The sequence below is a fragment of the Hemicordylus capensis genome, chromosome 1, assembly GCF_027244095.1.
Source record: "Hemicordylus capensis ecotype Gifberg chromosome 1, rHemCap1.1.pri, whole genome shotgun sequence".
Lineage (NCBI taxonomy): Eukaryota > Metazoa > Chordata > Lepidosauria > Squamata > Cordylidae > Hemicordylus > Hemicordylus capensis.
In genome coordinates this window covers 281513385-282031673 of record NC_069657.1, presented here as the reverse complement: position 1 = coordinate 282031673, position 518289 = coordinate 281513385, and the positions used below count along the sequence as shown (strand labels likewise).

General features: G+C 43.5%; 7 protein-coding genes across 30 annotated transcripts; 4 read left to right on the top strand and 3 right to left on the bottom strand.

The window, feature by feature from the left end:
* Positions 1-43687: 43687 nt before the first annotated feature.
* Positions 43688-181589, top strand: ASAP2 (ArfGAP with SH3 domain, ankyrin repeat and PH domain 2). Of its 10 annotated transcripts, none has more exons than XM_053285740.1 (29): positions 43688-44365; positions 84238-84310; positions 90093-90238; positions 99934-100008; positions 101114-101163; positions 108426-108555; positions 118022-118107; positions 121819-121894; positions 122689-122775; positions 127429-127532; positions 128162-128231; positions 136893-136980; positions 142232-142280; positions 142733-142899; positions 146210-146343; positions 150307-150401; positions 151574-151763; positions 155021-155106; positions 155867-155982; positions 157011-157078; positions 159367-159480; positions 163151-163403; positions 167114-167275; positions 169168-169330; positions 171142-171212; positions 171606-171715; positions 173185-173307; positions 179010-179091; positions 181554-181589. In XM_053285740.1, the coding sequence occupies exons 1-29, from the start codon at positions 44240-44242 to the stop codon at positions 181559-181561; spliced, it is 3102 nt and encodes a 1033-aa protein (XP_053141715.1). In that variant the 5' UTR covers positions 43688-44239; the 3' UTR covers positions 181562-181589. The 10 variants fall into 10 exon arrangements, 7 of the variants coding, with proteins under 7 accessions (XP_053141715.1, XP_053141714.1, XP_053141713.1 ...); XR_008313775.1 differs by having other exon boundaries at positions 43692-44365; positions 177116-179091; XR_008313777.1 differs by lacking the exon at positions 181554-181589 and adding an exon at positions 177116-178554 and having other exon boundaries at positions 43692-44365; positions 178686-179151.
* A 262-nt stretch (positions 181590-181851) lies between these two features.
* ITGB1BP1 (integrin subunit beta 1 binding protein 1) lies at positions 181852-195129 on the bottom strand. 5 transcript variants are annotated; one of them, XM_053285750.1, is made up of 8 exons: positions 193683-193859; positions 193315-193379; positions 192714-192809; positions 190770-190848; positions 188135-188271; positions 185546-185638; positions 184530-184679; positions 181852-182207 (listed from the first exon to the last, which is right to left on the bottom strand). In XM_053285750.1, the coding sequence occupies exons 3-8, from the start codon at positions 192783-192785 to the stop codon at positions 182136-182138; spliced, it is 603 nt and encodes a 200-aa protein (XP_053141725.1). In that variant the 5' UTR covers positions 192786-192809; positions 193315-193379; positions 193683-193859; the 3' UTR covers positions 181852-182135. The 5 variants fall into 5 exon arrangements, with proteins under 5 accessions (XP_053141725.1, XP_053141726.1, XP_053141724.1 ...); XM_053285751.1 differs by lacking the exons at positions 193315-193379; positions 193683-193859 and adding an exon at positions 194718-195129; XM_053285749.1 differs by lacking the exons at positions 193315-193379; positions 193683-193859 and adding an exon at positions 194210-194360.
* On the top strand, positions 194379-247016 carry CPSF3 (cleavage and polyadenylation specific factor 3). 2 transcript variants are annotated; one of them, XM_053285745.1, is made up of 18 exons: positions 194379-194518; positions 196714-196777; positions 199442-199539; positions 199774-199902; positions 200126-200303; positions 210899-210988; positions 211371-211521; positions 212602-212777; positions 213379-213537; positions 213900-214046; positions 214998-215150; positions 218182-218290; positions 225323-225421; positions 228350-228444; positions 229006-229093; positions 230387-230456; positions 235893-235989; positions 237729-247016. In XM_053285745.1, exons 1-18 carry the CDS (start codon positions 194448-194450, stop codon positions 237831-237833), a joined length of 2079 nt encoding a protein of 692 aa, XP_053141720.1. In that variant the 5' UTR covers positions 194379-194447; the 3' UTR covers positions 237834-247016. The 2 variants fall into 2 exon arrangements, with proteins under 2 accessions (XP_053141720.1, XP_053141722.1); XM_053285747.1 differs by lacking the exon at positions 194379-194518 and adding an exon at positions 194569-194881.
* Positions 247017-249177: 2161 nt separating this feature from the next.
* IAH1 (isoamyl acetate hydrolyzing esterase 1 (putative)) lies at positions 249178-257883 on the top strand. 5 transcript variants are annotated; one of them, XM_053286565.1, is made up of 7 exons: positions 249486-249607; positions 250337-250509; positions 253314-253366; positions 254018-254166; positions 255409-255570; positions 257111-257229; positions 257487-257883. In XM_053286565.1, exons 2-7 carry the CDS (start codon positions 250492-250494, stop codon positions 257667-257669), a joined length of 684 nt encoding a protein of 227 aa, XP_053142540.1. In that variant the 5' UTR covers positions 249486-249607; positions 250337-250491; the 3' UTR covers positions 257670-257883. The 5 variants fall into 5 exon arrangements, with proteins under 5 accessions (XP_053142539.1, XP_053142540.1, XP_053142541.1 ...); XM_053286564.1 differs by lacking the exon at positions 250337-250509 and having other exon boundaries at positions 249178-249607; XM_053286562.1 differs by lacking the exons at positions 249486-249607; positions 250337-250509 and adding an exon at positions 249626-250293.
* Positions 257884-261612: 3729 nt separating this feature from the next.
* On the bottom strand, positions 261613-300670 carry ADAM17 (ADAM metallopeptidase domain 17). 2 transcript variants are annotated; one of them, XM_053285733.1, is made up of 19 exons: positions 300243-300669; positions 296128-296260; positions 294620-294753; positions 293730-293818; positions 292105-292273; positions 290155-290285; positions 288154-288243; positions 279384-279497; positions 278383-278527; positions 277630-277718; positions 274955-275107; positions 274356-274555; positions 273777-273880; positions 272872-273006; positions 270489-270619; positions 269003-269081; positions 265409-265497; positions 264381-264437; positions 261613-263725 (listed from the first exon to the last, which is right to left on the bottom strand). In XM_053285733.1, exons 1-19 carry the CDS (start codon positions 300403-300405, stop codon positions 263351-263353), a joined length of 2580 nt encoding a protein of 859 aa, XP_053141708.1. In that variant the 5' UTR covers positions 300406-300669; the 3' UTR covers positions 261613-263350. The 2 variants fall into 2 exon arrangements, with proteins under 2 accessions (XP_053141708.1, XP_053141709.1); XM_053285734.1 differs by lacking the exon at positions 265409-265497 and having other exon boundaries at positions 263588-263725; positions 300243-300670.
* Positions 300671-306598: 5928 nt separating this feature from the next.
* Positions 306599-319642, bottom strand: YWHAQ (tyrosine 3-monooxygenase/tryptophan 5-monooxygenase activation protein theta). 3 transcript variants are annotated; one of them, XM_053285730.1, is made up of 6 exons: positions 319490-319642; positions 317904-318291; positions 309817-309940; positions 309519-309682; positions 308609-308704; positions 306599-307620 (listed from the first exon to the last, which is right to left on the bottom strand). In XM_053285730.1, the coding sequence occupies exons 2-6, from the start codon at positions 318195-318197 to the stop codon at positions 307561-307563; spliced, it is 738 nt and encodes a 245-aa protein (XP_053141705.1). In that variant the 5' UTR covers positions 318198-318291; positions 319490-319642; the 3' UTR covers positions 306599-307560. The 3 variants fall into 3 exon arrangements, with proteins under 3 accessions (XP_053141705.1, XP_053141706.1, XP_053141707.1); XM_053285731.1 differs by lacking the exon at positions 319490-319642 and adding an exon at positions 319017-319158; XM_053285732.1 differs by lacking the exon at positions 319490-319642 and adding an exon at positions 318839-318861.
* A 92576-nt stretch (positions 319643-412218) lies between these two features.
* TAF1B (TATA-box binding protein associated factor, RNA polymerase I subunit B) lies at positions 412219-507749 on the top strand. Of its 3 annotated transcripts, none has more exons than XM_053285729.1 (15): positions 412219-412285; positions 453849-453947; positions 454910-454997; positions 458370-458467; positions 462655-462753; positions 464535-464670; positions 476648-476801; positions 478921-479020; positions 492492-492639; positions 495820-495997; positions 496914-496960; positions 497937-498027; positions 502755-502825; positions 503590-503812; positions 506966-507749. In XM_053285729.1, exons 1-15 carry the CDS (start codon positions 412253-412255, stop codon positions 507078-507080), a joined length of 1680 nt encoding a protein of 559 aa, XP_053141704.1. In that variant the 5' UTR covers positions 412219-412252; the 3' UTR covers positions 507081-507749. The 3 variants fall into 3 exon arrangements, with proteins under 3 accessions (XP_053141704.1, XP_053141702.1, XP_053141703.1); XM_053285727.1 differs by having other exon boundaries at positions 412231-412285; positions 506879-507749; XM_053285728.1 differs by lacking the exon at positions 412219-412285 and adding an exon at positions 452698-452846 and having other exon boundaries at positions 506879-507749.
* The last annotated feature ends 10540 nt before the right edge of the window (positions 507750-518289 follow it).

Below are 518289 nucleotides of genomic sequence, written 5' to 3'. Positions count from 1 at the left end.
CCCAACTGCTCTCTCCAGTTCTTCCTCTTCTACCACCAACCTCTTTTGCAACTGTGTAAGATGGGTTTGCTCAGTCCATCATTGTTGTGCTTTACATCCCATCAGGGATGTCATCCCTAATACCAACATATGGGAAGGGCATCTAGAATATCCTGACTGAGGGATTTCCCCCCATCTGCCATCTTGAAACAAGATGTCAATACGATTCAACTTACAAGCCTCACTCTTTAGAACTCATGTATTTACCATCCAATGCAAACCAAATTCACAGCACTGGGGAAAGAGGCCTAGGGTAGTCAAACAGGGATCTTTTCATTACAGTTCCCTATTCTTGAAAACAAATGGTAGCCACATATATTACAAGCAACTCTACTTTAAAATTGTATTGGGAAAAATATAGGGACAAATAGGGATGTGCAGAATTGGTTTTATCGCAAACCAGACTGCCATGGACTGGGCTAGTTTGGGCGGTTCGATTGCCAACGGCTTCAAACCAGTTCAAGATGGTTTGCTGAACCAACCGGCCCAGCTGATTGGTTAAACCCAACCAGTTTGCATATCCGTGGTTCAATCCAAATTTGATTAGAATTGAACCAGACTGCACTCAATGGTCCATGCACACCACTGCGGACAAGCCCAATTACCAAGAACAATCGGATCAGCAGTTTGAGACTGATTGGATCCTTGCAAGCTTTGTGAGGAAAATCTCTCCATACACTCCTTGCAAAACATGCGAGAAGCATGTGGAGAGAAAAGGAGGCTGTTGGCAAACTTCCGTCTTCCTTGTTCCTGCACCACTTCCAAAACTTGCAAAAGCCAGTTCTGAAAGGGAGCTGGCCGGCACCAGAATTGTGGGGCAAAGCATTGCAGGAACCTAGGAAACCACCTTATATCAAGTCTCTCAGAACATTGGTCCATCTAGCTCAGTATTGTTTATTTTATTTATTTACTTACTTACTTATCATATTGTTATACCGCCTGATATGTACATCTTTAGGCGGTGCCAGAGATGAGCTGCTGTCAGTTTACACTGACTGGCAGCAGCTCCACAAGGTTTCTTGCAGGAGTCTTTCCCATCCCTGCCTGGAGATGCCATGGATTGAACCTGGGTCCTTCTGCATGCAAAGTAGATACTCTACCACTTGAGTTACAGCCCCAAGACTTCAGGCACTGCAATACTTGGGCCACCCACCCCTCTTCTCTCTTTCAAGCATGATTTTTATGCTGCCAGTATAATGCCCAAAGCAGGGACTCACAAATCTTTCAGTAAGGTGGTACTCCGTAGGCTCCAAATGTATGTATAGCTCACACACTTCCACAGAAGAAATGCATGTTACACTGGACACACAAAAAGGTGAAGCACTAATTATTGATTTCCCCCTCTCCCCTACTTCTCTGTAACTACCAAAACTGTCTTCAGCCAGGTTACAACAAACAAGCCCAGGCACAGAACATCTTTCCTACTCTTTGCTCTGAACAGCTAAACCTGGCGAAGAGCATGTTGTTCAGAACATTGCTTTATTGTTGCGGTATGGAATCCAAAAGCTAGTAAGTCCCACTAACTTCAATTGGATGTTCTCCTTGGAAAGCGTGAACAGGAATGCAGCCTAGTTATTAGCAGAGGCGCTCTTACCCCTGGACTTTGGGGCCAAAGTCCAGGACTTCTGCAGCCCCTTGGAGCTCCCAAATCCTCTTTAGTCTGTCCCAGGTGGTATGGTCACCGAGCATGATGATGCTTAATTTGTGTGTGTGTGGAGGGGGATAAAAGGGTGGGGGGTGGCTTCAAAGGCCTTTAGGTCAGGCTCCAAAATTACCTAGGTGCACCTCTGGTTATTAGATGGTAATAATCAGGCACCAGGAAAGAGAAGCAATCCAGCAGGATTTTCAGGAAGACATCACCACTTGAGTTAGGAGACAATGAAGGAGACAATTGATTTCTCTCAATCCATGCTCCACGGGAATTTCAACAAAGCATATAGTGGGAGAGGGGGCAAATGCTGCAGAAGTTCAGTAAGCTGGATGGGTGTGATGGGAAAATCGGAAGTGTGTACTGCTATTGCACAGCATGTAAATTAAAAAGTAAAATGCACTACTTTCTACACATGCACACATTGAGCACATTAAGCACCTTAAAGGTAAAGTGTGCTGTTGAGTCAGTGTCAACTCCTGGTGACCACAGAGCCCTGTGGTTGTCTTTGGTAGAACACCGGAGGGGTTTTCCATTTGTCTCCTCCTGCGCAGTATGAGATGATGCCTTTCAGCATCTTCCTATAACGCTGCTGCCCGATATAGATGTTTCCCATAGTCTGGGGAACATACCAGCGGGAATTCGAACCGCCAACCTCTGGCTTGCTAGTCAAGTCATTTCCCTGCCGAGCCATTAGGTGGCTTATGGGCACTGAAAGTGGGAGGGACAGTGACCGTAACCCACCCACATGGTCTACCTATTTTCCGCAAGGATAGAAAATAGCAGGATGAACTAGTGCAAGAACTGCTAACTGCACACACCTTTGCTAACTGGGCAAAATCCAGGCTCCTTCCAAAGTGATGATTCTCTTTATGTTTAGCAGAGGGAGGGCAGAGCAACTGGCCCTGTTCAGCAACAGTACAGCATCCTTCCAGTGCCTGTTGTGGATGTCTACTTTGCTTTCTTTTTTAGACTGTGAGCCATCTGGGGACAGGGAAAGGAACCATTTTATTCATATTCTTTTCCATGCAAACTTCTTTAAGGATTTTTTGTTGTTGTTGAAAGGGGGTCTATAAATTAGTAGTAGTGATAGTTGCAGATGCCCAACAATAGCTCCTGAAAGTAGGGCTTGCACGCCCACAGTGAAGCCCCCACAAAAATTGTTCTCCACATCTAGAAAAGCTCCAGAATGGAGGCCTTTTGCTGGTTTCCCCTAAAGCTCAGATGGGTGTTTCCAAATAAAAGAGAATTGAGAACAATTTTAACACACACTGTTGAATACAAGAAGTGTAAATAAACTCAATCTAAGAATGGCCAGTCACAGATTCTAAAGGGAGAAAATGGTTTCTGCATTTCTTGCCTCTGTGAATCAAAATTAAACGTCTCACCTCACTTGTTTGTGTCAGACAGAGAACAGAAAGTTCCCTTTTCAAATGTTCATTTGAACATTTTAAAAAATGGCATGTACCATACAAAAAGGTGTTCTTGGCATCGCTTGTGAAAATGCTCTATATTGAGGATAGGAACAATCATCAAAACATTAAAGCCAGGTATGTGAAATTTTACTTCTGGTTTCACATTATCCTGGTATATCTCGTACCATTTCACTCTCACACTCACAATACTGTACCGTTTATACCTTGTGCAGCTGGCTTAAGATCCTGTGAAGATGAGAAGCTTAAATTGGAATTAAATAAATTCAATGGTAAGAATAAAAGATGCAGAATTTATTTCTACCACCAAGAGGCACTGCTGCCTAACATTTGCATGGCCTCATTACTACAGCATAGCAATGAGAAAGCAGCACTATGTATCAGTGTTCCCTCTGACAGGGATTCCCAGATGTTGCTGACTACAACTCCCAGCATTCCCAGCTGCAATAGCCTTTGCTTGGGGATTATGGGAGTTGTAGTCAACAACATCTGGGAATCCCTGTTAGAGGGAACACTGCTATGTATTTATATCTCAACAGTAGCAATTCTGTTATAGATAGGGATAAGGATATGAATACAATGAATATTTATATACTGCTTTTTAAAAAAAGTTCCCAAAGCAGTTTACATAGATATAAATAAATAAATAAAATGCCTCCCTTTCCCCCAACTGCTCAAAATCTAAAAAAGAAAGATAAGATAGACACCAACAACTGGGATAGACACAGATAGACACAGCCACTGGAAGGATGCTGTGCTGGGATGGATAGGGCCAGTTGCTCTACCCTGCTAAATCAAGAGAATCACCACTTTTACGACTGAGTCTCTTTGCTCAGTTAGCAGAAGACTGATTTTTTTCAGCTTCTGTTTCACTGTGGTTGTGGTTCTATTGTCTGATGTATTCTGTTCTGCTTGCCTTCTGGTTTGACTTGGAGAATGTTTCAAATTAATTTCAGAATTGGTATATGCAAACTATTTGCTACAGTTTTCAGTTCATGTCCTTTTTTTCTTAGTGGTTACTGATGTGCAGTGGCTGATATGTGCACTGAATAAATGACAGCACAAAAAGGATGTGATAACATCAAGATTCCTTGTTGCATTGTGAGTTAAGCAATGCACATAGGTACAAGTGTGCATCAGTGTAGTGACCAGCCTCCCCTCCCTCTAAAGAGTTAACAGGGAGTGAACTTTTGTCCTGACTGACAGGCTGGTGAACTCCAGGGCAGTCAATCAGTACACCAGGTGGGTGGGACCTAGAGAGTGGTTGCTGGGAATTTTGGGATGAAGAAGGATAGTCTGTGCAGGTGGTGTGTGTGTGGAAAGGCTTAGTGAGGGGCATGGAGTTTTGCTCCTTCATGGTTGAAGCCAGCATGGAGGCTTCTCTCATGGAATAACTCTGCAGATCCTGGAAAGAGAGGATTGCAGGAAGCTTGATTCTCAGTTGGAGTTTTGGTGAGTTTTCAAGGAAAGGGGAATTCAGCATAGGGAACAGTTTGTTCAGTCAGACTGTGTGTTAAGAATTTATATTTCTTTGTGTGTATGCTTTGCATATTCCTGATACTGTTCAATCATTGTTTACCTGTAACATAATTAAAATAAGAAACACTAGCCTACGCTTAACCCACCAAGGGCATTGCAGAAGACTCTGTAAACATTTGAGCATGCCTAAATGCAACCTAAAACTAAAGCAGTCTGTAGTAATTGAATAAAACTAGTTTTTTGTTCTTTTCTTTTCACAAGCCTCTCAGAGTTTATTTTTTAACTCAGGAAAAGCAGGGCAGAAAGGGGGATTTCTCTGGTGCAAATCATCCTCAGGCACTCGGCAGCTGTCAGTTTTCTCACCACATGTAGGCATACTCATGGGAGGTTTTTGTACATATCCAATAGCAAAATTAAGAGAGTTTTCCCTGGGATAGTCCATCCCAAGCTCAGGGAGATTCAGGCTCTGCTGATAAGAGGGGTGGCAGCAACAGCATTTTAAATCTACCAGAAATAAATAATAGTTCTATGAAAAGCCCAACCAGGCAGATCACCAGGGATGACTCAGCATTTCTTGTCCCCCACATGAGCTAGCTCTGAAACAAAGGCTTTAATTCCTTGCAATCAGTAAGCTGTAAGAAAAATGAACTGAAAATGGTGACAAACTGCACATGCACAATGATCTGAACAAAGTCTGGAAATAAAAAATAAATATGAAGAGCTGCTGATTGCTAATGTGCCACTCCTGCCGTATGATCAGGTCATCTGGAACTAAAAATTCTGAAATAAATTTAGATAGGGAGAATTTCTTCAATTGGCTGGTCTAATGCCCACACTGTTGAAAAGCAATATAGTTTCTGATGCAAATAGGATAATGTTATGTACTGCCTCTTAAATCTTCTCTGAGATGTTCTGTTTCAAGCAATATTTTTCTAACTAGTATTAATTAATATGAGAAAATAATCTGATTCTGTTTTCTACTAGTAGTGCAGGAATCAGGATGCAGAACTCCTAGGAGGAGTGGAGACTGCTATGCCCCATCAATAGCAGGCAACCAAGAAAGGTTGGAAGCCTCACTTTTACTTAGATCATGTACTTTTTAACATAATCAAAACAATGTCCAGTTAGTAGGGAAACTGAGATTCCCGTGGCACGTGCTCAGCGCTCCTGGTTTCCAGTTGAGTTGTTGTTGTTGTTATTGTTATTAATTTTTGCAATGTTGGATTGGCATTGTCCCAACCAGACATTTACCCGGGATCATTAATCTTAGGGTTTGTTCTCACAATCAAAGCAATGTATGCTCACCCAGGAAATTCCAGATCTCCAAGCCATGTGTGCTTCTAAGGACTGTGCAGTGTTGGCTCCCAAAAGCCTCTTGATTCTTGATTTGTGCTGCCACTGACTGACATTTAACCAGGATCTACCAACTGAATTCCAATCTCAGATTAACAATCCCACTTAATTGTCAGCTAAATGTTAAACAATTAGATTATTAGATTAAATTAGATTAAAACAATTAGATTAATAATCCTGGTTAAATGTTGCAGCACAAATCTGGGATCGGGACTTTTTTTGCAGTCCACATGACACTCTCCGCTGGAGTGCATGTAGCTCAGCAATCTGGGATTCGTCACTAAGCGCACATTGCTTTGATAATGAGAACAAGCCCTCAGATCTGGATTCTGGTTGTCGATCCCTAATAAATGTTGGGTTGGTGTGATGCTAACCTGACATCAACAAAGATTTGTGGTGGGTTCACATGACCAGAAATCGGGAGTGCATGCGCTTTGGGAATCTCAGATCCTCCACTTACCAGACATTGATATGATCATGTGAACCACCCCTTAGTATGTGCTGGGGTGTGAAGGAGGGATCAGGTGGTGTGTCCTAGTTCTATTGGGCTACTCTGCCTTACTCTCAATAAATTGATCTGAACAAGATGGCTAAAGAAGTGCACATTATTTAAAAAAAAAACAAACACAAAAACACATAAGGGTAAATTGATGCTAGTGGCCAAAACAAAATAAGAGGTGTGTGTGTGTGGTGGTGGGGGATCATATGTAGAGAAGGGCAGAATAAACATGACACAAAAACTTGGGGGTGGGAAATTAATGATAATAAAGTCTGAGCCTCTCAATACAGTTACAAAAGTTATTGCAGATTAACTAGGAATGTGATTTTAATGCAGACAGTTAATCCACATTAAGTCTCTTATTTATTCTTGAGTGGATTGCAGCATATTCATTTAACCTTGTTACAAGATTGTCTAATCTAGTAAACCATTTTTAATCTGAAATGTGTCCACACATGGGATAAAATACAGATTAACTAGAATGGTTAAATTCACTTCCAGGGGTGGGGTGGGGGGAATCTACTTATGTTTCTATGCAGTATGCATTTACTATTTTTCAAGAAAAGCAATTCTACTTTTCTTGGGCTGAATATTTTTATATACTTTAGCAACTCAAGCAATATGATTCCTTTAAGGACAAAACCCAAAACTGTATATCTCCATCTTTGCTAGCTTCAAGATTTATGCATTTGTCAATACAAAGAGTTTGGTCTAAAGAGTTTTCAATAATAATTAATTGACCGTCTGTCGCAGACTGGATTTGTGCAACCATTTGGATTTCCCATGAGTGACATCTATAACCAGCCACACTGCCCAGCTGCAACATTAATCATGTCTATATCTTCTGTTTGTTTGTTCAATCTTTTATCTATTTTCTTGGTTGGTGCAAAGTTTAGAACTCTATTCAAAAAGTTTTTTTTAAAGAAGTTCTCATCAGAATCCCCCAACAATATTTATGATATCCTCAAAAAGAATATATGTGCATAATTAAAAACATATTGAAAAAGCTTCCTACCAGAATAACCCATGTTGAGATCCAAGTTAAGCATGATATTCTTCATGTCTGGTCCTTTATGTTTGTTATTTTAAATGTAAACAGCCATTTCACAGACCTCAATCCAGACCAGGACAGGAGCATGGGGAGGGCTGCTCCTGTTTGATCTGGACTGAGGACCCCCATGGCTACCATTTACATCACATGCTGGACAAAATTACACAATGGATGTCATATCTAGTTTGGCCCTTGAGACTTTTCTTTCACAGGATGAGTTTTTCCAGTCCCCCAGACAACCTCTGCACTTTCTCACACATTAATCAAGCCACCCTTGTGCATCAAAATGGCAAAGGTGCATCTCATATCTATTCAAAAGTAATGCATCTGTAACACTATTCACACACCAAAAAAAGCCACTAAATCATGAAGCTACCAAGGCAGGAATTCTTTACAATTTCTAGATACAAAAACCAATTAAAATATTGGGTTTTGATATAATTTTTAAGTCACTGCTCCATATGCCAGGAATGTTGTTCTACCATCAATTTAATTAATTTCATATTTGCCTTTATTGAAGAAGTTATTGAGCATATTGCACTCCTGATACTTTCGGCAGAGATTTTGGAAGAATAGGATTCCCTTTTCTTACTAGACAAACTGGCAGCAGCACCTAGTACTTTCCAAGATAAATTTCTTTATCCAAGATTCTAGGTACTATACAATAATATACCAAGGAACTTGCTATTTCTCCTTTAGTGGGGGTTGTATGATGGTGAGCTCTCTTGCTTTGGAAAAAGTTCAGGAAATGTAAATGTAAAAAAATGTAAAAGTTCAGGAAATGTAAAGTGCTCAACTACATTTGCAATATATCTTTAATTTTTATATTGCAAATGTAGTTGAGCCCTGGTGCAACATAGATCCCTTTGGACTAGCATGTGAAAGACCCCCTCCGCACAGCTCTGCATTTCTTCAGGCACTACCAAGTGTACACAGGACGAGGGAGCCAGCCTTTGAAATGGAATTCTCTGAAAGTATATGTCAGTCATATAACCTCTAACATATCACAGATGAAAACAGGAACACTCCTATGTACTTACAATGCACCTCTTCTCATCACATCAATCATCTCTCCCCCTTTATTATATTACACATTGCTGAAGCCTCCTCTCTGCCAGCTACATGCTGTGTTCGTTGGCTCTGCATAATAACTGACCATAATGGTTGGTTTGTTTTTAAATGATGTTGTTTAATACAGTGCCTAACAGCACAGTGGATTCTCTTATATTTAACAAATGTTGCTTCAAACACATTCAGTAGCATTTACTGTCTAGCGAGGTAGTTATAACTTATGGGGGGTGGATAGGATTGCTACATGTCCAGGCTTGGCCTGGACAGTCCAGGAATTGGACATCCTGTCCAGGATGTAGGAAGAGTGTCATCCTGGATACGGAATGTCCAGGAATTTGAGCAGGAAGATTGCTTTAAAGAATTGTATCTGTTTTTCTGATACTTCTCTCCAGGCAGTGTAGCTGCATGGCACTGTTTTAGAGCCCCATATTCTTACCCTTTCTTAGGCACCAGTGCTGCCAACTGGCTAGGCTGGTTCTCTATATCTCTCCAGTCTCCAACATCCCATGGTTGGGGACCACAGAGACCTCTCCATCTCAAGATGATTGAGGAGGTGGTGGGTGACCAGGTCCAAGTGGTCTTGGAGAAAACAGCAGACAGTAGGTTTAATCTGCCTTCTCTGCAGCCCACCCTCAAGCCCTTCTCACTGCTTGTATCTAATTAAAAAGTATCTAATTAAAAGCCTGAGTGAACAAATGTGTCTTGACTGCCTTTTTTAAAGTTGTAAGAGATGGATACTTGCTGGGTGACTCTGGGCCAGTCACTTCTCTCTCTGCCTAACCTACTTCACAGGGTTGTTGTGAGGAGAAACTTAAGTATGTAGTACACCACTCTGGGCTCCTTGGAGGAAGAGTGGGATATAAAATGTAAAAATAGAATAAAATAAAAAATGAAATAAATAAAGATCTGCTGAAGGCAGCAATAGAGGACACCAATTATAGAGGGGCGGAAATAAAAACATTCCAAGTGCAGCTGTATTTAAACAACAGCCAGAAAATACCACCTTTCCCCACCCCCAGTAAACAGGGACACTTGGAGCACATGTAATCATCCCAAAGCATTCCGTCTGTAAGGTAAACCTGCATGTCCAAGTTGATCAACAGGCTACCTGAGGTGATCTCAGTTAGAATTAGAAGGGGAAATGAGGCCAGGAGATGCATTCTGCCTGCCGCAGCAGAGAAGAACAGCAGGTATGGCATGTACAACCCAAACTATGTGTTTAGTCCTATTTAATCTAATCCCAAACACATCCCTTGCAATCCGTAAAGCCAAATAGTATTAGACAACCTTCGTGAGGGCAGCTTCCCAGCCTGTTACTTGTTTGCTTGAGCCATCCTGTTCAGTGCATCGTAGAGTTCCATCTTTTCTGTACTGGCCAAGCAACTGGTCAGACCCTTTGCAAGCCAACCAAAAGCATTTCCCTTGTGGTAAGGAGGGCTGGGTCAGCATGATTAATCCAATTTAAGAGATAAGAATATAGAGGGAGAGAGGCCGAATAGCTTTTCCCAACATGTCAGAACTGTACCAAAGAACTGTGTGCAGCAGAAAAAGGATTAAGGGTAGCTTCACGTGTACACTGCTTTTATTGACTGCGTAATACTCTACACCCAGAACCCAGGGCCATTTTTAACCAGCAACATGCCAATTACAGAAGAACAGCTGTGGTGGGAGAGGGGTGGGGAAATGGTGAGGAAACAAGATGCTGTACTTCAGCAGACAGAAGCCCTGTTAATGTGACATAGCTATGCACAGAGCCAGAGAATGTGCAAACTGTATGGGCATAAGCTATGTACATATGATCTGTACCCTGCAAAAATGCATGTGCATAAGCAGAAGGCCAAACCAATACATGGAGAACATGGTTTTATAGCTACTTCCCTTATTAAAAAAAACCCAAAGCAATCTTATGTTTAACTAAGCTCTATTCAGAAACAACTCATTCAGTAGAGGAGCTGGTGAGAGGACACGGGCGGGGAGGTGGAGGGACTGTGGTCTATAAGGATAACATCTCCCTTACCAGAGTCCCTGTGGGGGTATCTGACAATATTGAATATGTGTACTTAAGTTTGGGGATCAGGGATGGATTGGGACTTCTGTTGATGTACCAATTGCCCCGCTGCTCAACACAATCCCTTACTGAGCTCATGGACTTGGTTGCAGAACGTGCCTTGGTGTCTCCCAGACTTTTGATGCTGGGGGACTTCAATGTTCATTCCGGGACCAACTTGTCCAGGGCAGGTCAGGAGATCATGACAACTATGGGCCTATCCCAAGTGGTCTCTGGACTGACACATGTTGCAGGTCACACGTTTAATTTAGTCTTTTACTGTGATCAGGGTGGTGTTCCATGTGTGGGGACTCCTGTGATTTCCCCATTGTCATGGATGGACCACAATCTGGTTAAGGTTAGGCTTACAACCACTTCCCACCTCCGCAGGGGTGAGGGACCTATTAGAATGCTCCGCCCAAAGAGGTTATTGGACCCAACAGGATTCCAAAAAGCCTTGGAGGGATTTAATGTTGGCTCTGCCGGTAATCCTGTTGATGCCCTGCCCTGGTGGAGAACTGGAACAACATGCTCACCAGGGCAGTGGACACGATTGCTCCCAAGCGTCCCCTCTGACCCACTTCAGAATTGGCCCCTTGGTATACGGAAGATCTACAGGGGCTGAAGTGGGAAGGTAGGCGACTGGAGTGCAAGTGGAGAAAGACTCGACTCGAATCCGACAGTTTACGGCATAGAGCACATTTAAAGATCTACGCTCAGGCAATACGTGCGGCAAAGAAGCGGTTCTTTTCTGCCTGTATTGCATCTGCGAGTTCACGTCCAGCAGAGTTGTCCAGGGTTGTGAAGGGACTAGTACGTGCCCCCACTTCCTTGAATCAGAATTTGGAGCCATCAGTTACCCGCTGTGATGTATTTAATGAATTCTTTGCAGATAAGATCTCTCGTGTTCAAGCCGACTTAGATGGAGACTCCACAATTACTGTGATGTCTGAATTGGAGATGTCCAGCAACTCCTCTTATGTGGTTCGACTGGATCGGTTTCAGTTTGTGACTCCTGATGATGTGGACAAGCTGCTTGGAGCAAGGAGGCCTACCACTTGTTCTCTTGACCCTTGTCAAACATGGCTTGTTCTATCTAGCAGGGAGGCCGTTGAAGGAGGCCTGGTAGAAATCATAAATGCTTCTTTGAAGGAGGGCAGGATGCCTCCTTATCTTAAGGAGGTAATTATTAGACCTATTCTAAAGATGCTTGCACTAGATCCCTCCGAGTTGAGCTATTATAGGCCTGTTTCCAACCTCCCATGGTTGGGCAAGGTAATTGAGAGGGTAGTGGCCTCCCAGCTCCAGACAGTCTTGGAGGAAACTGACTATCTAGACGCATCTCAAACTGCCTTTAGGGCAGGCTATGGGGTGGAGACTGCCTTGGTCAGCCTGATGGATGATCTCCAATTGGGAATTGGCAGAGGAAGTGTGACTCTGTTGGTTCTTTTGGATCTCTCTGCTACTTTTGATACTATCAACCATAGTATCCTTCTGGAATGTCTGAGAGTGCTGGGGGTGGGAGGCACTGTTTTACAGTGGTTCCACTCCTACTTCTTGGACAGATTCCAGATGGTGTTGATTGGAGACTGTTGCTCTTCGAAATCTGAGCTTATGTATGGTGTCCCTCAGGACTCCATACTGTCTCCAATGCTTTTTAACATTTACATGAAACCGCTGGGAGAGATCATCAGGGGATTTAGGTGCGGGATGTTATCAGTATGCTGATGACACCCAGATCTACTTCTCCATGTCATTGTTATCAGGAGATGGCATAACCTCCCTAAATGCCTGCCTGGAAGCAATAACAGGCTGGATGAGGGAGAATAAACTCAGACTGAATCCAGATAAGGCGGAGGTACTTATTGTGCGGGGTCAGAACTCCAGAGACAATTTTGATCTACCTGTTCTAGATGGGGTCACACTTCCCCAAAAGGAACATTCTGGGATTACTTCTGGATCAACACCTCTCCCTGGTATCTAAGGTTGAGGCAGTGGCCAGAGGGGCTTTCTATCAGCTTTGGCTGATACACCAGCTGCATCCGTTTCTTGAGATGAACAACCTCAAAACAGTGGTACATATGCTGGTAACCTCCAGACTTGACTTCTGCAATGCAGTCTATGTGGGGCTGGCTGCCTTTGTACATAGTCAGGAAACTTCAGTTGGTACAGAATGTGGCGGCCAGGTTGGTCTCTGGGTCATCTCGGAGAGACCACATTATTCCTTTGCTGATAGAGCTACACTGGCTGCCAATAAGTTTCCAGGCAAAATACAAGGTGCTGGTTATAACCTATAAAGCCCTAAACGGCTTGGGCCCTAGGTATTTAAGAGAACATCTTCTTCATTATGAGTCCCACCACCCATTGAGGTTGTCTGGAGAGGTCCATCTCCAGTTGCTGCCAGCTCGCCTGGTAGCCACACGGGGGCGGGCCTTCTCGGTTGCTGCCCCAAGATTGTGGAATGCCTTCCTACTGAAATACGATCCTCCCCATCTCTGACAATTTTAAAAAATCATTTGAAAACCCACCTCTTCACCCAAGCTTTTTCAGGTTTTTAAATTGTTTAGGTTTTTAATTTGATTTAAAATTGTTTTTAAGTTGTGTATGTTTGAAACTTGTTTTTATGTTATTGTTAACTGCCCAGAGAAGGAAGTTTGGGGTGCTGTACAAATCTGATAGATAAATAAGTAAGTAAGTAAGTAAATAAATAAATAAATAAATCAAGTCTTGAAGCCTTTTAGGTGGTCTCCTATCACAAACATATCTCCTAATTCTTGGGGTCAGAGCTGTTCAGGAGCTGTTAATTATTTGTTCTATGGTACAGAGAATTGTCAATCACTTTCATCAGCATCACCTGTGAGGTCAAAACTGGAGGTAAGATCAAATTCCTTTCCCATTTTACTCTGGAGATCAGACTCCCTTCCCTCTTTTCTCATAATATGCATGCTTGATATCTCAAACTGTTCCATTTCTTTCCATAATCCAATATGACAGAATCTCCTCAGATTTCAATTATTTGTTTTGGTCCGTAATATTAGGAATATCCCTTTCTCACTTTTTAAGGCAGCCGTACTAAAGCCCCCCCTGAAATGTTGGCTCTTTGGCACCCCGTTTCTGATCCACATATAGTTTCTATTTTTGTTGTTTCTGCTTTACTCAATCATGAATCTCTGCATCCTCAGGGTGAGATGGCACAAAAAGCACTATGAGTTGTTGCCATTGTGTAAGTTTGGTAGTAGCTTTGAGTCCTCTCAGCAGTTCAAATGGTGATTTCCCAGTAGCAGAATCAAGAGTAATTCAATACGCAAATAGAGTTTCATGGATTGCCTCTTTCCAGGGTTGTTGTTGCATAGTAGCCAGTTGTAAACTTTCCTTCACTTTTGATAAGTCATTCTTTCCACTAAGCCATTCCCTCGTGGATGGTACAATGAAAGAGTCTTGTGTTCTATCCCACGGTTATGCAAGTATTGCTCCATTTCAAATGAGGGAAACTGTGTCCCATTGTCAGTCACTAGTTCTTTTGGAAAACCTTCCATCGCTGCAGCCATGAACTAGATCAACTTGTTTGTAGTAATCTCAGCAAATTGAACTTCTGGCCACCTGGAACAGTAATCTACCATCACTATAATGAATCTTTGCTTTGTGGATTGGTTATTTTATTTATTATTATTATTATTATTATTATTATTATTATTATTATTATTATTATTACATTTATATCCCGCTCTTCCTCCAAGGAGCAAAAAATTACATGGTAATGTTTATCTTCATAACCCTCTAAGGTAGGTTAGGCTGAGAGATACATGGCTGGCCCGGAGTCACCCAGTGAGCTTCATGGCTGAATAGGGATTTGAACTCGGGTCTTCCTGGTCCTAGTCCAACATTCTAACAATTATGCCATGTTGCCTAATCAAAAGGCCCCATTATATCCAGAGCAAATTTTTCCCAGAGACCATTGGGATCAGGGGTGTAGGGACAATGGAACAAGGCAGTCCAGGGATCCCTTGCCCCCAGGGATCCCTTGCCCCCTCCTGCACCCAGCTGGTGAACAAAGTGCTCAATAGCTACGAGCATGAGGCATGCCCCTCTCTTCCACAGTCAGCGTTTCACTGAAAGGCTGGCTGGGCTGGGAGGGAAGCCCCGCCAGAGTCGAATGGACCCTCCCCCGGGTTGTAGCCATGCCCCTGCATCTGTTGTCAAGCAGAGGCAGGGAAAGGACATCGCACAGATGCACTGAGGCAAGGAAAGGAGCTCCCAGTCAGTGATTCAATGAACCACTGACTGGAAACTCTGCCGGGGCTGCCTGGCCCTGTCCTCAGCATTGACCATGCCCCCTGCATCTGGTGTCAGATGCAGGAGATGTAGCTTGGGGCATACTCACAAAAATCAAAAGGGGTGGAGAAGCTGCCAACAGGACTTCATCCTCCAGCCACAGGCAAATCCTTACACCCCTGATTGGGATATTGTCCTGGAGTCAAGGTGGTGGTAAAAGTTTTCTGCAATTTGTCACATACAGCATGCCATACAGTGCCTGATTACATTTTCAATGGGTTTGTCCACATCTGGTCACAAAAATCTTTATTGGATTCACCTTTTAGTCAAGCTCATGCCAAGTTGACCCATGGACAATTCTGATCACTTTTGCTTGTAAGGAAGTTGGCACCACCAAACGATCAGTCCTCAGACCAACTCATTGAGAAGGAACAGCTCACTCGCTATGTGCATGTATGGTGGAAGATATTCAGGTACCCTATTTTGGCCTGGCCATCCATTACTTATGTAAGGTTTAAGTTCAGGAAGCAGCTGATCAGCACTAATTTCCACTCAGAAGATGTGACCACTCTTTTATTGTCCGACCATAAAGATTTTTTTTTTTGCCCAACAATAGAATGGGAGAAGGGTGGGGACCAATATGGTCCCTGTTTCCTTCCTCTCCCATTCATATGTTGAATATGCATATTCTATACAAACAGGGTTACTAAGTTGGGCTTGGACCTGGAAGAGTCCCTCAGTGTTATGACCCTGATTCAAATTGATCCATAGATGCATTTACCCGTTTAAAAAATGCAGTTCTGATCACAGATCTCCAGCCATCTTATCAACTTTAGGAACATAGGAAGCTGCCATATACTGAGTCAGGCCATAGGTCTATCTAGCTCAGGATTGTCTTCACAGACTGACAGCGGCTTCTCCAAGGTTGCAGGCAGGAATCTCTCTCAGCCCTATCTTGGAGATGCCAGGAAGGGAACTTGGAACCTTGTGCTCTTCCCAGAGTAGCTCCATCCCCTAAGGGGAATATCTTCCAGTACTCACACATCAAGTCTCCCATTCATATACAACCAGGGCAGACCCTGCTTAGCTATGGGGACAAGTCATGCTTGCTACCACAAGACCAGCTCTCCTCTACCACAAGACCAGCTCCCCTTCTATTTATGGAATAACCTCCCCAGCAGTGTTCCCTCTAACAGGGATTCCCAGATGTAGTCAACAACTCTTGCTACCACAAGACCAGCTCTCCTCTCTTTGATCCTAAGAGCTTGCTGGACACTTTCTACTCCACTGATGTGTAAAGTTATGATTTAAGTCAGTAAAAAGGTCATCCTTTGGAGGAGAGGGCAAGTTCAACACGTGCTTAAAGCTTCTCAGTGAAACCAATCAGTTTGAAACTTTGACTGAAACCCAGTCGAGATGATCCATTAAATGGAACCCCTCGCTTCCTGCACATACATATTATATGGCTGCTTCCTGCCACTACCATGCTCAATGAGTTAGTTATTTGTTTGTTTAGAGTTATTTAGTTTTCAAATCCACACACACCCCATACCCATTTTGTGCTCCATTGATATCTCACTATTTAGCTGGTGCATTGTTATTGACTTTGATTTGAAGGGCTGGATCTAGTTCTCCGACAATTTTACCAAAGTTGCTGCAGCTGCAACAAACTATGAGTCAGGCAAAGTTTCATCCCTAGAGAAAAGAAAGACTGAAATTGTTCATATTGTTCATTTTCCACTGCCAAATGTCATGGAGCATAAACTGACTTAATTCAGAGATGGAACTGAATGATAAACAAACAGGAATCCCTTGGGGAACTAAATGTTTTTCTGGTGATGGCTGTTATGATGTGAACATGTAGATGTACCTTTCTTATTTTGAACCAGAAACTCTACACACATTTGTCTCCCTCATTCCCCCTTGTTTCCAGCTGCACTACCTACTACATACTACAACACAGCATATCTACATACTAAACCACGGTACTTTTCGGCAGTTGAAGCATGTCAAATCTAGGGCTATTTATAAGACTGGCAAAAGCAACTCTAGGAATCCACTAAGGAGCATTAAGGAATCCACTTAGGAGAAGTTTCCATTTCCTTGGTTTGCTGTAATGTTCAGCCATCCCAGTACCAAGCAATACATAATAATTTTGTTTTCTCTAGAGTTTATTTTTAATTAATTTTTATTGGGTTGGTGGGAGTGATAGAGCTAGATGATCACAAAGCTAAGAGTACGAGCTGAAGGTGAAAGGACATTTCAGAAAGAATAGGTCCCCCTTGATTGCATCATCATGTCTGTGTTGTTTATCTATTATTATTGTTGTTGTTTTGTTTTGGTTTGGTTTTTTGTTTACACAGTCAGACATGTATTACTGACTGGTTTGTTTTATCCAGACATTGAGTCCTTCCCAAGGACCTGGGATGGCTGAATTTTATTATCAATGTTGTTGCTGTTATTATTATAGATATTGCCGCAGAATATAGGCTGTTCCCAGTAAAGTTGCTTTTTGTAATTGGCTGATGGCGATCTGTGGCCCCTATGGTGTTGAGGCGCTCTTCAAGTTGTTTTGGAATTGCACCTAGGGTGCCAATTACTACTGGGATTATTTTAGTTTTCTTCTGTCACAGCCTTTCAATTTCAATTTGTAGATCTTTGTATTTCGTTATTTTTTCTATTTCTCTTTCTTCTATTCTGCTATCACCTGGTATTGCTATGTCAATTATTTTAACTTGTTTTTCTTTCTTCTCAAGAGAAAGAAAGAAAGGAAGGAAGGAAGGAAGGAAGGAAGGAAGGAAGGAAGGAAGGCACTACCTTGGCGTGGTTGTGGGGATTGTGTGCTCTGAGGAAGGTGAGAGCTATGCCAGAGGTACAACCATACTGGACAGGTCTCATCAGAGGAGCCAGACGAAGAGTGCCTCTCCCATTAACAATATGGTGAGATGTAACTTTAATAAATCTATACTGCATCGGTCGTATAGATGCAGTATATCTATAGGGTCAACAAGGGTCAACAAGGGTCAACAAGGGTCACCAGCGTCAACAAGGACTACGCCAGGTGCTGGAGTCCCTGGATATCTGATGGCAAGTGGGCTACAGGACTCAGGATCTTCAGTTGAGCAACCGGGGCTGGAGACTGCAGGGTTACTGGAAGAAACATTGCTTAACCAGAAAAAATATACAAAAAACACCCACAAGGAAATAATGATTTGCTGCTATTATTATTATTATTTCTTGTTTACACAGTCAGACAGGTGTTATTGACTGGTTTGTTTTATCCAGACATCGAGTCCTTCCCAAGGACCTGGGATGGCTGAATTTTATCATCAATATTGTTGGTTATTATAGATATCATCGCAAAATATAGGCTGTTCCCAGTAAAGCTGCTTTTTGTAATTGGCTGATGGTGATTTCTGTGGCCCCTATGGGGTTGAGGTGCTCTTCAAGGTCTTTTGGAACTGCACCCAGGGCACCAATTACCACTGGGATTATTTGGGTCTTTTTCTGCCACAGCCTTTCAATTTCAATTTGTAGATCTTTGTATTTGGTGATTTTTTCTATTTCTTTTTCTTCTATTCTGCTATCACCTGGTATTGCTATGTCGATTGTTTTAACTTGTTTTTCTTTCTTCTCGACTACAGTTATATCTGGTGTATTGTGTGGCAGATGTTTGTCTGTTTGTAGTCGGAAGTATTATTATTATTATTATTATTATTATTATTATTATTATTAATTTATTTATTTCTCTCCCTTCTCTTCAGTTGGCCATTCTGTCAAAGCAATTAGTGACAATTAAGAGTCAGAGGACACTAGAATGCAGGCCTAATACTAAATTTGCTTTATAGTCCTATGAAGACAGACGATAAAGACAGACAGTGACCTGGTTAGAATTTGTTCAGCTGATGAACAGACTGGGGAATTACAGGCATTTTTTTTTAACCAATATGGGTCTCCATAGAGTTCTTAGAACAAGCTGCTTGACTTGTGATCCACAGAATTGAACACAGCCCACCAGTTGTGTATTTTCTATTTTTTCTGCCTGTCCTAGTTTGCAAAAACAGGGGATTGAAGCACTTGGCAGGCCACAATACATGACTGCTGGGATTCCATTGTGCATGGTAGATCCAAGTTGTTATTACTATGATTGTTAACAATATTTACATACTACTTTTGAACAAAATGTTCTCAAATTAGTTCACAAAGAAACAGTGATAAGATGGTGTAATGAACTCAAACCCAAGCCCAGCCCAACTGAGAGGAGACTACAGCTTAGTCACGCCTCTCTGAGCCTCATGGGCTGACTGGGTTTAAACTTAATTTAAAAGAATATCCTGTAGATTGTATCACTACTACTAACTGCTTCTTAGCTAGTAGGGATCCTCTCACCCCAAAAAAGCAATTTTCCTTTGGTCCCCTCTTTATTTTGCTAGCAGGCAAATATAAAAACGTGGTTCCACTTACATATGTTTAAGTGGGGAAATAGCAGGCTTTGTGCCACGGTCCTTTTGGGGGGAATATGGACTAGAGGCTCCTCCCCCACACCTCCCAGAGTCTGTCAATCACTCTGAGAGGGTTTGTAAACAAAGAAAACAATTTACTGATTTATTCCCACCCCCCCACCCCCCACACACAAAGCAGATTTAGGACTTCAAGCATAGCTGTTGCCAGTAAGATTAGCTTCTTAGCAGTTACAATAATTTTTCTTATTGCCCAGATGTTTATAGGCAGTACTTGACATAATCATTATTAGGCTGTTGTTGCAGTGAGGTAATTATAAAGAAGATAGAGGGTAACCATATTTTTTTGGTGGCGGAGACCCACAAGAAAATAACTTCTAACACAACTCTTACTAAAATACTTTCCCTATGTCTATCTTCTGAAGCCATATGTTTTGGCTTCCTTCCCTTGGACCTCTCCACAACTTAGGTGAGCCTAACCCCTGCAACTCTGATCCCCAGAGATTTGCAGAACTCACCCTGAGAAAACTTGGCATGACTCCATTGCTCCCCTCTCACCTGGGCACACCTTCTTCTTCCCAGAAGCCCCTCAAGAGCCCTTTAGACCCACCCAACTTGTTAACCGATTCTCTGCGCACGCGCACAGAAGGCTTCCTGCACTTCGCAGACTGCAGGGAAGGGGGCGGGCGGGCGGAAGGACATCTCGCTGCCGCCCGCCCGAGCGTGGTCGCACTCGGTCCGGGCAAGATTTAAAGAAGAGAAATCACTTGAGGGGGCTTCGGGGGCAGCAGGGAAGTATCCTGCCACCCGATTTTTAAAACAAGAAGGAGCCCCAGAGCCATAGGAGCAGGCGGAGAGCGATTCTGCAGCCGCATTTTTTACAAGAATTATGGCGCCAAAGTTGCAATGCGCGGGTGGGGTGAGTAAAGCCCCCCCCGCCCTTAGTGGAACCCCCCACCCCAGTGCCGGACCGCAGCTCCGCGGTCCGGTGCACACCCCTATTCCTGCATCTGATGTATTTTAAGAAGTTTTTGTTATTCCCCTTGATGCTAAGTTTTGGAGAGTTTAGCAAACTCCCTTTTTGCCTCCCTTATTGTCACCTTGCATTTCTTTTGCCAGAGTTTGTGTTCCTTTCTGTTCTCTTCATTTGGACAGGCCTTCCAATTTCGGAAGGGTTAGCCATGCTGGCATCCTCCTGGACTTAGTGGTACCTTTTCTCCTTTTGGGTATACAATCTAACTTGGCTTCTAGTATTGTGGTTTTGAGTAAACTCTGTGCATTCTGGAGTTAAATGATTCTCCTGATTTTCCCTTTCAGTTTTCTTTTCACCATACTCCTCATTTTGAAGAAGTTTCCTCTTCTGAAATTCAGACTTAGTGTCTGTGTTAGACCTCCTTGCTGATTCTCTCCCCGCATGTATGCTGAATCTGATCACACTATGGCCACTGTTCCCTAAAGGTTGATGACACTGACATCATGCAGCAGGTCCTGGGTGCCACTCTGGATTAAGTCCAAGGTCACCTTCTTTCTGGTTGGTTCCATGACCAACTGTTCTAGGGCACAGTCTTGATGTAATTAACCCTATAATGCTGGCCGGCTACCCACTACAGATGCTTCCCTGTTCCAGAAGGGCTCTCAGTCCAAAAAACCCCAAAACATAATATCACAATGCTGGAGTTGGATAGAGGCAGTTGCTATCCCACTACTAAATATAAAAGAGCAAGCACTCTAAAAGGTGCCTCTCTTTGCCCAGTTAGTAGTGTAGGGGAAGAAGGGCAGTTCAGTCCCCAAATAGCAAAGCAAAACCAGTTTGTTGAGAAAGCAGCAAAGTGAGAGGTCTTGAAACCATTATTTAGTATTGAAAAACTACAAGGATTTATTTAAAGAAAAGATTACAGATGAATATGAAAATGCCTGCAGCTTAATTTCAGCTGTAGCTCATGGCTGAAGAGAGAGACCAAAACAAACAGCCATCTCTGGAGAGACAAAATTGAGACTAACACTGGGATAACAAAGAGGGGAGGAGTTCAGCACTTTTATCCATAACCCTAACCCCCCAGTGGTCACTATGAGACATTGCAGCTGCGAGTTGATGCTGCTAGGGTCCTAGCTCCAACAAGCAGGTGTCATGGCTCAGACTTCTGACTCAGAAGAGTCAGAGCAGGAGGATTCGCCTGCTAGTGAGGGCTCAGAGGCACAGCAACAGGATTTGGCAGGGAGACCAGACTCTGGAGTTGAGAATTTGGAACAGCTGCCAGACATGATTTCTGATGTGGAGGAGCCTGGGATTTCACCTGTCTTGAGAAGATGTCTCAAGAGGCAAGCTCAGTGGGAGTCACGCAGGCGCAGGAGATAACAAAAGAGGAAGCAGAAGTGCTGACTCAGGGAAGCCTGATTGGCTGCTGGTTCTCTTGAACCATATTTATTTAGCAGTCTGTCAATTGCTCAGATGCTGTTAGCAACGTCGCTGACCGCAGTCCGTGTGCTATTCTGAATTCCTAGCTTTTCCAAATTCCAGTTTGCCCTTGTTTATGCTTTCATGCTTTGTTCCATTAATTCTTTGTTTCTGGTGTCCTTCACTCTTTCATTCTTCACTCTGTGTTTTCTTTTCTGTTATTACTCAGTTATTGTTCGGGGTGGGTACCTAGTTCAGTTCAGGGGGACTGAATTCATTTATTATTTTCTTTGTAAGCTTTTTATTTTCCTTCATGTAGCTTCACTGCTGCTATCTGTTAACTCCAGGCAGAGTGCTGAAGCGGGTGGTAAATCCTGTTGGGTGAGCCGAGCTAACAGATTTACAACAGTAGGGGGTAAGGTTGTGACTTAGAATCAAAAGAGATCATCTGGATATACGGTAGGAATACTGTATATTTCCCTATGGGCACTTTCTCACTGGTGCCAGTGAGCACTGGTCCATCTGGAAATCTTTGTTCCGATTTCACTGGGAGTCCAGAAGATTCCATCTCAAGGGTTGGTCACATTACAATACATTGCCAGTTCATGGAAGCAAACAAAAAATTACTGAGGCTATTCTCATGATGAAGGAAACCCGTCTAAAGTAGCCCAGCCTGGTTTTTCCCCATCGTAAGAACCAGCAGACTCACAGGCGAGCCCAGTGGTTCTCTGGTGGCTAGCCAGCCCAAGTAGCGCCCCCCCTTAGCTCAGGTTAGCAGAGCGAGTGCTCCGGTAACCCAGGTTTTCTGATCATGTGCCCCCATGGTGCGGCTCTGTGCCCTGGCGACACATGAGGAGACCCCCGCCAGGAGGCTGCAAGCAGCCTCCCAGGTTCGGAGGTCTCCGGGGGCCACTTCTGGGGGCCACACGGCCCCGATCCCTGCTGCCTCTGTCAGCTCTGTGACAGAGCTGGCAGTCGTGTGGGTGGCCACTCTGGCTGCCCTGCAACGAGCAGCTGCTCATCTGCGGAGAGAGCGGGCTAAGCTCGCTCTCCCCTCAGAACCCCCTCCGGCGCTTCACACCGATTGTGTGAAGCACCTCACTCTGTTCAGTCTAATTATTCATTTCATATTTAAAGTTGCTTAAAAATCTGGATGTGAGAATGTTAATGTGATCCTGAAGAAAACACTCCTGGAACAAAAGTGCAATAAATTTTAATAGCAGATAGATAATCTCCTAAAACTAAATGTCTCAGTAAAAGCATTCTCTCAAATAGCAGATAGACATTAGAGATATTGAGGCAATTGAATTTATGTATAATAGAATGCTAAAGACATTGGTTTACTTCCCAGGAGCATGCTGGATTAAATCCTCAGATATAAAGGGTTTTTTAAATGGAACATTGCTTACAATAGATACAGTAGTTAGGCTTCTAGGCAGTGGGCTTGGCCTGAATCTTTCATGCTGCATCACTCTGTGGCTGGGAGTGCCTTTGCTTCACAGAAAGAGCTCCTGGCCTTGAATGCCATAATACAAAAGGCTAGGATCTAACCCAACGGCCTCAAGCCAGCTGCAGTCGCAAGGAACCGGTCACCGGAAACAGCTAGTGCCCCCAGAGGCACATCTTTGTTAAGGATTAAAAAAAATGTATCTATCAGTTTAAACAAGTCTTGAATGTGCATTCCCACACAGATTGAGCTGTGCACCCAGATGCATACCTGCATCCTCATTGGCAATGCACCCAATGCTCTGTATGGGTTGCGGTGAATATATCAGAAACATCAGCAGCTGTAGCTTAGTGAATGTCAGGTTTAAAAGGTGTACCTATAGATGTAGCTAATATTGCTTCAAGTTCCATCATGTACTGTAAGCTCTAACATTTCTATTGTTGTGTAATATTAAAATATAAATAAGAAAACGCACACAAAAAGGTAAAGTTGTTCCATTCCGTTGTGGTGTGCTTGATCCAGTGATTGAGCAGTGATCCAGACCTGCTCCGACTTGCTCTCTCTTGATTTCCTCAAAATATTTCACATGTTATATTTGGCTTCCTGGCACTGGGAAGGCTGTTCTAAATGTTTCTGAAGACAATATTTAATCCATTTTAAATTATTAGAATGGCATGCAAACCATATTCTGAAATCTCACATTTCTTTTTGAATTGACTTATCACTTTAAAAATACCCCCCCGCCAAAATGAGTTTCAAGTAAAGTCTTTCTTTCCCCCAAATCATGCTAATGAAAATAATAATAATACAATTCATAGAGCTAGTGCAACATAGTGGCTTTGTGGACACACAGCATAATAAAGTGGTGCAACGGACTGAACGGCTTCAGACTGCAGGTTGGCATATCACATTTTGAATATTAATAACTTCATGTAAAGCAACTCAGCAACCAATGAGTTGGGGCAGAAACATTCTGCTTGGTGCGTCAGTATTCTGTTTCCAGCAAGTTCTTCGTTTGAGAGACCCTTCAAAAGCTGTATGCCCCACCTAACAACAACAACTTCATTTGTTTTCTGTGTGGCTCACAATAAAGCAATGGAACAAAACATACAATTAAAAACATAAAATATACAATATACAATTTTTAAAAATACAGTATAAAACACATTAATTTTTTTAAGATTTGCTGGTCTGTGACCATAATAAACAGTGATTGAATGATTTTAAAACACACACACACACACACGCCTGAATGAACAGGAAGGTGTTCACCTGGTGCCTAAAAGAAGGAAGTGGTGATGCCAGGTGAGCCTCACTAGGGAGGCTATTCCATAAATGGGAAGCCACCATTGAAAAGGCCCTAGTAGCCACTCACCTCACCTCATTTGGCAGCGGCACTCAAAGTAGGGCCTCTGAAGAGGATCTCAAAATCCAGGTAGGGACATAATGGTTACAGGCTTTCCTTCTGGCTATTCCGATGAGAAAGCATTGCCATTGGACCTAAAAGAATTATCTACTAGCTGGGCCGGGTGCAGAGCATCTGTGCCTCCAGCCGGCCCACCCACCACTGCTGCTTTTCCCTTCCCCTCCCGGCACTCCTGGCTTTCTGGCTGGCTGCTTCCCCCCACCTGCTTCTCACCTCCCTCCAACTCTTCCAGGCCAGCCAACCCACTTCCTCTCTCCACTACCCACTTCTCGTCCCCACCCCATGGTTTCTGTCTGACGGGCCGGCCGGACCGCTTCTTCTCCGCCCCACCCCTACACTTTTTGGCTGGTGGGCTGGCCAGAAAGCCGGTCCGCCACCTCGTCCCTCCTGCCCGCCCACTTCCGGTAGCAGCCGTGAACTCCTGCTGGCTGGGCCAAGTCAGCCCACCACCGCCTTCTCCTCCCAGCGGCCAGACCAGCCTACCGCTGACTCCTGCTCCCGCTGGCTGGGTCAGACCGGCCCACCGCTGCTGCCTTCTCCCAGCAGGCTGGCCGCCGCCAACTCCTCCCACACCGTCACTAATCCTTTCCTCCCCCGTCCCCGTCGCTAATTCTATCTGGCAGCTGCTCGTGAACTCTCATGAGAGTTGCCACGCATGGGATTAGCGACAGGTACATCTAAGAGAAATAAATATATATAGTTAGAAGAATTACAGAATGGAAGCCATGTCACAACAAAAAAGATAGATGCCATTGGAAGCTCTCTTGTGCTATAACATGGCTTCCATTCTGAAATTCTTCTTTAGATCAGTCTTCTAGGGCCAATGGCAATAATTTCTCAGAGGAATAGACAGAAGGAGTGCCTATAACCATTAAGATAAGAGGGAGAAGAAATAAATCAGGAGAATTTGTACTTATGGAAACCTATGAGATATCATTTGGAATATGTTACATATGTAACCAGTTATGTAGGAACATAGGAAGCTGCCTTCTACTGAGTCAGAACATTGGTCCATCTAGCTCAGAATTGTCTACCCAGACTGGCAGCAGCATCTCCAAGGTTACAAACAGGTCTCTCTCTCTCTCTCTCTCTTAATCTATCTCAGGAGGGAGGGGGGAAACTTAGAACCTTTGGCATGTAATGATGAAGACTTTAGCATATTTTTGCTGATGCTGCTTTAAAAAAAAGCAATTTAGGCCTCACATACCAACAATTTCTAACAGCGGCGAGAATTCTGTAAGATTCCTTTTGAAAGTATCAGTGTGGCAAAGCACTGTGGTAGGTACATTAGCCATAATAATAGCTGTTCTGCTGTGGAAAATATACTAAGTACATGTTTAAAGATGATCTCTATCATTGGTAAGGAATAGCATCATATGCATTTATTTATTTATTTATTTATTTATTTATTTATTTATTTATTTATCAATCATATTTTTATATTGCCCTATATAGACATCTCTAGGCGGTGTACAAAGTTAAAACATAATGAATGTAAAACAATCTCAAACAATTAAAATTCACAAAACAAAAACAATCTCAAAAGATAAAAACTTTTTTTAAAAAAATTAAAAGCTTGGGAAAACAGGTAGGTCTTGAGGTTCGTCTTAAAAGCAAGCAGAGAAGGAGATACTCATTTCAAGAGGGAGAGTATTCCAGAGCCCCGGGGAAGCCACAGAGAAGCCCCAGTCCTGAGTCTCCACCAAATGAGCCAGTGGCAGCTATAACCAGATGGTCTTGATAGGCGACAGAGTTCATGACAGAGAAGGCGCTCTCTTAAGTACCCTGGACCCAAGCCATTAAGAGTTTTATAGGCTATAACCAGCACTTCGTATTTTGCTTGGAAACACATCCGCAGCCAGTGCAACGCTTTTAAAACTGATGTTATACGGTCCCTTCAGGTTGTTCCAGAGAGCAACCTGGTTGCCATATTCTCTACCAGTTGTAGTTTCTGGACTACATACAAAGGTGACCCCATGTATTTGAGCCTAGAGGTTACCAATACGTGTACTACTGCTTTAAGGTCATTTACCTCCAGAAATGAGGGTAACTGACGTATCAGCCGAAGCTGATAAAAAGCACTCCTGGCCACTGCCTCAACCTGGGAAACCAGAAAGAGTTTCCCATCAAGCATGAAAGCTCCCACAAATTAAGAAGAACTTCAGCAGCCATGTGCAATAATGCCATGCACACTGACTACAGGGCTTAGTACCACTAGTGCTATGATTTGCCATTTCGGTCTAACAAGTATTAATGTTTGTGGAAAAAGAAAACATTACTGTGTGGGTTTGTCAGGAAAAGGAACCACACAGAGTCCCTCACATCAACACCGAGCTATATAATTTCGGCCCTGAAATGGCATGGCCTTGTTTATCACCAGGAGCCCTGCCAGACAACAATTTTACTTTGTAAGGGCAGGTGTGTCTTCACATTCACTTAGGCGCTGGGTATTTAAGAGAACACCTTCTTCGTTATGTGCCCCACTGCCCATTGAGGTCATCTGAGGAGGTCTGTCTCCAGTTACCGCCAGCTCGTCTGGTGGCCACATGGAGACGGGCCTTCTCGATTGCTGCCCTGAGATTGTGGAATGCGCTTCCTGCGGAGATGCGATCCTCCCCATCTCTGACTATTTTTAAAAAACATCTGAAGACCCATCTCTTCACCCAAGCTTTTTCAGCTTTTTAAATTTGTAGGTTTTAATTTCATTCTGTTTTAATTTTATACTGTTTTTAAATTGTTAAACTGTTTTAATCTTTTATATTTGTTTTAATTGTTTTTATGTTGTTGTTGCCCAGAGACAAAGGTTTGGGCGGTATACAAGTTAAATAAACAAACAAACAAACAAACAAACAAACAAATGAATATCATCCGGATTTACGTCGAAGTTCCTGCAAGCTATCGGGGAGCACTCCATTCACGTTTCAGGTTTTTCTTTGCACATTGGAGCTTAGACCAGGGTAAAAAAAGTCACTTTTTGTGTCAGGTTTTTGGGCAAATTCAAAATATCTGATTTGCCCTGTAACTCGCAGGATTTCACTCCTCTTAATCCCATAATAGAGCCTGATGTCTAGGAAAGGCCCAGGAATTTACACTTTTGTAACTCACTTAGTTTAATTCTAACAGGTTAATAAAGTGCTGGATTCAGCGTCCAGCGGTCAACAACGCATGCAGCTCCTAATGGTGCCTTCAGTGGCAACATGTGACTTCAGCATTTGGTACACAGTGTCACCAATGCTAACTTACTGCAGTGGGTTATGATGTGCTCACATTTAGTTAATAGAACAAATATACTGCTACAACATATGCATATAGTGAATTGTATTTGGCGCAGTGGGACTAGTAAGACAAAGGTTGCTGGTTCGAATCCCCACTGGTATGTTTCCCAGACTATGGGAAACACCTATATCAGGCAGCAACAATATAGGAAGATGCTGAAAGGCACCATCTCACACTGCGTGGGAGATGGCAATAGTAAACCCCTCCTGTGTTCTACCAAAGACAACCACAGAGCTCTGTGGGCGCCAGGAGTCGACACTGACTCGACGGCAAATTTCACTTTTACTGTTAAATCACTTTTGTAAGCATTAAGAGGATCAAACCACACTCTAATCTATCTGGCCAAATATTTCAGCATCGCGTCTAATTAGCTCCACAGCTGCCTCAGTTTGTTGCAGGAGTTCCTGTTTTTATTACTGTTATCCGGTGGCCTATTTGGTTTTTGCTTACTCGTCCCCTCAAAATCCAGCTGGTTGTTTTTTTTTTTAAATTGCATATGACAGATTTCCCAAGTTTCCTCAGAGCTTGTTTTCATAACATAATCTGGACTTCTCAAGATTTATTTAAAAGCATACCTGCCAACATGTCCCTATTTCCCCATTCTTCTGAATGCTGCAGTCTTCCTCCTACCTCGCTTCCACATAACCAAACATTGGGAGCACACACAGCTCCCAAGCCTGGCTAGAACACAGTTTTTGATTGTGTGAATGACCTCTTTCTGTACTGACTTCTGTTTTGCACAAGTGGAGAAGTGTCACTATTACTTCATTAATGCCTTCTGAGTAATATGTTCAAACCTAGAAGACCCTGCCCTGACTCACCTCCCTCTGTACATCTATAGTATCTTGCAACACCTGTGCTTCTTAAACTGTGATCTGGGGAATTCTATTGGTTTTTACCACACTTCCATGTCTACCAAGACCATAATAAAAATAATAGGAAAGAAATGTTGAAGAGCCAGATGTACTTTTGAAGTTTCCACCATATGTTGAAGAACCAAGCTACTTTTCTGCTTAATTTTTAACATTTACATTGAAAAGATGCTTGTTGCTTCATCACTGCTATCTGCTGCAGTGGAAACCTCCCGGTTTTATGCATCCTTCTTCCCTATGCACACATATAGCTTTGCTGAATTTGTGGGCATGCAGGCAAATATATCAGTTATCCAGAAAACTTTCAAGTGTTTTCTCGTGTGATAGCTGTAAGGTAAGAAACTAGGATGGTCCACAATAAACAAGCAAATGAAAACATGTATCTCCATGTAACTATTGTCCCATACCATTTGCAGAAACATGACCATATGGACATGTTGAGAGTGTGGACTGAATGGATGAAAGTATAGAGATATGATTGCAGTGATATGATGCTGAGACAGTCAGATGATTGCTCCAATTTGCAAGACTCAATCCACTTTTATTGCCCTATAAGTCAATCCAGTCTCAGCAACTTTGTGGTGATGTTATCAAATAGGATTTCACATCTGGAATTGGATTTGCCACAGGGAGGAAAGGACAAATGACATAATGGACAGGAGAAGCCACAACTGCATCATCTCCTGTTTACTTAATTATAAAATCACAGTATGACTCTCCAGGTTGCAGCCTAGCCAACATAAATATAAATGGCAATTTAAAAGTGTATCAGACTATTGGCACTTCTTCAAATCCTGTAAAAATGTACCTACTATCGCTAAACATCAACAACGGAATTATGATGATCAAGCAGCAAAGTCCCTGTAACATAACTATAAAATAAAATAAAATAAAGTAATAATTTTTTAATACAAAATTTAAAATGCACAATTACTACTACAAAATTTAGTATAATGAATGGCTTTGATGCCTGGTCTGAATTATACTACATACGCTTTATTAATCTCGGAGTTAAACATGTTATAGTCTGTATGTAATGCCATATAATAATTAGTTGTGAAGGAGGCCAACCCAATCTGAATGCGTAAAACATTATCTCTCTCAAAAATGCTGAAGGCAATCAATGAGGATAATGAGATTTTGTGTGAACTACCTGCAGGTTGCATTCCCTTAGATGAAATGTCTTGGAGGGAGGGAGGGAGAACTTTAATTAGGTGCACAACAATAGTTCTGTAAATACCCAAATGGGCAAGAAAATTCAGGTTGCTGACGTGAAATAAAATGTAAACCAGCAGTGCACCTAATTGCAATTAGACACAGGTAGAGAGAAAAGTCCTGTGGCCTGCTTGAGGCCTGTCTTTGGCAATGATGTAACACATCAGCAGTGACCACCATCTCACTTGCTCGCTGCATCTTCTTTGAATAGTGGTGTATCTGATGAGACAGATGTATAAATCTATCAGAAAACTCCTTGTGGGAGAGTACTGGTCTCATGATCATTAAAACATCTCTTTATTAATTTTACTCGGGGTCAAGCTTCTAGATGATCTTTGATTCTGTGCTTGGGACTGTCCACTTCTTATTTTCAAACAAATGCAAATTTCAACCAATCTGGACTGGACTGGACCTGAACAGGGAGAGGAGGGTTAACCCTTCCCCTACCCACTGGGACCGTTTTCACACAAATTCGACTAATATGACGAATATTTATATACCACTTGTCAACAGAAGTTCCCAAAGCGGTTTACAAAGACATAAACAAACACATAAAATGGCTCCCCATCTCCAAAGGGCTCATCATCTAAAAAAGAAACATAAGATAAGACACCAGCAACAGTCACTGGAGGGATGCTGTGCTGGGGATGGATAGGGCCAGTTACTCTCCCCCTGCTAAATAAAGAGAATTGCTACCTTCAAAAGGTTTCCTGACAAAAAGCACCCCTGAAGCTGTAGGGCCAGCCCACTAATGAGGTGTGATGAGGCTGCTGCTCAAGAGGTGAATTGTTGGAGGCAGTGGCGGGGGGGGGGCGTGTTCTGTGCCCACCGTTTCTGGACACCCACCCCTACCCTACGTGATGGAAGCTTTGCTGCCACCATTTCTGATCTTCCCCTTGCTTGTCCTGCACCCTGCCTTTTCAGAGACAGCTGGTAGCAAAGAGAGTGGAAGGTAGCTGTGGCTAGAGTGCTGGACTAGGACCGGGGAGACCCGAGTTCAAATCCCCATTCAGCCATAAAACTAGCTGGGTGACTCTGGGCCAGTCACTTCTCTCTCAGCCTAACCTACTTCACAGGGTTGTTGTGAAAGAGAAACTCAAGTATGTAGTACACCGCTCTGGGCTCCTTGGAGGAAGAACAGAATATAAATGTAAAATAAATTTAATTTTTTTAAAAAAATTCTTCCTCTCCATTGCCGGCCTCTGCCTTTTGAAAGGGCAGGGAGAAGGAGGAGCAGGAAGGGCAGGAATAGCCACCAGCAACACCCGGTAAAGGGAGATGGAGAGGGGTTGGCATGCCGTGTGCTCTGCATGCCACGGATGGGGAGATGAGGGGGTGGGGAGATCAGTGCAGTGGGATATTGGTGTGGAACATGTTCTGCATGAGTGTGTGGGGCAGAAATGTGGTAGATCAGGCATTTGGGGAGGAGCATTTGGGTGGAGGGCAGGGAGCACACCGTGAGAGTGGAGATGGCAGCTCACCATGCCACCTCAGGTACTGGGAAGGCTTGGGCCGGATCTGTGAAGCATCTCTGTGCCCCCAAAGCAACAATTCAGGCACGAGTCCAATATCTCCTGCTGTGAAGACCAACTCAAAAACTTTATTCAGCTTCTCTGCCATCTCCCCATCTTCCTTCAGTAAATCTTTTACTCCTTTGCCCCTTTGCCATTCAGTAGGCCAACAGCCTCTCAGGCTGAGTTCTTGCTTCTGATATAGTTAAATTTTATTGCTTGCCTTAACATTGCTAGCAATATGCTCCTCAGATTAAGGTTTCTCTTATGTCGTTGTTCACTTAATTGGTTTTGCCAGAATGTGTGCTTTCCCCTATTTTCCTCATTGGGTGGGACTTCCACTTTTTACAGGAGGCCTGTTTGCCTTTTATAACTTCCTCAGTTCTGTTTGTTAACCATTCCATCATCTTCTTGGTCTGGACTTCTTCATACTTTTCCTAAGGGAGGTACTGTATATATGCTATTTCAACTTCTGTTATTGTGGTTTAAAATAACCTCCAAGTATCCTGACAAGTTCAGAGCCTCTTGACTTTCCCTTTCAACTTCCTTTTAATGCATCCTCTCATCTCTGAGAAGTTTCCTCTTTTGAAGTTGCACTTGACCATGCTGGACATTCTGAGTAACTATTCACACATACCCTTTGAATTTGACAATGCTATTTCAGAGTAGCTCCACAACACTGCATCACACCATCAGATCCTGAGTGTCACTTAATATTAAGTCACTTCTCCTCTAGGCCGCTCCCATCATGATTAACTGTTTTAGGACACCATCGCTTATCACATTGTGAAATGTTGTCTCTCTGACATTCTTTGGATATACAAATATCCCGTTGAAGACAGGATAGTTGAAATCACCCACTATGACATATTCTGTTTTGGCTACCTCTCTGGTTTCTTTCTTCATCCCCATCACCCTCTGAGTTTTGGCCAGTGTGGATGACTGTATGGACCCAGTGCTAATTTACTTTCCTGGGACTTTTACACACAGCAGGCTTTACTGCAGGTTTTCTAGGAGGTTTTACGGCGAACTCAAAGTTGTCCCCCAAAACCGACACAAATAGTGGATTTATTTTTTTTTACACCGGATATAAATCGGGCTACACTCTAATGCACAGTAAAAAAAACCCACCTGAATTGCGTGTGAAGTGCTCCCCGATAACTCGCAGGGACTTTGGGGTAAATCTGGCCAATATGTGAATGCACCCCCTGCATTCTGGAGGAGATGCAAGTTAAAGGGCTTCCACAGTCACATGTTAAAAACCTCTTGGCCTGGCATTCCACAGTGATGCTGTAAAAAGAATATATTCCTCCTAAGTTTCCTAGCTTATTGGACCTTATGGCTTCTTTGAAATACAGAGCAACACCACCCCAAAAACATTCCTTGCGGTCTTTTCTATAGAATGTATATTCAGCAGTGGCCATTTCCCACTGAGTCTCACAGTTCCATCAAGTTTCAGACATGCCCACTATCTTCTCTTTTAGTAGCAACCAATGACATGGCATGGGTATTTTTCAGGGTTCACCCAGCACAGAGTTGGGATAAGACCATAGCCCAGTGGTAGTAGAGCATCTGGTTTGTATGCAGGAACACTCAGGTTCAATCCCTAGCAGCTCCAGGCTAGGCTGGGAAAGACACCTGCTTGAAACCTTGGAGAGCTGCTGCCCGTCAATGCAGATAATCAGAGATGCAGCTAGGTAATTTTCAAGCCTGGACCGAGTGGCCTTATGGAGGGCTCCCTTGCAAAATAAGCACACACACACACTCACACACACACACACACACACACACACACACACACACACACAGACACACACACACTTGGTTTCACATAGCATTATTGAGTGTACAATGCACAGTGTTTAATTTTTTAAAAAAATTCAAAATTATTAAAAAATAAATGAATAGACTGATCTGTTTCAGATTAAATATACAGAGCCCTCCTATCCTGCTCTACATTTATTCCTGATATCAAAGCCCTAGGCCAAGCCATTCTAGGAGATCTAAAGGGTTGGTGGGGGGGGACTGGGATGCTTTACACTTTTTTATGAAGGCAAAGGGCATATCCCTCCATATGGGGGCGGAATGATTGTCCAAGAGGTGGGGGGGATTCCGTTCCAGAAGTTTTTTAAATTTTCTATCCTAAAACAAATAATTAATAGGGCTTTTTTGAAGTTTAAACCCCCCACTAAACTTTATTAGAAATAAACAAATTGACCAATTGGCTTCAAATTAAGCATACAGAGCTCTCCCATCCTGCCCCATTTCTGTGCCAAATCTCAAAGCCTTAGTCCAAGCCATCTCGGAAATACACTAGGGTGGGGATAACCCATAAAAGTCCCATATAATCCCACCCATGCACCTCTTCTTTTGCATTTTAAAATTTTATTGATTTTTACAATATCTTTACAATCCAATTACATTCATTAATTTGATTGAGTAAATATTGACTTCCCGCTTACCAGTCTGCGCGGTTCATGTTAGCTATACATATAAACCATTGCTATAATAATTCAAAACATATATACTCCACATTGCTACTCGATTTTACCCAACCCAACCTCCTGTTATTGCTATATTTCAAACCCTGCTGAAAGGTCCATGTTAGAAAAATAGTTCTTTAAGTAAAGTAAAAATGGTTCCCAATCTTCTTTGAAACATTCCAAATTTTCATCCCTTATAAGTGCTGTAAGTTTTGCCATCTCAGCATATTCCAAATTTTTATCAACCAGTCTTCTTTTGAGGGCATTTTATTGTCTTTCCATTTCTGCGCATGTACTGTTCTAGCCACCGTGGTTGCATATATAAACAATGTCAAATTTTTTCTGGAGAACTCTCCTTGAGTTATTCCCAGCAGGAAGGATTCTGGACTCTTAGGAAATGTCATTTAAAATTTTTTCTTCAACTCATTATATATCATATCCCAAAAGGCCTTTGCCTTCCCGCAAGACCACCACATATGAAAAAAAAGTTCCTTCACAATGTCCACATTTCCAACATTTGTTTGGAACATTTCTATACATTAATGCTATTTTTGTGTGTGTCAAATACCACCTGTACATCATCTTATAATAATTTTCTTTTAAAGTATAACATGCAGTGAACTTTAAATCAGTTTTCCATAATTTCCCCCAAGCTGCCATATCTATATTATGACCCACATCTTGAGCCCATTTTATCATAGTCGTTTTAACCACTTCATCTCTTGTCTCCTCCAAAAGCAACAACTTATACATCTTAGAGACTAATTTTTCATCATTTTCACACAACTCTTTCTTGTAGTCGTTTTAACCACTTCATCTCTTGTCTCCTCCAAAAGCAACAACTTATACATCTTAGAGACTAATTTTTCATCATTTTCACACAGCTCTTTCTCGTATCTCGACATTTGATCCTCAAATCCAACTTTAGGATCCTTCTTGTAAATTTCGTTTAGCTGATGATACTGAAACCAGTTACTAACCAAATTTTGTACTTAGTTTAGGTTTTTTAATTTACATCCCTTTTCTTGGAAACATAACAGATCCCTATAGGTACCACATTCAGATTGCATATTTGTCTCTTTACGTGCCAAAGCTTCAATCAGGGATACCCATAATGGAGTTTCACATTCCAGCCATTTTTTGTATTTTACCCACACTCCCATTAGACTCCTTCTTACATAGTGATTAAGAAAATCTTTATGTACTTTGCTTTTATCATACCACAGATATGAATGCCAGCCAAACCTTCTATCAAATCCTTCCAGATCAAGTATTCTGGGATTTCTTAATGTTATCCATTCCTTTAACCACGTCAAATAAACAGCATCGAAATACAACCTTAAATCTGGCAGGGTAAGACCACCTCTTTCTTTAGCATCCATTAAATTTTTAAATTTAATTCTTGGTCTTTTCTCTGCCAGACAAATTTAGTGCCATTGCTTGAAACAGGTTAATGTATTAATTATAGGAATAGTCTGAAAAAGAAACAACATTTTAGGTAAAACATTCATCTTCACAACTGGAATTCTTCCCATTAAAGATAAGTTCATTCCAGTCCATCCTTGCAAATCAATTTTTACTGTATTCCATATTTTGATATAATTATTTGAAAACAACAAAGAGCTTTTGTTTGTCAGCCAGACGCCCAAATATTTAATTTTCTTCTCCACTTTCAATTCGCTTATTTCATAAAGTCTATCATTGGATTTCTGGTCCATATTTTTTGTCAGCACCTTCATTTTACTCTCATTTATACAAAACCCAGCCAATTAGCCAAATTGTTCTTTTTTCCCTCCAATCTTCTCTAACGGATTTTCTAGAAAAAACACCACATCATCTGCAAAGGCTCTGAGTTTATACTCCCTACTTTCGGGCCTTGTATATGGTCATCTTCTCTGATATTTCTACAAGCACTTCCAAAACTAATATAAAAAGTAATGGGGAAAGTGGACAACCATGTCTAGTTCCTTTTTGTATTTTACAATTATTTGATAGTTCCCCATTTATAACAATTTTAGCATATTGCTCCGAATATATTGTCCTAATGGCCCTAATAAAATTATTACCAACTCCCATTGCATCCAGTAGCCTCTACATAAACTGCCAGGAGACACTGTCAAATGCTTTCTCTGCATCCAGAAAGATCATAGCTATCTGTTTATCGCTGTGTTTTTCATAATACTCCAATACATTCAGGACTGTTCTCACAGTCTTTTTCTCACAGACTGTTCTTAATTGCCTTTTTGGCAAAAAAAAAACACCAAAAAAACCCTGCTTGATCTTCATGAATAAAAGCTCTTAGTACAACCTTCATTCTTCTTGCCAAAATGGCAGCAAAAAGTTTATAATCATTATTTAACAGTGAGATTGGCCTGTAATTCTTGACTTGCGTTAAATCTTGATCCGGTTTTGGAATTACTGCAATGCTGGCATACTTCCAAGACTCCGGCATATTTCCTTTTTGCAAAATATCGTCCATTGCAAAGGCTGTAATAATTGATCTTTAAAAGATTTGTAGTACGAAGCTGGTAGCACCTCCTAGATGGATCCCACGATGAGGCAGGCACAGCACAAAAGCAGGGAGAGATTGGGGAAGGGAAGCATTGCAGAGCCTGCATCGGCAGCTGCACGGGGAGAAGATTCTTAGCGCTTGCCACTGGCAGGCTTGCCGCTGGGGCCCTCCAGGGTAGCGGGGAGGCTGGGGCCTCAGACTTGCACCCCAAAGTCCAGGCCTAAGATAATACCAAGCTAGATGAACCAACTTGCTATAAGACAGCTTCTCATGTTCCTATGATCCTAGTGAAGCAGTGCTGGCAAGAGCCGGCCATGCCCTCTGATGCTGGTCATGCCCCATGACACTTGCCCTAGCATCAGGGTGTGTGTGTGTGTGTGTGTGTGTGTGTGCCAGCCCTGCCTTCCAGCCAAGGAGTCAGTGAGGACAGAGCTTCTAGCAGAGTCCCCTGGCTTCACCCCTGCCTTGCTCTCAGAGCAGCCAGGAGGACTGTGGGCCTGCAGGGGGCTCAGAATCTCTGCTCCCACCGAATCCGCAGGAGAGACTTGGCAAGAACTAAGCTTCTAGCCCAGTCCCCCACAGCCTCACCTCGACCAATCCCGGCTGCCTAGGGAGTGAGGAAGGGAGGTGGGGGTGCAGGGGCTCAGCTAGAAACTCCCGTCTCACTGAATCCCCAGCAGATCGGTGGAGATGGGGCTGCTGGGGCCTTGGTGGTAACGAAGCTTATCGCCGAGTCCCTAGCAGCCCCACTTCCGGTGATCCCATCTGCCCAGGAAGGCAGGGGATTTGGCTGGTAGCTCCATTCTCACTGAGTCACCTGCAGTCTCGCTGAGTCACTTGCAGACACAAGATCTGCCGATCTTTTGCTGCCATTCTGCTGCTTCTCCCAGGTGGGAGATACGGCATGTCAGCCGCAGGGCGGTGGAGGCCTGGTTGCAGGGGACTCAGCAAGAACGGAGCTTCTAGCTTTGGCTATGGAATGCCCTCCCAGAAGAACCCTCCCTTCAGGTTCCTAGGGGAGAACGGCTCCCTGCCCACATTAGGCAGCTGGGCACTTAAACTGTAGATCAGCGAGGGAGGGGACTAGAAGCTCCTTTCTTGCCAAGTCACCTCCCTCACTGACTGCTGCTTTGCCTCCAGGTCGTGTAGGTCGGTGGCAAGGGAGGCGACTGAGCAAGAATGAAGCCTCCTCTTGCCATCCCTTCCTTTGCTGCTGCAGCGTAAAGATCAGGCTGACCAGATTAGGCAGCTGAGGAGTCAAGGACAGGCAGCGGCAGGGGGTGCTGTGAGGGGGAGGAATGGGTTAGGATGCCTCCCTCACCAGCCCATGGTGTAGGCACTGCCTGAGGCCATCACCTCACCTTGCCTCATTGATGAGCTGCCCCTGGACTGAGGGATTTAAGGACTGGCCACCCTACCTCTCGAGAGACATACAGGGTCTTCCCCGGAGTTGGCCCCCGCCCCCTAGTTCACACATCTCTCTGGCCCAGGGGTCTTGCCACATGGTCTGCACTCTGCACTCATGGTAGGCAGAGAAACCAACATCTCACTGTAGGGCAGCAAGAGAAAGGGAGGGAGAACTTCTGGGAGAATGCTGCCCTTGCTGATACTATGGACTTGAATCACCGTGCCTGAGTCAGCATCTCTCAACACAGGGAGTCAGCCACCTTCCTGGGAAGTCAGCTGACAGCATAGCATAGCACTGCATGAGTGGGGAGACACCTTGGCCATAAGCTGGCCCTTTTTTGTGTCCATTTGCTGTGTGGTAGAAAAGCTCCTGACAGGCACAAAAGAAAGATTTTTCTTTTCCCTGACAGTTTCCTGGGGCGCCAATTTTGAGCACTGTATGCACCTACGTCATAGGTGGGTCTGCCACTGAAAATATCATAAGGAACTCGTCTAGTATGCTCCTTTTCCTGTTTGTTGCAAGCAATTAGCATTCTACTTCCTGATCTTTCTCACACTGTTATGTAAATTATGGAAATAAAAAAGATCAGAAAGCTGACATGAGGGAAATGGCTGGCTGCAACCCACTGACCCCTCCCTTAATACATTTGGTATGAGTTTCCAAGAAGGGAGTTGTTGCTCAACTCAAGATATCCTAAAATATGAGGCAAGGCTACAGCATCTGGTACTTTTTAGTTTGGAAAAGAGGCTACAGGGAGACATGATAGAGGTGTATAAAATTATGCATGGAGTAGATAATTTTTTCTCCCTCTTTTGCAACACTAGAACCAGGGGTCATCCCATGAAATTGAAGGCTGGGAAATTTAGGGCCAACAAAATGAAGTACTTTTTCAACCACATATAATTAACCTATGCAATTCTCTGCCACGGGATATGGTGATAGTCATTAGTTTGGATAGCTTTAAAGGGGGCTTAGACAATTTCATGGAGGACAGGTCTCTCAATGGCTACTAGTCTGAGGGCTATTGGCCACCTCCAGCCTCATTGGCAAGCTGCCACTAAATACCAGTTGCAGGGGAACAAGAGCAAGAGAGAGAGCATGCCTTCAGCTGTTGTCTGTGGGCTTCTTGGAGGCATCTAGTGGACCACTGTGTGAAACAGGATGCTGGCCTAGATGAGCCTTGGGCCTGAACTTGCAGGGCTGTTCTTATGTTCTTCAAACAGGAATGGTCAACTTCTTCTTTAAACGGTGGGACCAGATTTCCCTGGCCAAGCTGTTTGGAGGTTGGATCCTGACTATGATTTCACTGATGCCTGGGAGAGTCTTCTCCTGCAAAATAAGAGGTTGTCCCTCCTTTTGCATGGAGCACCCACTTAGAAGCAGTGCCTCACCCACTTCAAGCACCAAATGCAATATAAAACTGCTTTTGACTTGGTGGGTGCCCTGTGTGAAGTGACTGTTACAGGATGCCCAGAGGCATATCTAGGGAAAATAACGCCTAGGGCAAGCACTGAAATTGCGCCCCCTGTCCAAACATCTGACACCCATATTTCAGATAACTTTACCTTAATGTCAGCTGAAAAATACAAGTCAAGCTCGTTAATCTTTTAATATTTCAAAAACTATTTAGCAGTGGATGTAGCCAGACCAAGAAAATGCTGGAAAACTACAAATTTCAGTATGCTGGGGCTCATGAAATACCCAAATATTATGTGGAGGTGTACTTGGAAAAACTAAATAGAAGTGCCTGTCTAATTCTCTGCTATGCATTGTAGCATCATGAATACATAAGTTTTAAAAATAAATGCAGAATTTGACTTTTCCCAGATACTCTAAAAATAATTAAATGATATGCAGAGTAAACGGTGTCACTGCTCGGAATATATTCTAGTATTTCAGAAAGACAGTTAAAATGAGAGAAAGAGCAAGAAACTCCCAGTGGGCCTTAATACTAAGGATTTCACATTGATTCAAAGACAAACTCATCATTAATAGCCATATTATTAAGACATCACATTTAACTCACTAATCACAAGAAGCAAAGTAAGAGCAAATGGATACAATCTTAGCTCATAAACTTCAGCTCAGTATTCACAAGCCCTGATTCTCTGTTCATAGTGCCAACCTGAATATGTGTACAGTGACTTATATTATTATTATTTTTTTTAAAAAAATTACCTGTAGCCCCTTTGGGGGACTTCCTAAAGGCTGTGGGTGGTCTGCAAAGTTTCCCACTGGCCTCTAGGGCCTCACAGGCACCATTTGAGCATGTGCAGTGGTCATTTTTTAAAATATATATTTTTAAAAAATGGCTGCTGGGGGAAAAAAAAGGGCCGCTGTGCATGCTCAAATGGCCTCTGTGAGGTGTGGCATGCCCTAGGGCCTCACAGAGGCCATTTGAGCATGAGCCATTTTGTTTTTGGTGGCCATTTTTAAAAAAGAATTAATTTTAAGAAATTACACCCCCCTTCAAGTGGTGCCCGGGGCACTTGCCCTGCCTGCCCTACCCTAGATACACCCCTGAGGATGCCCCAGAGGCCTCTGCAAGAAGAGTTGGGAAGCAGCATGTAATTTGCTGCAAGCAAGCACTGATCAAGATATTACTTCTGACCTGTGAGTAGGAAAGGATGTCTCAGAGGTCTCTGTATTATTACAGAGGTTTCGGTGGAAGTCCTATATCATATGTCTCCTTGGGCCTTCTCAGTGATTGCTCCTAGACTCTGGGATGTCCTTCCCAAACATATCCATATCTGCTTGACCCTTTCAGTTTTTACGTGGCCCTTCCTTCCCAGTTTTTACATGGCTCTTTTCACTGCCACGTAAAAACCCAGGCTTTTAAAATTCATTTGGATTAGTGTTTGGGATTATCTGCTTTTTAAAATGGGTTCTGTTTCTGGACATTGACTATTAACTGCTGCTTTCATTCTTGCTGGTCCATTATATATATATGGAACTTTTACTATGTATCACTCACCTTGGGACAACATGAAAGGCAAAGAAAAAAAAAATCTAAAATTAATTAATTAATTAAACCAAACCTGTGTCCCCTGATCCTTGTTTGTCATTTTTGCACTACTATTTGTCAATTTATAATTACGTTTTACGATGCTTTATACATTTTTGTAAACCACCTCAGAGTCCAAAGACAAAAGGCAGAATAGAAATGCAAGCAAACATGGGGCATCTCTCCCAGGTCAGAAGTAAAGCTTACTTGGTGATCATAAAGCACAGGTTCCAGCCTGGCAGGCACCTGCTCCAGTGCAAAATTAAAGGATGTCCCTCAGTGAAGAGGCCAATGAAACATCTTCTCACTTTTTGTATGAGAGTCAGAAGCAGTGCATTGCAACCACAGAACAAGGTGCTGTCTGCTAGTGGGCGCTGCATGCTTGATAAGAGGGATTCAGATCAGCATCGCTGTAGCCTGGGCCTGGGGAAAATTGCAAGGGCTGCAAAATAACTGGGCAGAGCCTGCTGTGACCTGCAAGCTGCTAGTTGCCACTCCTCCCCTGGAGGCTTGCCCTAAGTTTTGAATGCTCTGTCCCCTAACATCAAATGTACGTGAACAGGCACATTCATTGGATGCTGAGGTACAGACAGAGCATGCGAGAATGAGTAGGTGCAAGTGGCGATGATGCGGGGGGAGGGGGCACCCACTCATTGTCTTATGCTTTAGTACTTCAGGTTTCCCATAACTGTGGTCTGACATAGAGAAAAAGTTGTACCTGAGAGTTTTTGTATTCTGATCACACCACATTTTCCATAACTGCAGCTTGGCATAGAGAAAAAGTTGTAACTAAGAGTTTTTGCACTCTGGCCAAACCCCAGCTTTAGCACCCAAGAAATTATATGTACATTTGTTCCCTTGAACCATAGCTAGCAAGAAATGGATGTGTTCCATCCTGTGCCTTGCTTGTTCCACTGCTTTAATGATGCAACCCAAAGGCATGGCAAATCTCACTGAGCACATGTGATTGGGATCTGCTCTTAGAAGGGAGTGGGGCAAAACAGCTACATGCTGTAAGAGGACTTTGCCACATGTCCAGTTAAGCACATCTTTTAAAACATTCTGCCCTCCCCACAGGCTTCTAATGGCAGGCAGTAACCCTTCTAGCCTGTTGAGGATTGGGTGGGAAAAACCCACAAGGTTGTGCCCACCTTACACAACAGCAGTGTAGGATAGCACCATGAAGATGCAGCTTCCATGTTGTTATGTGTGAATATTGTGTATGGGATGTTCAAAACAACTCAGCCTTTAAGCTTCAGGGCAGTATCAGCAGCCTCTTGAATCAATTCCTTTCTCGCTCCTTAGCATATACTTTTTGGAGACGATCCTTCTCACATATGTTCTCACAACAGCTGTATCTTAGGCCATGGGTGAGCAAATTTGGCCTTCCAGGTGTTGTTGAACTACAACCCCCATCATCCCCAGTCACAAATAAATTGTGGCTGGGAATGATGAGAGTTGTGGCTCAACAGAAACTGGAGGACCAAATTTGCCCACCCTTGATCTGAGGCCAAAAATATTTAAAGCATCCAAAACTGCTTAACAGATTATGCAGTGGCAAGTGGTTGCTTTGCGGCTAAGAATACTCAAGGTTTGGTCAAAGCATGTGTTTTCCAGGTGAATAAAGCTGAATCGTCATTTCATGCCCTTCCACTTGTGGGCTTCCCAGATGCACCTGGCTGGTTGGCCACTGCATGAAACAGGATGCTGGACTGGATGGGTCTTGGCCTGATCCATAGGAAGTTGCCATATATTGAGTCAGGCCATTGATCTATCTAGCTCAGGATTGCCTTCACAGACTGGCAGCGGCTTCTCCAAGGTTGCAGGCAGGAATCTCTCTCAGCCCTATGCTTTGGTAGTTTGTTGGTTCAATAAAAAAATCTTGTCCTATAAAAAAAAAATCTTGTCCTATCTTGGAGATGCCAAGGAGGAAACTTTGAACCTTCTGCTCTTCCCAGAGCAGCTCCACCCCCTGAGGGGAATATCTTACAGTGCTCACACTTCTAGTCTCCCATTCATATGCAACCAGACTAGACCCTGCTTAGCTAAGTGGACAAGTCATGCTTGCTATCACAAGACCAGCTCTCCTCTCCAGAAGGACTTATCTTATGACTGTAACATCAAGTGGTGACTTGCAAGTGTGAATGGGCTATCCTAACTTTAATATCACACATAACCTCAAGCACAATGCTTTTCAACAGTCTGTTCACATCTCATCGGGACCAGATCCACAGATGATGCATGTGTATTACTTGATTTATCTGCACTCGATTCTACCGGCAGTTGAATGTGTGAACTGACTCAGTTGAAAAGCATTGCATTTAAAGTTGTTTCAGCGAAGGCCCATTAATGAAAGCCATTACTTGATCATCAAGTCTTGATGAAGAGATGAAGATCCATGTGGGAACCAGCCTCAAGTGCACAGTAATCAAAGTGCACAGTAATCAGTAACCAAGCCGTGCAGCAAAATCAAGGGACACACCAGCGTGTGAAAACCAGGCCATACGACTGATTTTATGTGTACCTGTAAACTGTTTTATGTGTACCTGTAAAACATATCTGCTGTGGGAAGAAACCTTCAGGGAAAGATGATTTGCGAGACTGTATGGCGAGATCAGGCTAGGCGAGAGTAGCTCTTTCCCCGTAGTGTCTACGGAGAGCATGCGTGCCTGTGTGCATTGCACAGAGCCTCCCCCTGATTGCGACCTCCCCCTTGTAGTGACCATGACGGGGTGTGTGTGTGTGGGGTGGGGGGCGAGCCGCGAGCCTCTGCCCTCCTACGTCCCCTGCTGCGTTCGGGGAGCCGTGCCTTGTTTCTCTGCCTCCTTCTTCGGCGTTATGATGGACGTGGGGTTGTGCTGGGTTTTCCCTCCGTGTGCGCTCTTGTGGGAGGAGTGTGCGTCTGGTCTGCCTCCCGCCCCGCCGCCTCCTTATGCGCGACGGGGGACGCTTGTATGTCTAGTTCTGCCCGCATTTCTTTCCCTCCTCTCAAAACTAGGGCATTTCCTTGTGTGCCTCTCTCCTCGTAATAACCCGAAGCCCGCGACGTCAGTGGCTTAGGTGGCGAGGCGCGGGAGAGAGAAAGGGAGAGCGCTGCGGCAGCCGCGGCTGGCTACTGAGCGATGTGAGGCGGGGACGCTCCCCCTTCGCCTGCCTGCCCGCCCGCCCGCCTGCCTCTCGCTGGCTGGCTTCCCTCCTTCCTAAGCCTTTCCCCCAGTCCCTGCCTCTGCTGGAGCCGCCTGCCTGCCTGCTCGCTCGCCCGCCCGCCCCGCCGCTCTCCTCCTCTCCCTTCCCTCTTCCCTCCCCTCCCTCCTTCCTTCCCTCCCTCCCTCCCCGCCATGCCGGACCAGATCTCCGTGTCGGAATTCGTGTCCGAGACCAATGAGGATTACAAGTCGCCCACCGCCTCCAACTTCACCACCCGGATGGTGCAGTGCCGGAACACCGTGGCGGCCATCGAGGAGGTGAGCGAGGGAAGCGCCGAGAGGGGGCAGAGCCCGCGCCCGCCCGGCCTTGGAGAAGGCGGCTCAGCCAGCCAGCCAGCCTTGGCTTCCCTCCGGCAGCCGGGCGTGCGTGTGTGTGTATATCTGGTTCTCCTCTCAGTTCTCCTCCTCTGTCTCGGGGAGAAGTGGAAGGCTGCCTGGAGAGGAGGGAAGAAGAAGGGAGGGCGCCCCGCTTGCCGTGCCCAGGCTTCCTTCCTTCCTCCCCTTCCCTGCCTCAGCTCGTCGGCGCCCTTCTGGCACAAAGGGGGCTCCGTGCCCGACTCAGCCAGCCCCCTTTCTGCACTGGGGATTGTACCCTGCTCGGACGAGCATCGGGTGCGCCTCCTTTTTCTCCCGCTTCCTCCGCCCGCCTTTTTTTTTTTTTGCAAGGAATCCCTCTCTAGTGTCTTTTCTCATCCACCATCAGTAATAATACTAGTCATCTCATACCCTTCTGCCACAAAGGGCTTGGCTGCCCTCAGCCCTTGAGGGGGGAAGCGCGATGTCCCCACCTGCTTTTGGCACATCTGCGGCCAACCATTCGGTTCTCCCTCTCCTCTGTGTGGGCTGTGTTCCTGGCACAAAGATGTTGGAAACCTTGCAGAGTTCTTGATGCCTAGGGGATGGCACCTGCCTTTTCTGCAGGGGAGGCTTCTGGCCAAATGACCATATAACCCTTTTCATAGTAATCTTGCCTTTCCTCAACATGAGGAAAGAGACAGCATAATGGGATTTAGGAACCATGCAGCCCGCTCCTGGGCATATTTATTCAGAAGTAGTTCCCACACTGTTCAATGGAGCTTACTCTCAAGTGAGTGCATAGGACAGTGGCACACTAATGCTTATTGGACCGATTCCAACTGAAGCTTTATACTCAAGGGATTTTTACTTCCCACCTTGGGGTCAAGGATCAAGGAACAGAACTGTAGATCATCTACTATGTCTGCTACACCTATAAGAAGTTTTCGCCTCGATCCCTCTCTTTTTCCTCAGCATTGTGGAGACCCATGTGGTTTTTCCACGCATTTTCCCCCTTTTAGCAACAGAAATGCATCTGTTTCCAAAACAAAGGGGTTAGATCCCTGATCATTCACATGCGTCCTGGCTTTGCTTTATTCAAGGATCTAGCTACTTGGGGCTCTTCTTTTGCTGACACTACATAATGTTTTCCTCTTCTCCTTTAGTAAGATGTGGTAGCCCCTGGCACATGCGATTTTCTTGTTCTCTTCAGACAAAAGAAGTGAAAGATGCATGTTTCCCATTATGCTTAGTGTTTTAAAGGCAAAAGGATTTAGCATTGGGTTGGAAGAACTCCAAGATGTTCATACCCACTAAAGGTGTTTCTGGTTTGCCATTGCAGAGAAAATGTTAAACACTAGGTTGGGGTTTTTTTATTGCCTTCATAGTGATTTAAAAGAAAAGAAAATCTAGTACCTAAAATAGCAAAATTCAGCACAGATCACAAAATCCTTATAAGTAGTACAATTATGTGCCTGGAATTAAGCCCAACTGAGCACAGTGGGATTTACTTCTGAGTAAACATGCATAGGATTGCACAGAGAAAATTAAAAATTGGTTGGAACCCCCCACCCCCAAACACACACAAACATTGCCATGAGTCTGAATGTTGGGACATGTCCAAACATAGCTTGAATGCATCTCATTGATACACACAAACTATAAAGATACTTTTCTTTTTTCTTTTTGAACAGCAGCTTCTATCTTCGAGTTTGCTTCAGTGTTCATGTAGTGATTATAAACTAGTCCAGTCAGTCTCTGACACTTGCTTTGTTATGAAATCGATTTAAACAGTTCCATCTGCCACTTTTAAAAGTGTGGAATTCAAAATAGCTTATCTAGATCTAGATCTATTTTGCTGTTGAAGTAACCCCCCCGCTGCCCTCCCCCACAAATTTGCTCTTGAATTGTTGTGCCTTAATGACAGTATTCTTTAAAGTTTTCAGTGTGTGTATTTTTAGAATTTTTAGAAACAAATAGTTTTGTGTTTTTTTAAAAAAATGTGTTTCTGCAAATTATCTGATTTTGAAAAGTTGGTGCAAGGAATTGGTGCAGGGGTTAGCAACAGATACTTCCTGGCAGCCTGCCAAAGACTCCCTGTCCCTTCCAAGTGAGTTTCATCACCAATCTCTTTCACCCAGATCAATTGATCTGGAGGTGAGTTGCCATGGGATGGAGAAGGTTCTTGGAGGAGAGGCCATTGTGGTCTGTAGTCCATATATTGCCTATCCTGGTCTAAAACAACAATGAAACAACCCTTTTAAAACTCAAGATTTTCTTGTGAGTTTTGAATTGCAGGATTAGAGAGAATCAAGCAATAGTTTATTCCAACTTCTACCCTGAGTTGAACTCCTCAGTGCACCAGCTCCATACATCGATCAGTCCCTTATTGGTTCAGGTTTGTTGTTTGTTTTGTGCCATACGGCACAAGGAGAAAATCATTTGATTTGCCAGCATTTCCTGTCTGAGACTTTTTGAAAACTTCTGAATTTTATTTTAATTTTACAGGTGTTACTAATGCTTATGATTTTGGAGTACAGTTCTAAAGCATGAGCTTGAATTGCAGAGGCCAAAAGACTAAGAGGCAAAGAGAAAGTGCAATGACATTGACACTTTATAAGTTACAATCATGAGATTTCTTTTTTTTAATCCCATGAGTCAGGCTCCAGAACATGCTAATTTGTGAATGAGTGTCATTCACAGTTCTAGGGTGGTAACAAATTTGAGTTTTTGAGTGTGGAGGGGTTGCTCTAAAAATGCTTTAAAAGTTGCCATTATAAGTGGGAGCACAAGTTGCTATTACTATTTTTTAAAATGTTAACATGCTTGATTTTTATTTAATCTGCCAGCTGTTTGTTTCAAGTCACCCAACTCAAGAAGGGCAACTTATTTTCTAGGTTTCCGATACTGGATAGAGATTTTTTGTGGGTGTGTATATAAAGTGGATTATAGAGTATCTGTAATGTAGTTAATTGTCACGAATCTCAGGCTGTCTCTTCTGCTGGGCTATGTAGCAGAGGATGATGCTAATAAAACTAATATTTTATCGGTCTGTCAAGAATTGTTCATGAACGGTGAGTGGAATTATGCACATTAATTAAGGCTTTGTTGGCGGTATCTCTGTTCTTCTACCAGCATTAATTTCTTCAACAAAGTTGGCAAAACATCAGCAGTTCTGAATTGGTCATACTGAGATTCTGAGATGATTTAATTAAACAGAACATATTTTATTCCAGAATCATGTGCCCAAATTACGATTGCTTTCAAAGCATAAACCTTTGGCCTTTCTCATGAAGTACTATAGTTCACAGTCTTTGTAATGCTAACTGCATTTAGTAGCCTGCCTGGTTTTTCCAAATCTGTAGATGATGCTCTGATCAGAACTAGGCCATCAGCTTCCTAATTAAGAAAAGAGAACAACAGTGTGTTTAAATTTATGTTGGCCTGATCCTGAATCATGCTTTGTCAGCATAGTGTGCAGAGATTTTTAGAAAATAAACCTGTGCTCTGTACTGCTCTTACTTCATATGCATGACATGGAAATGTCCACAAATCTGCTTGTATCAGGTAAAAGAGTAACTAGGCTACAGCAAACGATGAGTCACTAAAAGAATGGAAACCTGTTTAGGTACATGTCTGCAGATGGAATGTCTAGTTTTCCAAATGGGGGATGGTGAAAGAGAATCCAGTCTGTAGGTGTAGTGGTGGATTGCTCATAAATAATGGACACTGAAGAGCTCCATGAAGGAGGTTTGATCTCATAATTAGTCTTGCAGTAATTACTCTACATTATTATACCTCCTGACTTGCTTCCTTTTTTACTTCCGGACTTCCTTCCTTGAATGCCTACCTTTTCCTTACATACATCTACCTATTGTAATCTGCTCACATACACAAAACTTTAAATTAAAAGCTTTTCATTGAAACCTATCGCTGGAGTCAGTATTATTACAAGATGTCTCATAGCCATCGTTTCTGCAGCCCTATTCGGGCTGCAGAAACAATGGCTATGAGACATCTTGTAATAATACTGACTCTTAGAGAGCCAGCATGGTAAAGTGATTAGAGTGCTGGACTAGGACCGGGGAGACCTAAGTTCAAATCCCCATTCAGCAATGAAACTAGCTGGGTGACTCTGGGCCAGTCACTTCTCTCTCAGCCTAACCTACTTCACAGGGTTGTTGTGAAAGAGAAACTCAAGTATGTAGTACACCGCTCTAGGCTCCTTGGAGGAAGATCGGGATATAAATGTAATAATAATAATAATTATTATTATTATTATTATTAATAAATAAAATAATAATGCTGTACTTGTGTACAGCATCCTGAGAGCGCCTCCGGAAGTCCCACCCGAGCACTGATGCATCAGAAAGCAGAAAGCACCAGCCTCCACACGCTTTCTATCACACTCACAGTGTTTGCCCCTTCAGACAAATGCTCTAAGTGTGATGGCGATTGCTTCCGTGATGGGTGCCCCAGCCTTCCAATCACGGAAGCAGCCACCATCACACTTGCAGCATTTGTCTGTTTAAACATTGTAAGTGTGGAGAGCACGGAGGTGGGAGGCTTCTGGGTGTGTCCATGCTGGGGCCAGATTTGCTGGTGCTCTTTCGGGACCCTGTATACGAGTACAGTATCACTTTTATCTTAAATGTCTGAACCGGGCTTTCAATATTAAGTGCCCTTCTGGAGTGTGCACACTGATTTCTGCTACCAGAAAGAAAGAAAGAGAAAGAAAGAAAGAAAAAGAAAGAAAGAAAGAAATTTGGTCCAAACTCTGTCCTGTGTGTATTTATGAAAGAGCGAGCAAGCGTGTCTATAGACATTTAGTATACTTATATATGGCTCTGTGTTGCATGTATAATTATATGGATGTGTTCAGTATTGATACTATAGTATAGCTTCTTAGAAAAGAGAACACTTTTAAACTTGCTATTTCTGATGTGGGTTCCACATATTCAAATTGTAACAAAACCTAAAAATATGGTGTGTGTGTGTGTGTGTGTGTGTGTGTGTGTGTGTGTGTAGGACAAATTAATAATTAAAAATTAGGGCTATAAATAGACAAGAGTCCAGAGATCTGATTTAGTTTAGTCTACTAAACTAAATCGAGATCATCCATACTGAGCACTCCTCACTGAGATCCTCCATACTGACTCCTCACAGCTCATGTTGTCTGAACTATTATGTATGTTGATCAGAATGCAGAGAAGACTGAGGTACACCACAACAGAGATGCTTGGAGTTCAAGGAACATGTTTATTAAACAAAAAACCCAGGTGGTTCATGTAAGAGAAGGCAACAGTGAATTTGACCTGAAGGGAATTCCTTTGACATCTAAATGTGGTCATCAGTTAGACCCCAAGTGTACAAGAAAAACCTGTCAGTCCAGCTTCTCTCTGAAAGAACAATTCTTAGCATTTTAACACGGGTCAACCCTCTAGGCTCCCAATGATATCCCAGTGTTTTACAGCATTACATTTTAAAAATGTGCACCCTGAAGTCAAGATGCCTGCAGATTTATTTGCTTGTTTGATTTATATACTGCTTTTCATTAAAATAATCATTTTCATTAAATAAATTAAAATAATAAAATAAGTGGTTTACAGATGTGGTTTAATTGCAAAGTAGCTGGGCTGGTTTGTCAGGAGGTTGTCAGGAGGTCGTCCCCCCCACCAGCTTTGCACAGGTGAGATATTTTAAATAAAAAACCAGTGGTTTACAGTGGTTAAATGCGTGTATGTTTTGTTGTTCAGAAGTGTGTATGAAACAATTCTGGAGGCTGTCTGCTGAATGCTTGACTTGGTACAGAAATGCACGTCCCAAAATCATGCTACAAAGCAACCTCATTAAGGGGGACATAATCCTTCCAGATTCCAACAGGGTTATCAGCTTGAATCTCAAATAAAATATATGAGTTTTTAGGAATAACAGACTTTTAAAAAAATACCTTGCTGGCACTTCATAAGCTCATAAAATATATCTCGGAAATTAAGAGCTGGTTGGAAATGAATTCCTATTTTCTCTCTTTTCTTCATTCTTCCTGCTTTTTACATTTCCTCTCAATCCTAAATGCATCTGTGTGCGTCTCAAGTAAAAACACATTTCTGTTATTAAACAGCACTATTACCTGCAAAGCGCTGTAAGACTGAGCTGAAAAGAGGCTTTCATTTGTGTTTTGGCTAGCAATAGTGAATATGATTAATGTGAAAATTATTGTGATAGTGCATTTTTATTTGTTATCAAATGTGTGGGTACAGTAACTGATGTGCTTTAATAGCTTATAGTTTGGATAAATGAACTGGAGGGTTCTTGGAGAAGCAGGCAAGTCAGTTAAATTCTAGGAAACAATAGATAATCCAACAGTGGAGTGTACAGAGCCCTCTTCAGAAATGCAAACAAACAAACAAACAAAAAGCATCTCGAGAGCACGCCCAGAAGTCTTGCCCCAGTGCTGATGTGCTGAGAAGCATCACCGTCCCTGTGCCTTTCAGGCTTATGGTGTTTGTCCAAAGAAGCAAAAGCTGTAAGTGTGTTAGTGGTTGTTTCTATGACCAGAAGGACTGGGCCTCCAATCATGGAAGCAACCGCCATCATGCATATTATGACATTTGCCTAATCAAACAAACACTGTAAGCATGAAGAGTGCAGTGGCATGAGGCTTCTTGGTGCATCAGTGCCAGGTTGGGGTCTGCCAGCATGCTCTTGGGATCTCTGTATGCAAGTGCAACATCCGCATGCCTGAAAAGCATTCAGGTCACAAAGAGATGTTCAAAACCCAGCAATGGCAACAACAGAACTGAATTTTAAAAGAAACCGAGGTATTCGAAGGAAGACCTGCTTAAATGGGAAATGGCTGCTAGCATATGTATAGTAATTCCCCCCAAGTTTACTTTTAAAGAATTTTCATGCCACATTCCCAAATGACTTTTTAAATGGTATTAAGTCTTGGGTATTTGTGCATGGAGCCACATAATGGCGGAGCAGGGAAATGACTTGATTATCAAGCCAGAGGTTGCCGGTTCGAATCCCCACTGGTATGAAGCACCTATGTTGGGCAGCAGCGATATAGGAAGATGCTGAAAGGCATCATCTCATACTGCGTGGGAGATGGCAATGATAAACCCCTCCTGTATTCTACCAAAGATGACGACAGGGCTCTGTGGTCGCCAGGAGTCGAAACCAACTCACCGGCACACTTTACCTTTATTTGTGCATGGCCTTTAGATGGCAACCTTGTGGACATCTTCTAGCCCAGTATTCTTCAGTGCAAGGCCTGGGAGCCAGTGGTGGCTCCCATCGACCCTAAGTGCGGCTCCCTGACCAGTGGTTTGTCAGGCCTGTGTTTTCAGCTGTAGCCAAATTTATACAATCCCTTTGGTACCATATAGAGTCCACCATGCAGTGCTGCACTTTGCCCAGTGACAATGGGGGTCTTTTAATGGAAAGAATTGATCTCAAGCCCCAGTGCCATTTTGGCCAGCATGTGCAGAGCACTGGGAAATGTAGTCATTCCCAGTGCTTTCTTTATACAGCTCTGTGCGGAAAGCACTGGGAAGGACTACATTTCCTAATGATCTGTGTTTACCTTCCAAGTTGGTGCTCTGTTTCTCGTAATACCCCCTACGTCACAACACTGATGAAAGCTCAGCATTGTGTGGAAGATAGCATGATGGGAAAAGGCTCTTGCATTGAAGACGCTTTGCCAAAGTGGTTCTCAGTGATAAATAGTGAAGATAATTCATCTATCATAATCCCAGGCCCTGTTCATGACCCTGCCACTAACAGAGATCCGGTTGGTGGGGACTAGAGACAGGGCCTTTTTGGTTGTGGCACCTCAGTTTTGGAATGCCCTCCCCAAAGAGCTTTGCCATGCTCTCTCCCTCAGTATTATTTTTTTTAAAACCAATTGAAACATCATTTTAAAGAGGATTTTTAATGTTTCATCTCTGTTTATATCTGGTAGATTCTTTAGTTTTTATAGTTCTTAGTTTTTAGCTTTTAAAATAGCTTTTAATTTGCAACTTTAAAATAATTGTAATATTAAATGTGGTTAATTGTAGTTTTAAATGTCTGTACAAGCGTGTTTTTTAAGTTGTTTAACTTAAATTTGGTTAACTTTTAGTCTTTTTTTATATCTTTCTTTTTATTAATGTTCTGAGCTGCCCTGAGAAGTAGTGTACTGGAGGGGCGGGGTATAAATATTCTAAATAAATAGTTCTAGCCATTTTGTAGGGCAATTCCATGAAAACAAGAACACAGATGAAAAATTAAAAGTAATGTATCTTATCCAAAGTTGGTGTCATTTTATAGAGAAATGTCTAGAGATCAATAATTCGTGCATGTTCGACTCCTGCATTAGCTATATTATGGGTCAGGAAGTCTGACATGTCTAACAAAAATGCAGTGACCATTAACAGTTTTACATATGAATAGTAAAGAGAAATACTGTCAGTATTTTTCTCCAGTTAGCTTCTAAAAAACGGAGGAGGAGGGAAGGAAAACTATGTACACCAAAGATAACTAATAATGGTATTACCATCACAATGCTACAGATCTTTTAAAAAACAATAACCCATGTAAAGGATTATTGTTGGCAGGGTTCAGTGACAAGGAAGTTGGAGACAAGGGCAAAACGAGCTGTTGTTCCAGCAAGAGGCTGGCTGGACTGAGCAGCTTATAAACTTAGGCTTGGAGAGCAGAGCTTTAACGAGTCAAGGGTTACAGCTGGGACTGCCTGCCTGGTGTAGAACTCCTCACAAGGAGTCTCTTTTCCTTACTCACCTGTAGCCCTTGACCCAAGTTCCTTTTTTGCAACTTAGCGGGCACTTCGCCTGTGTTCACTGTTCAGTCGGAGAGAGAGGCTCCTCCTGATCAGAGTCCACAGGGTGTCTCAGGGGAACCCCCCAAGCCCACGATGGTCCAGGTATGGGGTTCTCCCTTTTGGAGAGCTCTGGAATGTTCTCTCCTGTGGCCTTCCCTGGCTCGTTAGCTTCTAAAAGCCTTGAGGGGGCTTTGGAAGGATCCCCACTTCCTGGCTCAGGGGTCTCTGTAGTAGCTGGGGCTTTGGTGGGCAAGTCCGGCATCTCTGATTGGTTGGTCCTTGCTCCCTCCTGATCCTGTTCAGGCTTGCTATTGAGACCACCATCACGATCTGGTTCCCTGGCTGTTTCCTGATCGGATTCCTCAGAGTCTGATTCCGGTGATCTGGGGCAGTCCCTGACAATGGGGCTAGACTTCCCCTGAAAGCTCAAGTATGTAGTTTGGGAGTGCTTCTGGATCCAAAACCCTCTCTGGTTTCTCAGACTGAGGCAATGGCCAGGAGCGTTGTTGTTTTGACACATCAACTTTGGCTGATGTGTCAGCTACGCGCAATTCTGGAGGTAAATGACCTTAAAATAGTGGTGCATATTCTGGTAACCTCCAGGCTTGAATACTGTAATGCACTCTATGTGGGGATGCCTTTGTATGTAATCCAGAAACGACAATTGGTACAGAATGCGGCAGCCAGACTGGTCTCTGGGACAACTCAAAGGGACCATACAACACTGATTTTAAAAGAACTGCACTGGCTACTGATATGTTTCCGAGGAAAATACAAAGTGCTGGTTATTACCTATAAAGCCCTCGATGGAATGGGTCCAGGGTACTTAAGAGAGCGCCTCCTCTGTCATGATCCCTGTCACCTATTAAGATCATCTGGAGAGATCCGGTTATGGTTGCCACTGGCATGTCTGCTGGCAACTAGGGACCGGGCCTTCTCTGCGGCTGCTCTGGGGCTTTGGAATATGCTCCCTGGCACAATAAAAGCATCTCCGTTTCTGATGGATTTTAGAAAGACCCTCAAAACATACCTGTTTTCTCAGACTTTCAATTAGGGTTGTGCACAGTGTTTCATGCACATCTGGGGGTGGGGGTGAAAACGGTCACTTTAACAGGAGGAAGGCTTGTCTTACCTGCTCCTCCGCACATACCCAGGCACCATTTCCTTCCCAAATGCTGCCCACAGGCTCCTTGAAACAGGGAACTTCCTGTTCCCAAGCAAGATTCAGGCGGCAGTGCGGCTTTTCCAAACTGAAAGCCTGGCTACTTAATACAAACAGCACCACCCTGGGGCAGTGGGTGGCAATGGAGGGGCTGGTAAGACCTGCCTTCCCCCTATTAAAGTGACCTGCTTGTCCCCACCGCCGAAATGATATGGCTGGGGCAGGTTGAAGCATTTCAGTGCCTCGAAATAGAGGCACAGAAACCCTTCGAGCACACCCTTACTATTAATTGAAATTAACTTTAAACTGTTTAATTGTTTTTCATGCTATGAAATTGTTTTAACTTTTAAATCTGTGAAATTTTTTTGTTTTTACCCTGTTTTATATTTGTTTTTAAATTGTGTACATCGCCTAGAAATACACATATCAGGCGTTCTATAAATATGATAGATAGAAGCCTTGTGTTTCTAAATGGTAGGAATATGCATAACCAAAATAAATGGAATTGGATCGGTTCTGGTCCCTATCAAGTACATCAGTTTGACAAGGCATATGGGGAAGCCCTCAACAAATTGATTCGATAGTATGTGGTGCATTAGATTACTCTGATGTATTGGGGGGATGGAAGGCTTACCCGAAGGCAGCTGTTTTTCTCCCAGTAATGTACTGTGGAAAGGCTACAGTAGCTGACATGATGAGGGGAAATTACTCAGAGTAGTCCCATTGAAATTAAAAGCTTGAGTTGGGCAATGCCCAATGAAATTGGTTCCATTGAAATGAAACTTTATAGTCATCCCACTGAAATTAAAAGGACAAGTTAAGCAATGGACTACTTTGAGTAATTTTCCTCATCATGTCATGTTTTGATGATGTGGCTTTCCGAAGAGCATTATTGGCCAGCTGCTGGAGAAGAAAAGCATATATGTCTCTGTTAATGTCATGTTATGTATATGGAAAACCCATTATTCTGCAAATACTGGAATAAATGAATATAATAGGATGAGTAAATAAATAGTTCTGCATAGATTTAGCAGAAATATTTCTCCTTGCAGGAGAAATGTAACACTTATGTGAGCCACCAAGCCTTCTCAGAGATTCAGAGAGGTTTGAGCCACTTCCAGCTTTTGAGGACCCTAGTCATAATAAAAATGAAAAATGATAGCACATGAAAACTAATTTAGGCACCAAAAAGAGAGAGTGAGGAATAATTTCAATTTTTATAAAATTTAACAAATGCTTTTCTAACCCTTTCCTGTGCAAATGCACTAATTATCAAAGGAAACTAGGTTTTGTGCATTGTCACAGTTGATATTAAGCATGGTGAGCCCATTCAGAAGCATTTGTCCCCATAGTTGGGTGGTGATAGCTCTTTACTTGTTTCAACATGCTGAAGGTGCATGATGGCCAACCACCTCTTTTAGCTACCACATGAAGATAATAATGAGGAATTCCTCAAGCATAAACAGTTCCTTAGTTAACAAGATGTAAAATTATAAAGACACTGAATGTCACAAGCTTTTTAACAATCACTTGAGCCAGCACCAGCTACTAGTAGTGGTTTGTTTATATAAGCAGCTGATCTGAGAGAACGTGTTCATCACAGTCTAATCTTGTCCATCAGAAAGTATTTTTTAAAAAATACTTATGAATGTGTTTAACTTTTTAATATGACAAAATCTATATCAGTTAACAAAAGAAATGTATTTTATCAGATTGCATCTCTTATTAATTTGCAGCTCTCTGATGAGAGTGTGTGTCATATTTTGCTCCGATAGGGATGAACATAAAAACAATTTGCAAAACTTATTAAATGCCAACAAATTAACAAGTATATAAATTGTTATACACTTGAGCTTGAGCCTTCCTGGCCTCTCCTCTGATTGGCCCTGAGAGCCACAAGAGATTGCAACATTTTGGCTGGAAGACTAGAGATTGGCCCAGTTGCTTGACATTAGCCAAGTTGTTTTAATGTCTAAGCTAGGTGTTGACATTGCTTTTCTTCGTGGGGATGGTATTTTCCTTCCCCCTTGGGGAGTATCAGGGTTGAGTAGAAAAACTGCAAGTGGATCAGAAATTGCCAGATGCTGTCAATGGTTTCAGGAACTGTTACCATTTTTTGACACTGGTCATGCAAACTGTGTGGGCTGAACTGCAGCACGCCAGTTTTCCAAATGCAGTGTCTCAAAGTTATTAAGTTATATTGGAGTCCCATTTTATTGATTTTGCAAAGATTTAAGTGGTTGCTTAGATATACTCCTTTAGAGGGCGACACAAAGCACTGGAGACCAGATAGGATTAGGTGCATAAGTGTTTTCTTCTAATTTCTCCTCTACAGTCATAATTAGTTTTTCATGTATAATGTTAGGTTCAAGTCAGCGCTGAAGTAAATTGCATTATACAGTGATGGCTTGTTGCTGATCACTGCTAGATGATCTGTCCTGACACCCCCATCACTGGTTTTATCCTTAGCAGGAGCCAGCACTAATGGTGCCCCACGCCATCGCTGGCCCCATCCCACCCCAGCTTCCTGTGCTCAAGTGCTGCCCTCTTCCTCCTCTCAGGGCATGTTTCCAGCCAGAACTTGGTTGTGGAAGTGGGGTAGCAAGGGTGTGGGGCATTGCTGACTTCCGTCCAGCCATGGGAGTCACTGATGGTGTTCTGAGGCACACAACAGTGGGCGGCAGCAAGGGTGAACAGTGTTGGAAGATGGGAGGCAGTAGGAGTGCATTCTGATGCCCCAAGAAAGGCCCCCAAAGATGCTACCTGAGGAAGTTGCCTCAGTTTGCTTCCTAGGGGAGCTCTCCTGGTATTACAGTTACTTAAACTTGAGACAAGTATTGAAGTCCTGCTGTTTTATTACAGTATTTCTTGTATTGCTAGATAGTGTGTGGGGGGTCTGCATGGAGCAGTCAGTGCAGGGACCATGCAATAGAATGGTCAAAGCAGTGTACAAACCATTCAGTGCCAAGTTTTGACTGAGCACATTGTAGCTGTGCAACTTGAGGTGTGCTCCCAGGGTACAGTCTGAAGGTGCATGCTGTGGCTACCTCGTGGGAGCTAAGGAATGCAGTGCCTACATAAATGGGCTGCTTGGTAACCCCGTGTACACCACCTTGAGTTCTACCATAGAAAAAAGGCAATTATGACTCAAAATGAAATTTCACATTATCTTTAAACACAGCTGCCATATCCATAAATATTTGGGGCTACATTACTATCAGTTTTTCATTAAAGAGAGAAGAGTGATTGAAATGCTCTTGCAGTAATAAAGGAAAGGTTATTAAGATCATTAAGGTCTGATCCACAACCTAGCTTAGCTTGAGGGTTGTGGTGTGGTGGTGGGGAGAATTTATGCAGGTTTGTATCCCACCTCTGAACCCATGAAATGGTTTTGCCACCTGCTTTTGGTTTGTTGAGGCATAGCACCTTCTGTTGAGTTTTGTTAAGGAGTTAACTACTATAAAACAAAATCAATAGATGCCTGTAGCATCCTTCCAACTGATTTTGCTCTGTGCATCATTGTAAGTTGTCTGAAATGAACGCCCTAGCAAAACACATTGTCAGTGAAACCATGTGTACTGAGGATGACCCAAGGCCTAATCCAGAGGGATCCAGTAGGATGGCTGTTGGCAATTTGAACAGGAAGATACACATCTATTTATTGGGCATGATGTCATTATTAACAACACAGTTCATTTGGCTGGAAAGCTGTGTTAAGAATTCATAAACTGTGGGCAATAATTGTCAAGGGACGCCTCTGATTTACAAGGTGGAGAGGAGATGAAGAGAGTGTAACATAGTAAAGTGGCCCTTAAATTTAATGTGTCCCCCACCCACCCAAGGGTTTTCATGGCTGGCTAGCAATTTTAAGTTTCCTAAGAACTTCTAGTGGAATATAGTGCATTTGTGCAAATGTTACAGCTGTTCTTTTTAAAAGTCATGTTTCTTTTAATGTCAATTCCTACAGCTGCATCTTCAGTGTGAGCATCTGACTTTAAACCAACAAAAGCCAGAAATTAGAGCGTAGGCTGTGGCTTGGTTCCTTAATCCTCAGCATTGTCTAGGAATTGCAGTGTGCTCTATAAAACCACCTGCTGTGTGGAGACCCCCACCCTTTCTTACACCAAAGTTAAGAGTAGATTATCACTGTAGTTTTTTCAGCTGGAAGTCTATAATTTTGTCTAGGCATTATGTTAAGGATGTATGTGACTACCCCAAAACAGCTGAGGAGATTATAGTGGAACAAATTAGTTGTGCATTCCTGAAAAGCTTTTGTTATATATTTTAAAAGACAAACAGAGAGAAATAAAGGAGCATGAAAGCACAGTGAACTTCAAGTATGCATTATTTGCTGTGGTTCATTTTCAGTGAAGACTTATCTTAAAAAACAAACAAACAAACAAATATATCGAGAATGCGAGAGAGAGCCTTTGTGAAATCTCTTTGGAGGAAAGCCATTTAGGAAGCAACATACATTTGCTAATCATTTTAATCCCTATCAGCCAGACAGGATTATTATTTGAACCAAGGCAGAAGAGTGGAAATTTCCTTACTGCACATCCATCCCTCTTCTGGTCCCTCTTCCTGATTTCCATTATAGAATATTGCTGCGTTTTTAACTTATTTCATTTTGCTCCATGGATATTAAGGTGCCTCTTTCACCTAATACAACTGAAAGCAGAGATTTCCTGCCTTTTGTGTTTGAATAAGATTTACTTTAAAAATGGAAGAGAAATAATCCTATAGCAAAGATAGTAATTTCATGACTCTTGCAAGCTGAGTTTGTAATAGCTAGTTCAATACAATGCTCAACATTCCAGCTCTATTTCATATTTATGCTAATACTGCATATGTTTTCTCAATTCTTTTTGTCATACACATGTAACTTTGATCAGTCTTATATGAAATTGAAAATTAAGGTCCCTATTGCAGTCTTAGATTGACTGACTTGTATATAAGAGTATTTCCTTGATTAACTAGTGGGTGAGGCCCTGCATTGACCAGGCAAAGTAATTTTGCATAAAAAATGTTAGTTACAACTTTCCCCTAGCATATTCTGGTGTAAAATGTAGTGCATTCAGCTACTCTTAAGTGGCAGAATTGTTTATGCAAAATTTAGTATCTGTAGGTAATTGGGAAATGTGATGTAATTTTGCACAAACAAATCCACACACTTTTCAAAATATATAATAGATACAATTTTTGAACCAATGTAAGATAATTTTTTATTAATGTGCTTGCAAAAGGGAAGTAAAACAACAATTTGAAATTTGTAGGATATCAACTTCAGATATTATTAATTTTATTGAATAATTACCATATGTGGTAAATTTGAGTCACAGTAATTTTGAATCTGAGATTCTCATTATGTCATTTTTGAATTACTGATTTGATTATTGTGTGTTAAAAATCTGTTCAGAACAATAACAAAATATAATGATTATATTCAGAATTTTCCATTAAAATACACATAAATAAATAAATAAAACCCCTTTCCCCAGCATATTCCAGTGTAAGAAGTAGTGCATTCAGCTAATTTCAGAGTCAGGATTGTGTATGCAGAATTTGGTATTTTGGTATGTAGAATAGGAAGTATGACTCTATTGCACAAATACACCCACAAACAAGCTCTTCAACATCTATAATAAATATAACCTCTTGATTCTTTATTTTAAACATAACCACGAGTAAGACTCAGGCTTAACACTTGTGTTTAAACTTTGATCTGTCCCAATCATGCATGAAGTGTTGTTAGTGTAAGCACATAGTCAGACTACTTTTGCAGCCTGTTGCACAGCCCCTGGCACAAGCCTGTGTTTGCACACGGGAAACTCTTTGTACAATATGTATTCAGATGGTTCCCCCCCCCCCAACCGCTAGCAGCAGTGCAGCTTTGCAGAATACCACAATCACACACCAAAGAAGCCCTTCAAGCTCCGCTGTGGATGTTGCCCTCTGTTTGTATTTATATATCACATACATTCATTTACACACATCCACGCACGCGCGCATGCACACACACACTTACTTTAGATATATGTAAAATCAACTGCATCATTAAACTGAAATTATTAAGATGAAATAGCTGCAAAATAAAATAGAATCCTAGAAATATTGGCCAGCAGGTTCTGCAGTGGTAGGAAAGGAAAGCAAGACCTGAGCCTTTGCAGAGAGTTTGATACGGAGCTTAGCCAAAAGCTTCTCTCACAGTTGAGCCTGCACAGACAGGGGAGCGATTTTCACTGCTCTCCCCTGGACTTTGGCAAAAAGTCCAAAGACCTTTTTGGCTTTCAGAAATATGTCTCTGAAGACGAATCCACAGCAGCTTCTCTGTGAGGCTGCAGCTCTCGCTCTGCCCTCTTAATGCTGCGGAGCATGTCAGCTGCTGTGCTTTCTATATTTAAATGTTTTTGTTTTACAAGGGGGATCCATCAACATAATATGGTTTTGGGATCAGGGACCATTGCCCTTTAAAATGTCTTGAGCCATAGCACAAGGCAGCATTTGCTTGTGCTGCATCATCCACCACAGTTTTCACTTGTGCTATCATCTTTCAGTGGAAGGGTCCATAGCGCAAAGACAGATTAAATGCGTTGCATGTACAAGTCCCAATGCCACAAATAGTTTTGTAACACCTTTAGAATATGAAGACTGTTTATAAATAAAATTATTTTAAGGGTTCTATTTTATCTTGTGAGTTTTCAAAATACAGTGGTCCCTCGACTTACGAACTACTCGACATCCGTAGTTTTCGACTTACGAACGACAAAAATGACCGGAAGTCGTTGCCGGTTTAGATGCGGCTTCCTCGACTTACGAATTTTTAGATGCGGTTTCCTCGACTTACGAATGTTTCCAGACCTCCGTGGGTGCGCTTTTCGACTTACGAAAATTTCGACCTATGAACGTGCGTTCGGAACGGATTAACTTCGTAAGTCGAGGGACCACTGTATAATGGCTTGCTTTTAGTTCCCTGCTTGGCAACTGATGATTACTCTCCCCTGATGAGGGAGAGCAGCTGTTGTCAGAGTGAATAAGATATTCCTGTTCCTGGATATTGAAAGATGCCTCTTTTTTGGACAAAATGGGGGTGCTTGGAAAATGTCTATGCCAATAATTAGGTGCCATTTTCTCCGATCCTGAGTCTGTCGGGAGTCTCGACTTGGGGCCTGTCTTCACACTCCAATAACTTCTGGAGCTTGAAGTTCTAAAATGTAATTTTTTGTGAGGCAGAGTCATACCAGATTGCAGTAAGGTGCAGGGATATGAGAATTAGTCAATTGGATTCTAAGAATAAGGTGAGAAGGCTTACTATAAATAGCCAACAGCAGGAAAAACAGCAACAGCAATAACCCAGAAACACTGAACAGATTATATTTTTCTGTGTGGTGCCTCCACAACCATCAAGGTCTCAATCTTAAATTACCAGGGCTATTTGCATGCTGGAAATCTGTTGTTCCTTAATCCTGCCTATAGTTTCTGATCCAGAAGAGTTTTTTAATTCATGTTTCTAGCTAAGTAGTATAGAGAGGTACAGTGTATGCTTATCTGTGGACTCTGTTCATGTTTGAGATGTGTCACAAATCAAATTCACCTTTATTCTTGTCAAAAGAAGTGCTTCTCAGACTGAATCGAACAACTCAGAACTCCCACTTCAGTCCGTAAAAATCTAGGCTGCTTATTTGGTTTTACTACTCTGCTAACCCCCTGCTAACTTGGCAAAGGGGCACCTTTTACCATGGTGATTCTCTTTATTTAGCAGGGGGAGAGTAACTGACCCTATCCACCCCCAGCACAGTACTTCCAGTGACTGTTGCTGGTGTCTATCTTATGTTTCTTTTAGATTGTGAGCCCTTTGGGGACAGGGATCCATCTTATTTATTTATTATTTCTCTATGTAAACTGCCCTGAGCCATTTTTGGAAGGGCGATATAGAAATCGAATTATTATTATCATTATTATCATTATTATTATTATTACTCTTTGGAAATTTGGCAGCTTTCTCTCAGGTGAAACTAAACATTCAATTATGATATTATTTATTAATTATGATAATAAAGAATTTGGGCAAACCCAAATTATCTATTTGGATTTAAGCTTGTATCAATTTACTCTTGGTGCTGAATTAATTCTTAAGATTAATAAAGCCGTCAAGACAAGTATTCTTGACTTGAGAAGTGCCTAGTGCTGATGCAGCTATAAGCATGTAATCAATCATCTTATTTATGCTAAATAAGAAAAGTGTTTTGCACGTGCATTGCATTCCCCCATTTCCTGCTTCTTTGGACTGTCAAAACGTAGGTGTTCTGAAGCACTAAAAACCTGCTAGCAGGCAAGGTGTGGAGTGTGTTAACCTTGCTTACCCTGTATCTCAGAATAGCAGTGAAGGCATGGACTTTCATAGCCTGATCTTCATCCATACAGGGTTTCAGAGGGCATTGCTAACAGGCAGAGAAGAGAGCAGGAAGCCTGCAAAATATGAAGGCCATGGACTGATGACTGGAAAGAATCTGTATAGACAAGCAAGTGATGAATTTGTCCCAGGTGTTTAAGGCTGTTCCATTAAAATCTTGCTCACAAATCAGTGCCATGCCATGGTTGATTTACATTTGTTTGTATATAGAATTTCAACACTAATTGGTAAGTAACTGCATAGCAATTTGTGATTTAACTCTTGACATGCTTTCAATCCTATATTTGGGCCATAACCCAAATACAGATTAGTTGGGGGAGCTTCTTCCCTTCCCTACATTGTTTCAGATCACATGAGCGCATATCTCATGAGTACCTGTATCTCTGGTTTACATACTAAGTGGCTGAATGATGCCATCTCCTCCCTAAATTTGAAATGATGTCCTTGCTTGATGGAGAATGGCAATCTAAAAACTGCCTGTAAACCACCCAGAGACTTGCGTTTTGGGTGGCATATAAATATGTTAAATAAATAAAATAAATCTAGAATGGAGCTGTTGCTGACCAACAATGGGTGAAAAACCACGTTATTGCCTTTAACTAGCAAAATGATGGTTGAGTGATATGGCTGGAGGTGGGGGGAGTTCAAGGATAGGCAATGCTGATTCAGTAACAGAAGCCTGGCCACCTGGGTCCTCAGCTGTAGCATCACAGTGTTATAGGACATGCTTGTGTGATGCTGGGTAGTGTATTTCATAGGACTTCAGTCAAGTTGCCCTGGTGATGTCCACTCATCCCACATTCTAACTCCTTTTTCAGTGAGAATGCTAAAGGATTTCAATAACCTAAAATCTGTTAAGCTCTAGTAATTATTTGTTTTATTTTAACATTTCTGCTCTTCCTCCAAGGAGCCCAGAGCGGTGTACTACATACTTAGGTTTCTCCTCACAACAACCCTGTGAAGTAGGTTAGGCTGAGAGAGAAGTGACTGGCCCAGAGTCACCCAGCTAGTATCATGGCTGAATGGGGATCTGAACTCGGGTCTCCCCGGTCCTAGTCCAGCACTCTAACCACTACACCACGCTGGCTCCTTCCAGAATTACCCTTCAGTAAAGTGGTTTCAGCAATAGAGCATATATTGAAGCTATTCTCGCGACCAGGAGAAATCGGCACCTAAGGGAGCCTAGCCTGATTTCTCCTGGTCGTCTGCTGCCACAGGAGCTGCACAGCTCCCGGCAGCAAACCACCAAAAGTACCTCTCCCCTTAAATGAGGTTAGCAGAGCTAGTGCTGCAATAACCCCGTTTGATTGATTGTGTGCTGCTGTGGTGTGGCTCCGCGCCACAGCAACACACACAAAGAAACCCCCGACGGGAGGCTGCAAGCAGACTCCCGAGCTTGGGGGTCTTTCCAGGATGCCCTGCACACTCGTGCAGGGCATCCTAGGACTGCCGGGGGCCACGTAGCCCCCGATCCCTAGGGCAGTTATATGGGCGGCCGATCCGGCTGCTTTAGGGCTGCCCTTTGATAGTCTGCTAAGCCCGCTCTCCCTGCAGACCCGACAGAAGCTCTCACGGATCGTTCGAAGAGCTTCAATGGTTGCAAAGAATACACCACATGCCCAGGGATTCCTTCAGCACCTGGTTTTTGTAAGGGTGGGTTCAGGCCCATCATTGCTGTGTGTGTGTGGGAGCTGACATTGGTTGTGTTGTCCGAACCTGCCAGTGTTGGCTCAGCTTATGGTTCCAGAACTGACATTTGTTACTGACTTCAGCTCTTGGTTACCGATGCCATAGAACATAAGAACAGCCCTGCTGGATCAGGCCCAAGGCCCATCTAGTCCAGCATCCTGTTTCACACAGTGGCCCACCAGATGCTGCTGGAAGCCACAGGCAGGAGTTGAGGGCATGCCGTCCCTCCTGCTGTTACTCCCCTGCAACTGATACTCAGAGGGATCCTGCCTTTGAGGCTGGAGGTGGCCTATAGCCCGCCGACTAGTAGCCGATGATAGACCTCTCCTCCATTAAGTTATCCAAACCCCTCTTAAGAAAGGTGCTCTAGGCCCTTGTTCATCTTGGTTGCCCTCTTCTGCACCTTTCCCAGTTCTACAATGTCCTTTTTAAGATGTGGTGACCAGAATTGTACGCAGTACTGCAGGTGTGGCCACATCATCGTTTTGTAAAAGGGCATTATAATATTAGCAGTTGTATTTTCAATCCCGTTCCTAATGATCCCTAGCATGGAATTGGCCTTTTTAACAGCTGCCGCACATTGAATCGACACTTTCAGCGAGCTGTCTACCACGACCCCAAGATCCCTCTCCTGGTCAGTCACTAACAGCTCAGATCCCATCAGGGTATACTTGAAGTTGGGGTTTTTCATCCCAGTGTGCATCACTTGACACTTGCCAACACTGAACCACATTTGCCACTTTGTTGCCCACTCACCCAATTTGGAGAGATCCTTTTGGAGCTCACACAATCAGTTTTGGATTTCACTACCCAGAAGAGTTTGGTATCATCTGCAAATCTGGCCACCTTGCTGCTTACCCCTACTTCTAGATCATTTATGAATAAATTAAAAAGCACTGGTCCCAGTACAGATCCCTGGGGGACCAGGCTCAGCTCATGAATGTGCCTCTTGGGGGGCGGGGGGCGGCTTCTTTAAGGTAAACGGAGCCGGTGTCCGTGCTGCCCAGCAGCCCCCGCGCTGGGGAATTGCCTCCGCCACTCACCTGGCTCCCGCTGTTTACCTTAAAGAAGCTGCCCGCGCCCCCCCCCTCCCGGAGGAGAGTTCACAAGCTGCGCCTGTGTGGGACCCTACTTCTTACTTCCCTCCATTGTGAAAACTCTCCATTTATACCTACCCTCTGTTTCCTGTCTTTCAACCAGTTAGCAATCCACACATGTACTTGTCCCCTTATCCCATGACTGCGAAGTTTCCTCAGGAGTCTTTGATGAGGAACTGTGTTGAAAGCTTTTTGGAAGTCCAGGTATACTATCTCAACTGGATCACCTTGATCCACACACTTGTTGACACTCTCAAAGAACTCTAAAAGTTTTGTGAAGCAAGATTTACTATTGCAGAAGCCATGCTGGTTCTTTCCCAGCAGGGCCTGTTCTTCCATGTGCTTTACAATTTCATCCTTGAGGATGCTTTCCATCATTTTGCCTGGAACAGACATTAAGCTAACTGGCCTGTAATTTCCTGTATCGCACCTGGATCCCCTTTTGAAAATAGGTGTTACATTTGCTACTTTCCAGTCTGCTGGTACAGAGCCTGATTGCAGGGATAAGTTATATATTTTAGCAAGGAGGTCGGCAATTTCACATTTGAGTTCTTTGAGGACTCTTGGATGGATGCCATCCAGCCCTGGCGATTTGTTAGTTTTTAGTTTTTCCAGACAGTTTAGAACATCATCTCTCCTTGCTTCTATCTGACTCAGTTCTTTAGCCTCATACTTGTTCAGGAACAAGTATATGCTCAGTATCCTCTGCCATGAAGATGGATGCAAAGAACTCATTTAGCTTATCTGAAACCTCCATATCCTCCTTAATAATCCCTTTCACTCCCTCATTGTCTAATGGTCCAACCGCCTCCCTGGCAGGTTTCCGGCTTCTGATGTGTTTAAAGAAGTTTATGTTATTCCCCTTTGATACTCTCCTTGATACTCTTGTAATCCCTTTGATACTCTTGATCCCCTTGTAGGTAGGAATATTCTTGATACTCCTACTTACCTGGAATGATAAGTAGAGCTATTTATTTATTTATTGATTTGATTTGATTTGATTTCTCTACCGCCCTTCCAAAAATGGCTCAGGCTGGTTTACCCAGAGAAATAATAAATAAGATGGCTCCCTGTCCCCAAAGGGCTCACCATCTAAAAAGAAACATAAGATAGATACCAGCAGCAGTCACTGGAGGTACTATGCTGGGGGTGAATAGGGCCAGTTACTCTCCCACTGCTAAATGAAGAGAATCATCACACTAAAAGGTGCCTCTTTGCCAAGTTAGCAGGGGTTTGATGAAGCCAACGTTGGCAGGTTTGGACGAGATTACCAATGTCAACTTCCCACTCCCTCCACCAGAATTTGGGTTCACTGCCGAACTCTGGGAACCAGAGATTTGGCTTTGAATGTGTCATGTGAACTTGTCCTCATTGTCTCAGACCTTTCTCTGAGTCGCTTAAGGAGGATGGGGCCTTCATGACTCTGACCTGTGAATGCAGCAAACAAACCAAAACAATATAAAGCACAGCCTTCTTGCTGCAAATGATATGAATCATCTATAGCTGTACCCACATTTATCAAATAAATCTAAGGATTTTCAGATTTATTTGAATTGCCTCTTCTATTAGATGTGTTTTCCCTTTGCTGATCAAATTAAAAATCTGTACAGTCCATTGATATATAGTGGGTGAGTTTTCCAACTTCCATAGTTGGGAAAATAATGCAAAGTAGCAACAAATGAAACTAGTAATGCATTTGTTGTTTGTTGATCTTTTCAAAAGTGCATTTTCCCATGATATATATGATCTAGGATTATAGAACTGGATGTGCATTTTTAAAGGAATAATCAAATCTAATTCAGCTAATACTATACTAGTAACATCTATCTATATCTATCTATCTATATTATTAATTCTCCAAGATGGGCCATGCGTGGGGACGTGGTAGAAAGGAGGCGATTGGCTGACAGAGTTTGCAAGCAGAATCACCTGATTGGGCAGTGGGGATTCCATATGCAGATAGGGAGAAGGAGCCTGTGAGAGCAGAAGCACCATGGTGATTGGGCAGTGGGGATTCCATATGCAGATAGGGAGGAGGAGCCTGTGGCACTGTGGTGATTGGGCAATGGGGATTCCCTATGCAAATAAGGAGGAGGAGCCTATGATGGTTAAGGTCAGTTGGAATGCAACTGTTACTGGCCGGAAGATGTTCTTGATTATAGAGGAGAGGAATCTATATATATAAAAGGATAGCAGGCAGGGGTCTGCAAAAAGACGGGTCGTGAGGGAGGAAAGAGCCCCTTCAGGAGAAGGAGGCTGCCGTTGTGTGAATTATATGAGGAAACAAGATGAACAAAATCTGTTAACTCAGGGAGGAAGAGAGAGAAAAAACATGAAGGGAGGGTGAAGATAGAGTGGGGAAGAGCGAGTGGAGGAGAAAGAAAGAGAAAAAGAAAGGAAGGAGAAGAGAAACAGAAGGAAGGGCAAGGGACAGGCCTGAGCCTGTCAGCAGTCTGAGGGGAATGAGCAGCCATGGCAGCACTAGCAGCAAGGAAGGGCCCAGTCAATCACTGCTGCTGTTTGGGCTACCAAGGTCATTGTCAGAGGGAGTCAGGCAGGCAAGGAATGGGCCTGGGCCTGACAGCGGCCTGAGGGGAATGAGCGGCCATGGTGGTGGCAGCAGCGAGGAACGGCCCAGTCAACCACTGCTGCTGCTCCTGGAGCAAGGAGTAGGAGTGGGGCTCGGGTGAGGGTGGGGAGGTCTCTGGGGATAGGGGGCAGCAGTTTGGCCAATAGGCGGCAGCAATGCTGCAGCCACGACCAAGAAGGGTGAGGGGGATGGAAGCAACGGGATGGAGGAGGAGCAGGAGTGCAGCTCAGGTGAGGGTGGGAAGATCTCTGAGGTAAAGGGAACAATCAATTACTAACGCACAGATGCTCTAGAGCAGGGATTCTCAAACTTGGGTCCTCAGGTGTTATTGGACTTCAACTCCCATAATCCCCAGCCTCAGTGGCCTTTGGTTGGGGATTATGGGAGCTGAAGTCCAATAACACCTGAGGACCCAAGTTTGAGAATCCCTGCTCTAGAGCGTGCGAGAATTCCAGCATTGAAGCAGAGAGAAATAATGGCGGAGGCCAGGATGCAGAGGTGGAGGGCTGGCGGGGGGAGAGGGTGAGCGAGCGGCGGGGGGAGCCAGCAAGCGAGAGCGCTGCAGGAGGATGCCACAGGCTCAGTGCACAACTGCACAGATGCTCTGTGCGGGGTCAGCTAGTTATTCCAAAAAGTGATTATGAGTGAGGAGCTTTGGAACGTATGTATCAAATTGCCTTTAAGGTGCGACATCTTGAGTAACTGTCATTTCCTATAATACCTAATGTGAAGATTTTGTTAGGAGACAAATGAACACTTATGGTTTTCTGCTGAATGAATATTAGTTGGAAATCTAGAGAAGCTGTTTTAATCAATGCAAATGTAGCCTTTCATTTAATTGTGAGAACATACATCCAAATTCTTTACTCCTTCTGATTTCATTCTTAAATTATCAGGTACAGGTTTTATGTTTTCTAGGATAAATTTGTGATGTGAAATGGCAGGACTGGGAAGAAGCAGCAGTAGGAACTTTTCTTGGAGCTCAGTTATTTTAGGAATTTGGTGGCACCAATAGTGTCAGGCATACATTTTAGAGGGAGAGGTGGAAATAGTAAAAATGTGTGTTCATGTGTGCATGGCCTTGCTGAGGACATATTAAGGTTGTTCACACAACCCACATACCCAGGAAGTCTGGTGTGGAAGCAGGCTCCTACCTGCCTCCCCACATATGATCCTGGCGCTCCCCGTCCTTCTGACACTCACACACCCACATGGGTGGTGATTGGCAGAATCCAAGGAGGAAGTCCTGCGGTATCCCACAATGCACTGTGCCAGGAGTGCTGTGCATTGTGGGTTTTCCCCACTGCCAACACTCTTGCCACCCAGCTCTATGGCTGCTTGAGATGGCATGCTTGTACCCTTCTACCTCACTCTTAGCCTGGGTACAAAACCTGGGCTACTCTGGTGCAGAACCCCGGGATTGGGGCCGATCCCAGCGCTTCACACAACCAGCCCTACCCAGATAAGGCTGTCCAAGCACGGGCAGGTCTGGTCATGTGAACAACCTTATTAATCATTTGGACTGTTGTGACTACATTCTGGTGATACTAATTTAATGGCTGGTGCAGTGGGCAGAAAGACTCCCAACTCAGCTTGGGAGTTGCATGGAAGGGAGATGGAAAAGCTGGCATGCATATGAATGATTGCTTGCTGAGTGAGTGAGATACATCCATGGTACCTCATCTCTTGTGAGAGTATCCCTTGTTGGCAGCTTTAAGAGTTGAATGCCATCAGTAAAGGACTACTGATATTTTTGCAGTGCTCCAATGTACAGTATGAGAGATTCTTGAAGGCATTCCTCCGTGAGCAGCTGAGCCCTCTTAAAAGATAATTCAAAGTGGATGGTCCCACAGCTGTGAGAGTCATGCTTGCACAGGTGTTGGTAATCTTAAATCACAGAGAATGAAGCATGGACTGGTTAAGGCAGGATCCTTTTGTGCTGGAGTGATGTTTTGTTTGCTGAGGAATTGGTATATGATGATGCAATGTGTTCCTTTTCTTTCTCATTGTAGTCTAGGAAGCCAAAACTGATACTTAGTGGCTTTATTTTGCTTATTCATCTTCTTTATGTGTTTAGCATGTCTTCCTTTCAGCGAGACACAGTTTTCTCCAGAGGCAGATCGCTAACATGACTCATGAATTCATACCTTTCCAGTTGGTGTATTATGGTGAGCAAACAGATTTTGTAGGGGAAAGGTCAGGCAAAGGAAAGCTTAAGAAAAGAAAAACTGGGAGACGAGAGGAAACACAATGGAAAATTAGTGAAAAATGGTAATGTAGAGGTTCAGTGAATACATTATTAGTTGGTCATTGGTGAAATGGTTAAATATATCTCAGAACAGGCCTTGGCAACTTTTCATTGGATCTAAAATCCAGACAATGGCAAAATGACCAGACTCATTCATTCATTCATTCATGTATTTAACTTTTATACCGCCCAAACTTTCATCTCTGGGCGGTTTACAGACATTGTGGTGAGGGAGGGTAAATGGGCTTGTCTTTATCCCATTCACAAGTAACATACTTAGAACAGAAGCAGGGCTGCTGGGACAAATAACAGTTTTATTGAATAACTAGCTCTGAACATCCTAGACTAGGAGTCACAGTTAAATTTCTGGGCACCATGGCTCCCTGGTGACAGGGATTTACTAAGCTCTGTCTCAGAGGAGTTTTCATTTGTGAAGTAATGGCATGGCATTATTTGGCTTTTAAATCCATAGCTAGTGGATTAGTGTGTGTGTGCATTTGTGGCACATGCGGCAGCACCAGGATCAGGAGCGATTCCTGCGCTGCATACAAGCCACCTGTTTGGCTGCTCATGTGAATAGCCTTAATATAGAAAGCAAGTGCATACGTATTAATTTTGGGAACATTGAAAAGCTAGTTTTTGATTACAATGTGATAAAAAGTGCTAACTTAGTTTTCTGAAAACAAAACAAAAAGTTGTAGCAGATTAAAGACTAACAAATTTATTTCAGCATAAACTTTTATGAACCAGAGTTCACTTCATCAGATGCAAGAAGTGTTATCTGAAGGATCTCGTTGAGATATGAAGGGGGGGTGGATTCTAGTGATTCAGCTGTGTGTCCTACTGCTAAAATTAGTGAGGTGTCTGTGGATACTCAGAGATATTCCCCTCTCTGTAAAGGGATCAAAATAATGCAGCTTTAGTAGGGCTACTTACAACCTCAGTGTATTCCTACAAGGGAAATCCCTGTTCCTTGAGGAGAAGGGTATCTTCTGGGCCATCTAGACCAATCATCTGTTCAGTACAGGAAATCCAGAGCCAGAGTATCTCCAACAGATGGCTGTCCAGCTTGAACACCTCTTAAGAGCAAGAGCCCCCCTCTTAGGTATTTGATTCCATTTTTGAACCACTCTTACTTTTAAAATATTTTGCCTGATATTCAGTTGAAATCTGCACTCCTGTAACTTAAGCTCATTAGATCTAGTCTTTCCCTCTGTGGTAGCAAATAACAAGTCTTGGCCCTCTTCTGTGTGGCATCCCTTCAGGTATATGAAGAGTTCTATCATGTACCCCATCAGTCTTCTCTTCTCTTCTCTGAGCGAAACAAACACAAATATTTTGTGTTTAGGATGCAGTGTACTAAATATTAGGGCTGTGCATTAGGTGCTCCAATCCTGATGAATTTACTCCACCTCTGCCCCTGCCCCAGTGCCATATGGAGGTGGCCACTCCCAGTGTGAACATCTCTGCACAGTACCTCACATTTCCAGTGCCAGGGTTAGGAAGGACTCTTCTACTGGAACTGGAGCCTGTGAGGCCAGCTGGGAGGCCATGCACAGACCTCTGGGAAGTGCACTTCTTCAAGGTCTCACGCTCCCTTTTTTAATCCTTCTTCTTACCGCCTTCTTCGCAATCTACCACATTTAGAGAGAAGCCTCAAACATCACATGATGCAGGTGGCGCTTAAACTCTGCTCACCATCTGTAATGTTGTATTATGTTTTGCGAGGGATGGGGGTCTTCGTATCAGTGAAATTCGTGGTAGATCACTGCATCTTACAAGGATAGGACTTCCCATTTGAAAGTAAATATTGGGGTAAATTTTCTAAGATGTAGGTTGACCTGTTTCTTTGGACTGTAAATCTCTGTGCAGAGATTTACTTTGTATTGGCCATTGTCTGGAAACAACATGAACTTGAAATGGAACTATGGTGTGTGTGTGTGTTTATCTATCTATCTATCTATCTATCTATCTATCTATCTATCAGTCAATCGTATTTTTATATCACCTGATATATAAATCTCTAGGCAGTGTACAAATTTTAATATTATAAAATCACAGGTTAAAACACATAAAACACAATAAAAACAATATAAAACAAATTATTAAAATTATTAAAATTCTAATTAAAAGCTTGCAAGAACAGGAGTCTTGAGGGTCTTCCTGAAAACAAACAGAGAAGGAGATACTCTTATTTCAGCAGGGAGCATATTCCAAAGTCCCAGGGCAGCCACAGAGAAAGCCCGGTCCTGAGTCGTCACCAGACAAGCTGGTGGCAACCATAACCGGACCTCTCCAGAAAATCGTAAAAGGCAGGAGGGTTCATGACAAAGGAGGCGCTATCTTAAATAGCTTGGACCCAAGCTGTTAAGGGATTTATAGGTAATAACTAGCACTTTGTATTTCACCCGGAAACATATCGGCAACCAGTGCAGTTCTTTCAGAACTGGTGCTATATGGTCCCTTGTTGTTGTCCCAGAAACCAATCTGGCTGCTGCATTCTGTACCAATTGTACTTTCTGGACTATGTACAAAGGAAGCCCCACGTAGAGTGCATTACAGTAGTCAAGCCTGGAGGTTACCAGCATATGTACCACTGTTTTAAGGTTTTTGTTCGTTTTTTAAAGGATGCTGGTTGGGATCAAGTAGGAATATAAATTCAGTACTGGTTTTACTGATGTGCTTTCATTTATTTCAAGAGTTCATGAGAGATCATGGCAGTGACCTTATAAGGAAACTGCCCTTCAGTGTTGGGTCCCTTTAGCTTGCCAACATATGGATATTGCCAACATACTGTTCTTCTCATTATTTTTGGCAACTGTGTGAATCCTTGTTTTGTTTTGTTAGGATAAGTTTAAACTTAACTTTTTAAAACTAAGCTTCCTCTAGTGCTTGTTCTGTATTATATAGTTTTCAGTATGCTAAAACAAAAAACAAAACACCAGCTCTTTGGGGTGTGGTTTTTTTTTTAAGTATATGAGATTCTTGAAGAGGATGAGGAAGATTCTTTGTGTCATGAATGCATGTGAGCCTATAGCAGTTGGGTATGCCCTAGGAATAGTAAGCTTTGATGAAGTAAATGTTTCATAGGGCATTCTTTGATTGCTGTTGCAGATAAGTGTTTTGTTTATTAAATAGAGATAAGAGAATGGTTTTGTTTTTCTTTTATACCTCATGCACATGTACACAGTGAAGCACATATAGAGATTGTGACTTCCCATAAGCACTTTTTACCCGTGCTACCAGAATACCCAGCATCTCTCTCTCTTTTTACATACACGTGTGCATATATGTGTGCACAGTACTGATCAATAACAACTTCTGTAGCATGGTGGCCACTTCTGTGCAGTAGAGACCTGCCCACACAGTATTAATAACTGTTCTCAGGAACCAGGTCAGGCAGATTTTTACTGTGCTGCCACTGCATGTCCCTGGGTGCCAGTGGCACTAATACAGGATATCATTGCATCCTCCAGGAACACGATTCCTAGTAATAGATGTTACTGCCATGGCTTGAGGCCTGACCATGTGGAACTGGCAACTGCATTACAGTTGGTCATTTAAATTGGTCCTTGGAATGGTGATTGGCAGCACAGTTGCTGTGAAAACTGGCAGGAGAAAAAAATCTCTTCTCTCATGGGTGCTAGGAATAGGAAGGACTTGGCTGTAGTGAAGTGGATGACAGGGAAGAGACTGCAGCAGAACTTCACATGGTTTGGATCAGGGCTGGATCATTCATTCATTCATTCATTCATTCAATTTCTATACCACCCTTCCACAATGGCTCAGGGTGGTTTACGTTAAAACAAAACAATTAAAATCAATTAGCAGTTAAAAACAGAGGTTGTAAAACACCATAAAACAATAACAGTTAAAACATTCAAAACAGCTGAAAAACCCTGAAAAACCAAATTACAACATTGAAACCATTTACAACAATTTAAAAACCCTGGAAGGCCAGGCCAAACAGATAGGTTTTGAAGGTTCTCCTGAAGGCCGATAAATAATTCAGATTACGGATTTCTGCCGGGAGTGCATTCCACAGCCCAGGAGCAGCTACAGAGAAGGCCCGCCTCCGAGTCGCCACCAGACGCACCAGTGGCAGCTGGAGACGGACCTCCTCAGATGACCTTAACATGCGGTGTGTTCTCTAAGGTAACCTGGACCTAAGCCATTCAGGGCTTTAAAAGTAATAACTTTAAAGGTAATTATTTTTTATCTTTAATAACTTTAAAGGTAATTATCCCTGACAGTGGGCCACTGTGGCTGGGGATGATGGGAGCAGTACTGGGCGCTGCCGGGAGGGGGGGAGCAGTGAGAGGCACATAAGTGTAAATTAATAGGTGCTTACCTCTGCTACCGCTGCACCTGAACGCTGCTCCGAGCATCAGCGCACTGCCCAGCACCCCTGCGGTGGGGGAATCGCCTCTGCCACTCACCTGGCCTCCGCTGAGCCAATCCGCTGGGTGGCATGCTGCTGTTTGGTGCAGCAGTAGCGGAAGTAAGCACCTATTATGTTACACTTAAAGGTGCCTCCACCCCCCCCGGGGGGGCGCTACTGGGTGAGAGTTGAAGCCCAAGAGCAGCTGGAGGGCTGAAGCTGCTCTAGGCAAGATTCAGGAAGGATGAAGAAACGGGTGTGTTGTGGAGGCAGGAATAGAAAGGCTGCAGAAACTGAGGCATTAGGTGGGTTGACTTACTCAGAATAACCAGCTCAACCTCTGTCTGAAATCTGAAATTATCATTTCATAGTTCTTCTTGTGCTTGTGTTTCAAGACCTTTACATTTGGAATACCCTGCTCAATTTAGGACTTAAAATAGCTTTGCAGTGTGTGCCAGAGCTAAGGTTGCTGTGGAAACTATAACTTCTAATTATGGCCAATTAACCAGAACTGCTTACAGGAACACCATCTACGTGAAATCTAGTCACTTAATTGGCACCTAAAAATAAATTGCTACACCTGCCTGTGCCAATCTGTATAGCTTCTTGTACTCTAATGATTATGTTCTGGTTTAGTTTTAAATGCCTCACAATTGAAATGGAGTCCAGAATATCCAGCACAAAGAGCCGCATCGACTGTTGTCAGGTTGATCAATTAAAGAAGTGGCACAATATTATGATCCATTATAGTGGCCTGTTTATAGACAGGCAGGTCTGGGCATAGCCTGTTTGCAAAGGGCAGACTCAAGGGGCAATTTTTATTTGGGTGGATGTGTTTTTAAACAGCAGATTTTCTGAAATGTCCAACTTCTGTATTTCATATATCGCAAAGAAAAAGGGACATGATTGTTTAATGTAACAGATGTATAGCCACATATGAAACCTAAAAAATGCAGGAGTATAAATGTTTTGTTTAAATGAGGTTGGAAAAGCTGAGAGAGAGAGAGCATCAGGAGTGCCCTATCCACCCCAGCACAGTACCTGCAGTGATGGTTACTGGTGTCTATCTTATGTTTCTTTTTAGATTGTGAGCCCTTTGGGGACAGGGTTCCATCTTATTTATTTATTTATTATTTGTGTCAACTGCCCTGAGACTTTTGGAAGGGCGGTATAGAAATCAAAGGATTGGTTGATTGATTGATTGATTGTTAGATTTTTATACTGCCTTTCATTAAAACAATCTCAAGGCAGTTTACAAAACATTTAAAACAATATAGGACTATAAAACAGTCACACAATAAAAATAATTGAATTTGAATATAAAAATACAACTCAAATTAAAAGTTAAAAAATGATACACAATGAGACCATAAAATCCAGAGCAGCAGCAACAAAAACAGTGCCCATATAAACGCCCCATACATCTTCTGTATAGAGAGGCAACCCACACAATCACACTCTATATTAAGCTTTGGTACATCAGCGGCTGATAGAAATTACTTTTTAATTTGCATATATAGAGCACTTTGAGTAAGCAGAATTCTAGGAAGTTAGAATCTAGAAAGTTATTTCCCTATAGTTCAAATTTTACCTAACTCCAGATACAATGAAGACGGCGGATATTTATATACTGCTTTTCACCAAAGTTCCCAAAGCAGTTTAATAGAGAAATAAAAATAAAGATGGATCCCGGTCCCCAAAGGGCTTACAATCTTAAAAGAAAAGTAAGACAATCATCAGCAACAGCCACTGGAGGGATGCTGTGCTGGGCTTGGGTAGGGGCAGTTGCTCTCCTCCTGCTCACTAATGAGGAACATCACTCTTAAAAGGTGCCTCTTTGCTCAGTTAGCGGGAGACAACACAAGGGAGAGTTTTTCAAGTCTATGAAAAATGACTGAATGCAGAAAAAGAGAAAGTTGATGAGTTTTATGCTCAAGTCCAGCCTGGAATTGACAGTACATGCAAGCAAGATGTGCTGCTGGCAGTTGCAGATTGGAGTGCCAGAGTTGGAAATGGTAAGGAGGAAAACACAGCCAAAAGGTATGGCCTAGGAAACAGAAATGAAGCAGGAGAATGAGTTACTAATTTCTGCCAAGCCAATGATTTCTTCATGGCTAACACATTCTTCAAACAACTAAAGTGGCGCCTTTATACATGGACATCACCAGATGGAGTACACAGGAATCAAATTGATTTAATATTATTGGTGCAAGGAGGTGGAAGAGTAATAACAGCAAAGATGTGGCTGGGGGCCAATTATGGAACAAATCACGAACTGCTCATGTGAAAGTTCCAAGTCAAGCTAAAGCAGAAAAACAAAGCTATCCAGCTTCCAAGATATGATCTTGAGAATGTACCCACCATTTTCAAGGAGAACATCAGGAACTGCTTTTCTGAACCTCATTGATAGGGAACCAGAAGAACTGTGGAATGAAATCAAAGAGGTTGTCAAGGGCAAATGTGAAAAGAGACTGCCAGAGACCAAGAAAGAGAAGAAACCAAAATGGATGTCAGAACAGACAGTGGAAATTGCCAAGAAGAGGAGAGAAGCCTCTTCTTCTCTTCTTGGCAAGCCTCTTCTCCTCTTCTTCAAGAAAGATAGACCTCAGGAAGGAACTTAATAGGGAATTTCAGAAAGCTGTTAGAAGAGACAGAGAACAGTACTACAATGACATCTGTAAACACTTTGGGGATGGAAATGGGTAAAGTGTGCCGTCAAATTGGTTTCAACTCCTAGCGACCACAGAGCCCTGTGGTTGTCTTTGGTAGAATACAAGAGGGGTTCATGATTGCCTTATCCTGCGCAGTATGAGATGATACCTTTCAGAATCTTCCTATATTGCTGCTGCCCAATATAGGTGTTTCCCATAGTCTGGGAAACATACCAGAGGGGATTCAAACCAGCAACCTCTGGCTTGCTAGTCAAGCCATTTCCCACTATACCATTAGGTGGCTGTGAGGATGGAAATAGACACAGAAAAACAAGAAAAGTTTTCCAAAAGATCTCTGAACTCAGAGGGAGGTTCCAACCTCAAATTGGTATGTTAAGGGATGCCAAAGGACAGATAGTAACTGATTTAGAGAAGATCAAACAGAGATGGAAGGAGTATACTGAAAATCTGTACAGCAGGGACGTCAACATCCAAGATACTCTAGAAGATATTCCCTATTTGCAAGAACCCTCTAGTACGGGAAGATGAAGTTAGATCAGCACTCTGGTCAATACCAAGTCAGAAGGCTACAAGAATTGATGGAATTGCTACAGAAATATGGCAGGCAACAGAAAAAGAATCAGTCAAGGCTCTAACCAAACTATGACTGCAAATTTGGAGGATGACACAAGGCCAACCGATTGGAAGAGATCAGTCTACACACCCATACCAAAGAAAGGAGACTTAACAGATTGCACAAACCATAACATAATATCCTTAATTTCCCATGCTAGCAAAATACTGCTCAGGATAATCCAACCCATATTAGAGCCCTACGTGGAAAGGGAAATGCTGTATGTTCAAGCTGGTTTCAGAAAAAGTCGAAGAGCAAGAGACATAATTGCTGATGCACGCTGGATAATGGAGAAAGCCAAAGAATACCAGAAAGAAGTCAATATGTGCTTTATTGACTACAGAAAAGCCTTTGATTGCGTCAGTCATGTCAAGTTGAGGAATATCCTTAGGAAAATGGGTGTCCCAGAACATCTCATTGTTTTCCTGAGAAACCTATACACAGGGCAGGAAGGCACAGTCCAGACAGAACATGGTGAAACAGACTGGTTCCAGATCGGCAAAGGAGTAAGACAAGACTGAATACTTTGTCCTATTTTATTCAGCTTATATGGTGAACATATACTGAGAGAAGCTGGACTGGAAGAAGATGAGCATGGTTTTAAAGTTGGAGGAAGAAACATCAATAACCTGCGCTATGCTGATGACACCACTCTGATAGCTGAGAATGTGAATGAAAGTCAAGGAGCACAGTGAAAAAATGGGACTATGACTAAATGTCAAGAAGACTAAACTAATGACAACAAGTACAGCAACCAGCCTCAGAATTGATAATGAAGACACTGAAGTGGTGGATAGTTTCTGCCTTTTAGGATCGACCATCAACAGTAAAGGATCCAGCAATCAAGAAATATGCTGCAGACTAGCACTTGGTAAGGTTGCAATGAAGGCCTTGGAAAGTATATTTAAATGCTGTGACGTGTCTATACCTACAAGGATTAGAATTGTTTGGACATTGGTTTTCCCCATGACACTCTATGGATGCAAAAGCTGTAATTTGAAGAAGCAAGATAGAAAAGGTATTGATGTTTTTGAACTTTGGTGCTGGAGAAGGCTTTTGAGGAGACCATGGACAGCCAGGAAAACAAACAAATTGATCATAGAACAAATCCAGAATTTTCACTCGAGGCACAAATGACCAGGCTGAAACTATCATACTTGGGACACATTATGCCAAGACCCAGCTCCCTTGAGAAGTCCATAATGCTGGGGAAAGTTGAAGGAAAGAGAAGAAGAGGATGACATCAATAAATGCACCACTGAGAGACCTTAAAGGTCAAGTTGAAAACAGATCATCCTGGAGAGAATCTATCTATGTGGTCTCTAAGAGTTGACACTGACTTGACGGCACTTAATCAATCAATTAATCGATTGACCACATTGACTGGCAGTGGATCTCCAGGACTGTAGACAATGCAGACGAGTTTTTATCAGCCTCACCTGGAGATCCTGGGGATTGAACCTGGGGCTTACTGCGTGCAATCCAGATACTCTACCATTGAGCTATGCCTGCATCACACATTGAATGTCTGGTGCCCCAATAAACTACAATTTTCAGGGTCATTGCTGCCTCTAATCAGGTTGGAGTAATGGAAACTTCTCAGAGAGACTTCCAATGAGACCTCAGTTGTCACTTTGAGAACTTTGTTTAAAAAACAGATTTAAAAACATTGTTAAATATAAATATCTGTAGTAGTAGCAGTAGTAGTAGAAGAAGAAGAAGAAGACTGTCTTCAGGTAGATGGAGCAGGGCTGATCAACTTCGGGTGTCTGCTGTTGGACTACACCTCCAGTGGTCCCTCGAATGTTTTTCATCTCTGTGCGGAATGAATTTTGTTCTGGCCTGCAGTATCAAGGCACTGTGCGCACACATGCATTCAGAATAGGGCTTTCCTGATTCCACCTGAGCAGGATCTAAAATGAACTGAATGGACATCCAAAAATTTGTGAGTACGCACACGTGTGCATGTCTTAGAGGGAACAGTGTACACCTCCCATCATCCCTTTCTATTTTATTTTATTTTAAAATAAAATAAAATACACAAGTCCCTGGTCACAAGTCCTACCCCATACACAAGTCCCTGGGCAGTTCACAATCTAAAAACACAACTATTAAACCATTAACTCAAAACAGTTTAAATTATAGATAAAAGCTCTAAAACCTAAAACTATAAACTAAAAACCTGACTAAACAGGTATGTTTTCAGATCCTTCTTAAAAACATCCAGAAAAGGGGAGGCTCTAATTTCGTTAGGAAGCACATTCAAAGTCCTGAGCAACCCTAAAAAAGGCCCAGTTTCGAGTCTCCACCAACCAAGCCAGTGGCAACTGCATCCAGACCTCCGCAGATTATCTTAATAGCTGGCAGGGTTCACGAAGAAGACATCTCTTTACCTTGGAGGCGGAGGCAAGCCATTCAGGGCTTTATAGGTAATAACCAGCACCAGAACTCAGAAACCTATTGGCAGCCAGTGTAATTCTTTTAAAATGGGTGTAATATGATCTCGTCTGGTAACCCCAGAGACCTGCCTGGGTGCTGCATTCTGTACCAAATGCAGTTTCTGGAATACATACAAAGGCATTCCAACATAGAGTGCATTGCAGTAGTCAAGTCTGGATGTTACCAGCAGATGCACCAATGTTTTAAGGTAGTTTATCTCCAGGAATGGACATAGCTGGTATATCAGTTGAAGCTGATAGAAAGCCCTCCTGGCCACTGTCTCAACATGAGAGACCAGGAGGAGCTTTGAGTCCAGAAGTACTCCCAGAATACAAACCAGCTAAAGGAATTCACCCATCACCAACTGCAGGTAGTTCTAGACTAGACTATTTAACATAGGCTGACATAAGAATTACTCAGCCTTTGTTAACTTGCTGTGATAAATATGCTGTTTTAAAACCAGCTTTTCCATGGTAATCTTTAGGTATGGGTTCAGTGAATTGATCTACCAGATATCAGTTAAACTGGCCTTCCTGCATAATGTTCTACAGACTAGATTTTTAATTTTTTTAAATTAATATTTATTAATAATTAAACTAATATTAATATTTTTAACATTTGAGAAATAGCAGCTGATATGAAGTGCAGCACAATGATGGCATTGCCCATCAGCCAGTGCTTCTGCACCTGTAATAGGCAGTCCTGTTGTGATGCACAAGTGGGCCGTTAATCATCTACTTAAAACTGTTCATCTGCAGTTGCAGAGAGCTACTTCCATTGGAAACAATGGAAGTACTGCACTACTGCTTGCTTACGAAACTCCACCAGGAATTCCTGTCATGTGCACTACTGCGCCAGCTGATGGGTAACACCGGTGTGGTGTTGTGCAACATGTTGGCCAGTATGTGTAAGTCCTGTTTTGTCATCAGAAGGGAAGCACAATAAAGCCCTGTGTACACATTATGTTCAACACATGTTCAATCTGTGTACACTGTACTCGCGTGATCTATGCGCAGGTACCATGATTCACATGTAACATTCAATGTACATACAGTAGTAAGTTCCTCTCTGTCCTCTGGTTTTCAAGGGGCCTGTATCCAGGCTCACTTGTGAAATGTATGCTTGTATAGTCATTCACACAAAAACATACATGTGTACATGTTTACACATGTACAACATAATATCTTAAGATTTCCAGAAAAACTGAAATGCTGCGTTTTAGTACTACCATTGTATTACTTTGAAATGTAACAGATCTGGTCTCAATAGATATACAACTGTGTTGTAAAATAACTAAGAGGCAGTAATAGTAAAGCTTAGTCTAAATTTGAGCATTCAAAATTACAAAAATCAGTGGTAGAGATGAAATAAACTGCTAGTAGCAGTTTCGAGTTTAAAAGACCTGGTGGGGCATGATAAATTAGTGAACACTACTGTGCCAGAAGATGGAACCTCAGGAACCATTTTAAGTAATATTGCTTCTGGTACTTGTTCGAGAACAAAAGGCAGTAACGGAATGAAGACTTTTTATATTTTTATTAAAATGGAGCATCCATATTCTTTCAAAATTAAACCTGAGGACGAAATGCATGAGCTTTCTTGAAAATGATTTGCAGGTGCTGAAAGGCACACCGGGCCATAAAAAGAACTAATGGGGAATGCTCTTCACACAAGAAAAGAGAAACACAAAAAGCAAGCCCTATTAAGATACTTAAATGCCTTCCTTATTCCCCACTCAATTACCCTAGTGCCATTAAGGAATGATTCCACTGGAATTGGCAAAGGAAAGCTGTAATGCAAGGGGTTTTAAATATATTTTTCTCTTTTCTTTTTAGTTCCAACAAGACAAAACAGACAAAGGAAAAGGCAGCACATGTTTAACAAATGTGCCTGATTAGCCTTGTTGGAAGCGCCATGTTCCCCCCACCCCATTCATTTTGTTTTGCAATGAGTTAATTATTCAGTATATAGGACTATATAACCAGCGGGGTTTCAGCATGATTTAAACGCTTAATGTATCCTGGGAAGAACAAAACAAGGCATGTGTTATGTTGTCATCCATGACAGTTTGACATGAATTTTGTTAGTTACAAGGATGTTATATATTGTAAATGTATGAGCGCTTATGCAGAGTGTCAATGCTTGACTGTTTTTTATACTGAATCCTAAATAATTTGAATTCCCAAGACATACAGGCAAGTGAACACATGTAAAATTATTTTTTTAGCATATGTTGAGTTTTGTGTCAGGAGTGTGTGTGTTGGGGAGAGATGTTATCCCCCCTCCCCCCGCAATTTATAGTTCAGACACATATTTTTGCAAGCATTTTAGCTTTCAAAATAAGGTTTCCTGTATGTTTAAAGAATGGAAATCATACAGGATAGCAGTTAAGTAGTTCACTGGTAAAATTTCTATTTTTACCTCTGTTTTTCATAATTATGTTCAGTAAGGAATGAAGAAAATAGTTCCTAAGTCTGCAGGCACAGTTTTATTTGAAAGATATCTAGTGTAACTTTCGGGAACATACCTGATACATAAAATTAGTTTTGTGGATGCAGCATTGGCAGAGTTTTGGCTGCATGGTTGATTGGTTGCTAGGCTTCCAGACCAAATGAAGACTTGTCACTATTTGAAACCACTGATTGCTTCCAGTTGGAATGTGTGTTCTTGGCTCTGATTTCTACAGCAGTGTGTAGGCCTGCCTGATTTTACTCTTTGTGCTGAAAAGCAAGATCATGACAGTATCTTTTGATTTCTTTGAGAGCACTTTTCTGATGCCTCTTGGAAGCCATTTCTCACAACTAGCCTAACCCAAGCTGGACTGCCCAGGCTGGGTTACGCTGGTCTTGAGAACAGCCTCTAGGAATATTAATAATACTGTTGAAGTTTAGAATATAATAAATGAATACAAGTTGTTTTGGTAAGAAGTAATCTGCCTACTTTCCTTTCACTAGAAAATTGATAATTATCCTCTTAAGTTAGCCCACTTCACCATTAATTGTTCACATGTCCACCATATTGAATTGGGGTGGATGACATCATCACAAAATATGCCATTGAGGTGTCCCTATGTGTCCCTTAATCAGTAGCTAATTTGGTTCAAATTGGTTAGGTGATTCACAAGTTAGCCCACTTGCGCCTCAAATGTTCATTTGTCTGTCATCTTGAATTGGGGTGGATGACATCATAAACTATGCCATTGAGGTGTCCCTATGTGTCACTCACTACAATTGTACCAAGTTTGGTTCAGATCAGTTAGACAGTCCACAATTTAGCCTTCTTGTGCCTCAAACGTTTATGTGTCCTCCATCATGAATCAAGGTGGGTGACATCATCATAAACTATGCTGTTTATGTGTCACTATGTGTCCCTACAACTGTACCAAATGTGGTTCATATTGGTCCAGGCATTGTGAAGTTGATGCAGTGGGGACACAGTCACAGAATGCCAGGTGATCTCATAAGCTTATTGGTTTGGAAGGTTGACAACAGTTAGATTATTGGAGAAGAGTCTTTCTTTTTCCTTTGATGAAACAGAAAGTAATACAGTGTGTGCTAACCAGATCCTCAAATGAACTTTCTATGTTGATTTTAAAAATCTTAAAAACCATTGTCTAGGATATTGTTTTTTACCTCTTTACATGAGTGTATTTATCATGTATAAATATTAAATATGATCTAAGTCTTTTTCCCCCCTCCTTATTTTTAGGCGCTGGATGTTGATCGAACTGTTCTTTATAAAATGAAGAAATCTGTAAAAGCCATCAATATTTCTGGTTTGGGTATGTATAGTTTAATTATCGATTATCTGGGATTATAGGGATCCTTGCATGTAGGTGCCTCGCAGAGCTGTGCGGCACCAACACACGATCATTTAGCCCGATTTCTGGGCATCATTGCACGCAAAACCTGGACTAAGCAGTAAGCTCCCTAAGGTGGTTTGCCACCTCCAGGAGCAGTGCTGTTCACACATGCCAGCAAAACCGGGCTGGGCTACCATAGCCCGGTTTTGCCTGCACATGTGAATAGCCCCCTTGTCTTTTTCTGAAGCCACTGCACCTCTTGAAAATACATCCTTGAGGACTGCAGGACCCTCAAGGTCATATTTTTGGGAGCCATCAGTGTCCTTATGTCCATATTTGGTAACTGTACTTTATAGACAATAATCCGACATCACAAGCATCAAGCAATTATTTTGCAAGGTCCCCAGACTTATTCTTAGGGGATTACCTAACAGAACACGCTCTCTGTCCTGACTTGAAAGTCACTGAATCCATGTAGTTCCATATGGCTATTGTGTGTAGTACTTCAGCTTAGGAACCCATGTGCAAGTTTCTTGTGATGTGGGTGTTGCTTCAATCCATACAGGAACTTATAATGTGGGTTAGAAAACTGTGCTTAAGGGTGCTTAGGGGGAATGTAGGTGGGAACTGGCACATGAGATGGACAAAGGAGGCAAACTCTTTTGAGGGGAGGGGCTATAGCTGTCTGGTAGAGAACATGCTTTGTATGCAGAAGGTCCCAGGTTCAATCCCTGGCATCTCCAGGTAGGGCTGGGAAAGACTTCTCTCTGAAATGCTGCAGAGCTGCTACCAGTATTGAGCTTGATGGACCAATAGTTTGACTCAATATAATGCAGGTGCATATGTTCTGCATTGGTTGGAAACTCTCCTGAATTGAACTGTATAGGACAGTTCCTTAGATAGGTAGAGCTAGGAAGAAGAGTGTTATTTTATGTAGAAGAGTATTGTACATATCGCATAACAACCTACTAATGTTCCATATAGAGAGGGATCCTATTGCCCAGAGACGTGAGTTTGGGGCGGTATAAAAATATGTTTAAATAAATAAATAAATAAATATAAGACAAGTACAGAGTAGCACTTGACATATGCTTATATCGTGGCCTTTTGCCTCAAGAAGAGGTAATTTCCTTTGGACTATAGATGTGTTCTCTGGGAACTCTATATAATGTCATGTGTTTCCATAGTTTCTATTTTGTGCTGGCATTTTGCACATCTTTGGGTAGTTTTGGCTTTCTTTTCTATTGTATATTTCTAACTTCTGTATTTGTTTACCTCCGACTTGTCTTGATTTGTTTGACCCTGATCCATATGAGTGAAATACATTCTGAAATACCTCTATAGCCAGTCTTCCTCATTCATTTAACTGCTGAGGGGCTGTTCCCATCAAAATGAATGGACAAGCTTTTGTTGGCAGGGTATGGGGGAATCAAGCTGCTGATAAATCACAGTGCCCACGCAGAATGCTGAATCTGTTTGTAGAGACAGAAACATTTTTTGGTCCTGGTTTTTTGTTTTTTGTTTTTAATGAACAAAGAAAGAAGGTGCCAGGAGGAGGGGTTTAGATTTGTTAGGCCCTGGGATACATTTGGGTCAGCCTCCACTTGAAACAAGATGGAACCAGATTGCTAGCACTTCAGATCAAAAAGGTTGCATAGCAGCCTTTAAAATGACGCCTGGGGGGATTGCTGACAGGAACTGGGTGATATCTGGTTCTGCAAGCTAAATCCTCTAAGGTGTGAGGGTGCACACATTTCGGCTAAACGAGAAGGGGACGCAGTAGAGCCAGGAGCTGAGCAAAAGGAAACACTTGACAGCTGGCCAAACAGGTCAAATGATGGTAAGGGAGATAGCACATGTCAACACCAGGTGAGGGATTTGGCACATAGATGTCCATATACCAATGCCAGAAGCCTCTGAGTGAAGATAGGTGAGCTGGAGTGCTTGGTTAATAATGAAAATATAGATATAGTGTGCACAACAGAAACCTGGTGGAACAGTGAGAACCAGTAGGACACTGTTATTCCTGGATATAAACTCTACAGAAAGAACAGGGAGGGGAGGATTGGGGAAGGAGTGGCACTATATACTAAAGAAGGGATAGATTCCAACAAGCTAGAATACGACTATACGAGGACTGAAAAGAAATGTGTTAAAAGGGATGTGCTATCGCCCTTCGGATCAAAACACTGAGAGTGACCTGAAGTTGGAGAAGCAAATAAGAGAGGCAAAGAGAGACAGAGAAGCAATAATGGGTGACTTCAACTATCCAGACATTGACTGGGAAAATTCATATTCAGGTAATGAAAGAGAGGCGAAATTTCTAGACATGCTAAATGTCTGTGCCTTAGAACAGTTAGTTGCAGAATCAACCAGAGAGATAACGACTTTGGACTTAATCCTGAGTGGTGTCCAGGACCTGGTGCAAGATGTCAGAGTTGCAGAACTATTGGGGAACAGTGACCATAGTGTGATCCAATTCAGCATGTATGTGAGTGGAGAATTGTCAGGGAAGTCCAACACAGATGCGTTGGACTTCCGAAGACGAACCTTCTCAAAAAGGAGGGGACTGGTAAAAAGGGAGCTAAAAGGGAAAGTCAGGATGGTCAAATCACTCCAGAAAGCATGGAACTTATTTAAAACCACAATACTAGAAGTTCAGTTGGAATGTATACCAAGAAAGAGGAAAGGTACCACTAAGTCCAGGAAGATGCCAGCATGGCTGACAAGTAGAGTCAGCGAAGCTATAAAAGGGAACAAGATTTCCTTCAGAAAATTGAAGTCCTGCCCAAATGAAGAGAACAGGAAGGAACTCTGGCAAAATAAATGCAAGGAGACAATAAGGGATGCAAAAAGAGAGTTTGAGGCCCATATAGCTAGAAAAGGGAAATAACAAAAATATATATTTTTTCTTTAAATATATCAGAAGCAGAAAACCTGCCAGGGAGGCGGTTGGCCCCTTAGAATGATGAGAGCATGAAAGGGATTATTAAGGAGGAAAAGGAGATTGCAGAGAAAATGAATGAGTTCTTTGCCTCTGTCTTCACGGATACTTGACCATATACCCTCTCCAGAATTGAGCTTCTCAGGTTTAGAGACTGAAGAACTGGGCCAATTTGAGGTGACAAGGGAAGGTGTTCTAAACTATCTTTAGAAACTAAAAATTAACAAATCTTCATGGCCAGATGGAATCTAACTGACCCTGTCCACCAGGGCCAGTTGCTATCCAGTTGCTAGTTGATAGGGCAAGTTGCTATCCAAGCAACTGGCCCTATCCACCCCCAGCACAGTACCTCCAGTGACTGTTTCTGGTGTCTATCTTACGTTTATTTTAGATTGTGAGCCCTTTGGGGACAGGGATCCATCTTATCTATTTATTATTTCTCTGTGTAAACCACCCTGAGCCATTTTTGGAAGGGCGGTATAGAAATTGAATAAATCATCATCATCATCATCATCATCATCATCATCCACTCAAGAGTTCTGAAGGAACTCAATTGCTGATCTCCTAGCAAAAATATGTAACTTTCCCCTACAATCAGGCTCTGTACCAGAGGACTGGAAAGTAGCCAATTTAACTCTGATTTTCAGAAAGGGATCTGTGGGGCGGGGGGGATCAGGGAAATTACAGGCCGGTTAGCTTAACTTCAGTGTCAGGTAAATTGATGGAAAGCATTCTTAAGGACAAAGTTGTTAAGCATATAGAAGAACAGGCCTTGATGAGGGAGAACCAGCATGGCTTCTGCAAGGGCAAGTCTTGCGTCACTAACCTTTTGGAATTCTTTGATAGTGTCAGCACTTTTAACATGTTTTAAATTTTAGATTGTTTTAATAATTTAATTTTGTTGTAATGGTATTTTTATTGTAAAGCGCCCAGAGACGTGAGTTTTGGGTAGTATAGAAATTTGTTGAATGAATGAATGAATAAAACAGGCGTGTGGATAAAGGTGATCTGGTTGACATAGTATACTTGCACTTCCAAAAAGCTTTTGACCAGGTTCCCCACCAAAGGCTCTTGAGTAAACTTAGCAGTCATGGGATAAGGGGACAGGTTTATGTGTGGATCAGTAACTGGTTGAAGGACAAGAAACAGAGGGTAGGAATAAATGGACAGTTTTCACAATGGTGGGAAATAGGAAGTGGGGTCCCCCAAGGATCGTTACTGGGACCACTGCTCTTGAACTTGTTCATAAATGGTCAAGAATTTGGGGTAAGCAGCGAAGTGGCCAAATTTGCAGATGACACTAAACTATTTAGGGTAGTGAAATCCTCAACAGATTGTGAGGAGCTGCAAAAAGATCTCTCCAAACTGGGGGAGTGGGCAACAAAATGGCAAATGTGGTTCAGTGTAAGCAAATGTAAAGTGTTGCGTATTGGGGCAAAAATTCCAACTGAACTATCAGTGACTGACCAGGAGAGAGATCTTGGAGTTGTGGTGGACAGCTCATTGAATGTGTCGATTCACTGCATGGCAGCTGTGAAAAAGGCCAATTCCATGCTAGAGATCATTAGGAAGGGCATTGAAAATAAAACTGCTAATATTATAATGCCCTTATACCGCCCAGAGACGTAAGTTTTGGGCAGTATAGAAATGTTTTAATAAATAATGAAATAAATAAATAAATACAAATCTATGGTGAAGTTACATCTGGACTACTGTGTACAGCTTTGGTCACCATATCTTAAGAAGGATATTGTAGAACTGGAACAGGTGAATAAGAGGGCAACCAAGGTGATCAGGGGTGTGGAACACCTTCCTTATGTGGCTAGGCTACAGCATCTGGGGCGCTTTACTTTGGAAAAGAGGCAACTACGGGGAGACATGATCAAGGTGTATCAAATTATGCATGGAGTGGAAAAAGTGGACAGAGAAAATTTTCTCCCTCTCTCACAACACTAGAACCAGGGGTCATCCCATAAAACTGAAGTTTGGGAAATTTAGGATTGACAAAAGGAAGTACTTTTTCACACAGCACATTATTAATCTATGGAATTTTTTGCCATGGGATGTGGTGATGGCCACCAGCTTGCATGGCTTCAAAAGGGGCTTAGACAAATTCATGGAGGACAGGTCTATCAATGGCTTCCAGTCTGGTGGTTGTGGGCCACTTCCGGCCTCAGAGGCAAAGATGCCTCTCAATACCTGCTTCAGGGGACGAACAGCAGGAGAGAGGGCATTCACATACCTCTTGACTGTGGGCTCCCCAGAGTCATCTGGTGGGCCATTGTGCAAAACAGGATGGTGAACTAGTTAGGCCTTGTGCTTGATACAGCAGGGCTTTTCTTATGTTCTGAGTCATTTTGTTCTGAGAAATACATAATCAGGATTTTTTTTACAAAAGCTTTGGAAACGTGTAACCTAATAGTTGTAAACTAACCGGTGTTTTTTATATTTGTGTGAGAAATTTAGAGGAGGTAAGATTTTCATTAAACGTGTGATTTGACATGGACCAAGGAATAGAACTTTTGTTTTTGTGCATTGGACAGTAGAAATTTGTCCAGTGATTTTGTGTATATTTATTATTTTGATGGCCTTGTGTTATTCTCCATTGCAGATAACATTATTTTCTAGTTGTTTGCCCATTCTTTGACTGTGTAGTGTGCATGTTTGATCCTTTAAAAATGTATTTTTTTAAAAAACAAACATTTGAGTGTGGTAAAGTATACTTGTAAAATAAATTTAAGGATAATGCTGCTTTTACTTTAATGGATACTGTACTGCTGTATATTAGAATTAACATAATATTTGTTCTCTTTAAAGGTCATGTGGAAAATGAAGAACAGTACACTCAAGCTCTGGAGAAATTTGGAGGAAACTGCGTGTGTAGGGATGATCCAGATTTGGGAACTGCATTTTTAAAATTTGCTGTATTTACAAAGGAGTTGACAGCACTCTTCAAAAATTTGGTAGGAAATAATTTTTGCCCTCTCTAAAAGTATATAATATAGAATTGAAATGGTATGGTGTGACTTTAATTTTCAACTGGAATAAATTCAGTTTGTATAAATCTTCATACAAAGTCCAGGGATTCAAAAGACTTTAAGCTTAGCCCCCCCCACTAATTTTGTAGTAACTCTCTAATGAGGAAGTGCTTTAGAATTCATTTTGACTTACTGTATTTTTTAATAAACTAAATAGCTGCTTCTGAAGCTTAGCTGGAAGAACCTTTAAGTGGGACTGTGAATGTCTAGAGTTGAAATCTGATTACTGTCAAGGAATGTTTAATGTGTGCATGTGATAGGTATTGTAAATGGTTGTAAAGACAACTTTGTTATCTAGCTCTCTCAAGGAGAGACTTCCAGCCTCTTATAATTGGTTTCTTTCTAAACCCTTTATAACATTAATTGCTATCCTCTGACTGAACTCTCTCTAAGGGGCTGAGGATGAAAGTGAGGGAGAGGATGAGCCATTTCGACCTGACTCCATGTTGAATCACAGCACAGTTATGTTGCACAATGTGGGTAGTGCTTGTACTGAAGGCAGAAGGCTATCCAAAGGGGGTTAGCTGTGAGTTATGTAATGTTTTCTTCAAGGCTTCCTCTTCCCCAACCCCCACCCCAGGATTGTTCTGTAGTTTTCTGAACTATATAATGACTGAAAAGAAACGCTGGACTTACTGTGAAGGGTTCTTTTTCAAATCATAGGAAGGTCATCTTGAATACTGGGTTATCGTCTTTCACATGCTCTGCAAGACAGGATCCAATAAAATTCCAGGCAGGCTAGTTCCTGTTAGGTATTTGGCTGTCAATCAAACTCCAGTTCTGGGATTGTTGACTTAAGAAAACTAGTGAAGTGAGAGGGAGACTCACAAATCTGAGACAAGAAAAACAGTAGACTAAGGAATAAAATCTATACCCTGGGAGACAAGTCCACCTCCCAAACTGGCACCCATTCGCGGGTGGTCCAGATGACCACCTGATGCTTTGAAAAAGAACCCTTCATGGTAAGTCCAATGTTTCTTTTTCTCAAGGTATAGGGTGGTCATCCTCAACACTGGGATGTGCCCAAGCTGTAACTTGTATGGGTGGGATGCAGATGGCCTAAACCACCTGCTGCAGAACCGTGCGCCCAAGGGCTGCATGAGCCAAATGAAAAGATGGAATCTTATACTGCCTAATAAAAGGTGACACCGAAGACCAGGTGGCTGCTTTACAGATATCGGGTAAGGGAATGTTTGCCAAGAAGGCTGCCGAGGTGGAAGCATTTCTAGTAGAGTGCACCGTAATGCTGGAGGGTGCCGGAAGCTTCATGGACTCATAGACCAGGGAAATGGTAGATCCAGCAAGATAAGGTAACCTTGGATATCTTGACACCCAACGAAAAGTAAAAGGAATCAAAAAGAGAATCCGGATGGCAGAAAGTTCAGGTGTGCCTTAGACAGACCCAAAGTACCCTTCGAACATCTAGGATGTGCTCCTTGGGATGCGACGGACAAAAGGAGGGCAACGCCACCTCCTGCACTCTGTGAAAGCAGGAATTAACTTTGGGTTAAAAAGTAGGGTCCAAACTAAGGGCTACAACGTTGCTTTGGATGACACAGAGTTCCTTGAGCACTGAAAGGGCTGTAAGTTTGGAGACTGTGTGCAGAGGTACTTGCCACTAAGAACAAGTTTTAGTAAGAACTAATCTGCCTACTTTCCTTTCACTATCTCTGCAACTGGACTAAATTTGATTGAAATTGAAGTCTACAAGTTAGATCACTTGGCCTCAAAAGTTCACGCGTCCACCATCTTGGATCAGGGTGGATGACATCATCACAAACTACACCATGGGGCATCCCTATGTGTCCATACAGCTGTAGAAAAGTTGGTTCAAATCAGTTAGGCGCATCACAAGTTACCCCACTTGCGCCTCAAATGTTTACATGTCTGCCATATTGGATTGGGGTGGGTGACATCATCACAAACTACACTGTTGAGGTGCCCCTATGTGTCCCTACAGCTGCAGCAAATTTGGTTCAAGTCGGTTAAATGGTTCACAAGTTAGTCTCCTAGCTCCTCAGATGTTCACGTGGCCACCATCTTGAATTGGAGTGGATGCCATTTGGGCAACTCTGTGTGTCCCTACAGCTGTAGCAAATTTGGTTCAAATCAGTTAGGCGATTCACAAGTTAGCCCACTTGCGCCTCAAAAGTTTACGTGTCCGCCATCTTGGATTGGGGTGGATGACATCATCACAAACTACACTGTTGAGGTGTCCCTTTATGTCCCTACAACTTTACCCGATTTGGTTAATATTGGTCCATACTGGCGTTGCAGAGTTGATGGGGGGGGCGGGACACACACGGACACACACAAAGAATGTAGAATGCTCTCATAAGTCTACTGGAAAGTAGGCTAACAAGGCCTTGAAAGATAGGAGCTTTAAGGGAATTTTGCGAAGCGGCTCAAATGGAACCTTAGTGAGTGCGTTGAGTATCTGATTTAAATCCCAGGAGGAAAATCTGTGTACATGTGGGGGCACAATGTTTGTGCCCTGCTGAGGAAACACCTAAAGTTGGGGTGGAGACTAGAAGAACCGGGTGTATAGATGCCTAGTACAGATAACAGAGCTGACACCTGATGCCTCAAGGTACTGGGACGAAGACCCATATCCAAACCAGACTGAAGAAAAGACAGGACTTCTGGAATGCCTGCTGAAGCAGGAGAGAACCACTTACTATGCCCCCAGCACAAGAAGGCAGCCCAGCTGGCTTGATAAATGTGATTAGTGGAGGCCCATCAGGGGGCAAGGATAGTGTCCTGAACTGAAGAGGCATAGCCTTTGTTTACTAACACCTCACGCTCAAGCTCCAGGTGTAAAGGTGGAGCCACTACGGATCCAAATTTAGAAGTGGACCTTGTCTGGTCTTGTCTGAGAGGAAGCTGCCACGGAGCAGGGGCGTAACTATAATAGGGCAAGGGGAGACAGTTGTCTGGGGGCCCACTGCCTTGGGGGAACCCCAGAGGCAAGTCACATGACTGACTCCCCCAGCCGTGCACCCGCCTGGGCTTCCTTCAGTTGTATTCATCCTCTGAAATGGATGTGAGTGTTCAGCCCTGGAGCTACCAGAACAGCATGTCTTTCTCTAGTACCATTAAATGACTTGCATCGTCCACAATTTACAAAACCTTAAAAAAAATAATTTAGGATGATGTTCTATTGTGGCACATGGGTTATATATATAGATTTTAATATGCTTTTTGTTACCACTATTCAGCCTCATTTAAGATTTCTTTGCTTCATGAGCTGAGCTTCAGTGAGGGGGGGCCCATTTTAAAGTCTTGTCTCTAGGCCCACTCCAACCTTGCTACGCCCCTGCCACAGAGACTGCATGGACAGTGACAAAAGATTGGAGAACCAGGGCCAATGAGGAGCCACTAAGATGACCTCTGCTCCTTCGAACAAGATCTTCCATACCACCTTGCAGATTATGGTCACAGGTGGGAGGGTGTACAGGAGGCCCCGTGGCCAAGGGGCTGTTAGAGCGCTGATCTGCTCTGCCTGATGACACTGGAATCGAGTATAAAAGCATGGAAGCTGGATGTTCTGAGGTAGAAAATGAAAGTCTTGTCTGCTGTCTGTGGGGGGTTGATGGTGGAACAGGTATAGGAGCAGGGACGGGTGCTAACCCCGAAGGACCAGGTGCTGGGGCTGCTGGAGACTGCATAACTAAGGCTTTGCACTGCCTAACAATAAAATCCTGCAGACAACTTGATGCATCAGTGGGGAAAGGGTTGACGGGTATCTCTGGGAGATTGACCGTGTCCTCAAGACTACTCAGGGTTGCGAGCTCTCCGGTTGGGTGACTGGCCCCGCTGGCTAATCTAGGTTTTCTGCCACAGATGCGTCAGTGGCTAGCAAGCTAGACCCCGATCTCTGGGCATGCTGCTCAATTTCAGAATCAAACCACCAGTACTGGAGATTCCCTGTTCGGGCACTAGTATGACCCCTTTTTTCGCTCCTGTCCCTGGTTGCGGAGTTAGCTCCAGGGCTTGCAGAAACGGCGTTCATGCCAGAATGAACTGCTGAAGCAGCGAAGGCAAGCAAATTGGGCAGTAGTTGGCATGGTTTGTGCTGTTTGTATATCGCCTGAACTGGGAGTCTTTTGCGGGGCCGAAACGCTGAGGTGGTCTTTTTTGCCTGACGTTTCCTGGACTTCTCCTCCCTCAAATGTTTTGTCTTCTTTGCCGCCTTTTGGTATGGCTTGGACTGCCCAGTGGCAGGGACTTGAAAAAATGCATTTTCTGGTAACATCCTGATTTTGATGTGTGCCATCACATCTGCCTGTAGCTCCAGGAGAATATTCCTGCACAGCTGGAGTAACGCCATGTCTTATGGCGTGGCATTGACAAGTATTATCCTAAGTTGGCCAGCTTTATGCTGATGCAGGAAGCCTTAGGATCTGGCCATAAAACATCGGCTAAATTCACGCATGTGTGTTCATCACTTGATGGATATCAACGTCAGATTATTAACTGTGTGTTATTAATAAACACTAGTCGAGCCTGCACAGAGCATCTGTGCGCTCTTTGGGGCCGGCAGTTACCTCTCCCCTGCCCCTTCTGCCCCAGTCTTTGCTTCTGAGCCCAGCCACATCTCCTCCCCACTGCCACTTCTGCCCCCCTTTCTTTTCCCCCTCCTAGGCCTTGCCTCTGCGGCCCGGCTGGGCCCACCACCTCTGGCCTTCATGGCTGGGCCGCCGCTGTGACAACCAATCCTCCTGGGTGCGCCTCAGCCAATCAGGTGCGTCTGCCACCCAGCCAATCAGCTGGGCTCTGGGACGCACAGTCCAAGGCACACCCAGGAGAATTAATATAATAGATTATTTTAAATCCAAATGCCAGATCACAGATCAAACAGTACTGATAGAGTTAGCACCCCTTCAGATACAGTTCTTTTTAACAAAGCAATTCATATGTTTTGCTGTGACCTGTCAAACATTCAGCAAACTTCAATGTCAAGCATGCATATGTGGAAATTATTCGTTTGATCTCTGCAGAACCTCTAAGGGCATTTGGACTTAAAATAATGTTTATTAATAAAATATTCACACACACGATGCGAAAGGCAACTACACATTCCCATTTGACCAGCACTGCTGCACACATGGAAGCAAGGCCTGAGGGCTGGCTGCGTGTGTGTGTATATTCGCGTGCGCACACACACACACACACAAAAGCACAGTTACGCAGCTGCTTACCTGTGCAGCACAACTTATACTGGAAATAGTGTAAGCTCTGCTTGCATGTGCAGTCATGCTGTTTCAAGTAGTGTTCTTACTCAGCACCCTGGGGCTGGCTTCCACATGCACAGCTTTGTGCATCATGTGGGCCACCATGCGTTGGTTTTTTTAGCATATTACAAAATTGTTTGCATCACAGTATGATCAGACCTTATAATATCTTTTCCTAATTCACTTCTTCATACCTCCTTCTCTTCCTGTATTTCTCCTCCATAATTTGTTTTGTGATGAGTTCAGTTACACAATTCTTAAGCAGATTTTGAATTTTAAAGCATCACCAGTTAAACCAATAAATATGACTCCTTGCTTTACGATTGGTTTAAGCTCTGATGCAAGGCTTTCTTGTTAAAAACTTTTAAAGTGTTTTCTAAAACAACTGTTCAGAAAATGAAGTTTTAAATACAGGTGTGTGTGTGAGAGAGAGAGAGATCGAAAGATCGGTTTGAAAACAGACTCTTTTTGTGTGTGAGCTGCGTATTGGGCTATATCATTATCCGGCACTTTATTTGAATGAGAAAAGTTCTTTGTGAAACTCTCTTAATTGGTTACTTTGATATTGATACATGGGGTGCTTTCCAGGGAAAGTAATTAAACACTTTTCTTGGCATGCATGTTATTGTTCCTTGCCAATGCTTCTGTTAGGTCTTTTGGTATTGATATTTGTTAATAGTATTGTCAACAGCCTTTGGCTTTATTTAGAACAAAAATATGATGATGGTCTCAGGAAACATTAGGGTGAAGTACCCTAATGTTACCTAAGACTGTAACCATATTCTTGTTCTAAATAAAACCAGAGGCTGTTGACAATACTGATACAATACTCTGTAACATCCATCAGCTATTCTGTTGTGCTCATATAACCAGGGTGATTAGAAATCCCGTCAGTCGTGCACACACACACAGACACAGAACCACATGGGAAACATATCTCTCCATGGTGCTGTGTGTGTGTCTTTCCCACTTGATTGCTCCTATTCATGTGTTTGAAATATTCATAAATGTGCTGCAACTGTATAGGCTAGTCTTAAAGAAGTGGCTCCCACTCAGCTCAGTGTGTGTGTGTCCCCACACTTTGGTGTGGGCACCAAAGAGAAGTAAAAATGTTTCCCCCTCTTCCACTTCAGCATATGTGTAGGGTGACAATGGGGTTCTAAGTTACGTTGTTAACTTTGTCAGAACCAGGAGCTCTTTCAAAAGAGGTTGCTAATGTTTATATCTGGTATTTTGTTCTTTTATGAATAAAGAAACTGTCTTAGCTTATGTCAGTTTCTAAAAGAGCTGGAAATGTTATCCTTATGGATGCATAATTGGAGCACCTTTGGGTGAGAGGGAGATACCAGCAGACTCCTCCTCTTCTTATTTCTCCTCCTCCTCCTATTTTGTAGTGCAAAAAACAAACAAAACACAAACCAATGCAGGAAAAGTGGTTGCTGTTCCCTGTCTTTATGTTACAAATTCTGCAATCACCTGAATCTTGCTTTGAATAAAACAGTGGAGTTAGCCAAGTAAGGCCATTCATATTTGGCTGTCAAGTTGCTCAGTCTTATTCCCTTTTTTGTAAGTATTTGCTTCACAGTTTAATCTGGACTGGTTTCCATCCTTCCTATTGTGTTAGGAGGTGTCATCTGGAAAATGATTGCCAAAGTGACAAGGGCAGCTTTTTTTTTTTTTAAAGTTTTTTCAGTGTGAAAGTTACTACTATATTAGGAGATGAAGTATTTATTTCAGTGGCACCTGCTTCTTAGCAAACATGAATAGAATCAGGCTGCAAGTTTCCCCATCAGTCTCTCTTTCATCTTCCACAATGGAAAATACCTTAATTTGGAAAATAGAGAGCCCCATATTCAGGGTTTTATACAAAGATTTAGTTTACATTGCAGGATTTAGTACCTCCAACCTTTAACCAAAGCCTGACACACATAAATGAAGCGGGGCGAAGCATCTCCAATTCCTGAATTTCTGTGCTAGGGAGAGCTTCACCTGTTTAGTTTTTTCATGCCAGCTTGTTGTAAAAGAAACATGAACAGGGGCAATAAGTTGGCTGTCTTGATGTTTGAACAGATGTGTTAGAATCTGCCAAATTCAGCAGGAAAGAGCATTTTGAAATGTCGAACAACTCCTAAGCACCAAGGCTTGATTGTTGGTTCACACCTTGATTGTTTTTAAGAACGAGGAACAACTCTGCTCTTCTTCCTCACCCATTCTGCCTCCTTTGTGCCCAAAAGTGCCTCTTGACTTGCTCTTCGGCCTTCTCTGACAGGGAGAGAAAAGTGACCATTGAGGTTGTCTGACAACTGCACTGTCTGGTTATACAAGTGTTGACAAAGATGTGACTGAGCTGTGATTGGGAGCCAGCAGATAGAACGTATGCTCGAGAACAATAGCAGCAGTTCTAAGCAGGCAGATAACTTAGCTCTTCTGGGCCTGATGGTATCCCTTCTTTCCAAGCCCATCCCTATGAGAGGCATCCAAAACTCGGTTACTTGGTTTCTTTCATTCAATATTTGGCCATAAGTGTGACCTTAATTTCTTTGAGTTGGGTCCTAACTTTCAGCAGAGCACTACTCTGTCCTGGAATAGAAGAAGAGCTGCACTTGTATAAGGGCCTCTTCCATTTGCACAAAGATCCCTGTGTGAGAGAACCTTCCTTCCCACTCCTGGAAGGGGCTTCTGAAAACAAAGCAGTGCTCGACTGGAAGTTGGGATCCATTTCTCTGTAGCCCTATCCCTGGTCAGAAACAAGCTTTACAAGAGGGCCACTTTGAGAAAGATCCCTGCACCCCCCAAAATGGACTGTCAGCAAGTTCTGTTGCCCAAACCAACGCTCCCTTTGGCCTCTGGGTTATAGCTTGGAGGCTGCTGCTGTTGCATGGAACCATGGGATATTGTTCTGTTGTGTCCTGTTGACAGATCATTTTTGCAGCTTTAATGCATCCCCTTGGGATTAGTTATGCAATAATATGCTTTTCACTGAGGCAATCTGGACTGGATTTCCTGAAAAGCCTCAGTATTACTGTTCAAAGATTTGTAGTTGGGTAAAGCAAAGTTCATCTAGTACAGGGATTCTCAAACTTGGGTCCTCAGGTGTTATTGGACTTCAACTCCCATAATCCCCATCCTCAGTGGCCTTTGGTTGGGGATTATGGGAGTTGAAGTCCAATAACACCTGGGGACCCAAGTTTGAGAATCACTGATCTAGTAGCTTTTCTTAATGTGTACAATTCAGTACTTCACTTCTGGCAGAATGAGGTCAGAATATGTTAGGGAAAAAGTTTACAAAAGAAAATGTTTTATGTTCTTAGAATGTGTATTTTTCTGGGGCTGATCCTAATAAGGGGCCATTTTGCAAAACTCTTGGTCAATATTAAGAGACACTTTCCTGTCAGGACCTGTTCTGGGTGAAAGGACTGCATAAGTGATAATCAGTTACAAAATTGATGGTTGGAGTAATCCCTAATTGGTTAGGATAATCCATATGAGTAGTACAGGATGCATTGCCCTCACTCCAAGTCAGCTTCATTTGACCTTAGTGGCATCAGCATATAGCCCAATATCATTGGCTACATAGTGATGTGATTGTCTTTATGCCCAGTAAATTGTCTCTGCTTGATGGAATTGGTCAAGGGGGAATGAAACCTAGAAAACCTAGAAGCAACAAGAACATGGCAGTGTTGTTGACAGGGAGAAGCAATGGTTGTGAACAGTAACAAATAGCCATAAAGAGCTACGATTAAAGATCTGGGAGGTTTCAACCTTTTAAATTGCTACTTCCAAAGTGAAATGAGAGAACACTCAGCTTAGCCCTGGTTTATACAAATATATATTCTGAGCCGCTGCTGTTTTTAAGAGCAGTTTTTTTGTTTTCATTGATTTAATATGAATCAGTGTTCTAGTATGGATCAGTAAGTGGGTAGCATGCTCATATATAGCTAGACAGATAAATAAATAGCACCATCTGTTAACTACAGGGCTGTCTCCTTATTTGTACTGAGTTAAAATTTAACATGCTGCTAAGACAACACAGCTACACCTTGAACATGTACCTTAACAGTCATGAAGTAAGGCATCCCCACCTGCTAGCAAGCATCTAGGAAGGGCATATATTCATTACGTTTTCTCTCTGCAAAAGTGCAAACGAGCCTCTTGCATCTTTTGAGAACTAAAGCACAGGGAGGAGCACACAATAGCCAGAGAAGGAGCATCTACTGAGGCATATGCTCTCTGCTATGCTTCATAGTGACATTATGTAGCCCTTGAAAACGGAGTATATTTTGATGCATTGATTTTCTAGGGTCTGAATGGTTCTCTCCAATAAAATAATAGCTCTTGATCTTGACTCTGAAAATGTTTAAAACGTATCTGAAATTTTTGTTGTAGATCCAGAACATGAACAATATAATCACTTTTCCACTGGACAGTTTGCTGAAGGGGGATCTAAAAGGAGTGAAAGGGGTATGTTGTTGTTTTTCAAATGTGTCTTTGTTGTGGTTCTTGTTAGCATAAGTGCATTTATGTTCTGGATGGAGAAAGTCATGCCCCATTACCTTTACCGGCAGTCCTACCCCTATGGACAGACTGCCTTTAACATTAGATATGGTGGTAGTATCCAGAGTGAAGCTTCCCCAACAACACTAGCACAAGCTATTCCCCCCGCCCCTTATCTTCTCCCACCCCTTCCCCCACCCTGAGTGGCTGAGTGTGATGATGACCTGTGCCGGGTGCTTTATAGACAGAGGGGGGAAGTGGGGAAAGAAAAATGTGGGATGGGAATAGGTTAGGTTGCGTGCTGAAATGTTTCTGTCACTGCACATTTGCATAAATATACCCCATGTGTTAAAAATACTTTGTCATGGTATGCGTTTGTGTGTGTATGGTGCTTAATTTGCGGTGGGACAGGGGCCTCCAGTGGGCGGGGGCTTCTAAAGGCCTTTAGGTCCAGGCTCCAAAATTACGTAAGTGCACCTCTGGATGTAGCATGGGTGGCTGGAAGAAAAGAAAGGGAGAATCCCAGGGAAATGGGTGAAGATCCCTTCCACAGCTGGAGCTCTCAGTGATCCCCCCCTCCCCTGCAGTCACTTGAGCTGTATCCCACGGCATTGCTGAGAGTCCTTCCACCCTCAGGAGCGGCTGTTCAGGGGCTAACCATGCCCACCCCGCCTCTACACAAACACACACACACCCCACTTCCTGTGTATATGGAGAAACTTCAGTGTGAACATTTCACTTTTTCCAGGTGCTGCAGACTCAATCCTTGCATAATCTAGTTTGTGCTAAGGTTTCTCTTTGACAGGCCTGCACAACTTGTGATCCACCAAGCTGAAAACTATCAACCGGCCATATATTGTGGCCTTCTAGGTGCCCAGCAGCAGTCCCCTATATGAAGTCCCAGATAGGCAAGCTTAAAGGGACAGTATGTTCTTGATGAATGATGGAAAGGAAGGGAGAGAGAGAGAGAGAGAGAGAGAGAACATTACTAGTTTTTGTTTGGGAGTGATTAGGAGGACAGAAAAGCATCTCCTTACCTTGTCTTGACATTTGTCTCTTTGCATTTTTACAGGACTTGAAGAAACCCTTTGATAAAGCTTGGAAGGACTATGAAACAAAAGTGTATGTATTTCTTTTATACAGCAAAAACTTGGGAGGATGTAATTTGGAATTGTTACAGATAGCTGCATCCTATGCACATTTCGCATGCCCTGTAAATGTAATGTGTTTCACGAGTTTTCATTACTGAATGCCTCAGCTGCTAGTTTGAGGGGTTTAGCACAGACTCAGAACAAGGAGGGAAGGCACCAGTAACTAAGAACTGAGGACATTTCAGAAATGCAGAGCAATCAGTTCAGGAATTCTCAGACTTGGGAACCCAGGTATTGTTGGACTACAGTTCCCATCATGCTACGCTACTATGGCCAAAGGCCATTGTGGCTGGGCATGATGAGAAATACGTTGAGTTAAAACGACTCAATATTTAATATGTGTGTTTCAACATATTTCAGCATATTTTATATTTGGATACTGCCTTTCCTGAATCCCAAAGTGGTTTACAGATATTGAATATCATAAAAAAACATGATAGCAATTAGCTATTGTTGCTCTCCTCCTCAGCAGTGATGCCTCTAAGGAGGCCAGGTACAGAAAGTCATCTGCTATGGCTGCTGGTCACTGCTGCCATTCTCCCACAAGATGTCCCCTCTCAAAAGCACACAGTGGGTGTTGAGAAGTAGTCCCCTGTCCCAAAACTGGTTGTAGCAGTTGGATGTTCTAATGCCCTCCCAGACTGTGGCCGATTCCTCTAGACTGTCAAGCCCCACTGCAGAATTGATTGAAAAGTTATTTATATGCTTTAAAAACAAACAATGATATGATTATATTTTGTGAACAGTAATGAGTACAACTTACTTGTGGAAAAGCTGCATGCAACTATTAAATCAAATCAATACTCCTTTGCTCTAGCTTTTTAAAAATCCAAACAGGTCTGAAGTGCCTATGGAACATGTTTCTGCTTTGCAATGTATGTTGAGAGAGGAAAGAAGTTCCATAATAGTGAAGCAACCGCTGGGAATACTTTTTTAGATGCCTTTGTATGAACACGTGTGTTCATCAAATGCTGACAATTTACTTGGGAACTCAACATTTCATGAAACCTGTTACTATAATAGGTGATTGTCCTTATAGTGACAGGATGAGTATGTTAGGAAATAATCCAGAAGTCGAAGTAGCAATAATAAGGATCAACTAAAATATCACAGGATAGTCAGTCAGCAAGCTTTCAAGTTCTCCAGACTTCTCCATCAAGCTGGATATTAAAAGAGTGGGGGGAAGACACACTGGGGAAAGAGAGAAGAGCTCCAAGGTCTGTATTTTGTAATTATCTTAAGATGGAGTTTAGGAGACTTTATGCAAACTTAATATTACATTGTACAATGGTTGTGTATGTCAGGAAAGGTTACCCTAAACCAGGGTGCACAACTTAAATCCCGTGGCAGGCACGTAACAACCATGATTTGGTATGTGGGTCCCATGGTCAATTTTCAGTGCATCAGCATGTTAAAATTAAGTAACATTATTAGTGAAAGCAATTTTAGCTACTTTTGTTTCCCCTCTGCCCTCAAGGGATCCAAAATTTCAACCAAGTCTAGTGATCAGCAAATAGGCCCTGGCCTTGCTCAGTCAGTGGGGACCTGGAGTGCATGCCAGTCCCAGACAAATGTCAAGTCCTCTCCTCTCTCTCAATTGCTATTACTTTCTGGCTGCCATCCTAGGGATGCCTACTGGGAGTACTGGTTACACTGGGGGATGTATTTCTGAGTGAAGAAGCTTAAAGGGCAGCCTAGCCTGGGTTAGGGAGGTGCGTGGAACTGACGGTGGCCGGTTTGAAGGTGGGAGGGATAACTTTGATGGTGAGGGAGGGTGCACTTTACCACCCCACCACACACACACACACACACACACACACACACACACACACACACACACCATGTTTCCCCCGCCGGCGTTTGCTTAAAAACCGGTCTGGTGGCGCAGCGGTGTACTTCCCTGCCTCCCTGTCTTCTCCTCGGACCGGAAGTGACCAGAAGTAGCACGTGCACACATCGGGCACGTGCGCACATCTCATGCTCACACGCACCAACTTGTGCACGGGCTACTTCTGGTCCAAGGAGAGAAGAGGGCAGCAGGGAGGTACGCTGTTGCCCCACTGGACCAGTTTTTAAGCAAGCGCCAGCAGAGGAATAGCAGGAGTGGGGTAAGTACCTCAAAGTTATCCCCCCTGCGTTTGAACCCTTCAAACTATAAAAGGGCCTCCGAACAGGTTTGTGCACATCCCTAGCCTGGGTTAGGCTGCGCATGTGGAGCGCCATGTTCTTTAAATCAGTTCTAATTGGTGAGATCTTTTAAGGCAGACTTTTCAAATTATTTCTATATTATTGATTTTTCTGGAATGGAGCTTAACATTCTCATTTCCTATCAAAGGCCTTTGAGTGAGACTTCCACTGTAATAATTATCTTAAACTGTGTAAAAATAGTTGTGATATGTAATAGTTGTGATAACTATCTTGATGTTGTTTGGGTCTTTTGCGTGCTGTTATAGATAATGGCTCGGTTCAGACCTTACACAGAGACAGAATTGAATCCTGGTTTTGTGCAATATCCCTTAGCCTTGGGCACACATGCTTACCCTTCCCTTTGTGCCTGAGAGGAGAAATGATTCTACATCTGATCCTAACTTAGAACACGCCAGGATCTGTCATGACATCCGAATCAGGTAATCCTGGCTTATTCTAGCCAGAGTTTCCAAATCAATGAGGATATGAAGCTGGGATTGTATTGCATGCGCCTGAGCTAGGGAATGTCATCCAGAACCAGAATATGAACTTGACTCTGTGTGACGGCTTAACTGGGCCAGTCTATGCACTTCTCTTCTCCAGTTCTGTAGTGTTGGTTGGTTGGTTGTGCCGTTGAGTCGGTGTCAACTCCTGGTGATCACAGAGCCATGTGGTTTTCTTGGTAGAGTACAAGAGGGGTTTACCATTGCCATCTCCCACGCAATATGAGATGATGCCTTTCAGCACCTTCCTATATCGCTGCTGCCCGATATAGGAGTTTCCCATATTCTGCGAAACACACAAGCGGGGATTCGAGCCAACAGCCTCCTGCTCTCTAGGCAGGTTGCTTCCCCGCTGCGCCATTCGGTGGCTAGTTCTGTAGTGTGCATCTTCTTAAAACAAATGAAACAAAACCAGCTAAAATTTGCAGCAACATTATATCCACTTTGGATTTCATTGGAGTAGAAATTAGTGCTAGATGAAATATTAGAGGTGTTTGGTTCTGGTTTTTACTCCTGATAACACCTCAAAGTGGTTAGGGTACCCAGAATACTCAATAGTTATCAGGCAAATGCCAGTAATTTAACGGTGGGCCTGTGGCTGGATCCGGCTGGTATGAAGCTCTAAGCTCCAGCTTTGCTTTTGTTCTGCTTCACCTTCCTTCCTGTGCTTAACCATTAAAAGAGAAAACATATGGGAAAGAAATGCCTGTGACAGGAAGCTGTTCACACTTTCAGCAGACAAAGTGTTATTTTAGCAGGGCCCTCAAAGCTGAATCTCGCCCACTCACTATAGCTTGATAGCATAATCAGCTCTGTTTTTCAATACATTGGATGCCTGTAATATATGAGATCCCTTTAACAGACGCTGAGCCCATAAGTTGCTGTAGCATCTGTTCTTGTCCTGTTTACATTGCAGACGGTTCTGTAACATGCTTTTAGAAAGCTAGCTTTGTTCAGAGGCCTCTCTGTGAATGAATCTCACATTGGATGATGATAGTAAACGTGCATATTTTAAGCATGTCATTAATAGAATGTGTATGTTCAAACTCTACAATAGAGCATGCCATTCAGATAGTTGTGCAATTTCTTCCAAGATGTCCATTTGCAGAAAGAGACAAAAGAATTGACTTGTTGCTCATTAGATATTGTTAACAATTCCATAAGATTGGCTCTAAATATATGCTTAACATAAATGCTCTAAGTTGTTTGTCCAGGGAGACTTGCATTACAGCCATAGAGATGCTCAGTCCTTTAATCCCAGTAAGCACTAGTGTATAATTAAATGCACCCACGGCTGTGGTTCACCAGCCTTAGACTACAGCACCTGGTTACTAAGATGATAAACATTGTTCCCCTTTTCACTAGAATTGACTTCCTTCAAGCTTCAGTGCCTTTGTCTCAGTTGGCATTTCATTTTCAAGAAACAAACAATCTTCTTGGTTGGGATGTAATCTTGGGTTAGATGACTGAGAATACTCTATAGGTCTGAATATTTTCTCCCCGCCTCTGCCCCCCCACCCTTGACTGGGCATTCTCCACACCATTTCAGATCTAATTATTGCCCTTTTCAGTTGTTACACATGTAAAATGTATAGGTGCAATGGAAGCAAGGAGGCGATCAGACTCTTCACCGCCCGCAATATATGCACATGCACTTATGTCTGAAAAAAAGTACCACATGTTCAACTGCAGCACAGGAGACACTTCTCTAGCCCTATTCACATGATATGTTAATGCAGTTCAGTCTGTGTACAATGTACACACATACAGATCTGTACAGGGGCGGAGCCACCATTGAGCCAACGGGTTAAAAGAACCCAGGCCGTGGCCAATCAGAGGTCATGTCTCGCAGCCCCGACATCCCCCCCCCCACGCGTCTGATGTCAGACACGGGGGTGCTAGTTTAGCTCCTGAGCGGGGGCCGCGCAGCCCCTTCGGGAGCTAAACTAAGGCTGGCGCTGCATTCTCAGCTCCAGCCAGGAGCAGCTCTTCCCTGCTAAGGCAGGGAAGAGCCGCTCCTGGCTGCGCTGCGAACGCAGCGCCAGCCTAAGTAGCTCCTGAAGGGGCCGCATGGCCCCTTCAGGAGTGAAACTCTAACTCCCGAATGGAGCCTTGCCGTTCGGGAGCCAAACCACGCCCCCTGCGTTTGATGTCAGACGCGGGGGCGGGGTCAGCGGGGGCGCTGCCGCCACTGCACACAGGCTGCTGGCGGTCCCGCTCCGCGCCTGGATCTGTGTTCATATACAGTTGTTCAAGCTCTGTGTTCACTCTGTGTACGATAGTACATTTCCTATCTGTAGCCACCCTGCACTTGAGGGGGCTGTATCCAAAGTTCACTTTTGACATGAATGCTTGTACAGTCATTCACATAAAAACATGTACATTAAGAAATCAGAAACATCAGGCTTGCCAAAAGCATGGAGAAGAGCCCTCCACATTTACAACTTCATTGAAGGTGGTCCTTTTCAGACAATATGGGAATGGAAGTTGCTGCTGTAATGCTGCTGCTCCCTCTGCCAAAATGTGTTCTTTGTACACAGGTAAAAGCTTTCTCAGGCTTCACCTCCTTTGCATAGGCTACCGGATGGTGCATATGGTTGAAATTATAAGTGTCTGTAAAATCCCTACACCATCAGGTTTGGGAGACTGTGGCCAGGACAGCCCAGGGCGACACATCTCTTCCACGGTCCCAGAGGCCTATTTCTCACCCTACACATTGTGGACTGCCCTTTTTACACTGAGTCTTTTTTCCCTCCTTGAAAGTCTACTTCTTAGCAATTTCCAGGCAGACTATGTTTTTCTGTACAAATAATTAAAACAAATAAGCAAACAATTGAACAAACAAGAACAAAATCTATTTAATTCAGGATATTTGCTCCAGTACCTTTGTTTTAAGAATATATAATAGGGTATCTAGTATACAAATCTGAGTGCAAAAATAAAGTTCTCTCTCCCCCAAACGATCGTTGGTGCTCTGCCCTACTAGTACCCATGTGGAAGCACAGGCCATATAAAGCAGAGGAAGTGGCCTTTCTGTGGTTGGGATTGGGGCAGCCGGTCTTGGAAGCCTCCAATCCAGCCTTCTGGCTTGCATTTGCAGTGCCAATTGGCTCAGCCCCAGGAAGCGATGACAGCTGTGCTCTTGGTTGGAGCGGGAGGAGGGGTAAGCTTCATTCAATGATAGGAAACCCTAACAGAGAAAGCTGTGTAAAACTGGTAACCTAATTGAATATGACTGCATTTCAGACTGTGTGGCAAGATAAGTAGGGCATGTGAGGATTGGAGGCCTTCTTTCAGGCCCTTAACATGGCACATAGGGGGATGTGTCATTTGTCTGTACTCCATTTGTCTGTGACATCCATAGGGGACTCACTGTGGATGTCACAATCTGCACCACTCCAAGGCGTAATGCCTGTACAGAAAATTCTTGAGGCCCACATTGTCTGCTTGAGGGATTTCTTCTTGTACTTCCAGGCTGTATTGTTCCCAGGGGTGTATATGGCAAGCTCTTTAAACAGAGTGGAGTTTCTGATATCCCTCTTCAGGAGGACCTGGTGCGCACACTTGGTGGGGCTTTTGGGATCTTGGCACTAGATTAGTGTTAAGTGTTGGGCTGGAATCTTAGGACACCCCCATGCAGACATGCCTTGTGAATTGGCTAGCAGCGTTCTGTGGTTTGCTGCTTTCCCTTAACAAGTAAATCAGAAGCATCCCATAGAAGAGGTTTGCCAGAATGTAAGGCATTCATTCTGTCCTCTTGGTAGGACTAAGTGGCTACTAGAGGGAGTAAGTGCTAGTATTTAATTCTGTTCATTAAAAAGTAGGAGCAGTGTTTAGAAAACCAGGTCAATAATTGGTCTTCCGGGCACAAACTGTGATCCCTAAAAGCAGTAACAAATCTTGCTTTGCAAAGGTCTTCTTGAGCAGTTGTGTCCCTTTTTGATTTCTTAAAAGCTCTCGTGATTTTTCTTTTGAATCTTTTCAAAAGGCCAGTTCACATGGGGTGATATAAGTTGTTGTAAAGACAACAAAAGGGCATTTTTAACCAGGGGAAGATAAGTGAAACCCTGCCTTTCCCTTCCCTGGTGGGGAGCGTGTGAATAGCCTTTTGGTTTTCAGAATTTCTTTCTGGATTTTATATCTGACTGAATGAAGATATGTTGGACAAACTTGAGTTAACTCCTCTGAATGGACTATCAGAAGCTCAGGTTGCCAGCACATCTCTTAGCTGTGCTAATCAAATCAAATATCTTAAGTTGTAGTTTCATTTCCAACTGTACTAACTCATAAACATTTGACCAAAATGATTATTACTACTTGCTATTACAGAATCAAATATTCCATTTGTTGTTGTAGCTTGTGAGACAACTTGATGAAGAATTTTGTCAGCTAGCACAGAGAAGGCCAGCTGACAGCTCATGGGATGGATCTGGCCACAGTGACCCAAACTTTTGGCAAGCTGTGGTTAGAAGGAGAGATGATCTCCGTCTCACTTGTAAAGAAAAGAAGAAGAGCATTGTATGACTGGTTTTCTTCTGTACAGGACAAAAATAGAAAAAGAGAAAAAAGAACATGCTAAATTACACGGAATGATCCGTACAGAAATAAGCGGAGCTGAAATAGCAGAAGAGATGGAGAAAGAGAGAAGGTTCTTCCAGTTACAAATGTGTGAGGTAAGAATAAATGTGGAGTTCCTTTCATTTTTCGCTAGCACTCATAAGGGTGTTTTGATATGTCATTTCTGTGGCAAATGTGGGAACTCAAAGGGATCTTGAAACTATTTAGATATTCTAATTTCAAGAAGGGAATATGTTGTCATTTACAAAGTTCTTTGATAAATGTATCAATAAGAAATTGGCAGGCAGCCTATCCTATTATTTGCAGATTTAAAACAAATCAAACAAGTGAAGCCTTTAAGCAACCACCCTATCCTATGCTTAGAGGATTGTCTCCTGTGCACATTCAAGTTACCATCTGCTGCAGTATTGTTGAGAGATGAAAATCTCATTTTACTTGGTTAAGTAGGGAAATTTAACAGCTGTTAGGAAAGAGCTCCTGATGCCCTGAAGCACTTTAATGAACTTGCTGCCTTATGGTTTGTTCTTAAGAGTGCAGTGTGTTAACTTTAGTTTTAAATGTGGTTGCTTTTTGATGATGATGGTGATGATGATGATTAATAAACAAACTTTATTTGTTTGCCACCCCATCACAAATTGTTGTCAGGACGGCTTACAACACAACACCAAAACATGAGATAAAAACACATTAAATCATAACAGACCAAAAAAAGGGGAGGGGGAAAGAAAATACAATACAAAACAATTAAAAGACCTTTTTAAAACCAGTTTTAATCAGATCAAAATTTACAAGGCCCAAGTGAACAAAAAGGTCTTACCTAAAAGAACAAAGTGATGAAACCAGTCGAACCTTGCTGGGGATTCCTGTTCCCTCTTAACGGATTCCCAGATGTTGTTCACTACAACTCCCAGCATCCCCAGCTACAATGGCCTTTGGTTGGGGATTATGGGAGTTGTTGACTACATCTGGGAATCCCTGTTAGAGGGAACACTGCTGGGGAGGTTATTCCATAAATGGGGTCAAACCACTGAAAAGACCCTCTCCCTAGTAGCCACCCGCCTCACCTTGTTTGGCAGGAGCATTCAGAGGATGGCCTCTGAAGAAGATCTTAAGGTCTGGGTTGGGACACATGGGGCAAGGCGCTTTTCAAGTAACCTTGTCCCAGGCCTTTTAGAGCTTTAAAAGATAAAACTAATGCTTTGGATTGAGCCCAGAAATGGACTGGGAGCCAATGTAGCTGATGAAGCACTAGCATAATATGCTCAAAACATCCAGTCCCAGTTAATAATCTTGCAGCCCTATTTTGTACCAGTTGCAGTTTCTGGATCATTTTCAAAGGCATCCCTTCGTACAAGGTATTGCAGTCTAAGCGAGAGGTTACCAGAGCGTGAGTAACTGTGGCCAAGCTATCTCTATCCAAGTACGTTTGGAGTTGGCAGATCAGCCGAAGCTGATAAAAGGCACCCTGAGCCACAGAGGCCACTTGAGCCTCTAGCAGCCGTGCTGGATCGTTGAGTACCCCCAAACTGTGAACCTGGTCCTTCAGGGGGCGTGCAACCCCATCTAGAACAGGCTGAACATCATTCACCCAGGCAGAGGAACCACCAACCAGCAGTACTTTTGTCTTGTCTGGATTGAGTCTCAGCTTGTTCACCCTCATCCAGTCTGTTACTACATCCAGGCACTGATTCAGAACAGTCACCACCTCACCTGCATCTGATGAAAAGGAGAGATACAACTGAGTGTCATCCGCATACTGATGGCAGCTCAGGCCAAATCTCCAGATGACATATCCCAGCGGTTTCATGTAGATGTTAAACAGCATAGGGGAAAGAATGGAATCCTGAGGAACCCCAAAGCATAATTGCCAAGGGGTTGAACACTAATTCCCCACCACCACCTTTTGGGAACGGGCCTTGAGGTAGGAATGGAACCACCTCCAAGCAGTGCCTCCCGCACCCAAACTCAGCCAGCCTATCCAAAAGAATATCATGGTCAATGGTATCAAAAGCCACTGAGAGATCCAAGAGAATTACCAGGGATGCACTCCCCCTGTACGGATTGATTTGTTCTATGATCCATTTGTTTGTTTTCCTGGCTGTCCTTGATATCCTCAAAAGTCTTCTCCAACACCAAAGTTCAAAAGTGTCAATGCTTTTTCTATCTTGCTTCTTCAAATTACAGCTTTCACATCTATAGAGTGTCATGGGAAAAACCATTATCCAAACAATTCTAATCTTTGTAGGTGTAAACATGTCACGACATCTAAATATTATTTCCAAGGCCTTCATTGCAACCCTACCGAGTGCTAGTCTGCAGCGTATTTCTTGACTGCTGGATCCTTTACTGTTGATGGTCGATACTAAAAGGCAGAAGCTATCCACCACTTCAATGTCTTCATTGTTAATTCTGAGGCTGGTCGCTGTACCTGTTGTAATTAGTTTAGTCTTCTTTACATTTAGCTAGTCCCATTTTTTCACTGTGCTCCTTGACTTTCATTACTAGAGCTTGCTGATCATCCACATTCTCAGCTATCAGAGTGGTGTCATCAGCGTAGCGCAGGTTATTGATGTTTCTTCCTCCAGCTTCAAAACAATGCTCATCTTCTTCCAATCCAGCTTCTCTAAGTATATGTTCAGCATATAAATTGAATAAAGAAGGATAAAGTATTCAGCCTTTTCTTACTCCTTTACCAGTCTGGAACCAGTCTGTTTCACCATGTTCCGTCTGGATTGTGGCTTCCTGCCCTGTGTATAGGTTTCTCAGGAGAACAATGAGATGTTCTGGTACATCCAATTTCCTAAGGATATTCCACAACTTGACATGATTGATGCAATTGAAGGCTTTTCTGTAGTCAATAAAGCACATATTGACTTCTTTCTGGTATTGTTTGGCTTTCTCCATTATCCAGCATGTATCAACAATGATATCTTGTTCCTTGGCCTTTTCTGAAACCAGCTGGAACATCCAGCATTTCCCTTTCCATTTCCCTTTCCAACCCTCTAATATGGGTTGGATTATCCTGAGCATTATTTTGCTAGCATGTGAAATTAAGGATATTGTACGATGGTTTGTGCAATCTGTTAAGTCTCCTTTCTGTCGTTCTCCAAATTTGCTGGCATAGTTTGGTTAGAGCTTTGACTGATTCTTCTTCTGTTGCCTGCCTTATTTTCTGTAGCTATTCCATCAGTTCTTGTAGCCTTCCAACTTGGTAATGACCGGAGTGCTGATATAACTTCATCTTCCCATCCTAGAGGTTCTTGCAAGTAGGGAATATCTTCTAGAGTATCTTGGATGTTGACATCCCTGCTGTACAGATTTTCAGTATACTCCTTCCATCTCTGTTTGATCTTCTCTGAGTCAGTTACTGTCTGTCCTTTGGCATCCCTTAACATACAAATTCGAGGTTGGAACCTCTCTCTGAATTCAGAGATCTTTTAGAAAACTTGCCTTGTTTTTCCGTGTCTATTTCCATCCTCAAGATCTTTACAGATGTCATTGCTCCTTGTCTCTTCTAATGGCTTTCTGAAATTCCCTATTAAGTTCCTTTGTGAGGTCTTTATCTTTCTTGACTTTGGCTTCTCGCCTCTTCTTGGCAATTTCCACCATCCATTCTGACATCAATTTTGCTTTCTTCTGTTTCTTGTTCTTTGGCAGTCTTTTTCACATTCATCTTTAATTTCTTTGATTTCATTTCACAGTTCCTTTTGTTCCCTATCACTGAGGTTCAGAACTTCAAATTGGTTCCTGATGTTCTCCTTGAAAATGGTGGGTACATTCTCATGATCATATTGTGGAAGCTGGATAGCTTTGTTTTTCCGCTTTAGCTTGACTTGCAACTTGCACATGAGCAGTTCGTGATCTGTTCCACAATTGGCCCCTAGCCACGTCTTTGCTGCTATAACTGAGCTCTTCCACCTTCTTGCACCAACAACGTAATCAATTTGATTTCTGTGTACTCCATCTGGTGATGTCTGTGTGTATAGGCACCACTCTGGTTGTTTGAAGAATGTGTTAGCCATGAAGAGATCATTGGCTTGGCAGAAACTAATAATTTGTTCTCCTGCTTCATTTCTGTTTCCTAGGTCATATAGGCCGACTGTGTTTTCCTCCTTACCTTTTCCAACTTTGGCATTCCAGTCTCCAGCCCCCAGCATCACATCTAGCTTGCATGTTCTGTCAATTTCAGACTGAACTTGAGCATAAAACTCATCAACTTCCTCTTCTTCTGCATCAGTTGTTGGGGCATAGACTTGAAGAACATTCATGTTAAAGGGTTGTCCACAAAATCTAATTGATATTAGTTGGTCACTGTCCGCATTGTACCCAAGTATTGCCATTGCTATATCCTTCCTGACTATGAAAGCAACACCGTTCCTTCTTTGGTTTTCGTGCCCGGAGTAGTAAGTGGTATGATTTTCTGACTGAAAGTGTCCCATTCCAGTCCTTTTAATTCACTGATGCCCAAGATGTCAGTCTGTAGTCGATTCATTTCATCTTTCACTGTGTCGAGCTTTCCCATATTCATGCTTCTTATGTTTCCTGTTCCCACTGTAATTCTGTCTTTGCAGCTTCAGATTTCCTTTTCCCGCACAGCAACATCAGCTGCTAGAGGTCCAAAAGGCTTTAGTCTAACCACGTCATAAACACCATCAGTACTCTGAGAGATCCTCAGCTCTTCCTCAGTAGCATGTTGAATACCATCCGACCTGAGGGGCCCATCATCCGACACTATATTGACAATCATTCTCTTTTGTCTATCCATGTGGTTTTCTTGGTAAAAACAGGAGTGGCTTACCATTACCTTCCCTGGCACAGTATGAAATGATGCCTTTATCGTTGTCACTGAAGTGATCGTCCGCCTCCAGCACCTTCCTATATCGCTGCTGCCCAATATAGGTGCCTGCTTGCTTTAGCTGGGCAGCTGGGATGACCTTCGCACTTTGATTGACCCTACTGGGAGTATACCTCCCAGCGTACTTTGCTCATTCCTCCCAGGAACACCCACCACGACCACCACGATGAGACAGCATAGCAGGACTTGGTGGGGAGCGCTTAGTATATACTATCCTCAAAATCATGATCTGGAAGACTGGGAGCATGCCAGTTCTCCCTTCCATCCTCTTGTCTTCCATGACAATTCTGGGTTGATCTAATCATAATTTGTCATATTTGAATCAGACAAACTGAGTAGCACTAACCTCCAGACTATGGCTTGAAGTACGTTTGAAAACCATGCTTTGGAGGTTAATGCTAATCATAGTTTACCAAATATGGATGTCACAGCAAACTCTGGCTATAGCAACCTGGAAGAGAAGGAATGAATTTGTGCACAAAGGAGGTGGAGGAAATGTTCACATCAATGCCATATACCCAAGTTGGAGGATCACTAGTTTCAGAACTTTTTAAAACATGCAACCAGGCATTATATACATATAACAATCAGGTCATGCAAAAGTTGTATATTAGATGATGTAAAAAGTGACAGATAACAGTGGGAAACGTAAAGTGAGTACTCCAGGCTCCTGATCAAGTATACCAATTTCTCCTCCCTGAACTAAATATGTTTCCTGCTGATTCCACTGCTATTCCCCATGGAGTCTTCATCAATGAATATAACACTCTTCTGCAATAGTGCTGTCAAATTCCTAGTTCTGAGGATTTTCTCCACAATATGTAAGCTTTGAAATGTCATGGAATGTGACTTCAGGCAACAAAATATGTGTGCACAGACAGGAAAAGGCACAGGTGTGTATTGTAGCAGCACATGTAACATTCACAGATTTCACTCGTGTAACATTGTACAGTTCTAAATTTTCCTTTTAAAAAGCCCTGGCTATTGTGATAGGATTTCTGTGTCATAGAATGTGACTCTAGGCAACACCTCCAGATGTTAACAAAGAAATAACAAATTTTATTTTAACAAAATTTTAAAAATTGTTAAATAAATAAATAAATAAAATGTCGATGGGGATGTTGTTCTACAACTCTTATCATCCCCAGCCATACAGTTGTGGCTGGGAAATGGAAATTGTAGTCTAACAACATCTGGGGACCCAATTTTGAAAAACCCTGCCTTACTGCAAATCCCCCACCCCACCCCACATGGCTGCTTTTTGGAAAAGAAAAGAGCATTGAGAGAGCCTATCATGTGTACTTTGACCGTAAAATTTAAAAATGTTAGATTTTCCTACTAAGTTACCTAAGGCTGTGTTTGACCATGTTGACACCAATAGAAGAATACTGGAGAATTGTCATAGAATATCTTGCTTATAATGGGTTCATCAGCCCAGAGGGGCAGCTCCGCTAGGGCAGAGCTGTCAAGATGCCTTCAGGACCACTTTAAGGTGCAACAGGGAAGCTATTCACACAACCGCTTGAAAGTGGGCTAAGGGAGCCCAGCCCGCCTTCAAACAGTCGTGAGAACCACCAGGAGTTGTGCAGCTCCCAGCAGTTAGCCCGCGTAAATAACCCCCCCCTCCAAATGAGGTTAATGGAGTGAGTGCTCCGCTAGCTCCGTTTTGGCAATTGTGAGTTGCCACAGCGTGGATCCGTGCTGTGGCAACTCATGAGAAGACCCCTTACTGGGATGGTCCAACAAGACTCCCTGGTTCGGGGGCCTCCCCAGAATGCCCTGCGCCATGGGCTCGCGTGGGGCTTTCTCGGACTTCCAGGAGCCAGGCTGCCCCCGATCCCTAACACCCCCACCAGCTCCGTTACGGAGCCTGTAGTTGTGTGGGTAGCTGATCTGGCCGCCCAGGGATGGCTCCCTGCTTGTGTGCGGGGAGAGCGGGCTAAGCCCACTGTCACCACAGACCACCTTTAGGTACTTCACTTTGACCATGTGAAGCGCCTCAGGGTCTTTTTAAAATGGCTTGTTGCCATCACAGCAGTATCCCAGTCCCTTTTCTCAGGCAGCTCAATTTCCCCCACAGGTTGGGCTTGTTACCATCATGGCCGTCCTTGGTGGAACCTGTAGGGAGTTACATTGTCTGGGGGAGTGAACGCCACTGACTGCTCCTGTTCCATCAGCTGCCAGGCTACCTGTCCTAGCAGTGGGCCTCCAGTGTACACCACCCTTCAGGGTCTCTGCCTGGCTCTGCTTAAGGGCAACAGAGGCAAAGCCCTGCCCCTTGGTTCTGTTGAGACACTTGACATGGCTGACCACAAAGCTGTGCAGGAACACCCCCAGGCTTTCCCACCTGCCTGCCCCATGCCCCTCTCAGTAAGTAAAATGATAAATGATTGGTTATGCTTAGAATAACCCACTTCAGAGATAGTACCTTCCATATACTGGTTGAAAAGTAAGAAAGAGAAAAATCCCCATCTGTATGTGTGTGTAACTAGTTATTGTAAACCATCAACATCTTTTGTTTGTGACATTTCAAGTACCATGTATCCACTGATACTTCAGAAATGTTAGTAGAATATCTGCATTGATAAGATCCATGCCATGTAGCCACAAACTAATTTCTGTGTGTTTGTTTTCCTTTTTATATTTCAGTCTTTCCTTCCTGTTCTTAGGCTGAGGGCCAAACTGCTTGTTAAATTAAAGCCACTATTGGGGCTGATGTGCTTGATTTTTACAACTTAAATAGCAGCCGGAAGAGAGGCTTGATCAGGACTGCAGCATGGGGAGGAGGGGCGCTTTGACCCTTTGCCACAGTCTACATTTGGATTGTCCTCTCACGCCTGCTATTTCCCTGGGAGGGAAGCTCTCCTTGGTACTGATGAGAGCTTCTTTCCCAAAAGAAATTACAGGGGGAGGGGATAGGGTTATCGTCCCCCGCTCCCCACACCATGGTCCAAGTCCTGATCCCACCTGAGGTTATTAGTTAACTTCAGGAATGAGCCCCAATTGCAGCTTTAAAATAATGAGCCTTTTCTCACGAGCAGTGAGAAAAGGCGGCAGGGTTTGCAGTGAGGAAGCCTGAAAAACTTACCTCCTCGCAGACGATCATGTTGTCTTCTCTGGGTTCTCAGATTGCCTACCCAGATGAGCACTGGCTCCTGCCGGTAGCTCCAAGGGTCGGGGTGGTGGGATGCCCCACCCTGCCCCCCAGAGTTCAAATAATGCACTGCACAACCGTTATGGGGATTCCCCGCTTCCTGAGGGTGCTGCAGTCTGGCAGCCATGGTTTTTTTGACAGACAGTCAAAAGAACGAGGTTAGGAGAGTGCTTGCTCTCCTGACCTCGTTTTGGAGGGAGGCTCCACAAGTGGGTTTGCCACTGTGGTGCCGCCAGGATCGGGACTGATCCCGGCGGCTCACACAAGTGTGCAAAACCAGGCTGGGCTTCCTTAGCCCAGTTTTGTACACGCATGTGAATAGCCTGAAAGTGTATTTTGGCCCTAGGTTTTCGTATTAACTTGATCTTTGTGTTTACTATGAGTTACTGGGGAGACAACTCGGAACTTCTTTATGTTTAGCCTTTTCACATATTTCCTGTGCAGTGCTTAGAACAGCCCCATCAACCTGCCGCCCCCCTTGGTACTTTTCAGAATCCCCTCTTGAGGCTTGGAGAGCCCTTGTATAGAACACTTTTGAAGATTGCTTCCCACACTGTGCTTAAGTCACAGGAGCACTCCCACATACTGTCCTTTTGTACATAAATGTAAGAATCTTTTCCACAAATGTGGACACACATCTTATCCAAAATGCACATAGGTGCTGCCAAGCCCTTCCCAAGGTCTCAGCATCCATTTATAAGTGATTTTAGATACAAGAGTGACTGGCAGGAATACTTCTGCGGCTGAGACTTCATTGTTCACATGACCAAAGAGAGATTTCATGATCGGTTCTTTGTCTTAATTTACTTGTATCTGCTAGAAAAGATTTGTTTCCCAGTAAATTAAACATGAATCTGCTCTGCTGGGGACCTTGCATAATAGCTAATTAATTGACCCACTGAGTCTTGAATCAATATTTTGCTCTTTAAAGTAGGAGTAAACAGCAGAACCAATGTTGTTCCTTGCTTAGGTGAGCTGGATGTCTGCTAAACATCCACTCCAAAGGTTTTGGGCAAACATAAGGCTTTGGGGAAGCATAAGATTCACAACCCAGTCTAAACTCATTCACGTGGAAACGAACATGTACGTTTCAAATGAGCTATCTTCTAAGTAAATATGCTTAAGATTCAGTCTCAAACTTCCTGCCTCTTTTGTTCATACTTGGGAAATGTTCCCAGAACTCCAGGAACGCTGGGTGCAAGAACCTTGCAAGTCGTTGGTTTGTTCAGTAGATGTTTGTCATATTGTGAACTGTTCAGAAATACTCTTTAGTTGTCAAAGTAGTTTGCTGTGTAGCTGGAGGATGTATTTAACGAAGCCTTGAGCATGCAGAACTCATTCTTTTGATCATAGCCTGTAGTTTCATTTGCTTCTGTTTAAGGGCTGAGGGAGCTTTTTCAACATATACTTCTACATGGCAGTTTGCCCCCAAATCCTGATGTTTCTAAGACTGTTTGAACTGAATTTAAATGGTTTAAATATCACCAGCTGTCGCACCCTCAACCTGAAACATTAATGAGTCTCCTTTTGTGTGCATTATTATCTTCAACAGTACCTGTTGAAAGTCAATGAAATCAAGATTAAAAAGGGGGTTGACTTGCTTCAAAACCTGATCAAGTATTTCCACGCACAGTGCAAGTAGGTTTTTCTTATCTACATAGTTGTATGCCCTGTTGAAAATGTTTTTACTTTCTGCAACAAACTGTAGCACTGAAATTTTTTGAAGAGGTATACAGGTGAACCCTGTTATCTGCGGGTATTCTGTTACGTGGAGGAACTGCACATAATGGAACCACTGTTCCCTGTAAGGCATGTGCGTGCTCACAAGTTTATGGATGTCCACTCAGTTCATTTTAGATCCTGCTCAGGTTGAATCAGGAAGGCCCCATTCTGAATGCAGGTGTGCACCCACTGCCTTGATACTGCCACCCAGGACAAAACTCATTCCGCCCAGAGATGAAAAAAATTAGAGGGAGCACTGAATGGAACTGTGGATAATGGGGTATCGAAATCAATAGGATGGGGGTGGAGGGGTTAGGTTCCTGGAGGCTGGAAAATGGGTGAAAAGGGGGGCATGAAAAAAATGCCCTACCGTTCTCCACAGCTCTCTGGCTGTCCAGGAATGCCCCTTCCCAAGTCCCGAATGCCCCACTGTCCCACAGAAAATTACGGAAAACAAATAAGCCACAAAATGGTTCCTCTTTATAAAATGGTGGCTGGAAATTACCTCCAGGTTCATTTGAAAATGACCTAGCAAGATCGGGTGTCAATTAGGCACCTGCGGATAATGGAATCACGAATAGCGGTACCGTGTATAGCAAGGTCCACCTGTATATGAATTTATTTGGCTTAGCTATACATATTTCACTGCTGTTCTTCCATCAATCTGAATGGTTTAAAAGGTCAATTATTGTCTTGTTGGTGTATGATTTCAAATGAAATGAGGCATTAGACGGTGATAATATCATGGCATGCAGTTGTCTGCAGCCCATAATTTCCACATGGTCATTTGGCATGATTAGTAATCTCTCCATGAAAATGAGAGAGGCAGGCTGCTGTACCAGCTTTCATATTTTCTGACTGTGTCTAGTGACAGACTTGAGTTCTGTTATAGTAGAAAAATACACAGATAAAAATAGTGGCTGACACTTTGAGGAAAATTACTCAAAGTAGTCTCATTGAAATTGAATAAATAATTAATAATAATAATAATAATAATAATAATTGAAATTAAAGGGACAAGTTATGCATTGCATTAAAAAGGCAACTAGGAAACTGCTCAGGAAGAAGCACGCATATTTGCTTAGCTTTCATAAATTCTTGCAGTTACAATATTTCAGTTTTTTTCCGCTGCTTAGTATTTTTGGCACACTAGAGTAGTAAGGAGAGGAGAACTAGTCTTGGGAGCATGGGAGAAGAGCAGGTCTTGTGGTAGCAAGCATGACTTGTCCTCTTTGCTAAGCCGAATCTGCCCTGGTTGCATATGAATGGGCGACTAAATGTGTGAGCAGTATAAAATATCAGGGATTGAGCCGCTCTGGGAAGGGCATCTGCATGCTTGCATGCAGAAGGTTCTAAGTTCCCTCCATGGCATCTCCAAGATAGGGCTGAGAGAGACTCCTGCCTGCAACCTTGGAGAAGCTGCTGCCAGTCTGGGTAGACAATACTGAGCTAGATGGACCAATGGTCTGACTTGGTATATGGCAGCTTCCTATGTTCCTAAGGGGAGGGAGGGCAGGCAGAAAGTTAGGGAATAACGTCTCAAGGCTACCTTAAGATTTCTGAGCATTCAGCAGATATTTACAGGGGTGTAAATATCTCAATCCTTATTTGCTTATGCATATGGATGCGAGATGGTGGTGTTCAGATGCCATGCTATATGCATGGAACTCCTGTGTGACCCTCTGGATTCGGTCCATTGCCTGCACAGTTTCAGAAATAAATGCATGATCACCAGGGTAGAAACTCTTCTTTACAAATGAAAGTAGAGATACTCAAGGAACTTTGTTCTGTATAAAATTCCAAATTCTGCACTTCATACAGGCTCGTGGAATATGCACATCAATATTTCAAAGGTGTATGTCTCTCAGTACTGCCTGGCAAGTCTGTTTAAGCAAGAAGCATAACCATCTCAGACAAGAGCTCTGTAGGAGCTGTTTTACACAGATGGAACTCTGGCATGAGTAGAATCCAGAGGAAAGAGCTGTGGCACACAAGGACAAGGCAGTGGAGTATAATCAGGAGTATTAACGGTTTAATGAAAATAGATATTATTTACAGAGAGAGGCAAGTACAGTCTGCTTTCAGTGTTCTTGCTGCTGGTTGTTTTTAAGCCCCGCCTCTACTCCAGGACTGGATTACAAGTAACTAAAACCCCATTCAAAAGCTGGCCTGGTTCAAGGATTAGATTAACCCCAAACACCACAGCATGAATAAGGACTTTCCTTTTACTTTAGTTATGGGACAGTGAGAAGTGCCATTCCAACACAGAAGTGAAAGGAGATCCCTTGCTTGCTCTGTATGCATGTGCATGTTCATGAATTTCTGATTCAGGGCGTACAAGTGGAAACACTGACTACTTTGATTTGTTAGTTATCTACCACATGCAGTGCATGCAGCATGAATCATTGGTGGTATTCTCACATAGAGGTACAAAGATTGGCCAGGGTCAGTAGTGACTGGCATATGAAATAATGCTTTAATGATGTTGTAATGTGTATTTTATTGTATGTAAGACTGAATGCTCCTCTCTCTCCTGCCTTTTGGACTCCTGTAAGTAACGTCAGTATTTTGCTCTTCATTAAGTTTTGGCAGTCGGTCAGTCTACACTTTGGGGTCTTGTCTGCAAGTAAAAAGCTAAGACAGAATGTTATTGTTACCCCTGTTAAATTAACTAAGAGGCAACTTTTAACATGGTGATTCTCTTTATTTAGCAGTGGGAGAGTTACTGGCCCTATCCACCCCCAGCACAGTACCTCCAGTGACTGTTGCTGGTGTCTATCTTATGTTTCTTTTTAGATTGTGAGCCCTTTGGGGACAGGGATCCATCTTATTTATTTATTATTTCTCTGTGTAAATCTCCCTGAGCCATTTTTGGAAGGGCGGTAAAGAAATTAAATAAATAAATAAATATTGTGATAAATACTGCAAGAGGGGTATCTCTCTCTCTATCTCTATCTCTGTCTCTATCTATCTATCATATTTCTATAACACCTGATATGTACATCTCTAGCCGGTGTACAAAATTTAAAATATTTAAAAGTTACAAATTAAAATATATAACAGACAATAGAATAAAATAGATATTAAAACAAGTTTTAAAATTATTAAAATTAATTCTAATTAAAAGCCTGCGAAAGGAGAGTCTTGAGGTTCTTCAGAGAAGGAGATGCTCTTATTTGGATATTTGGATCATATCTTTTTCTTGAGAGATCAAGCATCCCTTTTTCTAGAGAACTGAGGGTGTGTGCTTTTGTATAACCTTTTCTTTTTCTTCCTTTCAATCTCCTTTTGTCACAGAAATCTCTTAAGACAGAATCCCATAGGAGCCTAAGAGACCAGATTGGTGGAAGAACGGTCCTTTTCCTAAGACTTGTGAATCTTGCCCATTCCATGTCTCTTAGGAGAGGAGAATAAATTCCAAATTGCAGAGGACCCTCGGGAAATATGTTTCTGATAAGATTCGTTCACAGAATTTCAGTTTTCATCCCCGGGCCACATATATCATGTATAAATATGTTGATCCAAGCTCTTGTGTCTTATCTGTTCAGAAAAGTCCAGGCATTTTATATTAATTTTTCATTTCCTTTCTTGAAAAAAAGCAACAACCTGTTTTTTCCCCTTCCAAAGCTTCTTTCAGGATGGCCTGAAAGCAGTTGAAAGCCTCAAACCTTCAATAGAGAAGCTCTCTACAGACCTTCACACAGTAAGTGACCATATATTTGTTGTTCTGTTTATATATTTATTAAGCCTATACACTTGGGTAAAATCAGAATTCCACCACCAGGAAGTAGTAGAATTTGGGACAAGTGCTCCTGGTAGCGTCCTGGTGGGGAGTGTCCTGGTGGGGGGCATCCTGGGGGGCGGCCTTTAATTCGCCACCCAGCACTGGCACGCGGGTGGCTGGGTAGCACTGAGTTCCTCAGGGGCAGCAGAGAGTGTGAAACTGCTCCCTGGGAAGCCTTTGTGCTGCTGGGAAAATGCATGGGCTTCTGCCGATTGAAGTCCCTTGTAGGACTTCTCCCTCGGGAAAGTTCAGACTGCTCCCAGTTCAGTGCACCATCCTAATAATGGTGCCTGACATTCTGACTATGGCAGCCTCAGCATGCCCTGAAGGTGCACCTATGCTGCAGAAGGCTTCCAGAGTTGCCCAACTGGGCTTGCAGCATACGATCTCTTGCCGGCCCTCCACCTGACATTACCCCTGCCCACACAATCGATGATCAGGAGCATTCAACAGCTCCTGCATTTCGGCTGGGGTCTCCTCCTCGTTACATCTAATTGTGAGAATCAGCCCAAGGATGAAATTGATGTAACATATTTGACTCTAACCACAGTTAAGGATACAAGGAATCGTGTTTTGGGGAAACAGGGAGGAAGTGCACAGACCTTCAGCCTGATTTCTGCGGTTAAGAGATCGGAGGTGTTACCTCTGTATTGGAGAAGATGCATGCTGATGAAAAGCAGTAACCCAGTTTTGAATTTATGTCTCCATTCCAGATTAAACAAGTACAGGATGAAGAAAGAAAACAATTAATTCAGCTTAGGGATATTTTAAAATCTGCACTTCAGGTTGATCAAAAAGAGGTGAGCATGTAAGGTGATTTAACAAACTTCTCTAATTTAGAGAACTATGGGTGCATTTATACTCAAATATTTTAACAGACTTCATGAAATTAAGACTCTTTCCCCGCATTTTGAATACAATATGATGATGTCTTGGAGAGCTTCTGCAAGACTGCTTTTTCCTCTGTGCAGAAAAGCTCCCTTCCTTGCTTCTTGTTGAGTGCTATACTACAGTACAGGAGCTGCAGGTTTTTTTAAATTATTCAGGCAGAGTTCAAATATCATGTTTTTCATCCAAGTGATAGCTTTTGGAATGGTTCCCAGAGATGCATACAAGTGAAGAGCGGGGGAGGCGGGGAGGGCTGAATGTGCCAAATCCATGCAGTTTGTTCAGTAACAATGCTGTGAGCTGGACCCTGTATTTTTGCTCAGGAATTACTCCTGAACAAATTGTGTGGGTAGCACATGGAGACAAAACACTTAGGCTTGCATACGTTTCACTGATACCTTTAGAAAATCTATGCCATGGATACAAAACATTCTATTGGTACTGACCCTCATTTGAGACTGAAAGCAGCTTAGTGCTTAATGCTTAATGCTGTGATCAGGACTCAGTGAAGAGCATTAAAAAACAACGCCTCAAAGCATATATGACCAGCAAAACTGTGTTAATCCTAAGCAAACACACACACACACACACACACACAACAACAACAACAATCAAGATATATTTTTCAGTAAGAACTGTTGGTAGAGCAGTAGTTTGTTGGCTGTGAGATATCACTTTTCAGAGATGTGAGCTGGACATTTTTGTTGAACATGATAAGTGTAGATCTTTGAAAGACTTTCACTGTGTATTTCCCCCCCTACTTTTTGTTTCTAACATTCAGTGTTCCTGCTAAGGCATGTGCATGTACACATGCTCACACATTTTTTGATGTCTTCTCAGTTAATTTTAGATCCCACTCAGATTGAATCAGATTGATCCAACTCTGAATCCACATGCATCCACATTGCCATGATACTGATGCCCAGAACAAAACTAATTCTGCGCACAGATGAAAAAAATTAGAAGGAACTCTGGTCTTAAATTCCATCTCTAAGAAAAAGGGACGGGGCTGAGATAATCCTCCTCCTATCCTTGCTCTTTCTCACCCAATCCAGCTAAGCAGTATTGCAGGTGCATGCATTTTCTGTGCACCCAAAGGGGTGAATTGAAATCTTTAGTATGATGCACAATCCTAATGGGGGATAGGAGAGTCCTACTGTGGCACTGCTGCAGAGATAGAAACAGAGGTGCTGCTGGTGCTGGGGAAGATGCTGGTTGCGTTACCAGCATTAGTGTAGTTTCTCCCATTTTGGTGAATGGGAGAAAATACAGTAATGCTGGTAGCATAGCCAGTGTCCTCCCCAGTGGCATTGCTGCTTCCATGTTAGAGGTGTGCACGGACTGTTTGGCACTGTTTGGTCCAAATTTGGACAGAACCACAAGTATGCGAATCCATTCAATCGAACTGATCGGCTTGGCCTGTTGGTTCAATGAAGCAGCTCGAATCAGTTTGCAGAGTTCCGGTTCGTGATCATACTGGTTCTGCATGTCCTTATTCCATGTTCACAGTAGTGGCTCCGCAATACCCTCCCATCTGCATCATGTCAGCCACTGTTCTTTATTAACTTTTTCTTATGGAACCTAATCTTGCTCTATTCAAATACTCTCTTCATGAAAGAAAGAAAGAAAGAAAGAAAGAAAGAAAGAAAGAAAGAAAGAAAGAAAGAAAGAAAGAAAGAAAGAAAGAACTTGTTGAATATACAGGACTATAGTGGAGCTGTTTAATTGTGAGCCAGCCAATAAAAAGCCTTTAAAAGGTTGGAGTCAGTGGCTTATATCCAGACTGGTACTGCACTAGTGGAATGATGTTGCATTAGTGCAGTGATGCACAATGCTGTGCAAAGAAAGGAGATCTGTTCAAAATTTCCTTTATTTGCACTAGCAGAAGGTGATCACAAAGTTGTGCAGCACATTGTGCAATATGTTGCACACCATGTTAAACAACTTTGTGTATGTCTCAGAGAAGGTGTTCCACCAGCACTTGTGCAACATCACACAGTAATCACAACTTTGCAACTCTCCGCATTTATGTGTATGCAGCTTCTCTTATGCTAACACTGTATTAGTCTGGATGTCAGCCAGGGTGGAATGAGAAAGTTTTGTCTCAACAGTAGGTATGTTCTCCTCATCTCCCCTTTGTGAACTTTTATTGGCCAGGATCCAGCAATTCAATATGTGATATGGATAACTCCAGGGATTTCTGTGGTGTTTTCTAGGGATGTGCAGAATGTTCCGAAGATGGAACATTCTGCCTCGAAACGGGCCATTTCAAGTGTTCTGAGCTCGAAAATCTTTTAAAAGGGGGCCGACCTCTGAAAAGAACATCCCAACCTGTTCTGAGCACCATTTTGGAATCCAAAATGGCACTCCTCTGCCCTCTCCACACACATGGTAGACATTTGCATGGTACACACCACCACACAAATGACCGCTACTCGTGTGTAGAGGCAGAAGAGCTCCATTTTGGATTCCAAAATGGCACCCACACATGCTCAGAGGCCAGAAGAGTGACATTTTGCTCACCCAGTCCTGACAGAACGATCCACGGATTTTGCATTCTGTTCCGAACTCAGAGTGGAATGCAAAATTCATTTCAGCTAGTGTTTCCTCGCAGCCATTTGCATTGCTATTGGGGCAAGATAATTGTACTGTAAGTAAAAGCAGCCATCCATGCAAGTGGGTGTGATGGAAATTTCAGTGAAACATTTTGCTGCGTGTGCATTGCTCCCATATATGTGAATGTTGTATTACTGGGTTGTAACCTTGTTTGATGCTAGAAAAAGACAAGAGGTCTTTGGAGGATGTTTTCCTTTTCTAACTGGGATATATAACCTTATATTCACAAGCAGGGAGTATAACATTTACAACCAAATGTCTGATTTGCTATTGCAATATTTGATGCTTGTTAAATATGAACATGTTTATCATATGGCTTGTGAATGTATCAGTCTTGAATGTATATCCACAGGGTATATGTATATACATGTACCAGTAAAATTAATGGAAATATATATACTTTTTGAGTATAGAATCAAACTTGTAGCACTTGTTACCAATCCTAGAAACATAAGTGTGTGTGCAAAAGTATATACTTAAAAATCTATATTGCTGTTCCCTTAATGTACACTGAGTTGTTATTACATCCTTCTGCTATGCTATCCAGTACTGTGTGTGTTTGCACTGCAACTTACCTTCTTTTCTTTCTAAAATGCATCTGCCTTTTGTGACCGAAGTCTAGGAGAGTAAGTCCTTCTAACATTTTTGTAAATATTACATTGCATGATTTTCACTTGTACTTCAAGTAATTGGACTTCTCTTTTTAAAGAATCTTGCTGGCCAATTGTCTCTTTTATTCCATGTTTTCCAAATTTGTGAACATATATTAGCTATTTTACATGAATGAATAGTTGAATACAAGCCAACTGAAAACTATTTTCTCTGCTGAAATCCAGTTGCTTGGCTTTTGTTCACCAGGAGTCCCTTAGAGTTCTCTTTGATGTGTTGAGAAGGATTAATTTGCACACAGATTAATTGAAATTTGTATATTTTGCCTCTTAGGTATTTATTATTTTAAATATACAATGTAAGCCAGTTGCAATAATATATATTACTTCCCCTTGAATGCAAAGGGTGGCTTACTAGATAATATATTTTCATCAAATTTATTGGGAAATAAAGTGATCTGAGTGCAAGACATTCTTGACTTATGGTGCAAGCCGTGTTTAAATCTATGCAGTAACTCAAAAACCTTTGGATTAAGATGAGAGTTAAGGTGCTTTAAATTTTTGCCTGTGCTCTAAAAAGCATGGAAATCGTAAGTCAAGGCAGCCATTTTAACTGCTGGGCCATGTAAATGAAAAAGTCCAGTTTCTTATATTAATCTGGTTTTATAAATGAGGCTCCGCACACACAATACCTTGTCCTGATCTTTCAGCTCAAGATTGGGCTGGGGAGGGATGCAGCGAGGCAGAAATTCAGCAAGTGCAGCTTCCCCAACCTCTTGCTAGAGATGACCCAATGGATTTCCTCCTGATGCATCTCGTTTAAGAACATATGACGCTACTGCCTATTGCATTAGACCCCATCTAGCTCAGTACTGTCTGCTATGCCTGGCAGCTTCAGGCAGGAATTTTTCTTCATTCTCCGGGAGATGCCAGGGATTGAACCTGGGACCTTCTATATGTTACTTATCCACTGAGCTACAGCCATTATAACACTAAACAAGAGTCGGGTTATCATGAGGCTTTCTGCAGTTATTTCTGGAATCTGCTATCAGGAAAGACTTTCAGACATCTTGGAATTATCTCAGTTTAACCATTGTAGTTGAAAATTATTTGTAAGGGCAGGAATTTTTGTTGATGCTGCTGTTTATCCAGATTTTAAATGTCCCCACAGCAGAAAAGTGAAAATTGCTTATGTATCTTTTGTAATGTAAGCAATGCAATCTATTTGATTTGGATTTGCTTGTCATGGATAATGGGACAAGGAGAAACGTGATGTAACTGACACAGCTGAGCTGAAGCAGCACAAGTCACAGCATTTTGTAACAGATTTTCTTCTTCCAGGACTCTCAGCTCCGTCAGAGTACAACTTACAGTTTACACCAACCTCAGGGAAATAAGGAACATGGCACTGAAAGAGATGGCAGCCTCTATAAGAAAAGTGATGGGTGCGTATAATAGATAGAGAGGCTATTCTCACGATGAAGAGAAACCAGGCTAAGGGAGCCCAGCCTGGTTTCCCTCCATCGTGAGAACTTGTGGGTGAGCCTGGTGGTTCAACGGCGGCTAGCCCACCTAAGAACTCCTCCCCTAAAATGAGGTTAGTGGAGCACTCGCTCTTCTAGCCCCATTTTACTGATTGTGTGCCGTCACGGTGCACCACGCCGTGGTGACACACAAGTAGAATCCCAACCGGGAGGCTACAACAAGCCTCCTGCCGTCGGGATCTCCCCAGGATGTCCCGTGCACTTGTGCGGGACATCCTGTGACTTCTGGGGACCAGGTAGCCCCCGATCCCCCCACCCAACCGGCTCTGTGACAGAGCCGGTAGTCATGTGGGCGGCCGATCTGGCCACCCAGGGACAGCTCTCTGCTCATGTGCGGGGATAGCAGGCTAAGTCTGCTCTCCCCGCCGACCCTCCTCAGCTCCATACGTTCATCGTGTGTAGAGCCTCAGTATTTACTTCTCTTTTTCTTTTTTAGTAGAAAAGAGCCTGAGACTGAGTTCTTTTGAAGTCACTTCAAGTTATATCAAAATTTTGGTGTGTTTTTTTGTTTTGTTTTTTTAAATAAACAGAATCAGAAAAGTGTGGCAAAAGAGGAAGTGCACGGTTAAAAATGGTTTCCTGACAATTTCCCATGGTACAGTAAGTATTTGTTTATCGTATTCTATGCATATAGCCTGTTGCTAATAGAGAAAGCCAAATTAGGCTGCAGTTGTATTTATAGATATGGAATTAGCTAAATCCTTTTACTGCTCATTGAGAAGTTTAACCTTTTAAAGACAACTTGGCAAAATTGCTATGAGAATTAAATAATATTGGCATAAAACCTGCCCACTCATTCGTTACTATGCTGATATGAGGGACTGTGAAAACAAACAAATCTTTTCCTATGCTGCTAAAACCGAAGACTTGTTCTGTGCAGATGTTCTGTGAACAGAGTATAAGGAACATGCTATGAAACTATATGGTGGTTTCACTTTTTGAAAAATGTAATGTTTTGGTGGCATCGTGTTTAGAATAGGATTTTTTTCACTATAAAGTTTTATATGTAATATAGACTAGAATGCAAGTTGCTAATTCAGACTTGACATTGGTGGGGAAGGTAGAATGTTGCTGCTGTATGAGCTGAAAATCACTGTTGAGGAAAGAAAAGAAAATCTCACCTTGATGCCAGGGTAGCTTGTTTTAAACCAGAGCAATTATGCATCATCAATGTATATCACACACACACCAAAAAAAAAGGACGGGGGGAGAATGATATTAAATCTTTTATTTTAATCAAGTTTCCAACTTTCTGGTCCATGTATTTCCTGAATACACATGTAGCTAAATGGAGCCTTTATTCTGGTCAGAAAGATTATCCAAAAGCACCGGCTCTGCAGCCCACATGCCATTTGTACTACAGAATTTATATCTGCTTATGGGAAAAATTAAAGATTTCTGTTTGGCTTTCTCTGTACATATGTAAGGACATGAAGCAAGATAATTTACTTGAAGATTGAGTGCCCATAACCTTCTAGAAGCAAGGGATGGAAGTTACTAGGCTAAATGTTTAGTGCTATTTATTTTAGTCTAAATATTCATAGTTTATACAAATAAATACATCTGACCTATTGTGACTTGTTTATAATGCTTGATGTCCAAAGTTCCATTTTTACCACAGTTTGTGTGTTAGAGAGAGATTCATGGATTCAGTGCTAAGCGCATATGGATGTAGACTTCATATTACATTCAGATATGATTTTGTATGATATCTGAATCATCTTGTATGGTATCTGAATATTATACATGTTTGTATGCTTTTATTAAATTCAGATATCATTTTAAACCAGGTTATTTTAAGGAACACAGAATAGAACTGATTTTTAAAAATCAAATTGAATTGTACATATGGAGTTGTGCTGAACTCATCCAGCTCAGTATTGTCTGCAATTGCTGGCAGCAGCTCTCTGGGGTTTCAAACAGGAGTTTCCCCCAGTGTGTTACTCGGAAATGCCAGGGATGGAACCTTGTGCCTTCTGAATGCAAATCATGTGCTCTATCACTGAGGTATGCACCCTCCCCAGACTTTATTTTTAAAAATGGCATTTGCTTAAAATGATCTGTTTTTAATCCACCCTGCTGGAAATCCAAAACGGAAACATTAAACAGTGAAATAATCCTCCCTTCATTGGACTTCAGTTTGTCTTAGCAAGAGGGTATTCTATTTTGGCTTATTGCTGTTTCCCTTTCCCTTGAATATTTCTACCTAGATGTACCTTTGGAAATCAACACGTTATTACAGCACCAATTCATCTTGGCTTTTTTCAAGACTCTTACCTCTCAATTCTTTCCCATTTTGTTCTTATTTCACAAACAGTTCAAATGATGAACAAACTATGAGCTTGTGCTCTTCCTTCTCTGCCCTTCTTTTTACGCTCTTGGGCTTGGCTTTCCGGTCCATTTCCAGTTTATTGCTAACCATAGTTTGCCGTGACATCCAAATTGGCAAACTATAGGCTTATTCACAGGATGATTTACTGGGTAAGACAAGAGTTCTACCCACTTTCAGGAGCTCTGTGCACTCCTGAATTTTTATCATCTGCGAGGGAAAAACAAGGTAGAGAGTGCCAACTGTCAGATAGCCTCCTGGGTGCTTTCCAGGTTACACCCTACAACAGTGTCCATTATGTGTGCTTCCGTACTGCCTGTGTCTCAACAACGCAGTTCCCACCTTGTCAGCAAGGTGCCATTCACATTTCTGATGCCTTCTTTCAGGCTTTATCTTTGCATTACAGTTCTACAATAATGCGGGGGTGGGTGGGTTGTATTTTCCCATTGTTGGAGGTTTGCGCAAGCTAGAAAAGACTGCTCCCCCTGCTGGTGGCTGTGCACAACACCCTTTATTTACGGTTTCAAGATGATCCTGTCAAGCCGAAGTAAATTACCACTGAGCAGTGTGTAATTTGGTACATATGCTGGATAGCCTCCTACCCAGTGGGAGGCTAGCTGATTATCAGTTGGCGCCTTCTACCTTGTTTTCCCCTCGCAGGCTATCAAAAATTGAGAGCACATACAGCTCCCGAAACTGGGAAGGACTCAATTAATCCTTGTGTCAGTGAGCCTATAGGTTGGCTTTTGCCTTCCAGACAAATTCGGAGATGGGTTCTGATTCCAATTTGAAAGGCCAGGGCTAACCATAGTCTGTCAATTTGGATGTAATAGTTAATTGAGAACGCTAGAGAAGGAAGCATGCAAGAACAAGCTATTTTTTAACTGAGACACCAACTTTTAAAAGCTGCTTCCCACAGGACTAATTTTCAACACTTACTCAACTTCTGTTTAGCAGATTCCCAAAATCTGTATGCATGATGAAGTACACCTGTCAGTTTTGCTGATTACACAGGCATTAAAATAAACATGGATACATTGTTCGCAGGTAGTCAGCATGTTTTTTATTACGCAGAGGAATCTCCATATAAGATAATGATGATGTGTGAAGTGGCCCTCTGTTTCCAACATTAGATGGATTTTAAATTTGCTTTGCAGAGTAAAATATTTTGTAAAAGCTTTTCAGACCAGAATAGGACCACCACTCTCCAAGCTGAAAGAAAAGGTAAGGCTTTTGGCCTGAACGTCTTTGGAAATCAGTGTTTGGTGTTTGAAAATGTGAAATGTGCCTGAGCAGGTATGCTTTGCTTTAAATAGAGTGTTCTTTGTTTCTGGCTGTAAGTACTTCCCTCTTATGTCTGAGTATCAGTCCAGAGGGCTTTCTTTCCCCCTGTGCCCACATGAGTTGCATGGATTTTATTAGATTAGTGCCACCTAAGCTTTTCTGGAGTCGTCATTTTAAAGACAGAAATGAGAAGAACTTGTATGCCATGTATATTGTTGATAAGCCTCCTCTGACAGTGCTGGAAATGACTTCTTTGTTGGTTATAATCTGCAGTCTTTTTCTGTCCTAATAATTCTAAATTGCTAGAAAAAGAAGTGTCAGAGTACAGGCTCCATTAAATTAATGTGCAAGTAGGGTAGTCTAAAACATGGTGGCACAACTCCGGCCCTCTTGTAGATGTTGGACTACAATTCCTATTATCCCTGACTGTTGGCGTTGTGGCTAAGGGTGAGAATAATGATAAATAATAAAACTATATTTATGTGGCTGCCTCATAACAAGTTGTTCTCCGAGTGGCTCACAAAATAAAATAAATGAGGGGAGTTGTCGTCCAACAGCAGCTGGGGAGCCCAAGTTGTACAGCTTGGTCTAAGCCAATACCAGTGGAACCTTCTGTGCTTTATTAGCTGCTAACTATTGACTGATGCCCTCAGTTCTGCCTTTTAATGCACAAGAACAAAGATAATCATGGTACAAGTAGCGACTGTCATATCAATAATAGCAAATTTTTGTTTTGTTATTATTTACTCCAAAAATGGAGTAATACATTTAATTTTTTCCCTTTGAAATCCACCTATATTCGCTTGGAACATCTAGGATTTCTATACAGTGTTGGCAGTTGGCTAGCTTTTAGTTTTTAATAGCTAGCTAAGTTGGCTAGCTTAGTTTTTAATAGCTAGCTTTCCATTATCTAGTGAAGACTGCTGACCAGACACTGAAATGCTGACATTAGTAAAATCTGCACACGCACAAGATGAGGCACTTCAGGGCTTCAGCATGCTCTTACCATATAAGCCTGACCACAGCTACTCTTTACCCTGAATTTCTCACTTGGATTGGCTACCTGTAGCTCCTTGCCCTTTCAGGGTAGGTCTTTAGTTAGACTGGTTTGATGGCTTTGTATGAGTTTGTGCTTCAGACACCAAGCCTCATTTTGCTTGGGGAAATGAACCTGTTTCCTTCTCTTTGGCATCTTAGTGTGGCCATTCACAATTGCAGAATGACAATTCCCCTTCTGGACAGTTTCTGGCTTGGGGTTTTTTTTGGGGGGGGGTTGTTTTGTTTTTTGCAGTACCTTTTTGGGGGGTATTTGCAGAGAGGTGCTAAGGGTCAAGTGCTAACAGAGTTGCCAAAGCACAAGTCTACTAGATATTTCTTCCCATGCCCTGGCAACTTTGCATATAATCCCAGACACATTGGTGGGACTGTGGCTACTGAGTGGTGGGCGAAAGAAACATCATAATACACAAGAAGAAGCACTCCTGTTATTAATACTGGAGCAATTTGGGGTTGAGCGCTGGCTCAGGTTAGCCTCTGGGTTCTTGTATTTGGATCTTGAAGACATGTATGGTGAGGTGCCATTTATTTCTGACTTTCTGCAGTCAGTTTTCTGTAGTATTATTATCCGTTGTGCCTCCTAATTCCTACATCACATTTATGAGGAACTGGTCATTTTATTTTGCCTATGCTCTTATATTATATATACAATATGTGCTGGGTTACTCTGGAGTAATTAGATTATTTCTAGGGAGCTGTGTTTTGCTTTGTTTTGGTTCATCATCTTCATCTTAGTCTCTCCTTCTCTTTAAAAATATCGTGTCTCTGAAACATTATGCAAAGCATTCAATGCATCTTGATGCCACCTGCATAAAAATAAGCTATTTACATTTTATATCCCGCTCTCCCTCCAAGGAGCCCAGAGCGGTGTACTACATACTTGAGTTTCTCCTCACAACAACCCTGTGAAGTAGGTTAGGCTGAGAGAGAAGTGACTGGCCCAGAGTCACCCAGCTAGTTTCATGGCTGAATGGGTATTTGAACTCGGGTCTCCCCGATCCTAGTCCAGCACTCTAACCACTACACCATGCTGGCTCTCTAATTGCAGAGGGATTGGGCAAAGGGCTAGTTTTCAGTGAATAGTTGAAGGTTTAGTGTCTTTGAGGAAGATTTGGGGCATAAAGTGGGATCTGGGGTGGAAGAGTGTGGTGAGGTGGTAGTTCCTAATGGGTGGAGGCTACCACCCAAATTGCAGAGGGATTGGGCAAAGGGCTAGTTTTTGGTGAATAGTTGAAGGTTTAGTGTCTTTGAGGCAGATTTGGGGCATAAAGTGGGATCTGGGGTGGAAGAGTGTGGTGAGGTGGTAGTGCCTAATGGGTGGAGGCTACCACCCAAATTGCAGAGGGATTGGGCAAAGGGCTGGTTTTTGGTGAATAGTTGAAGTTTACTCATCTTTAAGGTTTTTCCCTATAAGGTATAATGGAGGTTTCAGCAGCCCCATAAGTGCACTTCAGATCCAAAACACGAATCGATTCGATTCGGATCAGCCGCGATTCGGATCCAAATCGAATTTGGGGTGATTCAGATGGGTCAGATTCAGATCCAAATCGAATCACGGCTGTTTCGATTTGGTTACAAATCGAAACACAGAAAATCCGAATTGCACACCCCTACCCCTGAGGTCATTTCCAGCCACCCCAGTCCGCAAATATGTGGACTTATCCCTTTCCCCCCTGTTTTTACCCTACGTATCCAGAGGTCGGGTGTCAATTACTTGAACATGGATATGTGAAACAGCGGATGCTGGATACACGAATTATGAGGTCCTCTGTATCTCCCATTTCAAATAAAGCATATCCAAGAAAAGTTGATTTACACACTAAGTGACTACTAGGAATTCACCATTCTCTGGAATAGAGAAAGAGAAAGCAATACTGTGTCAAAGAATGCTTGTCTTGCATGCACTGACTTCTCTGTTTGCAATACCAACATAATGTCTCTGCAGTGTAATGTTGTGTTATGCGATGTTGCAGTGGTTGAGCAGTTGGTTTGCAGTCTTATGTACAAACAAGGCCCTTTGGGTCATCCTCCTAATTAAAAACCCATGAACAGTCTGTCCATATACAGTTCCTGTTCCTGCTCCTTTTAAAAGCTAGAAAATAAAGCTGTGATGTCTTGATATAGTTTGTGCTTCCATTTTAATTAGGTTTATGGTTTGATTTATGTTGCAAAGCCTTTCAACTAATTCTCCTTTCTCCCAAGGTTGAAAAAAATCTATGACTTAAATAAATTTTTATACACACACACACACACACACATATATATATACACACCCTGTTTCCCCGAAAGTAAGACCTACCCCGAAAGTAAGGCCTAGCAGTAATTTCTGATGTACTGCTAATTGCCCTAGTGCATTTTGGGGGGCTAAAATTAATATAAGACACTGTCTTATTTTCGGGGAAACACGGTATATATATCAGCCTTTTTTATTTAAATTGGATTTTTGTGTGTGTGTGTGTACACACACACACACACACACCTCATAACTCCTAGTTATATTCTGCGAACTTGTTAACAGCAGTATATGGGGATGAGAGATAACAGACCTGATCAGTCCTATTCTGCAGGTGGTGTACATTCAGCAAATACACACACATACACTCAAGCCTTCCCCCCTGCAAGAGTGCAAAGACACTATGCCCATTCACACATTATGTTCAGCAGTTGTACAGTGAGTGTACAGTGTACACAGGTACAAATCTGAGCACAGGTACAGTCATTCACATGTTATGTTGAACACAGGTACAGTAGTACACTTCCTATCTGTACCATGCATTTGAAGGCCTGTATTTAAGTTCACTCTTAAAATAAACTGAAATACAATAATGCACACAAACATGTATACAAGTGTACTTGTACATCATAATGTCTGAATCAGGCTAAAGAAGGCCAGTAAATGAATAGAGGATTTGTGGAGATGGAATAGATCTGAGCAAGGAGGAGGAGTCTGGATATACATGCAAGGGATAGGGGAGGGGAATAGAAAGTAAAACCAAAAGTGAACAGAATGTATTCATGGAGCCCTGAGGAAATCTTTTCTAAGTTTATCCTTCATTTTAGAAGGGAAACACCTCTCATGGCAGCAGGCCATAAAAGAAACTCCACTTGGGAATATTTTAATGAAGTTCCTATACCTGTTGGTAAGACAGGCATGCGTGCAAAATGAAAACAGCGCAACAAAGAAATTCAAGGCCTGGTTGCCTGAATGAAACCGCATGATGAGAAATGTGTACCCACCATCTAAAAATGAAATCTTCATCTCCGAATATGTATTAAGATTATATTAGACAACAAGAATGTACTTTTACTAGAGACTGATGATTAAATATAATCTTCTTGACTAGTAATTTAAACTGTGACTTAAATTATAAAATTGAGTCCTTCTGTGAAGTGATTTAAATTATTTTAAAGCAATTCGATTTAAATCAAATCAACCCTGCTTTCTTCACACTGTGAATTGGTGTATAGGTTTGAATATACTGATGTAGGCTTTGCTTCAAACTAAATATTCTGGCTCCTATACCTTACTATGTGTAGAATCTGCATGTAGTTCAGTGTAAACTGACCCATGTCCCTGGAATCCTGTCATGAAAACATACATCCTCGGGACAGAAGGAGACAGTGCATCATAGGTGTATTTTTTGTTAATGTTTTCCCATCCATAGTCATTAGGAGCTGAACACATGAAAATCTTTTTGACTTTACTATTGAAGAAAAGTGCCGCTAATACTGTGTATTTGTAAAACTGTAATAAGTAATATTAGTTTTTCTTGTACCCATCTTTGAATGACTCTGTCTTGTGTTTTTATGGTAAAACTGTATATGCAGTTTTTGAATGTTAGTTTTGTCAGCTGCTGCAGTGATTTATTTGTCTCTAGCTCTTTAGATCTGCTGTAACAAGTAGGAGAGCCATGTGTTAGCTGTAATATGTGGGCCTTTTAACTATGAGATATTTTCTTCCTGCTGGGCCCATTTCAAGGAAACAAACTATTTTAATTTGATCAAATGCACCTTATGACAAAAGAAGGTGCCATTACTCCAGTGCTGTAGCAGGGAAATAGGCTTATAAATAAATTATACTTGCCTAATTCTTGCATAAGCCATTTGTAGCACTCCTATGAGTTACACCTGTGTTTATAAATATACATCCAAATGGAGTTTTAGAACTACAATTCATGGATACGCCCTTTATATACATATGAAGGTGTTTATATACATATGAAGGTATGTATTTATTTCGGGAAGGTATTTGAGACCATCTGCTTCTATAGTCTCCCATATCTCCCTCCAAGGTAATACATACCTCCGTATTGTAACATGGGAAGTTACACCTTGACTCAGTTTCTACAATCAGGTTGCTCTGAGCTTGCTCAAGACCTAATTGTTTCCACTTCCTGTTACTTAGTCCACCCTACCCCCAAATTGAGTACCTGCCTATTTTGGTAATTTCTGTGAGCATATCCTGGACCACATCTTTTAGTTAGCTGCAGGAGGATTTTCCCTTTCAAAAGCAAGGGTAACAGAAAACATCTCTATTCTTTATGCATTCTTACTAAGGGATATTCCTTTTTGTTTGTTTTTTCTTTAATTAGGCAAATCGACCTCCTGCAAAGCTCAATCTGTTAACTTGCCAAGTGAAAACAAACCCAGAAGAGAAAAAATGTTTTGACCTCATATCACGTAGGTTTGTTGTTCAGTTCCTTAGGTACTTTCTATTAGTTAGTTCTACACACCTCCATGTTTGTTTCAGAACATGAGTTAATAGTGTGATTCCAACATTCAATCTAATATAATTGGAACATGTTGCTATTTCTGTTTGCTTTGTTCAAACATCTTTGCCTCTCATATGTTTCACATACTGTTTTCATGTTTGTCAGTAAGAGCTATTTGTTTCTGTGTCTCGGTTTTTGTGGCTCTGTCCACTATTGGATGCGACATAACCAACTGGTTCTTTTCAGGTTCAGGTTCCTGATTTCAGTGCAGAATCAGATCTCAAAATCATTCCTGGAATGTGATTAGGATCAGCATGTGAGATTTTATAAATAGATCTGTGTCTTTATAACTAACTAAAATTTGCCATTATGATTTTTCTTGAGTTTAGGATTTCTCCTTTCATACATCACATAAATCACATAAGTTAAAAACTGTCTGTTGCATCAAAGGCCTGAACTGCTGAGACATTGCATGAGCTGCTGAGATGTCATGGGATAGTCACAAACATGTTAACTATTGAGCAAGAATAATCAGCTCACACAGTGCAGTTTTTGTGAGGGAAATAAAAAGGACCTTTGGCTGATGTGAGAGTCTCACTTGGAGCCAGTGGGTAGGCAAGGAAACCTGGGAGCTCTGTAGGCCAGGCCAGGGAATTTTGAGGAAGGGTGTATTTGCTGGGTTTCACATATTGCTTCGAACTCACCAGCAACATCTTTGGCAGCTGTTCTGTATTTTCAGATAACTGAATAAACAGCATCTCAGTGGTACTCTTTAAAAGAAGGAAATGATAATGAATTGTTCAAGGCAATTTTGCTTTTTTGATGCTTTATTGGGCTTTACTGATCTGCATAGTATTACATTACTTAAGGTGTTTACTTTGTAAAAAGTATTTGTGATGATAAATGGTACCATTCCTCTCATCTTGAACAACAAAAATACATATTTCCACTGGTCTGAATATCTGGCAAAAATGCATCTGTATTATGATTTCCCATTAATTAATTCTAAAAAACTGAAAGTACAAATTTAGTTGTTTTTCTGCTTCTGTAGATTCTTTTTTGCATGCCGTCTTTACGACACAATACATGTAAATTATTTCCTGCTTAGACTTTCTGAGTTGCTATTCATGACTTTTCATTTGATTGCATGACAATGGTTGGTGCAGATGCGACATCCCTGATGGGGAATATGCAACAGACTTGCTCGCCCGCTTTTCTCCCCACCCTTCAGTTGTTTGCTTTAACCATCGTTTATTGTTCTGACTGCATCAGTGCTAAATATGGTTAAGCTCATGGCATGATTTCAAATCATGATTATAAGGCAGTTCACTTTAACCATAGTTCCTGCTGTTGCAGACATCGAAGCTATTCACACACGCGTGTGAAGGAAGCCCAGCCCGGTTTTGTACGTGCGTGTGTATTGCCAGGAATGGGCCTGATCCTGGCAGCACCGCGGCGGCCTATTTGCCTATGGAGCCTCCCTTTAAAATGAAGTTAGGAGAGCAAGCACTCTCCTAACCCCATTTTTTCCATCGTCTGTCATCTGTGGCTGCTTGCAGCCATGGCTGGCCAACTACAGGGCTCCCAGTCAGCTCCGGGGAGGGGAGGGAGTATCCCCATAATTCACTGTGCACTCGTGCGATGCATTATGGAAGCTCTGGGTGCGAAGCAACTGACACCCCGACCCTTGGAGCAACAGGCAGCAGCCGGAAATCATCTGGGCGGGCGATCCGCCCACTCATAGGCAAGGATCTGCTCATCTGCGGAGAGGTTAGCCTTTTGAGGCTTTCTCCCCACTAACCCTCTTCCCCTTTCTCACTGGTTGTGGCAAAGGGTTCATAAAGCCCTAAACGGCTTAGGACTGGGCTACCTAGGCAAGTGCCACCTTCTGCATGACCCCCACCACGCATTGAGATCATCGAGAGAGATCTGTCTCTGTATGCTGCCGGCTCTTCTGGCAGTGACTCGGGAGCGGGCTTTCTCCATAGTCACTCCTAGGCTGTGAAGTGCACTGTCTATAGACATTCGTGGTTTAACATCTTCAAAAGAGCCCTTAAGACGGATCTTTTCAGCCAGGCTTTTAGTAATCTCTGAATGTTTTAAATTTTTAAATTGCTGTTTTTAATAGTTTGTTTAATTTTGTTATCTCTGTGATTGTTTTTGTGAACCACCTAGGACCTTTGAAGTCAGGCAGTATATACATTAAATAAATAAAATAGTGTAAAGCTATTGTTAAGAAACCATGAAAGGAAGGAGGAAATTTGCTCATGAGAGGGAAGCAGAGATGAGTTATTGAAAGTGTGCAGCACATTTCCTATTTCCAAACCGTGGTTTGGAGATCAGGAATGTCATATCTGCAGTGCGGACAAGAGATGTGCACGAATCAGATTTTGTGATTCGATTTGAGCTTGAATTGAATCACAGAATCCTCAAATTGATTTATCGAAAACAGTTGGCTTGGACAGCTATCTTGACAAATCAACCTTGAATCACTTAAATTGTTTCAAGTAATTGGAACACCATTTTGAGGCCAGTTTTTCTGGGGAGAGCTGGAAAAATGGGCCTCAAATGGTGCTGGTTTTTCCCATGGAGAGCTGTTCTACCAATGGGGGTCAGCAGGTAAACCAGCCCTCCTCTCTGTACTTAGCACATCAGCCCACAGAGTAAAATCAACTGGAGGCCATTTTTGTCTCCTTTTTAATATGACTGCCTTCTGCTTCCACTTTTCATAATATCTTTGATATTGATGGCTTCTTCTTCTATAGTCTTCTGGTTGCAAAAGTGTTTCTCCATTATAACCCATTCACTACTTCAGTCAGCCAAAGCACTTTTTCTCATCCATTCTCCTGTTTTCTCTCTGTTGTTAGCCTCTTCCCTGTTGAGTCCCAGAATCTACCTCCCTAGTTAATAGCAGAGTCAATCCAGGGGTAGGCAGCCTTGGCCCTCCAGCTGTTGTTGAACTGCAACTCCCAGCATCCCCAGCCAAAATAACTCATGGTTGGGAATTGTAATCTAACAACAGCTGGAGTGCCCAAGGTTGCCTCCCCCTGGCTCTAACCTATGTTGCTTGTCACATGGCAAATACCCAGAGGTCGCTATTCCTTCTGCCCATTTTATGGTTTGGGATTTACATCAAAATTCCTCTTTTGTTTAAGCCCCTTCTGAATTTAATAAAGTCAAAGCTAAATGCTGGCCTTTGTCCTACTTCTAATGTTCCTCCTTGCTTTTGTTTATTCAGTACACTGTTAGGGTCTCCCCCCCCAGTTCTGTTTGATTGATCTAATGATTTAATAATTGATCAATTGATCTTTTTTCATTCCTTTGTTCTGAACATCTTTTGTACACTGCAAAGCTCCTAACACATACTTCATTTACATATTTTTACAGTTAAACATTCTGATGCTTTTCTAATTTTAGTTGCTGTGTCAAATCATATAACTCTGTAACAGGGGCTTGGATCCAAAGATCACGCTGAGTGAGTGGAAGGCACTTCCACTCACATGGGGGGATTGGTCCCTGATATTCCCTTTCATCTGCAGCCCCTGACCCTGTGGGGACGCCATGGAGCTTTCTGCAGCCAAGCTGTGAGGGTGGGTGGGGTGCTACTAGTAGGGTGCTCAAGCTGTGAGAGTGGGTGGGGAACGCCCTCCCCGACATACGCACACCGCCCTGAATGAACAGATGTGACAATATCTTTGGATTCAAACTATTATTTTTGTTGAGAAAGGTGGTAATTTGCAAACATAGCTTTTATACCAACATTGGTCCCCGACGTTTTCACTGTGAGGGCAACATTTGAGAACAAGTATTCATTTCCATCTGCTTACCCACAAAATCACTTCCCTTCAGTTGTTAGTAAAATGGAGCAGTCTGCATATGCCTTGCAATGACTTTAGTGCTGTTCAGGTAACAGTTCAGGTAACAGTTCATGACTCAAGCCTCAGTTCTGGCCCAATGCAAATGCACCAGCTGTACTTCAAAGTGCCCCCCACCCCCACTGTGTGCACCTGAAGCTCACAGAAGAAATGTAACCACACTCCACCAGTTTGTGACTGACAGCTTCAGCCTACACACTAACACAGGTGTTCCTCTTACCCTGAATCCCTGTAGATAAAAACTGTACATGTTTTTTATCCCCAGTATTAAGCACAGGGTATATGTTAGGATATAGTTGTTTGATATGTAACAATTGGATAGGCGAATGCCCTGTATGATAGCTTTTAACGCTCTCTTTAGCTATTTAGAAGATAAAATTTAATGTGAGTGCAGCCTTGGTAAAAATGTTTAAACATTCTTCCTAGTTTAAAGGTTTTCCTAGTTAGCTTGCTAGGGCTTACTTGAGACTTTCCTTTGACTTGTGTAGTGAGATTTTTAAACATTGTCATATCACATCTGTGGAAATTAAGGGAAAGTTTCAAGGCACTTTCCAGTGGTGTAGAAAGGAGTGAAGAAAAGGGCAGGTAATAGCCCTAAGAGGTTGCAAGAAAACAAACATTTTTATTTTTATTTTAAAAGAGAAGTGGTACATTGGATTGCAGCACTGTCCTTCAAGGGATGCTTTCCCATCATAGGGCAGAGGGCTAGTATTCCACCGCTTGGTCCAATCACGTATCACCAAGAAAACTTTGCTAGAGAAGGGAGGAACCCATACCATAAGAATGTAAGAAGGTCACTACTAGACAAGACCAAAGGTCCATCTAGTCCCTCATCCTTTCCTTAACAATGCCAGCCAGATTCTTCTGGTAACCTCACAATAATGCTTCTCAGCATTATTAGCACTGAAAATAAATCCTATGTTTCTGCAACATTTCCTCATTTGTCCCAAAGTACTTGCATTCCAGACATATTTGAGGAATAGAATAGATAGAAAATAACCAGTTATTGATGATGTCATTCTGTAACTGGTATTAGCTCCAATATTTCTAGTCTAATTCTTAGCATGTTACGAAAGAAAATGTTTGCTATAATCTTACTGTTGGTTGTCTTTGGTCTTGCGTATGAGGCCATAGTAAGCACCTGTGAACCACTGGATCCTTCTTGAATTTTCTGCACGTAGGCGATTTTAACCCTATGTGATTTATTGCCCTGTTAATAAATTTCCAGTAATGAGATTAAGTATTCAGTCAATGAGTTACTGAAATGGTCATAAATGTTCTGATGAAATGAACTATCTACTTAGTGATTTGGAGTCAGTACTCGAAATATTTATCATTCTACAGATGACCGAACATATCATTTCCAAGCAGAGGATGAGCAGGACTGTCAAATGTAAGTTGCATTAATAACTGGTTGTCATTGCTATTTCACTTGCTCATGAGAGAGCTGTCTGCAGTAGAGAAAATTGTGCTTCTTACTTTAGGAGGAAAATGTTCCTTAATTCCTCATGCAGACAAGCTAAGAAGTCCTCTAACTTTATGCAGTTATAGTTCATTTCCATTAGAATTTTTTTTTAAAGTGGGACCGTGGATTTTTAATAGTTTAGGAACAAAGCCCTACAAATCCTAACTCACGATATAAGGCAGCCCTATTTGGAATCAGTAGCACATGTATAAATGAGGTAAGTTAAATTGTCAGTTTTATGCACCAGGTTCTCTTATAGCAACATCCTTCCAAAGGATGACTGCATTATTTACTTAAACCTTTTTCTGAAGGGTGGTAGTGGTAGTAAGAATTCTTGTACAATTTTAAATAGATAAATATTATTGTTCTTGTTTTTCAAGCTGGATATCTGTGCTACAGAATAGTAAAGAAGAAGCTTTAAATAATGCATTTAAGGGTGATGACAATACAGGAGAAAATAACATTGTCCAAGAACTGACAAAAGAAATAATCTCTGATGTGCAGAGGATGCCTGGAAATGATGTGTGCTGTGACTGTGGAGCACAAGGTGATTTTAAAGTGTTGATGTATTCTTTTTAAATTTTACTTCTAACATGTTTGCCCTTTCCCCTGCTCCTTTCCAGAGCACTCAAAACAGCTAACAAATCATGGACATAAAACAATACCATTTATACTGATCAGGCACAGAAATTTGAAACCCATATACCGAAACCAAATAAAGTTGCCTTTGAATACCATAAAACAATTGATATGCCTGTGACTTAACCAATTCCCCATTAGACAGCTTCACACATCTGCCAGCCAGTTCCATAAGCTGGGAATATGTAGGTAAAATTTCGGGACATGCGAAAGCACACTCCCAGTGAGTGTGATATCTGAACCTGCCCAAGTCCGGTTCCTGTGCCAGGTTCCCTACAGTTGCCTGACATTCTCTATCTTAACTTGACACCTACATTTGAAGTTGGGTGGGAAATGTCAGGCGAATGTCAGGAATCCGGTATGGGAACCAGACGTGGGCATCCATAATAATGGGCAGGTACAGATGTCATGGCTGCCCCATGGCTGCCGGGAAGCATGCTCTCGCATCCCCACATTTTACCAACATGCTCCCCATTTCCTGACTTCCAGTGGATCCTGTGCATTTGCCCATTATTATGGATGGTTCTTTTCAGAATATTTTCCAGCTTTGTAGTAGATATGTAATGAATACGAATACAATGAATATTTATACAGTACACCACTTTTCAACAAAAGTTCCCAAAGCAGTTTATATAGATATAAATAAATAAAATGGCTCCTTTTCCCCAAAGGGCTCACAATCTAGAAAAGAAACACAAGACAGACACCAGCAACAGCCACTGGAGGGTTGCTGTGCTGGGGATGGATAAGGCCAGTTTCTCCCCCCCCCCGCTAAATAAAGAGAATTACCACTTTTAAAAGGTGCCTCTCTGCTCTATTAGCAGGGAATGGAATTGAATGGAATCTTTATTACAGTCATTGACCAGATAAAAATATAACACAATAGATTAGTAACCTCCAGCAATCATGATTTTGCCAGTACTTTCTTACAAAACACAGTTTAGAATATAACAATATATAGTACAACCAACACTCATGATTTTACCAATTGCTTCCTTACTCAGCTTGCGATCTAGCAAAATTGTGCAACCTTGGTAGAAACATCAATATCACTGTCAGACAAAAGGAGAGACACATAAAAGGCCGATGGCCTACCTAGGAATCTAGACAAAATAGGTAACAAAATTGCTAGCCGAATACCTCTATAAAACAAACAATGAAGCAACGTATGATCAATCGTCTCAATCACTCCTGACACAGGCATAACCGTGGAGAAAAAGGAATACCAAGAGAGGAGTAGTAGTAGTAGTAGAGGCTCACTATCTCTTAAAAAGGAATACCAAGATAGCGAGCTTCTAAAAGAACTGATGCATTCAAGTGTGCCAAGGCAGGGGACATGAAAAGCTTCAAATAAAACTTTTGGGATTGGTCCTCTCCTACCCACCCCAACATGTTGTCCCCAAACCTGTCCTAACTGTGTAAAATCAGGATATGCAGCATGCTATCTTCCCTGGCCTTTTAAGACAAAGAGGAAGAGAGCCTTGTATTTAGACAATAATAATAAACTATCTGACCTGGCACAGAGCATCTGTGCCCCTAGTTCTCCCCCCCCCTTCAGCCCCATTTCTTTCTCCTCCCCCCCCCCCAGCTCGTTCTCTCTCGGTGGCCAGCCTGCCTGGCCGCCGCTTCTCTGTACCAGCCGGCCTGGCCACTGCTTCCTCCGGGGCTGGCTGACCGGCCTGGTCCGGCCTCCACTTTTCCTGGCCGCTGCTTCTTCTCTGCTGCCGGCCGCCCTGGCCGCAACTTCCCATCCGTGGCAGGCTGGCCTGGCTGCCACTTCTCTGCGGGCTCTGCCTCCTTCTTCCAACTGCCCTTCCCCACCGCCTCTTTCCACCCTCCTGTCGCCGTTTTCTCTACCGACTGGCTTCTGCCACCATTTTTTCCCCAGCCGGCTGGCCGGTGCTGCCATTTTCTTCCCTCCCACCCGTGGCTATCTGGCAGCTCTCCGAACTCTCACGAGAGCTGCCATGTGTGGGATTAGCCATGGGTACATCTTAGAGAATTAAATTTATAGATAATTCTAAACTTTATTTGTAAGCTGCCCCATAACAAATTGTTCTCTGGGCGGCTCACAACACAGCATTGAAACATAAAATAAAAACAGATGACACATTAAATCATAACAGAACAGAAGGCCGGGGGCAGGAATACAAAATACAATACAAAGCAATGTTAAAACTCTTTTAAAATTAGTTGAACAATCAAATTTAAAAATCAAAATTTAAAATTTTGGGTGAACAAAAAGGACAAGCTGGCACTGTGTTTTCTTTCTGCCTTTGAGTAGCTAGGACTGATGTTAGAATGGTGCCATACAGCAGTTATTGGTTTACCCCCTTATCTGGTTGCCAGGAGGCAGTAGCTACTCTTCACAACAGAATGAGCAAGGCTTCCATAGTAGTCGTTTTCCAAGCTGCATTTCCAGAGAGATTATTGCATGATCTTCTACAGGTATACTTTCCTTAATAGCCAAGTAAATTCAATTTTGGCATAGTAATTATTGTGTAAGAGTAATGAGCCCATTGCTACCAATGATATTAAGATACTTAGGAAAAACCTTGTGATCATTTAAAGCCATAGTGGCTCATCCTAACGAGCTGTGGGGGGTGGGGGTTGCCAAACAAAGTGTAGCTGCCTCTGCTTCCTGGCAGCCCTGGTTCCTCCTCTTTCTTCTAGCCCACCATTCACCATAATGAGATAATAATAATAACAACGCAGAGCTGTGTGGGTTCCACTAGTTTGCAGAAGATTTTGCAAACTGAATGGAGGTAGGTAAGATTGGGTCTTTGCTAGATAATGCCATATTTTCTATTTCTGTCCACACTCTGTATTTTTTTCTAGTCTTCCTTAAATTATATGTTATCTCATGCTGTTATAAACTTGGTTTCATGTAGTTATTGTACTACAAGAGACAATCCTTAACATATAAAATAGACTGAGTTCTCATTGTAGACTTAATTTCCTTTGTCTTTGCTTTTATTAAAATTGCAATCTAATTATGAACACCACTTCAAAGACGACTGCAAAAATTCTACTCAATTTTTTTTGCATGTTTCTTGCTCTTTTCATGAACTTAATTCTGAATAACCCTTACAGAATTTTTCTTTGTGTGGAAGCAAAATCTAATTGCTTGGTATTTGAGTCAGTATGATGTCTTCTGAAGGGATTTTGTGATTACATTTCCATGTATAGCCTAGCTTCTCTTTTTATTTGATTTTTAGATCCTACATGGCTCTCAACAAATCTTGGCATTTTAACTTGTATTGAGTGTTCAGGAATCCATCGAGAACTTGGTGTCCACTATTCCAGAATGCAATCACTCACCTTAGATGTGCTGGGAACATCTGAATTGCTGGTAAACTAAAGCTGCATTTTTATGTGCACTGGCTTCGGAGTAAATCTCATAGAACTCCGTGAGACTCACTTCTGAATAAACATGCATAGAATTGAGCTGTAAAAAATGCTTCTGTTGTTCTGAAGTTGAGTTAGTGTCTAATCAGTGTGTGCTCGCAAGCTACTGTAACTCTACAGATTTAAATCTTCTCTTTTGACACTTTTTGCAAGTAAAAATGCCTCCTTGATCACATGAAAGAAAATATATTAGAACAATATATTTTTGAAGAACTGCAGCTAGCATACTTGAGCTTTGTTTGTGAAGGTGGCCTTCTCAAATGAGACCTTAAAGTTATGGGTAAAGGAGTGCATTACAAGTACACAATTCAAACATTCAACATTTATATTAACCCTTTCCCTTGAGTCTTACTGCACTGGAATTTGGAGAAAAGATAGCTTGGCCTTGATACAAGACAGCAGATATGACGTAACGCTTTATAAGCCTGGGAAGGAGAAACCTCACCCAGTTCTTCTAGTCTTCCATCCTGTTCCAGAGACAGCCTTTTTGCTTTTAGCCAAGGCTTCTCTGTTCCTCTTTACCACCAACTCCATTTTTACATTCTTTTATCCTGATCAAGTCTCCTTTCCTCACGAACATGGAGTCAGATGTGCAGAGCACCTTATGAATGCTCTTCGGCCATGGATTTCTAGTGAACAAGGCAAAATGTCACCTAACCCCATCAAATCAGATTTATAACCTTGGGGTTAGATACCCCTCGAGACAGCTTCATTCTCCTGCCAGACCGCATACAGGAGATCCTACTGCAGATACGATTGCCACCACTGCAGTGCTAGTCTTCACACTAGCCAGGCTTCTGGGTCTGATGGTGTCTATTTGGAAGTGGTGCACTGGGCCTGTTTCCACCTACTCACCTTTCAGTAGTCCCTGTTGCCTCATCAGCTGACATAGCACAGCGGTGACCTACCAAGTCAAGCTACCAGTGCAAGTCCCACTGGTGGACTCAACCGTCACTTCTTTCGCAAGGCAAGACCTTCTTGGACCCTCCCAGAGTTATACTAATGACAGACACTAGTCTGTCTGGTTTGGGGGCTCATTGCCTACACCACTCAGCTTGGGGGAAATGCCCTAGGAACAGTCCAACATGAAGCTCACAAGTTTCTTCTTCCCAATTTCCCTGAGAGAGGGCAGAGGCTGTGGATGCTCTATCCTCCCCATATGCCTTTCCCCCAATTCCGACCCTCAGCCGTCGGAGGGTTCGCAGGATTCGTCTTCTCAAGGCTAAGGTGATCCTTGTAACACTACATTGGCCTTGGTGCCCGTGGTTTGCAGAAATACTACATCTGGCCATTGTGGGTCCCTGGTTCCTCCCAGTATCCCCAGATCTCCTCCATCAGGGTCCCATACTCCATCACAATGCAGTGTGGTTAAAACTTGCCACATGAAGACTGAGCAGAACATCCTGAAACAACATGGCTATACACAGAAAGTTCTGGATACTGTCCTTGTATCCAGAAGAGACTCCATGAACCACATATACCAATCCACACGGTGAGTATTCCTACGCTGGTGCCGCCATCACAGTCTCTCTGGAGAAGATTGTGGACCCGCTGAGCTACTCCATTTCCTACGATATGGCCTGGTTAAAGGCCTCAGAGCTCACACATTAAAATGTCAGGCGGACTCTCTGGTGAATCTTCTCTCCACATCTGCAACACGAAGGCCTACACTCACATCCTCACATTAAGTGCTTCCTCAGAGGTGCCACGCTTGCCTCACCTCCGAAAGTACATAGGTTTCCCTCCTGGGTCTTACATGTACATATATGTACACATATATATCATATATCACCCCATACAAAAAAGTCCCTGAGTGGTTCACAATATAAAACCAATTAAAAATTAACATAATTAAAACAATTTAAAATACAATAAAAACTCTAAAAGGTTCTATGCAGGCTGCATACACCCTTTGAACCCGTCCATTCTATACCTATACCACTATGCCTTCTATCCTTTAAACTGGCCTTCCTTGTGGCCATCACTTTGGCCAGACTTGTCTCTGAATTATGAGCCCTGTCCGCTAATCCCAGCTTCTGCATCTTTTCATCAGATTCCATTCGTTTGATACCCAACTCTTCATTTCTACCTAAAGCCTCCGGTTTTCCACCATTCCCAGGACATTATATTTCTATCATTTTGTCCCAAGCCAGTTCACGCCTTGGGAAAAAACCTGGCATAAACTTGATGTAAGACGCTGCCTGAAAGGGTACCTGTTGTGCACAGCTTCTGTTCCACCTATGTTTGTCTGCTTTCTAGCATCATCCATGGACCTCAAGGTTTCTACTGCCACTATCGCCAGATGGAATAGGGCCTGTATCACACTTGCCTATGAAGTGCAGAACCTACAACCACCACTCAACATCACTGTACACTCTACGAGGCCAGCAGCCACGTCAGTTGTGTTTTCCACCAGTGCCCCGCTTGCTGAAATCTGCTGAGCAGCCACATGGGCATCTCCGTCCACCTTCACACAGCACTACAAACTTGACTTACACCACTCTTCTCAAGCAGCCTTTGGCAGACGTGGACTGCAATATGTTCTTCCACCCCAGTAGACGCTGACACTCCCACTCGGGGTTCTTAGCTGTGGTATGTCCCATGTGACATATTCTCATCCAGCAGCAGAGAAAGGAGCACTGGTTACTCACCATGAAGGCTTCTTCTTGCTGCTGGATTTGAGGACATTTCCATTTGCCTGTCCGGGCATCTGTGTCTGTTGGTGTGCTTTTATTTTTTTCTTCTCATTTTTTCTTTCTGTACCTTGGACTTAGTTAATCCAAACTGGATGGGGTTTGTTTGTTTGTTTATGCATTTTTATACTGCCTTTCTGCCCTGACAAAGGCACCCAAAGCGGTTTGCAATATTAAAACAAGGAAATTACTTAAGATTAATAAAACATTGTCTCAGGCTGTTGGTCTTTTCAGGAACTGAGGACAAGACCTCACTCGCCTGAGTCCGTCCTTCCTTCCTTCCTGGTTTCTCCTTACCAGGCTTATAAAGCGTTACAGAATTTACGTAGTTCTGCCCTCTGGAGCATGTGGGAAGGATAACCCATGTGAGATATCCTCAAATCTAACAGCAAGAAGAAGCCTTCATGGTGAGTAACCAGTGCTCCCCTTTAAATGATGGTGTACTCATGTACACTGTCCAAAGCTGGAATGGAAGTCCTGCTGCTCTCGCACATTGATAATTCTTCCTCCTGTTCCACTCATGCTTACAGTGTTCATCTGAAGAGGTGAACTTTGTAAGCAAGCACTGCTCTGATCAGAATAACAGCTGAAGAGGATTTCTACACTCTCTGCAATCAAATCTTCACTGTTTTGCTAGCCAGTTCATCGATGTTTTATAAATAACTTCCATACTGTGAGACCAATTCTGGTTATAAACCCATCACTTAATCAAAAATTACAACTAGAGCCAATAGTAAAAACCTCTTCTGACAATATTCTCAGATTTGATACACCCCATTATGTTTGCAATCCTGTGTATGCCTTCTTGAACACAAGCCCAATTGAATATAGTGGGACTTAGTTACAGTAAAAGCCACCTAATGGCACAGTGGGGAAACAATCTGCATAGAAAGCAGGAGGCTGTTGGTTCGAATCCCCGCTGGTGTGTTTCCCAGAATATGGGAAACTCCTATATCAGGCAGCAGCGATATAGGAAGGTGCTGAAATATATCATTTCATACTGTGCAGGAGAAGACAATGGTAAACCCTTCCTGTATTCTACCAAGAAAACCACGTGGCTCTGTGGTTGCCAGGAGTCGACACTGACTCGACGGCCCTCAACGGCACAATCTTTCCTTTCTTTTCCTAGTTACAGTAAATATGTGTACAGTTGCACTGCACAAATAAATAGTTACTTGATGCATTTGTTCAATATTTTTTATTTGTCTTAATAGCTTGCCAAGAATATTGGGAATGCAGGGTTTAATGAGATTATGGAATTTTGCCTGCCTGGAGATGAAATAGTGAAGCCCAATCCAAGCAGTGACATGTAAGTATGAAGCATGGAAGTTTGGAAAGCTTGTATAGTGTGGTAGCTAAGCTTGTAAGCTGTGAACTGAAAAGGCACTGGCCTGAACCTTTACCCCTGCCATGAACTTGCTAGATGTCCTTGGGCAAGCTGCCTTTCTCTCAGCCTGTCCTTCTTCCCAATCCCCAAGTTTGCAAGAGGAATTTACAGGGACATTGTAAGGATTACTGAGAAGACCAATGTGGAACTCTCTGAACAGTCAAACGTTCTGTTTATGAGTTTTATATTATTATTAATTAATACTTGCTGGAAATAAGCCAATAAAGAGCAAATTAGCCAAATGGAAGAATACTGAAGAGCAAGAAAATAATGGTTAGTAAACAATGTCATTGAAAAAAATGATTTCGAAATGGCATACCATTAATCAAAGCTAAAGATATTGGATGTCAAGAGTAGAGCAGAGTTTGGAGCAATTCTTTTTTCTGTCCAGAAGCCAGGGCCACAAAAAGGGAAGGAAGGGCAGACTAGATCCACCCCCCCCCAACAAACACTAAAAAAGGGTTTTGGACTTAAGAGCTCTTCTTACTTTTACAGCTTTTTAGACAAAGGGGGACTAGAGCCCAAAGAACCAAGACTTGCATGACACATATTTAACCTGATTATCCTTCTAATCTGAAACAGATCCTATGTTAAATCATGCATGACAGCAAACTTAAACAATTAACCTCAAGTTTAATAATGCACACGAGTAACAAAACAGTGCTTTTGTTTTGTTTTGTTTGTTTTGTTTTAATCTATTGCTGAAGAATATATCAGTTGAATGACCCCTGCAGTTAGTTTTAATTTAATTTGAAAAGTATTCTCTTAGATTTCCTGGAAAGAGCTAACGAAAACCGATTTTATAGCAATCCCTTGAGTTTATCTGTGTAGTCTAATTAATCATTTCATTGCTTGTACTAGTTAAGGCTGTATTTGTGGATAAGTAAGAGTAATTGGTACAAAACTATGCCTTTCAAATAGATGTCATAGAAGAACAGAAGTATTTTACTGAAAATGGGACCCAAACAATTTTATTGAGATCTATTTTCTTTGAAGAATCGTGTTCATCATAATATATTTTGGTATGTGTAGATGAAATGTATATCTGAATAGCTCATTCCAACTTCTTTAATGTATACTGCACTTCATTTCAGGAATGCAAGAAAAGATTATATTAATGCCAAATATATTGAAAAAAAATATGCAAGGAAAAAATATTCGGACAGTATGGCTAAACTACAAAGCCTCTGTGAAGCAGTCAGAACAAGAGACATGTTTGGACTGGTTCAAGTGTATGCTGAGGGTGTGGATTTAACAGAGAAAATTCCACTAGCAAATGGGCATGTAAGTGTAGAAATCTTCCAATGTCATTATATTAACATGAAATGTGTTACTTATGGATCATAAATAATTTGTAATCCTTAGAAGCCAATTCATGATCACTCTCTCCACTGTATTGCAATGTTTACAACTTATGAACGAAGACAGCAAAAGGCTTACATCAAAATTAAAAGCACTTCTATATGTTGCCAACATTAAAAAAAATCATTATTAAAAGTAGATCTCTTAAAAACATGTGAGTGAAGAGTTTTTGCACAGAAATATCTTCCACTGAAGATGGATCTAAGCGTATTGAAATGTTATTGCATGTTATTGCAAGTAGGCCTGTGCAAAGCTTTGGCCAAAGCCAAATAGTTTGCACTGACTGGCACTGGGAAACATGCAGCACTGGGCGGAGGTGCTCTGTGCGGTGCTTGGAGCGTGGTGCAAAATTTTAAGCTTTGGCCAAAGTGCCATACAAGTCTAGTGCAGAGTATATTGACATCTAAACATAGGCCAGGTTCAGACACAATGTGAAACCAGAGTTAAACGGGGCAGAGGTTGGAATTTCAGTACATCCGAATTTGGGAAACAGTGGTTTTGGGACGAAAGCAACCTGTGGTTTGTGATGCCAAACTCCAGTTTGAACCTTAGGTTTTTCACAAAGGTTTGCCACCAAGACATCCGGTTTGGCCGCCGAAGTGATGTGTTCAAACTTGGACGCTGCCATAACCACGGTTTCATCCCAGTTTTCAAACCTCAATCATAGAAGCAGCGGCGCAGATGCACCCAGTATTGTAGATGCTCCATGCCTGCAGCCCTCCTCACTGGCTGCTTCTCCAAGCAGCAGCCCTGCCCCTCCTGTCATACTCACAGCTGTGGAGTTGCCCAGCAACAGGAACACCACCATGTTGCATCCCTGTCTTGTCAGCCTGTCAAGTGGCACAGTCACATAGGGGCATTTTCTATTCCCACTCATCCCTCACTCTCCGCACCTGGCAAGTGGGAGGGAAAGTGGATGGGATGACTGGATGGGCACAAAATGTTTTGCTCCTCGAGAAGGAAGCGGCAATGATGTGTGTTTACAAACACTCCAGGTGGCAATATAAGCAGAGCACCCCATCACAACGCTGGGAATGGAACAAGTGGATACGGGCTGCCCAGGGCTGGGTTTCAGTGGCAGCCCCAACTTGTGATTCTCAAGCAGCCAAGTTCTTAATTTCTATGTTTTGCCATGGCGAGTTGGGGGCCCCACACAAGAGGGGGTGCTTTTGAGGGATTAGTGCAATTCATGAGCGTGCAGTCTGAAGGGAGACGTAGGGCTAACACCACATTGACCTCTCTAATAGATTGGCCCTTTTATGAGAGGGATAGTCCACCATCAGCAAACAACATAAGCAGGGCACCCCATCACAGCGCTGGGAGGGGAACATTCAACAGGATGGGTACTAAGTGCTTTGCTCCCCGAGAATGAAGCGGCAATGATGTATGTTCACAAGCACAGACACTGCAGGTGGTAACATGAGCAGGGTACTGCATCATAGCACCAGATGGGGAACAAAGCCTGGGTTGGGAGTGCCCGGGGTCAAATTTAAAAGGCAGCCCCAAGAAGGGATTCTGGGGCAGCCAAATTCTATTTTTTTCACAGAAGGGTTAGAAAATGGGGCCCAGCCCCTTCCCCTTCTGGGGTTTGTGCTCTCCAGGCTTACTCATGAGCAGGGCCAGTCACCAAAGTCAGTAGCTCCTGTCAAAGGAGAGTGCCCACTATTGTGAAGAGAGAGTATGCCGATCCAGGGTGGACCATGCTCGCTCAAAAGAGTGCCAGGCCATGGGGACACCCCCTCACAACTCATGAGAAGAACCATCTGTGTGGAACAAGGTAGGGACATGGATTAGCAATCGCTAATAATGAGTGATGATAAAACAAACCCTTCTCCCACTGCTCTCTCCTGAGAGAGTCAGGTCATTGGACCACATTCCTCTATGAAGGAAAGTAGCAAGGACCAGTACCCCGGCAACTGCGCTCCTGGTCTTGGTGACTGCCACCAGTAGCTGTCAAAGCGTGCCCCCCCCCACAAGCCCCTTGCTCATGTGGACATGTGCACCTTTGCTTTGATGGAAACAGTAACCCCACTCTCCTGTGGTGACTGGAAATTGGGGTTACCCTCTCCCATGATTCCCCACGCTGGCAGATCTCCATACAGTGCAATGCCATGCTGGATCTGGGAATTCTGAATAGGTTTAAAGATCCATCCCAGAATCCGGTGTTTCCCTCATCCATGCATGAGGCCAGGCTATGACACATGGAACATAAAAATCTCCTTTGGGTGCATGCAAGGCTTCACAGAGAAGTAGGGGCGGGGTTTGCAGAGAGTCTTTACTATCTTTTACCATGGAGAGTTGGGGCCCTCACACAAGCGGGGCCCACTTTGGTGGTTAGTTCAACTCATGAGCACGCAGTCAAAAGGGAGACCTAGGGCTCACACCCTGTGCTCTTGCCCAGTAGACTGGTCCTCTCATGAGAGGGCAAGCCCACCGTCAGCAAGCTGACAGTGGAGCTGCAGTTTGGTTTGGTCTGTCTGGACTGCTTTGCTGGGGTGACCCCACACAAAAGCATCCTAGGTCAGACCCCCACCCACCCCAAGAGCCTTTTCCCTCCCTCATCTACATACCCCCTCCTGGGAAATCATTGTGTTCCTTTCCCTAACAGGGAAATAGTGCCACCCCGCCCCCCGAAACCATGCTTGTGTGGGACTATTTGAGTGCAGGGCTCTTTGTGGGGGCAGTGCCGTCACTGTCAGAAGATGCACTGGCATGGCATTTGGCATTTCAAGGGATTTAAATGTACTTTCCATGCCGAGGATGGGTGGACTGCTCCGAAAATGCATGATCGTGCCTAGCATGTCCCCTTCGAGATTGTAGCCAATTGTGGCCACTCCGCTAATGTGCTGACACTTTGTCTGCAATCTGGCTGTGGAGTTTGCTGGGATAGGCCTCAGTGACCGAGCAGCAGGAAGCGACTCCCCTCTCTTGTAACTGAAGGTTGCCGGACTGTGGCTGGACAAATGTCTGTGATGCAATTTACAGTTTAAAATTGAAACCGCGGGCTTGGTTTCAATAATTTTGTTATTATTGATTATTGTAACAGTCAAGTTTTAGAATGTGCTTCTCATACTACAACAATAAACAACACTAACATTTTAAAATACTGAGATTCAAAAAAGCTTCTTGCTTGCTATTGGTCAAAAGACACAAAGTGTGTGTGTGTGTTATGATTTCAGGAACAAGATGAAACTGCCCTTCATCTTGCAGTGAGATCAGTTGATCGGACCTCGCTTCACATAGTTGACTTCTTGGTGCAGAATAGGTGAGTGTTTCCATCTTTATTAAAAAATTCTGTTTGCATTTCTATTTCAGTTTTCCAGTGAAAGAAAGTAACATTTCTATGAAAACCTTAAGTGTGAAAACAGAACTGTATAATTTCATATTCTTCCCCTTTTTATCAGTCAATCAAAACTTTATTTCAGTCAACCAGCACAACCCCTTTTTATTCTTTTCTCCATTTCCCTAATCTTCCTCTTGTCTCCCTTGTGATGATATGAGTCCGTCAAGGCAGGGAGCTGTCCTCTCATTTGGGAAGCACCATGTGTAAAGATGGTACTATTATATAAAAATAATAAATATACTGGCCAACATCCTATGTAAAACTCCGTGCATGCAGCCAAAAAAAGGCACATGTAAAACAGTAGTACCCCCACTTATGAAGCATGGGGGCTTGTGTGGGGGCAGGGTTAACCTACTGTATTTCCTCTCCCCCTGAGAAGTGCTTTGTGCAGCACAGAATCATGTCCCCAAAGGCCATGTTGCCCTCAGGAACATATTTTCCTGCTGCTCAGAGTGCTTCTGGGGGAAGGGGAGAGAGGCTAACATCCTCCCATGCGAGCCCCCACAGACCCCACACTTCAGAAGTGGAAACGCTGTTGCTGTGTGCATGCCTTTTTTGACTGCACACACACGGCTTTAGTTAGGATGTCAGCCAATAAAATCTTCTCATTTAAAGCAGACTTTTAAGAGTTGTACTGTTTTACTAGTATAAACTGAACTGTTACTTTTCTCCTTCTGTATAGTGGCAACCTTGACAAGCAGACGTGTAAAGGTAGCACAGCTCTGCATTATTGCTGTTTGACAGATAACGTTGAGTGCCTCAAACTGCTACTAAGAGGAAAAGCTTCCATTGAAATAGGTAAAGGAGTAAACAGGGTCCCTCTACTCTTGCATTTTTGTCCATGTATCAGCTAGCTGTAATATTAACATATATAGGCTTGCAACACCTCCTGCCATTTACTTCCTGCTTGATATATACTTTTTTTGGAAGGAAATATTTAAAATAGAGATAATTGAGACCATGTTGGAAATTTTAAGTCAGTGATAGTCTAATCAGCTGAGATTAATCACTATTTTACGGACTATCCCTGGTGTCCATGAGGCATCAATACTTGCAATAACCCAAGGCAAGAACTGACTGGCTAATAAAGATAAAGTGTGCTGTTGAGTCGGTGTCAACTCCTGGTGACCACAGAGCCCTGTGGTTGTCTTTGCTATACTGAGTAATTAATTTGAGCAAAATTTTCCCTGAGGCTAAGGCATCTCAGCTTCTTACTACTACTACTACTATTAATATTATTGATATACTAATAATATTATTATTACTACTAATAATAATAATATTTATATTCTGCTTTTCAACAAAAGTTTCCAAAGCAGTTTACAAATATATATATATATATATATATATATATATATATATATATATATATATGAATAAGATGATTCCCTGTCCCAAAAGACTCACAATCTTAAAACAAACACAAGGTAGACACCAACAACAGCCACCGGAGGGATGCTGTGCTGGGGTTGGAGAGGGCCAGTTCTTCTCCCCCTGTGATATATATGATAAATTAAAATATTGGGCAGGTGAATGTGACTAAGCAACAATGAAATCAATGGGAGAATTTAGTCCCATTAATTTCAGTGGGATTTGGTAATTACTAACTTAGTCTGAATGTTGCCCAATTCAGCCGAAGCTAAACATATGTAAGTCTTGTTGATGACAAGTACATGCTTAATCAGTGGCCCTAAAAATGCATACCTTTAACTAGATAATGCCAAAAGCTTGGTTCATTAATTTTAGATTCCAAAACCACCACAGTTTTAGTAACATAAATTAAGAATGCAAATGAGAATGCAACTCTTTCTTCTGTTGATTTATAGCCAATGAAGCTGGAGAGACTCCACTTGATATAGCTAAAAGGTTAAAACATACACGCTGTGAAGAGCTGGTAAGATCTATTTTTCAATGCATTCATCAAAGCTGAACAGTTTATCTAGCAGCCTTCAGTAATGCTTCTATAGAATTTTGTTTATTGTCATGGAAAACGTTGCAAGTGGAAGAAATATTTGTTTACTTGATCTGCTTGGAGCACTTCCCAATCTTTTTTTTTTAAACTCTAGTAGTCATACCTTAGTACAGCATACATGTGCCTTGCTTTAGCTGAAATGATTAGCTTGCTGCTTTTCTTGGCAAAATACACTGAATTTAAATATTATTTACTTACTTACTTACTTACTTATTTATTTTTATATTTATATACCGCCTTTCGTTAAAAGAAAACCCCAAGGCGGTTTACAAAAGTTGAAACATACAATAAAAAGGCAATAAAAACATCAAGCAAAAAATATAAAAACATATAAAAACAGGCATAAAAACAATACAACAGATAAAAACATACAGAAGCAGCAGTAAAAACAATTATGTAAAAGCCTGGGTAAAAAGCCAAGTCTTTACAAGCTTTCTAAATATACTTGGTTTGGCTTCTAGTACTGCTATAAATGTTGAATAGCATTCAGACTAGTACTTCCACAAACAGTAGTTCTACTCATGCAATACAGAAGGGGCAATTTTTGCTGAGTGCCTCTTCCCTCTGCTGTTACTTTCATCCCTCAAAAATCATCTCCTGAGCGGGGCTGCTACCCTCTGGGGCGTATTTTGGGAGGGGCCACAGGGGGCTGTAGAGGGAGTGGGGGTCGGCAGTTGCCTCTCCCCCCTTGTATGAGTGCAGCTTTGTCCTTTCGCAGAAGGATCAGTCTGGATGCTATTTATTATTTATCACTTTACATAACTAATCTTTCACTGTGCAAATCACTCTTGCAATCTTTAATCTTGTTCATTTTCACATTAGCTCTTTGAGGTGGGAAAGATGGATAGGGATCTGAGGCTGGGTTTCTGAGGTCACTCATTGACTCCAAAGCTAGGGTGGGATTCCAGCTCTGATGCTTTTTCATTCTGACTGCTGGATTCTGGATTCTTTGGCATCCAGTTCAGACGAATGGTGCATCAATGTGTTATCATTTTCACTGGGAAAGGTAATCTTATATCCCTTTTGTGTATTTTCTGTATTACAGGATCTATTATAATAGTCAATTAAGCTTGGTTATCTCAGTGCCAAGCTAAACATTAAGAGGAATACTGGAATAAGGTGGGGGTGGTATGACTCAAGGCTCTTTCACATGAAAAATTCCCTGCATGCAGAAAACTAGCATATTGGAGAGAAGATGAGGTTAGAAAGCTTCTAATTTTCCACAGGAAGGGGAGCATTTCGTTATAAAGTCTCAGGAGCAGTGTTCTCTCTAATTTTTTCATCTGTGTGCAGAATGAGTTTTGTTCTGGGTGGCAGTATCAAGGCAGTGTGTGCGCATGTGCATTCAGAGTGGGGCCTTCCAGATTAAACTTGAGCAAGATCTAAAATTAACTGAGCTGACATCCAGAAACCTGTGAGCGTGCACACGCCTTAGAGGGAACACTGCTCAGAAGGGCTATGCCATGTAATTCTTTTGTGTGTGTCGCTCATCTCTTTAAGAGACTGGGGACCAGAAATGCACTTAAGTAATTTTGGAGCCTGGACCTAAAGGCCTTTGGAGCCCCCACCCTCTGCAAGTTAAACATCATCCCCCTACGCACACGCACACACACAGTATTTTTAATATGTGGCTTCTTGAGGACACACACAGCAACTGAACTCATAAGACTGTAAGAATATAAAATAGGTATATTTATGCAAATTTGCATTAGCAGAAGCATTTTGACACACAACTTATATTCCTATCCCACATATTTCTTTCCCCGCTCTGTCTCTAAAGCACCTGGCACAGGTCACAAACACACTCAGCCACCTGGCGCAGTACGTGGTGCTGCACAGCAACCACACCACCCAGGACAGAGTAAAGAAGATGGGGGGGGCAGGTGGTGTGGAGGCCCTGGACTTCAGCCCCAAAGTCCAGGGGTAAGAGCGCCTCTGCTGGGGACTGATGTTAATTAGTCATGGGCCTTTCCCAAACTCCCCAGCTGATTCTCCTGTACACCATCTAAAAGAGCATTTTTGGAGACAGTGACAAGTCCCTCACTGAGTGTGCTTCACCATCTCATTTCAACACAGCCCTTTAAAACCAATCAGTTAATAGAAAGATGAAGGGGAAAGAGAAGTTGAGAAAGAAATATGCTTTCAGATCTGATTAAAGAAAGATATATTTTAATTGTGGGCATTCATGATGCCTAACTTTGGTTCCTCAGCTCGCTCAGGCCCTGGCTGGAAGACTTAATTCTCATGTTCATGTAGAGTATGAATGGCGATTGCTTCATGAAGACCTGGATGAAAGTGATGATGATGTGGATGAAAAATTGCAGGTATGTGTTTGGACATTCATTGTGCGGATTTGCTGGAAAGCCCACTGTTGAGGTTTTTGATGATGATAGATTTTGCCCACTGAGGGTTCTGAAGCCAGAGTTGGGAGAGGCAAGTGCTGGCAAGTTCTGCGGAATAACTTCCTGCTTCTAAACATAGCTGTTTGAGAAGGATGTTCCAAGAGCACTCTGATACTCTTCTGGCTGGATGCAATCCCCCCAGCCCCAGCCCAGTCTTGAGAGGAAAGTCCAAGGCAAAGTGTGGGTGCATGGAGCCTCATTTCTAAAGCAACATAATATACAAGACTGTACACAGAGTTTCTACAGCTTATATGGTATGGAAGTTAAGGTGGGCACCTTGCAATTTTCCACGCCTTTCAGAGCATGAACAAAAATTGGAAACATCTCAACTCTCATCTTAAACTGAAGGTTTTAAAACAATGCATTGCTTACCCTTTTTGCTGGCTTGTCTCTTCTACTTCCAGTCTTCGGTAAACCTGCTGTCACATGCAGAGGATTTTCTCTGATGTCATAGGCAGCTATCGTATGACGTTTTCTTTATTTCTCCACCTCTGCATTTTAGTGACCCACTTGATCATTTCTGACTACCATGTATTTTCCTTCAAGAACTGTTTTCCCCCCCTCCATATCTGCTCTCAGGGTAGTGGCCATTTACTCCTGAAGTAGTTCTTCAGGAAAACAGTCACAGTATGGGAGTCACACTATGGGAATGACTAGTGCATGGCAGGGAGAGTGAGGGACAAATAGTGACTTACTTCCTCATGTTCTGGCTATGAGGGAAAAGCATGTTTTGGCTACAAGGGACTACACCAGTGGTTCCCAACCGGGATTCCTCCAGATGTTGCTGAAATACAACTCCCATCATCCCCAGCTACAATATATTGTGGCTTGGGGTGATGGGAATTGTAGTTCAGCAACATCTGGAAGAACCCTGGTTGGGAACCACTGCACTACACAGAGTACTGGGCTGCCCTTCTACAGTCAGCAGCAGCTATCAGTCCTTGTATTGTTGGGACCAGGTAATGCCTTCTCAGGAGCTAACAAAGATCCCTTTAGATGGTTGTCCTGAATGGTGAAGAGGATGTTGTATCGTTTGAGTCCATAATTGCAGGAGCTACATCCACATGTCTCATGGAGAAACCTCTCTTCACAGTACCCTCAACTACCCTCAACTACTGCACAAACTTCTGGGGAAAGGGTGCTTCCAGTAATAAAGACCATATTAGCTGTTGATATGAATACCCTCAGTTGTGTGTATTCATGGAGTTAGAAGATCGGGAATGTAATCTCTACAAATAGGAATTGCTCCTGATCTTAATGAGAGAGTAATTTGTATAATCAGTGGATTTTGCCTTAAGTGGTGCAAATAAAATAACTTTTGTTTATGCAAGGGGGGATGGACAAGTTTTGCTGACCCCACTTACCTCTCCCAGAACCTCCCCAAAATTTGCTCCTGAGGGTTGAGGGACCCTTTGGAACAGGATGGTATGTGGTGCTCTAACAAGTTGGGGAGGGGGATTGATGAAAATTGCCCTCTCTTGCACAAACAGAAGTTCTTCCATGTACAGAACTCAGTATAACCCACTGTATTACAATGCTTACAATAGCACACATTTAAAATGTCTCAGATTTAGTAATTTGCTCTCCAGGTCAGTTGAGCACTCAGTGCTGAGACTGAGAATTAAAAGGCATTTCACTGCTCACTCACTGTCTCCACAAAGATCTGTGTACTGACTTGACATTAGTATAACTTAATGTAATGCATAAAATATAACTCATTCATCAGTGTGTTCCCAATGAAGGCAGAATTAAATGATTGATAATGGATTGCTTAGGAGGAACAGGTTCTACAGCAGTCATTTATGCTCTTATCTGCACTGTACATTTGCCATGCCCTCCCCAAGTGGGAGCATAACGACAATGGTTCCTGTTTAAGCAGGAAGTGATGTGGCGTCTGATAACCCCAGGCTTCCTTTGGTGAGTGCTGTTTCATTTGGCCTCAGCTCTGCTGCTCTCCAAGTCAGTTGAGCGCTTAGTTCTGAGGCTGAGAATTAAAAGGCATTTCACTGCTCACTCACTGTTAATAGGCTTTCAGACTATAGGGACTTGTGAAAAGAAGATTAAAGGCTATTAATGACAAAACCAATGTCTTTATTATGCCGAAGGCACAGCTGAACGTTGCTTCTGGATGTGTGTTTGCCTTGATCATGTCAAAGTTGTTTTTGTAGCAAATGGAGTTTGAAATTATGTATATGCTTGAATCCAAAGGTGCCGCTACATGGAAGGAAAGCACTTCTCCATGAGTAAGGTTTCTCCCCCACCCCCGCATTGCCCCCTACCTATTGTAGTCTCCCGTGCTTCCAGAAAATTGCTCCAGAGTGGTCTGTAGGTGAGGCCCACAAATTTTGGACATTGGCATCTTTTCATAGGACAAATGCTCATAGTGATTTTTGGCAACATCTATGCTCCTAGAGATGGTAAACAGGTGATAGCATTGTTGCACTTACAGCTTTCTGTGTGTTAACATCCCTTTTTATCCCTACCCCCAAACGATTATGGTAAAATTGCAGTCATTTTTGCACAGAAGTTAGGGGTAGGGTAGGGTAACAATGAGCAAGTTGTTGTAATCTTTGGAGGACACTGCTGTCGATTTTCATTTCCACTCTAACATCGATTACATTTTATAGTAGTTTTTATTTTTTTAAAAAACTTTTAAAAGCTTTTAAAAGACAATTGCACATTTGGCCGCGGTCAGGACAATAAAAGCATGATACCACACTGAAAGCTGAGAGTATTGCAATGTTATCACCTATTTCCCATCCCGAGGGGTATAGACCTTGCCAAAAATCACAATAAGCATTCTTCCCCCAGGTGGTACTGACCACCCCAGCTGGCTTATGAAGGGGTTGGGGGATCATCTAGAACAGGAATTCTCAACGTTGAATCCCCAGATGTTTTTGGACTTCAACTCCCATAATCCCCAACCAAAGGCCACTGGGGCTAGGGATTATGGGAGTTGAAGTCCAATAACATCTGAGGACCCAACGTTGAGAATCCCTGCTCTAAAACATCATGGAATGTGGTATAGGAGGCTGCAGTAGATGAGGGACTCAGTGAAAATTGGGGACCCTGCGTTGTACAAGCGAAAATGCTCTGCTTTCCACTTACATAGCAAAACCTTTGGACACACACCTTTTTGAAATGGGCTTTCAGCAAAAAGCATTACAGGTTATCAGACTTCCTTCAGAAGGGGGAGGGGTACTGTACAGTGATGAAAATATATCAGGTGTCTGATTTAAAACATAATTCCTTTTTCTCCCTGCACCTATAAATGTAGGATGTGTTTATCACTTTTATTGTTTTTATTTATTATTGGGAAATACTTTTAAAAAATTTGCTTTGTTGACTCTGGAATAATGAAATATTTTTCACTCATTTAAAGTATATATCCAGAGGATATCGAAAACAATGCTGTACTGTTGATAGAAATGCCTACCAACTTATTCACAGTGTGGCTACACCTGGCCACAGTTTATGCTAATAAGTGTTAGACAACGATGATGATGATCATGATGCATTAGAGTTGTTATCAGGACTAGAGGCACATGTCTGTGTGGGTCTCTTCCTTACTCTTTTCTTTTTTCTTTTAAAGCAACCAAGTCCAAATCGAAGAGAGGACAGGCCAGTCAGTTTCTATCAGCTAGGATCAAGCCAACTTCAGCCTAACGTGGCATCTTTGGCAAGAGATGCTGCCAACATAGCCAAGGACAAGCAACGGGGCTTCATGCCAAGCCTGTTACAGAACGAGACCTATGGAGCCATCCTCAGTAGCAGCCCACCGCCCACTCAGCCTGCAGCACCTGTTACAAGTGCACCACCATTGCCTCCCAGGAACATTGGAAAAGGTACTGATGGAGGGGAAATGCCATAATACTTTACAAATGTGGAGTTTCAAAAATGTTATTTCTTCTGTTTTGGAGGTTTTAGTTTTACAGTTGCTTTATCCAGGTAGGTAATTAGAACTTCAAACTGCTGAGATTTTTCTTCCTATTAATTTGAGATAAATCTGAACTTCCTAGTTGGAAGTTTATGTCATACAGAACAACAAAAAGAATACTCTGAATTGGAACACATGCAAGAAGCAACACAGGATTTAGTTTCAAAAGGAATCTAATCTATACTTAATGGCTAGATCTTGTGGTTGCTGCTTCAGCAAGTAAATGACTAAGGTGGGACTTCGTAACCTCTGAACCACCATGAAAGGTCAAAATGTTAGTTGAGCATTGCTGGTTGATTATTTATTGCTGATTCAACAGATTGGGTATAGTAGCTAAAACTAGGTTTTTAAACTTGGAATTGATTGTGGGCACACAATGATAAGTTATACGAGACCACTAATTCACAATACAAAACAAATGTAAATTAAATGTTTTTTATTCTAATTAAAGTGATTAAAATTCCTATTAAGATTAGTTGTAAATTCCATCAAGTAGCTGATGTGGCCATAGCTCAGTGGTAGAGCATCTGTTTTGCATGCAGAAGGTCCCAAGTTCAGTCTCTGGTTGGGAAAGACTTGCCTGAAACCCTGGAGAGGCATTGCCAGCCAGTGTAGACAATATTGAGCTCAATGGACCAATGGTCTGACTCTGTATCTGGAAGCTTCCTATTGTGTGTTTCTAAGTACTAACATCATTTTTTAAAAGAGTGGGAGTTCGGTTTCTTTACCTCCGATCATCAAGCCATTATAATCTGGCATGCTTAAGCTAAAATTAGTTTGATCCCATTGGTTTAGGTGGTTGCTTCCTTATGTGTTACTGCTTTCCTTTAAAAGTGCACATGAAATACATTCATTTAAACAGAGATTTTAAAAAACAACAAAAAACTCTCACATGTACACCTTCAGATAGGTTTCTCTAGTCTAGGGCCAGGCTGAGACATGTGTTATTATTAATTAATTTTGATAATTAGGTTTCAAAGTGGGTGTCAACTTTTCCATTCCTCTTTCATTCTTGCAGCTGCCTGTGAAGTTGTTATTTCCAATTCACAGACAAACAACACAGGCTGATACTTTACTTGTCAAAAGCTGAGCAGAGAGTCAAAACTCCCTTGGAAGTGGACATGCATCTTATTCAGTGGCTTTGGTTAAAGGGATAATATTTATTAAGGAATGGAATGGACAGCCGTATCGTTGATGGTCTTCCTTAACAAAATGCCAGTCAAATGGCCGATTATTTGGAAATTATATGAAATACATAGGCTTGGATCTAAAGGACATTGGCCAACATCCCGAACAATGAACCGTTGGCAGAGTGGCCAGATGTGCCCTAGTGCAATATGTTAGGTTACTTGTGCTAAAAAATGGGGATTTGCAGAATTGTGCTATAGCGCTCTTGTGCAAACATACCCTTAAAAGGTTACTCAGCTGCCGCCCAGCTGCGAGCATATATGCGGTAGTGCAACATGAGATGTAGCAAGCTCCAGACTTCACACAGCTAGCTAGAGCAACAGCTTTGTGCTAGCACAAGTGGTTTGTTGCCCTGGATGTCGGTCAGTGAGCAGAAGGAGAAAGTGATTTAGTGTTGTTAAGTGAACTCTTGTGCAATTGCTAGTAGAATATTTCTTACAGTGTAGAGCCATAGGAGTCATATTACAGTAAGAGAAACTGTAAACATAAAGTGATACAGGCTGGCATGTATACATTCTAGTGGAGCTTTAAGAAGTTTTGAAAACAGCTTGTACAAAGTCCTTCACAAGAGTTTTCATAAACAGAGGAACTCCTTTGGACTTACAGCACTCTTCCTCTAAGTTGGAAACAGCCCTTCCATAAGCAGAAGAGGCTTTTTGCTAGCAGAAGGGGACTTTCAGAGCCAAGTCATTGTCTTAAGGCCTGTGGCAACACTGTCACAATGAATATCCTTTCACAGATGGTCGTTGTGGTTGAAATGACCTTTTAAAAGCATATAGACACACATATACCCACTTTAAATCTATTATTAATATGCACCCCAGTTAATTTGTTTTGCTCTTGTTTCTTCGCCCTTGCATTGAGCTTATTGGTTAAGGCTTGGCATGGCAGAGCATGTGGTCTTCTTGAGAGGCTGATTGCTTCTCACATAGCTGCAGAGATGGAAATTGGTATTGTGTATTTCTTTGTGAGGACTAAGAAGATGAAACCATGGCACTTGAAGAGGCAAACACCCAGCTGAGCAGAGAATTCTCCTCTTCCTCCACAGTGACAGACATAACTAATAAAGTGGACTCTTTCTTTGGCTAAACATTTACTCTCGGCAAACAGTTGCAGTTCTTGCTCCTTTATTCACTAACGAACTTTACAGCCCTCCTCACTTCTGTTGCAGCTATCCAAAACCTATTATTTCACTACTGTCTGTCAGCAGAATATTGCTTGATTTCTGTTCAGCCAGCAGAAAAAATTAATTTACTGGCAGATAGTGGACTCTGACCGCCTTCATTGGATTTCCGCATCTTACATTGGACAAAGAGCTTTATATCCCCTGATACTACAGGAGGAAAAGCAGCTGCATCTGTTCCCGCCCATTCACGCACTCCCCCACCCTGTCATCTGCCCCTTTCCCATCTCTGCTGACTGGCACAAAAACCGTGAAGGCGGAAGAGAGATGACAGGATGGCGCAGCTAACAGGCCACCGCTGCCCTTTCTGCCACTGCACCAGAAGAGAGAAAGGTCACAGAATTGGGTAAGAGGGGCAACCCTGCTCCCCTCGCCCTCAGTAGCTTGTTTTTGTCAACTGCTTGAAATTGTATTAACATATTGTCAATGCTGCTGGCTTCTTACTGATGTTTTTCTTTGAATTTTAGAAGACCCATTATGCTTCCTTTTGTCTCTTTTTAAGCAAGTTGCTATACACACTAATTTCAACATGTAACTGGTCACCCCACCCCACCCCCACCCCGCCATTGATGGTAATAGCTGAATAGGCTCTATTATAGCTGAATAGGCTCTAGCAAAGCACCGTAAATGGTGTTTTTAAAACTGGGAAAAGTACAAGCATATCTTAACATGAAATAATTCAGGAACACAGAAAAGAAGGCAGAGTATCCCTATAAATTCTCAGTGGGATAAAGCCAGATTTTATACATGTACAGTACATTCACAACTAAAGTCCCCCCATTTCTCAGATACTGAGAGAGGTTTTGTGAAATTGTCAGCACAGCTCTTTAAGAAAGAGAGAATGTTTTGACTTATTACTAACAATTTCCATATGGACAGGAGATCTATAGCACAAGCAGGTTCACACATGCACATGCTTGGCTTGATATGTCATCACTTGACTACAGAACACTTGATGACTTGCTGCGCAGAAAAAAATATTAATTTGAGGGGAAATGAAAGCTTTATGTGTGGTGATTGATCTGTGATGGCTCATTCACACATGCTTATCACTTGATGTCAGAGTCATCAAGCTATGAAGATGCATGTGTGAACAAGGCCTTTGAAATAGCCCAGTCCTTGTGCAGATCTGAACAATGTGGGCCTTTGGATCGCACCAGCCCATTTAAGGAAAGGTGTTTTTGTCTCCACAATACACAGCCGGCAGTAATTTATAATAATAATTCAGTGTTTTCCTTTCTTTTTAGTTCAGTCTTCATTTCTTGGCAGTGCTGTTCAGACAACTCCTTCATCGAACACACTGTGGAAGACAAATTCATTAGGAATGGAAAGCATAAGCAGGCAGAGGTCTTCATCAGATCCACCAACTGTCCATCCCCCTGTTCCACCATTGCGTGTAACATCTACAAGTATGTTTGCACTTTCCCCCTGCTTCCTTTATTTCGCTGCATCCGTTCATGGTTGGTCTCAACTTTTCATTTTCACAACTCATGCTTCTTCCTTTCTGGTGGATGTAGTTTTAAGCCTGCTGCTTTGCCATCTGGTTCCTTGATTATAAATGGCTTCTTTCAACACTACTGAGGAATGGGTATCTTAAGACAGCTTAGCTATCTGTCTGTTCCCAGAATTTTAGAAAGTTTCTTTTAAAAAAATGTATAGAATTATAGTTTTAGTAGTCCCTAGCTCACAATATTTGAAGTATGGCCATTATTAATGGCTGCTTTTGAAGCCATATAGTTGTCATTCCATCTTCTGTTTTTCATGAAAAACCAACAAAAGTGTGAGTAAAAAACAACTATCTAGTGGTGGTAAGCCATACCTCATGAAGGTTAGTACAAGACCTAGAGTTACACAATATGCTTCTTCTACTCAACTGTTAATGTATTAATTAAAAAAAATAAACTTTGTCTAGTTTTAGCTGAGAATAGGCAGTTTTTCATAATAGTAATGGTATGAATGTTCACTAAATAATATGTTTCCAGCTGCTGTATACCTATAATTAAACTGGAAGAAAGGGTAAGTTGATTGATTTTGCAGTAGAAAAATCAGTGGTTAATTCAAACATCTGCCCCAAATAGCTCATGTGACCACTGTTTGTTAAGTGAGTGAAGGTGTTCAAAGGTTATCTGTACTGAGAAAGTGTTTTTGCCTCAGTCTCATTAACATCGAGCAGACTGACCATAAATGATTTCTCAGACTGCAGTTGCTTTGGCTATTCCTGTGTAAATGATATGAATAGGTATATTGGCTATTCACCCAATTTTCTATTAAAAGGCCTTGAATCTACTCTTACTAGCTGGGTGGGGATAGAATGAATAGTGGTATGCTCTTGTTCTAAATAAAGCATTTTGAAAGTGATTTATTTTAAGCACATATTTAAGCTTACTGAAACCTAAAGATGTGCTAGCTTTGAATACGTGCCTATACATTTGAACGAAAAGGAGTGGGAATAAATTGGGATGGTTTCCATACATCAGGATCAAGATGGAAGCTTGCATAAGAAGATTCCGAATAGAATGTCTGAAATGAAACTTTAAAAGACTGCTGCACTTACAAGGCATCAGTTTTACCAGGTTTAAACAGTGTTTTGTAGCGCTTATAAAGGGGCATTTCAGACTATCACCACCCAAAGACATAGGTTTTGGGCAGTATATACATACGTTTTAAAATAAATAAATAAAATCAAAGGACATGGTAAGATCACATCGGCATGTCCTTGAGTGATGTCAGGGAAGGTACATTCTTTCTGTGGTTTTGATGTTATTCTGTATAGGGGCTGCTGCAGGCTGTTGTTCATCTGAACTGGCCCAAAATTCATTTCCTGTTAGTTTGAAACAAAGGAAAAGTTCATACATCACTCTGGAATTCAGTTTCTATGTGGGGTGTGAGAGTGAGTGTTTAGTATTCAGGTAGACTCTGCCTATGCAGTCCATCTGCCCTTTTTCATCGCAGATGGAATGAGTGAGTGGGGCCTACATGTGTGTGAAAATACATATGTAGTCCTTGATTCATTTCATACGAAACATTACATCAGGTGGGAGGGGGTGGATGGGCCCAAACATACGCTCCATTGAATAGAATGCCCCAGGGCATTGTGTGAACAACAAGATGTTAGTAATGCTGTGCTGTGCCTGAACCTTAGCCTTGGCGTAGAGGAAGGATCTCCTGCATTTTAAACTAAATGTCAGATTTTTCCTTTTCTTTTTTGGAGACAAGTGTATGTTATCATATTATCTGGAGAAGTACTTTCAAACATTCCAGCATTCATCATCATGACACTATATACATGCATTGCTTTTAGACATACTCTCTCCAGCACCGCCTCCAGTTGCAAAGACGACCAGTGTACTTGAAGCTTTGAACCAGCAGTCAAAACAGCCAGCTGTTCCACAGCCCAAACCTACGCCGCCGCCACTGCCTCCCCAACCTCCAAGTAGAGTTTCTCAGAAAAAGCCTGCTGCTGGGTAATTTGTGGCATTTACTTCCTAAGGCTCTGCTGATTAGTTAAAGAACATGTGTTGAAAACCCTGCGTGAATGTGGGAGCCATATTCCATTGCACGTCAATGAAAATATTGTTTGCATTTTCTGTTAAATTCAAGTGGCCATTATTTAAGGATCAGTATGCTTTGCTTTAGTGTTTCTAAAATTGCAGGTCGGGAGAGTCCCCTAGTGACTTTGGTGGGAGATAGTGGGTATATGTCATTTATCAGCAACCATGGCCATTTACGAATTATAGTTTGCTACTCTGAAATGATACAACAAAATGGTTAGTAAATGGAGTTTCAGGGATAAACTGACTCCAGGCTTTCAAGGTTTGCTTTTTTCTGGATCCCCTGTGGGTTAAAATGGAGAGCTTTACATTTCAAAAAGAACAACAACAGATATGCAGGATCCCTTTTCAGACAAGATAACCATTTTGTGTCAACTGATCTTGAGTTTGCATTGCTTTTTAAGACTGCAAGAAGTGTCTAGTCCACCATCTTGTCTCCCACAGTGGCCAGCCAGAAGCCCCTGAGAAGCCTACAAGCTGGGCATAATGACATCCATCCCATTATTATTTCCCCCCTAATATCTGTGTGATACTTTACCTCCCCATGCCCGAGACCTGAGAAAGGGGAGGGAAGAGTTCATCAGGCACCCATGTCATCCAGCATGGTGTAGTGGTTAGAGTGCTGGACTAGGACCAGGGAGACTCGAGTTCAAATCCCCATTCAGCCATGAGACTTGCTGGGTGACTCTGGGCCAGTCACTTCTCTCTCAGCCTAACCTACTTCACAGAGTTGTTGTGAGGAGAAACTCAAGTATGTAGAACCCCGCTCTGGGCTCCTTGGAGGAAAAGCGGGATATAAATGTAAAAATAAATAAATAAAAATCCTCCTCCCAAATGGACTGGCTCCATTAGTTGTCCCCTCTTCTGGGAGCATAACTGTCAGCTTCCCCAATCTCCTCCTTGGTCTCTTCTCCCAGGGATTCTAAGGGCCTGTCCTCTTCCTGCAAGTCTCATGAGATCTCCCCTGATAAAATGTTCATCACTAGTCTGCTCCTTACCCTTGCAACTAGCCTCGCATGGCCAGGAATAGGCTGGTGTAGCTTCCGGTTCCACTTGCCTCTCTGTGGGCCTTACTCATGGCAGTGTGGTCAGGAGGCACAGTCAGGGACTGGAATCCCTGGCAAGCTGCTATTCGGAAGCATATTATCTCTGAATGTAGCAGTTAGCATTTGAGCAATCATGGCTAATAGCCACTGTGGCAAGTTTTCTCCTTGAGTTTGTCTAATCCTTTTTGAAGCCATCAAAGGGCCAGAAAATACATTCCTTTTGCTGTGAGCCTCTTCCTACTGCTGGTAGAAGCAGCTTGCCTACAGCTCTGTCCAGCTGGCCAAACATCCCACCTCCAAGTGAAACAAAAACTCTAGTTGAAGAGTTCTCTGGTGCAGCACAGTAGCCATGTCTGCTGGAGTGGGAAAGTGAGCTTGCTAGTGGGTGTAGGTCGCAGCAGTAATGACACACAATATTGTTCGCATGGAGCCTCCCCCCGTCAACTGCGTGGTATGTAAACCACTAATCTTAAGGAGCCATGGAAGTTCTTATATGAGCATTCTTTAACATACCTTACAACTTTAACTTACCTTTAACGTACCTTGCAGAAAGTACAACAAACTTTCTGGGACTGAATCTTAATGGTGTATGACTGTTGCAAAGGACAAAATAATAAATGCAATGTAGCAAACTATGGAGGTATGATGAATAGTAATGTTTGCTTCTCTTCTGAATAGGACTGACAAGTCATCCAGTTTAACTAACAAGGGGCAGACGAAAGGTCCTGGATCTCTGCAGCAGTCTGGTGGTAATTTATTTTAAAAAGCAAAGTTTTCATCATCTTCTCTTTAGCAGCAGCTTTGGGACAGTTCAAGTTTGTTTCCAAACTGGTAAAGCCTGAACACAGTTTCCTTGCCCTATGCTTTTCTCTTGCAAGGGTGCATGCACACATTCTATTATTTTCAACAGAATTTTAGCCTGCATAATAAGTATCTGCTGAACGACAGCTTGGTTCTGTGACATAGGAAGTGAGGAGTTTTGGTGCAAGAAAAAATAGTAGGCTGTTTGGGGGCCATGATAAAAAGTGCTTGGTGTGTAGCTTAGTTACAAGAGTGGTAGTAAAAGTTATGTTCTCTAATAGAATCAGGTATGTTATCTTAAATGTCAGTATTAATTGAAAATCTGTTTTCTGTCTCAACAGCAGGAGAGTCTTCATCTGTGACTGAGGTTCCTGGATCACAAATTTCCCCTTCTACAAACATGTCAGGACCAATCCAGCCTCCAGCACCAATGCCAAGAAAGTCACAAAAAGTCTGTGCTCTTTATTTGTTTGCTGTGTTTACATTACCCTCTTTCTGCTAAGGCATATAAGGCAGCTTAAAGTTTAATACTGAAACAAACAAAATGTGCAACAGAACAGGCTTGTTTCAGACCATTGGTGGTCTCTTCAGGAGCTAACACATGAGTTGTCTGGCCTGGACTTCTTCTCTTCTGCTGCCACCTAAGGGCACAGAGGTGCTCTTGTGAAACTCCTGTGAAGATGTGGGAGGGGCTGCCCCAAGATGCAGTTGGTAGGCTCTTCAGGAGCTGATGTCAGGAGCTGAAGAATCTAGGTCAACCTTTTAAAAAGTTTGTATTTGGCCACTCTTCACTTTGGGAATAAAGGCAGAGTGGAATCTGCAAGAGGAAAGCAACTTCTTGAGTTCTCTCTTTCTCTTGCTTGTTGCCCTTTGCAGTTTGAATATACATTGAGCTTAGACTTGAGAAACAAAACAAAATGATGATGCATCTGCTAATTAATGCATCACTTATTTTGAAAGAGCCTCATTGAAATTACATGCACGTCAGGGGCTGTTTCTAGAGAATGTCGGTTGTGTATTACAGCAGTACACCACGGCCAATGTTTGTTTGACAAAGTCTGAAAATCTGTCTAATGAATCTTTGCTTGTGGGACTTCTCTGGGCAACCTAGTTCCTATTGATTCCCATCTCACGCCCCTTGTAGAAGTCAGTACACATTGGGGGCGGGGGGGACTGAATGTACACTAAGCTAAAGGCTTTAGCTAAACAGTTCAAAGCAAATCACCTTAGCAGAGGCTTTAGTATAGGGCCTCAGCTAAAGTACATTAGAGGAATGAATCCAGCTCTTACTCTTACTCAGCCCTCTGCTTTGGTTTCTTGCCCAAGTTACCATGGAAACAAACTACTGTCTACTTGAAGCGGCTCCCCTGGTTTTAGCCTGAGAGAGGGGCTTGGAGAATAGATGAAGAGTGCAGGTCTAATGGCCTATATGGTATGAAGTATTATGGAGCCGTAACACCGTGCCCCAGGGCTGCTGCAGACTCCTAAGGCAGACCCAGCCCTGGTAAGGAGGGGTGGTAGTGTCAGCAATTTCCCCCATTCACAACAATGGGGAACACTGTAGAAGCATTTCTTCCACAACCACACATTCCGAGCAGCATTGGGGCTGCTTAGGAAGCACAGCAGCCCCAGGGCACAGGGTTATAGGGGTGTAATGCTCTGTTGCCAGATTTGGCTTTTTTAAAGCCAAATTTTGGGTTACGGCCCATTTGACTCACGAGTATACCCCTTAGGTTCTGACACACACACACACCCCTCTAGGGCAAAGTAATGCATGAAATGTCCTGATACCTGAACCTCCTACACAGAAAAGGCCGCAAACTGCTCATGTCCTCTAATTAAAGCTACCAGCATTTCTTCTGTACCTGTCTTGCATGTTCAACAACATTGCTCATCAGGTTTTGTGTCTCTGCATTGCAGTCAAAAGCAAAACCCAAGAGAGTAAAAGCAATCTACAACTGTGTCGCAGATAATCCCGATGAGTTGACGTTTTCAGAGGGAGATGTCATAGTTGTTGATGGTGAGGAAGATCAAGAGTGGTGGGTGAGTGGTATACATATTTATAAAAATAACATATGGTGTACATATTTATGGTTTACATATTTATAAGAGTAATATTGTCAGGAACTTACCTGCAACAGTCCACAGAACTGAACTGCTGGCTTGAGATAGCCTTGTCTTCAGAAGCATCCAATGAAAGAAGAAAGAATATTATTTCTGCCTGATGTGACCAAAAGGAATTCTTCCTTCTTTGGTTTTCTACCAAAAAACCACCTCTATTGATAGTAGAAGAATGTTCTTTTCAAAACATCATCATTTAGAAAATAGTGGCTCACATAGCGCACAATAACATAGTACTAGCAGACCTGGTGCATAGGATCAGCGCTGCTAGTTTGTCTCTCTTGCGCTCACTCCCCCTCCCTCGCGCTCACCCTCCCCCCCACACACACGGCTCCCCCGCGCGCACCCTCCCCCCCACACACACGGCTCCCCCGCGCGCACCCTCCCCCCACACACACACGGCTCCCCCGCGCGCACCCTCCCCCCACACACACACGGCTCCCCCGCGCTCACCCTCCCCCCACACACACACGGCTCCCCCGCGCTCACCCTCCCCCCACACACACACGGCTCCCCCGCGCTCACCCTCCCCCCACACACACACGGCTCCCCCGCGCTCACCCTCCCCCCCCACACACACGGCTCCCCGGCGCTCACCCTCCCCCCCCACACACACGGCTCCCCGGCGCTCACCCTCCCCCCCCACACACACGGCTCCCCCGCGCTCACCCTCCCCCCACACACACACGGCTCCCCCGCGCTCACCCTCCCCCCACACACACACGGCTCCCCCGCGCTCACCCTCCCCCCACACACACACGGCTCCCCCGCGCTCACCCTCCCCCCACACACACACGGCTCCCCCGCGCTCACCCTCCCCCCACACACACACGGCTCCCCCGCGCTCACCCTCCCCCCACACACACGCGGCTCCCCCGCGCTCACCCTCCCCCCACACACACGCGGCTCCCCCGCGCTCACCCTCCCCCCACACACACGCGGCTCCCCCGCGCTCACCCTCCCCCCACACACACGCGGCTCCCCCGCGCTCACCCTCCCCCCCCACACACGCGGCTCCCCCGCGCTCACCCTCCCCCCCCACACACGCGGCTCCCCCGCGCTCACCCTCCCCCCCCACACACGCGGCTCCCCCGCGCTCACCCTCCCCCCCCACACACGCGGCTCCCCCGCGCTCACCCTCCCCCCCCACACACGCGGCTCCCCCGCGCTCACCCTCCCCCCCCACACACGCGGCTCCCCCGCGCTCACCCTCCCCCCCCACACACGCGGCTCCCCCGCGCTCACCCTCCCCCCCCACACACGCGGCTCCCCCGCGCCCTCTCTGCCCCCCACACACGCGGCTCCCTCGCGCCCTCTCTGCCCCCCCACACACGCGGCTCCCTCGCGCCCTCTCTGCCCCCCCACGCGCGGCTCCCTCGCGCCCTCTCTGCCCCCCCACGCGCGGCTCCCTCGCGCCCTCTCTGCCCCCCCCGCGCGGCTCCCTCGCGCCCTCTCTGCCCCCCCGCGCGGCTCCCTCGCGCCCTCTCTGCCCCCCCCGCGCGGCTCCCTCGCGCCCTCTCTGCCCCCCCCCGTGCGGCTCCCTCGCTGTCCTCCCCTCTCCTCCGCCTTCTGCCCCAGTCTCTCCTGCCTTCCCCTCCCGCTTTCTTCCCCAGTCTCTCCTGTCCTCCCCGCCACCTTCTGCCTCAGTCTTCTCAGCTTTTCGTCCCCAGCCACCAGCAGTGCTTTCCTTCCCGGCCGGGCGCGACGCTCCCGCCACCTAGCCAGGCTGCTCTTTGCAGCGCGGCTCTACCACCACCCGCCACCTTCCCACTGTGGCCGTTGCTGGGCTGCTGCCGCTGCCGCCTTCTCCATTACTGTGGTTGGAACTCTCGCGCGGCCTTTCGAGAGTTCCGCCACAATTACATGTATCTCCACGGTCGGCTAAGAGAATTAATAATATAGAAGATCCTAGTAACATTGCATCTGTTCAATTTGTGTTACATTAGAGTAAGCCCATTATTCCTACTGGCTTACTCTTGTGTAACACAAATTGTGCAAGTGCAATTTACTAGGCTGACATACTCTGGCTCAGTATGTAAACCAGTTATTATTTGCAGGGTATGTAGTTCTTTCCTCTTAGCCTTAGGCCTGGATCCAAAGACTTAACCATCTAATTCTGCACGTCAAAGTATGTTGAGCTTGTTTTAATAATTCAGGCAAGCATTTCTAAAATAGCTCTTTGGGTCTCAGACTCCAAAAGAACATAAGAAAAGCTATGCTGGATCAGGCCCAGGCCTATCTAGTCCAGCATCCTGTTTCACACAGTGACCCACCAGATGCCACTAGAAGCCTACAGGCAGGAGTTGAGGGCATGGCCTCTCTCCTGCTGTTACTCCCCTGCAACTGGTACTCAGAGAGGCATCCTGCCTTTGAGGCTGGAGGTGGCCTATAGTCCTCCGACGAGTAGCTGCTGATAGACCTCTCCTCCATGAAGTTATCCAAACTCCTCTTAAAGCCATCCAGGTTGTTGGCTGTCACCACATCTTGTGGCAGAGAATTTCACAAGTTGATTATGCGTTGTGTGAAAGAATACCTCCGTTTGCTAGTCCTAAATTTCCTGGCAGTCAATTTCATGGGATGGCCTCTGGTTCTAGTGTTATGGGAGAGGGAGAAGAATTTCTCTCAATCCACTTTCTCCACACCATGCATGATTTTATAGACCTCTATCATGTCTCCCCACAGTCATCTTTTTTCTAAACTAAAAAGCCTCTGGTGTTGTAGCCTTTCTTCTAAGGAAGGTGCTCTAGGCCCCTGATTATCTTGGTTGCCCTCTTCTTTTCTAGTTCTACAATATCCTTCTTAAGATATGGTGACCAGAACTTGCACGCAGTACTCCAGATGTGGCAACACCATAGTTTTGTATAAGGGCATTATAATATTAGCAGTTTGGGTTTTTTTTTTAACAATCCCCTTCCTAATGATTCCAAGCATAGAATTGGCCTTTTTCACAACTGCTGCACATTGAGTCAACACTTTCAACGAGCTGTCCACCACAACCCCAAGATCCCTCTTCTGGTCAGTCACTGACAGCTCAGATCCCATCCGTGTATATATGAGGGGTGGGGGGGTTGCCCCAATATACATCATCTTTTGTCAGGCTACTTAAATACAAATTTTGTTCTATATATTACTTCTCAGAAATACTCAGAATGATGTTTAGCAAAACACATATTTAGTTCTATGAACAAAACAACAGAGCACAAAGCATAAATCTACTCCTAGTCTCATTCCATATGCCACTTATGGCAGTTAAGAGGGATCATTTCACTGGAAATAATCTGAACCCTGTATGTGAAAATTTGGAGACAAAATACATCATTGTTTTTAGAGGAGGGATGACAATTGTTAATTTTCAGATTTAGGAGAGAGGAATTCAGATTTAGGAGGAGATGTCAATGATAAAACATTGTTGATGGAAATCAAAAGAAGTGTGCAAGCATTAGTCTGGCCTTTTAATATCATCACAGTTTTAGTTGACTAAAAGAACTGAGGATGGGTTAAAACTGCATTATTAGCTTTCAACATTATGTACTGCAAAGAAAGCCGAATTGTCCAAATCAGTATTGCTTTTATAGTGGAGATAAGACTTTTTGTAGATGGATTTTAGTTATTTTTGAGTAATTGTACATGGCTGCAGTTTGCACAGTGGGGCCAACATCCTATGAGCATTAGTTGAATACAGATAAGCTTCAACCTGTATTCTTAAAATAGTCTATGTTTTTCCCCCCAGATCGGGCATATTGATGGAGATCCTAACAGGAAAGGAGCATTCCCTGTATCATTTGTGCACTTTATTGTTGACTAGACTTCTCCATGCAGGTGGAGAGACTTTTCATTTCCAGATTTCACTGGAACTCCTTACCTGTAATCAAATGCTTTACCAGGATATTTCATGAATGATACACTATCGTTGACGCTTTGTGACAGCAATCCTTATGACGGAACTAAAGATTTTCTATTTGCCTGTGGAAAGTTTGCTTTATAATAGCATATCAGTTCTAATGGTGAACTGGAAAGCCTGGTAAAAACATAATACCATGAGCCAAATTTCATGAAAAATATGTGAAACCTATTTCAAATGTGTTGGTATCAAATCCCCTTTTTTAAACTTTCGCAGTATCCTAGGCACCATGGCTTTTCTTTTCAATTATCTAGGAAATGTTGGACACCACAGGACTCATTTTAAAGTGTGCAAGCTAGTGGAGCTAAGACATTAATGGCTTGACTTGTACCAGTGTATTACACTTCTGTGCCAATTTCAGGTGCCTGTAATGCATCTCTGAGCTTTGTGCTTGGCCCTGAAACCTTTCTAGGTACAATGTAGCGGCACTGAAAATTCAGTTTTAAGAAGCAATTTTCCCTGCTTGAATTTAGTACACTACAAAAAATGTGAGGATAGAAAGTCCTAGAAGGCATTCTAAATCCTTTTGGATAGCATTGCCCCTTGGATGAGAAGACAGAGCCAAGTACTTGCATTAACTTCTCCAAAGGGAGAGGCTTCTCTGTTCTCCTAGATCAGACTGGAAAGAATAGAAGAACTCTCCCCCACTACTGTAACAGAAATAATGCCAAACTCACAGCAAAGAAAATGAACTACCAGACAGAACAGACTTGTTCTGGAAGAAGAGAGTGAGAGCAAAACATCAGAGCATCCTTGTGAGTCCTCCTCTATCTCCCAGACATACAGCGAGGCAGAGGCCTTAATATGAATCAGTCCCATTCAACATAGTGGTGGAAAGAATATCCTCCAGAAATCATGAAGAACAGGAATTAATGCTAAGAGCCCTGTGGTGCCCTGGCTCCCGGAGGACATTACAAATCGTCTGGGATTTATAAAACCAGTGCAGGCCCAGGGTGGGTTCCCAACTGAAATGAGTGTTTTATGGTACAACCCTTTGCAGCATCCTGCACCCCACCCCACCCCTAGATGGCATTTGCAGAGAAAAATACATTAGTTTTGAAGTATCTGGTAAACATGTGGACCAAAGCGCATGTTGCAATTCTACATATTTCCTCAAAGCTACACCTCCACCCTGCTGAAAAAGCTGTGGAATTTGCCATAATCTCTGTGGGAAGATGCTTTCCACAGACTCATATAGGCCAGAACAATATAGAATCTGAGCCATTTGGAGATGGTAAATACTGAGGTCATTCACACAGTCAAGATCTGTGTTCTACCCAGGTTTGGGAGAAAGATAAGAGGAACACCTGGGTAGAAGAGATGGTGTGGAAGCAATGTAGGAGGAAAAGCTACCCAAGTTTCCCTTCTACCTTGCTTCCTCAAAATCCGTTCTACCCAGGTGTTCCTCTGACCTTACTTCCACACAACCAAAAATTGGGAGCACACACAGCTCCCAAACCTGGGTAGAACATAGTTTTTGATTGTGTGAATGGCCTCACTTTCTTTTGAGAGGGTTGTCATGACAACACACACATTTTCTAACCACCACCATCCTGTTTGGATAAAAACTGAGGGCCCATCATACAGCCCATGGCAATGCTTTTCCTGCTAATGAATTGGCTTCAGGTAAAAAGATATCAACACTACCTCCTGTGATGTGTGGTAAACAAAATTTGCTTGGGGCAAATACATGAGTTTAGCTCTACGTATCACTTTGTCATAGGAATTACACAGGACAAAAGGACACCCGATTCCAGCATATTCTCAGAAAAAAATGACTACTTATAAGATAAAGCATCTTTCAGGTCAGTCTCTTGAGCACCATGCTGGAGTTACAAAGGGAGTCCCCACTATGGCTGGGAAAATACACTATGTTTGCCACAATTCCATAATAAACTAGAAACAGGTGTTCTTCATTGTGGTGGCCTCCACTGAGCCTAAGTGCAGCTCCCCAACTTTTTTGGGGTGGGGGTGGGTTTGTGTGAAGCTTCAGCCAATGCGGAATACTTGAATAGTACGTGGAGCTTACTGTTTTGACTGTGCAGTGCTATGCCTTGCCCAGTGCCAGGAGACTCCTGTAAGGGAAACAGAGTCCTCTTGAGTCCCTGCACCAACTTGGAAGGTGTGCAGAGAGTCCTGGGAAGTGTAGTCCTTGCCACCTAGAGCTCTTAAGAGAGCACTCTGTTTCTCTTAAAGGGCCCTCCCAAGACTGAGAAAGGTGCAGTACTGTGTGGAGGTCAGCACACTGGGAAATGGCTGTTATTTACACTAAAGGTTTATTTGTCGAAATGGCCCCCATTTGAAAAAAACATTTATTGTATTAAAAGTGTGACTAAAAAGGCCATTTCACTGAAGACATCACAAGATATTGATACTTACTTTATACCATGAATCTACTTTCCTCATATTTTATAGGCATGAGGTCCTCCTTTTTCTATATTAAATATACATGTAAGTTATATATTTTCATTCTTAAGCCATGTTTGAGGTTAACTACAGCCTGTAAATCAAGAACCCATGGCAATATTATTGATTAAATCAACTTAAATTTCATGAAATGTAATTAAAATCTTACAGTCCCTTTCTTTTAAACACACACACAGTGGTGTCTAGACGTTTTTGTTTTATAAAAAGCACATAGTGATGTGTTCACACATAGACTATTGTGGGACAACATAGTAGGGTATTGATCCAAATGCTCACTGTATTGAAGTATACACCACTGTTTCTGCAAACATTTCAGTATCTGTTTGCAGACATGCACTGTGTACTCAAGTATCTCCAGAACATGGTAGTTACACTGTTAATAATTGTGAATAGATTTCATAATTCTAAATTGAAAATGGGATATTACAAAACATAGCAATGTTCTTTTAATGTTTGTATATTGTGATACTGTAACAGTTTTTATTTTGCATATGCTACCAAAAACCTGCACTGGTAGCATAGGATTAGAATATCAATGTCCGGGTCACATTGGCTTTGATCACAAATTTTGTGACTATTGTATCTCTAGATTTATCAAGAGAACTTTGAATTTCTGACACAGAAATTATGTATATATTGGCTAGCATAGGTTGTAACAGATGGGGGAAAGGACCAATTGGTATATTTATATTGAAAAAAATTATGCTGGATTTCACCCTTTCTACTGCCTTGCTAAAATAGTAGATTCAAGGCAACTTGTCAAACGTGTGGGTGCAATCAATTGGCTTACGTGAAAAATCAGTTTAATACAAGCTGTTGCAGTGTAAATGGGGGATAAACTGGAATGTTTCAGGATACTTTTGTTGTGAGATTTAAAGCTAAGTCTGCATATTCAAAGTTCCCAGTAAATATATATGTATATTAGAAGCATAGTTTGCCACTACAAGGTTATTCAGACACTGATGGATTCAGTTTGGGTTTTAACTCTATTTTATATGTTTCTATTCCTGGTTAACTCTAGAAAATGGACACATTATTTTGCACAGTTCACTTATGTACAGTATTTTTAACACAGTTTTAACAACTAATAGTGTGCAAAGCCATCTTTGAAAGCATGCCTGTCCATTAAATTTCACCTGGACCTGGATCCAAAGAACTGCGTAAGTAGGTGCATGTGCTCAAAGGGAGATTTGGACTTGTGTTGTTAAAACAGTCCCCCTGCTACATCCTAAACTTATTTTAAAACTGAGGGGACTTCCAAAAGCAGAGTTCAACATGGCATGCAAGCCTGCTGTGCACAGGAAAAGCGGCCTTGGGCACACCTCAAAGTAGCTGCTTGGATCCTTATTTTAACATGGAAGCTTTCAGTTGTCCTGGAAGAAAAATCTAACCATGCTTACTAAAGAACTTGAATAATAGTATTTTGTCTCACTATGCTGTGCTGGCAGTAGGCTTGTAATCAAGATAAAGGTTTTAAAAATTCATTGCCTTGATACTGTTTGCTCTTCTTATGCAGAGCGTTAGATATTCAGGATAACTTTTTTAAACAGAGGATGATCTTGTCATCTTTCACAGTTGACACCAGAGGATGATGATATTCAACAATCTGTTAGTGGGCACATTAAGAGTACTGTGTTAACTACTTTAAAAGGAGCAGAAGACATTTAAAATGCAACTCAAAATGCTACTTAAGATGTATAATTTTCAATGTGATGGTTTTTTATTGTTTAGTTGCAGAGCAACTGTATACATTGTATAACCTAAATCCATTCTTATTTTTAGTGTCTGAATGCAGTGATTTATAATTGGAGCATGATTAATTTTACTTTTGTTATTCCAGCCACTTGACTGGAGGAATAAACTGCTTTTGAACCTCCTCTTGACCACTTTGTTTAAGTGCAAATGATCCTGACACAATGAGCAGCTCCAGAACAAAATTACTTATAATAGTTACAGAGCTTTGATGTAAGACTACAAATTTTAAGCCTAATGAAGAATATCAGGTCTTCAGAATTATTGAAGACTATAACCAGTTTGGACACACACTGTTAAAATAAACCCTGCATTGTCATATGAACTTGGATTATTTTTTGAAATAAGTAATACAGTCAAGTAGCTTGATGTGGACAACCAAAATATATCTTAAATCCAACTTTTTATTTACATGTACATAAATGACAGAATCTTGGGCTACAGCCCAATATTTAAAATTTTAGGATGACCTTACCAAGGTGCATCTTTTTGGTCTTGTGGTCACACGTTTACTTACAAAGAGAAATCTTTGCTTCTTTGAAGAACATGTTCATGCAGTTAAAAAAGGTTCACATGTGCTCTCCATCCAAAATATTTGTCTTGTCTCCAGTTGTTACAATTGCAGTGCGTAGCACTTCCTTCTCTCCATATTAAGTGCCGCTGTAGAAATTCAGGACTTCTCAGACGTTAAAACTGAATCAAAGGCTGTTGACAACACCTTACAAATGGCTTGTGCTTGTTCCTGCATTATGGAAAACAAGAGTTGCTCAAAAGCTGCTTGACAGCAGTCACCAAAAGAGAGTCATCAGCTTTCTAAGACACATCTTGAGACTCCTCATTTCTTCTAGAATACACTTGGTTTTGATCAAATTTCAAGCGGAAGAGTGCTTGTTATCAAAAGCGTCCTGTGTGGAGCAGTGGAGTCTGCCTAGAAATGCAACTATTGTAATAGTATGTGTACATCTTTTAAAATAGTTTAAGCTTGTGTGGAGTATCAAACTGCTCTTTGTTCATGGTAGAGGAATAGTATTCTGGGCAGACTATATTATTTTGTTATCAAGCAATCGTAACTGCTAGTATAGAGACTACACAGCACTTGAATCTGAAGGTAGTTCATCTTCCCCTAAAGGTGATACAGAATCATTTGCTAGGACACACTCACACATATGCTCTATTCTATGATGAACATTGTGGAAGGCCATGCTGGTATGCTTTATACTACAGCTAAGGTAAGGGTAAAGTGTGCCATCGAGTTGGTGTCGACTCCTGGTGACCACAGAGCCCTGTGGTTGTCTTTGGTAGAATACAGGAGGTTTCTTCTTTTTGTATTTATGCTGGCCTTGGGCCGAAATAAACAAATACATACAATACAGGAGGGGTTTACCATTGCCATCTCCTGTGCAGTATGAGCTGATGCCTTTCAGCATCTTCCTATATCGCTGCTGCCCGATATAGATGTTTCCCATAGTCTGGGGCAGGGTTTCTTAACCTTGGGCTCCCAGATGTTGTTAGACTACAACTCCCAGAATCCCCAGTCACAAAGGCTATGTCTGAGGATTCTGGGAACTGTAGTCCAACAACATCTGGGGGCCCAAGGTTAAGAAACCCTGATCTGGGAAACATACCAGCGGGTATTCAAATCAGCAACCTCTGGCTTGCTAGTCAAGTCATTCCCCCGCTGTGCTGTTAGGTGTCTTAGTTACACTACAGCCACAAAACAATTAATTTTAGAGAGCTGAGAGCAGCATTTGTAGAATGTTTCACCTGGCTTCTGCACCATAATTGACTAGTCAAAGCCAAATAATGGCCACAGTCCTGCTGGCACTGTGTGGTAGTGAGCATTCTCAAGGTGCACCTCTGCCGGGGGACCGATGTTCCTTCTAAGGTGTGCGCTCACAAGTTTTTTTGATGTCCGCTCAGTCAATTTTAGATCCCGCTCAGGTTGGATCGGGAAAGCCCCACTCTGGATGTACATGTGCACACACTGCCTTGATACTGCCACCCAGAACATAACTCATTCCACCCACTGATGAAAAGAATTAGAGCTACCCCTGCGGGGGACTCGGGTCCCTCACTGACTCCCTCTGAGGTCTGAGTGCCCCTGAAAGAGCATAGAGCCTTGCTGCACATTCCATCTTGGAAGATGCATGTGGAACACTGGGAAGCAGACCCCCTTCCAGCATTTTCCTGATAGAGCTCAATCAAGGAAGTGCTGGCCTGTGTTCCCCACACACTTTCCAAGAGGCTGTTGAAATGCAGTAGGAGTCTGTGCTTTTCAAGGTAACATGCAGAGGCATACATTAGAAATGCATGTCTCCATGCAATACCAGCAGGGTTGTGTATGTCGTTTGGCTATTGGGAGCCAACTGCACAGGCCTTTCCCCCACCCCAGTGACTCCGATCTGCTTTTACAGCTAGGTGTGCAGGAGATAGCAATTCTGGATGAGATTGCAACTCCCAGTTCTAGCTACTGAACTACTCGACTTCGAGGTCAGCATGGCCTTCGTTGAGCAAGACTGTATCCCTCAACTCTGTAAGCAACAGTCCAAGAGACTGATGGAGACAAGCTTGTTTTTGAAGGCAAAAAAGAGGTGGTCCCCAAGAAGCTCTGCCTCTTTTTAGAAGGCTCAATTTTCCTGCTGCGCTTTACCAACATCTCTTCTACCATAGGAGGATCTAGTCGTGGCAAGAACTGTACATAATAGCATTTTACCGACGTCTGCTTTTAAAATGTCACTTCAACCCTTGCACATGCAGTAGTAGCTAACCTTTTTGGCAAGAGTGCCACAAATCATGTTTTAAATACGAGAAAGTGCTGCTCTAGTTCACATATGTACCTTCTTGTGCATTGGTTTTTGCCTCTGATCCACTGAGCCAGGAAGCAGACAGCAGCCCAGTGTGGAAGCAACAGAGCAAGATGCAGGCTGACGATTTCACAGCCAGGTTCACAGACCCTCCTCCTCTTATCTCAGTGTGCCACAGCTGCCCATGCAATACAGCATGATCTTATATAGTATGCCAATAGTATGAATAGATTTCTTTAAGGGTTATGCATGAACTTTACCAAGCTATTACACTGGTATATCCAAAGGTTGTATTCTTCATAGTTTGTATCCGTCGTTTTCAAAGCCAGTAAACTCTTCCCTGCTCCTAGGCCATCGTCGTAGCAGACCATCCGGACAATTAGATAGAGTGCATGTCGATGCAAGACATCCTGAAAGTTCCCAAAGTTAATTTAAAAACTTCACAAGAACAGATACTAGTTCTCTGTCTCTTCACCTATAGTCTACTTCCAAATCCCAGTCATGAGTTTTAGGAAAGGAATACTGTTTTGCTCCATACTTGATCAAAATAGTTGGCAGCAGAGCTATGCAGAGACAGAGGAGAAAGAAAACTGGCTCCCACTTTCTAGGTTTCTGCACACACCTCAGAGTATTACAAACAATTCCAACTTCATTCTGCACAAGGGATATTTGTGAGTGTAGCCACTGATGTGCCAGTCAACAAGGCTTTAAGTCAATGAGGCAACTCACAGATTGTCAGCTACTCCAGCATGGCTTCACTTCCCAAACGTTTGGCTCCCTGACCTAAACGTAACTGGGAACTGAAAAAACTTGAAAGGATAAAGCAAGCACTGGATTCGAACTCCATTGTGAAGAAAAGGGAATAGTCAAGTAGTTCTGGAAGAACGGATATTCTGTACCTTTGGGTGCAGAACCAGTTATACAGAAGGACCAACACCATTGTAGGCAATGTGAAAGTGGTTTCTCTCTGTGTGTTGCAGGAGCATCATTGCATTACAAGGAAAATGTGCAAGGGTACATAATCTGTCATACATTTCTGAAGGGCAAATGCATCTTGCTTACATTTGGTATTGCAAAATTCAAACATGAAATTAAATCTGGGATGAGTCATCTAGTATGCCAGTATCATAAAACAAAACCTATACATGTGTCTCAGCATATCAAATTCTGAGGATTCTGCTTTGGCCATGTTTAAATACATCAAGAAAAAGGGAAATGGAGACTCCTTACCAACCATACAAATAACCTTACAATAAATAAATAAATAATCACTTACATACTGGTCTAAAGTTGTGACTTTGATGCCATATTTGGAAACACCCATAATAAACTCTTCTTCCCCAGGAACAAACGGGAGCGTTCCATCTTGCTTTGAAAAGAAAAGAGGTGTAATATGCATATATGAGGATAAGTAACTGAGCATTCACTTGCCAAGCTTAAAGGTTCAATTCATTGTATTGCTATGTCCCTTCCCTTGCTAGCTGAAGCCAAGCAGTATTTTATGCTATTGTAGAATCATAAGAGGTTTTTATTCTAGACACGACAGTAAATACTATGCATTATTCACTCTTTAGAGGTAGGCTGATGGTGAAATAGCCCCTTGCAACTCATCTCTTTCATTGTAGATGAATGAGCAGCATTCTCTTAGGAGTTTAGGGATTTGCCAGGCACCATGTTTACTGGCAGCTGTATGGATCCCTACAGGAAGTAAACAAGCCTCCATCCTCCAAGGCATTGGAAGGTGCTGGGCAGGCTTTGGCAGCTTTTACAAGAGCTACTCTGGACCATATATGATGGGTGTTAGTTTTTTCTAACTCAACCCTTCAAGTTTTTGTGGGTTTCAAGTTGTTTCCTCCTAAAGCAAATCAGCATAGTGCAGTGGTTAGAGTGTTGGACTAGGACCGGGAAGACCTGAGTTCAAATCCCCATTCAACCATGAAACTCACTGGGTGACTCTGGGCCAATCATGTATCTCTCAGCCTAACCTACCTCACAGGGCTGTTGTGAGGATAAAAATAAGCATGTACACCGCTCTGAGCTCCTTGGAGGAAGAGCAGGATACAAGTGTAAAAATAAATAAATAAATAAAAAATCTCTTCAGTTAATAAAAAACTGACTGTGGGCCAGTTCAGAGGAGACAGCCGCCAGCACAGGCAGTCAGGAAAAGGATGTGCCAAGAGTGCACTTGTCAGGATACCTTTTACAGACATCCTGATGCCCGTTCCATAAGCCCCTCCCCTTTATTGCACTGTGGAAGGAGGCCTGTTCATCTGAATGTCTTCTACACATGTGCTCTAAATACTTGTTCAAACATGTATAGGGGCCATTTGGATGAACAAGACCCACCTACACATACATACACATGAAAAACACATGCACTGGATGTCCACAGTGGATGCCTTGATGGGCGTGCTCTCAGTGCATCCCTTTCCTGATTTTGTGTGCCAGAGGCTGTTTCGTCTCAATCAGTCCATAATATCCTTGAAGCTTGGGAGCACTCTCTCCTGCACACATGTCAAGGGCAACTCCAGAGAGGGGGCATGCCCCCGCCCGACAAGTAGTTTGCCTCCACCTGCCCCCATGGGACACAGCTCACTCACCCATAAATGCACTTTGCCCCTTCCGTCTCCCCCGCCCCCTGATGCTACTACTGATATGCGTCAATTTCTGGTTTTGTTTACAATACATCACAATCAGTTGTGACATCCAAACCAACCCATCGCTGTTTATTCTAACCTACTTACTTGAAATAAACTGCGATGTGCAGCTCACTTCATACCTTGGGTACAGATATATCAGCCAGTTTGGACATCATGACTTATTGTAACCTAAATCTCTGGTAGACACCTGTCTGGGCCTTGGATTGGGGGGAGTGCACACTTCTGAACCTTAGGAATGTCATGTGGAACCAGGCTTTAGCTATGGTTATGAGTTATGCCTGAACCTTCCATTGGCTGAAAGATTGTTATCTCAGCTTTTGGGGGAAACAGCTCACAAAAGGAAGCTTGAGAAGTCCTTTATTACTTTTGTTTACACAGTGGAATCTATGGTTCTGATAACTTCCAAGAGGGGAAATCAGAAAGAAATCCTTTCTGGACATACAAAATAAGACCAATAGATAACCAATGCTTTCTGGATGTTTGCTTTGTTGCAACTTCCTTGAACTGCTACTCGTCTGATCAACCATAGTTACATACTGCAGTGCTACTTTACAATCCACATACAGGCAAACCTTGTTACTCACAAGGGTTCATTTCCTCACCTACTACCATGAGTAAGGAGGCATTATGCCTATGGGGTTAGGTTCCTGGATTGAATTAAAAGGGCAAAAAAAGTCCAAATAACAGCAAAAAAACCCTACTGCACCGTGCTCCGCGGGGTCTCCTTGTACTCAGCAATGCCCCCCAAACTGCAAAAATAGGGCAAAAAATGGGTGGAAAGACACCAAAAGAAGTGGGGGGTTGAAGGCTGTACCATGCTCCGTGGGATCTCGTGTTGTCCTTGTGCCCATGGATACGCGAAAACACAGATGGCAAGTCCACAAATAGTGAGGGTTCCCTGTACTATATAATTTGCAATTTAACCAGAATAACCCAGATGCTGCAACATCCATTTATTTTGCAATTGGCATCAGGAAGCGCACCAATTCTTGGGGAAACCATTGGCTAAAAATGAACTTTCAAGTTCCCTCAACCCAGTTTACTGATGAAAAGCAGCAGTCTGAAACCTAGAAGCATGGGAGGTCAATTCTTAACAATAAAATGAGTTGGCTGAAGATCAGTTCCATGGACCACATTTGGCGGGCACATTCATCTAAGGCAAGATATGCTAATATAACTTAGACATATTGAGAAAAAGTCTTTACCTGTGCCACATCTATGTAATTTATCAAGTCCAGTGGCCCTTCCAAAATCTTGCTTTCATCAAGCTTCAGTTTTTCAATGGCACCAACATATTTAACTCTGAATTCTGCACAAGTGTCTGAATTGCTATTGCTCTGACCTATGAAGAAACACAAATAATTGTAACTCAAAAGATAAATGGTTCTAATGGCCTGCAGACTGCTTGGACATTCAGCCGTTAGAACTGACTCATCCTTGCTATTAATCTAATGCAAGGGTTCTCAAACCTGGGTCCCCAGATGCTGGACTACAACTCCCATCATCCTTAGTCACAATGGCTGAAGCCTGAGGGTGGTGGCAGTTGTAGATCAATAACAAAAAGAGCTGTGAAAACGTGTCTGTTACTGTGATTCATGCAAGCATGCAAACTTCTTTTCCTATTTATCTCATGCAGTATCCACAACGTCAGTCTCTTGTTAATGCAAACTGACTGAGAAAGAGGCCATGACAAACAACTTCTGGCAGCCCAGCTGAGCCAATGTTATTTTAGGAATCTATAGATGAAGCAATCTGCCCTTCCAGCCAAGGGTGGGGTGGACAACTGGTGGACTTCATGCAATGAAAACATATTGCTGGGTTACAGCAATAGCTTTAGCATCTCACTGAATTTAAGGAGAAGAGTTGGCTAGGTGCTGGGGTACAGTAAGGGATAACAAGGAAACAAAGAATCCAATGTCAGCTTCTGATTCATACTATGAACCCTTTTAGGAGACCCATGTGTATTTATAGCTCACCCATATTCTACATTAGCTTACATTAGATATTGTGTGGAAAGCCAACAAATGAAGGGAAACTTTAAACTCTTTTTCCCTTTTGAACAGCAAGTGAAAAGCAAAAGTGTTAAGGGTAAACAGATACACTTTGAGTGTACATACTAAAACAATCTAGATTTAGACAAGCATTGAAAAAATGACAGTTTAAACCAGAACTATGAGCAGCAGCATCCACAGTTGACCTTTGGTGGTGCTCCCACCATCATCCCCATCATTTTTTTCATTATGGAAATCACAGGCATAGAATTTGAATCAATACACATGACATTTCTCTCCACAACGTTTCTATCCAACTGAAATGCTAACACACACACAGCTCTGACTCACCACCAACTGGTGGATTCTGCTCGTGACCTATAGAATCCACCTGCAGCCATCCTTGTTTCCTCACATTTCATTACCCGAAACCTGGGATATTCAAGAACTGCACAACCACCCCCACTTCCCATTTCTTGGTGGAAAAATCCAACCCCATTAAGAGAGAGTGCAGGAAAATGGCTGCCCCCAGTACAGCTGTGTCGCTCTGCTTCTCCTTAGATTCAGAATTGCTTGGGGGAGTTGGGGCCTGCTTAGACATAGTTCAATCCAGCATGGCCCACCTGCATCCGAGACTCTCACAGTGTGTTCATTACTGGGAGAGAGAAACTTTAGGTGCTGCTGGGCACTCCTCTTCAGCAAGAAGGAGTAAAAATTAGGGAAGGCCCAGGAACAGAACAAGGGAAAAGAGAGATAAGGGGACAAAAGGGGGAGGAACTAAGGTATGGGGTGCAGAAAGACCTGTAGGTGAGAAAAGATTTGAGAATAAAATAACAAGGCAGCAGCCTCAGAGTTTTGTGGGTATGAGAAAATGGAAAGGGGGCGGGGGGGACAGCGCAGACCAATAGAAAGGAGAACAAAATCAGCATGTGACAAGGGATGCAGAAAGTGCCATAGAGTGGAGAGAGAGAAGGAAGAATACTTCAGAGAAAGAAGACTGTGCCCATCATACATGCAGAGAGGAATAATGGGGGGGGGGGGTGTTTGAAAGAAAATGGGTTAAAAAGCAAACAGCAAGTTCAAGCTTAACAAAAATGCTTTTCTGCTGGTAACACAGGAACATAAGTGTCCCGGGACAATTTGAGGTGTCCAGCCCTGGCTGCTTCTACTCAAAAGATATACCCTGAAATAAGTAGTCCAAGAATGCTCACCAATGCTGTGTATGCACAGGATCTAACCAGGGCTTCATAAATGCCACAAACGTGGGAATACATAAACCCTTCAGAATATGGCATGACCCACAACATTCAGCTTCCTAAGAATCTCAGCTTGCTTGTAAACACAAAAATCAACCTTCTAGTCCTTACTGGAGCAAAGGTAGGCTTGGAAGTCTAAACTTAATGCCTGGTGAAATCCTGGAAGCCAGAGACACTGCTAAGGAAGATTTCCACTGTTAAGGACAACGGGGCTGCATAGCTCTTTGCCTTTTCCTGTGAAACAGAAGGCTTCAGTCCTCTACACATTTACTAGAGAGTAAGCCCCAAATACAACGGCACTTACTTCTGAGAAAATATGTACAAAAATTGTGCTGTCAGTTGTGCAAAAACAATGAAGATTGCAGAACTATGCAAAATAAGAGAAATCATGCAAATGATGATGATTAAGTGTATAATGAAGTTGTTCTGTGTATAACGGAGCAGTTACATAGGTTGCAGACTTTGGGTTAGCTTACACTAAAAAAAATGAAGTTGAGATACTACACAAGAGGGCACACATCTCCAGACAGAATCCAAGTGGTGTTAAATGCCCATCTATATGTAATTCTTTCAGACCATCACCAGTTACATACCTGAACTTTTTGTGGAGTCTGTATCTAGACTAGCAACAGTACTAGATCTTGAAAGTCCACCAAGGCTGGAGTCTACAGACTAGGACAGGAAAAACAAGTATGAAAATATTACTAAGTGATTCATGCCAACTGATCTTTCAAAATTTGCCTTGTTTTCAAAACTTATTGAATTTTGACCTGGTTAAATAAGGAAATCGTTCACCCTAAAGATAGACATTTGGGAAAGTATTGCTCCCATTTTAACATGCAATGCAGTTCACACTTATGTGTAACATGAACTTGTGTACAACATGCAAAGGTGCACCTAGGTAATAGAGATGTGCACGGAACTGGCTGGCCTGGTTTGCTTCGAGTGCAAATTACACTCAAACCCTACCGGGCCAGTTCAGTCCGGCACTTTCGCGAACCCCTTTGAGTTTGGTTCAGTTCGAGGGGGTTTGCAAATGTTTAAAGTCTTTAAAAAATATTTTTTGTAACCTTTGCAGCCCTCCGTGGGGTTCCTGGAGGCGGCGGGGGGGGTGTCCACGGGTGTCCCCCCCTCCCCCACCAGCCTTCTACATGTCCCCCAAGAGCCGATTCGGCCAGCTCTGCGCCCATTCAGGCGGTCTTTGGCCAGTTTTCAGCCTTCTCCTGGCGAGGTGGCAGCCATGGTGGGGGCTGGGAGCCTGCGCAATAGGCCTCTGTGTGCCCCGGGGGGGGGGGTGTTCCGGTTTGAGGCCTGCACAATAGGTCTCTGCATAGCCTGGGGGGGGGTTGATTCGACCCCGAATGGTCGAACCGAACCGGTTTGACCTCGTACAGGTTCGGGGTCGAACCTGTTTGCACATCCCTACTAGGTAATTTTGGAGTCTGGACCAAAAGGCCTTTGGAACCCACCCACTCACTTACTCCTCGCACGTTAAGCATCATTTTTTAACTCATAGGTTCTTGAAGGCACAAACCACACCATCCAGGGCAGACTAGAGAGGATTTGGGGTGCCCCCAGAGGGTGTGAAGGCCCTGGACCTAACCCCAAGTCCAGGGGTAAGAGCATCTCTGGCAACATGGGCATCAGCTTGTTTGTCTGAGCCACTGCCAAAAACTAATAAGATTATTTTATGGTCACCGATACCAATACATTTCTCCAATGAAATAAGCAGTATTTTGCTCATAATTTTATGATTCACTTTGAATCCTCTTTGCTAATTATCAGTAATTTGCAGATCATTGTTCTAACAGATAATCCCAGATGATGTTCACTACAACTCCCATAATCCCCAAGCAAAAGATGTTGCAGCTGGGGATTCTGGGAGTTGTAGTCAACATCTGAGAATCGCTGTAAGAGCCAGGGAACACTGGTGCAGACTGATAGTCCAGAATGGTCAGTTTAATGTCTAATCAGTAGGAGGTCCGAGATGATTGAAGAAACTCTTACCTTTAAGAGTTACTAACTGGGTCAGGCGCAGAACATCTGCGCCTCCGGCCGGCCCACCCACCACTGCAGCCTTATTCTCCCCACCCACCCACCCACCTACCCCCGCTTTCTGGCTGGCGGGCTGGCCAGCTTTTTCTCTCCCCCGCCCCCCGGCTGCCTGGGCTTTCCACTTTCCAGCCCACTTCTTCTCCCACCCCTTCTCCGCCCCCCACCCCGCTTTCTGGCTGGCGGGCCGGCAAGCCAGTCCGCCACATCCTCCCACCCATCCACCAACTCCCGGCAGCAACCGCCAACTCCCCACATACTATTATAGAACTAAACAACACTTGCATTTCATTACTAACAGGAGATTATTAAAATTTCAGTTGTGAACACTTACTTGGGAATACGTTCCACTGAACTCAGTAAGACATACTCCCGAGTAGTTATGTATAGGATTGTGCTGTTAGTCATCCCATAGAGGGATATAAAAGTGTACACTGTTTGCTGATTTTATACCTCTCAAAACAAGCATACTAAATTCTGCTTACCTTGCTTTTAGTACTGATTTCACTGCTTTGTGAACTGCTGCTACTGTGCCTCTTTTTCCCTTTCCTGAACATTTTTTATTACAAGAGCAGAGAATGCTGAAAGGAGAGAAAATAAAGTCATGCTTGCAACACCATTTAAGACTGCAGCCCTAAACTCACATAAAGGTAAGGTGTGCTGTCAAGTCGATTTCGACTCCTGGCGCCCACAGAGCCCTGTAGTTTTCTTTTGGTAGAATACAGGAGGGGTTTACCATTGCCTCCTCCTGCGCAGTATGAGATGATACCTTTCAACATCTTCCTATATTGCTGCTGCTGGATATAGTAGCAGCGCGGATTCAAATCGGCAACCTTCTGCTTGTTAATCAAGCATTTCCCCACTGAGCCATTAGTCACACACACACACACACACCCCTAAAATATGCATGTTTTCTGATCTCTGAAATTTAGTGCAGACCACAAAAGTCTACTATGCTATGAAATTTATTGTTCTTTACTATACCACAAGAAGTACATAGCAAACGAATGAGCCCAGGTGATTTCAAAAGTGAAATATTATCCATACAGTTCTTTCAGGACAGGACTGTTTCCCCTGCTCCTGTACCTTTAACAGCAGCATAACAGGTAGACATCCAGAAGGGGAAGCTTCTCCCAATCATTGCATTTGAACTGTGGAAAAAGCCACTCATTATCTAAGCCAGCAAGAGCTCTGCTATAGAAAAAGCAACAAGCCTAGTCTAGGAACATAACAAAACGAAAAAAGCCCCAAGATTGTATACCTGCCAACATGTCCCTATTTTCCCATTCAAGTGGATGGGAAAATAGGGATATGTTGGCAGATATAAGACTCTCCTTTCCCTTCAGGACCATGCCCAGAACCCTCTCAGGACTTGAGAGATCCAAATTCAAATCCTGTCTCACCCATGTAGGGACGGGGTCTTGCCCCAATCAGTTTCTCTCAGCTTAGCCTACCTTACAGGGCTGATGTGAGGATAAGATAGAAGAGAACATGTATGTCTCTTTGAATTCCTTAGAATAAAGGTAGCTTAAAGACAAAATAAATAAAGTTATGGGTATATTGGCAACCCGCCTCCTCCTCCTTCCGGGCACCACCTATCTACTACTCTGTGCAATTTTAACATAGAAATAGAGATAGCAAGAGTAACATGTATGCTAAACTTCCGGGTAAAAATCAAAAGCCCTCCCTATTTTTATTTTTACTAAGCTAATTTTATTAATTTTAATTAATCCAAAAATATTTTTAATTAAGTCTTATTTAAGAGCTTATTTCTATGACTGCCATAGACTTAAATTTTTTTAAAAAAATTCATACTAAATAACAGCTGAGTTAAAAAGAGAAAGGACTGTCTTCGCTGCTACTATTTATTTAGGGGGTGGACAAGCTCTCCATAGATTTCTATGGACTTCTGATCCAGAGAACATTTTAAAACGGATCTTCAATTTTAACCCCGAATCACCCTATAGAAACAGTGAGATACTTTTCTCTGGTCTTTATTTATCTCTTTGTTCCTGTATCTCCGCGGCGGGCTCTTCCGCTGTAGGAATTTTCTACTCCTATACGCTCTTGGTAGCATCTCGCGCGCAGGCGCACCGGGGGCGGAAGTGCATAATTCCCGGATCACCGGAAAGCGAGGGAATGTGTGAGTGAGGTACAGGTGCCGGTAAGGGATATCCGGCTGGGCTCCCTCCGGGGTGACGCGCCTCCCCTTCGCAGGCATGTCGGCGAGAAGAAGAGTGGAGACGCTGATCCCGGCCGAGGAGAGCGACCAGCTGCTGATTCGGCCCCTGTGAGTGGCTGTGACGCTCCCGCTGAGTGCCCGCGCGCCGCGGCGGCAGTTAGGCAGCGGCCAACGACCCTGTTGCGCGCGCGGGGCCTCTGCCCGTCCCGTCTCCCCCTCGCCCCTGTTCTGTTTTTTAACCAGGGGTGCGAGGTTTTGCCACTACTGAGTGCTGTTCACACGCGCTCCTACTGAAAAGCTCACTTACTTGTTGTTAGCCGCTCTTCACCCAGACATGTCAGCAGAAACACGACAAAAACAATGAAATGCGAGCAGTTAAAAATATAGTCGTTCCAGCGTCCAACAAAGGCGACTACAGAGAGTTGAGCCAGTAGAGTAGACTGTCTTCCGCGGCTGGAGAGGCCTCCCTCGGTGAGCTGTGAAACTCACGGGGTGCCCTCGGGTTATTCGCAATCTCCCCAACCTTGTAAGGTGGTTGTGGAGATAAAATGGCGCTGTCTAGGAAGTTCCTTGGAAAAGGGAATACTGTATTTTAGTGTCAGGGCGACAGATCCGTGTGGGGGGAAATACTGTTTGAGCAGCCTAAACTAGCATGAAAGCTCTTCTGCGCCTGCTGCTGTTATTGTTAAGAATGTTTATATACAGTTTCAACCAAAACAAAAAAACCCGTCACATCCGTATATGAGCAGTGCAGAGCACATTGGGATTCCCAGATGTAGTCAACAACTCCCATAATACCCAGCCAAAGGCCATTGTAGCTGGGGATTCTGGGGGTTGTAGTCAACAACATCTGGGAATCCCTGTTAGAGGGAACATTGATGCAGAGGCAGTATGGTGGAAAGCCACAATGCAAAGACTGTCTTAGTACTACCATTGTATTAAGTAAATCATTTCCAATTAGTCCCTTTCTCCCTAAGTTGTTAGGATATGCAGCCAATATACTGTAATTGGTTGCTACAGTCCTAGCTGAAACGATCTGAAGCCTTATGGCCATGTTTGAGACATTCTCTGAAAGAACCACCATGCAGGTTATTACATGGAAGCCTTTGTAGGCTTCCATGTAAATAGGTATCTTGTTCCTGCAAGATACCCATTTGCACTTAGAAGTCAAGCAGCACTTTTTCTTCCACTGACTTCCTAGCATGTGTTAATGTCTTTCGGTATCTAAGATTTCTACTCATAAACTGCATAAGAATTTTCACTTAGCTGGCTAAGCTAAATGGTTGGAGCATCATTGACTTCGTGGCTAGGATTTCTATTTCATCTTTGTCTAGACAAGGCCTTAGCCACATGATCAAATAGGGAGCTCGTGCTTATTTTTAATCCATTGTCATCCCTAAATCTTTCCACTCTTACTGTTTTCCAGCAAGGAGTCTTATCCTGTAAACATGGCCTACATTCTTTTTCTAGACACAGAACATTTCATTTAGTTGAATTAATTTAATGCATGTCTGAATGAGCCTTCTTCACTGTAATCCTGGATTGGGTTAATAATCCATAGTACTTCTGTTTAATTATATTATAGCAGGACATAGAATCTGGAATACAAATTGCAAGTTGTTTACTTTAGACACTTTGGTCTAAGTGTCTGTTTGGTCTATTGTTGTTCAGTCCATTTAGACAGTCCCCCATTTTACGGTAATCAAGTTACTCATGGCACCATGAGCACAGTATTTGAGAGACCTAGTTTTAGGTGTTGTATTAGAAGATAATTTGCTACCCAGCCCCATTCAAGATGGGTGTGAGGGGTCAAGCTGGATTCATACTTGAGATGTATTCTGGTGTTTGGAATTTGGTTAGCAGATTTAATTGTAAGATCTCAGTCTTGAAGAGAGAGAACACATTGTGTTGTGCATTGCATCTTTGCTAGTTGAGTGTACAGTGAAGTAGTTGAGTGTGAGCTCATAGCTCAAATGCAAAATGTCATCCTGATTGTGCACCCTAATTTTGATTGAAATGCTTCAGTGTTCAAGGGAGATGTCTCATTGCATTATATTCTGTCTTTGTCTCCCTACCCAATTTTGAATGGCCGCATGAACTGAGCTGGTATTTAGATCTGAAATGTAGTATTTTGTCCTGAATTTAAATATCATTCCGATATCACGATATTCAGTGGCTTACCACTCTGTACACCCAACATTCAAGTTATACCAAAGGCCTTGCCTTGGCCAGTGGCAGCTAACTGTATTATGTTCCGTGGATGGGTGACTCTTCCCTAACTTGTCGTGGCTTTCTTTTCACAGAGGTGCTGGGCAGGAAGTTGGAAGATCATGCATTATACTGGAATTTAAAGGAAGGAAGATAATGGTAATGATTATGCTAAGTCATTTAGAAGCATCCTCCTTTCTAGATTGCATGATGTCTAAAGCTTTTGTATGTGCCATTTTTACCACTGTTAAAACCATCTTAAAATATATTTGTTTACCAGAATAAGGTTTTGTAGTGAGCATGTTATGTTGGACATGGTTGTGATACTGTATTAACAGGTGTTGGTAAATCCTATTAAAATTGATGTAATATGAATAAAGAATAGCAGGGTGTTAGGATAAAACTTGATTTTAGTGGAGCCTCTGCCATAGTGTATTGCTCTCATTTGATGTGTGTATATGCACCACATCTGGCTGTAGCATGTGTATGCTCACAGAACAAAATGCACTGATAAAGATATAAGTCTCCATAATATATTGACATTTTCCCCACTAAAGGTTTATGCACTTGGAAGAGATGTTTGGAAATTGTCTATTTAAAGTTTTTTCTAAGAATGTTTGTCATTGACTGACAGATTGGCTTGTCAAGGGTGTTTCTATCTCCAGGCATTCTGCTAATGCAAAACTGATGCATTCTTATGGAACCCCAGCTTCTGCTATGTTGAGGATTCCATTGTCCAGTTGAGAAGTGCTCCACATGTTTCGCACATACCCCTCATGGAGGGTAGAGAAATGTTTTCATATCACATTGCCCCATGCAGAGTCACTAATTTATTAGACACTTCTTTCTGTATTGATGCCTCCATTTTCATTGAGATTTTCCAGTACAGTACATTCTTAGCTGGAGCTGGCATAGAAATTTCCTATACAATCAGGCTTATCCACATGATGAATTGATTTCAGATTTTATGCCTGCTGTGTAAAGCACTGTCAACTAGGGATGTGCACAAATCTATTTTTTTATTCAATTTGTGCCCAAATCAAATCACCCCTGATTTGTTTTGTGTCCAGATCTACTCCCCCAAATCACCCCCAGATTCGATTTGTATTTTGATTGATTCAGACCACTTAACAAGGTCCTAGGGGGCACCAAATTTGGGTGGTGGGTAAGTCCCCATGGGTACCACCTACCACCCAGATTTCAAGGTGGTGAGGCACTTGGTTGATATTTATTTATTTATTTATTTTTATTATTTATTTTTTACTGATTTTGTATATTTCTGCCATAGGAAATAATGAGGATTCGAAGTCGCCCTATCCTAACCCTAACATGGATCCCCACCTTTCATTTAAAAAAGAAAAGAAAAGAAAGCTAAGCTCTAGCCCTGGTAGAAGTGGCGTTATGGAGCAAAATATGCAGTCATTATTTTTCAAGTGTTTGGATTATTTGGTGTATAATAACTATTCCTCATAATGAATCCCTATGAGGATTCATTGCACACCTTCATTTCTTCTGTTTATTTTGACTGTCATTGGACAGTGCCAGCTGTCAACTGCCATGTGCCAACTACACACACAGACACACACCCCACCCCACCTGCAAGGCAGTGGGGTATTCATTTTAATTTTTTTAGGAATATTGAAGTGTTTAGATTCTTTGGTGTCTAATAACCTTTCCTCATAATGAATCTCTATGAGGATTCATTATACGCCTTCGTTTCTTCTGTTCATTTTGACTGTCATTGGACAGTGCGAACAGTCAACTGCCATGTGTCAACTACACCCCCACACACTGGGGCACTCAGTTTATTTTTTAGGAATTTTTGAAGTGTTTAGATTCTGTGGTGTCTTCATTACACACCTTCATTTCTTCTGTTCATTTTGACCCCACTGTTTTGCAGGTATGGGTGGAGAATTAGTGGCATCCCATGTTCTAACTACCGCCCAATCCACAAGCCACTCAGTTTATATATTTTAGGAATTTTTGAGGTGTTTAGACTCTGGTGTGTAATGAATCCTCATAGGGATTCATTATGAGGAAAGGTTATTAGACACCAAAGAGCCGAAACACTTGAAAAAATTCCTAGAACATAAACTGAGTAGTACCCCACTGCCTTGTGGGTGGGAGGGGGGTGTAGTTGGCACATGGCAGTTGACATTTGGCACTGTTCAAAAGACAGTCAAAATGAATAGAAAAAATGAAGGTGTGTAATGAACCCTCATAGGGATTCATTGAGGAAAAGTTATTATACACCAAGCAATCCACGCTTGAAAAATAGTGACCACACATTTTGCTCCATAACGCCACTTCTACAAGGGCTAGAGCTTAGCTTTTTTAAAAATGAAAACTGGGAATCTGGGGGAATTAATGGGAGGGATCCGAATCTCAAATCTATTCAAATCAGATTAGACGTGATTCAATTTGTACCTGAATCTAGCCAATGGACCACAGGGGTGATTTGTTTTGTCTCCAAATCACTCAAATCAGCTAGATTTGTGTACAAATCGATTTGTAAACTTATCGATTCACACATCCCTACTGTTAACCGTGGTGCATGTGTGTGTGTGGAGTTTTTGTTTGTTCATTTATTGTGGGGCGTATTTATTGTCATTTATTGTGGGGGGATTGTGGCTTCTCCATGAAAAGTATAGCCTCCAAGTATCCTTAAAATTATAGTATATATTTGAACCTTTGAAGCCTTAAGTATGTAACGTGAATTTCACTAGTGTGAGTTTAATAATAATATGCTAATAGCCAGTTGCTTGTTGTTGGTTTTTAAGGTAAGCATTATGACTGATGATTGTATGCAAAAAATTTTTCCAGCTCGATTGTGGAATCCACCCTGGCCTAGAAGGAATGGATGCACTTCCATACATTGATCTGATAGATCCAGCTGAGATTGATCTTCTCTTGATTAGTCAGTAAGTTATATGTAAATTGATGTTGAGTACTTTCAAGATTTGGTCTGAGGAATTTCATATTTGTGTATTAAAATGCTGATGATTTGTATCAGATTTGTTAACTTTGATGATGCTTAGATGTTACATGATAGCTCTGTTTACTGACTAGATCTTTTCTTAGCTCCACAGATTATATATGTTTGTGTTATATTATAAAATTTGATTTAAAATCTAATTTTCATATGCCTGTTTCAGCTTCCATTTGGATCATTGTGGGGCATTACCATGGTTTCTGCAAAAGACAAGTTTTAAAGGAAGAACCTTCATGACTCATGCTACAAAAGCAATTTATAGATGGCTTCTTTCTGATTATGTCAAAGTTAGGTGAGTTGACTCACTCAATAGATCTTTTTAATTTGTGGGGAAAGCTGTGAAACGAAGTAGTACTTTGAACAGTGTGGATGTGATATTTTTAATATCTTGCATTCTTGAACTATAACCTCAAGCACAGCTTATGTTGTTTAAGTCCTGAACAATCTCACAAATATTTCTGTAACTGGTCCGCAAAACCAGTGAACAAGATAACATTTTGTCTTATTTTATGCAGCAATATTTCAGCCGATGATATGTTGTACACAGAGACTGATCTGGAAGAAAGCATGGACAAAATTGAAACCATCAACTTCCATGAAGTGAAAGAGGTGGCAGGAATTAAGTTCTGGTGTTACCATGCAGGCCATGTTCTGGGAGCAGCCATGTTTATGATTGAAATAGCTGGAGTGAAGGTATTTCCCTTAGCACACTGGAGAATCCATGCAGGCTTTTCATCATTGGACATTTTTTTGTTTTACTTTTGCTACCACTTGCAGTACTAGAATAGTGTCCTTACAATTCCAGCTTGCAGTTGAGCAGATCCCATCTTAAGGGCAACATTCAGACCCGTTAGTCAAGACTAAACACCATTGAAATCAATGAGGCAGGTTAGTCATGAGAAACTTAAGTTCTGTTAATTTCAAAGGGACTTAGTCTGGATGTTGCTCACCTTTATTTGCTGGTCCATGAACATAAGAACAGCCCTGCTGGATCAGGCTCAAGGCCCATCTAGTCCAGCATCCTGTTTCGCACAGTGGCCCACCAGATGCCGCTGGAAGCCACAGGCAGGATTTGAGGGCATGCCCTCTCTCCTGCCATTGCTCCCCTGCAACTGGTACTCAGAGGCACACCCTTGAGGCTGGAGGTGGCCCACAGCCCTCTGACTAGTAGCCATTGATGGACCTCTCCTCCATGAAGTCATCCAAACCCCTCTTAAAGCCATCCAGGTTGTTGGCCGTCACCACATCCTGTGGCAGAGAGTTCCACAAGTGGATCACGCATTGTGTGAAAAAGACTTCCGTTTGTTGGTCCTAGACCTCCTGGCAATCAATTTCATGGAGTGACCCCTGGTTCTAGTGTTGTGTGAGAGGGAAAAGAATCTCTCTCTCTCCACTTTCTCCACGCCATGCATGATTTTATAGACCTCTATCATGTCTCCCCGCAGTCATCTTTTTTCTAAACTAAAAAGCCTCAGGTGTTGTAGTCTTGCCTTGTAAGAAAGGTGCTCTAAGCCTCTGATCATCTTGGTTGCCCTCTTCTGTACCTTCTCCAGTTCAACAATGTCCTTTTTAAGATGTGGTGACCAGAATTGTACGCAGTACTCCAAGTGTGGTCGCACCATAGTTTTGTATAAGGGCATTATAATGTTAGCCGTTTTATTTTCAGTCCCCTTCCTAATGATCCCTAGCATGGAATTGGCCTTTTTCACAGCTGCCGCACATTGAATAGACACTTTCAACGAGCTGTTAGTAGTGTGCACGGACCGGTTCGGAGGCCATTCTACTGGCCTCCGAACCGGTCCGGACAAGGGGTGGTTTTGGTTCGGGAGGGTTAGGGTGGGGGGTTCCATTAAGGGCGGGGGGGGCTTTACTCACCCCTCCCGCGCTTTGCTGCTTTGGCGCCATAATTCGTTTAAAAAATGCACCGCAGAATCGCTCTCCGCCCGCTCGCCGCTCCGGGGCTCCTTCTTGTCTTCAAAATCGAGCGGCAGGATACTTCCCTGCCGCCCCCAAAGCCCCCTCAAGCCATTTTAGCTCTTTAAATCTCGCCCCAGACCGAGTCCTATAGCGCTCGGGCGGGCGGCGGGGAGACGTCCATCCGTCCGCCCGCCCCCTTCCCTGCCTTCTGCGAAGTGCAGGGAGCCTTCTGCGCGCGCATGTACTTGTCCCTTTATTCCATGACAGCTAAGTTTCCTCAGGAGTCTTTGATGAGGAACTTTGTCAAAAGCTTTTTGGAAGTCCAGGTAGACTATGTCAACTGGATCACCTTTATCCACATACTTGTTGACACTCTCAAAGAAGTCCAAAAGGTTGGTGAGGCAAGATTTACCTTTGCGGAAGCCATGCTGGCTCACTTCCAGCAGGGCCTGTTCTTCTAGGTTCTTTACAATTTTATCCTTGAGGATGCTTTCCATCAATTTACCTGGAACGGACGTTAGGCTAACCGGCCTGTAATTTCCCGGATCGCCCCTGGATCCCTTTTTGAAAATCGGTGTTACATTAGCTACTCTACAGTCCTCTGGTACAGAGCCCGATTTCAGGGATAAGTTAAATATTTTAGCAAGGAGGTCGGCAATTTCACATTTGAGTTCTTTGAGGACTCTTGGATGGATGCCATCCGGCCCTGGTGATTTGTTAGCTTTCAGTTTTTCCAGACAGCTTAGAACATCATCCCTTGTCACTTCTGTCAGACTCAGCTCTCTAGCCTCCATCCCTAAAAAACAGGTATATGCTCAGTATCCTCTGCCGTGAAGACAGATGCAAAGAACTCATTCAGTTTCTCTGCAACCTCCATATCCTCCTTAATAATCCCTTTCACTCCCTCATTGTCTAATGGCCCAACCGCCTCCCTGGCAGGTTTCCTGCTTCTGATGTACTTAAAGAAGTTTTTGTTATTCCCCTTGATACTTTTGGCTAAATGTTCCTCAAACTCTCTTTTTGCCTCCCTTATTGTCACCTTGCCTTTCTTTTGCCAGAGTTTGTGTTCCTTTCTGTTCTTTTCATTTGGACAGGCCTTCCAATTTCAGAAGGAAGTCTTCTTCCCTTTTATGGCTTCCTTGACGGTACCCGTTAGCCATGCTGGCATCCTCCTGGACTTAGTGGTACCTTTCCTCCTTTTGGGTATACAATCTAACTGGGCTTCTAGTATTGTGGTTTTGAGTAAACTCCATGCACTCTGGAGCGAAGTGACGCTCCTGATTTTCCCCCTCAGCTTTCTTTTCACCATACTCCTCATTTTGGAGAAGTTTCCTCTTTTGAAATTTAAAATGTCTGTGTTTGACATCCTTGGTGATTCTCTCCCCGCATGTATGCTGAATTTGATGGCACTGTGGTCACTGTTCCCTAAAGGGTCGATGACACTGACATCACGCACCAGGTCCTGGGTGTCACTCAGAATTAGATCCAAGGTGGCCTTCTCTCTGGTCGGTTCCATGACCAACTGTTCTAAGGCACAGTCTTTTAGCATATCTAGAAATTTGACCTCTTTGTCCTGACTTGAATGTGAATTTACCCAGTCTGTGTGTGGGTAGTTGAAATCACCCATAATTACAGCCCTGCCTCTCCTTGATGCCTCCTTGATTTCCTCCTGCAACTCCCAGTCACTGTCGGCATTTTGTTCTGGAGGGCGATAGCACGTCCCCAGTAGCACGATTCCTTTCCGGCCTTGTATAGTCACCCACAGGGTTTCTGTGGAGGAGTCCAGTCCACCTAGGTTTTCTAGCTTGTTAGATTCTATCCCTTCTTTAACATACAGTGCTACCCCTCCTCCAAGGCGCCCCTCCCTGTCCTTCCTATAGAGTTTATACCCAGGGATAACAGTGTCCCACTGGTTCTCCCTGTTCCACCATGTTTCTGTTATGCCCACTATGTCTATTTCTGCATTAGCAACCAAGCACTCCAGCTCACCCATCTTGGCTCGGAGGCTTCTGGCATTGGCATACAAGCACCTATACACTGAATCTTTCCCCTGATGTATGCTATTTCTTTGACTCTTTGACCTGCTGGCACAGCCTCCCGTCTGCTCTTTATGCGGTTCTGCTCCGTCCCCATCTGTTTTATTTGAATTCTTTGCAGCCTCACACTTTAAAGGATGGCTTTTGCCAAACAGGATACTGCCCAGCTCCCATCGGCTGTTCCCCAGGTGTCATTTTAAAAGCTGCTCTGCAACCTTTTTGATTTTAAGCGCCAGCAGTCTGGTTCCATCTTGGTTCAAGTGCAGCCCGTCCCTTTTGTACAGGCCTTGCTTGCCCCAAAATGTGTCCCAGTGCCTAACAAATCTAAACCCCTCTTCCTGGCACCAACGTCTCATCCACGCATTGAAACCCCTCAGCTCTGCCTGTCTCACTGTACTTGCGCGTGGAACAGGTAGCATTTCTGAGAATGCTACCTTGGGGGTCCTGGATTTCAAAATGCTACCTATCAGCCTAAATTTGGCTTCCAGGACCTCCCAGCTGCATTTCCCCACATCGTTGGTGCTGACGTGCACCACGACAGCTGCCTCCTCCCCAGCACTGCCTAGGAGCCTGTCTAGACGCTGCGTAATGTCCTCAACCTTCGCACCAGGCAGGCAAGTCACCGTGCGGTCAACACGCGGGTCACAAACCCATCTCTCTATCCCCCTAATGATCGAATCACCAACTACAAGGAGGCCCCCACCCCCCAGAGGAGTATCCCCTGTGCGAGAGGATATGGGCTCATCATCCACGGAAGGGGTCCCTTCTAAAGGAGCATTTCCCTCTTCCTCAGACCGATGTCCTCCTCGCCCAAGACCTTCATTCTCCCTGACAGCAGAGGAGCTACCAGCCCATGAAGATCTATGAATGTACCACTGATCAGACAGACTATTTAAAACTGCCTCCATATGCCCTGGTGCAAACCTCAAATAACTGTTGAGCAAATACTTAGGATCTGGATCGTGATCCGTTGATTCCATAAGTAGATGGGTTCTGCGCCTGCGCAGGCACCTCTCGGGCCGACTAGGTAGCTCCTCGCGACGCCCAACCGCCCTTCTGCACGTGCTACTGATCACTACTTATAATGGGCGGTGGGCGTCTTCCGTTAGTTTCTGTTTGACCGCCATAGCGTTCAGACCTCGTTTGGGCTCCTCGGTAGCAAAAAGTAATTTATTTTCTTGACGGATATTATCGGCTATTTGGACTTTGGACTGTGTTTGTGGACTGGAATAAGGCTTTACGGACTAGTTTTGGAGAAAGATCGGACGGATTTTTTGGATTGACCTGGACTGTTAACGACAAACGCTTGAGAAATGGAGACAAAAACGACCTTCAAGCGATGTGTGAGGTGTCGGGCTAAGTTGCCCTCCACCGACCACCACGATTCCTGTCTGCTATGCCTAGGAGAGGAGCACAACACAGGGGCTTGCAAGATCTGTTGTGCCTTCTCTAAGCAGACGAGGACAAACCGAGCTCTGCGTCTGAGAGCGGCCCTGTATGAAGACGCGCTGCGCCCTCCCACCCCTCGACCTGAAACACTGTCGACATCGGCATCGGGGAGGGAGGTACACGGAGCTGTAGATTCACAGTCTAAAACCGTGTCCACCGCTACACCTTTTAAGAGACCCTTGCAGATCTCTTCTAAGGAACAGAAGCGGCGAGAAAAGAGGCTTCGTCAGGAGGCTGCGGAAGCTGCCGGTACGGGGCACTCTAATCGGAGTGAACATAGGCGTGAGACCCCTTCACCATCATCGGTGCAAGCTTCTAGTCCAGTAGCGGATGCTACGGCTTCGCAGAGCACGCGCACCCCGTCAGCATCGACATCGAAGCCTCCTCAGGCATCGACATCGAAGAAGCCTTCGACATCGACGCCTTCGACATCGACGCCTTCGACATCGAAGCCTTCGACATCGAAGGGAGAGCAAAGAGGAAAGGATCGCTCGGCTGCGACACCCTCGACATCGAAGGCGAGCAAGACTAAAGCCTCCTCGACATCGAGGCCGAGTGAGGACTCTCATCTGAGAAGGCGCCACTCACTGTCGCCAGCTCGTACACCACAGCAATCTCCATCAACCCCAAGGCAACAAGGTAGCCAACGCTCTGATGGGAGCGCAACTTCGGCTCTCAGGAAGTTGATGGACTCTGGCCCTAACACTCCAGCTGAGTCCACTTTTCAGGGTTTCCTGAGTGCCGGATTGGACGATGAAGAGGATGATGAGGAAGCAGTAGAGAGTCCTCCACCTCCTAAGACTCCATCACTTTCCCCAAGGGCTGCGGCTGAGAGCTTACTTCAATCACCCATGGCTGTAGTGCAACCATTGGCAGGCGTCGCGGATGGGAGTATACGCCACCCCACTTCACAGCCTGAGCACACTTGTGGTTTCAGACATTCTTTGCCGCATGACTATGCTGAGTACCTAAGGTGGAAGGCCATGCAACCTGCCCTACAACAACCGGTGGTGAGAGGTGATGTGTCACCTGCACCTGGGAATGGAGAAGGTGTACAAGACACCCCCCGGGAGGAGCAGGCTGTGCCTGTGAGGGCGCCACAGGACAAGCCTAGTGGAAAGCGAAAGAGAAAGAGCACCCCGCCTCCTCCAAGTCCTTCATCCAAGGAATCGTCTCCAACTTCGACGCAACGGGATTTTGAGTCTGACTATTCAGATTCAGATCACGCCAGTCGGCAGGTGGAGCCTTCATCTGAGGTTCCACCGCGTTTATCAAGATCCCCAACAGAAGAACTCAAGGCCTACCATTCCCTAATCAGAGAAATGGCAGAGGCATTGGGTTTGAACTTTCGAACCCCAGCTGAGGGGTGTTGTGGTGCAAATCCACTTGGACAATACTACAGCAATAGCTTATCTGAACAGGCAGGGGGGTACGGTCTCACCAACACTTTGCACCTTGTCAATGAAATTGTGGAACTGGTGCATCATGCATGCCATTTATCCAGTGGCAATTCACATCCGGGGTGTGGACAATCACATAGCAGATGCTCTGAGTCGGAGCACGCAGATCAACCAGAAACACGAGTGGGAACTCAAACTGGAGTGTGTCAGAGATCTCTTCAGTCTCTGGGGTACCCCCGCGGTGGATGTATTTGCCACGGAGGGAAACAAGAAGTGCAAGAGATATTGTTCTCGTGCGGGGATAGGTGTGGGGTCTCTAGGAGACGCATTTCAATATGTGTGGAACAGGGGACTCCTTTACCTATTTCCGCCCATACCACTTCTCAATCGGGTGTTGGCACAGATTCTGAGGGACAGGGCCAATTGCATACTGATCGCCCCGTGGTGGCCACGTCAAGCGTGGTTTGCCCTGCTGCTTCGCCTGTGCAGAGGAGACTTTTACCGTCTACCAGCAGTGTCGGATCTCCTACAGCGGGCGGAGGGAAGGATACTACACCCAGAAATCCAAACACTGAAATTAACAGCGTGGAGAATAAACTTCTGAGAACTATTCTGTTGAATAGTAGACGGAAGTCAACTAGGCGTAGTTATTTATGTAAATGGAGAAGGTTTAGGGCATTTGCAAAATTAAATAAGTTCAATGCAAAGCGGGCATCAGTGCGCCAGGTTTTGCTGTATTTGACAAGTCTAAAATTAAGGGGCTTAGCAAATGTTTCTTTGAAGGTACATTTGGCAGCTTTATCTTCTAAACTCCCAGGATGGGATGGAAAGACTGTATTTACACATCCCGAATGTAGAAGGTTTATGAAGGGGCTGAATAATATGTACCCACCGCTTAAGGAACCTTTAGAGCAATGGAGTTTGTCATTGGTTCTTTCGGCATTGACAGAACAACCGTTTGAACCACTGCATGAGGCTAGCCTGAGGTTGCTAACACTTAAGACTGCATTCCTCATAGCAATAACCACAGCGAAAAGAGTGGGTGAATTGTCTGCGTTGAGAGCAGATAAGCCTTACACCCTGTTCTACCCACATAAAGTAGTTATGAGGCTTGATCCTAGTTTCCGCCCTAAGGTAGTCACAGAGTTCCATCTGAATCAGGAGGTGGTCTTGCCGACCTTTTTTAAGGACCCACAGACAACATTGGAGATAGCGCTTCACTCGTTGGATGTACGCAGGTGTTTGTTGTACTATTTGAAAGGGACAAAAGAATTCAGAAAGACAAATAAGCTGTTTGTGGCTTACAAGGGCAAGTGTAAGGGAAAACCAGTGTCTAGACAGCGTATTGCACATTGGTTGGTGGAGCTGATCCTATTAACTTATAGGCTGCAGGGGGTTACCCCACCTAAGACAGTAAGAGCTCACTCTACCAGGGCTTACTCGACATCAGCAGCTCATCTTTCCGGCATTAAGATGGATGACATCTGTGTGGCTGCAACCTGGTCTTCACAGCAGCCGTTTGTAAAACATTATGCAGTGGACCTCCGCATGGCGCGCCAGGCGGAATATGGGCGAAGTGTTTTGAAAAGGGTGTTGCCATAGAAGGCATCCTTCTGCACCCGCCACCAAAGGGGAGCAGCTAACTAATCACCCATCTACTTATGGAATCAACGGATCACGATCCAGATAAACAGGTTGCTTACCTGTAACAGGTGATCTGGTAGTGATCCGTTGAATCCATAAGACCCGCCCAGAAACCAACCCCACTGCAGAAGTATGAGGCACAGATAGAACATTGGGAAGCAGATTGCAAAGCGGTCTGCACAGAAAACTAACGGAAGACGCCCACCGCCCATTATAAGTAGTGATCAGTAGCACGTGCAGAAGGGCGGTTGGGCGTCGCGAGGAGCTACCTAGTCGGCCCGAGAGGTGCCTGCGCAGGCGCAGAACCCATCTACTTATGGATTCAACGGATCACTACCAGATCACCTGTTACAGGTAAGCAACCTGTTTTTTTCTGTTAAAATAAACATTTCCCCACCACCACCAACACATACAAGTGCTGAAGCTGACTTTGCAGATTAAAATGGTCAGTGTCATATACTTGAACAGTTATTACCTTTAAAAGTATTAATAGAAACATATATCTTTTGCATTTATGCCCCATCTCATTGCCCAGTGGACCCTCAGAGCAGCTTATGTTTCAATAAAAACAAAACTTTTAAAACCAGTTAAAAATAATTATAAACTTACAATAAAAGAGCTTCACAGTTAAAGCAGTATTTACATTTAGCTGCCCCAAGCAGTATTGTACTGGAGGGGCAGGATATAAATATTTTAAATCAAATAATAAATAATGCATTTACATTCCACCAAAACTAAACAGTACAGATAAAATACTACACATTCAGTTAAAGTTGCCTCCCCCTTCAAATGTCTGTTGGAATAAAAAACATTTAGTTAATTTTCAAAAGATAAGGACAAGAACTAGTCTGGAAAGTCTCCCTGAGGGAAGGAATGCCAAAGAAGGATCATCATTGCTCAGAAAGCCCTGCCCTTACTAAGCTCTTCCTAAGGATACAGAACCTCAGACAAGGGAACATTTGGGGCAGGGTTTCTTTTTAAAACCTCAGTGTACAGGGAGGCTAATAAGGGAGACAATATTCCTTTAGTTAACTTCACTCCAAGCTGTCTCGCACTTTTGAGGGTAGAACCAGCACTTTGGATTCAGCCTGGGAACTAACTGTGAATCAATTTTAACTGTGGTGTGTAATAAATGTCTTTTGGCCCAGTTAAACTAAAATTTTGAACCAGTTGAAGTTTCTGGACAATTTCAAAGGCAGCTTTATCTAGAGTGGTTTATAATAGTCCAGCCTGGACACCACCAAGTCACATATTGTATAATGGGCTTCTAGGAAAATAGGAAGGTGCCTTAGGAGTCAGACCATTTGTCCATCTAGCTCAGTAGTGTCTCCAACGAATGGCAGCAGTTCTCCAACGTTTCAGGAAGGAGTCTTTCCCAGCCATACCTGTAGATGCCAAGGATGGGAGGAGATCTGGTCTTGTAGTGGCAAGCATGAATTGTCCCCTTTACTAAGCAGGGTCTGCCCTGGTTTGCATTTGAAAGGGAGGCATGTGAGCACTGTAAGATATTTGGGTCCAGAATGCAGCGGCTCGTTTACTTATGTGTGCCAGAAAATATGACAGGGTAACACCTCTTCTGCAGTCATTGCACTGGTTGCCTATTCGCTACCAAGTTCAATTTAAGGTCCTGGTTTTGACCTTCAAAGCCTTGCGGGGTTTGGCACCTGTTTACCTACAGACTCTCCCAGTTATATCCCCATCCAGTCAGATCTGGTCAGATGGCCCTTTTGTGGGTCCCCAATTTCCGAGAGGTTCGGGGAGCTAGAATCTGTGAAAGGGCTTTTTCGGTTGCCGCCCCACTTCTCTGGAATTCCCTTCCCCTGCAGATTCATTTAGCTCCTTCATTGTCAATTTTTAAATCTTTACTGAAGACTTTTCTCTTTCGCCAGGCTTTTACCCTGTAGTTTATCTATCCCCCCCACGACCCACTGTTAGTTACCTTAGTTTTATTTAGAATGTAATTTTAATGCTGTCTTGTTTTGCATGTTTTTGTACACCGCCCAGAGTCTTCGGAGTGGGTGGTATATCAAATGTTTCAAATAAATAAATATTCCCCTCAGGGGATTGGGCTGCTTTGCTTGCATGCAGAAGGTTCCAAGTTCCCACTCTGGCATCTCCAAGATAGGGCTGAGAGAGACTCCTGCCAGCAACCTTGGAGAAACCACTGCCAGTCTGTAGACAATACTGAGCTAGATAGACCAATGGTCTGACTCGGTATAATGCAGCTTCCTGTTTTTCTATTCAGCTGGGGATCCTCTGCATGAAAAACAGATACTCTACCCCTGAACTATACCCCTTCCCCTTCTAAAATAATGCCCCCTTGTCATGTGAAAGTATTTTGATTTCTTAGATTCCAATGGGACACATTTAGTAATGGCCATCTACTGTTTGTATTCATTTTCTGACATCAGCATGAATTAATTTTTTATTTTGCATGTAGCTGATCTTTAAATTTGGCTGTATGTGCTGAAAAAATCTCAAGGTGAAATCTGAAGGTTCTTCAAAATTCAGCACATAGAGTACACATGAAAATAATTATTCATGTTTTAAGTAAAAGAACAACTGTACACCTTTTCATTTACTCTAGAGCCTTCCTGAATCAATACATATCAGGGCATTTGTTTTTGTTAGATGAAAATGGGTTCAGAACTTTAAAAAAAAACATGTACATAAAAAATTAACATTATGTAAGATATGCAATATTTAACATAGCTGAGACTCTTAAGCACAAAATAATAAGCGTTATTACAAAGACATTGGTTTAAAAAAAACCCATAAAGGAAGATTTAGGGTGTTAGTTTTTCTGTCTAATTATATTTAAGTATATACTTCTTTGTCAAAGCTTTTATATACAGGTGATTTTTCAAGACAAGAAGACAGACACTTGATGGCAGCTGAGATTCCTAATATTAAACCTGATATTCTTATCATTGTAAGTTTCTCCTTTTGTGATAATTTGAAATGAATATTGGCATAACTTACTGTACCTTTGGGCATACAATGCACTCCAGGGTCAGTATCTTAGATGGGTAGACATGATTTAAATACCAATGTGATTTTCCTGTGTAGTGCTGTCTGATAATTTTTACAAGTATAACCAAAAGTAATTTTTGCAGACTTTGAAAGATTATTTTAAAATGGCATGTTAAAATGATCCCAGTTGGATGCTCAGAAGGCAGTTCCTGAATCACTTCGCATGGAAGTACCTCAGCAATTAACACATTATTTCTATTGTATTGTATTTTATAGCAGGGCAAAGAAAACAAGAAGGTGTGTATCTCCCATTATTTTAATTGTGTGCCTTGTATCTTTAGGAATCCACCTACGGTACACATATCCATGAAAAACGGGAAGAGCGAGAGGCAAGATTCTGTAACACTGTACATGATATTGTAAACAGGGGAGGTAGAGGTCTTATTCCTGTGTTTGCCTTGGGAAGAGCTCAAGAATTGCTTTTGATTTTAGGTATCTACTTTTTTCGAACTTAACATTTAAAAATCAATGATGGATTTTTAACAAGTTGCCTGTATTTTTTAATATAGTTGAGGAAGAAAATAGCCCGCAGTCTGTAGAAAGAAAGGAATGGGCAGTTGCTTTGAAGCCTATAAATGTTATGTAGAGGCGAGCTGGTCTTGTGGCAGCAAGCACGACTTCTCTCCTTAACTAAGAAGGGTCTGCCCTGGTTGTATATGAATGGGAGACTACATGTGTGAGCACTGTAAGATATTCCCCTTAGGGGATGGAGCCGCTCTGGGAAGAGCAGAAGGTTCTATGTTCCCTCCCTGGCATCTCCAAGATAGGACTGAGAGAGAGTCCTGCCTGTAACCTTGGAGAAGCTGCTACCAGTCTGTGTAGGCAATGCTGAGCTAGATGGACCAATGGTCTGACTCAGTATATGGCAGCTTCCTATGTTCCTATGTTTTTAATTAAGTAACATTAGTGTAAGTCCTTTAAAACTTTATGGTGGGATTAAAGACATCATTAAAGTGACACACCCTTTTTCAGAATCACTGGGCAAACTGGGAATGTTGGCAGTTGTATGATATATGTTATCACATTTGTACCATAAGCAGCAGTTCTGTGATATTTGTAGCTGATGTAAAATTAGGATATCAAGTTTATGTAAGGGGCAGAGTAAACGGGCCATCCTGTCCCCTTTGCTGCAATTAATTGCTTTATTTTATTTTATTTTTTATTGGCAAAGATTATATTTTTTAAAATTGGTGCCCCTTGATCAGGCTGAGCATATATCTGAATTTCCTCACACACCCCATAGGACGGGAGGAGGACACCTTAAAAAGGTCTTAATGGTGGTGCTCATGGGTCAACCAGATTCCGGGGCTGCTGTGCCAGCTGCATTCCCAAGGCTTGGTGATGGATAGTGGGGGAATTGATTTGCAGTGTTTGCAGTTTATCAGTCTTGAGCTAGCCCCGTTCCCTGGGTTACCTTCCTACCTTTCCTGTCCCTGCAAGCATGCATTTTTCAGCATTCATTCTGTGTTTGATAATATTTATTTACTTTGGCCTTTTTAAATATTAATCTAGATGAATACTGGCAGAATCACCCTGAGCTACATGATATCCCTATATACTATGCTTCCTCTCTGGCAAAGAAGTGTATGGCAGTTTATCAGACTTATGTCAATGCCATGAATGATAAAATCCGCAAGCAGATTAACATCAATAACCCATTTGTATTCAAACACATCAGTAATTTGAAGGTGAGTAAAGAATATGCTGATGTTCTAAGAATATATAGAATGGTTAGAAATAACTATAATTCTCTCTTAAAGTAAGACATCTAAACTTTTCAGAAGAATTCGTCTGCTGTTTCTAATGGGAACTGTAATGCTATACTTTGGGACAGAATGAGATAATACACATATCTGTTTTTGATGGCTCTTTACAGCAGAAATTGAGAAGTTGTTTTACTGAAAACATCTGCCCCATTCCATCTGTCCATCAGTCCACCAGTGCTTGCCAACTGCTTTCCTCTAGTGAAAGGGAATGGGGTCTTGTACAGTTTCTCTTTCATCCTGCCCCGGGTTGGGTGGGTAAGGCTAATGTGCAGAATTCTGGATCAGCTCTTACTGCACACACAGCCAAAGGGCTAAGTGTGTGGTATCCAATCCTATCAGCAGAGCCTTGCACAAATATTTAGAGCTCACTGATCCTACAGTCCTACAGAGTCTAAGAAATGTTACCAACCCTCGAGTCAGTAAGCATAGCATCAGAGGCCTCCCACAGTTCAGGCAGAATCATTTTTCTCTTACTTTCATAAACTGAAATGAGGATACTAGATGTTTGCTTTTTGCTACCTAGAGCATGGATCATTTTGATGACATAGGTCCCAGTGTTGTAATGGCTTCCCCTGGTATGATGCAGAGTGGTTTATCCAGAGAGTTATTTGAAAGCTGGTGTACTGACAAAAGAAACGGGGTCATCATAGCAGGATATTGTGTTGAAGGAACACTTGCCAAGGTAAGTTATCCTTTTACTACCATTATTTTACCATATACTATTTTATGGTATTTTAATATATAGGTCAGACTGCCTGAGATGATGAATTATTTTTCTAGTAAACCAATATTGCTTTGCAATGTTCAAGGTAGATAATTGCACTGAAAACAGGAACAAGGGTTGAACTGGTGTTTGCATTTTTGGAACTTCTTCCTTGTTTCTAATAGACTTTGGTCCTTTGGGGGGATCTTGTTGATGTTAAATTCTCTACTGAGGTAGAATAAAAGTCAGGGCAAAGGATTGCAAAACAAGCTTTTAGGAGACATGTGTGTGCCTCACTCCATTTTCCACTGGAATTAGTGTGTTTTATTGTGTTGTTACAGCATATCATGTCGGAACCTGAAGAAATTACAACCATGTCAGGACAGAAACTCCCACTTAAGATGTCTGTGGATTACATTTCTTTCTCTGCTCACACAGATTACCAACAGACCAGCGAGTTCATACGGGCCCTCAAACCCCCCCATGTGGTTAGTGTCCTAAACTTATTGTTTTCAAGAAGTGCAGTATTGTCATAGTCCAAAGTCAGTTTGACAACTTTTATTGTAACTGGCCAGAAATGAACAATTCATGCTTCAAAACAAGATGCAACCAGTGTTCTCTCTAATTTTTTTCATCTGTGTGCTGAATGAGTATGGCATTGTGTGTGCACATTTCTGATTCAGCCTGATCTAAAACGAACTGAGTGGACATCAAAAAATGTGTGAGCAAACCTGCTCGCCTTAGAGGGAACACTGGATGCAACTCCTTTCCTGTGATGATTTATGTTTTAACAAGTTGGTTATTGTGTTAAATACTTAGCAAAACTTCATGACCACAAAGTGGGTTATATAATCACTGTTCAGTTGTTTCTCAGAAGTATTGTGTTCAGCTCATTCTGGAAGAAAATGTCTAGAATTGTTTTGATAACATTATTTGGAAATGAGTGCCAAGCAAGCCAGCATTAAATGAAGGCAGATCTAAGAAGAGGCAAGAAAAGAGAGTGGTTGAAAAAAGAATGGAGATTATGGACTTTTAAAAATGAGAGCTGAGAGCCAAAAGGCCACGTTGAGGTTTTCTGTCTCCCCTTTCTGCTGCAGCCATGGTGCCTCCTTCTCTTGAGGATTCTGGGACCCTCTAGGCCACATGTGGATGTAGCTGAGTGGGGATAAATCAGTGACACCCTTCATTCTTTAGATCCTGGACAGAACCAAGAACTTAAAATTGAGGTGGGAGGTGAATAGGTGAAAGAGAGGAGGAGGCCAGCAGCAGACAAGAAAAATTGTAGATTAATACAGTGAATGTTGCATGTAAATCTGCTGCGCATATAAAGGCTGTTTCCCCCCCACCCCGAGCTGCAACTACTACCTTCCTAGCAATATGTTGAATAGAGTCTAAATTTTGAGAGCATTTCCTGTAATAATTGTAAATTTCTCATGTAGATATTGGTACACGGTGAGCAGAATGAAATGGCCAGACTGAAAGCTGCTCTAATACGAGAATATGAGGATAATGATGAAGTTCACATAGAGGTCCACAATCCTAGGAATACAGAAGCTGTAACACTAAACTTCAGAGGAGAAAAACTTGCCAAGGTAAAGGCTAACATTCTCTTGTTTTGATGATCATATGTATCAAACTGTCAAAGGTTATATTTCTCTTTCCAAAACATCAATCTGTTGCTGTAAGAATCTCTGTATACTGTAGCAAACACAGTGCAGTTCTCCTGTGTAGGAGATACATGTGCTATCTAGATGAGTTCTGAGTTGCTTTTAGAAAACTAGCTCTCGCTCTAACCCACAGTTCATTACAAATACCTGTGGGGTTTATTTTTCCAGAATGTTCTCTTGGATGTTGCTAGATAACAGTTGTTGTAAACTGTTGAAAATGTGTGTGGTGTTTTTGATAACTTCTGTTACAGACAAATATGTACATGTGCACACAAACATATGCCTGGGAGAGCTGTTGTTCACAGGGGATGGTAGACGTAATAGCAATTCTGAAGATGGTAAGGAGAATAGGTCAGTCATAAAATAGTTAACTGTCATCTAGGGGTTTTGCATTGGATGTATCTTCTAAATATTAACTGAGAGGGAACATAGGATGTTTAAACATCACTACTGTGTTTTGGAAATTATCTCTTTCCCTTGTTTTAATCAATAAGGGAAAGAGATTGTTGATCCTCATTTCTCCCCTCCCACTTACAGGTGACAGCTGTTACTCTCTGTGAGCACCTGGGAGCCGTGTTAGGTGCCTCAGAGGTGCCCCCTTTTCTTCCTCCAGCTGGTGGCTTTCAGTAGCCACTCGGCCTCTCACCTGGGGGACCTGAGTTCCCCATCCTTCCACGGCCACCCTTCCTTTAATAGTTCTGTGCACCCTTGACAGCCCTTAAAACCCCTCTCTTCCTCCCTGTCTGTAATGCCCCCTTCTGGCCCAGCCCTCCAATCTCAGGGGAGCTGCAATTCCAAGCCACCCCCTCCCCTTTGCCTTCTCAATTCCCCAATGGCCAATGGCTTCTCCCTTCCCTGCTTAAGTTTCTCCTGGTCAGCGTCTGGGTCAGGTAACATCCCGGCAAGGATGTCGGGCAGTGTGTGTTTGCTTTTTCCTGCCATCTGCCACCAGCTCTTGGCCCTATTGTCACCTGGAGTACATCAGGCTCACCCCAGCATGGCAAGGAAAGTCTGTGCCTGTGTAGAGGGCTTTCCCAGCCTGAGTTGGCATGTCTCCACCAGCTCCATCATCGGGCTCTGCCAAGTCAGGTGAGCAGGGTCCTGCCACTCAGGTTGCCAACTTGAACATTAAACCTAGAAACTCAGTGGTTTTCACTGAAAGGTTTTAGAACTAGCAGTAAGACTGAGGGTGCTAGAGGGCACAGCTACAAAAATATATAGTCAGTATTGCACAACTTTGTTGTTAGGGAAAAGATAGTGTTCTGTTTCAGTCTGATTTTATGTAACTAGTAAACTCCCAGGCTGGGATCCAAAGAGTCTTGTGCACAATCTGCTCATCTGGGAAGTGGTTGCTGAAACCAAGTTTGCCTGCAAGCAGTGTTCTCTCTAATTTTTTTCATCTGTGTGCAGAATGAGTTTTGATCTGGATCATGATCCATTGCACTCATAAGAGTGGGTTCTGTGCCTGTGCGGGACCATTCAGGAAGAATTGACTAGCTCCTCGAAGCACTTAGCTCCGTGCATTGCATGTGGTGCATTTCCTCCATTTGGGCGGGCTAGTATTTTCTCCTCAGTTCCCTTCTGATCGCTGTTGTGTCAGCACCTCAGACAATGAACTCCTCAGACTGGAACAATTTCTGTGTAAAAAAGAATAAAAATAGTTTAGATTATTATGTGTAACAACTCGGACTGGACCAGACAATTCCTACTCTGATAGGAGAGGACTCTTCCTCTGGATTGTGGAGTTGATATTTCTGGCTTACAAACACCAAATAGTGGACCCTCCTAAAACTACATGGCCCCATTCTACTAGGGCTTATGCTACTTCTGCTGCCCACATGGCTGGAATCAAGCTCTGACAGAGACATCTGCACTGCAGCAGCCTGGTCCTCTGAACATACCTTTGTCAAGCATTATGCTGTGCACCTTTGCTCTGCAGCTCAGGCCAACTTCTGGAGAGGTGTGCTGAAAAGGGTCTTACCTTAGCATACTACACCTGCCTCCAGACCAACAGCTCATTAGTCACCCACTCTTATGAGTGCAACAGATCACGATCCAGATAAACAGGTTGCTCACCTGTAACTTTTGATCTGGTGGTGATCTGTTGCAGTCATGACCCTCCTTCCAGCCCTGCTGCAATGACAACATGTATATTTGCAGAGTAAAAAAAACACTACTTACCTTGTAGAATTGTACACTGCTTTCATACGACATTTGGATTCCAATGTCAGTCCTCCAGGAACTGAGGAGAAAATGCTAGCCCACCCAAACTGAGGAAATGCACGACGTGCAAGAGGCAGGGCTAAGCACTTTGTGGAGCTAGTCAATTCTGCCTGAATGGCCCCACGCAGGTGCAAAACCCACTCTTATGACTGCAATGGATCACCACCAGATCAAAAGTTACAGGTGAGCAACCTGTTTTTCTGGGTGACAGTATCAAGGCAGTGTGTGCACACATGCATTCAGAGTGGGGCTTTCCTGATTAAACCAGAGCAGGATCTAAAATTAACTGAGTGGACATTAAAAAAAACATGTGAGTATGCACATAGAGGCCTGCAAGCCAGGATCAAGCTATGGTTTGCACTAACCACAAGGTGCCAATTTCAGATGGAACTGTAAACTAAGGTTTGCTGCAAACCAGAATTGTCAGTTTCTAATTTCTTCTCCTCACCTGCATAGGGAGCGGGACGGGAAGGAAAAGGAAGCACACAAGCCTAAAGATCATGCCTGCTTGTACCCATAATGCCAAACCGTGATTTGACATTGTTTTTGATTGCATTCATTGTGTATGTTCTTTTAGAAATGCTAGTCCTTGACCCAGCACTTAAACTTTGAGCAGGGGTTCTGCCTTCAGTTGTTTAAACTGAGTCTGCTTTCCATGTCTACTGTCTAATTTCCATTCACGTTCCCTTTTTGTTCTTTCTCTCATAATTCTTGGTATTTCTCCTTTTCTCAGGTTATGGGTTCTCTAGCAGATAAGAAACCAGAACAAGAACAGAGGGTTTCTGGAATTCTGGTTAAAAGAAACTTTAACTACCACATACTTGCCCCATGTGACCTCTCCAGTAAGTAAAAGTGACAATAAAATAACATATCTAGGAGTTTCCCAGTCGGAATCCTCAGATTGATTTGGCATAGCAGCCATTCCTGTAGCACTCTTTAATAAGCAGTTCCTTCTTTCTCTAGATAGAATATGAAGAAAAATAATTCTTTTTGGGAAATGAAAATAAACAGATCTTAGAATAGTCTTCTCTGCATGGCAGCTTGAGATCAGAGATGTCCCTTCTCTCAATCACCCAGCGATTAAGCAAACTGATACTCTGTAGATTGTAGAGATCTGCTTTTTGGAATATGATATGAATTTTGTGTGGTTTTTTACAGTTATACTCCCACTGCATCTGTGTCTCTCATTAGTGATAACCTTCGGATCTGGATCATGATCCATTGTGGTCATAAGGAATGGGTTCTGCGCCTGCACAGGGACCTCACGGGCGGATTGATTAGCTCCTCGTGACGCCCCCTCCCACCTGCACGTGCTGTGCCAAGTCATTAAGAGGCGGTTGGGGCATCCATTTCCCAGTTTCTCTTTGACCACCTTAGCGTTCAAACCTCATAACTGAAGCTCCTCGGATCTAGATTCTTGATGGATAAAATTGGTTTAGATAACGAACTTGTACAATGGACTTCGAGTTTGGCTTTACAGACTTAACCTGACTGATATTTCTGTGTGTTTATTCGGATCAGCAAACTGACTGGATTTGTGTCACGGACTGGCTCTGGCGAAAGATCATTTACCAATACTGGCATTTTACCTCGGATTGGAAAATTGACTGGCTTCGAATAACGGACTAGTTGTGGTAGAGAGACGTCACTTAGAAAGAAATCGCTTATCTTGTGATACAATGGAAGTTAAAAAAAGTTTAAGCGGTGTATAAAATGCCGTGCGAAACTTCCCTCGATGGACTATCATGAGGCTTGTCTAATGTGCCTAGGAGAGGAGCACAATACCACAGCCTGTAAGGTTTGTTGCTCTTTTTCCAAACAAACTAGGCAGAATAGGGCATTGCGGCTTCGGGCTGTGCTATATGATGAGGTGCTTCGCCCCCCAATGCCACGCCCTGATACATCACCAACTTCGAGGTCGGCGTCAAAGTCAACATCGAGCGCTACAACAACAAAGGTGCCTTCGGAATCGAGCTCTGCGGCGCCAAGGGCACAGCAGGATGTCCGCGGAACTGCACCCCAGCAGTCTAAAACCGCGTTGAAAGCAGGCGAAAATGGTTTCAAGAGACCAAAAGATATTTCCGGAAAGGAACACAAGCATAAAGACTGAGCGCCTAGAGAAGGTGGCAGCGGCACTGCCTGTGAAGAGACACCGCACCCCTTCCCCAGCAGTGGCGCAGACTTTTGAGGGCGACTTAGATGAGTCTGCCTCTTTTGCTCCCCAGAGCTCTAAGGCGTTGGTGACTCATGGTTCGTGCTCAGACTCAGGCTTCTATATCGACGGGCCAGAAACAACCCACCCCGTCTACATCGAAGACTCCGGTGTTGACCAGGAGAGTGCTTCATTTGCTGTCTCTGGCTCAGACCCTGATCCAGTCTCCTGTGACCCCAAGAACACCGGACATACGGGCACAAGAAGGAGAGCATTATACTGACCTGAGGGATCTGATGGGTTCAGCTTCAAGTACGCCCTCAGGTTCAACCTTCCAGGGTTTCCTGAGTGCAGGATTCGATGTTGAGGAAGAAGAGCCTGGACAACTGTCTAAGACTCCTTCTTACTCACCATTGCATGCCCAGCAGTTTTCGGGTGGGCAGGAACCGTTGCTCCATGCTTCGACATTGATAGATCCGTCGATGCTGATGCAACCTTCGACATCGAAGCCAGCCACAACATTGATCCAGCCTTCGGCATTGCTGCCTCCTTCGTCCTCGACCCAGCCTTCGACATCTAAAATGTTAGAGGTTGTGGCAGCTCAATCTTCGATGGCCTTACCACGTGAGGATCAGCAAGCGGCTTATTTATCGCCGAGGCAGCCAGAGCATGCCTGCGGATTTCGATACACGTTGCCACATGACTATGTGGAGTTCTTACGATGGATAGCCAGGCAAACGCCTGAGCGGGTGCAGGAGCGAGAACAGCATTATGTGTCTCATCCTGTATTGGTGTCGGAGCAGCCTCCTGAACAGCCATTGGCAGCTCCACTACCAGTGGCAGATTCGCCCCAACTACTGCATTTACATGTGCAGCCACCGTTGGCGGCTCCACCTCAAAAACCACAACTACTTGTTCAAGCGCCGTTGGCAACACCAGCCCAGCTTCCACAGATACATGTTCAGCCACCTGTGAAACCGGGGGCAAAAGAGAGCGGAAATCCACCCCTCCACCCTCAGAACCACCCTCTTCACCGGGTGAATGTGACCTGGAAGAGGATACTTCAGCAGGATCGGATTCTGACAACATTAGCAGGAGGTCTGATCCACCATCTGATGTGCCACCAAGGCTGTCTGTCTCTCCCACAGAGGAGTTAAAGGCATATCATATCCTTATACGAGATATTGCTGAGGCCTTGGGGATGGAACTGAAATCCCCGGACGCTGATGTTGTAGACCCAGTATACAACATGATGGGCAAGTCTAGAACATCCCACCCAGTGGCCCTTACTATGATACCTGCAATATGTAAGGCGACCAAGTCAGCTTGGGAGGCCTTGCACCTTTCTACTCCAACTCCAAGGTGTTTAGAGAATTTATACAGAATAAATGAGGAAGAGAATACCTACCTTTTGCGTCAACCGGCTCCTAATTCTCTGGTCGTGGACTGTGCATCAACATCTCGGGGGGATGACGTCATACAACCCCTGGGGATAAAGAGGGCCGTAAAATTGATGTTATGGGTAGAAAAATCTACACCACGGCTAGTCTAGCAATACGTATTGCAAACTACGCTGCGTGCATGGCACGTTATAATCACCTGTTGTGGGACTCCTTGTTACAAGACTCTACGTCCATGACTCCAGAGGAATTCCAGTGGAAATTTAATGAGATCTATGAAAAAACAGCAGTGACTAGACAGCAGTTGAGCACCTTTAAACATCTAGCGGAAACAGAATTGCGTACAATGGTGACAGCAGTTAGCATGCACCGCCATGCATGGCTGCGCTCCACGTCATTGCAACAGGACATGAAAGAGAGGGTAGAGAACCTGGCCTTTGATGGAAAAGGCCTTTTCCACGATGATACGGATTCTACTATGGAGTCATTAAAAAAATCAAAATTCACAGCACGTACTTTCATGACATCTTCAGGCCCATCAGGCAATTCATTAAAGGGCCGCTCTTTCTCTCGCCAAAGACCTTTCAAATATCAGGACAGGAGAGATTTCAAGAGACAATATAGACCTAATCAGCGGTCTAAAGGCTTCCGCCAAAAATAAAAAAACAATACTGCTCGTCCGATTAAAGACACCCCGAAGCAGAACTTTTGATGGGACTGTCCATCCACTGCACGCACTGACAGTATCCTTCAGCCAAGACACTGGCTCCTTACCACCCAGAAGAGCCAAGCATGCCAGGCCCCTTACCACCGGTTCTGTAGTTGCCAGAAATACCATCAAACTGGCAAGCCATGCCCAAGCATGGCACAATATAACATCAGATCGCTGGGTGCTGAGGATAGTTCAGACAGGCTATGCGCTGGAGTTCAAGACCAAACTGCCGTTCTCCAGTTTGACATTCACAGCAGCCACAGAGATACTGCAGGAGGAAGTGAGGGTGCTGTTAGAGAAGGAAGCAATTGCTCCGGTGCAGTGGCCGGACAGGCTGTCGGGTTATTATTCCCGGTATTTTCAGATTCCAAAGAAAGATGGTGGAATCAGAGCAATAATGGACCTTTGGGGTCTCAATGATTATATCCAGACCACAAAATTCAGAATGACAACTTTACAAGCTATTCTTCCCTTCTTAGCCAGGGGAACTTGGGCAGCGACCTTAGATCTGAAGGATGCTTACTTTCATGTAGGCATCCAAGAAAATCACCGCAAATATCTCTGCTTCACAGTGGGGGATCAAATATACCAATATCAGGTTCTACCCTTTGGACTCTCGACAGCACCACGGGTATTCACCAAGGTGGTGGCAGTGGTGGTGGCCTACCTGAGGACACAGGGGATGATGGTCTATCTGTACTTGGATAACTGGCTCCTGGTGAGCCAGGACAGAGAACTGCTACTCAAACATGATTCAACGCATGGTCCACCTACTCGAAGATCTGGGAATCAATATCAATTGGAAAAAAATGAACCTTGTCCCCGAGAAGCAAATAAATTTCATAGGTGCGGTGTTGGGTTTCGAGAAGAAGAGAGCATATTTACCTCAGGAGCGCATTCAGCAAATACATTCGCTCATTCAGAGGTTTGTGCAAAACCCGCGACAGCCTGCAGTGCAGATCCAGAAACTGTTGGGCCTAATCGCCTCCTGTGCCACAACAGTTCTGTACACGCTGTTGCGTATGTGCACGTTGCAGCACTGGTAGCTGCGCAACTTCCATCCCAATGTGGACAGCCAAAACATGTGCTTAGAAATTCCACAGGTGGTTTTGAAGGAGTTGCTTTGGTGGATAGAAACCAACAATCTGACACAGGGTGTACCATTCGAACCACTAGCCCCAAGCCGCTGCGTAACAACGGATGCGTCGTTGACGGGATGGGGTGCGCATTGCGACGACCATTGTGTCCAAGGGAGATGGACGTGTTTCCAGATCAGACAACATATCAACTACCTAGAACTGATGGCGGTGTTCCTAGCTTTAAAGGCATTCCAGCCGCAGTTGCGAGGGTCGGTGGTCCAAATAACATTGGACAACACGACGGCAATTGCCTACATCAATTGCCAAAGGGGGACAGTCTCCATATCACTATGCCTCCTTGTTCAAAGAATATGGAATTGGTGCGTTCTTCAGGTCATCTATCCGACTGCACTCCACATAAGAGGCGTAGACAATCACTTGGCCGACAGCCTCAGCGGGATTATGGATTACAACCAGGGGCACGAGTGGGAGATAAAGACTTCTTACTTCCGAAAGATTTTCAGCACCTGAGGGGTTCCCACGACGGATTTATTTGCAACATATGCCAACAAAAAGTGTGCAAACTATTGCTCGCGTGCAGGCGTTTGACAAGGGTCCCTGGGGGATGCGTTCCAACACACGTGGAGTGTGGGCCTTCTTTATATCTTCCCACCGCTGCCAATGATAGGACGGGCGTTGGGGCAGATTATTCGGGACAGAGCAAACTGCATACTACTGACACCATGGTGGCCATGCCAACCGTGGTTTACACCGCTTCTGCAGTTGTCACAGGGGACTTATCTCAGGCTCCCGCAGGCGTCAGATCTGTTGCAAAGAGAACAGGGACAAGTCTTGCACCCAGAGGTTCACGCGCTAAAGATGACAGCCTGGATGATCGCTCAGTGAAGGATATCCTACTCAATAGTAGGAGGCAATCCACACGCAGGAATTACGCAAGCAAGTGGAATCGCTTTAGAACCAATATGAAGAGTAGAGGGGTTAGGCCTTTACAGGCCACTTCTCGGGACGTATTGCCATACCTAACCTCCTTGAAGCTAAAAGGCTTGGCTAACGTGTCTATAAAGATATATTTGGCGGCCATTTCAGCGAACCACAGAGGTTGGGATGTGGCGACTGTGTTCTCCCATCCAGATTGTAAGCGCTTCATGAAGGTGTTAAATAATTTATGTCCGCCTGTGCGGCGGCCAATGGAACAATGGAGTTTGTCCTTGGTTTTATCGGCTTTGACAGAGGGGCCATTTGAGCCCTTGGCGACTGTACCCCTCAGAATGATAACATTAAAGACCACTTTCTTGTTGTCAATCACATCTGCTAAGCGGGTGGGTGAGCTAACTGCTCTCCAGGTAGATAAACCGTACACTCAGTTCTATCCTCACAAAGTGGTCATGAGATTGGACCTGCGTTTTCGCACTAAGATTGTGTCTGACTTCCATATTAACCAGGAGGTCGTGTTACCCACCTTCTTTCAAAATGCAGAGACACCACTGGAAATAGCGCTCCATTCCTTGGATGTGAGAAGGGCCCTCTTGTTTTATTTACAAAGAACACAGAGTTTCAGGAAAACAAGGAGACTCTTTATAGGATTCAAAGGGAAATGCAAGGGCTGCTGAATTTCTAGGCAGCGCCTGGCACATTGGTTGGTGGAGACTATTTGCCTAGCATATAAATGTCAGGGAGCTGCCCCACCAAAGACTGTGAGTACGCACGCGACTAGGGCATATGCAGCATCGGTGGCCCACTTGTCAGGCATTAAGATGTCGGATATCTGCATGGCGGCCACATGGTCGTCACAGCTGCCGTTCATCAAACACTATGCTTTGGATTTGAGGATGGCAAAAGACGCGGATTTCGGGAGGAATGTTCTAAAAAGGGTGTTAGCATGAGCTAGGGTTTACTGCACCCACCTCCTAGAGGGAAAGCTAGCTAATCACCCATTCCTTATGACCACAACGGATCACGATCCAGATATACAGATTGCTTACCTGTAACTTAAGATCTGGAAGTGATTTGTTGTAGTCATAAGCCCCTCCCAACCATCCCCGCTGCAGTACTACTTGAAAGTAAGTAACATCAAAGTTCAACTTGCGGATCGTCACTATGGGCGGTCTGCGAGAAACTGGGAAATGGACGCCCCAATGCCTCTTTTAATGACTTGACACGGCATGTGCAGGCGGGAGGGGGCGTCACGAGGAGCTACTCAATCAGCCCGCGAGGTCCCTGCACAGGCGCAGAACCCATTCCTTATGACTACAACGGATCACTTCCAGATCTTAAGTTACAGGTAAGCTACCTGTATTTAAACATCAGATTCTGTTACTGAATAAAGGATATCAAATTTTTAATGGAGGAATTGAATAAACATTTATGTAAATGTAAATTAAGATTAAAGCAGTTATTTTAAACACAATACAAAACACAAGAGTATGGTAAAAGCTGTGTTGCAGAAATGTATACTTGTTTCATAGTACGAATGTGTGTGTCCACCCCAACCCCGCTTTCATTTTCTATAGATTACACTGATCTGGCCATGAGCACTGTGACACAGATGCAAGCTGTTCCATACACAGGCTCTTTCAGTCTGCTTTATTACCAGCTCCAAAAACTAACAGGTGTGTGATTGAACCCAAATCCCTTCAAAGTTTACTTCTGTATTCTAGCTAATAAGTTGTAATATGCAGCCTGGTTTTGAAAACTTTTAAGCAATTAAAGAAGCAGAAGTGATGACCATACAGTAAGATAATGGGCATTGTAGTGATCAGCCTCCCCTCCCCCTAAAGATTTAACTGGAAGTTAACCCTGTCTTGACTGACAGGCTGGTGAATTCCAGGGCTCAGCCAGTCAGTACACCAGGTGGGTGGGACCTAGGGAGCTGTTGCCAAGAAGAAGGGAGTTATTTGTTAGAAGAAGCTTGGCTGGAGATGCTGAGAAGGACATGTGGCCATGGAGGTTGGCTGCAGGAGAATACCTCTGCAGATCCTTGAAAGACAGGAGGGCAGGAAGCTTGAATTCTCATCAAACCTCCCGGCTTGACTATTGCAATGCGCTCTACGTGGGGCTGCCTTTGTACGTAGTCCGGAAACTTCAGTTAGTTCAGAATGCGGCAGCCAGATTGGTCTCTGGGGCAACCCGGAGAGACCATATGATGCCTGTTTTAAAACAGTTACACTGGCTGCCAATATGTTTCCGGGCAAAATACAAAGTGCTGGTTATTGCCTTTAAAGCCCTGAACGGCTTGGGTCCAAGATATCTTAGAGAGCGCCTTCTTTTACATGATCCCCACTGCATGTTAAGGTCATCTGGGGAGGTCCGTCTCCAGTTGTCACCGGTTCGTTTGGTGACGACTCAGAGGCGGGCCTTCTCTGTAGCTGCGCCTGGGCTGTGGAATGCACTCCCAGCGGAAATTCGTAATCTTGATTCTTTACTGTCCTTCAAGAGAGCCCTTAAAACCTATCTGTTTGGCCTGGCCTTTCAGGGTTTTTAATTAGTTTTAATTGTTTTAATACCTGGTTTTCAGGGTTTTAATTGTTTTGATAGTTTAATTGTTTTTTAAGTTGTTTTAAATTGGTATTTATATTTGTATCTCTGTTTTAATTGTTTTTAATGTTTCCTGTTTTAATTGTAAACCGCCCTGAGCCATTTCGGAAGGGCGGTATAAAAATCAAATAAATAAATAAATAATCAGGAGTGGTGAGTTCAAGGCAAGGAGCCAGGGCTTTGGCTCCAGGAAAATTAATTTAGGGAAACGTTTGTTTAGTTAGTCTTCACATTAGAAGTTATATTTCTTTGGTGTGTGTGTGTGCTTTTTCATATTCCTGATACTGTTCTATTATTGTTTACCTGTAAAGTAATTAAAATAAGAAACACTAGCCTACGCCCACCCTACCGAGGGGGTTGCAAAAGACTCTATAAACATTTAAGCTTGCATTTAGACAACCTATTTTTGTAATCCTACTAAGTATTCTTAACTCTATTTAAAGCTGAGAAAGCCCCAGACGGAAGAAGTTTGTAGTAATTGAATACAACTGTATTTTAGTTCTTTTCTTTTTACAAGCCTCTCTGAGTTGGTTTTTAACTGAGGCGGGGGGAGCGAAGGGGGATTCCTCTGGTGCAAACACGTCCTCAAATGATCAGAAGGTATTCGTTTTCTCACCACGTGCAGACTTGCACATGGAAGATTTTTGTACTTATCCAATAGCAAAAGAAAGAAAGTTTTCCCTGGGATTCCACCCCAAGCCCAGGGAGGTTCAAGCTCTGTCAATAAATAGGGGTGGTGGCAGCAGCATTTTAAACTTACCAGGAATATAGAATAGTTTTAGGAGAAGCCTAGCCAGGAAGCTCAGCAGAGATGCTTCAGCATTTCTTTCCCTCACGTGAGCTTGCTCTGAGACAAAGGCTTCAATCTGCGACAGTCATGAAAGAAAGTAAGGCATTTCTTTGGAGATATCAGTGCCTTTCAAACCTGAGATTCTTCAGAAGCTCACCAAAAATTTTTTAATAAGAAGATTATTACAATGCCATTAAACAATGGCAGACATGCAAGGGTGACTCCAGAGGGGGAGCAGGCAGTGGGGGGCAAATGCCCCCCAGACAAATTCTCCCCCCACCTGCCCTCTATTTCTGTTCCAGAAATCTAATACGTGGGACACAGAGTACCCACCTTTTTTTTCTTTTTTCTGGTACTGCCACTGCAGACAAGCCGTAGAAAAGACAACTTACCCATCCTCCTTCTGCAGTTTGCAGCTGCAAGGGAGTATTTCACATTCTAAAACCATTTTCAGGTAATGTGCACGTGCTGCTTGAGTTCAAATAGACTCAAGTAGGCTTTGCAAACTGAGAGTACATCATGGAATGCGTCCTGGAGTTCTCTGAAATGCAGACGAATTCCTTGGCAAACACTGGTAGAAAATTTGAAAACCACAACTGTAGTTCTTTGTCCAGTGTTCAGTTTTATTTCTTTGCTTTCTTCAGACATGCTGCAATGCTTGTAAATTAAGTCATTGTAGACATCTGTCAGACTGCCTTCCTCGTTTACATCCCTGTTAGCAATCTTTGAATAGTCTCATTTAGTCTTTGTGGAAAGAAGGCAAAGGGAAATATGAAGCTTCTAGCATAATACTAATGTTGTGCATTGAAATTTCATACGATAACATAATTGGTCAAGAACAAAAGTGGGGGAAGCCAATACATTTGGCCTAATGAATACAAAGAGCTAAAACATGTTGTTTGCCAGTACAAGTGCTTTCCCAAGAAGGTTGTATCTGTTCTCACAGAACAGATTGCATTGTATGATTCACACAACATGCAGTGTGTGATTCACACAAAAGTCCCTTTCCAAAGGAGTATGTCAGGGACATATTTCTGGAAGGCACAGAACAGTATGTCTGACCCATATTTGTTTTACACTTTGCTTTATTTTTTGCTGTTCTTATATTTGATTAGCAATGTTAATCAATTGGTAAATAAATAGGTAGCACTCAGAGACTAATTGAAAAGATCATAATTTATTTTTGCTGTTTGGATATTTGTCATTTTTCAAGGTGATGTAAAAGAAATAGAAGTCCAGGACAAGCCAGCCCTGAAGGTTTTTAAAACCATTACTGTGGTCCAAGAACCAGGCATGGTGGTGCTTGAGGTAAGTATGGGTATAATAAAGACATCTTTCTAATTGTTTTAGTATCTTATGAGTGGTCTTGACAAAATAGGAATGATTTTTGTATTCTGCTGTATGTCAGCCTAAAGTGGCAATGACTTCTAGGTCTGACCCCCACCTCCGCTTTCCATCTTATCTTTGGTGTCATCAGTCATTGTGTGATGCTTGTTATTTCTGTAACAGACATTCACAATGGACCAGTGCAGGTGTAACATTTAGAAGCTTTTGACTGTGCTTTTACCTTTTAAGCGCTCACATGCAGGCTGCAGGTTTGCATTGTCTAGTCCAACTTTCCTTCTATTCCCAATCCTTCCCTTGCTAGGTTTGACTACAGTTAAGAATTGTAATTGGCACTAGAATTAACTAAAATTAATGCTGACTTTATTTCCCTCTTAACGAGAATTTGAAATGGGTTTCAAAATCTCTTGAAGAGACAAAGATTCCTGAAACAGAATTCCAGTTATTTATATATACTTCCCATGATGATTATGATATGATGATTGAGTAGCCTTAATTTTATCACTCTCTGCCTTTTTCCCCCAGTGGGTAGCAAATCCTGCTAATGATATGTATGCAGACACTGTAACAACAGTGATACTGGAAGTTCAGTCAAATCCCAAAATTCATAAAGGTATGCAACCTGGTTTATTTATACAGATAGTATATGCTAACATTTATGTGTTGTCAAAAAGAACAGGTGAACTAATCTATATTACAAAGTACTGCCCTATGATGCAGTGATCATAAGAAGCTATGTGCTCACATCCAGGGTCCTCTTCAGCAGTGGAGCATGGGAGGCAGGAGCATTTTTTTGCTCATCTCTACTGCCTCCAGAAGTGCTCCATACCTTCTAGAAGCATGTCCCTGAGGGTTGCACAATCCTCAGGGACATATTTCTGGAGGCTGAGAAGATCATTAAAAAACCACTGCTCTGCTGAGGAGGCCTTTAGTTGCAATAAGAACAGCCTCTTGCTGTGAAGATACAGCCTCTGCTGTGTGCTGCTCTGGATGTCCTCCTCCCAATTTATCTTCACTGAAACAAATTGGAAGCTATGCTTTTAACTAAACAGAACTGTATATATAATCTGTCCTCTTACAGTGAAACAGAATTTGGGGGGACATGTTAAATTAAACATTATTGTTAAATGAAGTCAGTTTCATGTGCAATTAATATATGAATACACCTGAATTTAACTGATTTCAATAAAATAATGTCTCTTAAGAATTATTCATTATTGGAACAATTCAGAGTACTAGGAAACTCAGCTCTGTTGAAGAAAATTAAAGTTTGTAATAACAACGTTGTTGTTTTTGCATAGGTGGGTGCTCCTCAAAGTGTGGGCACTTTTTGCTGTCTTGCACAAGAATGCAACTACTTTTCAGAGATCACCTGCAATTCTGAGTTCTCTGCTAGAGTGGAAATGCAAACACTTGATCCTCAGCGATGTGTTTCCACTCTAACAGAGCACTCTGGAATTCATGTGAGCTCTGAAAAGTATTTGCGCCCTTGCACAAGAGTGAAAAAGCCCGTGGTTTGGGGAGTGTGCACATCAGTGCAGCAGCTGGCACTGTGTGATGGAAATATTAGGAGAAGCCATGAACCATTGTTCCAGATGTTGGCCTCTGGGCCCCTCAAGGTTCTCTCTTTCTTGCTAAGTATATACAATCATCATACTTGTCTATAACCTGAGGTGCTTTTATGAGCACACAAATTATAGCAAGGAGCTGAAATGTGGCTTGTTTTTTCCCTCCACACCATTATATGAATTATAAGACCACTGTTTAAATAAAGTTATTAATGAAACTAGATTAGATCTTAAAGAACTTGGTATTATTTGCTAAAGGTTTCTTTGTCTTTGATAACCTGAAATCAGTTACACTGTAACAAATGGGAACTAAATTGGATTGTTAAATCTGTTTTTAGCTGCAGTACATAAAATTCCTAAAAAGGTAGACATGGATGCATATCATAAGAAGATGGAAATCATGCTTCAGTAAGTTCTGACATCACATTACAGGGGGGAAAGTGCTCACTAGCCATATATCTGATAATTTGTTACACTTTAATACATTGTATTTACTTATTTATTATTATTTATATCTATATTTATAAATCCTCTTTTTCCAAGTGGCCCCAAGGTAGTGTATAGTATATTTTAAAACATGTTTTCCAAAGCTCCGCAGTGATATCCTGTGTGTTCTGGGCACTATTATGCTTGCATTTCTGGCCCACATTTGTATATACAAGGGTGGTCAGCCAATTAACAATCCTTTTAATAGATTAATCAGTCAAAAGTAAATAAGTTTGTATTTTGCCCACACTTCAGGTTAAGTGTCTTTTTTCAAGAAAGTATAATATAGCTTTCAACTCAGTAAACTAAATTTACCACTCACTGTTAGAAAGAAGGAAAAGGCATCTTTAGTACTTTCCCCCCATTCTCTGTTCTCAGTAACACACCAGAACCAAATTTTCTTCTTCTTCAGTCCACCCTGTTGATAATCATTGTATGTCATTGTGTGTCTCTAAAATGTTTGATTAATCTACAAATAAAACTATTTAAAGTTTGCAGCCCTTGTTTATTTATTTTTTATTATTTATTTATTTATTTGATTTATATACCACCCTTCCAAAATGGCTCAGGGCGGTTTACAGTTAAAACAAACCACTAAAACAGTAAAGAGATAAAACAAATTAAAAATAATATAACAACTAACAATTTAAAAACATTTTAAAGCAACAATTAAACCATTACAGTAATTTAAAAAACTGAAATCAGGTTTTAAATTTTAAAATAAACCAGATTTTTAAATCCCCAAAATTTAGGATGCTGAGTAAGCTTGGGTGAAGAGATGGGTTTTCAGGTGTTTTTTGAAAATTGCCAGAGATGGGGAAGATCGTGTCTCAGCAGAGAGCGCATTCCACAATCTCGGGGCAGCGACTGAGAAAGGCCCGTCTCTGTGTAGCCACCAAACGAGTTGGTGGTAACTGGAGACAAACCTCCTCAGATGACCTCAATGGGCGGTGGGGCTCATAATGAAGAAGACGCTTTCTTAGATACCCGGAGCCTAAGCCGTTTAGGGCTTTGTAAGTTATAACTAGCACTTTGTATTTGTCCGGAAACCTATTGGCAGCCAGTGTAACTCCATCAGTAAAGGAGTAACATGGTCTCTCCAAGATGACCCAGAGACCAACCTGGCTGCCGCATTCTGAACCAACTGAAGTTTCCGGACTACAGACAAAGGCAGCCCTACGTAGAGCGCATACAAAAGTCCAGTCTGGAGGTTACCAACAGATGTACCACAGTTTTGAGGTCATTGATCTCGAGAAACGGGCACAGCTGGCGTATCAGCCGGAGCTGATAAAAAGCACCCCTGGCCACCACCTCAACTTGAGAAACCAGGGAGAGATGTGAATCCAGAAGTACTCCCAGACTGCAAACCTGTTCCTTTTGGGAAGTGTGACCCCATCTAGAACAGGTAGATCAAAATCGTCTCTAGAGTTCTGACCCTGCACAATAAGTACCTCCATCTTATCTGGATTCAGCTTCAGTTAATTCTCCCTCATCCAGCCCATTACTGTTTCCAGGCAGACATTTGGAGAGGATATGCCAGCTCCTGAAGAAGTTGGCATGGAGAAGTGGATCTGGGTGTCATCAGCGTACTGGTAACACCCAGCTCCAAATCCCCTGATGATCTCTCCCAGCGGATTCATGTAGATGTTAAAAAGCATTGGAGAAAGTACGGAGCCTTGAGGTACGCCATACTTAAGTTCAGATCTCGAAGAGCAACAGTCTCCAATTGACACCATCTGGAATCTGTCCGAGAGGTAGGAGTGGAACCACTGTAAAACAGTGCCTCCCACCCCGAACACTCTCAGACGTTCCAGAAGGATACTATGGTCAATAGTATCGAAAGCCACCGAGAGATCAAAAGGACCAACAGAGTCACACTTCCTCTGTCAATTCCCAATTGGAGATCATCCATCAGGCCGACCAAGGCAGTCTTCACCCCATAGCCCGCCCGAAAGCCAGTTTGAAATGGGTCTAGATAAAAATTTCCTCCAAGACCGCCTGGAGCTGAGAGGCCACCACCTTCTCAGTTACCTTGCCCAGCCATGGGAGGTTGGAAACGCCTATAATTGCTCACCTCTGAGGGATCTAATGCAGGCTTCTTTAGAAGAGGTCTTATGATTGCCTCCTTAAGATAAGGAGGCATTCTGTCCTCCCTCAGAGAAGCATTTATGATTTCCACCAGGCTTTCTACAATAGCCTCCCTGCTAGATCGAACAAGCCATGTTGGACAAGGGTCAAGAGAACAAGTAGTAGGCCTCACCGCCCCAAGCAGCTTGTCCACATCCTCAGGAGTCACAAACTGAAACCGATCCAGACAAATCACATAAGAGGAGTTGCCGGACACCTCCAGTTCAGGCATCAAATTAACTGTGGAGTCTCCATCTAGAATGGCCCGAATCCGAGAGATTTTATCTACAAAAAACTCTTTAAACACATCACAGCGGGTAACTGATGACTCCAAATTCTGGTTCAAGGGATGGGGGGCAGATACCAGTCTCCTCACAACCCTGAACAACTCCACTGGGCGTGAACTCGCAGAGGCAATACGGGCAGAAAAGAAACACTTCTTTCCAGTACGTATTGCCTGAGCGTAGACCACCCTGATCAGAGTAAAAGACCAAATCAAGCATGTGACCTGCAATATGCATCGGTCCAGAGACCACTTGGGATAGGTCCATAGTTGTCATGGCTGCTATGAACTCCTGAGCTGTCCCAGACAAATTGGTCCCAAAATGAACATTGAAGTCCCCCAGCACCAAAAGTCTGGGAGACTCCAACGCAAGTTGCGCGACCAGGTCCGTGAGCTCAGTAAGGGATTCCGTTGGGCAGCGGGGCGATCGGTACACCAACAGAAGTTCCAATCTATCCCTGGTCCCCAAACTTAAATACACACATTCAATATGGTCCGATACCCTAACAGGGACCCTGGTGAGGGAGATGTTATCCTTATAGACAACAGCGACTCCCCCTCCCCACCCACGTCCCCTCACCTGCTCCTCTACAGAATATCCTGGAGGGAGAAGCTGGGACCAGACTGGACCACTAGCCTCCCCCAACCAAGTCTCGGTAATACATACCAGGTCAGCCCCCTCATCCATAATCAAATCATGGATGAGTTCAGGTTTATTTTGGACAGACCTGGCATTGTTTACACTTTATATGTTTCATTTGTGTAATAAACCATTATACAATAAAATAAGCAGAAATATTCTAGCAATATTTAATTAGTATCATCCAGACCAAAACTCGTGCAAATGGAAAACATTCTGCTTATGCAAGGGGAGGACGGGGTGATTTTCACCTGATCCCCTCTGGCTCCCCCCAAAATATGTCCCTGAGGGTTAGGGAGCTCTCAGGGACATTTTCAGGGGGCACAGAGCTACAGAAGGAAGAGGGAGTTGTTGAAAATTACTCCACACCTTGCTTGAGTGGGATATATTCTGTTCACACCAGTTTTAGTCTGGATGCTGTCTAGTATTTAAAATCTAAAATGTAATGAATTTAACATTCAAGAAAAGTTATTCCACCCCCCACCCTTTGCATACTGCATTTCTGAATCCTAACACAGTCCTACCAAACTTAAGCACTTTAAACTCCCATATATTTCAGTGAGAAATGATTAAACGTGCTTAACACTTCTGTTTGTAATTGGAATGCTTGTAATTTACATATTTAAAATGCATAAATAGTCCAGTCATTTTAGGTAAATTTTTAGAAAAAAATCAAAGTTTTGAAAATTGGTACAGATGTTGAAGACACTGTTTTAAATAACATATAAAAGTCCTGATTGTTATGAGTTGACTTTTGGCTGCCATCTTGGAAAATGACCACCAGAAATCATTTATTGCATATGTCTCACAAACTGTTGCTCTGGGAAAATGTTAAACACACAAAAATTGTAGAGCATCAAATTCTCTATAAAATGTGGTATTCAGTGTAGATTTCAACCAATAGTTTTGCTATAAAGTGAAGGTTTCTGTGGAATGCTACTTCATGGTGACTGTGCCATCCCTATTTTTTTGGCTGCAGCTCACTCATATAAACTTTTCCTACAAAACCAAACTGAAATATAATTAAGGAACATGAAATTTACTGTAAGTCACAGTGAAGAAGGAAAGTCCAGCATTGCCATTGACATTCTGATTTAGATTATAGTCATTGACATTGACATTCTGATTTAAATGAAGGTGAAGTCCCTGAGTAAAGTTATGAATTTGATACCCAGTACAAACCAAGCTGTGAAGAAAATAAGATGTTTCTAAACTGCAGCTTGTAGATTAGGCCTAATGGACTATCACATTAAAAAAACCACATGCCAATACTCTACCTCAGAGTAGTGTGGAAATGAGTATGTAGGAGGCATGTTTCATGAACTGCATGCACTCTGTCCTCCATGCATTCCTTGAATCATGTAGCAAAACTTAAAGAGTGAAAACCCCTCTTGTGACTGACAGTGAATTTCATGCTCCTTAATTATATTTAAGTTTGGTTTTGCAGAAAAGGTTTATATGAGTGAGCTGCAGACAAACAAATTGTTCTAGTAAGAACTAATCTGCCAACTTTCCTTTCACTATCCCTACAACTGTAACAAATTTGGTCCAAATCAGTTCCCACTTGCACCTGAAACTTTCATGGGTCTGCCATCTTGAATCAGGGTAGGTGACATCATTACAAACTACGCCCTTGAGCTGTTCCTGTGTGTCTCTACACCTGTAGCGAATTTTGTTCAAATCAGTTAGGCGATTCATATGTTAGACCAATTGTGCCTCAATGTTCACAGTCCGCCATTATGAATGGGGGTGGATGACATAAACACAAACTATGCTGTTGAGGTGTCCCTTTGTGTCTTTCACTACAACTGTACTAAATTTGGACTGGCTAGATGACAAATTAGTCCACTTGTGCCTCGAATGTTTACGTGTCTGCCATCTTGAATTGGGATGGATTACATCATCACAAACTATGCCATTGAGGTGTCCCTATCTGTCCCTACAACTTTACCCAATTTGGTTCATATTGGTCTACACATGGAATGCTAGGTGATCTCAGAAGCCTACTGGAAAATAGGCTGAAAACAGGGATGGTGCATTTTCCATGAAGTAGCATACAATGGAAACCTTTACTTTATGGCATAAATCTTGGTTGAATCTACATTGAATACCACAACTTTATGGAGAATTTGGTGCTGTACAATTTTCATATTTAACATTTTCCAATTGGAGCAATTGTTTGTGTGATATATGCAGGAAATGGAAATCTGTTTGAAACAGAAAGTTTGCATACTTATTCCCCCAAGAATAGGTATATAAATTAGTTTGCTGCTAAAGTGCATTAATAATGATGAGCCTTTGTTTGTAGGGACATATTTGGAGAAGACTGTGTAAGTGCAAAGGAAGATAATGTTCTAAGTGTCACAGTGGATGGAAAAACAGCAAATCTTTCATTGGATACTCGGGTATTTACAGTTTAATTTGATACTAATGTTTTTTATGCAGCTAATTCCACAAGATATTTTGGAATCTATTGCTTAAATATGTATTTTGATCTCTATTATAATAAATATAGAAGTGCTTTTCAGAATTCTTTCACTTAATACTTGATTTCCACTTCATTTCTCTAGTAGTAGTAGTAGGAAATGGAATGTTAGAGATTGTGTAAAAGTATTTCTTAAATTTTACTCCACTTTCCAAAGTTCTAAGAGCAGCTTAAGTGTGCGCGCATATGTATGTGTGTACATACACAAAGTTCAGTACTCTGAAGAATTGTAGTACTTGTGTGTTACATAAATCCATTGTTTTGGGGTTGGATGTCAAGATGCTTCTGCATTAAGAACAAGTAGTGCTGTACTATATTAGACCTCTGATAAGGATCTTGCTGTAGGCAAGAGAAAATCATCCAAACATTATTCATTTCAGCATCGATGTATTGAACAGATTGAGTAGCTTACCATCCCGAAGAAAAAATAGTTGGAAGAGGAAGAATGAATGATTCTTAATAATTTGCTGTGAGAAGTACAAAGTTCACTCTCCTTTCTCGCCCCAAGTCGTAACTGTGCTTAGTGACTGACTAATAGGAGTGTGCACGGTTCGGTCCGGCACAATAGAACAGACCGCCGGACCGGTCCGGCGGTCTGGATGGGCGGGGGACTGTGACTTTAAGTGGGGGGGTGGTAGTACTTACCCCCGCCGCTCTTCCCCCTCCGGCGTTGTTCCTTGGAAAAATCTTCTTGGGGCGGCAGAGGTCCTCCCTGCTGCCCTTGCCCCCGTCGTTGTTAGTTAAGGCTTTAACAGAGACGAGCGCTAGCGGCGCCCGTGCGCGCTCGTCTCTGACGCTGCCGTGCACGCGCCGCATACATCACATATGCGGCGCGCGGCAGCGTCAGAGACGAGCGCGCACGCCGCGCAGGGCGCATGCACCCCGCTAGTGCTCGTCTCTGTTAAAGCCTTAACTAACGACGACGGGGGCAGGGGTGGCAGGGAGGACCTCTGCCGCCCCAACAAGATTTTTCCAAGGAACAGCGCCGGAGGGGGAAGAGCGGCGGCGGGGGGTAAGTACTACCACCCCCCCTGCTTAAAGTCACAGTCCCCCCTGCTGGACCGGGGGGGGGGGACTCCGAACCATGCACACCCTGACTGACTAACAGGTGCTCTCTATTATAGTTTAATTCAGAAATCTCATATTGCAGGTGTCTGGGTAACCTTGACAGGGTTAAGCTGAATTTAACTGAAGAATGAACTGATCGTAGTATTAGTTCCAGGTTTTATGACACTAATCAAGTGCCCAATCAGACTCGCTTAAGGCAGTCTACAACAGTGGAACCATATGAGAACATCTAGATCCAGATTGCTACAGGCTCATACAAAGAGTCTTCTGATACCTCATCACATTTTTACATGTCTTTAAACAGCTGCAGCTGATCCATATTTTGTATCACACACTGTCATTTGAAACTCCCTTCAATTTCAAAAGCAGTTTGCCATGTGCTGTGTAAAGGCCAGGCGGGGCGGGGAGTCTGAAGTCTCTTGAAGTCTGAACTCGTAGAACTTTAGAGTGTGTGAGTGCGTGTGTGAAAGACATTTGTTTTAATTGACTGGATTGTAAGCAATGTCTTCTCCTGGGTGGAGCCACTTTATATTCTTTAAGATACAAATGAGCAAACCTTTATATTGGTTCTGTTCTGTTCTTATCTTCTAGACGGTTGACCATGAACCTGGATGTGAAGATGATGATGAAACTCTTCGGGAAATGGTGGAGTTGGCTGCGCAGCGACTCTATGATGCCCTCACCCCTGTACACTAAACTGATTGATTTTGTCTATATTGGGGACTATAGAATAATTTTTACTATTCTGTTTATTCTCACCATTTTTAAAAAAAATAAATTTTGTTCCGGAACAAATTATATTTACTTATTTCTTAATCATAAGACTGCTTTGTCTCAATGTGGGCAAATTATAATTGCAGCTTCCTGTATGTATAACAGGCAAATCATGTATAAAGAGTAGGCAGATATATGCTCTTATATAATCTGAAACAATATTTTAGGGAATGCTGATGCTACAATGAAATTGGATGGTGGCTGCATATTTTAATTGCATTTTAAAATATTTGTGTTGATAATGGACTGAATACAAACTCATGAAGTTGCCAGAGAAATGTCAGCATGCACAGGGGGCTTTGGAAGCTCTGCTTTTGGTGTCCAGGTATCCACTGCACTGGACAGTGCTCATTCTGAAACACAGGGGACTTTGAAGAATCAGGTTTTGATGCAGCAGTAGGACCCAACTTGGAGGGGGGAAATGGAGAAGTCCTAGAGCACATGTGAGGATAATTGCATGCAGAGACAGACAGGAGCACATGCACACAGCTCTTTAGATTCAAATGGTATTTTATGGCCTCATTTGGTTAACTTAGCAGTCTTTTACAGAAGAGCAGTGGTTATAGACCCAAATGTAGCAGCAGAATGTAATGTGATCTTGTATCCCCCTGATTCCAATAGACTTCAGAACTGCAGCCTCTCAGTCTGACCAAATCTATTCAATGGAAGTAAATCTACCGAAATGAATTTGTATTAACAATGTTTGGAAACTGGTCCTAGTTTCCTTTTTATACTCCTTGTTCAAAACACAAACATGTCATTCATAACAAGGGGCCAAAAACTGGGTAGTCATGCTAGTTCTGGATTCTGGAAGAGTTAGTTCTCTTATGGTAGAGAAAATAACAAAGAAGAGGTCTGTGTCAAGTTAAAAGATGTAACTACACAGAACCTTGGGAAGAGTCGTATGTATGTTGGTAACACTTTGTTTTCTTCTATGCATGCTGATGATGGCCTGGTCTATCCCTGTCTAGATTGTTTTTCCTGTTAAACTGGAAAGAGGACGTACACACGTGGACAAATGTGTTGGTACCCCTCCACAAAAAAAGAACCCACAATTGTCTCTGAAATAACTTGAAACCAACAAAAGTAATTGTCACCAATTATTGTTTATTCCACATTTAACAAAAATCAGACTGCTTTAGAGTTTTGATGCAACAGAATATTTCAAATAACACAAATGAAAATGGCATGGACAAAAAGGATGGGACCCTTAACCTAATATTTTGTTGCACAACCTTTAGAGGCAATCACTGCAAACAAGTGATTCCTGTAGTTCTCAATGAGATTTCTGCACCTGTCGTTTGGCCCACTCTTTCTGAGCAAACTGCTCCAGCTGTGTCAGGTTTGAAGGGTGCCTTCTCCAGACTGCATGTTTCAGTTCTTTCCATAGATGTTCGATAGGATTCAAATCAGGGCTCATAGAAGGCCACTTCAGAATAGTCCAATCTTTTGTTTGTTTTTTAATATTTATATCCTGCTCTTCAAGGAGCCCAGAGCGATGTACTACATACTTAGGTTTCTCCTCACAACAACTCCGTGAAGTAGGTTAAGTTGAGAGAGAAGTGACTGGCCTAGAGTCACCCAGCAAGTATCATGGCTGAATGGGGATTTGAACTTGGGTCTCGCTGGTCCTAGTACAGCACTCTAACCACTACACCACACTGGCTGTCTTGTTCTTAGCCAGTCTTGAGTGCTTTAAGCTGTGTGTTTTGGGTCATTATCCTGTTGGAGGATCCACAACCTGCGACAGCTTTCTGACACTGGGCAGTATGTTTCGCTCCAGAATGTCTGGATAGTCTTGAGATCTCATTGTTCCCTGCACAGACTCAAGGTGCCCCATGCCAGACGCAGCAAAGCAGCCCCAAAACATAACCGAGCCTCCTCCATGTTTCACAGTAGGTATGGTGTTTTTTTCTTTGAAAGCTTCATTTTTTAATCTGTGGACATAGAGCTGATGTGACTTGCCAAAAAGCTCCAGTTTCATCTCATCTGTCCAAAGGACATTCTCCCAGAAGCATTGTGGCTTGTCAATATGCATTTTAGCAAATTCCAGTCTGGCTCTTTTATGTTTTTCTTTCAACAGTGGAGTTCTCCTGGGTCTTCTTCCATTGAGCCCACTGTCACTCAAAAAGTGACGGATGGTGCAGTCAGATACTGATGGACCTTGACCTTGGAGTTCAGCTTGTATCTCTTTGGAAGTTGTCCTTGGCTTTTTGTCTACCATTCTCACTATCCTTCTGCCCATTCTGAGGTCAGTTTTCTCCTGCAGCCACATCCAGGGAGGTTGGCTACAGTCCCATGGATCTTGAACTTCTTAATCATATTTGCAACTGTTGTCACAGGAGCATCAAACTGCTTGGAGATGGTCTTATGGCCTTTGCCTTTAACATGCTTATCTAGCATTTCCTTTCTGATCTCCTCAGACAACTCTCTCCTTTGCTTTCTCTGGTCCATGTTCATTGTGGGACACAGGATGATACCAAACAGCAGAGTGACTACTTTTCTCCATTTAAATAGGCTGAATGGCTGATTGCACAATTGGAGACGTGTGATACTAATGAAAGAAAACAGTTAATTTGAAAAATCACTCTAATCCAATTATTTATGATCTTTTCTAGGGGTACCAACAAATGTGTCCAGGCCACTTTAGAATATCTTTGTAGAATAAGCAATATTTTCTCTTTTCACACTTGCTTTGCTTTACTCGATGACTTATCAAAGGCATGCAGGTATACATGGAACAATTGCTTTTCATTTAATCATTTTTCAGGAGGCATAAAACACTTTTTGAATGAGCTGTAAGGGTACCAACAAATTTGTCCATGTGTGTACTTCAAAATGTGTTAAATGTGAGCATTGTGTAGCTACTTACTCAGGGATTGCAGGACTCTTAAAAATCTCATTCCTAAGAGGTATACTCAGCTGTTGCAAAGGGACAGCCTCCCCCCGTCCCACCCCCATCCCGGTAACAGCAGTAGTGGTGAAATCTCAACTTCCTGCTGATTGGAAAATGTACTCCAGTACTGTTGCAAGTACTTCAATATGTTCCTAGGTGCTATGCATTTCTGCAGTTGTCATGGGTACCAGGTTTAGATATAGTAAATAAGTGAAAGAACCATTGTCTTGTGTCTAGCATTACCAGGTTAATGAGACAGGATGCCTGTGGCTTAGGAAGTTGTGTGCAACAGGTAAGACGTTTGGAAGATACAGTTGTTTTTATCATGTTGCTATTTTTGAGAATTATTACTTATTAAAATCTTCTATTCCCCTTTTAAACAAAGCCAAACTGTACTGCTTCTTTCCATCTAATCTGCATCTTCAAATGTGAGACATGCACAAGCTGAACTCTAACTCTTAATAAGCTCCATTGAACATAGTGAGAGTTCTTTCCAAAGTATAGAATTCCAGAGTTATGGAATCTCTGCTCCATAGAGCATCATAATCATCTTGTCATGCTCTGAGACAACCTGCTGTATTTATTTGTTTGTTTGTTATATTTATCTACTGCCCCAAACCTATGTCTCTGGGTGGTCTACTCAACATAAAACAGTTTAAAACCGCAACTGCAGTTAAAATGCTTGTGTGAATAAATGTGTCTTTAAAAACATTTTTAAAGCTGTCAGAGATGAGGAGGCTTTTTTCCAGCAGGGAACACATTCCAAAGTCCTGGGACAGTAATGAAGGCCTGTCCCTGAGTAGCCACTGGATGAGCTGATGGCAACTGTAGATGGACCTCACTGGATGATCTCAATGGGCGACGGGGCTCATAGTGAAGAAGATGTTATCTTAAATACTCTGGGCCTAAGTCGTTTAGGGCTTTATGGGTTATAACCGGCACCTTGTATTTTGCCTGGAAACATATTGGTAGCCAGTGTAGTTCTTTAAATATAGGAGTAAAGTAGTCTCTTCAAGAGGACTCTAGAGCAGGGATTCTCAACATTGGGTCCTCAGATGTTGCTGGACTTCAACTCCCATAATCTCAAACCAAAGACCAATGGGGCTGGGGATTATGGGAGTTGAAGTCCAATAACATCTGGGGACCCAACGTTGAGAATCCCTGCTCTAGAGACCAACCTGGCGGCTACATTTTGTACCAGTTGCAACTTGCAGTTTCTGGACTATGTACAAGGGCAATCCCACACAGAGCACATTGCAGTAGCCACGTCTGGAGGTTACCAGCATATGTATTACTATTTTGAAGTTGTTTAGAAATGGACACATATCAGCCACCTACATAGTCGCCCACATTACTGCTGCTTATATGCCATAGCTCCTTTCCCCTACTTGTCACCATCCAGTGGTCCATACAGATGGCAAATTGTCTCTGAATCTATAAGGAGACAGCTACTCTAGAGAAATGACTTGGGTAGAGCTACCTACCAGAGGAACATGGGCATTAAGCAGTTTTTGTTTTATGTTTTAAGCATGTTGTGAGCCGCCTCATATCTTCAGCAAGTAAGGTTTAAATTGTAGGGGTTTTTTCTTTTTCTTTTTAAAAGTAGTCCTCCCCCTGCCCACCGCAACCCTGCTCCCGTGTCATGTTGTGTGACATTTGAGCCTTTCTTAGTACTCCTTTTGTAAGAAAAAAATCCCCGCTTAATGTGTGTCAGGCTGCTATTAAAAGTACAGAAGCAGTGCCAATAATGCACGTAGTGGGATCCAACAGGACTTTTCTGATGCATTTGCTTGCTTGTTTTTTTTGGTTGGGAGCTTGATAAATAAAATAGAGAGCCTAATGGCCTGCACCTTTAGACTTGGACACTTCTCAAATTCACAGCTCACTGCCATAGTGAAGAGTCTTTAGGCGCAGTTCCCCTGCTTGTGGGATGCCAGAGAAGTATCCTTGGGGCTAGCCTGATCTTGATCTTTGACCTTTGCAAAGCTGGGAGGAGAGCTGGTCTACCAGTAGCAAGCATGAATTGCCCCTTTTGCAATTCATGCAAAGCAGGGTCTGTCCTGGTTTGCATTTGAATGGGAGACTACATGTTAGCACACTAAGATATTCCCCTGAGGGGATCAGGCCTCTCTGAGAGCGCTTGCATGCTTGCATGCAGGTTTCAGTTTCTCTCCTGGCTTCTCCAAGATAGGGCTGAGGGAGACTTCTGCCTGCAACCTTGGAGAAGCAGCTGCCAGTCTGTGTAGACAATACTGAGCTAGATGGACTGACTGGGTAGAAGGCACTGGAGGCTTCCTATGTCTTAATGGCCTAGACCTCCCAGCTTGTAATGTAGCTAGTTTTCATTCCAAGCCTTAATGTAGTATCTATCTATCTATCTTCTATATTATTATTTCTCCAAGACGGGCCATGCGTGGCTTCTAGGAAGGAGGCGATTGGCTGTTTTCCAAGACGGGCCATGCCTGTGGTGGGAAGGAGGTGATTGGCTGAGTTTGCAAGCAGAAGCACCTGATTGGGCAGTGGGGATTCCATATGCAGAGAGGGAAAAGGAGCCTGTGAGAGCAGAAGCACCATGGTGATTGGGCAGTGGGGATTCCCTATGCAGATAAGGAGGAGGGGCCTGTGATGGTTAAGGTCAGTTGGAATGCAGCTGTTACTGGTTGGAAGATGTTCCTTGTTCCGCTTGACTGGTTAACTTGCTCATGGGTTAAGCCCTAAACAGACTTAAATGTTATATCACAGTTTATTTTGTTTAAATGCAGTTTGAAATATGTAGCTGTTCATTTTGTTGTGTTTTTAAAATGATATTTAAAATGTGAACTTCCCTGTTTTCCATCAAAAATGTTTGTTTAAATGTTAACTGTGACTGATGCTAATTTCAGGGGAGCTGTGGGTGTGTATATGTGTGTATGTTTCTATGGGTGCCCAGAGATGCTTCTGTGAAGATTCTGTTCCTGAGAATTTTATTTCTGTTCAGTTCTGTTTCTATTAGGCTTTGTGTGAAATTCCACATTTTGTTAAAATGCAGAGGGTATTCTGCCTTTCTGCCTATTTGTTTTGCTGATGGGTGTGTTTTTTTGTCATATATGTGAGAGTGTCTTGGTGAGAGGCTAGGTTGTATATATATGCTGAAGAAAGGGCGAGTTCTGTCCACTCCATTTTCCCAAATGTCTGATTGTGTGTGTCCTTGCCATTCAGATGCAATTGTTTTTGCCAAATGTGATTTTATACTGAAGTATTGGCTTATGGTGATTTCCTTATTACAAACTTGTAATACTTTCTTGAGCTAAAGAGAGCTTGGAGAAAAGCTTTGTATTAATGTATACTTTTAATTTTCTTTATATTTTCTGTATGGCCTATGGCTGTAATGAAATTGCTTGACTGAAAAGAGGGGGCTCTTAGATTCCTCTAACTCTGTTTTAGTTGTTTTTGTATAGACTGTACATGGAAAAGTGTTTCCAACATGGAGTTGGACAAATGCTAAATTATGACTGGAGTGTAGTCTCCCCACTCCAAATATTGAGTGAAAAGGAAGATCTCTGAACAGCAACTTGTCATTGTGGGTAAGAAGGAAAAGAGATTTTAAGTCAGATAGTCAAATGCAGTTATTGTTTTATATTTTTGTAATATGTATGAAATGTTTCTGCTAATTGATTTTGCTGTAAACTATTATCAATGGGTCTGAGGCTTAAAATTTATAAATTTGTCCCACCGCCAACCCTGCTTTGCTTTCACAGGGAACTTTAGGACTCCAGATTATTTATACCAAGTAGCAGAGAGTTCAAAAGGACCGGTTTGCATTTTACCTGGAAAACCTCCCAGCTTTAAAAGGGATCAAGTTTTTGTAACCCACACCCTGTTTTCACAGCTCCTGATTAGAGATTTGATAATAAATTGTGTTTATCACAGGCTTCACTTTTCTGCAAGACTATGGACAATGCATTTTTTTTTAATTAAAGAAGCCTGTTTGTTTCATGAGACTTTAGACCTCGCAAAAGAGATTTTAAAGGTATAGTATTTTTGTTTGGGGCAAGGACTACTTCTTTTATAGGTTTTTATGAGGATATTGTTGCCCTACCAAGCTTGCTAGTGATGAGGCTGAAGACGGAGAGCTGGAACACTACCTACACATGGCTTAGATGGGGGCAGTGAAAATCCCAAAGGCCAGATGTCACTGAAGAATCATGAAGTCAGATACACTGGATGGAGATTGATTGCCCTGACAGAAGTCTGTAAGTATGTAGGCAGCCAACGTAGTGGTTAGAGTGCTGGACTAGGGCCAGGGAGACCTGAGTCTGAATCCTCATTCGACCACACTGCTGGGTGACACTGGGCCAGCTATTTAAACGGCCTGGCCTGCTTTGAAGGATTGTTGTGAAAAGAAAAAAAACTTATGTAGTACACGCTCTGGACTTTTCGGGAGAACAGCTGGATATTCGAGCACTGGAGTTTATGTTGTGGCCTCTCGAGTGATAAGACTGTTTGACCTGTCAGATTTTAATGCCTTTATAGTCACAAACCCACAAGGGGGTATGGATGTGAACATTATTATTTTCTCTTTTTGATTTTCATTGTTTTTGCCTCCTGCTCAGGATTGCTCATCAGGTGAAGTAAATGAGGACATTATCTTCTGTTTTGGACTTCGGGGGGAGAAAAGAGGGCAAGCAGGAAAACAAAAACATAAATTGAAAAGAAAATGCCAAAAGATCAAATTGAAAATAGCCTCAGGTTTATTTATTGTATTGGGCTACTCATGAACTCAGTTTCAGCATGTTGTCCCTACCCAGGGGAGGGAAATTGGTAATACATGCATCTGTCTTTTATTTCTAGCATAAGCAGGATTGCCTTGAACTGTCTCTCCCGAGAGGGATGTCTTTCTGTTACAGACCAAAGCAGTGGTCAAGTGAGAGAGAGAGGAGCTTTCAGAAGAAACGGCAGTGTGACAGACCGGGCTAACTATCATCAGCAACAGCTGCTTCCTGAGGGGGGTTCACCATTTGCATTCCCAGTCCAGGCCAATGATGACGGAACATCCATCAGCTGCCCTGTCTTGTGTTCGAGGAAAAGGCCGTGATGCAGGTTTCTTGTTCCTGATCCTCCTGCATCCCAGAGTGCTATAGTTAAAGATTTGATGCCAAATATCTGAAGAAGGCCTGAAGGCTAACAGGCCAGCCAGATATTATACGACATTATTCCACATTGCCCATGGGGGGGGGGCAAGGCTCTCAAGCACATGGACATCTGAGCTTGTCTATGAACACTAGCCAAACAAGCCGTGCTTGCCTAGCCAAAACTAACACTGAGCTCCGCACAGCAGTGTACCAAAATCGGCTAGCACTTGACTATCTGCTAGCAATGGAGGGTGGTGTGTGTGGAAAATTCAACCTGTCTAATTGTTGTATCCAGATCAATGACCAAGGGAAGGCCATAGAGGAAATCACTGATCGGATGCGCAAAATAGCTCATGTTCCAGTCCAGAACTGGGAAGGCCTAGCCACCCCCGATTGGTTTGAAAATTGGTTTGAGTACTTTGGAGGTTTGAAAACCATGGCGGGAGGAGTTCTGATATTGCTTTTTGGTTGTTTATTGATGCTTTGTTTATTACCCCTGTTTATCTCTTTGGGACGAGAGGCCGTTGAGAGAATAGTAAGAAAAGAAACTGCCCCCCATATAATGGCTATGGATACAAGGTTCCACAAGAAGAGAAGCCATAAAAAGGCTTCTAAGGGGGGAGATGTGGAATGGAAAATGCCTTTTCAGAAAGCTGCTTTGTCATTGCTTTGTAGAAAGTGTGTTTGCAAGTCAGTGCCTCTGTGGGATGGGAAAGTACAGACCAAAAGGTAGTGTTAAGTCAGCTATCTGCCCAGAGCAGAATAAGTGGGGGTTTGCAGCAGCGGGGAGAGACAGGCTCCCCTGAATAGTAACTGTATTGTTCTAGGAATGTGAAGGCTTCTTCTATTAATTAATTATCTCTCTGCTGTGAAATAGAAACTTAGAGCGCAAAGTCCAGCCTCTATGCAAGCATATGTACGAATGTAATGAACTGATTGGTTCTTTGGGGCTGAATGTTGACGCCTAATTGTGTAGTAATGCCAAATTATAAAAACTTGTGACCCAGGCAGCTGGGCATGTCTCTCAGGTTTTACCGTGAGGTACTGGGAGCGTCACCAGCGCTGGTTTTCAATAAACGGTGATTTTGCTTCCTTCAATCATCCTTTGTTTGCCTGGTTTGTGGTTCTGAGGAATTTGTTGGCCCTCAGGTAACAGTTAAGGTCAGTTGGAATGCAGCTGTTACTGGTCGGAAGATGTTCTGGATATAAAAGGACAGCAGGCAGGGGTCTGCAAAAAGACAGGTCCTGAGGGAGGAAAGAGCCCCTTCAGGAGGAGGAGGATGCCGCCGTGTAAATGAACAAAATCTGTTGACTCAGGGAGGGAGGGAGGAAAAACATGGAGGGAGGAGAGAGAAAGAGAAAAAGAAGGAAGGGGGAAGAGAGAAAGAAGGGAGGGCCAGGGACGGGCCTGAGCCTGTCAGCAGCCTGAGGGGAAGCAGCACTGGCAGCAAGGAAGGGTCCAGGCAACCACTGCTGCTGTTTGGGGCTACTGAGGCCATTGTCAGAGGGAGGCAGGCAGGCAGGCAAGGGACGGGCCTGGGCCTGTCAGCGGCCTGAGGGGAACGAGCGAGCAGCCACGGTGGTGGCAGCAGTGAGGAACGGCCCAGTCAAGCACTGCTTCTGCTCCTGAAGGGAGGAGCAGGAGAGGGACTCGGGTGAGGGTGGGGAGGTCTCTGGGGATAGGGGGCTGCAGTTTGGCCAATAGGCGGCAGCAATGCTGCAGCCACGACTAAGAAGGGTGAGGAGGATGGAAGCAACGGGATGGAGGAGGAGCAGGAGAGCAGACCAGCTGAGGGTGGGGAGATCTCTGAGGCAGGGGCGTAACTACTGTTAGACATGGGGAGGCGGTTGCCTGGGGGCCCCCCTGCCTTGGGGGGCCCCCAGAGGCACCTCACATGACTCCCCATTGCCCCCTGCCCAGCCCCAAGGCCCCTCAGCCACTTGCCCTGTTCGCCTCTCTCCTGCTTGTCGTCCTGGTCGGCAATCAAAGCAGCAGACAAGCTGCTTTTCTCCCTGGCGCCTCTCAGCTGATCGGCGGGTGGGCAGGGCTTCCAGGGAGGCCTCCATGTAGGCCTCAGTGAAGCCTGAACTGGAGTAGGCTTGCAGGGAGGCCCCAAGCAAGCAAGGAACAAAGCAGGCAGGCAGGCAGAGTGGCCCCCATAGCTCTCTGCAGCAGACCCTCTGCCCTGCCCAGCATTTGGCAGGTAGTATGTGAACTCCTTTTTGTGGTCACCCCCCACCCCACCCCACCCATATATAGGGATCTGCTTGCCATAGGGCTTTGATATGGAGGGGGGAGAGACTGAGAAGTCTCTGAATATTTAAAACAGCTTGGGAAAATTGCTGGCTTAAAAAAAACTATCTAAAAAGTCCTATAAGTGGCTTGTTTCATGGCAGAAACGTATAAAAACTTCTGGAACAAACAGTATTTTATTTATTTATTCATTCATTCATTCATTCATTTATAAATGCACTTATGCTCAAGTTATTTTGCAGCCCAGAAGATCTAAGTGAGAACTGTGAAGCATGTGTGGTGCTTTTATTGTATTTTATTTTTCTTGTGTGTGAACTGCTCCCCAATAACTCGCATGGACTTCTGGGTCAATCTGGCCAACATGTGAATGCAGCACCTCCATTCCAGAGGAGATGTGTGTTAAAGGGCTTTAAAAGCCTCCTGTGAAAAACCTCCTGCAATCAAACTTTACTGAATTTGTTCAAAATTCTGAGAAAACATACATAGTCTCACACTGCATGGTTGAAAGTCTCCTTTGCTAATCTGCAGTGAGGGTCCCATTTTAAAAATTAGGTTTCTAGTGTGTTCTAGGCATTAAAAGTAGCACAAATATATAGTACTCAATGTATATCACTATATATTGTGAAGTGTGTGTGTGTGTGTATTCAGTGAAATGTATTTCTAGGCAGCATACTTATTTTGAAATATCAGACTTAAATCCTTGGGGGCCTGGGATGTGCGGAGGCCCTGGACTTTGGGGGGGGCATTTTAAAATCTCGTCTCTGGGCCCACTCCAACCTTGCTACGCCCCTGCTCTGAGGTGAGGGGAGCAACCAAGTACTAATGTGCAGATGCTCTAGAACATGCAAGAGTTCCAGCATTGAAGTGAAGAGAAATAACGGCAGCAGTCAGGATGCAGAGGTGGAGGGCCGGCAGGCGAAGCCCCTCCAGCCCCAGTGGGGAGAGCTGCGGGGGGAGCGAGTGAGCGGCAGGAGGGAGCAAGCGAGGGGGAATGAGCGAGCGGCGGGGGGAGAGAGAACTGCAGGGGATGTCACAGGCTCAGTACACAACTGCACAGATGCTCTGTGCGGGGTCAGTTAGTGTTCCTAATAATACACACACATATAGGGCTACCTACGATTACTGGTGGCTTTATTTGTTAGGGTTCTGCTTGATTTTACTGATCACGGACGCACCACAGTCATGCACTTGATGGTCTCCATGCACACCGCACCGCCGGGGGTGGGGGGAGTCGTGCCGGAAAGAGGGCGGCGCGCCAGCGGAAAGAAAAAGGCAAGGACGTTTCCTCGGAGCGTGGAAAGACTCGCCCCCGCCCAACGTCGGAGTTGAGGCGGCGGCGGCGGCGGCATCAATGGCCTTGGCCGAGGCGGGTGCTTGTGGCCGGTGGTTCCTGCGGCCCCCGCGGATCATTCTTTTCGGGGACTCCATCACCGAGGTACGGCCCAGCCGAACATAGCGGGGAGCTCCCCAGGCCCCAGTCGGGAGGACGCCCGGCCCAGAGTGCACAAGCCCGCGGGGCTTCCCTGCCCGCCCCACTCCTCGCTGCCAGCTTTTCCTCTTCGATGTGTTCCCGCCGTCGCCGCGCGTCAGGCAGCCTCTTCCTCCCCCAACCCCCGCTTCCTCCTCCTCCTCCTCGCCTTTTAGTTTTCCCTCCTTGTCCCCAAAGAGCCGGCCACAACCACGACACACGACCGGCTGGCTGCAGGCCTGGTTGCCATCTTTGCTCCCCCTCCTCCCAGCTTAGGAGCCGCGCGAAGCTGAAATTCGGCACGAAGGAAGCTCCCCCGCTCCTGTTTCCTGATTTTTGTCTGGTGGGCTTCGTAGGCGGCTGGCTGGTTAAGATAAAGGCACCCAGTGATTCGGGGAAAGGCTTGTTAGCCCGAGCCCGCCCCGTATAGCATCGTTTCCAATAGACGAGAGCTGCTGAGCCGGATGGATTTAGGCTGCTGCGGTGTGTGTGTGTCAATCCGTCTTCGTGCATCAGGGCACCTAGGTTGGCAAAGCTGGTTGGTTGGTTTCCCCAGCTGCTGGGTGGGTGTCTGCTCTTTCCTCTGCGGCCCCCGCCCCAACCCAATTTTAATAAATTATTCTCACAGAAGAACTTTTGCCCCAAATACTTGGGTGAGTTTTATTTATCACATTTGCACCCCATGTTTCCTTGAAGGAATTCAGAGTGACTCCAGGGCTGGTTTTGTGGACTGAACTCATGGCTCCCCAGTCACACAGAATAATGTGCGGCAGCAAGAACTCTGTTAGGACTGCAGGGACAGCTGCAGAATCCTTCAGTCCACCTGAAAGTCTTCTATAGTGACTGCTGAAATGGCTGAGAAGCTCAAGGTGGTACTACAGATTGATTTCACTCACAGTTCAAGATGACAAAGCAAATGGTGGTGTTTCATTACCTAGGATTTGGGGGAATGATGGAAATACCTCGATGGAAATCTGAGTTATCTGGGCTACCTGATGTGACCTTGTCAGAAACTTGGCAACTGAGAGCTTCAGCCCAGGAGCAAAAGAAAATATTGCTTGTCCTTGTAGAATTTCACCTTGAACTTTTGGTCAGTCCCACATTCCTCCTGCCTGGAGAAGAGAGGCTTTTTGTGTTGTGGTCAGATGATACTTCACAGTGGCCTACAGAGTGTCCTGCATGTCACTGCCTTGCCTCAGTTCAGAAGCAGCCCTACCCACTCTGCCTGCCCCTCACCTTCCACGTGGGAGGCAACCTGGGATCACTGTGGAGGAAGAGCATGAGTGCTCCGAAGCAATCTGCACTTAAAACAATGTGCCTCTATTTTTATCTCTCCTGCTTACGATCACAAATGGGCCCAGTGCTCTAGGAGCATCTGATGCTGCAGCACGCCTGAAGCTGAGCAGACGAAGACCGCTATCAGTCCCCTGCATAAGAGACCACTTCTGTGGGAAAGGCAGGCACCACTTGTGGGCAAGCGAGGGAGGGGAGGTTTTGCTGATTTCCCTCCCTCAGCAACCTCCCCACCACTGCTGCATGCCATTCTATGCATGCCACGTCCCTCAGGAGTGGATTTTTAGGGAATGCTGAGGAGGGGGTAGGAAGTTCCCTTCCAGGAACTTGCTTCCACATGTGCTGTGTTAGATATGATGACAATACCTGTTAGATATAACTTAAATGACAACACACAGACAAGTTAGCAAGCAAGCAGCACACATCAACCTATAAAGCAGGGCTGTGGAACTTTGGCCTTCCAGTTGTTGTTGGATTACAACTCCCATCATCCCCAGCGACAGTGGCCTTTAGTCAGGGATGAGGAAATTGTAGTCCAACATCTGCAGGAAGACCAAAGTTGTGCAGCCCTGCTGTAAAGTAATCTCTAGAGGTGACTGGCATAGTCCACATTCTCTGTTGCAACTATACTCGCCCACCCCTAAGGGAAACACGTCCATCAGTAAGGTAACTTAATAAAGGCCTAAATTTAATGTGTGAAGTATTACCACACTTGAGAAGTGGGTTGTTTTTATAATCCCACTGAATTATAGCTGACCCAGGGAATGTTCCGTTTGCAAAATTCCCAAATAGTCGTGTTTCTCTGTAGGTAAGAAGCAAGAAGTCTGGGAAGTTGCAGTGTAGGTAAAGATAACCAGGGGCAGTTTGCAAAAACTACAGTGATTTATCAAAAACGGTGACTCTGTGTGTTGCCAGTCCTCCTGACTTTCATCGGCCCTTGCTCTCCTCTGCTGCCCCAGTATGCACAATCAACAGTTTTGACTGCACCAATGGAAGTTTCCCCCTTGGGCTAAGGAGAAGCTTCTAACAACTCTGAGGGTGGGATTTTTCATTGAGACTCCAGCATAAGGTGAAAGGTTTAAATGCTTGCATACCTCAGTCACATTCCTGACTGCTATTTAACCTAAAATAAATAGATCTCATTGCACAGTCCTAGACAACCTAAAATTTAGTTAACCTAAATTTTATGTTGTGATTTTAATTAATCTAAAATAAACAAATATACAGGGCCAATGATGTGTTTTATATTAACTATTTATTTTAGTGTCCTCCATGTATATGGCGCTTTACAAAGAATTAGAGGACGGTTCCTTGCCCTTACAGTCTGGTTACTGACACAAGGGAAAGAGCAAAGGAAAAGGAAGAAAATTGAGACAAGGATAAGCAGGAGAAGAATATGTGAGTGCTTCCATTACATGTGCTTGAGCTTAGTTACAGTGGCTGACATACTCCGCAGTGATCTACCCATCTAAGAGGGATGTGCGCTGGCTGCTTCTGAGCCAGTCAAGAGCCTGTCCACGCAGCTCCCGAGGACGCGATGCCTTTGAAGCTGTGTCTCATAGCTGCTCCATTGCTTCTGCCATTATTTCCAATGGCAACAGTGGCACAGCAGTCGTGACCCGCCACTTTGGAGGCATGGAGCAGCAGGCTCTTTGCTAGCTTGGAAGCAGCGATCCCGCATCCTTTTGGACGGGTGGCCCACTGCACAGCATGCCAGGCAATCGGGAATAGGGTCTAAGGCTTAGCATGCAGTTTGCCTTTAAATGGTGAAGTCTTTCCTAACAGCATCACTGCATACTGCAGGTATGGATGTAAGGGAGAGTCAGAGTTGCAAAGAGACTTTAGTCCATCTTATCAACCCTCCTGGCCACTATTGGGAGAACTCTTTATTTAACACACGCACTATACTCGAATCACCTTGGGATAATTTTACAAAATGCAGTATATAAATCTAACAATAAATAAAAATTTTAAGGCCGAGAAGTGTGCTGGTTGTCTACATTTACGCCAATGTAAAACCAAGCCTTCTCCCACTATCTAGAAATCCAAGAGCAAGTACCTTCAAATCAGGAGAGTTAAACTGCAAGTCCTAGAACATTACTCTTGGTGTAGCTCTACAAAAACAGCACTGTGGTTTGGGGCTGCTGCTAGTGCAATAGTTGTCAGGAGGGCTAACGGGGGGGCTAAAGTCTCTTCACTCCTCCTCCTCTCCTTTACTTGCAGTATGAAGCAGGGCTGAGGCGTATTTTTGTGGGCAAGCATCAAAACAACAGCCTAGCAGTAGCACAGAAAACCTCATGCTGCGGAAAGCAGACTAGATTGGTTTTTGTCTTACGACTGTAAATCTGTTTCAGCTAAATGTTCATTGTCTCCCTCCTAGTTTTCCTTCCAAGAAAATGGATGGGGAGCATCACTTGCTCACAGACTGGCTAGGTAAGGCATCTCTAGCTTTTGCTTCGGCTGCATTTTCATACCAGTGCCTCTCAAGTCAAAGACAAAGTTCAATTAACGTCTTGAAATTATTATTTTTTAAGTGAGCCATTGTTTGTTTGAAGCATATGGTTGCATGCCGCACTCTTGTTTTTTCACCCCACTCCCTAATTCTGGAATTTGTTGCAAGCATTGGGTAAAAATAGAAAGCCACTGAGTTGCATCTTGCCCTTTGACAGAGCACCCCTCTGTTGTCAGAAACTCCTCTTGGGAATGGAAGAAGAGTTGTGTTTCTTGCCCAAGGACTCCTGCCACTTCGACAAAGCCCCCGTCAATGAACACAACTCTTTACTTTCTTGGTGACTGACAGAGCAAGGCTCTGCCAAAGGTTAGGGTCCCACCATCAATTCTTAAGAAATCGTTGCCTTTCCTAATTCAGCACCTACAATTGCACTACTCAGGAAATATGTGAACAAGTTCTGTGTGCAAATAAAAACCCGTGCTCTGAAATGCTCTTTCTGTTGTGTTCTAACATTATGAAGTGTACAGTGGGGAAAGCAGGGAGAGAGAGACCTGAAGAAGTGTCTGATCAACCTTTAACATTATAGAACCTGTGATTGCAGGATAATATTTCTCTCTATATGCTCATTTTAGAAGATGTGATATTCTGAATCGTGGACTCTCTGGCTATAACACAAGGTGGGCGAAACTTGTCCTTCCGAGATTGATTGGTAAAGATTCTGATGCCGAGAACACAATTGCAGTAACCATCTTCTTTGGAGCCAATGATGGTGCTTTGAAAGGTATGGTGTGATTTCTCTCTCTTCTGCCCACTGTTCCTCTCTTTCAAACGATTTCATTGAACCAGGGTACAGAATGCAGTCGTGTCTTTGCTGATATTGGAGCGTCTTATCACTGGGCAACATCTAGGCCTGCAGTGCAACATCAGTGCAAGCTCCTTCCGTGAATGGCCAGGAAGTTGTGCTCATGCAAGGGGTCCTTGGGCAAGTGAAGTTCTCCTTCCGCTCACATAATGAGCTTCTGCCACAGAGCACTGCTCTTCCCCTAAAGACCTGGATGCTACCCACTTTCTTTCAATCCCGCTAGCTTAAATCTTACTATGCAGTGAACTTCCTTTCCCCCTTTTTCAATTGCACTCGCATACTTTAATGTATGCTGCTGTTTGTTTCTGTGGCTACACATCTCGGAAATTATGGGGGCATCTTTTGGTGCTTGTGCGGTAAACTAGGAGCTTGGAAAGTGAGATTCATGGAGGAGAGGTCTATCAATGGCTACTAGTCCGGTGTCTGTGGGCCATCTCCAGCCTCAGAGGCAGGATGCCTCTCAATACCAGTTGCAGGGGAGCAACAGCAGGAGAGAGGGCATGCACATACCTCTTGCCTATGGGCTCCCCAGAGGCATCTGCTGGGCCACTGTGTGGAACAGGATGCTGGACTAGATGGGCCTTGGGCCTGATCCAGCAGGGCCGTTCTTATGAGACAAAGCAGCCACCTTTCATTGTGGTGTGTAAATGTGATTCCTGTCGTGTGCATTGCCCAGCTTGCACTGGTACCTACAGTGCAGTCACTGCTGCCTACAGGCAGTTAGCACTGAATAAGCCTTGGGATGAGCAGCACGTGAGAGCTGGATATGCACCTTTTGTCCTGCTTCAGAACTACTTTGCAGATGCTCTTGACTTCAGTCCATAAAACAGAATGGAAAAATTGGTTCTGCCATGGGGTTTGGGATTGCGCCAGTTGCTTTTCTTGAGGATGTGGAAGGTGGTCACAGACTTCCTCCCCTACAGCCCTGTGACAATCCTGTGCCCATCCAGTTTATTTTCTCCTGTAATAGCAGCAAGTAATGTAACACTAGTAGAAAACAAACAAAATGTCTCACATCTCCTTGTAGGAATTTGTGGCTTAATACAGTTTGTTTATGGACGAGCATAAACAATGCTCTCCATGTTGTTGCCTGCTCTCCATGTTGTTATAAGGCAGTATGGGCAGATACTTCTATGGATGTATACGATCTCCTTTCAACAGAAGTGAATCCTAAGCAACATGTCCCGCTGGATGAATATGCTGACAATTTGAAGAATATGATACAATACCTAAAGTCTGTGGACATTGCAGAGGATAAAATTATTTTGGTAACGCCACCACCCCTCCATGAAACATCTTGGGAAAAAGAGTGTATTGCCAAAGGTAAGAGAAGTCTTGGATTCTGTTCTAGATTTGGACACAAAACAATAGTGGCTAACATGAGGCACAATGTCTTGGAGGCATAACACTGCAGGGCTTTTGCAGACTTCAGAGGAGTGTTGGGGCTGCTTAGAAGGGGCAGCTGCACAGCCAGCGCTTCCACAAGTTTCCCCATTGTCCTAACTGAGGAGACTTGTGGAAGCGCTGGTTGTACAGCTGCCCCTTCTGAGCAGCCCCAGGGCTCTCTCTCAAAGCCACCACAGTTCCGCCGTGCAGTGCTGTGCCTGTGTAACACTGCACATCATGTAGTGAGCATAGTATTGCCAAACCCTTTGTCCTCCATAGAATGCTGACGGGTAGTGTTGTATGTCTGCACTTAGTAAAAACAAATTGATACGTTTGATGGTTACTTTAGTAGAATGAAAATGCAGAGTTTACAGTTCTGAAGTGTTTGAGGCAGAGTATAAGAAATGTTGCCAGTGGCTGACATGATGCACAGCACTGTAGAGCTGTAATACTGCACCCTGGGGCCGCTGCAGACTCCTAAGGGAGCCCCAATGCTGTTAAGAATGGGGCGGTAGCACAAGAAGCAGGTCCACAGTTCCCCTCATCTCCCCCATTCATTAAAATGGGGAAGATTGTAGAAACTCTGCTTAGGTTACCCTCCATTCTTAATAGCATTAAGGGTTCCGTAGGAGGCTGCAGAAGCCACAGGGTGCAGAATTACAACTCTTCAGTGCTGTGCATCATGTCAGCTAAAGTAAATTTCAAGCAATTTCTTATCACAGAATCCCATCAGCTACACACTACTGCAAAATTAAAGTATGTTTTCATTCAAGAGCTCTTCAAAGTTGGAGAAATGAATCAGAACAAGCCCCATTTGGAAGGCGGAGCTGATTGACTGAAATCCAGACCTGCAGCACAATCCAGAAGTGTTGATATGTGAGCAAAAGCAAGTCTCTGCATCCAGATCTCCTCTACCTGGAACAGAAAAGAATACCGTGGAAAGGAAAGGGACTCTTCCCATGCAAACCTGGATGTGCACGAGATAACCCTATACTGTGTGCACATCACTGCTCAGATGCTTAGTACTTACCATATTTTGGGGAATGGGAAGGGAAATGTGTACCAGACTTTGAGCTGATTCATAGATACCAAAGCAGTGTAAGGACTGATTTCAGGGGTCTGGATCCTACAGTTCTGTGGTAACCTATTGAAGAAACTAGAAGCATTGAATAACTGCTGTGGTTCCTTTGCATGTGATAGCTGGTCAAGAACACAGCTCAGATGCCACCCTCGCAACATAGGAATCTCCCTCAGCCTAAACGGTCAGGGTGTGTATGCCTAACAAGTGATCACATTTACTGTCTGAGCAGTGAATGGGTCATTGACTATGAGCAACTCAAGACATCTGTGGATTGGGACTTCTATTGATGATTGCCTAGGAAATAAAACAACAACTTTGTGACCTGAATTGTGTGCTGTCCTGCTTCATTGCTGGCGTCTCCATTCTCACTCACTCCCACCCCCAATTTCTCAATAGGTGAAAAATTAAACCGCCTCAACATTATCACTGGGGAATATGCCAAGGCTTGTGTTAAAGTAGCTGGAGATTGTGGCACTGATGTCATTGATCTATGGACACTTATTCAAGAAAACAAGGTATGATATGCAGAAAACTTCATATGAAATGACTATGATCTGAATAGTCAGAATGTGATGATGCAAGCAGCAGAAACAGATTTTACCCATAAAATGGGGCAGCAAAGTCAATCTAGGGCAGCAATTGCTTTAGCTGAAGCAGTGGTCAATATTATAACCAGTTTTTTAGGTTACTTCTCACTGGTAGTTTGCTTGAATACTATTGGCTTCAGTTTCTTCCTACAACGTCATCAGTGTCCTTTAAACTTCCATTCTAGGACTTCTCCTGCTATCTATCTGATGGACTTCATTTATCAACAGAAGGAAATAATTTTCTAGCAAGCCAACTTTGGCCCCTCCTGGAACGAAGGACATCAACCCTCCCTGTGCTGCTTCCCTACTGGCGTGATGTAGATCATCTCAACCCTGAAGCTAGTCTCCTGGGGAAACCTTGTAATTGACAAAAAGGTGGCTGCTGCTGGATATAGTGCAGCTGTGTGCAAATTAATTAATAAAATGTTTTTGGGGTTTTTTACTCTTTATAAACACTTAGTCAAACTGTTTGCATTACATGGGAAAAATAACCACTGGGCAGTAAGATTACTGTGAGAAATGCATACATGTATTTTTCAAATCTAGAGTTGTCTTTGACCATTACACATTTGAAACCAGTTAGCTATGTGTTCTGTCTGTCTAAGTATACCAGTGGGGTGGTTGTAGCTCTGGTTCTTGCTCATACGCAATGCTGAATTTGGTGAGCACTGCACAACAAATAGTAGTGCTGGAAATTACAAAAATACTTCACTTAAAGCTGCATATTTCAGATGTAAGTTGCATGTGTGTGTCTTCAAGAAGAATGCCCACCTGCTTTGAACTGTTTGTGCTAGTTCTCAGTGAACAAATTAGCATATACGGATAGCCTCACAGCTCCTGCCTGCAGCTTATACAATTTTGTCACATTTAATAAGTCTTCAGGAGTTTGGATTTAAACTCTAGCCAGCACAAAGTACTTTGACATTAAATGGGCTGTGTAGTAACACTGCCTGAGAAATTATGCTTACATTAGAATGGAATACTTACGAGGCTTGTGAAAAAGCCATCTCTTACGGGATGTGTCCAGCTATTCCCACCACATACTGAGGTCTGTCTCCAGCTGCCACTCCACACTGGGCCTTCTCTGCTGCTGCTCCTTTACATGGAATGCACTCCCTACAGAAATCAGAACCTTTACAGTGCTAATGGCCTTCAAGAGAGCCCTTAAGATTCATTGTCTAAAGCCTCATCTTCAGTGGCTTACTTTAAAAAAAACTTTATTTTGGTTGGTATTATATAAAATATAATTTAATATTAAAATATAGTGAACAGGCAATTGTACATGTGGTTTGCAAACTTGCAATATGCAATTGATATGCAACAAGCCTCAACCTGACTACTGCTAAAGCAACAATTGGAACTGTCCCATGGTCCTTGCATTGTGCTATGTAAGTTGGTTCCATCATTATAGTGGTAATGATGCCACTATAATGTTCAGCCAAAGCAGCTTACAGATACATTACACACAAATCGGGATCCACAAATGTAGGCTTAGCTCATTAAAGGTAAAGTGTGCCGTCAAGTCAGTTTCGACTACGCCTCCCATGCAGTATGAAATGATGCCTTTCAGCATCTTCCTATATCGCTGCCCAATATAGGTTTTTCCCATCGTCTGGGAAACACCAGCAGGGATTCAAACCGGCAACCTTCTGCTTGTCTGTTAAGCATTTCCCTGCTGCGCCATTTAAAGTGGCTTAGTCAGCCACTATTTGTGGTTCCTACCAATCCCTTTTCTTCCCTCAGATCATTTCCTGGTACACAAGCAGAAGGGCTTAGGAGATTGCAGTGGAGTGGATAGGGGATATGGAGATGCTAAGGAACAGTGGGAGACTGTTTCTTACCTTCCCCCAAATTGCAACAGAAATGAGACCTCTGGTGGGGAGATCTTTGTGGTGTTGGGACCACCGACAAGCAGATTAGTAGATGCCTGCACACAGAGTACAATAGGGATATAGGGTATATGGCAAAGCCTCCTGGCCACTGGCAGTTAATAACATGGTCTGACTCAAGCTCTCCCTCCAGAACAGGGCTGCCCAGCTTTGGCCCTCCTGCAGTTGCTGGCCTACATCACCCATCATCCCTGACCATTGGCTGCTGAGGCTGGGACATGTAGCCCAAATACAACTGGAGGGCTAAAGTCGCACAGCCCGGCTCCAGGGACAGGAGCAGCAGCCTGTGGCTGGATTCAGATGCCAACCCACAAGGGCAGTCACCTTTTTAACTTTAATATCCTACCTTTAATATATGATTTCATATTAATTTAAGAATATGTATAGTGGGGAATCCATTATAAGTTCACAGAAGTTAGTGCCTAGGAGTCAATCCACACAGTCAATTCAAAATGCTGCCATGCAGCCCGCCTGCTTGACACCAAGGATAGCTTGACTACGGCTGCCCCTTTGTTCCCTGTTGCAGCAGCCTGGCTTTCTCTGGCAAAAGGGAAGCAACTGAAGCCATTCCCCACTACCAACATCCTCCTGTGCTCTTTGCCAGCAGCTGCTTTTCTCATACCTGCCCCTCCGTTTCAGGAGAAAGCAGCAGAAGCCAGACAGAAACCAAGGTGGGTGTCTTGGGGCCCAAACAAGGAAGAGGAAGATTTAAGCTTGAGGGTATCCATCTCAGCTGTACAGGATGAGGTGAAGCTTCTTGAGAGGAGGCAGCCCCGTAGCATATACAGCTGTATTTAGTTTGGCAGCATCCAAATCAAGTTAGTCGTGCCTAGTTTGTTACTATGTATGGAATCACTTCATTCCTCTAGTGCTCTGATTTTGGGATTTGTTTGCAGACATGTGCCTCTGCTAGAAGTTGACTGCAGACATCTCTAACATTGGAACATCCCCACACTAACCAGAGATGCATGGATAGTGTTAAAAGAGTACAGGAGGAGGCCTGTCTAAGATGCTTATCAAATTGCTCTAGAATTACATACTTACAGCAACACCATTTCAGAATGCAAGTGGAAAAATAAGGATGGGAGCAGCCAGGGGCACAGTTAAGGGAGAGGGGGCCTGTGTTCTCACGAGCAGCCCCTTGGAGTGAAGGAAATAATAGGGAGGGGTGGAACTGGGGCCCCCCCGGGTTCTTTGAACCCATCTGCTCAATTATAGCTACGCCCCAGGGAGAAACCCTCGGACTTGAATCTATAGTCTGCTGTTGTAGAGTAGTTCTTTTTAGAGATGTGCACGGTCCGGACCGGCACCAAAGGGGGGCCCTTTCTTTTAGGGCGGGAGGGCTTTCTTACCCCTCCCGCCTCTTCGCCCCCTCCAGCGCCTGTATTTAACCAAATAACGGGGCGCTGGAAACCAGCCGCCCCCGCCCCCCCTGAGCAGATTCACATACAAAAGTGCCCATACCCCTGCCACCGTCGCCCGCCCGCCCGCCAGCCCTCCCTCCCTCCCAGCTGCCCGCCCGCCCGTGAGTCCTTACCCAAAGCTGCAGGAGAAAACGAGAGGAGCTCCCGGACAGAGCTCCTCTCGTTAGAAAGGCCTGCTGCAGAATGAAGGCGCTTTGCGCGCGTGCGCATGCGCGCACCACAAAGGACACCGGAGGCCCGGTCTACCCGCCGGGAAAAGGCCGGGTAGACCGGGCCTCTGATCGCCGGAGGCCCGGTCTACCCGGCCTTTTCCCGGCGGGTAGACCGGGCCTCCGGTGTCCTTTGTGGTGCGCGCATGCGCGCGCGCGCAAAGCGCCTTCATTCTGCAGCAGGCCTTTCTAACGAGAGGAGCTCTGTCCGGGAACTCCTCTCATTTTCTCCTGCAGCTTTGGGTAAGGACTCGGGCGGGCGGGCGGGCAGCTGGGAGGGAGGGAGGGCTGGCGGGCGGGCGACGGTGGCAGGGGTATAGGCACTTTTGTATGTGAATCTGCTCAGGGGGGGCGGGGGCGGGGGCTGGTTTCCAGCGCCCCGTTATTCAGTTAAATACGGGCGCTGGAGGGGGCGAAGAGGCGGGAGGGGTAAGAAAGCCCTCCCGCCCTTAAAGTTATACCCCCCACCCGGACCTGAACCAGCAAGGGCCGAACCGGTCCGGCACTTCGGCCATTCCTTAGAATGGCCGCCGGACCGGTTCGGACTCACCCCTAGTTCTTTTTCTGTCATTTCATATTGTGTATTGGCAACATACACGTAATTAAAAACTTGTCACACTTCTGTAGAAGACTTACCCAGAGAGGTGTGGATGCACAATATCCAGTGTAAACGTTCTTTCAATACTAGTAAGTTCTGTACCAACATTCCCTTAATGTTGAAGAGTGCAAAATACTCTGTGTACAAGCTACTTATCACTAGCAAGTCTTATATTTCAAATGAAGCATTAATTCTATTTTTAAAAAAATCATTTTATTACACTGTCCTGAGGAGTTTACACTCCTCTCATACAAAGTTTACATATATCATAGTAGTCTAAAATTGCTAGGCAATAGATACAAATATCAAAAAGGCACATTCAAGTATTAGTGTAACACATATCCATGAAAGATGCACATTTGTCACAGGTTTGGTTAATCTCTATCAGATATGAAAGAATACAAGCCTTCCATACTTAAGGTTTCTTGGGTTATGGGTTTTTGTTTTAAGTAGACACTTGATCCAGCTATTAATTGCTCACATTTTATACAAATCAAACTTAATGATTATGTGGAGAAAAGTTGCAAAATCATTATCCAAACAGAAATAAAAATGTATCCTTTTCACTCCATTACGGTCCATGCATTTCTTCAGATGTGCCCTGATCCAGAGACCAGATCTTTGACTGCCGAGATTATGAGGAAATTGTCCTGCTCCGGCCCAAAGGGGGAAAATGGGTGGGAGAGACTTCATAAATGGAACAGGGACACAGCTGTGGCTGTTTACAGATCTCTGGATAAAGGCCAGAACTGTCCATACAAGCCAGGCTGCAGAGGGCAGAAATCCATATGCAACCATGTGTTTGTTCCTGGAGAGTCACCCCGCACTGTGTCAGGGGCTAGCACACACACAATCTAGCAAGGACAACCTTATGAAGGCACGTCACTGAAATGAACCAGGGTCACACAAATGCAGTGCTAAGTCCACTGCAGCGCAAACATGATGTCACACACAATGTATACCCGTTACTTTAAAGAAACCTCATGGATTTTAATTTCTAGTTCTGTAGCATACAAAAGTCATGATCAGCACCCCTCTTTTCATCTCTTTAAGTTTTGGCAAGCAGGAATTTGTGTTTAAGTACATTGGAATAATATTCTCTTCCCACACAGCTAAAAGAATCAAGTTGCAGTATGCACTTTAGTCACCTTGTTTTGCCATCCAGCACATAGCTATACTCAACTAAAATACCATTGAGATCAAGGGGCCTTAAAGTTGCCAATGCTCACACTGGCTTCTGGCCAAAAGTTTTATTTTAGTTTTCTGTTAATTAGCAGATTCCGATATCTACATTTCACTGTTCTTTTGCTCCTACCAAATGTAACTGTGTAACCCATATACACAGTGCAACCTGCAGGAGTCTCAATTATGTCAATCTTATTTACATTTTCATTTTAAAAGGGGGGGGAAATACTGTTTTAAATGTCTTTAAGGGTACCGTGACTGCTGAATGCTCAAACACAAGGTGGGAACTAAACGTTGGCCCCAGTCCAACTTCAGCTGAATCAGGGCCTTTGTATTCAAGGGCGGTGGGGACGGGATGTCTAACAGTGCTGTTCAACTACAAGAAGGTATGTTATAAAAGTATTAATATTCACAATCTAGTGTCAGGCAGATTATGCCTCTACACCACAGGCTGAAGGAAATGTTCAAATCAAGACTATAGAAAAAATTCAAAAAGCTTCAAATATACTTTGAGGCTTTAGTTTGCGTGTGTCTGTGTTTTAAAAAAGTAGCACTCCAAATTGAAACTAAGGAAGATCATACACATGGCCAGCATCTGCAGTAGTTCACTTCCCTGTTTCCCCTTCTCAATACATATATACACATACAACTGATAATTTCTATAATGAAATGGCTTTAGATCAACATTTAGGTGAACATGATTTTGCTTGTCACAGTCAGCACCTCAAAAAGTCAGGGGAGAGACTAGCACTCAGTTTCTTTGCTGTCCACTCTGTGTTGGCGTTGCAGTTTGAAGGATGATGCTTTCTCACTTCTGGTGACAGGATGATCTGTAAGATCCTCAAATGATTTGGCAGTTGTGCTGTTATTTGGAAAAGGATCCTTCTCAAAACAATCTTCCTCCTCCTCCTCCTCCTCCTCCAAGTGAGAGTCTGTACTTGGGTCCTCTTGAATAGTGTCCATCCTTTGGTGGTCTAGTTTTGGAGCCACTGGTGCCACAGCTGCTGGTGCCACTGCCACAGGCTGTAGAGGCTGATGTCGAGCAGTAGATGGTCCAGCAGGAAATGGTTTGACAATTCGGACCGGGGCCGAATCCATGCTGCTGAGCATCTCAATGTTCTGCAAGAGACAAGCAAACAAATGATAACTCAATTTCCAGACCTCTGTAGTTAAGCTGGCTCATGACCTGCCTGGTAGCTACCTTACCTACGGAATGTGATTAAAGTGGGGATATGCCTCCAAGCTGGAACTAGAGTTCCTAGGCTGACCCCTAGGGATCTGGGACAGAGGATAGGAAATTAACACTATCACTTTAGTGATATATATCACCTCTGATTTCTGGTAACTAAAAGTCTTGGGGGTGGAGATAAAAATTATCCTCAAGAATACTGATTTTACCATAGGCTGTGGGATATGAACAACTGTGAAGCAACTATGAAGCAACTTATTCAGTTAAATTTATCCAGAATGTATTAGAAGTTCTATAGCAACATCCAAGTTAGGGAATCCCAACCCTATATTCACAGAGCTCAGCTTCAGCCACTCTGGGGGGATTCACCTTCCCAAAGTTCAACAAGCAATCAATCAATCAATCAATCACTAACAAGGTGGCCATTTTTGAAACTGAGTTGTCACAACCAAGAGGAATATGCATAAATAAAAACATTCTGAGCAGAATACCCATCATGATTAGCACTATGTGCCCCAGCCACAAAGGGTCATGAATCTGACAAAATACACTAACAAAGGCATTCTTCACCCAAGGCAAACTTACACTGGGTCCAAACAAAGATTTGGTGTTCTCCTCATACTGCTTGTCCAGCTTCTTGTCCTATTAAAAAAGAGAAATGTAACCAGTCAGCTCTGGAAGCGACTCCTCACAAAGCTCAGAGTCGTCCTGGCCATCTATTGACTTTCCAAGACAGGCCCTAACCAGAATCCCAGCTCACAGGTTACATAATCATTCTCCCCACCCCACAGAATAGGTGCACAACTCTTCCCCGCCCCACACACCTTCAAGAAGAATAAAAACTAGTGATTTATCAATTATTCCTTTCAAATAACTTAAAGTTATTTAAAAGCAATTTTTTTAGGAACCAAATCTGGACACGATACTTTAGTTTGTTTTTGAGGTAGAGAGAAGCCAGTTATCATGCTGACCAGAAACCTAAGTATTAAGAAGTTTGGATTCCCAAGATCAAGTCCATGAGAAAGGCCTGAATGGTTCAAAGTTGCTTTTGAAAGGGGTGAATGTCTCAAGAGTTCATCATGACGCATTCACCTCTGCAGTTCAGCCCAAATGCAATCGGGATGTGCACGGAACCGGTTCTGAGGCCCTTTATGGGCCTCCAAACTGGTTCCATCGGTTCAACAGCGTCAGGGGTGCTGTTTTAAGAGCAGGGGAGGGTGCACTTACCCCTCCCTCCGCTCTTCCCCCACCGGCACTCCTTTACTCTGAAGTTAATTGGAGCGGCAGAGGACCTCCCTGCCGCCCTGTTGTCCGGATACAACCGAGAGTATCTGCTGTGCCTTCGTGCGCCAGCACATGCAGGCGCAGCAGATATTTCTGGTTGTATTCGGACAATGGGGCAGGAGGGAGGTACTCTGCCACCCGGATTAACTTCAGAATAAAGGAGCACCGATAGGGGAAGAGTGGAGGGAGGGGTAAGTGCAACCTCCCCTGCTCTCAAAGCAGCACACCCGGCACCATCGAACCACCTCTGCCGGGTTCCATGCACATCCCTAAAACGCAGGCAAAATGCATGTCTTAGGTTTTAAGACATCTGTTTAAATTTAACTTACCACAAAATGGACAAGAATACTTAGAGGAATCCAGAATAGCAAGGAGAATACAATTACAGATCCTACTATGTTGTCTGCTAGAAATTTTCCTGTTTTTTAAAAAAGAGAAAGACAACAAATTCTAATATTCAACAAGAGACAAACAATATCTTTGGATTCATCGTTAAAGCCCCAATCTATGTCTTTTTCAATGACTAGTCTGAGGGTGTCAAACCTAGGCCCCACGTGCCAGATCTAGCCCACAGAGCTCCTACCTTCGGGCCATGACTGGGCGAGCCACTCCTTCCTCCCCCCCCCACCACCACACTGAGCTGCTCTGCTTCCTGTCCCCTTCTTTTCATAAGAACAGCCCTGCTGGATCAGGCCCAAGTCCATATAGTCCAGCATCCTGTTTCACACAGTGGCTCACCAGATGCCACTGGAAGCCTACAGGCAGGAGCTGAGGGCATGCCCTCTCTCCTGCTGTTACTCTCCTGCAATTGGTACCCAGAGGCATCCTGCCTTTGAGGCTGGAAGTGGCCTATATCCCTCTGACTAGTAGCTGATGACAGACCTCTCCTCCATGAAGTTATCCAAACCCCTCTTAAAGCCATCCAGGTTGTTGGCTGTCACCACATCTTGTGGCAGAGACTTCCACAAGTTGATTGTGCGTTGTGTGAAAAAAAATACTTCTGTTTGTTGGTCCTAAATTTCCTGGCAATCCATTTCATGGGATGACCCCTGATTCAAGTGTTATGTGAGAGGGAAAAGAATTTCTCTCTACCTACTTTCTCCACACCATGCATGATTTTATAGACCTCTATCATGTCTCCCCACAGTAGGCTTTTTTCTAAACGAAAAAGCCCCAGGTGTTGTAGCCTAGCCTCAGAAAAAAGGTGCTCTAGGCCCCTGATCATCTTGGTTGCCCTCTTCTGCACCTTTTCCAGTTCTACAATTTCCTTCTTTAGCTGTAGTGACCAGAATTGTACACAGTACTCCAAGTGTGGCCGCACCATAGTTTTGTATAAGGGCATTATAATATTAGCAGTTTTATTTTCAATCCCCTTCCTAATGATTCCTAGCATGGAATTGGCCTTTTTCATAGCTGCCGCACATTGAGTCGACACTTTCAACGAGCTATCCACCATGACCCCAAGATCCCTCTCCTGGTCAGTCACTGACAGCTCAGAGCCCATCAGTGTATATTTGAAGCTGGGGTTTTTTCGTCCCAATGTGCATCACTTTACATTTGCCAGTAACACCTGCCAGTTGCACTTTACACTTCCAGGCACACCAAACCGATGGCATGCCAGGGGGTGGTGAGAAGGTGAACTGAACCTTCTCTCATGGGAAGCCATTCCTCACCATGCAGAGCTCCTTCCTCTGGCCCTGAGCTTCCAACCAGGCAAGCCACTCCTTCCTTCCTCCCCACTGCCCGCCCGCTGTGCTGTTCTGCGTCTTCCTTTCCTGGCGCAGCACCGATGGCATGCGGGCGTGGGAGAAGGTGAACCGAACCTTCCTTGCCCCTACCATGCGTGAGGAAGCAAGTGAAAAAAAGAGGGAGGCTTTCTCTTTCTCTCTGCAATAGAAGGGAGGGAGGGAGGGAGGGGGCAGCAGGCAGTGCCTTCTCTGAAGGAGTGGACTGAGTGAAGGGTAAGGGACGAAGAATGAAGTTCTGCTTTTCTTGGGCATGTTGTTGTTTTGGAGTTACTGAGATGATTATTGAGTGTTAAAAATCTCTTGAAAACAACAGGAGTTAAAATATTATATTCAGGCTGTTTTTTAAAATTTTTATTTATTTTTACATTTCTATACCGCCTTTCGTTAAAAGAAAACCCCAAGGCTGAAAACCCCAAGGCTGAAAACCCCAAGGCTGAAAACCCCAAGGCTGAAAACCCCAAGGCTGAAAACCCCAAGGCTGAAAACCCCAAGGCTGAAAACCCCAAGGCTGAAAACCCCAAGGCTGAAAAACAGAAAAAGTATTTCAATTTTCTTTGAGCATATTCTGGTGTAAAAAGTGGTGCATTCAGCTAATTTAAGTGGTAGGATTGTTCATGCAAAACTTATTATCTGTAGCTAACAGAGAAATATAATATGCACAATGTCCTCAAAGAGCTACCAAAAAACAGTTTTCACTAAGCATAGGGAAAAAAGATTGTGCCGCTGAGTCGGTGTCAACTCCTGGCAACCACAGAGCCATGTGGTTTTCCTGGTAGAATACAGGAGTGGTTTACCATTGCCTTCCTCCCGCACAGTCTGAGATGACGCCTTTGCCGTGGTCACCGAAGTGAGCATCCGCCTTCAGCACCTTCCTATACCGCTGCTGCCCAATATAGGTGACTACTAATATATATTTACTAGGCACAGCCTGGGAAGCACAATGGTGGGGATTCAAACTAATAGCCTCTTACTCCCTAGGCAAGCTGCTTCCCCGCTGTGCCACCACAGCTGATCATATTCCAGTGTATTCAACTAATGTAAGTGGCAGGGCAAGGGAGAGAAGAAAGGAAAAGAGGGAGAGAAAGAGGGAGGAGGAAGACGACAGAGGGTGGCATGAGGTGGGTGTGAGGCAACACAAGGTGGCGTGAAGCTATGTGCTTTCCCCACCCCACCCCTGCCGAGGTCCATCGAATAAAATCTAGGCCACCTAGTTGAATTTGAGCCTCTGGACTAGTCTGATATCACAGAACCACATAATTAAATGGTGTAGAGAGAATGAATCATTATATATAATATAAGCCTAGAACCTGGAGTCACTCAGTGAAATTGCCAGAAGATTCAAGACAACAGAGGTAGTAGTACTTCACACAACACATAATTAAGTTAATGAATTCATGGTCACAAAATATGGCGATAACTTTAAAAAAAGTTAAGACAAACCGATGGAGGAAACTGTCAATATTAACCATGATAGCTAAAACTGAACCCTTGTATTTCAGGAAAAATATTCCTTTGTATACCAGAGGGAGGAAACAAGGGATAGCCATCAGCTTCAGACCCTGCTAGCAGATTTCCCAAGTTCTCATTCATGGTCTCTGTGCACTCACATCTATGAGGACTGCAGCTGCACAGAGCTGCATCTGGAAACTTTCAGAGCTCAACCTCAACAATGTTGGCACAAGCCACACCCCCAAAGTGAAGGCACGTCTCAGTAGGCAAGGCCTATATGCTCTCCCTCAGTTCTTCAGTCCCTACAGCATTGAGCCCTTGCTTGGATCAGCCATTTTTTCCTACTAAGAGAGCTTGGCTTCATTTTATTTGTAGCAATTTTTATTTTACACCATTTATTTTCTGATACTCATATTTTTACTTTACACCATTGCATTTTGGTTTTTATCTACCATGTCCTCCTCCCCAGAGTATGATCTTCAAAAGGCATTTTTTTCCTTGAACTGCATCATATTTCAGTGAGATATTTATATCCAAGGAAAGAGTTTTTCACTTTCTTTCAAAACTTTACTATCCATTGCCAAGTTGGCATTAAGTATCAGTACTCATGATATGAAGAAATCCATATTCTATTCTCACCCAGCGAAATCAAATTAAAAGGAAGACAACAGGCTTTATTGACAACAGGACCTGTAGATTTCAAGATGCTGAATAAGTGTAGCTTACCAAATGTATTGATACTAAGTTGATCAATGAAAACCCAAAGTCGTTCGATCACATCCTGCACACGCTTCTCGCATTTACCCTGCAAGATACATTTGCTTAGAAAGCCACTTTATGCAAGGTAGAATTGCAAGTATACGACAAGTCGACACATTTTACAGGGGAAGAAGAGAGAAACCCTGTCAATTGCAGCAGAACTTGGTAACTTACAATTATTGCAGGTGCTTGTGAAAACCATTAATTAAATGGAATAAGACAATTTAATTAATGGCAGTTTTGCTATGTTTGCATTGACTATGCTATTGTTACACCAAAACAACTTCTAAGAAAAAGCCACAGTGGTGTGAGTTAGGTCACAAATGGGCATGGGCAGATAGAAGAGAGCATTCTTAAAACACCTTTTCCCTTTCCCCAGTAAAGCTACTCTGGCCTTAATACATAGCCAAGAGCACCAGCCACGTATCATACGGTAACTGGCAAAGAAGGAAGAGTGGCTACCCTCTGGGGCATAATCCAACACAACCTGTTGTCTGACCACGTCCTTCCATGAAGCACACTGTGGTGGTGCTGCATTTGGACTAACAAATCCAAAGAGTGATTTGACTTCTTCTCTTCGAACTGCCGAGTCCCATGCCACATGGCAGATGGTTTTGGAAAGCTTCAGAAGCTTCGTGTCATGCAGTGGGGGGCACTGCTGTTTCTGAAACCCCAGCCCCAAACCCCACTGAACATGCAGAACCCGTCGCCCAGTTCTTGGGAGCCTGGCAACTGCCCACAGTAGAGCCTGTGCCTCAGACAGAGGCTCTATAGAGCATGGGCATCCCCAGCACTTGGCCCAGCAAGAAGAACGCCTCTCAAGCAGAGCTGCACCACTGCAGCCCTCTGGCTGTTTTTGGACTACAACCTGTCGCCTTCAGTCAGGAATTATGGGAGTTCTATTGTTGGACTAGGACTGGGAAGACCGGAGTTCAAATCCACATTCAACCGTGAAACTCAGTGGGTGACTCTGGGCCAGTCATGTATCTCCCAGCCTAACCTACCTCACAGGGGGGTTGTGAGGATAAAAATAACCATGTACTCTGAGCTCCTCGGAGGAAGAGCGGGATATAAATGTAATCAATCAATCCATGCATAAAACAAACATACATCTGCAGGAAGGCAGAAGTTGTGCAGCCCAGCAACAAGCTTATAGAAGCTGGAGGGAAACACACTAGTAATTGTAACCGAGAGTGGGGGGAAATCAGAAAGCGACATGCACAACAACATGCCACACTCTCAAGTAGATGCTGAACTATAGAAACTGAAGCTTTGGTGCCACAACAAACAAAGAACTGTCAATATTTTTCAGACTATGCAACAAAGAAAAAATTTCCAAGGAAAAATGTATGTTTAGAGCTTAGTTCCAATATCCAGAGGTAAGCAAGAAAAGAGCACTTGGTGAGGGAAAGAATGATCAAGTGTCACACCTCGAGCATATGGACATACTCACATTCATGTCACAGAATCCCACCGTGCATGGTTTCCCTTTCCTTAAATACAGGAATTTCTGATCCACATCAACAAAAGGGCTACATCTCCCATCCTTGCCTCGACAGCAGACCTTGCAGGAATTCTCCGTTTCTGAAATTAGTCAAGTCAACAATTCTTTGCACAGGTTTTTTGAAAAAAGAATTAATTATGTGTTACTTCCTATGTGAAGGGGAGTCATTTCTTCTTGCTGATCATGCACCTTTCCTAACAACTGCCCTATTCCTACAGAACACACAATTTCATAAATAAGTTCCTCATGGTACTCAAACATATCGTCCAGGATGAGAAGGGCAAAATAACTTCATTAAACCTTGGACTAAAATGAAGATATCCAAAGCAAGTTGGCAAGTTTTCATTCTACTTGCAACAAGCTAAATATCTGTTTTTAGTCAGTATCTCTCAGCCTAACCTACCTCACAGGGTTGCTGTGAGGGTAAACATAACCATGTGCACCACTCTGAGCTCCTCGGAGGAAAAAGTGGGATTTAAATGTAAAATAAATTAAAAATAAAGCACAACATTTAATTGGACCCAAATATCAGCTCTGGGATATACTAGGTCAGACAGAAAGTAGGGTCCAAGAGTAAAAGCATAGCTGGGCAATTCATCGCACTTGCAGGAAAACAGCTCCAAAGTCTTCAGACCATTCGCACTTCACTTGAAGCTCCAGCAGTCAGGACTGAACTCCATCTAGCTATCTCGGGTGGCCAATAATGGGTGTCTTCCTTGTTTCCAGATCTTACACACACCACAGATTTAACATGATGCAACAAGGAACGTTGCAGAAGCAGCTATACAGCCGTCGTGACCATCACAGGAGAGTTCTTCCTTGAGCCCCTTTAATGATGCAAGGTGGACAGACCTTCCTCATAACCATTACACAGAAATGGTTATGATCCCAACTTGCTTTTTCTTGGTAGGCACTTTAGCCCCATGCTAAGAAATACAGTTGTCATCAAGGCAACGCTAAGGCAAAGTGTAGCACTTTCCCCTAAAGCATTCAAAGACATTCACGTATTATCTCAGTAAGCTTTATAACAATCCTATTGTAACAATGGGTGGCTGAAGCACTGAGGGACTGAGGCTTGCCTGAAGCCATGTGGCGAGTCTGTAATTGAGCTGAGATTTGAGCCACATGGGGTTACTTACGTAACGCTATGCTACAGCAGCTACATAATCTACATAGATATTTAAACAGTCCTGTATGAAGAACAAGATCAGAGCCTTACTAGAAATTGGGGTGGGGGGGGAGAATGGGTGAGTGTGTGCTCTGAGACACTGAGAACAGTCACACTTTTATGACAGTAAAAATAGTGTTTAAAAGGCACAGAGATGCTTGGCGGAGAGATTCCCAATATTAGCACTGAGTCTCCACTTCATAAAGTGATCCTGACCAGGGGCTCAAGGTTGACTCAGCCTTCCATCCTTCCGAGGTCGGTAAAATGAGTACCCAGAATGTTGGGGGGCAATATGCTAAATCATTGTAAACCGGTTAGAGAGCTTCCAGCTATAAAGCGGTATATAAATGTAAGTGCTATAGCTATTGCTATAGCTATAAAGTGACCTAAAACTCCACATAGCAAGCGGCCTCCTATTCAGTCAGACCCTTGGTCCATCTAGCTCAGTCTTGCCTACGCTGACCGGCAGTGGCTTCTCTGGGGTTTCAGGAAGGCGTCCTTCCCAGCTGTACCTGGAGATGACAAGGACTGAACCAGGGAACCTTCTAAATACAGACACATCGGCAAGGCAGGGTATTTTGAAGGCATCGCAATACTTCCAACCACTCTCTCTCTGTCTCTCTGGGATGAAGGGGGAAAAGAATGGATCGACTGCCTCATTTGAAGAAGTCTTAGTCTGTCCATTGAGCCCAAAACCTTGCCTGCTGCACTGACAACATTTTGGACAAGTATCAGTCCAAAATGATATTGCCCACCTCTAACCAAGAAGACAGAGGCTAGAAAAGAAAACTGCCTGTGAATCTCCTCCTACTGCTACTCTTTACAGACTGCTTTTCAAACAAAAGTCCTCAAAGCGGGTTACCAAGAACAAGATGGTTCCCTGTCCCCAAAGGGCTCACAGTCTAAGAGGATACACCAGCAACAAGCATGGGAGGAATGATGTGTTGGGGCTGGAGAAGGCCAGTTGGCCTTCCCCTGCTAAATAAAGAGAATCATCACTCTGGAAGGTGCCCCTTGGCCTACTTAGCAGATGATCTCCACTCAGTCTCATCTAGAGTTGGAGGAATCAGCAGTTTTCATGTCAAGTGACCCTGGGTGGAGGAGAAAACAGCAGCAGCAGCAAGCTTTAGGAGGAGAAAATTCAGCACAGTGTGTTCGCCTCACCATTGCAGGCACAGGAACGCAGGTTCTTCTCCCTCTCACAGAACGGGACACATTCCCCATCTTTGCATTTGCCCAGATCCACACAGACTGTGTCATCTGGAGCATTCCCAGGAGGAGGACACTCACTGCTAATGCCTATGAACAGATTTGACAAGAGCAGCCTTATATCAGCAAATGCATAGTTCGGAAAGAAGCCAGCTTCCATGAGTTACTGAAGCTTTTTTGCTTTATTATGCCCTAGAGCCAAAATAATAAAGTATCTATTTACTGAAGCTTAGTACATGACGAGTAAAAATTCAATTAAAAAAACATTGACAAGATACTGGGCAACTTCCTGACTAGTTAGTCGTGACAAAGCATCAATGAAATCAATTAGACAAGCTATCCAAGACTAACTTATTTGTAATCATGATTAACTTGGTATGGATGTTGACCACCAACCTACCTTATATTATGATGATGATTCCAAAACTATGATTCCATGGTTTTTACAAATGGAAGAGTCAGGACTACCTTCTTACTTAGCCACTTATCACAGACTGGCTTATCTGCAAAGGTCCATAAGCCCTACCAAAAAGATTCTGTAAGGACAGACTCTTGCTTTCCCACTTGTTGGTTATGATTCAACTCGTAGCCTTTGTCTAATTATATTTTTGTTCCTCACAATAATGCCACAGATACATTTTTATGTGGCTCCTATTTCAGAAGCATATAACCCGTGGAACATAATATTTTTGGACCACCATTCAAATATCTTTCAGTTGCAATAAGTAACACAGCATTCTGACTAACACAGGCTGAATTAATGGAAATAAACTCCATCAGCACAGCAATAAGTTTAGAAGGTTGTAGCTTCCCACCCGGCACACGTGCATGTGCACGCGCGCACACACCCACACCCCTACCTGTGCAATAGGATTCTCCTTTACAAGTAGCATTGATGGGTTCCTGGCACTTCTTTTGTGCACTTTCAAATTGGCATCCTTTACAGCAAGGACTGTTTCGATCACTGTAAAGGGAAGAGAAGCAAAGGGGGGGGGGGAAGAGTAGGAATATTCAAGTTTACAAACATAGAAATAGGAAGAGAAAGGCATTATTAGGCCTTCAGTGTGCATGTCTTGTTCAATATAATCTATATGTCTTAACATCAGACACGGCTGCAACTGACTGCAACAGGGTTTGTATTCCTATATTACTGGTGACCAAATTAAACTCATTGTTTAGAATTTATAGTAAAATCTTCTGAGAATTAACTTCATTAAATAATACGGCTCCATTTTGTGTGTACGTGTATCCAAGAGAGTGGGACAGGGAGATAGGAGAAGGCAGGAGGACAACTGATAGGAGCTTCCCTAAGCTGACTTAGCCTTAGATATAGCAACACAGGTTATAATCATACTCATAAATATTTTAACCTCTTTTTAAAAAGGATCTGTTTGATGTGTTTGCATTCTTATGCCAGCCTTTCTCTTGGACCCCCTCACCTGCATGTTGCACCCGGCTGTAGCTTGCAGTCAGATGTGCAGCATGGATCATCATATTGATGCAAGAGACCAGGATCACACTGTTCCCCTTCATCCACTCTGGAGTTGCCACATACTTTGTTATTACGCTCTTTGAAGCATTCTGGGGCCTTGGCCTCAATAGTCCGAAGAATGGATTCTTTACTGCATCTGGAGAACATCTGAACACGTTGTAGGAAAAGGCAAACATACAGTTTCATTGAAAGCAAACGTACATGACAAGGGTTCAGACAGACACCAGAGTGGGATTGGGGCAGGCCTCCTATCATGTCTGCTACTCCCTGTCCTTCTGATTGTATTCCACACCTAAACTCGATTTTGACATTCTTCCCTCTTTTCATTCCACTCCCTTTTATATTTTGTCATGCCAGAGCTTGTTGAAAAGGGCTTGACAAAAATCTTGTCAGTTTGACAATGCAAATACTAGTAGTAGAACACCACAAAACAAGATGACCTGCATTGTCCTCACTCAGTACATCAACTCAGAAACCCCTACACTAATATAGAGAGCAATACAGTATATGCAAATGCACACACATTGAATTAAACAGATAAAATACCTTGTTGTTGTCATGATCCCCACTCACAGCAATCGGGTACATAACGTATTTTCCTCCCTGGTCTTCAGTGGGGGCACATTCTGGCAAACCATCAGGATCATGCTCTGCCCCAAAGTTGTGCCCCAGCTCATGGGTAGTAACCAAGTCAGCTTCCTTGTTGATATCAACAAGAGAAAGAAACACACATCAGAAGTGTGTGTGCTTAAGGCAGAATGAAATTACACAGCAAGGGTCCTGAAGTCTTTGGATAGTATCCTAACCTTATATCTCTCCAAGGCCAGTAGCTCTTTCAATTAATGGAAGGAGAGTTGCACTCATGCAAGGGGACCGACTGTGAGCAGAAAGGCGGGTTTGTTTGTTTAAGAAAAAATCAGAAATGCACAATGGTATGACAGCCATGGGACCACCATGCCAAATTCACACACATGGACTGCAACAATGCACACCAGTACATTCTCCTTGTCTGTACATGCACACTTTGTTGCCTAGAGTCACATTCCATGACATTTAGAAACTTATACATTGTGGAGAAAATTCTCAGAACTAGGAATTTGACAGCACTATTGCAGAAGAGTGGTATATTCATTGGTGAAGACTCCGTTGGGAGTAGCAGTGGAGACTGCAGAAATTACTTTGGCAGGCACAGAAGAAATAGGTATGCTTGAACAGGATCTGGGTTCTAGTAAACAATGAGAAAAATTGTTGGATTTTATCAGTCACTTTTTACATCCTCTGACATAACTTTTGCATGAGACCTGGAAAAGGCTTTCAGCCATGAACCACAGAGCAAAAGGTTAGGACACAACTCTTTGAGAAACTGTATTATATAGACACACACACACTAACTATTTTAGCAATAATGAGAACAAAACAGCGTCTCTGCAGATGTACCTTATTGTTTGAGACTTATTACCAAAGGGAGGACATACAACACAAAACTGAGATCAGACTGTCATCAACAAATTATATCAAGTCATACATGTTTACTTTGTGAAACTGACAAGAGTAAGGCACTTAAAGCCAGCGTTAGTGATGCGATTGATAACCTACAGTGCCAATCCAAGGATTCATCATGGAGTCCTTCCTACCTCTCCATAAACTACAACCAGGTTGTAGACACCAAGTATTATTAGCTGAAGGGCAACACAGTATCACAATACAGCTGCCTCCTTGGTTTCTGACAGAAAAGGAGAAACAGATGATAGTGGAATGTCTCATCTAACCTTCCCTGCTTTCAGGCTCCAAGATGAAAAAGGACAGAGTGCCACAAAAGCTGTCACTTTAGCACTGCTTGGTAGCAGCAGACCAGCAATAATTACAGCTGCCCAACTCAACTCCTTCCAAGGAAGTCAAGAAAGGTGAATGTTGAAACTCAGACACATAGTACAGCAGGCAGATGGACACAGCTAGCTGCCTAGAGGACTCCAACTGTGTTACCACAAGCACACCAGAGATTTAATATGCACGGAAAGTAGAGAAGCCATGATATTAGTGTCTAAACCACTTTGATTGTCTATGTAAGCTCTAGGAGAATTCTTAATGTTATAGCATTATTCAGGAACATCCGATTGTGTGAGCAGAAATTGACTAACTAAGCCTGTCTAGCAATCCATTAGTTAGGGATCATTTAGAGAAGTCTTCTTGCTCAGCCAGTCGATAGCCTTAGTTGGCTTCCAGTCTTCCTGCAGCATGGGGAACCAGCATGTAGGCTCCAGTTTCACCCAAGGCCACAGTCTTTTACCTAGGCAACAGATTCCCAGCCTTCATCGTCCCTGAAAGAACTCCTATCCAATCCTAGACACTTCATTACAAACTCCATGAAGCCATGCCTCTGATGTCTGAGTAATTACCGTATTTTATGGACTATAAGACTCACTTTTTTCCTCGAAAAATATCCGCCAAAATTCAGGAGCGTCTTATATGTTTTAACAGTTTAATATGTTAAAACTCTGAAAAACTGGATTAAAATTAAGGTGCGTCTTATAGTCCGTAGCGTCTTATAGTCCGTAAAATACGGTACATGTGGGAAGTTAATAAAATTTTGAACACACAGCTGGACTTATGTTCAAGTAATAAATAAGCAGCCTGACGCTTCATGGATCAGCTTACCATCTACATCAGCAACTCAACATTTTTCATAGATGCATCAGAAAACATGGCTAGGCTGTGAAAACGATTCTCAGTCATACCTAAGTTCCTATTCAAAATAGGCACAAGCTGATACAGTGACGTGATTAAAAGAATGAGTTCGAAATCAGGCACACCTGGGTTTGAATCTCACCTCTGCAATGAACTCACTATGTGACTTTAGGTATGCCGCTCCCTCTCAGCCTCAGGCCCTCCATCCCAGATAGGGGGATTATACTCAGATTGTTGTAATCCTAACAGCTTGGTAAGGGAATACATGTGAAGCGCTTTCAACACTTGAACACACTTTACAGAAGCTTCTTATTAGAACAGAGCTTCTGTGTAAGACTATGCATGACCACAACACAAAGCAAGGTCCCTGACCCAAAACTGGTCAACAAAAGGAGTAAGGAAATTAGCCCATAGAAAATATATTAGTCACCATAAGTGTCAGAAAAGGAAATCTACCAGCTTTTCAACTATTATTAGCTCAACAGGCTACAAGACGTTACTTTAAGCAAACCTTTTCAAGAAAATATGTGCAATACCTTGGTAAGGATAGTTTTGCCATAGTTCTTTGTGCTGGTTAAGCCACTATTGAGGTAGACATCCTTTCCAGCTGCTGAATTATAATAAGCTACAAAAAATAAAGCAAAAAGCCAAGTTAGATTTTTCTATTAGTTTTTATAATGTTAGTTTGAGAATCTATGCTTGGTAAATGATAAGAGCTGACAAGTTTCCCTTGCCTAACTTAACACCATTACAATTCTCATTGGATAGCCAGAATGGTCTCAAATGAAGGTATTCTCCAACACCAGTGACTAACTTATGGTACGAGTGCCATGGTGTATTCAGAGCAGGTGTGTTCGGCTGACCCGGGCAGGAGCAAGCAGGTTCACAAGCCTAACTATGGTAGAGTTAGGTCTGCATGCGTGTCTGCCTTGCACTGCTGCACATTCACTGACTCAGGAAACTAAACCAACTGAGTTGGGGGAGAATGGGGCAAGGACACCGCACACATACAATAGAGCATTCACATGGTAGACTTCATTTGTCATTCCGCTGGCTACTTCGATAGTCCTAAAATCTGTCAAACGTGAAGCAAGAAAGTGGACTTTGGGAGAAACTCATGTATCTTCTCAACTTCAAGATCTTGCCAGAAAACCTGTGGTTCAAGGGTCAATTTCTAGACCACCAGCCCATTTTAATACATATATGAATGTACAATGTTTTTGTCTTTAGACACTGACTCAAATTCAGGAAGAGAAAAACAGATCTTAAAGCAGAAAAAAATGTATTACCCTTTGGACAGATGCCACCATGGCTGTTTGGCCTTTGAGATCCAACATAAGCCAGTCCAAGAGTGCCCATATCAAAGTCTTGATATGTAAACAAGTGAGCAAGGCACACATGAGCTGCTTTCTCAGATATATCAGAACTGAATTGCTGTGTGGGACAGATCCAAATACATTTTAGATTAGAGAAAACATGACACAAGGTAGAAATACTGGCTGACATCCAGGCAAACGTTGTGTGCACTGAAGAACGTTTGGTGCCTGCAACAGGGGGTGGGCCATTTTCACCAGTCTCCCCTTTCCTCTGCAGCCCCCTGTGCCTCCCAAAATCATGTCTCTAGGGCTGTAGGATCTACAGCGGCATTTGGGGGGGAGGTACAGTGGACTTGAGAGAGAAGGGGGTGATCGGTGTAAATTGCCCCCTCCCACTGTGCACAAACCTTTTTGAGTGTATACAGTGCTCATCTGGATGTCACCCAGGAGACAAACAAGCTAGACCAATTCCAATTCCAGCAAATGATAACCTACTTTATCCTCCTTATCCAGGTCTTCACAAACATGCTACCATTTGCCAGCAGTTGTTTTTAGATTTCATTTACCACCAAGAAGTTAAAGTTTCCAAAAATAAGTCAATACCATCTTAAAATGACTTCTGTGTACTGTATTGTACAAATAATTAAGGCACATTGGATAAGATATGATGCATTATCACCAGCAGTTTGGTTGCAGGACAAAAAAATTACATAGGCAGAAGTTTATGACTGCTTCATTTCAAGTCAATCAATAGCTTTATTAAAGATGCTAACTGCATCTTATAAATGGGTACTTGTGCGATTCTAGTCCTCATGGACTAAAGTAATTGCCCCAACATGTTTCCTTGTAGCAAGTACTTGCTTTTCACATATATGTCCACAATCACATATTTGCTTGATTACAAGGCAGAAGAATTCTTTGCTTGGCTTATCAACAGGGTGCTTAACTTTACATATCACTCACATACACCCTACCTCCAGCAGCTGTTTCACCTCCCAAGCATCATTCTCCTCATATGGTTGACTTTTTGCCATATTATAGTGTCTTTGTCCAGAAGTTACATTCTGTGGCTCACTGTGAACAATAACCTTTATTGAAAAGTAAGAATAAGAATTAAGCGCATTAGAGTTGGATGATTCACTAAAGCAAATGGCAGGTCTAAAAGAACATTTTTCACTTTAAATCTTGAAATTTAAAGAGGAAATCTCACAATATTCTAAGTTTTTCATCCCAAGAGAAAATTCTGCCTTTCAGTAGCAGAGGCTTATGACACTTCAATCCATTTTATATTTATTATTTATTTAAAATATCTATACTCTGCCCCTCCAGTATACTACTGCTTGGGGCAGCTCACGTTTATGAAATAGTTACAATACAAAAGGAGAATAATACAATTAACCATATTAAATAAGTTAAATACCCAAACTAAAACCACAATCAGAATTAGCTTTAAAATTTCAAATTAAGTTATTTAAATGTTCACAAGTATAAACAAAATTTTGCAGATGCACCTATGGAAGATTACAGCTGAATACACGAAGCATCTCATTAAATATTTCTAAAGTAATTGGCCTGGTGGAACTACCAGCCTATTTCTGGTGCAATATTCAGAGCCCTCCTCATTCTACTTTCCAGGCACGTCAAATGCAATCTGTGCCACAGAAAATTCTGAACACAGACAGACCATGTCCAAGGAAGACAGCTATCAAAGGCAAAGATGGCCTGAACCTCCACCGATAATGGCAGTCAGAACACGAGAATGTATATGCAGCAGTTACACATATAAAACAAAATTATAATTTACACCATTTGCACTGAGCATCAAATCTGGGTTTCCCTCGAAAAATCGGATCTTTCACACTATTATACTCTCTTCAACTCTTCTTGGATATCTATTTTTGCAGGAAGTATGAGTGTTGGGAGACAGAGGCTACAAAATTGAGTAGTACTATTCATAAAGCCCAATGTGTTCAATTGTGCAAAAGTGCACATGTACCAACCAGTAGCTTGAACATTATTGGGGGGGGGGGACAGGTTGCTGACCTGTAACAGGTGATCTTTACCCATGCTGGGAATGATCCCAGATCACTTAATGTGCCTGTGCAGTAGCCTGGAAGGATTTCATAGCTCCTCTAGGCACTCTGAAGCCCCGCCCTTCATGCACAAAGCACACTCGGTATCTTGGGCAGAAAAGCACCCGTAGCTCAGTTCCTGGTCAACTGTGAAATGTCTGTTCTTTGCTGGAGGCACTGAAGGTAAGTGACTAGGCACAACATTCAAGCAGTGGGGAGGCCAGGCAGATGTTGTGAATGATCCCAGATTACCTAGAGATCACCTGACACAGTAAGCAAGCTGTTTATCTTTATGGTGACCCGGGATCATTCCCAACATGGGTGATTAATGAGCTCACCAAGAGGTGGCAGGGTGTGAGGAAGTTATCAAATAATTTTCTTTAAAACCACCCATCCGAAGTTAGCCTCAGCCGCTGTTTGGATATCAGTGGCATAGTGCTTTATAAACAGTAGGTTAGAAGACCATGTGGCTGCTTTACCAATGTCCATAATGCTAGTTCTAAACATATGTGCTGCAGAGGTAGCAAAAGATCTAGGGAAATGGGCTTTGATAGCTGGAAGAGATTTTACTCCTTGAAGTTTGTAACACAGGAAAATGAGTACTACAAGCTAATGAGAAAACCTTTGTCTGGAAATAATGTTGGTGGCGACAAATAGGCTCTGTCTTCTGAAAGCCTTTGGTTGTCCATATTATTTTATTTATTTATGTATTTATTTATTTAACATATTTTTATACCGCCCAAAACTTACGTCTCTGGGTGGTTTACAATAAGATAAAAACAACATTAAAATATTAGTTAAAAACAAAAACAAGAAATTTAAAACAATTTAAAACAATTTTTAAAACATTCTAAAACAACATTAAGAACAATCAAAACAATATCATTTAAAAGCCTGGGTGAACAGATAAATCTTTAAAGACTTCTAAAAAATTGTCAGAGATGGGGAGGCTCTTATTTCACTAGGGAGCACATTCCAAAGCCTCGGGGCAGCAATGGAGAAGGCCCATCCCTGAGTAGCCACCAGACGAGCCACCAGACATATAGAAAAGAAGAGCTCTATGGACATCCATAGAGTGGAGGAATCATTCCAGAGCAGAGGTAAGATTCAAGAACATACAGGGAGAACGATATCTTGGTTGATACGGAAACCAGAAGCTATTTTAGGCAGAAAGGAGGGATCAATTCTCATCACTATTTTATCAGGAAAGAATTCATGGGGGGGGGCGGGGGTTTCTAACCTTAATGCAGTCAATTCACTGGCCCTCCTTGCAGACATTATAGCTACCAAAAAGGCAACCTTTAGGTTTAACAATTTCAACAGCGCAGAGCCAAGAAGTTCGAATTGTGTCTCTGTTAAAGAAGAAAGCACTCAACAAAAGCTCCATGGTTCCATGGGTTTTCTCACTGGGGAAAACAAGTTAATAGTTCTTGGAGTCAGAGTGGGAGAAGAGTGTTTGAGGGTCCCAACCTGGATGAGTTGCTGAAAGAGTCACCATGCAGACTTTAATAGAAGCATTAGGAAGTCCTAACTAATTCAGATAAGTAAGACAAAGCAAGACTTGTCTTATGGAGGCCCAGAAAGGGTCAACCTTTTTGTTTTTTTGCATACTGAGCAAATCCTATCCATTTGCAAGAGTAATTGCACCTAGTGGGTGATTCTTTCATTTAGTAACATGTCTAGCAATGTAGTTTCCATACCGTCAGATTCAAGGTTTGAAGATTTTGGTGGAAGACATGGCTGTTCGCTTGAGACAAGAGATTTTGTCACTGGCGGTAGTGGAGTCCCCTGGAGAGTCGAACCAGAAGAGGGAACCATGGTTACCTTGGCCACCATGGAGCGAGAATGATGCATTCAGTTTTCTCTTGTAAAATTTTGCTCAAGACTCTGGTTAATAGCGGGGAAAGGGGGAAACTGGTAAAAACAGCAGTCCTTCCATGGCATTTGAAAGGCATCCCTGAGAGACCTTTTCCTTAGGCCCACTCTTGAGCAGCATAGCTTGCACTTCTTGTTGGATACAATTGTGAAGAGGTCTATTCACAACAGTAGGAGAGTCTCCTACTGTTGGAATAGATTGTCGAGAATTGATTGGTTGATTTCTCACTTGTGTTGCTGAAAACGATTTGTTTTCCTGCTCAAAGCATCGGTGAGAAAGTTGCTTGTGCTCTTTATGGGGAGAGCTATAGGAAAGACTTTGTGCTGAATGCTCCAATCCCAAAGCTGAACTGCCAGATTGCAAAAGGGACCTGGAAACTGTCCCGCCTTGTTAACTGATATAGTTAATTGGGGTGGTATTGTTCAATAACACTTGAATTGTGTGGTTTCTTACCATGGGTAGAAAAGACTTCAGAGCTAGGAAGACTGTGAGGAGTTCCAGGAAGCTGATATGGAGCTTGGGCTGTTGGGCATTCCACAGGCTCTAAGTATGTAGGTACAGGCAGTGAGCTCCCCAACTTTTGAGAGAGGCATCGGTCATTACTGTGACAGTAGAGGATTGGGGGCTGGAAAGGAACACCCTCAGAGATTCTCCCTTTGAGAGCACCATTGAAGAGACTGCAAGTCTGGTTGAGGAATGGGAGAATGATATATTGGTAGGCAGGTTGTCCCCAGGTGAAGCACAAAAACTTTCTGGGTGTGGGGCATATTCCTATACGAAATTAAGCATCTTTCAAGTCCAAAGTCACCAGACATTTTACTTCTACTAACTGAGGGAAGATGCCTTGTAAAGTGACCATTTGGAATTTCTTTGGATATATGAATTTGTTGAGCCAGCTAAGTCTAGGATTGGACGGTGACCCCCATCTCTTTTGGGGACTTGAAAGTACTTGGAGAAGAATCTCTTCTTTTGATCTTTTATTTATATACCTCCTGACTCCAAAGGCTCTAGGCAGTTTTACAGAGACTTATTCTATTGCTCCATTCTTTCACTTCCTTTCTTCAAGTATAAGTTGCATGGGTGTATTCTATCCCCCAAAAGGTGGGGATAGTGGTGAATTTGACTGAGTATCTAGTGGACCTGAAACTTAACAGCCAAGTGTCAGATGTGATGTGACGCCAAGCTGGAGAGAAAGGGGCAAGTCATGTGGAAGAAGGGTCAGTAGAAGTGAGTGATTGGGAAGGGGTGTATGACAAAAAGGTGGCAGCAAAAAGGTGCTGTTTTGATTGGTTCTGGTTCTTAGACTTTTGTTGTTTCTGTTTCTGGACATAGGAATGTCCGGGATTGTACTGGAAGGGCCTTCTGTAGTCCTTGCAGTCTGTCTTGTTGTATTGGAACTTTTGTTTCCTGTACTTTCTGAACCGATGAGAATAGATGAAGTAGTAAAAGTCTTAGCCATGTACTTTGATATTTTGATCTTTTCCATGGCATCATCAGTTTGGGAGATGAAAAGGCCATCTCAATTGAATGGGAGGTTTTCTATCTTTTCTTTCATGTCTGATTGAAGAATTGTAGATCATAGCCAAGTATGGTGTCAGAGAGATATGACTCCCATTAGTGAACGTGATTCTTTCTCATTCAGATATTTCGCTGTGCTCAGATATTGGTGGGTTATGTCTGCTGACTTGGAGAGTACATCTCTGTACTTCAGAGCTACGGGAACATCCTTGAGGTCTTCTTTAAAACTTTCTTGTATGGAGTAATGATTTTTTGCCATACAGGCCATGTAATTAGCAATCTTGATATAGAGGCAGGAAGAGGAGCTTGATGTTTGACCGGAATGGTTGTCAGCAACAGACAGTTGGCTGATGTTGACAACGAACAACTTGACGTCTCCTGTGAAGTAGTAGACCTTGGGATTGATGTTGAGGAAGTGGTCGTCTCACACCAAGTGTGATGAGGAGTCTTCCTCATAATGTTTCCATTTCTTATGGTGTTTGTGATGTCCTTCCTTAGAGACATCATGGGGTTTCTTAAAAACCTCCTTAGAGCGCTCCAAGTCAAAGTGCTGGGCATGGGAGGCTCTCTTGGGGGAATGACTCGCCATCATCATCGACTTAGTGTTGATGGTAGGGCGAAATCAAAGCTGTGGACACTGATGGCAATGGGGAATGTGGCATCGGTGTCAGAGGGTGCAACGCTTTTTCATATAAAGAAACCCTAAGATGTAGTTCTCTGCTTTTTCTGGTCCATTTAGGAGAAGAGAGGCATATCTTAAATGTCTAGACGAGATGATCTTCCCTGAAACAGAGCAAACACTGGTCCTGCTTATGCAATGACAGGAGAGTCCCCCGCCCCTGTCGTTGAACACTTGTAGAAAGTTTTATGAGCGTTCATGAGTCTGAAATGATAGGAGAGAGCAGATAAGAGCAATCTATGCCCAAGCCTTAAAATCCAAACCAATTTCTTGGGCGGAGAGCTGGTCTTGTAGTAGCAAGTATGAATTGTCCCCTTTGCTAAGCAGGGTACGCCCTGGTTGCATTTGAATAGGAGACTACATGTGAGCGCTATAAGAAATTCCCCTTAGGGCATGGGGCTGCTCTGGGAAGAGCATCTAGGCTCCAAGTTCCCTCCCTGGCATCTCCAAGACAGGGCTGATTAGGATTCCTGCCTGCAACCTTGGAGAAGCCACTGCCTGTCTGTGAAGACAATACTGAGCTAGATGGACCAATGGTCTGACTCATTAGAAGGCAGCTTCCTATTGATTCTCACAGGAACAGAGGTGAGGATGAAGAGCAAACCCTATCAAGGCACACGTTGTGGTGGTTGAGAAAGAACTGAGCTACAGGTGCTCTGCTGCCCAAGATACTGAGCGCGCTTTGCACGTGAAAGGCAGTGCTTCAGAGTGCTTAGAGGAGCTATGAAATCCTTCCACGGGGCTCCTGCACAGGCGCATTACCCAAACTGGGAATGATCCCAGATCACCAGATGAGGAGTTCAATAAGAGAAGGTCAGAAAGTATATTTACAGTAAGTCTGAAGCAATACTTCCTTGTTAGATGTTCCTGAATTAGTCAAGATTGAGGGGAGGGGGGGAGAGAAAAGATAGTAAGATGTCATGCTTTTTCCTCATGATTAATCCTGTGACTCAAGCATCAGCGGTCGCCTCCCTTACAGGCCTAAATACTCTCTACTCTACTCCTACCTCTTTTGCCATTTCTAGTGGGGGGAAACAGCCAACAGGCTTTGGTTATTATTCTCTAACAGTATCTCAAAGGTTTCCATTAGCCACCATTTAACTTGACCACACAGAGACAACACACATGTCTTGATCATCAAGGGATTTAACTTAACTACCATCATTTCGGAAATCACTTTATGAACTCTTCAAATAGAATTGTAAATTTATTTTGTGGCGCAGCACCTAGGCTTTCCCATAACTTTGCAAGACCAAAAATAATAAACAGCAACACTGGAAAGCATGAAGACGTCTGCAAATAGTGCATTATGTAAGATGCCACCTAAAGTTAAACCTTCAGCTTTGCCAATAAAGACTACCATGTTTCTCTTTAATGGAACTGGCCCAGGGGTGATTGGTCGGCACCCCCAATGTTCGGGTTGTGTGGGGAATTAGCTATTCAAGGGGTCAGCTCCACCAGTTTTAACTTGTGCAAACATTTGAACTCAAGAAATAACTGAATTTGAGACAACGATTTCGTTTCAAAAATATAAAGAATAATTTATTTGAGAGAGTGGGAGGTACAGGAAGAGAATGTGTGGTTAAAGCAATAAACACACATTACTAAGCAAACTAACTACAATGTGGCGTTTCTAACTTAAAGAGTTTCTAACTTAAAGAGCAATAAAGTAGGTTTCTAAATAAACCAACTGCAATGAGGTGTTTTAGCTTAAGGTCTAATTGTGTAAGTTTCCCAGGCAGGCAAGAGAAAGAGGCTTGAGATAGAGATGGGGTTAGATTTAAGAAAGGGGAGTAGAGAGAGAGTCAGGGCCCAAGAAGTGGCCAAGACTCATATTCACCTGATCTGGATGACGAGACATCTAAGCTGCAGAATCTTGCTCCTCAGCGTTACAGGAAGCAGGAGGGATGCAGGGAATAGTATAAAGAGGGATGCCCATGAGAATGGCTTCTCCGTGGGTCCAGCTTCCTATAAGTGCAAGGCAAGCTGGGTGGATTGGCACAAGGACCAAATGAGAATTGTTGTAAACGTTTTTAACTTGTTGGAACCTGGTTTTCCAGGGTTTTAAAACTATTTTGAATGTTTTAACTGTTAATTGTTTTAAGGTGTTTTATAGTCTGTTTTTAACTGTTAATTGATTGTAATTGTTTTGTTTTAATGGAAACTACCCTGAGCCATTTTTGGAAGGGCGGTATAGAAATCGAATGAATGAATGAACATAGTGATTTCAAGCCCTCTGTAGGTTGCCAGAAAGCATATCGAGTGCTCAGAAAGTGAAGGTTGCGGGTTGGAGTCCCAAGTATAGCACATGGTGGAGTATACAAGGAAGCACACTGAGTCATGGAACTGGGGATACTTATATCCCAAAACATGTCTTGGGGACACATTCCTATAGCCATGCTTTGCTGTCTAGAATTGTCTGGGTGGATCTGCACAGAATGCATTGTTACAGATGGTCTTTCCTGGAGGTGACAATGTGGGGATCGCCTTTTGTGATGAAAGTCAGAGTATGCAGGTGCATGAAAGAATATCCATGCCAAGACAGGCTCTCAAATAATCCTATCAATAGTTTCAATGGGTACACCTGGAAGCCTCCGTTACTGGTCACTGACTCATCTCCTCTGTAATGGGGAGATAATTATTTCACCACCTTATCTGCCTTTCTTTCTGCTGGCTCAATCGGTTTGTTAATGGGTGATATCTCCTGTGAAAGGAGGGGAGGTTCACTCTAAGTACAGGGTGTCCTTGAAAGTTAACTCAATATAGTCAACTCTCAAGTCTACTTAGTTGGGACTCCCATTTAAGGGAGAGGAGATGCATCTTATCCCTGTTCCAATTTGCTTTGTTTATAGCCAAATCCAAGGGCAATTAGCCCACTACCAACTAAATGACTTGTCCCCATGTGTACCATAAACTGAGAGCTCACATTGCGGTGCAGCTCCTGAGCACATACAAAATGCAATCTCCAAGCCTGGAGATGCAAGCCAACAGGAAGGCTCCTGGGAGCCAAGCAGAATCTTCAGTTCTGCTCTCTGCCTTGCTAGAGAGCCATGTGCTCCACTTAGGGCTGGAGACAGATCCAAGTAACGTTTAAATGTTATATTTTGAAGGGACTAGCCATGTTTCTTTGTCCTGGGGCCACAAAATAAGTCTTGTAATTAGCGGCGGCTTTTATTTAAGTTTGTCCCAAACCTACCAAACTTCATTTTGAGATTGTTACAAACTGCAGACTTTGGAGCATTTCCATCATGCCCAACTCCCTCTCCTTGTTTTATTTACCATCAGCCTGAAGAGTTCTGGAGAATTCAAAAGCATGCTAGCTACTTTTTGAGATTTTAGTGGGTCCTAGTAAGAAATAGTATTACTTTGCACTGGATTCTTCTTTGATGTTTATATACTCAGAGCAGGTACATGAAAATAGCACTAGAATGATAGGCAAAGGAGTAGAGGAGGAAAATGATATTTGGTTGAATCATATTGTATCTTTAATATTGGGCTCAATTAATAGTTCACCAAAAACTAATCAAATGCTTACTGACATCCAGCAAACAGCACTGCTATCAAAGATTCACAACCTCTTCCAAGAGTTATCTAAATACCTGTTCTATCTGTATGCCATATCCTTTCAAGTTTGCATTGTCCCATGAAGTATTGCGATAGATGTCATCCACTCTGTCTATTAATTCAATCTACGTGTAGAAAAGGAAAATGTTATTTGCACTCAGCCTCATGCCATTAGATTTTTTTTTTAATGCTGTGGACTAAGTACAATGAATGCACTGAGGAACATAAACCAATACAAATCCTTCACCTCATGAAATACATGTTTAAGTGTTAAAAAACAAAGGTTCTCTAAAGTACTTACTCTGAGAAAAGCCCCACATTATCCCTTAAGTTCTGAACAGTGGTTGACATCCAGACTAGTGTTGTGCTGGCACTACGGAGGAAAGGCCATTTCTGCTGATCTCCCCTTCCCTCTGAAGGCCACTGTGTCTTGTGCAAATGTTTCCCTGTGGGTCAATACAATCTAAAGGGACATATTTTCAGGAAGCACAGTGGACTTCAGAGCGAAGGGGAGATCAGCAGAAATCACCCCTCCTCCATTGCGCCAATCCAACATTAGTCTGGATGTCAACCAGTATAGGTGTAAGAGAAGTAAAATTAAAACAGCGTACTTAGAACACACCTGGCCCCCATGCTGGCTTTCAGTATTCCATCAATATAACCTGATGGAGCCCAACCGGAAACTCTTCATACTATTCATTTAGCCCAGGAATTCCCAATCTGTTGCTGAACTACAACTCCCATCATCCACAACCATAATAAATTGTATCTGAAGATGATGGGAACTGTAGTTCACCAACATCTGGAGTACCACAGGTTGGAACCCCTGATTTAGCCTATAAGGCTGGTCTCCCACCCACCCCCTTAGCCAAATATAGGCCTTTTAGAGAATAGTACATCTGTACAATAGTACAGCATATACATCTGTACAATAGTACAACATATTTTTTCAGATTGCTCTACTGACAGAACAGCATTAGCATTGTAACTGGTGTGTGACGAGTTATAAATTATAAAAAGGCTGAAATTACAGTCTTGTAATCCGAAGTACAGCTGCAACCAGCTACAGAGCTTATTCCTTGATAAGCTATCATACTGTCAGTATAAACTATCAAGTGTCTGCAGAAGGGATGTGAAACCCTTGTACTTCATGCAAAATACAAACGAAACAGGATGAATGCAACTAACTGTCACAAAAGCTGCTCTTATTGCTACTCCTACAATATGTTTTAGGGTCATCTTGATAATATTCGTAGTAGTAAACAAATGTTTATCCGAGACTTATCTATGCACTGGGAAAGTCACCACATGCTAAAATATAATCAGCCCAACCCAACCCCAAGAAGATTGATTAGTGTACTCCACCCCAAAACCAACTTTGTACATCCACCAATCCATTCCTGCCCAACAATATTTAAAACAGTGGTTCTTCATGTGGGGCCCACCAGATGTTGCTGAACTAGAACTTCTAGTATCCTAAGCCACAATAAGTTGTGGCTGGGGATGCCGGGAGTTGTAGCTCAGCAACATCTGGCAGACCTCACATTAAAAACCACTGGTTTAAAAAAATATTAATTGAGGCTGACATACAGAAACCAGCAGAATGCAAATCCATACAGCTACAGACCTCTTCTTGGGCAGCTCCCGAGCTTCCTCAAAAGCCCTTGGCAGGGGACCCTCTGCAGTGTTGTGAACTGTGATGTGGGCAGCTGCATGTGAGGAGAGAAAGCCCAGAAACTGGGCAGAGCTCTACTAGACAAGCAAGCATTTCCCCCGGCTCTCTCTCCTCTCCCCCTGAAACCACTTGCACTGCAGCCATGGAATAGTCAAAGTTCCCTCAATCCTTGGCAAAGGTGTTTTGGGAAGTTCAGAGGGCCACCTGGAGAAGGTGGTAGACAGTTGGACAGACCCTGTGTTCTGTTGACTGCTACTCTGTATGCAAGCCCATATTTAGATCAGTCTCCTAACTACAGCATAAAACTTTTGACCTCTGGTATGGCTTCTTCATATAATTGACAATAGATAGTTATACTTACTAAGTAGTTAATTGTAGTGCTTTCTTCCCCACGGCCCATGTATTTAAAGAAGCGATGATCTGCCACCACTAACATCCTGCAGGTATTCTTGAAAGGGTCGGGAATAGCTCTTTTCCGCCGAGGGAGGTTCACTATCATGAATTTAAGGAGAGGCTGAGTGGCCCTCATCATTTAAGATATCTTTTATATTGAATCAAATATTACAGTGATATTTCTCTGTCTCTCTCTCTCTTCCTAATAATGCTTCAGTTTAGGTGTTTTAGGGAAAGATGTGTAGGCCAAATAAAGAGTAAAATCACACAGCATGACAGTGAAGCTTAGGGTTTCTTATTCAGATTTACAAATTAAAGTACCAGTATGTAGAACCCCTCTGGTATACAGTATGGCTTGACTTTTTCCCCTTCCTTCCTTTAACTCGAAGATAAATAATTTGAGAGACGATTAAGGTTTGGTGTATTCCTACACCTGAAGATGCATTTTTCTTTCTCAAACTGAATGACAGAGATTACTAGACAAGACATCTCTAAATGATAGATTTGTACATAATTTCTGGTAGGAGATAAATCCCTCTTTCCCTTTGAATTATTTGCTTTAGGAGATAGCTATATAGAGAGATGTGAAGGCCCACAAAAAACCCCCACAAAAATTCCAGGATGTCTGGGGATTTTTCTGGCCACCAGGTCAAAGATGGGGAAACTGAAAATTTTTTGGACGAAGACACTTATGAAATATTTTTGCTCTTAGAATGATGCATTAAATGCTTTCCCAGGCATGGTCTTAAAGTATTATTACTTCCTACCCATTGTGCTTTCAAAATGCTGTCTAATAACTATGTAATGTGAAGTTGTTTTATGAAAGACAAAAATTAGATAATTGCATTTCTAATCCTGTATAATATAGAAGTCATCTAGAACTCTCAAATCCCAGATACATTTCAGCCTTTCCCCCTCACAGGGCCCACTGTCATCTTTACTGGAGGAGCAGGCAGACCAAGGGCCTTCCTAGGGCCATTCTCTGCTAGTGAATTGTTGCCGGCTTCCTGAAAGCCTTCCTTCCTCTTTAGCTCTGGATATACTAACCCAGCTTGGCCCCTGTTCATCTTGGAGATGTCCTCTCACATTAAGGAACTGAAATACCATCTCTTACCCTCCTACAGGGAAACAAGGACTCCACTGCCCTGCCTGCTTTTGTGAAGCGAGTTAAAAGAAAGTCAAAAAGAGGCTTGTTTTGGGTTGCAAAGCCTCAGGAGAAACCTGAGCATTTAAAGTGGATAGCTTGGAATCCTGGTCCCATCCCATCCTACCTTGACAAGAAGATCCATAGAAGTACATAACCTGAATATTACAGGTTGATCTCTAGCACTACATTATTTAGTGTACTTATGACATACAGAAATACAATTGCCTTAGTTCTGTTTTTTAAAGGAAAATCTTATGTGTGGACTAAGTTGTACATAGCTCATTTTGTGCCTTGAAAACAGTAAAGTAACATATATAACTTTTAAAAGTGAAGAGATATTTCAACACTGCCTTCTTTGAGCACAACTGAGAAGCACATATAAATATCAGAGTTTGTGTTAGGTGCAACAGGCTCACAGCATTAAGTTAAATCCTGCATCATTACATAGCAGTGCATTGGATCCTAGTTTGCATGAGTGCAACAAAGCTCATATATGGGCCTTGCCCTGCCCCTTTCTCCTCACAATAGTCCCTTGAAACCGCTCCCACATCTGTACTCCCTTTCAGGCCCAAAATGAGCCATCCCAACCAATTCCCAAGGGTCCCCTGGCTCTCAGTAGCAGGGAAAATCCCCTGTGCAAGTTTCATAATGCTAATGCAAATCAGGATCCAACCATGTGCATATATGAAATATATGCATATATGAAAACTTATATCCATAATTTTTCTCCAGAATATTAAAATAATCTGCTGTAGGTACGTTGACACTCACCTTCATTTAATTTATTAATCTTCAGTCCTCCAGGCAACAGCTCCCCTTCTTCTAGCTTAACATAGCCACATACTTTTGGAGACTGCAATCGTGAGAAATCCTTAATGTCTTCTGATCTGTAGACTAAAAGTCTTTCATCTTGTGTATTATTCAGAAACCTCCACAGGGGCTACAAAGAGAGGCGGGGGGGGGAAGCTCAGAGCAAGATTTTAAGTGGACAAGCTAATTAATCAGCCACTAGGATAAAGAAACTGTCCAAGCTAAACATAACTTTTATCAGTTATTGTTTTTAACTTGTTAACTGCCCTGGGATCCTAGGATGAAGGGAGATATATAAATATAAATACGTTTAGAGAAATGTTTCTGTGCTGGTCACTTAAAATAAGAAGCCAAAAGCAACCTCCCTTCTTCTAATCTCTTGAACATATTTCCAAATCTGCAGTATTCCTTAACAAACACACTATACCAGTAGCCAACTAAATATCCTGAATTCTTTACTTATTACAACTTCTAGCCTTCCTACGTCTTTATATGTAGTGAAAACTATGCAATTAGGTTCCTATTTCTCCAAGTGGCAAACAGCTTGCATTTGTCCCATTTCTGCTTTCCATACGGCTGAATAGCAGCTATCTATTCCATTATGTTCAAGGTAAACAGGCAAACACAATGCATTCTCATTTTTAGTCCTACAACACAAGCCACTTTTCCTGCTCCCTCCTCCTCCCTGCAGCCCCCGAAACACTTTTTGAGAGTCAAAGGACCCTTAGAAAAGGCATAAGATGCAACATGGATGGTTGCAGGTGACGAAGAAGAACATTTCTGGAAATTGCACAGATGCATCTTCTGCAGGCAGTAAGAAAGTGCCTCCACTCTGTTTCTGGGAACTCCCCCCCTACCCTTGCAGCCACTCCTGCCTCAACTTGCACATTGCTGAGAGTCCCTGGACCCCTGGGAATGACTTTCTTGAACATCTCTGAGGGCTACAGGGAAGAGGAGGGAACTGAGGGGAAATGGCTCATGCTGTAATGCAATCACCACTGTGGATGCCACCCATTGCATTAAAAATACATACTTTTTCCAAAAAGCAAATGCAAGCTGCAGCTGGGATTCTTAGCACACCTAAAGACTTGCACATGCCTAATAGGATTTTTAAAGCTCTCTTTAGACAGCAGACACTCATAGCAGATCACAAACTACTTTTGAACCTCTTTTCACTTTCAAAATAATTTGGCCATGTGGTATGGAAAGCTGCCATTTGAAACCTGTCCAAAGAGCTTGTGGGCACAGAGAACACAGGCATTAATACATCCTATAACAGACCAATTACCTGTGGAGGTTTTCCTTCTCCTTTGTTCCCAATTCTGCTAGACCACAAAGCTATGCATGTTCAATACATGTAAAAAATATTTTCTTATATAGCATAAAGCTAAATAGGAACCTCATCCTTTCTTTCACACAGGTTGCTTCATTTTCTCAGGTTCAATACTTTTAGAATGTGTAGAGAAAATATCATTTCCCTTAAATACAAGTGTGTTTATTTAAATTATTTATCCACTGTTTTCATTAAACAGAGTAGTTAAGGTAGTGTATTGGTTAAATCCAGATTCTAATAATGGGACACATACCTCAACATTATATTCATCTTCATCAGTATTGATCCTCACGGTGAAGTCCTCTTCACCTATATGTGCTATAACCTTGGAATTACTCTTACCTGAAGGAAAAAAGATGAAAACTTGGCAACCGATGCTTGAGTGCAGCCATCAGTCATAGTATAACACGTCTTCTTGGTTAGAAGCCCATTACTTGCTACCACACCACACACACATTCCAAAAGACTAAAGGACTTCTCCAGTTATTTAAACACACCATTCCCCTTAATACTTATTATTCTTCATTAGGATTATTTTAAATGCATCACCTCCCATTTTCCAAGTTATACTACAACAACAAATATTTATATACCACTTTTGAAGTATTAGAGTGCTTGGGGTCACTGTTCCCTCTAAGGTGTGTGCATGCTCAAACATTTTCTCATGTCTGCTCAGTTAATTCTAGATCCTGATCAGGTTGAATCAGGAAGGCCCCACTCTGAATGCATGTGCACACATACTGCCTTGATACTGCCACCCAGAACAAAACTCAATCCACACACAGAGATGAAACAAATGAGAGAGAACACTACTTGGGGTTCTAGCACACATAACCTGATCTCAATAGATGCTTTCCCAGATCCCAGTGGACAATCCAGAGGGCTGAAATACACAGCATTTTACACAGGTGCTATCTCACTTCTGCATGACTGCACCAGTGTAAGTGGTCCAAGTATCTCATTTAGAACAGTATCAATCTCTAAAGTTCTCATGGAAGGTTACAATGCCAACCTGAGATCTAATCCAACTCTTCGATCATGCTTTATAATCACATCAAAATCCAACATGACTTCAGCTGACTTAACAGTTTCAGGGCTGTGGTGCCTCCCACTACAAATACATGCACACTAGATTACACTCACCTACAACATGTCCTGTGAAGAATTCTTGCCACTGTATGTGATACTGCTTTTCATTGCCTTGACCATCCACTATAAGTGCTTGAAAGTTTTTTGAAAAATGTTCTGCTTTTGAAGTTAAGTAGAGTTTAAAATGCCTGTAAAATAATTTGCTTCTGTTTAGTGTGAAGATGTACTTTTGGAAATACTTTTTTTCTATTCAAAATTGTTTTAACTAGAAGATCCCAGTTTTTATAGGCAATTGCTTTGCATATGTATTGTCTGCTACTATTTCACTGGGCTGGTTCAGATGCCATGCAGAGCCAAGATTAAATGCTTCCTGCAATATCCCTGAGGCACAATCTGAACACAACTTTAAACCTCAGGTTTGGATTGTGGTTTACTTTGCAAATTTTGAAAGAACAAGTCAGGATAGGTCAGTTTGGATGTCATGAGTGATCCTAGCTTTTTAACTACAACCGAAAGCAGAATTATTGAGGAGAAGGGAATACGTGCACTCGGGGGGAAACATATGGTTGAATCATCAGCATGAAACAGCTATACTGCATAAACTGGAGAAAGAAAAATGACAAGTGTGTGGATCATCATCAAATGGCAGCCACTCTCCACTTTATGGACCTATTACTTCTCAGCCCAATGTGCATACAATGCAAATATATTTGCACAAATCTCATAATGTTTATCAGTTGTAGAATCTGGGTTTATAGCATAGAATTTCAAGATATTAAACACTAGAAAATACAGATCTTTATGAAGAAGAGCTTACAGATGCCTTTGCCACTAGCAAATGCACCTTTTAATCTGGTGGAAGCCTCCACCCTTCTCCAGGCTCACAAAGAGAGCAGGAAATCCCCTGATGCTATGCTAAGCCTCTAAGATTCTCAGAAAGCAACAAACTGTATCAGAGCATAGGAAAATGGCAGAGTCTTCCCCCACACTTGAGCTGGGCCTCACAAGTTCAACATGACACCAGAGAAGACCGCAACACTCTCTCCAGGGAGATGAGGGCAGACAGACACAGAAGCAAGCACAAATTTCGTCTGGTTATGAAAGTCAGCCAAAGAGTGTGTGAATCCCTGTTTTCAAAAGGCAAAATATGGTTTGTGATGGTAGAGAGATAGCTGCACCTGAAGTATGGTAAAGACTTCCCGATTCTGCTGTATGACCAGTCTACCCCACCCCTCCCACCCCTTTTTTAAAAAAGGACTTCTGCATTTTTCTTTCAACAAAGCCACAGACCCATAAGAACAGGTAACATTAAACAAAGAGAGGCTTTTTTCTTTGGGTAGCTAGGTATTAGTATCTCCAAGGATAATCAGAGTAAATGTGTTGAGCTATAGATTGTAAAAAATGGCAAACAAAAACAATCAATCAAACTAGAACTGACAACACTGCAGAAGAGTCAGTTGATCACACCAGTCAAAACAGAATCAAAGGGTATAGATGTCAGTCTATGGATAATCAATACGATGACCATGTTGAGCCAGATGACTCACTGCAAGTTTTGTTACCTGTGTAATGCTGAAAAACTTAAGAGTTTCTCTATATGGGACTCTGGCTGAAGGTGTCTTCTTTTTAATGAGTGCTGTTGGATGTTGGACACAGAAAGAATATCGTAGTCTGAGAGAACAGATTCCAGCCTCTCTGAGAGAAAAAAATGGAAAGCTTGAACAGAACAGCTATAAAAATGTAGAATTTCCATCTCCCCACAGCTTAAGCAGTGAACCATTCTATAATCCTAGCCACATTAATCAAATTAAACAGGCAAAGGTTAATCTGAAAGTGCTTCAGAAGAAAAAACAAACATTTTAACCAGCATTATTATTATTATTATTTACATTTTATATCCCGCTCTTCCTCCAAAGAGCCCAGAGCGGTGTACTACATACTTGAGTTTCTCTTTCACAACAACCCTGTGAAGTAGGTTAGGCTGAGAGAGAAGTGACTGGCCCAGAGTCACCCAGCTAGTTTCATGGCTGAATGGGGATTTGAACTCATGTCTCCCCAGGCCTAGTCCAGCACTCTAACCACTACACCACGCTGGCTCCATGTTCCATTATCAGCACCTGTTTCTGCTACTTTGGTTATATTCAATTTATACCCTACTTTTCTATATTAAAGATGGACATAGATGAGGTATTGTCCAGTTTTCCCTGTAAAAGGGATTCCCAGATGTTTGCTGACTACATCCCACAATCCGCAAAGAACACTGCAGCTAGAGATGATGTGAGTAGTAGTCCACAATATCTAGGAATCCCAGTTTCATCCAAAAAGTTGCAAACAACAGGCAAATATAACCCCTCTTCTCTCGCTCTTCCCTGGAGGGTGGATATATGAATGAGTCCCTCAAATTACATGCATAGTAAAAATACATTATTGTAAGGACTGCAAGATATTCCCCTCAGGGGATGAAGCCGCTCTGGGAAGAGCAGAAGATTTCAAGTTCCCTCCCTGGCTTCTCCAAAATAGGGCTGAGAGAGATTCCTGCCTGCAACCTTGGAGAAGCCGCTGCCAGTCTATGAAGACAATACTGAGCTAGATAGACCAATGGTCTGACTCAGTATATGGCAGTTTCCTATGTTCCTAAGGAGTCCTTAGTAAGGACATGTATTATTTAGGGAGAGAACACACATTATGTTCTCAGAAGTATCAAAAACTGTCTGTCTGTTGCATGTTCTCAATCAATCACAAACAGAAGAAAAAAAGAACTGAAGATTCTGCCCTCTACTGGTGTTCATATCAGGTACATATCATATATTTTCATTATCCTTAGCTAGGTGGGGCAGCCCCCCCCCCCCGCCGCCACATTCCCAGGAGTACTGAAAAGTCCAGTGTGCCCTGAGAGGAAGGCAAGAAAGGATGCGCCCAGGCCAGGGAGCTCTTGTCCTCAGCTCCTGAAAAGACCAACAGCCTAAGACAACATTTTATTAATCTTCTGTAATTTGCTTCTTTTAATATTGTAAACCGCTTTGGGTGCCTTAGTATTGAAGACTATTGTCTGCTTGAACTAGTTTTTAAGCAGCAACTTTGGAATATAACCTGCATTACGACAATGTAATATGGGAATTTGTTAAACTGTTAGAAAGTAAGTTAAACATATTTAGTTCCATTTAACTAGAAATTCTAGTTCAAACACTGCTGGAATACTTCATGACAATAACAAGGCAGCTAATTACTCAAAAAGCATTTACAAAAGTGTGTATTCTTTTTAAAAATGATTTAAATTACCAGTAGCTTTTCCTTTCTTGCTTCCATGCATTTAATATTTCCGACTACTTACTGCAACCATAAAGATTATATATTTAACAAATGCATCAGGTAGCAGGAGGAGGCAGAGGCAAAGGTGCTTCAAATTATTTTAATCTTGCATTGGATTAGATGTGTTACTGTTGAAGGCATAACTGTTTTGTTAGTGTTACTTCACATTTAATATTTTTAAGATTCCAGCATCTATAGCATTTCCTTTAGTCCTGCCCAAAAATTAAAATTGCAGAGAGAAGGCTACTTGGATCTCTTGGTCTTGAGATGCTAGTAGTAGTCAGACCTTCAGCACTGTTGCATACCATGAGCAGAAGGGATTTTTGAGTTAGTAGAACTCTCCTTTTTGCGATAGAAGCTTTAAAGGGCTGGATGCTACCCAAGGGGGTTTATATTGCGAGAATTCACATGTAAATTGCCCACCTATAGTCATACAGTCAAGCTACATCACTTGATTTCGCTGATCACATAGGTCCACTCTAATCAATTCGTACTGTCATGATTTGAAAAATTCTGTTACGTTCACTGGCAGTGCCTTTGCAGAAATACCTTAATTTGTGTTATAGAAATTAAGTTCCCCTATTAGTACTCATAGTCTGCTTATACTAAAGATGAGCGATTTTGTTCTCCCAGAAGCCATGTGTGGAAACCACATTGCCAAGGAGCCTGAATAAATTAAGTAAATTGTTACTCTGGAAAATGTGGCAGAACCAGGAACTGAAACCAAATGTTCCACACCCCATTCCAAAGATTGTTGTGTTTTTTTAAGCAGTAAGGCTGCCAACATTTGTACCTATAACTGTCTGTTCCTTTTTAAAAGCCACTGAATAAATTTTTTAATGAACACATGAAACTGACATATATACTAGATCAGATAACTGACCCACTTACTAGACAATATGGAGAGTTGCCTGCACCAGCTCTCCAGTCTCAGATGGAGTTTTCCCTCAACCCTATGGTCCAAGAGACCATACTGTTTCAATATATATCCGTGTGCAAAATCAACCTTAATTAAAAGGTACAAACAGTACTAGCAGAAAGGACAAAAGCTTCCACCCCCAACTGAGAGCAATGAACACACACACACGCACGCTTGTCTCATGTATTTATACCGCAATCTAGTGTCGCATTGCATCCCACCCCACATACAAAGAGAGGTCCTTTCCAGAGGGGCTGAAAGGCAGGGTATAAACAAATTTTAAATGATGTTAGCACTCTAAAAATAAGCAATTTATCATATGGCTGTCACCTGTAATCTTTGGCGGGGGGGGTGCACATGTAGTTATATTATCTGTCCATACAAAAGTACAGTTATTACCTCCACTTCCCTGGATATCTCCTCTGCTGCAGATGCAGTTAAAAGCCAACTCTCAGCATGGCCCAACAGTTGCAGACACAACTAGTGTCATACATATCCCATGCAGCACACCTGCTGCCACTGACCATGAGGTAAAGTACCCTCTGCAGCCACAGTAATCAGGCTTTGTTTATTTATTTATTTCATTGATCCTATTTTATACCACCTGATATGTATATCTCTGCGACAATAATGTCTTCTCCTTCTGCTTATCAGTGTACTCCGTTTGCTTTCCAGGGGGATCTGCACCCATCAGCAGACCCTACCTTCCCCATATACCACTTCAACGCAGTCCTCTCTTAAAGACCACCAATGAACTTTTCTTCCCACACAGCCCCAAAGCCAGCAGTTGTCCTCCACTCATGACTACTATTCTAACATCAGCACTGGACTTCCCTTTTCCCTTCGTGTCCCAGAGCATCCTGGGCCCCCAGAAATCAAAGCTTAGGGCAAAAAAATAAGAGAGCTATGTGTACAACCTTTTACCCTCCCTCACCAAACACAAGCACACACAGAGAGAGAGAGAGAGAGAGAGAGAGAGAGCGCTAGGATCTCCGTTTGCAGAGCGAGGCTCTCCACTCAGTCACCCACTCACTGCCAATAGTTTAGCAGCCTCAAGATGCGGATGCTAGTCTTAGGGCAGAGCCCCGCCCGCCCGCCCGCCCGCACCTCCTTTCTCGCAGGGGGTCTCCTCTTCCTCCTGCGCGATACCCCACAGCTCGGGGGGCGGGGTGGGAGGAGGAAACAAACGTGAAGGGGGTCGGGCCAATGAGGCACCTCGCCAGTAACTTCCACTCTCCCAGCCTAAATGCAGCTCCTCCTCGTTCTCCCACTTATTAGAGAGACGCCCCTCTGTTTCCTGGCATAAGTCTTGCTGGGGTGCGAGAGGGAGAGAAAGGAGCAGCTCTGCCCCCTTCCCTGTTCCGCACCCCTCCCAAGCGGGTTAGGGGACAGGGCGAGAGAGAAGGGATGGAGCCGGTCGGTCTTTCCTCTCGCTCTCGACAGACTCACCGTATCGCGGCGGCCGATGCTTGCCCCGGGGATGCTCGGACGGATGAGAGGGAGGATAATGAGGCGGGTGCCTCGACGCCCCCAACCCAGGAACCCCCAATATCAACAAGAGGAAGGAAAGGGCGGGAAGCAGCGCCGCGCTCGGGCGGAGCTGGAGCTTCATGGCCCACCGAGGGCGGCCAGTTCAGTCCTTCCTCCCTTCCTTCCGCATAAGGGACCGTCTTTCAGCAACACCCAAGCGAGGCCGTCTCTCTCCTCCTCCTCCTCCCGCCGCTGCTGCTGCTGCTACCGACGCCGCTCCGCTTCAACCCAGCGCCCAAGACAGTCCGGAAGAGGGGAAGCCCGGCTGCTGCCCGGAGTCCCCGCGGAGCATTATGGGCGCGGAGCGGAGGAGAGGAGCCATCTTGTTCCGCTCGGAAAGGGCAGGGACTCGGGGAGGGGCTTTCCCGTCTACCTTGTTCTTTGCAAAGAGGAAGCCAAGCGCTGCTCCTCCTCCTCCTCCGCGTGGGCGTCCTTTCCCGGGGCTCGTGGAGGCGCCGGGGGTGGCGGCAGCTGCTTCAGTAGAGCTCGGGGAGGGACTCCGGAATGGGCTGTGGCAGTCAGTGGGTGGGGAGCTGCTGGCCTTGTGTGGTTGTTCCCAGTCTGGTCCTGGCTAGCAGGGGCTGTGTGTTGTGTTCAACAACCGCACGGGAGGCAGACCTGCGGCAGTGCTGCAGCCTCTCATGCGGAGGGAAACCCCTCCCCTGCCCAGGTTTTGGGTTTTGTCCGTCCTGCGGCTGTTGGGCAAAAGAGCCCGTGGAGAGTCGGGTGGCCAGAACTGGGAAGAGTTTTCCCGACGCCTTGTTGGGGAGGGAAGCCGACTTCCTTTGCCTCGAGTGCGGCTCGGAACTTGTGCTACCCTTAGGCGGCTGCTCAGGATCCAAAATGTTAGCGACGCGAAGCCCTGCGAGGGAAGCTGCTATTACTGTATTCCTATTCATACTCTCGGAGAAGGTGGCTGCAATCGTGCCTAGGGCCAAGAATAGGACTCCACGATCGAAAAATTAGATGTGGTATGGATGGGTGTGCTCCAAATCCCGGGTTTCCTTCGTAATGCTCATGTCAGGTCTGAAAATAAGGCATCTATAGAAGTCAAGTCGAAGGCACAACCCGCTGCTGCCCTGAACCAGCAACCTTTACAAATTCCCAGCCCGGTTTTGAAACCAGGACAGCGAGTCCGATGGGGGGGGGGGAGAGAGACTGGAGGCATCTGCCAGCATGCGTTAAGCACTCCTCCCTTGTAAGCATCCTCTCCCGCCCCCATTTCCTCTTTATCTGGCCAAACATGAGTTTAGAAAAAAGTGTTCGAGGAGGTCATGTCTGGCTGGCCCATTTGCAGCTCCTCACCGAAGACGGATATTACCTTCATACTAGATTTAACCCCTTTCCGCTTACAAACAGCTCTCCAATATGAGGCATGAGGAGCACCTACGTGGCAGCTTTTGCTTTTACTCACTCAACAACCCCCAGTGACTGCCAAGTCACCGAAACTGTTGTAGTTTTCCCCCCTTACTCACTGCCACCCGTGTCTTGTCTTGAACAGAGCAGCCATCCAAGACTCACAGAGTCAAAGGCATTCGATTTCTGCCTGGTGCTATAGGTTCCCAGCAATTAAGGAGATATATAAGGAACAGGGCAAGCAAGATCAGCAGAACTTAAAAGCAAACGTGAAATTTTCAGGGTGGTTGTTTTTTTAAAGTGGTCACAAAGGTATATTTTAAACTTTAGACCATTATACAAGACAGTCTTTTCCACATGCACTTGCTTTCCCCTCATTTCCAGAGGTGTCCCTTTTCACAAAACTCCCTCACAGCTTCAGTCAGGCACTGATCTCTGTTGCTCTAGATCTATCACAGGAACTATTCTGTTAGATAAGTCTCTTCCTTTCTTGCTGTTGCTTTTTCTCTTTATCCTCAGCTTTTTCTACAACCATCTTTATCTTGGTGAGTCTGCCTTTCTCAGTAACTTTTTCTCATCCATTCATCCCTCACCAACTTCTCCTGGTTACCTAGGTAACTTGTCCCCTGCCTGTTAATAGGCACTGCATGCCAGGCTATACAAGGAAGGCTTGCAACCGCAGCAGTGACCTATGGGAAGCTGTACCACTATGGAGTTGCTACCTTTTTGTTCCAGCAGAGTTCCTGTGTTCTTTCCCCAGGGACTTGATGAATAGTAATGCAATAACTGCAATGTTACCAAGGATGGAGAAGAACTTATGTACTGTTCTTCTCTCATGTAGTTTTCAAAGGCATAGGAGCCCCATGAAAGCAAGGCAAGCAACACCCTCTATGATGCTTCACAATTGCTGCTGTTCAATAATGTGTAATTCTTCTGAGGGCTACCAGACAGGAGACCAGTTTACTGCACATGATGGTAAACACAGCAGAGCAGAGGGTTTGCATCTTGTCCATGGTCTTGCTATAGGAACTTATATATTAAGTAAAGGTAAGAGGTGAGGTCCCAGCAGTTCAATGTCTTCCCTCTCCTTACTGCTGGTGTGATGGGAAGCAGGGATGTCCATGTGCTATATTGCAATTGGTGGGTGACAGCGGAGCTTCCAAAGATGCTGTGAGAGTCTGTCAGTGATATATTAATCCCCACCAACCTTTTTCAAACTACTTTCCTTAAGGAAAGTGAGCTTATGAGATCACCTGGCATTGTGTGTATGTCCATCTCTCCCTTCCCCCAACCACCATCAAGTTTGCAATGCTCGGACCAATGCCAGTTATAGGGGCACCTATACAGCATAGTTTGATGTTATCAATCCCAGTTCAAGATGGCAGACGTGAACTTTTGAGGCACAAGTGGGCTAACTTGTGATCTGCCTAACCCATTGAATAAAATTTGCTACAGCTACAGGGACATATAAAGTGGGGAAATGCTTTACTAACAAGCAGAAGGTTGCCCTTCCTGAATCCTCACTGACACATAATGGGACGCATAATGACACCTCAATGCTGTAGCTTGTAATGATGTCATTGGCACAGATGCAAGATGGTGAATGTTTGAGGCACAAGTGGGCTAACTTGTGAACCACCAACCAATTTGGACCAAATGTGGTGCATTCAAAAATGTCAGGCACATGGATGTTTGAGGCACAAGAGGGATAACTTGGTGAACTGCCTAATCAATTTGAACCAAATTTGCTACAGGTCTAGGGACACACAGTGATGGCTTAACAGCATAGTTTGTGATGTCTTCCACGTCAATACAGTGGATGTCTGAATGTTTAAGGCTGAAGAGGGCTAACTTGTGATAATCATCAATTAAGGTTGTAGTGAAAGGAAAGAAGGCAGATTAGTTCTTACCAGAACTTCTTTGAAACTATGGTTATACTGTTTACTGCTTGGCACATATAGGATTACACTGGCATGGCAAAACCATAAAAGTAGGCTGTCTAGAATTATTTAAAAGTGAAATGTGACAATGTTCTTCACTCACAGCAGACAGTCTATATAGTCTTGGGGTAGAAAATATACATCGCCTGTAAAGTTCTACCCTATATGGGAATACATACATGAGATTACCCACTTCTAATGTACATGCTGCTGATTATATCCTTTCTACAGCAGGAAAAATAAGGGATCTGAAGGGCAGGCAGGACAAAACCAGTGCAAATCCAGAGCAATTGCAATTGGAGTGGAAGTTAACATACAGAAACTAAGAATGGTCCGTGTGGGAATTGTAGCAGAAAATATTAATGGCTGGGATGAATTAAAGTAATCTGAAGGGCATTATTTCTCCAACTGTGTTCAGAAGCTGCTCTTTATATAGTTATTTGTTGTAGACAAATTTCCTGCAGACTTTTAAGGCAAATGAAGCTCATTCAATTACACAAGTAGTCACAGGCTCTGATAGGAAAGTCTTATTAGCAGTTCCTCTAAATTCATGTACCAGTACTGTACCAGGTTGAAACAAGACCAAAGTTTTGACTGTTAATAGGATTTAGTTAGTATTAGGGTGGAGGAATCTAAATCAAGCTTTAGTTTTTCCTACTGTCATGTTCTCAGCATGAGAAAGGCCTAGAACTCATAGTTCCTAGAATTCCAGGCAGAAGCTGTAAGCAAACACACACCTGGTGAAAAGGCAGTTACATTTTTGAACTGCTGTCACTTATGGACTCAATATATGGAGCCGTAAGGGCTCTCCAAGCAGTATCTGTGTTCTCAACTTTTGAGCTTTATAGCTCAACAATGCAACAGCACCACCTGCTGGCTCATCTTAACTACAGTTTCACTTCCCTGTGGCTCTTGAAGTTTTCTAATTCCCTTGCCACCTTAACATTTTATCTGTTCCAAATTTATGCCCAATGTTATATCCTAAATACAGAGCATTAGTTTACACACCCTAGACCACTGCTGGTAGCTCCTTACTCAGGAAGCAGATGGGGTGACCACAAAGTGTGGTCCAGTAAGGTCCTGTAGTGAAGCTCTAAAACAGATCTGCAAGAATCTGGATAATGATAAATTACAAGAAGCCATACTGAAGTAGCTTATGCTTCAACTCTTCCAAGCTGACTCAAGGTAGCAATGGCAAAGGAATGAGCAAAGCATTCATTTTAATGTTTTACTGTCAAGATTCAAAAGTCCATACTGAATAAGCTATGCCACTAACAGTGGACATTTATTGTGCCACTTGCTTCTCATTAGTCTTTATAATTTGAGAGACTGCCTATAACTGCTGCCAGAGATGCTGCCAAAGTGGTCTTGCCATGGCACAGCATATTCAAGTGGATGCCTTCAAGCCTCTTCCACAGCAGCTCCATGAAGAGGCAGCTGCTGGCCACATTCCCTCCTGTTTGTACCTCTTTCAAAGCTTGCAAAACCACCCTTGCAAGGGGCTGGCCTTCCTTGGGATGTAAGGCAAGGCAGTGTTTCATGTCTCATCTGCTGCACTGCAATAGATTGGGCTGCTTTAGAACAAAGCAAAGTTACTCATCTAAGAGAACCATATGTATTCCCTGTTCAGACATCAATAGTTGCTCATTATCAGTTTTGTAACAGTATTTTGTCCAAGGACTCCCACAGAAGTACTGAGCACTAAAAGAATGCTCCAATGAGAGTTGCTCTCTTCAGTCAAGTCTGTATCCCAATGGTACTGTATGAATTTTAGCAGAATGTAAATGATAAAGGAGCAAGTGGCCCATTTAAAATCAACTCAAGCAAGAAATGGATAAAACCTTCCCCTTGTAGTGATACCAACCTAGTTAAAATAATTGGATAGAATAAGAGGAAGTGTTGAGATTCTCAAAAGCAAGTGTACTTTCAGACTGATGGTGGTTGATGGTAGGATGTGCATGGAACTAGTTCTGTGCACTCCCGGGAAGTGGTTGCTTTAGGGCACAGGGAGGGTGTCCTTACCTTCCCCATCAGTGCTGCTGCCAATATTGCTGATGTGGGACAGCTGAGTACCTTCTTGCCGCCCTGGTCAGTGTAATACTGGAAGTAGCTGGCGCACCACATCAGTGGTTTAGGCAGCAGCACTGGCAGGGGAGGTAAGGACACCCTCCCTATGCCTTAAAGCAACCCCACCTCTGAACCAGCTCAACACCAGCATTTTGAACTGGCTCAGCTCTCCAGAAAAGGAACGCTGATCTGGTTCTGTGCACATCCCTAGTTGATGGCATGTTAAACTTAGCTGAAGTTAGAACTGCAGTGAATGTGTCAGTCATGAAACTGATGTCACAAGCAGAGCATTTACCCAAGTGTTTTACGCAGGTTTAAGTGCATTTATCACATAGGTCAAATCACTTTAGAGTAGCATTAGCACACTAGCTACAAGTTAGCCAGGTAAATGCACAACTGGCATGCCAACACTGCATAGAAATGGACAACCAAACATGAGTAATTGAGGTGCTTTGAATGTCTGCTTGGTAAATTGAGGGCCAACACAATCATAGCATTCACCCTATAGGTGGTTTAGTCTCTGTATATACATATGCACTCAAAACCTTTTACTTTTGAAAGCATTTTAAAAGATGCTTCCATGGAGACTTAGGAGAATCCAGTACTGTTACTACTGAAGTTAAGCAGGATCACACTTGCTTAGCTTAAGGATCAAGAGCTCCATGTGAAATCAGGTTGTGTTTTTAAAATGCTTCCATTTGCCTCATTAACATATTGCAATACCAGTATTACTGCATCCCTGAACAGGACATGCTATGTGTTAAGACTTCCTCCCACCCCCATATACCTTCACATAATGAAATGCATTGGATTATACACACACATGTACATGTGATGCAAGCATTAAAGGCTTTAGAGTTCTATGGCAAAGCTGGGCAGAAAGCAGCTGCATGCAAATGTTACAGAGCACAGTTTAGTGGTTTATAAAATGTAATTTTATTTAATGTTATTTTGTTACATAGGGCATTAACATTTTCACAAGGCTTTTTTGGGACTACAATCAATGATTAGCAACACACAATAGTGGTCCATCTATCTACGGAACAATCACTGGACAAACTCGACACCTTCATACATGTGCACAAACCTGCATGGAAAAGTTTTATACTTGGACATGTGAACTCTTTTCCCCCATTCCAGTGTTAAGAAATGACATGCACTTTAGTCTGCCAAAAGGCACTCCCTGTATTCTGGCAGTAACATGCTGCTTCTAGTACATAATCAAGTGAATACCAGAGCTACAGAGGCAGGAGTGTAAGTGAATTTTTATTGGGAAGGAATAGCAGTTGAACAGCAGCAACTGAAGAGTAAAAAGAGTCCCTGTATTTAAGCACTCAGTAGCTCCTGCTGTACACACACAGGTAGGAAGCCACTATTTGCCATGCTTCCCATTTGGCCCAATATTCCCAGATCTTGCAAAGGGGAACACACAGTAGCATGTGAGAGTCAAATCACCTAGTACCCCTGCAGAATGAAGAGGGAATGTGGAGAATGAACTGTCACTCTTTCGTTGCATTAACTAGATTTTCAGGTATTTACTGTAATACAGACTGTCACTTGCAGTAACTGGTTCAAATTTCTTTTTAAATACCAGATAACTTTAGTCCGCTACATAAGTGTTTGGAAGTTACTTATGTTTATATGAAATTAAGCCAGTATTAATACTTTTCTAGAGCAGTAACCGCACACCAGGAAGGCCAGGACAAACACAAATCAAGGAATGGAGTTTTCCCAAAGCTGCAGTGTGAAAAGACTATAAATTGATTTCCATACACATGGATGGGTTCTCTTTGCTATAGGAAATCCAAGTGGAGCTATAAGGAATGAGACGTGTAAAAAGGTTTCTTGAGAAGGGGAATGACACCTTATGCAGTTTAGTTTTCTGCACCTTCTGCAGCATCACATTCTTCTCCTGCGCTGTCTGATGTCCATAACTATGAGGAAAAAAAGAGCAATAGTCAGTTATAGCTCACCCACAGTTTAGATTACTTCATAAAAACCTCTCTACCTCCCTACTGATGAGTCTGCAGCAAAGAACTTGTGGCATTGCCTAGTGAAGGGTAAAACCTTATTGATTCAGCTGACAAACTGGAGGCACAAAGAGTGCCAAGAATGACACAGGTCCTTCAGCAAACAAGTGTTCCTTTAAAAGAAGTGCCTTAAACCCACTTCTTACTACAATTCTAATTTCACTGTTAGAAGAAAAATCAAGTCTGTTTCACAACTAGTACTAGTTTTTAAATTAACGCTAGAAACCTTAGAAGCATGCAGTGAGCCTGTTCTCATGACCATACAGGGGTGGACTGGAGGGGAGGCACGTTCCAACCCTGTGCCTCCCAGATGATCCCAGCCCCCAGTTCGGTTTACTTGCCCAACCCCACACGACTGGACTGTTGTGTGCTCTGGGAAAGGAAACCTGAGCTGGGTCTGCCAGTATCCCACCATGCACAAGCAGCAGAGAGGCAACTCAGTATAGCAAGAGTTCTCCCCTTCCTGGCCCTGCTATCCACCCAACTCTATGGTTAACATGGCCACCAGCACCCCGGGAACAGCTTAACACACACTGGTGCTGCCAATAACACAAAAAGGTAGGACTGGCTATGTGTCCTATCACACTTTTTAATCTGGGTAGTGGAGCTGGGCTATCCAGGTTTAGAACTGCTGGGTTAGAACTTGCGCTGCCCCAGATGACCACAGGTTCTTGGGTTAACCCTCTCCTTACCCTGGAATCTCTGGTTGTGAGAATAGCCTCAATATCAATTAGCAGATAGCCTGTCTGGTTTCCTTCTTATCATAACCCAAGTTGATAATTTTCTTCAAGTTGTTAAGCTGAGTAGGCACACTAGATCCTTGCTCCCTAAAGAACTTTGGAAACCCAAAGTCCAAGTAGTTTAAATGCAGAAAAATAGAGGCAAGTCTTACTGTGAGGTTGTCTCTAAGCAACTGCATGATGAGAGTGCTGTCTTTGTATGAATCTTCATTCAGTGTATCAAGTTCTGCAATGGCTTCATCAAAGGCCTAGAAAAGGTATTATAATCATTCTTAGATTAGAAGGGAAAAGACTATTTTGGGCACTAGACCTCCCAAAATAAATGTTTTAAGAGCAAGCCACTGCTAAATTAGGTGTTCCTATATAAGCTCAGGATTTTTAGTGGAAATTGCTTTTTAACACAGGATCAATAAACTTTTTCTATTATATACATAACAGAAGCCCCTTTCAGGAAGCAATTTCAAAATAAGGAATTACAGTTAAACTATTTCTTGCTTTACGTTATTGGAGAGTTGTAGCCCACTGTTTTCTGAACTTTGATTTAGGATTTGTATTTGATTTGCAAACAGGTATGCTCTGTTTAAACATCAAATACTTGTGAATGTAGGCTTTCCTGTGCTGATCAAGAACACATTAACCTTTGTGGGGGGTTATGCTGGTTTAAGACCACAATAAAAGATTTGATGGGGGGGGGGTGAATCTGCAATAGTGATACATGTTGTGTTTGATGTGGCTTACTCTTACATTACCGAGAATGGCAATCTTAGTGAAACAATAGTTTCAGCCTTCCCAAAGAAAAGGATTTAGGATCAAGGAAGCAATTCAATGATAATTGTTTCTTAAGCTGCACTGTTAACTGATTCTCCCTGTTTCAGCAGGCAACCAAGTGCCATGAGTAGAAGCAAGGTACACCATTCTAGCAGTATCATCTGAACAAGGAATAGGTTAGGTGAGAACACCCACATGTGTTTTTTGATCAATTTGATATCCAGAAGATATACAATTATAGAGACATGTTCCCTTACTCAAACTTACACACACCCTGACCCAAAGTCAACTTACTGTCTTTGCCAATGTGCAGGCCAGCTCTGGGTTGTTAAGTATCTCATAATAAAATACAGAAAAATTAAGCGCAAGGCCCAAACGAATTGGATGTGTGGGTTGCATCTCTTTCTTGCTGATGTCAAATGCCTCCTGATAAGCTGCCTGTGAGTTTTCTATTGTTTCTGTGAAGAAAGAGCAGCAGTGATAAACTACAACAAACCAAGTCTCAGCATTATCATAATATACAGGGTGTAGAGTTTGGGACACTGGATTTGCCTTAGTAAAAAGGCAGATCTTAAACCAAGACAGCACTCACGTTTTCTGTCATCTCCACTTGCAACTTCCGCAAGGTATCGGAAGTAGTCTCCCTTCATCTTCAGGTAGAAGACCTTGCTCTCTGGGTTAGTTGCATTAGCTATCAAGTATTTGTCCAGCAGCTCCTAAGAGAAAAGAAACCATTATGCAAACACCTATTAGATATTAGTTTGGCAGAAGTGACATGGTTTTCTACAATAGTCAGTATTCCTCAGATGTGTGTTCAGGTAACATGCATGTCGCCTTCCAAAAACCATTTCAGCTTTCATGCAATATGCAAGCACAAAATTGCTCTTTAGCTTCCTAGAGGGTTTCTGGGACAGGTGGGGAAGAAGAAAACCACTTTCTTCATCTTGACAACTAGGCAGTCCTGCTTGTTGTGCAACATACACCTATGAGACAGTGTTGCTGTCAAGTTCGGTTTTGACTCCAAAGCGCAAAATCAAACCTGAGTAGGATACACATTTAATCAAAATGGCTAATACCATTACCCATCCCATATTCTCAAATACTTGGTTCCACTTAAGCAAGGAGAAAATTGCCGCAAATAGCTCACAAAAGAGATAATCTCCCAACCACAGGATTCAACTGCCTTGAATCCTAGGTTTTCTCACCATTTCTACTTTTGAGTAAACCCTTCTTCAGCCAGCAACCAGGAATACTACAGAGGTGTTGTCTCAGTACTTTGTAAAGTCGACTCTGATATGGCAAGTGCGCTGCTTAATAAAAGAACTAAAGCCACAGCTCATCACCAATACAGTCATGGTTCATTTGGCCATCTTCTTGTACCAGGAGTTCTCCTCTGTGTTATTTTTCTAGAAATATTTGTTATTTTTCCACAAATAATATTGTGTTATTTTTCTAGAATGACTAGAAGTCATTCTCTAAGACACTTAATAGTTACTTTGCCTATTGAACTAGTTCACTTATTATAGCCATAAGTTCTGGTTTGATTTCAATACTGTATTTACCCAACCCCCTTGAAAGCAAAGGGTTAAATACAATCATCCCTCACCAACTGTGAGGGCTCCATTCTGGGAAAACCTCATGGTTGGCGGATTCGTGGTGGACGAGTCTTTGAAATCAATGGCAAACGGGGTTAGGGGATTTGCAGTCATGAAAGGACCACATTATACAGTAAATAGGAAAAAAATCCCCCCAAATCACCAGGAGTGAGTAAGCAGAGAGAAGGGGACCCCCCCAACTGCCAAAAAATGACCCAATCCCCAAAATTGCAAAAAGCAATCTCAAACTGGGGATACTCAGGTTGTGGTTGGCGAGACCTACCACAATTTCGCAGTCACAGATACTCAAATCCATGATTGGGGAAACCTGTGGTTGGTGAGGGATGACTATATAGGATATTATATTTAAATACTATATATTATATGTATTTACCCAGAAGGAGCAAGACTCTTGATTTAAGACAATCCTGTCCCCCACCCCAATTTCTGACATCAAATAATTTGAAAAAACCTAGCCATGCTAGAAGTATATGCTGATTTTAGTCACTGATCTTTATTTTAAGTTAGGTGTTGTTTGATTTGTGAATACATCTGATTTACAAACTGGAGTTGCAGGTTTTCTTGAAAATCCCCCTCACCCATCTCTATAAAGTTTCCCCCCTAAAGGTACAATACAAATTTTCCTGATGCTAAGTTTTAGTACAATCTAGGGTATGTTTGACATTTATACAGTGACACACCTCCATATTAACTTCCACTCACTGTTATCTTGGAAAGTTTTTCTATCAGCCAATTGGACATTTTTTCCATGGAAAGATTTAGTGCAGGCGGAAGTTTTCAGCCTACATGTTTAGAAAGCAATTTTTGCCGCCGCCCCCCCCCCCATTTAGCTGAACCATGACCCTCTGCTTTTCTGTTCAATTTAGAGCCCTACTACCTTTCTATGGTAGATGTCAGCCATGAATAGTTTCACCTGCCCTCCCCCTCACTCACACAAATCAATCTATTTCATATCCCTGTAGTGGAGAATAGGCCAGGTTCAGCCATGGTTGCAGCAGCTTCATGTAGTCACTTCTACTTTTAATAGCTGCTAGTAAGTAGCATGATTGCCACAACACTCAAGTCTCACTCAGATCATTGTGTGTTCCAGAAATAAGTCAGAGAGCACATTTCCTTTTGCTTTCTAGGTGTGTTGAACTAAAGGTCTTTAAAGCATATATTTCAACTCAGTTCTCATCTATGCAAGTATACATGCCATCATCATTAACTAATCCAGTTTACTAGATAAAGTTCTTGGTGAACACTACTGGCATGCAAGGTATACCATATAACTTCCAGGCATGTACTTTCACTGCTACTATGTCACTGCATTTCAATGGTTTGATAAAAGATTAGTAGAAGCTGGCCCAGCATAAATTTAACAAAAGCTATTTTGGTGGCAGCAGGGATAAGACAAGCCTATTGCTAACTCTATAGCCAAAGATACTGGGTAGGTCCACCTGTGCTATTACCAGGAGCAGAGTTTTGCCAGAACTCTCATCCTGCAATATTCACATATCGTCACAGGTAAGATCAATACAAACAATGTATGCAGAGCTACAGTCAAGCTGAGAGATGCACTTATCCAAATACTCTTTTCCAGAGCAAACTGGTTTAATATTACAGTCCACAGCCACACACACAGAGCCAGGCTAACAGTATGGTATAACAGTATAAAAACAGTATAACAGTATAAAAAAATATACAGAACCATTTCCCCTTCTTTGCCACCCCCAGCTGCCACTCACCTAATCAGATATGTTTGAATATTTTTAGAGCAAGGTAACTTCAGTGTAAGTTGCAACATGGCAATGGTTCCATCCACTTTACTGTAACACCTCTCAAAATTAAGCATCTGGGTGCTTCTAGCTTTATACGGTAGAATTCAGTCTAGGAACTCAAACACTGCTACTGACATGAACCAGAGCATGAGCTGTTTGGTACCCTGGTAAATACTTCAATCATAAAGTAATTACCACAATCTACTCTGTGCCAAGAGACCAGTTACTCAATTGAGCACTATCAGAGTACAGCTAGTTTCATGTGAACATAAAATTTGAGGGAGGAAGTTAGAACCACTATAAGTGGCTGCCTGCCTAGCAGTCAGAAGCATTAGCTTTGAGTTTTGGGGCAGTAGACAACAGTTGTGTGGATGCCCAAGTCTTGACCTACACCTCTTACTTCCAATAAGCCTCACACTAGCATAGAGTGAGATGCTACATGAATTATCATAGTAACAGAGAAGCCAAGGCCATAAAGTGTGGCAAAAGCAGGGCTTTCCTCATAAGTTGCCAATTTGTTGTATAGTACTAGCCCTTACGGGAGTTTAAGTGTGTTTTAACATCCCCATCTTTTTATTTTCCAGTTCCTCAGGACTTTAAGCCTCCCACTTCGCATTAATTTGACATTGTTCTGAATACTCAAGGTGGGTTCCAAGGTTTGCCTTAGTCTACAGGCACTGGACTCTGTATATGGCTATGGAGCCATTCAAATCTGAGGTGGCATACCAATACTGCTCTACTGAACTTGAATCCATTTGGATTTAATGGATCTTTTCTCTCTAACATGTTTTGCTGACTCCATGCAGGGTTCAAAGCATTTATGTATGCTAGCAGCAACAATATGATTTTCTGGACTACGGTTTCCTTGCAATACACTTCCTAACCAAGTCAGCTCTTACTTTCATCACATCTTACCAATATGTATCCAAATTTGTCTATCGGGGCTTGACAAACCCCAGGCACCTGGGAGCCATAGTGCCTGGACTAGGATACTCAGGAGTTATTTAATAAAGTCTTTCTCTAAGGCACCCTGTTTCTGTTCTGGATGTGTAACTTGTAAGGGGCAGAGAAAGCCATTTACTTACTGCACCATGATGCCCATCATTAAGCCTAGTAATCCCTGTCAAGTATCCATTTTCTTACTCCTAAATCCAAAGGAAATTTGTCAAGACCTGGTCTATATGTACCTTGCACAATTCATGCTTCAGCCTCAATGCAAGCCAAGAGATAAAGTTGTAGTATTTTGTAGTTTCTTCAAAACCCACATGGTACAATTCATGTATGTAAGGAACCCTACAGGAAAGCTACTGCAGAATACTGAATTTCAAAACTGAACCAAACCAATAGAATTGGTATTCCATTTTCCCTAACTAGTTAGGAATACTGTCAGGACTCAAGACAGTATGCAGTTTTGTAGCATTATGCATTTCCCCAAGTCAAAAAGTAGACTAAATTATCAATGGGCTACATCCAGAAGACTGGACTATGTTACACTCCAATATTATTTCAGTTCCATTGTTAATTCAAGTTCAAACCACTACCATTGGATAATATGCATACAAAGCTGCTGTTACAAGGGAATGAATGTTTGCCTTCAACCAACTCATGTAATTACTACACCTAAGCAAGTGTTAACGTGTGAACTTGATCCCCTCTCCATCAGCACAGGCAGGTGAACCTGATGACCCAGACACTCTTAGGGTTTAACACAACATGGATACTGCAGACACTACTTCCCCAGGCACTTCCCTGTTGGGCCCAATACCACACAATGAACAGGGCAGCAGGCCTCCGCAGCATTCTATCAACCTTCACTGACTGCAAATTGTTCTGGTCCTTGGACATGCCTGGAAGAGAGTGCCCTGTACATACAGAAGTTCACCATTTATAATTTTTTCTTCAATTGCACTACTTGGATTGTAGACCTACACTGTCATATTAAACAGCTGACAGATATCCACTGTATCAGCTGCCAGGGTCTAAGTGGGTCACATGCAGTGTTCTGCTTGCACTAAGGCTTATCTACCCTACCCTCTTTCCACTGCAAGACCTCACCTACACCACCACCCCCAGCATTGCTCTTGAAGGTCAAGTGATCATATTCATGTTTTATGCAGCATACCCCCATATAAAAAATTGATTTCTATTCACAAATAGGGCTTTTCAGATCCTGGCTAGTGTGGCACTTATGAAGGTAGTACTTTAACTCTCGTTTGCCCCGACACCTGCCTGCAAGCTATACAGCCTCCAATTTTCAGACTAGGTTAAGGGACTGTAATACACCATAGAATTACATATAACTGGTTTTCCATAACAGCAATACTGCTCAGAATGCAATTGTATGGCAAGGACCAGAAGGCAATGGCATATTTCAAATAATGCCAGTTTGTAAAATTCTCAGTTTAATCAGTCTTAGGGAGAGTTTTATTCCTGTCTCTCCCTATTTAGTTACTTGAATGTAACTGAGTTATTGTTGGAATTTAACAAGCAGATATTCCTACTTACATTTAATTACAGAATGTGGCCATATCCCCACAAGGTACTCAAGCACCCACTGTGCTCAACCAATTATATGCAGGTCCTCATTTTCATTGCTATCCTATAGTGCAACTTAATAAGCAGTGCCTTAATAGGCAGGATTTTGTTCTATATCATCCTATTTTAGCAAGTTATCAAGACTCAATTCTGCCAGCTAGGTCCCATTTGAAATCCATAGTTCAATTAAAAATAGATCAAAGCAGTTGAACTACAAGTCCCTGAAACAGAGTATTTTACACAAGAGGTGGAATGACAAGTGCTTTGCTCTGACAGCAAACTGAAAAGGCCAACATTCATCTTGTACTGCCATCAACTTCTCCAGGATGTGAAGTTCAGTGTTAAGTTTTAATGCAAAAGCTAAAGATCAATCCTTCTGCCCCACTAATTTATTATTATTATTTTTTTTTCATTTATATCCCGCTCTTCGTCCAAGGAGCCCAGAGCGGTGTACTACATACTTGAGTTTATTCTCACAACAACCCTGTGAAGTAGGTTAGGCTGAGAGAGAAGTGCCTGGCCCAGAGTCACCCAGCTAGTTTCATGGCTGAATGGGGATTTGAACTCGGGTCTCCCCGGTCCTAGTCCAGCACTCTAACCACTACACCACGCTGGCTTTAAAGAGGAATAAGTGAATTATGCTAATTCAATTGAAACTACATGGGATTTTAGTGCTTAATTTCGATTTGTGCCCTTGGTATTCACTTTGCAGAATCCAGTTAACATATGAAGCAGTACTTTGTGCTCCCCCCCCCACCCTTTAGAGTAGTAGTGAGCTGAAATCTACTCACTAGTAGAGACCATACTTCTACTCACTGGCCCAAGTTCTACAATATGTATGCAAGACTCAGTACTACCACCTGCAGCTAGCAGTCACAGCTCAGGGCATGTATAGTGCCAGAGCTTCCCTGTCAGCAGGTCTGACCAGGAAACCTTGATTGCTTTCAAAAAGCAATTCCCAATTCCAGGAGCAACTGAACCGGTTGCCAATTCACTACATAGCAAATGTAGTATGGAAAACCTTAACTGCTCATGCCCAGTAAGCTTAGAAATAGAACTGTGACCAGGTAGTCACTAAGCAATCCGTTGTAAGACAGCATTTATTTCACATTTATTTCCTTGATTGCTTCAAGTAGGTTCAGCTTGCTCTGTGGAATAGTATACTTGGCTTGCATCATACTGTGTGTTTGAACTTGCAGGCTCTGAGTAAAAATCTGACCTCTGTACATAAGCACTTGCTGTTAGATGTACATTTTATACTCTTGGCAAGTTAAATGGCAGTATGAAACTAGTTTCTGAAGGCCTCTGAACAGGTTCCACCTGCACATTTCTTTTAAGAGACACAAACTGCTTCACTTTTAAGAGTATCCTTCCAACACGTTCACTGCCTAAGGGCAACACACAGAACACTACTTGCATTTGAAATGCACTACTTTACAGCTGCAAATATTTGTTAAATATTCCAGTATTCACTATTTTCTAGGATAGATAGCACATGGTTCTGAAGACAAAGCCAAACTATGGGTGTAACTCTAGTAAAATGATCTGGGGGGTGGGTGGGAGATGTTTTAAGGTCTTCTGTCACTTGCTGCTCCAGCCAGTTATCTCAAATAATCGATTTCGTGCAGTCAAAAAGCATTTCTATGTTTGTCAAGTATACAATAAAGATGACTAAGTCACAATGGCTAGGATCCAAACGACTTTAGTCACACCCAAGGGCTTGGTCATGTTTAGTGGGATTTTTTAATTTTTTCCTTTAACAGATTCTCATGCTTTATCACAAACTGGATTCAGAAGTCTGAGTTTCAAAAGATGCTTGGTATGCAATATGATATGCTGCTCAAGAAATAAGCCTTAAGCCCCCACTGGTGCTATTAACTAGTATCAGAAGCTAGGTAGCTGCTACAGAACTGAATCTGCATTTGAAACTGTTTGAGACACTTTGGTGCTTTGTTCCATGTGCAAATAAAAGCATTTGTTTTCCCCTCTCATTACTGACGTGCATAGCACAGAAACAATTGAGATTTAGGTGGCAAACTGGAGACTAGAGCATAACTTCTAGAGGAACAAAACTAACACAGAAGTCTGATAGCCCTAATCTAGCTACAGAAAGATTTAAAGGCTGTTTTAAACAAGACAGACAACAGCAAGGAGACTAACCCAATTCAGAACAGCAAACAGAGGATTTAAGTATTTCAGTTGTCAGCAACAAGCTTGGTATTTAAAAAGAAACATGTTTGCACTCCCAATGGCATACTTTACCTGCATTTTATGTCCACACTGTCTCAGTATGTCAGACCAATAGACTAGCTTTATTTAAAATAAATGAATAGTTGTAGAACACCGCCTACTGCTTTGGAGAGATTAAACATCTGGTGCTTTCTTCCCCTTCACTATCCCTTCCTTAACTAAGTTCCCCATCACAGCTAGGTGCTGATGTTGATCTAAGATCCAGAACAAATAGAAATATCAGAGCAAAGCAATGTATTGGCTACAAATTGTCACTGAGCCTAACCCTACCACTAAATCTGTATTTCAGGTACAGCAACAATTACCACCACAGTTGATACATTTAGTCTCTTCAAAATGCAAGTTCTTTTCATCAGATGATGTTCGTCTTCATCACTATATTTGAAGTTATACACTGGCAAGATACCACACATGTTCACACCAACATCTTACAGAATGTGTCTCTCCTAGGCCTCATGCTTCAGCCTAATTATGATTATCCATTTAAGTTGGAGCCAAAGTGTGCTAAACCAACTCACCAGAACTGTAGTGCAGATGGACTTAAGTTCAGACTCCACTTTCTCTCGGTAGTCCTTGACAAGTTGCATCTTCTTGTCATTTCCATCGGTCTTCTGCTCAATGCTAGAGATCACCCGCCAAGCAGAACGCCGCCCCCCTACAACATTCTTGTACGCCACAGAGAGAAGGTTGCGTTCTTCATTGGATAATTCAGCACCTTGCTCTGTCACTGCCTTCATGCAGGTAGCCATGTCATCATAACGCTCTGCCTGCTCAGCCAGCTTGGCCTTCTGGATCATCTCGGTCTTTTCCATGTTGGCCAGCAGTGGTATAAGCAGCAAGGCAACTGATGTAGGTGGAAGAGAGGAAGGGTAGGGGCTTGCACACAGTCAGAAGGCACCTCAAAACCTGCAACAGAGATCAACATCCTGAATTCATTCCAATCAAGCAATCAAGAGCTACAAGACATGGGAGGAGCTACTATGGGTAGGAAGTTAGGCCTGCGAGGCAGACAGTGACTTTATGAAGGCTGTTAAGAAATAAGTCACTAAAGGCCCCAACTCAAGCAGCCAATCTGAAGACTGTCCCCACAAAAAGGAAAAAAGCCATGCCTCCAAGAAACTTTTGTCTGTAAGGGAAAAAAACAACACTATCGACTCTATAGAAGCAAGAGAAAAAGATGCACCAATTCCCAGAACTGGCGGATTAGGGCTCCCTATCAGGTCATGAGCGCCTTGCGACGGAGATGCCAGCCTTTTGTAATAGAAAATACGGGCCCTAGGCAATCGACTACAGAATTGGCGTTCAGACGGGCGGGTGGGCCAGAGCAGGGAGAACCCCTTTAGCAACCATTTCTAGTAAAGAGGTTTTTTTTCAAGACCTGTCTTGGCGAACGCAGAGAACCCCCAAACCCGCCCGCCCCTCCAAAAGGTTTTTGTAGTGAGCAGCAACCTACTACCCGAACAGGAGCAAGGGGTGTGGCCGAGACCCGCGAGATGATCAGGGGGGAGGCCGGGGTGGGGGTGGTGGTGGTGGTGGGAGGGAGAGAGACAAAAGCGGCTCCTGCTTGGCACAGGAAGCGCAGCGGGGGCGGAGGAGGAGGAGAGCGGGGGGGGGGGCTGAAGAGCGCGCACCGCCGCCGGGTGCTGACTCTTGGCTCGCAGGACCCGGAGAATGGGAGGAAAAGGCGCCCTTCCCCGGGAGCAGGCAGGCAGGAGCAGAAAGAATTGGGGTTTCTCGACGTCTCCTCCTCCTCCTCCGGAGCCCAGGGAAGCCGCGACTCCTCCACGCCCAGGACGGAGATGCCTTTGTCCGCCGAGGAAGGAGGAACCACCAATCCCGAGAGAGAGAGACGCGGCAAATGACTCCCTCTCTCCCACCCCGCCCGGAAGCCGCACGGCGGTTACAGGCCGGTATGAAATGGCGGCGTCGGCGGCGACTCCCCCTCCCGCTCCTTTCCGCCCCCCCCCCCTCGGCGGGGGACTCCGAACTCCGTCCGCGCCGCCTTCACAAAATGGACGACGCGGCAGAGCCTCGCAAGGCAGGAAGCCCCACCGGCCGAGAGCGCGCCTCTCCCTCCCCTCACGAAGGCCACCTTCGCTCTCACCTGGGTCCGCTTGGCGCTAGGCCGGGCAGGCTGGCGCCTCCTGGGTCAACTGCGCTCTGGGGCTGGGTCAAGAAGGGGAGGGGGGGTGCGAAAGAGAAAAAGCCGCTCCCGTGTCAAGCGAGAGAAACAGCGCTGCTAAAGTGCGTTGGCACCAGGCAGCCCTATCCGCCACTAGGCCCGCGCTCCCGCGGCTCAGCCTATCGAGGAGCCTTATCCGAGCCCAGGCCCCGCCCTCCAGCTACCTGAAACCAATCATTCTTCTGCGCGCCGCCGCGAAGGTGGACAGAGCCAGGGCACAAGCTCGGTTGGCCCGTGGGCTGCTGCAGCTGGGGCCACGGGGTTTCCTCCAATTAGATCCAGGGTGAACTGACGTCACTATCGCTATGGAGATGCTGCTACAACCCCCCACCCCACCTTTCCTTTCCCCGCCTATCTCGCTTCTCTTTCTCTTATATGAAGAGTTCGCCTTCCTTAGAAGTCTCTACTGGGCGAGGCACGAGACAGTGCGGAAGCAAGGCTAGGGAGAGTCTCCTGCGGCGGCGGCGGCGGCGGCTGCTGCTGCTGCAGGGCGGGAGGAGTCACTGTGGGGAAGTAGGGTCTGGAAAGTGAGAGCGGGCTGTGGGCTTTTGGTCGCTGCTGCTGCTGCTCCTTCTTTAAGAAGGTCACAATCTTAGTGGGAGGAATGAGAGTGTCTGAGATAAGGGATATGGAGAAGGCTGTACTAGGGGAAATGTGCGACTGGTGGACGCACTGCAAACCTTTGAGGCAGGGAGATGTGAGTGACTTTCATGTTCTGTACCGCACTTTACACAGTCATCTTGCAAAATGCATATTAAACTTTTATGCCAATTATAAGTAGAGGATGCTCTTGGAGGATGATCATGGAATGGTAAATTTTATTGGTATTTTGGATATGTTTTATTATCTTGGTAGCTTATAGAATGTATGAGGAGGACAGTGCCAGAGGTTGTTAGGGTAGGATTTTATCTATACTTTGTAGCACTGACAAATAAAACTTTTCCTTTAAAACAATCAAAGCAACAGCACGAATTAAGCTACAAAACTAAACTACTGGCAGTGACTGCAGCAAAATAAAACAAAAGTCTTTTTCCAAAAGCTCCACAGAACAGAAAGGTCTGCCATCTTTAAGGGCAGCCCCACATACAGAGCTTTATAGTAATCTAACCGGGACATTACCAAGGTATGAATGGCAGTACAGTCAGGGGTGTAACTACCATTAGGCAAGGGGAGGCAGTTGTCTTGGGGCCCCCCAGAGGCACATCACATGACTCCCCACCCACCCGTGTTACAACCCCTATGAATTATGTTGAGTCTCGGAGATCGGCAGGAGCACAGAGTAAAAAAACTAGATTCAATGTGAACTAGATATTCACCGTATTCATAATGGGGATGTGAGTGTGAGTGCTCGATATATTGTGAAGTGTGTTTGTGTGTGTGTATCAGCGAGGGGTCCATTTTAAAATCTTGTCTCTGGGCCCCCTCCAACCTTGCTATGCCCCTGAGTACAGTAGCTAGTCCTTCTGTTCCAATAGTTAGCAAACAACCAAAGTTGGTAAAAGACAAAATCTAATAGTCAGAAATTAACAGATGGCATTGCCCCCACCTCTATATCTCTCGCTGGGGAAAGCTGCATCTGCCTTAAATGTGGGTTTTAAATGCACAGGAGTCCTGTTAGAAAAACAGTGGATATCCTACTAGCCTCTGTGTAGTATAACAACTCATTTATCTCTTCTCTCCCAGGATCAAGCAGCTTTTTGTATTTTTTCCCCATGGGAAATGATGTACACTTTCTTATCATTTTGAAGAAGAAGTTTTCTTACATTTGGGACATTGAAACAGAAAATGCTTTGGGCTGTTGATCTGTTCCAGGAATCAGGCTTTTCCTGAGACATGCAATACAGGAAGGATATGCAGGGATTGTCTGTTTCTGAGATGTAGGTGTGTGGAAGTTGAGCTGAGACTGGCCTTGCTGTCTAGCTGGCTTTGGTGCTGCTTCATCGGGGTTCTGTGCTTGCCCAGAATTAAGGGTATGCACGGACCAATGTTCATGGTCCAGACCAAATACTGTCGGTTCGGCCTGCAAGCTGGTTTGACATGTTTGGCAGCTCAGCTCGAACTGGTTCGGCAATTCGTGGGCTATTGAGGGTGGTGCCAGAGGAACGGCAAGAGGCACCTTTATAAGTAAATTAGCATGTCCTTACTGTTGTGCCGCTGCTCCAGGCAGCTTCCAAGTGCAGCGGCACTCCCTCCAGCAGCCTGCACAGTGGTAGTGCGACTCTGGCACACCTGGACTCCACACATGCACATCTGTGGAGGCCTTGTGAGTGCTGGAACTGCACTGCCATCACAAGGGCTGCCACACCTGGAAGCTGCCTGGAGCGGCAGCACTGCAATAAGGACCTGCTAATTTACTTTTAAAGGTGCCTCTCACTGCTCCTCCAGCACTACCCTCTCTGGCCCTCAGACTTCCAAACCGGTTCGAGCTGAGCCCTCAAACGCGCCAAACCGATTCATGGGCCTGCAGACTGGTCTGAATTAGGGCTGAACTACAGACATCGGTCCACACACACTCCTACCCAGAATAAATATTGCCACCATTTCTGGATCTGAGAGGGATTGAAGCACATGCTTTGCATGCAGAAGATCCCAGGTTCAATCTCTGACACCTCCAGATAGGGCTGAGAAAGACGCTTGTCTGAAACTCTGGAAAAGCAGCCTGAAGGGCATTTCCTGAGGAGGATCAAGTGTAGGAAGGGTACCATTACAAACATGATGCTGCAAATAAAATATTGACTCGTAACCAATCTGCAACCTAATGGAGACAAGATATTTCTTAGAATGTGGGCCTAATCGTATTGTATATTCTCAGTTTGGTAAATGTTTATCTTCTATTAATAAGGGATCTATCTTTATAATCTACCCTGTCAGATTAGTGGAACTGGAATGTTTTCAGAGGCCTCAAGGAAAGCTGTGTCTCATCTGACGGTCCCCTAGTCTGCAAGGAAGGACTCAGTGGAGTTATATTTGAATATTTTCTTCTTAGCTATTGATATAGAGGGCTCCTATATTCCCCTTTCTCAACATTTATTTAGGTTATACACTGAAAGAAAGTGCAAAACATTAATGGTGAAAAGGATGAGGCAAACCTCACTAATTACTGTGCAAAATCTTCAATTAACAGATTTTATCAACACAAAGAGAACTAACTATCAAAGGCTTCCATCCTAAATATAATAACTACTTGGAAGTAAGTCCTACTTCAGACAATTAAAGATATCCCAGTAACCATAGTTACAATCAGCCTGTTTGTACATTATGACTCAGTACATAATGTAAGCTCATAGTATGGAGAAACCTCACAAGGTACTTTGGGTGGATGAAGGCTGATTTGTTTAGCTGCCTGCCAGAGAGTTACAGGACAATTTTCTGAGCAGATTTTAAAATTAATTGAATTTTTAAAGTTTCTTTTTCAGAAGGGCCGAGATGTTATCATGGAGGACTTGTTTATGCAATCAAATACCAGATGGTGTTTTAGAGGTTGTTTATTAAGAACTGTGAACTTGAACCAATGCCACATAGCTCTGTTGGCTATCCCAGGATTCTTTAATTACCCTCCTTGCTCAAAATCACAGATATTTGTAGATCACAGTTTGCTTGCAGTACATTTTGAAACTCATGCATTTGTGCTGGTCCAAAACAATGACCATTCCATTGTTTCATGTGATCACTTCACTTGAGAATATTTTCAGTATCTGAACTCCCATTGAAGGAGTATTGAGAAGGTTGCAACAAGTTTGATGCCCGAATGCCTCTATTTGTCTCAGTTCAATCTTATCAGGATTATTTACAGATGGCTGGCATTCATCAGTGGAATTACATCTGTGTGAGTGATCTGTGTACAGCCCTTCTTAAAGAATATTCCCGTACCCAGTCTTTTGGAGAAACAATAAGCCAGTTCACATGATCCTAGATAGGGTGAGACAAGTGTCCTACCCAGCTTCGAGAGCTGTGTGTGCTCTCGATTTTCAATCATGTGCTTTTGAAAATCTAGGCGGAGGAGTGTGGAGTGATTGTCTATGATCCTCAAGCTGGGTAGGAAGGCTTTTCCTTCTACCTCATGAAAATGCTGGGTGACATACCTTATATTGCCTTACGATGCAGAATTTCTACACTCCACTTGAAGTTTTTGTGGGAAAATGTATTTGAAGCCTTACTTCACTGTAAGGTTTCACTATAAGGTGCTGAGTAGGACAGTGTTGTCCTACCCAGTCTGAGGCTCACAGACCATCCTCCTCCTACCTAGGTATTTACAAGCACATGGCCGAAAATTGGGAATGTGCACAGTTCCCAGAGCAGGTTGAGGAACCTTGCCCTGTCCTGACTAGGATCCTGTGACCTGGCTTAGTGATTTGACAAAGAGTGTCATGTGATATTGTTATGACAGACAATGTAATATAGGGCATCACAGACAATAATAGTGATGCCCCATATAACAAATGGCTATGGAAGGAGAGCGGTCTTGTGGTGGCAAGCATGAATTGTCCTCTTTGCTAAGCAGGGTCCATCCTCATTTGTATTTGAATGGGAGACTGCATGTGAGCACTGTAAGATATTCCCCTTAGGATGTGGCCGCTCTAGGAAGAGCACCTGCATGCTTGCATGCAGAAGGTCCCAAGTCCCCTCCTTGGCATCTCCAGGATAGGGCTGAGCCTGAGACAGACCCCTGCCTGCCATCTTGGAGAAGCTGCTGCCAGTCTGTGTACTGGGCTAGATGACTCTACCAAGTGTCTGACTCAGTAAAAGGCAACTTCCTATGTTCCTATAGAATTTGGTTTTCGCAGTGAGAGGTTTGGTAAGGAAAGGCTGACAGTTTGATGACTTCCATACTGTGTTTATTAATGAAATGATGATGAGCTTCATATCTCCAAGAGAAGAAGCTTCTAAAACAATGGGTGTGAATGCTCACGATAAGGATAGGTGCTAATACACCATGGGGAAAGGATAGGCATGGGGTAAAGGCAGCAAAGTGGATGGAGGTTGCTGGTGGCATTTAAACTTTGCTAGTGAGTGGTGTTTGCATTATTTTTGTTCTGGTTTTTTTTTCTTTTAGAGAAATAGACTGTGCTGCTGCTAAGTATTGATCACAACTGTCTAGTACGGGTTTGCTGGGAGCTGATGTAATGAACTCTATATTGATGAGCCTGACTAGTATAAAAATAAACTAAGACCATCAAGCCTTGGGTGGAAGGTTTTTCCCTCTTCCCCATTATTTCATGGGTGGTTGTTACCCCTCAGTTAATAGCACAGTGATTATTTTATGATAAGATCTGTGCTAAACTGCTCAAGATAGGAAAAGAAAATGCTTTTAAAAGCATTGAAAGTCCACCCATGCCCTGCTGAATTTTATTCAGGAGTACTGCAAACACCCAGAATTGAGGGGAGGCCAATTTCTTAGCATCCTGGTCTAAAATGATGAGGAGGCTAGGAGAGAAAATGCTTGACTGCTAATTCCTCCACCAAGGTCAATGTCGCTGAAGGTATTGTTTACGCAGTTCACCATTCTCTTTCTCTCTGTATTTATTTCTTGCCTCTGTATTAGCATGAGAGTTTTGAGTGTAGCGTGCTTTCCAGACTAGACCCTACAATGGGGTCAGGATGTATCTCGGAAGTGTGCTTCCACACTTCCTACTTCGTGACATTGCAGGTCCTACGCGGACAGCAAGGTACCATTCACATTTCCAATGCCTTGTTTTGAATTTAATCGCTGCGATATAGAGCTAGGTTGTCGTATATCCAACTTGGAAAAGTTGCTGGTTTGTGGGGTTGTTCGTTGCTGTGAGACTGCTCCCCCTGCTGTTTACATTTCAAATGAGGCTTGCCCAAACAGAGGCATTTTGCTGCTGTTGAGCAGCTAGCCTGGAAAGCGTCTAGGCTAAGATGATAGTCAAACAGCTTATCATAAAAAAAACCTTACATTTTTAAATGGAAAGGAAAGATATAGCAATAAGGTTTAACTATATTTAATAGGTTTTTAATTTCTTAGCATGCTATGGGAGCTCTGAAAATAATAAATAATATAATGTTGAAGGAGGACTGGAATCTCCTCAGGCTTCCAGGAACATTTTAGCCATTTGTAAGTTTTCTCAGTAAGATCTGGACAACACGATTGAAAGAGGGCTGGAACTCTGGGCTAGATCACAGGCTTTTCATTCTGAGGTCCCTTGTTCTGTCCTTGATGTTATTGGGAAGTATCTTTGCCAAGACCCTGCAGAACCCTCATTCAAGTGAAGACCTTTTTTATTACGTCTCATGGATTCTGTGGTTAGTTTGTTTTTCTGAGGATTTTTGCTGTTTTATTCTTTCTAGCTGGTTGTTTTTAAGAAATTGTACATTACCTTGAACATATTTATTATATTTTATAAATGGATGCAATAATAAATAACCATTGAGTGGACTGTACTGTGCTAAATAGTCCAGTCTTATTCTAAGAAAGCGTCATATATCTGTCCATAGAGACAAGTGTTGTTTCCTTAATACACTTTCCTTTCTTACAAGTTTTGGTGTATATTTTCCTATTACTTTATAAACTATTCAAATGGATGGTTGTGCAATCCAAAGCTATCATCTTATGGATTGCAAGTTGAAGTGGAAGCTATTCCATTATGATGCTATTAGTGATAATCAGTTTTTAAGTGTGGTGTGGTGGTTCAGGACTGGGACCAGGGACATCCAAGTTCAAATCTCCATTCAGCCATGAAACTCACTGGGTGACTCTAGGCCAGTCACTTATATCTCAGCCTAACCAACCCCACAGGGTTGTTGTGAGGATGTATACCACTCTGGGCTCCCCGGAAGAAGAGTGGGCTATTAACGTAAAAATAAATACATTAGATGCATCAAATGCTGTGGAACATTTTTTTTCCTCCTGATTCTCCTGCTGCCAAGGTAACAAAGATGCTGCACGTGTCAACAGTCTTTAGATGCACAATCTCAAGTGTTTTAACACCAATGATATTCCAGCAATGCAATACACATGAGGTCTCAGAAACTCAACACTTTCAACTATGAGGCGAGATACCTTATAGGTACCAAGGCCTCAGGTAGGAAGGTAACAAGAAATTGTTTTTCTTCCTCTCTTACTGCTCACAGCACTTATAAGGTTTTTAAAAAGCAACAATGATGCTTGCTATCTAATGGATTTACTGTGTTCCTTCCATTCCAGTGGTTGGAAAAACAGACACAGAAGTTGCCGAATGCAAGGAGCTTTGGCAGAGGAAAGTTATTATCCTCATTTTCACTGCTAGGACTTTCATAGAAGCAATAGGATATGTAATGTTATACAAACCTAGTTATACAAAACTTCAGTCAATCAACCACTGCTCTTATTATCACCTCCAGTGAAATTCTATGTTTATTGGTCAGGTCAAGAATTGGTCAATTCTTTAATGAGGAAGGTATTACTACTTCAGTTTATAGTTTTAAGGACATAAAAGTTCTTCTGTGTGTCTTCTTAAGCCTGAAAATGTAATTTCAGAGTGATATATAGAAGCAGCTAGCTTTGAGAACAGCAGAGCTGGTTCCAGAGTCTTATTTTATCTCTTAGCAAGCTACCGTACTTAATCATCGACATCTTTTTCGGGAACAGGAAATACCCTTCTGACTTAAACTACAATCTAGGAAACACTCTTAAATTCTTAAGTTTATAAGACTGTGCCAGACTGCTGTACAGGATTGTACTAATCATAACTATCCATGAAGGCCTTCATTTCTCTATGGGATTTGACCAAAAGCTGCATTCAAGGCTAACTCAAATGTATGCTAATTGTATGCCTGAAATGACTTTTCCAAGCACAAAAGGAGCTGGTCTGTCGCTGAAAGTGTATTTCTCCCCCTGCCCCCCAGCATTTCTAAAATGTATTTTTACTTTATGATACTATAAAAACCCACTAAAAATGCTTCTATGTGGATCGTATTTTGAAGTTTTCTGGCCAGCTGTTCATTCACAATTGCCAAATGTCCTTGGGAGTCACTGTATTATATATAGATTGCTTAAAATAGGAAGGATTTGGCATCTTGCCACATTTTAAAAAGGAACTTTTAACCTCTTCAGTATTAGCAGTATTAAACTTTGACAGAGAGGAAGGCTTTTGTGTTAGGGAAGATTACTTTGTTTAGTCCCATGAAATCCCATGCTAATAATTTTCATAGTTGTTTTCCATGTGGAAATATTGGCAGCCTGTCAAAATAGTATTGGGAAATGAACAGTCAGCAGGCCCAAGTGACTGCCAAATAGCCATTAGAACATTTTATAGAGTGTGGCCCAGCACTTGCTAAACTAGCAGAAACTGAGGAGGGTCTAGGCTAGATATACTTCAGCTGCAGGGCTGTCATTTGAAGCAGAGTTTTAAGCACAAGTCAGGGCCAAAATACACGTGGCATTTGAAGCCTTATTAGCCCTGGTGGGCTTAATTTTTCTTTGGTCAGCAAAGGCTGGATTGGGGATTAGGACAGGATCAGGAGAGTAAAGGGGCTTTAATCCTACCTCATGCCATGGTCCCAATCCACAGGGGACCCCTTATTTGACTATTATTTACCAGAGGCAAAAAAGCTCCATTTGGCACCAATGGCAGCTCATGGATTGGGATTATGGCAGGGCGTAAAGTTAAAGCCCCTGCCATGGTCCTGATCTTCAGGGCACCCCAATCTGGCTGCTAATGATGAATCCCCCCCCCCCACTAAACCTGGCAAGCTTAATCATGCTTTAAACATACTATGTAGTTTGATCTTCAGTTTGAGTTGTGTATAGTTTTTTTCCATTCATCCTCAGTGGCTGGCAGGGTTAAATTTAAATGTGCATGTGTATATATTGACAAACATGAAATAATTAGGGGCAGTTTTAATAAGAAGCCATACATTCCTAACATTCTGTCTCCTGTGGCAGTACCAACAGAGATAGGGAGGGAAAGTGCAATTTTGGATGGAATAGTTCCCCTCAGTAGTGCTTAGTCCAGTGGTGCATCATCCCTCATCTGGAACAGCAGTGAGACAGTCTCATCTTCCTTTTCTAAGGGTGGCAGTTGCAATATAGCAGAGCAGTCAGGGGTGGGGCAGAAATAACATTCCATTTACTCTCTCTTCTAATTACAGAACTAGAGCAGGCAAGTGGACACTGTGTTGGATGTCAGTTTAGTGTTCAAAATCCCACATTTACCCATAGACTCATTTAGTGGCCCTGGACAAGTTTAATGGATTGTTGTAGAACAGGGATTGTCAGCCAGGGGTATATGAACCCCCTGGGGATACTTCAAAGGCTCATGGGAGTAGACAGAGTCCTCCCTTCCCCCGCCCCCTCACTGTGACACTGTTCTATCTATCTATCTATCTATCTATCTATCTATCTATCTATCTATCTATCTATCTATCTATCTCAGTTCCCAGAAGCCTTGTAGGGAGGAGGAAGCTTTAACATCTGCATCCCAGAGACAGTGGCTGCCCAGTGGTGAGAGCCTCTGTCATTGCTGTCTGCTGTTGTCAGCTTGCCAGCCTGTGTGCCCCCTAACATGTGGGGCTGTGGTTGCTGCCCTGTGGGTGAGTCTGTGCAGGATAGGGGCCAGAGGGAGTGGGTCAGCAGGTCTTGAGGATCAGCTGTCTAGATTAGCCATCTTTCTGAGCTTCTAAAAGGGCTGCTGCCCCTTTGGGGGAGCCACTTCAGGGGGCAATGAGGGCGAGGGCCAAGTGGTATTTTTTGGCTTCTGTTGTTTTTGGGTCCTGGGTTTTCCAGATATGTCTTGGTTTTTCTGGGGATGGGGAGACGGGGTGTGTCCACTGACCATGGGGTGGGTATTCCGGTGGTGGTGGGGAATAGAAGTAAAATTGGCAGGTCAGCACATCATTACAGGGGAAGGGAAGTCAGAAATCTATTCGCTATTTTCCCTTCTGGCTGTCCTGTCAGCTCTTTGACATTGGGGAGCAGTGCCAACCTCCCACAGACCCTCACCTTGCTCCTCTGTAATGCCAGGTCTGTCCAGAATAAGTCAGAAACCATCTATGATTTGATTCTGGGTGAAGAGGCAGACCTGGTATGTATTACAGAGACTTGGTTGGGGTAGGCTGGTGGCTAAGTCTGGTTCCAGTTTCTCCCTGCAGCGTACTCTGCTGAGGAGCAGGTGCAGGGATGTGGGCGGGGAAATGGAGTGGCTGTGGTCTATAAGAATAACCTCTCCCTGACCAGGATCCCTGTAGAAATGTCTGACCATATTGAATGTGTGCACCTAAGTTTGGGGACCAGGATAGACTGGGACTTCTGTTGGTCTAGTGATCACCCTGCTGCCCAATGGAGTCCCTAACTTTGCTGATGGACTTGGTCTCAGGTTTGACGTTGGAATCTCCCAGGGTTGTGCTGGGGGACTTCAGTGTCCATTTTGGGACCTGTTTGTCTGGGGCAGCTCAGGAGTTCATAGCGGTCATGACGACTATGGGCCTATCCCAAAGGGTCTCGGGACCGACGCACATTGCAGGTCACATGCTTGATCTGGTCTTTCACTCTCATCAGGGTGGTGTTCCGTGGGTGGGGACTCCTGTGTTTTCCCCACTGTCATGGACAGACCACCATCTGGTTAAGGTTGGACTCATAAGTCACACCCCACCTTCGCAGGGGCGAGGGGCCCATTAGAATGGTCCACCCGAGAAGGTTATTGGATCCAATAGGGTTCCAAGAAGCCTTGGAGGGATTTAGTGTTGTCTCTGCCAGCGATCCTGTTGATGCCCTGGTGGAGAACTGGAACAGGAAGCTCACCAGGGCAGTAGACATGATTGCACCTAAGCGTCCTCTCCGACCCGCTTCAAAATTGGCCCCTTGGTATACGGAAGAACTACGGGGGCTGAAGCAACAAGGTTGATGATTGGAGCACAAGTAGAGGAAGTCTCAACTCGAATCCAACAGATTACAACATAGAGTACATTTGAAGATCTATGCTCTGGCAATACAGGCGGCAAAGAAGCTATTCTTTTTAGCCCGTATTGTGTCTGCAAGTTCACATCCAGCAGAGTTGTTCAGGGTTGTGAGAGGGCTAGTGAGTGCCCCTCCTCCCTCGAATCAGAATTTGGAACCATCTATTACCTGCTGTGATGTGTTTAATTATTTTTGTGTGGATAAAATCTCTTGTATTCGGGCCGACTTGGATTTAGACCCCACAATTACTGCAGCGTCTGAATCGGAGGTGTCCAGCAACTCCTCTTATGTGGTTAGGCTGGATCAGTTTCAATTTGTGACTCGCGAGGATGTGGACAAGCTGCTTGGAGCGGCTTACCACCTGTTCTCTTGACCCTTGCCTGACATGGCTAATACTATCTGGCAGGGAAGTCGTTGCAGAAGGTCTAGTAGAAATCATATATGCTTCTATGAGGGAGGGCAGGATGCCTACTTTCCTTAAGGAGGCAATTATTAGACCACTTCTGAAGAAGCCTGCCTTGGATTCCTCAGAGTTGAGCAACTATAGGCCTGTCTCTAACCTTCCATGGCTGGGCAAGGTAATTGAGAGGGTGGTGGCCTCCCAACTCCAGGTAGTCTTGGATGAAACTGATTATCTATACCCGTTTCAGACCGGCTTTTGGGTGAGCTATGGAGTGGAGACTGCTTTGGTTGGCCTGATGGATGATATCCCATTGGGAATTGACAGAGGAAGTGTGATTCTGGTGGTCCTTTTGAACCTCTCAGTGGCTTTTGATACTATCGATCACAGTATCGTTCTGGAGCATCTGAGGGGGTTGGGAGTGGGAGGCACTGCTTTGCTGTGGTTCCACTCCTACCTCATGGGCAGATTCCAGATGGTGTCCCTCAGGGACTTTCATTCTTCAAAATCTGAACTTTGGAATGGTGTCCCTCTGAGTTCCATATTGTCTTTGATGTTGTTTAACATCTACATGAAACCTCTGTGAGAGATCATCAGGAGATTTGGTGCAGGGTGTTATCAGTATGCTGATGACACCCAAATCTATTTCGCCATGTCAACATCATCAGGAGAAGGCATAGCCTACCTAAATGCTTGCCCAGAGGTAGTGATGGGCTGGATGAGAGGTAACAGGCTGAGGCTGAATCCAGATAAGACGGAGATACCTATTGTGCGGGGTCGGAACTCGGGAGATGATTTTGATCTGCCAGTTCTGGATGGGCTCACACTTCCCCAGAAGGAACAGGTATGTACTCTGGGGGTGCTTCTGGACACAAAACTCTCCCTGGCATCCCAAGTTGAGGCAGTGGCCAGAGGTGCCTTTTATCAGCTTCGGCTGATACGCCAGATGCATCCGTTTCTTGAGATAAATTATTCATTCATTTATTCATTCATTCATTCGATTTTTATACCGCCCTTCCGAAATGGCTCAGGGCGGTTTACAGTTAAAAACAGAAATCATTAAAACCAATAACAATTAAAACAGAAATATAAATATGAACACCAGTTAAAAAACATCTTAAAAAGCAATTAAACTATCAGAACAATTAAAACCCTGAAAAACTGGTTAACATTAAAACAATTAAAACTAATTAAAAACCCTGAAAGGCCAGGCCAAACAGATGGGTTTTAAGGGCTCTCTTGAAGGTCAGTAAGGAATTAAGATTATGAATTTCTGCTGGGAGTCCATTCCACAGCCCAGGAGCAGCTACAGAGAAGGCCCGCCTCTGAGTTGCCACCAAACGAACCAGTGGTAACTGGAGACGGACCTCCTCAAATGACCTTAACGTGCAGTGGGGATCATGTAAAAGAAAGTGCTCTCTAAGATATCTTGGACCCAAGCCGTTCAGGGCTTTAAAGATAATAACCAGCACTTTGTATTTTGCCCGGAAACATATTGGCATCCAGTGTAACTGTTCCAAAACAGGCATAAAATGGTCTCTCCAGTTGCCCCAGAGACCAGTCTGGCTGCCACATTCTGAACTAACTGAAGTTTCCGGACTACGTACAAAGGCAGCCCCACTTAGAGCACATTGCAATTGTCAAGCCAGGAGGTTACCAGCTGATGCACCACTGTTCTGAGGTCATCCTCTTCAAGGAATGGGTGCAGCTGTCGAATCAGCCAAAGCTTATAGAAAGCACTCCTGGCCATGGCTTCCACCTGAGATACCAGGGTGAGGCCTGGGTCCAGGAGTACTCCCAAGCTGTGCACCTGCTCCTTCTGGGGGAGTGTAACCCGATCCTGCAAAGGAAGATCTAACTCACTCCTCAGATTATGAGCCCCAACAATGAGCACCTCCGTCTTGCTTGGATTCGGCTTCAATTTGTTATCTCTCATCCAGCCTATTACTGCCTGTAGGCAGGCATTTAGAGAATGAGTGCCATTTCCTGAAGATGAAAAGGAGAAGTAGATTTGGGTGTCATCAGCATACTGATAACACCCAGCACCAAACCTCCTGATGACCTCACCCAGCGGTTTCATGTAGATGTTAAAAAGCATTGGTGACAGAATGGAACCCTCAGGGACTCCATATAACAGCTCCCATTTTGAGGAGCAACTGTCACCAAGATCCACCATCTGGAATCTGCCTGAGAGATAGGAACGGAACCACTGCAAAGCAGTGTCCCCCTATCGCCAACTCCCCCAGGTGATCCAGAAGGATACCATGGTCGATGGTATCAAACGTCGCCGAGAGATCCAGAAGAACCAGTAGAGTCACACTCTGAACTCTGTCAATTCCCCGGTAAAGGTCATCCATCAGGCTGACCAAGACTGTCTCAACCCCATAGCCAGCTCTAAAGCCAGTCTGAAATGGGTCTAGATAATCAGTTTCCTCCAAGACTGCTTGGAGCTGGTCAGCCACCACCTTCTCAATCACCTTGCCCAACCAAGGGAGATTAGAGATTGGCCTGTAACTGTCCATCGCTAAGGGTTCCAGGGAAGGCTTCTTTAAGAGTGGTCTAACCATTGCCTCCTTCAGACAAGGAGGCACCCTACCCTCCCTCAGCGATGCATTTATGATATTAACTAGGCCATCTCCAACCATTTCCCGGCTAGATAGAAGCCGCCAAGTTGGGCAAGGATCCAGAGAACAGGTGGTAGGCCGCACCGCCCCAAGCAGCTTGTCCACGTACTCAGGAGTCACAGATTGAAATTGATCCAATCTAATACTGCAAGAGGGATTGCTGGACACCTCCTCCATAGACCTTGCAGAAATAGTGGAGCCCAAGTCGGCCCGAATACAGGAGATCGTATTTGCAAAGAACCCATTAAAGGCATCACAGCAGAGCAACTCCAGGGACTGATTGGAAGTAGAAGGAGCAGAAACCAAACTCCTCACAACCCGGGATAGTTCCGCCGAGCGTGAACCTTCAGCCACAATGCGCGCAGACCAGAATCTCTTTTTTACTGTGCGCACTGCCACCGCATAAGCCTTCAAATGGGTCACATGCTGAATCCTGTCAGATTTGAACTGAGTTCTCCTCCACTTGCGCTCTGGTCGCCTACCCAATAAATGACCTCAGAACAGTAGTATATCAGCTGGTCACCTCCAGACTTGACTACTGTGATGCGCTCTGTATGGGGCTGCCTTTGTACGCAGTCTGGATACTGCAGTTAGTCCAGAATGCGGCAGCCAGGTTGGTCTCTGAGTCATCTCAGATAGACCATATAACTAGTATCTTAAAAGATCTACACTGGCTGCCGATAGTTTTCCGGGCAAAGTACAAAGTTTTGTTTATCCTCTATAATAAAAGGCTTAGGTGTGCTCCCGTGTCTCTGTGCCCGTGTCTTTCTCGGCCATTCTGAGCATGCGCAGAGCGCATGCCCAGTACGTCCGAGAAAGATACGGCCGCAGGCACCAGGTGGCCATGTTGGAGGAGGAGAAGCGGCGGCCGAGGAGAAGCGGCCGCCGCCGAAGCCAGGTGGGAGGAGGAGGAGGAGGCGGGGGAAGCTGGCCGAGGCGGCGGCGGAGCCGCGACCTCGGCCAGAGGACGTGTTGCGGCCGAGGAGCCTCGGCCAGAGGACACGGAGCGGCCAAGGCGGTGGCGGAGCCGCGGCCTCGGCCACAGCAGCCAAATGACCCGGAAGGAGGCGGCGAGGGAAGCCGGCTGAGGCGGCAGCTGAGGCGGCGGCAGAGCCGCGGCCTTGGCCAGAGAACCCGGAACGGCCGAGGCAGAGGCCCAGGCCGCAAGGCGGAGGAGGGCCAAGTGGGCCCAGGGACGCCCTCCACACAACGTTCTCCCAGCCAGGTCCCACACTCATCACCTCTCTACCTTGCTCACCTCTGGCGGCAGGTACGGCGGGGTTGTTGGCCTTGCTTCCCCAGTGTCGCCCGTTCTTTTCCCGCCCGTTAGAAGTGCCGCCGCCACCAGCGGAGCCACAGCCGCTGCCAACGCGGCCACGCAAAGCCCCACCATTCCCACTCCCCACAGGCCGGCAGCAGCCCCTGAACAGTTCTGACACTTGCGAGTTCATCCTGGACCGGCCTGACACCCGAACCACACCAGCCCCCCTGAGGCTGCCAAAGCCGCCTGCAAACCCCAGACTCGGCTTCTCTGACGCCTACACTTAACTCTGTCTCCTCCTAGTGTCAGAAAGAAGCGCGGGACACCACAGGTGTCCAAGAGTGTGGGGTGTGGGAGAAGGGGGAAGAGTGGGGCAGTACTCTCAGTAGGATCTAACAAACGTATCTATACAATCCTACTAGCGCCCGTTATTTCAACGGGCTTAAAATTACTAGTAACCTATAAAGCCCTAAACAGCTTGGGCCCTGGGTATTTAAGAGAATGCCTTCTTTGCTATGAACCACACCACCTATTGAGATCATCTGGAAAGGTTTATCTGCAGTTGCCACCAGCTTGTCTGGTGGCTACTTGGGGACAGGCCTTCTCCATTGCTGCCCCGAGGCTTTGGAACATACTTCCTGCTGAAATAAGAACCTCCCCATCTCTTACAACTTTTAAAAGGGCAGTCAAGACGCATTTGTTCGCCCAGGCTTTTAATTAGATATTGTTTTAATTGTGTTTTAATAGTTTTAATGTTTTAAATTTTAATAGTTGAAATTTTTTAATCTTTTTATTGGTTGTTTTTATTGTTTTGTGGTAAACCGCCCAGAGAACTTGCGTTTTGGCGGTATAAACGTGTTAAATTAAAACAAAACAAAAATCTATCTATAACATCTATACCGCCTCTCTATCTCTAGGTGGTGTACACAATTTAAAATGTTTAAAAGTTACAAATTAAAATACATGACAGTAAGAACATAAGAAGTGCCCTGCTGGATCAGGCCCAAGGCCCATCTAGTCCAGCATCCTACAGGCAGGAGTTGAAGGCATGCCCTCTCCCCTGCAACTGGTATTCAGAGGCATCCTGCCTCTGAGGCTGGTGGCCTTAGCCCGCCGACTAGTAGCCGTTGATAGACCTCTCCTCCATGAAGTTATCCAAACCCCTCTTAAAGCCATCCAGGTTGTTGGCTGTCACCACATCTTGTGGCAGAGAATTACATAAGTTGATTTATTCATTCATTCATTCATTCATTTCCATTTCTATACCACCCTTCCAAAAATGGCTCAGGGCAGTTTACACAGAGAAATAAACAAATAAGATGGAACCCTGTCCCCAAAGGGCTCACAATCTAAAAAGAAACACAAGATAGACACCAGCAACAGTCACTGGAGGTACTATCCACTGGGGTGGATAGGGCCAGTTACTCTCCTCCTGCTAAATAAAAGAGAATCACCACATTTAAAGGTGCCTCTTTGTAAAGTTAGCAGGGGCATGTGTTAGCAGGGATTATGCGTTGTGTGAAAAGGTACCTCCGTTTTTTGGTCCTAAATTTCCTGGCAATTAATTTCATGGGATGACCCCTGGTTCTAGTGTTAGGTGAGAGGGAGAAAATTTTCTCTCTATCCACTTTCTCCACACCATGCATGATTTTATAGATCTCTATCATGTCTCCCCGCAGTCATCTTTTTTCTAAACTAAAAAGCCCCAGGTGTTGTAGTCTTGCCTATGTGCTCTAGACCCCTGATCATCTTGGTTGCCCTCTTCTGTACCTTTTCCAGTTCTACAATGTCCTTCTTAAGATATGGTGACCAGAGTTGTACGCAGTACTCCAAGTGTGGTCGCACCATAGTTTTGTATAAGGGCATTATAATATCAGCAGTTTTATTTTCAATCCCCTTCCTAATGACCCCTAGCATGGAATTGGCTTTTTTCACAGCTGCCGCACATTGAGTCGACACTTTCAACGAGCTGTCCACCATGACCCCAAGATCCTTCTCCTGGTCTGTCACCGACAGTCCCATTAGCATATACTTGAAGTTGGGGTTTTTTGTCCCAGTATGTAGCACCAGCAAACGGAGGCTTCAGAGCGCAGAAGAAGGAAAGTTTCCTTTTGTTTGCTGACAAGTTTACCAGTGGGTGTCACAATTCTTGGCTGTTACACATGATTATTTTAATTCCCACCAGCTTTGGCCAGGTTTGCTTCTGGGGTTGAAATTTCTTGGCTAGTTGCATATTATTATGAAAGCTTCAAACATAGGAAGGTGGTGCTCACTTGTGGCATTAAAGTCAGTGTGTGTGTGTGTAAGCATACATTATTGAAGTCCTTTTGAATTTTTAGCAGATACACACATGCATTTAAGGGCAGGCTCACACGTCACAGTGAACAGGCAACTCAGATGAACTGGAATGTGCGCACAAACCCCAACTTCCAGTATCGGGGAAGCTATGCTGACATTGGGCGTGTCATGCAAATTTTGGCATTTTCTGCCCTACTTGCAGTCCAGAACTCAACATTTGTAACCAAGATTTGAAGTGAGGGGCAGATGTCGGATTCCAGACCACATGACGGGAAGAATATGCTGACATTGGTGGGTTCAGACGACATGCCCAGTGTCAGCATAGCTTTCCCAACATTGGAAGCCAGGTTCAGGCACACACTCCAGGAACTTGTGGTTCATCTGTGCCACCGGTTCACTGTGATGAGTGAACCTGCCCTAAGTGTTACAGTCATTATATACGCTACTGTAGTCACTAACTCATACAGAGTAAGTTATTGAAATCCTCTTGAAATTAATGGGACAAGTTTAGTTCGATTAATTTCAATTAAAGGTAACAGGGGGTGCAAGGCCATTCAATCTGCCTTGCTGGGACTTACCAACTGGCCTCTCTGCCTCCTGTGGATTCTAGTCCAGATGGTGACAAGTTCTAGCCGGCTGGTTGCCAACCCCCAGATTGCTCGGGGTGCTTCTTGTGAGAGGAGTGGCTTTCGGGACTTGCCGGCTTAAAAATAAGGAGGCGTGCCTTGAAGCAACTGGGAAGGTAACAGGGGGTGCAAGGCCATTCAGTCTGCCTTGCCGGGACTTACCAACTGGCCCCTGTGCCTCCTGTGGAGCTTCCAGCCCAGACGGGGAGCAGCCTGCTTGTCTGCTGCCAAGTTCTAGCTGGCTGGTTGCCAGCCCCCAGATTGCTGAACAGAACCACCTGTCGCTTGCCCTGGGAGCTGCTTGTGAGAGGAGTGGCTTTCGGGGCTTTCCCTTACCAGGGCCCCTGTGAGACAGTTCTTATATTGAGTGCATATTTTTGTGGCTGGGAATTAGTGATAGGTTGGGGATTCTGTTGGTGTACCATCCATCCCGCTGCCCAACTGACTCCCTAACTGAGCTGACGGAGCTGGTCGTGGAGTTGGTGCTGGAGTCTCCCAGACTTTTAGTGCTGGGGGACTTCAATATCCACTTAGGGGCTGGCTTGTCTGGTGCGGCTCAGGAGTTCATAGCGGCCGTGACAACTATGGGCCTATCCCAATTAGTTTCTAACTCATGTTGCCAGCCACGCACTCGATTTGGTCCTTTGTTCAGATCAGGGGGGTGTTCCGTGGGTGGGGATCTGGTGGTTTCCCCATTGTCATGGATGGACCACTACCTGATTAAGGTTGGTCCCACAGCCGCAATCCATCCCTGCAGGGGTGGTGGACCTATTAGAATGGTCCATCTGAAAAGGCTGCTGGACCCAGTAGGATTTCAAAAGGCCTTGGAGGATTTTGATATTGTTGCAGCCGGTGATTCTGTTGATGCCCTGTTGGGAACCTGGAACAGGGAACTCATCAGGGCAGTAGACATGATTGCTCCTAAGTGTCCCTTCCAGCCTGTTTCAAAAATGGACCCTTGGTATACTGAGGAGTTGCAGGGGCTGAAGCGGTTGGGTAGGTGACTAGAACACAAGTGGAGGAGACCTCAGTTCGAATCTGATAGCATACAGCATGTGACCCATTTGAAGACTTATGCGGTGGCGGTGCGTGCAGCGAAAAAAAGATTTTGTCCTGTGCACATTGCGACTGCAGGTTCGCACTCAGCAGAGCTATCCTAGGTTGTGAGGAGTTTGGTCTCTGCTCCTTCTACTTCAAATCAGTCCCCGGGGTCATTCTGCTGTGATGCTTTAAATGGGTTCTTTGTGAACAAGATCTCCTGTATTTGGGCTGACATGGACTCCACTATTTCTGCAAGGTCTATGGAGGAGGTGTCCAATGATCCCTTTTGCAGTATTAGATTGGATCAGTTTTAATATGTGACTCCAGAGGATGTGAACAAGATGCTTGGGGCAGTGCGGCCTACCACCTGTTCTCTGGATCTTTGCCCAACCTGGCTGCTTCTATCTAGCAGGGAGATGGTTGGAGATGGCCTAGTTAATATCATAAATGCATCGCTGAGGGAGGGTAAGGTGCCCCCCTGTCTGAAGGAGGCAATGGTTAGACCACTCCTAAAGAAGCCTTCCCTGGACCCCTTAGCGATGGATGGTTACAGGCCAATCTCCAATCTCCCTTGGTTGGGCAAGGTAATTGAGAAGGTGGTGGCCGACCAACTCCAGGCAGTCTTGGAGGAAACTGATTATCTAGACCCATTGCAGACTGGCTTTAGAGCTGGCTATGGGGTTGAGACAGTCTTGGTCGGCCTGATGCATGACCTTTACCAGGGAATCGACAGAGGGAGTATGACTCTGCTGGTTCTTCTGGATCTCTCGGCAGCATTCAATACCATCGACCATGGTATCCTTCTGGATCGCCTGGGGTTGTTGGCGATAGGGGACACTGCTTTGTAGTTGTTCCATTCCTATCTCTCAGGTAGATTCCAGATGGTGGATCTTGGTGACAGTTGCTCCTCAAAATGGGAGCTGTTATATGGAATTCCCCAGGGCTCCATTCTGTCACCAATGCTTTTTAATATCTACATGAAACCACTGGGTGAGGTCATCAGGAGATTTGGTGCTGGATGTTATCAGTATGCTGATGACACCCAAATCTACTTCTCCTTTTCATCTTCAGGAAATGGCACTCATTCTCTAAATGCCTGCCTACAGGCAATAATGGGCTGGATGAGAGATAACAAATTGAAGCCGAATCCAAGCAAGACGAAGGTGCTCATTGTAGGGGCTCATAATCTGAGGAGTGAGTTAGATCTTCCTTTGCAGGATGGGGTTAAACTCCCTCAGAAGGAAAAGGTGTGCAGTTTGGGAGTACTCCTGGACCCAGGCCTCACCCTGGTATCTCAGGTGGAGGCCATGGCCAGAAGTGCTTTCTGTCAGCTTCAGCACTCTGATTTATGTTTTGGTGTGTATGTTAACTGGTTACTGGCCGTAATAAATTATTGCTTACTAGTCCACATGTTTGTGCAGGCTTCCGTATTCCTTCCTAGTGTGATCTCTGACGTCTGGCCACACATTGAGCAAGAACTTCATGCAATTTTTGTATCACCATCTACTGGCCAGCTCTTGCCTTCTGAGAAGAACCCATCCACTATTTTTGTGGTGACTGGGGAAAGGGACGGGTACTTCTTGGAATGCAAGAGCTGGCCAGCAGGTGTTGCTGTGAAGATTGTACAAGGCCCCTGCTCAGTGTGTGGCTTGAGAGTAAAATTGCACTAGGAAGGAGCACTGAAGCCTATGTGAGCCTTGGGACTGTGAGTAAGGCAGTGTTGGGAGCTTGTACAGAAGCTTTCAGAATGCTGCATTTCATTGCCATCTGGAAAAGCCTTTTGTTTGCAACTCACATTCTTAATTATACTAGAGCTATATACTATGTATTCTAAAACTATGGTGTAAGAGAGAGAAGTACATGTTTTGAAAAGTGTGTATACGAACATAAAAGATGTGGACACATTGCAGGAACACAGTGATTGCTCACAGTGTCCTGTGGAATGTGCTCATATTTAAAACCATGTATTTATGGGCTGTAATGGCTGAAGCATCATTAAAAGACCATAGATGATAGTAGGTCACAAATTTCCTAAAGTCTTAATATTGGACTCTCCAAACTGCAAAGCTTCTCTTCCACGTGGCTTTTTAGTGTACAGTTATGATAGGCTTCTGTTTTTAACAAAATCCTGTTTTTACAAGTAATGCTGGCACAATATGGTCAATTGGAAAGGCTTTTCCCTCCAAGCGTGCTCAGTGCCTGCTGTAATCAATGTTGTTGCCAACTGGCCAAATAGTCATTGTTCTCTCTCTAGTTACAGCTTGGAGTCGGAGTGCAGCAGCAGAAAAAACCAATGATTGCGCAAGAGGCTCTACCAGAGAGTCTAGCAAAAGGAAGCCAGGAACTGGAGTGTGCAAAAATAGCATCCGTCGGGCTTCCTGATTTGTTGGCCCAAAAGCAAATATAAATTGTACAGCAAAGGAAGAAACAGGAAGTGCATCTGCCAAGAAACTAAGGCAGAAGTGTCTCAAGGTGAATGAGCTTTTCAGCCAATTATTGACAGAAAGAGAGGCTATTTGTAAGAGGGGGAAATAGGCTGGATTGCAGTAGCACAAAGTAAGGCCATCCCAAGGGACAGCTTACGTATTTGATTTACAAGGACTTACAATTGTCTCCATGTGTGCTCTGGCTCAAATCCTGTACGGACTTATGAGTGGTTGACCAATAGTACCAATGAGTAGAGTCAAGTGCCTGGTTTTCACCCACAAAGGTGGCTGTTTTTCCCTATTGCCTGCACTAGTACCTTGGAAGTGTCTCTGGGGGTTGCATTTCACATACTCCATCTACAATCTGCATGTTCACTGTGTGTAAAACATTGCTACAACCTGTGGAGTAATGGAAGACCATTAAACCACAATGTGCTTTTGCATATAGGGCAGGGAAGGAGGGGAAGACCCTTCCTCTTCATGGGTGTGTGAGTACTCTGTGCACCTTCGCATGCTCATGATGAGGAATGGAAAGTGTTTAGGACTGGGAGTCTGGATTTCTCCTCTTTGGCTGACCTGGGTGGGGTGCCGCCTTGTCCTTGCAGCCCGAACTGGAGCAGTGGTGTTGAGGGTCTGGGGTCCTGAGGCACAGGACTCATACAGTTCTGACAATACAAGTGTTAGCAATATGCCCTTTCCACTTTGTTTTCAGCTTTGTGTATAGTGGTCCTTTCACAAAATGCCTACTTATGTGCTCTAGTTCTAAGGAGATGAGGACAGGGTGGTATAGCATAGCCCTGTGCTGTGCACCTTGATAAATGAGATTTGTATGTCTTGGATGAGGCTTATATACTGCTGCATGTGATGTGATGTGTTGGGCGGAAGAGTTAATTGGAATCCATTCCTCCGTTGCAACTGCGTGGACACAATGGGAGGAGGTGTGGGGTACGCCATCTGGAGCTCCTCATTGCTTTCAATGGGAATGCAACCCCTTTTGCTGGGGTGACATGGCATTGTTGCTAGAGGCAGGAATATGCTTAGAGTCAGCATAGGATTCCTTCTAAGCTCCTCTTTCACCAAGCCAAGCCACCACTCTGCTCATTTTTTTACCCCTTGTGCTACTGATCCTTTGCTGGGATTTTTCTGCTTTCCACCAGGTCACAGCTTTCCATCTGTGAGTGCAGCTCTGGTGCAGTGGGGATTATCCAATCCCTGCCAAAGGGTGTAACTTGAGGACAGGATTGCTCACTAATATAAGCAATCTGGTTGAATCTATTTCTTCTTTCACAAGTCTTGCTGAAATGAATGGGAGTCCCTGCATTGTTTTACTGAGCCACCAAGTCATTTCTCACGTTAGTATCTCTGCTGTGCCATTATGCACAATAAAGTGTAAACCGTGTGAGTACTGCAATGTCACGTGAGTAGCCAGCAAGTGAACAAACCACCCTGGCAGCCTTTGTGGCTGCCTTCCAGGTTACCACTGCCCTTTTTGTACTATGGCTACAATTTTGATTCTTTCCCATTGATTCCTGAGGGCAATTTTAAAAAATAAAAATGGAAGTTTCTGACTGTAAGTCCTATTTATGTTCTCTAGGAGGGACCTAGGCATAATGTAGCCAGTATTTTAAATGAAGTACAACATTATTGTGTGATCACATAATTGAGGGCCTTCAGGGACCCCTGGGGCTCTGGGAGAGTTGTCAGTAATAAAGTGACTGTAAGGCTGGAGCAGCTGCAGCAGAAATGCTGAAAAATTGAGTTTTTGCTCTGAGCAAAGCCTGTGCTGTTGATCATTGATATAAGATTTTTTTCTGTAAATAGGTTGGCAGATCTTATATCAAGATAAAGATACACACACACACACACACACACACACACACACACACACACACAATCCGAACAGCTATTGTAGATACACCTAAAGGATTGTATGTACTCATTAAGACTCCCCCTGCTTTCCCCACATGCCACGTGATAACTGTTTTGTAAATTACCCTTGGCTGCCTATGTAGTATGTGGCTGCTAAGCACATCATCCATAGCCTTCCTTGGGCAGATGTGATTAAGAATATAAGAACAGCCCTGCTGGATCAGGTACAATGCCCATCTAGTCCAGCATCCTGTTTCACACAGTGGCCCACCAGATGCCTCTGGGGAGCCCATAGGTAAGCGGTATGTGCATGCCCTTTCTCCTGCTGTTGGTGCCCTGCAACTGGTATTGAGAGGCATAGTGCCTCTGAGGCTGGAGACGGCCCACAGCCACCAAACTAGTAGCCATTGATAGACCTGTCCACCATGAATCTGTCTAAGCCCCTTTTAAAGCTATCCAAGCTGGTGGCCATCACCATATCCAGTGGCAAGGAATTCCATAGATTAATTATGCGCTGTGTGAAAAAGTACTTCCTCTTGGTCCTAAATTTACCGACCTTTAGTTCCATGGAGTGAACCCTGGTTCTAGTGTTGTGAGAGAGGGAGAAAAATTTCTCTCTGTACACCTTCTCCACTCCATACATAATTTTATACACTTCGATTATGTCTCCCCTTAGATGCCTCTTTTCCAAGGTAAAGAGCCCAAGTTGCTGTAGCCTAACCTCCTAAGGGAGGTGCTTCAGGCCCCTGTTCATTTTGGTTGCCCTCTTCTATACTTTTTCCAGTTCTACAATATACTTCATAAGATATGGTGACCAAAGTTGTATGCAGTACTCCAGATGTGGCTGCACCATAGATTTGTATAAGGGCATTATAATAATAGCATTTTAATTTTCAATCCTCTTCCTAATGATTCCTAGCATGGAATTATCCTTTTTCACAGCTGCCGTGCACTGAGACGACACTTTCAGTGAGCTGTCCACCACAACCCCAAGATATCTCTCCTGGAGGTTTTCCACACATGGCTTTATGCCTCAGGGTATCTGAAGAGCGAATCTGCTTTGCAGCAGATTCACAAGATGTTTACTTCGGGGGATTAGTTTGACAGTTCACATAGCTGTCGGCCCCTCCATGCACTCCCTGGCAGACCTTTTTCCTGTGCGTTCGCATCTACCTGGCCCGAGTTTTCCCTCCAACATAGAGGAAGAGGCAAGAGAGCTTTTTTAAATAGTTAAGAGCAAGAACAAGTTGTCAAACAGCTGAATCAAATAGCAGGATGCTTAACCCTTGCCTTTGTGAGTGACTGCCTTCATCACATAATGTTTACCCCTTCACATAATGTTTACCCCTTCATCACATAATGTTTACACACACACACCTAATAGAATCAGCCTAGACAACAAAAGGCTCAGGTTACATCCATTCTGCCTATCTAAAGCCTATGTAAAACATAGCAAGACACACATTTTGCAGTCTGTGCTTGTGTTTAACTTAGGAATCTCTCCCTCCCCCTCCCTCAACAGAATTTCACCAATCTGCCACAACCCCTCCTCCCCCCACCCCAGTGCTTACAATTGCAAATCACTTAGAGCAGACCATACCCCAAGCAGCTGTCAAAATCCCCTTCCCTGAGTTTTGTAAAAAAAAAAACCATTTACTGGCATGACCACTCCAAACATAATAGAACAAACTGTGGGGCATAACACAAGCCCTGAGGCTTTCAAAAGCCTCTGAAACGAGGATTTTTTAAAAAAATGGATGTACTTTGGGCTAAGCCAGAATTCACAGCCTCCATTTGGGGAAAATCAAAGTTCTGTCTGTCCTGGTCCCTGATAGCCCGCAGGAAGGTCGGGGTAAATCCAGCGAATATGTGGACTGGCACACTCCAACAGGAGTGGATTCGCAATAAAAGCCCTGTGTGAAAACCTCCTGGCCAGTCACCGACAGCTCAGATCCCATCAGCGTATACGTGAAGTTGGTGTTTTTTGCCCCAATGTGCATTACTTTACACTTGCTTACATTGAACTGCATTTGCCATTTTGTTGCCTACTCACCCAGTTTGGAGAGATCTTTTTGGAGCTCTTCACAATCACTTGTGGATTTCACTACCCTAAATAGCTTAGTGTCATCTGCAAATTTGGCCACTTCGCTGGTCACCCCAACTTCCTAACTCCCTCCATTGTGAAAACTGTCCATTTATTCCTCCTCTTTCTTTCCTGTCCTTCAACCAGTTACTGATCCACACATTAACCTGACCCCTTATCCCATGACTGCTAAGTTTACTCAAGAGCCTTTGGTGGGGAACTTTATCAAAAGCTTTTTGGAAGTCCAACTGGATGTCAACCAGATCACCTTTATCCACATGCCTGTTGACACTCTCAAAGAACTCCAAAAGGTTAGTGAGGCAAGACTTTCCCTTGCAGAAGCCATGCTGGTTCTCCTTCAACAAGGCCTTTTCTTCTATATGCTTAACAATTTTGTCCTTAAGTATGCTTTCCATCAATTTATCCAGCACTGAAGTTAAGCTGATCAGCCTGTAATTTCCCGCATCCCCCCAAGATCCTTTTTTGAAAATCGGAGTCACATTGGCTACTTTCCAGTTTCCTGGTAGAGAGCCCGATTTTAGGGACAAGTTACATATTTTTGCTAGGAGATCAGCAATTCACATTTGAGTTCCTTCAGAACTCTTGGGTGGATGCCATCTGGCCATGACAATTTGTTAACTTTTAGTATTTCATGACAGTTTGGAACATCTTCCCATGTCACCTCAAATTGGTCCAGTTCCTCAGCTGCTAAACCTGAAAAGCTCAATTCTAGAGAGGGTATATGGTCAGTATCCTCTGCCGTGAAGATAGATGCAAAGAACTTGTTCAGCTTCTCTGCAATCTCCTTATCCTCAATAATCCCTTTCATACCCTCATCATCTAAGGGTCCAACTGCCTCCCTGGCAGGGAGAAGTTTTTGTTATTCCCCTTGACGCTTCTAGCTATATGCTCCTCAAACTCTCCCTTTGCATCCCTTATTATGTCCATGCATTTCTTTTGCCAGAGTTTATGTTCCTTTTTGTTCTCCTCATTTGGGCAGCACATCCATTTTCTGAAGGAAGTTTTCTTCCCTTTTATAGCTTCCCTAACTCTGCTTGTTAGCCATGCTGGTGTCTTCCTGAACTTGGTGGTACCTTTTCTCTTTCTTTGTATATATTCCAACTGAGCTTCTTGGAGGCACCTGCACGGTGCATGGGAGAGAGCTCCTAGCCTCACCTAGCTCTCTGCTGCTTTCACCTTCATAGGTGCTGTATTATAATATTAGAGCCTTAAAAGCAACATTCACATTGGGGGGAGGGGGGTGATTGAATAATGATGATTGAACTTCCCAGTGCCTGTTATCCTTTTTAATTGAAAATGCCAGGGTCTGAACCTGGGACCTTCTGCATGAAAGGTATGTGCTCTACCACTGAGCAGTTCCTCACCTGGAGGCTTTACAGACAGGGCTTCTACACCAAATCTCCTTCAGAAGAGAGTGTGTGCGTTCACACACCAGCCAAACTTACCTCGAAGTCCCTTTGAGATCCTTGGGCCCACTCCACACACAAATTGGGCTTTGACTTGCAAATTCTAGCTTATCTCGAGGTATTTCCGGGTTTTAAAAAAGCTGATTTTCTGAAAATGCCTGGGCAAATAGGGAGAGGCACTGATGATGTAGAATCATTAAATTGATAAGAGGGATACTCTCTTTAGAAATGCAGATGTAGCTCTTTAGTACTCTCTCTTCCCCTCTCCCCCATTGGCTAGTAGGAAAGCACAGAGGCATGCCATGTGAACTTGCAAAAACAAAAAAAAGAGGGGAGGGGCTGCTTCCCTCAATGCCGCAAGTATGATTCGAAGTGGCTTCACTCAACATTTACCCCACAGCATGAAGCCATGTGCGAATAACTCCCTGGAAGTTTTTCACACTGGGCTTTTTGTTTGCATCTCCTCTGGAATGGAGGTGTGCCTTCACATATTGGCCAAATTTACCCCAAAGTCTCTGCGAGCTATCAGGAAGCACTTCACACACAATTCGGGGTCTTTCATTCCATGTTAGAGTGCAGCCTGATCTACATTCAGAGTAAAAATAAATCTACTTTTTGCGTGGGGTTTGGGGGGCAACTTTGAACGTGCAGTAGAACCTCACAGAAACCTGCGGTAAAGTCTGCTATCTGGGAAAGCTCCTGCTGCTTCTACTTTCAATCCACCTCCAGCAACTTTGTTTTTTGAAAAAAGATGTACTGTTACACACATTAGCAAGCCACTTCTAGCAAGATAAGACTTTGCATTTTGGCCCATACTATGCATTATATTGCTTCTTGCAGGATTCTGTAATATTTCAGATCTCATTGTAAAAGTGCTTGCGTTTGCTCCTCCCCACTCCTTTCAGTGTTAGTTTGCTTGCTAACTTCCAGCAGGAAAACCTTTTTAAAGGAAATATATGTTGTGTTTTGCAGGCAATATCAGTACTTATCATTTTATATTTAATATACTTATCATTTAGTATATCCTGGAATTGCTTGCTTGTTTAAATTTCTCAGGAGCCTGTGGAGGTTGTAACAGCCTTATCCATTTTTATGCAGAGTTAGGTGTACCTAAGCCTACTGAATTCAAAAGGAAACCAAACCCAAAGCCTATGATAAGCTTTTCATGTGGTATATATGGGGAATGATAGTAGTTCTACATAAAAGCATTATCTATAGTAGCTGACATCCTGACTAACGAAGCACCAGTGCAAGTGGAGAAGCATTTGAATTAGCAATGGCATGTTTCAGATTTTGAATTATGATTAGAATGAATCAATAAAGGTTTGTGATCTGTCTCATCTGGTTTCCTCCCATTCCTGTGGCCACAGAAATTGAGACAATTACAGACATATCTTTCATTTCATTCCCAGGCGACCACTCCCAAATGACTATGATAATATCTCAACAAAGTAGTTCACACCCTATTTAAAAATGAGGTGTCTGTCTTTGATATATAACAACCATTTATCTCCATGAAGTTTATGCTGACCAAAGTACGTTGAAAATCCCAGCAAAAGGAGTGTTCAATTCTTTTTAAAGATACAATTACTGCAGAAATGTGTGTTAATGGCTGTTTTTGACACTAGCTGACTGGTGTTGGTATTCCATTAGGACTCTGTTTACATGACCAAGAACTGCATTAATTACTGGCATACATTAAACCTCTGTTTCCATTACCACCACAGCTTCAAGCCATTGCTGGTGTGTGTGGGTGACTGGGTGTGTGAGTGTGCGCGCGCGCATGCACCTGCATGCATAACAGTGCACATGGTTCCTCAGGTGTTGCAAGGAATCCAGGTATCTTTTGGCAAGGTAACATTTCTGTTGTGAGGAAATTGCATTTTCCCCAACACTCAGACAGTATCTGACATCCTGACTAAATTTACTCAAGGAAGTCCCATTGAAATTAAAAGGACAAGTTAGACAAAAGGCATTGGAATACCACTAAGCCCAACTTTCCATCCCACGAGCAGGATCATCCTCTACAGTCACCTATTCAGATCATAGAGCAAGCAGAGTAGTCGCCACAGAAAGGTGCCCCCTCCTGAGCAAACAAAGCCTGTTTGCTCAAATCATTCGGAAAAGACATTTACTACCAGCGAAACAAGAAACAAAGTTCTGGTGTAACTAGCCAATCTGACCTGGAGTAAATTCAAAATCCTTAGATTATTACTATACAAAAGCATTGCACGGCAAACAGAGTGTATTAAAGCTGCAAATCTATGCTCACAAACTAGTAGGAATGAGCCCCACTTGAATACAGTGGGAGTAACCGTAAGTAAACATGCAATGGATTTGTATCAGTTTGTATCCGTGAGATCAATGATGCACAGCAGATGGGTGCCATTTATTAAGGCTATTCACACAAGCAGCCCAACCCAGGTTAGGGCAGCCCAGGCTGGGTTGGGCTGCTCCTGTTGAGGGCCAGGATCGTTCTCAATCCTGGCGCTTCCACCCCTGCTAGCCTGACTTTTTTGACCTGGCGTTTACCAAGGTCAGCTGAGCCTGTGGTGAACGATCACGTGAACGATCACCACCAGCGGGTCAAAAGGGAGGAGTGGCTGTGCTGAGCATGGCAGCTGCCCTAATGTGAGCAGCCACCGCCCTTATGGCGCAGGGCCCTCTGGGAGGCAGGAGGAGGAAGTCCTGCTCCCAGCGTTGGCTTTTGCCACGTTACGGCTTGTGTGGGCGGACGGCACAGTGGAGTCCAAGATGGCTGCTGCTCGTCTGCTGGGAAAGGCCTGTAAGTTCCTGCCTTCCCCACAGCCCTCCTGAGTGGCAGCCAGAGGTTTTGCACATGGCCTCATTGATTCCTCTAGTTAATGTGGAGGCTTTGCATGTGGTGGGCCAGAATTATGTAGATGAGGTGTGGGCACAACCCAAGTAAGTCTCCTGGGCATGTCCATGTCCCTTTTTATAAAAAGTGAACAAATCACATCCACACCATCACCAAGAGCCTGTGCTAGATTATTGTAGGGCCACCTTTGTGCTGTATGTGAACTTCCACTTTATCTCCTTCTCATTCAGCTTCAGTAAGAACCAGTAGCTAAAATGGGACCCCCACAGATCAGGCTCATGGTGGGGGCTAGAGTTAAAGCTCCCAGCATAGGTCCTGATATGCAGGGGCCCTGGTTCAGCTGCTAGTGGCTAAAGAATAACTAAGTCTGTCAAGGCTGAAAATGCTTTAAACATCATATGTCGTTTGACCCTGGGATATGTGTGGGTCCGAGGCCAGATCTGCTTTCTGTACAAATCGTCATAGCTAGCAAGCTCGCTGAAGCTGATATCCCTGAACAATGCTGTGTCCAAGAGCCCCTCCAGTAGAATGGAAAAGAAAAAGGCAGCAAGGACTATAAGATGGCAAATGCTTGGAAGGTGATTCAAAATTCTAATGTATAATACACACAGTGCTTGGATTCTGCGATAATGTATGCAAAATACTACCCTGTTTATTATAAAAAAGCTGAATCCAGTCTGAGTCCTATTGACATCTGTGACAGCAGAATGAATCTGCCCTGTCCTTCCATTGAGTGAAACCCGATTACATTGCAATATTTGTTTATAATCTCTTTGTACGGTTTAATTCAGAAAACACTTTGCTCACTTTAAGCTAGAATTGAATCCAACCTTTCCTTGAGCAGATTATGCATTTTGTACAGATCACTTCTGACCATCTCATGTTACAAGCACTCCCATGATACTCATAAGGTGTCTTATGCCCTTATATGTACAGCATGTAGAGATGGTATAACTTTATCTGAATTCATTCTAATGGGATGATGTAACACAGCTAATGAATTCCCTACACAGTGCAGTATCCTCTGCCACTATTTCCCACGGAAACAATGATTCACAGGTATTGCAGCTGATTGTGTGGGATCTCCTGGGCCTTTGTTCCATGCTTTATGGGACAATAAAATATTTATTTCTGCCAAAAGGCTATTTTGGTTCATTACATTTGATGTGTTGCTGAAAGTGCAAAGGATTTAAGGTCCAAATATTTTAAAAGATAAACACTTTCTCAAAACAAAGACAGATGTACCTCCTTGACCCATGTTACTTCTGAGCAGCTCAGTATTCACATGTCATGTTCGCTGCTGCAGTAAATTTGGCTGAGTTTCCCTTCTCACTATCACTTAATGCATGTCTCCAGTTCAGGAAGATCAAGAGGTGCTGGAAGGACAAAGGACCTGACATACAGGGATACAAGAGAAAACTACAGGCAAAGGATTCCAAAAGAACTGTGTGTTTGTGGTGGGGGGGAACAGTTGGAAGGGGACAGTGACCAAGGAGTTGGGCATGTGGATGTGCAAACAACAGCAGCTCTTTGGTACCTGAGTGAAGTGAGAAGCTCACTATAAAGACTGGTTGTTTTTTTAAAAACATCTTTCACTTACGTATGTTCCATTTAGAAACAAAAAGAATGAAGGTGATTTCTGTCCAAAATCTAACCTAAGAAATGGGTTGTGATAAAAGCACAATGACCGTAATGCATGCTTTCTGGGATATCACAAAACAGGACTATTAACATTGTGGGGGAGGTAGACTGAAAGCCATTTTGAACCATTGGGACAGAGTGGGAAATAATGACCTGGTCCACACAGGTCTAATGTGGGTTGCCAACATTAGCGTGATTTTATGTACCCACACCAAGGTGGTTTATGGCCCAAGATGAATCTGAGAAGTCTGCCTTGGTGTGGATTCACACAATCATGCTAATGTTAACCCACATTAATCCTAGATTCAGACTACTGTATGGTGTGAACCAGGAGGTTTTTATCATATGGCTCTATGCCTCAGGATATCTGAAGAGCGAATCTGCTCCGCAGCAGATTCAAGGCATTTTAATTTGAGGGATTAGATGGACCATTTGCATAGCTATCAGCACCTCCATCAACACCTTTGAGAAAGCGGAAGCCCCCCCCCCAAGTTTTCCCCCAAAGCTGCTGGAAATAGAGGGTTTTTTAACCCTGGATATAACTTGGTCGGGAGGTCGGGATAAATCCAGCGAATATGTGGACTGGCACACTCCAATCAGGAGTGGATTTGGGGGGAAAGCCCTGTCTGTAAAACCTCCAGGCTACTGTACCATGTACCATACACCATACCCATCTTCTAGCAAGTACAAGGAAGTAGTTCAGGAAATACAAGGATATATGAGCAGATACCAAAGAAATGTCTGCAGTGAACTGCTTTGAAAGGTTGGAAAAAAGGAGTGAGGGGAAGAGATGGTTTATGTAGCTCAAAGGCCATCTCTCAATGGTAAAGCACATATTGAGCCCTTTCTCACGATTGCAGAGAAAGGGCTCGAGGGAGAGCAGGGAGGAAGCCGTAAAATGCTGACCTCCCTGCAGACGATCTTGGCTATCTTGCTGAGTGGGTGGATCATCCGCCAAGATGATTGGCAGCTTCTGCTGGCAGCAGGGAGGTTTCGGGGGCTGGGAGGCACCTGGAACTACCATAATGCACTGCACAAGTGTGCAGTGCATTATGGGGATCTGCTCGATGCTGGCCGGGAGTCCTGCAGTCTCCCAGCTCTGGCTGCAAGCAGCCAGGGCTGACAGATAGTGGGGGAAACGAGGCTAAGGGTGCACTTGCTCCCTTAACCTCATTTTGAAGGCGGGCTCTGGAGGCAGATTTGCTGCTGCACTACTGCCGGGAGCCAAGCGGCTGCTGGCAGTTCTCACACGCATGTGAAACTGGGCTGGGCTTCCTTAGCCTGGTTTTGCCTGCCCATGAGTATTGCCTCATTCTCTCTGTAGGAGGTCTTGGGTTTGATCCTGGCATCTCCAAGTAGAGCTGGAAAATACCTCTGTCTGTAAAGCCTGGAGAACCATTACCAGTCAGTGTAGACCAGGGATTCTCAACGTTGGGTCCCCAGATGTTATTGGACTTCACTCCCATAATCCCCAACCAAATGCCGCTGGGGCTGGGGATTATGGGAGTTGAAGTCCAATAACATCTGGGGACCCAACGTTGAGAATCCCTGGTGTAGACGATGTTGAGCTACATGGACCAGTGGTGGACTGCACAGGTAGAGCAGGGGTATGTGGAAAACAAGCGGCAGTGTAGCTCATTCTCACTCTTCTGCTCTGCCTTAGCTGCCTCTCTTCCTTGCCTCACCCTACTGTGGCATTAATCCCAAGAGCATGGGCTGGTCTTTCACCTGGTTCCCCAACTGATGAATGGCCAATCCATATCTCTGGGGTTAGCACAAGGGTGGGGTGAAGGAGAGTGAGGGAGTTGGGATGGGGTGAAAAGAGTGAGACAGAGACGCACCTGTAGCTCATTTTCCACCCTGCCACACACACACAGCTGCACAGGCTGCCACGGAGATAAACCAAGGGTCTGACTGTATAAAGCAGCCTTGTTGGGTCCCTTCTAGTTATTTGAATATAGTACTCTGCCTGTTCTGCTTTGTGTGTAGCAAGCATACCAATCAAGTGCCCAGGATAAAACATACAAGAGAAGGAAAAGGCTTGTAGAATCATTTGATTGACTGATTGATTTAAATGCCTGTCCTACTTTTTCTTATTAAAATAACTCAAGGAGGCTAACATAAATTAAGATGGCTGATATTTTCAAAAACACACACATCACAACAAAAGCAGCAGCCAAATATTTAAAAGAAAGTTATAGGCATCAAAGATCTTATCAACCACAGAGCAGAAATCTAAAAATAGGTCAGCTTAACCCCAAAGGTCTCTGAAAGAGCCAGGCCTTTGCTAGCTTGAAAGAGTGCAGAGCTGAGGCTCGAGAATCTCCCTGGTGAAGTCGTGGTGCTGTTTATGTTTAGGCGTGTTAACTGATTTGTTTGCAAGCCGCAAACTAGCCATGATGGTGGCACACCCGTGTGTGAGCATCAGGTTGCCACCAAATTCATATAAAGTGAGGGGTGGGGCTGTTTAAAATGCAGCATGGGAACGCAGGAGGTGCCTGGGTGGGGGACAGCTGGGAGAGAGGTGGCTTTGAAGAGGAAAGCATGGGCAGGAAAGGGCTCTGCAGCTCCCTCATCCATGCTGCTGTTTAAATCACTTCCACCCCCTGCTTTATAGCCATTTGGCGTGACTCACATTCTGGTACATGGATTGCAACACCATAGTGTTTAGTTTGCTCACTTACATTTCCGTTGCTAGGATGTCTGGTCATCTGTCTGTGGAAATGTGAAGACCTTCATCCTATAGATTTTATATGACAAGCCCAAATCCAGTGGCTAGTATCCTGGCTAAATAATTTGACAGAAGTCCCATTGAAATTAAGTAGGCCTTGAGAGTAACTCCTGAGTAGTAGTACTGAGTAACTGGGTGTCAACCAGTGGGATTTTGGTGTGGCTGGAGGAAGGCTGAAAGAATAAGTAATGTCCAGTAAAACCTGGATATGTTTTGAAGTTTATTTTCAGAGAATACATAATATCTAGGTCTTAAGGATAAGATTTCAACACAATGTGGACCATATGACAGAGTATCAGGGAATCCAACAAAGAGTGTCTTTGAGATTGGTCCCATTATACCACCTTTCAAGGATAATGAGTTGAAAGGGAGAATAATCAGACTTAGATTGTAGTGTGGAGAATCATCACTTCAAGTGATGTCCCTAGAAGGACAAACTAACCAAGGCTCTTCCAGATTGGTAGCCTCTACAGAAGACTAGTAAAATGGGCAGATCTTCTATACAGATCCCCCTCATATTTCTTTAGTAATTTAATTTTTCTGTCGCGTAGTTGTCAAGACACCACTCTGCAATAATATTTGGCAAGAACTGCCCGCCAGAACTGGCTTTATTTCCCAACAAATCCATAAAAGCATTTCAGGACACCAAAAGAAACAAGGGCTGCATGCACGTGACCTGACAAGATTTCAATAAGCTGAGAGGATTGTTGGTTTTTAACAGACATGACTAACTGGCTGCATTCGAATGTAACGTGAAACCGAAGGTCGCTGGACCCACGGTCAATTTTTCTGACAGTGACTCAGATCACAGATGTTTGACTGGCAACCTCCATTTTCAGGGCAGGGAAGCCCCTCGCTCTTCCTGATCCTCCAAGGCTGCATTCCCGCAAGCTCCATAGCGCTTGCGTTGCCGGACTGTGGGCAAGGCTTCAGCACGCCACAAGAGCAGAAGTAATTGGCCACAATCTCGAAGGGAGTGTGCCGAACAAAATCGTCCCTTTTTGAAATGGTCTGCTCACGCTTGTCAGGGAAAGGGCATTTAAATCCCTTTAAATGCCATGCCATGCAAGCCCTTCTTCTGACAGCAACTGCACCACCGCCCTTGTAAGAGCCCCCAAATAAAACTATCTTGCACAAGCACAAGTTCTGGCAGGGAGGTCTTGGGGGAGAATATTTCCTTGTTACTCAGGAAAGGGAATGGAACATGATGACTTCCTAGGAGGGGATATGTATATGAGGGAGGGCAAGGGATCACTGTGACCAAGGATGCTCATGCGAGGGCTCACCACAGCAAAGCAGTCCATGGAGACCAAACCACACTCCTGCCTCCGTGGCGGCTTGCTGCCAGGGGACTAGCACTCTCATGAGAGTAAGGCTTATCAAAACTTTCGGTCTTCCATCTTTTGGTCTGCATGCTCATGAGATAAGCTAAGCCAACAAAGGGACCCCCTTTGTAAAGTGGGGGTCCCCACTCTCTCTGGCTAACAATAGAACTTTTGCACAGCCATCCCCTCCTACCCAGGGAAGCCTTTCATGCATCCAGAGGAGATTTTGACACTCCATGTATCCAGGCATAGCCAGGTGTGCAGACTGCAGAAACACCAGGACTGGAGACAGATCTTTACTCTCATTCAAAATTCCCGGGTTCAGACCGGCATTGCACCATATGCATATCTGCTGCAGTGGGGAATAGTGGGAGAGGGGAGCCCCGATTTTCAGTGACCCTAGGAGCGTGGGGTTGCTGCTCTGGCCAAAAGCAAAGATGGACATGTTCAAATGGTTGGACAGGCACACTTTGACAGTTTATGGGCAGCAGTTGCCAAGACAGGGAGAGCTGTTGGCGGGGTACCTGTCCCCGCGGCTTGCTTGTATAGAGCAACTTGGCTGGGCAGCATCTGCTGTCTGGCCCCCATGGCCTGACACTCCCGTGAGAAAGCGGTCCGTGGGAGAATTATTGTCACACATTATTAGAGATTCTGCCCAACACCCCTGTCCCCACAGACAGTTCTTCTCATGAGCTGTGAAGGGGTCTCCCCCATGGCCTGGCACCCTCATGAGGGAGTGGTCCACTCAGGAACAGCATCCGGCATCACTGCATATGTCACATCGCTCCTTTCACTGGGGCATTGCTGATCCTGCTGCCCGGCCCCTCTCATGAGTCAGCCGAGTGACTGCACAGGTACGCCCAAGGGGAAGGGGCTGCCCCCACCCCACCCCCACTTCCCAAACATCACTGTACAAAACATAGGCCTTGGCCATTTAAGAATTCCTAGTTGGGGCTGCCTTTTAAACCCAACCCCGGGGATCTCCACCCTGCCATATGTTGCCATCCCAGCACTCTGATGGGGCTGCCCTGCTTGTGTTGCCATGTCGTGTGAATGTGCTTGTGTTGTGAACATTCATCTTTGTCACTTGATTGTCAGAGAGCAAAGCACTTAGGGTCCATCTTGCCACCCCGTCCCCTTCCTCTCCGGATTGCCAGGAAGGGGAAGCAAGGGACAGAGTGGGAAGAGGGCATGCCCTTGTCCGGCCTTGCCATTTGACCGGTTGCCAAGCTTGGGATAGTATGTCCCTGTTGCCAGGCAACTGCTTTTTTGTATCGCAGACGGGGGGGTGGGGCGAGTGCTCGGAGAGGCATGGAGCAGGCGCAGTCTTGGGCATGTCTGCTTCACAGTCTCTATGATTGCCGTTTCAAAAACTACACAGAACTGTGGTTATGGCACTGTCCACATTCAGACGTAACACTTCGGTGGCCAAATGTCATGTCTCGGCAGCAAACTTTACTGCAAACCGAAGGCTCAGATTGGAGGTCGGCCAGCCCAACTGGGGGTTGCTTTCCATGAAACCATGAAACTGTGCTTGCACACATTCGGAAGTAATGGAGTTCCAACCTCTGCCCTGTTTACCGACAGTTCGAGTTTCGTGCAAATGCCGCCACTGAAAATGACTGTCTTATCTCTCACTTAGCCTAAGGCCCTCCTGCAACCCATGTATTTGTGAAAGCCATTGTGGTATAGCCCCAGGACTGAGAAGATTCCGGTTCGATCTTCTGCTCAGCCATGAAGCTTTCTGGATGACCTTGGGTAACACATTAGCTGACACCCTGACTAACGGAGCACTGATGCACTAGGAGAAGCATTGGGATAGTACAAGTGCTTCTGAAGAGTTCCTGACTAATGCTGCACTAGTGCTGATGTGTGTGTGTGTGTGTGTGTGTGTGTGTGTGTGTGTAGGAATTTCAGTGATCTCCCTTTCCCCCAGAACCTTCTGTGTCACCCAGAAATATGCCTCTGAAGGCTGCATGATGCTTAAGGACATATTTTCAGGTGGCACAGAGTGTTTCCTGGTGAAGGGGAGGTCATCAGAATTTGTTCCCACTGTTGAGTCAGCAGTGGGGCTGAGTTAAACTTTCCAGAAGCACCCATGCTTCTCCTGTTGCACTGGTGCTTCATTAGTCAGAATGTCAGCCGCAATGTGTGTCTCACCCTGGCTTACCTCAAAGACTTGTGGTGATGATAAAGTGGGGTAGCCCCATATACGCTATACTTTTTGAAGGAAAGATGAGATAAAAAATCAGTAAACAAAATGAATAAGCAATCTCCTTTTTTACAAGCTAAATTGAGGATGTTGCACCACCTTGTTTTACAGTGAGATATTTGGCACGAATATACTCTTCATTGTTTTTGAACATATATGAAGAAAACTAGAGAGGCGGGACCAAGTAGCTATTCCGGGAGGGACGTTCCAGGGATAGAGGGAAGCAAGGGAGAAGAGGCAGAGTGGTTGAAAAGAGCAGCAGGGTGGCAGGGAGAGGTTGAGTGACTAATGGAAAATACAGAAAAGGAGGCTGAATTTCTACCTTGAGATTTATAATAGAACACCCACAGTGAGTCAAGACTGGTGATGCAGCTCTCAGGAGCCTTTGCATCTCATGCATGCTTTGACATTTCTCCTTGGTTCGATGGCAGTAATCCTATACTGGAATTGCCCTGACTTGTTGCTTGATTATGTTCTGCCCAAATTGCTCCTACAGCTGAATGTTAATGGATTGTTGTGCACCAAGCTTGCATGCCAATACTGTTTTCCACATTTGCGTTGAACAGGAGGTTCCTTTGGATAGGTTCTTTTCAATTTCTTACTCTTTAGCAATTTTCCATTAATTTCCCATCGTCATTTAGATAAGCAGGTAGGGATGTGGGGTCATACATGCTCACGTGGGTCAGGGAATTAAACTGACATAATGCCTTAGTTAAGAATGTGCCTGGACAGGTGAACGAGAATCTTAAAAAAAAAAAAATTAAAAAAGATTGAGTATGACTCAATTTATTTTGTTAAAAATGCTGGCAAGTCACACATATGGTAGGAATGCTCCTCCACCCCTGCCCACAACACCAGGAGACAGGAAAAACAGGACAAGATCTGGGTATATTCAGATTTTCCAGGGCTTGGGGAGAATGGAAGATTCTCTTGCTTTAATTCCAGTCTTGGTGCCAAACCAGAAGTTCGGGAAAAGCCCATCCACACGAAGGCATCGTGTGACCTGGGAGAATCTCATGCTGACATCCCTCACAAAGCATGGAAACAAGGCAGCTTGCACTGGTCTGGCCACTCTTGTCCCAATTCACCATCATTCCAGACCCAAGGAGGCCCAATTGAGACACGCTAAATTGGCAAAGTGGAGCAAGCCTGTGGCTGCAGCTAGATGGAGGCAATAACATCTGAGTCGGTGAGATGAGGCAGCTACCTGGCATGAGTACAGGAGGTGAAACCATATACTTATACATGTGCAAATCACTGCCAGAAAGCTGCCTATTTCCATTGGTTCATATACTACTTCCACCATGGAGCTGTGGCTACAGGACCACTCAACAGCAAGCATTTTAGACCATATTTAGAACATTTCTAAATGTCCTCCATATTTTAGAACCAGTCCTAAGAAATACATAGATTGCGAGCTCAGTTCTGGTCATAAGAACAAATTCCTGGGCTAAGCATATGCTCTGAGGCACCCTATTTCTTAATGCAAAGTGTATGTCTGAGCCCCTGAGCCACCCTTTTGCACCTCGCTTTCGTGAGTGAACCTCAGGGTTCTAGTAAAGAGCAAAGCTGACCCTGTAAGTCTTGAAGCCCACCCCACTATAAGGAACTGGAGGGAGCTTTCTTAGCAATGTGACACAACCAGGTGGTTGAATACAGTTATAGCTTGGGGAGAAGAAATGCAGGAGTACTCCCTGTGTAAATGATATCACAGTATTAATTAATGCATGCACTTAGACTAAATGCATTTTTGGAAGGCAAATTATTTTTTGTGCACCTTGAATTGGTTACTAGTAGTCGACTTGGAACAAAGTACATGCATTCCTTGAAGGCCAGCTGAAGTGGCTATTACAGTGCAATAGATGTGTTTTGCTTGCCTATGGGGAATTTGCGGTTTCTAAAATTTGGATCACAGCCACTAATCATTCATTCAGTAAGCCATTTTGCTTTAAAGAATGAGACCATGCCACTAGTTCATGAGAACTTTGGTTAAAAAGCGGTATATAAATCTTCTTCTTTGTCATCAGTACTGGGAGACAATTCCTCTTACAACACTTTATTTCAGTAAAAATATCTAGACTGAAACTTGAGGCTGGAACCTACCGATAGCTTCCTGATTCAGGTCTGCACTCCTCTTATGGTTAGAAGTGTAGGGGAAGAATGGCAGTTCAGTCCCTAAATAGCAAAACAAAACCAGTTTGGTGAGAAAGCAACAAAGCAAGAGGTCTCGAGACAGTTCTTTAGTATTGAAGAGCTACAAGGATTCATTTAAAGAAAAGGTTACAAATGAATGTGAAAAAGCCTGCAGCTTAATTTCAGCTGTAGCTCAAGGCTGAAGAGAGAGACCAAAACAGACAGCCATCTCTGGGGAAACAAAATGGAGACTAATACTGGGAGAACAAAGAGGGAAGGAGTCCAGCACTTTTATCCACAAACCTAAAAAACCCCAGTGGTCACTTTGAGACATTGCAGCTGAGAGCTAATGCTGCCAGAGTCCTAGCTCCAACAAGAATAATCTGTTTCCTGATCTGTTGTTACATCTGTTTTCTCTTCCAATCTCCAGCATCCCAGGAAAACAATACCCAGAAAGACATGAGGGGGCTGACATTTGGGCTTGCAATAGGAAATTATTCATAACAAATTATTTTCTTGTGTATTATGTTTGCATAATATTTATATTCGTATCAGTTTAGCATTATCCTGTTGTGTGGTCTCCTCTTCCATCAGACCATCTGCACAAATTGCTGTCACTGAAAGCAAAGCCCAGCTTCTGACTCATGGAAGCAATGACAGAACTGCAAAGGTAGTGCTATTAAGATCTTGACATGCAAGAGGCAGAGTGAAGTTGGAAACCGTGCTCACCAGTATATTGCTTGGAAATACACCCATGTTTGTGATGTTTGAATATAAGTAGTGGCTAGAGGTATAAACAGAAATGGTTTTTGTATAACGAGGAGTTCATTCAGTCCTCGGAGCAAAAAAGAAAGAAAAAAGAAAAGAGGATTTCAGAGCTCATCTTTGGCAAGATAAGCTTTCTAGATCTAACAAAATCCTAGCTTCCCAGAAACTTAATGAAAAACAGAACAATAACTTCTGATGTTCTAGTTTTTTCAAATACATCGTTTTCTACAGGAGAATAAAGCTTTAGTTCACTAAGGCAACTGTCTCCTTATTGCAGAGTCTTGCAATATTGCAGACCTATAAGAGATCTAGTCTTCAAAATTTACAACAAATCACATCCAGCCAGAAGACCAACTATATGTTTACGTGGGCAGGGATCCACAGTTTTGAGTTGATCGTGAAAGACTGCAGCAATGTGAGAAAAATGACTTTATGTACATCATTGGCAAGCTTTACACAAGGCATTTATACGATAAGCTACGAGATTGGCTGGATCAAGAAAATCTCCTTGCAGAGGAACAGGCAGGTTTTAGGGAGGGTCGATCCACAATTGACCAATGTCTGGTGTTACAACATCTTATTGAGAAATACTCCTCTCACAGCACGACCTCTTTATACATAGCCTTTGTCGACCTTAAGGCGGCCTTTGATTCCATTTCACGGGTAAAACTTTGGGAGAAACTGGGGTCCTCTTCCATCGATCGCCGCCTGCTGTATCTACTGCAAGCACTATACCTGGATACTTCCCTTAAGGTTTGATCTAATCCTCAAGGACATCTAACAAGAGCGATATTAACTCAGAAGGGTGTTAAGCAGGGTTGCATTCTTGCCCCACTTTTATTCAACTATTATATTAATGCTATGGTGGCTCACATTAACGACCCAGACTTTCACCCCCCTAAACTAGCAGGGAGACATGTATCTAGCCTGCTTTACGCAGATGACGCTGTTATTCTTTCTAGGACACCGGTTGGTCTACGAAAAGCGCTGAGGGCACTGAGCTTATATTGTAAAAAGGATGGATTGGTGATTAACTTGCAGAAAACCAAAATTATGGCCTTCGCTAGGAGACCTAAGACACATGTTTGGAGAATTGAGGGACACCCAATTGAACAAGTGAAATTCTTTAAGTATTTGGGAGTAATCTTTCAGGCTAGTGGCGCCAGAAAAGCGCACGGGAACTACATTGCCTCTAATGCTCAGAAAAGTTCGTTGGCTATCTTACAATATCTTAGGACAAAAGGCCACTACCTACCTGCGGCCCTTAAGCTGTTTAAAGCTAAGCCATTAGGCCAACTTCTCTATGGAGCACAGCTGGGCCTTTTTCCAAACATGGAAACTTTAGAACGAGTGCAGTCTAAATTCTTAAGAACTGCACTTGGCCTTCCAAGATTTGCATCTAATGCTGCTATCCACCTGGAGACAGGTATGATTAAGGTTGAGGCCAATGTTTGGTTGACTATTTTAGGTTATTGGCTTAGACTAGTTTATCATCCAGCTGGATTAGCCCCTTTAGTTTTATAAGACAATCATCGATTTAGATGGATTCAGACTATTGAGCCTAAAATAGCTACACTGGGCCTTTCCTCCTTATTCCTATGTAATGTGGGATATGATCAAGCAAAATCATTAATTAAACAGCGAATTTTAGATTGTGAGAGACAAACTGATCTTGGTAAGGTCTCAAGATTCTATATCACAGAAGAACGTAGATATTTAGTTTCCCCAATGAATTATCTGACACGGCTCGAAATCCCTAAGTACAGAGCAGCTTTTACCTTAGCTCGTTGTCATAGTCTACCCTCAGCGGTTCTTGAGGGTCATTATAAGGGGATCCCCTTTTCAGAGAAGCTTTGTCCTTGCAGTTTGGAGCAGATTGAACATGTTTTATTATTTTGTTTATTTTATAAGGATATCCGTGAAGCATTTATTACACCATTATTAGGTAAACTTTCAGGTCGTCAGAGCCATTTTTATTGTTCTTTGCTACTGTCAGACTCTGAGCTTACAGTTACAAATATTGTTGCTAGATACTGTGCTGCTGCTATTAGTACTCGTCGGCGATTGCTTAATAAGGAATTACTGTTGTCTTAACTTTTTCAATTTTAGATATATATGTATTTTAAGCTCCTTTAATCTTTTACTTAATGTACTGTTTATATTGTACTGGTCTGTGACCGTAACAATAAAGTGACTGACTGACTGACTTTATGTACTACTTTTAAAATGCCTAGAAGGGTCTAACCTTTTGTTACTTTGTGCCGAAAGAGTAAGATATATTTACATTAGGGGTGTGTCCGAACCGGTCTGGAGGCCATTCTAAAGGCCTCCGAACTCTCCAGACCGGTTCGGACGTGGCCGGTCCGGGTCCGGGTGGGGGGTCTTTCTTTAAGGGCGGGGAGGGCTTGCTTACCCCACCCGCCTCTTTGCCCCCTCCAGCACCCGTATATGACCAAGTAATTGGGGCGCTGGAAACCAGCCGCCCCCGCTGCCCCCCGCAAGCGAATTATGGCCCTGGGCCAAGGCTACTGCTGCCCCCGTCGCCCGCCCGTCCGCCCTCCCAGCAGCCCGCCCTCCCTCCCAGCTGCCCGGCCCGAGTCCTCACCAGAAGTTGAGTTTAAAATAGAGAGGAGCTCACGAACAGAGCTCCACTCTCAGCAAAATCACAGATGCGACTGAGCCTTTGCGCGGCATGCGCGCGCCGCAAAGGACGTCTGGGGAGTACCGGCGGAGGCCTGGTCTACCCGCCGGGATGAGGCCGGGTAGACCGGGCCTCCGCCGGAACTCCCCAGACGTCCTTTGCGGCGTGCGCGTGCCGCGCAAAGGCTCAGTCGCATCTGTGATTTTGCTGAGAGTGGAGCTCTGTTCGTGAGCTCCTCTCTATTTTAAACTCAACTTCTGGTGAGGACTCGGGCCGGGCAGCTGGGAGGGAGGGCGGGCTGCTGGGAGGGCGGACGGGTGGGCGACGGGGGCAGCAGTAGCCTTGGCCCAGGGCCATAATTCGCTTGCGGGGGGCGGCGGGGGCGGCTGGTTTCCAGCGCCCCAATTACTTGGTCATATACGGGCGCTGGAGGGGGCAAAGAGGCGGGTGGGGTAAGCAAGCCCTCCCTGCCCTAAAAGAAAGGCCCCCCTTCGGTGCCAGTCCGGACTGCTCCGGACCATGCACATCCCTAATTTACATAAGGGGAATAGATTTGGTGAAGAGGTTGTGGATTCCCTAGCATCTACCTTCAAAATGCATAAACTTCCACTAGTTTACAAAGTTTGGTCAGAGGTTTTAGCTGCTGTTAGATTAGAGATGTTCTCAGATATACCTTGGAACCAAATACTAAACTCATGTGTTATTTTTAGAAAAAGGAGACTGGCTTTGTTTGCATAAGAGACATATGTCATTTCTTTTTCTAGCAATGGTTAGCATGACCATTGCGAATGAATGGAATCAATCAGAACTTGCTTCCATTGTCCAGTGTCTTCCACCGTGCACTCAAAAAATCTGAGATGTTCCTTGTAAGAAAGAATTTTAGATATTATTCTTAAATCATTAATGTATAATTCCCAATATTAAGCCCTAATCAAGCATTCAGCTAACTGCACTAAAACTGTACTGTACTTTACTATACTACATACCTGTACTAAAACTGCCTCTATACTATAACTGAATAGATGACGAGTGTGGTTTTAAAGTTGGAAGAAGAAACATCCATAACCTGTGCTCCACTGATGACACCACTGTGATAGCTAAGAATGCGGATGATCTGCAAGCTCTAGTAATGAAAGTCAAGGAGTACAGTGAAAAAATGGGCCTACGACTGAATGTCAAGAAGACTAAACTAATGACAACAGATACAGCAACCAGCCTCAGGATTGATAATGAAGATATTGGAGTGGTGGATAGCTTCTGCTTTTTAGGATCAACCATCAACAGTAAAGGATCCAGCAGTCAAGAAATACACCACAGACTAGCACTTGGTAGGGTTGCAATGAAGGCCTTGGAAAGGATATTTATATGCCGTGACATGTCTATACCTACAAAGATTAGAATCGTTTGGACAATGGTTTCCCCTGTGACACTCTATGGATGTGAAAGCTGGACTTTGAAGAAGCAAGATAGAAAAAGCATTGACGCTTTTGAACTTTGGTGCTGAAGAAGACATTTGAGGATATCATGGACAGCCAGGAAAACAAACAAATGGATCATGGAACATATCAATCCAGAATTTTCAGTCAAGGCACAAATGACCAGGCTCAAACTATCATACTTCAGACACATTATGCAAAAACGCAACTCCCTTGAGAAGTCCATAATGCTGGGAAAAGTTGAAGGAAAGAGAAGAAGAGGACAACCAGTAGCAAAGTGGATGGACTTGATTACAACAGTAATGAATGCACCATTGAGATACCTTAAAGGCCAAGTTGAAGACACATCATCCTGGAGAGAATCTATCTATGTGGTCGCTAAGAGTCGACACCAACTTGACGGCACTTAATCAATCAATCAATCAATACTATAAGTGTACCCAGATATAGTGTCCACAGAAGCATGCCTGCAAGCCTGCAAGCCCTGTCACCATTATGCCATGTCCTGGAAGCCCACCCCTGCAAGTTCACACAAGGGCAGCGTTTGTCTGAAGAGACATCACTGTACTTGGGGGAAGATGTTCCCCTTGACTGCATATGCTGGGACATTAACATTTGCTGTCATGGGAACAATCTTTCCCCAGGTACAGTGTCTGCCTCTCCAGACAAACAGCATCTTCGTTGTAGGCAGTGGAAGAGCTTCGCTTGCTTGCTCTTCCCTGCCCCCGTACCCCCCCACTCCCCCTGCAGTCCGTGCTTGCCTGGAGAGGGAAAGGGAGGCAATGTAGCGAGCACCCTGGAATTGGTGCCCTGGGTGACTGCCTAGGTCTGCCTAATGGATGGGCCAGATCTGTGCAAGAGTTATTAGACACCCAAGCACTCCCTGCTCTGCAAGATCTCTGCAGAATCAGTGACATGTTTCTGATCTTGCAGAACAGCACATGCAGGGGAAAGGGGGGAGATGTGCAAGGGCTCCCATCGTGACCCTGCAGTTCCTTGAAGAGTGCATGCTTCATTAGGATGTCAGCCAGTGTCCACAATTGCCTGAATGCCTGAATAGGGCTTCAGTCAAGATAATGATTTAGGGTGAAATCAAGTGGCTGGGAGACATCTGTGCCTTTACTAGCACATTAGATTCATGTGTTCATCTTAAAACAGCAGAGAGGAATCTAAGTTGTCCTTCACTTGCAGAACAAGAGCAACAATGGGGAGGATAATAGCATTCAGATTTATGGCTTCCAGTGTCGAGAGGCCTCTTTTGCTTCCGCACACTTCCTTACATCCTCTGGATCACAAGGCCAAACATTAGATACGGTGCTATGAATCCCCAGACTTCAGATAAGAACAGATTTGCAATTCCATAGCTTTCTATGGGAAATAAGTCCCACCTTTTTCAGAGCCATAAAGGTGTAAAGTTTCAAATAGAGGCCTCTGGTACTTATAATTTTATGTTCAATGATGGGTCTAAAGATCTACTTTAGGATCTACTTCTAACAAGAGGCAGGGACAGCCCAAGCTATTGCAGCAGCTGAGTGCAAAATGCTGCCTTACCCCCATGTCCTGACGAGGATGAGGCCCCTTTCACAGCCAACCCTGGCAGGCTCTGAAAGTGCATAGGGAGAAGGGAAGGTTGCCAGCAGCCCTCTCTCCCCTCCTCATGCTTCATGCAAGCTTTGCAAGGAGAGTGAGGAGAGGTGCTCCTGGCAAAGTCTGCAGAGAGTCAGACTGGTCCCAAGGAGCTGCTCTGATGGCAACAGTGGGGGGCATCTTGTTGCCCTCTTGCCCCCCCCCCGAATGTGCTCCCTGGGGCCACTGCCTCACTTTGCCTCATGAAAGGGCCGCCCATTTCATAACAAACCAGAGGCCTTGTTATTTCCTTACACAACAAATGAAGAAACTCATCACACAACAATGCCAAACAGACAGACAACAGCAAGGACTCCTTTTTGGAAATATGGTTGCCTTTTCTGGCACATTGTAATAACATTCCACTTCATTACAGGTCATATCAAAACCCTACTAGGGAGAACCTGAACTATATATTATTGTTTATCTGTTGATTCAGCATCATAGGATTATTGATTAGTGAGATGATCATCTGTTGCAAAAAGTGGACTCAAAAGTTTGTGTCTCCTCCAAAAACTCCTTCACCCATAAGAGTTCCGGCCACATCCCTTTCTGAAGCCCAGTTGGGTGAAGTGTGAGAATTACTCCTCCTTGTCAGCACATCCTAACCTCATGCACGTTTACTTAGACACAAGACCCACTGAGTTCTGTTGAGCATAGCATCACTGTGTGGCTCACTGCGTTATCATCTGTGCCGATTCCCAGCTGTTGTTGTAGCCGGTTATTCAAGTTATGTGAGCACTGCAACTGTCTCAAATTAACTGTGATGTGTCATAAATTACTAATATAGGTAAGCCCTTCATTAGGCAGACTTTTCAGAATCAGACTGGCAAAGTAAAGATATCCCTGCTCTTCAAAAGGCAAACAAATATGTTCTGTAGCACAGAAAAGCTAAAACTGTGATTTGGACAGGAACATGGCTCCCACCCTCTATTAAAGCTACCATTTGCATTTTCTGGAATGCCAGTGTTTAAAGGAGAAGAATCCAACCTTTCTATCTTCCTGTCTAAATGTTGGGCACATTTGTTTTTTTTAACCATTTTTGAATCAGAGAATAAAGAAAGTTGGCAGAAGATAGGACAGAAGGTTGTGAGTCTGATCGTTGTCTTACACCTGTGGCTTCCTTGTCCAATCAACAACAACAACAAAGATTTATATACCGCTTTTCAACAAAAGTTTCAAAAGCAGTTTACGTGGAGAAATAATAAATGAATAAGATGGTTCCCTGTCCCCAAAGGGCTCATAATCTAAAAAGAAACATAAGACAGAAACCAGCAACAGTCACTGGAAGTACTGTGCTGGGGGGTGGATAGGGCCAGTTACCCGCCCCCCCGCTGAATAAAGAACATCACCACGTCAAAAAGGTCCCTCTTTGCCCAGTTAGCGGGGGAGTTAAAAAGGTGCCTCTTTGCCCAGTTAGCAGTAACCAGGGGATAGGGTTTTGGGAAGTCAGTTCTCAGAACAAAGAGACGAAGTTTTTACTCATCTTCTTGAAGTATCAGATCATGAAACCAGGGGAATAGCCCTGTTTGGAGGACTGAGTCGGCTGGTGTCTGGCAGCTTATGGCTCTGATCCTGGTACCATTTGAGCCCTAGTCAGACATCACATTGAACACACATACAATGAGTGTACAGTGTACATCTGTGTGTATTTATTTACTTACTTACTTGTCACATTTATATACCATCCTATATAAAATCTCAAGGCAGTTTACAATTTAAACGAACAGCAAACAGCAAGTAAAACCTAAAAATCATATAAAACAGATTAAAATCACCATAAGTAAAACTTTAGAACTGTAAAACATCATAAACTAAAAGCCTGATAAAACAGTGTCCTCAGGTACAGTCATTCACATGTTATGTTGAACACAGGTGTAGCAGTACCATGCATTTCAGGGGCCTATACCCAGGTTCACTTTTAAAACAAACACAGGTACAGTCCTTCACTCAAAAACATGTACAAGTGTACAGATATCTGTACACTCATACAATATAATAGGGCTTTGGAATGCCAAACTCCAGTGTATTTTGATATCCCTCTTACAATGGAATTTTGATACCCTTCTGATGATAACTGTCCAGAGACTAAAGTTTGGGGCTGTGTACAAATCTGAGAGAGAGAGAGAGAGAGAGAGAGAGAGAGAGAGAGAGAGAGGATGATCCTGTGACATCTCTTGGACAGGATCATCTGTCTAGAATATGTCACAGCTCCTAATCTGCTGAACAGAAATCTAAGAGGAAACTCCCTATAAACCTCTCTATGGATATGGAGGAATTATCGAACTGTGAACTTGAGAATATTAACCAACTGTGAATCTGTCAGGTTAGGCCTTTGAAGACAGCTGAGGCAATCAGCCAACTAACCAAGAGCTGTCCACTCTTCTAAAATTCCATCATAAGGAGGACCAAAAAAAAATTGAGCCTATTCAAGAACTTGACCATTCCAGGCCATGGCACCTCTTTGTTTAGTTCTTTGTGAATCACTGTACCATGTGTAGGGATATAAGGATTTCTTGGCCTTTGGTTTTCCTTGGATTGACTCTTGCTGTCCCTGGGAGCTCTCCTCGGTCCTGCATTACTTGAGAGACAAACTAAATAAGATGTGGATATTCTGTCTTTCTTTTTCAAAACACAGCTGCAAGGGGACTGATTTGGATCAGGGAAAATTGCAGAGGAAGGGAGGAACTAACCCTTTGCCTCCTCATCAACTTGCCATACCAGCTGCAGAGCAGGAACTAGGGATGTGCGTTTCATTTTGGATACAAAACGTTTTGTGCACAAAACAGGCCATTTCGGCTGTTTTGTAGCCAAAACAAAACACCCAATGCTCAAAACAGAAAATTTTGTAGCCAAAACAAAATGTCCCTGTTTCGGATACAAAATGTTTTGTTATTTCGGCTGTTTCGGAACTCCATTTTGCAATCGCGAAAGGTCTTTCTCCTTCAATCTCCATTTTGAGTTTTGACATCTGTTTGAGTTTCCAGCCCTTCCAGACTACAGATTGGCCAGCGAAAGCATGGGCTGATCTGCTGGCAATTGCCTCCTTATTCCTTTTAATCAAATTTAAGGGTAAATTTCACCTTCATTGGCTAGTGAGGCAATGTGCATTTACCCTCATTGGCCAGTGGGGCAGTGTGCATTTCATTGTTGTTTCACACTGTTGTGTGTAGATCAATTGCATTTTGGGCCGGTGGGGGGATGTGCATGTGCATGACCTTTGGAAATCTGCCTGATTTTTCCCCAAAGCTCTGCTGTTGTTGATGTGTGATGTTGATGTTATTTGGGGTGGATTCAGAGCAGAAAGGGGGCTTTGGGGGCAGAAGAGTGGTTCAGGTAGTAGTGCCCCAATGGATGCCTGCTGCCACCCAGATTCCAAATGAATTGGGAAAAGGGCTGATTTTAAAAGAATTTCTGAAGTTGACATGTCTTTGGGGCAGATTCGGGGCAGCAAGGGGGCCTGAGGGACAAAACAGTGGGTTGGGTGGCAGTGCCCCAAGGGCTGCCTGCCACTTGCCCTATTCCAAAGGAATAGGGCAAAGGGCTGATTTCTTAGGAATTATTGAAGTTTACGCTTCTTTAAGGTTCCCCCCCCCAAGGAATAAAGGAGGTTTCAGAAGACCCATAACTCCACCTGGGGGGCACTGGGGTAGCGGGGAGCGAGTAGTGGTGTAGTGCACACAGGGTGCCAACCACCCCCATGGGTTGCTAATCCATGGGGTGCTGGGTTCTGTTGTTTCTGAGGTGTTCTGAGTATAGATTCTCTGGTAGCATATGAGATTTTCAATGACAAACCATGATTCCACTATCATATGCTACCAGAGAATCTGAATCTACACTCAAACATCTCAGAAACAACAGAACCCAGTACCCCATGGGTTAGCAACCCATGGGGGTGGTTGGCACCCTATGTGCTCTACACCACCACTTGCTCTGGGCCACCCTGGTGTCCCCCAAGTGCAGTTATGGGGCAGGAATTATGGAGGTCCATCATTCCCTATGGGGAAGAACTTTACAGACGCGCAAACTCCATTATATCTTTAAAAATCAGCCCTCTGCCCAATTTCTTTGAAATAATTCTGGCAGCTTCCTTGCCCCCACTGGGCACTACCACCCACCCTACTCTGCTCTGGGCCACCCCTTTCCCCCCAACATGAAGCTATACTTTTGCTGAAACCTCCATTCTTCCCTATGGGAAAAATCCTATACTTCAAATATTCACCAAATATCAGCCCTTTGCCCAGTTCCTCTGAAATTTGGTGGTAGTTTCCACCCATTGGGCACTACCACCCTCAACCACTATTTTTTCCCTGGGGCCATTTTTCAAAATCCAAAACGTTTTGGATTCGGATTTTGCAATTTTGAACAAAGAACAAAATTGAGGTGTTTTGGATTGGCTGATTTCGAACAAAGAACAAAACGGGGGTGTTTCGGATTCGGGCCAAAAACAAAACAGAAAAACAAACAAAACGCACAACCCTAGCAGGAACAGCAGTAGAGTGAAAATGCCTTCATCTCCTGCTTATGGGCCTCTATTGTGGAAATAGAGACATCTGGTGGGCCACTGTGGGACACATGATGCTGGACAAGATAGGACTGATAGGGCTCTTCTTATGTTCTTAAATCATTTCCTGAAATTGCTATTCACTGCAGAGGGGGAAACTTATTTATTTATCAATCATATTTTTATACCACCTGATATGTACTGTAAATCTCTAGGCGGTGTACAAATCCCAACATCAAAATCACAGGTTAGAATAGATAAAACATGATAAAAACAATATAAAACAAATTATTAAAATTATGGGCACAATTGGTCTGTAAACCTTTCCCAATACAGTGAATACAGTAGTGGCTCCATGAGATGACTTGGATCAGAGTCATGGCTACAGGGGATGACTTGGATCAGCTGCAGTGCAGAGGGAGGTGGCTGGACTGTGGCTCAGACTCCAAAAGGGGAGTTCCAATAATGGAACTTCCACATCAGATCTGGTTTGGCCCTCTGCTGGAACAGCTGTCTCTCAGTGGTCCTTGCTCTTTGCTGCCACATCCTACTGCCTACTTTAGATCAGTTTCGCTCAGATCTTGCCCATTGCCAGCTGGCTCTCAATGTGGCTACAATAACACATTTCCTTCACAGGTGGAGTATACACTTGTCCTGTTTGGACATAACGCCAAACCAGAGGTAAACATGCCAGAGGTTTGAGTTTGTGATCATCTGAAAGTGTGAAGCTGTGGTTTCACCACCCAACCACAGCTCTGTTTATGCTCCCAAGCCTGAATTGAGTGAGTTTCACTGCTAAAACCTGAGGTTAGAAAGCACCATTGTGTCATTTGAATTCTGCTGCCATTATGATCTGGGTTTCACGTGCAAACTCCTCCCACCACCATAGAGAGACCAGCTCAGAGCAGACCAGAAATGTGTCCATTCTAGGGTGGCCACGTTTCTTGCTGGCCACCTCTCAGAGCTCTCTGCTGTCCCCTTGCTTCACCTGCCACTGCTTGGCAATAGGGATGCTGCGTCCCTGCATTTAAAGGGACAGAATGGCACTGGGGAAAGCACACTTTAAATAAAAGGAGAACAGACACCTGTGCAAGGATCCCTTTCATTGACCTAACACCCAATCTAGCCCCATTCCTGGGGCTCTCAGATGTTACGAATGGAGTGTGGTTTCTTTGGCCTTAATGTACATGAAGGTGTGGGGGCAGGGGTAGACCGAAGGACATGCCTGATAATCCTGGGGAAATACACCAGTTGCCAGACCACGGAAGGGCCAGGGCTGCTTGTCTGGTACTCCAGAAACAGATCCTATTGACTTCCTAGGTGGCGATATGAATATTAAGGCAGGCAAAGGATCCTGGGGATTGATTCACTGTAACCAAGGGTACCATCAGGCTTGCAGACCTGGGCAAAGCAGTGAGAAAAACCCAACACACTTTTGTCTGGCTTGCCAGTTGGGGGTTAGCCTTCTCATGAGAGCGCCAGTCCACTGGAGAAAACAGAGGCCCTAATGTGTTTCAGCTCTCTGTTTGACTACACTCTCATTAGCGAAATCTTCCACCTATAGCCCCCCCTGCTGTTGTGGGGCTCCCAGCACCACTCATTAGCAATAGGATTCATACTCTGCACCTTCCCCCTTCCACTCAACCCTTCCAGACTTCAAAGTAGTCTGTCTGCTTTGGGTGTTTGAGCAGTTCTGGGTTTGGAGGACAGACAAGGAGAGTCTGGGGGTGAATCCTACATCCCCGGTTAATCAGCACTGCTGGGCCTAACGCTGTGGCGAATGCAAACCAGCCACCAAGGGGCACTGGGACACCCATGGATTAGAAAGGCCCCTGGCCAGCCAGGTGGCCATGATCAGCAAAACTGAGCATGGAGATGTGTTGTTGGGAGACCAGACTCTTTTAAGAGGCATTTGTATTGTTGGTTTCCGACAGTCCCCAGGACTGGGAGGGATGTTGCTGAGAGACTGCCAATTGGGCCAGGTGGTAAAAGCCCTCCAGCCCGCCTGTGTGTCTCTATGGCACTTTCATGAGAGAGTGGTCTGCTGCGGAGCAGGATCTGTCTTCATCGCATAAGAGGAATCTCTTATGTGATTTAATCCTGCTCTAGATGGATGGTTCTTCTCATGAAGTTTGGCTGAGACCAAGCATGCTTGCACCCAGGTTAAGGGGCTGGGGACCCCTTCCCCTAAAAAAAACAGAGCTATACAAAAAATAGAGCTATACTACCAAAACTCAAGGGAACAAACTCTTAAGTAATCTCTCCCTCTTCCTAGCAGACTCATGCCATCCATCCATCCACCCATAAGTACTCATGCATGGGATAGGGATGCGAGGCGGGGGGAAGTCTCTGGAGAACTGGGGAGGGGAGGCATGTGTTTCATGGCATATCGGCTGGACAATGGGTTGGTGTGGGTGTGTCACAAATGGCCATTGCCATTTAAAAAAACCTCATTCTGCGAACATATGAGGATAACTAGAGAGATCATTTGTGTAGCCTATCTTTAACCAGTACAAGCAGTAAGAGAAGGGCCCAACCCTCTTTTCCCAGGGAGAAAGGAGGGTGGGCACAAGACCCTTCCTCCCCAATTGTGGAAGACAGTGGAGCGAACCCTATGAGTAAAGGGTTAAAATGCTTTTGCTCTGCCAAGGGCAGGTGAACACTGCCAAAAAGGCATGGTCGCACTGAGCACACCCCCTCTAACATTGTGGCCAGTAGCTGCAACTTCACTAGTGTGCTGACACTTTGCCCACAGTCTGGCAACATGAGCAGAACAGAGCTTGCTGGGATGCAACCTGGAAGAGGGAAGGGTTCCTCTACCCAGAATCCGGAGGTTGCCAAACTGCTGTTAGCCACTCGTCTGCAGCGTGATTCTCCGCTTCACAGAGTAACTACAGCTTTGTCTGACCAAAATTTCATGCTATGTCCGAACAGGGTCACTGTGTACAAAGCATGTTGGAGATAGAGTTCCAGTGCATTGACCTTTTGCATCAACTATCCTAATGACCACTAGAGGCATTGGGAGTAGAGGTAGTTAGTGAGGGTCTCCTTGCCCATCCCTGCTTTACCTCTACTCTAGGACCCCTGCCTTGACTCCTAAGGTATTTCCTGTGGGGAGTCAGTCCATTTCCTTTCCTCTTGGAGAATAGATGGAAACATCTCTCTCTTCCCCCATCTATTCATTATGTAGCTTTTAGACAGGGCTAGGTCTTTACTATCCAGAATGTACTTCACCAATAAACTTATTTAGTTTGGATTGTTCAACAATCTCCATGTGTGTTCTTTAGATGACTGCAGCATCAAAAACTCTGCACTCTACTCTGTAACTGGAGTGGCTAGCTTCCTTTGTTGGCACCTTGAAAAATAATTACAAACTCGAACAAAGCATGGGAACTTTCATGCATAGAAACAAGGCCTCTACTTCTTCACATCTGGAAGCAGCAATAAGTTCACACCAAAACAGAAGCATGCTTCATTCTCACATGTATTGGTGTACACAGTTTCCACGCAGGCTTTCTTCGAGTGATGAGGCAAAAATCTGGATGTGAAGCAGCCTTTAGTTATGAGCTTTCCATCTTCTTCTACATGTTTCTAGCCTTCAACAGAGTGTAAAGCAATTTGTCGTTTGTCTATGATTTACAATACAGAAATACCATCATGCATTTTGAAAAAAGATCCATGGTTAGCGAGTCCTGTAAAATTCTGTTTACCTCTCATTACCAGAGAGAAACTGTCATCAACAAGCCATTTCATCATACAGACCTATCAGATCAAACCACCATTATAAATACATTTCAGAAAATTACTGAGACACATGAAGGCACTTTAGTTTCCTTGTCAATGGCAATCTGCCTCTTCCTCATCCAAAAAAATTTTTGGCAAAAAAGGCATTAGAAGCTAAAACAAGCGGGAGAAATATAGTACTGATAAACAAGAGAGAAACATACCCTACCTCGAAAAAGTGGTGTTATTTCTTTTGCATTAAAATAGAGGAACTCCCTGACAGCTCTTATGTAGCCAAAGTGCTCCAATAATTTGCATGATAATTGTCAGTTTTCCTGATGTTTGCAAATATGAAGTTGAAATGTCTCATATTTAGTCCCTTTAAAGGACACTGGGTTGGTGCCAGGTTTTTAACCCAATTAAAATCCCACTTCAAATCCGCTCTGTGCCCCCGTAGGGGAAAATGTATAGTTATCATATATGTGGATAGGCACTTTACCCCATGAAACAGATAACAGCATTAGGGGAGATGTTTTAATTGGTAAAGCAACACAGGGAGAAAAGGCTAACCTCCCTGTTCCAGCACCATAGTCCCAATCAGATTTCACCCCCTGTTCATTAATTAAAACTGTGGAATCGTCCATGTGAACAAATAATGATGAAGAAAACAGAACACTCTCTTTGTTTTTAGATAAAGCCTATACATGTTGCAGTAGACACATCTTATAAGAAAGGAAGCTGCCATCTTCTGAGCCAGACCATTGGTCCACCCAGTAGATTACACCTCATTGTCTACCCTGTATTGTGTACTCTTTGTTGCCTACTCTGATGGTCCACTCTCTGGCAGTGACTCCTCACGGCTTCAGGCCAGACTCAGGCAGCCCTACCGAGAGATGCCAGGGTTTGAACCTGGGACCTTCTGCATGCAGGGCAGATGCTCCCCCACTGAGCTGCAGCCTCCTCCTCATGTGCTAGGACCCCATCTTAGAAGAGTCATTATTCTCCTGTCTGGAAGAAGGGGAGGGGTATCTTTGTAAGATGACGTTTGCCATCTGTGGCTTTTGAGGGTGATGATTATAAGAACAATTCAGTAAAAACAAAAAACAAAAAAACTTGTGACCTGATGTATTGTTCCCGCATGGATGGGTGATAAGTTCCCGATCAGTGACTCATCTTCAGGTACACTCACCATCTGAAATCAGGCGAGTGGTGACCCATAACAGGTCCTTCTTTCATCTCTGCTTGAGCCCCCTTGTTTTGGTTAATGATATAACTAGCTGTGCCTCCTTATCGGGTTCTGTGTGAGCAACTTGCTCATTATACTGTCTCTCTGTGCACCTGAGTTGTCCATGCTTTGCTCAGGCATGTTCATTCGCTCAGAAGCGAAGCTTATTTGCAACTATAAAAGGCAGCCCCTTTAGAGTGCTAATTGGATCTCACCTATGGACTACCCTGCAAGTGTCTCAGGCCAAGGCCAAGAAGAGCCATACCCCTTAATGCAATGGGATCCCCAGTAGTGTGTTTTTCAAGGACCTTTTACCCCTTTATCTCTCTCTGATTAAAATGACATTTATTCACCTTACATTGTGTGTGGGTCTCTTTGTCTCTGACCCAAGAAAAGAACCATGCCTGTTGGCACAACAAAGAGAACTTCAGGTTTCCTCCAAGGAGAAACTGAAACTTGAAGAGAAATTTCATGGTTTCTCCAGAAGAGAAAGATCAAAGCATTTTCTCAGATGGTCTTTTTCATACCAGCAGGAAAAGATGCTCCATGCATTGATGGGAGTAGCCTCCTCCCTTACTTCCTCCTCCTCTGAAGTAAGGTTTTTGCTCTGAGGAAGGGAGAGCAGGTGAGGGGGAGCAGCAGCCAAAGTGGGCTTTGGGGAAGCTGCTGCCAGTCTGTGAAGACAATACTGAGCAGGGGCGTAACTAGGTTGGAGTGGGCCCTGAGACAAGATTCTTAAATGGGCCCCCCCCCGGCCGAGAATTTTTTAAATAATAATAATAATAATAATAATAATAATAATAATAATAATAATAATAATAATTCGATTTATATACCGCCCTTCCAAAAATGGCTCAGGGCGGTTTACAAAGAGAAAAAGGTGCCTCTTTGCCCAGTAAGCAGCAGGCTTTTATTCTCACATTTCTGTCCTCATTCAAAACATACAAAAAACAGATGTACAAAATTGAGCAAATGAGAAGAGAAGAATTATATGGGAGTAAAACCTTTTTTAAAAGGAGTCAGGAAGCGCATCTTTGGAGGCTCAAATGGATACCTTTCAGGCACAACTATTTTCAAGTCAAAAATTCCTTTTTCATATGGTGTATTTGCAAAACCAAGGAAGTGAAGTTCATCTAAGCGACTTCCAGTCTGCCAGCAAGTAATACCCGGTGGTGGCTCTGTGGACAGCAGATGCAGCTCCCTTTTCAATCGTGAAGCTCTCTGCATTGTGCTCCGTTTTCGAAGTAGAGCTCTAAGAGCGGAGCCGAATGCGCTCAGGGGCGTAGCAAGGTTGGAGTGGGCCCTGAGAAGAGATTTTAAAATGCCCCCCCCCCAAAGTCCAGGGCCTCCACACACCCCAGGCTTCCAAGGATTTAAGTCTGATATTTCAAAATAAGTATGCTGCCAAGAAATACATTTCACTGAACACACACACACACACTTCACAATATATAGTGATATACATTGAATACTATATATTTGTGCTACTTTTAATGCCTAGAACACACTAGAAACACTAATTATTAAAATGGGCCCCTTGCTGCAGATTAGCAAAGGAGACTTTCAACCATGCAGGGTGAGCCTCTGTTTGTTTTCTCAGAATTCTGAACAAATTCAGTCAAGTTTGATTCCAGGAGGTTTTTCACAGGAGGCTTTTAAAGCCCTTTAACACACCTCTCCTCTCGAATGGAGGTGCTGCATTCACATGTTGGCCAGATTTACCCTAAGGGGGAAAAATATAAAAGCACAACACATGCGACACAGTTCTCACTCATGTCTCAGTTCTCACTCAGATCTGGGTTGCAAAACAACTTGAACATAAGTGTATTTATGAATGAATTAATTAATTAATACATAAATAAATTTGTTCCAGAAGTTTTTGTAATTTCCTGCCATGAAACAAGCCACTTATAGGACTTTTTAGAGGGGTTTTTTAAGCCAGCAAATTTTCCAATCAGTTTTAAATTAAATATTCAGAGACTTCTCAGTCTTCCCACCCCCCATCAAAGCCCTATGGCAAGCAGATCCCTATATAGGGGGTAGGGGGAGTGTAACCACAAAAAGGAATTCATATTCTACCTGGCAAAGGCTGAGCTGTCTGGCCTGGGAAGAGGGTCTGCTGCAGAGAGCTGTAGTGGCCACTCTGACTGCCAGCCTTCTTCCTGGGGCTTGCCAGCCTACTCGAATTCAGGCTTCACTGAGGCCTACACGGAGGCCTCCCTGGAAGCCCCGCCCACCCGCCGATCAGCTGAGAGGCGGCAGGGAGAAAAGCAGCTTGCCTACTGCTTTGATTTCCGACCAGGACGGCAAGCAGGAGAGAGGGCAAACAGCGCAAGTGGCTGAAGGGTCTTGGGGCTGGGCAGGGGGCAATGGGGAGTCATGTGAGGTGTCTCGGGGGGGGCCCTCAAGGCAGTGGGGCCCCGAGATGACTGCCTCCCCCTGCCTAATGGTAGTTACGCCCCTGATACTGAGCTAGATAGACCAATGCTCTGACTCAGTATATGGCAGCTTCCTATGTTCCTAAGTGCTCCCCCTGAAAAAACCCGTATGAGATTTCAGGTGTTCATTTGGGACAGTTGAAAAGCCATGAGGACTTTGGGGGCAAGCAGCAGGCTGCTCACCCAACTCCAGCAATGGGTGGCTTCACAGACTGTCAGCAAGCTAGTACACTGGGAACATTTAGGTAAAATGCTGGGAACTGGAAGTGTGATGTCCTCTTCCTCCTCCTCCTCCTCCGATTCTACTGACTTCTGTCACCCAGGTTTGCAGTTGGCTTGACAAAGTTGGTAGGATCTTGGCAAAGAGGCATGGGAGATGGACTTGGGCAGATTCAGACCTCACATTGGCCAGGAGTGTGCATCCCTGGTCCCTGACACTTCACCTAAATGTTCCCAACTTACTGGCTTGTCAGTGGTCATGTGAAACCACCCAATAAAATACACAGTCTAGAAGCATCATTGCATTTTCTCAGACAGACGATATTACAGTACTGTTTCAGTGCTTGGGAAAAGTTAACACTTCTGCAACAAAAGTGCTACCTCAAGGGGTGACAGGTCGATGGTGCACAAGTGAGAAACACACCTTCATTCACCAAATGAAAGAAAAGTACTGTGCAAAGCCCTGTCCTAAAAAATAAAGCAACTCGGGTTGCCAAGGAATTTACATATTATGTGGGATTTGTTATATTTTAATTATCCTGCTCTTCAGTAAGTAATTGCCATAGCAACCTCGCTGTTGCATAACTCTGTCTCCTTTTTACAGATTCCCAAACAATGATGTTAGCTGTAATTTATTTTAACGACTTGTTTAAGTCAGCTATTTAAGCAACTGTGTGATTAAGTGATTAGAAATATTGAAAGCAAGAATGGATAGCAGTAAAGCATATAAAAAGGTACAGTAAGTGCTGGCATATTAATGCTGTTGCCACAGGATCCTAACTGGATCTGGCCATCTTTATGTAACTTTATCTTTTAGAATAGATGGCCATCAGCTTAACGTCTGGATTTAAGAGTTTAATCGCAAGACTTTGCAGAATGGAAGACAGTTTTATGCCCTGAAAGCAGACAGAGAATGATGAGGGAATGATGAAGGAAAGCAGTTCGCAAGGGGCAAGATAGTTGAGATGGCAGAAAACTTAGGAGCTGGAGGCAAATGGCATAGCAGATAGAGGCAAGGAAGCTAAAAGAGAAGGAGGGATGGAGAAAGCAAGGAGCTCAAGACAGGAAGAGAGGAGAGTGGAGAGAGGAGGGGCAAAGGGAAAGAAAGCCAACTGGAAACAGGAAAGGGAACCTGAGTCTGCCACTAGCCTGTCAAATCAGCTGCTGCCCATTTCCACACTTTTTACAGAAGGGGCATTTGCACCATTTCATGGGCATCTTGCAAATCATATATATTAAGCTGCCAGAAAAGCTTTCAATTCTTCCTGCAGTCATTTTCTCACAACCAAAATAATCTTGAGTAATTGCTGGAACACTCACTTCAAATGGCATGTTTGGGTGATGTTTGTTCTAAATACCTATAATCTTTACTCCATTGTCATATGGTTCTCATTAGAGTGGAAAGGAAGTGGGAGGGTTGGGACTCTACAAAAGGGATAGTGGGTTGAGGAACGTCTTACCAAAACATTGATTATGATTCATTTCAACCTTTCAACTTTATTATCCAAATACATGGCAAAACCAATTAAAATCTAAATAGATCACATGAAAAAGCCACACACTGGAACATATCTGTAGAATAGTATTTTTAAATTATCATACATATATATATATATATATATATATATATATAGGGACTATATATTTTGTTTGTATGTATTTTTGTGTGTGCGAAAGAAAGTCATACTTCCTGATGACCTACAAATACAAATTTTGCAAACAATCCTGCCCCTGAAATTAGCTGAATGTGTTACTTTTTACACTGGAATATGCTTGGTGAAAAGTCACCTTAAGTGGCACAACGGGGAAATGCTTGACTAACAAGCAGTATGTTGCTGGTTTGAATCCCTACTAGTATGTTTCCCAAACTATGGGAAACACCTATATTGGGCAGCGGTGATATAGGAAGATGCTGAAAGGCATCATCTCATACTATGCGGGAGGAGGCAATGGTAAACCCCTCCTGTATTCTCCCAAAGAGAACCAAATTGCTCTGTGGTTGCCAAGAATCAAAATCAACTTGATAGCACACTTTACCTTTATGCTTGGTGAAATGATTAAAATTTACCATATATGGCCATTATTCAATAAAAAGAAACATGTTTGAAGTTAACAACCTACAAATTTCAAACTGTTCTTTTACTTCCCTTTTGAAAGTATATTTTTTAAAAAAATCTATTACATATATTTAATTTCTTGAATTTTCCTACAAGTGTATTCTATGCAAAATGTCTTTGTTCAGTCAATGCCTGGCCTTAGCTACTACTTTACCATATTTACCCAAATGGAAGATGACTCTGAATATAATATTTAAAAAGACAGTTTAACACAGGCATAATCTGTACTTACCTGAAAGGAAGAGAACTCTGAATTTAAGATGATTTTTAACATCAAAGAACTTGGGGGGAAATTAGACTTGAATTCAGGTACGTACACTAATCTAACACAGGTAGAGAAAAGGAGGAGAGACTCTTCTCTGTCAATTCTGAATTATTATTTTTAAAAGATATCATCTGGTGCCGATGGTCTGGGAAGCCTTGTCTTCATTGCGTTCATCACAGTTTGGCATTTCTCTGAAAAGGCAAGTGTTGTAATTGTGATCATGGACTTTTCTGTGATTGGCAGGCTGGGGTGCCCCAGCCTTGCGATTACGGAAGTTTGGTAAAGGAACCACTCGTGGTCATGCTTGTGATGTTTGCCTCTTCAGACAAAGGGCCTAACTGTGTGCAGGGAGGATGAGGCTTTCCAGTGTCAGAACTGGGAGCAGGACTTCCGGGTGTGCTCTGGAACTCTGTGCTCAGATACAGCATTCCTTTCCTTTTCCCCATGAGGGAACAGGGGTCATGGCAGTACCAATGACGCATTTAATATAGTGTAATATAGTTTGGCCCCAAGTCCCAGCAGGGTAGCTGTATTAATTTCGTGCAGCAGAAATAAAACAAAAGAGTCCCTATTAAAAACAGTGTAGCACAGGCTTTCTTGGGTCAGAATCCACTCTGGCAGATGTATTCCAAAATAAAGGTAGATCCTGTAATTTTAACAGCTTAGAACAGGAAAGGATTCAACAGATGAAGCATTTCCCATAAAGCATTTCCCATCACTGTATCTCCATTTTAGGAGGAGACAAAGTGGCTAAATTTGGGGAAGGGTGGAGTGGGGGTGGGAGAGAGAGAGAGTAGAGTGGTGGCAGTAAGAAACAGATTGGCCAGCCAAGGTGGATGACTGCTGCCTGCTATAGCAAGCAGTGGTCCCGGCCAAAGTTGGGCCACTGAAGGGGCCAGCAAGGGGAAGAAGGACAGCAATCAGCGCTGGGTGTCTCACTTGAGGATGGGTAGTGAGTCAGGGGACAGCAAGAATGTGGAGTGGCAGTGCCAGGCTCACGCAGAGGACGGGGCAGGCCCAGGGGTGGAGTGGCGGATCGCAAGCCACCTCAAGTGGTAACAAGCAGAGAGCTGCCTCTGAGCCCCATCCCCACTTAGCTTCAGCCAGGCTGCTGCCTCAGGAGCCTTGAGGCCGTGCCCTGGAACTTTACTGCTCTGAAGTGTAACCAGAGTCACACCAGTGCTCGTAGGATCCAGTGTCTTCTGTGTCTGGCACAGAGAGCCATCCATCTAACAGAGAGGCGTGGGCACTGCTTCCGAGCCTCTGCAAAGCACGCCCACCCTTTTTATGAAGGCAGGGCTGCTGCCTGCCTCTTAAGCATTGGGAAGATGCAGTTCCAGTGCTACTCTCGGCATTCCCCATGAGAGTATTTAGTTACTTCATTTATTTAAAATATTTATACCCCACCCTTCCAGTACACTATTGCTCAGGGCGGCTCACAACAATAAAATAGATACAATGTAAAATAAAAGTAATAAAATTAACCAGAGTAATAAAATTAACCCCAAAGTAAACAAGTTAAAAGTCCAGGCTAAAACCACAATCAGAATTAAGTTTCAAATTAAAAGTTATTTTAAAATCTAGAGATGGAGCATTAAACAGCTTATTTTAAAAGATGTGTTTTTAGTTGTTTTTTAAACACTGAGCATGGCAAAGCTCTTCAGGGAGGGCATTCCAAAGCTGAGGGGCCACAACCGAAAAGGCCCTGTCTCTAGTCCTCACCAACTGGATCTCTGTTAGTGGTGGGGCCATGAGCAGGGCCTGAGATGATGAGCAGAGGGCTCTGGCAGATTCATATGGGCAAATGTGGTCTGACAGGTACCCCGGCCCCAAGCTGTGTAGAGCTTTAATGGTCAGGACTGTGGGGCCGCGGCGGCAGCTGCAAACAGGCCACCAGCGGTCCTGAGAAATATAAGATAGACACCAGCAACAGCCACTGGAGGGATGCTGTGCTGGGGATGGCAAGGGCCAGCTGGCTCTCCCCATGCTAAATAAAGAGATCAGAACTTTTAAGAAGTGCCCCTTTGCTCAGTTAGCATAGAGTCAGGTGGGGACGCAGTAGTGACATTTTCCAATGGCGGCGGGGAAGCAGGGAGGGAGTCAGTGTGGAGGTGAGGTTTGTAATATCAGGGAAGGCCTTCACCTCCCTGAACCCACCTGGTCAGCTGAAGTATTAGTTGCAAAGCACTTCTTGTAATTGCAATATAGCATAGTGGGATAGAGTGCATGCTTATAAGTCTAATGGCTGCAAGTTCAAGCCATGTGTGCTTCCAAGGAAAGGGTCTGTCAAGAATTTATTTTTTTTTGAAAAGGTAATGTATCCCACTCCCCACCCACCCCACACAGCACAGTGCTGACTGTTCATTTTAGTTAAGGCCCTGGAAAGGAAATGGATGCTGGGGGAGCACTTTGGGGGGAAACCGGGGCAAGACAGTTCCATCACTTGTGCCACAGCAGACAAGGATGACACTAGATAGAACAACTAGTTTGGGGGAGCAAAAGGGTGGCAAAGAATGCTCTTAGGGAAGCAAGGCGCTTGATATACATTACATTCTTACAGAAGTAAGGAAATTAATGTTGCCTTTTACACTGCTATACACAGTAAGGATGTTGGTATACTGTACATTCTATTCTTATAGAATATAGAATAAAGAAATTCATGTTGTTAGTTGTCAGATGGAGAGGAATGCTGGTACTGTGGTAGCGAGCATGAATTTGTCTTCTTTGCTAAGCAAGGTCTTGGCTGGGAGATTACATGTGAGTGCTGCAATATATTCCCCTTAGAGGGTATGGGGCCATAGCTCAGGGGAAGAGCATCTGCAGGCTTGCATGCAGAAGGTCCCAGGTTCAATCCCTGGTAGCATCTTCAGGTAGGGCACAGAGAGACTGCTGCCTGTAATCTCAGCAAGCTGCTGCCAGGCGTAGTTAACTGCAGGTGTCTATGGAAAGCAGTGGCTAAATGACTCACTCCTTTGCTCTCCTCCTTACAAAACAAAGCACTGGTGTTGTAGATCTTTATTCTTTGCAAAAGATTTGTTTCTAAGAAGCAGTGTCAGGAACTGTGGGAAAGATATAATGTTTCTACCAGGGAAGAGATCTGATAGCGTTGTTACAATTTCCCTCTTAACTAACATATATGTTTCTGGGCTGAGCCCTGAGGAGGAGAATAGTTCTGCAGGTTGTTGTTGTTGTTGTTTTTAGCATGGCGGTCCTGGCCTAGACTGCTTCTTTTATCATGCATTTGTTGTGAGTATAAAATTGGACAGCCCCATGAATGGCACCCTGAGCCCACTGGAAGAAGGGTGGGCACCAATGTGCACAAGAAGCTAGATGGCTTTTTCTCAGTCTGTGGTCCAAACCAAGAGGCAAAAGGAACCAGGATTTGATTCTCCTGTCTGAAGCTTCTGTCAAGAACCACTGGAAAGAGTTTTCCATAGATGTACATTTTAAGGTGCATATTTAAAAATTGTCCCTAAGACATGACAAGGTAAATCATTCTGCCAGCGTTTTCATCAGTCTCAGTACAATATTTTAACAAAGGTCTTTTTCCATGACGTATTCAAGGCAAAGTTGTTTTGCAAGAGACCTTGAATATTTGCTTTGTACATATAGGGAGGTGGATACACTGCAAAGCTTCCGTCATTGTAGAATCTTACTACTTATGATGAAGAAACAACAGGAATGCACTGTTTAAGAAGCTCATTTCATAAGGAAAAAGAAAACAACACTTTCTCTGTTTCTCCATTTATTTCATACTTTCCCATTCTTGGGCTATGAATCCAAGAGTTTAAATTCCTAAATCCAATGGTGGCTTCCAAAAAGGCTGAAGTGATTTGCATCTCAAGCCATACCACCAGACGCACACATATAGGTTCTGTGACTACCATAGCAAGATTCCCTGGTTAATGCCCAATGTGAGGACTGGCTGACCAAATACCATACACACATTGAAATCCCATTAAGCATTATATTTGTATGTAGTCCGGAAACTGCAGTTGGTACAAAATGCAGCAGTCAGGTTGGTCTCAAAGAGACCACCTTACACCTATATTAAAAGAACTGCACTGGCTACCAATATGTTTCCAGGAAAAATACAAAGTGCTGATTATAACCTATAGAGTCCTAAACAGCTTATGCCCAGGGTATTTAAGAGAATGCCTCCTTCATTATGAACCCCATCGAGATAATCTGGGGTGGTCCATCTGTATTTACCACCGGCTTATCTGGTGACCACTCAGGGATGGGTCTTCTCCATTGCCACCCCAAGGATTTGGAATGTGCTCCCTGTTGAAATAAGAGCCTCCCCATCTCTGAAAACATTTTAAAGGGTTGTTAAGATGCATTTGTTCATCCAGGCTTTTAATTAGACTTTTAAAATTCATCATTGTTTAAAATTTTTAAATTGTTTTAATTTTGTTTTAATCTGTGTTGTTTTATTGTAAATTGCTCAGAGACATGAGTTTGGGACAGTATATAAATATGTATGTATGTATGTTTGTTTAGTACATTTATATACTGCCCCATGCAAAAAATCTCTGGGTGGTCACAATATAAAACCAATTAAAACATTAACATAATTAAAACAATTTAAAATACAATAAAAACTCTAAAACTGAAGCTTTAAAACTATAAACTAAAAGCCTGATTAAACAGGTATGTTTTAGGTCCTTCTTAAAAACATTCAGAGAAGGGAAAATTATAATTTCATTAGGAAGCACGTTCCAGAGTCCTGGGGCAACTCTAGAAAAGGCCCGGTTTTGAGTTGCCACTATTAATGGAGCTGCCCTGGGGTGTTTGGTCAGCACCCCATTGTTTGGGCTTTCTGAGGAAATTAGCTCTTAAAGGGGGTCAGCTCCACCAGTTTTAATTTGGACTCAAGAAATGACTGACTAGATTGAGACAAGGTGATAGTTTCAAAATTAAAAGAATTTACTTGAGGGAGGGGGATACAGAAAAGAAAACTGTGTGATTAAAGCAATTAAAACATGTCTCTAGGTAAATCTACTATTATGAGGTGTTTTAGCTTAAAGTCAAATAAAAGTATGTTTCTAAGTAAACCAACTGCAATGAACTGTTCTAGCTTAAAGTCTAATTATGTAAAGTCTAATTCCCAGGTGGGCAAGAAAAAGAGGCTTTTGGAGAAGGAGGGGGTAGCTTCGATCTAAGAAAGAGATAGCTTGAGCCTAGATGCCAGGCAAATGGCCACCTTCACCTGTTCTGGATGACGGGACCTCAGGACTCTGGGGAAGGCTGCAGAGACTCATCCTCTGAGACAGTGTGCCTGGAAGTGGGAGGGTTGCAGGGATTAGTAGAGGGAGAGCTGCCCACAAGAAGGGTACCTCCGTGGGGCCAGCTTCCTATAGCAATAGCAATAGCAATAGCACTTACATTTATATACCACTCTATAGCCTGAGCTCTCTAAGCGGTTTACAATGATTTTAGCATATTGCCCCCAACATTCTGGGTACTCATTTTACCGACCTTGGAAGGATGGAAGGCTGAGTCAACCTTGAGCCCCTTGGTCAGGATCGAACTTGTAACCTTCTGGTTACAGGGCGGCAGTTTTACCACTGTGCCACCAGGGGCTCTATGGCAGCTAGGCAAGCTGGGTGGATCAGCAAGAGGACCAATCCGGAAAGTGGCATGGAAAACTGGACACCCCTAGTGGCAATGTCAGGTGCGCAGCAGATCGCCCAAGCTGCTAGTGACTTCAAGCTCTTTATCGGTTGCAGGAGAGCACAAGGAGTGCTCAGTGGAGTCCCTAGTGTAAAGCACAAGAGAGCACAAAGACTGCTTGCTGGGGTCCTTGTTGGAGTATCCAGTGAAAGGCATGGGAGAGCACACTAGTTCATTGTAGTGGGATACTTATATCCCAAAACATGCCTCAGGGGCAAATTCTTACTGTCCTACTTGTATGATTAGAAGTGCCAGAGTGGATCTGCATGGATTGCATTGTGTCTGATTGTGCTTTCCTGGGTGTAACAATGTGGGGATTGTCTTCTGTAAGCAAGGCTGATTGTGTTGAAAATCAAAGTATGCAGGTGCACAAAAGAGTATCCATGATGAGACAGGCTCTCCAGTAACCATATCAGTAATTTCAATAAATACACCCCTAGGTCTACATCACTGACTCATCTTCTTTGTGATGGGGAGACCATTGCTTCACTACCTTATCTACTTTTCTTCCTACTTGGCATAATCAGCTAATTGGTGTGTCATTGTCTCTTGCAAGAGGATGAGGGGAGTTAAAGCAGTTCACTCTGAGTTTAGAATGGCCTTGGTTGCCAGTTAACTCACTGTAGTTAACTTCTGGAGTCTGCTTAGCTGGGGCTCCCGCATAGGGAGGGTCTGCGCATCTGATTCTCGTTCCAATTTGCTTTATTTGTAGTCCAATCTAGGGGCGACTAGCTCATTGCCAACTAAGTGACCTGCCCCCCATGTGTACCATAAACTGAGAGCTCACGTTACTGTGAAGCTCCTGAGCATATCCAAAGTGCAATCTCCAAGCCTGGAGATGCAACTGCAAACAGGGAGGCTCTTAGAAGCCAGGTGTCAACACCACCAACTGAGCCGGTAGCAACTGCAACTGGACCTCCACAGATGATCTTAACAGGCAGTGGATTTGGTGAAGAAGGTATTTCTCTTAAATACCTTGGACCCAAGCCGTTTAGAGCTTTGGAGGTAATAACCAGCACTTTGTATTTTACCCAGAAACTTATTGGCAGCCATTGTAATTCTTTTAAAATGGGTGCAATATGATATCTTTGGGCAACCCTGGAGACCAACCTGGCTGCTGCATTCTGTACTAACTGCAGTTTGCGAACTACATAGAAGTTCTACTACTAAGAGCCCCTGGTGGCGCAGTGGTAAAACTGCCACCCTGTAACCAGAAGGTTACAAGTTCGATCCTGACCAGGGGCTCAAGGTTGACTCAGCCTTCCAGCCTTCCGAGGTCGGTAAAATGAGTACCCAGAATGTTGGGGGGCAATATGCTAAATCATTGTAAACCGCTTAGAGAGCTTCCAGCTATAGAGCAGTATATAAATGTAAGTGCTATTGCTATTGCTACATAGTGTCACGCCCTCGGTCTCAGATAGTGAGGAGGAAGGAGAAGCTGACAGCCTTCCAGCTGATGCAGGGGTGCCTGAGGGGCAGTGCCCAGCTGTCAGTTCCCAAGAGATGGCTGAGGAGGGCCCGGCTGGTATTTCAGAGCAGGCACAGCAGTCTGGGGCAGCAGAGACAGCGATGGACAGACTAGAGGATGAGCTGTGTGGGAAACCCCCACTGACTCCACAGCAACGCTGTGTCACAAGGCGAAAAACACAGCTGGAAAATATCAGGAGGAGTAAACGCCTCTTGCAGAGGGCTGATAAGCCTTGAATCCCTGCCAGCTGAGAGTTATCAGCTTGGACTATAAAGCACATCGACAGCTTTCTGTTAGCTGTCGGAAGACAACATTTGTCAACCCTCGTGTCGACAGCTTTCAGCCCGAGCCTGATATAGAGGACTATTCTGAGCCACGTTTCGTTTCTGCAGCCCAGTTTGTATTTTGGACTATCTTCCTGGACTTCCCTTCTGGGTGGTCAGATTGCTGACACATACAAAGGCAGCCCAATGTAGAGTGCATTGCAGTAGTCAAGTCTGGATTTTACCAGCATACACAACACTGTTTTAAGGTCGTTTATCTCCAGAAATGGATGTAGCTGGTGAATCAGCCAAAGCTGATAAAAAGCATTCCTGGCTACTGCCTCAATCTGAGAAATCAGGCAGAGGTTTGGGTCCAGCAGCACTCTCAGACTATGTACCTGCTCTTTCTGGGGGAGTGCAACCCCACCCAGAACCAGCAGATCTAAACCACTACCTAAGTCTTGACCTCCCATAATGAGTACCTCCATCTCGCCTGGATTCAGCCTCAGTTTGTTCTCCCTCATCCAGCCCATTACCACCTCCAGGCAGGCATTTAGAGAAGTTAGGGCATTTCCTGATGAAGCTGACATGCAGAAACAGATTTGGGTGTCATCAGAATACTGATAACACCCTGCACCAAATTCCATGATGATCTCTCCCAGTGTAGATGTTAAAAATCATTGGAGACAGTATGGAGCCTTGTGGGATTCCATACTGGAGCTCTTATTTTGAAGAGCAACAGTCTCCAAGTGACTCCATCTGGAACCTATCTGAGAGGTAGAAGTGGAACCACTGCAGAGCCACTCCCAACCCCTTCAGGCGCCCCAGAAGGATACCATGGTTGATGGTATCGAAAGCCACCGAAAGATCCAAAAGGATCAACAAAGTCACACTCCCTCTGTCAGTTCCTAATTGGAACTCATCCAACAGGCTGATCAAGGCCGTCTCAACCTCATAGCCTGTCCAAAAACCGGTTTGAAATGGGTCCAGATAATCTGCTTCCTCCAAGATAGCCTAGAGCTGAGATGCCACCTCCCTCTTGAGCCTCCCTCCCTCCCTCACCTTGCACAACCATGAGAGGTTGGGGTCAGGCCTATAATTGTCCAACTCTTAGGGATCCAATGTAGGCCTCTTCAAGAGTGGTCTAATAATTGCCTCCTTGAGACAAGAAGGCATCCTACCCTCCCTCAGAGAAGCATTAATGATCTTAACAAGGCTTTCTCCAATAACCTCACTACTAGGTCATATAAGCCATGTTGTGCAAGGGTTGAGAGAGCAGGTGGCGAGGCACAGTGTCTCAGTATCATGTCTACACTCTCGGGAGTCACAAACTGAAATTAATCCAATTTAGCCACACAAGACGAGCTGCTGGACACCTCCACAACAGATTCTGTGGTAACTGTAGAGTCTAGTTCAGCTTGAATACAAGATATTTTACCTGTAAAAAAAACTCATTTAAAATGTCACAATGGGTAACTGATGGATCCAAATACTCATTCAGTGGAAGAGGGACATGTATTAGGCCCCTCAAAACCTTAGACAACTCCTCTGGACATGAGCTTGCAGAAGCAATGTGGGCAGAAAAGAACTATTTCTTTGCTGCACGCATTGCCAGAGCATGGATCGTCAAATGCATTCTGTGTTGTAATCTGTCAGATCCAAGCTGAGTTTTTCTCCACTTGTGCTCGAGCCAACTACCTTGCCACTTCAGCCTCCATAGCAGTTCTGTATAGCAAGGGGCTAATTTAGAAGTTGGTTGGAGAGGGTGCTTAGGAGCAATCATGTCTAATGCCCTAGTGAGTTCATTATTCCAAGTCTGAACAGGGCATCAATAGAATCACTGGCAGAACCAACCTTAAAACCTTCTAAGGCTTCTTGGAATCTTATGGGATCCAACAGCCTTTTTGGGAGGAGCATCCTAATAGGTCCTTCACCCCGGCAGAAGAAGGTTGAGGCTGTGAGTCCAAACTTAACCAGATGGTGGTCCGTCCATGACAATGTGGAAATCACAGGAGCCCCCACCCATGGAACACCTTCCTGATCAGAGCAAAAAACCAAATTGAGAGTGTGACCAGCAATGTGTGTTGGTCCTGAGAACACCTGGGATAGGACAATAGTTGTCATGGCCGCTATGAACCTCTGAGATGATCCTAACAAATTAGTTCCAAAGCGAGCATTAAAGTCCCCCAGAACTACTAGTCTGGGAGACTCCAACATTAGCTCCGCAACCAAGTTAGACAACTCAGTTAGGGCCTCTGTTGGGCAGAGGGCAGGGGCGTAACTATAGGGGGGCAGGGGGGGCACGTGCCCCGGGCGCCACCCCGGCGGGCCACGTGGGGGGCGCCAAAAAGTGGCTTCCCCACCGCTGCCCCCCCTGGATCGCCCGCCGATTGTGGCGGTGGGCATGCGGGCGGCAATTCAGCGGCGGGTCGCCTGCCGAGTGGTGGCGGCAGTGGGTCACCCGCTGCGCTGAGTGTGGCAGTGGCTGGCCTAGCGGTGATGGGATGGCCTCCTCAGTGTAGCTGTAGCGGCCGAGTGGCGGCGCGGAGTGCAGGCAGCGACACCGAGCCTGCCTTCTGCCAAGCTGGCGTCGCTTCCCAACTGCGCAGGTGCGCCAGGCGCGCCTAAGCAGAAGCGACACCGGGCCAGAAGGCAGGCTTGGCGTTGCTGCCTGCACTCCGCGCCGCCGCTCGGCTGCTACACTGAGGAGGCCATCCCATCGCCACCAGGCCAGCCACCACACCAGCCACCACCGCACTCAGTGCAGTGGACGACCCGCTGCGGCGGCCCGCCACATCGCCACCGCAGCCGCGGCCCGCCACATCACCGCCGCCGTGGCCCGCCACATCGCTGCCGCACACCGCCACCGAATTGCCGCCACCACCGGCGATCCGCTGCCTGGGGGGCGCCAGCACCAGCCCAGGTATGTGGGGGGCCGGGGGGGCGCCATTTCAGGGCGCTTGCCCTGGGCACCGTTTCCCCCCAATACGCCACTGGCAGAGGGGAGAATGGTACGCCAACAGAAGTCCCAGTCGATCCTTTGTCACCATACATAGGTACACACATTCAATATAGGGCAATTTCCTGACAGGAACCCTGGTAAGGGAGATATCCTTCTTCTGTGCCACAGCCATTCCTCCTCCCCACCCACATCCTCTCACCTGCTCTACAACAGAGTATCCTGCCGGGAGTAGCTGGGCCCAAACTGCACCACTAACCTCCCTCATCCAGGTCTCTGTAATACATACCAGGTCAGCTCCATCATGGAGCACAATCAAATCATGGATGATTTCTCTTTTATTTTGAACCAAGCTGGCATTACAGAGAAGCAAGGTGAGGTTCTGTGGGGGTTATGTCACATCCTCCTCTATTCCCCACCACCACTGGAATCACCCCAGGGACAGTGTACATGCTCCCCCCAACTCCAGGTTCACAAAAAAACATGCCTGCACATAGTCTAGCAAACAGAAGTTCTTAAAGCTACAGCACAACTTGCCTCTTTCCCACCCCCAAGGGCTGGCCCCCTTTGGCAGCCAGCTTCAGTGGCCACCTACAGGTGGCCCGCCCAGCAGTCCGCCATCAATTGCACCCCTGGCACAGCCCCTGGTTTTATAGGTATAGTGGGAACTAACTACTACTCCTGGCAGGTGAAAAGTATGTGACAACTAGCCAGAAGGGAAGAGGCAACCCACAGAGTAATGGCACAGAGACACAACAAGTCCAGCAGAATCCCTTTGCCAGCAGATCTCACCAATGTCCTTGGCTTGGCTATCAGCAGCTGAAAAAACAAACAGATAAAGTAAAATGGGGCGGGGGGAGTGAATCTTACCACTGAAGCCTGTTACCAGTTCTTCTTTTATATTAAATACATAAATAAAATTGATATGATAATCTTTACCCATATCATGTGATAATCGCTGCCCTGCGGTCCCAAGAAAATGGGTGGTATGCAAATATAAATACATTATTATTATTATTTTACATGGTCAAACAGGTGTTATTGACTGGTTTGTTTTATCCAGACATCGAGTCCTTCCCAAGGACCTGGGATGCCAGAATTTTATTGTCAATGTTGTTGCTGTTGTTATAGATATTGTCGCAGAATATAGGCTGTTCCCAGTAAAGCTGCTTTTTGTAATTGGCTGATGGTGATTTCTGTGGCCCCTATGGGGTTGAGGTGCTCTTCAACGTCTTTTGGAACTGCACCCAGGGTGCCAATTACCACTGGGATTATTTTGGTCTTTTTCTGCCATAGCCTTTCAATTTCAATTTGTAGATCTTTGTATTTTGTGATTTTTTCTATTTCTTTTTCTTCTATTCTGCTATCCCCTGGTATTGCTATGTCGATTACTTTGACTTGTTTTTCTTTCTTCTTGACTACAGTTATATCTGGTATTATTATTATTATTACATTTATATCCCACTTTTCCTCCAAGGAGCCCAGAGCGGTGTACTACATACTTGAGTTTCTCCTCACAACAACCCTGTGAAGTAGGTTAGGCTGAGAGAGAAGTGCCTGCCCAGAGTCACTCAGCTAGTATCATGGCTGAATGGGGATTTGAACTCGGGTCTCCTTGGTCCTAGTCCAGCACTCTAACCACTACACCACAACAGTATTGCACATCAGCATGTGCCGCCACAAGTTTGGGGGAGGGCTAATAGGCTGAGACTGCCTTGCTCCTCAGGCAGGGTGCCAAATACCACCCCCTCCCTCTTTTCAAGAGGTGGTGGCAATCATGGGAAGAATCTGTCCATGAGCACAGAGTTGGTTTCTGCAGACAAACTGGCTTTAACTGTAGACAGTGGGGGCTGGAGCTTTGAGCACATCAGTGTGGGGGCAGGGCTTCAGAGCGCGCTCTTGATGCTAGCATCCTTGCTGGTTTATTATGCCTGATTAGCGCTTGTGACAGCAGAGGAAATGTCAGATGTAAAGCTAAGGGAGCGTGCAGACACACCAGTTCTAGGCCTGCAGTCAGGGACATCACAGAGCAGGAAACTCTGCTCTTGCCCACACTATAGAGATTCAAATCCAAATCATTTCCTGCTGCTTAGCCTTACAAAAACAACATTCACCCTCATGGCTAGGAATGACGGTGCTCTTTGCTCTCAGGACCTGTTCAAACTCAGGGAATGGGCTGCAGGCACTTGGTACAGTTATACCAGTGAAGCTAAGCAGGACCGGCTCTTTAAGCCGTGTGGATGGGAGGCCACTTAGGAAACATATGTAAACTGCTCTGACTCCTTGGAGGAAGTATGGGGTACAACTGTAATCACTTACTTAACTAACAGTAAAGAATTATGGACAGGGAAGGCCCTGAGAGCAGGTCTGCATCTCAGACTAATATCTTTAGAGCTCAGCTGCTGCCTGTGCAAAATGAGACTGGAAAGATGCAATTTTCAGTAGATAAACTTTGACAGGAGAAGGGTGCTTAATCCTTGTCTTTCCGGCTGATTCCATCCCCACTACCAGCTGCTTTCCACAGACTAAGTTCCAGATATCTCTTGTTTGGCACACATGTGTTGTTTTTCTCCACATTGAACACTGTTTTTCAGCAGAAGCTGGGTGTTCACAGAACTGATTTGCCAGCCTTTGGCTGCATTCGCAAATAACATGGAACCAATGGACCCACGGTTGCGCTCTCTCTCCTTTCACTCTCCTGTCTGAATTCGGACATCAGGGAAAGCAATCTCTCTACAGTCGGTGAGAATGCAGAGGGGAGGGGGAACTGGCTGTGTGGGCTTCCTTGATGACTGAAGAACAGCCACAGCAACCAATCATAGCTGGAGTAAGGGAGGAGCTTCCCCCCACAATTCCAGTTGGTGAAAAGTGAGCTGTGGTGCCATGTTCGGACTGGCACCACAGAACTGGATGTATAGGCAGCAAAACGTACTACAAACAGAAGGTACAAATCACAGTCTAGGGAGGGAAACCATGGGTACATATTCTGTCTGAACTGCAGTTACACCCATTCGGACATACACAAATGTCAATTGGAGGCCCCTTCAACTTTGGTTTCATGTTATGTGTGAATGCAGCCATTATGTCTATGTTAAGCACAAAAGCACCTTTCTCCTTTTCAGAGCAGGGCTGTTTATAGTGCTGATTGACTGAGCCTGGTGCCAATCTCAAAGGCATTTTCCTAACATTGCAGAGCAATTTCTAAAGCAGAAAAAAGTGTAATGGTTTCATTAAAAAAAACCAAGAGCCCAACAAATGTTTGGGCAGATAAAAATTCAACACACCTGAAACTCACCCACCCCCTGCAAAAGGACAGTCTGCCTGAAACGTTGTTGGAATACCAAGCAGAACAATCAACCAGTCTTTATTATGGTCATAGACCAGCATAAAGTATAAGGGTGATTACATGTTAAAAGTGAGAGTAGAAAAATAGTGATGACATATGGAACGGTACTTAAGGTGCCTAATAATATAACCAATATTAAAAATAGAAAGTACACCAGAAGCATGAGCAGGTCCGTCCTTAGGGTAGGGCAACCAGTACGATCGCCACAGGCCCCATGTTTGAGGGGCTCTCGCTGCGGGCAGGTGGGCCACGGGCACATACTGGCTGAGATGCGGGTGGCGGGGAGAGTGCACCGAGGTGCAGGTGGCAGTGGTGGCGGGGCAGGAAAGAGTGCAGCCAGCCCGAGACAGACTCCCTGCCTGCCTGCATGGAGGCCAGCCGAAGAATGGCTTTCCGCCCCTGCAGAATGGTGTGAATGAGCGAGTGAGCTAGCGAGCATGTGATCTGCTTGCTCGCACATCATGTGCTTTGCTTTATTCTTCAGGCGGCAGCAGAGAGGGAGTGGAGGCTACTGTGAAGCCAGGCAGGGAGGTAACAGTAGCGAGGCTCCTCAGCAGCCAGCAGATCTCTCTCCCTCATCCTGCTGGTCTGCCTGGCTTGGAGGCTCCACTGCGGGCAGCAAAAATGAGTGAGGAGGGGAGGGGAGGGGAGGGGAGGGGAAACGGACAGGCAGCAGTACGGAAGCCGACAGACAGTGTTAAATTCTTGCTTTCTATTGAGTTCAGTTGCTGTTTGTGCCCCCAAGAACCCGTGTCTGTGTGTGTGCGCTGTTTGTGCCCCCAAGAATTTGTGTGTGTGTGTGTGTGTGTGTGTGTGTGTGTGTGTGTGTGTGTGTGTGTAGGGGGTGACTGATGCACCTGGTTTGCTGCTGCAAGGAATGGAGGAGATGGGTGGGGGGGGTTGGCTACTTTCAAAAGCCTGGCAATGGACATGCTACTTGCAAGCAGTCTCCCTTTCCATTGGCAAAGGGGGAAGGGGAAGAGTTTCATCATGTGGGCGGTGGAGGGGGGAGCGGATGGCGTAGATAATAGAGCACCCTTGTGGTGACCAGGACTGGCTGTGTTTTATGTCTGACTTCTCCATGTTTACAACAGAACTCCTGAACTCTGTCTTCAAAAAAGCCAAAGCATGAGGAAGTGTGGCGGGGTTTCCATCCAAGCACTCAACTATGCCAAGGGAGAGAGAGAGAGGCAAGGGAGCAATCTTTTGTTCAGTCACACTGATTGCAACAAAGCAAGAGAAAAGAGGCTCCGACGTCTTGCTTGCTTTTCTGAATGGTAGGTCCTCTTTCCCACCCAGCCCCTGCCTGTCTCCAATTACCTAGGTGTTTTTTTTTAATTTAACATCTTTGCATTCTTGCAAATTGTTTCTTAAATATTGGATCCTTTAGAGACAGAAGGGGGAGTAGGTAAAGAAATATGTGGCGTGGGAATATGTTAAGTTGCATGTTGAAATGTTTCTGCTAAGTAATTCATATTTGCATAAATAAATAAAAATACTTGTTTTATACTGTTACATTCTTGTGAGTTCAGTTGTTCCTTGTGCCCTTAAGAACCCATGTTAAAAATACTGCACCACCTTGGGTTGAAGCAAGGTAGGAGGTGCTGATGGTGCTGTTAAATTGGGGTAAACTTTCAGAGGTGAGGCAAAACTGGTATGGATTGAAGGAAGGTTAGGGGCAAAGGAAGGAACAGGATCAGGACCCAGTGTGGTGTAGTGGTTAGAGTGTTGGCCTATGACTAGGAGACCTGAGTTCAATCCTCACTCAGCCATGAAACTCGCTGTGTTATTCTGGGCCAGTCATGTGTCCCTCAGCCTAACCTACGTCACAGGGTGGCTGTGAAGATAAACATTAGTAGCCATGTACACTACTCTAGGTTACTTGGAGGAAGAGTAGGGTAGAAAAGCAGGATAAAAAATATTGGACCGGGTCTCACGATCCGTGAGACCTGGTTTTGGGAAGTGAGCGGGAAGAGCGGGCTAAGTCCGCTCTCCCTGCTCACGAGCGGGGAGGGAGCCCTGGGTGGCCAGATCGGCTGCCCACGCGATGCCCGGCTCCGAGACAGAGCTGGCGGGGGCTGGGGAGCTCAGGGGCTGCGTGGCCCCCAGAAGCCCCAGTATGCCCTGCGCAAGTGCTCAGGGCACACTGGGGAGACCTCCGAGCCGGGAGGCTGCTTTTAAGCCTCCCGGCCGGGGATCTACTCATAATCGCAAAAAGCAGGTTTGCAGGAGCACTCGCTCCGCAAACCTGCTTTTTGCCAGGGGTTCTCGAGTGGGTTAGTCGCTCCAGAACCACCGGGCTCGGCTGCGAGCCCGGTGGGTCTGACAACCAACAAAAATCGGGCTAGCCTCTGCTAGCCTGATTTTTGTTGGTCGTGGGAATAGCCCCATTGTGTCAGAAACAGATTGATTATTTTCTTCCTTTGAAATGGAGGAGCAGTGGGCATTCTGTGAATAATTAGGATGGATGATGGTATGGTGCTTTGATTTCCAACTTGAATTTTAGAACTCAAGTTTGGAATGCAAATGTGTTAAACTGAGTATATTTATGTCTTGGTTTTACGTAAAATACATATTATTTATTTATCTAAAATGTTAGGGGAGAGCACATGCTGATTCGCCCCCAGCCCCAAACCCCACTAGGGACAGCCCTGAGCATGAGGTCTTAAAAGCCTGAAAAGTAATAAAAATCATAAAAGGCATAAAAGGGTGGGGGGAGAGACATAAAATTGATGGGAAAAGATTAAAAGACTTGAGAAGACAGAAATACATAAAGGCCTTAGTAATAAAACTGGATAACGGCCAGACTCTAAAGTCAAGCAGAACATTGTTTAATCTGGAGGCTGTACATGTGTCCTTTGAGGATCAAAGCAAAGTTCACCTCACAGCAGGAAAACTTACACCCACTCTGATCTGCAGGGATGTTGGTATACAGCTTAAAATTCAGTACCAAACATTGCAAGTTTAAAATTCACTGGTTTGCATGCCTGACACAGATAACTGCATGTGAACTGGACCATATTATGACACTGCAGAAGCAAAATAAGGTCAGGCAGTATCAGCACAGTTTGGAGGCCTTCTGGTTATGCAATAGAGCCACAACGAGGGCAGGGAATTAATCTCCCAGAAAGCTCTTGGAAAGGAGGTTTAGCTGGCTGTGAATGATGGCACTCTTAGTCTGAAGGGTGTGCCGTGTGGAGAAGCCAGTCTTTCACCTCACTCATCATAATGTCACTGCAAAGTGAGTCAGCATGACACAGAGAAGTGGGGAGTGCCAGACTCCAGCATGTAAGGTGCAAGACTGCTCATGTCAGCAGTTTGTCTTTCACAAAGGCACATTACTGCAGCTTGAGAAATGAAACATTACTCCAGGGAGAAACCTAGTGGAGAATGTGTAACTACATTTGGAATTAATTCTTACTAGCTGACCCCACACAGAACATCTGTGCAATATTTGAGGCCAGCGTTTCCTGCCTAGGGGGGTCCTTCCCCCCGCTCCCCACCCACGGTTTCTGGCTGGCTTTAAAGCCAGCCCATCTCCTCCTGGGCCATCTCCTCTTCCTGGGGGCCCAGCCGTCTCCTCACCACCGTGGTTGGGTCTGAAGCTTCCGCCGCCTCGCTACCACAGCCAGGCCCGCCGCCGCCTCACCACCGCCTCACCACCGCGGCTGGGGCTACCACCGCCACATAGCGGCTGCCGCCGCCTCCCCGTCATGGCTGGGCCCGCCGCTTCCCTCACGCGGCTCCTTCACAATCGGGCCCCAATTTCTCCGTGCTTGCTCCTATCTTTGCCGGGAACTCTTGCAGCGTGTAGCGAGAGTTCCATGTGAGAGGTCCGCTCCAAAGACACGCATCTCCATGGTGGGCGGCTAAGAGAAATAATTATATAGATTGATCAGTTTCCTCTTGTAAAAGAGATCCAAACCAAACTTGCATGCAGTAGAAGCAGGCATGCTTCTGTGGACACTATATCTGGGTACACTTATAGTATTGATTGATTGATTGATTACGTGCCGTCAAGTCGGTATTGACTCTTAGCGACCACATAGATAGAATCTCTCCAGGATGATCTGTCTTCAACTTGGCCTTTTAGGTCTCTCAGTGGTGCATTCATTGCTGTTGTAATCGAGCCCATCCACCTTGCTGCTGGATGTCCCCTTTCCTTCAACTTTTCCCAGCATTATGGACAGGGGCGTAGCAAGGTTGGAGTGGGCCCAGATACGAGATTTTAAAATCCCCCCCCCCCCAAAGTCCAGGGCCTCTGCACATCCCAGGCCCCCAAGGATTTAAGTCTGATATTTCAAAATAAGTATGCTGCCTAGAAATACATTTCACTGAATACACACACACACACTTCACAATATATAGTGATATACATTGACTACTATATATTTGTGCTACTTTTAATGCCTAGAACACACTAGAAACCTAATTTTTAAAATGGGACCCTCACTGCAGATTAGCAAAGGAGACTTTCAACCATGCAGGGTGAGCCTATGTTTGTCTTCTCAGAATTTTGAACAAATTCAGTAAAGTTTGATTGCAGGAGATTTTTCACAGGAGGCTTTTAAAGCCCTTTAACACACATCTCCTCTGGAATGGAGGTGCTGCATTCACATGTTGGCCAGATTGACCCTGAAGTCCCTGCGAGTTATTGGGGAGCAGTTAACACACAAGAAAAATAAAATAAAATAAAAGCACCACACATGCTCCACAGTTCTCACTCAGACCTTCTGGGTTGCAAAATAACTTGAGCATAAGTGCATTTATAAATGAATGAATGAATAAATAAAATACTGTTTGTTCCAGAAGTTTTTATAAGTTTCTGCCATGAAACAAGCCACTTATAGGACTTTTTAGATAGCTTTTTTTAAAGCCAGCAATTTTCCCAAGCTGTTTTAAATATTCAGAGACTTCTCAGTCTCTCCCCCCTCCATATCAAAGCCCTATGGCAAGCAGATCCCTATATATGGGTGGGGTGGGGGGTGACCACAAAAAGGAGTTCACATACTACCTGGCAAATGCTGGGCAGGGCAGAGGGTCTGCTGCAGAGAGCTGTGGGGGCCACTCTGCCTGCCTGCCTGCCTGCTCCCTTCCTTGCTTGCTTGGGGCCTCCCTGAAAGCCTACTCCAGTTCAGGCTTCACTGAGGCCTACATGGAGGCCTCCCTGGAAGCCCCGCCCACCCGCCAATCAGCTGATTGGCGGGGAGAAAAGGAGCTCTTTGCAGGCAGCTTGTCTGCTGCTTAGATTGCCGGCCAGGAGGACAAGCAGGAGAGAGGGTGAACAGGGCAAGTGGCTGAGGGGGCTTGGGGCTGGGCAGGGGGCAATGGGGAGTCATGTGAGGTGTCTCTGGGGGGCCCCCAAGGCAGTGGGGCCCCCAGGCAACCACCTCCCCTTGCCTAATAGTAGTTATGCCCCTGAATATGGACTTCTCAAGGGAGCTGGATCTTTGCATAAGGTGTCCAAAGTATGATAGTTTGAGCCTGGTCATTTGTGCCTTGAGTGAAAATTCTGGATTGATTTGTTCCATGATCCATTTGTTTGTTTTCCTGGCTGTCCATGGTATCCTCAAAAGTCTTCTCCAGCACAAAATTTCAAAAGCATCAATGCTTTTTCTATCTTGCTTTTGCATCCATAGAGCATCACGGGAAAAACCATGGTCCGAACGATTCTAATCTTTGTAGGTGCAGACACATCACGGCATCTAACCAAATATGCACACCTTGAATAGATTGACTTTAAATAGTACAAATGTGATGTTTCATTTCCTTTTCTGACATAGCAGCATTAAGTAGGGGTGTGTGTGGAACTGGCTTCTGCGGTTCAGTCTGAATTTGAACTGGACCGCCAGTTTGATAATCGGTTTGATAGAACCACCCAGCCGGTCTGGTTTGTTTATCAAATCAGTCTGAACTGGTTTGGACCAATTTGCCCATAGGGAATAATGGGGAATCAAACCATGCAATTATTCCCCATGGGTAGCTCCTAGGAACACAAAAGCGGGTTAGGCAGTAGCTTCCCAATTCACAAAATAATCTACCACCCAACCCAGAAAATAATCGGACAATCAGGTGATTTTAAAGGAATTTTTGAATTCTCTCTGGACCAGTTAGTGAAACCTAACTAGGGTTGCCCTACTGACCCAGGAATTTTTTTTTAATCACCTGATTGACTGTTTTGCAGGTTGGGTGGTAGGTAGTACCCATCATGCCCTACTGCCCAACCCACTTTTGTGTCTCTAGGCACTCCCCATGGGGAACAATGGCATGGTTCAATTCCCCATTATTCCCTATGGGGAAAACAGCATACACTGCCACACAAGTGAAACACCCACACCACAGTTAAAAAAAAGGCGGGGGGCGGATCTCATTCCCAACACAGAACACGGCACAAAACACAGTCCAAAAAAGAATCACTGGCCCAGAATTTGTGCTGCATCATTGGCACAAATTTTGAAAATGTGAAAGCAGGGAGCAGAGCGGCAGGAATTGTGGGCTTTGCACTTCTTGCCATTCTGTTCTCCATCCCTACCTTTTCAAAGGGCAGGAAGAACAGGGCAAGTGAACTTAGCAGGAGCTTGAATGGTAACTTGTCACCACTAGGTCAAGTAAGGGTTGGTGTAGGCAGGTGCCACCTGCACCAGTCTGCCATCAGTCCCCACATCTCATTTGTGGGCTGGCCATGTCCGTTTGTAAGTATATTTGCTGATCTGGCTGGTAGGCATATGAAATAGCAGGTAGAGTTGTTTGCTTGCAAATAGCACAACTTCTGGGGAAATGCAACATCTTGCAACTTCAAGCTGTAGCATTTTATGGAACACTCCACTATACCTGTTTTGACATCACAAAGAACATTGTGAAGAGGTATTGATTTTCTTGTACAAATCCTAAAAGTTGAGCCCTAGGAAGGGACACAAAGTGGACCAGATGAGGCAAGGAAAGCTGATAGGATATATTTCTTGAAAACGAGTTGGTTGCAAATACAGTGGTGGTGTAGCCATGTTGGACGAGTGGGGACAAAAGCCTTGTCTACTGGTCTCTAATGTGAGCTGCTTCCCACCCCTCCTCTGCATGGTGCACTTGATACTGGCCACTTGCTTAGAGCTAGCAGCATTGGCTCACTGCCCTATCCCAGTGAGAACAGGTGGCCTCTTTAAGGCAGGTCTGTTTTTGTGCTGGTAGCGGTTATGCCATCAGATGGCACCTCCACTACTGGCCCACATTTCTGAGGCAGTGGCCCCAACAGGTAGGCACTGCCCGGAGATAGAGTTAGGTGTGCTAGTTGGGTGGCAGTGGGGCCACAAACCCTGGTGGCAGGAGGGACCACCTTTAACCTCACTACACCCCTGAAATATGCACTTGTAGAGTGTTGTTGTCTGCTACTGAATATTCATTGTCTTAAACACCAGAAGTAGTATTTGATGGATGAAATGTTCATTTGTAAATAATGATTGTTGAATTATGAAAATATCTCATGGGGTAAGAATGGTGGTCCTGAAATGGTATGCTCAGACGGTATAGAAAGCCTTTCAGTGGCACTCAGTGTTCTGAAAATTGAGAAGGAGTATGAAAGGAGACCTTGGCAAAAGGCAAATGAAAAAATTTCATTTAAGACCTGAAGAGGCCCCTGGGCTCATTTTCTTTGTGTTGCCTGAAACACACTAGATTATTGCCACAGAAGAAGAAACAGTGAATGTCTCTTAGATGTGGAAAGTATCTTCCATCAAGAGGTGACCAGCTCAGAGGGGAATTACCTAAAAGAGTAGCGGCCATAATAGCCAGACACATGGATTCGGTTTGATTCCTCTGTGTATAGGACTTCTTTACGATACATTCTGCTGATGTGAAGGCAGAAGAATTCTTTATTTTGTAGGTTAAGAATTTTTCTTAACACATGGTGCATTCAACAACCAGTTCTTCACAGCAATTGCCACAAATATGTTATGCTGCTCTTGCACGAATTTAATACTGTGGAAACGAAATTAAGTTTGGGCGCGTATTAGCTGGATGCTGAAAATTAAATTCAGCAAAAACCCATCAATTCAAGAGTGAAATAAAATGCCAGCTGCTCCAGATAACGGATCCAGGATGGATAGCCGATCATACAAATGTGAAACTCCAGCTCTCTATTTTTTGTCTTCTCTGAGGCTCCAACTATATGTGGCAGGTATAGATTTGTGCTTGCAAATACAGATCTGCCCCAATCAAGCCTAAACCAGAGAGCAGAGGGTATATTTTAAGGTGTGAAAGGTGTGTGCAAGTAGGTGCTGAGTCTGCCCCCAGGCTTTGTCTCCTCCTGCAGTTCTTCCTCGGGTAATTTCTTACCCACATCCCACGGTCCCTTTTGGTACTGGAGCCTAGCTGGGGTGTTGGGGGAGTACTTTAGAGAAGACAGACTGCAGCTGTGATAGCAAAAGGTGTTGGTGGAGGAGGGAGTTCAGCACCTCCTGCCCTTGTATCTCTTTGGCACTTCTAGTCACACTCCCGCTCCACTTTCAAGATGATCGAGGCATTCCTGAATTTGAAGGCATAGGTCTTCTGCCATGACATGTAGTACTATGAGCCAAAAATAATAACCACTTTTTCCCATTTTAAATAGCTTCTTTCTCCTTCAAGCTTTTCTAAGTGGTGTCAGCCAAATTCAGCTAGCAGCACTTTTTAAGCAAACCCAAAGCAGGCACCAATGAGCTTGACAGCTGGCTGGGTTTTAAACATAGATGGTCATATTTTTGCTAATTTTTTTAATGTCCATTTATATTTGGTGTTAATGAACAGTTTTTAATTGTGTGTATGTGTGTGTGTGCAGATGCCATGTTTCACTGATGTAATAAAAAACAAATGTCAGTTCTAGAATGTGACTTCTTTTACTTCAGATAACTTGGAGTGGCATACTTTTCAACATACAGGTGGCCCTTGTTATTCGCGAGGGTTCTGTTCTTGCCCATAGGCGTGGATACGGAGTATCCGAATAATGAAACTTTGAGTCAATGAAAATTGCGAGGTTAGGTTCCTAACAAAAAAATGAGGGCCAAAAAAGCAAGAGAGGGGCAGAAATAACAGAAGCCAGGGACAGTACCTTATTCTCCAGGTCTCCTGCAATGCCCCTGCAAACCCCGAAATGGTTGAATTTGGGCAAATATTTGCCTTTAAAAAAAAAAAAAAAAAAAGAGCCACAAAATGGCTCTCTGCTGGAAAATGGTGGACAGAAATGACATCAGAAGTCATTTCTGGGTCATTTCTGGCCACTCAAAACCACAGTTAGGTGAATTTTGCTGTTTTTTTACCCGTGGAAAATGAAACTTGGTCTCTCAGACCAAGTTTGGACCAATCTGAGACCCAATCGTGGATATGTGAAACCACAATCTGTGAGTCCACAGATAAAGAGGGCCACCACCAGTACTAACCCTTTGTGAACAAAGACATATAAGAGCCCTATTCTGCCACCTCGTCCTCATCTCATTCTGTTCTATGCATATGCAGTCGTTAACACAGAAAACATACACGAGTACAGACACCTGTATGCACATACACATAATACTGTATGTGCCTAGAGGTATCTGTACACATGTACATGTTTTGTACAAATAATTGTATATGCAAAAGTGAACCCAGGTCCCATCATCCCTTGCTAACTGTGAGGCTTCCATTCTGGGAAAACCTCGCGGTTGGCAACTTCACAGTTGGCGAGTCATTAAAATCAATGGAAAACAGGGGGTTAGGGGAATTGTGGTCACGAAAAGGCCACAAAATAGAAGAAATCCCTGAAAATCACCCTTGACCCCCAGAAATCACCCCTGACCCCTGAAAACCACCCCCAAACCCTCCAAAGCTACCCCATACCCCCTAAAACCACCCAACCCCATAAAATCAACCAACCCCAGAAAATCCCCTCAATTGCCCAAAAGGTTTTGCCAATCCGTGCATACTCTGGTCGCAGTTGGTGAGACCTGCCACAATTCCCCAGTTGCGGATACTCAAAACCACGATTGGGAAACCCGCGGTTGGCAAGGGATGACTGTACACAAAGACAGGGTACAGATAGGAATTGTTCTACTGTATGTCCATTCAACACAATGTGTGAATGGACATACTTTGGTCCCCACTTAGGCTGGGGACCAAACTACATGTTGAGGTATTCACACACGCAGCCAAACCCAGGCTTGGGTCGAACCCGATCCTGGCTCTGCTTTGGCCCTAAGCCTGGGAATTTACCCCAGGTTTTAACCTGAGTTTAAGGGTGTAAGCGTGCCCTTAACTCCAGGTTCAGGGTTGTGTGTGTGTGCGGGCTGCAGGCAGCCCACCCACACACACAGGGTTGGGCAACAAGTGTGCCTGGCTGAGGGAGGATCCCTCAGTGCACTGTGCTCCTGGTGCAGTGCCTTGAGAGATGCCGGAGGTCTTCTTCCTCCCGCTCCCTGCTCTGCCGACCACAGTGGCACCACTCGTGTGCCCCTGCAAGTGGCAGAGCCTGGACGGGATCGGAGGTGTTGCGTGGGGAGGCAGGAGCCTCCTCACCCACAGGAGAACAAAACAAACAAAAAATTGCTTGCAAGTAGAAAATTAACACAGTAGGTAGAAATGTTCGAGCACAACCCTTTGCTTGTTGTGCTGGTTTTCTATTGAAGAGGAGCTATTATATTAGGGAGCATTAAAAATATGATGCCCCTATCTGCTATCTAAAGTGCCCAATCTACCAGATCCTGCTGCATGTGTAGACAGTGGCGGCACCATAAAAAAATTGAGAGGGGACACAGAAGGGACAAAGTGCTTTTATGGGTGGGTGAGCTGTGTCCCACATATTAGACTTCTGAAATAGAAATGGGGGGGGGCAGGTAAGGGAGCAAACTACTTGACTGAGGGGCACTTGTGTGTAGACCAGCCCTAACAATTTATTTTCACATTTGTAACCCCTCATCAAACTAAACTAGAATAACTCTAAATTCTGCACTCTTTGTTTTTTTTTCTCTCTCTCTTCCTCGCCCACTTTTTAAAAAAAAAAAACACACAATTTATCCTGGGCTTTGGAAGCTACTGGGTCTCTTTTGTGAAGACTGCAAAATCAATATCTATATACTTAATTCTCTTAGCTGGCCAGATGTGTGAGGATGTGCGGTGGAAATCACATGCATGGCAGAACTCTCGCAAGAGTTCTGCACACGTGTGAGGAGGCGGCTGGCCGGAGGGCAAAGCTGCGCCAGCCTGAGGAGGTGGCCGGTGGGAAGAGGCACTGGTGGGACGGCGTGGCCCTGGCCCGCCCAGGTAAGGAGGAGGCGGGAGGCAGCGGTGGGACGGCCTGGCCCTGCCCACCCACCGGGGTAAGGAGGAGGCAGCGGGCCAGCCTAGCCTGGCCACCAGGAGGAGGAGGCGGGAGGTGGCGGCGGGGCAGCCTGGCCCTGGTTTTGACAGCTGGGGGAAAGAAAATGGCGGCAGTGTGTGTGTGTGGGAGAAAACGGCAGCAGCGGGGGGGGGGAGATGGTGGCAGTGGGAAAGAAAACAGCAGTGGGGGAGGGAAGGAAAATGGTAGTGGCAGCAGGATAGAAAGAAGTGGTGGCAGCAGGAGGGGATGAGAAGTGGGGGGGACAGCTTAGAGGGAGGGGGAAGGAGGGAAGAGAACTAGAGGCACAGATGCTCTGCTCCCGGGCCAGCTAGTAAATAAATTAATTTCTTAAAAGAGAGCCTTTGTCCAAAAGGCTCTTTTTGCTGACAACAGGAACTCTGCTGCTTTATTATATAGTATCCAATATCCAGAAAAGCTTTTGGATGTATTGTTTTACTATAGACCAAATGCTTTTAATCTGACATGATTGTGGCTATTACTTGTTTGACATTTTGAAATAACTGCAGTGCGTTACACTGTATAAGTAATGAAAACGAAAATATTTCCCTAGACCAGATTTTACACATGTATCTGTGCTCACACATACCCCAGCAGAGATAAGGAATTATATTTGTATTTTGTTCTTAATATAGTCATATAACTTGTTCTTATAGAGATGTAACAGTGTTAAGGACACAGTGGGAGCTACTTGTTATTTATCAATTTATTTATCCTGTCTAATGGGCACAATGCCCCACAAAGTGGATGACATTACAAACAGAAAGACAACAAAGAGACTATGGGGTCACACGATCACTGACAAGTAAGTAACAAGAACGAAAGAGGTGCCCGGTGCATGTGTGCTCACAATGCTTCTGGCTTCTCCATGTCACGCGAAGCTGCCATTTGTAGAATCCAGAGGAGAGTTGTGGTATGCAAGGACAAGACAGTGGAGCTGAATCCGGAATGTCAATGGTTTAATAAGATAGATATTATTTACAGAGAGGCAAGTGCAGTCTGCTTTCAGTGCTCTTGCTGCTGGCTGTTTGTTAGCCCCATCTCTACTCCAGGACTGGAATAAAAGTAACTAAATCACCATTCAAAAGCTGGCCTGGATCAAGGAATGGATTAACCAAAAACACCACACCAATGTCGAGTGTGCCTGATGTTCTCCACACGGCTTTAATTCTTGATTACAGGTGTTGGAAGAATGTTGGGCAGAGGAGGGAATCCAACATTCTCCACCCAACATTGCCGGCTTCACATGACAAGAAGCCGGAAGTGTCAGGAGCATGTGCTGGGCACCTCCAATCCCCCTTTCCATACATGTTACAAGCAATAGTGTGAAGTGGCCCACTTACTGAGAGATCACCACCAATGGTAAGCCTATTATTTGTGAAAACTGTCTTCTGCCAAGAAGTATTTCTGTTTAACAGTGGTTGTAGGAAATCTGGGTCCAGATTTTGAAAGTGAAATATATCCTGTAGACAGGGGTCTGCATCCAATGGCCCAGGAAGGGCCCACTGTTGATCACAGAGACCACCTTTTGCCTGCAGCTTTAATGTGGTAATGGCAGAGGAACTCTGTCAGGGCCTATCGAGGTAGGATGTGGTCCTTGGAGGACAGTTTGCCAAGGGCCTCCTGGAACCTGAATCCAACCCTCTCAGTAAGGACAGATAAGAACTGTCACAAAGCACTACTTACATACTGTTTTTTAGTCTACTTTTCTTAAGGAAAGTAAGCTTGAGATCACTCTGCATTCTGTGTGTGTGTGTGTGTGTGTGTGTGTGTGTGTGTCCCGAAGTTCGCAATGCCTGGACCAATATGAATCAAACTGGGTACAGTTGTAGGGACACCTAGGGTCACCTCAACAGCATACTTTGTGATGATGTCATCCACCCCAATTCAAGGCGGCAGAGGTGTAAACATTTGAGACACAAGTGGGCTATTTGTGGACTGTCTAACTGATTTGAACCAAATTTGGTACAGTTGTAGTGAGAGACACATAGGGACACCTCAATGGTGTAGTTTGTGATGGTGTCATCCACCCTAATTCAAGATGGCGCATGCATGAATGTTTGAGGCACAAGTGGGCTAACTTGTGAACCACCTAACCAATTTGGACCGAATTTGGTGCAGTTGTAGTGAATGACACAAAGAGACACCTCAACAGCATAGTCTGTGATTATGTCATCCACCCCAATTCAGGATGGTGGACAAATGAACATTTGAGGCACAAGAGGGTTAACTTGTGCGCCTCCTAACTTATTTGAACCAAATTTGCTACAGCTGTAGGGACACATAGGGACACCTCAACGGCATAGTTTGTGATGACATCATTCACCCCAATTCAAGATGGCAGACTCATGAACATTTCAGGTGCAAGTGGGAACTAATTTGGACCAAATCTGGTACAGTTGTAGGGACACATTGGGACACCTCAAAGGCATAGTTTGTGATGATGTCATCCACCCCGATTGAAGATGGTGGATAAGTGAACGTTTGAGCTGCAAGTGGGTTAACTTGTGAACTGCCGAACCAATTTGGGTCACAATTAGTCCATTCATAGGGATAGTGAAAGGAAAGTAGGCAGATTAGTTCTTACCAGAACTTGTCAGTATCTGAGGCAGGCCACTGTGAAAGACTGTGGCTCATATCCAGACTAATGAAATGGGCACAGAACAGAGAGCTGCGCTCACACTTTGGCAGTGTCCACCTCTATGGCTGCATTCAGCACACACTGGGGAGGGTGAATTCTGGTGTTCCTACCTTCTCAGATCACCCTGTAACAGGTAGAAATACCCTCAGAGACATACTTCCTTGAGTTTCAGAGTGCTTCTGGGGGAAGGAGTGATGGATGACATTTGACTCCCTCATAACAGGGACCAAATTACTCTGCAACACCTGGATGTATGTCTCAGAGAGCTGCATGAGCCTCAGGGACATATTTCTACCACTTGTAGGGTGATCTGAGCAGAAGGTAGGACATTAGAATTCACCCACCCCACTGCATGCTGGGCAACATGCAGCTAGTTCCAGTCCTCCAAAGCAGATATGCTGCTCATGTTATATGCTCACTTTGGTAGTCCAGATCCGAGTCAGACTCCTGCTCCTGGCCTAGTTTTGGTGCATCTGGACTAGGCAAAGAACTCCTTGCTCCTTTCTTAGCCAAGATGTGTGGTCTAAGTATCCCTCCATTTGTTATGCTTCTAAACTGATCAGATGGCTCACCTGAGAACAATGAGACCACTTCTTATATTTTACAGGCAATTTCCTCCCCCACCAGCAACAAACGCCACATCTTTTCTTTTTAAAGGTCCTATTAGGCATACGAAGGTATAAGTCCTATTGGATTCAGTGGCACTTAACCTCTGAATAAACATGCTTAAGATCAAGACTGCAAGGTCCCTATGTCATACCTAAAGCATGACTCTCTTTCGTTTCAGCAATATTGCTCCATGGCTGTAAAGGCAGAGCCTGGGTCTTCCTTTCTCCTTGAAATCCAGTTGTATCACCTCCGACATATTCTTGGCTCCAGACCAAGGCAAACTGCACAGGATACTCTGAGACTCTGAAGCTGTTTGGTATTTGTATTGGACTTGTGCCAACATCTATGTAGGGAAGGAGAGCCCCTTCTTATTAGCAAAGTTGAGGGATACTTTCCCCTCTGTCTCTTCTCTCTGTGAAGGAAGTAGGAAGGGGCTGGGAGAAAAGGAGGGAGGGAAGGCATCCAAGAGGAAAAAAAGACAACAATACCATAGCTTATTAGGGCCCAATGTGTTGGAGTCAGGAGATTTGTCTTTAGGGGCACCTGAACTAATCTCATTGGAGAAACTAAGTTCTCCTCTTTCTTTTTCTATTTCAAGTATTTATGCAGTCACACTCTTTAGCAGATGCTCCAGCTTTTCTTTCTTTTTTAAAACAAGCCACTTAGCCTAAGGAGCTCTGTGGAAAAATTCACCTCAGCAAATTTCATTTGATTTACTATTCCATGCTCCGCTGTACCATTTAGAACTCATTTGATTTGTATCCCACATTTTGACTAGAGAATGCAAAATGGCTCACAACATTCATAAAACATAACAGTTCCATTGAAAACCTTATATTTTAAACCAACAAAAAAAAATCCTACACACATCCTATGCATCCTACCATGTAGCAGGATGAAACAGGCTGCTTCAGATGACAGATTATGGGCCAGTTCTGAGGGACAGTATGGCAGCCCACTCAGCATACACATCGACACACCACCCCATGGATAGTCTACAAAAGAGGAAAGGCAAAATCATAGCATGCTGCTTTTCCACTTCCCTGTTTAACAGAAAAGGAGGGAAGGGGGTGAGCCCTGAGAGAAGGAATGAATTGAGGTGTGATTGAAATTTTTAGAAAGAGGTAAAGAAAGGAGGGTTGCTATCTGGTGTTCTGCTTCAGTTAATGAAATGTCATGGGCTGGCAGGCACTATCTACATATGGAAAACAGGGACACAGAGAAAGGGAAAGCTTGAGGAGCAACTCCTCACTTAATTTTTGTTGGGAAAGTGAGAAAAATATGTTTTGGGGACTAAAGATATGGGTTATTAGGTTAGGCGGTGGAGGGGGGGGCTCAGTAACATGATGGGGGGGACTTCTCAAATGCTTAGGTGGGGGGATTTGTGCCCCTGACAGAGAAAGCTTCATTGCTCTGAACATGGGGGACTGAACCAATGGAAGGTGATACTTTGAGCGTATACAGGAGCAGGCATGAGACAATGTCTTCACCTGTCTTTTTCCGGGATCTTTCTCACAGCTAATTGATTTTACTGCAAGAATTGGAAGGCAGCTGAGAATTAGGAAAGGAAGGAAAGGAAAGGAAAATATTCCAATGTCATCATTCAGACTTTGAATGTGAAATTCCAATGTGGGTTTTGACTTTGAAATATTGTTACAAATTGAGTGATTTAGATCTATTGGCAGCTCTTGATTAAAAAAATTGTAGCAGATTAAAGCCTTTGTCTCAGAGCAAGTTCATGTGAAGGAAAGAAATGCTGAATCATCCCTGCTTCTCCTAAAACTATTTTGTAATATCGGTAGGTTCAAAATGCTGCCACCAAGGACCCTAAAACGTGTAGAGAACCGGACCAGTGGCCTGGGTGCTGTAATCCAAGGTCCTTCTGTAACTGGGTATTAGGCAAGAAAGGAAGAGGGGGGAAAACCTTCCACATGTAAACTTACACGGAATGAGAAAACTGAAAATTGCTGACCATTTGAGGATGTGTTTGCATCAGAGAAACCCTTCCTTCGGCCCCCTCTTTTCCTGAGTTAAAAACCAACTCGGAGAGGCTTGTAAAAGAAAAGGCTTAGGAAAAGCCTAAAAAAAAGCCTTGTAAAAGAAAAGGCTTATTCAATTACTGCAGTCTGCTTCCATCTGAGTCTGCTTCCATTGTTCTAGCTTTCTTAGAAACAGTTAACAATACTTTGCAGATTACAAAAATGGGTTGTCTTAGACATGTTTAAATATTTATTGAGTCTTTTGCAACACCCTTGGTAGGATGGGCGTAGGCTAGTGTTTCTTATTTCAATTATGTTGTAGGTACACTATAATAAAACATTATCAGGACTATGCAAAACACCACCGCCAAAGAAATATAAGTTTCTAATGCACAATTTGACTAACAAACTGTTACCTATGCTGACGTCAACTTTCCTTGAACTCACTTAATTCCTGAGGAGGATCAAGCTTCCTGCAATCCTTTCTTTTAAAGGTCTACAGAGTTATTCTATGAGAGAAACCTCCATGCTGGCTTTGACCATGAGGGAGCAAACTCCATTGCCTCTCACTAAGCCATTCCGCACACGCTTCTCTCCAACAAAGACTGCTCTTCTGTTCCCAGAATTCCCAGCAACCACTCTCTAGGTCCCACCCACCTGGTGTACTGATTTGTGCCCTGTCTCCCCGACGTGCATGCGTGCAGTGTGTGTGCGCGCAAAAGGCTCCGTGAAGTCTTTTGCACTGAAGAGGGAGAAGGGGCGGCAGGGAGGTATCCTGCTGCCCCAATTACTACATACAATATGTGCGCTGGAGGGGGGGGAAGTGGCAGGAGGGGTAAGTAAACCCTCCCCCGCCCTTAAAGGAACCCCCGACAAAGTGCTGGACCACAGCGCTGTGGTTCCGTGCACACCCCTACCACCTGTCCATTAATGGAACACTCAGTGACACAGGAAGCCACAAGCAGTGGGCTGGCAGAGGTGGCAAAATCTGCTGCCTAGGTGGCAGCCTCACTATGCCTCATTAAAAGGTTGGCCGTGGTCCTCATACAGGGGAGGAGTGTGGGCACACACATCTCCCCCTGCCCCATCTGGTACACTATCCCATTGTTGTCTAATCATGTAGGGGGGTGGTTTGTCCGAACAGCTCCAAACACATGGATTAAATATTACTTCAAAGTAGTATTTTATCTATTCATTGAGGAGCAGTTTAGCTTATCAACGTCCCTCCTCAATGCAATTAGGCATCAGTGGGAAGATGTGGCGAACGTGCACACCCACACAGCTTATCTACATGATACTCTGGTTGAAGTATTGCCAAACTAACCAATGATTGTTGATCTGAACATATAGTTCAGGCATAACAGCATACAGCTATCCATACATTAGGCTAAACACACATACTACAATAAACATGATCTGTATTCTACGTTTGTAAGGGTACAGCCCCTGAGTTGACTTTTAAAATTAACTTCAGGGGCATAACTATAATAGGGCAAGGGGAGACAGTTGTTTGAGGGCCTTGGGCCCCCCCCCCACCCAGAGGCAAGTCACATGACTGACTCCCCCAGCCACGCACTCGCCCAGGCTCCCTTCAGTTGTATTCATCCTCCGAAATTGATGTGTGTGTTAAGACCTGGAGCTACTAGAACAGTATGTCTTTCTCTAGTATCATTTTACTATGCTTTTTGTTACCACTATTCAGCCTCATTTAAGATTTCTTTACTTCGTGAGCTGAGCTTCAGTGAGGGGGAGGCATTTTAAAATCTTGTCTCTGGGCCCCCTCCAACCTTGCTACGCCCCTGATTAACTCTTTACATTTGTTCATATTAAAATGTATATGTATGTGTACACTATAGAGGAAAGTTTGTTCCCTTTTCTTCGTAATCAGAAAATTAATATGGTTAATCAGAAAAAAAACCTTTTAAAAATATAATCTATGAGGTGACCCTAAATGTCAGAAGAGTTGGCAATGCAAACTGACTTTGACAAAAGTTAGGTGGTGTTGACATGAAAAGTGTAGGCCAGTATGGTTTTTTCTATTTTTGAAAAATAACATGGCAGTGGAGAGTAAACTTGACAGACTGATCATTTTAACACCCAGTCAAACTTGATTAGGCCACAGAGAGATGGTGGTTTCTATGGTGATGAAGAACAGCTTTTATGGAAAGCATTCTGTGTGGGAGGTAGGGAAAAACATTTTAGGTCCATTTCAAAGCGGCTAGTTGCTTTAGTGATTGATAGAAGACTGAGAAAACAGCATATCTGAATAAGAATTATACAGCATGGATGGAAGGGATAAGTGAAACGGAGGACAAAAGCCCAATAAAAGAATGTCAAATCTGATGTATTTGAATGACTCAAAAATAATTTAATTATTTTTCTGAAGTAAACAAGAAGACTGAAATTATACAGTTGTATGGCATAATCCAGAAAAGGCAGAAGATCCATATTCTGTATTGTTTCAATGTTTACAACTCATATGCTTCAAATTATTAGATATGAAACCCTGGCCATTCATTACGTACTAGTGCATAATACTAATGGAAGTGTGCCAGCAAGCCCCACCCCATCCTGCCCCCTGCGATCCATAATCGAGAGCACAGGGTGCCCTAGCCTTCCAATCATGGAAACAAGCTCCATCATACTTACGCTATTTGCCTCTTCAGACATACACCTTAAGTGTGGACAGAGCAGCAGTGTGAGGCTTCTCAGAACCAGGGTGGGGCTTGCTGGTGCATTCTTGACACACTGCACAGAGGTACAACATCCCTTTTAAAATAACTTCTGATGAGGACTTGGGTTTAACGAAGGAACTGCAGCAGGTGCTGCTTTAGTTTCCTCCCCCCTGCATGACACCCTGCACTTGCTGGAATCCCCTCTTCTATATACCTGTACGGCATACATTTGTAAACATTTCTGGTCTAGAACTTTCTGGCCACCCAATGAAAAGTCTGAGTTTTAGCCCAGAAACCTTTACAAATGTCTGAGCAGGTTTCTACATCTCTGATCAACTCTGAGAAGTGATGTGACTGGAATTCTTCCTAGATCAAACAAGATTGAGAAAAGGCTGGATTTTCTTGGCCCACTACATATTCCTTAGGGGAAACCAGTGTGTTCAGAATTTTAATTTTTACACAGCCATGGATGTGTAAAAATAAGGAGCTCCTTCGCCCACTCACAACTGGCTGTTTTGCATATATAAGATAATTCATAGATAGATAGATAGATAGATAGATAGATAGATAGATAGATAGATAGATAGATAGCTCGTTGTATACAGCAATCTCTATGGCAACAAACAATATCATTTTTAGGGGCTCTCTGAAAATGTAGAAATTGTAATAGATAAGGAGGTCATTCTCACAGCCAGCTCTATCTTGATTAGCACCGCTCTACACAGGTAGAGCTGCTCATGAGGACCACTGGGATCAATCCTGATCCTGGTGCTTCTCATCCAGGTAGCCTGGGTTTTTTTTACCCAGGCTAAAACTGATAATAGGAGGGCATGCACATGCCCTTCTTCCTCACTGCCTGCTCATGTGGGCAGCCAAGCTTCTGGCAGGCCTTTTAATGATAGAGGCTGAGGGAAGGAGTGACCCAGTCTCTAGCAGTTCCACAATACATCACGCTGCTCATGCAGTGCATTGTGGGATTCCTGGAGGTCAGGCTTCATTTCCCCAGTCTCCAGATTGCTGCACTGCTCACCATAGCAGCAATCATGTGGGCCTGCGAGTGGTGTGGCGGGAAGGGAAAGGTGGTCATGTGGGGAAAGGTCGGTGTGATCCCGCCTTTCCCCCCTGTCCCAAGACCCACATGCAGTGTTCGTGAGAATGACCTCAAGAACCCCTTGAGGTTCAGTTAGAATCCCTGCTAACTTGGCAAAGAGGTACCTTTTAACATAGGGATTCTCTTTTATTTAGCAGGGGGAGAGTAACTGGCCCTATCCACCCCCAGCACAGTACCTCTAGTGACTGTGGCTGGTGTGTATCTCATGTTTCTTATTAGATTGTGAGCCCTTTGGGGACAGGGATCCATCTTATTTATTTATTATTTCTATGTGTAAACCACCCTGAGCCACTTTTGGAAGGGTGGTATAGAAATTGAATAAATAAATAAATAAGGCATAAATAAATAAATAAGGCAATTAGCATTTTGTATGCTAATAGAGTTAACTTTGGGGAAATATATATTAATCAAGCAATATCCAGAAATGGTCAGAAAAACAGCAACAACTATTTTTTAACTTATTATTATGCCTCTTGGAAAATAAATTGCAAATGATTGTAAGGAAATTGCAATTTATAATGTGAATGCAAATCAGCAGTGGTTGAGGAAATAGTTGAAAAAACAGAAAGTATCTCTTGTCTCAGGCTGGTTTTAATTATTGATTTTAAAATAAAATGTATTATCCAATATACCAATATAGATTGCATGGATGCATTTTTAAAATGTTAATAGAACCAACAAAAAATTACAATGTGTATTTCTCTGTCCTAGATTACTTCTCCCCCTGCAAAGCTTTGTGTAATGTAGAGTACGATGAGGTTCATTCTCATTGTAAACAAACCAGTATTTATTCTAAAGTGCAGCTGGCTACATGTTGTGCAGTGGGGGGAAACTGTGCAGTTGGAACTAGGTTTTTGTGCAGTTTGGAATATGGGGGTTTAATAAGGGTTTTAGAAATAGATGAGAAAAATGTCTCAGTCTTCAACTATAGTTTGGGATGGAAGATAAATATCCATTTAATAATAATCAATAATTAATAAATGGATATTTATCTTCCATTTATTATTATGATTATCATAATCATTATTATGATTATCATTATTACTATTACTATTTTTCAAGGTGCCTTCTTTGTCCCGTCTTCTCTTGTTTCCCTGTCCTTCCTTACCTCTTCCCTCTGTCTCCTTCTCTTAAATTCTCTATTCGTTCTCATTTTTACTTCTCTCTGTTATGTTATTCTTTTCTTTTTGTCAGTTTAAAAAGTTTGGGAGGTGTTCACAGATGGGGGTGGGTGGGTGCTGCTGCACCAGTTCCTTGTGCAGTTGGGGGGAAACTTAGAATAAACCCTGATATAAACTGAGGGGTGAAGTGGCACCTCTGTACTGTATAGAATGCCATTCTGCCATTGATCGGAGACAGGAACATTTAATGTGTAGTGAAATGCTTACGTAATGTAAGTTGTGCACAGTATCGGTTGAGTTACTCAGTTAAGATATTGGATCAGCATATTGTGTCAAGGTGGGGTGTTGGTAAATGTGGGACAACCTCTTGATGTTACGAGCAGGGGCAGCCCTTCCATGAGGCAGGGTGAAGTAGTCACCTCAGGCACAGGTACAAGTATAGGGACACAGATGGGGCACATGGGGTGTCAAGTACCAGCTCTCTAATACCATGGGCCTCCTTGCCTCCCACTGCCCTGCCTCATCACATTGTGGCATGCTGTTCATTTCCCCCACCTTGTCCCAGTGGGGTGAGCCTCTTCTTTCCCCTCTTCCCCCCATCAACGTGAGCCAAAAATGCTACAGTTTGTCTTGGTGTGGTGGCATGGTCTGTGAGTGCTTGCATGTTGCCACTGCTGCCTAGTATGGCCTGAGCATTCAGAGGACCCCACGTGCAGATGGGAAGGCATCATATTGTCCTTTGCCATAGAAAGCAAAATGTCTTGGACGGCCTCTGTTCACTAGGTATGAGAACTTGGGGGTTAGGAGATATATTGGAATGTCTGAACTGAAGAGATGTAAAGGTTTAGCTGATTATTTCCAAGCAACATGCAACATTTAGCTCCCACACTTTGATTTCTAGGCCACCAAAGGACCTCCAAAGCACCCTTGTTTTTTCGCTCCCTGCAAACAGCACTATGGTTGTCAAGCTGCAACTCATATGATTGAATCATTATTATTTACCAGGAACAGTTTGTTGTATTCTATCCAGCAATCTTTTATGTTTTGTTAATTAGAAGTTTGTCCCCGTGGGGATCCTGTAGAGCAGGGCTGCTCATTTTCAGTCTTCCTGCAGATGTTGGCCTACAACTTCCATAATCCCTGGCTATTGACCACTGTGGCTGGGGATTATGGGTGTTGTAGTCCAAAAACAGCTGAGGAGGGCCTAAGTTGAACAGGCCTGTTGTAGAGTGGGGGGGACGGACAGGAGAAAGTGGAAAGGAAAAGGGAGAGAAAGGAGAAAGAGAAGATGGAGTTGTTTCTGAATAAAACTTAGTTAAACAAACATAAGATTGCTTTGTGTTTATTAAGGAATAAACACAGTTCCTACTATCTGGGATTAATCTCTTACAAATCACTGTCCCTCTTTTGTCCCTTCTTTTTGCCTTTAGGGAAATCCCTTGCTAGAATGCTGTGAATATGGATGTTGTTAATGTTAGTTGAGTTGTCATTCATCCGAGTTCAGCTTCCCTTGTCCCCCAGCACTCTGGAAGTTAAACCTCTGAGTGGGGAGGAAATGCCTCTTGTTTACACCCATGTAAATATTCATGCAAATCAAATCAATATTTATTTTGATCAAAGATCAAATAAAAGATTAAAACAAACAACAATACATAAAAATATTACAACTGACTGGATCATGACTGTGTCAATTGTTGTCGTATTTTCACTGCTGCTACACAAAATTTAGCTACCATATGGGTTATGGTTTGAGCTGTATCAGAGAGCAATAGTTTGCTATGAAACCCCTCCTCCAGACTGTCTGGATGCCTCCACAATAGAGGGGAGATATATCTTGTGCAGGAGGCCTTGTAGAAGGGGCAGTATAACAGGGTATGTTGGATCGTTTCTATCTCCTCTGCCCCACATGGGCAGGTTCTATCAGCCAATGACACTTTTGAGTATCTACCCTGTAGGAGTGCAGAGGGGAGAACATTATGTCTTGCCCTGAATAATTCCTTTCACAGCCTGGGAAAGGAAAGCATTGTTAACTAGCTCACAGGTTCCCATACAAAATATACTACCCAGTTCCTCATGTACTGGGGCATTCCATTTACCTCATTTTTATTTTCTGTATTGTCCACCCGTTGGGAAGAAATCTGTTTGGCTTGCTTGTAACCTAAATAAATAAAGAGTTCTATTGAAAACCCAATGACAGTAACTTATTTGTAACTTCCAATTTCCACTTGGACAGATGGTCATCTGATAGGACCAAGGGAGTTAATCCAATTGGATTAACTACTTTAAGCCAATATTGATCATACACTTCCAAGCCCTCAACTCAATTTTGGGCATCCCAGTCTCCAATCCGAGCACTGCATTAGGCACACATCTGGGGGCAGCAAGAATAGACCACAATAATTTTGTTTGGATTTGCTTTATGGAAACTTGATTGAGGTAAATACCACTTGTGCCCCATATAGGATTTGGGCCAGAGTTCTGGCCTCAAAAAGGTTCAAGGTAAATACTCATGCAGGAAGACTAAAGGCACCAGACAGAACACAGTCAGCATTTCATCTTCTGAAGCTGTTGAAGTATATGTCAAACTACTGATAACATATTGTAGGCAGGGGGAGGTGCAAAACATTTCGAGCTCAAATGGCTGTTTCGAGTGTTTCAAGATCGAAACAAAACACCTTAGAATAAAGGGCCTGTTTCTAGCTCAAAACAAAGCAGCCCTGTTTCAACTCAAAATGTTTTTAGTGTTTCAAGCGCCATTTTGGAGGCCTATTTTTCCCTTGCTGAATGTTTTTTTGGCACTGACAACTAACTGGCTTGTGGTCTCCTTCCTTCTTGGTTGGCTTATTATCATCCAAATAAAATGTTGTTATGGGCAACTGTTGCCCCATTGGCTGGGGACAGGAGCAGAGCCACCATTGAGTGGTAAAGTTCAAAGAACCCGGACTGCCAATCAAAAGGGCTGCTAGAGCCCTCCTTGTATGTGATGTCATACACAAAGGGGGCCAATCACCGATGCACATGATGTCATATACTGAATCGCCAGAGAGCCCACCCCAGCCTTCCAGATTGCATTTCGAGTCAGCCTTTGCTGGCTGGGTGCATTTATTTCCCTTCCCCTTGCTGAAGGGAGAGAAAGGGAAATAAATGCAGCCAGCCAGCAGGCTGGAAATGAGCTCTGGAGATCCATTTCTTGCCACAACACTATCTCACAAACAAAACAAACTACAACTCAAGGGAGGCAGGCACCCAAGTTCTTTGTCAATCTGAGATCCAGCAAAATCAGATAGTTATAGCAGCAATAGCACAGCATATTATACTGAGTGCTGACACGGAAGCCACAAAATCAAACCTTCCTTCCTTCCACCCTGCTTACCACAGAGAGACAGGAGGACAGAGTACTGTAGACAATACTGAGCTAGATGGACCAATGTTCTGACAACAAGAAACAAAAAGCTAACTCTTACCATAAGAAGAACTCTTCTTTCTTCTCTTCTTCTCCAGTGTGTGTATATCCTGCGCTCCAACACTGCTGCCTGCCTGCCTGTGTCTAGATAATGCCATGGCTTCAAATTAGTGTTGAGCCTTGGCTGACAGCTTGACAGATGGATCAGGGTGCCTGCCTCCCTTGAGTTGTAGTTTGTTTTGTTTGTGAGAGAGTGTTGTGGCAAGAAATGGACAGTGGCAGCTCTGTGTGCATGTGTAAGTAATATTTCTTGGCAATTGCTGTGATGAGCTCCATTTCTGGCCTTGAGACTAACTTGTGCTTTATTCACTGCTCTGATCTGCAATCTGCATTGAAAGGTGTACTCAATCAAAATGTGGCTGAAGTTGTTCTAGTTGAGCATATGACTATGCTTGCTGCTAAGGGTGCTGCTGTGGCAGCTGTTGCAATGCTAGGAAATAAGGAGTCATAATTGTGTGATAGAGAGCAACTTGTGCCAATGATGTTACTGCAGCATAGGAACTGTGGCTGGCAGTGGATTCTGGGTAAGTGATTCATTTTGGCCATTTTTGGACTGTGTTTGAAATGTGTGTTCAGTGTTAGGAGGGACAAATTTCTTTTTACTATGTGCTTGCTTCTGTTCTGCAGTTTTTTTCACAGCAGAGTTGCAAAATGTGTGCACTCTGCTTGTTCTGGCCATAGGGAACAATGGGGAACATGAAACACCCATTGTTTCCCATGGATAGCTCCTAGGGACACCAAAGTGGGTTGTGTGGTAGGGCATTATGGGTGCTACCTACCACCCAAACCACAAAAGAAATGGGCAAGTGGATGATTAAATTTTTTTTTAACTTTCCCCCATAGGATCCTATGTGGGTTTTGGGAAAAGGTTAAAAAAAATTAAAAATAGCCCTCTTGCCCATTTCTTTTGTAGGCTGGGTGGTAGGTAGTACCCATAATGCCCTACCACACAACCCACTTTGGTGTCCCTAGGAGCTATCCATGGGGAACAATGGGTGTTTCATGTTCCCCATTGTTCCCTATGGCCCAAACACATGAAACATTTCAAGTTTGTTTTGTCAAAACATCTGGCTCTGTCATTGTTTCCCATGTCTGTTTTCAATAGTTGCCATCATTTATTTTGTTTTTAAGGGTACAAAATTGTTACAGTTCTTATCACTAACTTCAGGAATTACGATTGTGATTTAATCGTTTTACCTAACCTTGTGGTGATTAAATATGTGAATCCCATAATGTACATGTGAAGAAAAACCCAAAGAGAAAAATACTATTTAAAGAAGTAACATTTAATTTAAGTAACAGTACTGTATAATCAAACAGAATTAATCAAAGCTATCCTCCTTCCCTCAACCAGTAGAAAATTTTGATGCAAAGAGAAATAAAGTGGTATTATGATAAATTGTAATAAAATGCTTCTTAAAAAAACAATCTGTCTTTTTGCCCACAAGATATAACCTGTACACTGTAGATCAAGAGACATCTTGTGTGGTCTTTCTGGCTTATGATGCATCAAGATATCAGAATTTTTCCACTGCTAACTTACATTTCTATGCTTTATTATTTACTTGTCAGAGCAAGACTGAACAGTCCTAATAGTTTTGTGCGCTGCTGGGGATAGAAGAGCAAGGAAGAAATTTTTGACATTTCTATTTGAAAATTAGTGTAGTGTACAATAGTGTACTATTGTATACTAATATACAATAGTATGGTATATTCATTTGTTCAGAACTATGTATTGACTTCTTAAAGCCAGAGGTTCAGTGGAGCCTTTGTGGTAGAAAGATTATACAGATGACATGTGCAGGGAGTGTAAATAAAATCTCCGGTGGTGGGTCCCACTTGTGCTTTTCCAGTTGCCATTTGTGTGCTCCAAATGGGCAGAGTTGGGGGCGCTGAAACAACAGTGATAGTGCAAAAGATTTCTGTGATAGGGATTCCAATGGAACTACTCACAGCCCCTCACCTTTGTTGGCAATGTAGGCCCTGGGCTGTGAAAGGTACTCCACTATGGTTGTCTCAGTTCCTTTCTGCAGCACCACCCCCTGATACAAATGCGATGAATATTTACTGTATATATTTCCCTTATATAAGATATCACTTGATGCTAGATTAGCTCAGGAGAGAAGAATTCTGGCAAGAAGGATCTGATGCATGCTAGACTTAAAGAATTATCTACAAGAAGTATTTTGTGAGCAGAATAGTACTTATTGGAAATGCTCTGAAGGTGCATTGTGCTGAAGAGAAATAGGTTTTGGTCTGGTCAGTGCCTGAATGAGAGACTGTCTCAGAATCCTACATATGCCACCTTGATTTCCATGGGGAAAAGTGGGACATAAATAATAATCAAAAGTGCTAGAATTGGAACAATAATCAGTTCCAATGTGATGCAAGCCATATCAGTGCATTGGTCATCAGAAATGGTTCTGATGAAAAATGTCCCCAATATCGTCAATAGATTAGATGCAATGCTGCAATGTATCAAACCTTTCGGATGATCATGGGACTTTAAAGAAGATCCAGTGTTTGGTGAGGATAGTGGCAGCAATCAAAACTGCCATTACATTGCATCTTTTCCCTGGTGAATTATTGGGGCAGAGGAATGGGGGAAATGGCCAAGCCCTGTAACTACAGGGTGTGGTCATTTCTTTCCTAATAATGCACTAGAAAAAGGATGCAACGGAATGATGTTGCTTTCTGCCCATGTGCATTCTACGGTGGTAGAGTGAAGGGAAAGGTTACAATTAGAATAGCTGCCACCATGGTTGCCTTCTGAGCCACTGCTTTCTTCACCAAACACCAGATCTTCTTTAAATGTAAGCCCTTCCACCTCTGCTCTGATGCATTGAACCAATACTGAGGTATCGGATCAATGTGATATGGACTGCGACAATAATAGAATGCCTGATTCAATCATTACCGAGATAGAGTCAATCTCAATGATTAGCACCATGCACAGTCCTAATGTCAGCTTCAGCGGCGCAGCAGGGAAATGCTTGACTAACAAGCAGAAGGTTGCCGGTTTGAATCCCCGCTAGTACTGTATCGGGCAGCAGCAATACAGGAAGATGCTGAAAGGCATCATCTCATACTGCATGGGAGGAGGCAATGGTAAACCCCTCCTGTATTCTACCAAAAGAAAACCACAGGGCTCTGTGGGCGCCAAGAGTCGAAATTGACTTGATGGCACACTTTACCTTTACAGTCCTAATGATCAATAATGCTATTACCATTCTGAACCACCTTGAAGTCCTGTATGAAACTAGCAGGCATTTGTAGGTCATTGGCTTTGAGTGTCTCAGCTCCATTTTTAAATCTCCAGAGGGCAAACAAAAAAGAACAATTGTAATTTGGAAATAGTTCTGTTTTTCCATAGGGCATTTTTGAGGGGGAACATGTTTCCTATGTCTTAAACACATCACCAAATTACAGTCAAGAGAGCTCTATTGTAGATGATGTGCAATAAAACAGTAATTAGTACATGCAGTATTTGAGGGCTTCAAAGGTCTGCAAACTTGAATTAAGTACATTCCTTAACACTCCCTGGGCTAAGCCTAATTATATTTTCATTTTGGAGATTACGATATTGAAGGAAAAGGTTTAATAATGCAAACAAAGTTTGTACCAAAGAAATATTTAGTTTAGCATTCTTATTCTACGATGGGTGTATTTACATGGAACATCCCAGAAGATAGACCCTCCTGTAAGCGTTCAGTGGATAAGGGCACATTATCTAAGGGGGCTGTCAAGCACTGGCATCCTGTTATGAAATGATGGATGACCATCCTACAGCTTTGTCTGAGTACAGCCATAATCTTTTGTTCTCAGGTTAGGCAGATGCAAGTTGATTTTTGTGTTCACTAATATAGAGTCTTTCTAAAATACTGATGATTTTTTTTAACATTTACACAATCCATCCCTTCCCATGCATGCAGCTGCACAAGCAGAAGGAAAACCTCATGGGGACTCTAGTAAGTTCTGCTCCTGACCCACACATGCCACTGCTTATCTCTTAAAGGCTTGCTCCTCTCCTGGCCCCTTGTACACAGTCTATTCTCACCAAGGGCTGGTTCTGATTAACTTGGCCCTCTACACAGGATAACATTGAAAGGGCATGCCAATGTGATCTCAGCACATCCTTTAATCACATATGAGGGGTATTCTTCCGAGTCGCCCCCTACATACACTACAAAACCCTGTTTAAATCCTTTCACAGCACTGTCTCTGCCCCAGGGGTGATGAAGTGGGTTTTGGGGCCAAGACAGGTGCCTTGCTGGAGGGGCACTGGGTCCCCAGAGCTCTAGGGCACTTCCAAGGAGACAACTTTCAGGTAACAAGCTCTGGCTGCTCAGGATCTGCTGGATCTGGGGGGCTTCTGTCAGGGCCAAGGGTCTCAGCTGGAGTTTCCTCCTCCTCCTCCTCCTCCTCCTCCTCCTCCTCCTCCTCCTCCTCCTCCTCCTCGAGTCTGGGTATGTCTTAACAGCTATATAGGTACATGCATGAGAAAGGATGGAGCATGCTGTAACTGCTTTCATGATGTAGCACACATTTCTTTTTTTGCCCAACTTAATAGCTGTGATTCATTAATTCTGATATGGAAACTGTGCAAAGAAGGCCTTTCCTGTTCCCTTCTGTAAACTGGAGAGTATTCTGCACATGGAAAGGAGCGCAATTTAAACACTGATTGAGTAATCATTAATTTGCATCATAAAAGTTATTCTTGAGATTTCTTAGTGTTAGAAAACTGACTGCATGCCTTAATTTTGTGCATTGTCCTGAGGGCAACTTTCATTATTTATTCAAAATGTTATATTAGCAATAATTGTACATAATCATTCATTTGTAATATAATTTAAACAGATAGTAGTCCTAGTCACAATTAAGATTTCTAAATGCAGCTATTCCCTATTCTTTAATGCTGTTTATTTATATCTTGCCTTTCTTCTGTCAACTCAAGACAGCATACATAGGATCAGGACTGGCTCGAGGTTTCCTGAGGTTTCAGTCCTGGTCAAACTGCCCCTCTACAGGTCTCCTCCTATCTGAATGGGCCCCAAGAGAGAATCTCTACTGCTGCCGCACAAAGGCCATAGGCACATAAGGGGTCTCAGGGATCAGCAGTGGGCTCTCCTCAAGGCCCTGGGCCCTTAGTAACTGTCCAACCATGCTGACCCCTGACCCAGGTCCCCAGCTGTGCTGGTCAGCTTCAGAAAGATTGCTGCATCATGTGTCTTCAAGCGATGCCTCGGCTATAATACTAATACTAATACTAATACTAATACTAATACTAATACAGTGGTCCCTCGACTTACGAACTACTCGACATAAGTATTTTTCGAGTTACAAATGGCAGTTTTAGATGCGGTTTTTTCGACTTACAAATTTTTAGATGGGGTTTCCTCGACTTACGAATTTTACATGCGGTTTCCTTGACTTGCCTGCCTGTTTACTGCCTGTTTATTCTTGAAAAGAAATGTTCCTGTGCAGTTTGCAAGCCTTACTGGGGGTCTGGGTCTTTTTTCTAGGCTCCGGAACGCATTAATCCGTTCCCAATGCATTCCTATGGGAAACCGCTTTTCGACTTACGAACTCTTCGACTTACAAATGTGCATTCGGAACGGATTAATTTCGTAAGTAGAGGGACCACTGTACTAATATAATAATACTAACATATAATATACTAGTAATAATAATCATCATCATCATCATCTAAAAAACAGTTGCCAAAGAACAACTTACTCAGGCATTAAAAGATGTCAATGCTGCACTTGCAGAAATAACAACCAATGATTTGCAAGAAACAAACCAGCTAATGTACAGTGCAGCAACAACAACAACAAAAGAGCTCGGATATAGGATCAATGGACCTGTAAAAAAAGAAAGTAGTACATCACCTAAATGGAAGATTAGATTAGAAAATAAAATCTCCAGGCTCAGATCAGATGATAGTAAATTGAAAGATATGAAAAACAAGAAGCTGAAGAATGAAAACACCAAACAGTATCTGATCCAAAAATACCACCTAGATTCAAGGAAAATTAGAGAAGTCCTGGAAATAATAAAGCAGAAAATAACAGCAGTGTAAAGAAGATAAGCAGATACGAAGCCAGAATCACACAACACAGGCAGAATCTCCAATTCCAGTCAAATCAGAGACGTTTCTACCAAAGCATAGAAGGAGAAACTGCAAGAAATGTGGAAACACCAAATAAAGAAGAAACAGTGCAATTCTGGGGGAAATTATGGGACAATCCAATAGATTATAATAAAAAAGCAGGCTGGATGAAAGAGGTCGAAAAATGTAACCAACAAATGCAAGATCTAATAATAACACCAGAATTAATAAGTGAAAGAGCAAAGAAAATTAAAAATTGGACTGTGCCAGGCGACGATGAACTGCATGGTTTTTGGCTTAAACACCTAACAAGCCTTCATAAACAACTATCAAAACAGTTCAATCACATTTTACAAGGAGGTGATATAGAACAATGGCTTACAACTGGGAAAACTCATCTCATAATGAAAGACCCAGCAAAAGGTGCAGTTCCAAGTAATTATAGACCAATAACCTGCCTGCCAACCATGTTCAAATTATTAACTGGAATAATAGCAGATGAAGTAATGCAACACTTATTAACTAACAAACAGCTTCCAGTTGAACAGAAAGGAAATTGCCCGAACACCAGAGGCACAAAAGACCAGCTGCTGATTGACAAAATGATTTTAGAAAATTGCAAGAGAAGAAAAACAAATCTAAGTGTTGCATGGATTGACTACAAGAAAGCCTTCGATTCATTGCCTCACACATGGATACTGAAATGTTTAGAAACAACTGGTGTCAGCAAAATCATTCAGATATTTATTTAAAAAGCAATGAACATGTGGAGTACACAGTTAACAATCAATGGCGAGACACTTGGACAGGTTAGCATTAGAAGAGGAATTTTCCAAGGGGACTCACTATCCCCTCTGTTCAGGGGCGTAGCAAGGTTGGAGGGGGCCCAGAGACAAGATTTTAAAATGGGCCCCTCGTGGATATACACACACAAACACACTTCACAATAGATCGTGCACTCACACTCACATCCCCATTATGAATACAGTGAATATCTAGTTCACATTGAATGTAGTTTTTTTACTCTCTGCTCCTGCCGATCTCCAAGAGACTCAACATAATTTATAGGGGGTGCAACATGGGCGGGTGGGGAGTCATGTGATGTGCCTCTGGGGGGGCCCTCGAGGCAGTGGGACCCCAAGACGACTGCCTCCCCTTGCCTAATGGTAGTTACGACCCTGCCTCTGTTGTTTATAATCACCATGACCCCACTTTCACAAATACTAAACAAAACAGGCCTCGGATACCAAACATCTAAAACATCAAGTCAAATCAACCATCTGCTGTACATGGACGATCTGAAGTTGTATGGAAAGTCCCAGTCAGAAATTGAATCACTGCTAAACACTGTCCGTATATTCAGTAGCGATATAGCAATGGAGTTTGGACTAGACAAGTGTGCTGCATTAATAATGAAAAGAGGAAAAATAACAAAAACAGAACTACCCAATGGAAGCAACATCAAGAACCTGGAAGAGAAAGAACATTACAAATACTTGGGCATTCTCCAGGCTGATAACATTGCACACACTGAAGTTAAAAGAAAAATTGGAAGTGAATACATCAGGAGTGTTAGAAAGATCCTCAAGTCCAAACTCAATGGTGGGAACACCATACAAGCCATAAACACCTGGGCTATACCTGTTATCAGATACACTGCAGGAATAATAGACTGGACCCAGGCAAAGCTAGAGACGCTAGATCGTAAGACCAGGAAAATAATGACCATCAATCATGCTCTGCACCCCCGCAATGATGTAGATAGGCTATACCTTCCTCGCGGCTCAGGTGGAAGAGGAATGCTGCAAGTCCATCAAACAGTAGAGGAGGAGGAAAGAGGCCTTGAAGAATATATAAGGGACAGTGAAGAAGATGCACTTCAAATGGTCAATAACGAAAAACTTTTCTACACCAATGAAACAAAGCAGGCCTACAAGAAAGAACAAGTCAAGAACCGAGCAGAAAAATGGAGAAATAAGCCCCTGCATGGTCAATATTTGCACAATATAAGTGGAAAATCAGACATCACCAAGACCTGGCAATGGCTTAAGAATGGCAACTTGAAGAAAGAAACAGAGGGTTTAATACTGGCTGCACAAGAACAGGCACTAAGAACAAATGCAATAAGAGCAAAAGTTGAAAAATCAACAACAAACAGCAAGTGCCGCCTTTGTAAAGAAGCAGATGAAACAGTAGACCACCTAATCAGCTGTTGTAAAAAGATCGCACAGACTGACTGCAAACAAAGGCATGACAAGGTAGCAGGGATGATACACTGGAACATCTGCAAAAAATACAAGCTACCTGTAGCCAAACATTGGTGGGACCATAAAATTGAAAAAGTGGTAGAAAATGAAGATGCAAAAATATCATGGGACTTCCGACTACAACAGACAAACATCTGCCACACAATACACCAGATATAACTGTAGTCGAGAAGAAAGAAAAACAAGTTAAAATAATCGACATCGCAATACCAGGGGATAGCAGAATAGAAGAAATAGAAAGAATCACAAAATACAAAGATCTACCAATTGAAATTGAAAGGCTGTGGCAGAAAAAGACCAAAATAATCCCAGTGGTATGTGGCGCCCTGGGTGCAGTTCCAAAAGACCTTGAAGAGCACCTCAACACCATAGGGGCCACAGAAATCACCATCAGCCAATTACAAAAAGCAGCTTTACTGGGAACAGCCTATATTCTGCGACGATATCTATAACAACAACAACAACATTGACAATAAAATTCAGCCATACTAGGTCCTTGGGAAGGACTCGATGCCTGGATAAAAACAAACCAGTCAATAACACCTCTCTGATTGTGTAAACAAGAAATAATAATATGTTTATTTAATATAGGCTGCAATTTCACAACCATGGCAAGTAGTTAAAGAATTAACTACGACTGCCCAACGCTGCATGCTCCTGTGAAGCATGATGTGAGAACCCAGAATTTCTAGTCAACCCCGGTCAAACTGCTGTGGTTAAAAATTTAACTGGGATAGATTACTGCAATCAGATTCTAGGAATACAAACTCCATCTGGAGGGCTCTGAAAATCACACCCCACTCCCCCAGCCCCGCTCCACAGCTGCTGGGGCTATGGGGAAAGACTAAAGTGCAGATAAGCTCTCCTCTGCATACATACTACTATGAATATACCACTTTTTGATGAAAAAGTTCTCCAAGCAGTTCACTAGAGAAACAATAATAAAAATAATAAGATGGTTCCCTGTCTCCCAGAGGGTGCACAGTCTAAAATGAAATACAAGGAGGACATCAGCAACAGCCGCTGAAGGAATATGGTGCTGGGGTTGAATTGGGCCAGTGGCTCTCCCTCTGCTCAATATAAGAGAAAGGCACTTCTTTGTCTAGTAAGCAGGGGTCTGCACTGCATGCAGAGTTCTCTGGACAAATCACTCAGCTTAATTTACCTTACAAGGTTGTTGTGAGGATGATGTAATAACTCTGTGGAAACTGCCCAAGTTTCTTAGGACAAAGGCAAACATCTGTGGAGGAAGTGGTACAAATACACATTCCGAGGCATTTGTTTTCAGAATATTGCTTGTGTGTTCAAATCCTTTCCATCACGTTTAAACTGTTACCTCCGCCTTCATCCTTAGAGAAAGGGTGGGTGTAAATGCGACTGTCAGGCCTTCCCGCTGGCTGCGGGCAGGCCCGAGTACTCACCCAGTTGGGGGCCCAAGAAGACAGAGGCAATACAGCCCATGGGTACAGGCTGGGACCCTACATAGTTGCCAGGGAGAGCCAGGACACCCAGGAACCCACAGACCGTGGATGGGCCAGCATGGCCCAAAAGGTTGCCTCCTGGTGGCAAAGAGGAGAAGGCTGGGCCTCAACAGCTGGCAAGACGGGCAACAGCTGAAGGAGGGGGGATGCAGGCAGCTACTTTGGAGAGGGCGGAGTCAGGAGAGGGTGGTTGGGATTGCCCTGGTTGCAAGGCTTTATTTAAGGCTTGGATGGCCAGGGATGAGGAGGTCTGGGGAAACGGGAGAGATTTGGACCTAGAGTCTCCCAGTGAGGAGCAGTCTTACTCCTCTCCTTGACAGCTGGTGGAGGAATAGGGTGACAAATAACCCCAGCACTTCTGAGGCCACTTCCACAGCCTATGGACAGGATCAAACGGAGGCAATTGGAGACGGTGATCCCAGGCCAGTGCATGACAGTGACAAATAATAATGTGTTCTACTAATGAAAGATAAATTCTTTCTGATTTTTCTGCTCAACAGTCTCTCCCACCCAAATTCATCTCTCATTCTTTCTCTCACTTCGGCAAAAGCTCTGCATTGTTGCTAGGATACAAGAAATCATTTTCAGTAATACCGCCCAGCTCTTTGACAGTTCAGTAGTCATTTCCCATGTTTGCTGCAAAGATCTAATATTCACAAATGCTGCATGTTAAATGAAATGCATATCTCAGGAAGTTTGGTCTGTGAAAAATATATGTTAATATTTTTGGTGCCATATTTTGCACTGGCTTTGTTGTCTCATGGGCTACAAGGGAAAGAATAACGCTTACGTCTTTTTCTTTGTGTGGGCCTTTGGGACAGGAGTTTTTGAACAGTTTCACCATAAATATCAACTCTCTTCTACTTGCCAGATGGCATTCAACCAGCACATACCAGTACACTTCTATACCACATGATCTCAGGTTCCATTCAAGTTCCATGCCTCCAGCCCCTTTTTTGACACTCCATAGCCCAGTTCAGACAATTGTATTTTAAAAGGGATGCTGTACTTGCAGGCCTCCCAGAGCACATCTACAAGTCCTGCCCCAGACCAGAGAAGCATCACTTTACCCACTTATGGAGATTTGTCTGAACAGACAAACACCAGTCTTCCAACTAGTCTTGGCACTAGTCTTCCAATCACAAAAACAACCTCCACCTTCCGACACATATTGTAAATGGCAGAGCTGGTGTGTGTGTGGTGTTCTTTTTGGCGCATCAGCAGCTGGGCAGGGAGAGATGGGGATCGGAGGGGTTGCACAGGTGGCCCCTGGATACCCATTTCTCTCTCACTCTTCCTGTTCATGCCACACAAGCACATACACATATCCCCTGTCCTGCCTGTGCAAACCTTCCCATCCCCATCTCTCCCTGTTACATTTTGCGTGCGTGCGTGCGTGCGCACACACACACACACACACACACACAATCTCCCCAGTCCCCCCATAGCAAGCTGCACTGGTCCCAAGGCATTGGGCCTGGCTGCTATTGCATGAGTGGCCAGGTCTCCCTGCTGGCATCTATCAGCGAAGTGTGTGGCTGCTGTCCCTGAGTTATTGGCCATAGCATGCTGTGCTATAACTTGAAGGGGTTGGAGTGTAGTGGATCCTGGTTAGGGATCCTGACAGATGACTAAGCCAGATCTGATCCTAGATCAAATATTCTGGTTGACTCCATGGAACTTAGCTGAGATTGCCACTCCATGCAGGTTCACACAATCACACTAACGTCAGTCAACACCATTTAACTGGGATTAACATGGTTGTGAGAACTTGGCCACATATGCTATTGAATCACGGTTTGGTTTTTTTTAATGCTGTTGAGCCTGAGTCTTCAGAATAAATAAAATTAATGATCTGTTTAATAGACCAGAGGCATGAAAGTGTTCTTAAAAATCACCAGAAGAATGCTATTCATTTTTGCATTCCATTAATCAACATTCTAGACAGTTTCCTGATGGTCCAAGAGGCTCTTGAGAGATTGTCAACTGTAAAATGACTGCACATCTTTTCTTAGGGTGGTGCTTCTGCTGTGGGCATTTTCCCAGCATTTAAAGCACAATATTGTATACCTGGGATAATTAGATAGTTCCCCAAGAAAACACATACATTGCTACTTTGATTGCTGTCGGGCAGGGGTTCTTAACCTGGGCTTTATGGATTAGCTGGGGGTCTATGGAGAAGATGCTGGTGGTCCATGGGAAATCTTTGCTGCACTGAATTGAATTTGCTTCCTGGTAAGACAGAAAAAAGCTCCTGAAAATAATTATCCTGGGGACTCATCCCACCAACCCCTCTAATTTTTACAGGGAACCTTATGGAAATATATTATATAAATGAAGTGTGTGTGTGTGTCCATGGGTAATACCTGACGATCTGGGGGATCCATAGGTGCAAAAAGGTTAAGAACCCTTGTTATAGAGGAATGTCTCAGAGCAAAGGGTCCTATCTTGATTACTGATGAGTGACACCACTCTCTGCCATAACTTGAACCACTGTGATTAAACACACACACACACACACACACACACACACACACACACACACACACACACACACACTTGCAGTTTGCAAGCATGCCTTCTGTGTCACAAAATCTGGACTTTCTGTGTCTAAAAGTACCTGAGAAAACAGCAAACCAACCCTAACTCATGCATTTTTCTGGTAGTCTGGCACCTCTGGGCAGGATCTGCAACCTGCCTGCGAAAATGGCATGCCTTCTATCTTTTGGGGACTGCACATTCTTTTGCCACAGCATGGAAGCTGTACTTCTTCTCTTTTTGTTTTCTCCCAGGGGCAAACTGCTGCAAAAGTGATTTATAATGCTGCAAAGGATCTTTAAAAAGCTGTTTTAGGCAGGCTCATGGGCTTGGGCATCTCTTTGGGATTTTCCTTTGAATGCAGGACCCCCATGCTGCACCACAAACAGCTTTTGAACCTCAGCCTGAAAAGCGACTTTCCATGGAGTATGTAGGGCTACTCTGCAAGGAACACCTTCCAAAAGCCCGCTTGGACTAGTCAAATTAACCATCTTTTGGGAGCAACTTTCCCCCAATGTATTAGCACACTATGATGAGGCATGTTGGGCAGGTGTGTGTGTGTGTGCATTTTTAACAGTTGCCCTCTTTGAACAATTATGCAATTATTTACTGTAAACTCTATGTGCTATAGCCATGTGCATCAGCATTGTATACACAGCGTTCTAACACCACAGTGTACATAAATTCATTTGTTCATGCACAAGGTTAATTTGCTTAAGTGGATGTCATTTATGTCAGAGGTGTCCCATCAAGATAGAATATTTTGTAGCATCCAAGTCTGTGTACAGTTTAGGCAGACCCTAGAACCCAGGAAGATAAATAGGAGTGAGAACCCACCATTTACTGATGATTATCATAACAATAGCACAATGTTCTCTAAGCATTAAGTAAGTTACAGTAACAAACTATCATAATATTATTTAGCAAATGTTCATTCAAGGTACAGTAAATTATAGAGGAGAATAAAATATGGTATCACTTGGAAGACACCAAATGATTCAGAGACTGGGAACGGATAATTTAAAGGAGGGAGGTGGAAGTATCCCTATCATTATCCATTATACAGAAATAAATCATTGGTGAGAACACAGACATGTTTAGGAGCGGGAGAGAAAGGGACAGAAAACTGAATGGAGCAGTTACATATTTTCATGGTTGCCAAAAACTGATTTGTCTGCAAATATATCCATTCCCATGGATCTGTTTCAAAACCAAATGTACTCTGACAGTGGACACTCTTGTTAGGCATTTGGTATGTTTGCCCTCATCATGTGCTGTGGGAATAGTTTTAGATTTTCTGTTCATTTGCAAGGATTCCATTTATTCACACTGAGTATCCATTCAGACAAAGTATCCAGCATTGGCATATTACTCTTTCCTCTATTTGATAACAAAATACATACATATTGATTGAGAATTAGGAAGATCTTTATTGGACTGTGACATAGCGTCTGGTGACTGAGCATATGCTTTGCACGCAGGAGGTCCCAGATTCAATTGCTGATATCTCCAGGGAACTAGAATAGAAAATTTCTCCTGAGACTTTGAAGAGCCATTTCTAGCCAGAATAGGCGGTTCAGGTAGATAACAGGATCTCGTTATCCACGGTCCCGGCACCCGTGGTTTCGCATATCCCTGGTTGGGCCATGTACATCAGGCTTTGCTATACGCTGATCTAAAAATACTTGAAATTTGCCTATCCACAGTTCCTAGGTGGCAGGAAATGACCTCCAAGGTCATTTCCAGCCACCATTTTGCTGAACAGAGCCATTTTGTGGCTTTCTTAAACAAACAAACAAAAAACACCTGTGATTTTTTTGTGGAAAATTGGCAGAATTGGAGATTGGGGCGGGGGGAGCAATTCTGAACAGTTGGAGACCTGGAGAGCATAGTATGTTGCTTTGTTGCTCTTATTGCTGCCTTTTTTGCCCTCCAGGAATCTAAACCTCCAATTCCCATTCACTCAAGGTCTCGTTATCTATGGTTGTAGCTGAGAACAGGACCTCCGTGGATAACAAGGGCCGCCAGTACAAGCCTAGATGGACCAATACTCTGACTCAGTTGGAAGCAGCTTCTTATGTTCATATTTATTTAGTCAACTGGCTACATTACAATGTCATTTGTAATCCCTCAGTGATGGATAGTTATAAGCCTGTCTCCAATCTCCTATGGTTGGGCAAGGTGATTGAAAGAGTGGTGGCTAACCAGTTCCAGGTAGTTTTGGAGGAAACCGATTATCTAGACCCATTTCGAACTGGCTTTAGAGCAGGCTATGAGGTTGAGACAGCCTCGGTTGGCCTGATGGATGACCTTTACCAGGGAATCAACAGAGGGAGTGTGACTCTGTTGGTTCTTTTGGCTCTCTCGTGGCGTTCGATACCATCAACCATGGTATCCTTCTGGATCGCCTGGGGGAGTTGGGGATAGGAGGCACTGATTTGCAGTAGTTCCACTCCTATCTCTCAAGCAGATTCCAGATGGTGGAGTTTGGTGGCAGTTCCTCTTCAAAACTGGAGCTGTTATGTGGAGTCCCTCAGGGCTCCATTCTGTTACCAATGCTTTTTAACATCTACATGAAACCACTGGGTGAGGTAATCAGGAGATTTGGAGCTGGGTGTTATCAATATGATGATGACACCCAAATCTATTCATCCTTAGCCTCATAAGGAAAGGGTATTCATATCCTAACTGCCTGCCTATGGGCAGTAATGGGCTGGATAAGGGATAACAAATTGAAGCTGAATCCAAGCAAGATGGAGGTGCTCATTGTGGGGGATCGGAAATTGAGGGATGAGCTGTGCTACATGGGGTTACACTCCCCCAGAAGGAACAGGTACACAACTTGGGAGTGCTCTTGGATCCAGGCCTCACCCTGGTATCTCAGGTGGAGGCTATGGCCAGGAGCACTTTCCATCAACTTCGGCTGATTTGACTGCTGCATCCATTCCTTGAAGACGATGATCTCAAAACACTGGTGCACAGCTGGTAACCTCCAGGCTTGACTATTGCAATGTGCTTTATCTACATGGGGCTGCCTTTGTATGTAGTTCAGAAACTTCAGTTAGTTCAAAATGCGGCAGCCAGACTGGTCTTTGGGGTAACCCAGAGAGACCATATCATGCCTATTTTAAAACAGTTGCACTGGGTGCTGATATGTTTCTGGGCAAAATACAAAGTGCTGGCTATTACCTTTATAACCCTGAATGTTTTAGGTCCGGGCTACCTCAGAGAGCGCCTTCTTCCATATGATTCTCATCGCATGTTGAGGTCATCTGGAGAGGTCCGTATCCAGTTACCACCAGTGTGTCTGGTGGCAGTTTGGAGCCAGGCCTTCTCTGTAGCTGCTCCTGGCCTCTGGACTGCACTCCCAACAGATATCCGTAGTTTAGGCTCATTGTGGGCCTTTAAGAGAGCCCTAAAAACCTACTTGTTTGGCCTGGCCTTCCAAAGTTTTTAAATTGTTTTTAAGTATTTTAAATTGATTTTAAATGGTTCTGAACTGTTTTTAAATGGTTTTTATATTGTTTTAAGCAGTGTGTTTTAAATGGTGTTTGTTTTTGTGTTTTTTAAACTTGTTGTGCACTGCCCAGAGCATTTGGATGGGACGGTCTAAAATTTAATCAAGCAAGCAAGCAAGAATTCATTTAGGGAACAGAGGACAATTGAGATGAGGGCTTTTTCAGTGAAAAAGGAAGATATTTTGAGTATTGTTGAACACAATTCGGAATGACAACTAGAGGTTTTGGCTTACCCTGATTTCTAGACCCTGTTACATTTCCATCATGGCTCCAACAGCACACAAACAGGACAAAGAAGAGTTCCTACTTCATTGAGCCCTCCGGACAATTACAACAATTCTCTGTTTATCATAACATGTACCACATAGCTGTAAGATGAGTAAGCTCATATCCCATGTGATTTTCTAGACTATAAGCACATAAGAACAACCCTGGATCAGGCCCAAGACCTATCTAGTTCAGCATCCTATTTCACACAATGGCCCACCAGATGCCTCTGAGAAGCCCACAGGCAAGACGTGAGGGCACACCCTCTCTCCTGCTGTTGCTCCTCTGCAACTGGTATTTAGAGGAATCTTGCCTCTGAGCCTGGGGTGGTCTATAGCCACCAGACTAGTAGCCACTGATAGACCTGTCTTCCATGACTTTGTCTAAGCCCCTTCTAAAGCCATCCAAGCTAGTAGCCATCACCACATCCTGTGGCAGAGAATTCCATAGATTAATTGTGTGCTGTGTGAAAAAGTACTTCCTTTTGTTGGTCCTAAATTTGCTGGCCTTCAGTTTCATGGGATGACCCCCTGGTTCTAGTGTTGTGAGAGAGGGAGAAAAGTTTATTTCTGTCCACTTTCTCTACTCCATGAGTAATTTTATACACCTCTGTCTTGTCTCCTCATAGTCAACTCTTTTCCAAACTAAAGAGATGTACCACCTAGAGATGTACATATCAGGTGGTATAAACATATGATTAAATAAATAAATAAATAGCCCCAGATGCTGTAGCCTTGCCTCATAAGGAAGGTGCTTTAGGCCCCTGATCATTTTGGTTGCCCTCTTCTGCACCTTTTCCAGTTCTACAATGTCCTTCTTAAGATATGGTGACCAGATCTATACGCAGTACTCTAAATGTGGCCACACCATAGATTTGTATGAGGACATTATAATATTAGCATTTTTATTTTCAATCCCCTTCCCAATGATCCCTAGCATGGAATTGGCCTTTTTCACAGCTGCTGTGAATGGAGTCAACACTTTCAATGAACTGTCCACCACAACCCAAAGATCTTTCCACTGGCCAGTCACTGACAGCTCAGACCCCATCAGTGTATATGTGGTTTTATACCCCAATATGAATCACTTTACAATTGCTACACTCTCAAAAAAGTCCAAAAGGACAGTGAGGCAAAACTTGCCCTTGCAGAAGCCATGCTGGTTCTCAGCAAGTCCTGTTTTTCTGTACGTTTAACGATTTTGTCCTTAAGTATGCTTTCTAACAATTTACCTGGCACAGAAGGTAAGTTATCCTGCCTATAGTTGCCCAGATCCTTTTTTGAAAATTAGAGTCACATTAGCTACTTTCCAGTCCTCTGGTACAGAGCCTGATTGTATGGATGTTACATATTTTTGCTAGGAGATCAGCAATTTCAATATGAGTTCCTTCAGAACGCTTGGGTAGATACCATCTGGCCCTGGCAATTTGTTAATTTTTAGTTTTTCAAGGCAGTTTAGAACTTCCTCTCTCATCACCTCAAATTGGCCCAGTTCTTCAACCTCCAAAGACAAACTCAATTCCAGAGTGGGTATATGGTCAGTATCCCACACCATGAAAAGAGATGAAAATCAACCAACCAACCAACCAATCAATCAATCAATCAGAGACTGACACAAAGGCAGGTCAGGTGAAGATTCTTCAACTCAATTAACTATTCATTCATAGGTAAAAAGAAATGAAGTAGCCAGGCTTTTATTAATCTCTGAATGTCTTAAATTTTTAATTGCTGTTTAATTTTTTAAATTGTTCTAATCTTTGAATGTTTTAAAATTTTTAATTGTTATTTAATAGTTGGTTTTGTTCTGTTTCAATTGTGTTGTTGTGAACTGCCTAGAGCCTTTGGAGCCAGGCAGTATATAAATTAAATAAATAAGTAGAAGTAGTAACATACCGCTCTCCTCATAAGATATTTGGATATAACAATCTCATCTGCCTTTACCAGTTGTCAATGGAACAATGGTAACAGAGAGTTTGGCATATTATTAGAGAAACTGACAAATGAAATTAACATATTAAAAGGTTGCACTGGCTCAGATGCTTTTATTGCAGTTGGTTCAACTTCATTTCATGTGTTTCACAGTGCCGGATCATTTTTGTGACCACCATTTGCTCACACCAACTTCTGGAAGATAGTTCTTGAATGAATATTTGGTGAACATTATACAGACTCTGGCCTTGGGACATTTAATACTTACCATCTTAAAATAGGTAAAGGTAAAGTGTGCCTTTGAGTCGGTTTTGACTCCTGGCGACCACAGAGCCCTGTGGATGTCTTTGGTAGAATACATGAGGGGTTTACCATTGCCCGCGCAGTACGAGATGATGCCTTTCAGCATCCTCCTATATCGCTGCTGCCTGATATAGGTGTTTCCCATAGTAATACATATGGTGTTTCCCATACATACCAGCAGGGATTCAAACCGGCAACTTCTGGCTTGCTAATCAAGTCATTCCCCCGCTGCGCCATTAGCTGGCTAACTTCTTAAAATACTTCCCCTAAATTTCTGCACTACAGCTTTTTGTAATGTTTGTATTGTTAATGGAATTTTTTTAAAAAATAAAAGTTCACAATCAGAATATCATAATTTTCAAACAGCTTAAACTTAAGCTCATTTTCATCACAACAAACTTCTTTTTGTTCAGGCATAATGACTTCAGTTCTTTGTCTCCTTTAATACACTGAAATTATTTTGTACATGTTCATACTGGCCTTTCCCTTAATTCTTCATCCCGTGTCACAGATTTGCATAGCGTATCTGACTCAAACATCTTTTCTCAGTAGCAATTCACCTGATAATGGTTGGGAAATATTCAAATTCTATATTTTGGTGAGTGACATGGAAGATTGGGCATATCAAATACTTCAAAACACATGGAATATATAGGATTATAATACAAAATAAATTAGTCAGCAAATGGCTTTGCCATGTGCAATGAAAAATAATATGTGCACTATGCAGAAGCATACACTTGTTCTGCATCATACACTGATGCAATGTCATGATACACATCTTGAACAATATCTCATCTCTCTAGGTACGTGGAAATACAAGCCTCAAAATATGTAATCAGTTTAATTACTTTTTCAACAAATACATTGGCAACTAATTAATATACAGCTATACAAGAAATGCACACTCTTCAGTTGACTGTGGCGTTTCCTGTAGGAAATGGGTTTTACTGCTAGAGAGGCCCACTAAGAAATAATGGGGGAAAGCGTCAATTTGCAGATATTACTTGTAGATGGTCCCGTCTTCCTATTATCTTCCTGTATGAAGACTGGGGTTCAAGCAGAGTGCTTTTGCTTTAAATCAAACATTTCATTTTGTGCCATCAGCATGTTCCTGTAAATACAGCCATCACTTGCCCGCCACGGGTTTCCTAATTGCAGTTTTGAGTAGCCACGACTGGGAAATTGTTGCAGGTCTTGCCAACTGTTACCCCAGTATCCATGGTTTGGTGAGATTTTTTGGCAATTTGGGGGGTGAGGGTGGTTTGTGACTTTTGGGGGTCAAGAGTGATTTGGGGGGGTTCCCCTTCACTCCTCTTACTGACTCATGGTGATTTGGGGGGATTTTTTCTTTTTTCTGTATTTTGCAGTCCTTTCGCAACCATGATTCCCCTAAACCCCTGTTTGCCATTGATTGACTCAGCCTTCCATCCTTCCGAAGTCGGTAAAATGAGTATCCAGAATGTTGGGGGGCAATATGCTAAATCATTGTAAACCGCTTAGAGAGCTTCCAGCTATAGAGCGGTATATAAATGTAAGTGCTATTGCTATTGCTTGCTATTTCAATGGCTCGCCAACCGCAAATTCACCAACCGCGAGGTTTTCCCTGAACGGAACCCTTGTGGTTGGTGAGTAATGACTGTATTTCAAAATTCACAAAAAAATGAATACAGGAACATAGGAAGCTGCCATATACTAAGTCAGACCATATTGTCTACACAGACTGGCAGCGGCTTCTCCAAGGCTGCAGGCAGGAATCTCTCTCAGCCCTATCTTGGAGATGCCCGGCAGGGAACATGGAACCTAGATGCTCTTCCCAGAGCGGCTCCATCCCCTAAGAGGAATATCTTCCAGTGCTCACACATCAAGTCTCCCATTCATATGAAAGCAGGGTGGACCCTGCTTAGCTAAGGGGACAGGTCATGCTTGCTACCACAAGACCAGCTCTCCTGACAGACCGCTGCCAGCTGCCCCTCTTGCAGGCCCTTCAGGCTCTTCCTTCCCCCCACATTTCTCCCTGCTGGGATCTGACAGAGCATTTTGTCCAGGAAGATCCTAGTCTCGTTGGGGGTGAAGGAGTGACAGAGAAGTTTCAAGAGGAGAAAGTCCAAGGAGGAAGCAGGACCACCAGGCAGGTCCCTTAAGGCATAGGGGACACTCATGGTCCCTTGCCTTCTCTTCCCCACCTCCCAGCACCCCACTTACTGCTGCAAAACTGTGCCTTTTCACTCTCCAGTAGAAATCTGAGATTGTGGGCTTGGAAACTGTGAGGATCCTTTCCTATATAAGAGTTTCCCCTATTTTGGAACTCACTATATTGCTCACTACGCTCGCTCTCTCGCTCTCTCTCAAACTGCTTGGGCCTCATTTACTGACATGAAACTCCCAGACCAACACGTACAAGATAGAAACATCTATCTAGTTTTTGCAGGTAGGTTCCAGACCTCACTCAGACACCACCACATACACAAATCCCACCCACCCCCCACCCCAATGCATTAATTTCCCTGAAAATGCAGGGAAACTCTCCCATTGAAAATTATGGACATATCATAGAGATAGGAAATGCTAGAGTCACAGAGAGAAATAGGTTGATATTTAGAAGAATGCTTGCAAACAGCAAGCCCTTACTAAGATATATCTAGGATGCACCCTGAGATCTCCAGACAGGCCCATTTAATTGGCGTTCTTCAAGCTAGTAGGCAAGTCAGCATGTTTCTATAGTATACAAAGGAGCCAAAGCTCTTAGTTCTGCCTTAGAAAAGAATTGCATCTCAACAGCTGATCATTCTGCATGACTCTGTTTCTTTATGTACATATATTATGGAAAGGTGCTGTGTTTGAAACAGGAAATACAACAAAGGAAGCCTGGGAATCACAGAGAGAGGGGAGTGATAATCCTGTATCTGTGAAAGGATGGTACAATAGGAATCTAAACACCTGCTTGGAAGAAAACACTCTACTTATATTGATCTGTTTATCTGAGTCTGTTTTCTAAGTGGGTATAAAAAACCACAGATATACTAAACAAACGTTTAAAAGTATCATTTGAACTGTGTGTTGTCTTCTAAGGCTTCTGTAAGGAGTACAAGAAAATGTAAGTATAGCAATTTGACCAGTATAAAGGGCTATATAAATGCTAAACTTCTATTGTTATACTTATTGTGTAGGGAATCAATTGTTAACATTCTGAATAAATTTTAAAAGATCTGCCTAGCAAACAAGAAAACAGATGTGTTTAAAACTGTGAAAACGTACAACACTTTAACATAGGAAGCTGCCATATACCGAGTCAGACCATTGGTCCATCTAGTTCCATATTGCAGTCATGTTTGCACAGAAGAAAGGGTTAGGGTTAGGGTTAGGGTAACGGTTAGGGTAACAATGTGCAAAATCTCTCCATGGAGCAATCTTTGGAGGACATTCCTGCCAGTGTTCATTTCCATTCCCCTGACAACATTGATAAACATGTATAGTTGCTTTTGTGTTTCAAAAACATTTTAAAACTTTTAAAACATCTTTGCCAATTGGGCAGCCGTAGGCCTGTCAGTCAGGGCAATAAAAACATTCTAACACACTGAGCCCATTCTCATAATTGAGTGAGAAGGCTTGAGGGCGGGCAGTGGGGAAGGCAGCAGAAACTCAGCTTCCCCACAGATGAGTAACGTGGAGTTGCTGGGTGCACAAATCACACACCCAGACGACCCACAGCTGCCATGAGCAGCACAGAGGTGCAGAGGTTGGGATGCATTACCAGCCCCTGAAAATCGCACAATGCACTGCGCGAGTGTGTGGTGCATTGCTGGATCCCCCCCAGTGACAGGCGAGTGCCTGTCAGTGTTTCAGTGCTGGTTGAAAGCAACCGGTGGCGCTGACCGATGATCAATTCAACAGGGTTGGGTCTCATTTAAGAGTCTGGCTTCGTAGCCAGGTTTGCTGCCGAGGTGCTGCCAGATCCACTTGGCTGCTGGTGGTTCCCACGGGCAGCCAACCCTTGGCTTAGCTGCCCTAGCCCAGTCTTGGCTGCTCACGAGACCAGCCTGGTTGAAAGCTAAAAGTACTGTGATGCTATCACCTATTTTGCATCTCTAGAGGCATAGACCTTGTCCAAAATTACGATGAGCATTCATCCCCTAGAAGATGGTAGTGACCATCCCAGCTGGCTCATGTACTGAGAACTCCTGGGCGCTTTCCAGACTAGACCCTACAACAAGGTCAGGACGTATCTCGGAAGTGTGCTTCCACACTTCCTGCATCGTGACACCGCAGTCGCTACGCGGACAGCAGGGTGCTGTTCACATTTCCAATGCCTTGTTGCAAATTGAATTGCTGTGATACAGAGCAAGGATGTCACATATCCGACATGAAAAAGTTGCTGTTTTTTCAGGTTGTTAGTTGCTGCGAGACTGCTCTCCCTGCTGTTTACGGCCCAAATGCGACTTGCCCAAACGGAGGCCTTTTGCTGCTAATGAGCACCTAGTCTGGAAAGCGTCCTGCTGAGATCCATGTTTACTGATATGCATTGTAGCAAATCCCAGCTCCACAAGGTGGCAATCCAGTCCTCTACATAAGGACACAGGAAAGCATGCTATTCAACCACATTCTTTCAACCTGCTCTCTAACTTTGTCACTGGTTTACAGCTGGAACTAATAAAGCATGTCCCACTTGGAAATTTGCACTTCCCTTCTGATAGTTTGATAATTAATTGTGAATGACATGGTAATTCCAAAATATTCCAGGGGAGCCTGTGTTAAAGAGGAAGTAAGAGTGGCTTCTGGATCAGGGGTTCACATAATTTTTTAAGAATAGGTTCTCAAGTGAGTACCAGCAGAAATGGCTTGGTACTCACACAGATCAGATTTCTTGCCAAGTCCTCCTTCTCTGCCACTTTGGTGACATGGCCCTTCACTCACCATGGGCAGCTCCTGCCACCCTCATCTTCGTTTGCCAGTGGCTCGCTGGGCTTTTCAGAAGCAGAAAAGGCCCCATTCCTATCTGCAGACGGAAACTGGGCGCTTCCTCTTCTGAGCAGCTGGAGAACCACTGGGAATGGATTGTGTGCTATCCATTCCCAATCCCAGTAGCTCTCCAGCTGCTCAGACAAGATCGGGGCCTTTCTGTTTCTGGGAGGCCCAGAAAACCACTGGCAAGCAGGGACGTGCACAGAACCGTGCGGGGGAGGCTCCAAGGTGGTGGGGGTGCTGCTTTAACAGCGGGGGAGCACATATCCCTCCTGCTGCTTTTCCCCTGCCAGTGACTGTTTTAGACAAATCTCATTGGGGCGGCAGCATACCTCCCTGCCGCCCCATTGCCCCCGTTGTCCAGATATGACCGGAAGTATCCAACACACCTGCGTGTGCCAGTGTGGGCGCGCGCATGTCGCGCCCGCCCGCATGCATATCGGGCACGGGCTGGACATGATGTGCGTGCCACCTCCTGCTGCGTTGGACACCCCCCGCTGCTGAACCAGCGGAACCGCCGGTTCCATGCACATCCCTGTTGGCAAGTGGTAGCAAGGTAGCAGAGACGGCAGGTTAGCAAGGCAGCCCCAGATGGTACTCATTTGAGCATTTTTTGAATGTTTGGGGTACGCTTTTTACAAACCTTTGGTACTCTTGAGTACCTAAGTACTACTTATGTGAATCCCTGTTCTAGATTCAGGGTGATATGCTCCCAGACCTCTTTTATTTTTTCTGCAGGGGGAGAGATTTCTTTCACATAACCACTGTCATTCCCAGGGTTATGTGAAGGAAAGGAGGCCTCATGAAAATGGTAAATTACTGTCAGAAACAATAGCAACATGCAGAGAAAACAGGAGATGTACAAAAGGCGCAAATGCACCTGTTGGTGCCTTCCAATCTGTGCACTACATTGCACTCTGTCCTTTTAAAAACTTTTCTTCACATTCCTGACAGAATTCATGCTATAGTTCATGTTACATCCTCATGCAAGAGGATTCAGACAAACCAGAATATATAATGCAAATATGTAGGCATTACCATATTCAGCATATGTCATCAACCTGGGATATGGGTGCCATGAGGCACAGGTAGTGGACACTAGTGGCATGCCTGAAGAGGAGGAGGCGGCCTGGCTATGACACAGAATGTTTCCAGATGGAGAGCTTTCTTGTGCTACCTTATGGCTTTCCAGACTGAAATGTACACAGAGGAGAAATGGAGCTTCCACATGGAGCAGTTTTTGCATGTTTTTTCTTTCCTGCATTCATGGTGAAGTTTTCCATCCACTAGGGGGAAAAGACATTGCTAGTTGTCTATCCCTCCCCTGCCATGGGCATCGGGGTGGGGGGGAGCAAGAGGGAGCCGTACCCCACCCCCCATTAAGCCAATTCCCACAGAATTCAATGGGACATACTTCGAGGGAGAAGATAGGACTGCTGGCTTTCCCCCTGGAAAATGTCCTGCGGATGCCCATATCCCCTGCTTCTCCCCTATGCCACCCACTGTCTCTATCTCCCCACCAAAGGTGGGTTCACACGTCACGGTGGCAAGTAAGGTTCCACCAACTATCAGTTGCTGGCAAGCATGTGCCCTCATAGTGAGATGCAAGTTCCAGACCTGGCATGTCATCCAAACCTGCCAATGTCTGGTTCCCCACCCTTCCTTCTGGGAATCCAACATCTAGGCATCTGTAAGTTGGTTACAAATGTTGGTCTCCAAGTGCAGCTGGGGAACCCAACATTAGTAAGTTTGGACAACACGCCAGGAGCAAAACTTGCCATTTCTGTCAGGAGTGTTCACTGAGAACCAGTGGCAGAACCTTACTTGCCGCAGTGATGTATGAAGCTGCCTTTTAAAACATAAAATCTGTTGACATGCACTTCCAGTCTAGCACACTTCCGTTTCAGCGTATTTGCAGTTTAGCAAATTCTGCAGCATTTCATTCTCCATTCTACTGAGATAGAGACTCTCAAAAGAAACAATGTGGTTTTAAGTGTCTCCTGGTTCTCTGGACATCATTGCTTATCCTCAATTAATCACTTCCTGAAATCATGTCCGATTATCTCCCTTTAATGACTTGTCTGCAATCCTATGCAAACTTTCCTAGGAGTAAGCCCCATTGAATAGGGTGCGACTTATCCAGATTTAGTGCTGTTGAAAAAACCATTTTTCTCCTTTTATTTTTAAATTGGATTTTACATTGTCACTCTTGCATTCTTTCTATTACTGGGGTGCAGGAATACGTGATTTAGCACAATTGCAATAGTGCTAAAATGAGTCTCTAAACAAGTACCATTAAAATGCCTGTATTTTTATTTCTTGACAGAATAAGATGGAAGTTGCCAGTATTGTAGCCTCTGTCATTATGCCACCCAAATATCAGATAGATTGGTGTTCTGAAAAGGCAATCCTTAAGTCTGGCTTCTCCTCCTCCTAACTGTTCTGTCTCTTCTCGGAACTGGACAAAAGCTACAGGCATGTTAGTTCCTGGGGAGGGGGCATGATTTCATCCAAATTGCAGGAGAGAAATGTTGAGGTTCCTGTACATTGACACTTTAAATGCTGTGGTCATCCCAGGACCTTTTCATTTCTTCACTGAATGGGGTGAAACATATATGCATGGTCAGAGGTGCACCTAGGCAATTTTGAAGCCTGGACCTAAATACCTTTGGAGCCCCACCCTGGCTGCAAGTTAAGCATCATCTCCCTACAGACATACACCATCCATGACACACTCAGTATGTTTAATACATGGGCTCTTGAGGGCACAAACAACAACTGACCTCACAAGAATGTAAAACAGGTATATTTATGGCAAATATGCACTAGCAGAAACATTTCAACACACAACTTAACATATTCCCATCCCACGTATTTATTCCCCACTCCCCCCTCTGTCTCTAAAGCAGAGGTCATGCCCGGCCACATGGCACAGGTCACCATCATGCTCAGCTGCCTGGTGCAGCAACCGCACCATCTGGGACAGACTAAAGAGGATTTGGGGGGCCCCAGCGGGTGTGGAGGCCCTGGCAGCCTGGAAGTCCAGGGGGAAGAGCACTTCTGTGCATGGCAGAACCTTTGGCAGCCATGATTCCTCACCCCCAAAGCAATGGTTTCCATGCAGGCCTATTTAATATTTTGAGGCTTGTCTTTTTGCCACTTAAACTGCCATGACTGAAGCAGTCAGGAGGGGGGAAATGGCTGACATCCAGAGCAGCAATCTGGGGATACAACAGAGCTGCATCCCCATGTGGAGAAGCTCAGCCAGAGTCTTCTTGAGCAGCAGAGCATGCATGGGGATTGGGGGAGGGAAGTACATTTCATTGCTCTTCCCTGCCACGGCAAGTGCTGCTTGTAACCATCAAAAAATATGTCCCTGAAGGCTGTGCAATCCTTCAGGAAGTTTGGCATGCAGGGGTTAATTGGGCTGTCCTATTTTATCCTTACAACAACCTTCTGAGGTAGGTCAAGAGGGACTGTGAAACAACTTTATGGAAACGATTTATATCTGTCCAAGCAAGATACTCATTTTCTAACCCTTCTTGGTAAGTGGTTGGCAAGAATTCAACATGCATATTCCTTTGAGACTTCTGGCAGAAGCTCTGTTTAAAGTTTATTCTGCAAAGGCTTATATATATATAGTGTCTATCTATCTATCTATCTATCTATCTATCTATCTATCTATCTATCTATATGCTGATTCAGCTCTACAGGTTTGGGAAAATAGGAATCAAAGCTGCAATATTAGCATTGGCACCTCATTCATTAGAAACAAAGCCTAATGGAATCCACTGGGCATAATATTTATCTGAGTTATGCATCAGCTTGAGTGCACTGCATATAATAATCTTAATTAGAAAAGTGAGCTGAAGTGAAAAGACAGTCTGTCTCCTACCTCTAAAATTATCATATTCCTATCAATGTCTCAGTATGCTTCGGTAACTTGTAATTAGGGACAAAGGTTAACACATAACTTTTTATGTTGAATAACCGGTTATGTACATGTTAAGGCAGGGCTTGCTCTCCCCAGCTGGATGTGTGTGGATGAGTATGGCTACTCTATCAGGTCAGATGAGTGAACAGAAGATCTCAATAAAAGTTATATGACTGTACACCTGTCATAATGACATAATTGTTTCAGAGGAAAAAATATGCAAATCATTTATTCTAAACATTTTGATTCCAATTTTGAATAAAAGTAAACTCATCCTTTTACATATTCCTTTTCAAGAAGAGGAATGGATGAAAACAACTGGCATGTTTCTCATAATCTTACTACAGTTTCTAAATTTCAGATGTTCCTCTTGCGCAGTGGGAAAATACTTATGGCAAGTAGTACTGAAGGACAGAAGAGACAGAAATGTCTGATCACATCAATTATGCTGAGATATTTTCCATTAAACTCCCTAGTGTGTTGAATCTCATTACTCACTGGTAAGGGAAATGCATTCTGAATAGGCTCAGATGCATGCTCTTCACATGTTCCAGGGCTGAGAAGATTCTAGATCAGATGGCTGAGGAGACTTGCCTCAGATAGTGCCTCGGAACCTCCATGCGCCAACTCAGGGCCAAACCAGACATGACAGGAGACCTATGATCAGACCTCCTGGTGCTTTTTTTCTTTGGTTTAAATCAGGCATTAGGAAGGCACTTTTGTCAAGGTTGCAGCAGTGGGCAGAGTCACATCTTTCCTTCTTCCCCATGTTATTTCTCCCAGCTTAGCTCCACCCCCACCCCCTGAAATGCAATTATGCACCTAGATTATGGAGTGGACAATGATTCTCAATTTTTAAAGAGCATTTGGCCACAACATATTGTCTCTTAAACCATAATGGATCTCAATACTTTTATGATTGAGTGAGCGGAGAAATGTAAAACTAATCTTCAGCATTTCTTATTGTCAAGGCCATTCCTCGTTTGGATATGTCAGGGCTATAAGTTGCTTCTGTATTTTATGGACATTTCCTAGTGTCAGCATGCCTTGACTCTAGCAATTACTTCTTAAGTGCATATTGTCCCATAATCTGCCCTTCGAAGTCCTGATAAAGAGGAACATATGAGACATGTGAAAAAGAAAGAGAGAGAGAGAGAGAGAGAGAGAGAGAGAAAATGAACATGCCTGCTGAAGCAGGCCCAAGGCCTATCTAGTCCAGCATCCTGTTTCACACACCGGCCCACCAGATGCCTCTGAGAAGCCCACAGGCAAGATGTGAAGGCACACCCTCTCTCCTGCTGTTGCGCCCCTGCAACTGGTATTTAGAGACATCTTGCCTCTGAGCTTGGAGGTGGCCTATAGCCACTGGACTAGTAGCCATTGATAGACCTGCATTTGTCTAAGCCCCTTTTAAAGCCATCCAAGCTACTGGACATCACCACATCCCGTGGCAGAGAATTCCACAGGTTAATAACACGCTGTGTGAAAAAGTACTTCTTTTTGTTACTTACGTGTCTGGGTGGTTTACAAAAAAGCATAATAAATGGCAACAGAAAAGTTAAAACATTACAACAATTAAAAATTTCAAAACAATATTTTAAAACAATGTTAAAACTATTAAAACAATGAGACTATTCTGACGGTCATACAAAATTGGGCTAAGGGAGCCTAGCCTGATTTTGTATGTCCATGAGAACCACCAGGCTCGCAGCAGAGCCTGGTCTCACCAAAGCGGGTGACCTGCTGGAATGCCCCTCCCCTTAGCCGAGGTTAGCGGAGCAAGCGCTCTGCTAACCCTGGCTTTTCGATCGTGTGTTGCCGCAGCGCGGGTCTGCACCGCAGCAACTCATGAGTAGACCCCCGACCGGGAGGCTTAAAAGTAGCCTCCCGGCTTGGGGGATCTCTCCAGCATGCCCTGCATGCTTACGCAGGGCATGCTGGAGCTTCCAAGGGCCGTGTGGCCCCCGATCCGCCCAGCCCCTGCCAGCTCCGTAACGGAGCCGGCAGTCATGTGGGCTGCCGATCCGGCCACCTAGGGCTGCCTCCCTGCTTGTCTGTGGGGAGAGCGGGCTAAAACCGCTCTCCCCGCTAACCCTCTCGAGGTGGGTCTCATTGATCGTGGATCCAGAAGCACCCCATGTTCTTCTGCGTACCTGTTCCTTCTGGGGAAGTGTAACCCCATTCAGAACTGGCAGATCAAACTCATCACCTGAGTTTCGACCCCGCACAATGAGTACCTCCATCTTATCTGGATTCAGTCTGTTTGTTATCCCTCATCCAGCCCATCACCGCCTCAAGTCAGGCATTAAGGGAGGTTATGCCCTCTCCCAATGATGTTGACATGGAGAAATAGATTTGGGTGTCATCAGCATACTGATAGCACCCTGCACCAAATCTCCTGATGATCTCTCCCAGTGGGTTCATGTAGATGTTAAACAACTTTGGAGACAATACGGAGCCCTGAGGGACACCATACAAAAGTTCAGATTTTGAAGAAAAACAGTCTCCAAGGGACACCATCTGGAACCTGTCCGAGAGGTAGGAGTTGAACCACCGCAAAGCAGTGCCCCGCACTCCCAACCCAATAAGACGCTCCAGAAGGATACTATGGTTGATAGTATTGAAAGCCATCGAGAGGTCCAGACGGACCAACAGAGTCACACTTCCTCTGTCAATTCCCAATAGGTGATCATCCATCAGGCCGACCGAGGCAGTCTCCACCCCACAGCCTGCCCGAAAGCCAGTCTGAAATGGGTCTAGATAAAGTTTCCTTCAAGACTGTCTGGAAGAAACTCTTTCCTGTCCTCCAACCAGTTACCAATCCACACATGAACCTGTCCCCGATCCCATGACTGCTAAATTTACTAAAGAGCCTTTGGTTGGTGGAAATTGTCAAAAGCTTTTTGGAAGTCCAACCATGAGGCTGTTTTCACGTGCAGCCTAACTCAGGCTAGGGAAGCCCAGACTAGGTTAGGCTGTGTGTGAGAACCGTCAGGATCGGTTCTCGACGTGTGCATGCGCACAAGAGGGTATCCTGCATGCACACAAGAGGGTATCCTGCCGCCCCACACCAGCGATTTTCAGCACAGTGCTGGCGGGGGGAAGGCAGCCGGTCGGGGGGGGAGAGCACCCTCCCTGCTCCTTAAAGGTAACCCCTTCCCCACTGCCGAACCGGTGCGTGCACATCCCTAGTGGAATGCCCTCCAACAGCTAAAAATTCCAATATAGCTTATATGGATTTTCTACCTAGTGAAGTACCCAAATTAATCTTCATCTTTGTCCATATTAAAACTACGACTACTTTTTATTTACCACTTGCAACAAAAAAGGTTTCAAAGTGGTTTACATAGAAAAATAATAATAAAAAGAAGAACGTAAATAGTTCTCAAAGGGCTCTCTATCTAAAAAATAAATAAAAAATACACGGTTTTTCATCAACAGCAGCTGCTGGAGAAATGCTGTGCTAGGATTGAAGAGGGACAGTGGCTCTCCCCTGCTTAATATGAAGAGAACCCTAACTTTGGAAGGTGCCTCTTTGCCCAGTTAACATGGGTAACTGCAAACTTGTTCCTCTTTTACTTCTGCCACATTCCTGTTTTGAATGATTTTGAGTCATTTTGGTTGGTCTTAATAAATGAATAAATGGTTCCACATTTATACAATGTGATTTTTGGATATATATTTTTAAGTAAATCAAGACAGCTACCTAAAATATTTAATTTTTTTCAAAAAGTAATTTAAGTAGAATATTAAATTCAAGATGACTTATTGTACCTTACATAGCTGACTGTACTTTAATTACTGAAGCTCCATAAACCTTGTGATGGTGGGGGTGGGAAGGTAATTGTCTGTCATTTTCTTTATAATGATCTTATCCTTTAGGAATTTCAGTTTCCAGCTCTGGCTTAATAGCTGACATTTCTCAAAGGCAAAACTAGTCAACAAACCATCCAGCTGCTCATACAACTCTGTTATCTTTTCATAACACAAAACAGCAAACTTAACAAATAAAAATTGACTTTGAAGATAAACAAAAGGACTTGAAAACAGGATTTCCAGCAAGAAATATATAGACAATCATTACTGTTACATTATTATATTCTTATTAAGAATATTCACATGCTGCTTTTCAACAAAAAAGTTCTAGAAACATAGGAAGCTGCCATATACTGAGTCAGACCATAGGTCGATCTAGCTCAGTATTGTCTACACAGACTGGCAGTGGCTTCTCCAAGGTTGCAGGCAGGAGTCTCTCTCAGCCCTATCTTGGAGATGCCAGGGAGAGAACTTGGAACCTAGATACTCTTCCCAGAGCAGCTCCATCCCTTAAGGGGAATATCTTACAGTGCTCACACATCATCTCCCATTCATATGCAACCAGGGCAGACCCTGCTTAGCTAAGGGGACAAGTCATGCTTGCTACCACAAGCCCAACTCTCCTCTAAAAGCAATTTATGTAGAAAAGTTATAAGAAGATGGCCCCCTATTCCAAAAGAGCTCACAATATAAGAAGAAATACAAGAAAGACACAGCAACAGCCACTGGAGGGATGCTGCACTGAAGTTGAATAGGAATACTGTAGTTGTTCTCCCCCTGCTAAACATAAGAAAACCTCATTAGATTCCTTCAGTTCAGTCTCGCTCTCTGCTTCTGATTCATTGGGCAGCATACATATAGTATGGCATAAGTCATTGTAATGTCATTGTATTGATATTTGGTTGAACAAAAAGTTAATTAAAAAACCCACTGGTTCCCAGAGTGAATAGAAACCTGACTTCCATTGTTGGGAAAGCTATGTCAACGTCAGGCATGTAATTTAAATTCACCAACCATATTCGACTCTACTTATGGTTCCAGACCCAACATTTGTAACCTAATTCAGGTCTAGGTTATAGATGGGTTTAAAACCATGAGTCGAATATGTCAATATTGGTAGGTTTGGTCAACACACCTAATGTTGGCATAGCCTTCCCAACACCAGAAGTCCAGCTCCCACATGTGCTTCAGTAACTGGTTTACGTGTGAAGCCATCCAGTTTGTCCCAAAATGCAGAACTGCTCTTTTCTTCACATACACCTTATTATCGGTCCCTCCCCTTAACTGGGGGATCATCTCCTCCAAGCTCTGATGACTTTCCTTATTTCAAACCTTCTAGAAAGATCTCAGCACCCAGAGACCACCATTTCCTAACAATTTACTCCATTCAGAAATATTAACAAGCTTTTGTCAATCTCAGACTCTGATCAGACTTCGCTTTAAGACAAATCTGTCATATCAGCATGGTTACCATAACACCCAGCAGGGCTTAAAATGAGCCAGAGCTTAACTTCTGAACACACAAAGAAAAAATATAGAAGAAAATGTCCCCAAGTACACTATGGGAAAAATACAGGGTCAGCTCCAGGCTTGAGGGGTTGGGAAGATGACCTCTGGTGGTCCTAACCTTGCCTCATAGACTAACCACCCCTGGTTCTCTTAATGGATCATTTATTTTGCTTCTTCCTCTTTAACTTCTGCCTACTTGGCGGAGAGAATTACTAAGTGCTTGTTTAATTTTGTAACAACTTGAATAATTTTGTTCCTTCAGCCGATAAGTTGTAGTCCTTTGACTCAGTTTCAAACTGCACACAATTTCAAAGGTTTGCACAGTTTTAAAGGTTTAGATGAATTAGCACACGTAAATGAGCAGCGACTGATGCAAGCTTAAATGTGATGGAATAATAAATAACAATTAGAGAACGTTTCCTTCCCTAAATAAGACTTCAACATGTTTGTAAGATCACAACCTGTATGCCCACACAGTATTTCTCAGTGACTGTACAAGGAACTGTGTGCAATAGTCTTGTTACAGCAATAAGTCAAATTACTATAATATAATTTAGTTTAATATGTTTACCCCATTTTTCAACAAAATTGTAACCAAAGCAAAACAGCTTACAAGGAAAATAAAATACAATCTAAACAACACTAGTGGTTAAATAACAAAATTAAAACAAATAATTCAGAAACAAAATGGCACTACTTAAAGCGATTTAAGAATTTCTTTACTCGTATTTTCTTTATTTCTTCATGTGGTAAATCTAAACAAAGCTTTGTAAATTTAAAGCCAACAAATGGAAAATTGCTGAATTCGGGACTTGCTCAATGCATAAGGAGAATACACTAGAAAAAAAGAATTCAAAAGATTAGAAAAAAGCTGCATTCATAACTAGTTTAGCTGAGCTGATATTTTTGAAAAAAGGAACGGAAAGTCATGCCTTAAGGCTACAATCCTATATGCACTTACTTGGGAGTAAGTCCCACTGAAATAATCAGGACTCAATGCAATGCAATGCAAAGAGAAGTCCTTCTCCTCTGGCGAAAGAGACTGGTATTGGAAACCTCGGAACCAAATGCTTAGAAGGCTTGTTTCCCAGCCGGCTGTAGTTTAATGAGCTCATCGTCTCGGGGTCGGGGGAATGGTTGCTATGCCGCAGTGGCGGTGATTGGTAGCAGGCCCGAGGCAAGCGCGAGATGGAGCAAGAGCATACGGTGAGACTGGGGCGAGGGTCGGATTTTTTCCGTCCCGCTCCCCGCTGCCGCCGCCGCCGCCAGTGCTCGGGGAAAGAGAGTCTGATCATCTGTAGGCAGAGAAGTGGTGAGGGCAGGGGGAGGTGGGGAGAAAGGAGTTAGGATTCGGAATGTAAGAGGGGAATGAGAGTTGTATGCATGCGGAGGATGAATTTGGAGCCAAGGGGAGACTAGTGCTGGTGGAAGAGGAGGGTTTGGTTCAGAGTTTCTGTGGTACTTTATCACAATTTAAAAGGTTAAGCTTTCTCTTTCCCACCATGCTGAAAAAACTTCACCTATTTGAGTGAAGGAATCCCTTTTTAAAAAACAACAGTAATAAAAGTGCTGTATGAGAAAGAGACAGAGGGGTGTGTGGAGATTCTCAATTTTTTCTTCTAAGAGTCCATGTTTCCTAGAACTTATTTCTGATCCTCGTTGTTAAGATTTCCAATTTGCCATGCAGTGCTGTTGTCATATGCAATATAGGTTAATAGAAGAAAGGGCTTGGTGGTGGTGGTGGTATTATTATTATTATTATTATTATTAGTTTATTATTTATTTGTTTAAAATATTTATACTCTGTTCCTCCAGTGCACTTACTGCTTACAACAGTGTTTCCCAATGTTTAACAGCAAAATGCTCAGGGGTCTTAACAGTGCAATCCAAATTACTTGGAAGTAAGTCCCACTGTGTTCAAGAGAGCTTACTCCAAGATATGTACATAAGATTTCATCCTGAGAAATTAGGCCAGTCTGTTCACCCAACTTGGAAGTAAGTTTTGCTCAATGCCATGGGGTCTGCTTCTAAGTAAACATGCATAAAATGGGGCTGTAGGTGCAGTATATTTGGGCTAAGCAAGAAATTTCATGGCAACATATTGAAATATGTTTTGTTCTTAAATTAATCACCATGCAATTTTATATCATTTTGTATCTGTTTGAAAGAACTGACTGCATATATGTGTATGCAAATTTTGGTTTTTAGAGAGACTATAATGAACCCTGTGTACAGTGTTCTGATGTTAACTGGGGCCTTACGGAAGAAGGCAAATTTTACTGCAGATCTTGCCACAATGTCATAGAAGTAAGTATTCTACCCTCTCTTTTGCAACTCCCTTCGTGCCCACAGGTTTAAATGAAAACCTTAGATTATGTGCTAAATATGTTAATAGGCTACCTTTATGCTATAGTTCTGATCCATCTCTAATTGTGTGCAACTTTCTCTGTGGCCACACCTAGTAGTCTCTAGAGCTCTCTTTGTTTGTCTTGACCCTTGACTGATGGACTTCCACCACCAAGGGAAGATCTTCCTTTTTAGATTAGCATTGGCCTCTAGAACACTTAAAAAAAATCTTGCTGGATTCTTTGGTTTTATTAACAACCTGTTGTCTTAGTCTCCTGTGTTTGACTTTGTGGTATTCTTATTGTGTGTTATGTTCTTATGATGTGAGCCGCCTTGGACATTTTATGATGGAAAAGTGGGAGATGAATCCTTTTTGTAAATTAAAAAATAAAATAGTTGCATGGAACAACAGTAACAAAATAAGCTGTCACAATAAGTAGTGACTCTGGATCATACTACCATCATATCGCTAGGTAGTTCGGATGAAAATTTATTTATTTATTTTATTTCCAAAAAATGGCTCAGAGCGGTTTACACATAGAAATAATAAATAAATAAGATGGATCCCTGTCCCCAAAGGGATCACAAACTAAAAAGAAACATAAGATAGACACCAGCAACAGTCACTGGAGGTAGTGTGCTGGGGGTGGATGGGGACAGTTACTCTCCCCCTGCTAAATAAAAGAGAATCAGCATGTTAAAAGGTGCCTCTTTGTCAAGTTAGCAGGGGGATATAATATATTTGAAATCCAAAGAGCGCTGATGGGAAAGAGCTCATCCTCCATATCTGCTCTGCATGTAGAAATTTACTTACACATACAGATCTCTGTGGCTGGATAGGGTACAAATACAAAATAGCAAGAGGGATGCCAGCATTTTTTGTTTTAGTTAACCATATACGTTTTCATATATGTCTCTTTCAGAGGACTAGAGAGGTTTTGACTGGAGATGTTACTTCAAATGCCAGAGCACAGTCTATCTCTAAAGGATTAAAAAAGAAAAAGAAATTTGGTAAGTTATCTTTATTGTCAGCCTGTTGTGAAAAATATGTAACATGGATCTTTCCCTCCATAAGTATGTGCAGTGGAGCAGTCTGCCAAGGTCAAGGCAGCCAATATATAAGTGATCTTCAATATTTTTCAAGTGAGGGTCACTTTGGCAAAACAAAAACCGTTCAGTGTGAGTCATTTCCCACATGATGACCTCTGCACTGTACTGAGACGATTCTTTAAAAGAGATGGAGCCCTTTCCTAAGAGCTCTAGGAGGAAAGCACTGGGAAGGCCTACACTTTCCAGCACTCTGTGTATGCCTTCCAAAACTGTAAAGGGGCTCAAGAGGACCCAGTTTTCCTTAAAGGAGCACCCCGAGCTGCACAGTGAGAATAGTCACCTCCACATGGTGCCAGGGGGACTGTGCAGAATAGAGATGTGCACGAATGGCTTTTGCAGCCGTGGGTGGGTCAGGGAGCAGTTCCCTTAAGGAGGTAAACAGGTCTTTACCTGCTCTGCTGCCCTGATGCTTTTCTGGGCCCACCAAAGGCTGCACGTGGCGGCATTGGCACACACATGACCATCACGCAGCCTTTGCTAGAGTGAGCACCATGCCCAGAAAAGTGGAGGGGCAGCAGCAGAGTAGGTAAGGACCTGCTTACTTGCTTCTTAAGGGAGCTGTTTCCTGCCCCACCGGTTTGGCTGAGGGCACCCAAGCTGGTTTGGCGCTTCCCAAAGGAAGCGCTGAACTGGCTCGTGTTCATCCCTAGTGCAGAGTTTTCAGCTTTGGCCAAAACTTCACACAAGTCCAATAAACAATAAACTTTGGCTTGATAGGGGATGAAATTTGTCCCTAGGCCTTACAGGGAAGAACACTGCAGTATACTGTGGCCATTCATGGCCAGTTCTTCAAAAGGAGTGAGCTAGGCAATGTGTAGGGCACATAAGCAGGAATGTTGGAGTTTTAAGAATCCCAGCTGTAATTTTAAAAAGGAGTTTTTAGGTCTGATGGCTCCAATACCCTTGAAAATATAATGGTAAAATTTTTGAGGATTCTTGAAAATGCAGGGTAAGGTAAAGTGTGCCAGCAAGTCAGTGTCGACTCCTGGCGACCACAGAGCCCTGTGGTTTTCTTCGTAGAATACAGGAGGGGTTTACCATTGCCTCCTCCCTCATAGTATGAGATGATGCCTTTCAGCATATTCCTATATCTCTGCTGCCCAATGCAGGTGTTTCCCATAGCCTGGGAAACTAGCGGGAATGCGAACTGGCAACTTCCGGCTTGCTAGTCAAGTCATTTCCCTGTTGCACCATTAGGTGGCTAATGTGCATAAGAAATAAGAAAATGTTTATTTAAGGGCAGTACGCATGGTAAGGAGTTCTTACTAATGGTTCCTTTCTAAGGTCTTAATTCTCCTTCAGCTTTAGAAGCCAAACCTGAAGGAGCTTCAGAAATTATATTCCAGAGATATAGAAGAGATCATTCTTATTTTATTTATTTTAAAAATCTTGGGAATAATTATTGAAAAAATGAGTGGTGAACTGACATTGAACTAATTTATTTAATCTACAAACCATAGGTTGTTTAGATTGGAGGTTGTGGATCAAAGTCCCCTGAGCCTGAGTGCTACCTCTTCTCCTTATCTTCTTAGCTCTGGTGTGGAACTGTGACATTTAAATTCTGTTTAGGTAAAACCACAGCTGTACAGCTCAGCCATACCTGGAGCCGTTTCCTGACTGTTGTTTTATAACTCATAGTGAAACAATAGTTCTGGATTCGAATTGTTGAGTTCAAACTGTTGTTTGTGATTTGTTGTGCCATTTGAACTGGCCCATTGTCTTATTAGTCAGTAAGCTGTATCTTGTGTTAATAACTTAGTCAATTCCTAGACTACTGAAACATTTAATAGTCCCTTGCCTTCCTCACTCTTTCCCTCAGCTGCTTTAGAAGATTTGTTCTGTCTCCCATCTTCTACTACTATGAATATTTATATACTGCTTTTCAACAAAAGTTCCCAAAGTGGTTTACATATCAAAATAATAAATAAGCTGTTTCCATGTCCCCAAAAGGCTCGCACTCTAAAAAGAAACATAAGAACACCAGCAACAGCCACTGGAGGGATTTACTCTACCTTGGAGTATTTGCCCCCTTCCTTGAAAGGTGGGATCTTTCCAAATCCCAATCCCTCACTGGCTTGCTAGAATGCTAGTTACTTGAATGGATTAAATTTGTGAAAAAATGCTCCTCAGCAGTTACAATTTTCAGGCCACCTCTTTTTTTTAAAGAGTGGACTAATCTTTCACAACTGAAGATTTAAAAAAATCCAGAATCATAATGTAGAAAAAGTGTGGCAAGATGGCTGTTTGTCATTTATTAAGAAATGTTCTAAGCATGCAAAATAATTTATTCAATCAAAATATGCAAATCGTCTCTGTCTCTTCCAGCTTATGAGAGAAATCTGATCTGGCTTTTGGATCTGAATAAATTTCCCCGCCCTTGCTTCACAGAGAGGGCAGAGCAGGGATATGCCACTTTCAGCTTATCACACTCTCTGTGCAGAAAGTGCTCTACAGATCTTTCTCTCATCTTCCCTTGCACCAGTTTTATCAACAGGTTGAGCTGAGACTTGCCCAAGCCCATCAAGTGAGTCTAATGGCTCATCTGTGAAACTAAACTAAGCATACCACCCATGCAAAAGTGTAATGTTTAAGGACAGAAGCAAAATCTCCAAGCAAAGATATTCCTACCTTGTCTAAATTTTGCATTCTTTAAACCCCTCGCCCCATGCTGTCATCTCATCTTGTGTGTTAATTTCAGTTAGTACACTCCCATCACCATAACAATATAGCAAACAAATATCCAGGGAGCCCTATTCACTGGGATGTGTAAGGAGAACCCTAATTCTGTTCTGGGGGCAACTTGAACCCTTTTTTAAAATACAGGCGCTGGAGTGAAGGAAGGAATTTCACCAGTGCTCACATTGATCCGTTTAAGCAACACCCACTATTTCAAAGTTTTAAAAACTATATTTAGGGCTAGGTTCCAGCTAATAGAATATAGAAAGGAGAAGGAAAGGATAGAGTGCAAGATCTCTTGTCTCCAGGAATAGCCTCTGGTTTTCATAACTGGTTGCAGAGAGCTGGTTTAGCAACCATTATTGGCTAGTAATCTCCTTGCCAGTAAACCACATCCCATAACCAAAACAAAAGATGTTCCTGGAAATGGGACTATCAATTCTCATCAGTTTATGCAATGGTAAACTGTTTGTATAAAGACTGCTAATATATTTTATAGCTTGATTAGCTAGGTACTAGTTGATTAAAACTGCCAAAGTTTTACCAATTAGGAATGGTATATTAATTATAATATACTGTTTCCCATTTATTTTTTAGATAAAGGTTGGGAATGGTACATCTGTGAAGGCTTTCAAAACATACTCTGCCAACAGGCTGAAGCTCTGCAGTCTTTAGGGGTTTCTTCACAGATGAAGGTATGCTGATCTGCCAAACATAACCTGGCCAATGCTTAGCAGTGAATTGCTAACTCCAGTGGATGTAAAGCAGCCGAGGGTCTTTGTGAAAAATCTGCATACTGCTCAGTGAAAGCACATGCTGTTTCTCAGTCCACAGATCCTTCCTTGTGGTTCTGCTTTTGTTGTGGGGATATTGCATGTTACAGACACGCATTTTGTATTTGAAAAAATCCAGTACTTTTCCCAATAGTGTAACGGCAGTGTGAAACTTAAATGCATAAGTGCAATTTATTCTGTGTTTTGTGGACTTCGTTCATGTAGGGTTTTTTTGTTTTTGTTAACAATTGTGTGTACATTTATCCTGTCATTTCTCCACCCATCATTTCCCCAGAACTCAGTTCAACTTTAGTTTGAGTGCATCCTTTTTTTTTTAAGTGGCAAAAAGCAATGAAGCCATGCACTTAGAGACTCTCTAGAAGCTATGTGCTTCTTCTCTTCTGGCCCAGTGTTAAAAATGTAACAGAGACTTGATTGGGGGAGGTTAGTGGCCCAGTCTGGTCTCAGCTTCTCCCTCCAGGGTACTCTGTTGAAGAGCTGGTTGCTGGGACATGGGAGGGGAGGTAGAGTGGCTGTGGTCTGTAAGAATAACCTCTCTCTGACCAGGATCCCTGTTGAAGTGTCTGACCATATTGAATATGTTTACCTAAGTTTGAGGACCAGGGATAGACTGGGACTTCTGCTGGTGTACCGATTGCTCGGCTGCCTGATGGAGTCCCTAACTGAGCTGATGGACTTGGTCTCAGGCCTATCCCAAGGGGTCTCAGGATGGTCACATGCTTTATCTGATCTTTCACTCTGATTAGGGTGGTGTTCTGTGGGTGAGGACTCCTGTGACTTCCCCATTGTCATGGATGGACCATCTGGTTAAGGTTGGACTCATAGTCACAACCCGCCTTTGCAGGGATGAGGGGCCCATTTGAATGGTCAGCCCGAGAAGGTTATTGGATCCAGTAGGGTTCCAAGAAGCCTTGGAGGGATTTAGTGTTGGCTTTGCAGGCGATTCTTTTGATGCCCAGGTGGAGAATTGGAACAGCAAACTCACTGGATCAGTAGACATGATCGCTCCAAAGTGTCCTCGCTGGCCCACTTCAAAATTAGCCCCTTGTTATACGGAAGAACTACGGGGGCTGAAGCGGCGAGGTAGACAACAGGAGCACAGGTGGAGGAAGACTTGACTCAAATCCGACATATTACAACACAGAGCACATTTGAAGATCTGTGCTCTGGCAATATGGGCAGCAAAGAAGCAATTCTTTTCTGCCCATATTGTGTCCGCAAGTTCACATTCAGTGCAGTTGTTCAGGGTTGTGAGAGGGCTAGTAAGTGCCCCTCCTCCCTTGCATCAGAACTTAGAACCATCTATTACCCACTGTGACATGTTTAACGAATTTTTTGTGGGGGAAATCTCTCGTATTCTGGCTGACTTGGATTTAGACTCCACAATTACTGCAGTATCTGAATTGGAGGTGTCCACCGTCTCCTCTTATGTGGTCAGGCTGGATCAGTTCCAGTTTGTGACTCATGAGGATGTAGACAAACTGTTTGGAGCGGTGTGGCCTACCACCTGTTCTCTTGACCCTTGCCTGACACGGCTTATATTATCTGGCAGGCGAGTGGTCGTAGAAGGCCTAGTAGAGATCATAAAAGCTTATCTGAGGGCAGGCAGGATGGCTCTTTGCCTTAACGAGGCAATTATTAGACCTCTTTAGAAGAAGCCTGTGTTGGATTACTCAGAGTTAAGCAACTATAGGCCTTTCTCCAACCTTCCGCAATTGGGCAAGGTGGTGGTCTCCCAACTCCAGGCAGTCTTGGATGAAATTGATTATCTAGACACGTTTCTGACTGGATTTTGGGCGGGCTATGGGGTGGAGACTGCCTTGGTCGGCCTGATGGATGATCTCCGATTGGGAATTGACAGAGGAGGTGTGACTCTGTTGGTCCTACTGGACCTCTTGGCGGCTTTTGATACTATTGACCATAGTATTCTTCTGGAGCATTTGAGGGGATTAGGGGTGGGAGGCACTGCTTTGCAGTAGCTTCACTCTTACTTCTTGGGCAGATTTCAAATGATGTCCCTCGGAGACTGTTCTTCAAAATCTGAACTTCGGTATGGTGTCTCTCAGGGCTCCGTATTGTCTCCGATGTTGTTTAACATCTACATGAAACTGCTGGGAGAGATCATCAAGAGATTTGGTGCAGGGTGTTATCAGTATGCTGATGACACTCAAATCTTTTTCTCCATGTAAACATCATCAGGAGAAGGCATAACCTCCCTAAATGCCTGCCTGGAGGCAGTCATGGGCTGGATGAGAGAGATAACAAACTGTGACTGAATCCAGATAAGACGGAGGTACTTATTGTGCAGGGTTGTAACTCGGGAGATGATTTTGATCTGCCAGTTCTGAATGGGGTCACACTTCCCCAGAAGGAACAGGTACACAGTCTGGGGGTGCTTCTGGACACAAAACTCTCCCTGGTGTCCCAAGTTAAGGAGGTGGCCAGAGGTGCCTTTTATCAGCTTCGGCTGATATGCCAGCTGTGTCCTTTTCTTGAGATAAATGACCTCAGAACAGTAGTACATCTGCGGGTCACCTCCAGACTTGACTACTGCAGTGTACAGTATGTGGGGCTGCCTTTGTACGTAGTCCGGAAACTGCAGCTGGTCAAGAATGCGGCAGCCAGGTTGGTCTCTGGGTCATCTTGGAGAGACCATATCACTCCTATCTTAAAAGATCTACACTCCTATCTTAAATGTTTCCAGGCATAATACAAGGTCTTGGTTTATAACCTATAAAGCCCTAAACAACTTGGGCCCTGGGTATTTAACCACACCACCCATTGAGATAATCAGGAGAGGTTTGTCTGCAGCTGTCACCGGTTCGGCTACTCGGGGACGGGCCTTGTCCATTGCTGCCCCGAGACTTTGGAACACACTTCCTGCTGAAGTAAGAGCCTCCCCATCTCTTACAACTTTTAAAAAGGCAGTCAAGACACATTTGTTCACCCAGGCTTTTAATTAGATACTGTTTTAATTGTGTTTTTAATAGTTGTAATGTTTTAAATTTTAAATTGTTATGTTTAAACCTTTTTATTTATTTATTTATTGTTAACTGCCCAGAGACTTGCATTTTGGGCGGTATATAAATATGTTAAATTTTAAAAAGAAAGAAAAAAAAAGAAATAAGCGGAAGCACAAGTATTCCTCTGGCAGCAGTATTATTGTCCCCATATCTATTGTGTGTGGCTGGAGTATTATTGCTAATGCATGCTGCTCCTTTTAGCATCTGTGGACTGGTTTAGATTATTCAGGCAGCACCACACGAGAAGCATGGAGCGTGTTGACTAATTGTGCGGAAAGACATCTTTGACATCACCGGAACTGCTTGTTTTCAAGAACAGTTCTTCTCTCGTAGTAGAACTTACTATAAAGCAGTATACAGTTAGGTTGGCACTAGATAAGGAATGTCCTGATTTGGCTGTGGGGGTGAGAAGAGGGCAAGTTGCATAACTGTCTTTATTATAATTCTGAGGACTGGTAACTTTTCTCTCTTTATTCATAGCTTATCTATATGAACACTAATTTTATAAGAATACTAGTAAAATGGCTTGCAGTTTGCAAGCATATTAACATTTTATGTCACTGTGACTCTTGTCATTTCCTAGTTCTTTGAGGTCCCATTGTCCAGTGGGAGAGTTTCCCCACATTTTCTGGGGCATTCATGTATTTTCCTGGGGTTGCACATTTTTTCACAATCTGGGCAAGGTCTGGCAGCTACTTGTGACAATGGCATGTTTCTGTCTTTCATGATTTGGTCTGGGAGTTTCTTGTCAGATGTATGTATATCTTCATGTGGCATTTTTTCCTCTCCCCAGCTTGACGTCATATTGGGATATAGAGATGAATTCCCCATTCCTTTTTAAATTGGCATCTTTTTACATTTTAAAAAGATGAACTATAGTCTTATCTCTAGTAAAGTATTCAGAAATTGGATTTATATAGTCAACATACCTGGACATTTTTAAATAGTTAATGTCTGAAACTTCAGTCATAGAACTCATGCGCATGTGCTTACGTGTACGCTCTCTCCCTCTCTCTCATATCAGCTTAGAAAACTTGGGTAAATTACTTCTTGTATTTCCATCAGGATGAAGTTCTATGGAATTTTTGGAAACGTTACCTGCAGAAGAGCAAACATGCACATTGTGACAAGCCTTTCAGTGATGCTACTCATGATGCCTTTTCAGTGAGTGTGAAATTCAGAACTAGTAGGAGTGTGCCCGAACTGGTCCGGGGCCATGCAAGAGGCCTCCGGAACGGTTCGGACTTCAGCCGGTCCAGCGGGGGGGGTGTGTGTGGCTTTAAGGGCAAGGAGGTAGTACTTACCCCTCCCGCCGCTCTTCTCCCTCCGGCGTTCAACTTTGCTGAAAAGTTTTTGGGGCAGCAGAGTTCCTCCCTGCCGCCCCTGCCCCCATCATTGTCTGCAACGTAGCATGTGTAGCGTCAACTTCTACTTGTTGCAGACAATGATGGGGGCAGGGGTGGCAGGGAGGAACTCTGCCGCCCCAAAAACTTTTCAGCAAAGTCGAGCACCGGAGGGGGAAGAGTGGCGGGAGAGGTAAGTACAACTCGCCCTTAAAGCCACACTCCCCCCAGTGCCGGACCGCGCCGCCGTGGTTCCATGCACATCCCTAGCAACCAGCCATTTCTGTTTCTCCCCCACCCCCATTGATATGGCCCATGAACATTATTTAAACTTGCTCACCTCTCTTACAAATACAGATTTAAGTATGGCAGTGCTCCAAACCTTTAAGAGAGACTGAATTATGTTGGCAGTTGCTTTTCTCAAAACACATTGTTTTGTGCTTTACTGACACATGAGAGAATAATAGATAAACATGCAAGGAATCAAGGTCATCAATATCAATAAGAAGTATTTCATATTAAAACGGTTGTCTTTGGACTGAGTTGTTGATGGTAGATATTTGCTGTTTTATGAGTATATATAAATGTAATACTAGCAAGTATTCATTTTATAGCTTATCTTTTTGGGACATTGAATCCAGCAGATGGAGCCAAACATGCCATTTTACCAAAAACATATTCTGAAAATACAGGCCAGAATACAAACAATATTAGATTTAACAGTGGCTCAGTTGAGATGATATTTTCTAGCCCCTTACCGGGAGTGGTAACAAGCTTCAGGATTGTGTGCACTGTCTCTTCCACGTACAAAAGTGAGATCTGATCTAGCATAATACCAAGTTATTCTGAAACTGGATTACCTTCATTCAACCTACTATCTTATCCCAGCTTCGACCTAGGGTTGATAGGAGGCTCAGGGTGTACGTCATATCAGACCAACCTTGGTGAGAGTGGACAGGAAGATGGCACACACAAACTAGAGGAGGACATGCATGGTCGCGAGACCTGTTGCCACATCCTGTAACTGGGTAGCAAATACTGTCTGAACCAGCCCAATGAATTAAGTATATGACTATAGCCCTAATCAGACATTATGTACATGCAGGTACCTATTATACCTGTACATTTTGCTCTGTGAATGCTGTACATGGGCTCATCTTAAAAGTAAACCTGGGTACAGACCACTTCAAATGCAAGTTACAGATCGGAAGTGTACTGCTGTACATGTGTTGAACATATAGTCTGATGAACTGTACATACAGTCTGATCTTTACATTTGTACACTGTACACAGATTTTACATGTGCAGAACACAGAAGCTTATATTAGATGCTTATTACTGTAAGAACATTGGCACTAACACATTTTTTTGTCTTTTGGTAAAGCTTGTTTTAACAAAGAGTAGGTTCCTCTTGAAAGTAATTTTAAAAACAACAACTTTATTTTCAATTTTGGAGAACAAACTTTATTTAAAAAGGTACAGTTGGAAAATTCTCAAGATATGCAGTTGAAAATGTAACTTTGATAATGCAACTTTAAGCTATCGACTGAAGCTGTGAAGTTGGAGTCTTACACCTCTGTTAATGAATTTGTTTTAAAACAGACATGTGAAAGTGATACTGAAGTAGATGGGAATATAGAACTTTCTAGACTTCTTGACTTACCTTGCTCTGCAAGTGATACAGACTTAATTTCAGAATCTAGCATTGGAGCTGTTTCTTCTATTGGTAAATCATCAGGTAAGAGTAGTGTGCCTTGGATTGTTTTCAAAGTAATTAGTTTATATATGGAAATACTTAATTTCCTATTTTAGAAGATTAAAAATTATATCTTGATGACCAGTTTTTGTTGCAATCCAGATAAGTTTGTCTTTCATTTTAAAAAGAGAGAATGAAATTCTAGTGTTCTTGATTGCAGAGAAAACTCTGAAATCATTGTATTATTGTCTACAGCAACAAGTTCAGATGCAAACACTGTACTGACATGTATCTCTGGGTGGATCAAGGGTGCTGCAGTTATGGTGCTAAGGGAAATATGAAGGGTGAGGGGCACCTGGAATGGATAGGAGTCAGTGGTTGTTTGCAGAACACTGGGTTCCAGATAAGGGAATAAGCTCAGTGACTGAAATGGTGCTGAAGCTAAGGTCTGGGAGCAACCTACTTCTGGGAAGAGTGGACTTCATAGAAGTATTTTGTGGCATGTGACGGCATCTAGAAGTGTTGACTACTAGACCTGTGTTTTTTAAATGGAACCATTGAAAATGAATATCCAAATAAGGCTGACTTGGAGCTTGCTTGCTTGCTTGCTTGCTTGCTTGCTTGCTTGCTTGCTTCATTCATTCATTCATTCATTTTATTTTAAAATATTTATAGCCCACCCCTCCTGTATACTACTGCTTGGGTGCGGCTCACAACAATAAAATAGATACAATATACAATAAAAGTAATAAAATTAGCCAAATTAAGTAAACAAGTTAAAAGTCAAGTTCAAAACCACAATCGGTATTAAGTACAAATTAAAAGTTATTTTAAAAGCTAAAAACTGAAAATTATAAAAACTAAATAACGAACACTCATTAGCTAAAAACCATGGGCACTTATTTTAACCAATTTGAGCTTGAATAAACGACCACCCCCCAAGTTAATACATTATAGGGAAATGGCTTAATAAAAAGTGGAAGTTTTCATTCTCTGAGGGAAGGTCTGTGTGTATAGGGGAGTTGTTTTTACATTAAACCATGATGATGATCTGAATCAGGCCACTGTGATCATCAACGCTTACAGTGTATGCTTTGAAGGGAAAACAAATTAAGAGTACCCATGGCCTAAAATAAATGTGTGCAGGTGAGTAGAAATGAGTTGGTAATTAAATTCAGTTCCTCAAACTTCAGAGCTGTGCTGTAACTTTTTTTCACATATTGCTGATAGCTGATGAATGGGACCTTAAAGTCCAGTTTTGTAGCAATGAGGTGCTATGTGATGCTTGGGGGTATTTAGATGTCTGTCTGGAGGTACTGTCAGATCATTGTGCTCCAAGCAGCTAGGCTGAAACCCTCCATTTGATGCAGTATATACACATTGTTTGGGAAGCCTTTTAAATTTGTAGGTTGTTATGACATGTCTTAAATTGTATGTTGTGTCAGGTTTAGTGCTGACTGTCTAATATGCGCTGCATAATCTAGAACAAATAAAATGAAAGCTGCTGTGTTAACATGATGGCTACAAATAGAACACAAGGATTATTGTAAAAATCAGCTGAATGTGGAGTTAGCAATAGAGTTTCACTCATCAGTGCTCTTGAGACATAGCCTATACATAAAAAAGGCAAAACTGATGACTGAAAGGATTAACTGAGATTCATACTTTTTTTACCCCATGACTCATATATGCACAATAGCTATTCAAAACAGCTCTTGTGTTTCCTTCTAGGCTTTTAGACCCTAACCATGTACTAGAGGGTATTTTCTTAGAAAATATTTTCATTTGCTTTGCTGAGCGGCTGTAAAGGCAAAGTGATAGCAAGTGTGCTGCTTCTAATATATTGTGTTTGGAATTTTAACTAATTAGTGTATTTGTATCCCTTAATTAATCAGCTTGTAGGAAATTTGGATAATACATAAACATTAAAGGTGATTGAGAAGGTGGTGGCATCTCAGCTCCAGGCACTCTTAGAAGAAGCAGATTATTTGGACTCATTTCAAACTGGCTTTTGGGTGGGCTGTGGGGTTGATGGCCTTGGTTGGCTTGTTGGATGATCTCCAGTTAGGAATCAAAAGGGGGAGCGTGACTCTGTTGATCCTTTTGGATCTCTCTGCAACTTTGTATACCATTGCCCATGGTATCCTCCTGGAGTGCCTGAAGGAGTTGGGAATGGGAGGCACTGCTATGCTGTGGATCCAATCCTATCTCTTGGGTAGGTTCTAGATGCTGTCACTTGGAGATGGCTGCTCTTCAAAATAAGAGCTATTGTAAGGTGTTTCTCAGGGCTCCTTTTTAACATCTACATGAAACCATTGGGACTGATAATCAGGGGATTTGGTGCAGAGTGTTATCAATATGCTGATGGCACCTAAATCTATTTGTCCATGTCAGCTTGATTAGGAAATGGCCTGACTTCCCTAAATGCCTAGAGGTGGTAATGGGTTGGATGAAGGAGAACAAACTGATGCTGAATCTGAGTAAAATGGAGGTACTCATTGTGGGAGATTGGAACTTAGGAAGTGGCTTAGATCTGCCTATTCTGGATGGGGTTACAGTCATCCAAAGAGCAAATATGTAGTCTGGAAGTACTTCTGGACTCCCTGGTCTCTTGGGCTGAGGCAGTGGCCAGGAGGGCTGTCTATCAGCTTCGACTGATACGCCAGCAACATCAATTTCTGGAGATAAACTACTTTAAACGGTGGTGCATATGCTGTTCCCAGATTTGACTACTCCAATGCACTCTACGTTGTAGTTGATTTGATTTAAATCATGATTTGAATAGCTTCACAGAAGGACTCAATTTTAATAATTTAAATCACAATTTAAATTACTAGTCAGGAAGATTCTATTTAATCATCATTTCCTATAAAAGTACATTCTTGTCTAATGCATGTTTAGAGATAGATGTCGGTTTCATTTTTAGAAGGTAGGTACACGTTATAGTAGGTACACATTCCTCATAATTCTGTTTCATTTGGACAACCAAACCTTGCTTTTCATTGTTGCACTGTTTGTATTTTGCAAGCATGCCATTCTTACCCACAGGTGCAGGAATCTCATTTAAATATTCCCAAATGGGCTCTCTTTTACTGCCTGCTGCTATTATGGGTGTTTTCCTTCTATAATGGAGGAATTGCTCCAAAAAAGTTTCCTTAGGATTGCAAGAATATGTTCTGTTCACTTTTGGTTTCACTTTCTATTCCTCTCCCCTCCATGTCCTGTGCATTTATATCCAGACTCCGCCTCCTTGTTCAGATCTACTCCACCTCCTCCCAATCCTCTATTCATTCATTGACCTTCTTTGTCTTTGCACTGGGGCAGGGGGAAGCAAGGACATGACTCTGTGTGTGTGCGCACGCACTTGCTTCATGTAGATCACCAGCAGAATAGGACTGATCACATTGGTTATCTCTCATCTCCATAACATTTTTATAGAGTATAATTATGATTAATATTCATGATATCTTTGACTAGGTTCTTTATGGTTGTTGTTTTTTAAAATCTGATTTAGACTTTAAAAAGATTTAAATTTTAAAAATCCAATTTATTTTTATTTTTAATCATAGGTGTTTATCAACCCTGGGGGCTGCTTTTGTTTGTAGTCTGGAAACTGCAGTTGGTAAAGAACGAAGCAGCCAGGTTGGTCTCTGGGATTCCCCGAAGAGATCATATTACACCCATTTTAAAAGAACAACACTAGCTGCCAATACGTTTCTGGGCAAAACACAAAGTGCTGCCAACTTGGTTGGTGGCAACTTGAAACCTGGCCTTTTTCTAGGGTTGACCTGGGACTTTGGAGCATGCTTTCTAATGAAATTAAAGCCTCTCCTTCTCTGGATGTTTTTAAGAAGTACCTGAAGACTCACCTGTTTATTCAGGCTTTAGTTTATAGTTTTAAGTTTTAGAATTTTTATCTATAAACTGTGTTAATTGTGTAATATTTAATTGTTGTGTGTTTATTAAAAATATTAGGAAAATAGACCAACACTGATTTTAAAAGAGCCATTAAGTTTTTGGTACATGCATTTGCATGTAATATTAAAGTCATATTCAGACATTATGTTGAACACTTGTACGAGTGCATAGTATACTCAGATACAGAACTGTATACAGGAAAGTTAGTTATTCACATGTTATACTGAACACAGATACATAGTACACTTCCAATCTGTACCATGCATTTGAGGGACCTGTACCCAGGCTCACTTTTAAAATAAACGTAGATGCAGTCACTCAGACAAAAACATGAACAAGTGTATAGACATCTGTACACTCTTAAAACATAGTGTCTGAATAGGGTTTCAGTTAGGCCTTTAAGTGCATGCTGGTTTCTTGAACAGGCCACAGTTGTGTAATACCAATTTTCTGAAATTGTTCACACTAGGGATTGAATAAACACCTCAAAAGGACCTAGAAATAATGACTAACATCCAGTAATGGGTGTTGAAAAAGAATTCCATGCACAGCGGGAGGGGGTAACGTTTGCTTATCTCCACTTTCGTCTGCACTTGCCTGTGCCTCCAGAAAATATGTCCTTGAAGGCTATGAGACCCTCAGACATATTTTCTGAAGGCACAAGTGTCTGAAGAGGGGATTTGCAAAAATTTCTTGCTCCTTGTGTATGTGGCATGTTGTGTGTGTCATTGTTACTCTAGATGTCAGCTAAGGAATATTAGAAAAAAATATGAATGCCTTCTTTTTATTTGCTTTTTTCTCTTTTTAGTAGTTCATCACATTTTAAAACTTCTTTTCCAATCATTTTAAAACTTCTTTTCCAACCATAAAAGGTATTATATTGCAAGTGTTGTGAGCATCATGATTCTCTTAGGCTCTACCGAAGTACATTGGGCTCCCTGGAACCTATGAGCAGAATATTGCCCACCTCCTCTATTTAAGATCCGAGTCTCTCAGGAATTATCATTGTTAATTTGCAATGCCTGTAGTTGTGTCCTGGGTGCAGAGAAAGAAACTGATCTGGATCATGATCCGTTGCAGCCATAAGGGTTCTGCACCTGTGCGGGACCATTCGGGCAGAATTGACTAGCTCCTTGAAGCACTTAGCCCCGCCTCTTTCACGTGGTACATCTCTTTAGTTTGGGCGGGCTAGCGTTTTCACCTCAGTTCCTTTCTGACCACCATTGTGTTGGTACCTTGGACACAGAGCTCCTTGGAACGATTTTTTCCTGTGAAAAAATATAGAAATAGATCAGTTTTAACATATTTCGACCTTGGACTGGACTAAACAATTCTTATTTCTAAGTCTTTACAACTTGGTGAAACAATAGATCAATTTCTTGGCAACGACATACAGACTGGACTTGGATCTGAACTTTCACTTAAGTATATTTAAATTGCTTATTTCCCTATGGATAAAAAGAAAACTTTTAAACATTCCATCGACTGCAACGCTAAGCTTCTGTAGGCTGATGGCCATGACTCTAGTTTACACTGTTTGGTGGAAGAGCATAATACTTCTACATGTAAGATCTCTTTAACTTTCTCACACCAAATGAGAATAAAAACACCCCAGAGCTCCTTGACTGAGGGCAGCTCTTTATGATGAAGTGCTTCACCCGAGTACTCTGATACTGGCATCCCCCAAACCTTCGACATTGGACACCTGCTGAGCCTACATCCCATGCTACTCCTAAGTAACACTTTAGTTGACTACTGGGACTCTTCAGAGTCATCCTGTGTCCCTTGATGTCATAATTGTGGGGACTGACCTACGCTGACACCAACCCCTCAACGTCAAATGCTCTTTTTCACCAGCAGCAATGCTGAAGCAGACACCTTTGGCAGCAACACACACTATTGCTGAGGCCTTCTGTCCTTCTCCGGTTTCATTCAGTATCGATGTTGAGGATGATGATTTGCAGGCTAGTCTGGAACCGGGCGATGCCCAATGACTGTTAAATCTGTTGGACTCCAGCAAAAGTACCCCTTCGAGTGCTACTTTCTACGGATTCTTGGACCACAGACTCGATACCGAAGATGATGGCATGTCTCTGTCGATGCCAAAAACTCCTGGTGCTTCGATGTTGTTGGCCTTTCAACCTTTTCAACCAGCCACGAGTTGACTTTTGACACCACAGCCTACCAGCCCACACATCTGGAGGGCAGCCAGAGATTATGCGACCTCACAAGGTTTACTTACTGATGTGGCAGCAGGAGATGCTACATGCTTTCGTTCCCCTGGTCTCCCTTCCGACTACCAGGATTACAAACTTTGGAAGACTCGACATCGTATGTCAATGGTTCCAATGGCTACTCAAGTCACTCCTCCTCCAGAGCTGCCAATCCCGATTACATCGCTGCTCTTGACATCGACGCAAGTCTCTCTGACCTATTCCGGTTATGACTTTGATGTTGACGCAAATTACCTCCCCTGTTCAAAAGACATGATACCTAAGTGTCAGGTCTCACTTTCCTGTATCTCTACACAAACTGCAGATATACTTCAACCTCAACTTCTCAAGAGCCTGCTGACACAAACTACACTTTTTACCACTTCCTCCACCACTCAAACGGTGTCGAAAAAGAAAGCTCCCACCTCTACTGCACCACACACCATGGTGTTGACAGACAATTCTGATTCTTCGGCTTTGACCATGACCTTGTCTGATCACCCTGGGATCTGCCTTTCAAGTGATGCCTTCAGACAAGGTTTCACCTAATGAAGAAATGCGCTTATAGCATTGCCAAATTTCCAAAATGGTGTTCACTCTGGGATTGAAGCTAAAGAAACAAGACCTTTCCGTAGAGGACCCGGTTTATAAGTTCTTAAACTTTAAGGCTGCAACCCAACCAGTACACCTCCCCATGTTACCAGTTATTTCTATGGCTGCCAAATCGGCTTGGCAGCCTTTACAAACTTCAGCCCCAACATCAAAATGCCTGGAGAATCTATACAGAATCCAGGAGAATGAGAATGATTCCCTCTTAAAACATCCTTCCCCCAACTCAATTGTGATAGATTGTGCCTCTTCTTTTAAAACTGGCAGTCGGCACACCACTCCCAGAGATAAAGAAAGGTGCAAGTTGGATGTTTTGGGACATAAAATCTATCTAACGTCTTATCTGGTGGTAAAAATAGCCAGTTATACTGCTTGCTTTGCAAAGTACACACACTCCCTTTGGGATGATCTTTTTGAGCATTGGGCTGACCTTTTGCCAGAAGACTTCCTGGCTAAACTCAATGATATACATGCCAAGGTCTTACTACTCACACACCAACAGTTTGCCAATGCTAAGCACTTAGCAGAAACAGAATCCCAAACTCTGGCTGGGGCTATAACACTAAGAAGACATGCATGGCTAAGGTCAACCGCACTTCAGCCCAACATGAGGGAGAGGGTTGAGAACCTGTCCTGCGATGGGAAGGGCCTATTTTGTGAGACTACAGATGCCATTATGGAATCGATTAGAAAGTCGACGTTGGCTGTGAAAACATTTTCAACACAGACTCAATCCTTTATGCCAAAATACCACCAATATAACCAGTGGCAATATTCAAGTTACAAACAAATTGACAGGAGGGAGTTCCATAAAGCTTATCAGAGTTTTGGGAGAAAACCTTTTAACCAGAAGCCTAGAGCTTCTCAAGCTCAACAAACTAAACCTGACGACTCCAACAAGCAGCACTTTTTGATCAAGTCGCCAGTCCACTGATTCACTTTGTTCAAGAGTCTCAACCATCATACTTACTCCAAAGCTCCATCTTAGCCGCCCTCAACATCAGGCTGGCAAGTCATGCCTTCGCATGGCACAACATAACATCAGACTGGTGGGTCCTTGGCATAGTCCAGATGGGCTATGCCATTGAGTTCAAGGCCCTACCAGCGTTCAACGGGATCAAGTACACACCTGCATCCCCGTCATTGATGAACGAAGTTCAAACTCTCTTGAACAAGGGGGCGATATCTCCTGTTCGGTGGACAGATCAGAGGCAAGGGTTTTACTCTTGCTACTACCAGGTCCCCAAGCGAGATGGGGCACTAAGACTGATAATGGATTTGCGATTGTCGAACCATCATGTGGATGTGTGCAAGTTTCGCATGGTGATGCTGCAGAGCATCCTTCCTCTTCTCCACAGGGAGGAATGGTTCACGACAGATCTCCGGGATGCTAACTTCCACATTGGGATCCAACCCAACCACAGACAATACCTGAGATCCACAGTGGGTCATCACATCTTTCAATACAATGTCCTTTCGGGTTGGCAACGGCACCCTGTGTTTTTATGAAGTGCATGGCTGTCATCGTCACTCACCTTGGGGCGCAAAGCATAACCATCTTTCCCTACTGGATGACTGGCTCTCAGCAAGCAGACAAAGAAGTGAGTTATCTTCGCAGATCTCAGTGGTCCTGAATGTACTCAAAGAACTGGGCATTCAGGTCAACTGGTCGAAGTCCAAGTTGGAGCCAGCCAGATTAAATAGGGGTGGTCCTCGATGCATAGCTGCAAAGAGCATTAGTGCCCGAGGAGTGCTTCTGCATCAAAGCGCTAGTAACATCATTCGTGGAGCAACCCACACAGAGAGCCCACGAAGTTCAAAAGCTGCTAGGACTCATGGCTTCATGCAACTCAGCTTCATGCAACTGTGCACTTCGCCAAGCTATATCTTTGACGCTTCCAACTTTGGTTTCTCTCCGCATTTTGTCCAAATGTGGACAGTGCACAGATGTTGCTGACAATCCCACCACCGGTCCTTGTGTCCCTGCAGTGGTGGACACAGCCAACCAACCTGCTTTCCGGGGTCCCCTTCCAGGTACCTCAGCCTGCAGCATGGCTGATGACAGATGCATCCTTATGGGGCTGGGGAGCCCATTGAGGGGCCTTGCAAGCTCATGGTCTATGGTCTCCAAGCCAACGCCAAATGCACATCAGCTTCTTGGAACTCCTGGCAGTGTTTCCGGCCCTCAAATCCTTTCAACCATCCCTGACAGGGAAACACGTCCAAATCAATCTAGACAATACTACAACCATTGCCTCCTTGAATTGCCAGGGAGGAACAGTCTCCCACACGCTCTGTATGCTCAGCCTCCAGATCTGGAACTGGGCCATACCGAGACAGATAGGCCTAGTCGCAATCCACATCAAAGGGGTGGACAACATTTTGGCTGACCATCTCAGCAGCTCCTTGCTCTATCTGTACCAACATAAATGGGAGGTCAATCTTCAATACTTTCATCCGTTGTTCTGGGCCTGGGGCACGCCAGAAATCGACCTGTTGCTACACTCACAAACAAGAAGTGCCTGCAGTACTGCTTGAGGGCAGGCAACGGCTACGGCTCCAGAGGAGATGCTTTCCAGTTGAATTGGGATCAAAAATTTCTATACATTTTTCCACCTTAACCATTGCTGAACAGGGTACCAGTGAAAATCCTTCAGGAATCTGCAGACTGCATTTTGATTGCCCCATGGTGGCCTCGGAAGCCATGGTTTTAACAGGCACTCAGACTGCCAAGGGCTCGCCACAGGCGTCTGCCCCAACATGAAGACCACCTCCTGCAAGAAAATGGAAGACTACACCATCCCAACCTAAAAACCCTGAACCTGACCACATGGAGGATAGGCTCTTGACGGACATTCTCCTAAACAACTGGAAGAAATCCACTCGAGTGATTATGGTTCAGACTCTATGCCCATGAATGCGGGTTCCTACCTCGTGCCACCACTTCCCAGGAAGTCTTGCTCTACCTTGCATCTCTGAAGCAAAATAACCTGGCCAATGTCCCCATCAAGGTTCATCTGGCCGTTATTTCTGGATGGGATGAGATGGGATGGGAAAACTGTCTTCTCTCACCCAGACTCAAAAAGGTTCCTCAAAGGGCTAAACAACCCAGTCCGATGGCCCACTGATAAGTGGAGCCTCTCCCTCGTTCTCTCAGCCTTGACAGAGTCTTCATTTGAACCCATGGTTATGGCACCTCCTAAGTCTGACACTGAAATGGCTTTCTTGTTAGCCATAACGTTGGCACACCATGTCAGTGAATTTAATGCCCTTCGGATAGATATGCCTTATACTAAATTTCATGATGATAAAGTAGTGCTACGCATGGACCCTGAATTCAGATCTAAAATAGTCCCTTACTTTCATATCAATAGCAACATCGTCCTACCTACCTTCTTCTGGAGTCCCACAACACCCCGGAGCATTCGCTACATTCCCTGGATGTCCTCCTTTTCTACTTGAAGTTGACAAAGTTCTATAGAAAGACAAAGTGACTCTTTGTGAGTTACAAGGGTACCATGAAAGGGTACCGAATCTCACGACAGAGACTCTCCCACTGGATCATGGAGCTGATCATCTTAGCTTACAAACATCAAAAAGTGGACCCTCCTAAAACCATACAGGCCCACTCTACTAGAGCTTTTGCTACTTCTGCTGCCCATATGGCAGGAATCGGGCCCAGGAACATCTGCACTGCAGCCATCTGGTCCTCTGAGCATACCTTTGTCAAACATTACACTTTGGACCTTCGCTCTGCAGCGCAGGACAACTCTGGGAGGGGTGTGTTGAAAAGGGTCTTACATTAAGCATACTACACCCGCCTCCAGACTCAGCTCTTTATTCACCCATTCTTATGGCTGCAATGGATCACGATCCAGATACACAGGTTGCTGACCTGTAACCAGTGATCTGGTAGTGATCCATTGCAGTCATAAGACCCTCCCACTGGCCCCGCTGCAGTATGTGAAGTGACAACACTTACTATTTGCAGAGTGAGAAAACCACTGCTTACCTTGTGGAGATGTACTCTGCTTCAATACGATGTTTAGATCTCAATGTCGGTCCTCCAGGAACTGAGGTGAAAAGGCTAGCCTGCCCAGACTGAAGAGACGCACCACAAGGGGCAGGGCTAAGTGCTTCGAGGAGCTAGTCAGTTCTGCCCGAATGGTCCCGTGCAGGTGCAGAACCCATTCTTATGACTGCAACGAATCACTATCAGATCATTAGATACAGGTGAGCAACCTGTTTTTATTGCTTCCCCCACCCCAATCGTTTTTGTGACTGGAATGTTCTTTAATTTCATGAATTAAACCTCTCCTACATCTCTCATATATATAGTGTGTGTGTGTGTGTGTGTGTGTGTTAAATGATGCTTTTTCTCTTTCCCATTCATTTACTATAAGACTTATTATTCATTCTTCCTAGTTCGTCCAGTTTTTTTTAACCCACATTATTTTTAGCCAGAAACAAGCACAACTTGTATAGAATGGTTGTACTTGATGTGAAGTTACTTATGCACCACCTTATAATTTGTTTTAATCTTTAAAGATTACGTCATCTCCTTTACTATCCTTTTGGCTTTGATGAGAGGTGAAATCTTTTGTAGAAATGTAATCTGCTGATATGCTCACATGCTTGTTCAGCCAGCTCTAATTTGTGGCTTTGGCAGCTTTCTTTATCCTTTCTTTCTCAATTTTCCATCTGTCTAGTTAGGATAACACCTATATTGATGTAGCGATATTGGCTAATATGAGTTGAAAACAGACCTCAGTTCCAAGCAGTTACATTGGATTGGATCCCAACTAGCAGAGCAGAGCAGCACTTCACCTGTATAGGGGGTGGAATTCCTGCTGACTTCCTAGCATTGCAAGCCTTCTGTGTCATACCCCATGTAATTCCTAGGGGGCCTGCTGATCCTGAGAATTGTTTTTTTGGGCTGCGCTGGAGGCTGCAGGATGGAGGAGGGGTTGCAGAAAGCCCATTCTGTATGTGCTGTGTCTCATGGTTCTCAGTATCCAAACCAAAAACTGAATACTTTTCCGTTCTTTCTCCTGTGTTGTGCTACCTAGTTCAGTTGGCCTAGCATTGCTTGTTCCTATTTTCTGCCTGTAGCAGACTATAATCAAGATTACTGAGATGCCATTAGAGACAGAACATGGATCGTGCTTGATCATACCTTTTTATTTCGGAAAACATAGATACTGATATAGTTACATTTGTACAGTTGTAGTCCATAGCGTGTGCAAGCTTGCTTTACATTTTCTCAACTCTTTCCACAGAAAGATCTGTCTGGTCTGGATCAGTAGATGGTAGCTCTTACTTATCGAAAAAGAAGAAAGGGGACCTGTTAATGTCGATGCCAATGACCTTGGCTTTCTGCTATTTGGCATTGCTCTGGCTGAGAGAAGCAATTATGCTATCGGATCTCTTAAGGTACAAATGAAGTATGATGAAGCATTTTTGTTTTTAACCCTACTTTAAATCTTACTTTAAACTTACTTAATTATAGCATTTTGTTCTCTGGAGAAAAAAATGCAATTGCCTATCTATCTATATTAAAGACATGTTAAGACTCAGCACACCTCTTAAAGCAATGCAGTTAATTAAAAAAGTTAAAATTGAATAAAGTAGGAATTTCTACTAATCCCCAAACATCCAGGAGAATGAAAGAGATTTATTTATTTGGAAGCTTTATACTCTGTCTTTTGATCAAATGATCCTCAAGGCAGCTTACAATAGATTGCAATAATACAATAATCTATGAAAACACATGTGAGTGCATAAAACCCAGCTGATGGCTGAAGCCAGAGTATGCTTCATTTCAGTTCTGCAGTTCCTGGGCAACTGGCACTTGGCGCTCTGGCATGGAATAGGAAAGCAAGCTTCTTCTCTGACCAGTGGCAGGGCCAGGCTGTTCTTCAACTTGCTGAGATATTCTTGGAAGGCAGGGGGATGCAGCCACCCAGGGGCCCTCTGTCTATTGTCTTCCACTGGTGTATGAAAGGAGCCCATGGAAGAACATACGGGCTTCCCAGGAGAGAGCATTCCACAATGATATATGGAACTTATAACTTGAAGAGCTTCTGCATGTGGCTGATAATGTTGCTTTCAAAGTTGTGGCCAGCTATGTTTTGTAATGCACCTGATGATTTTTCACCCAACTAGTACAGATGTGGAGTACAATTTCAAAAGCAGAGGGAGAAAGGATGGAAACAAGTCCTCAGTTTGCAAATCCCCTAATGATAACAAATTGAGCCCAGTCCAGGAGGTCATTTTCTGAGGCTCTTCTTCAGCTGCCTTCACTCTTGTAGATCAGGCAGGTGGTGACTGGAGAAAGGGCCTTTTCAGTGATGGTGCCCCATGTTTCGATTGTTCTCCCCAGAGAGGCTCGCCTTGCCACTCAACCATAAGTCTTCTCAGTGCCAGTTGAAGACTATTTGTCTTCATCTGGGCTTTTAAAAGTATTGCTTCAACTGGTTTAAATTCTTTTGCTGTATTTTAAAACATTCTGATAATTTATCATGTTTTGAATTATTTATATATGTGTGATATGAGACCATAAGAGCTTGAATATTCATGGAAGTATGGGGGACCATACTTTGTTAAGGAATACTTTTGTAGTCAGAATAGTGTTGATTCCCCTGTACCATGACCACGTTTCCCCACTTACTGGATAGTTGTGTTATTAATTGTCCTGCATGACGAGCTAAGAAATAACCATAATGGTATGACAAAATTGTTTATGCTGCACTGATAGTTAAGTTGATTCATTTTAAATGTATTCTGAATGTCTTATGTACTCTGCTTATTTTCTGTGGAAATGATGTATATTTTTTATTAATGGCTTTAAAAGAGCATCATTTGTATTCAGCTGCAAATCTATCTGTCTCTTAAGAAGCTTTGGGTCTCCTCACAAGTGAAAGTGCTTGGTTTATCAGGAAGCTCCTGGTTTGAAGCTACACTATGTATGCCATCGGTCCAGTCCCCTTTATTTTCTGTTGAATCTTTTCTATATTGTGCAAAGTGGATATTGCAAAGTGGATAAAGCATGCTATTGAAAGCAAGCATGACTCAATGAAAATTAATGTTTCTGAATAACCCTGCATACTTGTAACAAGTATTCAAGTTGTAAGACATACTTGACATATTGATTTGCGTCGCACTTGTGGAATGACATTGTGCCCAAAGCTGTTGCACTACCACAAGCTTGCTTGCGTAACAGTGCACAGCTGTGGCATATCTCATTTGTTTTAAGTGGAACTTTTATGCAATTGCATAAATCTTCACTTTTATTTAGCACAACAGTATGAACATCTTGTGCTAGTGCAACGTTGCTCATTATGCAAACACTTAGGATGTTAGCCACTATGTGTAATATGGGCAGGGCTTAAAGAGTGCATGCTCTTATGGAAAAAATGATGTTTTTATCGTAATACTTAGCAGGGAATAGAGATTTTGGTCACTTCTTTTAGCATTTGATCTATGTTTTGCAATGCATATTGAACTAAACCTCAACATACATGTTGATTTTTCTTTTACTCCTTTAACTCAGGCTTGTAATGGATGGTCACATTCCTTACTTGAATGCTTATAAAGATTTCCCAGAAGAGATGAAGATGTATGGGATTGACTTCAAGATTTTCCATGTACAGGTGATTTTCATTCATTCATCTTAGGTAAAAATGTTTATATAGGTGACCCTCATTTCAGTTTCAACAACTGTAGTTTCATGTATCTGCAGATAGGTCTTAGAGACTCAGTTTCTTTATCCGCAGTATTAAAAATAGGCGGAATCCACCTGTTCACAGTTTTGAGTGGCCGGAAATGACATCCGATGTCATTTTTGGCCATTTTACAGTGAATAGCCATTTTGTGGCTCTTTAAAAAAAAAAAAAAGTTGCCCTGTGATTTTTACAAAAAATCAGAGGAATTGGGGTTTTGGGGGGGGATTACTGGAGACCTAGAGAGCAAATTATGGTGTTTTATTTTATTTCTGTCTTGAAAAACTAAAAATTAACAAATCACCAGGGCCAGATGGCATCTACCCAAGAGTTCTGAAGGAACTCAAATGTGAAATTGCTGATCTCTTTGCAAAAATATACAACTTGTTCCTACAATCAGGCTCTGTACCAGAGGACTGGAAAGTAGTTAATGTAACTCCCATTTTCAAAAAGGGATTGGTGGGTGGGGTGGGGGCGGTCTGGGAAACTACAGGCCACTTAACTTAACTTTTGTGCAGGGTAAACTGATGGAAAGCATACTTAAGGACTGAATTTTTACACATAGAAGATCAGGCCTTGCTGAAGAAGAACCAGTATGGCTTCTGCAAGGGCAAGTCTTGCCTCACTAATGTTTTGGAGTTCTTTGAGAGTGTCAACAGGCATGTGGACAAATGTGATATGGTTGACATAGTAAACCTGGACTTCCAAAAAGCTTTTGACAAAGTTCTCCACCAAAGGCTCTTGTATAAACTTAGTAGTCATGGGATAAGGGGGAAAGTTCAATTGTGTATTGGTAACTGGTTGAAGGACAGGTAGCAGAGGTTAGGAATAAATGGACAGTTTCTATAGAGGAGGGAATTAAGAAGTGGGGTCTCCCAAGGATCTGTACTGGGACCAGTACTCTTTAAATTTTTCATAAACAATCTAGAAACTGGGGTAAGCAGCAAAGTGGTCAGATTTGCAGATGATAAATTTTAGGATCAGCAAAATTTAGGTTAGTAAAATCCAAATCAGATTGTGAGGATCTCCATAAGGATCTCTTGTGCACCACTCCTTCCGTCTACTCCTGGGATTCTCAGATTTGGGTCCCCAGATGTTGTTGGACTACAACTCCCTTCATACGCAGCCACGATAGCCAGTCATTGTGGCTGGGGGTGATGGGAGTTGTAACGCAACAATCTGTGGAGACCAAAGTTTGAGAACCCTGGTAGACCTAAGTTCTGTCTACTGAGGGGATCCCAGTTCCCTCTCCTGGCACATTCAGTAGCTGCTGCAGCAGCAGTTTCCTCCACAGAGCCACTGATACCACCACTGTGGGAGATCCTAGAGGAGGATCCGCCTACCATCACTTCCGATGATATGGCATTCACCAACAAGCTTGGGTGGTGGGGAGGAAGCATAATTGCATTAGTAAGCAATGCTGCTTAGCATGAAACTGGGAATTAGCCACCTCCACATTCTGCCTAAAGAAAATTTCTGTGTGTACCTGGGAAGATTGCGTACTCTTCCCACAACAGGTATTGGTCCAATAAAAGGTATCCCTTGACTTATTTTTGTAGTTCAGTTTTAGAATATTATTTCTGATTGGTGGCTATCTATCAGTCCCGAGGGACCTCCATATTTTTATAGAGAGAAAAATATTTCATACTGTCTGCAGGTTCACCTAGAGAATTCTATGAATATTTATCCTCGGCCCATGCTTTGGGAAATTATCTGTGATTCACATGTGTTGTGTCAGTATATCATTCTGTGTGATACTGGATGAAACTACAACCTTATTATACTAATCTGACATATTCTTAGTAAAACTATATTTCTGCCTGTAATATAGTTTTCTTATAGGCTTTGAAGGATACCACCTGCTCCCTTGTTTGGTCCACTACTACTTTCACATTGCTAGTGCAACTATGACTTTTATGTATTAATTGCACAGCAAACATTTTAATACAGGTTTTGTACAACTCATTCACACTGATGAATATTATGTCTGTGATTATTCCTTTCATCCTTGTTTTTTTCATAAGCTGCTTTAACTGCAGGCTAGAAACAGCACAATGTAAGATTAAAAGCACTTGATACTGCTTCCGTAAATGCTTTCCAGCTGTTGTCTGGGAAATGGAGAAGTTAGGGCAGCTTATTAATCAGATGTCACCTCATCAGTATGCCTCACCCTTTCTTTTTTGATGACAAATTCTTCTTTGGTGGTATTCACTTTTGTCACCTCATTGAAAAAACAGAAGCTTCCCATTGGAGGCTTTTGGAAGGAACAGCAAGAGCTGAAGTGTGTCACTTAATATGAGAAGAAAAAGACCTGAGGGTGATCCATTCATATTTTTATTCCAGTATAATGAAACCAACAGAGAACATATTAGAGCATAGAACTTCAGTGGGCTATGGGGATAGTCCTAAAACAATCAGTTCTTGGGTGTGCAGGGTGGGAGTGATTTACTACGCCAACCGTGGTTTGCACCACTTCTTCAACTATCCAGAGGAAATTTTTTACAGACTGCCTCCAGATCCGGACCTCCTACACAGGGAAGGAGGCTGGGTGCTACATCCCGAAATAAAGACAATGCATTTGACGGCATGGAGGCTCGGTTACTAAGGAAGATTCTTATAAATAGTAGACGGGCGAAGACTAGACGCAGTTTTTTTGGAAAATGGAAGAGATTCAAGGTTTATGCTAAGGACCAAGGATTCCGACCATTCCATGCTACAGTACGACAAGTGTTGCTTTTATTTGACAAGTTTGAAAATGCAAGGACTAGCAAATGTGTCGCTAAAAGTACATCTGGTGGCCATATCAGCCAAACACCCAGGATGGGATGGGATATCGTTTTTTTCACATCCTGAGAGTAAGAGACTTATGAAGGGGCTGAACAACTTGTATCCCCCACTGAAAAGACCAATTGAACAGTGGAGCCTTTCGTTAGTACTCTCAGCTCTCACAGAGGCACCCTTTGAACCTCTACATTCTGCAAATCTACACACACTCACGCTCAAGGTGGCTTTTTTGATTGCCATCACCACGGCAAAGCGGGTGGGAGAAATTACTGCTTTGAGAATTGACAAGCCGTACACCCAATTCTTCCCGCACAAGGTGGCGATGAGATTGGATATGGACTTCCGTCCAAAAGTGATTACAGAGTTTCACCTTAATCAAGAGGTAGTGCTGCCAACGTTTTTCCAATCGCCACAATCGGACCTTGAAAGAGCCTTACATTCCTTGGATGTGCTCAGAGTGCTGCGTTATTATCTAAAGGTGACTAAATCAATTAGAAAGACAAGGAAACTCTTTATATCATACAGGGGGAAACAGAAGGGACACGCAGTGTCTCGACAACGCATGGCACATTGGCTTGTGGAACTTATCCTTCTGGCGTACAAGCGACAGGGGGTGCCACCTCCAAAGACAGTGTGAGCGCATTCAACTAGAGCGTACTCTACTTCAGCAGCTCATCTTTCGGGTATTAAAATGATTGACATTTGCACAGCTGCAACATGGTCAACTCATCAGCCTTTCATTAAGCATTATGCTATTGACCGACGCATGGCGCCCCAGGTGGCATATTGGAGAAGTGTCTTGAAACAGGTGTTACTGTAAGAACTGCCTTCTGCACCCACCACCTTGGTGGAGAAGCTAACTATTCACCCATTTCCTTATGGGATCAACGGATCATGGTCCAGATAAACAGGTTGTTTACCTGTAACAGGTGATCTGGAAGTGATCCGTTGAATCCATAAGACCCGCCCTGACTGTCCCCACTGCAGAAGAGCAGGGGAAAAAAAATTTTTTTTAAAGGAAGACTAATAAGGGCAGTCTGCACAGAACTGACTGAGGGACGCCCAACCGCTGAATATAACAGACACACAAGGCACGTGGTGGTGGTTGGGTGTCGCGAGGAGCTACTTAGTTGGCCTGTGAGGTGCCTGCGCAGGCGCAGAACCCATTTCCTTTTGGATTCAACGGATCACTTCCGGATCACCTGTTACAGGTAAGCAACCTGTTTTTCTTGAGTGTGCAGGGTGGGAATGATTTATCACATCCCACTTATGGCTTTCCGCCTCCCCTAATCTGCTGCCCAAGGCCTCAGAAAGTGGGACGGGACTTGGCTACCATCCGTGGTCATCCTCTTCCTCCTTGTAATTGTACCTCTTCTGGCCTTCATCCTTTGCTTTTCTCTCTCTTCTGTCTCATATAGGCAGCTCTCCAAACCACACCCATTTCCTGTTCTATTTCACCTCCAAACATGAATCGCTCTCCCTTCACAAGTAGGCCTTTACTTTCAAGCAGACAAATCATGACTCTCCCGGTTTGAATCTCACCTCTGCTATGAACTCACTCGGTGGCCTGAAGCAAACCACTCCCTCTCAGCCTCTGCTCAGTTTCCCAGCTCCCTAGTTGCAATACAGAAATAATAATGCCTACTTACCTTAGAGGGTTGTTGTAAGACAAACAGCAAGATAATAATCGTGAATTGCTTTGAACACTCAAAAGCGCTATAGAAATCCTATTATTATTTTGGCTTTGTTCCTGACTGGAGGAGCTTTGTGGGCCGCAACACCAGTATCCTTGTACTCCCTTCCTCCTGGCCTGGCTCCTGGCAAGACATAGCCATCTGCTGATTCTCTGGCTGGGCTGCTGCTTAACCTTGCCTCCTCAGTCTCCTTCACCATCTTCCCTCGGCTTGAACCCCATTCCTGCATTTCAGAGCCTCATTGTGGTAGGGATAACTTTAAACTAACCCCCATAGTGTAAGCATGAATTCAGCAAGCCTCAAACTCAGATTTGCAGAGCAGTTTTTAAACCTGTGACTTGAAGCTTTTCTCTTCATTCTCACATTCTTTTTTTTAAAAAATGCCTACTGGAGATAATGAAATTAGCAGGTGCACATCTAGTATTTTATTTTCTCTCCAGAAACAGCTTCAGAAATGACAATAAGCAAGGGTGAGGCTCTTTAAAAAGAGCTGAGGAGGAAGTTCATTTCTGACATTTATTGTAATCGGGTCTATCATGGGAATCTGCTGTTGTGTAACAGAAACTCTGGCTTGTCCTTACCTGTTAAAGTGTTGCTTAACAGAGAGAGAAAACAGGCTCACTGAAATGTTGGTCAGATTCAAGCGAAGTTTATTCTTTGACATTGTGGGGTGTGTGTGTGTGATAGAGAGAGACACTTAGGATGTCCAGATAGTGGTGGTATTATATGTTTCCTGATATATTTGCCAGTTAGTTAATGTTGTTCATTTAGATCTTTCGCACAGGTCCATCTGCTGACCAGAGAATTGCTCTATTTTGCCAAGAAGTATTATTCATGCTGAGTAACCCTTCATTTATCACCTTAGCAAAATAGGACTATAGTTATATCGTTCCTTGGTTGTCTGTCTAAAGCTATTTCTATATGGGCCCTTTTCTGTGTTACATTGCCTCTCTGTTGATGGCACACCATGGTCTGGATTATGCTGAGCGGAGGGATGATGATGATGATGATGATGATGATTTTGAAAACCAAAACACAAGGAAGGCACCAGCCACTGCTGAGCTGAATAGGGATGTCCGTTGCTAAATATAAGATAGCCGCCACTTTAAATGATGACTCTTTGCCCAGTTAGCATGGATTATATATGTGTAAATATTCTTGCAGGTTGTCAGCTGGACATTATGGCTTTTTCACATTCTCAGCTGTGTTTTAATATTCATGATACAAGTTGATCAGCCACACTTATTTTTATTTTTAACACCCTGATTAGGGATTGGGGAGAGCACTGTCTTAGCCACTAAAGTCGTACAGGATAACCTCGTTATTCTTGGAACCGCAATTCGTGGGTGTCTAATAGATACCCGTTTCCATTATCTGCAGATACTAATGAGTACCCGTGGTTCCTAGAGGGCCAGAAGTGACAGCGGAGGTCACTTCTGGCCGCCATTTTGTCTTCAGGAGAGAGTTGAATACAGGAGGAGCCATTTTTGTTGCTCATTTACTGGAAAAATGGACCCCCCAATATTTTTCATGGTTTGGGGGGCCGTTTTGTCCTTTGGATGGCATGCCTGAGCACATGGGAGACCCATGGAGCGCACCACAGTGGCTGTTTTGGGGCTATTTGGGGGCTTTTCCTGACTTTTCCCTCCATCTTGGAACCTAACCCCCCTTTCCCCATAGCCCTAATGCCTCATTATCCGTGATTCTGTTACTTGCTGTAGTAGGCAAGGAATCTTGTGAGTAATGAGGTTCTCTTGCACTGCTCAATTCAACCAAGCTGCTGCTCTGGATTAAAAATGAGAATCTTTTTACCCTTAGCGAAACTTGGCTTATATGGCTGAGGGTTCTCTTCTCAGGGAAAGCTAATTCCATTTGGATTGAAAATCTTGAATGTTTCTGATATTGAGGGGATTTGAGAAGTTTTCCATTTTTTGTATATTATCTCCATTGTTGGGTTTTGCACTCATGAATGGTTTATTCCTTGGAGCAACTCAGGATATTTAGTAGCTCTCTAAATTAAGCTGTAGGCGTTTCACCCACATATTTGTTCTTTCCTGCCATTTGTTGTCCTTTAGTAATCTCAGGCACACCCTCCATTCTTGCATCACCAAAAATAGGTGCTTCATAAGTATTAGGATTAGAAAATATATGTCCACCCTTTGCATCACTGCTCTAGATTTCCTAGACATGCCTCCCCTCCGTGTGTGTGTGTGTGTGTGTGTGTGTGTGTGTGTGTGTGTGAGAGAGAGAGAGAGAGAGAGAGAGAGAGAGAGAGAGAGAGAGAATTTAGAAAAAAAATCAATTAGAAAAATCAACATTTAAATTACATTGAGCTAATTATGGCACAGTATCAAAATATAACTGGTAATAAGGCAATCTGATTATTAAAATACTGCTAATGACTTAAGGCCGTAGCAAGATGTAATATTTGTATACGTATCAGAATGGAGGACCTTTTCTGAAGAACTCATGGTTATGGTTCCGCTCAGGAAAGGCAAGAAATATTAGTGCATATGAGCCCCAAAATGCTTGTATGTACCACAGCCAAATAATATTTATAGTGGGGAATAGGTATGTGCACAAACCTGTTTGGAGGCCCTTTTATAGGCCTCCAAAAAGGCTCAAACACTGGGAGGTTCGAAGGCGGGGCAGTATCGGACTTTAAGGGTGGGGGAGAGTGCACTTACCCCTCCCACCGCTCCCCCCCACTGGTGCTCAGTTTTTGTAAAGTCCTTCGGGGCGGCAGTGTACCTCCCTACTGCCCTGTCCCCTCTTTGGCCAGAAGTACCTGCTGCATGTGCAGGGAGAGGGGTCCTCACGTGGACACATTTGTTGGTGCCCTTACAGCTCATTGAAAAAGTGTTGTATGCCTCCTGAAAAGCGATTAAATGAAAAGCCATTGTCCCATGTATACCTGCATGCCTTTGATATGTCATCGAGTAAAGCAAAGCAAGTGTGAAAAGAGATAAAGTATTACTTATTCTACAAAGACATTCTAAAGTGGCCTGGACACATTTGTTGGTACCCCTAGAAAAGATCCTAAATAATTGGATTAGAGTGATTTTTCAAATTAGCTGGGTTTTTTTCATTGGTATCACACGTCTCCAATCGTGCAATCAGTCATTCCTCCACAAAATACATTCAGTAAAGTTAAATTAAAATGTGCAATCCAATACTATCTGAAGATGGCCTGTCTATATATTTAATTCTCTTACGGCCGACTGAGTAGAGAACTGATGTGAAGGGATGCGTGTGGATGTTTGGCAAGCCCCTTCCCCACTGCTTGGCTGGGCACCGGTTGGCCCGGCTGCTGTGAGGAGGCGGCAGCAGCAGGCCTAGCCTGGTTCGGGAGGAGGTGGGAGGCAGTGGGACGGACTGGTGCCGGCGGGGGTGAGTGGGAACAGGCAGTGGGGGTGAAGCTCTTGTGCCTGTTGTAGCCTGGGGCGGAAAGGAAACGGGCAGTGGGGCGCAGCCCCAGCGCCCGGGGCGAGAGGGAAACGGGCGGCAGGGCTTCCCTGTTCACCACCCGGGAGGAGGAGGAGCAGCGGCGGCGGCAGGGGGGCCCTTTTTGGCTGCCCACTGCCCCATGATGCTCTGTGCAGGTGGTTGTGGGGAGGGAGGGGAGGAATGGAAGGGGGGAGGGCAAGAGAGCGTGGGGCTGGAGGGGGGAGGATGGGCAAGAGAGACCGGGGCAGGAGGGAGAGGGGAACAGCCGCCCCCAAATAGCACTTACATTTATATACCGCTCTATAGCCAGAGCTCTCTAAGCGGTTTACAATGATTTAGCATATTGCCCCCAACATTCTGGGTACTCATTTTACCGACCTCGGAAGGATGGAAGGCTGAGTCAACCTTGAGCCCCTGGTCAGGATCAAACTTGTAACCTTCTGGTTACAGGGCAGCAGTTTTACCACTGTGCCACCAGGGGCTCGTATAGCGCACAGATGCTCTGTGTGGGGTCAGCTGGTAGATGTTTAAATAAATGTGAGTCACAATGAGTTTAGTGATTTTTTAAAAGTGTGCATGGGATTGCAGCTTTAGGGACTAATGAAACTAGAATTAGGATAGTGAAAGCAAGAGCAGAATTGCTAGATTGAGATTAACAGGGAAAAATAATTTCAGAAGCAAAGCAATGTGTGTCACAACAACAAAATAGAATTCTGTGAGAGGGCTTCTCTTATGGTGTCTTCAGTTTTCTCTCTCTTTCATAATTACATTCTGCTTTCTTTGGATGACTGGCATGGGACAATTCTATAATCTGGGTAATCTAATCTTCCAAGAAGACCCCGTCCTTTGTTCCATCAGCTGAACTTCTGTAGCTAATGGAATGTGGATCAGAGGCTCTGATAATGACCATAATGGGCGAGCAGGTTCACGAGGGAGCAGGCATCCCTCTAGGTATCCAAGTTCCAAGCAACATGGGGGGTGTATCGTTAATATCCCTTATCTTGAATGGTGCTCTCTACTGAACAGCAGCGCTTCTGTCTTGTCTGGATTACATTTCAGTTTGTCAGCCCACATCTAGCCCTTCACTGCACCTAGGCAAAAGTTTCTAACATCTACAGTCTCCCTGGTTCCACATGAAAGCAGAGAGAGCTGGATGTTGTCACTGGGATCAAAAGCCACTGAGAGGTCCAGCAGAACCAGCAGGGATGCACTTTCCATGTCTAGACATGGATAGTCTGCCAGGCTGGCCAAACCTGTTTCAGTCCTAAACGGGATCTAAATCCAGATTGAAAAGGATTGTGATAATTACCCAGGAACTTGCAGTTGGGTTGCCACTGCTGCTCAATTACTTGGTCCAGGAATAGCAAATTCAAGACATGGTCCACAATATTACTAGGCATCTCTGGAATTTAGACATTTGCAACTCTGTTCATAGAAATGAATCTGGAAGCATCTTTCTAGGCCACCTAAAAAACAGAAATTTGGTGTACTAGCTCAAGAAAAGTCTGAAAATGAGAAAACCTGAATAGTTAAAACATAGGGCATGTAGTTTACTTGATAATATTGTATTGTTTTAACTGTTGAATAGTTCTGTATTTGTTAAATTAATTGTAAACCACCTTGAGATTAGTTTAATGAAAGGTGGCATATAAATCTAACAATTCTAACGTGGGGATTCAAAACGGCAACCTTCTGCTTGTTAGTCAAGCATTTCCCCGCTGCGCCAGCCCCCGCTCCCATGTTGTATTACTAGGAAGGTGATTTCAGGGCTGACTTCATAGAGGCTGCTTAGTCAGCTCCCAATCTCAGTGGTACAGCATAGAGAAGTACGTTCTTTGTGTTGTATTGGAGAATTTTGTGCTGGAGGTGCAGTGAATTTTTTAGCCAGTTGAGAGGCTGATTGGTATGGAGAGGAGAGATCTGAGATGTATTTTGGGTTATGGCCCTATTGTCTGGACTGTCTCAAAGTGTTCTTTGCTTTGTATGATGGTGGGAGGAAAATGGCCCCTCTTTAAAGTGTGTCTAATTCCCCTCTCCACTTTAAAGAGTACCGGAGACTATATACGATAAGAGTTCGAACATTTTGTTTCCAGTATAGCTTATGTATATTATCTTGGTGCATATGGAGCCCGCACTAGGAGGGATCCCCCCCCCACTTTCCTACTTACAGAATATTGTTTTTCGGCATACCAAGGGAGTCACCATTGTGCAGGAACTGTTTTTACATCCTCAAAACTTAAACTTTGCCATTTAGTTCAATAAGCTAGTTGAATATTCTGTTCCATTTGCATCCTGAAAGTGCCGCCCCCACCCCTGCTAGATTTATTATTGTATGGAATAGCAAGCAAAGCATCTTGCTTCTGACTTGTAGCTGTTGCTGTTACATTCTTCTTTGTGACCCAAAATGTCTGCAGACCCATGTAAAACCTGCTGTGCAACAGTCTTGTAATGCATGTATTTCTTGTTTTTCAAGAAAAGACCTTCAAGCAAAGAGGTTACTTTTTAAAAAAACCTTGCTGTTCTGAAAGATTGTAAGCATAACACAGCTTGTAAACAGTGAAGTGCATGAGACAATTTTTCACTGGAATAACACAATCCCTTAACTGTTGGTAGGCTCTGAGGATGTTTTTGTTTAATTGAGATTCTCAGAAACAAAACTTATTTGAATTCATAGTTTTATTTGGTAGCTTCCAGATTAAGTTAATCATGACTAACTTGTCTTACTGATTTCAGTGGTGCCTAGTCATGACTAATTAGTGTGGATGCTACCTATTGTAAGCATTCTAAATTAGTTTTAGAAAGGGAAATAATTTTGTTTTTCTATAAATAACTCTATTTTGTTTTCTTGCAGCTGTGGATTCTTTTCTTCTTTCTAGTATTCAGTTTACTTAGATACATACTCATCATTTCTATGAAACAGTGCTCTTTAAGTCCTAAGATTATCCTAGTAGAACTTAGAGTGTAGTCCTCTAAATGTTTATGTAGAATTAAATCACACTGTTTTCAATGGGGCTTCCTTTGTCCTAGGTAAATGTGCATAGGATTGCAGCCTTGACATTCATTTGCTACATCCAGGCACCCATCCATAAGTTCAAACTGATGTTTAAAGTAATATATAGTTCGTTTTGATCATTGGCAGCAGTGTTCCCTCTAACAATCCCCTGCTAACTGGGCAAAGAGGCACCTTTTACCGTGGTGATTCTCTTTATTTATCAGGGGGAGAGTAACTGGCCCTATCCACCCCCAGCACAGTACCTCCAGTGACCATTGCTGGTGTCTATCTTGTGTTTCTTGTTTAGAATGTGAGCCTTTTGGGGACAGGGAGCCATCTAATTTATTTATTATTTCTCTGTGTAAACCGCCCTGAGCCATTTTTGGAAGGGTGGTATAGAAATAATAATAATAATAATATAACAACAACAACAACAACAACAGGGATTCCCAGATGTTGCTCACTACAATTCCCAGCATCCCCCAGCTGCAGTGGTCTTTGGCTGGGGATTGTGGGAGTTGTAGTCAACAACTTCTGGGGATCCCTGTTAGAGGGAACACTGATTGGAAGGCCTGTACAAACTTACTTATATCACAATCTTTCTCCAAGGAGTGCAGAGCAATATACATGGTTATGTGTGTTATCGAAACAATTGTGTGTGGTATGTAGTAAGTTACTGGCCCAGGATCACCCACTAAGGTTAGTGGCTGAATAGAGATTTGAACTCAGGTCTTCGTGGTCCTAATCCAGCGTTCTAACCACTACACCATGCTAGCTCATACCTACTTGCCCCATGCTCTCCTGTTAACAGGAATGCCCAGCAGCACACAGTTTCCATTCCCCATCCACCACCCTCAAATTTCTCAGCAAATTGAAGAGAAGGAATAGCAATGTTCAAAATACTATAGCCATCAAATAAATTGTTTAGGTGTAAATTCCTATTTTTCCTGTTTTATTTTATCTGCAGAAAAACATAGGTTGAAATGCAAGTTGCATATTTTTAAAGTTCAGTAAGCTCTTTGTTTTCTTGCACTTGGGGATCATTCCCCCCATTTTCTTTGATGGAGTTATGGCTCACTCGGTTTCTGTTACTAAACTGAGCTCCAGCAGTAGGCATGCGTGGAATCGCTCCAGGCAGTTTGGTTCGAGTTTGTACCAAACCACCTGGTCCGCGTACCAATTCTAATAAACCGGCTGGCAGTTTGGTCCGTGCCTAGAACCAGAGTTACACTGTTTTGCCTGTGGTTCTACTACTTGCAAAGGGAAATCCAGTAAGGATTCCTTTTTAGCCCTACCGATTGAAAAGGGTGTGTGTGTTACCTCACATGTTGCCACTGCAGCACAGCTCCTCGGGGCCGGCGGTGGCTCCCCTAGGCCCTGTTGGTACTCCCCCCATCACATCGAGCCAGCGGGGGCCAAGTTCGGGCCTCCGCGCAAGCACCAAATTTGTGTGGTGATGCAAATGGCCTCCATGCATGTGCGGAGGTCACTCTAATGGCCTCCACACTAGCCTGAGCTGATGGAGGAGGAGTGCCGGTGGGGCCTAGGGGTGCCGCTGCTGCCCCCCCCCCGAGCCGTGCATGCTGCCCTTTTTCAACCTGTAGAGTCCCCCGGTGTTTTAAATGGGAATCCTTACCGGATTCCTCTTTGCAAGCACTAGATCAGCTCAGACCAGCCCCCCTTTTTGGAGGGCTGGTCCAGTTTGAGCGCGAACCAGTCAAACTGGGCCGGTTCAACTGGGATCCGGTTCAAGCTCGAGCTGGTTTGCGTACTCCTACCCAGCAGTATGAAGTATCAGATTGATTGTAATCAAATTCTGCTTATCCATAATTTATCATTTTATATTTGACGGATTTTTGTTGTCATCTCACTCCACATGCTTGCTTTGTTTGTTTGTTACATTTATATCCTGCTCATTAGTGCACTATAATCTGAAGGTCTTTTTATGATTCTCTTAAGTGTACTTTGAAGTAAGTTCCATTGAAAACAGTGGAATTTGTTTTGAGTATGTGTGTTTAGAATCAAAGTGCAAGTGAGGTTGAATTCCACCTTGTTTTTCAGATAACCTTTTTAAAGCAGGTATGAAAGAATTGCCCTAAGTTGTATTGTAAATACAACTGTGTGCCCAAAATACCCCAGTGAAGATGTTTCTTGGAGTAGTCAAAAGGAGAAAATGGCAGTGTTGCAGCTTTACAGAGCTAAAGATGATTGGGCTTTGTTGATAATAGCTCTTTTGAAGTTTTGTGTTTATCCTATAATTGTATTTATGTTTTGCTTAGATGATACTCAAAAGGGCATAATGTCAAAATTTTGGCCCCAAGGATTATTTCTGTTGTTGCTGAGAAACAACTCAAAATGTTGAATAGGGTGAAATATCTTTTTGGTCAAACATATTCATTTAGTTATAATGTTGGAGCAAAAAAATGAAGAGTTTTACATCTTAAAATGCATCTTTTCAAATGTAGTTCCATACATTGTTTTTCAGTCTTGGCCTGCATATGACGATGTCCATAAGAAAGCACATGACCTTGCAACATACATAGAGCTACCTCGTTTTCCAGATATTGAAGAAGGAATCTTCCTTCATCCAAACATTCTCTGCATGAAGTATTTGATGGAAGCTAACTTGCCTGGTAAGAGAATGTTGTGATGAAATGAACCTTGAAGTGACCAACTGAATTTTCACTTATTTGTTTTCAAAACCAAAATTATGGAATATTCAGTCCTCTTCTTCTTAAATAGTCTTTATAGTGCTGATGTTGGTGGCACAGGCCTATTTGCAAGTGATGTCTTAAGACAGGGTATTGAAAGAGTTGTTGGAAGGCCAAATTCCAGAAGATGCCCAAATTTGAACATGTCCTCTGTATGTGTGGATTGCAAATAAAGGAAAATAAGAATAAAAAGAGCAAAATAACAAAACCAAAAACCCTGTCCTAAACCTAATGTAACAAGAAGTTCTGGGACAGATATTTATTCTTATTCATTCATTCATTCATTCATTCAATCAGTTTATATGCCACCCTTCCTAAAGTCGCTCACAGTGATTTACATTAAAATAAAAAACACACAAAATGATTAATTTTTTTTAAAAAAAATTAAACCAGCTTAAACTCATTAAAATTAAAACTAGATATTAAAAGTCAGGCTAAAAAGAAGGGACTTTAAGGCTCTCCTGAAGGCTTCCAAGGAAGATAATGTCCTTGCCTTAGTTGCAGAGTCCAGCTGAACTTGTCCTATACCATATTATGCCTACTTCAATATTTGCCACCAGTGGAAGCACTAGAAAACAATATTTTTGACACAGAAGGGGTAAAATGCATTTGATGGGGTAAGAGCAAGCTATGTCCCATATATTAGATTTCTGAAAGAGAAATGATTTATTGCATGTTAACACTCCCATCTTAAACACATCTGAATAAAACTTCCAACGAGTCAGTCTAAAACCAATAAATCTATACAAAGATGTCACCACATGCCCCCATCTCCTTTAGCTGCTTACTTAAGGCCAGTGGGTAGTTTCTGCAATAGAGGAGCGCAGGCTGTGACAGAAGCCTCCCTGTTTTCTAGAAAAGCTCCTCCCCTCAAAAGTGTGGGAGAGGAGGTGAGTGCCAAAGATGGGAGATGGTGTTACAGATCTCTCTCTCTCTCTCTGTCTTGGAGTATGGAGAAAGGAGGCTGCAGGAGGAAGTGGAATGTCAGTAGCTTGGAAGGGAGCCTATCAGCCACCTTCCAGATCCAAAGTCCTCTTCCATGTACCATATTCACATACACTGAGGGTTGCGTGACCCTCTGGGACATATTTTTGGGTGGATTCATGGACTTTGGAGGGAAGGGGAAGTTGGTGAAAATTGCCTTTCCTATGTAGCATGCACACAGCATTAATCTGGCTGTCAGCCACTGAATCTGCACATTGTGCAGTTAAGGGAGATATCCAAACTCTTATCTTCCACTAGCAGAAGAACTGCCAGTTGTGCAAGGGAGGAATGGTTTTGGCCAATGTCTCCTCCTCTCTCTAGCCCAGTGACATTGGCAGGAGGTGGGGTACTAGAGAGGGAAAGGAATAATCTGCACCCCACCCCACAGGTTATTTGGTGTTTTTCCACTGATGGAAGACAATAATTTGGATACAACACCTAGGATTTCCAATAATTTAACTATTATCTTGAGTGGGCTGCAGGGTGATCCCTCCCTTCTCCTGTTGCTATTAAGTATGATGCAGCATTACACCTCCAGCAACATTAATACTAACGATGGTTAGTGTTTAACCACGATTTGAAGCTGGCTTGCAAACTCTGGTTAAAACAAACTATCATTAGCATTAACTTTGGCCGACACCAAGTTACATCATGATTAAAGCTAACAAGGGAGAGAGGAAACTGGCAGAAGAGGAGGAGGGAGTGCAAGCCCAATTTCAGTCTCCTCCATGACTGAGAGATGGGGAATGTTATGTCCTAACTAACCCTGCATGCTGCAGTATTCCTATATTGACATCTACCATTTTGAAATGATCCAACTGAGGAAGGTGATAAAACTTGCTACTACAGAAATAATTCATAATACCCTTTAAAATGTATAGCAACAAATATTTCCACATATAACAAAGGGGAACACATTGTGAAATTTGAAACTGGAATACTGGATTGCATGCCTTATGGCTCAATAGCTCAGTCAATTGTATTTGACTACCTGTATTTGTCTTTAAAGCCATAAAAATAGTTTATTCATAGTGCACATTGATAATGTACTTCATGCTCAGAATTAAACATGTATGATGAATAAACTGTTTTATAGGCTGTAAAATTGAAATGGGGTCATTTGTTGACTAGGGTATCTCTTTGAATAAAAAATACAGGCAGGTGAACACAATGTATTTCAGAGTATAGATAGTGACAGCCCCATTGGAATCTGATGAGGTAATTGATTCACGACATCTTTGCTAAACTGGAAAAGTGAGAAATCTTGTTCCTTGGTTCTTAATGTGAGGCCTGGACTACTGTTAAATTGATGTAAAAGCAAGAATGAAAATGTCTGTCTTTAAAAGAAATTCTTGTTTTAAAATATAAGCTATATCAATACAATCATCAATACTGCTTTTTCCTGCTGTATATAAAGGATGTGATCTATCCAATGTTAAGCACTGGAAAATCCTATTGATTTAACCATGTGCATAAATATCTCCCAACTGAAATCAGTGGGACTTTCAAGGGCTTAACTTTGGCTAGATTGTGTCCAGAGTAACTAGGATAAACTGAAGTTTGGCCATTAAAACGTTCAGGGTGTCTGATGTATATTTGTACATAAAGGTAACTTTATTATGTTTCAACTATACAGTAAATGTAGTAAGCTGCAGCTATTTTCACATTAATTGTGAAGGGGCTCCCTGTGAAGGGGCTCCCTGGAAACAATAACTGTTTCCCTGGGGCATGAGTTGTCACAATGCTTTGAAGACCAGACTGTTTAATGATCTTTTTGCAGACCTAGACTAATTTATTCTCCAGTATACTTGATCATAATCCTTTATCTTGCCTGACATGCTTTTATACCTAAATATGTTTACTTGCAACAACTAAATTCCATTTATTTTAATGATTTTATCTCCAAACAAGCATGCTTTGGATTGCAACCTTACTGTTGCTTTGAATATTATAAAATCCCTATGCAAAAAGCAGTTCCATGTAGGTGGGTAATCTTTGTGCCGATTGTCATTGTTATCCATATGTGAGTATGCTAATTACTTCTCAGAGCATGCTTTCTGAATAGGACTTCCATTACATTTGAAGCAACCCTGCGTGTATTGTCTTTTCTTAATTTAGATGACATGCACAGTTGGACTTGCAGAGTGGTAGAAAAGATTGGCATTGGTGAAACAGACTTTCTGACACTTCATCCTGGGAATAAATCATCCTGTAGAGTGAAATATGATATTCTTGCCATAGCTGTTGTTGTAGTGGTGCTGAAAATCCTCTTCTTGCTGGACGACCAATATGAATGGTAACTATGCATTGCTTTATAAGCAAAGAAAATATACTTGCACACTATAGCTCAAAGCCATGAAAATGCTACCAAACACAAGTTGGATGAAGTGTGTGTGTGTGTGTGTGTGGTGGGGAGAGACACCTATCATTTGTTTAATAGTATTATACTGCATTTTAATACACTGGCTTAGAATACCTTGTGCCTCATTTTCTTCTTTGGTAGACACAAAAACATTATTCATTACAGCTCTCACTGGGTCTCATTTTCCCCCCAACATGGGACTAATTCATAAATTATTTATCCTATGCAGAGGCTTCAAGAAACCACTTTTGTGAGGCTGGGTGTAGCACTTGTATTGCTATAGCCTGAGCCTGTGAGTTTCCATTTCAGTGTTAGACCACCCCGATGATGGTCTGTGCACGATGCAAATTGGTTGGTTCCTGGAGCTTTCCCTGACAGCAGGCTTTACTGCGAGTAAAAACAGATGCAAAAAAACCCAATGCAAAAAGTGGGGGGGGGTTTACCCTGCATATAAATCGGGCTACACTCTTAACGCACAATTTTAAAAAACCCTGAATTGTATGTGAAGTGCTCCTTGATAGCGCACAGAGATTTACTTTGGGGTCACTTTAGCTGATATGTGAACACACCCTCCATTCCAGAAGAGATGCAAACTAAAAGCTGGATGTGAAAAACTTCCTACTGCATGCTCAGTGCAAATGTTACCACACACTGTCCTCATGGAAATGGTTTTTGGTAGCCTCCATGAGAGGAAAGTAATGTTTGATTCTGCCCTTGAAACTTTTGAGATTAGAAATAAGGCCTCTGAACGTATTGCTTGGAGTAGTTCAGATTTTAAATAGATTTTAGCTGTTTGATTGATAGGGACCATGACTTAAATAAATAGTGAATCTGATTAATATATTTTCAGGCTACTATCGAACTACATTGAAGAGAGAAACAAAAATAATAAAGAAGGTACCAAACGTTTAAGTTGAAGCCTAGTATAAGTTTTGTAGTAATGACTGTTTTAAGAAGTTAGAATATGACTACAACTATACATAATATCTCATAGAATATCTGTGAGTCACAGAATATGACACAGAAAATCTGTGAGTCAGAATATCTGTGAGATTGTTATGAAGACTTCTTTGGGAGAGTATAGGAAATTTAAAAAACCCTGTCAAGTTATACAAATGTATGAAAGGTCAATATCTGTTCATGAAATTGAGTATTTGGATATGACATTCAATCTGTGTCAGAATGATTGTGGTCTCAATGTTAGAGTCAGAACCAACTGATAAACAGTATTCAGGAATGAAAGAGATATAGGTGGGCCATTGCAAACAGAATGCAGCCTTTCTCTTAATCATAAGACCAAAGATCTGGGATGGGCTACAGGATCATGTATCTCTCCCCCCAGCCACACATCTTTCTCTTCTCTTGGCACAGTTTCACCCATCTTTCCCTCCTGGCTTTAACCAGGATTAATGCTAACCAAGTTTCCTGTTAACTTATTAATACCTCTAATCCCTTCCAGGTCTTGGTCAGGAATAGCCCTTCTCCTTCAAGGGATATTCCAGGTTGGGAAAGAGCATCTCTGCACAGGATAATAAAGCAGATGAAGTGGTTATGGTGTAGGGCACAATGCAGATCATGTAGGCTGAATCTCTGTTTAGACAACTTCCACTGTGAATTGGGTTCATGGGTTTCTGCCAGTGCAAATGTGCCCTTGAATACGAGATAAAATGGGATATCAGTGTAATGTCCTGTAGTGGCTAGAGTATTGGGTGTTTGGGCTCAGTTATGAAGCTCACTGGAAGGTCTTGGGCTAGTCACTATCTTCCATCCTAATCTAACTTGCATGGTTATTGTGAGGCTAAAATGTTTCTTATGGTTTTGTGAAGCAAGGGTGGGGGACATATTAACCAATAAAAAAATACTTTTACTATAGGTTGTCCAGTTTTTGATATTGGAAAATGGTACGTGGTTGTAAGGAACGCTATGGATGTGGAGCAAAAGAAACTAAATGAAGAAAGAGTCAGGTATGGTATTCAGAGATGGTTATGCTATGTGTTTGGCTTGGAGAAATGAAGCAAAATGATAAACATCTCATAGAACTGAATTAATAATATTTGAGAATCTAATTTAAAACTTACCAAAATTCTTGTGTTTGAATGTTTGTTTCTTGACGTGTAAATCTTTCTTTTAGATACATGTTGCTATCTTCTTCTTGTAATACTGTTGCTGCTGTTTTTTAAAACAAAACCCACCACCATTATACATGACTGAGATAATACGGGAGAAGTATTTATTTCCTTGGGCTTTGAGATTTCTTCCCTGTCATAATGGCCCATCAAGACTGTGTGTCCTATTTGTCTCATGAGGAAATACCATTGGATTCAAGATCATGTCATCCCTGGGTTTAGACAATATCAATTCTAATAATCTATTTGTCTTTAAAAAACACACTCTCCAGTTCAAAGATTATTGTTCTAACAAAGAATGTACAAATGTTTGTTTGTTTGTTTAAATTGCGAACAGTATTTCTGAATACGTACAACTTATGTGCTCCTGCACATGTTCCACAGTTCATTACATCTGGATTGTGATCTGTTGCAGCCATAAGAATGAGTTCTGCACCTGCACGTGACCATTCGGGCAGAATTTACTAGCTCCTCGAAGCTCTTAACCCCATCCCCTGCACGTGGTGCACTTGTTTAGTTTGGGCGGGCTAGCGTTTTCTTCTTGGTTCCTTTCTGACCACCATTGTGTCAGTACTTCGGACTGTTAGCTCCTCGTACTAATTTTTTCTGTGAATTTGAGAGAGAGAGAGAAACAGACAGTTAAGATTACTTGAACTCGGACTGGACCTGACAATTCTTATTCTTCACAATTCTAACTTGTCTATATATTCAACAGACTTCTTGGTTAATGACTTCGGACTGTTTTATTGATCTACCACTGAAATTCCCAATAACTTTGAGTATTGCTTTTACTTGTTTCCATTTATTATGGAAAAGAAGAAAACTTTCAAGGGTTGTGTCCTCTGTAACTCTAAACTTCCTTCAGTGGATGACCACGAGCTCTGTTTATTATGTCTCAGTGAAGGACAGATTTTCCTCATCAAACAAGAAAAAAACAGAGCCTTTCGCTTGCGAACTGCCTTATATGATGAGGCACTGTGCTCTGAGACGCCGATGCCAGGGTCCCTGGCAGATGCTTCCGTACCCTTGACATCGAGTACCGTATTGAGGTCAACATCAAGATCGATGTTGGTCTACATCAGGATCTGCCGCAAGGCAGTTTAAAATTTCAACAGAACTTGCCTTGACTTCCATGACTGCAACTTTTAAGACTCCAAAGCCGCCTTCTGTGGCAGACAGTACCTCCGCTTCACAGTGGGTCACCAAGTTTTCCAATACAAGGTCCTTCTGTTTGGTCTAGCAATGGCACCCCATGTATTCACCAAATGCATGGCCATGATTGTGGCACATCTCCAGTCGCAAGGGGCAGTCCTCTTTCCATTTCTCGATGACTGGTTTCTGACGGGAAGCATAGAACCTCAGTTAGCTTTGCATGTTATGACAGTGTTACTCCTTCTGAAAGATCTAGGCATCCAGGTCAAGTGGGTGAAATCCAAACTCCAGCCAGTAAAGCGCATTGCCTGTATTGGGGCCATACTCGATGTGGACGCACAGCATGCATTTCTCCCCATGGAACGTATCTTACATATCAGAGACCTGATACCGACTTTTCTGGAGCACCCCAAACAGAAGGTGCATGAAATACAGAGGTTGCTGAGCCTGATGGCCTCATGAAATTCCACTATTGACTTGGCCAGACTGCGTCTGCAATGGCTACAGCTTTGGTTTCTGTCAGTTTTCAGACCCAACATGGACAATGCCCAAATGTGGTTGATAATTCCAGACCCAATCCTGATGTCTCTCCATTGGTGGACAAAGGAGACCAATCTTCTCAAGGGGGTACCCTTCCAAGTACCCCAATCATCCGCCTGGGTCACGACGGATGCCTCCATGCAGGGCTGGGGGGGGGCACATTGTGGAAACCTTTGTGCTCAGGGACTGTGGTCCCCAAGTAAATGTCAAATGCACATCAACTTCCTGGAGCTGCTGGCAATATTGCAGGCCCTCAAGTCTTTTCAACTGTCACTAGCCAGCAAGGTTGTGCAAATCAGCATGGACAACACTACGGCAATCACCTATTTAAACCAGCAAGGAGGGACCGTTTCCCGCTTCCTGTGCATGCTGAGCCTGCAGATTTGGAACTAGGCCATTGCTCAACAAATGATCCAGATCGTCATCCACATCAAAGGTGTGGAAAACACTCTGGCGGATCACCTCAGCAGGTTGCAACTCCTCCTGCGTCAACATGAGTGGGAGATCAATTTGGCGTATCTTCATCCAGTTCTTTGGGCTTGGGGCACTCCATAGATTGACTTGTTCACAGCAGCATTGAACAAAAAGTGCCCCCCAGTATTGCTCGAAGGCCAGCATCAGCCGCAACTCTAGAGGGGATGCCTTCCAGTTTCATTGGGGTCAGAAATTTTTGTACATCTTTCCTCCTTACTCTCTGCTGAACAGAGTCTTGGCCAAAACCTTGCAAGAAGGTGCAAAGTGTATATTGATTGCTCTGTAGTGGCCCCGTGGTGCCTGAGTTTCAACAGGCACTCAGACTGTTGAGGGGTCGCCACAGATGCCTGCCTCAACGTGAATATCTTCTGACTCAAGAGGATGGCATGCTTCATCACCCTGAGCTCAAGACTCTCATTCTAACTGCCTGGAGGATAGGCTCTTAAATGATATCCTCCTTAATGAACGCATAGTATACACACAGGTCAATTATAATAGCAAGTGGAAGAGATTTTGACTGCCTGCACAGAATCCACGGGTTCCAACCATACTCCGCCACTTCTCACCAGGTGTTTCTGTACCTTACGGCCTTGAAACAACAAAAGTTGGCCAATGTCTCCATCAAGGTTCATCTGGCCGCTATCTCCGCTCAGCATCCCAGGTGGGATGGGAAGATGGTCTTCTCGCATCCAGACTCAAAAAGATTCTTGTCTCACCAACCTCTACCCACCTATTAGAAGACCCACTGAACAGTGGAGCCTGTCCTTTTGTTTTGTCTGCTCAAATGGAGCCTCCCATTGAGCCCATGGCAATGGCTCTTCCTAAACTTGTAGCGCTAAAGACGGCCTTTCTCCTGACCATAACATCAGCTTGGAGGGTCAGTGAGCTAAATACTCTCCGTGTTGACATCCCTTACACCAAATTTCACGAGGACAAGGTAGTACTTGGTCTCAACCCTGATTTCATACCTGAAATAGTTAATGACTTCCATGTCAACAGTGACATTGTTTTACCTGCCTTCTTTTGCAATCCAACGACAGCCCTAGAGCATTCCTTGCACTCTCTAAATGTGAGACAGGCTCTCCTTTTCTACTTGAAAGATGAAGCTCCTCATTTTAGTTTACAAGGGCAAGGTAAAAGGTTGCCAGATTTCCAGACAAAGACTCTCCCATTGGATTGTGGAACTCATCTTTCTGGCCTACAAACATCAAAAAGTGGAACCCCTAAGACTATATGGGGCCCACTTGACCAGGGCTTACACTACTTCTGTGGCCCATATGGCCAGCATCAAGCTCAAGGACATCTGCACTGTAGCTACCTGGTCCTCAGAGCATACTTTAGTCGAGTATTACAGCTTGGACATCCACAATGCAGCCCAGGCCAATTTCAGGAGGGGTGTGCTCAAAAAAGTATTGCCATAGCATACTTCACCCGCCTCCAGACTGACAACTTGTTAGTCACCCATTCTTATGGCTGCAACGGATCACGATCCAGATAAACAGGGTACTTACCTGTATCCCTTGATCTGGTAGTGATCCATTGCAGTCATAAGACCTTCCCACCAGCCCTGCTGCAGTATGCGAAGTGACAACTCGTATGTTTATAGAACATGCACTGCTACCTACCTTGTTGAACTGTGTAGTGGTTCCATGAGATGATTGCATCCAAATGTCAGTCCTTCAGGAACTGAGGAGAAAATGCTAGCCCACCCAAACTAAACAAGTGCACCACGTGCAGGGGGCTGGGCTAAGGACTTCGAGGAGCTAGTAAATTCTGCCCAAATTCTGCCCGAAAAGTATACAGTGTAGTGTGCTTGATTGGCCAGCAAACTCGCCTGACCTGACCCCATAGAGAATCTATGGGGCATTGCCAAGAGAAGGATGAGAGACATGAGACCAAACAATGCAGAAGAGCTGAAGGCCGCTAATGAAGCATCCTGGTCTTCCATAACACCACATCAGTGCCACAGGCTGATAGCATCCATGCCACGCCGCATTGAGGCAGTAATTGCTGCAAAAGGGGCCCAAACCAAGTACTGAATACATATGCATGCTTATACTTTTCAGAGGTCCGATATTGTTCTATTCTACAATCCTTGTCTTTTTGGTTCCATGTAATATTCTGATTTTCTGGGATTGTGGATTTGGGGTTTTCATGAGCTGTACGCCATGATCATCACAATTATAACAAATTAAGGCTTGACTTATCTCGCTTTGCATGTAATGTGTCTGTCTCATATATCAGTTTCACCTTTTAATTTGCATTACTGAAATTAATGGACTTTTGCACGATATTCTAATTTTCCGAGTTTCACCTGTAGTTTTCTAGTGTTCTGCTCAGAGGTGATATTTACTTGTAGTGTATACCTCTCACTCCCATATTTCAATTTTAATCTGTAGGCATTTATGGAGATGTGAGAAGCCACTGTTGTATTCAGCCATGCGCAAGTCTGTCATTCTCAAGAAAAGACGTAAGTGTAAATATTTTTGTTCTCCTGTTCCTACAAAACTGACAATGAAAAGTTCCATCCCACAATTTGAAGCAAAAATCATATATTCATCAACACAGTATGTGTTTTATTTTATTTTAAGAAACAGATTACAGAAACATTTGAGGTGTAATCAGCTGCATGAGAGGAGATGGGGGAGGCAAGAATAATCTCCTCTATGACTGAAAAATAGGGGCAAAATTGTCCTGCCCCAATGGTTAACCACTTGCCCAAATACTTAGCCTGGTGGTAAGAATGTCATGTGTTTTCCTGGAGGGATCACACTTCAGGAAATCACTTTGGATTATCCAAAATTATCCCTGACTCTTCTTCCTATAGTGTAGTGGCAGCTTGGGCAAGCTCATGTCATACTCCTGTAATGTTCCCACAGAAAAAGCAGGAGTTAGTTTAATAGTCTTTTAAAAACAAACCCATACTAACATTTCTTCCTCACCTCTCCTACAGTATGCAGGTCATATCCCCCCTGCCCCCGGTACATATTGAGACCTCATATTCCTCAGGATATCTGTGTTTTTTGTTAGCATTACCACCACTTCTAGAGCTTTTGTAAATGGCTTTTTAAATAGCATTTGGGTGTGCTTTATGAAGCATTATACTATATATACTATCTATCTATCTATATATCTATATATCTATATATACATATATATATTTCAAATATACAAAATCTGAAAATGAAGTAAAAACATCTCAATGCTTATTTTTTGGTGTTTCACATTGTACAGAAATGGTTGTAGATCTTCAAAGACAATTTCGCACATTGTCTGGCTTAATGGAACCTACTGAGAAGCAGAAGCCTTCAGGTTTCCAATTGCACTGGACTGAGGAAAACACAGCAGGGAATTGCTTTCATGGCCACAGTATGGGTGGAATTTTACAAGAAAACGGCAATGTCATTACAACTCTGAACAGAAATTATTGGTTGTGTACGATGAAACTATGCAAAAAGTACGTATTTGACATCCTTGTTGAAGCTATCAGATATGGGTTGAACTGAAAAATAGAAGCACAGTCTATATGGGAATAGAAGTATATTAATCACAACATTGTTTAATTGTGTCGTAATGGATTTACTAATGAGTAGTGTACCTGTTAGCCTGTTAACAAGTTGTGTGAGATGGAAGGAAAGCAGAGAGATGAAAGGGGTCTGTTAGTATATAAAGTAGTCAGGAGAATTCATTCAGTAGAGGAGAAGGGCTGGGGCTGGGGGAAGAAAGCACACATTCTTAGGGCCTGCTCCCAATCTCTTTGCTCTGTTGTAGAGGCTGAAAAGCTTGTTTTAACTGTATGAAGGAAGGCAGTAGGCTTGTTCACATGACCCATTTTGAGGTGGATAGGAGCCCAGATGAGATGTTACCTTGTATGCAACACAGACATCATGTCAGCTTGGCTCAGCAAACACATGAGCACAGTTGCCAAGGGCTCTGTTGCTGAATTCAGCAGCTGCAAGCCCCATTCCTCCATAGAAAGTCCTCTAAGGGAGCATTTGCCTGTTGTCAGCAGACTGGAAAAGCTTCATGAAATCAGCAGCTGCCCTCCAATTGGTCATGAAGGAGCAGAAGGTGGATGCAGCCTTGCCCAAACTACTTCAGCCTCAGGATCATAGAGTGCTTTGCGAGTATGGACAACTCTCTATGGCTTCCATGCCGTGTGTGTGTGTGTGTGTGTTGGGTAGAAGAGGCATGATCTCATGATAGGAGAATTGGAGTAGGAAGGCTCTCTCCTCTCCTCTATCCTCTTAAAAAGCTTGGTAGTTGTAGTCCTGCTGAGAGCAAGCTGAGCTAGAGGGAAATGTGTGAGTTCTAGTGATTGTGCAAATATGGATAGCCTATCTCCTACCCTGATCTTAATGGTTGTGTGAACCAGCCTAGCGAAGATCTAGGCTTCCTGTGCTCTTTTGGAATCCACAAAAGGAGGGTGTGTGGTGTTGCTGGAGCCAGAGGCTACAGACTGCTTCTTTGTGCCACTAGTGCTTCTGCCAAGTAAGCTTTTAGCTGCTACTGATGCCTGACTTCACTTCACTTACTATGTATTAGAATGTGCATTAGTATGGACCCCTTTCCTTTTCAGATGTGTTCTGAGTCTTGTGTTTTGCACAGGCCATTATAGCCACCATAAATAAAGGCACATATTTTTAATTGCCACTTGTTCATCAATATCAGCAATAGATTGTACCAACTTTTAAATTTTGGAAATAGAGCCAAGACTCCAAAGAGAGAAAGACTGTCCTTTAGAAACAGTTATACCTCACGTGGAACTTTTCAAAAATGTGCCCTAATTTAACTTAATTATTTCCCACTTATAAATAAGAATCAAGACACACATGCAGACATCTTGAGAGATAAAGAGAGCTATGTAACTGTCTTGCATGCAAATCTTAGGCTTGACAGTCACGTGTTTTGAAAGCCCAGCGGCTAAACCATTGGAATGGAGTCTAATTCAGACAAAGAAACAGTGGCACAGTGGTTTAGAGACTCAGTCTTCTACTTCAGTCTGCCAGGGTGTGTGTATGTGTTTTGTTCTTTGTTTTACCATGTGATTGCAAACTGTGAGAGATTGTCTCTAGCAGCAGAGTGATACTGGTCACAGCATGTGATGCATGGATAGCAGCCACTGACAGATGCCTGCAGGCAGACCTGGCCACCCATGTGATAGTGGCAAGGTCTGTTGCTTCTGGGACCAGTGGCATAGGATGCTGCTTCTCCTAGTGGAGGGGAAGGGGACATGGGGGATGTGGGTGAGTGTGCTTGTGCTATTTGCCACCAGAGAGACTGGGGTCTGGATGTGTTGGACAGGTGACTCCTGCCTCCACCTCTTTCCCAAGTGCGTCTGTAGGGTTGCCCCCTATGTTTTGTGTTCTGTTGTTGACTAGGGAAAACAAAGGCCAAAGCCTCCTTCCAAACACTGAATGCACTGAGTTCTGGCACTGCAAATAGCTCTAGTCAAGGGGGTGGCATTAATCTTGCTGGAGGGAGATGGCAAACTGATAGGTGGGCACCAATTTTATGTGCAGTCATACTCCTTCTTCCTGTGAACCCAGCTGGAGAGTAATGGGTTCCTCCAAAATGTTGCCCTACCCTTGCCTCTTGCCAGCTGCCTATGTCACAGTGGCCGGCTGTGGGGAACAGCCCCTTCCTGTCCTTCCCTCTTGCGCTGCACCCCTCTTCATCTGGCCCACTGGTAGTGTCCCAGAACGATGACATAATCCAAGCCCAGGGTTCAGGCAGGACTGGCTGATTGTGCATTCCAGCTGTGTGTCCAGTTCTGGACAGCACTTTTCAGCCTGGCGGGCTCCTTCTTCTCTCTACTGGGTGATTGGCAGGTCATTTGTACCACTACTTGGCTGAGTAGCCAGTGGCAGGGAAGGGTTTACTGTCTGAGCCACTTCCTTCAGTGGCTTCCCTGACTTTCTAGGAGCATTTCTAAAGCACTCTGGCATTTCCCAAGGGCAGCCAAGAGCACTTGGGGTTTCTGCAGCTATCCGGTCTGTCTCAGGAGCCAGTGGGAGTGGGGCTGGTGATACACTGAAGCCTTAACCCGTGTGAGGGCTGGGCAAAGACTGCTGAAGCGACATCCAGACCCTTGGAGGCAAAGGCAGGATGGGGTGGGGCCTGTGGCTGGCATGGAGAGGTGCTGCCAAGCCGCAATCCATGATTGTGTGGCTGGCCAGATTTAGGGTGCCAGCAGAGATTCTGCCCGTGAGCTCCACCTTGCTCCCAAATTTTGGTGGCCTCCCTTCCAGCTGACACCCAAATGGTCATGAGAAGCAGCCCTACCTTTAAATCTGAGATAATATGGCTTAATACTGTTCTGAGGGCAAATGTTTTAAAAGATTATAAATCACTTGTGGTTTTTGTAACCACAAGTGCTATATAAATGTTGAGCTGTAGTCGTCGAAGAGGTAATGCGAAAAGAGTTTGCATTAGTGTTGATCATATGGGCCTTTCTTTCTGGCTGTTTTAATTGATAGATTTATGATGTTTGCTTAGTTTTTCTTTTTCTTTCTTTTTATAGTAAGTGTGGTCATCTGACGCACTATAAGGAGTCGGACTTTCCTCATACCTACCAGTTTGTGTTAAATCTGTTCTCCTTCCTCCTAAGAGTACAGCCCTCTGTGATCCATGAAGAAGTGTGTGCAATAGAAAACAAACTCTTTTCTTCCAAAATTGAAAAGAAATCCAGAAAATTCAAAACTCCAAAACGGAGAAAGCCTTAAAGGCCGGATTTTTTTTAGCCTTTCAGAACAAAGGGTGAAGATCTACAGGCTTTCTACAGAAGATCTACTGAAATAGCTTATGCAGCCAATTCACACTCGAATGCCACTGAACTGAGCAGATTAAGATAGATGCATTCTCTCTGCTGTTAGTTTATTCTTACAGTTCCTACGCATAGGGAATTGCACAGAGGGTGACGATGTGATCCCACTAATTACCAAAGTTTATTTTCCTCCATGGTATTGTAAAATTTTCATATCTTCGTTTTATATTCTGAATGGTTTTGTTTTCATTAGATGGATAGTCTGGTTTAAATGGCTACAAAAAATAAAACCTAAAGAGTTGTATCCAAAGTAATGCAAACATCAGGATTTTCTTGCCCCTCCTCCCTACTACAACTCCTCCCACCCGAAAATCCGTTCTTGAAAGTTGAGGAGCTCTCCAGGGAGGTGCATGGGGATGTACGGGGGGGCTGCAGCAAGCAGGGGACATTGAGGAGCACCTTGCACAATAAGGTTAAAGCTAAATACAGTTATTAAAATTTATTAAAATTAAGTTATTTTATTTCACAAGTGTACCTGCCTGCTTGCACAAGACACCTTTTGGATTTCACCTAATAATATATTTAAATAGCTTTTGAAATAAAAATTTTTTTTTCAGATAAAATTGTCGAGTTGATGTTGAATTGCTTTTCTTTCTGACTGCTTAGTGGTAACTTAATGATTTGTAAGTGGCAGAAGATGTGCCATGAGGCAGAGAGTAATCTACTTCATATGGCAAGTTGTCAACTATTCAACATGATTTATTTATGGGGGGCGGGGTTTACCTTCGATGCCAAAATGTCTTAGATTGGTCCTGTATGTATTGAATGCTTAGCATTCGGTAATGCCATGGTAGTGAGGAATGATGACAAGACTTTAAGCTTGTTTTCACAATCCAATGTACGAATACAACAAATATTTAGATACCACTTTTCAACAAAAGTTCCCAAAGCAGTTTACATAGATAAAAATAAACAAATAAAATGGCTCTCTGTCCCCAAAGGACAGACTCATAATCTAAAAATTTCCTTTATTGAACTGGGAAATTCAACACAAATCCAGCACATGTAAAATGAAAGAGCAGGGATCTGGGATTTGGAAGCCTTGTGGATTCCCAAAAATGGATCATGAGGGGGTGGGGGGGAAGCTGATCAAAGGAGCAGAAAGAGATTGTGTGCCAGCAGAAATCCCAGTTTTTCAGCACAGGCAGCATTCAGTTACAATGCATGTTTTTCATTTTTTAATAGCTTTTTTTGAAATAGGGCAGTCTTAAGGCAGGCTAAGTGTGACCGTACTCTTAAAAGTCTGGGTTTTCCCCTCCCTCTGCATCAGCAATGCTTCATGCTGCTCAGCAAATGAGGTTCAGTCTCCATATTCAGGCTTCACTCAATTGTTAAAATATATTTTGATCAGATTTTGGCTTTAGTAGATCGTGAAAATAGTTATTACATTTATTTTACTTCATTTCACTTAAATGAGGGTTTTTCCCAGTCATCTTAGCTCACTCAACCCAGTTCATTGCCCGCACTATAATGTGGTAAGATGTACTGTTGATGATTATGTTCCTACTTCCAAGGTGGGAAGGCTAATCTGATCAGGAAGCTGAACCATTAAAAAATTAAGTTTGGTTCAGGTTCCCAGTTCAGGTTCTGCTTAAGACATAACTCTAAAAAGTGCTTAGGTTGACACTTTGAACTAAGTTTAAACCAGTTTAGACAAATTTCATGCAGAATAATATAAAACTCTTTGTAAAATGAATACCATAACTATTTTACTTAAGAAAAAATATGTACTTAAATGTAAAAAGAAATCTTTACCAACAATATATATATAACAGGATAAAAATGAAAAAATACCAGCCAACATCCAGACTAACACTGTACCTCTGCAACAAACAAGGTTGCACAAGTGCAAAAAAGATGTGTAGGTGCATGAAGTCATGAGGGTGTCCAAATTTGCACTCTTGCACAAGTTTCTTGCAAAATGTACGAGGAAGAGGTTTCATGGTAGGAGGAGCACCACCTTGGGCAACACACACACATTTATGCAACGCTAGCCAGGAACCCAAGGTAGATAGAATGGCAGCAAGGAACCACAAGAGGCTTCCAGCCTCATTTCCAGATTCTTCCAAACTGAGACATTGTTGCTGAACAACAGCCTGCGGGTGGGCAAGCCTCTGTCTGAGCACCGCAAGGATGACCCTTCTCCTCTTCAGAGAGGAGCCCTCATCACTCATCAAAAAATCTCAGTGCCTGTTTTTTTGAAATGGTTATCACATTTTGTTTTTAGGAATTTAGTACCAGTTCTGACTGAAGGCAACCAAGCAATTTTAGGTTGCTTTCAGTTCCGCTTAACAGAAAAAAACCACCCAAACACAAAACCATGTTTTGTGTCTGGGCTTGGTTTGACTCCTTGGTTCTGGCAATGCTTTTGAAGCTATCATTTATATAGTTCATGTAGTCATTGGTCGACATGTTCCACACCCTAATGTGGTTAGTTCTTCATGGTCTATGTGCATCACACATGGGTTTGTGCCTGCACAGAGCCACCACCTGGATACTTCTAGAGCTTTCCCCCTATTTGATAGCTCACCACACTCACTCAGTCTTTTTTAAAAGAAACTTTTATGGCCATAAAAGGCCTAGGGAGGGAGCACGAAATAAAAACAAAACACAAAGCATGACAGAAATATGAGGAAATAGACAGGTAGAATACACAGAAAATAAGTATCTAGGTGAGATTTTTTCCTAATAAAATCTGTTCACAGACAGCAAAGCTGGCGAAGATGGCCAGAGGTGTAGCAGCTGTGGTAGTCCACCAAAGACTGAGGGAGTGTGGTGAGCTATCAGATGGGGGAGCCTGGTCTCCCACTCCTTTTTTCCTAATAAGGTGAAGCTCTAGAAGTATCTGGGTGGTGGCTCTGCACAGGTGGAAACCTGTGTGAATGCACAGAAGACCACTCGAAAAACTACAGCTACAGGTAAGAAATCTGGCTTTCTGAGCTGCTTACACTGCTCCGGGCTCCTAAGGAAACGTCAGCAGTCTTGTGCAAGAGTGCAAATACTTAAGCACTTTGGGAGTGCTGCTTACATTATTACCAATGTAAGCAGCAATTTCAAAATGCAGATGTGATACTCGTAAGTATTTGAGCTCTTGTGCATATAACCTCCAGTGCTTCCTTGGGAGCCCACAGCAGTGTGGGAGGCTTGGAACCACTCCTATTACATTAAGGGACATGTCGACCATTGTTTTTAGAAAATGGTAACTGTGACTTCATAAAATATATTTGTCCAGCACAGAACAATCTCTGTTATTAACTATTCCAGCCTTTAAAGGGGGTGGGGGGGTGGAGCAGGATAGTGTTTTTACATAGTCTTGTCACTTGTGACTCTTGCCTTCCATCACCTCAGAACCAAACAAAACATTTAAACTGTTGCAGTTGGAAGAAATTTGTGCATGTGAATCAGCAGATCATAAAAGTGATCTGATTTCCCCACACTTGACTACAAACATTTTTAGTTGAGAATTTATTTCCACACCTTCCACTCCCCCCAAATATCCTCCTGACTGAAAATATTGTCTAAAATGATTGCCTAACTTTAAACCTGACTGGGATATAGTTTAATTGTGCCCCATTTCAGAGAAATAATCTAAACCTGAGCTACTGTAGTACTCTAATTTTAAAGGCTTGTGCTTAATTGCTTATCTCCTTTTGAAAAATGATGCACACTTAATTACAGGCACAGCTTTCTTTTGAACTACAGTAGTCCATTCTGCATCCTTGTAAACTTTCAGTCATGAGAGCCTGGTCTAAGAATTCTTTTTTAGGAATTCTTGTACTCCTCCTTAGATGCTGCATTAATTTAACACAGAAGTTCAGTAAATGTAGTAAATTAGTTCTAAGAACGTTGTTGTGTCTCTTAAGGAGATAAGGCAGAAGGTTTAAAAGTAAGGGGTGTTATAGCTGAAATGCAGCTGTTATTGCTTTCTCCAAGTTTGATCAATCAACACTTGGAGTAATTGAGCGAACAGCCTTGTGGAGGGGGAGGCACCTGTTCTTTACTGAACTTTTTTAAATTGTGTTGCGCTAGCTAGGAGTAGAAGTCCTTTGAGTCTATTCAACATTATGATGAGGTGGAGTTAAATTTCTTGAGCAGACAACTGGGGTTGGATAGCTCAAGGGTAGGGTGTGTACCTCCACAGCAACAGCACAAACTGCCTCTTCTGTTTGCATTTAAGTTGCAACTCCTTTTTCTCCTTTCCACATACCAAATGCATTTAGCAAAAATCAGCAATTTATCTGTGCTTGTGTTGTCCCCCTTGCAACCACCATTTTTAAGGGAAGGGATTTTTTTTTTAATGCGATGTTTGCCAGAATAGTTTCAACATTCATTGCAAAAGTCTGTGTCCTCCCCTGCACACACAACCCCGAGGCTCATACAGGACCAAATCATATCAGTGTAAATCTAGTTAATATTGAGGGTAGGCAAATGCAGAACCACTTTGGCCCTGAGTGACGAATCCAAGACCGACCGCCCCGCTGAGTATCCAGTAAATTCCTAGGGGGACTTAAACCAAAGAACAATGACCTACAGCATAAAGTCCAAATTGAGAACTCATGGCAACAGCAGCATTGGTATATATAATTGCCCACCCACCCCAATCTCACAGTCTAAGAGATCTTACAGTGGTATTGTGAGGATAAATGAGATAAGCATCCAAAAATATTCTACGCTAGAAAGAGAAGGTCATTGGAACATCCCTTCATCTGTGCACAATTGCCGGTGAAGCTGTGTTAGTGGAATGCTGCTGCTGCAGCTCTGACATGGTGCAACTCAAGAATATAAGTACAGCCATGCTGGATCAGGCCCAAGGCCTCTCTAGTCCAGCATCCTGTTGCTCACAGTGGCCCACCAGATGCCCCTGAGAAGCCCACAGGCAAGAGGTGAGGGCATGGCCTCTCTCCTGCTGTTGCTCCCCTGCCAGTATCCTCATTGAACATAGGATGCAGATGTGTTAATGTATTTCAGTCCCATTAAACATTTCACAAATAGAGCTAGAGGGTGGGGGAAATCATCTAGATTCCCCCCACACACACACCATTTATATTCCTCTCTTCCTCCAAGGAGCCCAGAGCGGTGTACTACAGACTTGAGTTTCTCCTTACAACAACCCTATGGAGTAGGTTAGGCTACAGTACTTAGGAGATTAGGAGTACAGGAGAGGGGGGGTCAATTAACCCTTTCCTCTATGCTGTTTTCTTTATTATAATCAAACCTCAAAGCAACTTGCTCCAGGGCAAACCTGAAAACCAGATTTTGATTTTTTTTGATACGCACATTTTGGACGGTATACAAATATGTTAAATAAATAAAATAAATATTTGTGACAGGGCAAAGAGCAGCTTTGTGGGATGATCTTATTGATAAAATATATTATATAGGGAATGGATCAACCCTCCTGAAAATCAGTCCCACTCTGGATTGTGCCCCTTATGGCTGCTATTTGCAAAAGGTTCATTTAGGCATCTCCATCATGTCTGGTTTGATGCTTAGTTTGATTTTTAAAAAATCGTATTGCAGAGTTTGGAAGTTCTTCAAAAGGGAATAAAAAAACTGGGTGGTGATGGTTCTGAAGGCCCACAATCCCTGTTGGTTCTGCTGGACCTCTCGGCGGCGTTCGATACCATCGACCATGGTATCCTTCTGGGCCACCTCTCGAGTATGGGAATCGGAGGCACTGCGTTGCAGTGGTTCCGGTCCTTTCTTGGGGGGAGGGTCCAGAAGGTGGTGCTGGGGGACTACTGCTCGTCCCTGTGGCCATTGGCCTGTGGGGTCCCGCAGGGATCGGACTTGTCCCCCATGCTGTTTAACATTTAAATGAAGCCGCTGGGAGAGGTCATCCGGGGACTTGGACTGAGTTGTCAGCAATATGCGGATGACACTCAGCTCTATCTCTCCTTGTCATCTGATCCTAGGGAGGCGGTGGATGTCCTGAATCGGGGGCTGGAGGCCGTGATGGGTTGGATGTGGGCTAACAAACTGAAATTGAATCCGGATAAGACAGAGGTACTGTTGGTCAGTAGGAGAGCCAATCGGGATGAGGCGATTCTACCGGTTCTGGATGGGGTTGCACTCCCCTTGAAGGAGCAAGTATGCAGCTTGGGGGGTACTACTGGACCTGGCTCTGCTTTTGGAAGCTCAGGTGGAGGCGGTGGCCAGGGGTGCCTTTGCACAGCTTCGGCTGGTGCACCAGCTGTGTCCCTTTCTCGAGAAGGCAGATCTGGCCACGGTTATCCACGCCTTAGTCACGTCGCGGCTGGATTACTGTAACGCGCTCTATGTGGGGCTGCCCTTGAAGAATATCCGGAAACTGCAGCTAGTGCAAAACGCGGCAGCGAGGGTTTTATCCGGAGCTGTCCGTTGGGAACATATCACCCCCATTTTGAAAGAGCTGCACTGGCTGCCGGTTCGTTTCCGGGTCCAATTCAAGGTGCTGGTTTTGACCTTTAAAGCCCTAAATGGTTTGGGCCTGGGGTATTTGAGGGGCCGCCTGCTCCCAAGGGTTGCTGCCCGCCTGACGAGGACATCTGAGGGGGCCCTGCTCCGGGTGCCGACAATGAGGGAGGCCAGGCTGTTGTGCACTCGGGACAGGGCCTTCTCTGTTGCTGCTCCTAGACTCTGGAATGCTCTCCCAGTGGCCATTCGTTCCTCAGACTCCATCACGGCTTTTAGAAAGCTTGTAAAGACTTGGCTTTTTACCCAGGCTTTTATATAATCGTTTTTACTGCGGCTTCTGTGTGTTTTTATCTGTTGTATTGTTTTTATGGCTGTTTTTATATGTTTTTAGCTTGATGTTTTTATTGCTTTTTTATTGTATGTTTTAATTTTTATAAACCACCTTGGGGTTGTGTTTTTAATGAAAGGCGGTATAGAAATGTAAAAATAAATAAATAAATAAATAAAATCTTCAGGGTCAAATTTAAAAGCAAGACATTGCTTCAGCTGTATGTCTCTGCTAAAAATTCTGATTGGAAGGTTGAATTCTGCCTGCAAGGAATCATAAGGCTTGAGTCTGTCTGATTAGTTGGGGGGCTAAAGTAATAAGATAACCAACTGCCCTATCTTTCAAAATAAATATTTGATTGCTGCTGCTTCACACTTTGCATTAATCTTTGTCCAAATGTATTTGAAACAACCAGCCAAATCTGTGACTACAACTCTCAAGACTTCAGTATATAATAGCTGTATCTTAATGGGTGTGTCTAGTTCCAGTAACAGGTGCCTCATGATATGAACACTTTTCCCAACTCTAGTATATCTAGAACAGTGTTGCAAACTTTTTACATGTGACTGGCCTATTAGTCGTCATGTTCTGACTGTCCATGATTTGCAACATAGGGGTGTTTCTGCCCTGGGAGACAACTATGTGTTTCGTTAATGAATCAGACTGCGTAAAACACTGACAACACGGCTTTTTAAATTTAAATTGTTTAGAAGGAATTCTTATGGAATTATGCAGCTTTGTTATTGAAGGCAAGTGTGACACAAAGACAATTTGGTGCATTTCAAAGTTTGTGGTAGGTTTCTTATGAATGCACCCCAGCAGAACTGACCCTCATCTTATTACTGGGAAGGGTACGTTAACCCTGGAGGAAGATTCATTTCTGCTTCTTCCACAGCCTGTATGTTATCTGAAAATGCCCTTATGCAGATTTCTGGATAAGCTCCAATAGAGTTGGTTTCTGTAACTAAAATGTGAAGAAGCCTCAAGATCAGTTTAATGGAGTAACAACTCTTTCAGCCAAGCCTTGAAAATGTCCCATGTAAAGTTTTACCAAATTTGGTAATTTGTTTTAATGAGAGAGGTATATGTGAAGATGGCATCAAAGTATAACTGGGGCAAAATTTCATTGATTGATTGATGATTGATTAAGTACCGTCAAGTTGGTGTTGACTCTTAACAACCAAATAGATTCTCTCCAGGATGATCTGTCTTCAACTTGGCCTTTAAGATCTCTCAGTGTTGCATTCATTGCTGTCGTAATCGAGTCCATCCACCTTGCTGCTGGTTGTCCTCTTCTTCTCTTTCCTTCAACTTTTCCCAGCATTATGGACTTCTCAAGAGATCTGGGTCTTCACATAATGTGTCCAAAGTATGATAGTCTGAGCCTGGTGATTTGTGCCTTGAGTGAAAATTCTGGACTGATTTGTTCCATGATCCATTTGTTTGTTTTCCTGGCTGTCCATGGTATCCTCAAATGTCTTCTTCAGCACCAAAGTTCAAAAGCGTCAATGCTTTTTCTATCTTGCTTCTTCAAAGTCCAGCTTTCGCATCCATGGAGTGTCACGGGAAAAACCATGGCCGGAATTATTCAAATTTTTGTAGGTATAGACCCGTCACTGCATCTAAATATCCTTCCCAAGGCCTTCATTGCAACCCTACCAAGTGCTAGTCTGCGGTGTATTTCTTGATTGCTCTTGTAATCTGATGTACTACAGAAACACATCCAAACTTTGGTTGTTTTAGATTAAACTATCTTGGGGTGGTTTTTCAACAAAATGCTAGGAAAGTGGCACACATGAGAATGGTAGCTGATTCAGCAAAATGTAGTGTGGTGGCAATTAACAGATTTTTCAGGACGCAGGGAGCAGGTTTTATTTAGGGTTGTGCACGGAACAGCAGAGCTGCGTCTGGCACTGGAGTGGGGGGTTCCTTTAAGGGCGGGGGAGGGTTTACTTACCCCTCCCGCGCTTTCCAACTCCAGCAGCCATATTTCTTTTAGCAATGGGGCGGCAGGATACCTCCCTGCCGCCCCTTCCCCCGCTTGGCTGTGCGTGCGCCCTTATTTCTTTAAGCAATCTGCTGTTGGCTCTCAGATCCCCCGCCACGTGTGTTTGCTGTTTCCTCTGTCGGAGGCTGCCTGCGGGCGGCTGGATAAACAAGGGATTCTGTCAAATCTCCCTGCCGCCCCCGCCCCGAATGTAGGTGCAAAAGGCTTTAAGAAGCCTTTTGCCTGCCTCCCCCTCCCGAACGTAGCTGCTGCTGCAAAAGGCTTTAAGAACGTTTCAATATTACGTTCGGGGAGGGAGCTGCAGGCTTCTTAAAGCCTTTTGCAGCTATGTTCCGGGGAGGCAGGCAAAGGGCTTTTTAAAGCCTTTTGCACCTACATTTGGGGAGGGGGCAGCAGGGAGATTTGACAGAATCCCTTGTTTATCCAGCCGCTGCAGGCAGCCTCAGACAGAGGAAACAGCAAACACATGTGGCGGGGGATCCGAGAGCCAACGGCGTTTAGCAACGCAGAGTGCTTAAAGAAGTAAGGGCGCACGTGCAGCCAAGCAGGGGAAGGGGCGGTAGAGAGGTATCCTGCTGCCCCATTGCTAAAAGAAATACGGCCGCTGGAGTTGGAAAGCGCGGGAGGGGTAAGTAAACCCTCCCCCGCCCTTAAAGGAACCCCCCACCCCAATCCATCCTAATCCGAACCGCCCATATCTGGACCGGTCTGGAAGCCTGTAGAATGGTCTCCGGACTGGTCCAGGCACATCACTAGTTTTATTCCTGCGGTTTTAAAACTGTATTCAGCAAAGGTTATCCCTCAGCTTTTATATGGATCCAACTGGGACCTTATCTGAATTTTGATATGCTAGAAAGAATTCAATCAGGTTTTTTGAGAGCTATCTTTGGTGCTACGAGATGCTCCTCAAACGTAATTTTGCGTATGGAGGCTGGCCTCATAAAGATCGAATCTCGCGCCTGGTGTTTAATTATTTATTTTTAGTTGAGAGTCCACCTATGTGCGGTGGGCCTAATTCCTCAGTTTCTATCGATGAATCCCCAACCGCAATGGTGCACTGTAGTTAGCAAAAAGCTTGCTACCCTAGGAATAGACCCTGAACAGCTGCTGGAGTTAGACTTGGTAAATGCTAAAAGAACAGTGAAGCAGTGTTTGACAGATATTGAATTACAAAATAACTGGGCTTCTTTAACAGAATTCTATAAAGGAATAAGAACTAGACGGGATCTTTTAGCAGTGAATTATTTGTCCCATATTACACTCAGCAATCTTCGGTAGGCATTTACAAGGGCGAGAACAAATTCTTTTCCTTCTGCACTATTAGCTGGGAGCTACAGTGGTACTCCCCTGGAAGAACGCTACTGTAGATGTGGCAGTGGGGAAATAGAATCTATTGAGCATATTCTATTATCCTGTAAAATACATAGGCAATTGAGGGAGCACTTAATTTTACCTTTGGTCTATAAACAGACGGATCAATCTGCTAAACAACTTGTTAAATTTTTACTTTCTGATGAGGATGTTTCAATTTTTACCTCCGTAGCTAAATTTTGCTATATTGCTTTTAAAATGTATAATGAGAATCTATAGAGTTTCTTATAAATTTGTTTCGTCTTTTGCATGTATGGACTGTTTGGTCTAGGACCATAAATAAAACCTGACTTGACTTGATTAAACTTTTATATGCTGAATCTTCCTTATCAGCCTTCTTGTTCATCCAATTTCTGATTGTTCTAGACCTCTGACCTTAGGCCATATGAAAACCTATCTTCAGCTTGTTACATAATAAACTGTTGATCATGGATAACTTCTGATCATTTGTTTTTCCTTTAGGAATGCAAAAGGAATTAATTTGGTTGTGGCTGCAAGAGAAACCACCTCTTTTCTGATATAGTTTTGGTTAATCTATAAGATATTGTGGTTGAAGTTACGCTCCATAATTGCTTGCCAAATTGAGTATGTATACCATTGTAGTTACAAAGGACAATATTAGTAGACTTAAACAATGGTGGATTAATGGAAAGGCAGATTAGGCATTTGCCCACGATGGCAAAATCTGAGGAGCAGCAAATTTTGCTGCCCCTCTCTGTGGGCATCAGTGGCTTTAGCAAGGGTGGAGTGGGAGAGGAGAAAGTCCCCCCACCTTATATAAAAAAGACAAACCGTTTTTGTTGAAGGTAAAAGGGCGGCAAAAGCCTTTTTGCCTATGGGTGGCAAAAAGTTTAATCTGCCCCTGGACTTAAAGCTCCACATTCAGAGGAAACATCTGAATAGTTATTACTCATAAGAACATCCATTTTGCTTACTACAATATTAGTTGGAATGCAGTGAGTGAGAGCCATTTCACATGTTAGAAAATGCCAACATGCAAGGTAT

Bases quoted from the DNA above. Each gene is read 5' to 3' on its own strand.
- ADAM17 (XM_053285733.1), bottom strand. From the start codon at position 300,405: ATGAAGCTCCAGCTCCGCCCGAGCGCGGCGCTGCTTCCCGCCCTTTCC. The intron at 296,261-300,242 runs GTGAGTCTGTCG...TTTTTCTCTCAG, and splicing joins GCATCGGCCGCCGCGATACG to AGAGGCTGGAATCTGTTCTC. The intron at 273,007-273,776 runs GTAGGGGTGTGG...ATCTGTTCATAG, and splicing joins AGGAGAATCCTATTGCACAG to GCATTAGCAGTGAGTGTCCT.
- TAF1B (XM_053285727.1), top strand. From the start codon at position 412,253: ATGTGTGTGTTAAGACCTGGAGCTACTAGAACA. The intron at 464,671-476,647 runs GTAAGAGTAGTG...CTCTTTCCACAG, and splicing joins TTCTATTGGTAAATCATCAG to AAAGATCTGTCTGGTCTGGA. The intron at 492,640-495,819 runs GTAAGAGAATGT...TTCTTAATTTAG, and splicing joins GATGGAAGCTAACTTGCCTG to ATGACATGCACAGTTGGACT.
- YWHAQ (XM_053285730.1), bottom strand. From the start codon at position 318,197: ATGGAAAAGACCGAGATGATCCAGAAGGCCAAGCTGGCTGAGCAGGCA. The intron at 309,683-309,816 runs GTGAGTGCTGTC...CTTTCTTCACAG, and splicing joins AAGTGGAGATGACAGAAAAC to AAACAATAGAAAACTCACAG. The intron at 308,705-309,518 runs GTAAGTTGACTT...TACCTTTTCTAG, and splicing joins CCTGCACATTGGCAAAGACA to GCCTTTGATGAAGCCATTGC.
- ITGB1BP1 (XM_053285751.1), bottom strand. From the start codon at position 192,785: ATGTTCAGGAAAGGGAAAAAGAGGCACAGTAGCAGCAGTTCACAAAGC. The intron at 190,849-192,713 runs GTAAGCAGAATT...TTCCTGTCCTAG, and splicing joins AAATCAGTACTAAAAGCAAG to TCTGTAGACTCCAGCCTTGG. The intron at 184,680-185,545 runs GTAAGTGATTAT...GGGAACTTTCAG, and splicing joins TCACAACTTTAGACCAGTAT to GATGTCTTGCATCGACATGC.
- CPSF3 (XM_053285745.1), top strand. From the start codon at position 194,448: ATGTCGGCGAGAAGAAGAGTGGAGACGCTGATCCCGGCCGAGGAGAGC. The intron at 196,778-199,441 runs GTAATGATTATG...AAATTTTTCCAG, and splicing joins TTAAAGGAAGGAAGATAATG to CTCGATTGTGGAATCCACCC. The intron at 214,047-214,997 runs GTTAGTGTCCTA...TTTCTCATGTAG, and splicing joins CCCTCAAACCCCCCCATGTG to ATATTGGTACACGGTGAGCA.
- IAH1 (XM_053286562.1), top strand. From the start codon at position 250,105: ATGGATTTAGGCTGCTGCGGTGTGTGTGTGTCAATCCGTCTTCGTGCA. The intron at 250,294-253,313 runs GTGAGTTTTATT...TCTCCCTCCTAG, and splicing joins CTTTTGCCCCAAATACTTGG to TTTTCCTTCCAAGAAAATGG. The intron at 255,571-257,110 runs GTAAGAGAAGTC...ATTTCTCAATAG, and splicing joins AAAAGAGTGTATTGCCAAAG to GTGAAAAATTAAACCGCCTC.
- ASAP2 (XM_053285738.1), top strand. From the start codon at position 44,240: ATGCCGGACCAGATCTCCGTGTCGGAATTCGTGTCCGAGACCAATGAG. The intron at 136,981-142,231 runs GTAGGTTTGTTG...ATCATTCTACAG, and splicing joins ATGTTTTGACCTCATATCAC to ATGACCGAACATATCATTTC. The intron at 171,213-171,605 runs GTAATTTATTTT...CTGTCTCAACAG, and splicing joins ATCTCTGCAGCAGTCTGGTG to CAGGAGAGTCTTCATCTGTG.